The sequence below is a fragment of the Cyanistes caeruleus genome, chromosome 9 (genome assembly GCF_971803275.1).
Source record: "Cyanistes caeruleus chromosome 9, bCyaCae1.hap1.1, whole genome shotgun sequence".
NCBI lineage: Eukaryota > Metazoa > Chordata > Aves > Passeriformes > Paridae > Cyanistes > Cyanistes caeruleus.
Window position 1 is genome coordinate 28,670,030 of NC_141709.1, and position 436,463 is coordinate 29,106,492.

General features: G+C 40.7%; 12 protein-coding genes and 5 long non-coding RNA genes across 85 annotated transcripts in view; 7 read left to right on the top strand and 10 right to left on the bottom strand.

Annotated features, from left to right (window-relative positions):
• LOC111933062 (uncharacterized) overlaps nucleotides 1-204 on the top strand; it is a 2,374-nt gene extending 2,170 nt beyond the window's left edge. The window contains exon 4 of the long non-coding RNA XR_015290339.1: nucleotides 1-204. This exon is cut by the window's left edge and continues 255 nt beyond it. This is a non-coding gene — a long non-coding RNA (uncharacterized LOC111933062).
• Nucleotides 1-1,412, bottom strand: part of FAF1 (Fas associated factor 1) — a 157,738-nt gene extending 156,326 nt beyond the window's left edge. Inside the window, exon 1 of the mRNA XM_086901513.1 lies at nucleotides 843-1,412. The gene's annotated coding sequence lies outside the window, so the exon portion shown is untranslated. The remainder of the gene's footprint in view (nucleotides 1-842) is intronic.
• Nucleotides 1,413-2,224: 812 nt separating this feature from the next.
• On the top strand, nucleotides 2,225-8,526 carry CDKN2C (cyclin dependent kinase inhibitor 2C). The gene is made up of 3 exons (XM_023946727.2): nucleotides 2,225-2,539; nucleotides 2,920-3,060; nucleotides 6,628-8,526. The coding sequence occupies exons 2-3, from the start codon at nucleotides 2,932-2,934 to the stop codon at nucleotides 7,000-7,002; spliced, it is 504 nt and encodes a 167-aa protein (XP_023802495.1). The 5' UTR covers nucleotides 2,225-2,539; nucleotides 2,920-2,931; the 3' UTR covers nucleotides 7,003-8,526.
• A 7,342-nt stretch (nucleotides 8,527-15,868) lies between these two features.
• On the bottom strand, nucleotides 15,869-20,400 carry LOC111933061 (uncharacterized). Its single transcript, XR_015273890.1, has 2 exons — nucleotides 20,305-20,400; nucleotides 15,869-16,057 (listed from the first exon to the last, which is right to left on the bottom strand). It is a non-coding gene; the product is annotated as an uncharacterized LOC111933061 (long non-coding RNA).
• Nucleotides 20,401-22,510: 2,110 nt separating this feature from the next.
• LOC111933060 (uncharacterized) lies at nucleotides 22,511-44,365 on the bottom strand. 2 transcript variants are annotated; one of them, XR_015273886.1, is made up of 7 exons: nucleotides 44,154-44,365; nucleotides 39,195-39,372; nucleotides 34,605-34,794; nucleotides 29,233-29,413; nucleotides 26,688-26,783; nucleotides 26,303-26,525; nucleotides 22,511-25,930 (listed from the first exon to the last, which is right to left on the bottom strand). It is a non-coding gene; the product is annotated as an uncharacterized LOC111933060 (long non-coding RNA). The 2 variants fall into 2 exon arrangements; XR_015273885.1 differs by having other exon boundaries at nucleotides 29,233-29,416.
• Nucleotides 44,366-44,492: 127 nt separating this feature from the next.
• RNF11 (ring finger protein 11) lies at nucleotides 44,493-74,677 on the top strand. 2 transcript variants are annotated; one of them, XM_086842159.1, is made up of 3 exons: nucleotides 44,493-44,935; nucleotides 72,892-73,061; nucleotides 73,444-74,677. In XM_086842159.1, exons 1-3 carry the CDS (start codon nucleotides 44,813-44,815, stop codon nucleotides 73,613-73,615), a joined length of 465 nt encoding a protein of 154 aa, XP_086698285.1. In that variant the 5' UTR covers nucleotides 44,493-44,812; the 3' UTR covers nucleotides 73,616-74,677. The 2 variants fall into 2 exon arrangements, with proteins under 2 accessions (XP_086698285.1, XP_023788211.1); XM_023932443.2 differs by lacking the exon at nucleotides 44,493-44,935 and adding an exon at nucleotides 58,893-59,043.
• LOC111933059 (uncharacterized) lies at nucleotides 45,503-53,201 on the top strand. 2 transcript variants are annotated; one of them, XR_015273888.1, is made up of 4 exons: nucleotides 45,503-48,232; nucleotides 49,780-50,080; nucleotides 50,385-50,546; nucleotides 52,419-53,201. It is a non-coding gene; the product is annotated as an uncharacterized LOC111933059 (long non-coding RNA). The 2 variants fall into 2 exon arrangements; XR_015273887.1 differs by having other exon boundaries at nucleotides 49,780-49,891.
• A 7,625-nt stretch (nucleotides 74,678-82,302) lies between the features above and the next one.
• On the bottom strand, nucleotides 82,303-127,207 carry TTC39A (tetratricopeptide repeat domain 39A). 2 transcript variants are annotated; one of them, XM_086842149.1, is made up of 18 exons: nucleotides 126,762-127,207; nucleotides 116,447-116,551; nucleotides 109,546-109,677; nucleotides 108,815-108,891; nucleotides 108,248-108,315; nucleotides 105,852-105,916; nucleotides 104,367-104,466; nucleotides 103,409-103,474; nucleotides 97,089-97,197; nucleotides 96,400-96,467; nucleotides 96,211-96,270; nucleotides 95,288-95,449; nucleotides 93,554-93,645; nucleotides 92,453-92,573; nucleotides 89,808-89,919; nucleotides 87,877-87,991; nucleotides 87,074-87,190; nucleotides 82,303-84,132 (listed from the first exon to the last, which is right to left on the bottom strand). In XM_086842149.1, the coding sequence occupies exons 1-18, from the start codon at nucleotides 126,794-126,796 to the stop codon at nucleotides 84,012-84,014; spliced, it is 1,725 nt and encodes a 574-aa protein (XP_086698275.1). In that variant the 5' UTR covers nucleotides 126,797-127,207; the 3' UTR covers nucleotides 82,303-84,011. The 2 variants fall into 2 exon arrangements, with proteins under 2 accessions (XP_086698275.1, XP_023788207.2); XM_023932439.2 differs by lacking the exon at nucleotides 126,762-127,207 and adding an exon at nucleotides 118,660-119,536.
• A 3,209-nt stretch (nucleotides 127,208-130,416) lies between these two features.
• Nucleotides 130,417-196,307, bottom strand: EPS15 (epidermal growth factor receptor pathway substrate 15). Of its 43 annotated transcripts, XM_086842091.1 has the most exons (32): nucleotides 195,257-196,002; nucleotides 192,660-192,775; nucleotides 192,452-192,571; nucleotides 181,820-182,026; nucleotides 180,254-180,309; nucleotides 178,072-178,263; nucleotides 176,715-177,625; nucleotides 168,075-168,116; nucleotides 167,093-167,182; nucleotides 166,727-166,774; nucleotides 165,669-165,764; nucleotides 165,200-165,265; nucleotides 164,630-164,755; nucleotides 164,129-164,188; nucleotides 163,183-163,377; nucleotides 161,574-161,719; nucleotides 160,630-160,789; nucleotides 157,141-157,226; nucleotides 151,773-151,845; nucleotides 146,964-147,125; nucleotides 146,158-146,355; nucleotides 144,126-144,323; nucleotides 143,507-143,581; nucleotides 143,078-143,168; nucleotides 141,755-141,790; nucleotides 140,790-140,926; nucleotides 139,091-139,160; nucleotides 137,776-137,852; nucleotides 137,112-137,274; nucleotides 134,195-134,373; nucleotides 133,593-133,643; nucleotides 130,417-132,312 (listed from the first exon to the last, which is right to left on the bottom strand). In XM_086842091.1, the coding sequence occupies exons 7-32, from the start codon at nucleotides 176,871-176,873 to the stop codon at nucleotides 132,166-132,168; spliced, it is 2,931 nt and encodes a 976-aa protein (XP_086698217.1). In that variant the 5' UTR covers nucleotides 176,874-177,625; nucleotides 178,072-178,263; nucleotides 180,254-180,309; nucleotides 181,820-182,026; nucleotides 192,452-192,571; nucleotides 192,660-192,775; nucleotides 195,257-196,002; the 3' UTR covers nucleotides 130,417-132,165. The 43 variants fall into 43 exon arrangements, with proteins under 43 accessions (XP_086698217.1, XP_086698224.1, XP_086698225.1 ...); XM_086842098.1 differs by lacking the exons at nucleotides 133,593-133,643; nucleotides 195,257-196,002 and adding an exon at nucleotides 196,100-196,191 and having other exon boundaries at nucleotides 176,715-176,947; nucleotides 181,820-181,974; nucleotides 192,464-192,571; XM_086842099.1 differs by lacking the exons at nucleotides 133,593-133,643; nucleotides 195,257-196,002 and adding an exon at nucleotides 196,100-196,191 and having other exon boundaries at nucleotides 176,715-176,947; nucleotides 181,820-181,971.
• On the top strand, nucleotides 196,014-254,757 carry OSBPL9 (oxysterol binding protein like 9). 13 transcript variants are annotated; one of them, XM_086842135.1, is made up of 24 exons: nucleotides 196,014-196,251; nucleotides 205,234-205,284; nucleotides 209,665-209,743; nucleotides 221,464-221,540; nucleotides 231,057-231,152; nucleotides 232,911-232,958; nucleotides 237,578-237,607; nucleotides 238,444-238,494; nucleotides 242,569-242,607; nucleotides 245,541-245,634; nucleotides 246,071-246,172; nucleotides 246,623-246,782; nucleotides 247,455-247,567; nucleotides 247,836-247,954; nucleotides 249,263-249,348; nucleotides 249,577-249,745; nucleotides 250,781-250,865; nucleotides 251,143-251,253; nucleotides 251,756-251,819; nucleotides 251,934-252,074; nucleotides 252,924-253,002; nucleotides 253,335-253,426; nucleotides 253,805-253,940; nucleotides 254,032-254,757. In XM_086842135.1, exons 1-24 carry the CDS (start codon nucleotides 196,141-196,143, stop codon nucleotides 254,104-254,106), a joined length of 2,208 nt encoding a protein of 735 aa, XP_086698261.1. In that variant the 5' UTR covers nucleotides 196,014-196,140; the 3' UTR covers nucleotides 254,107-254,757. The 13 variants fall into 13 exon arrangements, with proteins under 13 accessions (XP_086698261.1, XP_086698262.1, XP_086698267.1 ...); XM_086842141.1 differs by having other exon boundaries at nucleotides 196,128-196,251; nucleotides 232,911-232,962; XM_086842136.1 differs by lacking the exon at nucleotides 242,569-242,607 and having other exon boundaries at nucleotides 196,015-196,251.
• A 734-nt stretch (nucleotides 254,758-255,491) lies between these two features.
• Nucleotides 255,492-281,353, bottom strand: NRDC (nardilysin convertase). The gene is made up of 31 exons (XM_023932200.2): nucleotides 280,986-281,353; nucleotides 276,707-277,016; nucleotides 276,437-276,518; nucleotides 275,703-275,856; nucleotides 273,951-274,024; nucleotides 272,517-272,612; nucleotides 271,437-271,559; nucleotides 269,997-270,054; nucleotides 268,975-269,048; nucleotides 268,713-268,782; nucleotides 268,275-268,352; nucleotides 267,724-267,844; nucleotides 267,586-267,644; nucleotides 266,953-267,007; nucleotides 265,610-265,714; nucleotides 265,228-265,351; nucleotides 264,661-264,747; nucleotides 263,939-264,058; nucleotides 263,175-263,226; nucleotides 261,944-262,094; nucleotides 260,794-260,921; nucleotides 260,297-260,459; nucleotides 259,570-259,601; nucleotides 259,149-259,287; nucleotides 258,706-258,753; nucleotides 258,363-258,415; nucleotides 257,643-257,726; nucleotides 256,643-256,733; nucleotides 256,244-256,360; nucleotides 255,927-256,016; nucleotides 255,492-255,705 (listed from the first exon to the last, which is right to left on the bottom strand). The coding sequence occupies exons 1-31, from the start codon at nucleotides 281,327-281,329 to the stop codon at nucleotides 255,511-255,513; spliced, it is 3,477 nt and encodes a 1,158-aa protein (XP_023787968.2). The 5' UTR covers nucleotides 281,330-281,353; the 3' UTR covers nucleotides 255,492-255,510.
• A 1,907-nt stretch (nucleotides 281,354-283,260) lies between these two features.
• On the bottom strand, nucleotides 283,261-334,048 carry RAB3B (RAB3B, member RAS oncogene family). 7 transcript variants are annotated; one of them, XM_086842157.1, is made up of 8 exons: nucleotides 333,874-333,993; nucleotides 328,900-328,980; nucleotides 323,445-323,672; nucleotides 314,940-314,999; nucleotides 313,641-313,850; nucleotides 293,531-293,649; nucleotides 288,250-288,374; nucleotides 283,261-285,187 (listed from the first exon to the last, which is right to left on the bottom strand). In XM_086842157.1, the coding sequence occupies exons 2-8, from the start codon at nucleotides 328,918-328,920 to the stop codon at nucleotides 285,000-285,002; spliced, it is 951 nt and encodes a 316-aa protein (XP_086698283.1). In that variant the 5' UTR covers nucleotides 328,921-328,980; nucleotides 333,874-333,993; the 3' UTR covers nucleotides 283,261-284,999. The 7 variants fall into 7 exon arrangements, 6 of the variants coding, with proteins under 6 accessions (XP_086698283.1, XP_086698278.1, XP_086698280.1 ...); XM_086842152.1 differs by lacking the exon at nucleotides 328,900-328,980 and having other exon boundaries at nucleotides 333,874-334,025; XM_086842154.1 differs by lacking the exon at nucleotides 313,641-313,850 and having other exon boundaries at nucleotides 333,874-333,992.
• On the bottom strand, nucleotides 305,607-306,955 carry LOC147651740 (uncharacterized). Its single transcript, XR_015273892.1, has 3 exons — nucleotides 306,763-306,955; nucleotides 306,400-306,483; nucleotides 305,607-305,906 (listed from the first exon to the last, which is right to left on the bottom strand). It is a non-coding gene; the product is annotated as an uncharacterized LOC147651740 (long non-coding RNA).
• Nucleotides 334,049-341,259: 7,211 nt separating the features above from the next.
• Nucleotides 341,260-351,066, bottom strand: TXNDC12 (thioredoxin domain containing 12). 2 transcript variants are annotated; one of them, XM_023932420.2, is made up of 7 exons: nucleotides 350,830-351,066; nucleotides 348,658-348,718; nucleotides 343,850-343,902; nucleotides 343,275-343,348; nucleotides 342,647-342,716; nucleotides 342,474-342,557; nucleotides 341,260-342,090 (listed from the first exon to the last, which is right to left on the bottom strand). In XM_023932420.2, exons 1-7 carry the CDS (start codon nucleotides 350,918-350,920, stop codon nucleotides 342,011-342,013), a joined length of 513 nt encoding a protein of 170 aa, XP_023788188.1. In that variant the 5' UTR covers nucleotides 350,921-351,066; the 3' UTR covers nucleotides 341,260-342,010. The 2 variants fall into 2 exon arrangements, with proteins under 2 accessions (XP_023788188.1, XP_086698284.1); XM_086842158.1 differs by lacking the exons at nucleotides 348,658-348,718; nucleotides 350,830-351,066 and adding an exon at nucleotides 344,211-344,502.
• Nucleotides 346,276-347,534, bottom strand: KTI12 (KTI12 chromatin associated homolog). The gene has a single exon (XM_086842150.1). It carries the CDS (start codon nucleotides 347,407-347,409, stop codon nucleotides 346,387-346,389), a length of 1,023 nt encoding a protein of 340 aa, XP_086698276.1. The 5' UTR covers nucleotides 347,410-347,534; the 3' UTR covers nucleotides 346,276-346,386.
• A 196-nt stretch (nucleotides 351,067-351,262) lies between the features above and the next one.
• On the top strand, nucleotides 351,263-366,037 carry BTF3L4 (basic transcription factor 3 like 4). Of its 2 annotated transcripts, XM_023932417.2 has the most exons (6): nucleotides 351,263-351,695; nucleotides 352,811-352,874; nucleotides 353,714-353,827; nucleotides 355,870-356,071; nucleotides 357,173-357,232; nucleotides 358,094-360,600. In XM_023932417.2, exons 1-6 carry the CDS (start codon nucleotides 351,550-351,552, stop codon nucleotides 358,138-358,140), a joined length of 633 nt encoding a protein of 210 aa, XP_023788185.2. In that variant the 5' UTR covers nucleotides 351,263-351,549; the 3' UTR covers nucleotides 358,141-360,600. The 2 variants fall into 2 exon arrangements, with proteins under 2 accessions (XP_023788185.2, XP_023788184.2); XM_023932416.2 differs by lacking the exons at nucleotides 357,173-357,232; nucleotides 358,094-360,600 and adding an exon at nucleotides 365,838-366,037.
• A 12,275-nt stretch (nucleotides 366,038-378,312) lies between these two features.
• ZFYVE9 (zinc finger FYVE-type containing 9) lies at nucleotides 378,313-435,535 on the top strand. 3 transcript variants are annotated; one of them, XM_023932412.2, is made up of 19 exons: nucleotides 378,313-378,592; nucleotides 394,825-394,927; nucleotides 399,559-399,663; nucleotides 400,441-402,503; nucleotides 408,863-408,962; nucleotides 412,545-412,721; nucleotides 413,055-413,218; nucleotides 413,969-414,092; nucleotides 415,236-415,358; nucleotides 416,500-416,655; nucleotides 423,462-423,686; nucleotides 425,965-426,047; nucleotides 426,778-426,882; nucleotides 429,707-429,857; nucleotides 430,982-431,062; nucleotides 432,431-432,593; nucleotides 433,415-433,520; nucleotides 434,340-434,516; nucleotides 435,039-435,535. In XM_023932412.2, exons 3-19 carry the CDS (start codon nucleotides 399,594-399,596, stop codon nucleotides 435,198-435,200), a joined length of 4,230 nt encoding a protein of 1,409 aa, XP_023788180.1. In that variant the 5' UTR covers nucleotides 378,313-378,592; nucleotides 394,825-394,927; nucleotides 399,559-399,593; the 3' UTR covers nucleotides 435,201-435,535. The 3 variants fall into 3 exon arrangements, with proteins under 3 accessions (XP_023788180.1, XP_086698212.1, XP_086698211.1); XM_086842086.1 differs by lacking the exon at nucleotides 378,313-378,592 and adding an exon at nucleotides 378,641-378,904; XM_086842085.1 differs by lacking the exon at nucleotides 378,313-378,592 and adding an exon at nucleotides 379,555-379,718.
• Nucleotides 435,536-436,463: the final 928 nt, after the last annotated feature.

Sequence of the window (436,463 nt, forward strand, 5' to 3'; positions counted from 1 at the left end):
ATTTTCAGGTCAAATTCTGCACTAAGTTAGCAACAAGTACCACCACCAAAGCCTGTGGATTTTAGGCAGTAATTAGTTACAAAGTAAGTAATTTATAAGCCATCTGACTGAATAATCTAAGTTTTACATATAGATTCCTTCTTTATGCAGAAAAGCAACTGTGTTTGAATAAATAGATGCTACTTGCATGCATATATTTCTAGAGCTAATTTTGAAGGAAGTTATAATTTATATTTTTGCTTTTAAAAAACGGGGGGAAATGAGGGGAAAAAGCACTATTGCTTCTGGACGAGAATTACCACAATGAGGCCCTTAGAAATACACGGGTTTTTTCTCTCCTTTAGTGGGAATGGGACCGGGGGGTCGGTTGATAAACTGAACTAAGTTTTTTTCCCTTCTTCGTGTGTACGCAGCTCACGCTTGTCACCTTTGTAACATTCACAAACAAGCGTGGATGGGGGAATCAGTACAGGAAAACGCAATTGCAAAGCAAAAAGCAACCGAAGCTGAGAGGAAAGCCAGATACAGAAGTCTGGCTGGGTTCAGCTGCAGATTCGCTGCTGTGGAACCGGCTCTGTTTGACGGCGGCGGCCCCGATTCAGGCCCCGGCCATCTCCGGCCCCTGCCCGGCTGCCAGCGGCAGCTTCCCCCCGCAGGGCAGTGCTGGAGGAGCTGGAACTACCGCAGGTTCCCTCCTTAAAGCACCTCCCGGAGCTGCCTCACGCCTGTTTACATTCAAAATCACTTTCCCGTGGTGTCCACGCAGAAAACAGACGTGCAGATCGCCCCTGCGAGCGATGGGTTACGTGTGCTTATCAGGGAGCCATGACATTGCTGCTTACCTCTCGGAGGGTTCGCTTGGCAGAATTCAGTCCTCCGAGGGTCCCTGAAACCTAAAGCAATCCAGCCATTAAAGCACTTTAAGACACACAATACTGTTAGGCAGAGTGGCGGTGACATCCCCGTCCTGTGCCATCCTCACTTCTTCGCTCTAGGAAGGAAAAGCGAAGTCCTCGCGTCCTCTTGGTGCCCGGGCGCCGTTCCCCTTCAAAATGGCACTTTCAAATCAATCAAGGACACCAGAAACGCGGGAAGCAGGGAGTGCTGCCGTGGACGGTCGCCTTCCACCGTCAAGACAACTTGACATTGACCCTTTATCCTTGACCTTGTCCTCAGGAGGAGAGAGGAACCCGCGCCGCTGCCGGGGTGGCCCCGAGCGCGGAGCCGCTGCCCGCGGGGAGCCGAGCGAGGGCGAAGGGACCGGCACCGGCACCGGCACCGGAGCCGGCTCCGCTCCCCCCGCGGGCAGGTGGGCACCGCCGGGGAGAAGCTCCGGGCAGCGTCGTGGCAGAGGCCGCCCTCCCGAGCTCCCCCGATCCCGCTCCTCCCGCCGGGGTGCGGCGGCTCCCGCTGCTACAACCTCCTTTTCCTTTCATTTTCCTCCCCCCAGGCCTCAGCAGCGCTGCTCCTAAGAGCAGGCGGGCTGCGCCGGCTGTGGCGGGGAAGTGCCGTGCCCGGGCTGCGCGGAGCGGGGACGGCACCGGGCGCGGCGGAGCTGCGGCCGGAGCGCGGCGGGGCCGGGCGAGGGGCGGGCGGGAGCCGCTGCAGGCCTTCCTGCCCGAACTCCGCCGCGCCTCCTTAAATCTCTGCCGTTAAAATGTGGGCGGGTGTTTCAACTCAAAAAGCGCTCAAATTTTTTTTCTTTTCAAAAAAAGCTGATGAGGTTAAAAAAAAAAAAAAAAAAAAAAAAAAAAAAAGAAGGTGGGGGGGGAAGAAGGAGAGCGAAACCGGCTTCGTGTCCTTAGGAAACAGAAGTAGCGATTGTTTGTGCTTAAAAAAAGGGGGAGCGCAAAGCCGCGGGCGGAGGCGGCGGCCGCGGACCGGCAAGTGCAGCTTTATTTCGCGAAGTTGGAAGAGGAGGAGAGCGGGGCTGTCAGTGCGGCTGCGAACGCGGCCGGGCCGGGGCAGCGGCGGCACCAGCGCAGCCCCTGCCCCCGCCAGGAGCTCGCCCCGCGGCCGCAGCGGGAGGAGCGGCTGTCCCGGGGAGCGCCCGGCGGAGCGCGGACAGCGGGATCCCGGCGGACGGCGGCGGAGACGGCTCCGCGCCGCGGCTCCTCCACGCCCTGAGCGCGGGCGGCGGTTCGCGGCAGCCCCCCCGCGCCGCCCGCCGCCCTCCTGGATGCTCCGGAGCCGCCGCCGCCGGGGGCGGCCGCCGGCCGGGATCGCGCCCGCCCGCTGCGCGGGGGCTGCGCGGGGCCGCGGGAGTGAAGCTGCTGCTGCTGCTGCTGCTGCTGCTGCTGCTGCTGCGGGGAGCGAGAGCGCCGAGGGAGCGAGCTGGGCACCGGGACAGCCGCAGCCGCCGCGCCCGGCCCTCCGCGGGCGCGGCTCGTCCTTCCCTTCCCCGCTGGGCCCGGACTAAGGCGACGGAGTGGGATGAAGGGGGCATCCCGAGCGGGAGTTGGATGCACACTGCTACAGGAGACCTTTCCTCGGAGCTGCTGCTGCTGCTGCTAAGTTTCAGAAACCGACTGTGAACAGGGTGGGTTGTCTTCTTCTTCCAAGATCTCAGGTCTGAGTGAGTCTCCGGTGTACGTGTATATATGTTACCTATAACATATACAATATATTGCATAGCTGTTAATCTATTTCCCCCACACGAAAGTGGCCAAAGTCTTTAATAAGAGTTACTCTATATGTGGAAGCAAAGAAATCTTCCTTCAAGTGGAGCTGCATAATGCTGAATAATCACGTGTGAGTTAGGGGCGGGCTCTTGGCAAGGAGGTTTTTTACGAGTATTTACTACAAGGTCTTACTCCAGAAGATTAACCATCCCAATCCTTCTGTCAGTCTCCGATGCCATGCCTGGTTAAAAAAAAAAAAAAAAAAAAAAAAAAATCTCATCTTTTTTCCGATCGTCAGTCACCCTAAAGAATGGCCGAGCCTTCTGGGAACGAGCTGGCGTCCGCGGCTGCCAAGGGGGACCTAGTGCAACTTACTAATTTGTTGCAAAAGAATGTAAACGTCAATGCACAAAATGGATTTGGGAGGACTGCGCTGCAGGTTGGTATCCAGAGAGGGAGAAAATATTTCATCACTGGTACCTACGTGACCCGGGTTTCCAAAAAAGACAACGTTTTAAGCAGGCTGGTGGATGAAATTCGAGTGGTTTTTCAAACTCGTTGGATGCCATATTTTTATAACTTTAGTGGCTCCAACTCCCTAAAATGACGTACTTGAAATAAAACTGGTCAAAACCATTCTTTCAATCGGGGATCACCCTCAATGTCAAACGGGCTACGAGTTTGCTAATATTTTGTAACTTCGTGGGGAGGAGGCAAGGAATGAGAGAGCTGAGATGAAAAGAAATCAGCTTAGGTGAGCAGGATTTCATAGCAGGTCTGTAAACACAAATGTTCTGTTCTCTGAAGCTTAGGGTTTATATTTTTTTTTCCTTCCTTTTTTTTTTTTTTTTTTTTTTCCCTGCAATGTGCTTTTAAAGCGTGGCTCGTCTGGGTTCTGGGGTCTGCTGTGGATGGTACTTTTCCTTTATACTCTGTTTGTGGGAATGACCTTTCTCATTGGGAAGCATGCTGCTCAGAACCGAGGACCTCCGATGTACATTAAGAGCTAGCCCTGCGAGCCAGGGTTCCAGCTGAATCACTTGCTTTTTCATTCATATTTCAGACTTTAAAATGTGCTTTTTTCAGATCGGCTAGCAGGGCACTGCTTCCACTTATTTCCTTTCTGATCGTATAGGGTGCTGTGTCCTAATTTTTAACTGTAGTTGTGCAGGCAGGAGTTGGAACTCGTCCAACTGCTAATTATTGGAGCTGATGGAGGATTTTGCCTTAATATTAACAGATAATGATGGCAAAAAGGCTAAAATACCTACCAAATAGTGAAACATATGATTTATAAACCCAGAGGGAAAATAAGTGTGGTTATTTGTACTTAAGTTGTAAGTAATGCAATGTGGAAGTGGAGCTATAGATCTTTTTCATTTCACACATTAGTAAAATTTTTTTTTAACCCCTCTTCCCCCAAAACCACGGTAATAATTTCTGAAAGTGGATTTTTAAACAGCATTGAACCTGTGAATGTACTCGAGATATTACAGCTTTTTGGCTTAGCATCAAAATGTTAGAACTGGAAAATAAGCACCCCTTGTTGATAATGCAGGAATGATCCTTTTTTGATAATTTTGCTGAAGCTGGAGGTCTGCGAGCTCCTCGCTGTCCTGTTAAGACCTAAATAGGGCATCGCATGGCAGTGCAGGCACTTGCAGCAACTTTTAAGAGAGTGAATGCGTTTAAACTAAAAACTAAGACAAGCTAAATTATTTAAGAAAGCAGGAAACATTTAGCTAGTTGATTTATCCTCAGGACAAGGGCTGAAAACCGATTTGTCCTACAGGAATGCTGGATATTTTTTTCTAAAGCAGTTAACTGTCCATATCCTGAATTAAGGTATATTTTACACAATGACATAGCATCCAGCTATAATAAACATGCATCCGTGCCCTAACGATACTTCTTAGGGGTGCCTAATAACAACTGAGCTAATGAACCACAACAAAAATCAAAACAGGAGAATCTGTCGACTGATTTTCAATATGTATCATCCTGAAATGTGCTGTGGGTACCTGGCCACGCTCGAAAGACTTCTCTGTCAGTGCACTCTGCACTGTGAGATAATCTCTCTGTAATCTCTCTCTCAATTACAACAGAGAGAGTGCTCCTATATTAATGTAAATGAATTTATATTTTTCCTCTGCATTTATGCTTAATTAAACAACTACTCGGCTTGTCTTGCTCTGTCCTTTTTATTTCTGGTGAAGTGTACCTATGCAGGCCTCAAATACATCTCCTGCCCTTATGCTCTTCGTCAGACTCATTCAATTAATGCTTTCTCCTTCTTTGCCTCTCTCCCCCCAAACATCACTTCACAAAATATAGGGAGCATTTGCTGTTCAGTTGTAGCCCACGGCCATAAAGCAGCACCTTTTATAGGATTTTCTCCCCCTCGCATCTTTAACTGAAGCCTTCAGTCCCCTGGCCTGAGCACTGAAAACTCCCACTTAACCCAAATATATGTTTTGAATTCACAAATAATACAGCCTGAGCTCTCAAAAAGAGATCAAAATGTCCGGATTTTACTAAACAAAGAGAGATCACGACGATCTTGTTTTCTTTTACATCGCTTCCATCTCTCACCAGAAGTGAAAGAAGTGGCTGGAAGTCGGAGCTGGAAGCTTTGGGGCACAGAGAGATCTCTTCCCCTGAATCCCAGGCTGTCTTATCTGCACTTTTGCTCCTGTCTGTGCTTGTAACGTGCTGGGCTACTTTACACTTCAAATGCTGTACATAAATATATTTATTTTTGCTTGCTTTTCTTAAAAAAACTTAATATATATTTTTTCGCCAGGAGAGATTTTCAGCAAACCCCTGTAGAAATTGTACTTTATGCTAAATCTAATGCACTGTAATGCTCGTTTGTGATTTTTTTTTTTTTTAAACCAAGATTTTCAAATTAATGTGTGAATCTCTCTCTAAGGAAATAGAAAAAGAGTTGGGATTTTTCGAATTTTATACTTCCAATGAGACTAGTTACAAGGACAGCAAAATACTGCCTATAGGCTAGAGATTAGACCATATACATTACAGTGCTCATTTTTGGAAAGTGTGCAAACAAAAAATGAAGAATTACAAGGAAATCGGTGCAAACGGTTAAGTTCCAAATAAGAGAGATTTGTGTTCTAATTATGATAGTTTTATGGTACAATTGAGAAAATTGAAAGAAGCTTTTTCTTTTTTTTTTTTTTTTTTTTTCCCTGAGAGAAACAGTCAGAAAATCCAATTATTGTTGTTGTTGTTGTATTTTTTTAAGGGATGTTTTAATGACAGAACATAGCCACAGTTTACTTATAGAGAGGTTATGAAAGTGTAATATAATATATTGATTTTAGAAGAGAACTTCTGAAACTTGGAAACATTCCTTTTGACTTTTCCTTTTTGGGTGACCTAATGAAACACAAATATTGGGGAGAAGAATTTCTTTTAGCATTTATGTTTCTCAACAGACAGAGCTATGGTACAGTCCAAATATTTGTTTTATGATAATGCACAGACAATGTAAACACCTGAAAACTTGTAAAAACACATTCTACATTTGCTGTTGCTGAGGTAAAATATCTGATCCTCAGAGACCCTATATTTGATGTTTAATAAGATTAAACAGTAATGCAGAGGTGTCTCAATACTCAAGCAAATAAAACCGAACTATGCTTAATTTTTATATGTTAAGAAACTGAGATGACCCTCGTTAGGGGGAAAAAAAAAAAAAAAAGGTGTTATATCCCATTTTATGCTATTTTAGGCATTAATCCCTCCGAGGGAGAAAGCTATGACCACCGAAGTGATAACATCTTTCACAATTTCACCGAGTTCTGTAACAAATACATTGAAAACGAGATGTTCCGGTGTGACACCAGTTTTATAGCGAGCCTCCTCTGTCTGCTTTAAATGAGAATTGGGCTGTGACAGAAGGCAGGGATGGGGAGTGAGGACGGGAGGCAGTGCTGGAGCAAACCCCCACCCGCGGTATCCAATTCTCCTCTCTCTTCCACAGGTGATGAAACTCGGGAACCCCGAAATCGCCCGGCGGCTGCTCAGCAACGGGGCCAACCCCAACCTGAAAGACAGCACCGGCTTCGCTGTCATCCACGACGTAGCCAGGGAGGGCTTTCTGGACACTTTGCAGACTCTGCTGGAGTTCAAAGCCGATGTTAACATTGAGGACAACGACGGCAACCTGCCCCTGCACTTGGCGGCCCAGGAGGGGCACGTGCGGGTGGTGGAGCTGCTGCTGGCACGCTCCGAGTGCAAGGTGGGCCACCAGAACAAGCGCGGGGCCACCGCCTACGACCTGGCCAAGCTCTACAGGAGGGCAGCCGTGGTGGAGCTCCTGGAGGCCAGCAGCTCCTTCCCCCCCAGCATGGACTGAACCCCGCTAGGACGGGGTCTCCTTTGGACGTGAGGGGGTGCAGACTTCTTGGGGTGTTTCCCTCCTTTTTAATAACATTTGTTGCACCATTATTTTTTTTTTTTTTTCCCCCCCTCTTCTGAACAGCTGGTAGTGTAAGTCTCAAGAAATTCCAGAGGTGGGTTTTTAGATAACAGAAATGTTTTAAATCCATGCTCCCAGCAGTTTCCTGTACCTTTCACTTTACACTCCTAGGCTCATCCGTGTGTATGTTGGTTGCTCATATCTAGTTTTCCAGTATCAACTTTTACAATTTATTTTAGGTCATTCGTATCGAGTCATTAATACGAGAGCTACTATTCACATGCTTAATATTGCTGGACTTTTAAGAAAAGGAAATAGTTTACTGTGATTTCTCCCACCTCTCAGTGCACCCCTCTCTTCTCCTCACTCCCCCCACCCCTTTCGGTCAGGCTCAAGAGTCTGAGGTCCTGTTTTAGATAAAAAAATCCTTTTAATAAGGGGTCACCTGCAGCTCCTGCACAGGCAGAGTTGGAAGTCAAAGGCTGCGTGGCCTGAGGACAGTGGATGGCGCTTAGATGCTTTAGGCAGTAACTGTATTTTGTCACTAACAAGAGCTTGTAGAACTAGGTCACTTACTTTCTAAATGTAGATGACACTTTTCCTCTTTGTGTATTTAAACTTTCACCAATCTGGTTTTGAATTTAGTTACCAGAAACAGTATAAGTGGTGTTTCTTCGATTGCCAGAGGTTTTAAACAGCTCAGTTTAGTAGTTCATGTTTACTGTGCACTGCAGAAGATGGTTTTTTTCTAGTTTCAAAACAAGCTGCAGAGAACCATTGTCAAAAGCAAGAGGACACGAAGGCTGCAATACAAGACTTCTGGTCACTTCATCTGCTGATTGTAGTTTAGATGTTCTCCTAGTAATATTTGCTTTCCACCAAATATTCTGTTTTGTCTGGAAATAAACTGTTTTAATGACAGCATCTCACAAAAAAAAGGATATTTGAATACAGTGACATTTAGGAAACAGCGCTTTTGATATTCGTGAAGTTAAGTTATTGCTTGCACCTAAAACACAATTTAACCATTGGAAATTTTCCACTGCAACACAGTTGAGAGTATTCACCAGACTGAAACTCATTTGCCTCTCCAGCCTCAACAGGAGCTAACGATGCTCAGCACCGTGTCTATTATGAAACTTTTAATATTTGTACAGGATCTACTTTTTGGGCAGATGGTCAGTTTAAAGTGCTTCATTTTGAATAGTCTAAATTTCAATCATGCAAAATAGAAGGCTCTAAATCAATGCAAAATGAATACTACTTTAAATAGCACTAGAAAGAAGAGAGGGAATACATCAGTTTAGTTTTTAACTTTTGGGTTTTTTTTAAAATTAGCCCCACAAAATCAGTTACTACATTTTCAAGTAAAAAATAATTTGCTGAAACTGTCTGTCACGTGTACTATAAGCTCTGTCACACTGCTGTGTTCTGATTAAAAACCTCTGTGAAATATGAAAATTTGTGTGCATGATGATTAAACGGAGCAGCACAGCACACAGGATTATTGGAGAAATAACCCCCAAAATCCCTGGTAGAAATAGCACTAAACCACCTGAAATGTTAAACCGGGCAATGCAATCCACACGTCCCCGAGGTGAGGTGACCCAAATCGCTCTGTACTGCTCTTCATCTTCCTTTCCTCATGTCCTGGAGGATGCTCCAAGCCTTTTCCTTCTCCATTCCTCTCACACAGAGGAATTCGGTGCTACACCAGAAGGTAATATCCAGCTTTCTCACATTTGGGGTTTCTTTTCACCTGTGCTACCAAGAATCCTCATTCCAAACCCGTTTGGAGTTTCATCAGCATTTAATTTACGCTAAGGCGAAGTTTAAGCAGTGGCTTAATAGAACAACTTCCGAGAAAAATGCCCCGCCTGGTGAGAAATAGCGGCTTTTATTGCGTGCCAGGAGTTCAGGGTTAAAGCCAGGACGAATCACCCCCCGGCCATGCCCAAAGCTCGGCGGCTGAGTCACCGGCGATAGTCTGCTTTAAAGGTGTGTTTTATCTGATTTCACTGCTGTGTTTTCTTCGTGAGTCCCTCAACTTATCGGAAAGAAGATGATCAATTGAAATTCTTAGTTAGATACTTGGAAAGCAATAATTGCTCTCTATTATCCCAGGAAGTTAATAGTTACTGCAAAGAGACTCTGGGAAACCAAAGGAATCAGTCAGCTGCTGGGTTACAGCACCTTGCAGGGTTTGTCAGTGACAAAAGGTGCCTGGCTGCTGGGGAATGGCTTTCCTCCAGAAATCTTTATATTTACTGAGCGAGGAGAAAATAATATAAAGCAACTCCCATTGATAGAGAGCCCTGACACCTAAAAAAGGATTGTAATATCACATGTGGTTTCAGAAATTGCTTTGGCGTTTTCCCCCCAGTATTTTGGCAACATCAAAAAGTCCAGTTTCAAAAATTCTCATATTCCTGAAAATGTCGACAACCGTATCTACCCAGAGATGTAAAACTGCAGCGTGTGAGATGGAATTAAAGATTTTTGAGAGCTTTTATTGAGACATAAACCAAGTGCCAAGTAAGTGTCCAGGCAGGAGCAGAGATCGCCCTGCAGCAGCCCAGGAATGGACAGCAAACAGTGCAGTATCGAGATGAGAAGCATAAATAGAAACAAATACAGCAAACACAGAAAAATATGAAGAAATAGAGCGTAAAATGTAGCTGTACCAGGATTCACAGTGCCCAAGCTGTGTGAGGACACAGCTGTGGGGCAACAGCCCTCTCCCCTGTTTCATTTACACGGATGAGCAAAGCTGTTACACTTGACCTTTGTTTCTAAAATATCCTCGGAACAACGGCGGGGGCTGCTGAGCTCCTGTTGGAAAGGGGCAGATCCTAAAGGGATCCTACAGCGAACGAAGAGAGTTTCATCCGTGGCAGCAGCACCGTGAGAGGGTGAAATGCCCGATCTGTGGGTGCTGGGGAGAGAGGGGCAGAGGTGCGGGGCTGACCCTGGCACCGCCCTGCCCTTAGCCGGGGGAGAGAGAATGAGAAGGTATTTGAAGGTAAATTCTTCTCAGTCCCCAGTGTAATAAGCCACTGCACATTTAAGTACAGGCAAATACTTTCTTTCCAGCTTTCAGTGTGGGGAGAGGAATGGAATCAATGGTTTATTCCATGGTGGGATAAGATTCTAGCCCTCTAGGAAATGCCACTGCATTGTTCACACGAAGAAAGAGTTAACACGGTACAAAACTACCACTTTTCATCTTCTAAAAGAAAGAAAAGGGTTTCTTCCACAAATGTACCTGGGAATTCACTGGGCAGCCAGAAGCAGCCAGACGTTATTATCTCCTGACTAAAGTGCTGAAATTCCCTCGAAAAAGCGAGGGGAGGAAAGCTTTTGCATTTATCCGTGGGGACTGTTATCCTGTGCATGGCGGGGGGGAGTGGGGGGGGGGGGGGGGGGAAGGGACAAAAAAAAAAAAAAAGAAAAAAAAAAAAGAAAAAGAAAAGGAGAAAGAAGGACAGAGAGAGAAAGGAAGATTTCTCACCGGCTCTCAGCACAGCCTGCCCCACCACACAGGCACTCAAAATGTCGGTGCTCCCGGAGGGCTCTGCCGGGGTCCCCGGGGAGGAGGGAGGGTCGCTCGGGCCGAGGTGCGGGCAGGTCGGGCGGCCCCCGGGGAGCGCCGGGGCTCGGGGCCGCGGGGCGGGGGGGCCGCGCCCGGCTCCCAAACCGTTACTTTGGCTCCTGCGGCTCCGCTCCCCTTGCTCTTCCTGTCCAAATAATTTTAAATTTACGCGCCTTAAATAACAGTCTGATTTTATTTATTTAGTTTCCTCCGCGGGCTCCGCCGCCGCTTCGTTGCGTCCCGCCGGCCCCCGCCGTCAGGCCCGGGGCGGCCGCCGGCCGGGCAGCGCTGCGCGGCCCCGGGGCTCGGACACCCCGGCCGCCCCCGCCGCCTCTCCCGCCGCCGCAACTTGCTCTGCGCCCCCCTCCCCCCCTTTTTTTTTTTTTTTTCTTTTTTTTCCTCTACATTTTCCTTCTTCCTTTTTTTTTTTTTTTTCCTTTTTTTTTTTTTTTTTTTTTTCCCCTTTCTCTTTTTCCCTCCCTTTCCTCCCTCTCCCCGCAGCCAGGACTGGAGTCTCCTCAGCGAAACTCCGGTGCTTTCGCAGCCGCAGTGAGTACAGAGAAGGGACCCACGTCTTGCCGGGGGGATGTTTGTAACACATCTTCGTGGCCGCTGCCGGGCGGCGGGGCTCCCGCTGCTGCGCCGGGCTCTCCTCCCCCAGCCCCGCGCCCAGGGATGCAGAAGCATCTTCTCCTACCGCAGCTCACGTAGAAGGCAAAACCAAGCAGGTTTGTCTCCCAGGTTTCCTTAAAAAAATGGCTAGCAAGGTGTATCTCCCGGCCGGAGCTTTTCATGACCTTGTGTTACATTTTAAAACCAGACAGGCGAGACAGGGGGGAGGAAAAATCCACGCTTCTTGGCTTCTGTGACACAGAGGCGAGAAAATTATCTTCGGATGTGAAGTACATGGCACATTTCTGAGAGCCAGATGTGCCAAGCCTGGCTCTGCAGCCCTAATTTACAGAGCCCCACTCGGAAAAAAATAATAATTCACTTCTGCCATGGCTCTGAGTGGTAAAATGGCTTCTGCGTTTTGAAGAAGCACTAAGTACAAATCACCAGGGACATTTTACAGTGCCAAAGGTTCCTGCTTGTCATTTTCTACTTTTTCCCTGTTTGAATTACCTTTCAGCACAGTATCAGCTGTAATTCTGCGAAGTTCAGTTTAAGGATCTACGAGAAAGAGAACTCTCCTATGTTGGATACTTCAGAATAACCTTGACCTTTGATTAGTGCTTATCCCACAAGATAAGTCATGCAGGGAAAGCAGGGAATTGGGCAAGGCACCTGCAAAAGCACAAATGAAATGGCTCTATTTTTAAACTAGTGTTAAAATGGCTTCTGAATCTGACAAAACAAGGGGCACTCAGGGGCTAAAAGACAAAATCTAGAGCTCGGTGGCAAATTTCAGTTTGACACACACAGGACCCTGAGCCAATTTCCTTCATCCCCAGATGCATTTTGTGCCGTTGGTGCAACCAAACTCAAATTGCCAGAAAGGGTAAATTCCCTCTGAAAGAAACTGAATCAGCCAAAAGTATAATCAGCTTTTCAGAGAAGGACAAGACCACTGAACCATGTTTCCAATCGCATTTCTTTGTTCCTCTGTAACTGTTTTCTGGTATTTGTAGAAGTAATTATAAGGGCCACTAGCATTTATGAATTTTTTTAATTAAAGAAACCTAATTCTGGGTAGGAAGCTTGAAACATTTTCTACACAGTGCAGCCAGTAAAAGGTTAAAGTTGATTCACAGCTCCTGTGAAAGTTTTCCTTCAGCAGATAGTGCCTATCAAGATGGTCTTTCTTTCTCCTGCTACATCCTGAGAGCAGGAAACGGGGCAGCATTTATATTGCAACACAGCCCTCTTCACTCCTCAATATTAAGATTATTACCAGCACAATGATATTTTAATGAACACTTTTATACACGGAGGTAATGAACATTTAAAGGAACAGATACACAGCACAAACCACAACAAAATGCAATGCCTTGTAGGAACACTGAGTATTCAAAAGCTTTTCAGGGTTTGACCTTAATGAAACACAAGAGCAATCCTGGGTACAGATCACATTTATATGCAGAGTATACTGCAGGCCGGAATGAGGGCTTCTGCTAAAGTTAATTGTAATTTTCTGGTGAGGGAGGATCGAATGGTCAGGCCTGAAGTTATTAACATCTATTCTGATGGAAATAGGGACATTGGGATACACTTTGTCAAATCAAAAAGAGTACTTTCTGCTTCAGATATGTTACCCCAGAGGTGATGTACCACCATTTGAAAATCTGCACTTCCAAATCAGGCATGCCAGGATGGGACTGAATTGATCAGTCAGGAACTTTTGCTTGCATCTAGTAATGCTGGAGAACAGGCAGAGGAGATTTTCAGTCCACACTAGCTGGAATATACACAGGCCTGGAAATCAAGCTGTTAACTGCTGTAAATGCTTCCTACAGAATGGACTTTTAAAAATTTTCTGAAAGGAGAAGTACACTCTGCTAGAAAAAGCAGTTTTTTCTCTGTACATAACATAGTCCTTGAGGGTGTGACTGTAGGTACACAAACAAAGCTGTATTTAATCTCTCTAAGAGAATTTTATAGAGAACATCTGTTTAAGAGAGAAGTGCATTTGTTTCATGAGCGCTGTAACATTTAGTAATATCACTTCCTTGCATCAACACATATGCTTAAAATAGTCCAATGTCTGTGGATTTTTCAGATGTAATTTGTTTTAGCTCCTGTAAAATAGGGGCTGCAGACAAAGAGCTGTGCTACACTTTGATACAGTCACAGTATTCACAATCCAGCACTGTATGGATGTGTTGCAGAGAACAACAATTTCCTTCCTGTACGAGCATTTTAATTTATGGAAACATACTGTTTTGTGTAAAGAAGGTAGTAGATAATTAACAGTATTCATTTAATCTAATTATAGGCCTCTGAGGCAAAAAGCTGACACTTTTCATTGTGGTATATTCAGGGAAGTTAATTGAAACAACATTGCAGCCACAAGGCATAACATGCCCATCGTATATTTGATACTAATTCTCTTCTCAAAAACGGGACGAATCTGATGCTCGCTAGAGATAAGAATTGCTGTTACTCACTCGAGTAAGAAAAGTCTGGGGAACCTCATTATGCAATGCTGCAGTGCACTGCAATATCTCTGCAATTCCAGAGCTAACCACAGACAACTTAATTTGCCAAATTGTGAGACGATTTTGTAATGTACACAAGTATCTACTACAAATTAAGAAAAGATTGAGCACATTTTTAGCTGGGACGTAGGTCACGATTTGAACAGAGATCTGCCTCAAGAAGCAATAGGTCAATGTACCAACTTTTAGCTCTGTTTAATCTTTAGGAGGAACTGAGCAGTAATAGCAACCTTATCCCTAGGAGTTGTTATTAGAAGTGTAGTTTGTGGATTTAAGCTATCAGTATGATAAACAGATAAACAGACAGCAAATCAGCACTTGCAGATCCCAAGTATATGTATAAAAAAGTCAGACCATGTGCAGAGTAATTTTTTCTATCACCTGATATACACCAACAACTCAATCTTCTGACAACACTGCTGCTTTCATTCTCAAAAGGAAAGTAAAGCTCAGCTCTGCAAAGCTCGCCTTCAGCTTGCAGAAAATGTGACAGCCAAACACACTATTTGTGGGAAAGCATTTTCCATTTATGTTAAAGAAATTCCAATTTTTTAAATAAAAATGGCAAATGCTTTCAAGCTGAATCATCATGGTAGGGGCAAATTTCAATGTTTCCCCCTGTTTTGCCACTGAAGGAGTAGAACTGGTGTCTTTGCAGCTGCAGCAGTACCACGGGGCAGGACATGTCCCACTCCCCTCCCTGGCTCAGTGACCTCCACCTCTGCTTTGCCCGTGGGCAGCACCCAGCCCTTTCCCACTCTCTGTGCCTGTATCTCCAGGCGATGTTTCTGGCTGCTGGGAGCTAAAATTGCCAAGGCAGTGCTGCTGACCCCTGTGACGAATTCCACACAATGTAATGGGGATGGTGCAAGCCCTCTTCGAGGACAAACACCCACAGTGAAAGGCCATCAAGCTGAATTCGGGGCCTTGCTTTGTTCTGCCAGTGAGAGACACTGCTGGCAGCCCTACCTATCATTTCAAAATTACTTGTAGCATTTTCAAATGTATTTTGCAGAAATACTTTTTACTCTGATTAAAGAAAGCCGTATATTGTACTTTAGGCATTTGAATGTTTGTTAACAAAATCAGAGAGAGGAAGCCTGAAAAATAAACAGATAATGACATGCGGTCACCTTAACTCCAGGGCTCTGGCTCAAGAGATCCAGAATATGCGATAAAGATCTCTAACAGGAAAAGAAAATGTGGCTATAGATGTTAGTCATACCTGATTCCTGTTCCTATACCATTACAGATAAATCACAATTTGCATTTATGTCTGACTCAGAAGATCAGCCTAGTCTCAGAGTTCAGTCTGTACTCACACCCCTTCTTTCCCTTGATGCTCTTTCTTCTGCCTGGCTCCTGCCTTCTCTTTCTCCTCTGTGCTGTTTTAAGGTAACTCCCAGCTCTTCCACACTGTTTATCCACCCCTCCATTCCCTGGCTCCTGCCTTCTTACACACTTCACACTCTGTTTCCATTTCCTAGCTTCCCTTGTTTCAGCCACACATCCACCCTCTTATTTTTTCTTAATTATTTCCTCTGGCATCTTATCTTTATCTCCATGATGCTTATTATTTTCCTTACCCAATATATCATACCTTTTCCCACAGCTTAGCAGAATCTCTTTATGTAAATATGTATAACCTTTTTTTTCCCTAGTCATGCAGAACTGCTTCCACAACTGATTTCTGTCCATGATGTCCTAGGAGAATTATTACTGCTCAGCAGTAGTTGTCTTCTTGGACTCTACTGCCTTCATCTTCTCCTTCCTCTCATTTTCTGCTCCCTGGTTGCAGACCTCCTCCCAAACTCTTTCATCTTCGTCACCCATCCTCCTTTTCTCAGCAGCAGCAGCAGCAGGAGAAAGAGAGGTGAAGCACAGAGGAGAGGCACCCACATCTCACAGGAAGGGAGGAGCACTCGTGGTCCCTTGGGCACAGACTGTGCCCGGTTGCTCCAAAAAAGCCCCCGAACGCAGAGTGTGCTCCCTCAGCTTGGGCTGGCCTTTGGAAAACTCAGCAAAATGACAAAATTGAATGATTCTTAACCAATCACATGCAAACTGAGATTTATTTATTTTTTTAGTATTTTAACTTTTTTTACATTTGGATGCACATCTGTGAAACCACAGCAACGCTGCTGCCAAATTCCAACTTGCTGCTTAAAAGGCGCATGGATGAAAGCAGGCCAGTGATGGTGTTCCATTTCAAATTCCTTCTGTAATGGGGATACCAACACTTCTAAATGAAGCAACCAGATTATTATTTTTTAATATGGGCAAAATATTTTTTTAACCTTGTTCTTGAAAATTACTACAGTGGTTTAGCTGGCAACTGCCAAAAAATAAACCTGAGGCAGATGCTTGGCTTGGAAAATACCAGCCCAGTGACAAGCAACTGAAAACAAGATGTTATTATGAAGAACTGGACAAGGTTAAGCAGAGCAGTGTAAGACTTCTAGGTAACCTGCAATGAATTTCTTAATAAAAAGTTTGTTTAAATTAGCAGAACTCAGTCAGATTTCACCTTTTGGGGTGAAGATATTTCCTCTGAAAATGAAAATTAAAATAAAGGAAAATGAATCCAGAGTGTTTTGATGTGAAGAGGGAGAGGGGAGTGTGCTCAATTGAGATTGGGAGCACTATAGCTGAGGACTGGACCATTCTCTTTGGCAACCAAACCAACTTGAAAGATCTACAGAAGTGCAGAAAATAAATGATCCGAAAGTATTCTGTGAAAATGAAATTTTACAGAGACAGCAGAGTGAACAGGGGAAGAAATTATTGGTGGAATAATGTCAAAGCAACAGAAAGGGAAGTCCAAATATTTTGTTAGCTTTGGGTTTCCTAGATATCCTCATCAGTGCAGTTTACCACAAGCCCCAGGGAAAGCATCATCCAACAGTCCCCAAAAAGCTCCACATCTCCCACAGTTTGATTGTTTGCCTTCTATGAAAGCCGAGGCAGCTCAGGAGTTGCTCCCTATGTTGAAAGCTGCGTTTCAGGGCAGCAGGGGTGGCTGTGGGAGTGGTGGCAGGGAGGACAGCTGAGGTGTGACCTGCTCCAGTCCTGCCACGTTCCACTGCCTCCCTGCCAGAGACTTCCAGAGCAGGTTCACAGCAAGAGTTACAGCAATTACCACCGAGTGCTGCTTGGCACCAAAACCTGTCACCCCATTCCTCTGCTAGGGATGAAAGTAAGAGTGACAGAAGCCCTTTTTTATTGTACAAATTAACTGCCTGTTAATTTGCAAGTATAAATGTTTTCTTGTCTATAAAATTAATACTTTTAAATACTTTTAGCTGATTTTAGTGTCACTTGACTGTACCATTGCCTAAAAGATATGTTCTTGTTTGAAAAGAAATTAATTGAGAAAGTCCTGTGACCTTTGTTTTGCAGGAGGTCAGAGGAGGTGAAAATGTTGGTCCCTGTGGCTATCTCACCTCTTTTGGTCTGTTTGTCTGGGATTTTAACAGCAAAACTACACTAATGCTGTAAACTTTCTCTGCAGTTAAAATATTCTGAAATCTCTTGCACAGCCTGTGTTTGAAAATCTTTCATTGCATTTAAGCAAAAAGCTTTATGTTAATGGTCATGATTATCCAAATTATGGTCAAAATGGTGACCTGTGATAACACTGGAGATCAGTATGAAATTAAAACTACTCTAATAAAAAAAATAAATCTGTTTTCATAAACAAAACGTTGAAAATTTTTGCTAGGTACTGTTGTATGGCACACAAATTCTTTTGCCTTTCTTAAATATGCATGTGTTTGTTATGTTTAGATTTCTTTTTGGGTTTAATACTAGGCCTGGTCTGGCAGTGTTTGGCTCTGGGACCACTGCAACACTTACACAATGTACCTTACCCTCCAAGGTATCTTATGCTCAGCACATTCTTCCTTCTGATACAGTTTCCTTTTTTTTTAAACAAAAAACAAAACCAAAGCAAAACAAAACCAAACCATTAAAAAAAAAAGTAGGAAAAATTGGGGTTTAAGGATAGCAGAAAACTTGACAACATGATCTAATGAACCACAAAGCAGCTTTCAAAGAGAAAAAGTAGCAGGAAGTTCTTTCATACCGGTATTAAAAATAGACTGCACCAAGTCCCGGAATGCACACGGCAGTTATGTAATGATTTTTCAGTGACATGCATTAGGAAATATTCTCAGTACATATTTTTCCTTTCTAACACCCAGTTTACTTCTCTGAAGTTTGGAAATTCTTCACATGGATGTTTCTAAGAAGTCTAAAATTATAATGTTCATTTGAATAACCTATCAATTAGCCAGCCACATAATGACAACATCTAATGGTACAATTGAAGCATTTGAATTTAATATACCATTTTCATAATGGTACAATACAAAACACACGATGAAATCCAATATTTTTCCCCCACAAGTTAGGCTTAATTTATTTCTAGCAATGTAATGATTTTGCACTGGAGACACTAAAAGAGAGAAATCATTTGGGTACATATCATAAATATTGAGAACACCAGCTCCCTCGGAGCACAGAGAAGTCTCCCAAACATTTCAAAAAGGTTTATATGTTATTGGGTACTTTCTATAAATGGAAAGACTGAAGGGAGGCAGAACTGCTCTATCTAGCTGCTACCACGCCGAGGAAACTAAATGGCAAATAATTTTGAAGAATGCCTTCCTCAGACTTTTTCCTTGGAGACTTCCCACATGTCTAGGCTCTGTAACTTTGCAGTATAATTTGAGAAGGTAATAAAGGAGTTGAAAAACAGTTGAAATCTAACTTTTGGGTTTTCACAGTTGTATTATTTTCTTGAATTCCTCAATGTTCAGAACAATCTGCAACATCTGCCTATACCAAGAGTATCACACAAAGAAGGCAGCATTACTTTCACAACCTTTTCTGCCTTTTCTGCTAAAAACCACAAGTCCTCCCACAGTCTCTAGCCTTCCATGGCCACCATGAACTTACATTTTTTGTTTCAATTTATACTTCAAACCCAGCAAAATTCCCTGATGGGAAAGCTCACACATCTCTCCCACCTGTGTCAGTATTTCCTAGACTGCCAAGTATCAGGATGTACCCAGAAGCACAACTACAGACATTTTTCATCACTCACTTATGTCAGTGATGGACAGTGATAGGAAGCATTATGGCAAGTGAAATTTTGTCCAATTTTGGCTCCTACTCATAAGTTTTTCCCAGTTAATGTAGTGGAAATTAAATACCAGGAGATCCTAAATGGTCATTTATGACCATGGTAAAACAGTGAGTCTTTTTTTAAGATGAGTAAAACTCTAAGTGTTTGGTCTGGCTTTCCTGAGATATCTTTAAAATATTTTCAGAGCTAAAAATGCTTTTTGTGGAGCAAGCGAAGCTCCACACTGTTCTTTTTGAGAACAGAGAAAAACCTGATCAAAGTACAATCAGATAAAACATCTGATTTATTTTCTTTCATTGCTGTACTGGGGAATGACAGAATTAAAATATCCATGTTTGACATGTGAACAAACTGTACCACATCCAAAATACCTCATTTTGGAAAGACATAAAAAAACAACCTGAGAACAAGTCAGCATCTTGTAGGGGACCTGTTTGTTTGATAAAATATCAAGAAACATCTTAATTGGCAGTCTGAAATAAAATGAAAAGGGGCATATTGAATTGATGTCAAAAATTCATTTTAGATGAAGAGGTAGGAAGTGAACACCAGAGCTGAGGGGAAAAACATGATTTTATAAGATCAAAGTGTCTTTAAGGCCATAAAATGAGAGAAAAGCTGGTTATTAACATATCCATTTGCTTCTAAATGCTGTTATACAAATATATTTCTGGGAATCCAATGCCTAAAAAGTAATTTGTGAATAAGTCAATACTTATTTTTCTGCACTGATACACAGGCAAAGCTCGAGCTGTTTATGAGGGGAGGAACAGGGTTTCATGCATAGTATTCAGCAGTGCTCCCACTTACAGGAAGACTCATCATCCAGCCTGATTAGTTTACAGGAACTGAAGCAAACAACGTTCCGTGTTTTCCTACATATTTTATGACTATTTTCATATAAGCAAAAATCAGACTTTGTCCCTGTTAAGGAAATTTTAGAGCAAATAGAGAAGTACAGCCTCTTGTTTAATCTCCTTTGCAAGCTTTGCTCAGTAACTTGTGAATATTTCTGAGTTTTATTTGATACATTAACTTATTTTTCTATGAGGTTTGCTGCCACTTAATGTGATATTCAAGGTCACCACTACAAATGTATTTATAAATGAAAATTTCTGGTTTGGCCGAATTTAAAACCTCAAGTGTTTTCTGTCCCCAAATAAACATGGGAGGCCTCTTTTGCATATTCAGAGAAAAAAAAATTTGCCTCCCCAAGTTTTTGTTACTTTGCTTGCAATTTTTCTTTTTTTCACAAACCTTTATTCTCTCAACTGAAGTTGCTGATGTGTCTAAATTAACAAGTCCTATTATATTCATAAATGGGGCAAAATTGAGCTCACCTCTGAAACCCAAAGCAAAGCTCTGCCACGCCACATTTTCATCTGCTTTCCAGAAAGGCAGGGATTATCCTGTAGCACTGAAGCTCTGCTTTCATGGTGGGAAGGAATTCTGGATTTTACACTGTTTGCTGGCTGTGCACAACAGAATAGACAATACCATCTGAGCTTGGGACAATTAACAGGATGTCTTTAGAATATTTTTATTACGTTAATCTTTTCTTTTGCTTGAGCCAGCATTCCCCTTGAGAGGAAGAGAAATGATGCTGAGACAACTTAGTATTGCAAATTAATTGTATGGTCCATTTCCCAAGCATTTAATTTGGCCTCAGCAACCTGTTCAACTCAAATGAGTTGTCAAAAACTGACACAAAAGAGAGGCCAAGTTCTTTAGAGGTGGCCAGTAATTTTAAAGGATGAAGGGAAATGGCTGGCATTATTGCTTTTGTCCATGTAAAGCCTCTTCTAAACAGGGTAAGGGAAAATCAAGTGATTTGGCCTCACCAAAATTCATGCTAGTTGAGACCTTTTGGAAATGTTTACTGAAGATGAACTCTGGACCAGAACAGAAAATAGCAAAAATATATGAAACATAAAGAAAAAAGGTGTAGCGTTTCTTACTTCTCGTAACAGGTAAGTCTGAAAATTGGGATCTAAGTTTGGGATAGGAATTGGGATAGATGCACCTGCTCCAACCTGAGCCTCTTACATGCAAAGCATGTCTCTCTACCTGCATGAGTGAAGAGGTCAATACATGAGATCTCTTCTGCTTTGAAGCCAACAAGGTCTGATCTGATTTTTTACAGCATAGCTTGTGTTTTCATTTTTAGCTCTGGTATTCCAGAAGTATTTCCATGTGTGTAGCCCTTGCCTGAGTCCACTCATGTGGACCTCTGTGATTAAGCCATCCTGGATTCCTTAACCCATTGGCTCCAGTTTTCCCAGCCTCCTGCCTGGGTGCTTCTCTCACAGCTGTATGGATTTCAGCTTTTCAAAGTGCAGTTTGATTCATTCTCTCAACACAGGAACTTATCTTCAGCATAAATATTTTTGGAACCACGAAGGTATAATTTTGTAGTTAAATAATCATATTTTCCTGGGAAAACTTAAGAGGCAGTGGGTAATGCACATTAGGATTTGGCACTTTGTCAGACTCTCAAGGAATCTCTCCCTCAGTTAACTCTATTTCACTGGAAATATTTATTGTTCAGGAAGCAACACTTAAAACTTTCTTTGCCATAGAAGAAGGTGGTCTATCACCTCAAAGAAGACTTCCAGCAGCCTGATCACTTGCTGTAATGATGTTTCCCTCTTCCATGAAGCAGATATAACCAAATGCTTCTGATAAGGAATTACTCTGAGTCTAGGACATAGATACTTCAGTTATAGGGAGTAGAAAATTAATAGACATGAATAAAATTTGGAATGGATGAAATACTTAAAATGGTGCATTTTGAAGATAACCAGTTCCCTTTTTGTTTGTGTGTCCTAGAGATGACTTCTTTTCAGATAATTACTTTTCATAAATTTAGATTCCAGAGAAGTATGATTCACAGAAGCGCAGGGATTCCTTCTACTGAGCTGACCTTGAAGAACAGATCTGTTTCGTTCTGTGCTTAGTCTCTTCTTTCCTGCCTCCTCTTATCACTTTGGAGCAGGCAGAACCATCAGTGATGTTCCCTCTGCAGGCTCCGTGCTCCTGCCAGCTCGACTGCCCTGCAGATGGTGGCCAGGAGCAAAGCTCTTGCAGGGTCTGGGCACAAACTTCTTCTAAATGTTACTCAAAAACCCTAATCTGATTCTTGGTACCAGATATCCATTCACTTATTAAGAACAAACACAGCAGACAACTAATGCTGCACTTTTTCTGTTATTCAAACCTGCTGCTAACAATGAGGAAGATGATGTCATTCCCTGGATGTGACAAAGGACTAATATTATATGCAGTAAAAACAATGAGTCAACAGTTTATATTCCCTTGAGATCAAACTATTCAGCAGTTTTGAAAGTAGACTGTTCTTTTTTGTGCACAGAGCTTGTTGTCTATTAACACAAAATGTGTAAAATCAAGATATAATTTGAAAAAAAAATAAATTCGTACTTTCAAGGGGAATTTTTCAAACTGAAAGTCAAATTGAGATATCTGACAACATAAACCAACAGATATTTTTTTTCCCCCACATATATTAATCATAATATTGCAAAAGTATTTTCTTTTTTAGGTCAAAGATACGTTATCCATGTTAAGTAATTATCTGTATGATTCTGAGAGGCACTTTGCAGTTCCCAGTAACAGGAATATGAACTGAGTATTAATGCATAACTAAATCAAACGAAATTTTCTGGAGACATTTTGTAATGGTCTGAAAGATAAGCAAGACCTTTAACATGAACATGTGTTTTGACAGACAGCTGAAAGCAAGGAGTCTAACAATGAAAATGAAGATTTTCTGGAATAGATGAGGATGGAATTGACCAGATCCTGGCCACCTCTAACCACAGCTGCACCTAGCTCAGGCTAGGGCAAGAAATGTTGTGTTCATACAGGTCCTTCCTTCAGCAACTCTCAAACCTTTGTGGAGGATTATTATCCTGCTCATACAGACTGTGAAACCACAGCACAAGGGAGTGACAGCTCAAGGTCGTTTAAAAGTCAGGAGAGTCTGGAAGAGAACTCAGATTTCTCAATCCCTGTCCAGCACTCTGCCCACTGGGCTCCAATGCCTCGCTGAGGATCTGCCTGATAAAGCTCCTCTTCCAAACTCGACAGAATTTAACAACTTTGAGAAGTTTCAATTCATAATATTGTTGTTTATAATAATTTTATTTGGCGGGAAAGTAGACTTGCCTAATTATATGAGGTTCAAGTGCAAGGGAATCCTAGGCCAGCTGCAGTCACCATTCCTGTTATCCTTGCAGACCAAATCTAGGGACAGGAGAGCAAACTGGCTTATCTCTAGATGGGCTTCTATGTAGGAAGAAGTATAATTTTGCCTGCATTGACCCTATCTGATCATATTTTAGATTAAAATGAGCTTTAGAGTGGAAGAAATAATATTCAGCATCCTGACTATTAATTGAAATGAAATCTTAGACTGTAAATCCCAAGGAATTTCTTCTGGCATGCTGTCAAAGTGCTGGATAAAGTCTTTTAAGCTCATGCTGACCACTTTAGTATGTCACCTAAAATAACTGCAAATGGTTTCAGGCATAGGTAGTCCAGCAAATCCCAGGCCCAAGTGATTACTTACCCAAAATGTGGAGGAGGACATCTGGCAGTCCAGCTGGTCAGTGTCCTGAGATTTATTGGAGAACTAAATGCAGGAGGCATGGCTCAGTCTGATCTTTAAACTCTCTGCCTTCTGATGCTTAAGGAACTCTTACCTTTTCAAGTACTTCATAGAATATTTAAACCAAGTATCTAAGACCTAAAGACATCTCAGTTGTTTTGGGTGTTGTTATTCTGCTCAAGTGAGACCAGAAAGCTCGTTAGAACACTTCAATTGAAACACAGACATTTCCACTAACAATTGCTGTTATAAACTCAAACAAAAATCAGACAGATTTCAGACAAGACAAAATACAGAGACTAAAGCAACTTACAGAATTTCCTCTGGATGTCTCAAGTTAATTGCAAATCCTGGTGGCCTGGTATTTTCATTTCCATAGTAATGATTAAAGGCATAGTGATTTTGATCTCATGTAAGAGGGATGAAATAATTTCCCATATGAAATTAGAGTCTCCTTTTCAAGTTGTGTGATATTTTTGCAGGCAACATGTCTTACTGCCTAATGAAAGCCAAAACCTGAATTTACTGCAGGAACATTCACACACACTGCAGCCATGTAGGTTGCTGTTTGACTCCAATGACACACAAAAATATAAATATATTTGATTATAGTCATTATTGTCTATTTAATAAGTAGACTTATGAACTACAAATAAAAATAGAGGCTCATATCCAAGAAAGGATCTTCACCTGATCCTTGTTTTTACAGCTCTCATCCCAGCAATCAACTGTGAAAACTTGCATAAGTACTCTCAGTATGATTGAAGCTGCTCTTTTGTTAAACAGGGTATTACAAGTTAAAACTAGGGACAGATATTCCTATTTAGGAAAATAGCGAAGATCTTAATTAAAATGAAACATATTAGCATTGCTTTGTAAATCAAATCTTACTTAAGCAGATGACACTTCCAAAAGAAGACTGTAATGAGCCTACCCCAATGAAAAGGCATATTAATATTAGGAGGCACCAGCAGGATTTTAATTTCAAAATTTTGTAAGTATGACATCTGAAAAAAGTATACTTCTGTTCAATGTTAGTTTGACTGTCTGCACAAAAATTTCAGACCAGAAGCATTTAAAATTTATAAAGGAAAACGTATTCTAAATGTTAAATACCACAGACAGAAAACAATAAAAAGTTTTTCATGAAACTGAAACAAATCATTAGGCTTTGGATTACTTACTGTATTACTTACTGTATTACTTACTTTCTTATTAGATGTTTTTATTAGATCTGTTAGTAGGTCAGTCCTTTATTTTACATTGCAGTGTCTGTTTAGAACTTCACCCATAACTATCATCTCAACAAATCAATGTATACAGTATAGAATTACTATAGCTTTGTATTATTGATGTGCAGTACTATTAAAAATATGAATATAGATTTAGCTATGGTCCAAGGATTGATATTTCTGATGTACTAATTTGTTTCACAGTTCTACTGTTACTTTTCTCATCTATTAAGGCAGACAAGAATGTTTCATAATATTAAAAGAAAAAAAAACCATTTAGCTGAAGGCCTTTCTAGAGAACAAAATCTGTCTTATTTTCTCTTCCCTGGTAATTTTCTATTATTGGAGGAACAAGAAGGAAACTTAATACCAATTTTAATCTATTTTCCCTGGCAAAACAAAGTAAGAAATAGGCACAGCATTCACAATATGTTACCTGTGTTCTGTCAGTTTGTGTTGTCTGTGGAGAACAGGTTGGCACACAAAATTTGAATGGCTATTGCATCCCTGTTCTGAATAGACCCATATCCCCCTCCAGGAGGGAGCCCTGATCAGTAAATTCCCTGGGTACACAGAAAGGTCTGAAGCCTACACTGTTAAAGAGAAATGGGCAGAGAGACCCTGAGAGGGGCCTTGACACATTCTGTCTGCAGCTGCAGAGCTGGGGGTCATCTCACATCCTGGGAGAAGCAGCAGGAACAGATTCCTGCTCCACACCAAGGTTGGAGGCAATGTGTTCCTGAGCAAGGCTGTTTTGGGGATGTAGGATGGAGAACAGACCTGTTCCTGAATCCTAAAGTTAGACAAGTATGCATAAAGCAACTTCAGCCAAGTGGGTACAGTCGGTGGGTTCTCTTATTGACCTAAAGAAATAGGGCAAGATTTTACCTGGGATTATTTATTTTCTTGCAGAATACATAATCTGCCCTATCAGTTAGATGGAATTATTGCCCACTCACAGCAACCTTCACAGCTAGAATGGTATTACTCATTCGCCTCAACAGAAACCTAGCACTGTGGTTTTGGTGGCACACTGAAAACTTATTATGATCTTTCTTGTGTTTCAGATGGCAATGCATTGTCTCCTTCCTGATCTTGGATTACAGCCTGAAAAAAAATAAATTAAAGTGATTAAGAGTAAAAATTTAAGTGGATTTATTTGTAAATCCTGATTGCGGCTTCCCATAATGAATCAGCTTTTTCCCTAGAAGTCATGCTAGTTAGTAAATTATCTATTTTCTAGTATTTTTTTTTTCTAGAATTTCTAGTACTAATTAGTAAATTACCTATTTTCTAGTATTTTTTTTCTAGTATTTCTAGTACCAGTTAGTAAATTATCTATTTTCCCTCGCAAACGCTGTATCATGTACGAGAATAAAATATTGCTTTTCAAACGGGAGTGGATATTATCACTTCAAATGTGCTTATATGTACTTCCTGTGCTTAGATCCAGCCCAGCAATAACAATACCACAATTACCAGAATGTATAATCTATAATGTGGCCCTGTGTAAATCAAGCCCCAGCTGAGCACGTCGCACACATCCTGCAGGATACCACTGCCATTCTCAATTGTTTCCGGTGAGCGCCCTGCATCTGCAGGAGGATTTCTGCTCACACTGACTCCTAACTCACAACTCTGCAAGTCACCTCCTCCCAGGAAGACTCTGGCATAGAGCTGAAGCAGTTTTGTTCATGATTGCCTAAATGGGAAACCAGAAAGTCAGGCTTAGGGGAAAAATAGCTTTGGATCTTTTAAAAATACTTAAGGGATTTACAATGAAAGCACAAAATTGTTGCAAGTATTACAAGGGAGAGTGTTAAGAATTTCAATTCAGTTGTTAAATTACTAAAATAATGCATACCTGGGGTTTTCACACCATGGAGACTTAGATGTATGATCTTAGATACTCATTCTCCCCCTTTAGAAGAGAGCATAGTTTTTTCTCTGTGCAAAATACCTGAAAAATAAATATTTTTGAAAGCAATTTTGCAGTCAAAGAAAGAGCAAAATCCAAACTAAACCAGAAATATGTCAATTTAATTTTGAGACATATTGCAGACATACACTCAGAACAATCTTACAGGAATACTCTGACAATGTCGCTGTCATGATTCAGTTAGTTCAAGCTAACTCAACAGACTGACTCAGAAATTAAATCTACTTGACCTGTTCATGGCTTTATATTTTTAGTTAGTTCTCAGATTAGATAATGACTTTTCCAAACAGATGATGAAATCAATATAAAGTTTCAAAATACTGTAAATTACTTTAAAACATAATTTATAGATATGATCCTTTAAAAAAATAGGTGGCCATTGTGTTATTTGACAACTTTTAGAATTGGACTCAATAAGCTTCTAACTCTCATTCTACTTTATAACTTGGGGACAAACCATCTTTCCTGGGTATACCTAGTTTCCACTGTGTCTCTTACAAGCCAGAAGAATTTTAGTATGTTTTAAAATAATAATGTATCAACTTAGAGGGAATGTATTATGCAAACCCTGCTATTTTTCTCTTTCTGATACAGGCCTACCAAAGAGAGATTCTAGCTGGAGGCAAGTCAATGCAATGCTTGTCTGAATGGTATTTTAAAGTATACCTTTTTCTTGCTGCTTTTGGTACAAAACTATGTGATGAATAAATGATTCAAATTTAATTTGTCCACTGCAGAAGCTGAGAGGGAGTATTTCTTGTGCTAGCATGCATGCCTGGATTACAGAGGCCACTGAGGGGAGCAGGGCAGGGGTGCAAGAAGCACCATGTGGCCAAGGGTAGCTGAAGAACTGACACACACCTTCTGAGGGGAATGGCCAAGTCCTGCTGCACTTCAGCTCTTCTGGGACACACAAGTCAGTGCAGTCATCTAGATCCATACAAACAACTTTTTCCTCCAAGTTTTATTGTCTTTTCTGCACAGGACAGTACATTTGACATCTTACATTCTCTGTTACTGCCTCGTGCTTTCTCTAGTCTGAACTTTTCTAGAAAGATGCTCATAAACTTGAGCATCTGTGCAGTCCCTCTGTAAGCACCTCATACCCCTTTGGAATTAACAGGCAAGTGTAGATTAGCATAGGACAGGGAGCCTGGCTATCCCTGGCTCTAGAAAAAACTCAGGATATTAGGGTCTGATGTGCCACAGCCACTTTAGGGTAAGTGGAAACTGTCTTGGCTGAAATTGTGGATGAACTATTCTGTTTGTCAGGATTCAAGCAGATTCTGGCTGAAGTGACCCAGAAAAAAACATAAGACAGAGGCCAGTGTTGGCACAGGTAACCCTGCTAGGAAATGCACAGCTCTGCATCAGCCTGTCTGCTAAACCCTGAGCTGCCTCTTCATTTTTGTACAAGATTTGGGACAGTCACAGGCATGTGTGGATGCGGCTCTCGCTCAGCAGACAGACAGACCCATCTCTGCTCACACAAGTGGTTTAAAACAAGAGCTTGCAAACCTGTGATATCGGGCTTATGAAATAATCATTAACTCCTTAATGATGCAGATACTTTGGTATCTTTAGTCAAGCCACTAAAAGCAGATAGAATTATCAAATTACTTTTGCCTTATTTGTTGCAAACTTCTTAGCTGTGGCACCACCTTGTGGACATTACTATGTGGAGTGAGACTCGACTGGCAGCAACAAAAGCAAGTGAACCAGGCATTTTGGAAAAACAGCTATGGTCACACATGGTTTGCCAAATGAGAGTAAAATAACTACATTTTAAAAACTATTCCTCAAAATCCACCTACGAAATAAAATGCATAATAAATACCATCATTAGGATGCTCAGTTGTCTTTGCAGCTTTTACCAACTCTTCTGCCTGCCAGCCAAGAGGAGAGGCAGCCTTCAAAACTACTTTTGTTACTTCTCAATTGACTAAGTAGCAGCATCCAAACCCCAGTTCTATTCCTGCTGTACATGCAGACATGACTTTTACACCTATCTCAAGCAACAAGACTTGCAAAGTCGAAATCCTAATACTGAACACATGGAGAAACCTTGGGTCCTGCTCCATAAATGTAAGCCCAACAGTGAGATTTGTGTCCAAGCTAAGCCAAAAGAAAAACAATCTTTGACAAAGATAAATTGGTGGATCTTTTAAATGCTTGCTGACACAAGCTGAACAAAAATAAATTTAAATTCCACTCTCTTGGCCATTAAATTCTCAGAACCTTTTGCAGCTGAGGTAACAGGGTGTTCCTGTTATGAACTCCCTTATCTGCTCTATGGGCAAAGCAGGAAAGCACTGGGGAGCCAGAATTTATAACACAAGATCTCCAAGTTGAGTGCAGCACACATTCACTCTGGGTGTGTCTGTCTGAATAAACTTGGGGAGCATGAAATAAAACATTGAATTGCATTTTCTGTTTCTCTCTCTTCAATAACACACAAGCTGGTACTTGCATTAGCATAAAGTGCAGGAGGAGACAAAGACTTGGATCAATCTCAGAGTTGCTAAAATGAAATCCTGAGCACTGCAGCCAGGGAAGCCAACTCATCTCCAGTGGAGCTCATCCCTCACTCTAGAACAGACACTACTCTTGTTGCAGCTGGTGTCCTTCCTCTGCAAACAGCAGCATTGTACCTGCTTTATGAAAGAACAGAGAGTAAAATGACAACTTTTTTTCTTTATTATAGAATAAAAATTTCTTTTAAAATATGACAATGACAGCACTACTTTTACAATTCAGACATTAAAAAAAATATTTCTTAGAAATGCATTTTCTCTGTTCTTCATCTCAAAAAGATGAAAGAGTTTATGAAAAAGGCAATTTTTTTTTTTTTCCTTTGGCATACTCCTACAGTGAACATTACAGTTATTTTATTTTTTGTGCTTGGAAATTCCTTAGCGTAAGACAGTGTTTTGAAAAAATATAGGACTTTCAAACTCCTAGTGATCATTCTCAGATATCAACTATTGTTCTCAATTTAACTTAAATATTTGTTTTGGAAAAAGTAAGGCATTGGCTACCCCTTACTCACACTGAGTGGAGAGATTCTCTTTCTCCTCAGGCACCATTAATGTAATTTTGTTCTCTGTTGCAATTAGTTGCATAATGCAGCCTCATTAATGGCCCTGAATGTATCTGCATGGAAGTTTTCATCCACAAAATTGCAGGAGCAGTTACTGTAAACATGGGGTGAGTGACACGGAAAAGACTGAACCAAGTTTATTCTCATACAGAACTCAGCTTTAAGAAATATCTTATTTCTTATTTTTTTCAGCATGTGAAAATGTTGTATTTGTGCCCATCACATTCAGCTTCCTTTCAGAAAAGATGCTAATAAACTGTGAGTCAAAAATAACCTTAAATCTCCAAAATGGTATTTTTTCCACAGACTTGGAACTCCCTTGAATATTTTAATTATCTCTTTCCTAAAAGCCAACAAAGTAGCATGACACTGGATTAAAATAATTTTCTTTGCAATTCTGCTAGAACTGATTTCTTGCTGAATTAGCATATCAACTCCAAAACCAATTTCCACAGCATCAGTGACCTTATGTCACTTTATGTATTACAGCAGCAAGAGAGAAATGCTTTCAGAGGGTTGTAACAGTTTAAAATTATCCAGTAAAAATCCACTTATTGAACCAGTACATGCAGGAGACAAAGCCTTGAAATTATGTTAACCTGTATGGCCTAAAATCAGATTTCTGCATTTTTAAAGGCTGCACCAACTGACACAGAGCTGTGGTGGTATTATCAGAAAATAAGATGGAACAGGCAGAAATCTGTTCAGGCTGGAAAATCCTGGGAGAGGGAGAATGAACAAGAAAGCAGCAGCACTCCCAGGATGAGATCACAGGGGACAGAGCCCTCTGTGGGAACAAAGGAGGTTCCTACCACAGGGAGAAGTGGTGAAAGGGACCAAACCCTACACATGAACAATTCAGGGGGGGCTTTAATAAGGGGAGAATTTTTGAGGTGAAATTCAGTAAGTCTGCAAAAAAGGATGGATAAACCCAGACTCCTCAAGCCCAAATGCAGAGCCACTTTGGTCTACATAAAAACTAAGTACCCAACTCTCTAGCTATCAGAAGACAAGGTAATATTATTATATTTTTACTGGGAATGAAGGTTGCATAAGCCTCTATGCTTATTAGATATTAGATTTAATTTCCTGTATTACTGAGAAATGGGTGACTTGGAGCTCAGCCAGGCTTGGATAGATATAATAGGCTACACATTTATAAAAGGAAATCAGTACAAGTAGGAATTGCTGCTAGAGGTGTCAATTTGAAGTAATACTCTCCCCACCAAAAACCCCATCCCACACAGGACAGGGGAGACTGAATCACAGATGTGCTGTAAAAGCATTAAGTCAGGGGAAAGTGGTGCAGAGACAGCAACCAATGACTAAGTACATTTGACCTTCATGTGTTATTTTTGTCTAAAGTCTTAATTTTGTGGTTCAACAATGGGCTCATCCCTAGCAAAATTTGATGTCCTCTAATAATTATCACAGGTGTTATTTATACATTTATATTACTTATATTTATTATAATTTATATTATTATTGTTATTATTATATTTATTATTATTCATACATTTATGCCTTGGTCTGTCACTAATATATGAGACTCCATATATTGATAATAAAGAAACAGGTTATTATTGTTTCACTTGCTGAAGTGCAAAATCAAAATAAAATAAAATGCTTTATAATCTATTTATTTCCTAATTGCTTGTGCAATGTTGCTCAATTTCTTGTTTTCCAGTGTGCTTTCCTTTTTCCTTGGAGGCAATATAAAAGACAAAGAATTTTCAAAAGAAGGAGGATCTGAGAATTCTCAATACTGCAAGTTAGCTCCTTGGCATTTTCATAAAGAAAAACCACAGGTGAATTTTCCAACCACTATTCAGCTGATTTTAAAAAAATAAAAATTCTTTGCCTTTCAACATAAATCTTGTTTCAACATAAAGCTTTCGACATAAATCTTTTTAAACTATGAAAGCCCTTTTTGAATTTCATCCTCCTTATTCTGAAGGTACTGTAAGAATAGTTACAAACTTAGTGCCATAGAATATGCAATGTAATTATATATTTTGATTTTACCTCTCTCAAATGATAATATTCTCAACTCCCTGAGACATAATATGTGCTTATTACTGAAGTAATATGCCAAAATAGATTGTAATTTGTTAATATCAGTACTAGTAAGGAAGGAAAATGTGGAACAAACCAGCAAATAAATTCTGCACCATAAAGCACCAAGTATTAATTTCTAGAGAAAAATACACGTTAAAATTTTACAGAGCAAGATTAAACTAAAACAAGCGTGTTCAGATAGAGAGGTTGTTACCATCTGCAGTCCAGCTGAAGTGAGAGAACATTATGGGTATTCAGTGTCATTGAGACCCAAATAATTTCTATTTTGTATTTTCAAGTGAAATATCACTCTGATGAGACATTTAGAATACTTAGCAGCTCCCATTATGCCTTTTCTGGGCCTCAGCCATCTGGATGAATTTCTAGGGTCACAGCCTTTGCTCTCCTTAGGATTCCTCCACAGTCGAGTTGCAGCTAAAACGCTGACAAGACACAAGCAAACTGCCTCAAACATTCCCAGTCTGGAGAATCACTCAGCCCAAGCCCAGCTCAAAGCTGGATCACCCAGGGCAGGGTGCTCGGGACCTTGCCCTGTTGAGTTTGGAGTTTCTTCAACGACGTCAACTTCAAAACCTCCCTGGGCAGCCACAGGACAGATGCTCCTCTTATCCATCCTCATGGCCTTTCCTGCCCTCACTCCAGCATGTCCATGTCCTCTCTGCTGCAGGGACCCCAGAACTGGGCACAGCATTCCCACTGAAGTCTCCCCAGTGCTGGGCAAAGGGGAATGATCACCTCCTTTGATTTCCTAGCAATGCTCTTCCTAATGCAGCCCAGGATGCTGCTGGGTCTCTCTGCCAATATCGATGTTTACAGACATAACAGAAGTTTAAGGACATGATGAGTTATGTATTTCCAGGGTCTGCTCTGTATCAGGGAAATACAAACTATATTATTTTGCTAATACATGTTTTATGTCAGTATCAGGGATTGTATTTATGTTCTCATTACGTGATTTCCAAAATAACTGGCCCATTAAAACCAGTTGTTTGGGATGATTGCACAGTGCTTTGGAAAAACATCTGTGCACAGATTTCTAAAGGTAACCCTGAAAACCTCTAAATTCAGACCAGGGTATGTTCACAGGAGTGAAGGCATCTTGGAAATTGCAATTGTAGAAGATAGGAATTCTCAATTTAATTGTGTTGTTAGTGTTAAGATCTAAAGACAGCAGATTAATTACTATTATGTTTAACTCACAGATAACCTTTTGTAGCAGTAACATCCAGTTTAAAAACTTCCACAGTTTCCAAAAGCTCTCCACACTCTTTCAGAAGCCAAAAATCCAGCTCTCCCTAATGTATTCCTGAGAACCTTCCATTTCCTCTGCAGCTGCCATGGTGTAACTGTGGACAATACACTTATGTATTGACAATACACAAATTTTCTGTGAAAAAAGGTCCATAGACTTTCCAGTGGGTCCTCAGGCAGCCTAAAGCAATGAGATGGTCTATCAGATTTGTTTGTCTTGGCAAGGAAGACAGCAACCTTGTTCTCAAAATATCTACATTTAGTTCCCCATCTATAAACAATTTTCATCAGTTCTTCCATCTGCAGTATAAGTCTTTGTTTGGCAAACAATTTGCAATGTTTCTTGTTATACATGTCAAATTGTTTCTGTTCTGCATGAGCTATGATGACTTAAAGGACCAAAGTTCCATGTGGTGAAAGGAGTTTGTTCCCTCTGAATCCAGGGGTACCTTTACTGCCCTTGCTGGTCTATGATTTCTTTGCATTTTTTACAGTCTGTGACTGCAGAAAACAGGAATAAAACTCCTTGCCACTAGTGACATACCAGTGCATGAGCCAACACAGTCTAGCTAATGTCCTTTTACCTTCTGGAATAGTTTAAAGCAGGATGCAAAATATTCTTCCAAAAATATACAAAGTCCTTTCCATCCACTTTTCTGTCAAGCTATGCCAAAAGCCCTGGGAAAGCCTTTTGACTCCAGCCTACATGCTCAAAAGAAATCTGGGAGACTGGCAAAAACCCACAATATAATTAGGACAATGCTGGGACTCAGATTAACATTATGGAAAGCAAACACCTTTCATACCACTCCCAGCTCTCACATATCCATGCTAAAGGGAGATTAAAATTCAGATGTTCATGAGCAGAGTAGCTCTTCCCAAAACAACACTAGATTAGCCCAGGTGGCCACAACCTGCACGATTTTTCATGGACTGACTTTCAAACTGCCTCATGGCTCCCTCAGTCTCAGAGATGTTGAATATCTTTCTCAGCTTTTTCCAATGCAGACCAGATGTTCTATTGTGATAATTCTCTCATGGGCCTTTTCCATTTTGACTCTCCATCAGCTAGGGATCCAAAGAGACATTACTTGAAAAACAGGAACCATAAAAGAGCCAGGAACTTATAAATTAAAACATAAACATTAATTTGTTTTCCAAAATACAGATGTCTTTTGTCAGTTCAAGCCTTGATCTCCCCACCAGTTAAAGGCAGCAGTTGTTCTGTGGAGGCATGCACTGGAAATTAGCCAACGGGCATTAACTTTTGGTTCTGATTGAACTGAGGAAAATTTGAAACAGAAACACAGAATTAAAAGTTGTGATAGCAATTATTGTCTGATAACATTTTAAAATGTTCACGACAATTCCAGAAGAAGTGTCTTGCCATAAGGAACTGTAAATTACTGAACCTTTTTGGACGAGGCACAGGAGAGATTTGGGCTGTCCTTGGTGGTGGCAGGGGTCTGTCCTTCTCCTCACCTGGCTGATATGGCAGAGGGATCAGGATCCAGCCCTGGGGAAGTGGATCCTGCAGTGCTGACCGGTGCAATGGGGTCACAGCAATGTGGCACCACCACAGCTCCAGAAAAAGGGACTGGGCTGGAAGAGGAAGGGACACAAGGCAGAGACAGCTTTAAAAGGACACTTTTATACATTACAAGTGCTCAAAGTTCACCTGCACAGATTTTATTTTGTACTGACATAACACATCAAGCCTTGTTTTCAATTGGCCACTGAAAATCTGGTTTTTTTAATGCTAAATCACTTGATATATCAGTATTATTCCCTCTTTTAACATTTTTATCTCAACAAAACTTTGAGAATATTTAAAATAGCAGAAAGGCTACAGGCAACCAAAGAAAACATCTATAAAAATGTGCATAATAAAGAGATAAGGATGAAAAGTTACTTTCTTTTTTTAACATGACCTACATGTGAACTAATTTTTTATCTTTAAAAAGTAGCAATTCACAAGTCACACCTCTTCATTCCCTTTGAAATCAATTTTATACACCTACACAATTCTTCTGACAGTGGATTACTGCAGGTTTACACTTAAACTTTGAGTTTCCAGTTCTGCTGTATTTTCTTGAAAAAAAATCTATTAGTATGGGAGATAAATACTACTCTTCAACTTTTAGCAATGAACCCTCTGCAACTGAACATTTTATTGTACCTAAGCAGGGAAGGTACAACAAATTGCTCTCCTTGATGTAATCAGTTCCCTTCCTTCTCATATGGGCATAAACAAACACCTGTAATTTATAATACAATCCAAGAAGTATCACTGAATGATACCCTTTTCTTCTACTCCTACAGAGACTTTGCTTTTACCAATAATTACTTTTTCTCGAGCCCTCTGCTCAGAATAAGGCAATAGTCTGTCCTTTATACCTGTCCTTCCTCTGTACTACAATGAACTCACCTGGTGGAGCAGGGATTGAGCAGCCCTTATTCCCTCCCTCGACACCACTGGAACAAATCCTTGCTTTCCAACACCCTTTTATGACAAGCTTTACATCTTCATTTTATTTTCCTAGGCTACAGCTCCTCTAGATTTCACACCATACTAATATCTGTCTCCTCTTGCTGAACTGTTCATGCTTTAATATTTAAGTGCAGGGAATTCTAAGTAGCTGTTCCCACTTCATCTGCTCTTCCCTTGAGGGGTGAACCAGCATCTGCTGTTCCCAGTCTCCTGAGGAAGAAACAACTTCCACAGAAAGGAGCTGCAAATATTCTTCCATGGCTTCACTTCACACTAAGAAAGATTTTGATTGCACATTCTGGTTCCAGCAGAATTTGCTCTCAGGTAAAAAGTGTAGTCCTGTATATTGCTAAAATTTTATTTTTCTCCTCCTTAAATAGAAGACTGAGGTAAAAGTTTGGAATATACATGTTTCTCAAAGGCTTTGCACTGACTCGGACAATTCATCAAGGATGCCCCTCATCAAAAATGTAGAATTCTATTTCAAAAGAATATGAGAAGCAAAAGGAGTCAGATATTTCTGTGAATTTTTTAGTAATGTACTGATAATGTGCATTTATAGTTGTATCTATTAGCTTATTAAGAAAAGTGACTTTTCCAGATCTGTATATGTTACAAGTGAGCTGTTCATGAAATTCCCGGACTACAGAATGATGCAAATCTAATTATTTCAATCCAATATGAAAGAAACAGTTATTTTAAACTTAAACTGTAAAGTGGCAGACATACACCCACTTTTAAAGGTAATTTTGAATAGTAAAATGTATTGCAGCTGGTATGCCTTAAAAGTGAAGATTTCATCCAAACTACTATTGGTAAGAACTAAGAAATTATTTCCTGGCTTTGCAATGTCCAGATCCTGAACTTTTGCCTCTGTTAATCTCCTTGCTCAGTCAGACATCCACGTGTAGGAATAGAACCCCTGTCCTCCTCCCATCAAAGGGGCTGCAATGGCATCCTGTTCACATGTCAGAATCTTCTTTACTCTTGGCACCCCTTCCAAATAAGCCACTCCAACAGAACTTTCCCTGGATACACCACCTCTGCAGAAAAAGAAGTGTCTGCAGTTTCAGTGGGAGGTGTTTCAGCTGGAGGCACTTCTGCCAACCTTTCCCTAGATGTCGCCACATTTTCTGGCCCCTTCTTACAGCCTTAATTACTACATGGAAAACCACCATGGAGGCTCCTACTTTCTTCATATACAAGAAACAGAAAACTATCATAGAGTAACCCAATTTCTTCAGAGCAACAAAAAGACTTTCTAATTATATATTATTCTATTTAATAGAATATATCTAATATATCCTACCAATGTCATACTGAAACCTGGAAATAGCTTTTACCACAGGCTTGTTTTCACACTCTTTTTACCTTCCTAACACCCTTCCTACTAAGTGTGTTGACTCATTGAGTCCAAAGTTGCTTGACCTCTTCCATTACTTTGTGCTGAAACAATCTCCTTAAGGATATTTCCAAATTTCCAGATTCAGTTTTCATGCATACTTTGCTATTCTTTCTCTCTTAACAATTTTTTCCAAAGGATGTCCTTCTGCCCTTATATGATTTTGTCATTTAAAGACTCATTTGTACTATCCAAGTGGTACAGGACACTATTTTGGGAATTCAAGACAGGAATCAGACTTGTGTTTTAGCTGATTTGGAATGAAAACAGGCTTCTGAGGGCACCATCCTTGTTTCCACCCCAGTGTTAATATCTCTCTGCAATTCACAATTTCTTCCTATGGAAATAGTCTTTGAAAAGCACACGCTGATTTCTACACATGAATGAAGTTTCCATATTGTCCAGAAATATGAAGACTCTCCAGTTTGTTGCAAAAAATACCAAAATATCTGCACATTTTCTAAGTATTTCAAATATCAGTTGTGCTGAAGCAAACGTTGATTGGTTGTCCACAAGATGGGGCTTCTACAACAGAGATCTTTATATCCAAATTTAAGATTCTGATGCAAAACCTATGAATGGCACCACAGTTGACAGGAACATACTTTGAAATTTTGGCACAAGAATGGTCCTCAGTGCATTCCTCATTTCTCATGTAAAAACAACAACTCCTCAGGAAATCAAAACAACAGCAAGTGATTTTATCTTGTCCTTAACCCTTGCACTGTGCTGGGGTACAGCTTGTAAGCCAGAGGCAAAATGCACCATTGCAACCACCCTGTGTCTGTGCAGTCCCCTGCAGTCTAAATGAGTGTTTGTGGAATAGCACACAGACCAAAACTCCAAACGAAGTGCCTATGATTTTGAGACATTTTCTAAGTCAATATGCAGACTTCATAATTTCTGAAGCAGTGTGCAAGTCCACTGCTAAGATGATAACACCCCTAAATAAAAGTTAAAGTAGCTCCACAGTGTGCAGCTTTTGTAAACTTAACTGAGAGGGGGAACAGTTTGCTGTCACAAAAACTAACTGTGGGCATGCACTTCACAAATGAAAAGAAAAATAATTTAGACACAAAAATTTCAAGACATTACAAGAAAAATAGACTTACAGTACCTTTAGCTGTCTTGTTTCACTGTGGTGTTTGTTTAAACAGTATGTTCTGCTAAAAAAAAGGCCTCTCTCCTCTTTTGTCACGTAAGTAAACAAGCAAGATTTTCATGTCATATAGGAATCTCCACACAACCAAAATCAGAACAGACTAAGGAACTAATCACCTTCCTGTATTCCTTTTCATACTGTTAAAGGCTTAATTTGTGATAATTTCTGTTTTCTGCATGATAAAGTTGTTTTCTATAATTCTTTTTCAGGAAACACAGTAGTGTTTGAGCATGCAAAAGCAAATACTGGTACAAATTTCCAGCCTGTCCCTCCAAGAGGAGGCTGTACAAACATAGACTAATCAAAAAGTAAAGCTAAATGTTAAGAAGAAACATTCCTGGCCAGAGGATAAAGTGAATTTCCCAAGGGCAGTCATTCACAACCACCTCATACTTTCAGTACAAAATCTTCAATGGCTCCTTCTCACATTCCTTCTGTTCAGTCTCCAGTAACTTGTCTGCTGCAATTCAGCCAGCTAAGCCATCACAGGCCAAAGTTTCAACAGGAAGTACAAAATAGTACCCTTCAGAATAATCATCTGGAGAAGCATAAAATAAGAAAATCTGAGTAGGCAGGAATTACATGGAGAAGGACAGGGAGAGACTGAAGCTACAAACTGCAGGCAGTGATGTGTTAGGAAAAAGGAAGGACACTAAATTTGATTGATGGCGTTTTTGTACACACTAAATAATATTTTCTTTATTAAAAGCTGAGGTTTTAACTGATCACTCTGTGCAGCTGGGGTGCCATGCATACTGGAAAAGGGGACCAAAGAAGGAGGCTGCAGGACAGTGAGACATCTCAGATATTTACAAAACATGACCCACAAGGAAAAACTGAAATAAAGCATTGTAACAGTTTTCAGACATCTAAAATTGCTTTTAACAGTACAAACAAAACACATAATAGTTTGACTTATAGCAATCTTAGGGATTAGAACACAGTACCTGTAGCCATCATTCAGTATCCAGGAAGAGTTTCAACAGTTTTCTGTCAAGGAATGACAAAGTCATAGGTGATCTTGGATTTGGGCAGAGTTGTCTGGCAGGTCACACTCCCTAGGTTCTTATGAATCTATTCAAGGGTCATTTCATCACTCTGTTATTGCAGAAGACCCACAGTTACCTACAGAAAGAAAAGAGAAATTTTAGGCTACAGGGAGAATGGTGAAAATCAGAAAACCAGGAAGACTATGGAGAAGGTGAACAAGGGGTGTTAAAAATTTTGCAGCAGAACAAACAATTAATTCCTCAACTCTGCTTCAAAGAATTACAGGCATTTTGGATACTTTACTGTTTTTGGATACCTTACTGTTGCAGAGAGCTGGAGGAAGAAAAAGTGTAACAAACTAGCTAGTGGTGAACTGTGGATAGAGTTCACTCCTAGCAAATTCAGGAAATATTTGAACACGGCAAAAAGTGAAACTTCAATTAAAATTTAAAATCAAAATTTAAAACATAGATTTCTGTGTATTGACTAAGCACCACTTGTTGAAAGCCAGCCCAATACTTGTGTCCCAAAGCCCATGAGGAGGACATGTCAGCATGTCACACTGCTCAAACACACCAGATTTCCTGTGGGAACTGTCATTTCTTAGTATTCTGCTATTGGGAACGTCCCCACCCACTCTACTCACCCAATTTTTTACCTACTGACATCTTTTCTCACTGGCATTTTCTGAGGATATAAGAAGAGTGAGAATCAAAATAACTCAGCAGTAAAGCATCTGCTGTAAATCACCTGAGAGAAACAAACCAGCCAGGAACTTTTCGGGGTTATTTCCATATAATCTACTGCAACTAAAACCATTCCTGAGACACGTGACCTAATCTGCCTTTCAAAGCCTTCAGCAAATGAGATTCCCAGATAATCGTTTTCAGTGCCAAAGTACATTTCCAGTCTGAAATAATTTCCTAATGTCTACTTTAAATCTCCAAGTCCATCACCTCTTGCTCTAGACCCACTGAACATAAAGAAAAACTTATTCCTTCTCTCTGCAGAGAAACATTTTACATTTTGAAAGATAATTACTGTTTTTCCCAACACCTTCCTTTCCTTCAGACTAAACAACCCCAATTCTTTCAATCTTTCCCCTTAGATCATGTTTTATAGGCCTCTGATCATTCTTGAAGTTGAGACTGTGGCAACATATGGTACAAGGAGAAAAAAGAAAATTGATTCCTACACAGAATTCTCCCGGAAACTGGGTGACAGAGGGTTTGTTTGAAGGGGTAACTTTTGTATGATGACTGCCTGCTTTGTTACTTGCGTGTTTTAGTGCCAAAATACACGTTCTTTCTGTTCTTTGTGGCTCACAGTGCAGGTGCCCCAGTGCACAGAATAGGTAGGCATTACACTCCTTGCTGAAAAAACATTTTGGACCTGGGGAAAACCATTGTTATGGAAGGTAAGCTATGCTTGCCAGTAATGGAATATCCTTACCAAGATGGTATCTTTGGGATAAATTGATATAAGTGGCATATTTGTGATACCAGCATAATTTAGGCAGAAGTTTAAGTAATTTTTAGAAACATGAGTAAAATCCTGCATCACAAAGTACATTTCAGGGAAATATATTAGTTCCATAATTGCTTTCTAGTGCTGCATTCACTCTGTCCCAGAAAGCAATATGCAGTTGTAATATACACTGAGAAACGTCTATGGTTCAGCTAAAATCAACAAAACTAAAAATAATCATGTGCATTTTAGAAGATGCCATGTTCTTTATAACCAGATAAATTAATTCCACCATTCCCATAATCAGATTCACATACATAATAGAAGAATGTAATTTACTTCCATTCTCCAGAGGTATACAAAGTCTTTTTTTTTTTTTCCTTCCAGAAAAAGGTTTTAAAATTGCATTGTGTTCTATCCGCCAACATTACCCGAGCAAACAGAGTTTTATCTCTGAACCTCTGGGTACCATGGCATGGAAAGATTGCACTCAGAAGTCAACTGGGCTTCTGTGTATGAACTGGGAAAACAATCATATCCAGAAGAAAGATAAGACATAATGAGAGATGATAAGTGCTGGGAAAATAAGCTTGATGGAAGAAAAGGAAGTGAAAAAACTTTTCCATGTTGAGGACAGAAAAGGTCTTTCAAAAACCTTTGTTAAGCATGACATATTAAACATATCCAAAACGTTGTCCAACAATAACATGAGCACGGATCACGTAAAATGGTGTTATCAAAGGGTCTTTCATCTAAATTTAGGCAATTTATGACATAAATTTTGCAGAGGATCTCTTAACAAGAAGGACTTCTTATGTCCTCAGTGGATTTTAGATTTTTAACGCCAAAGGAAACAGATTTTTCAGATAAACAGTTCATCATCTCTGGCTACCTCATATGAGCCTTAAGAATACATGAATATGTCACTTGCCTCCTCTCATATCAAATGCCTGTAAAATAAACTTGGTCTGCATAGTTTAAAACTCTTTTTTTTAAAAAAAAATCATTCTGTTTTGAAAGATAGATTTCACTCAGAAGATGCTAGCTAACAGAAAGGTGGTGAGGACAGACCTATGTATGACATCGTTGTATTGAAGTGTACCAGAACGTGAATTCTGTACACTGGCAAACTTCAGAACATCCTGATTTCCATTCAACAGATTAAAGCCAACTCTTTAAATGTCCACAGGTGAGAAAAAGTTTCATTGACTTATGTTGCCACTTCTGTACTGATACTAGCCTGACACGAATTTCTGTATTTGCTTTATCTTTTCCATCTGTAGTATCTGTGCAGCCCTAAACCCCTACATGAATCTTTCTTCCTCTATAGGAGACTTTTAAGACACTAGAAAATCCATTCTGACTATTACTTGTTCCCCAAACTAGGTAGAGGAAGTATAAACCAGACAGAACTGAAGCAATCAGTTAAACGGCCCTGTGGTTCTGCTAAAACAAAGAAACCATACTCATAAATCACATCCTCAGAGGACCCATCCCTCTGCTTCCTTGTCCCCATCCTGCAAAAATTGTGGTGGCAAAAGGAGCAGGTTCATAGCTACACCTCAGCATACACAGGGATATTAAAGGCATTTGTGAACACAACAATTTTTCAATTTTCCATCTCCTGGACCTTTGTACAACTTGTGAGCTGGTGGTGCAAAGCCATTACTAATGACTTATCTGACATAACAGGAGTGAGTGGCTGGGAAAAGCAGTGCCTTCAGCCACCCCCTACTTCAAAGAATCCAGGCATGACTGGTAGAGCTCTTCCCCTTTCAGAGCTCTCACAGGTGCAATCTGTCTTGTTGCAAGGCCAAACATGAACCTCTGCTTCCTCTTTGGTGTCTGTGAGTCCACCATGAAAAGCAGTTTTCTTCTGGCACTTGACAAGTCTGCATTTTTTAAAATATGCCCATATTTAGAGCATCCTGTACCTACTAAGGAGAAAGTTTTAACTGGGATTAGCAGCCATTCCTTCTGGAGATCTGCCTCAAGGTAAATAAATGCACCTATACCATGAGATACGGGAAATCCCACCTATGTCCTGACTGCATACTGGATAAGACCAGTTTGCACTCTGATTTCCAAAGAAAGGCTATTTTGGCACGTCAGCCAGCAGGGAGGCACCACAGGTTTCCATAGGACCTCCTGACTGTAGAGGATCACAACTGTGATCACAGCCTCACACCAAAGCACAGTGTGACCTGTGGTTTTCACTGAACTACATCAATGTCACAGGCCTGAGCCTCAGAGAGAAAACAAAACACAAGATAACAGCTGAATAAATAAGGCTTTCTAGTTGCCCGTGCTCTCATTCCCAATGGTGCCACTGCACAACTGGAAATACCAGTGACAGCGCTGGAGTTCCATCACCAGGTTCTCACAGCTCTGACATTGCCTTAACCTTGAAATCCTGACTGGGTGAGGCAGTGGTTCCCTGGATCCCCTCCAACAATTGCTTGCCTAATTCTATTAAACCAAGCCAACAGACTCATAGGATAAACACCCAAATAAGCAAGCCATGTACAACAGTCATTATTTACAATGCACCATTGCAAAGCCTATCTTGAAAAACACTCAGAATCCTGCCCCATTTTCAGTTTCCTTGAAAAGCCTGAATCTGTGTCAGAACACCATAAATGGCAGCAATCACAGGCTTTACACCAGGGTTGTTTAACTTACCCATCGATAAGCAGCAAAACAAACCACCCTGAACAGCAATAAAATGAAATCTCCAAGAATGAACTCATAAGGATAATCAGCAAAAAGTCTGATCCCAGACTGAGGTTCATCAGCAAAGGTTGTGGAGCAAAATATGTCACTGTGAACAGTCCATGGATACTCTGACCCAGGATGGGAGCTCTGGTGCAAAGCAGGTCTGAGCTGCATCAGCAGAGAACTCGGTGATAAGCAGCAGCCACACTGTACTGCTTTACAGACTGGACTTTGCAGCTGCTGACATCTGCACCACATTTGCTCCACTTTAAAAAGTACCTCATTTTAAAATTGGATTTTAAAGTATTTTCTGTGATGTAATTCTGAAGGCCAAGGATGCATTTTGAGGAACCGAAGAACACTGATAGGTCCATCATACATTCCCCTCTGTGTGGGTCAGCGCTGGCACTCTAACACAGTGACACGGGCATTCACCATCCTCAAATTTGCATTCATCAGTACTTACCTATACTTATATCCAAGTATGAATATATTTTTATGAAGGAAAAAAAAAAAGAGCTAATTATATGGCTTATTAGAGTACCTGCTCATCGCATAAAAAACCTTTAGAAACGCAAAAGCCAAGTGCCAGTTGCTGATTTTGCTCCACTCTGGGGTTCACCGCCCTGTGCCTACACTGACCCTCCGCTCACTCCAGCGACCAGCACAGGGAACCCCCTTCCCTGCCTGGGGACCCGCCCGCGGGGGAACCCTTGGGAAGGTCTCGCACAAACCTCGCACAAACCCCTCAGCCGGGGAGGGCCGGGTGGAGCGGGGGGTGCCCGCTGCCGTCCCGCCCCGCCGGGCCCGAGCGGCCGCCGGCTCCGCCATGCCCGGAACACAAACAAACACCGCGCTCGGGGGCGGAGCGAAGCGGTTCCCACCATTTTGGGGCCGGGGGAGCCCAGCAGGCAGCTGGGTTCCCCAGCCCGTCCCGTCCCGCCTCGTCCCGCCGGGGGCGGGCAGGGCTGTGCCCGCGGCGGGGCCGGGGGGCGCGGAGCCCAGCGAGGCCCCACGGCTGCTCCCCGGGCCCGGCGGGGAGGGGTGAGAGGAGGAGCCAGGGCGGCCCGTGCGACAAAGCCCAGTGCGCAGGGAGCTGGTGACCGGGAAGCAGAACCGCGCCGGGCAGACGCGGGGCGGGCGGACCCACCGGAGCCCGCTGCCCCACGGGGGGTGGGAGGCCCGTCCTGCCGCCCCCCCCGCTCGGGGGTCGGGGCGGCTGCGGAGCGGGAGGCGGCCGGGCTGCTGCTGCTAAGCCGCTTAGGGCCGGGGCTGGCATGAGCCTCCCCGGCGGGGCGGCTGCGGGCTGCGCGCTGCGGCGGGGAGGCTGAGGGCGCGGATCCGCCGCCGGAGCGGGAGGAGGCGGAGGGGGGGCCGCGCTCCCCCCGGGAAGATGGGGAACTGCCTCAAGTCCCCCACCTCGGATGACATCTCGCTGCTCCACGAGTCCCAGTCGGACAGAGCTAGCTACGGAGACGGGGCTGAGCCGGATCAGGAGCCGCCGCCGCCATATCAGGTAGGGGAGGGGGCGGCAGCGGGGCCGGGGGCAGCGGGGCCCCGCCGCGGCTGGCGGGGGTCGCGGGGCCGCTCGCCCGGGGGCCGGCCCGCACCGCCCCGGGGGCCGCCGCCTCCCCACAGTCGCCGCTCCGGCGCTGGGCGGCCCGAACCTCTCCCTTTCCGCCTGCACGTAGCGCGGGGGAAGCCGCTTTGTCTCGGCCGGTGCCGGCGCTCCGGGCGGGCGGGAGGCGCGGTGCCGCCGGCGGGGCGGGGGGCGGAGGGCAGGGGCCGCCCGGCCGGTGCCGCGTCCTTTGTTGCCGCCGGCGGTGACATCACCGTCTGGCGCGGGGACGCTCCGGGACGGGGACCGCGGGCCCTGCCCGGGCTTTGTCCGGGCCCGCTCGCACCGCTCCCGTATTTTTAGCAGCATCTGATCCCCGCTAAGTAACTCCCCCAGCGCAGGGGATCCTGTTTCCCTCCGTCCTGTGGGGCACCGGCGGGGAAGTGTTTCTCATTGTTCGGTGGGGTCTTGTTTTTTTTCTGTCTCTGAGAGAATCTGTTAATTTACATCTCGATGACGAATCAGGGGGAAAGAAGGAAAAGGCCGGGTATTTGCTGTGATGGCTTTGCTGACAGCGGAGGATAACGCCGATGTGCAGGGGGGATGGCGTTGGTGTGAGAGCCTGCGCTTGGCCGCCTCTGGAAGGGATGGACACGGAAAGAGAACCTGAACTTGGGGTTGCACTTTTCTGCTCCCGGAGATCTCCGCCCCTGCCTACAGAAATGTGTATCGACCTAAACAAGCGGTCTATAGCACTGAAAAATGAAAATGAAAACCATCCAGCGGTAGACCTGCACATTCTATTCGAGTTTGGAAAGTATTTTCCTTTCTGAGATAATAGCATACATTGCAGAGGACTCTGTAGAAACGGCAGCCGAGACACACATTCTGGGGAGGGGGAGGTGACTTGAGGAGAGCTGTATGTTTTCTAGGATGGGAGTCATTCCCTAATTGCAGACCCTGATGTATAATTAACAAAATTGCAGGAAGTATTTAACCGGACAGGCGTGTAATCTACAAATGCTTTAGCAAGTTCAAGAATTCCACCCTGGTAGGAGCCTCATAAGTGTTGAAGAGAAGCCCTACACGTAGCAGCCCTTGCTGGTGCCCTGAAGCTGCACTGATGTTTCTTGGCAGTGTGTGCCTGATTGTTTTGTTTGGGTGTGAAAACTGAATGTCACAATACGTTCCGTGATATGAGGAATTTTATTTTTTTTTTTCTGATTTCTGAGCTGTGGCTGCTGAAGTCCAGTAAATAGAAAGTGCTTGGTGACAGATCAAGTTTTTTAAAGGTTGTGTTACTCTAAATTAAGCCTTCCATGGTCCATGAGATTTAGAAATGCATTATATTTTTGTCAAATCAGCATAAAAAGTTTAACTGTGCAATTTATTGCATTTTTATTTGTGGTTCTAGAAAGACTTGTGGAGGTTTTTTACTTCTGGTTGTTCCCTTTGAAAGCAACCTGTTAGCCCTTGTAAGAGTCACCAATCAGATATATGCCTTATGCAGGCCTTCTAGTGTGGATGTTGGTGTAGATAACAACTCTTCCTCTGTTGTCAGAGGTTTTAAATTTTTTTTTCTTGATGAAGAACTTGTCTGTAAGTGTGGATGGTTGACTGAGAACATGACAGACAGTAAAATAAATGAACCCACAGGTGTCTATTATCGAGTAAGTGTATTCATAGCAAACCTTCCCTCAGCTGAAGAGCTGTGCAGCATCAGGTGATGTGCCCACAGGCATTTGGCTGTGTCAAACATCACTGTCTGTCCTGAAAGCTCCTCCACTGATCCTGGCAGCTCCTAAAGATTCACCTTAGGGTATCCTTTAGCGTCTCTTAGTCAAAATCAAAGCTACTCTTCCCACAGATTTCAAACCACTATGGTTTGTGACTTTAAAAAAAAATAGGCCTTAGCTACAATATTATGCTGCGTTTTGTGCACTTTGAGGTTGAGGGAATTTATAATTTTAAATTAATGTTTACAAGATAGGCAAAGCTCTAAATATGAACAATTGCTGATGCTCCAGTATTTGCTTTTGTGCTAGAGATAGGTCACTCATTTTAACTTTCAAGTGGCAGCTCAGAGTTAGTGTTACAAATGGGAAAATTGTGCCCTTGTTCCTGGTAATCATTTTCTTAAGTAATGTCTTAACCAGAGTTAGTGTATAATGTGTAGACATTAGGAATGAAAGCAAGGAAGGGGATAAAATAAGTTTGAAAACTTACTTGTGGCAGCTAGCCTTGAGAAACTGGAAGGTGAACAGTTTTAAATCTGAAATTTCAGCTGCAAGTGGACATATTGTAGAAGAGAGTAAAATCTGATGTGTCTGTTGCTCTTGAGTTTGCACTTTGTCAACTTCCTGAATAGCTCTTGCAAGGTATGCAAACTAAGGGAAGGAGGTTTGCTGGGGGAAGATACACAGTTGTAGGAGAAGACTTCTATGTTAATTTGACATTTAAAGTACTTTTTCATGTTCTGACAGGATTGTGGCATTCATGTGGGACTCCTGTTATGCCATAATTTTTATTTGCCTATCCGTTTCCAACTGCAAAATGTACCCCCAGTAAAAATTGCAGTACAGCATGTCAAATTCCTTTGATCAGTGAGTGCTATTAACCTGGCTGTGTAAAATCCTACTTTCAGAAGTGAGGTTGAGAATTGGATTGACAGTATGGAAAGTTATAATAATGGGAATAGAATAACTTCCACTGAGAGGGTCTGCAAATACCTGTCTCTTGGTTCCTGTGACAGTAGCTGCTACCAGCTGCCGCAGAAAGGCCTCAGAGAGGAAGCATCATTTTCATTTTAAACAGGTATCTGAATTAATGAGAAAGTGTCCCATTAAAGCATCAGATATTTTCCACTGCATTGAGCTTAACCACTAACATGAGAAATAATGAAAACACACCAAAAAAGAGTGTGTTTTGATGGCAGGGAGGAAGGAAGTGATTTCAAGAGTGGACCAACATTTTCATAGACACGCTAATTTTGAATGCCTCCATTTTAGGACCCAGAAATTACAACTGCTTTTCTAAGTGTTAAGAACATGCAGTTCCATATTTAACCAGGGAATCTGTGATTAGGAAGGAGTTAGCTTTGGTTTTGTTTTTTTTTCTCAGGTCCTCAAAATTGAGTATGCTTTCAAGTTTGTTTTCCTTTTTGGTGTATGACTTCTTCACCATCTGTTGGCAGTATGCCTTCTGCTGTTTTTCCATACAAGTTCACTGGGTTTTTTTCAGTTTCTCTTACTTCTGGTAGGTCTTTTCAAAGACTTTATTTTGCAGAACAGTTATGTCCCTTTTCTTAATCCTTGTCTTATATTTCTGTTCTTAAATAATACCTTAATAGCTGTAGGAAATAATTTGCCATTTTATTCAATTTTGGAATTTTTACCCAGTAAAGTACAAAATGCTTTACACCTTTTGTCCGTAAGTTTTTTGAAAGTATTACTGTGGACAAATACACTGCAGTCTTCTAAAAAAGATACATGACACTTGCTGAATTACTTAGCTAAAAGCATGAGAAATAAGCACAAGATCTTGCTGTTGATTCTAACCACATAAAAACTCATTTGATACGTTGACCTGGCAGATAGACTAACAAAATATTTTACCCTGTTACCTGAAGAGTTCCAGAGCACCCTCTGGTTCTTCATACCACCTTGTGTTGTCTTACAGGCCCAGATAAAATGTTTCAGTGGATCTAGTGGATTTATTTTTTTTTTTATTTGGAGGGATTAATTTTAAACCTTTTGGCCTGGATACTGATTTGATTTGGCTGTAGGCACAAAATGAGACGAGAGATCACAAACATGAGCTTAACCCAGTGCTGTGCTCCCGTAATCCTCCAAAAGCTGTTGAGGACAGCAGGTTTCAAAAGTGTAATTTAGGATGTCTCATGGCTTCTCTTAAAACTGAGGTTGCTGCAATAGCCTCCTTGGGCCTCCTCTAAGCTGAGCTGTCACCTGTACACAGTGTACACATCCTCATCCCTCTGGCTTGGGTGCTTCATTCCAGCTGTTCCCAGTTCAGGGAGGTGGCACATCAGCCTGTCCTGGCTGTGCCATAGACCAGTGAGGAGCACAGCACAGTAGGTGCAGCCCTGGAGGTGCTGAAGAAGTTTGAACAGTCAGAGAATCTTCTTGAAAGAGTCCACTGCATTTCTGTGTGAACCTTGCCCTGTGGATGGGAGTGTTGGATGCTTTTTGCTCAAGAGAGAAACCAAGCCTTTGTTATACTCTCCTCATGCACATTTTCCTCGTGACTTAAGTAATTGTTACATCGGTGTTCTGATGCTATCTTTTCAAAGGCATGGTAATTAATATAATTAAATATTGCTAGCCAAATTAATTCTGATCTAGGAGTTGCACCCATTTATAGAAATGGCTGAACAAAAATTCCCTTGGGCCCCAATAGAAATTATCACCTGCAAGTGCGTGTATTGTACAAGAAAGACTGAGGTAGTGTAACAGGGGAGGGGTTGTGCAAAGCTGGAACTCTTGGTCTGTGTTGGAACACTGTGAAAGGGGGAAAGATGAAGTGGAAAATGTTACATACAGAAAGCTATCCATGAAAAAAAGCAAACCAACTAGTAGGGTTACTTTCATAGAAGAGAAAGCAATATATTTTAAAGTTGCATATGCATGTCTTGCCCTTTTTTCTGCTTGTCCTCCACATCTTGGTGATGATGTGTATATATTATGGTTGAACTTGTGGAAGTGAACTGAAATATCACTCCAGTCCACAATTCCTTAGTCTGGCAGAAAGTTCAAAGGTCTTCAAACCCTTTGTTTTTGTTGCAGTGTTGCTGGTTGGTGCCTTCTGGCAGCAGTGCCCAAGGTGAAGATCAGCTGCAGTGAGGAGGGAAAGTGGTGGAGGAGCTAAGTTGAGAGTTTGCTGCATGGATAAGAAATGGTAGCATGATGTTTGGTGCTTCTCCTCAAGGATGAGATTGCTTGAGTGACCTTATGTAATTCATTCTCAGAAATGAAGAAGTGTTTTAGTAGCTTTCTGGAGTAATATTTTATCTGTGAAAGACCAAGCATTAAGTGATAGTCACTCCTGATAGTTATGATACAGTTTAGACCTGCATTCATAAAAGCTGTAAGTATTCCATGTTTTATGCTGCAGTTCTGGTATAGCATATGTATGTGCAATGCAGTAAGCCTTTTATTAATATCAGGATAGGGCTACACAGTTCATTTTCCATACAGTAATCAAATACATGTATTATTGAATGTCCTTATAGTAGCATTCAAGATTATTTGGTTAGTGAACAATATACCATGACACTTCTTATTCTTCCACAGCTGAAGAATTCAGCAAGTTGTCTAGAGAATTGTGTTGCTGGTTATGGGTTCTAGGTGAAAAGTTTCCTGAGTGTGCTAAGTCTAAACTTCCTTTCTAGACAACAGTTAGAAAAAACCTGCACCTGTATTTCCTGTCTCAATGAATATTGGTTTCAGCATAGACACTGGCTGTCTTTCATTTTGCTGGTGGAGCAGAGGGAGAAGAGAGAAAGGAAGACAGACCAGAAAGTAAAGGATACCAGATGATATCATAGAGTTAGGTAACTTCTATCTTGGAAATACCCATTCATAAACAGTTTAAATGAATATTTTAATTAATATTGGTTGAATATTGTAATGCTTTATCTGCTTAAAATAGATTTTAAACTATAGTTGGTTAAAAATGTGTTAGGCATGGCTAGAGGTAGCGGGAAGAGTATGCTGATGTTTGAGTTATCTGTGTTACCACCTTACTTATAAAATTAGAGCTGGTTTCTAGATTCACTGTTGTTGAGTTGGCAGTTGTTAGGGATCTGTTCCTAACCACTGTGTCCAGAAGATTTTCCAAGGGGAATTCTGAAAAGAAGAGAATATGTTTATAATCACATTTAACAGAGTATTGCTTTCTGCTTCACATGGATTTCTGCAAGAAGTGTCTTAAGTGGGATCAGGATACTCTGCAGAGTCTGTCCCTGTCTGCCTGTGTCCCAGTTCATCACTTCAACAAAGGAGGGAGGCTCAGCTTAATGAGCACTTCTGCAGTCCCTGTAAATGGCTGTAGTCAAACTGGTTGCAGAATGTAAGGCGAAGAAACTAAAAATAACACTTCTTGCTTGTGGCAGACTTGTGTCTTCCAGTCTTTGTGCTTGTCCTTATTTCTGCCTCCCCATATGCACAAAGTGAAACCTATTTGTATTTTGGAGGAGTAATAGTCTGTGGAATAGACTAAACCAAATCAGCCATGACTTTTCTATGAGCTAATGAAACAGTTCCTCAGAGACTGAAGAGTTACAAAATGAGCAGGTTTTTAGAGATGTCGTGGTTGAGTAATAATAAAACCTTTTCAGGGGAAAAAGCTGAAGAGTCACCGTTCTCTTGACTCTGAAAGGCAAAGCAAGCTTCAATTTTGATTTGCACCACAAGAAAAATTGGCTCTGACATTATGAAGGTCTCAGAAGCAGAGCCTTTGACTTGCTCCCTGAAGGTAGGATATGTTTTTGTAGAAGATGCTGTCTTGTCCTGCCCGCCTCTTGAGGGACAGCCATAGCAGTGACCTGCCCCAGCTGAGCAAGAGTTGTGTAACTTCTTGCTGGGTAAAAGTGCACTTCAACCAAAAAAATTCCCAGCCCCAAGACTAAGCAAAATGCACCAAAAAACCCCACTCTAGCAGCCCTAGGATAAGCTATCATCTTTCTTATTTAATGTCTTCTGTTTGTAACTTTAGCAAGCCACTTAACTGGTCTGTGCTTTAGTTTCTTCACTGTAAAATGAGGAGTGAAGGAGTAATAAAGTTTATCTTTATTGTGGGCATGCTTAGTAATTTAATTCAAGTTTGTAAAGGGTTCAATGGTAATTTGATTTTAATAAAATAATGCTCCTCTATTACAAAAGGAACCTCTGCAGAAATTTATGAGAAACCTGATGCTGTAGAGAGGGAGCTTTATCATAGGATCTGTTTAGCGCAGTAGATAAGTCTCCTAAAATCTGTTTTGGAATCTTATAGTTCAGCATTTATTTGGCAGCCTGCATTCCAGATGCTTGATTAGTAGGAATGAAGAGTCTGTGGAGATGGTAATAAGAAATCTTTCCTAATCAGGGTGATGAATCTTTGCTATGTGGGAAGATCATGGATTCTTTTGGACAAGCCAACCCAAACATGCAATACCACCCTCCCTAAAATCTAGGACCACCATGCATTTAGGAAGCTCTTCTGTTTCCCGTATGTACCTCGGGTTCTGTGCTGTGATCAGCTGTTGCTGGCTGTACATCTGGAGTCAGTTTCTGACCCACGGAAAATAAACCACTTTTATGTTTTGAAGAGATAATGATCTGTGGAATGGACTAAAGCAAATCAGCCATGACTTTCCTATGAACTAATGAAACAATTTCCAAGAGACCGAACAGTTACAGAGAGCGATTATTTTATTTACCAGCCCCTCCATAGGAATCTGCCAACCACTCTGTTTCTCATCAGTGAAGAAGAAAGTCAGAATGCCGGTGGCATAAAAGCTGCTGGGCCAGGATCCACACACGGTGACACGGACAAAGAGCAGATGCGTGCAGCAACTGGAGGAGGAGATAAAAGAACCATCCTTCAACCGCAGTTGCGTCAGCCAAATCACAACCAGCTGGGTTATTGCACTGGGCATTTCTGCTGATCCACCACAACGCTCACGCATGCTCTGTGCGTGTTTGCACGCACACGTACCCTCTGTCAAAGGCTGGGCTGATTTTTGAGCCTTCTTGTCCTCCCTCTGTTTTTAGCCATTGGTTTAGTTGAGGGAAGATGTAGACCTGAGGTGTCTGGGGAAGGACTGAAACTGTTGGAAGGATGAGAGAAACTGTGACTCAGGAAATTTGGTTCCTGCCTTAGTCCCAGCATGCAGTGATGAATGTGCATACTGTTATCCTTGCAATACTGAAACCTGTTTCCCTCCATTGTGTTTTGGACACTGGAGTGGCCTCTCACCTGCTTTTTGCTCAGAGGGAGCAATTTGTATTTCTAGAGGCAAGGTTCAGGAGCATGCATGTAGTGCCCTGCCCTCCAAGGCCAAAAGCTCATGCAGGTTCAACTTCATCCTCAGTCAAAGACAAGTCTCAGCTGGCTGACAGGGCTGAGTTTCCCAGAGCTTGGGACTGTAGCTAGCCCACATGCCAGTAGAGTTTGGACTGCTGAGAGAGGTCCTAGAAGCATCAAGGAAATGCCTGCTTTATGACTAATAAAATTTAATGAAGCTGCTTGACTATCCAGTTGTAAGCAAAAAATGAGTCAGTCTGTGTTGGTTTGGACCAAAGCAAGGAATTGACCATCTTGCAGCCATGATTAAAACCATTACGTCTACCACATGCCACCAGTTTCTAATCTGTCATGGCAAAACTGCTTTAAAATAAAAAATCAGAATAGAATATATCCCACAAATACGTTTTAACATAACTACTCTCCATGTATAAATAGCTCTGTGCAGACTGTAAGGTATCCCTGTAGTTCTCACTGCTTTCACTCTGTGTGGCTCTCCAGATGATTTGGGTACAAGCTCTAGCCAGAAGAAAATGAAGCAATATTTCTCTGTATTTATTCCCATAAGATGTATCTTGGTAGCAGGGATACAAATCTCTAACAACTCGGTGTGTGAGCTTTACAGAATTGGATGAGGTTGGGTGCTCTTGCCCTTTCTGTTTCAGAGCTGTGGGAGGCTTATTTAAGAGATCAAAGTGCATCAGAGTCCATTATTTCAGTATCTATGGGACAGTATAATGCATGAATACTCTGGGATGATGCCTGTGTCTGACTTTTATTCATCACTGTAATTAAAGCCAGAAACAGAGCTTGTTCTGTGCACTGAACGTTAATCACAGTGTTTTATTAATACAGTTGTTGAAATCTTTAATTCAGATATCGTATAATTTTGCAGTATAGATTAAGACTAGTATTTATTTTGCCTGAATACATTAATTTTATTTAAAGTTCAGAAAGGGAAGAGGTTGCTCTCAGGTTTTGGACAAATGAGTGCAAGCATTGCTTGACTGCAGACGTACCAAACTGCTAAACTGGTTTGGTCTGTACTGTAGCTTAACAAAAAGCAGTGAACTGCTGTATTCAGTGGAAAATATATAAAAGGCTCAGCAAACTAGTGCTCTAAATTCAGTTTTAGTTAAGACACTGAAATTAATATTTTAACATCTGTAGACTTTATTTTATGCTCTGTAGTAATACTTGCTTAATTGCCATTGCCAGTTTCTGATGTTTTGGGATTTCCCTTGGTTGTTTTCTGTTTAAATATTATGATTTTTATTGCAGTTGCATCCATATATCTTTAGTTTAGTTTATGAAATATGACTAAGATGTTGCTTTAGTGTCTGCTTCACAGAGTTCTTTAATGTTGCATCTATATATTTGGAGACCTTGAGGCAGTTGTGGATTGTCCCGTGGAGAATGGTGTCCTTGAAAGTATATTACTATTCTTGGAAGGGAACAGAATCAGTTTTAAAAATTCAAGCAAAAATACTTAACTTTAACTGTTAATTCTTTTCTTGTTAATGCTTTTTCACCTCTCAGTTCCTGGCTCTCTGTGTCTCTATGGGCTGTTTTGATTGTGCTCATAAGAGCTAATGAAATCCCCTAATACTGAAGTACAGGCCCACAACTCTACTTGAAAATTTTTAGGGATCTGCTGATTGGAAGCTGGTGAGGAACACTGAGGTAGTGTTGGACTGAGGTTTGTCCCGAGCTGAGGAAACTCTTCCTGTCCTGGTGTCCCACTTTAGCTGATGACACCTTCATGTTGCTGCAGTGGCTGAGCTGGCCAGGTGCCCCAGTGGCTGGGCTGGGTTAGATGGTGGCTCTTTGCTCAAACCTGAGTGAGATGCTTGGTTATTCTCCCACCTGCCCTCAACTGGAGGTGGGAATGTGGTATTTAATCTGTTGGAGGGGATTCATATGATAGCTCACCTGGAGCTGTGCTGGGTTGTGTGTAATCATTTCAGCCATCTGTAAGAATTACAAATGAGGTGCAGGGAGGATTTTACATTGTCTGAATATATAAAATCTCCCTGAAATTTCTGTGCCCTGAAGTTGTATTTGCTTTACTCTATGGCTAAACTACTGAAAGTGAGTTTACCAAAGAGTGCTCATTCCTTCTGTAAATGTAGTGGGTTTCTCAGTTCAAAGTAGATGGAGTCAGATATTCAAAGAGACAGTGTTTAATGGCAAGTTTTGTTTTTAAAAGTCCTTTAGGAAACATAAAAATACTATCCACACAAAATTTCATGCTCTAGGTAATCTTTTATCTCCTCTAGAAACTGTATTCTTGTTCAATGAGTAACCTGGTTTTTCCTGCCTCCCAGAAGAAGCAAGATGACCTAGATGTAGAGCTTCCTGGGGAAAAGTTCACCCTATATATAGCATCTCCTGAAGTGTCTTTATGTAGCTGTCATTTACTCTGAGCTGATGAACTGAAAGAGGAAAGAGCTGAAGTTTTAGGCTGTGGTAGGAAAGAAGGGTGTTTTATCCCTCCTTTTTAGGGGGGATCTATCTTATGCTCATGTTACTGATTGGACTACAGCCAGGTGAAGGCCAGGTGTCCCAACTTCCAGCTGTAACACTGTATTTCATGTCTCTGTGTCTCCTCGATGTGCTGTGGCTGAGAAATGACCAACTACCTCTGTTAAAGGAGTGGATTGGATCCTGCCTTTGTGCCAGCAGGAGTTTCTGCGCAGGAAACTCTGAACACGATATCCTGGGGTCAGTGTGTTCTTTGCTCCAGTCAGATCATGCAGATGGAGACCCTTCCAAGCAGCCCTGCTGGCACAGTGGTGTTTTTACTGGAAAGCAAAAACTGGGAAAATGGTAGTAACAACTACATGACAGATGCTACCAAACAGGCTGTTGGTGTTGAGGGATCAGGCAAGTGTTGCCACCTTAAGGTGATGAGTCAAATGGTGAAGTGTACTGCAGGCTGAGGGAAATCTGCCTGTCCTTTTGTCAGCATAAGGCTTTTTTTTAGATACAGGAGAGTTTATCTGAGTGCATCAGCAACCTGAGTGATTTGGACTTCTGGGGAGACTTTCTGGGAAGAGAAGGGTATTTTCCAAGTCCCTACAGAGAGTGCCACTGCCTAAGGGTGCCACATACTTCTCTCCTGGGGCCTTCACGCTTGGGCCAGTGGCACTGGAACCCATTGGTGCTCCTGTGGTGGGCTGTGTACACTTCTGGCATGCGGAGAAAGCAGCAGCTGTGTTCATTTGACTTGATGGCAGGATCCTGCTCCAGAGCTTGAAAATAATGACTTCAACAGGCCCACCTCAGGAATGAACACAGCCAGGGCCGGAGGAGAGGCTCAGAGGTTGTCTCTGTGTTCAGCAGACCCCTGGCTAAAACCAGGCAAAAACGTGGTGTGCCTTGTACTTAGTGTTGTATGTATACATGTTTCTGGGACAAGGAAGTCTGATCTAACCCTCCACTACTGTCAAGAAGGGATTGTTTCACTTTTCCTTCCTGTTTTCCACATGGAGCCCTGTTCTCTGCAATCACTCCATGGTGGCTCTGGTGCTTGGTGGGTCAGCTCATACATTCAAGTGTCTGAAATGGGTTGTGTTATTCTTCCTCTGGGCAGATTAGTGAAATGAACTGACTTCCTGGTGAAGACTTGATTTATCAGCACTTTTTGCCACCTATAGATTGCATTTTACTTAGGGATATGTATGGGAAGATCTAGAGGTGTCATGTATTAGATGAGTGCTATTACTACCAAGTATTAGAGAAGTTTTGACTTTTCCATGTTGAAATAAAGGCTATACTTGGACTTTACTGTGTACCAGAGCATTCACAGGATGAGTATCTGATACTGGTTTGGGCTGTGAGTGCATTTGGGAATGGTCTGTGCGTGAAATGCAGTTTGAAGTTGCCATTTTTAACTTCAGCAGGGAGGTGATTTCAGTTGAAGGGATTTTACTGCTTCAGGACAAATGTCTGATGTGGACAAAGCCTTAATTCTTTATTTATTAAATGTCATCTTTCTGGTTTAGAAAAAAAACCAAAACCAGGAAAAAAAAAAGAATCTAAGTTTGTCTCCCATAACCACCTTTAAAGATTTTTGAGTGCTTTTATTTGCTATTTTTCTCGCTAGAGAAGCTTCATTAACGGTTCATGAGTAGGCTTGGTAAGTGCAGGAGTGTCTGAAGACTTTGACAGCCTGTTCATATTGTGCAGCAGACTGTGATGTCCCTTGGGACAAAACTGACCCCAGTAACATCATTGATCTGCTTCGTGGGTGCTGCTCTGCCTCTTTCTTCACACAAGCTTTCCAGTTATGACTCCATGGATGGTTTCCAAAGTCTGAATGTTGCTTGGCAAGCTTTGTCACTGCTGTTAGGAGTTTGATTACCTTTGTGCATATGTATGTCAGGACTGCCAGTGTCTGTGGCTTTTAATAAAACAACCTCCGTGTTGTCTAAAATGTTTAGAATTAAGAAATTATGTAAGTGTGCAAGAGCAGGAGCTAGGCTGGCTTCCTCAATTTGACTGTCTTATTTTATATGTTGTGTCTCCTTATTCTAGTTTGGCATCTCTCAGAGGAGGCCACTGGCTTCCTCTTGAAGCCAGTCTTACTTAAGGCAAATAAAGGGACAAAACCATGTTTCAGAAAATAAATTTGAGAAGCAAATCTTGCTGCTTCTTCATGCATCCACTCATGCAGCATTACCAATTCTTCTCCTTGCTGGAGTAGTGCTGTGCTCTTACATAGCTCGATCACCCTTGCTCAGAACCTTTCTGAATTCAGAACCAGGAACACTGAATACAAGCATTAAATAAGATATTTACAGCTTTTTTGCACCTCATTAGCTATGTTGGGTTAGTTTTTGGCTTGGAAACCTACCAAAAAAGCCCTCAAAACCACAGGAGATGGGGCTGCTGGGGCAGAGAGGACACCCTTCCTTATCGGTCAAATTCTACATTGCCAGGGCTGTGGGGCACTGCAAAGCTGTAGAAATAATTTTCTGAATGAGACCACTGAGGTTCCTTGGATTATTTCACAGAATATGCTGGCTAGGTTTCAGTTTGAATACAGTTTTATAGCATTCAGCTGGACAGAACATAACTATTTAAATTAGAGCAGTAGCTAGTGCCCTTTCTGCCTTAAAAAGGCTTAAGTAATACAGCAAACTAAAGTAAGACAAATGCTATTTTAAATCCTAATTGCAGAATGGTTACCAGCAGTACAGTGCCTGTAGATTGACACAGACTGCAATAATACCATGTACACTTGTCACTGATGACCTTACATTTTGCTTGCCATGGGCCAAATCCTCATTTGTGGCACAGCTGCCTGGTGCTAATCAAGCAACACAAGTGTAACTTCCAGCTAGCATATGTTCAGCAGAGAAAACTTTATAAAGGTCTTTTGTTCAGCCCTGCCTTCATTCCTGCTTCTGCCTGTAGATTGTGCTGCAGGAGAAAGGGTTTGGCCAAGATTGTTTGTGTTCTGCTGTAGGTATTTTCCATCAGTGGGCTATCAAAACCTTCCCTGAGATCAAACAAGAATTCCTGATGGAAAATCATTTTGCCCAAGATTTTATTCTCACATTTAAAACTTTTGTTTTGTTGGTGTCTTAAACTTCCAAGTGGGCATGATACTGTTTGCTGACCTGGCTTCAACAAAATGAGGCTTGGATTTAATGAGCGTTATCTTTTGTATTTTATTTAAATTAGCATTGAGTTAAACATGACAAGCATTATTGCTAGTTTTTACACTGCATCAGAGATTATATTAATTTGGATAACAACTGTTTTCAGTACAGTCATGAAAACTGCATATTAACAAGTGTGTGAATTGGACTGTTTTCTGGTGTCTGGACAAGGGGATATATGGATAATTTTGCATATACTCAGTGAAGTTATTTTTTTGCAGACCATGGATGATTTTGAAAGACACTGGTTAAGCTTTGCCCTGTTACCCCTACAGGGAGCCTCTTTTGATCAACCAAGAACTAATTTCAAGAAGCTTATTTCACAATTCTAGATTGTTTATGGCAAACTTGCACCTCTTATTCTTCTGCCAGGTAGGTCTCTAGTTGTTTCTCTAACATTTACACTCCTGATTTATTTAGAGATCCTATATCCTTTTCAGCCTTTGTTTTTCTGGGCTAACGCTTCTATTTTTATTTTGTTTATTAGCAGAGATGATATTCAAACAACTTGGTTTTCCTGAAAAACAAAATGTCTCATCTATAGTCAGTGAAACAAAACAAAAACAACAGTGAAAAAAAGAAAATATTAAAATAGGGCATGTGTTAAGTGATGGAGGGAGCATTGACTGACCTGTCAGGATTTTGCAGTGGATTTGTCATGGGGGCTCATAATAGAAGTTAGAGACAGTATTTAACTCCAGATCTGCAGAATGTGCAGAGGGGTAAGCACCTTTTCACGTGCTGCTGCATGTTATCCTCTCTCACTGGGGTAAACTGTTCTATAAAATGGAACACCAGGAGTGCAGCACTACATGGAATGATACAAACAAATTAGAACCAGGCCTTTAAGTTATTTCAAGGCCAAGTTCTGTATAAAGCTTCAGCAGAGCGGAGAAATTTTCTTTAACTAGATTTCTAGTCTGAAATTACTCTGCAGGGTACTTGCTTACAGTGTTCAGCAGACTTCATTTGATGAACACTGGACTCCTTTTTGCTAAAGTTCAGCGAGAAGGCCATGCCCAATCTTTTTCTGCCCCCAAGGAAGAATATAGAGCTGCCCATCTCCCAGAAGGATTGGCTTATTTTTGTTTCTACTGGGTGATTCAAAACATCAAGTGAAAGAACAAAAGATTGTGTGCTGCAGTAATTTCTACTCATGTCTTTACTGCACTGGAGATTAATCTGTAAGAAAGGTGGTATCCCATTTAAAGACAGGAATTCAGATTCATCTTGTTACCTTGCCTGTTTGGTTCAGCAAATCTTTTGGTGTTCCCAGGGAAGCACGTTCCCCGACTTCATTTAACTGCAGCTGACTGTAAGGAGACAAAGTGAGTTTAGTCCTGAAGACTTGCAGGAGTGGCACTAAATGCCATCTGCTTCCCAAGTTACTCTGCTGCACCCACTGCCTCTTGGAGAGGTCTCCATTTGGGGGTCAAAGGGTGAGCTGACTAGAATGTCAGGAAAGATAACAAAAATGTTTCATGGTCTTTTGAGTCATGATATTTCTGTTTATGAAGTTGTAGTCTGAGCAACAGGCTGCTTTTTCTCTTGGAGTTTATCTAGGTATTACAGTTACCTCTGTAGTTACACCCTAATGACTCCCACAGTGACAAGACTAGATGTCATAAATTAAACGTAAAGAACTTGCAGGTTTTCTTAGTTAGCTGTTTCTTAGATAGCTGTTTTGCTGGGGCTGTGTGTATTTTTTTTTATCTCCAAAAAGTCTCAGTGTTACTCCGTTCTGGCGTTCTGTTGTGACTGCAGTTTGTCTGTGCAAGTATAAACTGACAAAACTTATTTTAGTGAGCGTGTAGGTTGCAGCAGGACATGGTTATTCCACCCTAAACATTAATGCAGGAGAATACAGTGAGTACGAGTGTTTCTTTATATTTTCACAAAGCCTGAGACTGTTGGTAGTGTAATGTTCATGACATTGGGCTCTCATTTCTGACTGAAGGGGACAACAAAAGTAGCATGAACCTCACCCAGAGTGGTGGAGTTACACTCCGGTGCAGGACCTGAGCTGTATCCTTGTATGTGTGTGTAAATGTTCTTGGTAAATTAGAGCCTTTAAATCTGCACAGACAAATTTTATGTTTCCATGAGACTTTCTCAACTCCAGCTGTGAAACTGCCTCCTGTGTATCACTGTATGTAGTGTTCAGGGTTTCTGGTGCTCCTCACACAAAGTGAAAGATGGATTGTTGCGTACAGATGAGCTGAGGCTGGAAATCTCCAGGCTTTGCAGCTGCCCTCATGTGGGTGTGTCAGGGTGAAATGGGGCTTTGTCTTCCAACCAGTCAGTCCATATTCAGAAAAATGACCTCTCTGTTTTCATATCCCTCCTCTCAAACAGTTTTCTGTTCTTCTGAGATTTTGTGGCAGCCTGAGCCATAATTCAGGCAAGTACTTAAGTAGGTGCTCAAGTGCCATGTCCCTGGTAGTATTTGAAATCCTTACTAAGTGTGCTGCTGGGGCTGTAGTGGTAGATTGGTAGATTTTACTGATCTGTGCAGACAGCAGGAAGAATCCATTGTGGAAACTTCAAGTTTTCCTTCAGAAAGGCATTTGCATGTAAACAAAACCCTGTCTTCCATGACAGAGGGTGTAAACAGGGGAATGGGCTGACAAAATAGAGGTTTTTCTTCATCCCACTGGAGCAGAACAGGATGAAATGGGAGCTGCAGAGGCTGGGTTGGGCTCTGTGCTCCCCATCTCCCCCCTCACCTTTGCAAAACTTTGGACCTGCTTCGGTTCCCCCTTCAAACCACCTACTCCAAAAGCACCTGTGCTGAAACGGACATGGGTGTTTCTGGTATGAAACTAGGGCAGGCAAGATCCAAAGATGAGTGTAAAAAGCCTCACTACACCATAGATTGAAAAGGTTGATTAGCCAGGTGTTTGAATGTGCAGTTAGTGGTGGGGGGTTGTACCTTATTTATCTGTGAAGCTGAACGTTTACAATTTGTCCTGCTTGCACCAGCAACTGGCTGTTTCATACATAGCAGTGAAATGAATCCTTGTTGTCTGGTGACACATTAAAGAGATGACCAGGTGCCCATTGAACTGTCTCTGTGCATTTAAAACTTTAAAATAGTAGGAAAAACATGTTCTGGAAATATTTCACTTGTATAACCAATTCCTGAGAGAGCTATTTATGATTTCTCTACCTGTTCTTGGCACAGGCTTTTTTTCTGTTAGAAGAGGTTTGACAGTTGCATGAGATCACACTTGGATTGGTGCCCTGCGAGCTGAAAACGCAGAGTCATTGCTTGCGAGGACAAGACTTAGCTGGAAAAAATAGCAACATTGCCCTTGTGTTCACTGCTAATACTGCATCGAGAAGTGGAGCTCCATCAAGCTTTAGTGTGCCTTGATATTCATGCAGTCATTACTTGCTTATAAATAGAGAACTGCTTAAAAAAACCCCAACAAACTAAGGGATTTAGAAATATTCATTTAATGCCTTGGACGTTCCTTTAAGATTAATAAATGACTGGATGAGATGAGCCAATAGGCTGACTCTGTGCCTCTGGCTATTTACAGCTGCTGCTTATTAACTCAGAGATGAAATAATTAATGTTATTATCAGATGAAATAATTAATGTTATTATCAAATGATGCTAAACAAATAGTCAGATCACATTTTTTGTGTGCGCTCGTTCTCCCTGAAGCAGGAGATGGCAGCAAGTGGGTGCCTGGGGGAAGTGTTGGTGTCCACACCATGGAGCTGTGCCTCTTGTGCACAGCCCTGGCACCAATTCAAGCCCCAGCTCCAGCCTCAAGATGTGGCTGAAATCACAGAAAACCCCAGTCAGTCTCCCAGGATCTGGTGGAAGGGAGGAGCTCTGGGTGGATGCTATGGACACCCTCTCCAAGCCCCCTCGCCAATGACACCGGGACAGCTGTGCACAGAGATTGAGACTGTGTTTGAGGTGCCCCAGCACAAGGCAGGTGTATGTGAGCCACATCTGTCTGTGGCTTTCCAGCAGGCTGATGCAGAAACAGGTTTAAGAAAAAAGCTGTGGTTATGCTGTTGCAAAATGCAGCCTTGATGAATCCTTTAACTGGCCTCGGGAAGCCTCCTGGTTGCCTGTGCATAGTCCCCTGCTGCACTGAGGCTTCTCACACACTTTGATCTCAGGGTATCCTCTGTTCATTAGAAATTCAGATGCCAATAAGAAAATAAAAAGGCCTGTGGAGCTGAGTGTACCATCAAACTGCCAAGGTGTGGCAGCTTTCTACTTGAGCAAGCATTCATAACTGAGGATGGCTTTGTTAAAAAGGCAATTAAAATATTTCAGATGGAGGACAAAGTTATGATGCAGTGAAGTTTAACACAGATTCCTGGGTTTTGGAACAAACCCTGCTGTCACGGGCTGCCTCACAGACACAGTCTCACAGCAGGTGCCCCACACCAGCGGTCTCTCTGCTGCAGGTTTTCCTGCTCTGTGGTTACACAGACCCAGCTCATCACCAGTCCCATCTGCTTTTTGAAGCTCTTCTGCAATAGCGTGTGGACTGCTGCCCCTTTTCTCCCCCCAAGTCATTTATCCTTAGTAGAGCAATCTGTTTTCTCTCCTTTCCTTATGCTGTGGCAGAGCTTTGTACTGCATGAGAGTCCTGCTCTCCTGAGTCTCTGCTGTGAAGCGTGATGGAAAATTCTTCTGTCAGGTGTGGCAGAGGTTTGCAGTGTGTGAGATCTTGCTCTTCTGAGTCCCTGTTTGCTGCCAGTCCTGACAGAAAAATGTTCATCAGGTTTCTGCTTGGCTTCCCTTGCTGGGGGAGCCCATTGCTGGCCCATCTACCTGGGCTGTGGCACAGCTTGGCCTCATCAGCTCAGCCCCAGTAAAGCGAAGGTCCCTGTCAGTTTGCAGAAGCATTCTCCTACCTTGCCTCTTCTGTGTATTTTGGTGAGGTAACTTTTAATTTCTCTATGAAAAGAACAACTGTGTCCTCTTTCAGACTTCTTTTTGGGGCTTGCTTACAACCAGGTGGCTACAAACAAGCAGTTTGTGTCATGGCCTAGGATGGTGCGTGAGGGGCAGATGATCTGAGTGAGCTGCTGCTGTGCCTGTTTGTTTTTGTTACTTGTGTTACCTCTTACCTGAAGCTGAATTGATGCCTCACAGAGACCTTACATAAAGGTGATGTTCTCAGTCTAGCTGGGACTGTTGTGTCTGTCATCAGGAACCTGATGTAGGAGCACCTGAGCTCCTTGATAGGATGCTTTTGGATGTCTGTGGAAAGGAGCTTTAGGCAAGGCTGTTACTGCATTCTGGAGTCCTCTTTGCCCAGGGAGGGTGCTTATCATGTTCAACAGTAACACTCAGCCTAGAGATGAAAATAATTCATCACTTGGTTTCTCCAATCTTTTGATATCCTACTCACTCTTTTTCTAAAATGCTTTCCTAGTTCTGCATAATATTTCTCTGCTATGTCTTATGATGTTCTTATTAGTTCAAACTAGCAGCCTTAAATACACACCTATACATGTCTATTTACACACTGAAGTACAGTATTTATGCTGTATTTAACCCTGTATTTATGCCTCAGCAGCACTCCCCTGATGGATTGACAGCTCGTGCTTTCAGCTTATGTGCATTTTCATGTTTACTCCCTGGCTTGGCCCCTTGTCCCTGGTCTGTCCTCTTGGCTAATTAGAGCTGATTTCTATATTTTTGCTGCCTTGTTCCTGAAGTCCTCAGAGAGGGGCTGTTTTGTTCTTAGAATTGCCATCAAACTGACCTAATTCTTGCCAGAAAATACATTTTAGCACTCTTGGTGTTTTTTAAGTGTTTGGAGTCAGATTTTCACAATTGGCTTGAGTCCCAACAGGGGCACTCCTCCCGTTTTCCTCTTGCGTGCCTGTTCCCAACTTTCCCAGCAGCTGCAGAGATCACACTGGCAGTGGCAGTGGCTTGTTTGCTTTCCACGAGGGGGAAGAGTCAGTCGGAGCAGTGTCCTTGGAGCCACTGCAAGGGACGTGGCAGGACCCACAGTCCTGAGGCAGTGCTGTTTTAGACCAGCTGGAGTCAGCTGTGCCCTAATCCCCAAATTCCCTGAAATGGCACCATAAGCAGGGACTGCGTGTGCTTACTCAGCTGCACTGAGTCTGTGGTTCAGTAGCAGTTCAGGGCACAGAGTGCACTGCTGTTCACTCTTATTGCCTTACATTGCCCACCTGAATCCTTTATATCCCTGTATTCTTCCCTGGGACTGCCTGTCCAGTGATCCATACCCAGCCCTTCCTACAGAGGCCTTGCACACACTTGTCCGGGTGATGCAATGCTTTGGGGTGGGAGCTTTGGGCCAGGCCCATGTCTCAGGTGGCAGAAGCACGTGTGAGCTTAATGTACCCAGAGGTGAGTCAGAGCCTCGGGCTGGTTTGGGGTGTGCGTGGGGATGGTGTCCAGGACAGATCCCACGTGTCTGTCCCTGATCCCACATCAGGGAGCAGGGCAGGGTGTGAGCAAAGCCTGTTTGCTGCTGTGCACAGGGCCTGGCTCAGTGAGAATCAAACTCTGTGTGTTCCCCAGCATGATCAATACTACCATTTTTAAGCGCTTACCCCTTCGATTTATACTGTAAACAAGTTGTACTGACTGATATTTACCCTTTGCAGAAATCCAAGGTGTCTAAAGGAAGTGTGAACGATTCCCCTATATCTGTGTGGACTGTTTGTGTTCTGTCAGCTTTTCCATCATAGCTTCCTCCATCTCTTGTGCTTGAATGCAGCCTCCAACAAACTCATTAGCTTCATTCCTTTGTTTGGGGTGTTCTTTTTAATTTTTGCTTCCTGCTACCCAGCAGTTCCACAGCAGTAAGTGGGTGGCACATAGTAGGTTCACTTTACCTTTCTGCAGAGGAGACAGTCTGAGAGATTTGTTTTCAGCCTTTTCTACCTCAGAACTGTTTTCTTTGCCCCAAAACTTCAGGTTTTTATCTGCTGTTAAATCTACTTCTCGGTTTTTCAGCAGCCATCTCAGTTGAACCCGAAGTGCTGTGTTTAATACAGCCATAGCAGTGTAATAACTGTCTGCTCTTGTCAGGCCTAAGGAGGGGTTCCTGCAAAGAACCACTTGGCCTAAGTGAGAGAGAACATGTACCAATAACACAGGTGTGGGGTTTCTTATGGGGTAGGATGATCCACATTCACGTGCTGTTCTTCCACCACCAGCTGCAGAATTGATTGCTGGTCCCTTCTGCTACATTTTCGCCCTACCCAGCTGCTTTGCTTTGTAGTCCCAGGGGTGTTCCAGTCTCAGGAGGCTGTATTTTGAGCCTGAGTGTCCTTAATTTAATGTTTAGGTGCAACTCTTCTTTCCTGGCTTTTCTCACTGCAGCAGCCTGACAGAAAAGCATGAATTTTTATAAATTGTTTATGAATCTTTTCCTTCTCAACATAAAAAAAAAGCCTATTAAAATAAACATACTGGGAGCTGTAACAAGAGGGCTTTGTTATCTCTCAGAAGTTGTGGCCTGATGCTGTAAGTTGAGCTGTCAGTGAGGCTGTTTGGAGGGATGGAATCAATTCTCTGGTGGGCAATTTACTGGTCTGGGACATGTTGGTGCATAAGTTACTGACTTTCCTGAAAAAATTCACACTCTGATGTTTGATGAGATCTCTGGAGAAAGGAACAAGGACACCTAAAACTGACACAAAGCTGGTGAACAAGAAATCAGCACTTGGAACCATCAGTACTCAAGGTTGACGCCCTTGAGTCAGAGAAACCTGCTGTGCAGCCTGGAAATGTAAAAACTGGCTGTGTCAGGAGATTGTGCTTCCAGGGAGTAATTACTGCTTTTTAATTACGGCTTTTTCCCTACAACTCTTTCTTGCTAGTCTTTTGTATTTAGGTTTGCCTTGATGGTTAATCAAATTTCAGAGCAGGTGACTGCAGAGCTGCAGGTGATTTCCATCTGCCAGGTGAGGCTGGGTTTGCTCTGGCCAAGCTGCAAGGGCACTGCCAAGTGTTTGTCTTGGCAGTAGGTTGATGGCCTTTTTGGGTTTGTGTGACAGCACAGGGACAAAACTTGAAAGTCCTTTTTTCACAGCCCCTGTCACTGTCTAGGAAAGCAGCAGGCAGGATACATCTACTTTGTACCTCCTCTCTCTGTCCCAGCCCTATTTTTGGTAGCAAAGCTGAGCTCAGGGGACAGGTGATATTTTAGGAGTTGGCAGTCAGGAGTCACTTTCTTTCATGGTTGCTACTCTTTTCCAACATTTTAGATACATTTATTTCCCAGTATTTTGGGTGGAATAATTGTGAAGAATGCACAAGACAGTTTTACAGTTTTGGTTACAGTGTGAATGAGGCTGTGCCATCTCTGCAGAACCACCATGGCTTTCACCAAAAAACACCTCTCTGAAGTATGATCCATGACTGAAAACAGGTGTTGCTTCTTAACTGGGGTCAGCAACTGGAGATACACAGCACAGGTCCTGCAGGTTCTTCTCCTGTGTGCAAACTGGTTCCTCGCTGTTACTTTATCAGTTACCAACCTATTTGCAGCGCCCAATTCCTACAATGCCAGAATTCTTAGTAATCTTTCCTTGGGAGCACCGTGGTGGGAAGTGTGTGTGCATGTGTATCTGATCTGTCTGTCCCAGATGTTCCCTCCAAAAAGGAGAGGAAAGAGGAGGAGATTTTTCTTTCAGAAGACCTTTTTAGCATTAAGTGCCCAGCTGTTGCAGTTATTCATACTGAGCGACTGACTAGTTGGAAGCAGAAATATAAAAAAAATGGGTAACAATTTCATTACATGATGTTTTATAGCAACTGCTATTCACCTTTATAAATTAACTGCTCTCTTCTGTATGGCAGAAAAAGGCTTTTATAGTTGGCAGGCTGCTCGTAATATTCTAAGGATTATTAAAGTAAGCTGTAGTTGTCATATAATGCACGTTGTAATGGCGCGTGGTTTTTTAATGTGTCTTGGGGGAGGATATTATTTCAGAATGTGTATTCACATATGGATGGAGTTTGAGATTTTTCACGCTGATCAGAATGACATTCACAGAAAAGGTCCCTGGACCATCATCCCAGCAAGTTCCTTGTGAGTAATGAAGTGGTGAGAAGAGAAAATTTCACCAAATTCAGCAGGAATTTTTGAAACAGACCTTGAAGAGCACAATTTTTTTTTTTTTCTCACCTCCTGACTTTACATTTATAAACTGAGGTTGTTCATATTTAGGTGAGTTATTTGGGCTCCCTGCTCTCCTTAGAGGTGAGAAAGCTGGGGAGCAGCCAGGCTGAGCTGTGTGTAGGGGTGATGAGTGCTGCAGTGGGGCTGCAGTGTGATGGGGGCTGGTGTGTGTGAGGCAGGGCAGCTGCCTGCAGACATCCTGTTCCAGGCAGGACATTTGCAAGTTGAAGGGATTTCAGAACAGAGCTGTGGGAACAGCTGGGGAAATGCAAATGGAACTGTTATACGTGCATTAATTAATTAGTCAACGACCGCAAGGATGTAAGTGCTACAGCTACTGGTATTTAAAAAGTGTGAAAAAGATGTAGGATAAACATAGTTAGGGAGGTGTTTGTCTCCTCTGTCGGACTGAATTAACAGATACATGTTGATCTGGTGATAAAATGGAAATTAATATCCCAGGGTGAGACACGCAGAGAGCACTGGATTAGGTGAGGAAGAAAATTTAGAGATGGAAACAGGGCAAGCAGTGAGGCTTTAACTTCTGCAACTATTTGATGATAGGAATTATTCATCTCACCTTTGAACATCCCGAAAGGATAATTTGGGCATGTTGGTGCAATTATAAAAACAGCAAACAAACAAAAGCCCTGATAACATACTGCTGATATGTGGCGTAGAGGGATCTTAAAATAATCTTTATCCAGGGATTAAGCGTTTCTGATCTACCACTGACCTGTTTTCAGAGTATTACAAATTCATGGTACTTGCAAAAACAAGACAAAAAGGCTGTAAAACAAGAGAAAAGCAGATTTACAGCAGCGTAAGTAATTAAAGTAAGTTGCATTGATGAGGAAACTTCAAACTAAAAGCCATGTCTGGTCAAACCTCCTTTTTCTCATCAAGAATGCAAAGTGTGCTTGGAAGTCTGTGTGTAGAAAGTTTCTGGGCCTTTTAGGCCATGTGTGAAAATGTTTATTTTCATTAGGAGTGAAAAATGCAGACCTCCAGATGCCCTCTATGATTTTTTTTTTCCCCCTCAAAGGAGGAGGAGCTGGGGTGAGATGGAGACACAAACACTGATTTAGTCCTTGAGTCTGAATTAATGCTGCTGTTTTTAAGGGCTGAATAAACATCGTGAGTTATTTCTGTGCACAGAAAGCCAGGGAAACTTGTGCTGATACCACTGACTTTGTGAACAAAGAGAAAGTTGTGTATCTCCAGGATTATGGACATCTGATGTGTTTCATCATTACTAAATGCTTATGGGGAAAAAATAATTGACTAAAGCAAATTAAGTGCCAGAAAGTGATTTTTATTTCATTGCCTGGCAGTAATATGTGGATTTGATTATTTGTTTTGGCCTCTTTTAGGGTTTTTTGCACATAGTAATAGAGTTAGCATGAAATTTCATCTTAGTTTGAAGTGCCTTACATCTTTATCAAATGATAAATAACACAGACTTTGGCTAGAAGTTCAGTATTTTGTAATTTTGTCTGCAAAAACATTTTCCATGGTTGATAAGAGAAATGTGAGACACCAGAGGAATAAATTCATGCTTGTCTTTGGAGTAAAATAATAATTACTTGGGTAATACAATCTTTTTTTATATACACACATGTCAGGGGGCCCCTAGCTACAAATGTGAGCTGAGTGAAGTCTCATGGTTCCCCTTGAACACCCACCCTGGAGGAGCAGGACCTTGGTCAGTGAAAGCAGCCTTTATAAACTGTGAAGGATTTGCAAAGGGGTGATAAAGCCACACGGGACCGGCAGCTTGGAATCATTGTTGGATGTTTTAACTCCCAAAATTGCTGCAGAGATTGGGTGGTGGAGAAATCCAGGGCTGCAGCTGCCACGTGGCTGCGAGCGGGGCCAGCTGGGTTTGTGCCCAAGGGGCTGCCAGGGGGGCAGGAGCCCTGCTCCACTCAGGGCTGGATGGAGCTGGGGATGTCACTTTGCAGTCAGAGAAACCCGGCCTCTCACGTTCTCATGAATAAATAGTTCCAAATAGTTCTAGAATCATACAGGTATGAACACACCTTTTTCTTTTTCCCTGTTGGAGGGGAGAGGGCTGGTTTGAAAGGGTCAGTGTCCATGTACCCGATAATGTGACACTGCAACGTGTGTGGCTGTGTTCTCCATTTCCCTGGTACATTCGTGTGCAGGGCTCTGTTTGGGCAGGCTTTTAATAGCAGTCGGGAGGGGAGATCAAAGTGCCACTGAACGCTGTGTTCAGTGCCTGGGTGTCGAGTGGTCTCTGTGGTTTATTTACAGTAATTTGTTCTGCATTTTTCACAACCAACCCCAGCTCTCTGCATTCACCAGCGTGAGGACATCGTGCTGAAAGACACCACCATTTTCACCCAGTTACTCCTCTGACAAGAGGTTCTTGTCTAGAATGTGAAACTGTAGAAGCCACCAGCTGGCGACTATAAATTCCTGCCTTAATGGGCTGTGTCAGACACGTCGGGGTGGCTGTGCTGGAGGGAACCTGAGACGGGATGCCAAAGGGAGGAGTTTCCATCCAGCGCTGGCAGTGGGGAAAGCATCTGTGTGTTTGGCATGAGCTGGGGCCCGGGGGTGCCTCCAGCCCTTCTGCAGGGAAGGTGACACCCAGGGCAGAGGGGCGCTGCAATAATGCACAAGTGGCTTCCCCAGCTGCAGGGTCCCTCAGTGGTCACTCACAAGTGCCTGTAAAAGATGAGAACAAGAGAATGAGGTTTTGTTCTTTTCTGGCCTAGCACAGGTTTCAAAGTTGTGTTGATTTCCTCTCTAAAACTTTACCAAAGCAGCTGTTGATTGGGCAGTGTGTCTGTTGCTCACTTCAGAGTTGTCCAGATGTGACTGTTCTACCTCGCAGCAGATTCTGACTTGGCTGTTGTTTCCTTTTGTTGTAACATTTTTGCTGAGATCATCAGTTTGCTGTTCTTCTGCTACAGATACTCAGCATTAGTTTTTGTTGCTACTTTCAGACATTTTGAGGATTTCTTGGATGTTTTGTCCTCCTGTTTTTGCCTTTCATTGAATTTCTGCGTTATCATTTGCAGCCATGGCTTAGGCCAGGGGAGCTGTGTTAAATACAGTTCCCTCCCCTCCTCCTGCCCACGTTGGCACCAGCTTGTGCTGTGCCTGTGGTTCATTGTACTGCTTCTCTTTTTTTTCCTAGAAGTGAAGGAGGTAGCAGTAATGTCCTGCTATTGTTTTTAATAATCTGTTCGAAGAAGTGCAGCAACGCCCTGGGAAAAAAAGTTATTGATAGTTTGTGGTGTTAAGTTCTTGAAACATAAAACCAGGACCAGGCTCTGCTTCGAGCTGAAGTGTTCAGTACAAAGGCTCTGCAGCATTTATCAGGGGAAAATGCTTTATTTTGCTGGTACCAGAGGTTGCAATCACTTTCTGAATACTGTTATATCTGACAGGCCAGCCCTAGGTTCAGCTGCTGCTTTTCTCTGTCCAAATAATTATTAGAGAATACTTTAGATAATTTAAAACACTAAAAGGCAGCTGATCCAAAAGAATTCTGTGATTCTGTGAAATATGGTTCAGAGTAGTCAGGAAATTAATCACTTGGAGAACCCCTGGCATGTTCTGTCTTTTGAACCTTCTCATAATTTCTCTGAGTTCTGCCAGGAAATCAGAGGGGGAAATCCTAGGATAGCTAAATTAAGAGCTGACTGTGAATTTTACCCCACAGCTGAATTACCAGTGGCAGGCACTGTGTTCAGTGAAGAACTGCCAGGCAGACTTGCATCTGTAATTAGCATTTCTTGCAAGCAAGGGCTTCTGCTGCTGGGTGGCACCAGCGAGAGGCTGCTCACTCCTGGGACAGCTTTCTCCAGGCCTTCCAGGAGTCCTGGCTGGCTGTCCACTTGCTGTGATTCCTGGTAGTGAAAGGAGAAGGGCTTTACTGGGTTTCACAAATGCAGTGTTATATGTGGGAGGTGACCTGTGCTGCCTCAGCTGCACACACCTGCCCTGGGCTCAGCTTGCACCAGTGTCCTCTGAAACAGCAAATTTGGCATTTGCCAAACAGATGATTCGGTGCATTGTGTGTCTGATGCAGCAGGTTTATTTTCAGACACATCTATAAGTTGAATTTTTTTCTGCTGTTTAAGAAGAACCATCAAAATGGGTCTCTTGCAAAAATTTGCCTCCCTGTTAACAGCAGATTTATGGCTACTGGCCAATACTGTCCTAATAGTGTATCCTGTTCAAAATTGGTATTTATGTACCAAAAAATGCTTTAAAAGCAAGTCAAATACCATGTTAATATAAATGTTAGTAAAAATATCAGATCTAAAGCTCATTAATATTCAAAAGAAGCTACTCAGAATGTGGTCGAGGAAGAACTGCATAATAGCTATAGGTTGCCTATGGTTTTTTTTTTAAGATATACCTCAAACATATCCATAGTTGAATCCAGCTTGAAAGGACTTCTAAAAAGGGCTTCATATTAGTGTATGAGAAGAAACATAAAAAGAAACATAAAACTTGGGTTACTTACTTAAGCTGTTGTTAGTTCTGTCCAGGTAACATTCTTTTAACACGTGAAAATTAAATCCACAGTTCTAGATTTAAGCTTGTGTGGCCCAAAACAGTTCACATAAATTTTAATTATTGCAAAATAAATAAACCTTCCTCTCTGAAAATTCTGAGAGTAAGCAGTGTCCTCGTCTTTCCAAAGAATTCTTCCTTAAAAGAAGATAAAAATCGTAGAATCCACTTTCAGTTGCAGGTACTGAAGCCCTTGCATTGTTCAGATCTGTACCTTTGCACTTCACTGGGTGTCTGTAAGGTTTATTTGCCTGCTGGCTGGTGGAGTTTCTTGTCCATGTGTCTCCTGTATGAATAATTCCTGGAGATCAAAAGCTTTTGCAGAGAATAACCACGAGCAGCTCCTTGCTCAAATACTGCCCTCAATTCTCCATCCTGTTCTCGTTATAATTAGAGCCCCAAAATGGCAAAGCGGGAGTGGGAGTTTGTACAAATATTTGTAGCACTGTGAACTGTACTGTGCTGTGGAAGGCTAGGAAAGCCTCTGAGGTGAACAGAAACATTTTGCTTTCAGGAGCAGGTGCCTGTTCCTGTGTATCACCCCACGCCGAGCCAGACTCGCCTGGCCACACAGCTGACGGAAGAGGAGCAGATCCGGATAGCGCAGCGGATCGGCCTCATCCAGCACCTTCCCAAAGGAGTCTACGACCCCGGCAGAGACGGCTCCGAGAAGAAGATCCGAGAGTAAGTCCTGGGGATTGAAGGGATGTGGCTGTTGCCTTGGTTTGGGATGCTACCCTGGGAAACCTGACCTTGTCATCCTGGGTTTGCCTTATTTTCAGGGATTGTAATTTAATGTAGCTTTTTTTAAAAAAAATGAAGCCCTGCAGAAGGCTGATGTGCTGAGGAGCATCCCTGCTGGGGGCAGGGGTTTGGAACTCCGTGGGCTCCAAGGTCCCTTTAACCCAAACCACTCTGTGCATCTGAGGCTCTTTCCTTTATCTAACACAAGGCTAACCCTCACAGTATCTACAAATACTAGAAGCATCCAGGAATAGGTCTTACACTGTTTTTCATTTCCAGGTTGATAACAGCAGCTTAAATATTTTATTTTTTTCCCCTCCAGATGTGTCATTTGTATGATGGACTTTGTTTATGGGGACCCTATCCGATTTCTGCCGTGCATGCACATTTACCACCTGGACTGTATAGATGACTGGTTGATGAGATCCTTTACCTGTCCATCCTGCATGGAGCCAGTGGATGCAGCACTGCTTTCATCATATGAGACTAACTGAGCCAGGGTTTCTCTACTGAACCTTCAAGGAGACCATCCACTTCAATGGGTTTGATCCTTTTGTCATTCAGCCCAAAGAGCCAGGAATTAGGAATTAAGATCATGCACAAAGTATACATTTCCTAATAAATAAATAAAAAAAATATTCCTGAATGGCTGCAAATATTGGAAAACATAGTATTTTAGAGACTATAGAAAAGTAGGTTGTTATTTTTAATGTAAAGCCTTGACCCACCATTGTCTTTTAATGTTTGTTCTTACACCCATATATAGGAATTGTGTAAAGTGTTACAGCAACTGTAAATGTTCAAACTGCGTGTATCCAATTTTATTAGCAGCAAGATAAGAGTATTTTTTTCTTAAATAAAGTAACCAGTTTTGTTCTGATTCTTTTCACAAGTCCTGGCATTTGGGTCAAGGCTTTATTGAAGTCTACATTTTATAACACTGGCACAAAGAAATAGTTTTAAGCTTGTTTGCACAGTTCTTTTTCTTTTTTTTTTTTCCTTTTTTTTTTTTTTCCATTGGAGATGGAATTCATTGCCTTAGGTCTTTTTAATAGTGTATTGTTATTGTTGGGCTGGCTCTATGCTTGAAAACCAGTTTATTTATAACCTGTTAAAAGTGCTATATTTTGTTTGCAGTTAGGAATATGCAGACTTCAAAGTGATCTCCTAGCTTGTAAGCAAACTGAGATGCATTATCCCTTTTCTACAAGTGATGCAGATTATGAAGATACAACACAAGTCCTGCAGTGAAACTGTGGTTTCATGGGGGTTTTTTATAACTTCCTTTGGTTTTGATGAAATAACAATCCTTAAACTTTAATGTGACTTTTAACTTGATCAGATTAAAAGTGGGCCAGATGAACAATAAATAGTTAAGCTGCCATAACTGAAAAAAAAAATACATTTGGAACTAATGTAGTATTAGCATTGATCACTTATTCTACTTTTTTTTTCCCTAAAAATGGTTGTCTTGGATCATAGCAAATGGATACTGCATCTCTCGTTCTTGTAGTTCTTAGGTTATCAGAAGTTAAGAATAAACATACTGTATCTCAGTCTCCTGTATTAAATGTATCTGTTGAGCCCTGCTGGCTGACACATCAGTTCACCAAACAGGAATGAATGCAGAGAGGAGAAAAATAGACTTGCACAGAAATGCAAAGTTTATATAAACACAGAGTGTCAGGGTAGCAGTGGAGGGGCAAACAGTCCTGCTATAGCCAGAATGACACAGTTCCCTGATTTCTGTAGCAAACAGTATGTGCTTGTTAAGAGAGGCTCCAGCAAAGATTGTAGCTGTAAAGATCTTTTTCCACTTTGCATGATTTTTTCCTTTTTTCTTCTCCCCCACTCCCTTAATGTACCTACTGTGACTTCTGTGCATTCAGTGCCACCTTTAACCAGTGAGAAGCCCTGGTCTCATGAAATGAAACACAATCTCAAGTTAACCACAACAAATTGGGGGATGTTCTTTGATTGTGTTTCAGCCATAGTTTGAGTTCTTGATACAAGTTCTTTAAGACCCAGGTCCTTTGAGGACTTAGTGCATTTACAATAGAGGAGAATAGTAATTCTGTGGGTTATGGATAACTGGTCAGCACAATGGAGAGTCAGCATTTGTTTATTATTCCTGCAGCTGACAGCACCCTGCTCCCTTAGAGAAGAACTCCAAGGAGCAGTCAAAGGGATCTGAAAACACTCTGCAGTTCTAGATTCACTCAAATGGCCACACATTATCTGGACACAGCGTTTTGCTGAATTAATACATACCTAATTACATGGATCAAAATCTGGGAAGAGAGACCTGAAGTTGTGCAATATCATTGTTCCTTTTCATCATTCCATGTGTGTTCTTTTGTGTCCTCCTTTTTGTCTGTTTGTTTCAGGGGTTGGGGTTTTTTTGGGTTTTTTTTTTTTTTGGTAAAACAATGTCCACATTAAGTATTCATTTCTTTATCTTGTTAAAACTGGCAAATGAACAATTTGAAAAAAACAGTGTTGTCATGGTGGTATTAATCTTTATTTATTACAAGACTTGATTAAGAAAGATTTAAAAGAAGTAGGAAGTGATGGGTTACTGAGCTGAATGCTTTCCTAGGCAGCTAACACCTTGAGCAGCTGAACTTTTAACACTGATATTGACTGGGCTAAGGGAAGAAATTACTTTTATTAAAATACTTGTTAAATAGAAAAAAGGTGTGAAGGGCTACAACTGGAGCTGATGACAAAAGAACATTACAAAAATTTTGAAATTTTAGCTTAAAGAGAAATGTGTAAATATAACAAATAAATCAAATTATTTTTCAAGTGTTTAGGTACAATACTGTTCTGGGTGATTTCTAATTCAAAGAAGAATTGATCTAAATTGAATGCAAAGTAATATATAACCTGAATTTTAGCTGGTTGTGGAACCAGATCTGTGCCTTATTTCTACTATCTATAAGATGGAGAGAGATTTAGGAACCTTAGAGGTGTCTAACAAATTACTTGCACTTCAAACACATGAAGACAGTCCAGCACAGCACAGCTGTTCCCAGCTGGAGTCTCCTGCAGCTGAGGGGAAGGAGTTGGCTCTGACTCACCTGGACCTGTTCACCCAAAGCCAGGGTGGGCAGGCCCATAGGAAAATGTCTGCAAAAAAACAAACCAGAAAGCCTCCTAGAGCCACTGTGTGCAAGTACCTGGGTTGGGAAGCTGTTGCTTTGAAGCATTTTCATAGGGCCTGTGCAGTGTGATGGAAAAACCGAGTGCAATGATGGCATTTGTAATTTAGGGCTGGAAATGGCACAGCAGCCCTGGCACAGACCCAGCAGCGCTGAGGGATCACCAGGCTCCATTTCAGCAGCACAAGGGACACCGAGTGTGAAACCCACACGGCCCAGGTCAGTGTCACCACTGTCCCCTCCACAGCCAGAGCTGCCACAGAAACTGCAGGCAGGGAGGGAAGTGCTGCACCAGGAGGCACAGCAAGGACGTGCTTGGGCTCCACTTGCAGATTATGGTAGGAAATGGATTTTGTCTCCTACGTGAGAGGGGAGCTCCCATAAACCTGAAACCAGAGGTGTAATGAAGAGTAAGAAATACTCAATTTTTTACAGACATTCATGCTTAAAAATTCTTGCAAGCTACAGGAATTACCACTTTAATAATTTTATATCTAGGGTTGGTAATCCTTATTACTTGTTGCCAGTTCATTATGTAAATCTGGGGGAGAATTATACATAAATAAACCCAGCCCAGAGCATTTCTTTCTAAGGAGCATGAGCCACATAAGGGTTTAAAAGCTCCTCAGGTCTTGAGCTTCCCAGGGCTGAAAGCAATTCTGTGTTTGGAAGGCTGACAGTCTCCCTTTCCAGTGGCAGGAGGGTACATTTCTGGGCTGAGGGATTGTGAAATACCTGAATTTACTTCAGTTGCCACAGTTTCAGGACTTCGACATTTCCTGTCCTTGTGCAATTGTGGTAAAGATGAGAATTCCTTTGAGTCAGACTTCCAGTGAAATAAATAACAAGATGGCTGAAACTAAACATACAGCAGTTAAACCCTGGATTAAAAGGACTCAGAAAAAATGTGGATACTGGCTGATTACACAGTTTGTTACAGACACCACATTTTTATTAAAAACATACATTCTAGTTGACAACCTATAAAACACATGAATAAAATCTGTTCAGAAGAACCCTTCTTGACTTAATACCCAGAATAAAAATTAGCTTCAAGGATTAACTTTTCCTTTTATATAGTATTTGACTTTGAAGAATATAATTTATGCTAACCATCCTTTGCAGATTATTTTACACTTAAACCTGCTCTGGGATAAGAGTCTGGGGCTTTGGAATTCTTGGTATGAAATGCAAAGTTAATGCTTTGTGATAAAGAGAACAGTCTAAGTGCACTTTGCTAAAGCATCTTCTTGATTTAAGCAAAAGAAATAACTGTATTTTCATGCTAGCAACTGATTCATTACAACATCCACTCTGCTCTGACACTTTGCTAAGTAAAAGCTGCAGAGAGGAGTTTATAATGAAGAAATCCTTTGTGCAAAGCCCTTTCTGTGTTCCCACAGCACCGAGGTATTTGCTTACTCAGCAAGAGGGGCCCAGCCACATGGAGCCTGCACAGAGAGCCCCCAGCCCTTCTCTGTCCTGGCTGGAAAACAGCAGAAACTTCATAAACCTGCTCTTTGCAGCACCAACCCCTACAAAACATTTGTCTTTCTTTCCAAGAAGGCATTTCAAGAGCTCTGCACACAGCAGTAAACATTGGATTCACCACACACACCACACGTGCCCTGGCTGCCCACACCGAGCACTTTCCCAGCCTCACTTTGCTCCCTCGCTGCACTTTTGCCAGGGTTCTCACTGCACCATGACAGACAAACTTCACCTTTTCAGCATCTTTTGCCCACATTTCTGCCACGTTAGCAGGAGCTGCCTGTGTAATCCAGGATTCGCGCTGGGGAAGCAGATTGAGGGAGGCAGACGAGTCAAGAATTCAAAGGGGAAAGGATGAATCACTCCAAAACTGTTTTTGAGCCATCCCAGGCATTGTCCCACTGAGGCAGAGCTCTGCTAGTCCCAAGTGAAAACTGATGCCCTTCAAATCTAGAGCATAAAACTTAATTTTTGTGAGGTTATGCCACTGAAGGGCTCTTGCTAGATTGCCTGTTTGCCTTGGGATTTCTTCTAGAAGGCTGCAAACTGCTCAGTCCTGCAGTGTGATCTTACTGCAAACCATTAGTAAAGGCCTTTCACCACTGCATTTCCCTCAGCCATCATCAAAGCTTTCTTTTCTGTTTCAAGTATCTTGCCTTTTAAAAGTCCCGTCCTTTAAAAGCAGTTCTGAAAACTTTTCAAAAAGCTTTGGCTCCAGAACCTGTTACCACTGTGTGTGAGTATACATACATGGATGTTTTATGTATATTTATATATGCTTTTCTTTATGTATGTGTGTGTGTGACAGATCAGACAACAACAGAGCTGTAGCAAAGGCACTTTGCATGGAATTCCTGCTGTTCCTTTGAAATACCAACATTTATTTGCATCAGTGATGAGCCCAGCCAGCATCACAGAATGGAAACCTGACATGGGTATCCACAAGCCATAAGAATGAAAGGAAATCAAATTTTTCACAATTGCATCAGTCATTGGAATAATCTCCCCAGGTAATTCTAGATCTCCCAACACTGGACACTTGTAAGATTCAGCTGGACAGGGTCACCTTGCCTAGCCTCTGCTTTCGGCAAGAACAGTTGGAACAGATGATCTTTGAGGTCCCTTCCAACCTGGAATTGTATCTAGGACTGAAATACCAAAACTGTAACTGGCCCTGATGTTTGCTACTAAAAACCTCTACAGCTGCACAACCTTAGTGGTGGTTAGCAGTGCTGGGTACTGTACCCAGATGAAGACCCTGAACACTAGGCATGTAATTCTAGGATCCTCTGGACTTAACAGCCTTGCTCCTCAAAATGATTTACTGAACTCCACTGAGATACAGCTCCTGTTCCACATCTGCAGAGAGAGCAGAGGCAGCTGCAGGCATCTCACACCATCACCTTCCCCAGAACATCAGGGAAAGCACCACACTCACAAAGCTCCAGCTCCTTCTGGGACACAACTGACACCAAGCACGGCCCCGGGGCTCCAGCACTGCAGACAAACATCCCACACAGCTCCAGCACCAAGGATGTTGTTCTTACCTTCACACCCTGTGTGCTGCAGGATAAAAGGAAGGGGAAGAAGAAAACCATCCAGAGTATTGCAGCTTCTGCCTATCTTCTCTTTCTACCACATCATTACATTACTTTTAGGCCACAGGCCTGAAACTACTGTTCCTGTACTTCACTAGCACAGGATTACTTTTCTTTGCCTTTTTAAAGTTGAATCAGCCCATAAGAAGAGCATGCAGGGGGTTATGACTACTCTGTTTTGTATTCTTTCTGTAAAATAGCCAAGGAGAGAGAAAGCAAGTAGATTTCCCTGCAATGCATAATTCTAAATAAACATTTTTTCTATGCTTAGCCAGCAATATAAATAGGTAAGTCCTGAGGTTTAAAAAAACCACTGAAGATAATGGAGCACAGCCCAGTCCTACTGTCATGACTGAATCTGAGCAAACACTGTGCAGAACTTTACCACAGTGCAATGCAGGTATTTATTAGCTCTGTTGCTATTCATAAATCTTGAAGACAGGGACTGACTGGGCATGTCCATAAAAGAAAGTACTTGGATTTTTTTTTTTAAACACCTGAAGCAAACCTAGATAGCATCTTTAAAAAATACTCTATGATGACAAATCATTCAATTAAAACACTTGCTGGTACACGCTTTGCACATAATCTGCCACCAAAATGTATTTGCAGAACATAATGAGAAAAGAAGCAAGTTCATTTCTAGTCTGTTCAGGCTGCCCAATCTCATTCATCAGTGATGTTGCCAACCATTACCCATTTTCCTGTAGAGCAGTAAACAACATGACTCACCTCTTTATCTTCTCTTCCTCCCAGAGGGGAATGGTGTTGAATACGTTGTTTTGGTCATTTCATATACATTTGCTTTGCTGCTGTGTTTCTGTGCTTGAGAATGCAAAGAAATGCATCTTGCAGGTGGAACTGGAGGCTGAGTGTTATATTTAAACTCCTGGGAGTGCTTTTTACATTCTTGGACTGACCTGTAGGAAAGCCTTGTTTCACATGGAGAAGCATTACTTGATGCCTCTGTTGGGCCAGAGCACACAAGCTGTCAGCCCGTGAGCTTTTAGTCTTGGACCCAGGCCACAGATAACTAAAAATACTAAAGCATTCAATACAGGATTTAATGCCAAAACCAGTGTGAAATGGGAGGAAATGTTTGATATGATCCTGTTCTATGCCGCTGTATTTCATAAAATGCTGTTTCCTAAGCCAAGTTTTGAGGTGCAAACAGCCTGAGGCCAGGCACAGTCAGAAGGGGACAGTCCTTAAACTACCCATCCCTGACAGCGTGTGTGAACTGTGGATGGCAATTGAACCACGTGTCAGTAAGCAAAGCAGGCTCCTCTGACACAGGTAGTGTTAAACAATCTAAAATGTGTTTCCAGATTACAGTAGTTCTGTATCATGTTTATGACCACCCAGAAAAGCTGTGTCCAGCTTCAGCTCCAGCCCAACACCCTCCACCCCACAGTTTGTATCTCATCTCCTGTGACTTACAGGAGCTGGGAGCTGATGCAGTTACACCTGACCAGACCTCAGCAGGAGCTGCTGGCTCTTCAGCCCTTCTCCTCCCTCGGTGCACTGAGACCTTGCACACAGGGATTCCACATAACAGAGCTCATGATAAAAGGAACACCCCTTTTACTGCCTCGCCCTTCCTGCCAGCACCACTTTCAGGTGACAGCATTATCCCATGGGACACCCACAGCCTCTGCGGCAGACATCCAGGAAACCGAGTAGGTATTTCTACCCCTCCTTGGTTACTGGCAGGAAAGCACTTAATAGTTTAAAACAATACACAGAAAAAAAAAAAAAAAAAAAAAGTTAAAAAGTTTGTAGGTTTTATGATAAAGGTCCTGCCAAGTGCAGAAAACTTTTCTGCTGTCTGAGTTAGTAATTTTTGTCTTTGGGTAACATCTCTGGCTTTGCTGAGGATGGGGAAGAGCTGATTGTTGTTGACTAAAGCAGCAGTTTGAAGTGAAGCAGCAGTTGTTGACTAAAGCTGGTGCACAGAGTGGGTTTCTCAAGCATTGCTCAGACAGTTCAGTGTCTGAATGCAGAAGGAACCACTCCTTCAGCAGCTGAGCTGTGGACTATATCCATCTGCAGTCACACTTCCATTTCCCAAATATTGGGCCATGTTTCAGCCTCTGATGTGCAATTCAATGACAATATCTGCTATTTTCTGCTATAAGTGAGTACCCTGAGGTGAGAACTCAAACATTTGTGCTTCCCTCGATTCACTGCATTTGAGTCTCCAGACTGATGAAGCAATTTAGCAGCAGAGCTGCTTCAGGCACCAGCTTCTGGAGGAGCAATGGAAAAACCAGCCCAGCATCAACTTTCCAGCCCAGACTGACCCCATGGAGTTTGGATCTCTGCCATGGAGGAGCACCAAAATGAAGGAACTGATGAGCAGAATGATGTTGGGCAATTGCAAATGTAACACATCAAAAACTTACACAGTGACAATGCACCAGACCTTCCACTCATCTTTTCCTCCAGTGAATCCATACTATTACAGTCCATAAATCCTCAGTGCATAAGGAAGGTGATTATTTGCTGTGGCTTGGGAGCCAAGGAGTCAGAGTGAAACATCCCCACTGAACTACAAAGCACCCAACTGAAGCTGGAGATCAGGTCCACAGTGTGATTGGTACTGGTGTTTGAGTAAAAATGACTGAAAATCTTAGGTTATGAAAACCTAGGAAAATTTTGGGATTTTCATTGCTGCAAGGCATCAGGAAAGCTGACTGGGTATCACACAGTACATCCTTTGTGTGATATATCTTAGATCAGGCAAAATTGAGTTGTGGGTGAAATTTCAAAGATGAAAAATGAATCTACACTCAGAAGGATTGTTCACTTTCTGCAAAGTACAATTTATGCTAATTTTCACATGGCATTGCCTGCTTAAAAGATGCTAAGGCTGCCAAAATACTTGAAAAGGACACAACTGGAAGAAGAGGCGTTATATGCATGAAGTAGAACAAGAAACTTTTTTTATTCTATACAAAGAATGACTGAATTTTTACACTGAAGTTTTGATGTGCAGCATGTAAATAGCGTAACTGTTTATACTGAATTTTATCTGAATCGAGAAATTTATCGGAACTGAATTTATCTGAGAAAGTCTTTAAACTTTAAAAAATGCATACTTTATCTATGATTTTTAACTTGCAAGGACTTTTATAAAGGATATCTATTTTTAAGACAATGCAAGTTCTCCTTGTTGAGGAACTGGTGGTTCTGTCTCCTTGCATATTAATCTACAGTTATAAAACAAATTTATTTCCTTTGAGGAGGCAAAAGCAGAGCTATAAACTGTCAATTTTCTCTTCTGCTGGGAACAATCACTTTAGAAAGGATATTGACTGTAAGGTACAGAGATATGAATCTTCCTGACAAACGTCTCCATTGGAGAAAAAGGGCTGTCAGAAGACCTCCCATCTCCACCCATCAGAATGGGTAATGGGGAAGAAGCTCTTTCAAAAGGGAGGTAGAAGTGTTCCCCAAAAGCCCAGAGGCATACAGACATGGAGCTAGCCTGGAGAACAGCAAACACGAGGCAAAGCTGTGGTACCACTGACTTCACCAGCTTTCCAGCAAAGCAGGGATTCCATGGCCCAGCTCATTGCTCTATTCTCAAAGCCCCTTGCACAGAAAATCTCCCAAAAGATCAATAAAGAGCAATAAGATAAAGGGCTGTCCTTTGTGCTGAGGGAGCCTGCTCCAGCCTCAGCTTCCTCCCACAGGGAACATCAGCCTTGTACAACAGGGACATCTCAGCTTGGGAATGCTAAAAGCAGTCACTGTAGGAAGGGCTGGGCTGTCACAGTAACTCCTGAATCACTCCAGCCACTGCAGTTGCCATTTCCTAAATGACCTTCAAGGACTTGTGCTTTCACTTTGACATAAGCTTCAGATCATGTTCATTCTGACAAAAGGCATTTCCTCAGAACCTTCCATTGTCAAAGAAGTGATAGAGCTTTATGCTGTCACCACCTTTCCCCTTGGAATCCACAGTAAATTAATTCAGCTGCTACGAGCAGCAGACTTGACAGGAAAACCAAACTAAAGAAAAAGTCAAGGTACTTGCATAAGGGACACCATTATTTTCACCAGCAGGTTTCTTACAGAAGCAAAAATGTGACTGGTAGAAGCTGGTAAAGAGAAGCTTTCTGTGCACAACTAGAAGTGCCCAGGATCCAGAGCCCCTCCCTGCTGTGAGATTTTCTCACACCATTCCAACTAAGCAGGTACTGTGAAAAAGCAGTGCTTCCCTCTCAGCTGCTAGCAGTGTGGATCCAAACAAACATTTAGAACTAACTGAGATTAAATCTGGAAACTTTGAAGTTTTGCTGTTTGGTTTTTTCCAAATGTTCTCCTTTCACTAAGCAAGCTACAACATAAAGTTGCAAATGCAAGAAAAAGGCACACGATTGAAAAATGAATTACACAGATGTAAGTATTCAAAAAGCCACTGTTGGAAAAACAATATTTTTCAGGGTTATGGTTGGTTTGAGAAATTTTTTGCCATGTTATTACAATAGATTAATGTTTTATGCATCACCTTTGAAATTTTAAGTTATTTGGTTTTTCACTGACTTGAAAGAAAAGAAAAAATAATTCTAAAGTGTCAGTAATTTTCTGCACCAAAGTTTGCAACAAACAGAACATCAAAGAAGAAAAAGTTACGACACTGCCGAGGCTCCACAGTGCATTCCATTTTCTGGGGCGGATTTGGCTTGGTGCAGGGCAGCTTGAATTCTGAAATGTGTCCTTGTTTCCATGGAGTAATTCTTGTAGTTTTGTCTGAAACAAAAGATCCACTCCAATGAATATATATTTTAAAAACATTTCTAGGTTATCTTTGTATTACTGTTTTAAGCAAAACAACAGTAGACAGCAAAAAATGCTTTCTTCACAAGCTCCTTTGTTGCCTACTCTAAAATACAAGGCATGTGTTCCTGGCCAAACAATGCAGCTCTTTGTTCTTTATTTGTAGTTCTACTGTCTGGCAATTACCAGAAAAATATAGCTTAATAAGAAATTTAATCTGGTCCACTCAATCAAAATATTGAGTCCATATTAATTATCTGTAACATCCACTTAGTTTACATTCAGAAATTAGAAAAAATTTTCTCCCTCTCATAATGTAACTGACAGATTTGAATACAAATATTTTCAGCTTTTTAAAAAATCATTTTAATAAGGCAGACTCATTTGAAGAAAGTAAAGAGGAGGGGGAAAAAAAAGAATAAAGAGAGAAGGGAAGCTGTCCTGATTCAGAGGAGGGAAACACCCTGTCTCCATCCTATGGTTGGTAACAATGTGAGAATTCTGCATGTAGGAATTGAAGGCAGACAATTTGCTGCTCCAGAGCTTGGAAAGAGAAAGAGGGCACACACCAGATTCCATATCAGCTTTTGAGGAGCAATTCACCATCCCAGGGAAAGACTGGCAGGATTTCCACCACACACATCTAGTGCCTAGCTCTGCACTGTCATCTGCCTGTAGTTCCCAGTAGTTCTGTCATGCTTTAAAGAGTTACTGAAAGATTCAAAGAACTTGTATTTTCGTGGAAAAGCTTATGTAAAATAAAGAAAATTTGCCCCAGGACCACATAGAAATTACAGATCCTACTTAGTAGGAATTAACATGTCAGCTCCTACAGGATGGATACAGAATCCAGATACAAAAGAGGATTAGACCATGCTAATTTACTTGTAGAAGACATTTGTCATCTTTACAGAAACATAACATTAAGTATTAAACTCTGTGTATCTTAACAGCATTTCAGTTCTAAATTCATAATTCAAACCAAGCATGGCAGTGTGGTATCTGTCTGTGGCAGTGCCAGTCTCTTGGTGAAAACAAGGAATTCCATGCCCATCCTACAGCAGCTTATCATTTTATGTATGCAACACCCAAGAGGCTGACTGAGAAAAGGATGTGGCTGGGTTCTGCTGTGTGCTAATCTGAAACCCCTTGGAATTTTTCCTTTAAATGAAATCAATTTTGTCATGCTGAGCCTGTATTTCTCATGAGTACACTGATATTCTTGTTTGTAGTTTACAGTCATACAAATAGAAATATTTCCATGCATGACCAAGCCAAAACTGTTTATCATCTCATCCCACTCTTTCTCCCAGAGCTGAGGATTCAAGCCAGCAGCAGGACATGGATTTAGGTCAGGCAAATCAAGCATCATGCACCAGCCAAGCGCCTGCTTGCGATCCTGCCAACTGCAAACTGAATTCTGCAGCCCCAACCCCACCAACACTCTGCTCTCCCTCTTGTGGCTGCTGAGACATTCAGTGCTTGTAGCTGAAAGCTCATAAACCCAGAGCATTTTATGGCCACAGGTGGAAATGTAAGAGCTGCACCGTTATTTATGACTGACTGAAACAAGGAGGTGTTTGTAATGAAGGTGGGGGGGGGTTTTTTGGTTTGTTTTTTTAGTTTGTTTGTTTTTTGAATGTCATTACAGTTCTCAAGAGTTCTTTGAGCACAGCAAGTCTGAGTAGCAGCTTTCATGCACTGGGCACAGCATATTTTTCAAGGCTGCTGTCTGTTAAGCCAATCACCTTCTCCTGAGACACTCAGAGCTGACAGGGAAAGGTGCAATGGCCAAGCAGCAATGACGGAAATTTCAGCTGGAATCAGCAGCTCCAAGTCATTCATTTCTAGATCTCTTGTTAAGAGAGACTTGAAAAAAGGAAATGAGGACAGGAGAGGTGTGTTTTGAGGAACATGAAGCCAATTGAAACATTTTTCACTACACTTTGCTAATGCAATTTTTGCTGCTCTTAATATCTTCCATGAGTCTACAGAGAACCAGGCTCAGAAGCACAGGAGATTAAGGACTGCAATATTTTAATTTTGTGCTGACAGGCTTTTGGCATAATCTTTAGTAGGTTTGATTTGCTACTCTGACTTGCAGAGCTGCCTGACTTGGACAAAAAGCAACGTAAAAACTCTGACCTCTCTGACCCAGGGGCAGACATCGGTTTTGTAGCTGCTCACACCTGTGGCAGTGACTCTGCACATCTGGATTCATTCAGGATCCAGGCAGAGGTGAACTACCCTGCTGCTGCTGGATGCTTCAAGAGGGGGAGAGTTGTTTGGGTTGAATTTCCTCCCCACCCATCACAGCCAAAATTTTGACTCAGCAGAGAAATACTGGTTCAGAGGCAAACCCCATATTTTGTTAATTTTATAATAAAGAATACACATGATCAAGTCCAACTTCCCATAAACCTACTTTGCTGGAACAATCAATCCCACAAAACAGTAAAAGCATGTGGTTTAGTTGCCTTGATGAAGATGAAACAATCAAAGAAACCAAGTGTAACCTGAAGCATTATCTTAAATGTATTTCATCAAGGAAAGAAACAGGCACTGCTGGCCATCAATTTAAGTAATGCTATTTTAGCCATAACACAGAGCTTTGATTTAATTTAATACATCTTTTATATGAATAAGCAAATAGACTACAAAGATTATTACATTTTGTTACACATGGATTATTTCTTGTGGAAGCCTTTGACATTCCTATTAAGATATTTAAATTTTTTGACTGAACAAATGTAACACCTACCACTGGAAAGGTCCAAACCAAAGCTAAGGCATGCACACTCCCACTGGAAAAATGAAATGGGTTTCCATGATATTAATGAAATTATTCTGCTTCCTGCTAACCAGTAAAACACCAAACTGATTCATGAGACACCAACACAGGCTTTTCACTTACTTTGCTTTTTCCAGAAGTTTTATTGCTTCTTCTCTTCTATCCTGGTCCAGATACAGTATCGCCAGCTCCAGCAAGGCATTTGGAATTAGATAATGGTCATATTTTATCTTCTTCTCACTGCATTGGAAAAGAAATAGCCTAGAGACCTTGAAATGATATATTGTTTCCCTCATTTAACAGCTCCAAACACAAATAAATAGGAGATTACCTAAGATCAGAAGGAGCTATCAATCTCTGTTACAACACTTGTCATGTTCTCTATCCAAAGCTCCCTTCTGGGATATTAAATGTGTATTTTGCATAAGTGTTCTACACAGTATGTATAATCTCAGGATTAGAAAATAATGCCTTTATTATCAGGGAAGTGTTAGAAAAGATGACAGTATCATGAGCTCCATCCATGTGAGCTGACAAAAGAGGTGCCATTCACCACATGATGTGCAGAAGTTCCCAGTGCAATCATGCTCCCACCTGTCTCTGCAGAGTGCATTTGGCTTTTTGGGTACAGCTTCTTGATGACTGGGAAGAGGAAGGGGCAATAAAAGCTAAGTGGTATCTGAAAAATTTTGTGCACCTTCAGCTCCCCAAAAAGGAGAAAATACCTCATTATTTAAAAATAAAAATATAAACTGAAGATTTGACATTCTTCAACACATGGCTAGTAACAGTGGAAATTAAAATTGAAATACCTTGAAGCAAACACTAAAGATACTGCAGTCCTGTCCTTTCTATTCATATCATGGTTGCATCTCCTCTTACTTGAAACTCAAGAGCTCTCCTACATGCCAGGTATGAAAACTTACTTTAAATAGATGTAATTAAAATGGTCTTCTGCTTCTGAGATCTTGCCCAAATGCTTGAAGCATAATCCCTTTAACAGCTTTATCACACACCGGTCATCTGCCAGTAGTTCTGTAGCTGCAGAAGGAAATAAATGGCACATTTTAGAAAACTCTACAACAGAGGAGACTTTTCAGCCTGTAGGGAAACTTTTCAAAGGTTAAATGTGAGCACAGTCCATCTGCTGAAACACAGGAAAGAACTAATTGGTGAATTTAATTTAATGCAGAGACAAACACACATCAACCTTTCCATGAATTGATCCAACTTTGTCCAAAAATTGTTGGGCTGTTCTTTCTCTCCCTATTCCCACTGAGACTATTCCAGAGTCTTACTGCTCTGACACATAAAAAACTAATTTAAGGTCATTTGATCATTTTGTAAATACTGAAGTCCAGTTTACAGTATCTCAGCCCTTTGCTTTTACTGCCCTGTACAGCTCTTCTGCTTCCTGACATGGCCAATAGACAAGAATGCTGTCAATTCTCTATCTGCATTTGGCTAAATAAAAATATGTGAAACTTTGCTATCTGTACATCACATCTTACCCTTCTTTTAAGTTTATACTTCTGAGAGCCCAGAGTGTTACCCGTTTCACCTAGTTCAAAATCCTTACTATCAACATTTCTTCTCCATCAGAAAGTTTCTGCATAATACATATCAAGGAAAAAGTCTGGGTTTTTCATAGCTGATCCATACAGGCAGCTTACTCTTAAAAGTTTACAGGCAAAACCTTCAGCTTGATTGCTCATTTCCAATTCATTAAATATGCCTGAAAACAGCAAGTCAATATCTGGAACAGGCAGCACTTTAAATTGTTACCATGTTTAAAATATATCCCACTTTTCAATTAAATGTCCTCATACTGTTCTACAAACATGAATCTGCTACAAATCCCTGTAAAATGCAGCCTGAGCCACAATTTTCCAACTAAGAAAAAAGGCAACAGGGAAATACTTCACTCATTTAAAATGATGAAACAAAATAGGTGACAAGGTGAAAAGGTCAAAGGCCCTTTTCTAAGATGTTACCTTCACTAAAAATATTTTCCCATTCTCTTATTCAATTAATTAAAAATAGATAGTTTTAGCCAGTCTTTCAAGCAACCCTTTCAAATCTTGTGTAACTCACTGCACAGGAGTCCAAGGCCTTAGAAAAGACTGCAATGCAGTATTTTAGCCTATATTCCTTTGTGAACAGGGGCTTGATCCTTTTGCAGGAAGGTTGTATATAATAGCAATAAGATCAAATATTGATCAAGGAAAAACTCTGAGAAATGCTGTGCAGACTGCTTGCACTCCCATAGGAACTGGGAAAGACTGACAAGAAATAAACACCGATTCAATTTTCCCATGGATAGCTAATTAAGAGACTGACAGAAAATGTGGTAACAGAGCCTGTTTCAGTTTAATCCCATATTGTGCTCATTGAAAGGCCATCCCTGGTGTCCTGGATTTCTGCAGCACACTGGTGACATCAGAACACTCAGCCCAAAGGTCACATCACAAACTGACAGCACTTCTAAAACAAAAAAACAACTCCTCTCCTATTTGTCCTTCAAAACTGAGGATAACAAAATCTGAGGATAACAAAGCTTCAGGATCCAGGTAATCAAGTCAATGAACATCATATTGATTTAGCAAAATAAACAGACCTTTATCACATGTCATAAACCATTCCTAACACACATCTTTGGACGGAAAATCACTTGCATTATTTTAAGTTATTGCTATGTTAAAAGCAAAAAATATTCCTATCTGCTTAAACAGTTTATGGTTTCATTATCTATGTTCCTCCTGTGACCCAATTAACTTTACTAATGAGTGTGTCTCTATTCACAGATAATATCTCTAGCTATTAAAGTGTAAAATAACTGCTTAAAACCACTGGTTACCTGAGCTTCTTGCCAGTGCTTCTTCTGCTTCATTTAAAGTCTCTAACATGCCTTCTGTTAAGTTTGGACATTTTCCAATTACAGCGTAGCCATTCCAGATATACATCATTTCCTGGGGTCAGGGAGAAATGACAGCACTGGATAAATGTAGTTGTCAAATACTTCAGTTTATCTCTGCATGATGAAAAAGTTACAGATTCCTTAAATAAAGTCAATTTGTCAAAATGTATTTTCATGGCAACTGAAAACTTGTTACACTGATTTTCAGAAGAAATTAGCCCTGGAAGACACCTCAAGAGCCACTTACTGCACACAATGCAAAGGAGATTGCTTGAACAGAATGCAAACATATTCTCACAGAAGAAGGCAAGTACCAACAAAACAGACTTAAAACATTCGCAGCACATGCTAATTGTCCCTTCATTAAAGTCGTCTCTTGTTTTTCAGTTCTATCCTAGCAAAGGCAGTAATATCCATAAATATCTGCAATGTACTGCTTCCACAGGAAAAGTATGAAATCTCAGGACAGCAAGACAAACCAAAAATAAAACCAAACCCTTTAACCTTTAAGCCAAGTTTCAAACAGACAGAATTTTAAATCTGAACTGTAAACCTTTTACATTCCTCAGGTTTGTTTGATGTTCCCAAAGAAAGTAATTTCTTTATTATTCAACTGTCCTTAGGGTAAGTTTTATTAAAAGTTACTGTCCAAATTCCTATTTGCTATTGTGGTTCTTAGAGTATAGCACCAAATGTGACCATTGCTACTACCAATCACTAAGTGAAAGATTAAAATATTATATAGACTTACAAATGGCCTTCATGACATATTATTTAATCATAAAATCACAGAACATCCTGAGTTGGCAGGGACCCACCAGGACCATTGAGTCCAGCCCAATTGCACCCCAGGAACACCACCCTGTGCCTGAGAGCGTTGTCTAAAACTTCTTGAGTTCTGTCAGGCTGGTGCTGTGCCCATTCCCTGGGGAGCCTGGTTAGTACCCAACCACCCTCTGGGTGAAGAACCTTTACTTTTTACTTAATACCCAGCCTAAACCTTCCCTGACACAGCTTCATGTCATTCCCTCATGTCCTGTCACTGACCACCAGAGAGAACAGATCAGTGTCTGATATATTAGTTCTATTTATTTACATGATCTTATCTGCATGTGATAATTTAAAGCATTTAGATAAAATTTCTATATGGAAGAACTGAATTGTGGAACTACAGCAGAGAAAAAAAAAAGCAAAAAAAAAAGCTCTCAGGCTAGAATAGCTGAAACAGCATGTTAACTCCAGTCACTATTGCTTTCACCATCTGGTCTCTGTTGATTGGAAAACCTGTGCTGAGTTTACAGGGCCTGGTCCAGATTCATTAACATGGTTTTCAAACAGAAGTATTCAAATCACATTTATTCAAGCTAAACCTCTGAGCTAAGACTTGCTTATGGACTCACTCTTTCCAGTAAGTCTCCTGATAATGAAAAGAAAAATCCTGGAGATGAGATTCTGTCCCCAGTTCCACATCCATTAAGTGCTTTTATCTGTTCAGCTGCGGCATCTGCTGCCTTGGAAACGCAACTGCACAGCAGCCAAGGACACGGTGCCCAGCCAGAGAGCTCCTGGTACAGAAACCTGCTCTGTCAAAATCCCATCAGGACAGCCCAGCCAAACCCCAGGTGTGTGCACTCCTTCCTCTCTGAAATCTGAAAGGCACATCAAAGTAACCTAATTATTTCTCTCACTTCAGTCTTACTAGTGGAACGTGGCCCCTGGTGAATACCCACGCTCTGCTGTAACAACTATTTCAGGAGGCACAGTGTCACGTAGCCCTGGTGGGCTGGGGAGTGGTCTCCAAGAGGTTCTTCTTATTCTGGCATTTCCTTAAAGAGTATTTACTAATTATCCATCTTTTTCTTAAAAACACAACAGCTCAAAGTGCTGCAAGTGTTAACACCACTGTACTTGGCAAATCCCTGGACTTAAACCCCTTTCATGTTCTTTTATCCATGTTCTTTGTAGACAGATTTTTCTAAGTGCAATGGGTGTCTCATACAGCTGCCCACAGGGAACAGGCCAGCATTACAGGGTTAAAAAAATTTAAACAAAAACCCCAGCAGCCACAGTGGTTTTCTCACAGAGGGGCCGAAGGATTCAGTTGTTTCATCCCAGCACCCATGAGCTGCTCTGGAGAGCACCAAACTGCAAACACTCAGGGCACATTAAACAGCTCCTTACATGCAGTCCCCAAACCCTCCATTGTTTCCTTGACACCGACCCTCCTTGTACCTTATAGTCCTCTGTTAGCAAATGACATGACAGAAGAGACCCAGGGCAAAGTTCCTCCAAAGGGAACCAAAAGAAAGCTGTTGGGAGCACGCTACTCTATAGCTGGAATAATGAGTTACACATGCAACACATTTACGTGTCACAAACAGCTGGCTGGGTTCCCTGTGGCTGGTGCATGCCCCAGTTTTACAGCATTCCTCACATTCATCTGGCTTCGCTTTGGGAACATTCCAGTCTCCTGCCGAGGTTTTACCTTAGAAACACGGAAAGATACTATTCCAATTATCTCGGGTTTATTTCTCTAAATTAAAAAAATGTTGAAAAGGGGGCATGTTTGGGTATTTCTAACTTACCAAAGGTGGGACAGGCAAAGGAACAGGGTTTGAGGAGAGATACCGTCGTGCTTTCCGAATTGCAAACTTTTCTGTGGGCAGAGATTTCCCCGCAATTTTCAGTTTCAGACTGGGAACAATCCTGAAAGTTTAAAGGAAAACTTAAGGAATTTTTCCCCTGTGAACCTCTGAGACGAAGACATTCAAACTTAAAAAAAAACAAAAACAAAAATCAAACCAAGGAGAACTTAAAAAAGCTGTTGCACACTGGGCTATTTCTACCTTGGGGAAGCTGAGCAATACATACTCACAAAAGCTGTCTTTATGCAGGGCACGTTTATCTCTAGGCTTCCTCTTTAATCAAGCAGGAGGAGAGGGACTCTTCCCCACTGAAAGATTAAATTAGATGATGCACCTGACTTATAAAGGGCTCATCTCTCTTCACAGACTAAGAAAGAGGCAAACTAGCTTTTGTCTTTCCATTCTCCCAAAGCCTAAAACTATTTACTTCATAGTGGATTTCAAATTCGGTGAAATCTGTTTATAATGATTACAAAAGACAGAGAAAACTTGGAAAAAGTACTGTAATCACATTAAAAAAGAATTTGATCTCATATAAAAATTGTAAACCCTAAAGTAACCAAATTCTCTTTGCCCCAGCAAGCCTTTTTGAGCTTAAATATGAGACTACCACAGTGGGGTTATCTCACTGTGTTTATAATGCATAGATTCACATGCACATTTAATAATTTCTTACTTCTCTGAGACTCAGAACCCAAGAATCAAATTGTGCTGATGTTCCCACTAAGGAAGAACACAACTTGCAGCACAATCCATTGAAGGCTTTCACATCTTACATTCCATTTTGATTAAAGGAAGCAAGTGAAAAAGAATGTATTTACATGGAACAGCAGCAGCCACTGTATGGCCAGGAGAAATCTGCTGTCTGAACTCAGGGTCCACTTTAGTCTAAAGGATGTTGAACTCTGCAATTTCTTACCAATCCAATGCTATTTGCACAATTCTTCAAATCTGCATGATGAATAATTTTTCCTCTCTTCCCCCAACACTGTGACATGAAAAGATTGTAAATTGTTGTAACTGTGAGTTTGCAAATTTTACCTAAATAATTCAACTTCGCTGTCTCCAAAAGGACTGCAGTCATCTGGTCCAAACATACTGAGATAAGCAGCTTTCATGTAAATGTAAGTAGCCTGCAAATGCAATGAAGAATATCTATACAGAAAAATAAATTTATATCACCTTTATTCATATAAAGAAAAAAAAATATTTAGCAACCCCTTTATTTATATGAAGTAAAAACCAGCAATATAAAGGGAAGAAGTTGCTGCTTTTGCTCACAGTCCTACAAAAACTTAAGAGATAAGTATTTTAGAAAGTGAGCATAGAATATTGTTTTTAAATCATGTATGTGTTATTTTAGTATGTATTAGCTTATAGTTTGTGTCCAAATTCCAAGAAAAAAATCTCATACTTAAGTAAGTTTTTAATACTCCTAGGAACACACGCTAGAAAACCTAAGATAAGGTCATGCTCAGAGGAAAAATTTAATATTATACAGTCTCTGTGTCCCATCACCATTTGGTAACATATCCCAAATAGTAGGTTCTAGAAAACAGTCACTCCCTGGAGTTCAGAAGAGCAGACTTTGGCCTCTTCAGGGATCTAAGAGGTCGAGCACCACGAGATAAAGCCCTAGAGGGAAGAGGGGCCCATGAAATCTGGTTAATATTCAAGGATCACCTCCTCCAAGCCCAGGAGCAATGCATCCTAAAAAAAGAGGAAGTCAGGCAAAAACCCCTGGAGGCCCATGTGGTGAAAAATGATCTACTGGAGAAACTCAAGACACAAAAAGGAAACCTACAGAGGGTGAAGGGAAGGACATGTAGCCTGGGAGGAATATAGAGAAATTGTCTGAACAGCCAGGTTAAGAAAACTAAAGCCCTGATGTCTGGTCAGGGATGGAAAGAACAAGAAGGAAAGACTCTATAGGTATGTTGGTGATAAAAGGAACGCTAGAGAAAATGTGGGCACTCTCGGGAAGAAAACAGGAGATAAGGCAAACCCAGGATCTGAAGAAGGGTGAGGAACTCTGACTTTTTCTCCTCAGTCTTCACCATCAAGTGCCCCAGCCTCCCTGCCTCAGGGAGGGTCAAAGAAGGCAAAGGCAGAGAATGTGAGATGAACTGCCCAGGGCAGGAGAAGTTTGGGTTCAAGATCATCTAATGAACCTGAAGGTCCACAAGATCATGTATCCCGAGGGATATGGTGAATGATGTTGCTAAGCCACTGGCCATCATATCTGTGAAGTCAAGCCAGTCCAAGAAAATTCCCCCTAACTGGAATGGGGGAAACAGCCCCCATTTGGAAAAAGGCAAAAAGGGAAGAAAAAGGGAGGAAAGCTACCAGGGTTCTGGATTGAAGAGCTGATCCCTTCCAGATGCACTGGGATAGGCACCACTTCTAATTGTATTTATTACCCTGGAGGCACCTCCATGGCTAACCTCACTCATCAGCACAAGAGCTTTTATCCACAGCATAATGAAAGAAATGGCAACTTGCACCATTAATTGCAACATTTGATGACACAACAAGTCAATACACAGCATCTCTAACAAGCTGCTCTTCATCTACCAGTTGGGCCCAAAATATTTCTGCTTGCCCACCATCTGTTCAGATTCGAATGTTTGCAATTCACATCATTCTGTAGCACTCACAGCAGGCCAGGTTTTACTTTGCAGTCTGTACCTTCAAAGCTACAAAAAATCAACTCAATTTGCCTGAAAGTTAATACATGCTACAGGTCCTCCTGCCCTCCTGTTCTGCTGAACTTACCTTTGACCATGTGTTTTCCTTGCTCAGCAGGTCTGCGTAGAAAAAAGCCATCTTCCACTGGCGCTTGTAGGTGAAGCACCACATCAGCTCCCAGTAGCACATGTGATGAAACTGCTTCCAGTACTGCTGAGCTTCGCAGCATTCCTCGTACCTATTGACTGCCTGCACACAGAGATTTCCAAACACTGCCTCAGTCAGGTGTAAATGCACAGACAGAGGAGCTGGAACACACACTGGGGCTCCAGGATCTGCCTGCATGGCCCTAGCAGCTTCCAAATTATTGACAGCCCAGTGTTTCCCAACATCTCTTGGTTACACAGAGATTCTTGGCTACACAGTCATCCTTGTGGTAGCAAGTTTACCCTGCCACAGAGCTCCCCATTCCTGAAAGTTATGTTTCTAAGCATACCCAAAATGAATGCTTGTGTCTCAGGAAATTAGGGAACTGAAGGCAGAGGACAGATGCTCAGCTGACATTTATTGCTGCACTTCTATGGATTTCAAGGGAGCTACTGCCCTGAGCACCACTTGATACTCTGGTCTCAGAGTATTTTGGACATGCATTTCTCATCTTAATTTTTTCAAGTCTTTTATGACTCTCTGTTCACACTGAAGGCAAAGGATTACCACTGGGTCTCATTAAAGACACAATCTGCTGCAGGATGGGAAAAACAATGATAAAACTATGTCATTAATCCTGGTGAACTAGATTATCACCAGAAATCGTGAGGAGTAGCAAAATGAGGTGGAGACACAAGTTAGTCAAAGTAGTTTAGAACATTCCTATTTGTAACTCAATAAACTACAAATTACATATAGGCCAAAGCCAAAGGAAGCATTAGCCAAAAAGGAAGCAACATTCCTGGAGGAATTTTTCTAAAGCCTGTGAAATTTACTTTCTCAAGAGAAAAATGATTACTTACCGCATCAATATTACCCTTTAGTGTTTCTATCCTGCCTGCAAAAAACAGGAATATGGCTCCCTGTAATAAATAATAATAAAAATACAAGTATTCTATAACAGTTTTCAATCTGACCATACAGTCTAGATCTTTGATTTTTGGCACAAAAACATTAAATGATCACACCAAATAAATTATGATTTATTTTACCTTTGGATAGCGTGCCAAGTAAGGCTTAAGTAGTTTTTCTGCCTCCTCAACATTTCCTTTTCCTGTCCCTAGAATATGTAAAAATGCAAGTGATAAAAATCGTTAGAAAACAAAGCAAAAAAAAACAAAACAGGAATGCAAGTTACTGATTTTCAATCCTCAACTGGCCAACATGCTGGCTCCTCTCTCCACTAAGTAAGCCACAAATACAAGTTGGTGCTGCACTAAGGCAGCAGCAGGAAGCCCTCAAAACATTGTGCTTCCTGACTTGAAAACTCAGGCACAGACAAACACATTTTGTAGAATGATTTAACAGGAGATAACACTGAAGTACACATTAGTGGGAAGCTGACACAAAAATCCAGTGTCAACAAAGTAATTATCACTTACAGCCATTATTTTAACTTCCCCAGTAATGTATCTGACTAAAACAGATTTAGTTCTCACAACTTTCTTGGCCATCCCCAGAGTCTCCCTTCTCACATGGAAAACACACATCCATCTCAAAAACTAAAATACAGTCTTCACACAGTCTTCAGTTGTGGTCATTACTGATCATATGACCCACAAATGAGCTACATTTAACCTGGTTACAGACAGGTGACAACAAATAGGTGACAGAATCATCTTTTTCCCCTCATGACCCACAAGAGCTAATCAAATCCAAGAGTTATTATAAGCAATCTTACCTAACACAAAGGTCATGAAAGTATGATAGCAAAGCAACAGCATGGTACACAGCACCGACCTAAAGCTGTACGATGATGCTCCTTCTTGAAGCTGCAGCAGACCATGTTCCTGTGCAAAGAGAGGGAGGGGGACAAGGTGTTGGAAAAGAACCCGTGCTGTGTTTTGCTGGCTTAACTTCTGCAGGGTCAGCTACAGGTTGCTCACTCACCAAATTCCCCAAAAAGCACTGACAAATTCCTCAAAAGGCACTGATTGCTTATCCAGCAATCAAAGATAAAAATACATCTATTCATTTGTCTAGGTTTTTCATGGAGTTACTGCTTAGCCTGGAAAACACTCGGTGACAGAGCAGCAACTTGGGATGTATTACATGGTTAACATAAGAAAATGAGAGACAACTTATCACTGTGACCCAAGTGCTGCTAAACAGCATTCCAGAAACAAAACACAGGGTTTTGAAAAGCAAGGCAAAACCCACAAATCACCATTGTACAGTGTATTCTTCTTTGCTGTGGTTCACTGCACTGAAGAGTTAAAGGTATCAAGAAAATAAAATCTGCAATGAGCAGAGCAAAAGATACCAGGACAAAAAGACATTTTAAAGTATGCCAAGAACAAAAGGAGCTTTGCAGTGATGTTGGCCCACTGCTACCAGTGGAAAAATATGATGAAAAGAAGAGTATTTCTGTTCCCTTTGGGAAGAACTAAAGCAATCAAGTATAACACCGTGTTCATAGTCGATGACAGCATGATGGATAACCAACTTTAGGGATTCTAGTTCCTGAGGCAAGAGCATTTATCAGCCCATTCTAGGACTAGTTCCATGATATCAGCAGCAAGAATATAAATATGCAAATGTATCAAACAAGAGATCTGCCTGCTTGAGAATATGCACAGTAAGATATCCACTGTCTGCTGGGACAAAATCTGTTTAAAAGTCACTCCGTCACTGCAGGTCAAGGTCACTGGAACACGATGTGTGTGACTACAAGGACACCCTTTCAAACTACACTATAAATAGGAACCCTGAGAGATGTCAGAGGCACTGGGAAAGGCATTGGGGAGAGCCCTCAGAGCATGATCCCAGCACAGATTTACATCTTTTGTATGTCCTTGTTGACTGAGGGGTGTTACACCACCACGCCTTCATTGCTTACTGTGTAAACACTGAAGCCTGTAATCATATTCCCATTTTCCTCAGACATCTATTTTTATTATTGCACTTAATAGTGCAGTTAATTGTTTTCACATAAATACAGGGGGTTGTGATTTCTCTTTGTTATTTATTTTTAAAACTCAATGTATTATATTAATTACTGCTATAAGGAAAAATATGACTCATATTTGCAGATCAATTATTATAACATCTAGCTGGGACAAAGTAATGAAAATACTGACTTGCATGTCACTACAAAAGAAATTAAAAGACAGTAAAATCATTACAGAAAAATCAGTGACTTAATGGAAATCAAGTACTTAGCAAAATAAAACCAGTTTAATTTTCTGCTGAGAGAAGTTTGATTGACACAAATAAGTAACAAAATATGATGTATTCAACATTTTCAAACTGCCTAGATGAAACCCAGAAATATTTGTATTTTTAAGAAGTAGCACTTCAAGGTAGAAGTAAAACAAAACATTCCATGGAATGAATTTTGGCAAAAAAATTCCAAAGTATATTTCCAAAGTACACTTTTTGCAATAAAAAAATCTTCAGGCTTGATATTTCACTGAGCCTTTACTGACACTAGGCCTTACAGCATTTAATATCTTTCATATTATATGAAATATATATATCAAATTAATACGAACAGCACTAAGAATGATTCAAACAGACTTTGTCATATAAAATAATGTAACCTTTGTCAAGTTGATCTCAATTATGTTTTAGTCTCAAAAGCATATTTGAGCGCAGTCAAACACAAAGTTATAATCTGTATGGACAAGGAATGAACCCACACCCACCTTACACAGGACTGCATCCTGGATAGCAGTAACTGGATTAAGAATAATGCCCAATCAGAAAAGGGCTGCAAATCTAAACCACCCTTAATTCTAAATTATTGAACTGAGTAGTTACACAGGCATGAGAAGCTCACTGAGCAAGTTAGTTCACTCTGTGGAATGTCCACAAGCCTAGCTAGTCCAGCAGAGGTACTAAAAGCTGTTTACTTTTCACTCTGCCACCTGAATATCCCAAACTTTCTGTATTAAAGTAATAACAACCAGTAGAAGACACAGTCTAAATGAAAGAAGTCTATAAGTAGTTGTTATTAGCACTGCTTGTAAAATACACTGCAGCAAAGCTGCTTCTTCTCAAAAAAATCTCTTTCCAACTGCTTCTCTTACAATGGGATATCCAGAAAATAGGAATATGAAGGGTGTCACTGGGAATCATGCTTTACATCCCACACTCCCTAGCTGGCCTCCTGAGGCTCCCTGTGTGCCTGGCAGAGGCAGAGGTTCTCCTCTAAGGAACAGTTTGGCACAGCAGCCTGGATCAGGCACATGGATCACTTTTCAAGCACCACCCTTTCTCCACTGGGAGCCTGCAGGGATTAGCCTACAACCCCCATCAGCCAAGGGAGTGCCAGGAGCTGGGCAATGCAAGGCTCTCTGGGATCAGACGGAGGATCTGGGAACCAAATCACAAGCAGCTACTTGAGCCTAAGGAGTAACTCTGCAAACACACTGCACTCACTTAGGGACTGGCACCAGTGAGTACATTATATTTAATTGTCAGGACACACCTTCTAACCATAAATGACCCATAACTATCTCCCACACCTATGTCACAACTGATAGAAGCAATCCCAGAACATCAGGAATGAGCCTCCAAACATCTATTACAGGGCATTTTGCAACAATATAAAGCAGATGTCAAAGCAGTAAGTGTTCATCATTTTTCCAGAAAGATAGTTTTGTAATTTCCCTAATTGACACTAACACATTTCAGTTTTATTTTCACACAAAACATAAACTGTTCTGAAGGATACAAAGAAGAGCACAGAGCAGACATGTTCCAGTGTGGTAACTCAGCCTTCTGTGCAAGCTCCTCATGACATCTCACAGTCTAATTCCCAAGACTGTCACTATATTATATTATATCAGTATCTCATTGATTGAATTGGTGTCCCAAGACATCCAATGCTCTGTCATTCAGGACTCCCCACGTGAGCACCAGAGATTCCCACAGCAGTTGCATGATGAACAAGGACAATTCTCAAAATCATTATCAGACAACACTGAGACTGGTTCATATTTATTTCAGCTGTTACTAACTAAAATCCATTGATTTTCCTGAAGCAAAAATAATTGGCTGTTATTTTAAAATAATTCTTTTTATTAGGGATCTTGACCACTAAAGCAAAGCAAGGTCATTTTTCATGTCCCATGGCCTGATCACATTGCTGCAGGTTTAGCAAAGAGGATGGATACTACTAATAGCTTTACAAAGAACTGACAAATTAAGCTGATAGACAGGGTATTTGAATGTACCCCATTAAACAATATTAGATTTAAGCTTCATTTAAAATTTGAAGAGATCAAAATGCAATTCAAAAGAGATACTTAGTGAGAAACTGGAATTCAATTTATTAGAAATTGACACATCAAGAACATTCTTCAGCTTTGGAAAAAATGTCCTCCCACATTAAAAAAAAAAAAAAAGTATCATTTGAAAGAAATTGGTTCTATCTGACAGTTTCTGACAGTTTTCCTGCCTTCCTGTGAAATCATGCTGTCATCTGACCCTCTGACAAATTGCACTTAACATATGGTAAGCTCATGTCAAACTGTTATACAGTTTAGCAGCACAGCATTTGTAATCACCTATAAAATAAGCACAAGAGTAAATATTAGCCTGGGACCTGGCAGAGGAGCCAGTGAGGAGGATTCAGGCTTCCAGGGAGACAGTGCAAGGAGTCTCCTGCTCTCACGTCACTGGGCACGTCACAGGTTAGTCCCAGTTTAACACCCAAGTGCAGATGGGACACAGACTCCACCTACTGCCCAGTGAGGCTGCTGTGCTCCCCAGCACAGGGTGCTGACACACCTCTGCCCACAAGGAATTTCTCTCAAAAGTGGGCAAAACTGCACAGAACTTCATTGCCCAAATGTGGGGCTGTGCTACTAAACACAAACCCATGATTTGACTAATGATGCAAAGGAAAGGAGCTTAAACAGTGTGAAGGGCACAGCTGGCACATCCTGGACTGGAAGGGAACAAACATGGCCACAGGCTACTTTTTCTATTTTCTTGATCTTATCCCACTTACTATTTTGAGACTCCAGACTGCTGTTAAGTTGATCATGGTGTCCACAGTGCCCACAAATGGCTTAGGAAGTGCTGGAGCTCTGGGCATGTCCTCATTTGCTGTTCCCCACGACATGACTCATAGATGAGGAGTGTCCCCAGGGGCAAACCTGCTGGCTTTGAGGCACATTGGTATCGTGGGGGATCACACAATGTAATATCCAGTTCTAATAAACACATGACCCACACTAAAATCCAGCTGTCCTGCAGTGCACTATAGCTCTCCCAGGTAAACAGCAAACAGCTCAAGGCACTGACCATGACTCTGCTGCACAATCTGATACTCAGAGTAAGCATTTAAAGGAAAAGACTGCAGAATCAAACACAGGTGTACTGTACTCCTGGACAAGTGCAGCACAGATGAACAAATTTTCCTCTCTTCTGTCACTGTCTCTTTCACCCTCTAGACTCGTCTACTGTCTTGTTGCAAACTTTGGAAAACCACCAAGGAAAGGACTGCACATGCAATTGCAATTTTGCTTTTGCCTTTAGGCACCTGACTCACAAATGTTATATGCTGAAAGACTTTCTTAGGATGTTAAAATAAATGGCCATCAATGAACTTTGATCAACATGTTTAAAATGTTCCTTTGTGTGGTGTGCAAACAACAGGGTTTTGCTCAAATTTATGGTAATCTAGGTCATGCTTCAGTGAGTTATTAAGGAACTGTAATAGGAGCTGACTCATCAACACAAACATCAGCCCACTTGCAGACATTCAAGATATCCCAGGGCCAAATGAAAACTCCATTGGAGGGACAATTTCCATCTGCAGGAGTAAGATGAGTGTTCACCAAAGTATTCCCAGAACTCTGCTCAGTACGTGAATTGCATTTACATTTCTAAGAGAATATTTTGCTTTAAATGCTCTGTTGTTGAAACTGACAGGTAGAACTATTTGATTTGTGCTGTGAAGTAGCTCCTGGTCATGTCTTGGAAGTTTCTAAACTGTAATCCACACTCTGCTCCTTGCTTTTAAGGAAGACATTTTATTTTCCAATATAAGATCCTGTAAACCAGTAAAATGGTGATGACAGTCATTCACCTGCCATGTAAGGCTTCAGCTCTGATTAAAAAAAAGACACTTTTTTCCCTTAAAACTTGTTTTGTAAATAGAAAGTATTATAAAAGAATTAAAACTTAACTTATTCTCATGGCTTTTCTAGTGCTTGCATCAGACATTGACCTTACCCAGCATTTATGAAAAATGTGGCTAGTGGTTTAGGTTAAAGGGATCATGTTCTGCATCACGTTTTCTTAACCCAGGAGCCCTGCTTTGAGTGAATTTTGTGTTCTGCTGGTAGAGAGACAAGGGCAGATAAAAGGTAACAAGGCCAAGATACTCCCAACAATTCAGTATTCTTTTGAAACAGCAGATCCATAAAGCAGTAGCACAGCTCTTTCTCATCATCATGTGAATTTTCTGGTGCTCCATTACTGAACTTCTTTCCTCAAACAACATAGATCAGACTGGTTACTCTACAGGCAAAAAAGCACTTACTCCCTTAGAAAGGAGAATTTAGGTGCCACACTCAAATTTCCAGTTGCTATTAAAGCAGTAATGAAATAGATTTCCCCCCCACCCCGTCATGCAAGAACCTGTCAGGAACATTCAGACCCCATAATGACAGTAACTACCAAGGAAGCTATATAAATATATTAAAGGCTAAGAATATACTTTTGGCTACAGATTTCTGAGCACAAGTCTGCATAAAAAGGCCAGTAACTAAAACCTAAATATGTTGACATCCCTGTATTAGTCATTTCCTTTACCATGTTTCACAACTGTTTCAACACTGAACAATTGTATGAAAACCTTTCAAGAGCAATAGTTCAGACAAAAATATAAAGCAAAACTGAGATGTATGAAGCATCAGTGCCACAGTGCACCTGTGTGATACCAGAGGGCTACAGCTAATGTGAGAAAGAGGAGAGAAACTCCTGTCTTTGTCTTTTAATTTAAGAGTGAGAGGAATGTACCAATAATATTTAGTTCACATTTACCTTATTACCAGAAAATCCAACAAACTCCAGTAATCTCAGAATCCGTGCAGGAAACATGGACAAGGTCTACAGAGAAAAATATAAGAGTTATGCAATAACAGACTTTCTGCCTTTCAGCTACCAATTGCCTCCTACAATTTTTCCAAGCACAATAAATGACTAATAAAATTACTAAAATCATCTCTATATGACAATTTTCAGGGTAAATGTATAAACCTGCTATATTTTACACACAATTTGAACAGAAATATGTTTAATATAGGTACCTTGTGTCTCCAGGATGCCCTACACAGAAATAGGTACACAGCACATGCTTAGTAACTCCAGTAATTCTTGGATGTTCCAGAAATGCTGGGTTCATACCACACAGTCCATATTTGTTCTTTGTGCAGTAAATCTAATATTTGAGCATGTGCCAGACTCATGCAGAGCAATGCAAGCAAGAGGAAGCTTCAGACACTTTCTGCAGCCCATTCCCTGAACACCCACATCATCCTTCACCATCTCTGGGTCAGTGCCTCCCCAAGAACCATCCTGCACCATTTGCTCACCTGCTTTTCAGCCAGAACACAAGCAACAACAGCCAACAGTGGCTGGAGCAGCACCCCAAACTTCATTCATGTACCCCCCCCCCTTCCAACTGCCCTGTTAACAGCCTGGATCCTGGTAGTTTTCCAAGTGTCAGGTAAAGAATAAGTGGAATTTGACAGGCACAGGCAACTGGTGCACCTGGGCAAGGCTTTTCCTGGCCCTCACACCACGTTGTGGGCAGCAATCTCTTTATTTCTGAAGTGTTATTATCTGATGTTCTCAAACCAGACACTGGGATCCTGCACTGTCAGAGCACATAACTAATTTTAACCACATGATCAGTATGATGCCAGTGGAACTTCTCAGGAATTCAAGTTAGGGTTGTTTTCAGGAGGTAGCAGCTCAGGATAAGAGTGTTGGTACATACCAGGTTAAATGCTCCAACTCCGAGTTTTACACCTCCCTCAAAATGAAGATGGTTCTCTCCTTTGACATAATGTGGGGACTGTATAAGACTGTCCAGCTCCCTGGAAATGCACAAGATTCTGTTAACATGATTAATTATGATTTAATAAGAAAGCAACTCCATTACCTTGAATTACAGAGTAGTCAAAAAAAGACCAATTGGTCATCTCACGCAACTGAGCAACATTTACATTTTGTTGGATCAACAAATCATTTCTGTCACATTACTATCATTAAATTAATTAAAAGCCATGGAATCCTGGAGAGGACTTCCTGTCAAACAGACACAACCAATATTCAACCACATTTCAGCCTGAAAATGTTTCAAGGATGGCTGTTGGGAGCATCACCAAACTTTACTACTGCAAAAAGAGATGATAGGACAGTGCACCAGACTTAAATTAGCAAATTTGACTTGAGTTTCACTAATCCCTGGATTAAGTGAATGTTCAAAAGAATATTTTGTTTTACATAGGAAAAGACAACTGTAATAAACATTCTAAAACGGGTAGATGTATCAGAAATTACTTTCACTCAGTTTTCTAACTTTTATAGATCTCAGCTTTGAAGTGTCCCTTTATTTCCCACATAATCCAGCTCAGTTTTGAACTGGATGAATTTGCTTCCAAACTTCTATAGCTATGTGGTTTTTACACTATTGATTTTTTTAATATATTGTTATTATATTAATAATATATTAATATTATATAATATTATTAATATTTTGTTAATTATTAGGAGAGGAAAAACATTGTTTTAATGGCAACATGCATTTGTGTTCAGGCTGTCACATTTTTATTGAATGGTTGTTCCCAACAACACTATTCCCTGTAAGTGCAGCCTATTGACCTACATTTAGAGTCACCTTCAACCCACACAAACATGGACACTGTCATCTCTCTCCCTTCCAGTGGACTTCTGGAGAACCTGGACTTGTTGCTGTTTTGTGTCTGCTGGGCACAAGACACAGTTTATAATTCTAAAATAAATAAAATATGATGCATATTTAGCCTTCACTTTTTACTGTGCTTCAGGTACTGGTATTAAATGCTCCAAAAAGCTGCAGTTGGAACTATTAAAAAATGCCATTTCATTATGCCGAATGCCTACGAGACCAGCAAATTGTGCTATGCAGACACAATGAACTGCACATCATTTAAAATGGTTTTTCTTCGACATGATTTCAAGGATATAGTACTTGAAGTAGGCAAACCTTGGGAATTAACAGAGCTAGGGTCCACTGTCTCCACAATCCAAATCAACCTTAATGTTAATGTCCTTTGTTGTGCAGAGGATGAGTCTGTGTGGGCTGAGCAAATCTGCAGGCGTGAGGCCCATAATAAAGACTGAGTCAATACAACAGTGATGAATCTGTGAATTGGATAATTTCACCACCAGCACTTTTTCCTTATAGAGTGCACTTAATGACATCATCACTCTGACTCACCTGTAGGTTTGGTAACTGTTTCGGACTTTGATGCCTCCTTTTATGAAGCTGACCATATTCTCATCCTGTTGGAATGGAAACACATTAGCAGTATGAATTTGTAAGCATTATAAAAGGCTTTTTTCTTCTTAAGATTAATACACACCTGGAACATAACCAGCATGATATAGACAATATAAGCCTCTAAGACATAATACATGGATTTAGGATTTCCTTTCTGTACTAACATTTTTTTACTCTGTTTAGACACAAGCATTTTATTTTAATGCTTTCTGTAATCAGTTTAACCCTTGTCACCTTTGAACCATCGCAATTTGCATTAATGAACACAGGACTCAGCTAATAGATGTCACCTAAGGTACATGCATTTGTGGCTCTTTCAAAAAACAGCTTTCTCTCATTTGTCCTTGAATGTAGTTAAGATATATCTGGTGCTGAGCCAGGAAATGTTCACAAGTAAACTGCCTGTCCTTAAGAGTCTGCAGAATACAGTTTCATATCCTAAGAGCAAAGCAGGGTCAGTAAAATTATGCAGGATATGCTCTTTCTGGTTTGAATATTCATATATATATTTGAGATCCATACTAGGAAGATAACATGTTACATGAAAAGCTATAACAAACTGAGAAATTACATAAAAGTTATCTGGGGGACCATTAGTTAGGGGATATTAATTTCATAACTTTTTGGAGGCATTTTCTTGCCTCACTTATATAATCTGTCATTCTGGTTTGTTTTGATGTCTGCTGTTACTTCAAGACAGAAAGTCTACATGTGTTTTAACAGAAGATACCATCACAGAAAAATCATAAGAGGGCATTGTGAAGAAAATAGATTAATTAATTAGATGTACTAAGTACAGCATATTGGGGGGTGCAGCACACCCACCTACGTATAAAGGTTCAGTTATATTTTCCTTTGAACAGGAAGTGGAACAAGGAAGAAAGATGGTTTTAAAACGTTAACACTCAGAATGATACCAACAACAGGGATAACCAATGTGAGAATTTTTCAGCCCTTGAAAAATGCTGAGACCACATTTCATTGGTTTTGGTAATTTTTCTAAGCATCAAAACTAACCTACATCAGTAGCTGGTGGAACCAAGTGCCTCTGTTAAATTTTTCAAACTAGTTCATGTGTTCATGAAAAATTAAACACAGAAAAGAACATGAAGCAAAGAGACCTTTGCAAAAGAGAACAAGAAATCATTTTTGTACTCGTAAATCTCATGTTTCTATAAACATGTTCATAAACAGATATCTGTGAAAATAGCTTTAAAATGCTCCTTTTCTATGGACAGAGAAGTCTCTACCTATAACAGAAAAGTTCTCAAATATGTTCCTTCATAGTTTCAGCTCTCACCCAAACTGCCCCCAGTGCTAGAGGCTACTCATCCCAAAGGAAAATGGAAACACGTAGCTACACTTTGGTCATTTCAAAGTCCATCAGCAGCATTCTAGAAACTACTAGAAGCTTCTCTGATTAAGGGTGTTGCTATGAAGCAATGGTTTCTAACAGAGGGACTTAGCAGATGGCTGAAAAAGGTTACACGGCTCATAAACTGTTGTAAGCAACATAAATCAGAGCCCACCTGGCAACTCCCAAACACTATAAAACCACCACCTGCATTCCATTTCCTATCAGCATCCTTGAGCCAAGAAGCAGCAGCCTTTTTCTGACTGTGGCTGTTATTATCCCCTCGGTAGATGAAGAGGCCCACTTTCATAGAGCAAGTGCAGCCAAATCAAGAAGAAAAATCAGTTATTTCAGCTGTGACTAACAATTTAAATTGCATTCTGGAGCCCTAGCAAGTACTGCTAATGTTGCTCCATCAAACAAATCAAGCTTCCTTAGGACAGAGAGATAAAATCCAAAGAAGAGGGAGAGTACCCCTTTGTTAAAGACAGACAGCTCTGTTAAGGAGAAAGCATGTGTGGGGAGCCTAATGTGTAGGCCATAATTGCTGTTCAAGAACAAACCAGTGAGAAAGCAGCCTTGAGAAAGCAAACACCAGCCAGACCCAAACAAAAGTCCTGCTTGTATTCCAGCACAGCTTCAGTGAACATTCCATCTTTTTATTTTCTTTTTCTAAATCTGATATCCCAACACATCATTTGAAAATTGGTGCTTGCTGCAGTTACATTTCACACATCCAAAAGGGAGTGGGGAGGGGTGTCTTAGGACACTCAGCATTATGTGTGTTGAGGTAAGTATTTTTTAATAATTCTGAGGGAAAATTAAGCATTCTAATATCTGATGAGATAGCCCAGATAAAACCCGAACTTGATCCAGATGAAAGATGCATTAGGTCAAACTATAGCCTTCTACCAGTCCATTTAGGAAAAGAAACCTCTATGGTGTTTTTTCCCCCCAAGAGCCATGCAGGAATTCATACCTGGAGGAATGTGAGCGCTGCTCTCTGAAGTAAACATTCAGCATAACAAATTTCTGCATGGATTTCCTCTAACGTCACACAGAGAGAAGAAAACAAATCAATCAGTCAAAAAGTAATTAAAAAACACTTAGCCCATTAATGTAAGAATAAGATCACGGAGCTCAAACTGAGAAAAATATTTTCCACATTTGCTGTGGTATTTCAGTTCTAGACTACTGATGTAACTCCAAACAGAAATGACACATAGCTACAGAAACTTTGCAGGAATTTTTATGGTGCTTTGCATAAATGCCTGGATCTAGAACCCTTACAGAAATTTCAATATTCCTTTCTAGATATTTCTTTACCCAGCAAATTCTGGGAGTGTTGAGTCAAAAAGCAACAAGACCAGTGATTTTGGATTGGTTACACAGCAATGGTCAAAACACTGACATTTGGTTCAGCAAATGCCAGATCAGTGATTTTGTCAGTGAAATCACAGTTTGCAAGCACATATTGAGTGAAATTCTACAGGATTCAAAACGCTTAAATAAAAAAGGAAAGCGTTACACAAGTGAAAGATGTTACCTTCAGTGAAGTGTTCAAGGCTTTGCCTATGCACAAGGCTGTTGATAGAATCAGCTACAGTAGATTTCTTCCTAAATCTGAAAAAAGTTATTTTGGTCATTCTGAAGAAGAAGCATCAAAACAGAGAACTGTATCTTTCAGCTGGCCACCCACACAGTCACTACATGCCTCCAGAGCTCACTAGCCCCCTGTAATCTCACCACACACACAAACTTCAGCACAGTCCATAGAGAACTTAGTCAACATGGTCCTCCTGGGACCTGGCTCTTACCCTTCATGTGCAGAAATCTGTCTTGATGAAGGACAGGTATAAGGGGGTGTTTTTATTTATTTTGTGTGCATATGGGTGAATGTGGGTGCCAAAGTGGGAGCACAGTTGACTCAGACAGACAACTGCAGTACAACCATCACCCATGGGATATTCCTCAGTGTTTCAACATTGTAAACAACTTCCAGACACTGCAGAACCAGGACTACAGGTAGGACAAATTCTAATTGACAAGAAAAATCAGATATTGCGGTAAATTTAAGTTTTCAAGACTAGACTGCTGAACACCCTCATTTATGCGCTATGACCCCAAACTGAGCAGGAGGCTGGTGACCTCCTGATGCCACTTCCAACCTCAGTTTTCCTGTGATTTCTGTAAGATTTAATTTCCTTTTGTATCCAGTAGTCCTTCAATATTTTCCCACGAAGGAACTATTTACTGACTGAATTGCTCCATTCTTACCTTTGACAGGTGGCTTGAGCTTCCTTCATTGTGTTCCCTGCATTCAGTATGTCCTGAGGATCAAATGTCATCATAGCTTGCATCTCCAGTATGGTGGCATAAGTCAGGGCATGATACATGCTGTCTTTAGTTCTGCAAGAAAACATAAGGTGAAAAGCACAGCTGATTTGATTGTATTACTGCTTTTAAAAAGCAAATACAAATCCAATTCTAGAAATATATCAGCCTCATGGGAACAAGGGCTAAATGAACTGGAAATCGAACACAAAGGACATACAAAATAATCGAGAAACAGGGACAGACTGAGATTTGTACAAGAAATCATGTCTACAGTTCTACATACTCTGCTAAAATGTATCAATTCTGAGCGGAGGATAGATATTTAACAAACATGAAGCACAGGAATCAACCTCATGGCTCACCATTCAGAAACAATAGAATCATGGTGGGGTTTATTTTGGTGGGGTTTTTTATTATCTAATGAATGCTACAACATATGGCACAAATCCAGCTGATATTCTTCTAATTTGGGACAGTTACTCAGTAGAGGCTCAAGGAGATAAGTAACACAATACTATAACCATGGCCAAAATAGAATATTCTTGAAATATATCTTCCCACCAGAAGCATTCGAGTCTGTATCAAAAACTACAGCTTTTTTCTCCTCTCCCCTTCTGCCAACCCTCCACCCCAGTCTGTTCAATATTATTCTGTAGGGTTTCAGACAGTGCCACTTTGGCAGAAAGTAAAAAACCACTGGCATTAGTGCAAGGAAAACAATTAATTCCTATGTGCAGCCATTGCTGGCACCTTTCCTCTGACAGGAAAGAGGGTTTATATATTGCACACATTCAGAGCATTTACCTGTCTGGTGTAATTCTCTGCAAGTGAATCAAAATATCTTCAGGCACAGAGGTCTAATAAGGATGACTTGAGAAATATGTTGAAGGGCAAGCTCAGATAAATTCCTGACACAGAAACTCTCTGCAGACCTTGCTAATCCACCCCTGACAAATAGCACGACTTAAGACAAATATTGTTAAGGAGCAACAATTGCAATTTCAACTGTTTACACTCTAGAACAGATCAGATAGCTATATATGGCACAGAATATTCAAAAATACTTGCAGTCAAACAAGGATATCCTTTCAAAACCTCCACCCTCAACACACCTGTTCTTGATGTGTTTACTTCAGGTGCTTCTTTTCTTTTTCTTCCAAGGAGAAAGTGGTGTGCCAACAACGTGCTCTTGACAAAGACAGGGCTGCATTTAGAGGAGTGTTGCTGCCAGCAGGGTGAGAGAGGGGCTCCTTCCCCTCTGCACAACACTGGTGAGGCCCCAGCTGGAGTGCTGTGCCCAGTTCTGGGCTCCTCAGTGCATGCACACACTCAAGAGCAGGGTGGTGAGGATGGTTAAGGGATTGGAACACCTCTCCTATGAGGAAAGGCCAAGAGAGCTGGGGCTGTTCTGGTGGGAGAAGAGAAAGCTCAGGGGGTTCCTATAACATACAGAAATACTTGAGGGGAAGAAACAAAGAGGACAGAGACAGGCTCTTTTCACTGGTGCCCAGGGACATGATCAGAAGCAATGGGCACAACATGAAGCACAGGAGGCTCTGGCTGAACATCAGGAAACATTTTTCTACTACCAAGGTGACCACGCAGTGGCACACATCTTGAAAAGTTGTAGAGTCTGTATCCTTGGAGACTTTCAAAATGGCCCTGCTTGAGTACATGACTTTCTGAGGAGCCCTCCAATCTCATCTCCTCTTATTCTGTAGGGTTTTTTTAGGAGAAAAGCCAGACTTTAAAGACACCTCAATCCATATGATTTCTCACCCCAGAAATACACTTACCTCCCTAAGATTTGGTGTCTGGACTGAATTGAAAGAAAATTTAATGGATAATTTTAGATCACCCTATATTAATCAGTGATCTAATAATTGACTGTGGTGACTTGGGCCTGGTGCTTCCCACCCCTCACACAGATGACAAAGGGCTTCTGTTTCCAACACACAGGGCACAGAGCAGGATGGCTACGCTGCAGGAATTTGCAAGGCACATCTTTAAACTTCGCTGCAGTCTGTGCTCTGCGGCTGCCCTTAATTCCTACTTGTCCTCACCATCTAAACCAATCTAGCAGAAAAGCTGTTTTGGGAAATATCCTGGTGCCAGAAGTGCTATAAGCCCCAGACTACGCTACCATCTCATTTGCAAGCTAAGAAGAACAGAGAATAGAGAAATTAGTTTAAAATCCAGTGGAGTTAGGAAAGCTCTTTCTTGGCCTCATAGATCATTATTCTTTCATTAGACTGATAATGTAAAGTAGAAAATATGAACACCCTAAAATGCCAATCTGATGAAGTGTTTCTGTTCATTAGATTATTCATCAGCCACACTGGGTGCAGAAAAACACACTCCATCTTGTATTTACTAAACTAAAACCTTTCCAGAGGCTCAAAAGCACAGGGAAGTGACTGAAATAGCACCCTTTCAAAATTATTGAAATTTGCTTTCTAAAGCAAAGCAGATAAATATTGAATTCACTGCACTAAAAGGAAAATTGGTACTTTTCACATACATGTGGTGAAGAGGGATTTCCCTCTCCAAAAATTTGTTTCTGAAACCAAAACACCCCTTCCCTAATCAATGGTTTCATCTATTTTACTTCTAATATTTAAAGGAGATGATAATTAATGTCTGCCATTAGCCAACTGGTATTTAGCAACATTCAAATTTGTTCTTTTTAAGGGGTGGGGATGCTGGCAGAAGCACAATTTAACTATGCTATTTGTATTAATCAGTCAATTGGAGTTGCCAGCTACATCTTGGAATACTGCCAGGAATTTTAAGGCCTGGGTTTCATATGGATGGATACAGAATGAAACTTGTTATCTTTTTACTTTTCTTCTTTTGATTCCTCAGCAGCAATTTCCTCAGGACATTGTTGGAGTTAACAAGCCTGTATGACATCAATGCAACTAATATTGTGATTAATGACTTATCCCAGTAGTTGGTATCACATGACTGAGTAAGAGGATTATAAGCAGTATCTTTGGGCACTTATGGAGTTCTGCCACATGCCTCTTCTCCAGCTATGGTGCAATCATCAACTTGCAGCACTGCCCTTTCTCGGAGTTGTTGCAGAACTCTTTTATTCTTGCTCTAAAACAAGTGCTTAAGTGAGGAAAGTCACAGCTTTCCAGCTCAGGTATGAAAATCATCAAATTCTGAGGTTTCACCTTTAACCCAGGGCTAGTAATCTTTTGTGAAAAATAGCACTCAAAATTTTTTCTGTAGATCCTTTAAAGTAATCCAGCAGACAGGACATGCATTCCTAAATTACAGAAACCTCAGGCTCAAGTCCATATGTTGATTTAGTATCAAGATGCTTCCAACACTTAAAACAAATCCAACAGCACGGAGTGAGAAAGACCCTCCACAGATCAGTGAACAGTCTGTTCATCCAGGGGGACTCAAGAGTGAGAGGCCAATGCCCAGATCAAAACCTGCATGAGGAGAATGTAGTCATGAGGGGCCTGAAGGCTTTCCTCATCTTTGATCCCAGGTTCCACCCAATGGCCAAACAACCCACTACACCCATGGCAGAGGTTTTCACAGAAATGCTCATATTTGATGAACCAACATTTTCTGATAAAAACCCTTTTCCTGCAAGACTCCCCAGTAGCAATAAGTTAACAACCAGCAACAATCTCTCCAGTCAGCCACCATCACAGTTCCCTTGCTACCACAAGCCACCAGGATGGTCCAAGACAAAAATCTGTGCTTCAACAAGAGAATCCCTGAGCCTTTTTAATCAAAGTAATTTTCCAAAATTCAGAATCTGCTAAGTTCTTCCAGCAAAGAGGTAAAAACAACAATTTAGTTAGGTTTTGGTAGCAATTAATTTATTTACAAAGACTGTAAAAGTTGTGTTCATCCAGACCTCAGGTATAAAAATAAAAACTCCCTAGAAATAACAATGTTGCTCTTGTTCATGGCATTCCTTACAATAAATAGCTAACCCAAGCTTTGAGCAACATATTTATCCAAGCACCTTCTAGAGCTTCACTCTACCTGGGTGTGCTTCCCCCAATTCTCCCACCATTCTGCATTTGACAATCACACCTGACCTTTGGGAGATCAGCTCCCAGGGAAAGCTTTCAAGGCACAGTCATTCTAGAATTAGTATTCCACCAAACACCCAGTGCTTGTTGGAGGCTATTTTCAGAATGAAATCAACTGCCTGGGACAAATCATTGTCTTATTCTTCCTTTAATATTGCAAGCAGCAACACATGTGGTGCACCTCATCCAATGCTCCAGATAATTCTATCATGAATTTATCTCATTTACCCTTCTCCCAGTGGATCTGATATCAGCAACCTATCAGGTGATGATGCCATGTTTTCCCTCAGGATAATTATTAAAATATTACACATTTGTCTTGGGAAGGTAAAGGGACATGTCACCCAAATCAACTCTTAATTTATTACTGTCTGTTTGCAATTACACAAGGGCTAAAATCCAGTCAGCATTTAATGGATTTACTGCATGTCTCAGGGCTGAAAAGGAAGATGAGATTTTTTTTCCTTGCTCCAGTGACTGGACAGTTTCAGTGTTATGCCTGGTAACAGTTAGCGCATTACATATTGAAAATCTCTGCTGTGCTTGGAGACTGAACTTAAGGAATTTCTTAAGAGTTCTTAGATGCAATCTGAATACTCCATATAAAAGATAAATTTAATTAAACTTACTGTAGAAGGCACAAGATAATCAGAAACTAGTATTATACAGCAACTGGTAATAATAATAAAAACTGACTCTAAAAGCCAAAAGGTAGTTCAGGACAAGAAAAGTTACATAACATGAGTCAAAAACACCAGATGTATTTTTTTCTATGAAATGAGATCTCATCTTTATAATGGATTTGCTTTTCTTTATGATGGATTTGCTTTTCTAACAGGAAAAAAAAGAGCTTTACCTCAACACAAGTCTAGACACCATCCTCAGGATATTTATTTTTAAGCTAGGAAAGCTTTTTGGATTTTAAGCCTCACACATTGTGCCAAATCTGCTGTCAGTTTCACATGGTACAAATTAGTTGAAAATACCCCTATTGTGGAAGCCAAATGTGAGTAATTTAGTGAATCTGCATTTCTGTAATACAGAGCAGAGTATCTCCCACAGCAGAAGCATTAAAGTCACAAAAATCTAAGATATTAAATTCTTCACAAGCATGTAAAAATTGAAAAGTATTTCTCTAAACACTGGTAGCATGTTTATGGACTGTGAAAACTAATTTCAAATCTCAGCACACCAAAAGGGAACAGTGAGGAACTGGTGGCTCTGAAAGAAATAACCCAGTACTACCACATGTGCCCACACTACAACTCTTCTCATTCCTAAGCAGATGGAGTGTGTCCATAATGGATTTCATCTGTGGGGAAATTCAGCATCCTGTTTCTTCATTGCACTCACAAAGATCATAAGTCTCTATTTCCCTCCCTGCCAAAGGCAACAGGAATAAGGGCCTCCTCATAACAACAGGCTAACATGAAAAATTAGTTTCAAAATGGTTTTGCAGTATGGAATAGAGTCAGGTACAAAAACAGAGTATCAGCTCACGAAATATGTTCTGCAGAGCCCAACAAAAGCTGAATGAAAACCATATGCAACAGAAGAAAAACTGATTTACAGAAAAAAACAACCCATAGCCTCACTAGCTTTTGCAGTGTTTTGGAAACCTGCTGCAATAAAATATCCCCTTATTTTATGCTAAGCACTGAGTGAGCCTTCCCAGATGAGCACAGGGGCTTTACTGTCAGGATTTAATGAAAACACAGTTATTCTTCTTACCATTTTTATTATATCTTCTAATGATATATGAACACTAAACGACTTTGCTGTGAATAAACCCGGCATTATAAATACAGCTGATGCTACAATTTATCATCAATGTCTTTCCCAGAGTGTACTTACAGGCTAAGCTACAGATTCTGGCATCAAATATGAGGCTGATACCTCAGCAAAGGAGATATGTAGTATTCATTGTGGTTACCCCTGATACATATCAAATACACACCATGAATTTTACTCGTTTCATATTCCAGTGTCCTAAAAGAAGGCATGATACAATTTGCTGGTGGCTCAAAAACAAATGGAGCAAATTGGGTGGGTGGGGGAGAAATTTAAGTTAACCACAGACTTCAACAAGTCAAGAACACAGGTAACTTCAGGACAGGGTATGACAGATCACAGACATTGTAAAGACACAACAATTTTTAGGAACTATTTCATGAACTCACTGCCTGTAGCAGAGCCACTCGTTAGAAGTTGAGCTGCAACATAATTAGGAAACAGAGTATATGACCACGACACTGAATTGCAAAATAAGCTGTGAGAAAGTTTCTACAAGTGGTTACAACAACTAAGAAAGAATTCATACCTAATGTTCCTTAAACCTTCAGTTCATAGTCAGTTGCTCATTTAGACACAAAATTGTAATGATTCAGATTCTCACAGTGTGCAGAAAAATATGGGAAAGGAGACAAAAAAAATGTGTCAGAAGATGGGTTTTTACTCTTCCAGGAGGAAGAATCTCACATATTGTGCTACAGATGAGGAGTTATTTCTTTGGACATCAACACTATAATTTTAGAAGACAGATAAGTGCTCTACACTTGTGTGAGTAAACAACAAGATTTTATTTACTCACACAAGTGTAAAGCACTTATCTGTCTTTCCCAAAACTTAACACATTAACTTACCACTCCCTTCTGAACCAAAAGCATACAGACTTATCAACTATTAAAAGAGAACTGAGCTGTCTGGTCAAAATCTCCTGAGAGATGGTGAAGCAAAGGAAAATAGAGAGAAAGTAGGAAATCTTATCAACTTACTTCGCTTGTAAAGAAGCCAAAGCATCCGAGAACTTGTTGTTAAGAAATAAATCCAGAGCTGCCATACATTCACGCAGTGCCACGTTGAGGTCTGACGTAGATGACCTGCCAGAAGAGATAATAAACTCAGCACATCTGTTCTCCTTCTACCAGTGCATTACTGCTGCATTTGAATCCCCCTTCCTCAATTCTAAATTTATTCCCTTGCATAACCTGCTATTTTTTCTCTAGTGATTGCAAAAGGTGAAAGTGACTCCTATTATGTTTGTGGATTTGGATTTTTGGGGTTTTTTTAACTATGCTTTCACCAAGGAACATGTGAAAAGCAACTGAAGTCTTTCATTTTCTGAAAGAAAATAGACAAACTGCATGTACTTTATGTAAGAACCTGGACATGCAGAATTTGCCATGTGGGAGCACAGCAATTTGAAGAGCTCAGGTAGCAGGAGCACAGAAGCACTGGGTGATGATGCACATCTCATGGTAAGGCTGCCAGACTCCAGCTGGTGACATCATGATTGTGTTATCACTTTGAGGATGAGACATTGTCAATCTACATCAGAATATTACACCAACTGCTACTGGAACATCTGCCTGCATTCAGCTCACGTTCAGAGCAGTGCCTGAGCAACAAACCACTACAAACTCACAGGTGGGGTAAAATTTCCCATTGTGGATATTTGTAACATCACTGTTCCTAGGAAGTGCTACTGCACCCAAAGAAACCTACTGTGATATCTCAAAGTCAGAAGACTCTCAGTGACTTACTCTGGCTGTACTTTTCTACTTTACAATATTCAGCTGTCAGCCTGACCTGTCACAAGGCTTCTCAGCTGGTCTTTAGGTTACTGGCAACAGGATAACACAGACCAGCTGAGTTAGTTTGGCCCAAGTTCATCACCAGCAGAACTGCTGGACAAAAAAAAAAATCCACAAAAGAAACAACAAAGCCTTGCAACTAATAAAGTTAAGGTCACCTAGCCAGTGTTAGGACAGTTGAAACATCTGCATCTAAAGATCAAAGAGCTACACTGCTCTAATATATTGTATACAAGCATGTACAAAACATCCTCCAACAAAACACAAATAAATCCTCACCATGTTCCTGATTCTGAATAGCTCTAACTAATGTGATCTATCTTGTGACTTAGAGACTGTGTTAGTTCCTTAAAATGTAGCACGACACAGAATGCTGAAAGGAAAACCAGAAAGCAGAGTCCTGATAACATCTTAAGGAAAAGGCAGGGGAGCACAGCACAAGCAGATAGCATCAGTAATAACCACCCACTGCAGCAGTGGTTTGGTTGTGGTTTTAGGAATAATGACTGCAAAGAAATAAAGAGTATAATTATATATACGAAAAGCAGGACTTTAAATTTAAGAGAAACATTATGTGACACTGTTCCTAGTGGCTTTGTGATCACAACTTCAGATACACTGCAAATCCTTTTGCACCCAAGACACTCTTGTGCTTTGCAAGCATTGATTAACCAAGTTTTGGCATCCGTCTCATACAAAATGCAATATAACGTCTGTCTATCCTGAGCTATTCTGAGCCCTTCTTAATAATTAAAACGTAGTCAATTATTGCTTATTGTATTAAAACGCCTACCTTCCTGTTTTTAAATCTGTGTGTCTGAACCAAGTAACATATTTAACATGAATCAAGCACATCTTCACCTGTTTTAAAATATTTAGACTACTAGCATTTTACCTGTTTTTTTTTTTGTTAGTTCATTTCTTGTCATGCAGGAGAATTACCCCATTCAATACAAATCAACCTTTTCAAAATATTCCTTTGAAACAGAAAGATGACAAAGAATAAAACCACTGCTGAAGCTCAAAGCAGAAATAAGATACAATAATCACTTGGCATCTTTTCTGGAATAACAATTAATGACACAGTGCTACCCAGAGCAGCAGCAGAAACACAAGCTGCATGTTTCCCTCACACTCCAAGGAAACCTGCCTCAGGATGTTGCTCCCAAGTCGAGGCTTTAAGACCCGGGCAAAATACACACCTCACATAAACGCTACAAACCATCACTCGTCACTGTTAACAAAAGGGCAGAAATACTTGAAACTCGAGGGTGCTCAGCATTTTAGCAAACTGATTAGTCATGCTTCAGTGGGCTGCAGATCCCTCCCGCTTCCAACAGCAGGATCAAAACTGCCTCTAAGCCAAACGTAAAATGCTGTGTGCTGCTACTCACCTCTCTGCTGAGTCTCCTGCGTGTTCTGACATAGTCATTGTAATCCCACTCAGCTTTTTAGGCTCGAACATCAGCAGCAGCCGGTGCTCCTGAGCCAGCTGCGAGTGCCAGCCCCGCTGGGAGCGCAGGGCAGCGCCCGCCTGCGGCACCACACTGTGCGATTGGGCACCGCCACGGGAGCGGGAGCACGGCTGATTCACCGGCCACATCCTACAAACCAGCCATTGGGAAGCCAGCCCGTGGCACACCGGGTTCTTGTGCCACCGGATCCAAATACAGCTGGATACCTCGAATGTAGGAGGGGCTGGCGGCTGCCAGCCTGTCTCTGATCTACAGACCTGTCTGGAGTGAGCAGCAGCGTCAGCCACCTTTTCTTCTGTCCAGACCAGGCAGAAGCCAAATACCCTTGTAATTACAGACCCGAAACAACAAGAATTGCTGCGTGTGGCCGTGGCCCACATCAGAAACCTGCGAACCAGAACGGAGAGCCAAACCAGAGCAGCTGACAGGCGGCACTCAGGCAGTAATTGCTGCAAATGTGAGAAGCACACAGGCGAGAGACACGAGCAAGTGCTTCTTCCCAGCAAGGATTCTCCACAAAACGGGCTCCAATCCAGAAGCCAAACTGCTGCTTTTTGTTAGTTCCTGTACTTTTGGGAGGAACTGAGACTTTACACGCTCTTTGTAACAATCTCTCTTTAATGCCATGGAAAATGAGGCGAGTTGGCACTAACAATTTAATCAGTGGAGTGAGCTCATCTGGCTGGTTTTGCCCGAAATGAAACAGTGCATTCCCCTGAAATGCTTTGCTGGCACCTCAGCTGTACCAGCCCTGTACACAACTACGAGAAGCATTACCAGTCCTTCCACTTACTATGAGAGGTGGACCATGGAAGTTGATCAGCCATGATCTACTTACATAAATTAGTTTCTCCAAGGGCATCTAATCAGAAATTATCTGTTTGCTAGATTACACAAGGCAGTACCACTAATGAAGACATACACTGCTAAAGAAAGACCCAAAAATGATAAACCAGCTAAGGACAATTCCAGGAAGATACTCTTAATCCATTAACATACCTGATTAAATCTCTTGCTGGTTTTATGGCATCCTGTACAGGAAAAGCTTGTGCTGCATTTGGTACAAAAATTACTGTAATACATCCCCAGGCTGCCCCAATAATGACTCCATTATATGTTCCTAACAGCATTGTGTACCTGGGCCACAGCAGGAGACAAAAGACATTACTGTTTTTTTCCCCCTAGTTGGGAATAACTATTGGTTACAATTTAAAATTAACTGTCTGCTTGCAAGGTAGGATCCCAGGCTACTCTGAAAAGATTTTTCATCATTCTCACTAGCTGTTTGTACAGTCTCTCATTAATACTGTATTCTCCAAATAGCCCTTAAAGTCCTGTATATGGTGAAAGCTCTGGCTGTCTCTGCCAAGTTCTTCAAGACTTGATTTGGCAGGTTTTATTTGAATACCACTTCTCTAGAAAGAATGATATGCTCAGATAACCTTCAGTATGCAACCTCTCCTTCCCCACATATGTATGTTTTCTTGTAACTAAAGAAAACAAATGTAAAAAATTCAAATCTGAAATATTTCCACATTTAGGCTATTTCCCTGCTGGTTTTACAAGGTTCTTTCATTTTTAGCTTTTGGGCAGCAGGTTTTGCAAGGGCAGTCATATGGTTCTCCTTGTGGTTTTGTTATTTATGAAATCGTTGTTCTCTGCCCCAGGGACCATGAGTGGGGTTGCTTCACAAATCACAACCACAGTATATCCTGGGAGTTGCAGTAAGAACTGCTGTCAACAGCATTATCAGACAAAATGAATAAGCAGAAATAAGCAAAACTAAAATCCAAAATATTAATGAAGAGGAAAGCATATTATAAAAAATAAATTATGTTTTCCATGGACAAAAGGAAAGAGACACTTGATTTTTGAGCATGGGAGTTATGATATTTATGCATAATTTTATTTCACTGTGTGCATGATTTTGACTGGTTTCTTACTATGAGTTTGCAGTGCATAAGCTTTGTCATTTGTCACTGGGTTTTACAGACTTCTTCAATTAAAAAAACATCTTGAACTTTATACTGTGCAAAATGCTAAACCTCAGTAATTATCAGAACTTTACAAAAAAAGGTAAGTCTGAGGTTTGTGCCTTTGTAGTAATGCTTTTAATAGTAATTTAAGAGCTCCTTCAGTACTGTGAAACATTAAAAGCAAGTTAAATCAGTCATATCCTAAAATATGGATGCATTTCTCTGCCAAATCTACCTTATCTGCATAAGTCAGCTGAGGTTGTGTGCATGGGTGACTTCATTTGGAGGAGAATAAAATACAAAGAATCAAACACCATTCAAGCTTCACCAATGCTAACACTTCAACTATTCACAGATGTGAGGAGCCTCCCAAAGCACATTTCAAAGGTCTCAGTTTCAGTGTTAAGGGAACTTCCCTGTCTAACCATCCAGGAGCCACACTCCCATCACCTGAGCTGGGACCGAAGCCCCTTCACAGCTGCACATCCCACACTCACAAGTGAGACAGGTTCTACCTCATGTTTCCTATAACAGTCTCAGATGTCCCAATCCTTAAAATTATTTTATCTTGGTGCAATAGCAAAATAACAGCTCGAGCTGGTGCCTCCAAGGAGGGACTCCAAACAAAGGAATCCCTGGGCTTTTATCCCCTCATGGTCTAAACAGGAAAAAGTCTGGGGCTCTTCAGCCCCTGCTGTGTCCCCAAGCGTCCCTCACTGTGCCCTTTCTTGTGCAAAGGGTCAGCAGTTCACATCCCATGTACTGTCACTGACACCAGGATGTCTTTCCCACTGCCTGTTTTCAAAAAGATACAGAAATACAGAAATTCTAAGCCATGACACCATTTTCTGTTCTAATGCTGGATAAACACAGGGACATTAGGAGATATCAGGGCACACCTGGAGTTACCTCCTTTAGCCTTTTCCAGTTCTCCAGGTCATTCCTAAAACCACTAGTACTTCTGTGAACAACACTGCTTTACAAGCTGTGAGCCTCAAAAAAATCTCAACATTCAAAGAAAACAAAAAGCACATCACTTGGGAAGAATTCTTTTCTTCCGCAAGCATTTCCAAACCCACATGAGATCAGAAGTAATCTTGGATGAAAAGAACAAATAAGCAGTTCTCACAATAATTTGTTACTATTCAGTTTTCAGACAATACAGAAATGTCTTCATAATTCAAAAGCATATAAGTTAATGCAAGAAAATTAATTCTCCCATATCCCTTCCTGTTCTATGTGCCAAGCTGTTAATACCTCAGCATTTATCTTTCTGTGTTCTTGAACACTTTTCTGGCCCATGTCTAAGACTCCTTGGTGCTGCAGAAATGCCATTGCCTCAACAACAAAGCAACTGGAAAGGTTTCAATAGTCGTGTTCTCCAAATATTCTGCATAGAGACACAACAGTGATACAGTTCTGGAATTCAGGATATCATAGTATTTCAAGCTGTACATGGAGTATGACACCATTTATTTTTGAGGTTAATTCAGCTCTCAAATCACTGAGTTATTGATGCCTCCACCGTCAAAGGTCTTTTAAAAAGCTTTTCTGTTCCAGCAAAGGCTCACAAATCAAAGGGATGTGGCAAAGCAGTCCAGTGAGCAGCACAAAGACCAGAAAATTGGCAGACTCGTGTTCTGCCCTTGGTCCCACCATGTTTAACTTGGACCAAGCAGGATCTAGTTTGCATTAGGCTCACAGCTCTCATCCTGTATTTGAATGGGCAAACAATGCAATAAATTCATTAAGATAGGTTTGTTCAGACAAATAAAATGCACTGGTGTCATTTCTACCATTCCCTTTCCTTGTTGTGCTGCCATGACTGCTCAGAGGGCAAAATGCACCACTGTGGGTGAGCACTCCCAGTCAGTAGAACTGCCTGCATCAGACAGAATGAAAATATACGTATAAAGACACACAATCCAGTCTGGCATATCACAAAAATAAGCCCAAACATCCTGCAACATCACTGATCTATTGGAATGTACAAAAAAAAAGTTACCTCACACAGGATCAACAATGAAATAAAATAAATACATTCAGCATTACAGAAATAAACAGGATTGCTGCAATTAGGAGTAAATTTTCATCATAAACCAGACCAGAGTAATATTTAGCAACCTTTAACAGCTCTTCTTTTTAAATTCAGATGATCTACAATCTTTGTCACTTTGAAGGTCACGTGTGATTAATATCATTGCTTTTGGGGTTTTTAAGGGTCTTTAGACAACCCAATAATAATAATAACCCACTTGCTCTTTTTTCCAAGTCCTCTCACTTTTCAGTTTTACTGCCTCTGGTCCACCTGCACTTCTACTCTCAACTTTTAAAGGTCTAATTCTCATCTCACAGGTGAGAATAAAACTCACCTAAAACTAATGAGGGAAAAAAAAATCAGCAAGAGCCACACTAGACCACTACCATACAATGGTATTGAGCATGTTTAGGTACCCAGCAAACAAACAAATAAAGCATGAAGCAAAATGCAAACTCACTCTGCTGTGCTCATGGTGAGAAGCCAGAGAAAATCTGTGAGATTCGTGTTCCTAAGGACTGCAAGGTCAGGGTAGAGATCTGTATTACTTCTGAAATCAGACTTGGTGAGAACTTTGGAAGGGATGTCAGGAAATTCCCCCTTTTGGCTGGATTCTGCACTTCCCAGCAGTGATGAAGGCTGAGTGGTAGGCAGCAAGTGAGTTACCTGGGCATGTTTCTTCAGTCATTTGTGAAGTCTGCTTTGTACTGGTTTATGCTGATTTACACTTCTTTTCTCTCAGACTTCAGTGTGGTGACCAATATAGAAGGGACAAAATACACATTCTGTCCCAAAAAACATTTTCCTTCAGTACTTCATGTGAGTTGAAATTTTTCTTTGTTCAGTTACATTTGATTTGCTTGGGTCTGGGTTGGGTTGTTTTTTTTTTATTTTTGGCTTTTTTTTTGTTTTTTTTTTTTTAAATAAATCTAAGCAAAGCATTTTCAAAATAAATTACTCTGTAACATGTTTTGTTGCAACTTTTTTTAAAAAATCATGCTTTTGTTATCATTCCACTGCTTAACAGTATCTTAGGCTGTCATGAAAATAACAATAGGAATGATACAAAATACTTGAACGAATAGGGGATTGCTGCTTTGCCTTTAATCATTGCTTTACATAACATTCTAGATTATTTTTCCCTGAGAGCTTCCAAAAACCTGACTTTATTCTTCAGAAGTCACCTGCAAAGCGTACTTCACCATACCTTGACCAACAACAATGCCACTTTCTCTTCAATTAAATAAAAATTCAAGCATGGCACTGTAGTACACCTTTACAGCTCTTCTGAACCTGCCCACTGAATCAATACTCAAGAACAGAAAAAGAAGTACCAGTAGCAAGTTGTTTTGGCACTCAGCTTTGCCAAAGCCACTTTGAAGAGTTTGAAGTCTTTGAAGTCTTTGGCACAACGGCTTCAAGAAGAAAATAGTTATTATTCTCTCAGTTTCAGAGTGCAAAACAACTAAGCAAACTACCCAAAGAGAAAAAACAAATGAAAACCAAAATAAGTGAGGCTGATGTTGAACTTGGATTCAGTTAGTCTGGGATCTTTCTGTCAGTTTTTCCCTTTCTGACAGGAAACAAGGATTGGTAAAAAGTAAAAGCTTTAATACAGATGCAGTGAGAAGATTTCATTAGTTCAGGATGGCAATTTTAGTTAGAAAGAAATGTAAAATGACATCCAAGCTCAGTACTGCATTCTGTTTGATACATGTGAGGTTCCAGACATTGAGTCAAGTATATCTGAATGACCATCCTAAGACTGAGACTTTCTTCTGACAATTGCTTTTTTACAACAGATGACTGAAAGCGTTCTTATCAAGTTGAAGACAACAGCTGAAAATCTACAAAATGGGAGGTAATTTTTCATCACCTCAAAAATCTCTTTACTTTTCAGTTCAAATCATTCCACTAGATCATTTTTTTCCTCCTACCATGATCTGATAATCTCAATCTATTCCCAAAACATACATGATACCTAAAGAAACCACAAATTCAAATCAGTGGAAACACTCTCTGGAAGCTTCATCTGGGTTTTAAAAGAGTGATTTAAGTAAAATGTGAACAACAATAGCAAGAATAGCAATCTTTTCCCACAAACTAGCCAAAATCCTGATACATGCTTTTCAACACTTTGTAGCACAGTACTGGAAACATCTGAATCCCTTTAGATCCCAGTGCAGTGTCACCCTGGGATGGGAGAGCTGGTTCCAGCAGATGGAGCTCCAGAAAGGCGATGAAGAGCCAGCACCAAGTGCTCCAGCAGCTTCAGTAACACAGATCTTTGGGACGAGCTGCCCAACCTGGCAAAACTCACCCAGCTCCTTCCTGCTTCTAAACATTTTCGCACACACTGTTCCCCACATTCAGAACTTCCTGAAGAACAACAGAACTGCAGTCCCCCAGCCTGCTGCTATAGTCAGTACAAACACAGCACCTGGAGGTCATTTAATGATATCATTTAACAACATTATTACAAACACACAGCCCACCTTTCCAGCCTGGAGTTTAAAAATATTTTTAAAGTTGCTGGGCCATCTTTTAAAGAATTATCAAGACAGAAAATGGCACAGAATCATAGAATGGTCATGGTTGGAAAGGACCTTGTTATCTCATTCTGAATCCATGCTGTGGGCAGACACACCTTCCTCTACACAAAGTTCTTCAGAACCCCATCCAACCCAGTTCTTCCAGGTAGGGGTTATATATATGAATACTAATAGGTCATTTTTGATCATTAGCAAGTCTAGCACTCTGGATTTTTAAATCCCACAGGGCTTTGATGCTTAAAATGCCACTAGACCTACTCCTTTGGTCTCTAAAATAACTCTAACATTAATATCAATGCTGCCAAAAAACAGCACTATTGTACATCTTATATAATCTAAAGTTCAGGAAATGTTTTTTTTCCATCATGGTTTCTTCAGCAGAAACAAAGCCTCAGGTAAATATTTGCTTCTTTTCAACTTTAAGATAAAGGGAAAGTGTGCAGCCAGAGAAAGAGAGAGCACACCACTGCTCCAAACACTCCATGAAGAACCATGAATAGAGCCATTGCCACTCTTCTAAGCAACAGTTTGCTGGCCTCTCCAACAACTCCACTCTCAAAAGCTTCTACTCATGCATAGATTATAAAGCAGATTATTATAAATGTCTTGTGTCAAATACAGAACCCACAAGCCAACCTTTAACGCAGCCACGTCTAAAATTTAACACACCATCATCATGGAGGAAGAATGCTATTTGCAGACTGATTCAGCTTTTGAAGAAACAATTCTCTCACACACAAGCAATGGAACTTTATGTATTTTAGGGGCAGTGAGAGTGCACACCTGGAATGGGGAAAGTTATCCACCTGCAGCTCGTTCTTGAGGGTGAGCAAGAAGGTATTGAGTTACAGAGTAATGAACGTCAGCGTTTCGCTGTCAAGGTGTGTTGCAAGCTGTACAAACAGGAGCTCAAGCAAAAGGACCTGGTCTTCCACGCTCTTCAGCAACCCTTTGAAGCCCAAAAGCAATTTGCATAGAACTACTGAAGGGCTGCTGCGCAGGTATGTAATTAGCCCAAGCTAATGCTCTTGTCTAAGAAAAAAGAAAACCCCCTCAAAGTGCAAGAACCAGTTTGTGCCCGCGCAGAGGCTGCGCTGGGGTGGCTCAGGCGGCAGAGATGGGCACAGCCCCAGCCCACAGCTGGGTCAGGCCGGTGGCCAGAGCAGTCCGCAGAGGGGCCCGGTCCCGGACTGGGCGGTCCCGGCCTGGGCAGCCCCTGCCCACGGGCCGCAGGCGGCTCCGGCCCCAGCCCGGGGGCCCGAACCGCCCTCGGCGAGCCCCGCGCCCCGTCGCCCTCACACCGTCCCGCGGCCGGACCCTCCGCTCCGGCCGGCGCCGCCACGGCCGCTGCCGGCCCCTCCTCCCACCCGGGACGGAGCATCCCCAGAGCCCGGCGGAGGCGGCGCTGCCCCGGCGACCCCCGGCCCGGCCCCCCGGCCCGCCCCAGCCGCGTACCGGGCGCCGGCGCTGCCGGCCGGGCGGGCGTCCATGGAGGCGTCACGACGGGCAGGGCTGAGGGGAGGGCGGCGAGCAGGGCTGAGGGCAGCGCGGGAGGGCGGCGGGCAGGGCCGGCGCTGCTGCTGCTGCTGCTGCTCCCCGGCGGCCGCCGCAGCCGCCTCGCATGGTGTGTGCGGAGCGGCGGCAGCCGGAGCCTCGGCGCATGTTCGGGCAGGGCCGGGCCGGGCCGGGCCGGGCCGAGGGGCCGCCCCCGCAGGTGAGCGGCTGCGGCAACGCCCGCCCTCCGCCGGGGGAGGGGATGGGAATGGAAAGGGATGGGATGAGATGGAATGGGATGATGCCCCGGGGTTTCTGTCCCACCGCAGAGCTCGGGCGGGACCCGGGCGTGTCGCTCCGCACCGGCGCGAAACGCTCCGGGAACCGCTGAGAGGAGCGCGGGCATCGCTTCTGTGTGCTGGAATTAGAGTCACTAATTACTCTCCAGAAAAAAAACATGAGGAAAGCACAATTCGTACTTCGCCAAGTTTTCAATTAGCTGCACTCTGCACCTGCTGCCAAGGCAGGGCTTGCCAGGGTGCAGCTGTCTATCCCCAGCACAGGGATCAGCGAGTTGTACCACAGGAGTAACACCCCACAGGGCTCACACCTCAGAGGGACCAGGTTATGACCAAATCACATAAATAAATAATTAGATCTAAATAAATTCTTTAATTTGTTAATTTACATAAAATTCACAAACAAAATGAATATTTTAAATTTTAACTTGCCTCTTCCATTAGAGAAGACCAAACCCATTGAAACTGCAAACAGAAAATGCAATACAGAAAAAAAAATACCATTATTTTGGCTATTATCTGTACTATAATCATAACGATCACATAGCTACAGGGTTACGGGGATAACAGCTCAGAAGAGATTAACAAAAGAAAGGAGCCTGTGGAAGGAAATGAACAAGGCAAAGGAAGGCAAAGGTATACACGGCCGAGGGAGTGGCAGGACAAACAGAAGGACTGGGTTGACATAAAGAAACAATGGGCACATTAACGGGAACAGTGGGTGTATAAGGTTAAAAAAAGAAAGAATTTATTAGCTGCACACCGACAATGTGGCTCGTGATGTGAGGAACAAGGGGTGGGTGGCAGGACGGGCTCACGCTCCAGTGCTCGCAGAGCAGCTGCTCCCAGGGAAGAGCCAGACATCCAGTGATTGAAGGATGATTCCCTCCTCTGACACCAGCCAAGAAGTCATCATTGTCTCCACTAAATCAAACATTTCAGCTCAGTGAGGGATAGCATAAGGAGTTGTGACAAGCACCTTCCCAGAGCTATTTTGTTACAAATGCAAGCTCATGTTTTCCAGCATAAAATACCTGTTTACATACATTCCATTTTCTGAATTGTGAGGCTCATACATTCCAGCTCACAGCATTCACAATGAAGCCAGATTTCCTGTGTAGTTCTGCACTTCAGCCCATTGTCAGTAGCCAGTTATAGCTAACTTAAAGAACATTTTTATTAATAATCACCTCAGAATATACTCCAAATTGATTTTTACAACTTTTAGAATTATATGTTGTAGGGACAAAGTTGAAAAAGCTAAAAAAGGACAAATTTGCTCCTCTGAGCATAGTATTGTATGTTGGAGAACAGTTATGCTTTTAGTATCTGACAGTAAAACAAAATATTTTGAGTTAAACACATAGCATATTAAGGAAAATTATAGAATTTAAATATATGAGTTAAATATTCAACAAGTACTTTACCTGTAGTTTTCAGGATTTAGGATCAGTGGTTTGAACCTCAACTGAATTATTTATTCAGTAAAAGTTATTACTGAATGTGGGCCCAAAATGAGATTCACACTCCAAAATTCTCAGATCTGTTCGGGACTCAAGGACCCTAATTTTAAAAATAAGGAGGTATTAACAGACCTTCAGTAAGTATTAAAGAAATCTTACAAAGATTTTACCTAAAAACCCACTGAGTCTTTTAAAATTACTTTTTTTTTTGTCTAAGTGACCACACCTGTTCATGTAGCACCTCAAGAGAGACTGAATTATATGGAAAAAAAATCCTTAGGACCTTCTGGCTTTGAATACAAACATTTCAATGCTACATAGTCTCCACAGAATAAACAATTAGTCTGGCCACACAGGAAAATCAGTTTGTGTGGATCAGATGAGTCTGGCATGTGTAAACCTGAGACAGCTGACAATCTGCAGACAGTGTTACAGGATCTCTTGCTGGAATAGACCTCTGAAGCCAAAAGTAAGAATTTCTCCCTGTGTTACCAACAAACTAAACCCTCAAGTATCTTGTTTAAAACAGCACTTCTGTTAAACTCTTAATTTATTTCCAGCTATTTGTATAGTCCTGTATAGGACTGCAACTGGCTGCTTATACCAACAGAGACAACACCTCATAACATCACTCCTATCTACAGGATACTACAGCAAAATGGGATAAAATTCCTTTTACCCTGCACAAGGATGTCTTTCCAGATTAGAGCAGTTATGTAATAACTATAGACCTGTTATCACTTACAGAACAGGAAATGGCTTAGCATTAAGTGGTTTGTCCAAACTCACTTATTAAATCAGCAAGAGATAACTAGAAACAACATCCTGACCTCTTGAACACACATCCAAACAATGCAGCATTTTCCCCCTCTATCAGCAGATCACCTGCTCTAAAAACTAATGCTCTTTGTTTTCGGTAAAAATCAAAGGTGCATGCAGCTCCAGATGTCTCCATTTTAGCACCACAGGAATTCTGAAATATTCTGAGCAAGGAATGGGAACACAGCTGGTGTTATTTATGTATGTTTTACTATTCATGGTTCTTTAAAGAGCTTGTGGATGAAAATTACTTGTTTCAGGATATTACTGACTGATGGCTTGTCAGCTGATGAATTACAAGTTCCTTCCCACGTTTTCTGGAATAACATTATGCTGTCTTCCCTCCCTTTCTCTTAGCAGAGAATTCACGAGTTCAGTAACACTCATATGGGCAACTAAATTCCACTCCACCTTCCACAAAAGATCAAAAAAAATTTTTCGTTAGGGAAAATCACTGTCCTCTTCCTTCTTGTAAGAAAATATGGATGCATCTGAAAGCTAGTCTTCATTTTCACTCTAGTTAACAAAGGAATTAAATTCAAGAGCATTCACTGACATGATACAGAATTCCATAACAAGAAAACATAGGACTTTAGTTGCCAGTATTTTGAACAAATATGTTACTTTCCTAATCTTACCCTCCATTATCTAAATCCAGTATCATCTGAATTGCCATTCTGTCAGTTCTGCAAAAACAAAAACATGAGGTTGCACATCCATGCACACAATGAAGATTCAGGCTAAAGCACAACTAAAACACTCCAATACTGAAGTCATAAATTTGCTAAATATTCAAATTCTGAAACAGCCAATTTAAACTTAAGTACGTAAATGAAACTGTTGAGAAGTTACCGGGGAAATAACACAAGGCAACACAATTCTGCCACTGGATTCTATTTCTGTGAAGGTGAGCCATGGCAGGTATGTCAGGTGGCAAAGGCCACAGACCAGCTGGGACACCTCACACTGCATTACATTCACACAATGCTTTACATCTCACAGCATCCTCTTGAAAAAACAGGCAAACAGTTCACATTTATGTACTTAAACTTTATTTCTTCATAATTACAGGCTATTGTTAGAATTTTTAAACAAAAGGGAAGTCTATAAATAGAGGCTAATCCCACCTGAACAAGTTGTTTAAAAAAAAAACCAAACAAACAGTTAAAACTTCATAAAGTAATGCCATTTAGCTCACAGCAGTGGTTTGTTGGTAGTCTGAGTAAAAGTCCTATAGTCAGAGTCAGTAACATGAAATGTAACATCAAATGACTCAAAACTTTAAATTCCATAAAGGAAAGCAGGAATATATATATAATATATACATACAATATTGTGTTGGTCCACTGAGTATACATTTTTAACAAAAGATAAGACACTATGTAATCCAGTTAAGCATATGATTTGCAAGATTAGTGTACACTCATTACAAAGATGTATAAGATAAGTTATAATTATTTAATACTTGCAAAATTTTAAGTTACTTTTCTTTTGAGCAGGTGTTTAAACGCTCATCTCCCAGTGCAAAAGAAAAACCATCCCAGTCAGGTTACTAATTTTTTCCTGAAAAATTGAAAACCTTCAAACTCATGCAACAGCAGCATTGACAGATAATGGGAAGAGCTTAAATATACTGAAGCATGGCTGAGTTCTCCTCCTTTGCCCCAGTGCAGTGTATTGAAACACTTCAATTTCCTCAAAAGAAATACCACAGGTTAAAAGTGCAAGAAAAAAACCCTTCTAGATGTTTATGCTGCTGCCATCCATTTTTCTTAGATAGGGCAAAAGATTATTCTTTTTGGAATTATTTTAATGAAACTGATTTTCCAAATAGAATTCACTCAAAATGAACAATAAGTTATTTTCATTAAGTTATTTTCATTAACATTCTATCAATCCTACTCTGACTCAGTGACCATTCAGAAATCATTCAGTTTAAGGTGCAACTATCAGTTGGCATTCAATAAATTACATATACAGAAAACAACTGTGGTTAAAAAAAAAATAGAAATCAGACTACCTGTTTTTTCTTTCTATTCTCAATCCTATTTCAAATGGAACTCATTAACTTGCCAGTTCAGCTGCATATTTCACAGGCAAAAGTGGCTCAAATAGCAGTGGGGTCTCACAATTCACCTTAGCCAACAGCAAATGCACATGAATGTTCAGCTTAATTGCTTTATAAAACAAAATAACAGGTCTGTCTTAAAACCTATGATCATGCAGGAAAATCAATAAAGGTTTCAGAAAGACATACTCTTTCTGACGGAGACTCCATGAAGATCATGTTAAATCCAACATAAAATCTTCAGCGAGGAGAAAAAGAATCTATATGCATACATAAAAAATAAAGCACTCCACAACTCTGGCATTACTAAAACACGTTCAGAAGGATAAAAGATTTCCAGTGACTAACTGCTTGATGGGAGACAGTCAGCCACGACAGAATAATTGCTGTATTCACTTTATGCTCAATTACCAACTGCTGATAGATTACAGTCAAACCCCAATCTCTGTATCTGCATTTTAAACTGATTTGCTTTCAGCTGGGAAAAGTACTTTGCTCTCCTGAAAACTTGAGAGAAATTGACTGCTAAACTTAACTATTATTCAAACAATAACCAAAAGGATTGAATTTAGCAGAAACATTCACATCGCTTTCAGAAATTTAAAACCTTTTACAGTTTCTTGTATATATGCATTTTCTGATTAACATTTAAATAGGTTAGGTACTCAGGAAAAGGGACAAAACAGTTTACGTCAGATAAAATCTTATTCTAAACTTCATGCTTCTGATATTTCGGATTTACTGAGTGCAATAGCCAGTTCCAAGTCTTCTTGCTCTTGCTGTTTTAGTCTTGCCAATCTTTCTTTTTCTTCTCTCTCACTTTCTCTCTTAGCCCATTCAATCATGTCTTCCTCAGTAGAATACTGTATGTTTAAACGACAAAATAAAACAGATTAATAATAGAGTGATAATTATTATTGTCCAAACACTCAGTTTAAGGGACATTTAGTTTTTCAATAATTGTACATATTCTAGTCTTCAAATATTACTTGTTTTGTAGTTGTAATAGACTAAATTGGTTTAGTCTAAGGTTCAACTACTAAGAAGTGCACCAAAGCCATCAAACTGATGTATTTTAATGAAATATGCCATGTTTCAAATGTCAGTATTATATTCAAATAAGTATATTCAGTATATTCAAAAACATTACTGAGCAGAAAGTGCTATAATTTAAATACAGTTTTATTTTGGATAAATACCAGTCTGTGCGAGAAAAACTTTGAATAAATCAGGAGAACATTTTGCAAAGCACACTCCTATTCACACTGTAGGCCACCCTGATTTATCCTGTTTTCATTAGGGGTAATTTTTCCAGGTGAAAATGACTGCAAAAATTTAGCTGTAGACTGACTGTTTCTGAATGTGTAGATGAAAAATATTGCTGCCAAGAATCAAATATAATAAGGGTAACTGCAGGGTTAGAAGGCTGGTAGTAATACAGAGAAAGGTCAGCATGACATGAGAGGGGAAAAAAAAAGAACAGATTATTTCCATGTATATTGATGAGAACCGATTGTGAACTAAATACCTCTGGTACAATGATTATAAATCAGAGACAGATAAGGGTATTATCTTAAATAAAATACAAAAGGTTATGCTAAAGTTTCTTCCTAGCAAACATGCAGAAAAGTTAAGAGGTAAGTGAAGCTCCTGTCCTCATGGATGTCTCAGCATTAACTGGAAGGGTAAGAGACTCCAGGTCTCTGCTTTGAGCTGCTTCTTTGGGAAATAAAAGCAGAAACATCTAAATTGAATCCACAGTGCACTCAGTATTTTCAGTAATTGCAGCTGGAAAAGAATACAATTTCCTTCATGAAGATAATAAATATTTTTGCCACTCCTCCAAACCAGCTTCTGGATCCACCTAACTACTACCATGGATGGATAATCACATTTTAGAAGTTACCATGCTCCAAGACACACCAATGAGTGCAGGTCTACTTTGAGAGCCTGACAATCCTTAGTTTACTTCAATCAAGCATGTAGTTTATTAGGCCAGAACAGAAAAGGAGCACTATGGTCAAGATACTGTAAATGCAAACTGCATTTAACAGGTATCAGGATTGAAAGTGAGGTGGTGCCTTCCAAAACTTCTATTTGCAAAAGCTCAAAAGTAAAAGATAATATATAGGCATGCACAAACCTTTAGATTTGCTTCTACTGCTTGGACACCACGACTTCTATGAAATGAATTCTGGTTATAAAGAGACACTTACTATTTTACTTCATTGTGCATAAGTCTGGAATTTACTAACCATTCAAAACTCATCAAAATATTTCATTAACATACACTGTTATGAGGCTGTTTATCAGTATTTCAGTACATTAAAATTCTGACCAAACAGTTCAGTGACAGTTAAATTGAAATCATATTTTGGTTTATTTTTAATTGTGTAGTTAAAAGTGTGCTTGTTATAGATATAAATTTATATCTGCTGCACACACTGATAAAATGGATAATCCCTAGAATACAGATATTTTTAAAATTCTCTGCTTTAAAAGCTAGGAGGCCTCCATGAAAAAAGGCATAAAACCAATGCAATTTAAACATTAACTACAACATTTCGCAGCATTTTCTTTTAGGACAGCCTCAGCTGTAAACTAAATGTATATGTTGTTTTAACAGTGCAATATCCCTTTCATACATGGGATATATTTTAATAATTTAAATTGGACTGAAGACTTCAGTGTGAACATTTCAAAGCTGCCGTTATACTGAAACAAATGTAAAAAGTGTTTACTCACAGTACTGAAGTTTGCAAAATTGTTGGGGTCAGCCTCTTTACTGATGCTGGTGGGAGCAAATGGATCACAGAATAGATCTGCTTCTTGTTCTTTGGGAATGTCTGGGGTGGGGAAAGGCTGAAATGGATCGCTCGACTTAAAGGAATCTGAAGAGTCTATTTGATTGATAGGTCTTTTCCCTTAGATTAAAATGAATTTAAAATGAATTTAAGATAGCAAGTAATGACATGCCAAAACTAGTAAAAAGAAAAAAACCATTCAAAAGCTACTTGGAATGCAACCTCTTCCCACAAACTAGTGGAGCTGTAGTTTCAGAGGAAAGGTTGCCAATTTGAAAAATGAGGTTACAGCCCACACTTTCTGAAAGGGTAATCAGGTAAAAAGGAACACATGTATGTTAATGAGTCAGGAATACCATTGTGTATTGATTAACTATTTTGGAAAGAGAATTTCTAACCGTTTTGAGCACCTATTCTGTTGGCACAGTATCATTTTCTGGTTATCAACTGTCTTTGATCATTCCAGCAAGGCTTTTTTATTATTTCTTTGGATCAAGTTAACACAATTTTATTCAGAGATCAGAAATCCATTACATTTATAAGTTTTCAAAACACCACTTCCTCTCCCTATGCTAAGACCAGGAATTTCTGCAGTTTAAAACAAGGAGTATGATAACAAGCAATCACAAGCTGAGCTGTTTTGCTAATTCTTGCCTAAGTAGCTGCATAAATAATAATAATAAATAAACAGAATCAGGGACAAACCCCAACCTATTTCATTGTGTTTTTTTCAGCTAAACCCCAGTCAACTTTCAACACTGTTGAGGACATTAACCAAAGACTTCCAAGAATAGCTGAGCTCAATTTCATCCCACCACTCCCTCTGTATGTTACTGTTTACACAGGAGGTTTCAGGGCAATTTCTAGAATTCTACTACCAGGTTCTGCAAATGGTTCCATTATTGCAGGGATTGTATTTTAAAACTTACTTCTGTTTCCATTTCAGATTAAAACTACAGAATTGAATAAAGGTGCTTATTATTTCACATATCACTATTCAAAATTAGTCTAAAATTACTTAATAAGAGAAAAAGAGATTCTTATCTGGCAGTGATTTAAAGATTTGGAGAAGATCCCCTGGGAAACATATGATTTACTTAGACACTTCCCAGGTAACCCTGCCATCTCTCTCACTGATGATGTTCTATCCATGTATCACTGATGATATTGTGCTGCCCCATCCCTGGAAGTGTTCAAGACCAGGTTAGGTGGGACTTTGAGCAACCTGCTCTAGTGAAAGGTGTCCCTGCCTGTGGCAGGGAATGATCTTTAAGGTCCCTTTTAACCCAAAACATTCTGTGATTCTACAATTCTGTTACTTGTAAACAATGCATGCCTGTTTCCTGAAAAATGTGGGAGAAGCATCTCCAAATGACAATCAGGGAATTTCATTTCTGCATGAGAAGGGTTAATAATTGTAAGAATATGAAATACACAATCACCAAATTTTCCCCAAAATCAAGAAATGGGGGTAGAGAGGCAACAGAATTCAGAGACAACAGCCCTTCTACAGACTTTCCAGTAGAGAAAAGAATTAAAAGAAAGATTTTTGGGTATTTCTTTGAAAAAGCATTTCATTGTTTCAAATCAGACCAAGGAAGTCATTACAAATAATTACACTTAAGTACCTCAAATTTTATTTCCATTAGGAAAAGAATTAATTTGGAACGGTTATCAAGATAACCACATTTTTAACTGTGCATATCAAAACCACCCATTTTTTTGTAATCATCTGTTGCTAAGGATGCTGCTGTTCTACCCCTAGAAGCCTGCCTTCCAAAAGTGCACCACGTCACAGCCACTCCCATACAATCAAGTGAGAAATCCTTTTTATGTTTAAATAAGGACCAACATCAAACATTCAAATTATCATCACTTGCCATGTCAGCTGTTTTACTGTTATTTACAATGGAAATTTTTACTTGCAAGGCATTAACATGAACCAGATCTCACACCAACATTAGAAACTAAACAGCTGAGTTGAAACTTCATATGAGCACTCCTGTATCTACTGTGTTCCCCTTCTTTTGAGGAAAGAATGAACACACGTTTAAGTTTCATGCCACAGTTTCTCAAAGCACCTTAAGACTCATCCATATAGTGTAACAGTGAAACAAATGATGCAGGAGAGTTTTAAAAGACAACGAAACAGAAGACAGAAATTTTTAAAGGAATACTAGAAATACATCCTATGTTTGCAAAAGTAAATTGAGAGAAATAGATCTGATGTCTGCAAAAATAAATTGAGAGTGAGGAGTCTGTTGTAATATGATCTTGTTGCAACCACAAGAAGATGTTGTTATGCATGATAATCATGGCCTTTTTTGACAAGCAGAGAGGATTGTGGAACATCCCAGAAACTCCTCTATCACTGAGGGGAGAAGAGCCCAGGGAACTTGGGTTTATCATTGTTACTGCTACAAACCTCTGGCAAGGCCACCTAAAAAAAGTTAACCTGAAAACCTAAGGCAGTTTTCAGCCCTATTTAATTCATTTTGCATTAAACCTGTGTTTGCAATGTATAAAGCACACTAAATTCTCACTTTAAGCATAATTTAGTTTAAGATTCACAGTGTAGCACAGTAGTAACCATTTAATTTGCAGCTATGCTGTGTTCTTGCACACATTTGTAACAAGTCTTTTTTCCTGTTTTCTAAATCCTTTGTCTCTTCAAACCCAGATCCCAATCACCATGCAAAACTTAACTCTGAGGAAATGACCAGGAGATCAGGAATGGACTTGTTTCACATCTTGCTCATTCATTTTAAATTCAGACCCTTTACCCACCCCTCATAATTCCTGTCCCTCTGCCAACATGAAGCAGCTGATTGTTACCACATCTCAGTGTCAGCTCTTACCGGGTGGTGGTGGGCAGGGCCTGGTGGGAGTTCCTGTCTTAGGGGGCAGCGCAGGAGGAACATCCTCATTTTTAGCTGGTGGTTCCTCAAATAAGTTTTTAGTTATGGTGACACTGCTGACAGAGCCTGATGTGGAAGAGCTAAAGGGATCCTCATTGTTGGCCTTCAACACAGAAAACAGCAACACACACATTTTCAGTGCAGTGCTACCAGACATTCTCTTCAATAATACAGTATTAAATCAGAACTGAAAGTTTACACTAAGACTCCAGAAAAGACTTCTGTTTGTTTTTACACATATCCACACATTCCAGAAGATTGAACAGGAAGAAAAATCAAGAATGGCTACTGTGCACAGCACTATAAAGTTGAAAGCAGTTAAACATGCAAAAGTAATACTTTTGCTGCTAAACTCAGCAAATTTAAAACTAAATAAACAAATTACATTATTACTGGAAATAGAGAGAAAATACTTATCAGGCTGAAAAAATGACATAGAATTATTCACAGAATTGCAGGATAATTTTCTATCAAGACCTCTTTTTCAAGCAAGTCAGCCGTTACAAATGTTTAGTAGCGGCAAAACTGTAATGAAAATGAGTACTCTTTGTCTTGTCATTGCAGTTTCATGCATTTTCTATCAGTAGCAGCAGTTCCACATTACCTTCGAAAGAGTGCTGAAGTCAGCAAAGCCACCTTCAAAGGATTCACTTCCAAACAGGGAGGTAAAGGGATCTGCAGCTAAAAACACACAAATCAGGCAAAGAATAAGATTAAAAGTTAAATATGAAAGACTGAAAAAAAAATTTTCCCACCATTATTACTAAATAGTAATAATATGCTGTCAATTCCCACTATTATTACTAAATAGCAACTATTACATATTTTGCAACATAAACTAATTCAAGTGAAGTATTTCATGAGGTGAGCACTTGAAGTTATTAAGTAGCTTTTTCAAAAACTCTGAGTGTCAACTTGCAATTAAGAACAATAAATCTCCTAAACAGGAAGTATTTCAATAGAAATACTGGTATGTTTTCCTACATAAAAAAAAGTTAAATTCCACTGAAAGTATCAAATAACCATACTACTGGAAATGTTCTACTGAGATACATGTATGTATACACACAGAGGTGTTTTTTTGTGTGCATACACCCATAAATATACAGACATATATATATATATATTTATGGAGATATATATATATGTACATGAATCAGAGCTCTTTTCTGACTGCAGACCCACTTGTGGAATCAAGCACCTGAATTTCATATCATCCCAGTCTAATTTAACAGTACCTCTTCACTCTCATCTGCCTAAAATACATGAAAACTACTACTGTACTGCAGAGCAGGAAGGGCCATACTCACTTCTGCATCTCTAAAAAGCACCATTTTTTCCCTACAATTAAAATGAACAGGTTTGCAATACAAAATCTCACATGGATTCCTGTTTTGTATTATCACTTGTCAGTGCAGTTTAGGAAAATAAGCCTAAGCCTTTAGCCTTCCCTAAAACATCTTTAGCCCTCAGACAAGAGAGGGGCACAGAAGGAGCAAACTCAAGCAGTAAAAAAATCTCAATGAAGAAGTTACTCTATTCCACATCTACTCTTCTGGTGCAGAGCTATCCTGATGTTATTTAGAAAGTAACATGAAATCTCTGAAAACAACCCTAATGGAAGCAGTACAAAACATCCAAATAATAAAAACACTTAGATCAAGATACTGTCCCAGTTTTAGTAAAGCAGTTTTTGTAGAATCAGTTTTCAGTGATACACACTACAGACAGAGTCAATTTTGGTTTATGAAATTCTCCCCTGAAAACAGGCACCTTATGTCATACTTTATAGGAAAATTCAGAAAACATGGGAAATCCCTGTAACACTCTGTTGCAAATTCAGTTAAAAGACTAGAAACAGAAGCAAGCAAAAGCAAAAATAAAACCCAAGAAGCTTGATATGTACAATCTACTTTTACCTAGATCATTTGATGTAGTAACAGTGGTTCCACCAGGAGCAAAAGGGTCATTCTTCTTTGATATCTCTGTCTAAAATAAAAAATTCCTTTGGAGGGAAATTTGTTTTTCAGCTTAAAAGATTCTTCAATCTAAGAATACAGTCACCATTTATTTTAGTTTAGAAGTTTTAAGATAACACATTCTAGAAATAGCTTTTATCAGCATCAGTAAACAAGTCTGTTAATAAAAACTCTTCCTCTCTGTTTTGATTAATACTTTGAAAGGATGGAAAAAAGGTACAATATGTACAATATACTTGGTAAAAGCTAATGCAACATTCAAAAATATCTACCACTCATTTTGGCCTCAGATTTCTACAACCAGAGCCATCTTCATGAAGATCTAAGATTTCAACACTCCAGAGATGTGTGGTAAAGCATTTAGGATGAATGCATAACTTTAGTCCTGAAGTACAGATCTCAAGAATCCACTGCTAATCCCACACCACAGCTCTGACCTCCCTTTTTCTTTCTCCCTTTGGACTATAATAAGACCAATATTGGTTACATTAGAACATTAAGAGTTTCAAATGGATAGTGTACCAAGTATTATAGATTGTAGAAATCCAATTTTTAAGTTTGGAGGTGTAGGCTGTGGTGTGTAACATGACCTTGAGATCAGCACAATGTGCACATCATGGGGAAGGGCAGGACCACCACTGTCAGGGGCAGTTATTTCTCACTCTTGGCTGCTGTGGGTGTGCCTCAGGCACACTCTACAGCCACTTAACTTCCTTCTTAATCCACATGTATCTGAGTTTTATATATGTCTATGGAGATTTTATGCATACACAAAGCTGGAAGTGAGGCATGACCAGAAACAGCACTGAAAAGGAAAGGAGATGGCAAAAGAATGGAGACAAAGTTAATGGCATGAAGAATTTCAGCTGCTTAAATTGTTTATCTATCAGCTTTAAATAATACATATTCAGCAAGTTCTAGCCTGCACCAGACAGAGTTTTATGCCCAACTACCTTATTAAAGGCTCAAGACTACTCAGTAACTGCTCATTTATAATGCAAACTAAAAGTTAGACTGAAGTACACTTGAAAGAGGTACATTCAGAAGGCAACTCCACATTATGAGAGATCTTTGCTGATTCTTATTAAAAACAATCAAACCACACCAAAACCTAAACATACACCTATAGAACAATCTGACTTTTCTGAGGGGAAACCCCATACACCACATCAGATTTCAGAAAAAATACAGCACATAGTTCTTGATCCTATAGTGTGTGGAGGCAAAAATCAAGCACCTGAACACAACCTGGTGAGGCTGATCCTCCTTTTCTTTCCATTCATTACATTCCACCAACTATATATTGGTGATAGATAGAGTTGTTGGAGAGCTGTAGAGTTTAAGTCATTGTTAATAATGACAAAGCTTAAGTCATTACTGTCAAATGCTCTTAGCTGTGGAGCTAAGATGAAGATCCACAATGAAATACTTTAAAAATGTTTTTATTTTTACTTCTATTTCATCTGTGACTATTTCTAGAAAATAGGACACAAAAAGACAAGACAGAGGTGGGGGATCAGAGGTAACCTTTTTATGATTTCTGAATACCAATTTTTTAAAGCATGTCTAAAGGTACAAAATAGGTTATTTTGTCCAAATCACATAGAGAAAGCAGTAAAAGGTGTGACACCAAACTTACTGTGGTATTACTACTGTTGTCTGCAGAACTAAATGGATCAGTGCCAGCAGTCACAAAAGGGTCAGTGGAGGATTGTTTGAAGAAAGAGTCAGCTGCAAAAGGGTCTGAGCCTTTGAAGGGATCACCACCAAAGGGATCTAAAAAGTAAACATCTCCCTTATATTTCTGCTTGCTTTACTTAGCTGATATCCTAAAAACTAAACAATGAATCGCTTTTTCATACTGCTACAAAGTGACACATTTAAGACCAAGGACCTTTGAAGTATGAAACTCACCTGTGAATAATTTGTATTCTGCGATTCAAAATATCAGACAAGCCAACATTTTCTGCACATCATGAAAACAGCAGTTCCAGAACCATCTCAGCATATAGGTTCTTTAACCAAGTCCTCAAAAATTAAGCATTTTACAGAACCTAATGTTTCTAAGATCTCTCCTTCCCACCTCTCCTGCACTCCCCAAGTCCAGCTGATGTTTCTTACAGGCACTTGGTTCTCAACCCTATTTTACTATTGCTTTCCCACTGGTTATCTGGCATTTTTGCCACAACTCCACTCAGGACCAAGCAAACAATGCAATGGCATTGCCTATACAGTCCACCTAAACAGAGACTTCCCACCTTTTCAATACTTGATTCTAAAGGAAGTTGGTATGTTAAGAGCCTTTAAAAGAGCACAGTCCTACTATGCAAATAAAACAGGCAGCAAGTGTTTGGGGCCTTCTGTTCATCACCTTCACATCTTTAAATCCCAGCTAAGGAACTTCCAACAAGAGCAAAACTCACTGGCAATGGACTTCTCTGAAAAGCTTTAACGCAAGTGGCCAGGTGCTAATGTCACATACATCCTTCATTACTTTTTGTGGCATTTCCACCTACTTTTTTCCGCTGAAAGTGGTGACAATTTTCCCCAGTAACAATAACCATTTAGAAAAACAAACACATTACATGTTAGAAAGTTACTTACCAATTTTCCCAAAAGGGTCATCTTTGAAGGGATCATCTGCTCAAAAGAAAAGCAAATGTTCATTAATCAGCTTATTACCATCACGAAACACACAAAAAGCAGCCATCTCCAAGCTGCATTTCCGTTGGCTGTTGTCCACAAACACCCACACTATGCAGTATTACTACTGCAGTAATCCAGGCCAGCTACTGAGATGAGTCCCAGTTTTGTTTAATTGTCACAGACACTGTGGATAGTAGCTCCTAAGTGCTCACTTCAGTACTGGATGCATGATCCCAACTAATTTCTACTTTTTCATGTACATCTGAGAGACAGAATATCTGTCTCTTAGCTGTGGGTATCTACCTACCCCTGAATATACTGAGTGCACAAAATCCAAAAGTTTGGTTCTTAACAAGACAGACCTTTCTCTTCTGAAAGAAAGGCCTTGTCATGTGCTGCAAAACCACTTCAATATAAACAAAAATTAAACTGTATCTACACAGAAACATTCAAGCTGTTTTAAATTAGTTTAATTTATTCATTAAAAGTATTCAATCTGCACTGACATTCTCTCAGAAGCCAAGTGATCTGAAACAAATTTATCTTATTTTCCTTTCAAAGCAATACAAGCTAAATTGATCAGACCGTGTTGATATGAAAGCATGTAAAATCATATTTATGTGGCTGAAAACATCTGCTTCAGCAGTTAATTCAAATTAACTCCCCTTCCCCAACTGGTTCCATATAGGCAGATCATCCCTCCCATAAAAAATAAGAGCAGAGCAACATCATTCGTCAATGGCAAGTTCTAAAAATAAAGCCCAGCACTTCCACAAGACTAACAGATGGTGCAGTTCCACATTACCTTGGTTCTGAGAGCCAAACTCACCAGAAGTAGGCCACAGCCATTCATTTTGAGCCACCCACAGCCTCCCCACTGCACAGCCCAGAGAACCCTCCACTGACCTGTTTGTGGATCAGGGCTGTCAATCAGATTAGTGACAACACACGTATCAAAAGCCTGCCCACACCTTTACAGCCAAAATGCCACCAGGGCACAGGCAAGGAGGGGATGGGGAAGAGAAGTCCTCAGGAATAGCAGTGAGGGAAAGGAGCGACTTTCAGAGCTCGTTAGGAAGTCCAGATCAAGGAAGGAGAAACACCCTGAAACTCTCATTTCTAACACTTCTATTTCTGTAACACTATTGGCTCCATGCTCCTGTCACTCACACATTTTCAGATTTATTCTATAAAGAGCAGTCTCAAGGTGAAGATGAGTCTGATGCATTCACACAAGGCCTGTTTCTCCAAATCTGCACATAGAGAGAAATGTTTACTTACTGCCAACAAAAGGGTCAGACTGGAAGAACTCTAAGCTGGCTTCAGAAACTAGATCAGGCAACGGATGAGATTCAGCATCAAATGGATCTTCCTGGGCAATGCAGATGGAAAGAAACGTATTAAATTTTTAAGACTTGAAAGGATGGGAAACACTTATGTCATCTCCTGTTACCATTCAGTGGTTTCTTAAAGCTTGAAGCAAAGAGACAGCTGGAATTCTATATAATTCATCAATGGAGATACAAAATACTTTTCAACAACCTGCCTGCTACACAAGATGAAATGTTTTCAAGACATCACACTAAATAAAACCAGTAGGAAGTGACAATTATTCCTCTGTTGTTGTATGACCATCATGCAAGCCTGAAACAGCTTAACCGGGGTTTTTTTAAACCTACTTTTTCCTCCCCCAAAGCTGAACAAACTCACTTTTTTGGTAACAGATGCAGCTGGGGTCTCTTTCTCTTCTCCAACAGAGACTGCTGTTTCAGGACTATTCCTTATCTGTACAAGGATAAAAGCAATTCACCACAAATAAGTAAATACAATACTGCACAATAACATTTTAAGTTTTAAATAGAATCACAGAATATACTAAAGCATACTTCAAGAGGTACATACTTTAGTGTTCCATAAGCCCTGTAAAAGTTTTAAAAAATAAATCAATCATGAATCTACTGAGACATAAGGAAGAACATTTAAAGCAAGACAGTTTTAGATTTTCTGTACTTTTCCTTATTCCGCTCTCGTTGCACCAAATGGAGACATCTGCTCTCCTTTAGTGTTAATTCTGCTATTCAATTTATGGTATTTTGCTTTGGAAATAAGTGCAGAAAAAAATGTTACTGCTACTTTCCAGGCAAGCTAAAATTACCTCCTTTTCTGCTTATGAACTTTGAGATATGTGGAAACACAGTCCCTCAGAAAAACACCCTGAAATTTCAGTTGTTCAAGTGTTTAAAAACATAATCAATCTTGGTACATTCTTAACTTATTCCAACTTCACAGCTGCAATGCATCGTGATCAAGCAGGCAAAACATTACTCACTGGAGACACACTGTTTGTTTGTTCCTCTTCTGCTATACTTTCCCTCTCAGCATTCTCATTTAGGTTTGCAGTTTCACTGCTGCTGTTGCTAAGACTAGAATGATCCACAGTTCCATTAACAAGTGTACTATGGGGCTGAGAGTGCCAATTAAATTGGTTATTTTCCAGTTCTTTCAGCTCAAGAAGCTTTGTCTGCACCTGTAAACAGAAATAAATGTATTAGCATCAGTACGGCAGCACATGGAAGCCAGTAAATGGCAATCCCCTCCTAAATATAAGGTGGGTGATATACATCTAAAAATCTTATTTTCAAAAGCAAATATAGTAAAAACCTGTTCTGTCAATCAAAGGGTGAAATTTGTGAGATAAGCAGAAATCTTATTTAGCAGAAGTGGAGAGAGGTTGAAGGACACACCTTTTGCCAAGGAAGAAGACTGTGTCACTGGCAACACCAAGACTTGTTGCTATTCAAACTCATTGGAAAAGTTGCAAAGGTTTCAGAGTTCTTTTGTTTGTTTATTTTTGCTGGGGAGTTTTGGTAAGGCTTTTTTTTTTCTTATTTTTCTTTTGGATTGGGGATTGTGTGTGTGTGTGGTTTGGGTTTTTTCCCTAGATTATGTATTTGCAATTTCCTTAAATTCAAAATTAAAAAGGCTGCTTTATCAGAATTCTCATCTTCCAAGAAGGAACAGTACGATTTCATTATCATCTCCCACATGACTTCTGAAGTCTACAAATGCCAAGTATATCTTTCTAAGCAGACACTTACATTCATATGTTATTAGTTCAGCAATATGCTTCATGCAGTTCCTTACAGCAAACATTTACAACCAACCTGCCAGTTATGAAGGAATTACTGGATCTGGCAGGTTATGCAAAAGAATAAACCTAGTCCAGATATTCAGGTGCCTAAATCCCACTGAACTCTGCTAGGTCAGTTACCTAATAGAGTTATTGGGGTGTCAGCAAAGACACCACCAGCTGTCTTGCAAGTTAACTGACCTCAGACCAGCCATTAGATAATCTTGCCTAAAGCACCAAAGCACCTACTGTTCCTTATTTAGGAGTCAAGAGCAATAAAATCAGGACTAGTGTTGTAAAACCTAGTAAAAAAAATAAATGTCTGTAGTACAGTCAAGCATAACCACTTATATTATCAGTCTCAAGTCTGCTCATGGCAAGCACCTCTTGCCACATAAAAACACTGAAGTGGTACAACCTTCTCTCCACCTGTGATGAAATTATGAAAAAATCCATTTGTTTACTTCTCAGTTTCTAAAAGCAATTATTTTAAAATTCTGAATGTTTTAAGACTTGTTAGCAAGTTACAGATGCAAACTGTGTGAAATGACCAACCATGAAGTCAGCCATTTCTAGGGCTCAAAGGTAGCATGAGTGGCTAATACATAACAAAGCTGGCAACAGGGAAGGAGACCCATGAGGAAACGGTGTGCAAGCTCATGCATCATCGAAGTAAAAACAAATCGCTGATTACAGAGAGAAACTGAAAGTATTCATGCAACAGCAGCCACTTCAAAGCATGGCGTTCTCTGCCTCTCAGTGTCTAATTCAACCCAATTTCTTCTTCCATCCACCTCCCTTTCCCCCTTCAACAATGTGTTAAGTAAATACTATCAGTAATTTTATACCATCTTCAAATCAATTAAAGAACAGTGATAGCATGCCCCAGAACATGGAAGATGAAAACTTAAATAACTACTGGACATACAGAATTTAAGTCTGCATTACCCATTTTTCATCCATTATATTACAACAAATTATTTATGGAGTGAAATAAATTAATCCATTTAATTAATAAACTTGGAGAAAGACCAGTAAGTAACTTGAGTGACTTAAGTCAGCTTCTAAAAATCCTAACAACTACTAGCACAGAACACACGTGTAAGTAACTAAAGACATGAACAAACAGTGAAGAAAAAAGGAAACAACGCCTTCCCCTTAAGGCAAACCACACTAAAGGTTGCCAACTCAAAATATTTTTTGGGGGGGTGGGTCTTTCACGCTGCCTTACTGAATTGATTTCCTGTTGTGAATCCTGCAGATGTTGCTGAAGAGGTCCCAGCTGTGCTTTCCCAGACTCTATGCATTGCTCAAGCTCTGCAGTTTCTTGCTGCAGGCGACTCAGCTCCTCTTGGGCTTTGGTCAGTTCATCTTCATACGCTGAAATCTTTGATTCCTGGCTTGTTATTTCAGCCTTCAGCATGGCAATCTAAAGCATGAACAATATTTCAAGTAAAAAAAACCAACCAAGACCCACACCCAAAAACCCGAACAACACATCCAAATACTATTATTTATGGGCAGAAAAAAAGTAAAAAATCTCATAGGTATTGCAGAGATAATAGATCATACCCAAATGAACAGTTAATTCTCTACTGGTCTCAATAAAACCAGAGTATTTTAGCTGTTCTTCTGACCAACACAGATATTTCTAGTATTGAAATGATAATTTCAGACCTTAAAGAAACACAATAGCCTTATGTTAGAAAAAAAATTACGTAAGATTATATTTTTTCAACCACTAAGAAATCAGTCCTAGTAATTAGTGGTTCTAACTACATTTATATTGTATCATAATTTTGATAACTGCTTTGTGTGCAAGTACATCTCAATATGTTTGTTGACACAGACACTACATTAGGAACACTGAAGCAAGTGATGTATTTCCTATGCTCTGTTGGTCACAAAGCCTTGACACTCAGGCTATTTATTCATTAAAGCTTTTTTCTCCTGCCCCAACAACTGTAACTCTGCAAGGCTGAGTTCTTCAAGACTAGGCATTTACTCTTCCCAAGGGCACTGGCCACCAGACCTTACCAAATGGGCCTCCTCTGCACACTTCTGCCTGATGTCATTAAGCTGTTCTTCCAACTTGGCCTTCTGCTCATCAAGATCATTAAGGGTTTCCTGTGCTTCCTGTTTCTGAGCTTGCAGCTTTTGCAGATTACTGCTCTCCCGCTTCACTTCATCCTGAAGATCCTGAAATAAAACACATCAGCTTGACATTTGTTCCCTCTCTCCCCCTAACCACTAAATTCCACAGTACAAGCTGCAGTGCTGACCCAGATTTCAAGTATCAACAACTTATCTACCAGAAGCCCGCATGGATATCAGACAAGCAAGTACTCTCAGATTTTAATTCAATGACATGAAAATAATCAGGCTGGTTGCCTTTGCTTTTCTTCAGTAAAACAAATCTCACTGAAGTATTGAGATCATACACCAACAGACAGTTGAACTGTTTTCCTCACAGCGTGTTCAGGTTTTCATTTTGAATTTTGAAGCTCTCTTTATTCAGGCTGCTGCAGTGTCTCTGTCCTGTGCTTTAGCGCTGTGTTTTACTGAGTTTCTCATTAAGAACATGGACCTGGTGGAGTGAGTCCAGAGGAGTCCATGAAGATGGTCAGAGGGCAGGAATACCTCTGCTATCAAGTCAAGCTGAGAGAGCTGGGGTTGTTCACCCTGGAGAAGTGAAGGCTCCAGGGAGATCTTAAAGCCCCTTCTACGGACTAAAAAGAGCTTGCAAGAAAGTTGGAAATGGAAGTTTTATCATGACATGGAATTACAGGACACAAGGGAGTGGCTTCACACTGACAGAGGGCAGATTTAGATGGGATATTAGTAAGAAATCCTTCACTTTGAGGGTGCTGAGGCCATGGCACAGGTTGCCCAGAGAAGCTGTGACTGCCCCATCCCTGGAAGTGTCCAAGGCCAGGCTGAATGGGGCTTGGAGCAACCTGGGATAGTGGAAGGTGTCCCTGCCCATGGCAGGGGGCTGGAATGAGATGGGCTTTGAGGCCCCTTCCAACCCAAAGCAGTATGGGATTTTGTGATAATAGAAATCCTTTATTCTGCTCCTGCCACCTTTAAAAACATATGGCCAAAAATAAGAACTGTTTTGATGAAATGGTGAAAGACCATTAGCCCAAATGCTCTGCCTCCTAGGGCATTTCTTCCCCGAGTTTTGCAAAAATCAGCAAAAAACTTACGTTGTCTGTAGCAGTACAGGTAAAAAATGCACATTTCATACACGACATATGGAATATTTTGATTCATGAAAGAACAGCAAGTATGTGTCTTGTGTCTTAAGTACGTTAAGTAGCATCTTAAAATAATTAGCTCGTTTTTGAGCAACAGGAATGGTTATACTTCAACAAGCTGCAGAGATAACACTGAAAAACATGTCAAGGAAAGAAATTAGGAAGAAGAAAGAATCATCAAAGTCAAGAGGAAGACATATTACAGGGAGATCAAAAAGGATTAATACAAAAGGAAAAGTATTAGATAAAATGAGAAGATTGCAGCCTTTCTGAGAAAAAGCAGCAATTTCAGGAAGAATCATCAACAACAGTGAAAAATGAACAGAGAACAAAAAAAATTAAGGAGGATAAGAAAATAAGCAAACACGAAATTCTGATTGGATCAGACATTAGTGTGTTGCTCTAAGCTACAATCCTGCTCCCCTTTTCTAGGTGTGTTTTGTTTGGGTTCTTTTTGGTGAGGGAGACAGTTAATCCATGTGTTGTGTGCTAACACCTCCACATAATGAGGACCAAAAGCCAGATAGGAATAGAAAGGCATATGGTGCAGCAGTCAGATGCTGGGGAATTAGGTAACCTCAAGGCAACTGGAGGGCTACGCAAAGATACATCACAGATGCTTCTACGTTAAAAATCAACCACTACTAAAAATCAAAAACTGTGCAAAAATATCTCTCAAACCAAAACACAAAACGCCCCCCATAAAAACCCTCCAAACTGAATTTGAATTTCAGTAGAAGTATATGTCAGTATACAGCAGTCAGACTTGGAAAAATACTGGTTATTTCTAACCCATGAGAGGAAAACCAGCACACACACACAAAAAGCTCTTAGAGCAGCTACTGACTTGGATAATTGGGACACTCTTGATCCATTCATTTTCACATGGCTTTGAAAAGCAAGGATCAGCTGACACTTAACACAAGCAGTGGAGGAAAAAAGTAACAGCTTAAAGAGACTTCAGCCTCCTTTTCTCTAAAGGAAGTAAGAATTCACATCCACATAAGCTAAATATAGACCACCTCCACTTTTGTCTGTCCTAGGCACAGCAGTAGAGAAGCACTGAAGAGAGCTAACTAAGCCTGATGGCTGCCAGAAGAGGAAAGAAGGAAAAAACTCAACCAAATCCAAAACCCGTGCTGGTTTTCCTTCACATATGCACCTAACCTCTCCAGAATTAAAACCTGGAGTAAATACAACACACAAAACTGGCTATAATACTCTAAGATGCCTCTTCATGAAGTAAACCAGACTCCAAATAATCTTCAAAGACCACCCTTCAGCAAAGAAGTAACATCTTAATGTTCAAGCACTGAATGAGGTTCTAAATGAAAACCACTGAGGTACTTGAGGTGTTACAAACTGGCATTCTGTTTGTAAAAGTAATCCTTGTATTAGATTTATGATCATTGTAACTCTTTATGCCAATATAGTGTAGGATAAGGAAAGGTTAGGAATCCATATTTCCATGGACAATGGATTTAATAGCTTGCCAGTCTGTCCTTCCCAAGACAATTCATGTGCTAGAAAATGTTAAACCTGCAAGAGGACAGAAAAGTATAACTTCACTCACTTTCTAATGGCATTGGTGCACTGCAACAGGGAAAATGAAAATCCAATTCTGAGGGATACTTGGTGCACCTAACTTTGAGGAAACACCCCTTAGTCTCTGCTACTAAAGAGCTGATACTCTAACAAGCACATTAAACCACATCAATATGCTATATCTTCCTTACAACTCTTTTTTTGCCTTTGCTTTTTAGTACCAATGTACACAGTATCAAAATTATTTTACAGAAGAAAAAACTGTCATTCTTTCCCTCCTCCTATACAAATCAGTTTGATTGATCACTGACCATGGCTTTATTTAAGATTACAAATAAGTCTGTGGAAGGAATTCTGGTATCAGAAACTGAATTGTCCTGCCACAAAGCTAGCTTAAGCAAGGAGGCAGGTTAGAGCAAACTGGTTTTGTAGACCATCTTTAGAAATGTCCTCATTAGAATAAAACCAGAAGAAAACACAAGGCAAAGACATCCTTAGTCCATCACATTATTCTCTGAAGTTCTAGAAAGTTTGTTGAAACATGGAGGTCCTCCACCAGTCAGAAATAGGAAAAGGTAAAGGGCTACCAGATTAAATAAATGCTGCAGCCATTTCCTGTTTGATCCTGGAGGTTTCTCGTTTTTCTGACACGCCAGTAAGAGATTGTTCCTTTTCTGCAGACTGACAGAACCCTGTAACTATATCTAACAAACACCTTGTGTGACCACTAACAGGTTAAAAACCTGAGACAGCTGCTCCCAACACAACTGCTCAGGATACAGAGACTATGGGGATTCTGTGATGCCACAGCCTATCAAACACACATGGATGACACTGTAACATTCAAGGTAAGGTTTTTATCAAGCTTAAAAACCTTTTGTGCAAAGGCACCAGAGAACTCAACCCTCATATGAACAAACACAGATTCCAGAAGACACCAACAAAATAATCTTGTGTGCAAAGCCAAGAATACCCCTGAGAATTCTGTGAAGAGTGGGAAAGGGAATCTGCAGGGTGGGGAGGGGAACGACTGTGGAGCACAGGCATGGGCAACTTCCACACGCATTCCTGCAGCTGCTGGAGCTGCTGCCAGCATGACCAACAGGCCAGCATCTGATTATCTCCTCAAAGGTCACACTATTAATTATCATCCAGACTCCTAGGATATTAAATATCCCTGCACAAAATTCACAACTCTTGTAACACATTAGCTCCTTTTCAGGCCAACTGAAATTGAAATGCCAAAATCTTGCATTATTTGCTCTTAAGTAAAGATTAAGAAAAACAATAGATTCTTAAAATAAATTTAAAAATAAATATAAGTGGTCAGTTATCACACTGAAGATTTTTTTTTAAACAGCAACTGAAAATGTAATGGAAATATTGCTTTGCAATATTTAATTCAGAGCTTGGCCAGTCTGTCAGCACTCTAAACACTGATGCTGACTGCATAATTTTTAACGTCTGCAAAACACTTGCAAATTTAAATCTTCAGATATTCAAAAAATTCAGTATCATCCTTTCAAATAAAAATCAACAGATTCCTTTTAAAATTCACTTATATTAAGGCAAAATTAACTTGAGGCAACATTTCTCCCCAGCTGGTAATTACTGCGCCTTTTAAGAAGCAGCCCTATATACAAGCCCTTTTAATTCAGCCACTTAAGTTTATTAATTAATTTACAGTGCTACAGTGTCCTCTTTAGTTTTAATTACACAGTAGATAGTCTTGCTTAAAAAAAAAAAAAAAAGAAAGAAAGATAGAAAGAAAAATCTATTCATTTGAAATATTTTTCATTTAAAACTCCATGCATGCTATATATCCTATAGGGGCTTGCACATTATATAAACATACACACCTACACAAGCCCAAAATTATGTAGAAAATACATTTCAAAGTACATTCTTTTTCTTAGCCACCAATCTTTTTTTCTTTTTACTGACAAGTGATGTGATCTAAAGACTCAGTAATCCCACTGTCATTAAAACAGCACATGGTGCAATATCAGGTGTCTGAACAATAAATTATTATTTTATTTACCTGGACTTCACTTGTCCTCTGCTTGATGGCATCTTCTTTCTCCTTCAGGTCTTGCTCTACATTATTCTTTTCCCTGGAAGACCAGCAAACAATGCAAGAATACTTAAGAACATCAGCTACAGCAGGTACCGTTATCCAGCCCCCTAAGCCTGTATCTCTCTTTAAATACATAGTGAAACATTAAACACAAAAGATGTGAAGGATTTCTGCTTTCCAAATTATTTACAAGACAGAAGCCCACATAAGTGTTCTACATAAACCCCCTTGTCTTTCCACCAACTGCACTCCAGTGATAAGAATGGCTCAAAAATGGAAGGGGGCGGGAGGCAGAAATCAATGAAATACTGTCTCCAGTGATCTCACTGTTGCTATGGAGCACTTGTCTAATGAAAACTGCTAGGAAAAGTGGGAGGGATTGCATCAGATTCCATCTATTAACCCCTGCAAACACAGCAATGCCTGTGCCCACAGCAGCCAGGGAACACTCCCACAGGCCAATAGAGCCATTAATGCCCTTTGCCTGTCAGATTTTGGACCTGTCTGTTGGGAAGCTCAGGCAGGAGCAGGAAGGTTGGCCTGGCTTGCTGGAATCACGATCTGCTCAGACACTCCACATGGAGTGATTTGCTGTGTCATATCAAGCCTGCCTCTACAGACATTTATTTAAGTTTAAGTGACTGCTGATAACAGGGGAATTATTACCAATAAATTATCATCAGTCAGATGTAACAATAGCTTTAAGGGAAAAATCCCACAGAACTCAGAAGTGTTACTGTTACAAAAAAAATCATGAGTGTTTCTCTCTAGACAGCATATGGAATCTTTTCTCCTTTCACAGATGCAGAAAAACATTAAGCATTACAGTTTTTACACAATCTTCTACAGATATTTACTTTATTTACAGGACTCTGTTAATAAACCAACAAACACACTGAAGCTAGAATTTTAACAATAAACCTAACATTTCTAAATGAAATGCTAGAGTGAAAAGCTATTAAGTTGTATTACTGATATAAACCGAAATTAAGAATCTTCATAGTTTAACAGCAGCAGATTGTTAATCAATCTAAAACTATTTATTTGTTTACTCTTATTTGATACAGAAGAAAGTATTTCTGTGTTGAAGTAAACAGGTCTACTCTAAGATCTCTTTACTCAAGCTGAGAAAGTTTTGTTTACTGCTAAACCACACACAATGGAAAATAAAAAGAACCCAGATGTCAGATCTTAAATGAACATTTGCTCTGACAAATAATTACTATAGGTTATCTTCTGCTATTATTTTTCTCATTATGTGATTCAAGAGCAACTTCCTGATTATGCCCGAAGGGGACATTTAAATGGAAGGAAAAGAAAAGATGTGGAAAGAGGAATTCTGAAGACCAAGGCTATTTATTCTGTTAAGTGTGATCCTTCAACTTTCATAAAATTCCTCACTCTCCATTCATCAGAAACTGGAAGTTCTAAAAAAACCTTTACCTTTTCAATCAAAGCTACAGCAAGCTCCTCTAGCTCAATAAGCATCTGTAGCATAGTTGTACTCAGCTATTTAAAGCACTGCAACACAGGCTTGAAACAAGCTCTGTTGCTTTGGCTTCCTTACCTTTCCATGAACAAAGGTCTCAATAAAGCACTTCTAAAGATCTCTGTACAAATCAGGCTGAAAAATACCTCCAAGCCCTCTAACACCCATCATGCACAGCAAACATTCATTTATATTCTTCCTGACTGATGATAAAAGAGGGTAGAAAAACAAATACTTGTTTTTTTTCCTGATGGGGCAGGAAAACTGAGCAAGAAATAGAACTGCAAGCAGGTGTGTGTGGTCAATATAGAGCCTTTCCACATTACTGTCACTGATGTGCCTAGGACTGTCAGAGATGCAGATCACTCCCTTTGTATTTCAGCACAAGCCAGGTACCTCAATCCTTGCAATCTGGACTAAGCAACAGGATATAACACCCACCCACTGGCACTTCCATGAGCCAAATCACAGCACAAACAATGAATTGGAAAGAATCAAGTGAAAGAAGTATTGTCAGGCAGAACAAGAAAAGCTTAGGCAGCAGTCTCAGGCAAAAGAAAACAAGCTGAGTGTATATAGTCTGCACATAACACATCCCCTCCTCCCCCCAGAAATGTCTCTTTGTTTCAAAGAAAAGACAACGCAGACCCACTAATTCACCAATTCTTCTGAATGCCTCTATTTCTTTTACAAACTATCTTGCTATGCCCCTGTAGGAATACTCAGCAACTGAAAGAACCAAAAACAAGTAACAAAATTGATTTACTGGATATGACAGATTTCCTGGATCATAAAGTCCCTTAACTACATCCAAAAAACAGCCCAAAAAGAACTGTGGTCTTGCCAACAAAGGACACTTGTAACCAATTCAAGTCCATTTTTGAAAGCAATACAATTTCCCTATGCATTTTAATAGGTCAGGAGAACCTCATATCAAATAAACTAAAAGCAATGACTAATAGATGGTTTCTCCCATACAGATGCTTCATGCTTTACTAAATCCCTAAATTTAATACTAATTTGTGAATGGAGTAATTTATCAATGGGAGTCAGCACACTGCAAATATCTGTCATAGCTGAGAACTGCAAAGTCCCCATGTCAGCAGAGGTGCTCAAGCCAAACATTCAACCCTGGCCAGGCTGAATCACCTTAGATACAAAAGCAAAAAAATCACAGCTCTTTTCCATAATAAGATGATGACTACTCACAGAGCTGGTAGGATTATCTACACTCATAGCTGCCCAATATTTCTTATTTTCACATTCATCTGTAGTTTTGGGAATTCCTAATATAGTAGTACTTTAATTTGGCAATACTAGAAAATATGCCAAGGGTTTGCCTTGTTTCTTCTAACATTTGTTACTCACAACCTCTTCTGCTGCAACAGTTCAACTACTTCCAAACCAGAGGTTGAGAAGAAATTATTCATCCTACATTAAAGTTCTTTGCTTTGCTAAGTGATGTAGATGTCTGAAATTTGAAACAAAGATTTGATGCAAGTGTATGGCAGGGAGAGATTGTCCTGTTTTTCTGGGGGACGTTTTGCTTTTTCACTGCTATTGAGAGACCACTTTACCAGCTTTATGGTTCTTTTAACCTGATTTATAATTAAAGATAATTTAAATGTTGCTACCCATCATATGTGAAAGATGACATCTCTGGTGAGATATCCCAAGTTAAGCCCAACTACTGTTTATGTTTAGAGAGCAATGTAGTGTCAGTAAAGTTTGAAGAAATTCTGTGAATTTGTGGGCCGTAACTAATTTTGAAAGCAACAAAACAAAGCTGGGTTTGTTGGTGAAGAAAAAGGTTTTACGGCTCAAAAAAGAATATTATGAACATCTGGCCCAGCCTCCCACCATGCTGATCAAGAAAAGCTTCAAATAGCTTTCTAAAAATACAGTGCAACTGAAAGAGAATTTAGAGACAGCAGTGTTACCAGGCTCAAAATGGTGCAGGTTCCACAATGTCCCAAGGCAAATCATTCCCCCCATCAGAGGGGTATTATCCTCCCTATTAATTGTTCTGCAGTTTATTCTTGATTGATCCTCAGCCTCAACTTCCTGACACTGTATTTATCAAATTAATAATAACAAAGCTATGGGTCACTAGATGTCTTTCCCACACAAACTGCTGAGCCACAAAGACATCACCTCTGTATTCTTTGCTCAGTCTCTCCAAAAGCTGTTTTCCACATATTGTCATTCTTTTGGCCATTTCCTCTCCTGCCTTTTTTTTCCTGAAGTGCGCTTCAAAAATAGATTCAAATTCTATTAGTGGATCTCAAAAATGCAGCACTTGGACACTTCTCAATGGAATCAGAGACTAGAATTCTTATATATTGACTCCAACAGCTGAATAATCTGTCTTGTTAAATAATGAATAAAAATAACTTCAGTTTAAATTACATTTTTATATGACAACTATCAAGTCTGAAAGTGTACTTCGCCAGTTGTAATAGAAATGTGGATTTACCAAAGATTAAAAATTTCCTACCTTTAGCACATTGTTAATACCATTCTGTTCTGAACCTCTAAATCATATCAATTTCCCCTTTCTAAAAACAAATACACACTAAGAGTTGCCCCTAACCTATCTTCAACAATCTAGTATTCAATTTTTCAATAATTGTCAATGTATATTTGCCCTTTAAGAAATGGAAGTAGTGACTTTTTAATGGTTCCTTCATACCTCACAGTAAGAAAAGAAAACCAGACTCAAACGGCCTGGCTTGCATGTTAGGCTGCAAGCCCACCTACTGAAAACCAACTTCATCTAAAAATTCATGTCAGCCAACAATTTATTTCCCTCTAAGATACCAACAGTAAATATACACAGTTGCAAATCCTATTTCAGGTTAATAAATATGAGTGTCCAAAACTGGAATTAATATGACCTGAAGAACAGTGCAGGCAGAGCAGGGAGAAGCAAGGAGGCAGTGGGAGTAATAAGAGAGAGTAAGCAAGCGAAGTGAAAAAATATTTATGCATTTAGGAAACAGACTGTGCTCTGACACACTGCCAAGTTAAATCATTCCCACAAGTGACATGAATTAGAGAGGCAGATTTCATCATGACAAAGCACCTGCACTTAAAAAATAGGAGCATTTACTGTTCCTAATAGAATTTTCAGTAGATTTATGATAGTAACAAGAAAAACACTGAAGAAAAATACTTGCTGTCTCAAGAGCATGACCAACACCATAGAAAATATATTAATTTGATTTTCTTGAACACCTGAAGTTGTCTTCATTACCTCAGAAATAATTAATGGACCCAAGAGTCTGCAGACATCAAAATAATTTTTCTCAGTCCAGCAGTTTATTTTATTATATGAGAGGCATGCCCATCTTTGCCTTCATCAAAACCCTAGCAGAGATTCATGCACAGCTTCCCACACCCTATCCTGCATACTTACTGATCTTTTCTATCTTACTTCTCTTACTACCACCAAAAACAAGTCCTTGGAATGCCCTCTACAAATAAAAGACAACTGACACCATTTATATATGGTTCCAGCAGACTAAGGATTTGCTCCATTCACATCTGCCAATAAAGATGAACAATGGAGAATATTTCCATGTTGGGTTGCTGAGATACACACCTCTCTGAAACACATCCTGAACGCAGGAGGGACAGACCCTTCACAGTCCTGCTGTCATTAAAGGCACTCATGTGAGTGAACAGAGAGCAGCAGTGTCACACTGTACTACAGACATGCTGACCCTTTACTTAGCAGAGCATTACCACCTGCTCTTCTCTCATGCACTGGACTGTTTTCTAAAGAACAATACATAGCACAACTGAATCCAAGGCAACTCTGGCTATTCCTCCCTTACGTACCTCTGCAGGTCCACAATTTCATTGTTTAATGTATCAAGTTCTTTAATTGCAGAAAAATCTGCTACAGAATTCGGTACTTGAGTATTCTGAAAGATAAAAAATAAACACTGTTAGTCTAGAGTTTATGCTGTTCAACTACTACATTACTTTACTTTTTGTGGCAACATGAGCTATCCTCTTGTAACAACTGCTGGTAGCATTTTATTTCAAACCTTCAATCTTAGAAACCCCAAAAGAGCACAGATGCTGTATGAGCAGAACACAACATACAGCCAAAGCAAGGAGACAGCTCAATTCTAAGAGAGTTTGACTCCTGCACACCCTTGAAGAACCCTTCCACAAAAGCACAGGACTACCTAAACATAGAAAAAAACATACAATCTTGTTCTAAAATCAGACTTATCTTTCAGCTAATATTTAGGTGGTTTCCTAGTGTTCATTTGAGAGAGGTTTGCTTACTACTTTTGTATTTCTTCACCTTGGTGATCCTTATGTTGACACTGATTTGCAGGCTTTAAGCAATACTGAGCTGATTTAACAGAACCTCAAGATACTCAATGAAACTTTGATAATACGAAGTCATATGATAACTTACACCCATGAGCTCCCATTTACTTAATGTCTTTATGAGACAACGACTGTAATACAAACGATTTGTTTCAAAAAAAGTACACATAAATGGATACAGAACAAAAGCTGAAGACAGAAATTACAAATGCTGTACTTCTGTGCCTTGTCACAACATGAACATGCTTAGAAAGCAACAGCCGTTGTAGCTACATCCTATAAATACATCAGTTCCTTCAAGTCTTGAATAAAGTCATCCAGGACAAACATAACATTCTGAGGACAGGTATATAAATGTAATTAAAAAAGGCAAGTGATCCCCCAAAATAATACAGAAGTTTTTAGATGCTTAAGTTTCTCTACAGATAAATCAAGATGCTATTAACCATGTGTTTATTCAAACTGATACTGTGGGGAAATTAAAAAAACAAGAGCCATGAACACCTAAACTGTGAGCACACTGTGGCTGAGAGTATTATTCAGCAAAGCTATGGACTATTCATGCATATTTTACTAGCACAAATGGTATAAACTGAGAACTTAAAAAAACAACAACAAAAAAACCAAAACAAACAAATAAACAAAAACTGCACACAAAGAAACCCTATAACCATACAACTATTCTTAAACTGCTTAGTGTACAGCTTCTCAAATGGGCAAACTAGCTATGATGTTCAACCCTGTCCTACAGGAATTACTCAGGAGTTTTGCAGAGTTGATCATTGTATTCCAATGGGGGTTTTTACTTCTCCTAGGACAAGGATAGAAGGAACATGTGGAAATATTAGCTGCAAGAATTTTTTTTTTTCCAGGCCTCCTCCTTTCACCAGTTAAAGAAATTCCGCATACTAATGCCAGCATCTACCTTGAGGAAAATGTAGCTCAATCCTATTTTCAATTGTTCAGGAGAACTGGTGGGGGGCAGGAATATAAAAGCCAACATCTTTTAGCTTCAATATACATATTAACAAGGACAAGTTAGAACCACAGGCTGCCATTACTAGACTGTGACATGCATGTAAAACAGCACCTCCAGTTTTAAACTCAAAGTCATAGTAAAAGGAAATTTCCATCAAAATTCTTTGAGAGGACCTTACATAAAAGTTTAATTTTTATGGCTTGTCATGCAAGTGATGACTACAAACAGTTCTAGGTAAAGAAACACAGCAACAATGGAATACCATTTTACTTACTGACTGATATTTCTGCTATCACCTTTGTACAGAACAACTCAGAAGACGAAGCCTAAGTTCATGTTTTGGGTTTTTTTTAACCATGTAAGCCACTCCACATCAAGAAAACCAGCAAAAAGCCTGTCTCTGCCTAGTGACTCAATCCTTTGAGTTCAAATTTTGAGCAATAATCTTGGACAAAAAAGTTCTTTCATATAAACAAGACAACACCTCTTTTGAAAAAGCTCAAAATGAGCTGGAGGTTCAGCTCAATTTAGTAAAAAAACCTCTTGTTAAGGATTTACAGAGCTAATTGAAAGCTAACTTACCTTCTTACACAATATTCTTACTCATCACGTAAGTTAGTAATGAAAAAAAAAACACACTGATGTCTTTGAGAGTTTTATAAAATCAACTTACATCCACAGAACAGCATTAACCAACACTGAGCTCATCTAATGCTTTCTAATCACTAAATTTTCTGTGATATCTTCAGAAAACTCATGGGTATTAATCCTAATGACAACTGCCAAATGCCACACTGGGCTACTACTACTCTGTCACCACTTCCCCTGCAGTTTCACCAGGAAGACACAGCATTTTCTCTTTACAGTTTAAGCAGCCAACAGGAACAGCCCCAGAAGTCTGGGCTCACGGGAGAACCTTGGGGTCATTCTGGATTAACAAGACTGTAATCAGCAGAACTTGAGACTGCTAAACACAGTGACACTTGAGAGAAATGCTGAGCTAATTCATGCCTATGTGAGAGTCTTAGAAGGATGTTCATTATTAAACCAACAGACAGTAAATATTAGAAAAGCAAAGTTTCTCTAACCTTGAGAAAGCAGAGTTAACAAACTGACAGAATAATAAGGATGAAAAGCAGAGTGGTGCAGAATGGAAAAAAGAGTCCAAACTAGAAAAGAGACATAGAAAGGAAAGCAAACATACAAAAAAGATTAGTAGAGTTGCAAATAAAGCAATTACTTTTTAAAAACAGAATGTAAAAACTAATTAGATACCAGTTACAGAAACTCAAAAAAGTAGTGTCAAATTTTGAGTTTCATTTTTCCAGGTGTGAATTTTTCATTCTGTTTAAGAAAGTTGTAGAATTAGGTCAATGTATTGCACAACCAAGAAAAGGTAACTCACATCAGACTTCATGATGTGTAAAACACATTAGAATTTGTGATGACCTCTACCATTTTGATAGCTACAAATTGAACAGCTGAGGTACAGCTCACTGCTGGATTAAGATAGATGACAGCCAATAGACTATGAAGATATCTAAATGATCTGTGAGTTATAAAAAGCAGGGCCATTTACTTTTAAAACTTGAAATAACTCTTAACTTTTAGTTTACATTGTTTCCAAATGTATTAAAAAAAGATTGATGTAAAAAAGGTAACTGAATACATTAGGAGAAAAGCAATGAACTTGTGCATGTCACTTCAGATAGAAACTCAAATTTCTTTAAATTGGCAGCAGAAGGATTATTCTTTCAAAAGAGAAAATAATGCTTTCCCAACATAAGATCTCTTTGCTTGGTTGGCAGGTGTAATAAATGATAGCTTCATTTTGAAATATGGATGGAAGTTTTTTGTCAATTCTTTGCACCTAAGTTTTGTTTTCTTCCTGATATTATGATAAATTTAAGGTATGCCAGCACTTGATGTTGCTTCCTGCGCAGCCTTTGAAATTAACATTATTTGTTTGAGATTTACACCGCAAATGCCGAACCCATCCTTACCTTCTGTACACTGACACCCCTGTCTGAAGGTGGAATCATCTCTGGAGTCAGAGCCTGAGGTGGATCAATGCCCTTTGTTAACTTCTGATTAATTAAATAGAAAGCCAAAGCAAACTGTTCCTTTGAAAGCTTCCCGCAGTCCTTGGTGTCACAGAGAGCCCTGTACAGAGATGCACATGAAATAAAAATATCCTCATTCTTCCAATACAGCCCTATTTAGTGTAGTTGCTGTCATTTACAAATGTGAAAATTGCTAGGGTGTATCTTGTTTTCTAAAACAAAATAGACACAAGAAACAACACGCAAACACACACAGCCACTTTCACTTTGCATGTTGAGACCCTCAGCTGTGCTCTTGTAAAAAGCACAATCAAGGCTGTAGGTCACTAGCAACACCTTCAGAACCAACACCAACACAAGTTTATTTACATTTTCCTGATTTTCCTAAATCAGCAGTTGTGTTAACCATAACTTGGGAAAAAAAACAGTTGTTTCTATCACAGCAGCCTGCAACAGCCCATAGCAGGGAAAGAATTAAAAAAGCAGTGAGTGTAATGAAGGCATTGCTGTAATGAATAATGCTAAATGAACACATAGGTGTAAGGAAAGACATAGAATGAGATGGGACATAAATTTTGCATGCTAACAGTTTTATAGAAACCATTTCCTTTCCCAGTATATGGGTAGAATCAGTGATCAGACACCTGCAATTATGTGATGTCTTAAATACACAGGGATGGCTGAAGTGCAGTATTTGTATCAATCTATGTTCAGGCATAAACCTGATTTCCACCCATTTCTGTCCCAGAGCAGAAGCAAGTTATCACTGATTATACAAAGGCCATGCTATCATATACAGAAATGTCACTTTCAGAAATGTCAGCAGAGCAAGAAGTGAGAACTATGCCATCATCTACACAGCTGTCACAGGGAAAAAAACCTACCAGATATGTGCAAGGAGAGCAGAAGGCAGCCCTGTTTTCAGGAATAGTTCTCTGGCTTCCACACCTGACACAAATCCATCCATGTCCTTGTCAGTTTTCACAAAGATCTCATCGTACTTAATTTTGTCTGCAGGCGATACAACCCACTGAAGGGGGGGTGAGGATGGAAGGGAAAAAACCAAAACCACAATACTAAGATACAGGCAAATTCTGTTTCCAGTTCAGACTTACATAATTCAAGGACTACAGCACAGATTTTAACAAAGTGATACAGGTGCCTAGTTCATGAACCTGTTTTATCCTCCTAAATAGATATGCAGAGGTCCTCAAGCAACTGCAAAAGTAGAAGTGAAGTGTTTCCCTCAGTGAAGCACCCAGGCTGCTTGGAGCTGCTCTGCCCCTTTGCCTATGCAACAAAGGCATTCCTTGGAGCCTGAATCTCCTTCCTCATCACTGTGCCCCGCCACAGTCCTGCTGATTGGCTCTGTCAATTCTGTTCCCCTTTACACAGCTGGGAACCTTTAGCTGGAGAGACCAGGGAGCTGCTCAAGTCTATTGTTAATAGCTGGGCACATTCTAAGTTGAAGAATTTACATCTGAACAAGGTAAAGATGGGAATTAGAGCCACTTCTGTTACTTGAGCAATTTTTCACAACACTCAGCTAATATAAAGTTATCTGGAGTTTTTTTGAGTGAAAATTGCTGCAAGTGCATGTATGGATGCTAATTAATTTCAGTGCACACAGACAATTAACAGATAACTCCCAAATGGTGCTGTATACAAACTCACCCAGAATGGCACTGTTCTGCAATACATGCAGCAAGACTTACCCTCAGGCAAAGAAATTTCCAGATTAAAGCCTTGGCACCTCCAAAATTAAGATGCCATTTCTTACTGATTACTCAAATAAGGGTACCCAAATGTCCAAGCTGCACCTGATGCATTAAGTACCACAGTTCTGACTTTAAATACCCTTAGCAATTTTTTTTTTCTTATTTTGAATACAACAAGTTATATTTAAGCTACTTGGAAAGACATTTCCCAACTTCTCACTGCAAAATGATGAGGAGTAAATAAGATGCCTGGGTAGGGTAAGAGGCACCAAGTTGTCTAATAATCACATTCAGAACAAAAATCAAATCTCTTGTGTCTAGGTGGATATGCTGGACCTTTTGTTTCTTTTTCCCATTGCTTGCATTTATCAATTCCATTTTAATTCATGTCTTTTCCAAATTGCACAGATGCACACACATACATGACTGCCATAATCTGTTTTAAGAATGTGTTCATATTCCAAACAGTCGTAGATGTGTACCTGGACCACTATTTTTATTCTGAGCTTGAAATAATTTGTTTCAAAAATATCTTCAAAATCTGTATTAAACAATATTCTTTTATCCAATTGTTTATTTCTGAAGACATCCAGGAAAAGTAAAACAGGGTAAATTTTATACCTCTCCATCTGGTCTTCCCATCAGCCTCCTAAAACCAACCAACAGGGCAAGAAGCAAACTAAAAACCTGTATCAAGTCTCTTCATACAAGCAGTCTCTGAAGAACAGCATTGACAGCAGAAATCTTCTAATCCCCAGTAACTTCAGAACTGTACCTGTGTTAATGGTGTTTTGGCAGCTAAAATGCCCACAGGTGGCAAGGACTGATGAGACTCTTTGGTTGAAGATGGTATTAATGGCATTGCTCCTGGAACACTGAGAGGTTTTCTCTTGGATGGTGGCACCAAAGCTGCAGGCAAGGACATTGGCACTGGTTCTTTCTCCAAAGCACAGTATACCAAAAACATGGCCTGAACAAGAAAAAAAAGGTGTGTGGATGTAAATATATTAGAAATGTATATACATATAGTGAGAGAAAGACTAAAGAATTAATTAACAAATAACTTTGCAGCATTTTTTCATTATGTTTCCTCTTTACAAGCCCCTCAATTGATGCAGCTCATTGTTTTCTAAATTGTGTTTTTCATTATCACTTTCATATTCACTGTTTAGCAAGTGAAGTTCAGTATCTTTTAGAACATTAATTTTTCAAGCTTGTGCCAGTACTTCTGGAATTTTGAGAGAAAACTTCAAACACTTTAATTTATCACCATTTCCCCAGAAACTGCTCCATTTAGCATTTAATTCTTTTGTTGTGGCCATGTCTAATTTAACACTTCTTACATTATTTCATCAGTCCTGGCATTAATAGTGTTAAAATTCTAACTTACTACAAACTTTCCTCAAGGATACCTTGAGGCATTCAAGTTCTATAAATACTGAAGGTTAAGGTAAAACTCAGTGAAAACACTCAGTGTCTCGTGGGACAGCAGATCTCAGGTGTAAGTTTTTAATGGCTCATCTAACCCACAAAGAAAGTTACTGCTTTGTAATGAGACACATTCAACAAACTGACAGAAGCATTAAACAGCACTAAAACTTGATTAAGGACTCTGAATAAAGATAATAGATGAACCACACAGTCAGAAATTAATACACAGTGCATCTATTTTAAACCTTGCCATCAGGCTTTCAAAATCCCAAGAGGCAGAAGATACTTACAACTGCAAACTCATCTCGATCCAACATTCCATCGCGGTCAATATCACTCAATTCCCACACCTACCAATAAAAAGCAGAATTTTGGGATCTTTGACTAAACTGCAGCAGTTTCCTACTTAAAACCTCATTAAAAAAACCCATGAAAACAGTCTCCTCCACCACTTCTCAAGCTTGATTAATAGCATTAGTTTTTTTGTAAATTTTGTAAATTATGTAAATTCACATAAACCACACAAAAGCAGAGAGATTCTTAAGCTGGAGCCAGAGGCACCCAGCCCTGACCCAAGTTAAAGAGTACACATAACTGATACACTGCAGTTGGAGGTGATCTATCCAAATAGCAAAATAAATTTTATTTTTCAGTTTAACAGTTGCACTCCATGAGATCTTGTTTAATAGTTAGGCTCATTACTACAAATCTTCAATTTGAAATACAGGTATTATTGAGTGCAGCACAGGTATTACTTGTGAACTGACAATTAACAAGAAAGATATTCTTACTCGTCCTAAGATATCCACTGGCAGTTTTGAATTAAGGAGCACAGGTTTCACCTTATCCCCTGACAACAGTCCATTCACTGGATTTAGGCTGTCAAAAATAGCATCATACTTGACCTTGTCTTCCAGCTGCAGGGGCACAAGAAAAATATTACTTATGCAAACAGTCACATTCATAGCCTAAGAAGCAGAAGTTCTTTCAAGAGTGTTAACTTCTTTCAATAAGTACAGATTGCAGTTCCTGATGCTTATAAGAAAACATCAAGAAGATATTATTTTTAAGTCAGAGACTCATCAAAACCCTGTGAGATTTCTAGATTTCTTCTTCAATTATTTTCCTGGCTTCACATAACAACCTTTTTTTTTTTTCTATATCTTAAATTTCTAAACATGAAAAGATTTCCCAAGGGTCAAGTGTTCTTATTAAATTAGGCTTATTAGCCCAATTACAAATTTGATAGGAATTATAACTATCATACTTTAGAAATATAGCATTAGATTTTTCTAAGAAAGACAGGTTTTCCTGCAAAACAAATAACAGTTCTAACAGGTAACAGCTGATATTTAGCTTACCTTTACAGCCCATGGTAGATCACTTGATGCTGTTCCACTGAGTAGCAAAGGACTACTAGTATCAGTCTAAGGAAAAACAAAGCAAAAAACCACCACACATATTAAAACAGACATGATTCTGACTTTGCAAAACCACCCCCTTATTTGAGAAGGTGCTTCTCAAAGCCAGAACTTAATTTTAGTCATTCATATCAAAATTTAGAACAAAAAATTAGAAATGTTTATTCCATTAAGGACAACACTAATAGAACAGATACCACATATCTCCAAATTATACACAATTTTATATTCAAATCCACATTAGAACATGTAGCAGTTTATTCCATGTTGCATGATTTTTTCCCTGTTGTAGGGCCCCATTGACCTACAACATCACCCTCTGAAGTGTTTGGTATTTGCACCAAACCTTCCCAATTTTTCACTTAAAAGCAGTTCTTACTAATATGTTCAGTTAAAAAAGAAATCTTACAAATCTTGGTGGAGGAACAGGCAAGTTAAGACTACTCAGAGAAACATCCAATCCATTCTGTGCACACGCTACAAGTCGCAAAGCCACAAAAAATTCCTACAGGAAAAAGAAAAGAAATTTTGAAGGGTTTATAATATGAAAATATAATTTTAAAAGATAGTAAAATTTCAGAAGAATTAAGAGCTTCTCTAGTATTGCTATATATATGAAAAGTTGCACCAAAGGCGGGTCAGAAAGTGACAGAAAGCAGCAACCAGCAAATGCTGGATTCCTCCAGTAAGAAAAAGTTTGCAATTAATTTTCCAAGAATTTAGTAACTTCCTGGCCAGTGTAGTAAGTTCTCAACACTCAGTTCTTCTGTAACAAACAGTGAAAATCTGAAGTGTAATTACAGCTGTTTATCTTGGAGGAACTGAGCTGATCCCACAGATGGTTAATGGAAGTGGAGGAAAACACAAAAATGAACCCAAAGAAGCCCAAAAAAACCCTAAATTGTTTGGTAGACATTACCATCTCCTCCTCTTCCTACCATGGGAAGAAGCAGTTCCCTTTCCACTGACTGTTATTTATATTTCAAATCAAACAGCAACACACACCAGAGCTTGTGGTAGCACCACTGAGATGTAAAGTCTGTCCCCACAGTGCTCACTGCCACAGCTTGGGAAGGAGCAAACAGAATGTACCAATGTCAAGTCCACCAAAATTAAAGAAATAAGAATTTTGAAGGCTTTACAAGAATTTTAATTTCTGCATTGTTTCCTACAAGATTATGAGGAAAAAGTCACCTTCTTCTTAATACAGTACATTAAACCTTAAATTACTTCTCAGCAAATTGCACAGCTACACATCAGCCCATTTTACAACCTGGAGAAAAGCTGATGAGGCAGCTGAAGGCTGTTTAATTTATTGCAATTTCCACTCAAATATGAATTACATAGCCAGTCAAAATTAGAAAAATCTGTTAGAAAAACTGCTTTCCTGAACAAAAAATTTCAACTCTCATATTGTTTCAAGGCTGGGTAATGGTTAAGAGTCATACACAATGTAAATAATCATACCTGTTTGTTCAGGATACCTTTGCCATCAGTATCAGCTAGGTCCCAAATCTGAAACAGAAAAATAACGAAGTGTTCACAACACTTGAGAGGAAGTTGGCAAGTCCTCCCTCAATTTATAATGGACTCTTGGAGGAAAATTCATGACTTAACTTTCATGATAGCACTTAACTGTGATGACAAATTTAAATATTGCAATGATTTCCATGACTGGAGAGAAACTATTGGAACTATTGGATAGAACAATTGAAAGCATGTTAGGGAAGATCATGTATCCTGTAGTACTACTAAATATTTTAATTTAAACAGGATACTAACTAAGCAAGAAGACAGGATAATTAAATAAATTAAGTAATTGTCATTAAATACCTTTCCAAGCACCAAATCTGTCAATCCAGACTTCTTCAAGAAAACTGCTGCATCAGAGGCTAATACTCTTCCAGCATTAGCAGAATCAACCTAGGGGAGAAAAAAACCCTCACATGACAAACTGGCTTTTTAACTGATGCCATCTCTTTACACAGGCTCTCAAAAAGCTAGCAAAGAAGTTAACGGTCAAGTTAACAGTCACTTAGAGTACAACCTTCTGAACCTATCTAATTAGCATCTCCTAATCACAGGCTTTTCTTCTTGATGCCATCAAAGCAAGTAATTTTTAAGAACAGAGAATTTCAGTGTTTGATTACATTTCATTGTCCAGCTCTACATTCCTTACTGTTAGGGTCTGAAATAGAAGGCTCTGCTTTGAAGATACCTTTACCACCACAGCAGAGGGAGATACTTACTCCCTAAAGTGAAACTTATTTACACAATGAAGAAGTTGGTGATATTGGCAGAATACCAATCAGCATGCATTTCTCCCTGGATCAATAGAATGATCATTAAAATAGAGAGCTATTCAAGTTCTTAAGTGGAAATGTATCTAAACTAAACCTTTCAAGTGGGAAAAGAAAGGAAACCTTACACCACCACATGGTGATGATTACATGATGCTAACTGAGCTACAAATGCAAGAAATTGAGTTTCACTTGTAAAAAGTAACCAAGAACATATCAATTCAGCATTTTTAAAGAATTTACTCCATCCCAAGACCTCACAGTCTGTTAGAACTGTCAAGTGATGTAGGTCATACATACCTGGCAGTTCCCTAGAAAATAAGGGTCATCTTACAAACGGTTTATACAGAATACAGCTCAGACCTAAGTGTCAGCTACTACAAAAACACATTTTAAAGCACTATAATTTTTCTTGAACTTTTAGTTTACACACTGTTGGCCAGGCTGAGTCCATAACAAAAGAATATAAATTCTTTAAAATCCAAATGAGGTCTGTTCTTTCAGAATATACATACCTGTCGATAGAATTTCTCATACACAGGATTTGCACTCGATAGCTGTAAAAGAGATACAGAGAGAAAATTAGCCCTGGAGATCCATATTTCAATTTCCCTCTCCCCAGACAAATAAAAATATAGAACACTTTCCACTGGTCTTCAAAGAAGCATTAAGGATTTATTCTGTACAATGATGAGGAACTAGGACAGCTCTTGGTGCTGTAACTTTTAGAAGACTGACTTCTTGTTTTGCAGTCATTGACACCACCCCAGATCAGATTTCCCTCAGCCAGGTCACCAGGTGAGGCTGTGTGAAACAGGAACTCTTAGGCAACGTTGCCTATGGGCAAAAACAGAAACCTGAAACGACTCAGGCTAGGAAGTGCTCTCTAATATTAGAGTACAAAGCAATAAAATTTTATTTCACTCTTCCCTGCATCATTCTTTAGAATTTAGCATCATATTCAACCAGTCTGTAAAATTTTCAGTTATCCAAATTAATCCCTGGACTCCAAACTAAACCTACAGCAATGGTACCACACTAAAATAGAATAATATTCTAACTTTGGTTTTTGTAACTTGAACCCTTGTTGGGGATAGCTTCTGCCTTCATTCCACTGCCCTCTACCAGATATTAATGGCTCACCTAAAGTTAAGTGGACAAGGATAAAACAGCTTCTTTGGAAAAGGCTCTTTATTTTTAAATTATTCTTAGAAACTCCAAGAAATCTAACACCCAAAACAATGGAAAACCTAATCTCTTGGCCTACCCTAAATACCTTTGCCCAAAAGACTGACAAGAAATGAAGTGTTAGGGTTACCTCTCCTCCCTAATGTAAAAACAGACACAAAATCAGATCCTGTTTTCATGAAGTACATGTTGCCTATACCAAAGGCATTTATGCAGAAGATAACCCTAGAATTCACAGTGTGTTGCCCTCACAAACCCTGTGGGAACAAATGAGCATAATACAAGCTAATTACACAATACTCAGTAAAAAAGCCCAGAGCACGTAACTTCAAAAATCATCCAAAACCAGAGTTCTTCCCCTTAAGAGGAATGTGGTGTCAAATGCCAGGATTTGCAGACCTTTGTACACACAGAATCCAACAAAGCAGCTTCTCCAGATCTAAAATTTAGACGTTCAAATGAAAATATGGAAACCAACAGTATTGAGGATGTTGTCAATCACATCTTTGTAAAAACCTTTACTACAGATTATATAAATGGTTGATTTATAGCTTAGATAACACTACATCCATTTTCCTGCTGCTCTTCTGGCTGGTTGTTCACAGGTGCTGATTATCAGAAAATTATACTAAGAGAAGATGTTTGGTAGCAGTTAGTTTAGTGTGATCTTCCGCAATTACAGAAAGTGTGCAGCATCACCAGAATGTCCTAAAAGGCAAATTATGGAGTACAGCTAGAAATAACAGGAGGGCTTCCATTCAGAGCTTATTCAGCAAGTATACTGCCCCAGAGCCTCAGCTTCTGATTTTCTAGCTGTTTTCTGGTTTTGTGTTTGGCGGCTTTTGTGGGTTTTGTTGTTGCTGTTTGTTTTGGGGTTTTTGGTGTTTGGGGGGAGGGGGCAACAACAGGGACACAGAGCTGGTAAGGTTTTACTTGATTGCTGGAAAGTGGGTGGGAAATACCTCTCCCACAGCCAGACATGAAAAATTATATATGCTGGGAAATCATCATTGGTATTCACCGCAATACCTCCATTTTTATAGCTTAACCTTGTTCTGACTTTGCATTGGTACCCAAAGTCTTTTATTATTTCAGCCATCAACTAAGCATGCAGTTACACATCCCTTAAAATAGCCTGACAAAACATATTCAAGTTTTGCCAGCCCTCAGACTGCCACAACACCAATACAACAAACAACTTTCAATCATTTTCCAGCACTCTATAGCAGACTGTATTTTTTTACCTAGACCTCACATGCTTTATTTACCCACTCAGCTACACTTTGCACAGCAACCTAGAGGGGTAGTTCTCCCAAATATTCAAGTATTTCACTTATTAAGTGTTACTTCATTAGAATGTAAAAGCCTAGGCACAGGACAAAATTAAAGTTGTGAGCAGAGAAGCAGAACAGAGCTGGCCAGCACATCCGCTGGAACCATCAATTCTTGTGCATCATCCCTCTTGCCCAATGTCACCCTTTGTTCAGCCAAATGTTCCCTAATTACAGCCAAACTGATCGTGGTCACTCCTGGACAGGAAACATCATGTTCAAGTCCTCCAATGGAAACACTAAGTGCAAAACAATCTTTTCATTCAGTACTTAAATGCAGGAGCCAATAATTGTTCAATTCATTAGTGTTTCCAATATTCATTTTAACATCACTATCACTGCAGTAACTGGAATTTCCTGTGTAGAGAATAACAGTAGTAAAAAAGTTTCCCAGACAATTTTACTAGTAATAGACTTGTTTTTCCTTCAAAATATAACCCAAAATATATCAATAGATGCAAATATAATCTAGGACATTTTTCTGGGATAAGAAAAAAAATGCAGTTAAACACCTTTCAAAGTGTTGCTGTAGAATTTACCTGGAAAAATTATTTTTATGGGATTTGTAACAACCCTTTCCAGAGTAAATTCAGCTTGTTTTAAATGCAAAATGAGGGAGGAAGAAAAGGTCAGATTCCACAGCGTACAAAAATAGAAAGACATTATTATGGCTCCATTTCAAAGTTGATCACTTCATAAGGGTAATTCCATGTTGTAGCAATTACAACCTTTGATACAAACCTCTGAACTTTACAATGCTAACCTAGGAAACAAAAAATACCTTCAGAGACACCCATCTTTTTCATCTTCTGTTGTCAATCAATCCACATGTTTTCATGCCTCTGGCACATTTGCATTTAGGTGTAATAAGATACTATTACCAGTCTGTCCACCTCATCCAGCCACAACATTCCTTCCAAAAAGGCTTAAAAACAAAGAAACAAAAGCTGTCCATTGAGAAAAACAAAAGTAATTTCCCCTTCCAACCCCCAATGAGGTATCAGAGGAGAAACAAGCTATTCTATCCTGATTAAAATCCAAAATACCATATTCTATCACAACACAAAGATCTGGGACTCCTTTTAAGAGTTTCCAAAAGACACAACCTGGCCTTAAATGTTCTACCTGTGGTTAGCCAGCCAAAAAGCAGGTAAGTTCAAGGCAAGCTCATTTCCTACAATGCCATTTCAAAACAATAATCAACTTCTCTCTTTTTCCTCTATTGCTTTATTGTCTTAGCTGAAGTGTTTCAAGGTAAAGCTTTCTACCACTTTCAATTACATAACCAAGAGCATCTCCTACAGCAATAATACATGTGAATAAAATATTTACTATAAATTTCTATACAATTTACTTAAATTGTATTTAAAAATTGAGCCATTTCTTTCCCATTGAACAGCTGAAGCAGGCACAAGAACTGCTGTCTTCTCTCTTCAGAGATGTCTGTCACTGCATAATTAGAAATGGTTCCATTTAATTTTCAAATTGCTACCGAAAATCTCCACCATCTTCTAATCAGTATTGAACAAAGCCTTTGCAACATGAAAGATTAGCTGCACTGCCTCAGCAGCTACTCTCTAACATGGTGGATGCAATACCAACCAAAAAAATTAGGTTCTATCTGCTTTAGGAGCAGTCAGCCTTCTCTATATGCAGATTAAAACACACACATGCATTGTCTGGTTTCTTCAGCTGCAGGATAGAAAGAGGAACAACAGGTTCCTCATTCCACTAAAAATCACAAACAATGATCTTAATTTGAAAATTTTGCTGATTTCTTGAAAAAAAAAAAGAAACCAGAAGTTTGCCAGAGACCTCAAAATCTCTGGGTCTACATTATACATAACATGTGCATTACTATGAGGGTATCATTCATACTGCAAGTATTTGGATCCTGTGTATTCCAGTAACAAGACATTAATCCTGGCAATGTGTGTACAAGACAGGAATCCACCCAGCTCAGCCTCAGTGTAATATTCTATGTTTCCCTTCAACAACACAGCACAGCATTCTCAACTCTGCAACACAATACTCAAGTCTAAAATGAGACTCGCAGCTAATTAGGATACAAATTGATATTACATTATTTTGTCTCGTTTACCAAAGCAGCTCATAACTATTTAAAGACAACTACATTTCTCACAACTACCACATTTCTCACAAAAAGCATTTCATCAGGAAGATTAACACAGTTATCTTCCTTTTCTTCCTGAGTATTTCTTTACTGTGCTTCCCTAAACTGTGAGATTTCCCTTCAATCACAGCCAGTTTTTCAGAATAAACAAGTTCAATTTTCAAGAGCAACAAGAAGTTGCTGAATGTCCACCTTAATCCACCTTTCAAGAAACACCTCTACCCCATTTTCAACATCTTCAGTTTTCTGTTCTTCCTCCCTAAATTCCCCATACAAAATAGGTCAAAATAGATAAACAACCACTGCTGATAAGCAACCATTCTTGGAAGGTCCAAACATACAACCCCATATACTGGTTGTAACTTAATTTGACTTTTCCAACAACAGATGACAATCTGTGAGATCGGTCAGTTCCTTCTCATTGCTGTTGTTTGCTTGTTTCCAAACTAAAGGCAGCCAAAACAAAACATTCCTGCGGTAGAAGTTCCCTTGGAAGTCACACATTAAATTCACAGTCATGCTCAGACTGTAACACTCACTGAGCAAATTCAAGTGGCAACAAGACGTTGCAGAATGGGTTCAAAATGGGGAGATAAAAGATACTTCAATTAAAGGGAGAGAGGAGGGGGAAATAATCACCTTCGATTTGCAACTGAAATTGTTCAAGCATATTTGGTGTAATGAATTTCACTACAGCTACACAGTCCTGAAGTATTTTTACTAATCAGACAAAAAAAGACAATTAGTACAGAAAAGTTTCAAATTACTGAAATTACAGCTTTGATATTCAAACAAAGAATGTGCAGCCCTCTCAGACATTGCAGCTGCAAAGTCATCTGAAAATACCCTCAAGTCACTTGGAAATACCCAACGCCTCGGCCATGCTAAAGTAGTGTCAAACCAAACACAGGAAAGGGAACAGAAAATCAGACCAAATAGTGAGTTTGAGTGCAGGTTCATTGCCTCTTGCTCTCTGCACATGACCTAGAGCAGATTGTACTGATCTGCACACCTTTACTGCTGGTGTCAGTAACTGATCTCTGTGCAGCCACCACTGCACTCCCCACCCCCATGCCCTCATTTTCACTTCCTCATGCTCTTCAACAGATTCTGAACACTTCCACACTTGTGAGGACTTTTTATAGCCCAAAAATTCCACATGTTAGAACCTATGTTGAAAATAATTATCCTCAGGCTTGCTTGACTTTCTAAGATGATTCTTATGCAATACAAGAAGAAAAAACAAACAAGCCAAAAAAAGAAATCCCCACACAAATGGTCAGCACGCAGAAATATCTCCCTCAGTTTAACCACTGTTGTAAGCTGCAGCCACAATGGTTTTAAGGATACTGGCAATTTTTCTGCTTCTGTCAACATTATCACATTTGTATTTAGTCCCCCATACATGTGACCAAAAAAGTAAAGAAATTCTACAATGAAAGGATTACACAGCCTGTAAGCAATAATGTCTTGCTGTAGAACACACCAGAGCTGACACCCCACTCCTCTACCCAAATCAAGAGCCAGAGCAGCTCTGCGAAAACTTCTTTCCCTTCAGTAAGCAGATGTTTAAAGCTTTCTAATTTACTTGAAGACTGTTGAGAGACTCAGACAATGCTAGCTTAGCCATTTTAATATAAAGCAAGCTTTCACAAAAAGTACTATACTCCATAATTCTATATATTTAGACTCTTAAAGATGCATTTGTTTTCTCCACATATTTGTTCACCTTTTCACTGAACTACCCTTTCTTTCCTTGAAATGGTTGATACTCTCAAAAGCAAACTATGTAAGTAACTGCAAACTGTGCAGCCTTGCTATAAGCTTTTTAAGTTTACTTCCATGTGCTTAAGCAATTCAGTAAGCTCATTTACCTGCTTTGCTTTCTGGAAATGTCACAACTGGCTATCAGATTGAAGCATCCCAAGCCAGGAGGGTGAACCAATAGGCCCACCTCAGCCTTATGTCAAGTAGGAATGGCAATTTCTCATCTCACTGCTAAATGAAATTAAAAAGTATCAAAGAGTGCCGTTCATTAGCTATCGCAGCTCTAGGGAATGACATGATCCTAACGGTATAGAATAACCTGTGTGAAGTGATTCCCTACCGTCAGGAAAAAATGCGAGCAACAAGGATTGAGGTGAAGTGAGATCACACGAGCACGAAACAGTGCCAAGAGCCTCCAAGTTTTAAGGCCATCACCTGCACAACTCTTGACTATGAGGCACCTTTATGGGCACTATGTGACAACAGCGTCCCCACACCACGGGGCCCACCAAAACCAAGATAAAACGACTTGCAAGCAGTACCTGCAGGGACAGGCTTCTGTTAAATCAAGGAATTCGTTCGTCCGTCCCTCTCAGGGTCACCTGCCTATGGCCTCGCTGCCCCGGAGAACCCCTCGATGCCGGGTGTGCCCGCGGGGCTGGCAGCGGGCACGGACACCTTAACCCGGCGCTATCGCCTTTCAGCCCCTCCGCAAACGCTCCCCGAGTCCGCCCGCCCTCGGCGTTCCCCGGACAAGGTTCGCTGGGCTCCAGCCCGGCGCCCCGAGTCCTACAGAGACAAAAGACGGACGGCGACCGCGGCCGGCGCAGCCCCGCGCCCCGCCCCGGGCCGCTCCCCGGCCGGCTCTCCCCAGCCCCGGGCAGAGGCACCTGCGCCCGGGCGGGACCCTGTTCCCCGCCCGTGGCACCTCCGGGTCGCGACGCGGGGCTACCCGCCCGCCTCCCCCGGCTGCCGTTCTCCCTCCCTTCCTCCCTCCCGCAGCCACGGACACACCCCCGCCCCACCGCCACCTGACAGCGGCGGGGCAGCGCGGCGGGGCAGCGCTGCGGGGCGGCGGCGGCCGCACAAAGCGCGGGCCCCCCGGGCAGCCCCGCGGCTGCCGGCCGTGCCCGCGGCGGGAGCGGGCTGTGGCGGCGGCCCCGCGGGCGGGCCGGGCGCGCAGCCCCGGTACCTGTGCCAGGGAGAGGCGCGCGGCCATGCTGTTCCATCCCCCCGGCCGGGCCGCAGGAAGGACGCGCCGGGCCCCGCCACTCGCCGCACAACTTCGGCAACTTCCCCAGCCGGCCCCGGGCAAATCCCGGCACCGGATCCCCGCCCGCCCGCCGGACGGAGCCGGAGCCTCCCCCGTCGCCACACGGCAGCGCAGCCGCGCGCAAAACCGGGCGCGGATTGCCGGAGCCGGAGCCTGCTCGAGACAGCTGCAGCGAAAACCCGGAGCCGGAGTCCTTGTCCTGACACGGTGGCCAACATCCCCCACTGCCAGCTCCTGGCCTCTCCTTCACCTTCCCTGTGGGCCATGCTTCTGTCGGAGATGCTTTCAGCATGGTGAACAGTTGCAGTTCTCCACTCTAGTAATGACACAGGTGGGGGAAGTCCCAAAACAGGAGGTGAACCAGTTCTGGGCTCAGTTGCAACAAAATTGGGCACAAGGCCCAGAGGGAAGCAGCACGTGAGGCCAGCAGGATGTCCTGACCCGACACATCCTCACAGCAGTGAGGAGCAGCCCTGGGCTCAGCCTCCTGCTTCCTTCCACTTGCAGGAAATTAGATGCCTGCCCAGGCAACTCATCATTGTACATGTCCTTCTGTCTGTCTGCTTGTACTCAGGGGAACAGTGGCTCTTCTGGGGGAGGGTAACCAGAAGAAAGGGATGAGCAACCCTTATGGCAGGAGAAACTATGAGACATCACAGGCAACAAGACACTAAAGAGAAAGCTAGAGTGGGGAGTAAATTGCACCGTATTCTCCAAACCTTGGTAAACAATTGTGTACGGACCGGCTGAAAACAACGCTTGTGTCACCACTCATTCTCCTGCTCGTCCTTTACTCGCTCACCTCCTCCCACTGGCTTTTTTCCACTCCTACTCTGAGCTCTGCACTACCTCAGAATACATCAGTCACCAAGGACCAAGGGAAAACATTCCTATTTTTATACTTTATCTCAAGGTGTTTTAGGCACACATTTAGATTTGAACTATGCATTCGGACCAGTAAGAGGAAATTAGCTGAAGTCATACTTGATTACTGGAAAGCTTTCCCAACATGCTTTGATCCCTTTATCTGTTCATAATTCTCTACCCCTCTGCATTGTTTTTTGTACTACTCAGATCAGTTGTGTGTTCATGCCCCACCTCTGCATCCTGTCATTCCTCAGCTGGCATTCATCCTGAGCTGCTAGTGCTCATCATCTGTCATGAAATGTGGGATCCCTCCTTCCCACCTATTCCTTAATAAAGGTTTTATAAAAGCTCTGCTTCACTGACCTGTTTCTCAGCTATTTTTTCAGCAAGAAAAATAAGGTATGGAGGGGAAGAATATAAAAAGCAAACAGAATAGAATAAAAATATTCACACCATTCACATACTCACTGTCACCTCTCTACCTCGCATTTCTCTCATAAGTAAAATCCCTAGAAAACAGCACAAACATTCTATTTCTAGGTTGATTTTTTCTTCTTTGATTAAAATCGGGATAGTATCCCAGAATAATTAATACCTGGAAATTAAACCAGAAGATTGTAAAGATACAGCTGTGTCCCCTGGGGAGAGCAGTATCTTTGGAAGGGGTCCCTTGGTAGGCATTTGGAGAGCCTGGGTTTCTGAGTTGCCATGAGCTCACGTGGGTGCCCTTTGCTCTGTCAGTTTTTTCCTTCATCTCTCAGTCTTGCAGCTTGGCAGGGACTGGTGGCCTCTCAGGAGAGAGGTTACACCCAGGCTGATGTGTTCTCACTGCAAAGAGAAGGAAAATGCAAAACAGGGACCTGGGACCTGGCTCTGGAGTTGGAGGCTTGATGCCAAGAGCTGCTGTGAGCAGGATTTTGTGAGCAGGCTGTCTGGCTCAGCAGTGTTCTTGCTGCTGTTCCATTTCTCTCCTGGGTGTTGCACCAAGTATTTCCCACCAGGTCCAGGAAGAGACACAGAGCTGTGGCAAGGCTCTGGAATGAAAGGATTTATGCAGGTCAGCCAGTAGAGATGTGTCACCCCAGAGCACAAATAAAAGCTCTAAGTCCCCTCCGAGCAGAACACTTGTCCAGGAGGGAGGTCTGCTCCAATGACCACTCCTTAGGGCCTGACCTTCCTGAACCTCTGTGCCGGAAAATAAACACAACAACCTCCCTGTTTTATTCCCTGAAACTGTGAAGTACACACCAGTCTGCATCCAGAGAGCCTTTCCATAGTGTTCTCCAAAGCTGCTGTGGCAGACTCCAAGTTGCATTGACTCAAAGGTGCACCTGCAGCTCAGGAGCAAGCAGGAAGTGCCAGGTACTTACCATGGTTATGTAGCATACTAACCAACATACCATGGTTATGTACCTTCACCCTGGTTGTGCACACTCACAGTCATCAGGCATGACCACTGTGCCCACAAGTCAGAGGGCAAGAATCACTCAAGGTAACCACTGTGACCTGTACAAATTAAAATAATAATGAGTTTCATATTATCAACACTGAATTAATGTGGTCACGTGGATCTCTGCTATTGTTGATCATTCTGTGCATCTTACAGACAAATTGGCTTGGATGCCTCCAACCACTTGAGTTAAAACAACCAGTTCAGAGCCTCAGATACCTCTATAACAATTACAACAGCACTTGTCAGCCTGCTGATGGTGAATGACTGTACTGCAGATTTTCACAAATCGAGAATGACAGCTCTCAGAAGAAAAACAGCTCTCTGCTTCTCAGCTGGAATTGAGATGTCATCACCTCACATTGGATCATAAAACTGGACTTCATACATACTTTCAGCCAAGAGAAAAAATCACAGCCACTAAAATTTACTCAAAGTTGTTGGCAGGTTTGCGAAACAATGCCCTCCAATGACCTTCTTGGCTTAGCCATGAGCAACTCACCAGGGCTAGGGTGGAAGAGCTCCTGAAATCTGGAACAGGTGGATTTTCTAAAAGTACCTTTCTTCTTATTTTCTCCTCAGTGGAAACCTCATTCCTCTCTTTCCCTTTGCTGACCCCACAAATCTTGACCTTTTGCAACATCTTCTGTGAATTGTGTAACAAGTGGAATCCTTTGCTGGGTTTTCAGGAAAGCTTGTTGGGAACATAAGAAAGTCAAAATATCAAGGAACTGCAAGAACTTTAACAGTTTAATTTTATATCTTTTTGCATTCAACATGAATTCTTCTGCAGGAAATGTTTATCTGCTAACTGCTCTGTAAGAACTGCTATATATTGATTTTTTGTTGCAAGATCCTCCACTACAGTGCACTTGATACCCAAAGGACATGGAAAATAGTATTAGCATGCTTTTATTTGTAAGTATAATAGGATTTTCTATGATTCTAAGTAGTGGCATTTTGAAAAATAGATACCAGACCTCAGTGTTCTTTATTGTTTCTTTAAAAGTACAACGGACAAGGTTATGTCGACACTGGACAAACAAGGGACTGCTAACAAATCAAATCAAAACTAGCCAAATGGCTGGTGAAGACTGGGCTTGCAGCAGTGCAGTGAGCATAGCAGCAGCACAACCATTTTGGTGTAAATCCCCACCATGAGACAGTAAGAGTATAAAGTGACTTGTTCTGGTACAGCTGAATTTGAAAATGTGCTGCAGCAAGATAGCACAGAAAGGGCATCCACCAGTCAAACACTAACGACCTCTGTTTTATAGATCTCCAAATACATTTGCTAGTAAAGCTGGCAACATTTTAATCATATCCACTGGTCTCCCCGGAAATAATATCTTAAGTGTCCAGTTCTTCCTTTCTTAGAGCTTTGTTTACCCTATGGATCAGCACACAGGAAGCCAAAGCAGCACACAGGCATTTAATGTGACTCGTTCTGCTCGTTCTAGGAAAGGTGTTACTACAGCCTCTGAGCACTCCGGAGGCTGAGAGGAATGACTCAGTCCTGCCTCCTGCATTCCTGAGCACGAAATGAGGTACCCAGCTCTCTGGAATTCCAGTGCAAAACAGAGCAGTAGCTGCAGCATTGCATATACAGAATCAAGGATTTAAAGGTAAGAAAGATTAAGCCACTTTGAGTTTTACAGAACGAAAGGAAACATATGTATCAACACAGAAAATCCTGGCCATAAAAAGGAATCACTGTTCTATGATCAAAGACTGTAATGAAAGGGAACCTACCCACAGGCAAACAGAATGTCTTACATTGCACAGGTTTCAGAGAGGCAAGCAACACCCATGCTCCTGATACAGAACAGCATTTCCCACACCTAGGTTACTGAAAGATCCGTCTTGAGAAATAAGATCATCATACAAACTTTGGCAACCTTTGGACTGAGGGCACCTTTTATCAGAAATCTCAGAATACTTTCCAGGATTAGTGACACAAGCTGGTCTAGGAAATCACAAATGCCTTTATCTAGAATTCCACCCCAGGATATGCTTTGTGTGCTCTTTACATTTTATGCAGCTGCAAGTTTTCTAGACAAAGGGTTACAGATAGGCTGCTAGGTCTTAAAGCCACAAGAGAACACTACAGTCATCTAGCCAGACTCTAACAGACCTTCTGTAGATATCTGTTTATTTCTGTGTTTCTTTTCATAAAACATGTAATCTGTGAGTCCTACTGTGTATCTTCTAGGAGGATGTCTAATTACTAGAATATGTACATTGATCATTATAAAAACTGCATAGGAATTATCTGCTGATTCATCTTGTGCTGTGTTCTTGGCTTCTTAAAGTGGTTTGCAGACTTTCAAAGTTATAGCAGCTTTGAAAGTATTTCAAAATGGGTTGTGGGATGATCAAATTTATACAAAGCTGTAGCATTATTGAAGAAACACAAACTAGGATGTTGAGGTAACTACATATTTCATCTCTAAAATGTTTTCTGTTCAGATGTTTGGAAGCATTTGAATATATCTGAATTTACCTCCTTCATTTGGCAGAAACAGAGTACAGTATGGTATCATTGTATCTCTTTGTTTTGTAAAATGATGTCATCTATATTGCCAGTATTCAGAAATCCTAAGGTTAAAATTATTTTTGAACTACAGTAATTAGAAAGAACAACCTTGAATTTTTATTAAGAGAATGGTAAAATTGAAAATAACCTGAATAGGGCTTGAGTGAATCTCTTTAATCATATTTGATGGAGGAGCTGGCAAATCTGAAATGCAGGAGAACAGATCCACGCTATTTTAAAACATACACAATTTATCTTTTCATTAAGATTGTAAGCATGTGTAAGCATATATTCTCAAACTAATTTATATTAGCCAGTTCCATGGGGCTACACCTCATGTTGTAAAAGAATAAGAGAAAATGTAGATACAAGAGGTCAGCTTGACCTCTAGATAATTAGCTGGATGACTGACAGCAGAATGACATTTTTCTTTCAAGACCATATTTGAAACCCAGAAAAATCTTCAATATGCATTAATTTGACATGTCCAGATAATGTAGCAGTTGGAGATTTTGCTGTTCCTTGAACAGCTTAATACATGTTCTAACAGAAATAGAACAAGCAATAGCACTGATGAAACAGCATCAATCTTCATTATAAATTAAACACATCGATATCGTCGTGTGTAGTGTATATTAAACCAAAATGAGGATTGAAAACTAATATGTTTACAAAGTAGCAGGCAGAAAAGATTTTCTTGAGTTTCTTCTGTTCCCTGTTTCCTTTGGCATGTTGTCTATACAACTCCAGGGAACACATTGTCCACCTTTCTGAAACAATTAAAAGATTATTATGTTTTAAGAAAACCAAAAATATTTAAAAATATAATCTACACACTGAATTCCCAACATTCCCCTAACTTAGAATTAGTTCACTCTGCCCTTCACAAAGATTATTAATTAATTTCAGAATTATAAGATACATGAAGTAATTAGAAAAAAGGGCATTTGGTATTTTTTCTTCTCATTAAATGGTTTGTTTTGAGGACAAACTCATGACTGTTAATGGTAAAAGACCATTTTTATAGCATTATTGTAACTCTTGATACTAGCAAGTGTTTCTTCTTGAGATTTCCTTACTTGTCCTCCCGATTATTTTCATCTTACCTCTATTCTTACCTTCTCCACTTTCTTTCATTTTCATCTAGTCTTAATTACAACCATAACAATGTCAAAATGCTTCAGAAAGTATTAAAAAAAAAAAAAAAAACAACAATGCAGGAACATTGGTCATAAGACAAAAAATAATTTTCACAAATCACAGCAATCCAGTCCTCAAGCTGAGCAATTCAGTTACCAACATTTAAATAATATTTTTTAATTCATCCTTCTTCAGGACAACACAATATTCATATTTAATTTTGCACCAGTAGTTAAAACATCTCCTAAATGTAAGTCATGTTCCACTTGCTTTCAGCAATGAGGTCTCTCATGTATGGGAGCTGCAGTCACAGAACAGAGATCTCAGCTGGGTTAAGGTAGTGAGTGCCAAAGGTTCAGTGAGGAGATGAGTCAAAAGCCTCAACAACAGTGGAAAATCAACCATATTTTAAAAGGTGTTAATGATTTAGCCTTCACAATAGACAACGACAGAGATGATTTGACCATTTTTGTTAACCTTGATCAAGTGACATTTAAAACTGTGTTTTTGCTGCTATGGAAAAGATCACAAATTATTGACAAATAGAGTGTGAAGCAAGAAAAGCATTACTTGCCTACATCTGTATCAGTGCTGAGAGCTGTAAAGGAGTCTGCAGGTTGCACTCTGAAAGCTATCAAATACTAAATTGCAGTGCTCTTTCTGCAGGCAGAAGGAATTTCCACAGATGCTCTTTCAGCTGCACTTCTCCTTCTCAGAAGCACAATCCTGCTGTATGTCCATAAATGAGAAAGCAACATGTGGGATTTTTTTATTTACAGCCCTGTAGCAGGAAATGGAATCTGTTCTGTTATTTGGCCAACTATTGCACAACATCAGCAGGCAAAATGTTCCTTTATATGCAACACATATAATCCCACTGGTGTCAACACGTAAGACTAAGGAATGTTCCCTTAAAACTTCTCTTGGCTTTTTGGACTCCTGAATAATTGACATTGTAATTAATTATGTTTTTTCATTCTTCTGCATCATTTTGGTACTATCAATAGTAGAGTGTAACTTGATTGATGAGACAGTACCAAAAATATTTGCCTTTATGAAAAATGTTTTAAACACATACAATAAATATCATTGCTAAGTATTAAAGACTGAAAATTCTCTTATTGCTGTTAAGTACAAGAGTGGTAAATAGTTCACAATTCAAAATATGTTCTCATTTGATTGCACACACAATGCAATTAAAATACAAAATATCCTTAAATATTACCAAGTTATTGGTTTAATGACTGCTTTGTTTACTGGTTTATTTGGTTGGTTGATTTTTTGGTTGTTTTTTTTTTTTAAGATTAATTTGCAGAAGTAATGCAGCAGTGATTCTGCCTCAATGGAATTGTTAAGGTGTGCATATGACTGATCAGGTGCAAAAGGGCATTAATGGAATTTGAACTCCATGAGCTGTCAAGAACTTGCTTTCCTCTGTGTCACCTTATGTTCCTGTCCTGTTAGCTGTAATAAAAGGTATCTCACCTGTTGAACTGGTGAAGCTAATACAGCTATAAACAGATAGAGTTATACAACAACTACAAAATGAAAGTCTGGTGACCATTCATTAAAAAATGTTTCTTTAAATGACTTTTAGCAGCATTTAAAGCAGCTGTGGTAAATAATTCCAGTGTAATCATCACTGTGACTTCAGAAAATACGTCATGGATTCAGTGGCTTCACAACAGTTTTCACTCAAACTTGCTCTCTTTACAAATAAAATTCCATTTAAATATATTCTGGCTTTAAAAATGCACTGCAGAATCTTAAAGACTCTTTCTTATTGGTAATACTAATTTAAATGGGATTCACAAAATATGAGAAACAATTGAAGAATGTTATTTATAAATATCTACATCAGATTACCAAAAATATTGACAATGATGCACAAGCATAAAATCACCAAGATTTTTCAGATCCCTATATCAACTTAATTCATTGAATCAGTTCAATGACAAACAAATTTGACCTTCTCTAGAAGGACAATCCCCCTGCCCCCAAGACAGATAATACATCAGGTATAAAACTGACACAAAGAACACCGAGGTCCAAAGGAGAAAAATATCAAGATTTTAGGTATAAAACAGAGGCAGAAGCCATGTAAGGTAGGCAAGGTCAGAAAGCTGGATGAGTTTTGCAGAAAGAGAAGATGTATTCTTCCTGAAAGAATCTCCATGATTCAAAAGACATTCAAATTCCATCCAAAACCGAAACATTCTTGATTGTCAGTCTCTTTATGTTTAGTGAAGATGCATAATTTGTTCCTGTTGAAATCAAGTTTACTGTAATGATTTTCCTTACAGAAATACCTGTACAAAATGATTTAATGAATTTCTCTCTCCTTTCCTTGTGATAGCATTAATGATGGTAAATTACATATGTACAGATGAGCATGAGAAAAAAACACTCAAAAATCATCAGTAGAGCTATTTAGCTAATTATAAAATGAATATATAGATGAGTTGCTTAATTTAGCTCAACTCCAATTCTTCTAAGCAGGGAAGAAATAAAAAAATTAATTAAAGCTAAAAATTAGCTGTGGGTCTCCTACAGAGGACTACAGAACAGATCCATGTTGTGCTAGATGGCCCAAAAGCACAAACTACGCAGGTACCTTGTGGAGATAAAGGTGAGGAAAACCTGTATTGTTGTATTTATAAATACTGGTATATAGTTACTAATTAAAAGAATGAAACAGAAGACCTTAGGTGGGAGTGTGTGGAGGTTTTATGTGTGCTTTAACTGTATTTGTCATGTACATTGGACAAAAAATTAAAGCAGATCCTACAGCCAGGACTTTTTGCTGCCAGTGAGGCTTGAAAGGGGAAAAGTATCCAAAGATTGCTTCAGGGCATGGATGAGAAAACTTCTGATCAAAGACTCTGACAGAAGCACAGAAGCTTGGATTGCTTCCTTGGGTTTTTAAATCCTCTCATGGATATGTTTCCAATCAGGCTACTGGAAATTACTGTATTTTTAATTTAATTTTTACTTCAAGAAATGTGGTACAGGCAGGACAGGCGGCTTGGCGTGTATAACAACTGGCACAGACAAAAGCCAGCCAGATGGCATTAGGCTAAAAGAGTTCTCTTGCCCAAAATATAGCACCCACGTCCTTGGCAGATTCTAAAACCAGCACAGAATCTGTCTCTGTCTCCTTTTACCATTATCACACAGCTGACTTTTATATATAACTGCAGGTCTGATCCCTGCCCTTACAGCTTTGCAATAACTTCACAAATTTCTCATATGAGGCAAACACTTAACAGGATTCAACAAGGAAAAAATTTTAATTAGTCCTTTTTTTCTTTCAGGTAATTCAATTTTTTAACATTGATGGAATAACATTCATCAATTCCTGTAGCTCTTTGGGGATTACTAATTTAAAAAGTAATAGAATTTAATACTTGAATAAGCAATGTAATATGAAGATCTATTTTTTAGCACATGAGAAGATTAAATATATTACAAAAAGTGAAACGCCTCAAATTTTAGATGTTGCACATTGAATTGCACATATGCAGTTTTTTGATTAAATTAACTATGTGAGCTACTTGAAGCAAGAAGAAATATTTCCAAGCTAAATCTAATGTCATAATTGAGACTCTTCATGTACATTGAATAAGATCTGCCCAAACAATACAATACATCTACGTTTGGTAATTGTTCTGTTCACAATTTATTATAAACTATACTAAAGTCTGATGCTCATTACCAGCAGACTCAAACTTTGCTAATTATGCAAAATAATGCAATAAAAATGCTGGGTGTCTGCTTAATGTGAAAACCTGTAAAAAAGAAATATAATTATCTAGAAAAAGAATCTGTGACAACACTGCTTTTATCCCTCAAATCTCCTGGCTGGTTCTAGATTTACCATTCCTTCCATTGCTGCACTATGTGAGCCAAATTCTCTTCTCATACACAAATGCACAATTGGTATCCAAGTCCACAGGTTCAGAGAACTTCATGAAGAGCAGATGGTCTTATATCAGTCTCTACTGCTTGCACAGAAACCTCCTCCATCTCCAGTCAGCGTAAGATTCAACAGCCACAGGAGTTCTGCACAGTGCTCATGATAGGGAAGTAAAGTGTTCCCCTGAAAACTGGACAAGGAAATGCCTAAAATTGCAAGTATTTGACTGACTGAAAAAGTAAAAGGAATTGAGTCAGCACTCTGGGGAAAGGAAGGAAAAGGGAGGGGTGGAACAAGCAGTATATTCTTAAAAAAAAAAGAATGCTCAAAGCAGATACCATGAAAAAGATAAGTGCTACTACTATGCCATAAATAATATAAGATTCACATAATGCACCATTAAAGTTTATGGATCAAATCCTCTTTCCTGGCCATGATGTACTTAGGCATAACAAAGACTCTCACTGAGCTGGTTACAGCTTTCTGATTCACTACCCAGCCCAGTTCATCTCTGGCACTGAGATGGGACTGGAGATGATTCATTAACGGAGGGAGCCAAACTGCAATTTCTCTACCCTACAATCCCTTAAGACACTGTTTAAAGGGGCTGTAAAACTGGCTAATATATTACTTCTTAGTTCATTCAGAACTTTCCAGTCTAGAAGAGAAATTTCCTGGACCTTGGATGCTTTGCTCTTGTTTTACCTTGCCTGAGCTCTGACAGAGGGCCTAAGGCTTTCCCCTTCTAAGCCTCCTCATGTTTCTCCAGCTGTGTGACTGCTTCAATTTGTCCCAAATGGAGTTTATTTAGATGTGTCATGTGCATGAACATGCACATTCATGCTTACTGATCACTAACTCCAAAGCCAATTCAAATTTCTTGTGTTCAGGGGAACTGTAAGCCTGGGTGCAATGTGCCCTCCAAGCATGCATAATCTGAAACAGATGGCTCAACATTTGAGCTGCCAAACACTCAAGGCCAATTCAAATGCCATCCAAAAGTAAAAGTTATGTGGGATAAAAGTTCTCCTTGTCCCACTTTAGATAAACAAGGCCTATCTGCTTGGAAGATGATTCTTTCTCATTTTCTGCTTATCTACTTATTCTTTTCAAATATGGCATGCTCTAGAAAAAAAATTAGGTTTTATCAGCTGCCAGCATTTTCCAATCTCTTGTTTGGGTTTTTATTAAATAAAGCTTCATACTCTGAAGAGATTGCAGGGTTATTTGAGCTTAAGTTAAAAAACAAGGAAAGGAAACAAGGAAATCCAGCAAGGAAAGAGCAAAATACAGGAACTTTCTGGTCTTCAAGGTTGCAAAGAAAAGGCTGAAAATATGAACATTTCAGAAACCAAAATTCCTTTTTAACTCATGCTTTGGTTGGCAGGGCTTAAGCACAAATAATTTAAATTGCATGGAATATGAAGTGTATTTATTTCCCATTTATACACTGATACATGGTACTAGAGAGCTCTCCCCAGCTTGTGATAATTCCTAGCTGTTCCACAGGAGTCTCTGCCCATAGCTTGCCTAAGTGGAGGCATTGTTCCTGCAGGCATTATTATGCCTTAGGCAATGCCTCCACTGTAAAGTAAACCTGATTTGAAGCTATTGTATGTCTTGATTTTTCCATAAAGGCTGTTTTTTGACACCTGGATTTTTTCCTGAAGGTGCGCATACACACGCGCGCACACACACACACACATATCTATGTACATATTAAGTCTATTAATCTGTCCATCTCACCAGACTCTGTAGTTAGGTGTCTGAATTTCTTAACATCAGGAATCCTGACACAGGACTGTTAAATACATTCAAAAACCCCAGACAATGGCAGATTGCATACTGCAGTTTCAGTGTGCACGAAAAAAATGAACATTTCCAAAAAGTAATTACATAGTCTGAGCACTCACAGTACAGAATATGCCCATGTTGCTGCTGGGAACAGAAATGACAGCCATCACTTCAGTCAGCCAAGCACCACTGAGATCAGTCACACTGCAGAATATTACCTATGCTTCACACTGCACCAGCTGGCACCGCACTGATTATCCCCTGAAATGTTTAAAGTATTACACTACTACAGTTAAGGATTTGTGGGTGTAGAAGACGCAAGATGAAACACACAAAGAAATTGTAAGTTAACTCCACAGTCAGGACAAAGGGTGTTAAGATTAGTCCACTACCTACAAGAAAAAGAAAATTACCATCTCTGTGTTTTAGAAATGCTGTGCAATGAGTAAATGTAATGCAGGGACTGTAGCAATTAAATGTAAGATATGACTGCTGATGTTTAGCAGATTAAATTCTCATTCAAAAGCATGAAGCCAAATAGATGTAATATTTTACAGACAGATGGGTTAATGTTATCAGTATGTAAATGACAGCTGGATCAGGGAAAACTCTGTGTAGGATTTTGTTTTGTCTAAAATTGACAGATATGTAAGCCAAAATCTGAAAGACATATAAGACAAGAGCTCATTTGCTACCAGTTTTGCTGTACTGAGAAAAGCTGTATCTGTCCTCTATTTGTCAGACTAGAAACATAAACCAGAGTGTAATGCTAATGATACACTCAGATCCTCCTCTTTTGCTTATGCATTATGAATAGGAGAGCTTAACTGGGTACTTACATGCTTTAATCTCTAAGTCAGTGTGATAAATATTGCTCTTGATTATGTACATGTAACTACATCAACACCAAAGGAACACAAAAGTGTGAACAACATTTGGGCCGTTTGGCTTGGAGTGGAAACACTCAACTAAACTCGTGCTTTTATTTGCTGGTACCTTATTTCCAAAGGCTCAAGGCTGCTAATCTCCAAACTATATTGCACATTTGGCCAGTAAATTAGAACAAACTATTGTGTATACCTCAAGTAAACACACCACTGGAAGAAACGACAATGTTCTAAACATTACTAACTTCAGCTTATGCTATACAAATCAAAGTCTCACTGTACACTATAGACTTTTGTATTGTTAGACTCCTTGTAAGTACATTCCTTACAAGCTTATTTTCAAAAACTAATTCTCTTGGGCAATGGAAAGCAAATAATGTAACTCTCCATTTTGTCAATTGTCCAGAGAATTTGGTTAACTCCAGTAGCATTTAGAGATTTTAATATTAATGTTATTGTAGGATTTTCTTAGAAGTTAAATTGCAGTTATTGCTGCAATAGTTTATTGGGGCACTGAGAAGTTTACTGACTGAACTTTTGAAACTTGGAAGCAAACAGATGCAACAAGGCCTGGATTTTCTTGGCTTATGAAGTGAGTAACAGAGCTGCCCTGTGTGTGCTGCTGCCCACGAGCTGAGTAGCATTTCCTTTGTTTCAGTCCATGACATCTGGGTGTACTTCAACAGTGCTGAGCAACTTCAGCTTCAGCAAAAATCAGCAAAACTGTTCATGTTGGAGAAGGGGCAAAGTAAGGTCTGGCTACTAAAATGTAAAAATTAGGCTATGATATTATTAAAGATCCCACAGAAATCCAACTTTTTTTACCGAAAAAAAACCTTGACAACCCAAAACTCCCCTTGAAATAATAATTAAAGAGCCCCTTAGTGAAAATAAGTCTCTAAATTAAAATAAGAACATAATATAAAAATAGCAGTAATGGCTCTGAAGAAAGGTCTAAACAGCCCAAAGTCCTGTCTCCAGCAGTGGCAATAGCTAAAAGCTATGGAAAATGGTAGGAGTGGAAAATGTAGTGAGACTTCACAAACTTTCAACAATTTACAGCTCAGAAGTCACCTGAGATGGAGTTAATTCTTGTGAGTGGTTCTTTTACTTTAGATTTAGTGTTTAGCAGCTTAACATGTTCAATAATATGTCTGAGTTTTTTGTCTTCATCCTACCAGGACTGAAACCTCACCAGGGTGTGCAAGGGCTTTCCCTGATCCTTGCACCTGGGTTTTCTTCCTGCCCAAACCAAGGTGATGGAGCTGCAGGAGGTGCTGCTCTGAACTGAAGTCTCACTTCATCTGGAGATCTGATGTAGCTGCATTCTGCACAAGTCTGTGAGTTCACACATAAATGAAATATTCTCCTGACAGCTCCTGAGAGCTGACACAGTAGCAAAGCACCCATCTGCTTTCTAAATCCTGGTCCAAGTCCACACCATGATTTTTGGGGAGCAATCTGAGTATATTCTGCCTATTCTGGTGGCTACTTATTTTTCTTCGACAAAATTAGTTTTCCCCTTCTTTTGTTATTTCTCATAGAAGAGTGAAAGAGAGAGAGAATTGAGTAGGATGAAAAAAATAATTTCTGCTTTTTTGCTTTCATCATAACAAGAAGAAAGCAAATCCTTTAAGCAGGCATGAAAAAAGGATTTTTTCATTCTCAGAAAAGAAGAAAAAAGTATTCTCCAGTTTTCAGTAGGATAAACTTTGCTAGTTTTGTCTCTCATTCTTACACAAGAAACAGTAACCCTAAAGAAAAATCTTTTTGGCATCCCAAAACCAGGGCAGCATTAAATGAGGGCTTATACTGTTCATGGACTCCTCCTACATACAAATCCCCAGGAGTGATGCTAGACTGCAAGAAAAATTATTTTACCTTAAATTCCAGAAGAAAATGTAGAGGAGACAGAAACTGATTCTACATTGACACAATGGAAACCAAGTTTTAACAGATTCCCCTTTAGTTATGGAAATCAAATGAGCAAAAAAGGCACACATTGTACTTCTATATTATGATGGATTATGATGGATTGACTTTGCTTCTATCCTTCCTTTCATCACCTATTTAATACCCTAAAAATTACCACAGTCATATGTCTGTTATTTACCTGGAAAACAAAACCAAAAAACAACAACAAAAAAAAAAACCCAACCAAAAAAAACAGGGGAAAAATTATAGGGAAAAATATATTTTTCCTCCAGATTTTACCAAGTGTGGATACTGCTAATAACAGCATACAAATATGCATATATTTTGGAACCTACTTGTATGTATAAACACCAGTTTTAGATACTACCTTTGATACTAATAGATATAATGTATCTATTGATAACAAATAAACAAAGTGTATAAAGAAAAATAAGCAGTCTTTAACTGAAAATAAACACAGCATATAATCCTTGTGATTAATGACAATACTCTAAAATATTAAGTTCTTACCTTTTCCCTTATGAAATTTGCTACACATCAAACTCTATTGTAAATCTAAATTTTGTGAGAAGATGATGATGGATACATTGCATTCTTGCTAAACTGACTACAAAGAACAAATAACAAATAACCATACTTGAAATATATTAATAGGGCAAACACCATGAAAAAAAGGTGATGGTGAGAAAGCTTTGGGAGAAGAGATTATGCTTATTTGCCTTTTTGTAGCAGTGGGCTGCATACCACAGCTGTAATGAAGGAAACATTCCAGTTGAGCAGCATTCCTCTGTATCTTTTTCAAAGCCTCTGTGAAGGCTAAAGTAGGAATCACTTGTTTGTGGTTGAGAAAATAGCAGGGACTTCTGCATTAAATTTTAAATACATTCTGCCCAGAGGATGATAAGATGTTTAAATCAAATGATGAGACATTACCCATCTAAGCAATGCATTAGGACTATGAAATGGCATTCAGTATGCTGTGAATTCTAAACTCCTGTACTCAGCAAAGAATCGTGGACTCACACAATAACAGGTTGGAATTACCATATTATCCTCAAGGATAATATGGTCCATTCTTTCTTGGCAAAAGTACAGACTAGACAATATGGCCCAACTCCCTGTCCACTCTGAATTTTAGAAGTGTCCATAGCCTGTTGATCTCAAGAGTAAATTATGATATTGTAAGTTTTACAATAAAATAATACAAAGATTACAATTAATTGTTCACCAAAATTAATTCCAGAATTTTTCTATTTGCCAGATTGATTTTCAGATTACCAGAGCTCAGCCAATGTAAAGATGAAAAATAGCCTGTTACTTATAGTAAAAAAAACTTATTTTTACTTTTTGTTACTTATAGTTAAAAATAACTATTTTTTTGCTATAAAGGCTAGGTAATTTTAAAAACTATTTTGCATCAGATTTATACTATGTTTAAGTTATAGAATTTGTTAGAAGGTGCTTTCCCCATTAATTTTATACTGCTATTAACAGCTTCCTCTCAGAACTCTGAAGATCTCAAGTGCAATTGGGATATGTGGAAGGAATTATTTGTCCTCTGAGTAAAGTGAGCACAGAAGATAATAATTTCTTAACTAGCCAAACCCAGAAATGTACTTCTTGAAGAGATGTTGAGTCCTAAAGTGTCAGTCTACACCCCTGCAACTCCCAGATAACGTTATGTCAAACTGTCCCGCAAAACCTGAATTTACTCTTGAAAGACCACACAAAAATTTTATTTTTTGTTAATGTTTCAAAGCTGTTCCAATTTATAATGTCCTTAAAATGTGTTTCTCTGTTGACATTGTAACAGGATTTGGCCATTAGGTGAGTCACTAGAGTTGCTTAACTGAGCACCTCCACGCCCTGCTTTTAACACACTGCAACAACATCTGACAAACTCCTCCCAGTCCTGCCGAGTGCCGGTGCCAGAGAGGTGAGTCAGCTGCGTCTTTGCTGCATCATCCCTCTGACAGACAGCGCTACCAGAGGATTAAATAACTACACACTGAATAAATATGAGTTTCAGCATCATCTCTGTCTTAAATGCAAGACACAGTTTTCAGCCCTGTCTTAAACGGTATCACAGTTTGGCTGAACGTATTCCATGGGTTTTGGGGAGCTGGCTCCAATATTCCAGTGCTCTCCAGTGCAGCTCTAAACACACTATGGAAGGATGAGGAGCTGCAGGAAGGCAGATATAATGTGTTCAAAAAGAAAAGCCCCTTCTCTTGTGAACTTACACCAAACACAGTCATGAGCAATAAACAGAAGCAGAGCAAGGATTCTGAGACTCAATGACTTGATTCCCATACAACCTGTTGTAATTTGATTTTTTTCCAGAATATGCTAATATGGAGTAATTTAGAAGGCTCAGAAAGGTCTGCTTAGCCTTCAACGAGGTTCTTTATCCCTGACATAGAAGAATTTACGACAATTCATTAAAATCAGAGAAAAACTAGATTAAAATGGACAGAATTGGGGGAAATGTATTGCTAATGGCTTTTATTTCATAGAATCATAAAGGAATTGGCAAGAAAAGCCCAAGAAAATTATTTTTTTGCCTCATAAACCAGCTACTGTCCTCCTCCCACTGTCTTGTTGACTTTTTTTTGTAAACATTTGTATTAAAACCAGTGACAGTATAATAAATCTATTCAGAAAATCTACTTACAATGGCACTTACTGTCATACTTGATTTAATTATCCTCTTTGAAGAATGACTGCCTGTAGGGTGAAGGTGATTCTCTCCCATCTATCTTCCTCTCTGTAATCCCCTAAACCAAACAAAATTCTGAGGGAATAAAATAAAAATGTTTAGGCTCGGACAGTGCTCCTGTTCTCAGTGTAGTTGGGATGTGCATAGAGGGTCTAGAAAATACCTGTAAAGGACAGCAGCTGGAGACTGAGGATGACACAGAATGCTCCATCTTCTACTTGATTGTAGTTTATTACTGCATTTGTTACCCATAAAAAATAAAATGGAGGGAATGTTTCCCTGAAGGTACAAATAAAAGACATTAATTGCTACCAACAAGAGAAAAAAGAATCATGCACTATCAGGCTAAAACATAAATTTTTAATTATGATGATTACGTTATCAATAGTTGACACAGTGAACTTACAGGACAAGCAATACAAAATTAAACTACTGGCACATTCCTGAAGCTGGAAAAGAAACTGAAACAAAATGTTATTTGTTCTCTTCTCAAATGCCTTCCTTATGTTCCTCAGAACCCCAAGCAATTGCAGCTGTTGGGAGAACCAAAAGCCACTTTCACTGCTGCCACTCACACTCCCAGACACCCTGAAGGAAACCCACAAGCCACAACTTCATCACTGAGGTTCTTCTGAGTTCAGCCATAACTTCAGCAAAATTTACAGCAGAAAAGCATTTTCCTCTTAAAGAACCAGACTTCTGGTGTTCTCTTGCTTCCATTGTCTACCCTGACCCTTCACTGGTATTTGCTCTGATCAGCAGTTGTCTTCCTTTTGGCTAGAAACCATGCAGATTTAAACTGTAGTGGGCAAAAATGTAATTTACTGGACAGGCTTGGAGAAAGAAAAATAACATAGAAGAAATTTTTAAAAGTAGGGTACAAATTGGGATGTCCTGGAAAACACAGAAAGGACTGGACATATATGAGGTTTCCCACTACATTCCTGCTGGGACAGTCTGAGTACCCTGGAGGCCACTTCATGTCAAGAAATGTGTATGTGGCTGGGACACTATGGCAGGATAATAGAACTGAGACCTCTGTGAGGCAAGAGAATGGTGCTGGACAAGTTTTTCAGCTGATGGAGCAGTGTATGAAACAAAAGCAGCACAAGGTAACAGCTGCTGCCTTCAGCCCAGTTCTGTTATCTCTGTAGTACATTATTCCTTCAGACGACAGTAAGTACTAAATGTTACAGAGGGTGACACTCCAGTCTGAGTTAAGTTGTGTAAAATATGGAGAACATCACAATAAAACTGTCTAGAATTACAGAAAATAACAACTCTTTGTAACTGATCCAGATGGAACTCAGACAGAACATGTTAAAGCAAACTAAATTCTTCCATTAAGAAATTGCTCACTAACTTCTATTTTAAGCCATTTTTAATTCAAAATCGTTGAAAATAATGATTTAAAATACAAAGGATATAAAAAGATATTATGGCCCACTTGTGGCTGATTTCAGTCTATTGATTGGTTTAAATGAACTAAAATGTTTGCATTGATCTTTCAAAAGAATTTGAATAAGCACCAAGAATCTTTACCAGAAGGATCTAAGTAGTTCATCCTACATTCTTCAGTAGTGCCTTCAGGATCCATGTTCAATATAAGGGAGTTACCTGACACAGAAGACAGAGCATCCTGGCATGAAAGTGCATAAACCTGTATGATACACCCTGGATGCTCAAAGATTGTCATTTCAAATGGATTTATTTCAATTTTTGTGGGGCTTTCTGAAAAACAATGATTCTCTGATCTCTGTCAAATTACTTTTAAGAGACTATCCACACTACTTTTCTAAAAGAAACCTTGAGCTGAATTCCCCCTTTTATATCTGTTAACACAATTTTTCCTACTCTAAACTTTTAGCTAAAATGAGATATCTAAAATACATGCTTTTTCTGGTGGATACGAATCTTTGACACATTTCCCCCCCCCAAGAAAGAGTCAAACAAAGAACTACTAAGATATTTGGTATAAACTGAAGTTCAGGAAATTCAGCCTCTGGCAAACCAAGATAAATAAAAAGCTCTTCTGTGGAGAATTTCCCGTTGCGAATGCTCTGCCTACACACAGGTTTTTCAGGGTTAAGCCAAGAGGGCTTTTTTTCCATGAGTTCTTTGCATTGTTTCAACTTCTGTGGCGTAAAAGAGCCAAAGGAGTGATCTGAGATAATAAAGCTCCAGTCCAGCTACAGCTTTAACTGGCAGCACTAGTAATGTTCTGGCACCATCTGATGTTTTTTGTTTTGCTTGCTTGGGTATAATCTCTAGGCAGCCCTGCTTTGTTTAGTCAGTGAAACTAAAGAACAAAAACAGACTACTAAGGTCATATGCAGCTTGAAAAAGAATGTTATCGAAATTAACAAACTGAATTTCAAAACCAGATTGTGCATTTGGTACCTTAAACTGGTAACCCCATGCATAAACACACCACCAAGTGACTCCAAGGAGAATTTGGAGCATTCCCATTGGTGACAAACTAGTGTAAAATGTGAAATGGGGAGATAATTAGAAATCTGGAATATTTATTATTTCCTAAAACCAAACACACTGCCTTTGAGTGATTCTTTTTCACTAAAGGGGTGATTTTCTATTAAATTTTGTTTAACTTAGTTTAAAGTTGCAGTGTGGTGAGACACTAAACCTACTTCAGCCCGACTATAAAAGCATTTAAATAGTAAAAGAATAAAAAAGGGCTATAAGGGCAAAAAGAAAAAAGTTACTAATGAATACACTTAAGACTGCATGATAAACACTAACCTCATGGTAAAAGCACTACTTCTGCTGCTTTATTGTTGATCCCTAGGAACATGAGTATCCCTATGGGTCCTTTGAAGATTTTATGTTAAAGCACAGTTCAAGTTCTGTACTTATGTCAGAGGAGATCAGCGCCAAAACCATGCCTTGTGCTGAACAACAGATTTGCCATTGTCCGTAGCTCCTGGGAATTCATTCCACATTGTTGGATCAGTCCACAGGAAAGCTGTGTCACATTGAAGCCTTAACTTTTAAAGGTCATCTCGAGTCGTGAATGGGCTTTAGACATTGTGGACGTGGAGCACTTTGAAGGGAAGCCCCCTCGGACTCCATTGTTAAGCCCACTTTGGTTTAGCACTTAAAGCTCTTTGGACATGCAAAAAGCAGAGGGGCAGAGGGACAAGTACAACAGCAAGAGATGCTCAAAGCTTCCAAGCAGTGTCAAGTGTTTTAGAGAGGAACTAAAAGGTTCCAAAGTGCTTTAGGGGACAGGATGACGCCCTCACATTCCGCAGCGCCAGCGCGCCGTGCCCTCACCACATTGCCTCACAGACTTCCCTCACGCCTCGCCCTCTGCCTTCGCCGGGGCCGTGAGGAGAAGCCGCGAGGATGGAATCCCTCAGGCCCTTAATCTCCGTATCCCAAACTCCATCTCTCCGGACACCGGGGCCGCCCCCGCCGGGATCCGCTCCGCTCCCCTCACGCTCCCGCGCGCCTCACCGCCCCACCCCCCTGCGCGCGCAAACACCGCCCCGGGGCAGAGTAGCCCCGTGGCCCCGCCCCCTCGCTGCGTGCCCCGCCCCTCCCCGCCCGGCGGCCGCCGAGTCTCTCCCCCGCTCCCCTCACCGAGCGCGCGGCGTGCGCGGCGGAGCCGGTCCGGTGCTAAGATGGCGTCTATCATGGAGGGCCCGCTGAGCAAATGGACCAATGTGATGAAGGGCTGGCAGTACCGCTGGTTCGTGCTAGACTACAACGCCGGGCTGCTCTCCTACTACACGGTGAGGGGCGGCGGGCGGGCCGGGCTGGCGAGGAGGCGCCGGGGACCGGCTGAAGCGCAGGGTGGGGGCGGGGAGGGGACTCGGGGCGTGCGGGCGCCCGGGCGGCCAATGGGGAAGGAGGAGGCGGCGGGAGCGGCCAATGGGGGAGGAGGAGGCGGCGGGAGCAGCCAATGGGGCGGCGCTGCGGGGAGATCGAGCGGCGGGGGCGAGCGGCGCTGTTGTTGTTGGCGGCGGGCGGCGCCGCCGGCGGGAGCGGCCGCGAGACCCGCCCGGGCTCTCCCGGCAGCTCCGGGGCCGCGCACCCTCCCGGGCGGGCCGCGATCCCCCTGCCCCGGAGCCATGCTCGGTACTGGCCGCGCGCTGCCGGGTCCCGCTGCCCCGGCGCTCCCCGCCCTGTCCAGCAGGAACTCCCTCTGGCCACGATCTGGGGGCTCAGCCCGGCCGGCGGGCCCGGGGTGGTGCCGCTTTCCCGGGTCCGTGTGCGCCCAGCCGCGCCCGGCGCTTCGTTCCCGCGGCTCGGGGTGCGTTCCCGCCGCGCTTGGTGGGCTCGCTGCCGCCCGGCAGGTGCTTCGCAGAGCCAGATCGACTTTCCCGTTTCCGTTCAGGACTTCCCACTTCCCAGCACGAACTTTTTAACTGCCGTGTGTTAAGAAACAGCGATGTTTTCCTTAACTTTTTTTTTTTTTTTTTTTTTTTTATTTTTTTTTATGATCCCTAACATATCCTGCCTTGCTGGCTTGTTCACTTTCCTTATTCATATTTTTACATAACTTACAAGTATTTTAATGGAACGAATTAATTTTTTTAAAGGATGTACCCTGAAATCTGGAGGCTCACTGGGTGAACTGCATCTGTGCACCAAGTTTTCTTCTCGTGGAGCAGTTAGTGTATCAGGCTGAATAAAACATACAAATTAAACCTGTAGTAAGTTGTATTAGATTTACAGCAAATAATTTGTCATATCACATTGTCTATGAAGCCTTGTTCATACAGAAGCATTGTATATAAAACTTTTTTCCCTAAATCTGGATTTCCACCATACTGGGAGAGAGCTTCTCTCCCCAGATGCAGGGCGTAAAGCTCTTGCCACAGAAATGTCACAAGCTCTCAGTTTTGTTCATGTGGGCTCAAAATCACTCTGGGATTCACATCACACCTGGGATATAGATGGAGAAATGGAAGTGCTTTTATAGTTGCTATTTAATGGCTCTTCAAATGTCAGCTGCTTGTCAGAGATGAATTAGTCAGTGTGGTCTAAGTAGCCATCCAAGGTGCAAAGTCATTTAATGCTCAGCTACAGAAATAGAAACATTTACTGATGACTAGTGTGTATAATTATAATTCTGGCTATTGCACTGACTTTCATCCTATGGTCTTCAGCTGTCTACTTATATTATTTAATTATTTCCTATTACTGGGTACCTCTAGTCATACATTACACTTTTATTTTGTATTATTTATTATGTGATGCCTTGAGAAGGCTGACCTAGGACAGAGTCTAGACAGAATTAAGAATAAAGTAGGTATTTATTGGGTTAGGGTTCTCTGTTAGTATAACAACGTTTAGTTCGAAAATTTAAAAACCCTTTTATTAACTACCTATCCTAAAAAGCTCAAGTTAGGTTCAAGGAATAAAATCACGTTCTCTGCTTTATGAACCTTTACCACTAAGAAGTGGCTGCAGTTAACATTTCCTTCAGAGTGCTTTTCCAACCATGAGCTGTGTTTCTCCACATACGTCTCTGAAGTGCCTGCTAGGCCATCTGAATTCATTCTCTTACCTAAGGCTGTGTCATGCTGAAAAGATCTGGTCCTCTGGCACGCCCTCCTCTCCATGTGTGCTGGCATGGTTGCTCTCAGGGTGGCAGGGTCTGCAGGAGCAGCACTTGAAGGATAACTTGGATCTATTCCAGCTGATCACACTCTTCTCAAGAACCAATCCTACCAGTGAGAAGGTGGTAGGACGCTGTTTGCTTCAGCTTTAGAGTAGTAACTCCGACTGGTAATTTATGAGGCTCATAAACAGCATTAATTTGAAATATTGTCAGGTTTGGGGGTTTTATTTATATGGGGCAATGGCCTATTGTGCTCTGCACAGGCAGGTTTGTGTTTGGAAGGAACTGTGTGATCAGTACACAGAGCCGTGTGCCGTGCTCCCTCTGAACCAGTTTCATTCTGAAGCACTGGAGTTGCCTCACTCTGCCTGGGTGTGTGACTGGGTTGGTGTTTGAGACTGAATCTGGCCTCTCCCAGGAGTGTAATGCATGGCTGGGGTGGTTTCAGCCTGGCTGTCTGGACACGGTCTGGAAGCAGTTTTGTTGATACAAGGGATTACGGGTACCTGATCAGCCTGTACCTGCTCAGTGTCTCACTAGGCTCCTCAGCCCATTGCAATCCATTAAGTTCTGCAGACAGGAGACACATTCTCCAAGAGATCCCACAGCCTGTTAACCTTTGGCTGGAGAGCTGTGGAAAACTGCAGGCAAATAACTCCTGATGCAGCTGAACTTTCCATTAGAGCCTGAGCCACAAACTTGTTTCTTCATAGGCATGTCCTTGTACCCTTGCACTTAGCCCTCCTTGGTAGTTACTTAAAATAGACTGCAGAAAAGCACCCTTAATGTGAAATAAACATTCAAACAGAATTAGTGTGCAATAGTACTGCACTCTGGGGGGAAAAAATAGGTTATGCTTTGTCTTTTGGTGGAATGAATAGCTGTTATCCTAAGTATGTTTTGGGTACATACATCAGAAGCAAATTAATTCAATGAAATTCCATTTCTGGAATGATTAGAACTTTAAAGGAGCAAGTCAAAAGATTTTACATCAACTCAGAGTCAGGAGAAAAAGGAAAAAATGTAATGGTCACATTTATTTCTGTTTTCATTTGTGTGTTTCATCCTCTGTACTTGTATTGCATTGAACAATAGTAGTACTACTTGCATATGTGAATGTGAATCTTCTCACATGCATATACAAGGTGTTTTACAAAGACCTTTAACCCAATTTGCCAAATTGTTGGCTTTTTTCCCCCACTTCTGTAGTCCAGGAGTTTTTTTCCTTGTTCAGAATTTAAATATTCATCTTCAAATTGAATTACAATTACCTTTGTGTGAAGTTACTTATGAATCCTGTAATTTAGAGAATATGATCTGGACTTGTCATCCAAATATTCTTTTCACATGGTTTTGCTTAAACAAGTGATTGTCTGATATCAGTAAATGGCCACTTTTTTTCCTCTTTTTTTTTCTTTTTTTTTTAAGCAAAATATGAATTAAATGACAGTGTGCCATTTATGCCATTTTGGATCAGTTTGACCAACGGCTTGATGAATTATTTCTTTTTTTCCTCTCAGTATTTGTGGATTTGTGATTCTATCCATGTTTCAATGTTTTCTCTTAAAGGAATAACTTATATATATAAGTTACTGAAGCATTGTGGGTTTTCACTGTGTTGTTGGCTTATTTAGCAGATATGTTGGCAAATATTTATCAGACAAGTCTTGAAGCGGCTCATTCCTGCCTTCTGCTGGTGCAGGAGCTGTAAAGTTGTTCCATGAGCTGGATTCCAGATGAAAAATACCTTTGTGCTGGTTTATTTTTTCAGCTGAATTTGTTCTGTTGCTTGTTTTGTGCATGGCAGTGTAGAAACGTGTGTTGACATTATACTGGGAAGAGAACATGAAGACAAAGAAATGGTCAAGGAGGAAAGGGAAGTTGAATGCAATTTGCTTTCTGTTTGTGTTTTCTGGCAGAAGTGCTGTCTTAAATACACATCAGCTATAGCTTTGATAACCCTTGGGAATCCTGTAGAAATAATCCAGAGAACAACTCAAGTTTGAAAATCTGATTTAAATTCTAGCTTTAAGTGTACTCTTTAAATAAATATTTAAATTGTATAATAAATTGAAAGGAGAACAGGCGTAGCTGTGCAAACAGTGCTAAAAACAGCATCAGGGGAAGGTCAGTTCCTTAAAGTATTTTAAAACTTCGTGGATATTTGACATTTGGTGATATTGAAAGGAGAACTATTCAAAATGTTGCAGGCTTAAATAACTGCCTTGCACAGTGAATAAAGGCTGCAAAAAAAAAATAAAAATTGTGTATGACAGCTCTGTATTGTGTGTTCCTGAAACCAAACTGGGGAGCCTCCCATCATCTTAATGGTTTTTGCACCAGTGAATGCCTAAAAAATGGATTTAAGTGCTATTCTTTTGTTCATCATTCCATCAAACTACTTTTAAAACATTTGCTGGTCGACTGCTTTCAGGAGCAAGAGCTGTGTGAAATCAGTTGTTAGGAAAAGTAATTGTGGCAGTATAACAGTATCTTTCCCCTCCTGTTTTTCAAGACTACAACTAGTTAGCAACTTTAATACTGGTTTTATTGAAGAACTGCTTGTGGGTTGTACAACCCAGCTAATGAGGAGAGGGGGATTCAAATTTTGGAGCAGTTTTATGAATCTTTGGTGGTGAACTGAAGGCAAACGTTGTTGACTTGATTTCAAACAATGCCTCCAAAGCTGCAGTCATGGCTCAGTGGCCCCAAGGTAGAGACTTTCAGTTGAATACTTCTTTCAAATACAGTTTCTCAGTCAGCAGCTGCATGAAAAAATCCCAAGAAAACAGGAAAAAAACACATCTGCTTTTGCACAAATGTTCCCTCTGAGGTCTTTGTTTTCCATTCTCAGATGAAATTATACTTTTTTCTTATAATAACTTGGTCTGTCACATGTCCTGAAAACAACTCAGTGAGTCTATGAAAAACAGACAAAACGGTAAGTGAACTTGTAATAATAAAAATAATTCTGAATTTATGGTCACGGGATAAAAAGTATTGTTGGTTATTATACAGTACTAAATTGAATTTTGTACATAGTTTAAACTTTGTATCCCAGGTTGTGATGCACTGAATAAACTGTTAAAGGATTATAATTTAAGTAGTTAATTCCTCTTTAGTAGTTAGGTTGCTGCTACAGGCAGTTTGGTCTGTAGCTGTGCATTTTTGGGGAAGGGGCTCAATGGAGGGTTCCAGGACTGTGCTGTACTTTTTACACCTTGATCCAGTTAAGGCCTCATGTGTATTCATTTCTCACAGGACTCTCTAAAGCAGTGTAATGCTTTTCTGTGGCAGGACCTATAAAATGTTGCCTTACCTATTTCATATAATCCCGGAATCTGCTGGGGTTAGATGAGCCCCAGTAGCAGCTCAGATCTTGCTGCAGTGTTTTATCTCCTGTTTTATGACTGCACCCACAAAAGTCCCAGGTTTAGCTGCACAAACAACAGGGCTGTGTGATGCTGTCCCTGAGCTCAGGGAGTTTCTTGTCTGAGACTTGTGTGTGCCTTGTGAGGGAGCTGGAGAAATGGTGGGCTGGGAACAGCCTGTAAAGTCTTTGAATTGTTGAGGTCTCTTTCTGCTTAAAAAAATGAGCACTGCCTTAGGATTTGATGAGAAAAATGACCATTATGAAAAGTAATCCAAATTTAAGCTTCTCTTGTAGACGTAGATAAATTGCAAAGATCACTGTTTATAGATACAGCTTGTTCCAGGTTCTTCATCCCTAACAGGAAATAAATGTCCTAAGTGTTTTTGCTCATCTGTGTACTAAAGTTAGGGATTTCCATGACAGCACTGAGTCAGAAAATGCACCTCTTCAAGTTCTGTGCCCTTCTGCACAAGCAGAACTTGTGCCTGAGAACTTTTGGAGGCAAAGAGCAGCTGGGTTTTATTTGAAACCTTAAACTTTGCACACAGCGTCTAAAACTCAAATGAAATAATAGTACTGAAGATCAAGGAGGGCTGGGGGTCTTTGGGGCTGGGGTTAAGGATTCTAATTTTGTTTTGTTTTCTTTAAATAGGCCCAATCTTTATTTTCATTTCTCTTAAGAAGTTGTAGATTACCTGAAATGCTTTGTGTTAGACCAGTTCTGTATGTGATCAGCTTCGCTGTGTGGATGTAAAAGAGAAACCAATAAAGGTCACATCTTTTTGGGAGATACCTAAATTCCCCCTGCACTAATACTCTATAGTCTTATTCATTTTTACAGATTTTTATTTGAGTTTCAGTTGAAATTTATCTCATACCGCTGTCTGCTTATAACCTGTTCAAGTCCTTTATTATCACAATCAGTACAGTGTGTATTGAAAGCTTATGGAAAATGTAATTTTGTCTGGTTATAAAACTGAGCACTGAAAAAGATAGCTGCATATTAAAATTTTAAATAAAAAAGGAAAGTAAAATGTGGCTTTTTTAATTAGCCATTTAGAGACATCTTTCTGCTGTATGAGTTTTTGTTCAGTGAAATGGAACTATTCCTCAAAACAGTTATGGGATGGCTTTGTTTTTAATAGAATATATTGGATAACCTAATTTCAACCAAAGAATAATAAGGGGAAGTTGGAAGTATTTGTATTGTATTTTTATAAAATCTTAGTTGGGGAGGGGGCAAAATTTAAAATGTCAGCTGAATTGTGTTTTAAAGTACTGTCCTGCAGCAGCAGAGAAAGGTTTGCTGTTGCCAGTTAGAGAATCCAGCTCTGTGTGTGATGACAGCTGCCTGCTCTGGAGGTCAGGGAATTCAGATACTGGAATGATGGGTGCTTTATTGCACTTAGGTAGGATGAATTCAATTTTGTGCTTTCTTATAATTGGTATTAACCAAGTAAAGCTCTGTGAGAAGATGGTGAAATTGTAGGTATACAGGCCCACACTCTGACCTGTTATTTATCTTGTGATTCTTTTTGCAGACTAAGAGCATTATAATGTTTAAACTAAATTTCCATTCCATTAAAATGTGGTGAACAAGAAAAAGGGAGGCTTTTACTGTATCTTTTGCATCTGACTTGATGATCAGTGGAAATGGGGTTTGTTGTGCTCTCCGTTGCACTGGGACAAGGCCTCAAATTCCCTGCATGTCACTAAGGGGTTTAAACCCAACCAAAGCCAGTGTCTTCTGCTGCCTTTGCTTTTTGTCTGCTCTGGTTCTGTGCCTGTGCCCAGCACAGGGAGCTGGGGGGGCTTTGCTTGGCTCAGGGGGTCCGGCCAGTCAGACCTGGTTGGGTCCCTGCAGCCACTGCACTGTTGCAGCCTCAGTCCAGATATTTTCTTTCCTGCTTAGATTATGCCAATATTTCTTACAGAAACCACCAGAGGGAGTGATAAGCTCTCAGAAGTGTCCTCCCATTTTGGGAGAACTCTAAAGGCAGTGAATATAAAATTAAAATGTGCTCTAGTGAGCTGTGTCCCAAAAATACACCATTTCTCATAGGAAATTGTTGGAGAAACTTTGTAACTAGATCCTCACTTGAGTTTGAGGTTAAAAAAAAAAAATACTAAAACAAAACAATGCTCCAAAAAGTCTTCCCTATGTAGTTGTTGTCCAAAAAGAAATTATGTATCTGTAGAATACATTACAGAGGCACTGCTGGTCTTGACTTCTGTTTCACTTCAACCAGCTGATATATGCTGATGTGAAAACAAGTAGATTAATACTGATGGCTTCTCACACTCAGAAGACAGCTCTGATAAATTGGAGCCTGAATTGAATGAGAGATCAGCTAAAACATTATTTGAAGCTCCAAGTGCTGTACTTTTACATTATTTTTAGCGAGTAAGACTGCTTCATTCTATGGGCTAGGACTGCTTCATTCTTTCCTTGTAGCTGTATCTAAAACATGTTGCAGATGAAGAATCATTCGTTATTCTTAAGACTGATATGTCTTGTCCTGCTTTTTTTTTTCCCTTAATGTCAGCAAGATTTTATTGTCTAATTGCTTCAGTGAAAATAGGTCTGGTGATAGTAACATCAATATATTGTCTTGATGGAATTATTGATACACTGCTGGAAAGAAGTGGGTATTTCAGAAGATGACAGTAAGAGAATCTGATCTTGCGACACCAGTGACAGTCGTTTTCCTGACTTGAAAAAATGTAGTTTGAATGTTTGGATGGCAAGAGAGAAGGGGTTTTATTAGACAGGACTACCTTTCAGATAAGGCTACAATAGCAAGTAATTTATTATTTAAAAACCAGGGAGTGTGTGTGTGGGTAGTCAAAAAACAGCCCTTACCAGGAAACCAGGAATATTCAGGATGACCTAAATATTTTCTTTTTCTTCTTTACCTTTAATAGTTTGTGTATGCTACTTGGGCTTGCCACTATTACCCAATAGCAATGGCTACTGCCAGCTTTGCCTGGGACAGTGGTGGGAATAGCTGAAAGCTCAAGTATCACAATCTCAAGCTGGAAGTGAGTTGACTGTTTAGAATTCCCTATTTGGAGGAGGGTTTAAGCTTTTTTTTCAGTGCTTCAAACAGATAAAAAATAAGAGATTGAGTAATTTTGCAAAGCAGGTTAATGTGCAAGTTTGAGCACTGGTTAGAGACATGAAAATCCTGTTTTCTGATCTGGGCTCCAGCAGTTTAAATGGCTACAAACATTAACTTTTTTAACTGTAATAATGACAGCAGACTGCAGGAGGAATCTATCTAGGAAGTAGATTTACCAACATGTCTAAACATGAATTTTATATCTTCCTAAAAGGGGTATAAATCAGGGAAAGTTTCTGATAGATATACAATTTCATTTGTGCAATTCTGCATGCTCAGCTGGATTTTGTTTTATGGACACTTCCCTAAGAACAGGAGAGAAAGGAAGATGTGAATCAGCATACTGCTGGTTTTGAATATTTCTCAAGTCCTTTCTTCTTATTTTAATTTCTAGAAAGGTGTGGACTGCATCTCATTTCTTGACGGTATTTAGAAAACTTCTTGAGTTAGGATATTGTATTCTTGTTTTCTGAAGGATTTATTTTCCATATCATGGTGGTGGGAACTAACCTATTTTGTAACAGGAATTTATCTTGTTTAATTAGTCACTAAAACATGATGCAAAAATACTTTATTCTTTCTCTGTTGGTGTGAATAACTTTCTTCTTACTGTATTTGTTAACCCACTGATCTGGTTTTTTTTCTGTTTCAGTCAAAAGACAAAATGATGAGAGGCTCACGCCGAGGGTGTGTTAGACTCAGGGTAAGTGTTGTTTTATTCAGTACTTAATGACTTACTGTGTATAATATGTCCTGATGGAGAGAACTGCAAGGAGGCTTTTGAGGTTTGGGCTCTATTCCTGACTCTGCAAAATGCCAAAATAGTGAAAGTATTTAAAGAAAGAAAACATCAGAAGTCAAGTGACATGCTGGGCTAATTACATTCTATAATTTATATATGGTATAAATATTATACATTTTATATGACATATTAGAAGGTATTCTGTGGCAGAGTAATGGGTTAGTAGTAGGATGCTATGAAAAATTTGCTGTTTGCAGCTCTCATTTCTCTGTGTGTGGAGGTCAATATATATGTGTATATATTGATCTGTACCTACAGAAATCATTGTGAAACTGCTTCCTTCTGTCCTGATTTGTTTTTCTTCTCTTACCATGTCCTTCATCCTGCCAGTTTGGACACTCCTTAAGCCCAGGCTTGAGCTTAGTGAAGCACAGGAGGACTGGAAAGGGAAAGGAGAACACTGCTGGCAAAGTTTCTGAAACATGGTTGATGGGGGGCTATACAAATTGAGGAAAGAGGTGGAAGATGCAGGGTGGGGAAGCTGAGCATTACCTGTTTGAGGTACTCTGGTGTGGGAGATTTAGCCTCGACTGCTGCTGTTGTAGCTGGAAGTGGCAGTACTGAGGTGAGGTGAGAGTGCTGTGATGTTTTGCACAAGTCCTTTTCCTATATTTTTTCCCCTTTCTCATAGAATTTCTGGTTCTAGCATGCAGCAGTCTTGTGGAGAGCTGGAGCAAGTAGGGGGATGAAGTGAGGAGAATGATGGCTATGAGTGGGAGCATTTTGAAAGTTGAAGTAAGAGAAGTCTAGAGAAGGGGATCTGTGGTCTTACAAACAACGTGATGAGTGTTGAAAGAAAACTGCATTTTTCAGTTACTCCTTCCTTCTGCTGTTAGTCCTTTCTAGTCTTTTTGTGGGAACCTGTAGCCTTCTGAGGCTCAGAGAATCCTCATTAACTTGAATTCCAGATGAAGTCTTTGCACTTTGCCTTGCTTGATGTATTGATATCTTAATTCAGAATTTCTTTAAGGGAAATGTATGCTCAAACCACTGTCTAGAACAAGACATTCCCAAAGATTCATGAGGAAGGCTTTTATATTGTGCAGAAGAATTCAGTCCAAAATGCCATGCCTGCTTTAATAGTGCTGCAAGCCTGTCACTGTGGAGGTTGGCCTCAGCCTGCCAGTTTAGGAAATATTAAAAGTGAACAATCCGTTCAATATTGCCTGGTCCATCTTTATATGCAAAGAAACTGAAAATAAAACAGCCCCTTTCTCTTCTTCCAACTGCCACTCTTCCATCACAAATTGTTCTTTGGAGTTTTCTAAAAACTTACAGACTCCCCCAGCCTTTCTCTGAATACATGTGGTTTGTTTGTTTGGGGTTTTTTTTGTGAGGGAGGAAGGAGTCATCCTTTTTTCTGCTGCTGTAAAGCAGCTCCCCTGGCAGATGACAGTGATACTGATAGCTGAACAGATGGGCTTCTGCAGTCTGAAATTCTATCAAAGAGGTTTTATGTTTAGAGTAATTGTTGATTTGTAACTGTAGGTGTGAACATAAACAAACATGTAACTTAAACATTTTGGCTAAAATATTTCCTTTTCTCTTGAATGGATTATGAAAAGCTTGTTCCTCACCTTTTTGCTCCTGACACACATTTCATAGGCCTGAAGTTTCATCTTCAAATTCTTTTGCTGATTGTCTTAGTGTACTTAGTAAAGTTTAGTCATAAAGCATTCTGTGTCATCTGCACTATGCTTATGTCCTGCTAAAGTTTTCTGGAATACCCATAAACTTTGCCGCTCTTACTTTAATGTTACTTGTTCATATGTATTATCTGCATGACAGAGGAAGCATTTTCTGGGCTTTTGCCTCAGACCCTTTGCCCCAGTGTTGCAGTGACAGTATGTGCACTGTACACAAGTTTGTGCTGAGTTCACAGGCCCAGGAGAGCTCTCCCTGCTCCCACACTTAGGATGGGGCAGGACTCAGCTGTCTCAGTCTGAGTTTTACCTATATCCTCTGGGGAGGATATCTTGGTCATCTTCCTGATGTCTGACTTACAGCCTTTTGGTATCTTTAGCCTGGAGAAAAGGAGGCTTAGGGGTAACCTTATCACTCTCTACAGTTCTCTGAAATGAGGTTGTAGTGAGGTGAGGGTCAGTCTCTTCTCCCTGGTAAAAAGTGGCAGGATGAGAGGAAATGGTCTCAAGTTGCACCAGGTGAGGTTTGGATTGGATATGAAAGGAAATTTCTTCACTGAAAGAATGGTCAGCCATTGGAACAGGCTGCCCTGGGAAGCGGTGGAGTCACCATCACTGGAAGTGTTCAAAAATGTGTGGATGTGGCGCTTGCTGAGATAATTCAGTGGTGAACACGGTGGCACTGGGTTAACAATTGGACTTGATAATCTTAGAGCTTCTTTCCAGCCATATTGACTGTATGATGCAGCTGCTGAGAACAATAATGTACAACTTGCAGTGACCTTCTGATTTACTGCATAGCAAAACATGTACTTAAAGTGCCAGGTATTTCTTATCTACTATATTTTAAATAAAATCTGGTGTTTGTTGTGTCCTGGCACTAAAAGTATTCGTAATACTGGCTTGGATACACTTTTAAGGTGCTTTTTTTATAGAGATCACAGAGCTGTCCATGAAAAGCCTATATGGAAGATACTCTTGGAGAAGTTAAGTGGCACATTTTATCAGTGGAGGGAAATAAAAAAAAACCAGCTTGGAGCTATCCTTTCCTGCTACACTGCCTTGGATGACAGATGATTGCTGCTGTTCTTACCTAGGACTGCTCCTGCCACTCTGTTGTGGGGCCTGTGCTGGTCCCAGCCATGCATGACCTGGCCTCACAGGCCACTGATCTCATGTAGGGACTATGAGGAACCTGTGTGGGTAACACTGACTCAGCTTCCTCTGCCCCCAAGTCTAGACCCAAACCATCCTTAGCTTTTGGCCAGTGCGGTGTATCCCTGACCCCCATCCCGGTGTATCCGTGACCCCCAGTGCAGTGTATCCCTGACCCCCAGCGCGGTGAATCCCTGACCCCCAGCCCAGTGTATCCCTGATCTCCATCCCAGTGTATCCCTGATCTCCATCCCAGTGTATCCCTGACCCCCATCCCTGTGTGTCCCTGACCCCCAGCGCGGTGTATCCCTGACACCCAGCCCAGTGTATCCCTGATCTCCATCCCAGTGTATCCCTGACCCCCAGCCCGGTGTATCCCTGACCCCCAGCCCGGTGTATCCCTGATCTCCATCCCAGTGTATCCCTGACCCCCAGCCCGGTGTGTCCCTGACCCCCAGCGCGGTGAATCCCTGACCCCCAGCCCTGCAGCTGCTGTGGGACACTTGGCTGAGTGAAAGGAAGCACTGCTTGGAATTGGCTCAGGGCTCCTGCTTGTGCTGTTACTCTTTGTGTACTCAGAGAATAAGGGCAGAATTTCCCCTTTAAATATGTGCACCTTCCAGGGATGTCTGTCTGTTTTGTGGGAGGGGGAAGGATGCAACAGATCCCGGTGCTGTGTCTCCTTGAAGAAGGAGAAAAGGAACTGAGTAAATCCACTGGTGTTTTTTGAGCTAAATATTATAATTTATTGGAGTTGGCAGAGACTTGAAATTGTCCTTTTTTTTTGGTGTCTTCTCCTGGGTGAAACTTATTTATTATGAGTGTTGGAGGGGGCAGGAATGAAAATGCGCATAGATTTGTAAATAGCTAAGCACAGATGGTCTTTAATTTATTTGCATTTTCTTGTAATAATTCAGGAAGAATTAGAAGACAAAGCTAGTTGCTTCTGATATATCCTGATTACTTACTGTTAATATTTGCTATGGGACTGAAAATTAGATCATGCAGTGTACCAGTGACATGACATGATGGGCCAAATTCATTCTGCTAGAATGATTTATTTTTTATTGTAGGCTGGTAGATAAAATCAGGTCAAGAGCTTCTTTTTGTAGAGTACTTATGAATTATTATTTTTATACACAGAAAATACATATAAAATATTGCTTCTCGCTTAAAATATAAGTTGTAATGTAGTAGGGAACTGCTGCAGCATAAAGCCACCTTCTTTACAAAAATCAGATATGCATATTATTATCCAGATAATAGCTTTATAAACATTCACTGTTTTTTTCTGCAGCTAAAAATTTATTGTTTTAAAGAACTGACTGCATCCTATGACTGAACAGAGAATCTTTTTGCTCTTTACTGTATTCAGTTTCCGTCTAATTTGTCAAAGCTTTTTAAATTCCAGTGGTGTAGTGATAGAGTGTCTGCTGCTGATGTCACTGCTTGCCTTATCAGGATTTTGTTCTTTGTTTCACAGGGAGCTGTGATTGGTATAGACGATGAGGACGACAGCACCTTCACAATAACTGTTGATCAGAAAACCTTCCATTTTCAGGGTGAGCTGAAAGAAGAGATTGTGTTTTTTTCTTATAATAGATTCCACTTGTATTTGATGGATGATTTTAAATGTTTGGCAACAGAACAGCATGAATGAGCACACTGAGAACATTCTGGATCCAGGGGTGCTGCAGGTTAGGCAGGGATTTACATCTGCAGTGGATACATATGTGCTAGAAAGAGACTGTAGCTCTGGCAGGATTTGGAGATGAATAATGTAAAGAATAAATCACTCAAGGGGAGAAAGTAATGTGCTTCTGATTATGGGTTTCGCTTACAAAACGTTTCTGATCTTCGTTATCAAGATACAATTATGCATTTCTTTATGAAGAGAATCAAGACTGGTCTGAAGGTTGCAATTTGTATCCAAATAGAGCTTAAAGCTCAGTTATGAGGAGACTAGAGGCAACGTTTGGCTTAACGGTGGAGCTTTGCTTCAAGATTTACCAGCTTGCATTCATTTCATCTACATTTCTGTGTCTTGTCTGCCAGTCACCATTTCTCTGCTATTATCCTTTTATTCACATTTCCTAACACCAATGCCATCTGCCACTGCTATGTTTCGTCATTGCATGCTATGGCTCACCGGTAGAAAGGGTAAGGCTCTATATAATTGCTATGTATTCCTTAAATTATTTTGTCTGCAGTCTGTAGGACAAAATACTGTGCTGATATTGAATAGAGAACTTCCTTTTTCTGAATGTTAAAATCCTAGGGAAGTGTGGTGAAAATATTTTGCAGCTAACATTCATCAGTCCTTTTGCTTTTCCTCTAAAATGCAGCAACTAAATATTGCTTTGTATAGACTGGAAATTGTAAATATCCAAGAGGCACACTTGCATTTAAGCAGTCATTTTAATTTATGTAAACTGAAATAATTCTATAACTTATATTGTACTGTACATATTTTTAAATCAGTGATTTGCAAATCTGAATTATCATAAATACTGTTGCTTTTGTTAGACTATTTCTAATGATAAATATTAATTGTACATCATATTGACACTGGCTTCTGTATTCCTTGTGCTGTAGTTTTTCCTAAATGCTGCTGCTGTCCTCTGGCTTTCCACTGCATTAAGCCTTGTAAATATACTTTCATAATGCTGAGCTCACAGTAACACTTAGATCTACTGTTCCCAAGGATAACTGTTAAAATGCAAGCTAATTGCTAATGCAGTAATGGAATGCTGTACTAGGGCAGTCTTTCAGTACTACAAAGCTAAATACTGCTGAATATTTGAGAACTTGATACAGGTAAATCTAGAAATCTCTGATATTTAGTTACTAAGATAAACCTTTTTTTAATACATCTTGTTTTCAGTGATTTGTTATATGCTGTATTCTCCTTTGGGCAGCCTGATGCCTTAAGAAAACTGATAGTATTTGACATAAGTAATGTTTTACTCTAAGTAATATTGATAATTTTTGAAAGCAATGGTGTCGCATCTTGTGTTTTATAATTTCTCTTTCCCTGCATTTCATATTAGGCCAGGATTTATGTATCCTCCTTTCGTGTACAACTAAGATATTGTACACTGTTTTCTGTATTATGCTTTTTCTATTAGCATATTATGAAGATAACATCTCTGATACCCAGGAAATTACAATGATACAAGCACAGTATTAATATACATGGATTTAATGCAAAAATGTATAAAGACAGGTAAGATATCAGTCCTGTGGTATTTCAGTATAAAAAAAGCTCTGTGGAACTTTATATGTAGTTCTTACAGCCCCTGTAAATGCATTCTCACCTCATGCAACCTCTGTCATATTTATGTCAAATGTTTGTATTTTATATTAAATTAATTCAGTATTACACAGGTTTTACCTTATGGAAAATGTAGATCACATTCAGTCATGAATGGTGAGTGGTTTGGAATGTAAATATTACAAAATATATGCTGAGACTGAATATGCAGGGCAGATTATGGGAATAATCCAAGAAAATATACAAAAGTCTGAACAATTTATTCCTAACTTTTAATACCTGATTAAGACAGAGCTTTTATTCTGTGAGATAGTCATAGCCATAAATTCATTCACCCTTTATAAAAGAAGTCTTGGGCAAGAGAAGCCTGCAGGAATGACAACTTAGTCTCTTCCGTCCTTCTTGCAGTCTTCCTTCTTTCTCAAGGACAGACAGGGGTTCAAGCAAGCTGGAGCCTCTCTGGGGAAAAACCAAACTTTAAAAATCCAAGCTTTCAAAGATCTCCTGACCTATGCTGGGGTCTCATCTGCAATAGAACAGTTTCTCTTTCAGGCTCTCCATTCACTCAGACTTTTGGTGCCTCAGTGAAATTTTGCTGAGAGCCAGTGATAGAATCTGAATTAGTGAAAAATAAAGGAAAAACTTCATTCTGGGTTAATTAATTATTTCTTTATGTCAGTTGCTCAAAATTGCACATCTGACTAACGCTATAGGGATGGAAGTAATAAGATGAAGGGCAAGTAAGTAATTTAAAACTGTCTGACCAACTTCTCAAATGGAAGTTAGTTCCATATGAATATGTATGTGTGTAACTGAGTTTCTGAAGTGCCAAAGCTCCAGCATCTCCCACTAAGATTTGCCTGTCACTGGATTTTGGCAACTTCTGAGTCATTCTCAAAAGAAAAGTTCGTATTTTGTTTCTGCCTGTGACAATCTCCCTCTTTTCTCTCAGCTATGTTTCCTAGTGCCACCCCTGTGTTGAACATCAGTAGAAGTTAAAAGGTTTTCATTGCAAAGATATTGTAGGTTTTGAAAGATGACTGTATACATCCCAAATGGGATCCATATCCTTAGTACCTAGGTATAAAGGACAGAAGTTAATTGAATAAATATGGACAATAAAACAAACAGCATGTTTTGTTTTTACTCTCAGCTTGATTTTAGCTCTGCCAGAGTACCCAGCAGATTTTTTCCCCTGTGTTTTATTGTTATCTACAGGTATATTGATTCTTGTTCATATTGAAGGGGAAAGGGAGGTAGAATGACCTCAGAAATTTTAAAATAGATATAAAAGCAATGTATTTTATCTCCTGATTGGTCCTTGTTTGGTCACGTTGAATATCCAGTTTCATGGCTTGCTTGTAAGGCTTCTGAATTAGGTAGATCTTAAGGTATTTCCTTGTTGGTTTTTTCAGAATAGGTGCAAAAATCCACTCAAGTTGCTGTAAGACATTTGGGATAATACTTTTAGTTTAATTTACCTTCCTGTCAGGAAGATTTTTCTAGGTAATATATTTTTCCTTGCTGCAGTACATGTCCCCGTTCTAAATGTTCCATAACTTTCAAACAGTGTGGGGGTTGGGTTTGTTTTTCTTTTAACATCTTTGTATCATCACCAAGCTTTAAGCTCTTCCCATTTGGAAATTCACTTCTTCAATTCTTCATATTACTTAGCTGTTCTTTCTCCTCACTGGGATGCTTGTGACTTAAATTCAAGAGTGGGAACATGATGTTCAAGAGACTCTGGCAAGAGTATTGTTGTATTTCTTCTTGATATTTGATTTGCTGTCTAACCTGAAGCAATAATAGCTTCTATCTGGACTGAAATACTTCACTAAATGCACATTGTATGCAGAAAAAAAGAATTAATATTTTTTAAAAAAAATCAGATTTTTAAACTCCTACCTGAAAATCCAACTCTGATTCTTACAGCCTGCAGCACAGTTCTTTGGAAGGCAAATCAGTTTTGTCTCCACTGTTTTGTGTAATAAAGGATGGAGAGATTGGAAGCAGTCCAGTGCATTGATCTAAGATGATTTTGCTTTAGCTTTTGTCTTTCCTTTCCTATTCCTGCCACAAAAGTATCTGAGAAATGATGCGTGAATGTTGCTGTGCAACTTTATTCTCCTATTACATGAAAGCTGTCAGCTGGTAAAGGTAGATTTCTCCTTTTTTCCCATACTTTCCTGTTTTTGTAGCTCAATTTGTGTCTGCCCACCATCCCAGCTGAGAAAAAAGGGAGACAAGCCCAGCAAGAGGTTGCCATAATGTTATAAAAGCAAGGATTTTTTGTTAATGTGGGAAGCATTATTATTGAGGAAATACTGGGGTCCACAAAGGCCTTAGTTGCTGAGCAGTATCAGAATTTGAGATTTTAAGTATTTGCATTACGTATCAGAATTAATTATGTTGGTTTTATACCTGTGTTTTAACATTACTTGCAGAAGTAGTCAATATTTATAGCCTTCTAGAAACCTTTGACATTGTCCACCTAATAGATGACAGGAAGCTGACTGCTCTTGTGGTATAAAGAGGCACTTAAATCTATCACATTACCTGATTTAAATAACGATTCGTAAATGCAGCCTTTAAAAACAAAAATTTTTAGAGCTTTTTAAATTTGATATTGAAAAATGCCTAGAGAGAGATTTTGGTGTGAATTCTTGGTCTATGCTGGTTTCTTCAGTGATGTCTATAACTGCTGTGACAACATTGTTCGCCCTAAGTTGACATTTTTCTGGGTTCTGGTGAACATTTTAGGCTTCTGGTGATGCTGAAATAGTGAATTCCTCTGTGCTGTGCTCAACTGTGCAGAGGAGGATGAGCAGCTATGATCAGAGTAAAGCTGAGCTTCCTGTCATCCTCCCTTTACCTGACCAGGTCTGGGCTGCATCTCATCTTCTCCTGATTGGCATAACTGCAGAAATTCCTTTGTGAGCCAGAGCTAGGTTTAGCTTTTGCAGTGATTTTTCTGTCTTCCCCTCTCTTCCCTCTGCCTCCTTTTTGCTACTGATGTACTGCACTGATATTTTGAGTAGTTGGAACATGTGACCAGAGTGCAGGGAATGGTGCATGGTTGTGCTTTTCCTGTTTCATGCAGGTCTTTCTTGCACCAGCAGCATCCCATGTTGTAATTGTCTGTTTTCCAATCACCCCATGGTTAATGCCATTTTTAATGTGACTTTCTGTTCTCAATTGTTATGGTCATATATAAACACCTCCTGGTTTTCTGTTTTTAAGGTTGAAGCTGAAGATTTCAAAATATGTGTTAAACTTGAGGGTAGCAAAGAAATAGTGCCATGAAACAGTATCTATGTGATGTGTTGATTTGTTTTCTTTTTTTCTTCCTCTGGAAGAAATTGTTGCTTTTGGTATCAATATGTATCTCTTATCTCAACTGTATATGTGATACATGACAAGTATTTTGTTGGGGAAAAATGGCCAGAAAAGGTCTCACTATAAGGAGGGGAGGGGATACTGAGTAGGTCAACACTCTTTTTCTTCTGTTTTAACAAGAAATTCCAAATAGCAATAACCTTGAGTTTGACCTATTAAATTGACAATGATTTTATTGGCTAAGAAAATGCCAATATGTTTTTGTTCTTCTATTTTGATTTTTTTTTTTTTTTTCAATTCAAGCCAAAATATGGTTTCTACCTTAAACTAGTGGTTTGAGAGCTTTATCAGTGGGATCTGCAATGGAAAATATCCTTTACTGTGAAGGTGGTGGCTCAGGTTGCCAAGAGAAGTTGTGGCTGTTCCATCTCTTGGAAGTGTTCAAGGTCAGGTTGGGTTGGGCTCTGAGCAACCTGGGATAGTGGAAGGTATCCCTGCCCATGGCAGGGGCTTGGAATGAGATCATCTTTAAGGTCTCTTCCAAATCAAACCATTCTGTGATTCTATGATTAATTTTAAATGCAAACATACCCTAAAAGCTATTTCCATAGAATTACCATATGAAGTATTGTTTAGTGTTGGTATTATTAATATTTAAGTATTATTCTCTAGTGAAAAGCCATATACTTGCAGATTTGTCCCACACTCAGAAATGTCTAATTACAAAATTACACATTATATGTGGATTTCCAGAGAGAACTAATATCAACTTGATCACGTGTTTCCTTTGTTACACAAGTTTCCACCCAAAGCTGTGTTTCTGGGCTGATTATAAAGCTTGCAAAAAAGGCTTTTGAGCTTAGGTAACAATAAAAGAACAGTTTAGTTGATTTCTCAAGATCACAGATTATTCTTACCAACACATGGTACACAAGAGACCTTTTGATGCCTTTTGTTTGGGCATGATTTTGTGTCTTGTGACTGCACAGGAGTTTCCTGTAGGGACCGAGAGCTCAGGCTGGTCAGACACCTGCAGAACAAAAGGAGGGTTGATTTATGTGTGTGGGTGGAGAATGGCATCAGGGGGAGGATTAGGAGGAGGGAGAATAATGATTGTGACAACTCTAAAATTATGATATACAGGAAATAATGTTCAACCTACTGCCAGATGTGGGAGCTGCATGTGTTAAAAGGGTATTTGTAAGCAGTGGAAATACAGTGTTTTGCTAGGCTTGTATGAAACCCTGCTTCATCTTGCACGTTTTTCTATGATTGGAAAGGCCTTCAGTGACTTTAAATAGCAATTTATTTAGCCATGGAACAGTCCTGTGATGCGTGACTTTTCCACCTTATTGAGCACTACTGATAAAATCTCTCTCCATTGAGACTGGTGGCAGAAATCCTATCGATCTCAGTGCAGCCAGGATTTCATCTCTATTATCTGGTGATTTGTGTGTAAAGAAGCTACATTAGTTCTGCACTTGGCTGAGAAAATACAGGAATTTTGCATACAAACCAGTGAAAGTTCTGTCAGAATAAAGGCTGCATAATTGACTCTATTGACTCTGTGGGTGTAATAGACTCTTCTTACTGAGTTCTGCCTGTAAGTAGGTCACAGTGAATGAAAATAAAATATGCATTTCTTTTTGTGACAGCATGGTGTTTTTATAAGTAATCTAGTAATTTTTTTTCACTAATTCTTCAGGTTTTTCTTTCATCCCAATGCCCATGTAGATGTACACACACACTAAAAAAAATAAGCACCAGTATGCAGATTCTGAGGTGATATATTTTGTGTGTACTCTGTCTTCCAAGTACTGCTGTGCATGACCTAGAAATGCTGGTGGTAAATGCTGTATCGTGGAGCAGAGTTGTTAAACTTGTTTATATCTAATCTTTAGATGCTATCAAGCTTAGGCTGGAAAAAGTAATCTGTTTTATGCTGTACTTTAACATTTGGTATACGTTATATAAACACATATAATCTCTCCACAGCAAAGTAAATATTACAGGAACTCTAAATTATAAAATTTATTCTCTGTTTGGGAAATTAATAGAGGCTGAGAGCATTTAATGTAGCTGCATTTCATTTACCTTCTTATCTCCATAGAACAGAACTTCTAAAAATCCCTGACATATCTCATTTAGCAGTTTGGGAAGTTCAGAGATAAAAAACTATTTCATAAAACAAAAAGGAGTTTTAAACCACAATTTTCAGAATTACAGAAATTCTTCAGTAGAAGCAGTAATTCTTGTGTTTAGTAGTTTTTTTCCTTGTAAAATTTTCTCTTTGATCAAATAATTGCTCTTCTTTCTTTGGACCTTCTCTAGAAAGAGTTCAGATTTTTATTTTTTTTAGCATAAGATTGATGTTAAAGTATCTTAGGAATAAGCTCAACTAGACAGATCACAAAAAATACACATTAAAAAAATCATATTAAAACCCACTGTAATGAATGACATACTTTTCAAGTGTGTTTCTCTGGACTAGTCTTAAATAGCACTGTGATCATGTTAAGTACCTTGTGGTTGTCTTAGATATGCCTGAGATGTCACAGTAAATTATACAGGTGTCTTTCAAAGGATGCACTATAGACACAGAGGAGTGAGGGCTTAGGCATATGGGAACAAGCTGTAATCTAGCTCATAAATACTAATTCTAATAGAAAAAAAAAAAAAAGGTAAAAATAGCTTAACTGGCATAATCACAGTAAATTTCAATGTTTCAGCCATTAATGATTCCAGTCTCTTGCACACAGCAGTGATTATGCAGCTCTGTGTGGATTTATCTTCTTTCACGTGCAAATCTTCACTGTTAAATTGCAGTGAAAACTGAATTAGAATTCTAGCACTTAAAAGAAGAGAAAAACACAGGCACTGTTAGTGCCCTCTCAACTGCAGACATAGCATGGCTATTTTTGTGAATAGTTAATGTTCTAGCACAATTTGAATTTCAGCTGACCAGGTAACTCTTACATTAACCCCTCAGACTAAGAGCCACCTTTATGTTCTTACGTGTCAGGTATTTCTCATGTCCAGATGTCCTTCAGTGCTTCTTGTTTGTTTTTTGTAATACTGTTATTCTAGAATCAACCTAGGGAAAAACAACTTGTTTATCTCTCTTGCCCTTATTCTCTTTTTATAAGTTTTGTGCCAGGAGGGACCAGATAATACTCCTCTATTTTTGTATAAGCACAACACCAGTGTAATTCTTTGGACTAGATAAGAATTGCCTTATCCCAAATGTTTTGTCAGAAACAAATTCTGGAGTAGATTTCACATAGGAATTGAGGAGGGGATTAACTTTAAAGTGGAGCCCAATCAAATAATGGAGAAGTTGGAGTGATTTCAGGATACTTGAGGCACAGGACTAATGAGCAGGGCATTTTTGTCCCTACCTGCTGAAGAAAGCATCTGCAGATACAGAGTGGATATTAGGTAATGTGCATCACAAACTTCTTAGGTGCAAAGGTATTAGAACTTTTTCTTTGACCAAAGTTGCCTTCTTTAAAGGAAAAACAGCTTGGATATTTAGCTTTCCCTACAGATGCATAGATAACGATCTCTGACCATTGTGTGTAGATTTTTCCCATAAATTCTTTCTGAGTGTGTCGGCTAATCTCTTTTTTGAATGTTCCCATTGATTTCTTTTTTTTTTTTTTTTTTTTTCATCAGTGATCTTTTGGCAGCCATTCAGTTCTAAATTGCTTTTACCATTAGAGAGCTTTTACTTGCACCTAATCTTGCAGCAGCCATTTTGATTAGATTTAATATAACTTTTCTTGCATCTTGCTTTACTAAAAACTGCATCCTGCTGGTTTTCTCCGTGGTTTTCTTAAGAGTCTATGGAGGAGGGCCAGGAGGGTCTGCTGTTGATGATAGATGGTCTGAAATTAAACCAGTGTCCTGAACAGAGAGTGCTTAAAAGGTTTTGATGCTGTGTTTCCATGCAGTAAGCAGTCTTTTCATGGCAGTGTTCCTGGATTTATTGTGCCCAAGACTTTCTCTAAGTAGCAGGATTGATGAGGTTCATGTGTGCTCCCTAAGGATTGATCATGCTATGCCAGAAGATTGCAATGTCTAATATATGAGGAAAAAATACAGCTTTTTTTTTCCCCCTCTGCTGAGCCCTGGTAGAGAGAGCTATAAAGGGGTCTTTGGAGAAACGGAAGTTTCAAAATATTTAGTTTATTATTGAGCATGGGAAAGTCAGTTTCATTTTGGAACTGTATGGATTGATTGGTTTGTAGGTCTTCCCTGCTGCTGTAAGGCCTCTCTGTTCTGGTGGGGGTTCAGATGCAAGTCAGAATGTGATAACCTTTGTTAATAGGCTACTGTATATTGAGATTAGTATTTAACTAATACCGTGACCTCTTTTTGCTGGCACTATGGAAGATCACAGGAATCCTGCTGCAATACAAGGATTAATTCACTGGTCTGCAGCTTAATTGTTTCCTTTTTAGTTTAAATAATCGTGGGAAAACACCCTTCAACATAGGATATTTGTATCCTATGAATTACTTAATAGCTTCTCAGTAGCTTGTACCCTGGCTCCCCAGTAAGATGTTTTCTGGGACTGGGAGATGGTGATTAAAAAAAACACCACAGAAAACAAACCTGAGAAACCTTACATATTGAAATAATGCTAACCACTGTTGCTTTGGACAAACCTCTGAAAATTTAAAGCATTGATACATTTCAAATACTGATAGATTAATGACACAGGTAACTATATATGTTTAGTGGTGACTGGTATAGGAAGAATAAACTTGATTGATAAGTCTGGCACAGCTAGGCCAATGGACCTGGTTTTGGTAAGCAGAACCAAAGAAACTAAGAAGCATTAATATTTATTCTAGTTGACTAGTTCAGTAATTGAAATTAGTGTTAAGGTGTAAGCTATGCTATGCAAAAAGAACAATATTTCTGTGTGCATGTGTGTACAGAATGTGAAAAGAAAAACTGTAATTTGCATGTTGTGAAATGTATTTAGTGTAATGCAGTCACTGGACAGAGTTCACAGGACCTCTGTCCCTCCATCCTGTCTGCTTTCACTGCATTATAAACTTGTCCTCAGTGCCTGCTTCAGCTTCTCAATTAAAATACGGATCACCAGTAAGAACAGTCCTGTAAGTTAAAAGTTCTTTCTAATGAGCTATTGAGTGTATCACAGTGGCAGATCCAGCTTTTTAATACATGCTGCATTTCCTGCAGGAAAATCACCTGCTGTTCTGAGTAACATTTAATTACTTTAACTTCTTCCTCTTTCTCTGTGCACCTGAAAGCACTTTGGTAGCCACTTTCCCTTATGTCTAGTTTTAATTTGTTCAGGTTAATGGTATTGTGGCCAAAATACCTGTGGCAATTTATCATTCTCTACTATTTTAAAAGAACTGTGAATTAGGATTGACTTGTAGTAGATTGGAAAAATGTATATTTTTAGGAAAAACCTGGATAGATTTCAATCTTTTACCTTGTGTGTAGTGAAAGTTTTGCCCCACTATTTTGTGAGGCCACCTCATCAGTTGGGCTCCGAGCAAGTTTATGTATTAAAAAGACATTAATAATTACTTCTCACAAACACATACATTGTCAATTCTTTCCTGATGGCTTTGTTAACTTGACATTTTTGGTGTATATATGCTGAAGTAAACAGTGCAGTATATTTATCTTTAAACTAGTAGGATTATCTTTGGGGAGTTTAGAAGAATCTACATATTCAGAAGACTCGGGACATTTTTAAGTACTAATAGGTTTAAGCTGCAGAATTCCAAAAAAATAGAAACAATGGAAACAAAGGGGTGAGGAAGGGAACATTGAAACAAAGAATTTTGAGCTGGAGAGTACATTTCAGTATAACCTAAGGATATTTCCTCTGAGCTACTTAAAAATAAGTGAGATAGAAATCTCAGTTCGCTGATTCATAATAGGTGCTAGCTCACTTAAGTTTTCCTTGCTTTTAGCAGGCTTCCTGTTTTTTTAGTATCTTCTATTTGAATGAGGAGCTAGAAACAATTGTTAATAACTATTCTCAAACCGTGTACAGGCCAGTTTGTTTAGTCTATTTAATGCCTCTGGAATTTTCCTTTTTTTCTTTACCTGCAGTCCACCGACTCTGCTTCTTTGTTTTTTAAGCACTCCTAGAGCACAGCAAGGAGTTCTTTCAGACTAGTGAAGTAAAGGTGGCATTTCTGTACTGGGGGTAGGATGGAAAGAAATCAGTTTTAGAGTAGGATTTTCTTCAATTTAATGTTCGTTGTATATTTAAGATTATTCTTTGTGCTTCATTATTCACACCAGTGACCCGTTAGGGGTGTTTATCCTGTATTATGAATCCATACCTGAAAGTTACTATGTCCACACTGAAGTAGAATTACTGGATAATTTATTACAGGTTTATTTCTTGTAAATAAGAAAATTTTAAAATTACTTAATGAATTGAGAAATGTCTGTGCAAACTCTTTGCACGTGTTTCCCCAAAGCTGGACAAGGGACAGAGCTGTAACCACAAGAAACAGAATAAAGGTAACTGTGGAATTATGTGGTTGGTGATTAACGAAGACATATGGTTAATTTCCATATTTAGTGTGGACATCAGATCTGTTTGCCTATGCTTTTTAGTATATAAGACTGCATGTTTATTTTAACAATATCTTTTGAATACTTTTTCAGCTCGAGATGCAGATGAGAGGGAGAAGTGGATCCATGCTTTAGAGGACACCATCCTCCGCCATACCCTCCAACTTCAGGCATGTTTCAGTTTTCACTTGTACTTTTTTTTTTTGAAGTAATGAGATGCAGTGACATAACTGCTAATATCCAACACATCTTGTATAATATCTGGCTGTTCTATAGCCTATACAATTGGATACATTTGTTTAGATTCGAGTCTGTCACATTTTTCTTGTCCCACCATAATGATAAGTCAGAATGAGACTTTCCTTTATGAACTCATATTTATAAGATATATACTTATTAACTCATATTTATTTATACTGTATATTTATTATAAGGTTCTGGATTTATTATTGCACATTTAATTTGGGTTTCAGTTGGGGTTTTTTGGTTATTTTTTGTTTAAAACTAGGAGTTAGTCCTTTTTGGGTCAAGACTCTTGTGCGCTTGTATGCCACCTAAGTTGGAAATGAAAATGAGACAGCAGTATTGAACCTCTTTCTGGATGACAAAAATAGCTTGTTTGAAGCTGGATATCACTGTTTAAGCTGGGTATCAGTGGTTTTCTGGTTCTAAAGACAGATGGTTGGATTGAAGATGGTTCTTAATTTTAGTTACCTAGGAGCTGGACTCTGTCATCCTTGTGGGTCACTTCCAGCTCTGGATACTTTGTGGTTCTATGATCTAAGATCAGTTTCTGGTGATACCCTAGAGCTGGACATGTCTATAAGACTTGCTGAACATTTATTTTTGACCTGGAGAGAAACCCAAACTGATGAAAGGGGTTTGGGTTGTACTATATAAGTGTCTGGTGCCAGTGTAGAAATCTTAAAGCAGGAGTTCATTATTTGTTTTGGATAAAGCTTTGGTTGTGCTTTTGTAGTATGGAAAGAGAATATATAGCAAGACAATTAAGTCTCTTCACATTGATTTGATTTGGTGTGAAGTCTGATTCAGTGAATCTGATTGATTTGATTCAGTGTGAAGAAAGATAAAGGAAAATCTCTCATATCTCATAAAGAGAAGCTTATGAAGATTGATTTAGATTACATTTGCCTGATGTAAAGAGTTAGAACCAGCCTGAATTTGACCCATCCAACTTTAGACACTTGTACTATCTTGGTCAATTTACCTGTTAGACAGTGAGTTACTGAGTTACCTGTTAGTGAGTTTCAACCTTCTTTCATCTATTAAAGACCACTACAATTTTTCTAGAGAATAGCAGATCCCTGGATAAAAATTCCCATTTGACAATCAGCTTTTTACTCTTCCTACCATGCCATGGGTCTGTCAGAAGTAATCTTTCCATCTGGACACAGCAGCTGACCAAGGGCTGAAGAACCCCACTCTGCAGTGGATCTGAGGAGACAGGGATTACCTAGGGAACAGGATGTGGATGTAGAAAGGCTGAGCTCCCTCCCAAGGGATGCCTCTTTCCCCGACCTCAGCTCAGAAAGTGAATAGGTTAATGTGAGTTAGGGTCTGAAATGAAGTAAAAGGAATCTGTGCTGTTTTCTCCATCTGAAAAAGTTTTTATGACATGGAGCTACAGAGTCAAGGAATGAAACACCAGAATATACATTAATTTTATCAAAATGTACACTTCCATGCTCTCTAGAAATTGTGAGTGTAGTTATATTGGCAGAAATAGATTTCATGGTAGCAGCTAATAATGGAACTGTTTCCCATTACATAACTGTTCACGTTCCTGGAGTTTTTCAAACAAGTAAGGCATATTTAGAAAAAAAACCAAACAAACCCAAGTTAGTAATTTATCTACTAATGTTTGAGTGAATAATTAAAACACAGGAACTGAGTATTAAGAAACATATCCTCCATCCTTGTAAATATGTTCACCATTGAATGAAATTCTTTGTGGGCCACTGCTGTGTCCTCCCCACTCGTTTTCAAGAACCGTCTTCAGTGTATGAGTCGTGTAACCTTTTAGCCTCTGGCCCTTGTTTGTGGAATAGTGTCCACTTACACCCCCATTCAGGGACTGCCAAGGTTTGCCACAGGAACAGGCACTGATTTAAGAGCGAAACACGACTGGACCTCCTTGCCAAACCTCTTTCTTTCATGGCTTAGGAAGTGTGGTCTTCATTCCGTTCGCCCTCACCGGTGGGACGTGCGGGCGGAACGAGCAAGGGCCGAACTTTCGGGGGATGCTCGCAGAGCCGAGCGCGGGGTGAATCCAGGCGGAGCCATCCCCGGGCCTCCATGGCCGGCCAGGCCCTGCCGGCCTTCACCCCTCCCTTCCCCGGCCGCGGTTCTCGGGGCCGGGCCGCCCCCTCTCCAATCTCCGTTCGCCTCGTTCGTGACGCGCTCGGCGGGGCCGCGGCCGGGGGGTCCTGCCCTTCCCATCCCGCCCCTTCCCGCCCCGCTGGAGGCGGCGCTGCCGGGGCCCGGCGGCGGGCGGGCGGCCAGCCCCGCTCCTGCGCTCCGCTCGTAGCACCGAGGGATGGCCGGTGTGAGTACGGGCCGGGGGGGCGCGGGTCGGGGCTGCGGGTGTCCCTCGGGCCAGCCCCGGTCGCCACCCGGGCGGGCAGCGAGCCCCTGCCCTTGGCGGCCGAGCGGCGCTGGCGCTGCCCTGCCCTTCCGGGCACGGCGGGGACGGGAGCGGGGCCGCGGGGCAGCGGGCACGGAGCCCCGGGCAGCTGCGAGTGCCGGCCGGTCCCGTCCGCCCGCAGGGGAGCTGTACCGGATACACAGACATGCCTTGGCTTCAATAGCCTTGGAACAAAACGGCGCTCCACGCACTTGAATGTTCTTTCGCTTTCCTTTTCCTTCGGGCAAAACAGTCAAACGGGTTCTTTGGGGGATTATTGGCTCAGCGGGATGGCGGGGTCTGAGTGCCGCGGCAGAGATTATTTTCTGTAAAGGCATTTTCTTAGGTTCTTAGTTTCTGTCGCTAACGAAACATGTGGTTGACAGTCACTTAAAACCTTTAGGCGTCTGGTTTTGCCCAAAATGTTGTATCTTTTCAGAGTATTTTGTTCATATTTCCATGCCGCTTTCAGTCTGCCTGTGCTGGTACCAGGAGTGAGTGTTCAAGTTTGAAAGTCAGACTTAAAGTTGACTTTGCTGTACTAAAAACTCATCTGAACTGTGAGAAACGGTACCAAAGCCCAGGTGGTTTGTGTGTTGTGTGAACCAAATCAGGAAGGATTATGAGTTAATGCGAGACGTGAAGTGGTGTCTTTGTGTTCTCTAGTCTGATTAATCTTGCTGGGTTTTTTTTTGTCTAAATGTTCTGCTGTGTTGTCCTTCACTATTTATAATGGAAATGTTTTTGAAACACAGAATAAAACACACTTCTTCTGCCCCCTCCCCCAAGCCTAAAATGAGCTACAGTCAAGGAACTGAGTCATAAATACACAGAATGTGTAAAATGACCCAAACTGTCCAGAGAGCTGACAATTACTAATGTCTCCAAAGAGAACAACAATAGGGAGGAAACGTTTCAGATACACTTGAACCCTGATTTGTTTGAATTTTAAAACTGAAGTGTGCTGTGGTTTTGTATGCACTTGTATTAAAGCTATTGCTAAAAATACACATAGTAGTTCTAGTATTAGCTTTGTCTGTGGAAGAATCATTGAACAGATGGTGTGATACTACTGGAAATGCCATTCTGAACCCCCCAGCGTTTTTCCCCTTATCCCCCCAAATTGTTATATCGTGGCATTAGCAGGCCTGTGGCTTTGCAGTGGCAGCACAGCAGTTGCCTCATACCCACAGGAGAGGGGAGGGTGTGCATGGGATGAACGCATATTGTGGCTAAAGTTTCGTGTTTGTGTGGGCAGATAAGTTATCTCACATTTTCTTCAGCTCCTCAGCAGCATCTTATGTCAACCAGCAGTCCCATTCAGACAGGACGTGCTTCTTATCGTCCTGCTTTCCTTGCTGCCTGTCAAGTACACCCTGGCAGCACCCTAGTACTTTTGGGCAGTGGAATTTGGTTCTGGAATTGTCTTGTGAGTTATGATGGATAGCTCATGTCTTTTAGGACCACAGTAACACAGTAACTTCCTTATTTGATCTACATTAAACTACTTCAGCCTCTAAGTGGCCTCTGTAGAGACAAAGGAACTGAAATTACGAAGGTGGGCCATTTCTAACCACCATAACAGTGGAAGGAATAAGTGAAAATTAATTGCTTTCTGGGTTGATAAATCCATAATTTAAACAAGATGTTTACTTCCTAAGGAGGAAATGATAAGAAAACTTCATTCTAATAAGTGGGTCTGCACTGGCTGCTGTGAAGAGTAGATTCAGTGGCTTAAACACTGAGTTACACCATGGCTTCACCAAAATGTAGGAGTTGGTGCTGCTGCTGGAAGCAGTCCTGTCTCACTTCTAGCAAAAGAGAAGAGGCAGTGTGGCAAGAAGGGTAGAATTTGGAACTTAAAATTGGTCTTCCTGCTGCTCTCTCTTTCTGAGTTTATTTTTAACCCTGATTAGTTTCCACATTGAGTTGTTTATGTGACAAGGTAAATGTTTATGCTGACTCAAAAGAAAGAGCAGAGTAAAAGCTAGAGTAAACAGCAGGGGTACTGATTTGTTTCCTGTTCATTTATGCTTGTGCAAAGTATTTATGAAATGTTGATAGTAGCAGTTCACTTAGTATTGCATTAACCAGGATTTTTTCTGACCTTTCTAAAGCTGCAAGCAAGAACATAAGGTAGAGTAAAACTTTCTTGTGTGTTAAGTATATTACACTCTATGTTGTATTGTTTTTAACTGGCTTTTCAGTGCTGCTTCCAGTATGAGTCAAGAATTCTTGCATAAAACTAAAACCAGGCTCTTTTAGATTAAGACTATATCCAGTATAGATGTTTTTCAAGCGCTGGTGGGAGGACATGAGGTTGGCAGCCTTGCTGCCCTTTTCAGGTTTTGTTAATGAAATAATCAGGATAGTGCCTGAGTACCCCAGAACATGTGCATTGTCTGCATTGATTATAGATTATATGGGTAAAGGAATGGGACTCTAAGATGGACTTAGTGTTTGTGAGGCTTCAGAATTGTAACCTACGCTTTAAAGACAGAATTTTACATCAGTGCATTAATGTTTCTGCCTTCTGAACTTTCTGTTCTCCTTGAAGATCTGATATTATCTACAGCTGCACAGTCTTTGCTAAGAATTTTGTGGGTTGTTTTTTTTTTTTCCTGTAAGAAATGCAATATTTTGTTTGGAAGGGGTTGTATGCTTTCCACAAGCCATATATTTGTTTTCAAACACTTACATTCTGAGCTTCAAATATTGCATAAAAATCTAGCAGAGGAAAAAAATAGAGTTGTTCTTGCCACAAAAGTGCTCTTGTTTAGTGGCTTACAAGTTGATTTCTTGTTTTTCTTCAATTTTTTATCAGTGATCCTTACAGGCAATGTCCAGCTCATCAGAATCAAGCATGATGTAGGCAGGGGATATGTTTCTGATGAGATATTGTGGATGAAAGGAAAACATTCTTATTCACTCCTTCAAACTAACTTACACAGGAATGTTTTGTTGGATTTGGAATCCTAATTAGATGAAAAATGTCGAAGCAGTGTCTTCATGTCATGGGGTGCCTGCATCAAAAAGATGAGAAATTCCACTCCTACAGCTTTCTGTCTTCCTTCCCCAGGCAAGCTATAATTGTAATACTTTTATTTGAGAAATATAGTTGCATTTTTCTGGTATGCTTCTTCTAAGGATGATGCAATCTTTTCATCCCATCCGAGTTTGAAATGACTGGTTCAAATTAGGCTGAATTACTTCTCAGCATGGACAAGTTTAGAATACAAATGCATTAGAGATATGTGTGACTTCTAATTTGGAGGACAAGGAAACAACATGAAACTCCCTTGGTGCTAGCAGTTCTGTAATGAAAATAAAGCTCATAATATGTATTTTCAATTAGGTTATGTTTTGTTGTTGCCCTCCTGTTTACCTTCTCAAAAAAAAGAAAGGGTTGTGTATGAGGGGAATAATTTGGAGGACTGTTAGCACAGGAATTGTTTACTCAGCTCAAGACCACCATGGAAACCCTTTCCTAGGAAAACCATCCTGTCTGGTCACTCCACATCACTGGGGATCACAGAGATCCCACTGGGACACCTGAGACTGGTCAGTGCTGCTGGGCCCTGCCTCCTCCTGCAAACACTGGCATTGGGATGTGCCCTGGAGAGTCTGGGCCTTAAGTTTTTGCTGTGTCCTGGAGGGGAGGGACATTCCAGAAGTTGTGGGAGGGAGGGAGGATGATGGAAAGAATGCCATGGTACCTTTTTCTCTTTTCTCCAGAGTTCTTATCAGTATGGTTTTCTTGGTGGGAAACAGTCAGACATCAGACAATTTGTTTTGACACCAAATTTCTTGTTTTGGGGGGTGGTGGGCAGAGTAAAATTTTTTTTAATTACTTACTTGTGCAGCTATTTCATCTGTAATTCTTTTAAACTTTCATGAACACAAAGTTAATAAAGTTAATATTAGGTTAATAAAGTCTACTTACAATTAGATGTAGTTACTCAATGGAAAAACAAGTCATACTTCTTCAGATAGATACTGACAGTAAGAGAGTCAGTGTATTTCTGAAGATCAAAAGTAGTCTGGATTCCTGTTCTTTTCCATAATTTGAAGATACTTATTTCAGTCACATGATGGCTTCAGCTGGAGAAGACCTCTGGAAATCAAGGTTGTTCCAAACACCTTTTCAACTCAAGGCAAACTTGTACTTTAGATCAGGTTGTCAAAGGTCAAATCCTGAGTTTGGAACTCTGCCCTCCAAGGGTGGAGGTTAAACAATGTCTGCAGGCAACCTGTTTTTTCAGCCTGTGAATAGGTGAGCAGCATATTTTACAAGTTCCTCATAAAAATTTGATTGCTCATTGAGATGTGCACATTCCTAATGTTCAAGTTTACCAAGCTGTTAAATGCCATTCTAGTGGCTCTGCTCATCTGTTTCTTTTGAATCCTCATTTCCTTCATGGCAGGGTAGAACAGAAAGGGTTCCCATTTTACCTTTACTGTGGCTTTGGGTGACCAGGAAATCAAGAAATAAGCATTTGTTGTGCAAATCTGCACTTTGTGTATCTCCTCGTTCTAAATTACTGCTGAGGGTTTGAAATACTGATTGATTTTGTTTGCTATTTATGCAGGTTGCTTTTTTCTACGGTATTGCTCAACTTTACAATTTTCTCAAGTTTTTCAGTTCTAAAACTGTGTGAGAAATTATTAACCTAATTTCATATAACACAGACTAATAAATTTGCTGAGAAGGTTATCAAATTTCATCTTAAGTACCTAGGAGCAAACTACTGAGGTGCTGCAGCTTTAAGTACCTGTGTTTTGCAGAATTATTCTCATGTTTCATCTCCATTATGTTCAGCTTGACACTTTACCTGGTTTTATGGCTTCCTCTTTACATTGTTTGAAGTTTTAATTTTCTAATAGAACTTCTTAGATTACAATTTTCACTCTGTGTTTTGTGTGGGTGTCTGTGCTCAGTTGTAACACTGAATGTTTTGATCAGCTTTTCCCTTAGTTCTAAGAGCCTGAAATTCAAGAATGGAATTTTCTCTTTAAGCCACCACTAAAAATACCAGTTACATATTAGTAGTCATTGAGTGAGGACTGAAATAAAAATCAGTATTTTGATGCAGCATACAGATATCACGCACTGTAAACTTTATCTCTTTGTATAGTATCTTCAGCAGAAATTTCCTGCATAGTTCATGTGGTTTGGTATATGAAACCTGACCTCCAGATTTTTTAACTGAGCTTGCAGGACCGTTTTCTGAACTGATGAGGTTGGCTGATGGGTAGCTGTACAGACAGTTCCATTTTCAAGAAGGAAATTGAATACTAATGTCACATTATATCAGATGTAGTTTCAGTGTAATTTAAACTAGTTTGAGCAAGTATCAAAAGTTGTTCAGTTGAGAGTGCTCTCCCTTCTGCCTATTATTTTTTTTTTTGATAACTTGTTACACTCTGTGCTTTTTGTATTTATTTTTTGTTATAGTCAAAATGGTTTCTTTTTTTCTCATCTTCTCCTCCATGCTCTTTGTTTCACACTATTTCTAAATTTGACCCGTGTTCACTGTTTAATATAGGTGAAGTATCTTTTTTGATTACTAACCCATCTGTATGGATAGATTTACTCCTGTAAAGTTGTTGTCAAGATCTTCATGCCTGCCTGTAGCAAATGAGTAAAGAATATTTTCTACTGTCAGTAGATGGGTTCATGTTTTAGGCTGTGTGTGGTACTGTGCAAGTCATTCCATTGCTGCACAAAAGTGCTCACACCTCAGAAGAGCCCTCAATAAAACTCTTAATATGATGGCCCAGTATCATACAAAAATAAGAGAAATTGTTCTGACAGAGCAAACAATGCCAAAGAAAATGCTACATTAATGTGGAATTTTACAAATACAGATTGCCTGTCTTCCATGCGAAATGTTTTCCCCACTGGTTGATCTTTACATGCTCAGACTCTTGAGATCCTCAGCAGTTCAAGCTGCAGTTGATGGTTTCAGAAGAGTTTGAAGTTGTTCTGTTTGAAATCAATGTGAGTACAGGTGAAAATACCGAGGCTGGTAGCAAAGTTGTCACTGCTGTGATGTTCTCTATGTTCTGTTAAAACTGATGTTTGCTTCTTTATCCTTCATGAGGTTTTCCTCCTATATACATTTATCTTATAGTGTAGAATCTTTTCTAACTGGGTGTGCTTCAGTATTTGTTTCACAGTTCCATTTGCATTAAAGGCATTACATAAATAAACTTCTAATGTATTTACATAGCATATGTGCATGAAGGCAGAAGTAATCAAGAATCCTCTCTTTTCATTCCTCTAATTAAAGATGTTGTATCCCAGTGGGAATTTGTTTGGGTATCTGTTTAAAGATAGGGATTATGTTATATACAGAAGTTTGCTCTGAGTGTTATATTATTAGGAGAAACAAGCAAGAAAATATAAAAGTAATCATTATCATTGCATTGATACATTGTCTGTGGTGGTGTGTGTGCAACAAAATGTCAAAATTCAGATACAGTGACAAGGATGCAAATCATTATAGCTGTAAAGGAATTGGGGCAACCAGGACTAACAATTTTGAACTTTTCAGGTCAAAGATATTTAAGAAAAGATTTAGCAGTCCTTAGCTAGGGAGCTGTGAGTTGAGCAATACTGTCTGAAGTGTGGAAAGTGCAGTTATCCCATTGGGTATGATTTGGGCTTCCCTAGCTGAAGTGTAAGGATATGGAATCACAAGCCAGTTTTCAGAAAAATGTGAATTCTCCTTTATATTTTATAAAGAAACTTTAATCAGTGTAATTTAAAAGGATTTGTTCAATCATAAGTAATGAAATACTCTGGTGTGTGATGATTATACCCCCTCTGAAAATGTGCAGCAATTTACTGCTACTGATTTAGCTGCAAATAGAAGCCAAATGTGTTCAGCTGTGTGCCTGTGTTTGCATGTGGCAGGATGAGAGACGAGGCAGCATTTTCTCAGTCAGATGGCAGGCAAAACCATATTGTTGTTGTGATTTTTTTCTCCTCTGAAACACCAATTAAATATTTGATTTTTATTTGTTTACTTATTTCTAGGGTGTGGATTCAGGATTTGTTCCCAGCGTTCATGATTTTGACAAGAAACTTACTGAGGCTGATGCTTACTTACAGATCTTGATAGACCAGTTGAAGGTATGGTAACTAAATGCTGCATTTACTGTGCTGGGGGTCTGCTTTTCGGGCTGGATTTCAAGGCCAGCTTGAAAGGAAGCTCAGCAGAGAGAGAGAGAGTCAGTCAAGATGAAAATGCCTTTTTCTTTAGATTATTAAAATTAGAATATCTCTATTAATAATAATAATATCAGATTTATATAAAATGGTTTACAATGGATGAAAGATTCTGTTTTATATAAAACCTCTATGAAAATGGCAAGGTTAAATATATTAAGTTTCATTTTAAAACAGAATTAAATCATTATGTTGCTCATAGCATTTTAGAATCTATCTTGAGAGGATTTTGTCAAGTGATGTGTAACTGCAGTTGCAGATAGTTTCAGACTTTGTGGCAGTGGTGGTAGGTAATCCATGCTTTGTCCTTGAGTGAAAGCATTCTGTAGGAATGTTGTACAATATACCTCTTTTAAACTTTGTATTTTAAGAATAGATGGAAATGTAAGGGACAATGAGGTCGTTTCTCTCAGTACTCACCTTATTAAGAAAAACACTTTTTGCTGCTGCTTAGGACACCTTTTTCTCATGACTCAGCAAGTTAAATTTGCTGTTAAATTGCTTCAGTTTTGCTGGGTTGGATTTTTTTTCCCTGATATAACGTGCAAGTATTGCATGTGGGATATTCAGCAAAAATTCAGTTGGAGGGTAGGGTGGAGAGGAGGATGAGCACAGCAACAAAAATGAAAGTAGGCAGAAGAGATGCAAACAGAATTCAGAGCTGCCCTGCAAAAGACTTGATCAGGAGCTCTCTTTGTCTGCTGCTCTGGAGCCATCACTTCACTGACAGAAGGTATTTGAATCTTTACACCTTCTAGTTGTGATTTCAGGCCAGCTGGGAGGAGGGGGATAGAAGTTAATTAATAATGAAAGATGAGTCAGTTTGAGGATGGACAGAGACCAAGATCACAGTCTATTTTTAGAACTAGAAATCAGCCCTCAAGGGAAAGGGAACACATGAGTAGGTTTGAGGCAAGCAATTGAGTGAAGAGCTGCAGCTCACTTCCTAAAAATTACATCCTCTTCTCTAAGCTACGAGGGTGGATATGATGAACTTTTAGCATTACCCATAGTCTTTTCTCTTCCTTGAGCAACTTCATGGTTGTGTGTGCACCTTAGAGTGCCCTTGGAGGCCTCTGTTGAGTCATTTCAGCAAATGCACATGCAGGCTTTTCAGTGAGGGTTTGTTTCACTTTGTTTTGTTGCATCTCATATCCCACTTCTAAGAAAATAAATTGATGCTAGGAAGTCATATCTTCCCCCAAAAATGCACTTATAAATCTTACCTGATTTGGATCATGTACCTGAATCAAGGTACCTGGAGGGGTTGATGAGAGTTAAAGCTTTTTTGTTTAAATGTTTCATATGCCCCAAAGATTTTTGCTGAAATAGAAGAAAGGCAGCTGAAAGTGTTCTGATGAGTTCAGTTATGTTATTTAACTGTGCCTATTTGTTCAAATTGTGGTAGAATTCTCAGGCTTAGCTGTGAGATTTGGTCTCTTGCAGGATGGGATGACGTGAGAAATTAGTTACAAATCTGTTATATAATAAATGCTGTAAAGAAATATTAGGCCAAAACTCCTTTGGATCCAAATACCAGGGTTGTATGACTTTATGCTTATTAAATGCTAACTTTTTAGTTTTGAAATATTGGTGTTTCTGTATGATTTTATATGGAAAAATAACATTTTCAGCATTTTCACAAGTATCTCTTTCTTTTAGCTCTTTGATGAAAAACTCCAGAACTGCAAAGATGATGAACAGAGAAAAGCAAGTACATTTTGTCTTAAAAATTGCTTGTTTATCAGGTGGTGTTGTGCATCAGTTTGCTGTAGTAGAAATGCTAAGTACACATCTATTGAGTTGTCAAAATCACTTCAAGCAATTTGAATAACTTAAAACAGTCGTGTTGTGACTAAGTTACCAAAAAGAGTTTTACTAATAATGTGCATCATAACATTAAAAAAGGTTTCAGTCTGTCAGAAATAATTCTAACAGTGTTGGAAGCATTTTAACCTGAATTCATTATTTTTTAATCTTTAACAAGAGTGAGTGTTTAATGTTGGTAGGAATTACAAAGCTATTCCAAAGGAAAAGAATACTCCTAATCATGTATTTCACATAATCAATCTGCATTCTGTGTAGGTCTATGACACACTGGAAATCTGAGAATGCCACAATTCATTCACTGAAGTGAGGGTGCCAGAAATGTAGTAGTGGGGAGCACTGCTCTTTAATCAAGGGTGTAATTCAAATAAATGATTTGTGTTCTTTGCATCCCCTCCTATTCCATCCCAAAATCAGCTCTGCAGGTCTGAGTTCAAGCACTGTTTAAGGCTGGCACATACCTTTGATGGTGTGGATTTGGCATTAAGTGTCATGCAGGTTTCATATATTAATTTGTGTGTGTGGAGGAGGGATTTAACAATTCCTTATGAAGGGTTTATTGCAGAGGAGTTGCTTCTCTTCAGCAAGTGCAGTAATTTTGATATGAGCAGTGGTGTATTTCATCCTTGTCCCCTCCCTCAATGTCTCTTGTGGAAAACAAGCTGTGTTCTCTTGGTGTTTGGTTCCTGTTTTGAAAACTCCTTGATGCTTTCTGTGATTAATTTTACGTCTTCATAATGCTTGTGACCTTTCAAGTGTTATTCATCTTGCCTGATGTGTTAGGTGGTGTCTTGGGGAGTTCTTTCTCATGTACAGGCTTTTAAAAGAACTTTGAAGTACATTTCTGTCAGTGTGTTTAATCTGGCCACAAGACTAACGTCTGAGGGTTTTGTACTTCTTCAGTGTGTCTTACTGGGAAGAGTTGTCCTTCAATTTTGACCTCCCTCCAGATGCTACTTTGCAGATCAGGCAGTACTTTCTTTTTTCCTGTGGTAGTGCTCCTAATCCCTAGAGAATTTCCACATGTTGTGCTGACTTCTTCAATTATCTCTGCAAAGTATCTATGGGACAGATGGATTGAATTTATAGAGAAAGGAGGAGGCTCATTTAGGAGAGGTTGGCATCCTCTGGTTTTAAATCTTGATGAGGATTGCTATTACTACAGATTCCATTTATTCTCTATTAAAAATGAAGAAGACTTGACAAAGCACTCTTTTGATCACATCTCTTCCTGTACTGAGAAGTTTTGTGATACAGTATTTAGCAGTTTCCCTATTTGTTTATGGAAGTATGGTTCAGCTATCATCATCAGATTATGAGCTGAGTGTAATCTGCAGGGTACTTCCAGCAAACCCTTAGATCTTTCCTCTGAAGAAGCAAGTTTTGGATATTTGAGTTTTAAGTGTTTCCCAGCCATCTGAGTGCTGTTCTGCAACTGTTTATGGCCAGGGATTTCAAACCTGAGCTGCTGTTTTTGCAAGTTCACAGAGCACTGGGTGAGCTGGCTTTTAGTTATGGAATATTTGGTGTTTTGAAGGTGATGACATAGGTTATGTGTGTTCTGACATGCCTCAAGATCTCCTGTATATCTTCCTCCTGAGATGTGGTAGTCTCTTGAACTTGGATGAAGACATTGCAGATGTAGGTCTGATGAAAATACAGGGATTGTCATGAGTTCCTTGTGCTGCATTGTTCTGGCAGAAGTGCAGCCAGCAGGATCTGGTGTGATCGTGCACAACCAGCAGTGCTGCCAGTTCTGCTGAATCTCCTGGTGGGTGCAATGTTTGTATCTGATTGCAGAGGAGGGGAAGGAGGGGTCTGATCTGATCTGAGGGTACTGGTGTTTCAAGGTGAAGACAAGACAGGACCTTGCTTTCTTAAAGTGTTACCAATATTACTGGTGGGAACTCCAAGACAGTTTTTCTGTTCAATTTTATGTAGTTATCTTGACCACACATCAGGGAGAACTGAAGCACTCAAAGGCATCAGAACAGCAAAGAGGTGCATGTTGGCAGGCTGGAACAAAGCTGACATTACTTAACAGGATCTGGGAGGCAAGTGCAGCCTGCTTAAGCTGTTTGGTTCAAAATAAGTGCTTTTTGTGAAGTAAATCCAAGGCTGAACACACAGATTTGGGTTGCACCTTACAGATTTCAACCATGAGTCAGCTCCTGCTATGTGCCTCTGCTGCCTCTCTGCTGGATTAACTGATCCCTCTGTAGTCACATGATTGTTGAATGAGGCAAAAATCATGCTGGATGAGATAAAATTAGCTTCCTCAGTGATTTCCTAAAAAATCAGATGTCAAGAAGATGTAATGAGCAGCAAGTAGAGGGAGTAGTTTCAGCAGCAGCCTGCAGTTTGATTAAATATAGCAAATTGCATTCTGCAATTGTAGATCTGCATTCTGCAAATGTAGATCTGCAGGAAACTGGTGTTTCAGATGTAAATATGTGTATTTATTACCTAAAACTAGGGGAACTGTCTTACTAAAATCTTATCAATTTTCAAGGACTAGGGATGATGAGAAGAGAAAATTGTGATAAACGTTAGTAATAAATGTCTGGGGATTTTGGGGCTTTTTATTGGCAATGTGTTTTATGTTCAACATACTTGCTTATGGTTTTCCTTACAATTTCATAGTGTCTAAATTGACAAAGTTCTGTGTGCTGTGTTCTTGCAAGGTGGTCATAGAGCACAAATGTGAAAAATACTGGATCAATGCAAAATGTCACTGCTTAATTTGACCAGCTCACAAAGGATTCATTTCCATAGAGGAAAAAAACTATGGTTCTATAATTTGCTGAAAGGCCTTAGAAATCTGCTTGTCTTGAGGTTTTTTTCCCCCCTCTCAATCTTCCACGTGATCTGTGACAAAATTATCCTTTTATCTGTACCTGTGTGTAAGAATAACAACGTCTCAGTGAACTGCTTGGAAAATTACAGATGGGTGGGGAGAAACCAACATCACTGAATTGCATCACATGGCCTGAGGTCACTTTCTTATTTTCAGCAAAAGGTGATGTCACTGAAGGGACTGAGATCTCAGTTTATTTGGTGTGTAAATACTCTATAACACGTTGGGGAAAAAAATGGGTAAAGAATGATCAAAGCTGCTGATGGCTGTCTCCAGCTGGCTGTACAGCCTTGAAACTGCATGATCTCCTTCAGCTGCATCATCTTTCATCCAACAAGATTTGTGTGTTTTTGCCTATTCTATTTTGGTGCTATAAAGGCTCAAAACTTCTATGCTGTCATATTTAAAATGCTTCCTTCAATATGTGTTGATAAGTTTAGACTAGAAGTCTCGTAGTGAAAAACAAACAAAAACAAAGCCAAGGAATTTTTAGCTGTTGGCATGTTTCTCTGCTAGCAGCAGCAGTAAATATACCATAACTTCATGATATAACATCCCTCATACGATGTATCCTAGATAAAAATGGTCCAGGCTTTCCAGTAGGAAGGGCTGAGTCTGGGTTCTGTTTGGCTAATTAATCCTGAAAAAAATGTACAGCATCCTTTGAGTAATATCTAGAGCATAGCTGAAAATTTTCCCTCAGGAATTGCCTGAGAGGCTGTCACTATATTTGTTTTCTTTTTAATCCACAAATTGCAACTGTTCATTTCTTTGGATTTATAGCTGCATGTTTTTCTCTTATGCTGGAGGTTTTTGTTTGCAATGCCTGGTGGGGGGAAAGGATCCTTTACACACTTTGATTATTCAAGAATCAAGAAGATTGTGACTCAAATCACATGGCACACTCAAATTAATCAAAACAAAGATGACCTGTAATTTCATTAGTAGAGGTTCAGTGCTGAGTCCAGTTTAGTGATTTTGCCTTCTGCAGACAGAGCCAAGGACATCAACAGGAAGCATCTGCTCCTGAACCAGGTCATGCTGATGTAGAACATGGCATGCAGATGCCTTTTGCATGCCTGAGGTGCAGTTCCACACAGGAAATCTTTATGAACCAGTGTTTCTAGATAAAATTAAGGAGGCAGATTTCCAGATGCACTTTTACTGGAGGCGTGGAAAGAGTAAGAACATGTGTGCACTGTTGATTTCTGTGATTTGCATCAAGCTGTGCTTAACTGCAAATATTTATTGTACTTGAATGATGGTCACTTCATGTAATAGTGTTGAAATGTTCCACCATTTGGTACAATTTATAAGGATACAAAATGAACTTAGAATCTTCATTCTGCATTTAATTTTTGTTGGTGTTATGCAAAAATTAAGTATAGATTTTAATGGGTAAATGTGTCTAATGTCACTGTTAAGAAATTCATAACCTTGTTGTCTTTAAGCTTTAGTTTCAGTTGGACTTCAGTCTTGTCTTGAAAATTGTCTATATGTGGAAATAGCCTTTAGCATGTTGGTTAAGGGCTTTTTTTCCTCCCCCCAATTTAAAATTAAAATATTGTCTTTATACAGTATTTAGGTCAAACCAGATGCTGGAAATTCTGTCTTTAATCAAGCTATTTTGATTTTTCTTTTACAGAAAATTGAAGGTCTCAAAGAAACAACTAGTGTAAGTTTCTTTAATTTTTGTAACTATTATATATTGATTCTGAAATTCACTTTATTTTCTTCAGAAAGTTTTTAAAGCCTTTTTACAGAAAAATGAGGATCCATATTAGGTTCAACATTGTGATGGCAGAGGCAGGCTGATTCTGGTGCTGTGTTCAGGTTTCTGTCCAGCACCTTGGAATCATGGAATGGTTGAGGTTGGAAGGAACCTCTGGAGATCTGTAGTCCAACCCTATGCTCAGAGCACCATCAGCTGGAACAGGTTGCTCAGGACCAAATCTAGTTTAGATTTTGAGTAACTCCAAGGCTGAAGGCTTTACAGCTTCTCTGGACAATCTGTTCCAGTGTTTTATCATCCATAAAATAATAAAAGGTTTTTCTTTTGTTTAAGGTGATTTTCCTTTATTTCTGTTTGTGGCCATTGCTTGTCCTGTCACTGGGCACCACTGAGAAGAATCTTGCTCTGTCTTCCTCTCCTTTCCCAGTCAGATATTGATCCCCCCTGATAAGGTCTCCCTGAGCCTTTTCCTCTCCAGATTAAACAAGCCCTGCTCCCTGAGCCTGTTTTCCCATGATAATTTACCTGCCTGTAGCACTCTGGGAGCTTGGAGTGACCTCCATTTCACCCTGACAGCCTGACTTGTGTGTGGCTTTGGAAACTTCAATTTTCTGCTGCTGTGCTTTTGTCTCTGGAAAAAAAAAATGGGGAAGGGAAAGTAGGGGTTCTACAGAAGTGAGTGTCCATTTAGTTCACACCCAATATTCTATACAACTAATAAACACAAAATATTGAGGGATAGTAACACAATTTTTTTTCTGATATTTTTCTTTCCCTAGAGCATGGTAGAATCAATAAAACACTGCATTGTGTTGCTACAGATTGCTAAAGTAAGTACACTGTAAACTATTCTGAATCTTAGTGATACAGCATTAATCTAATTGAAACCTCAAAGTGCCTTCTGTATGACCCAGCAACAAGAAAACAATTATAAGTTGATTTATACTTTTATTTTAGTGAAGTTTCTGAAATACTGAGTTCCATAGCAGACAATCCTGTTAATGCTCACGGTAGCAGTCATATTGGTTCAAGTTTTCTTTCAGATAAACTTTCTTTTTCAGAATTTGCCATTAGACTAAAGAAGAACTTAGAGAAATGTCAGGTTGACAGAAAAGGAATTTAATAAAACTCTAATTTCTGCTTCATTTGAGAGTATGGCTAACAAGTAAGAAGGGGAGAAAGATGATGTAAATAATGAAACTGGTTTGGCAAGATCTGTCACAGGTCTGAAGGTCATGATGATGTTGGAAATTCTTGAAGTTAGACTTGTATTATTTGAGAATGCACTTGTGCTTTTCACCTACTTCTTTCATTAGATTTTAAAATTTGGGGAGTTTTGGATTAATTTTTGTTGAATTCTGCCCGTACAGGTTTAACATTCTATATTTAGGATATGTTAATTTTGAACTGCTGATTTATATCTTGTGACCAAAGTGGAGGGAGGTGATATTTTGCAAAGAAATAAAGGTATTTTCAGAATTTCAGACTGATTTATTCAGAACACATACTGATTTATCCAGAAACTGGGGTGGGCTCCTCAATGATTTTTTTTTTCTGTAATCTAGATCAACTATTTTTTGTGGCTTTGGAATGCAAGACTACTGTTTGTCTTCATTTTAGATGCCAGATATGTTGTACAAAATTTTGAGTGCAGTGAAAATTTAAGTATTTAGAATCTTAAAGGATCAAAAGTCATTCACTGAAAGGATCAGTGCATGTTTTTTAAAATTCAGTTTTCATATCTATTACTTAAAAATTTGTGAAGAAAATGCTTGTTAATTAACAGGTTTGTACAAAATCAAAACTTTTACAAGCACTAGGGTTGAAACATTGAAATAATTTTGTGCCACGTGAATTTGAAGCTAGTACAGTCTTTATTTAATACGCAGTGATGCTACTTCAATCCTTCACTGTAGTCCCAACAAGAAAAGCCTTTCAGTTTTTAATTTGCTGTTATTTAGTCCTGGATACATTTAGAGCTGTTTTAATACAGTGAAGTCACTAGATTATATAAATTGTAGATTGGTTAGATGGTAATATGCTGATTTTTTAATCTATATGTGATTTGCTATATTGAGGCAGCTGTTGGAGAAACTGCAAGGAACTACTAGCTCATTTTTTCTTAATTACTGTATAAATGTATTTAATATTTCTTATTTAATTCCTATGAATTTAATTCCTATGGAATTTTACTCTTTTTAAAAAAGCTCTGCTATGTAATTAGCAATGTGAAATTGCAGAGTTATAATCTGTTTTTCAGGCTGTTGATCAGAGCTGGTAATAGGTGGCTGAGTTATCTTTCTTGTTTGTGTTGAATATCAAATTCTGTTTTTGCTCTGTGTGGGTTTATTGGGAGTTAGACAAACATGACCACTTCTGCTGATGCTAAGCATATTTTGAAGTTCTTTCAGTGGTTTGCTGATGATGGACAAAACTGGTGGTGGCAGATGCAGTCATTTAGATCAGGTTCAGTACTTTACTGCTCCAGCTACCATGTGAGTGTAAAGACAGCTGGAATTTGAGTCCCCCAAAGGTGCTAACACTTGCTTTTTGTTGCACTAAATCAGACCTTTAAGACATTCTTTCAGTTCCACTAAATATTAACCAGTGTAAATAGGTGAGCTTATCCACTAAGGAGTGGGGATTTATTGTTTGGTTTTTTGCTAAACCATCACTAAAGCTCTTTTGGAGCTGTTGAAGACAAGGTGGGTTAAAGGGGTGCCTTATGCACTGCTGATTGCAAGATGTTGATCCACATATAGTGAAAAAAAAAATCCCACTACTTTAATAACCTTTTTTCTGCTTCATCTCTTCACCTTCTTTCTCTCTCAGGCAACTCTAGTTGTTGGCCACAAGGGAATTCTGTCTTTGTTCCTTCCTTTTCCATTAACTGTGTTAGTATCCTGATTTCCTACTGCTTTTGGGGATGCTTGGGGTTGTTTTTCCCACAGTTCTGTGAGTTGCTTGTGTATGATGAAATCTCTGTGTAAAAATGAGTGTAGCTTTGTGCTCTCCATTAGAGACCTTTTAAGATTCTGCAGGTTTTTTTCCCAAATCTTTTGGGCAGGTATGGCTGCTGACTGACACTGCTGAAAGTAAATCATCTTAACACCACTTGCACCCCATTTTTACTTCTAGAGTGCCTTTCTCATCAGAAGACAGACTTGCCAATCTATGTTCTTAATAGTGTTACCACTTATATTCTTAGACTTCTGTTTCCAACACACAACCATTTATTATGTGAATTATTTTGGAACATTGAAGCAAACCTGGATTTTTGGTTGTCAGAGTTTTGTTTTGTTTCTTTTTTTAATTGTGTATTCAGTTGTCCTGTTTCATTGATTTTTACCTTAGAATTTGGACAGTTCAGTTTTCATTAAACTTGCTGATAAATCAAGTGTGTAGTTAGGCCACTTGTGCTGAGGTAACTAGTGACATTTTCAAAATAATGAATACCAGCTAAACAGGAACATGTGATAATACATGCATTGCTTATCAAAAAGCAGTCAAAATAATCAAAGTTGGATGGGCAGGTGGAGCATTTGGCTTGTGTTGTCCCCTTTGTGTGTGTGGCAGTTGAAGAAGTCCAGCTTTGGTGTGCGTGATGTAAAATATAAGAAATGTTCTGCCAGTGATGTGGTAAACCTCAGTCTTACAAATATGTGTGCTATGAAGTACCTTTTACAACTTAGATATTTAGTTTTGCATCTTTGCTTTCTCTTTTTGACTTCATTTTTGGCAGTCTTGCCTGCCCAGTTTTGTGGAATTTCTGCCTCCTTTGCCTTATTGGTGCTGCTACTGGTGCATTACTGAGGTGGGATAGCAAGCATCAGTACTCAGGCAGCATCTTTGTGGTTTATTTCTTAGGTCTTAGAGATGATGGACACAACATGGGGGGTTTTATGTGTTGGGAAAAAATGATGTCTTGTAAATTCGCAGTCCAGTGGAACTTCTTGTCCTTGGTGTTCTTTTTATCATGGAAAGCCAGGCTTCAAAAATGTTGACTAGCAGACACAGAATTTGGACAGCCTATTGACAGCTGTATAAGCTAAGGAAGGATATGTTAAGTATCAAAACATAAATATGTCCCAGCTTTGTATATACTTCTTACTTTTTTTTTTTTTTTTTTTTCTCCTTATTCCTTTAAAATGTAACTGGAAATTTGGGGGAATATTTTGCAGACAAGTCTTGAGGTTCACACTGGATAAAGTTATGGATTGATGTACTGTCTAATACAAACTTTGCAGCAGAAGGGAAGAGATTTGGCTTAGAGTACAGTATAATTTATATTGTTGCTGTACAGTGCTAAAACTGCTGGCTGTAGATTGGCATTAACTGGTCTGCTGCTCATGTCATTTCCCCTGGGGACAGATGTTTTCCATACATTGCCTGCTCTTTCACTTATGGTTCTAGGCAAAAAAAACCCAAAATCTGAGATAGAGAATAAGCTAAAAACATTTTAAAATATAGCAGATGCCAAAAAGCAAAGGTTAAAACCTTTCAACTTACTTTAACTTCTGCCTTTCTTGTGTGTTATTTACAGAAACAGAGAACTTCCTTTTTCAGGGACTTACAGGAGCTGCAGAGCATATTTTGGGGATCTCTTAGGTATTTGGGAAGCACTCACATTATAAAACAGAATTGTACTCTGCAGTACAGAAAGGATATTTTAAAGTTTTCTGCATTCACATGGACAGGCCCTGAGAAAATGCTGATCTTCAGAGATGCAGTGATTGTGTGTGCAATTGTGTCTTCCAAGTTTAGTTACTGTATCACATGATGAGGAACATTTTATGGCTGAAAATGTAAACATTCCTGAGGGACACTCGCTGTTCTTGCTTAGCACAGAACTGATAAGTCATGCAAGATTGTTATGTTGATATTTTTAACATTTTTTCCTTAAGGACCAAAATAATGAGGAGAAGCACGCAGATGGACTTATAGTAAGTTTACATCTAATCTTTATCTCCTTTTAATTCTGCAGAACATGTGAACAGAGACCTGAATTTCCACTCACTTTGCAACATGCTTCTTCCTTTCTCTAATTTACCGCTTCCAGTGTCTTGTTAAAATTCCTGTTGAGTCCTTAGCTCCTGAGGTTGGCTAACACCCTTGTCTTTAGCAAATAGAGTGGTCAGTTTTGTATGGAGTGTCTGGAACAGCAGTGTTGTGACTGAATACTTAGATAAAAATCTGTCATGTGAACAGATGAAAGGGAAATGACTGGCATAGAAATAGTTCTGTGTTCCATCTGAAGTATCTTTGTGTAGGAAATAGATCTGCTCTCCGTGTGCTTCAAGTAGTTTGTCTTTTCTACAGTGCTGCTCCTTTGATGCAGAGTTGTGTAATGTCTGTCTAAGCAACATTTCTTCTTTAATAGAACTTCTGCATTTTTAATGTAACTTCTGTCATTTTTAGTTTTGGTCACATGTGATTTCTCTTTCTTTGTTCTTTTTTTGTCACTTGAGTACATTTCAGATACTTTTAATAGGAGATTGGTTTCAGTAAAAATTATAAAAATCCTAATGTGTTTTCATTGGAGCTGACAGTAGTTCCCAGGCTTTAGTTGTTTTTCCTCTACAAACAGCTTTAGCAGTAGGATTTTCTGGTGTGAACCTTGGACTGAAGATGCATGTGCATATTTCAGTTTCATGCTTAGCATAAATAAGATGAATTATTACATGCCCTACAGATGTAACATAATTCAGGTCTTAGTACAAGGGAACAGGGCCTGTGATTTCCCCTGGAAAAGAGAAGCTGTGCAGGTATTCACTTCCACAGGCACAGGTGACCTGCACATCTGATCTGCATCTCAGACATTTCACAGAGATCTTGCAGCTTGATATAGTCTGAATTTGATTAGCCACTGCTCTCATTATCTGTGGACTGGCTTATGCTGGGGAGGAAAAAATATTTCTGTAAGAATATATTAACAGTAGATCAGTGATTGTGAAGTCTAAAATTGTGGTCTGTGGAGGTCAGCATCACTTGGGCTAAAGGTCAGGATTTCATTTTAAACTTATGCAGAAATATAATCACTGTTTGCTGCTATGATGGGATGAATCTTGTTTCTGTGTAATTGTTATTCAATTGTTATTAAACTCAGAGTAGGAGACTTTTGGGTCTGCCTTCTTCTGTTTCTAGCTCATGAAGGCATCCCTCAAAAAATCCAACCAGAAGCTCCAGTTCGTGTTGCAGTATGGAGAATTGTTTAAGGATGAGATTACAATCCTGAATACAAGATCAGAGTTACTTAGTTCTTTCTTTATCATACCAATGTTCTGTATCATGTGGGTTATTAGTTTCCCTAAAAAATAAAAAAGACAAAGATAGCAATAGCATCCTGTGTGGCATAGAACCATCTTGGGTTTTAACTCTTAAGATGGGACCATAATTTTAAGCTGTGAACTCTGTGGAACTGGGACCTTACTGTGTTGAATTCCACAAGGAGGTGAAGTACTGGGTGAAGTACTGGGTAAGGGACATTCCCTTTATGCTGAAATACAGTGGAGTAACAGTACCTGTACTGGATTATTTATATATTGCTTAGTAACACCAATGAATATGTAAAAAGCTATTTTTATGGCTGTTCTTAATGGAGATTTTTTTTTTTTTAGTGATGATCAGAGAATAATAGTTCTGTTTTCAGTTAAATAAATCCTTGTGCTATGAAAAAAATAATAGAACTCTTCACTGATTTTCAGTCATACAGTGTCCTGAGCTGAAAGGGATCCACAGGGATCACAGTGTTCCAACTCCTGTCTCTGCACAGGACAGACCCAAAAATCACACTGTGTGTCTGAGAGCATTGTCCAAACATCCAGTTGTAGGATAAAGTTCAGAATTTCAGGCAACCAGGAAAGGAGGCAAGAAAGGAACCTGTTTTTTGTAGGAAAATGGGAAGAAGGTTAAAATGAGCCTGATTTCCCTCAGTCTGAATACAAATAGAAATTAATGGACTAAAGGGAGAGGAGAACAGTTGTAGACACTTCTTTTAAATACTGGTGTAAAAAAGAGGATAGGGATGAACATCCTGACTGAATTTCTGAGCAAATTGAGAAAAAATTTTCATAGTTCTGATAGATGAAGCATTTAAATTGGAAGATGTTTGGAAAAAGGTTTTGTGTGCCTTTTACTCAACTAACAACCAAGAAGTACTGGTGGTTGTGTGTAAACATAAATACCAAACAGTGCTTACATCATATTTTGGATTAAAAGACATGGCACTTTAGATTTCCAAGGGTCTTGATGCATAAAAACCAAGGACATACACTGAAGTCAGTGACTTCTGGGAGCACTGAATTGACCTGGTGCTTCATTTTCCAAGTGCCCACATTCAGAAGTAGGTGGAGATGTCCTCTACTGAGCTGCACTGAGCACTGTCAGCTTGCTTTTGGCAACAAAGCTGCTTCGTGGCTCTAAGCATGCTGATGATTCTTGTTTTGATTTATGGGCTGATCTGCTGTGGTCTGGACAAATGAATTTTTTTGATAAAAAAATAAAATTGAAAACACAGATTACTTGTCCTAATTTTGACCATATAATTTGCATCTAACTTTCCACTCTTTGCATGCATTATTAATCAATGGACATTGGGTGGCATACCAGAAGCAAGAACCTGAAATAAGAACTCTTTATAAGACGCTTCAAATCTGCATCAAATTCAATTTAATGTGCAGTCTGTGTAAAGAATCAAAATATCACCACTTTGAAAGTATTTCTCATGTCCTCAACTGTCAATTTGTGTTTTACTTCCTCTCTCAGGAATTCGCTCTCTTGCATTTGGGCATTTCTCGTGCTCACAATGTTCTTGCTATCTGTGCTTTCTTTTGTTTTAATTGAGGGGAAAAAATGTGCTTTTCCTTCTCTTGCCTAGAGCACCATCAATCCCGTGGACGCCGTGTATCAGCCCAGCCCCTTGGAGCCGTCGGGGATCAGCGCGATGCCTTCCCAAGCTGTCACACTTCCAGGTAGGCTGGGGACAGCCACGAGCAGATCAGTGACTGCAGTGGGGAGGGGACAGGGCTGTGTCACACAGGACAGGGCACACTCAGCTCAGAAGGGCACGAGCAGGAGGCACAGAGCATTCTCACCAGCCTGCCCCTGGTTTTGGGGATAAGCTGATGTGTTTTACTTGCTCTCAGTTACTGGCTTGCATTTCTAACATTCTCTTTAAAAATGAAGCTATAATTTTTAGAAAAGGCAAATGATTTCTAGCTAAACAACTGCATTTTGTTTTAAATGCCATCTTTGCTTAATAAAAAAAGGACCTAGGTAAAAATGATGGTTACATGTTTTTCTGTCCGAATGGCTTTTCTAGAAAATTATTTAATTTTTGGAGGTTGGGTGAAATAATGTGAAAGCTGTTTCTGAATTTTGGGTTTAACATACCAAAATATCCCCTAGAACCTGCTCAGTTGTGCAAGTCAGAGCAACGACCCTCCTCTTTGCCGGTGGGACCTGTAGTAGCATCGCTCGGGAATCAGACTCCAACACCAAATAGTACAGGTACAGCTCTGGGTAGCTTTTATTGAAATACAAACAACCCTGCAATTAGTCATTAAGACAATGATATATTGGCCTACATCTTGCTTTTAATCAACACCAATTTCAATATTTGTTTTAAAACCAGTAATGCTGCTCTTTCTCCCCCCCATGTATACGCAACGTGTACGAGTTTTACCAGCTTCACTTTGTCTCCCCAGCATTGTAATCTTGCAGGAATTGGAGAAAACACGTCCCTTAAACTTTACTGGTGTCCTGTGCTCTTCATTTCCCTTGTGACTTTCCTTTTGTCATCTGTTAAACTCCATATGAACCTGCCTAATTATTGCTTTTAATTTTGTATGTTCCTCCTCATGAGTTTCCGTCAGTCTTTATTGATTTGAACAATTCTTGTTTAAGTAGATTCTGAAAGAATTTTTTTTTATTGAATCTGTAATTTTTAATACTCCACAGGGAGTGGGCAGTCAGCACCTAGCAGCAGTCTCACCTCTCCAAGCCATGTCAACCTTTCTCCAAATACAGTCCCAGATTTTTCTTACTCAAGCAGTGAGGATGAGTTCTATGATGCTGATGAATTCTACCAGAGCAGTTCTTCCCCAAAGCGATGTATGGAGTAAGTAGCTGACAGTGTACAGAATGTGCTGAATGCAGTTTGTAGCTACAAGGACATGGCTTGTCTGCTTGCAGAAAATGGTTTAAAAAGGTGGGGGAGGTAAAAAAGCCACTTTGTGTAACAGAGTGAGATTACCCCAGCCCTCAGCCGCAGACAGGTGTCTGTGAGGGAGGCAGTGCTGCTCCTTCCCATTCCATCAGCTACATGTTGACAAACTCCAGCAAATGAAACTTTGGAAGCCCCCAGCTGAGAGCTGTAATATGAGACCATGGTGCATTTCACCTGCATTTGCTGCAACTTTTGGTAAATGACCAATTCCCTCACACATTTACTAAAAGACATTCTTTGAAGTTGGCACCCTTTCCCCCAAATCTCTCTGCTCTTCATTTTATATTAATCAGAAAATTAATTTTAACATGCTCCGCATTCCAAAGAGGGATTAATCAGCTGTTTTCTCCCTTCATGTGTTATCTGAGGCTGCAGGCTGTCCCATTCCTTCAGCTACAGTCCATTCTGAGCTTTCTGTGAATTAGCATGCACCATGTATATTAATGTCTGCCACCGCACATATATTGATGTCTATCACTAAATTCCTTGTCTGTGAATATCAAATGACAGTTATTTGGTCTGAATTACTTAATTTGAAATGTGAAAATTTATTCTCTTCTTTAGTTCTTCAGGGTCTGCTGCAGTCCTGACTCGGAGCAGCACAGGGAGCAGCCTGAAACGTCCAGATACCACAGAGTCCCTCAATTCTTCCATGTCTAATGGCACAAATGATGCTGGTAAGTGGCCTGGGTGACCTTTCAGCAAGGAGTTATTGATCTGTGTGTAAAGTGGGTCAATATATGCAGGACCATATATATGTATATATATATATAAATATAAAAGCAAGGTACTAATGGGAAGTGGTTTGTACTGTTTCTTTACTAACGGAAGATTGCTGAATTGTAGGATTTAAATCCTCTCTTTTTTGACAGTTACATATATGCTAATTAAATACACTCTGCTTTTGAAGGTTTAGAGGAAAACAAAAGCCATTTGGTCTTTCAGATCTCTTTGATCCTCCCGACGATCGAGAAGATGATGGGGAAGGAGAGTCAGTGGAGGAGCACAAAAGTGTTATCATGCATCTCTTGTCACAAGTGAGATTAGGCATGGACCTAACCAAGGTAAACTTGCTGGTGTTCATGGAAATAGGAGGGGCAGTAACCCAGAGTTCTGTGTAAAAGAAAGGTTACATAATTCAACTACATATTTGTTCTAAGAGTTAGTTAAGCTGTAATCTATTAAGCATGGTGTTTTTGAATTGGAGTTCCTACTGGAAGGGGAAAAGTAGCTGCAGAATAAGTATATCCAGATGCTAAAATGTGTTTGGAAAAATAGCTTGCTATGGAAAATTGCTGTTGGTTCTCTTTGAACCTGATTCTTGGAATGTTGGTGAATCTGACATAAGAAGAATGCTAAAATGTCTTTAGCTTCCTAGAACAAAGAGCTACATGATCCCAAGGCATGGTGGAATTCAATAAAACATAAAGTAAAAGGGAAGAAGTAGCCATATAGTGAAAAGCTTTGCTTAGTTGGGATCTTAATGAGTAAATATATAGCCTGTTTATTTTGAAATGCTACATTTAGGTCTGGCTAGTAAAGGGTTGGATTCTTCATGAGTGAGATTCATGCTGGTGTCTGTATGAAGGCAGAATGAACAGCATTTTGAAGGTGTTGGTCTTTCCAGGCAGCTTGGATAAATTTAAACAATTAATTCCAGAGTGAGAAAGTGCAGGAGAGATCAATCCTTATCCTTAAGTTTACTTAGGTGGATGAATTTAACTGTCCAGCCTGGAATGAACAGTAGATAATAAAATTATAACTCTTTTCTGGGCAAACAGCCAGCAGGTCACAAGCAAACTGTTCAAGGTTTCAGGCAGTTCTGAATAGGAATTGATCCAAACTGTGTCTGTTCTGGGAATTCCTGAGATAGCTGAAAACTATAACTGATCTCAAATTAAATTGCCAGGAATCTTTATGAGCATGTACCTTGTCAGTAACAGTAATTGACAGGGGATCACACTGAGCAGATCCACAAGAATGGACCTTTGGGGGTAGTAGGGAAGAGCTTAAACTTCATCTTGATTAAGAGGAGTAGCAGGATGGGACTGCAAGTGAGTGTTTGCCTGTAACTGCAGATTGACAGTGTTCACAGAGATGAAATTAAATGAGCAGTGATGCTGTAATTCAGAACAGCTTTTGATGTGCTCTGAGTGGGATTAGAATCCATGCAGGATGGGACTATTCCTGTTGAACCTTAGGGTTTGTAGAAGATGCCAGCTGACCTGCATATGTCAAAACTCATTGGTGAGCTCGAGCTCACAATCAGCTTAGAGCACACAGTGCTGTGGGTGCTGTTTGCTATTTACAGTTGGCTTTTGCACAGGATATTCAAATACCTTCAGCTAGATGGGTTGTTTTTCTTCACTCAGGTTGTTCTTCCAACATTTATCCTGGAAAGAAGGTCACTGTTGGAAATGTATGCTGACTTCTTTGCACATCCAGACTTGTTTGTCAGGTATTTGACTTTGAGCATTCACTGATTCTTGTCTGGTTTTGGCCCTTGTGGGCTGCTAGAAGTTGTTAGTTTTGAAAAATATTGCTTAGATTTTGGTTTAAACTTCAGAAATAGTCAAATCAGACAAACTTCTAGTTGCAAAACAACCAAGCATCCATAAAACTTTTCTGTATCCAGGGTCCCTGCTTATATTTCACTCTGCCTGTCCTTTTTTCTCTCTCTCTATAGCATTAGTGACCAGAAGGATCCCAAGGAGAGGATGGTTCAGGTGGTTAAATGGTACCTCTCAGCTTTCCATGCAGGAAGGAAAGGGTCAGTTGCTAAAAAGCCTTACAATCCCATTCTGGGGGAGATCTTCCGATGCCACTGGGTGTTGCCTGGCACTGAAGATGACGTGGTGAGTTTCTCATGGTGTTTTTTGGAGCCCAGAATGCAGAGATGCAGCCCAAAGCTTTGAGTCACTGACTGAAATGGATTATGCTGTGCTTTAGTAACAAATCAACAAACTGTAGCAATTTCTCAACCAATTCTTCCGCTTCCTTCCTTGTTTTCTTTGGACAGAAGTGTAAAATACCTTATTTTATTGTTATTTTTATATTAAATTAAAAAAATTATTGTTTTTTAAAGAACTACTTGACGTTTTGAAAATTTCCATTTTCTCTGCAGTGCTTCATAGCACTGATTATGAATTCATTTATTCCCCAAGTTCTGATTTTTTTGTTTTTATTTTTTGAATCAATGCAGCCCAGTGGGGTTTTCTGTTGTATTTTTTCTTCTTTGGCACCTCATTTGGGCTTCTTGCCTTAGGAAGTTGCCAGTGATGGTGTGGGAAGTGCTCTTGTGAGGTACTTCATGTAGCCTCAGTGTAACACATCTAAGTCAGTGTGATTATTTGGATATAAACCATGTCTTTCTCCCATTTCCTTTTATTCCTACTGATTTATTTGCTCAAATCTTGTTTCTGAGGTGAATATTTGCACTCCAATTTGCTGGCATCAAGGCAGTGTTTCCATTTGGGTTTCCATTGCTTCTAACCATGAATTAATTACACTTTGCATTCTTTGCCACAGGAAATAAATATTAGTTTATGGTTTTGTGGTACATGAAATCATGTCATTATTAATATGCAGATCAGACTTTTTCAGAAGCAAAACCAAAAACTGTTTCTGCCATTTAAATATTATTTTGTAATTTGGTTTATATGTGAATTTCAATTGAATGTTTTTTCTTTTTCTGGGGACAATTAAAACAAAGACATTTATACTTAAAAATAAGAGAGTAGAAACTCTATCCTTTAGAAAGGATCATAGTTCCAGGACTAAGGAGTTCTGCAATACATTTTTAGAAGCCTTTAGAGATGGAGGCAGCTTCTCTGGGAAGCTTCCAGTGTTTGCAGGCACTGAGTGATGGAATCCTCTCCCCTGTCCCACAGGAGCCAGTCTCAGAAGGACCAGTCCCCTGGGTCAGTAAAAGCAACGTCACCTTTGTGGCAGAGCAGGTCTCTCACCATCCTCCAAGTAAGTTGGGACAGTACCAGGAGAGGTGGCAGCTGGAGAGGGGTGACAGTAAAATCAGCTCTTGGCTTAAATCTTGGATTTACACTTTCTATGCAGATTTAAAAGCTGCATATTTATAAAAGCTGAAAAATTATAAACTGCTTTTGTGAGAAACCAATTGCAAACTCTGTTGCCACATAAGTGTGAGGCACCTGGGGATTTTTCCCAATAAATGAATTTGGAAACAAAGGTATCAGTGTCTTGTGCTGCTGTTTTTAATACCTGTCTCTTTCTTCAGTTTCAGCATTTTATGCAGAGTGTTTTAGCAAGAGGATACAGTTCAATGCTCACATATGGACCAAGTCCAAATTCCTAGGAATGTCTATTGGGGTCCATAACATAGGGCAAGGTATGTGTGTGTAAAGTGAGCAGCAGAGGTGAAATTAAATTCTGCAACTAGGATTTTTCATAGAATAATTTATAATTATTTATAATAAATAAAAATATATATAAAATATAATATATAGAATGAAATGTATAATTATATAATATTAGTATTATAATGATTATGTATAGTATATGTTAATATGTAATTCATAATAATATAATTTATAAGTTACTTAAAGTCATCATACTAAATGTAAGCAATGGTTGAGTTTATGTAACTTGAGCTTATGTATCTGGGAACCAGAGATTCCTTCCATACACTCTGTGTGCTGAAAACACCTAGGGCCCAGTTTTTCCCAAAAATACAGCCATCCCTGTCCCCTCCAGAAGCTGGGCATTCTCAGCATCCATTAAAAGTGAAGCTCCTCAGCTTTCCTTTTCATGGCATATTTCATGAAATCATTATGAAAAGTTCTGTAGAGGTTTTGCTTAATGTTTTTTAAATCTGTTTTTATTTTTAACAGGGTGTGTTACATGCCTAGATCATGATGAACACTATATTTTGACTTTTCCTAATGGCTATGGAAGGCAAGTAAATGCTCTAATTGGTATTTTCATTTTTAATGCCTTGTAATGTTTCATCCTTAGTATTTATTGGTCAAGAGCTTATAATTATGTGCATTTATATGTTCCTAATTGCAGGTCTATTCTCACTGTGCCATGGATAGAGCTTGGTGGGGAGTGCAGCATTAACTGCTCAAAGACAGGTTACAATGCTTCCATTGTCTTCCACACAAAACCTTTTTATGGAGGAAAGAAGCACAGAATTACAGCTGAAATTTTGTAAGCAGCTTCCTTCATCTCACTTTTTCCTTCCTTAAATGCCAACAGTTTTAACAAGACATTCAAGAGCGTAAAATGCTGAAGCAGCAGCACCCAAAAGAACTTAGCTGATGATTACCTGTCCTGGAATTGGCCATTTTATAGTCAGATTTGTGAGAGGAAGCTGCAGAGGCCTGTGTCCTACTTTATCCTGCTTGAAAACATCCTCAGCTGATTCCCAAAGGGAACTTTGCTCTCCTGAATTAGCAAAATACAAATCTGCAGCAAGCCTTGGGATACTGTTCAGTGTGTCAGTTAAAGCTCTGCTGCAAACTTCATGTGTTTTTACCTGTGGTTTGGTGGATTTTGGTTAAAACCTGTGCACATACCCAGCACAGAGAATTCAATGGAGATTCTCATCATATTTGAAGATGTGCTGTGATGTCAGCAGGTGAATGCTGATAAAATGAGGTTTAACTTGATTTTAAATCACTGACACATTGATAGATGCCATTTAAAAACTGGTGTCTTGTGTTTCCCAGTAGTCTGGGGGAAGAAGTGGATTTTGAAACCTTTTTAAGCTTAAACTCACCACCCTAAATCTGTGTGGAAGGCCTGTGACTGCTTTCCTAAACTCTAAATGCAGATCCAGCCCTCAGGCAAGTCCTGATGAATGCTCCTTGTTGAGGTTTATGTAACTCATTCATGCCAAACTGTCCCCTTGTAAACAGAACCCTCTCTTCTGTGCTGGGCATGGACACTTTGGCTGATATAAACCAGGCTTTACAGAAAGAAGGATAGAGTTTTGATCCTTTAGGATTTTTCAGTTGCTGAAATACAGCTGAGAAATGACTATTTGTTTCTCTTTAGTTCTCCAAATGACAAGAAACCCTTCTGCTCCATTGAAGGAGAATGGAATGGGGTCATGTATGCAAAGTACTCCACAGGGGTAACAGCTTGCTTTCTTTTTTCTCTTTTCATCAGAAATACAAGATTCTACTTTGGGGGTTTGGGGTGGTTTTGTAGATTTGGTATTTTATTTTAAACAAACATTAATAATTGCAACCTCCTATGAGGCTGCCCAAAAGAATGCTGAACTGGGGATAGAACTTGTTCATTTATTCTTAAGGAAGCTTGATTTCTATACAAGAAGAGAATCTGCAGAATTACCACGTTTCCTGTATTTCCTGCTAGCTAGTGTACTAGAGTGTGAGGGTGTATAAATTTGAAGTCTAGCTAAAGAACTGAATAGGTTTATTTCTTTCTCATCTTCCACTCCAGGAGAATTCTGTCTTTATAGATACCAAGAAAATGCCTACAATAAAGAAGAAGGTAAGGAAATTGGAGGACCAAGACGACTTTGAGTCTCGCTGGTAAGAACTTCAGTTAACTGGGAACATTAAGATTTTATTTTAGTTAAATTCCAGTTTGCAGTACAGGGACTAAAGGCTGCACTGATCCAAGCACTGCATGCTCTGTTCTCCCTGAGCCCAGGTACAGGCAGGCTGGGGATTTAAGGGGGAAGAGGAGATCTGGAGCTCTCAGTCACATCCTAATTGGGATCAAATGTTCAGTGAGGTCTGGAGCACTCCACCACAGCCTCCTCCCTCCTGCTGTAGCAGCACAAATATCAAATATCCTGAGGTCTTTTCTGCCCTTTCTCTGACCTCAGATTTACCTTTATTCACTGCTGTATCTACAGCTTGTAGCACTGCTCCCATAAAAGTCTCCCTTGCCCTTTCTCTTTCAAGCTTATGGAAGGATGTAACCTACAACCTGAAGATCAGAGACATTGACGCAGCCACGGCTGCAAAGCACGCGCTTGAGGAGCGGCAGAGAGCCGAGGCCAGGGCCAGGAAGGAGAACGAGACCTCGTGGGAAACAAGGGTGAGCTTTATTCCAGCAGGGTAAAGTTCAGCCTGCAGCCTTTGCTCCTTCCCGAGTCATGAGAAGCTTACAGGTGTTTATTCCTTTGCAGTTATTCCATGAGGATGGGGAGTGCTGGGTGTACGATGAGCCGCTGCTGAAGCGCCTCGCTGCCAGCAAGCACTGAGGGCTCCTGAGGCCAGAGAGCCTGGGAGCCTTGGCTGAGCAGAGTTTGCAGCTGAGCCCAGACACCCCCAATCACGTACGTACGTACACAGCCCCACCCCTCCAGCTGCAGTGGTTCCTATCTCAGGGATACTGGACTTACTGAGACAGACAAAGCAATTCACGAGAGGCTGAGCGTCCTGGCTGAGCAGCTCCGGGCTCTGGTGTCAGTGCCCAGGCTCAGGCCCTGCTCCTGCTGCCTCTGGGGCAGGGAGAGGCTGGGCCCTGGGGCACAGACACTGTATAACCACTGTGAAGGCCACGGCGGTGGGAGCAGTCGCCTAATAATCCTGGGTCCTACATATTTAAAAAGCAAGAAACAAAATGCAAGATGTCATTTAAATCTCGCTGATGTTTGCAATGTGTAAATATGAGGATTCCTCTGATGGGACAATTTGTTAGAAAATGCTACATAAATGTTATCTTCCACCTGTATGATAATCAAATCTTTTGGCATTTCAGTGTCTTGCCCAAAATAACTTTGTTATTTTGAGATTGAAATGTAACCATAGATAATTCTACCCAATGCATCTTAAAGCTTCATAAAATAGATTTTTCAAACTTCTCTTATGGACTTTTTATTCATTTCATAATAAACCTTTGCAGGAAGACTGTTTTTCAGTTGAGTCATGATAAATTGATTATGTGAAATGTATTAGCGGTATTTCTTTTTCCACTGGAAAAATCCTTGCAGCTAAACCTACTTCTTAAAAGTAGTTAATGAACAAGCAAAGTGAGCATTTGCAGCATCCACAGGAGAAGTTTTCTGGACTCTACATCCAGCCTTGCCAGCACTTCAGGAACCTCTGCATTGTGTTTTTGCTACAGCTAATAATGATAGAGTAAGTAGCCAGATGTAGCAATCAAACTACTTTTCTCTCCACAGTTAAGTCTAGCTTTTATTTGATTTCATCTGAATTTTGTCTATGTTGCACATACAGAAAAACTAAAAAAAGCAGTGTGAGATGGAAGCCTTGGGCTTTTCTCTCCCTCCCACCCACTGTCACTGCTCCGGGAGCGCTGCAGATCCTTTCCTGAGGAGCTGTAGATAGATCCTTTCCTCACTGCTGCTGAGGAGCTGCTGCAGCACTGCAGGGATGGTACAAGCCAGGCTGAACACCAAGCTCCAGACAGCTGGAGAGGAGAGCGTGGCACCCGTGGGGAAGTCAGGGCTGTGCCTCTTCTTAGTGAACTTGGGAAGGTGATGAGAGGTTGGCTGGAAACTTGAGGAAAGCTTCCTCAGTGTCTGAATGGGCATCTTCATCCCAGCTACCACTACAGCTCTGGTTTAATAAAAATAGGTTTGTAATGTTGATGTTGCAGAAAGCACCTGTATTACACGGCAGGGCAGGGCAAGATATCAGTTTTATTTCAATATTTTATGGTAAGGTAGAACATTCAGAGTTGATGTGTAGGCTTTGATGTCCTTGATGGAAGTAATGTCACTCATGAAAGAGGAGGGGGGCAATAAAACAAGATGAGGTATTTCACCAGATGAAGAGTTCTGTCCTGAGACAGCTGTCACCTCTGTGTCCCCTTCATGCTTTCCATATCCAATCACCTGGAAAAAAAGGTACCAGAAGAGAAATTGGGATCTCATTCAGTGTTTCTCTGCCCTGACAATTAACTTGAGATACTGAAATGCAATTCTAACAAGAACACTACTTCTAAATGTAGAAAATGTGGGTAACCACAGTAAAAGTTCCAGCACAGATCTCCTCTCCCACAGCCTGACTGCACTCTGCTTATCGCAGCTGGCAACAAGAGCTGACAGACACTCACATGTACACTGAGCACTTTCCTCTGGTTGCTTCTGTGAGCTTGGAACCAGTTGACCAGGTCTGCTTGTGTAATAGACTTGAGAGCTTCAATCTGAAACCCACAGGAAGGAGGTTTTAGCAGCACAGTGGTGATTCAACTCATTTTAAACATAAAAATATTTTCTCTGCAACCTCTACTCCAGTGGATAAAAGAACCTTTTTAAAATAACATGTAATTTTACACCCAGTGTGTCACTAGTAGCCTAAATCCCATTTATGCTTTTGAAACTGGTGCAAAGCCAGTGTGCTTTTTGTGTCCCACAGTGGCAGGACACCCACCTCCCGTGCCAGCCTGTCAAACAGGTACTGCTGGGTCACCACTTCATTCCAGTTCCTGTCCACTTCTTCTCCAAGGTGGGAGTCTTCACATTCTTTCAGTTTTATCAAAGCTGTTACCTACATGGAAAAAAGCCAATTAGTTCTAATGGATTTAAAACTACCTTAGTTTTACCATCACAGTCACTGCAGTTGAAAGAAAAGCTAAATTACATTAATGAGGTAGCTCCTTGCTTTTTGAACTTAACTGAAAATGGCCAGAGAATGGATGTTTGGAGAACAACAGCAGAACAGAGCAAGAGACAGGTTTTAAAAGGTGAGGCCTTTGTCCAGAAAACCTCAGAAAATCACCAGAGAGATGTAACTGAATTATGCAGTTCAAAGTTCAAGATGAAGTTTTACCTGGGTGCTAAAAGCCTCTTCAGTTAAATCCTTGATTTTCTCTTCAAAGCAAGAAAGAAACTCCTCTATTTTCCTGTCAACCAATTCAGAACTAAAACGGAAACAAGTAATTAAATTAGGCAGGACAAAGAAAAAAAAAAATCCTCAAAAGAATATTAAGGGGTAAAGTAGCAGCCCCCAAATGATGAGGGAGGGACAGGCTCACTTCTCTTATCCCCTGAAAACCTCACTCATCTGAGAACACCTGTTGGTCAGTTTTTCCTGGTATCAGGGCATAAAGCCAGTGTTCTCATTTTTAGCTGTACACAGGGACTTCAGGAGCCACTGCTGTGATGCTGCTGGGGACCTGCTCTGGTGTCCCCAGCTGCAGCCCTGGGCCCTGCAGAGTTACAGGCTGTAGGAGCAAGACTAAAAGAAAATGTGATGTGATGGGGCCTGAGGTTTCTGACACATTAAAACCCTCACTGATGACATAGACTTCAGTAATAGAAGCATCCAAACGTAAAAATTAGAGACAGCAGCACTGTGCTAATTAAGCTTTCCCTGACACAGTGTTATTTTTCACAAGTGGCACATTTTTCAAGTAACCCTTTAACTCTGACAGGTCAAATGCTTGTAAGTTTAAAGGCCCAGGTTTAAACAAAACCATAACAGTGCTGTGCCTGCTGAACATGAGCCACAGGAACAGCTACAGAGGATTTATAGGATTTGAACTCTCCTGGCTTCAAAAAGGGAGGGGGATATTTTACTTAGTCTTGAGATCACTTTCCACTATTCAAGTCAGGACCACTGCAATTTTAAGAAGCCTACGGCTACTGTTTTATTCAGGTGTTGCTTTTGAGTCAGGATGTTGTGACTGTCAGCACTGTCCCTTCTGCCATCCCCTTGAATTAAAAAATCCCTCTGTGGCCTGAAACAGGAGTGAACTCTTAACTGGGAGCAGGTGAGTCCCACAGCCAAGGCTGGGAGTGGTGAAGAACTTTCCCCACAGAGCACTTACTTGTATTTTGTTGCCTGGGTTGCCACTGTGACTGAGAAGCCAAGAATCCCAGAAGTGTTTCTGCAGGTGGGGTACACGTGGTAGCTTAAAAGAAAAAAGGATGCAACAATGAACTCATTCCACAATTAATTTTCCATTTATAGGATGTGCTGCAAGTTAAAATAGTGTTGGTACTTTAGACAAAAAAAATATGAAATCTAAATTTGCAATAGTCTTATTTTCTTCATTTTCTGCACTGCTGCTTTTCAGTGTTTCCTCAGCTTTAGGGAATCCTTTTAAACTGGGAGTGTTTGTATTTGCCTTCCTGCAAACTAATCCAAGCAGAGTGAGAGACCCAGAGCTGTGAAAAGCCTGCTCCAGTTTCCTGAGGTAGCAGAGTGCCTCCGAGGGAGGCTGCTCAGCACCACAGAGCTGCTGTGAAAACAGCCCTGGGGAAGGGGGCTGAGTGTGGAAGTGGAAGGAACAACTTTATGCTGAATAATTCCACATTACATCCACACTGATAATAGATGCAATTCTTACAGAAATCAAAAGCAACTTGGCTTGCAGCTTGTATTGATGGGTGCTTTTGGTTTTTAAAGTGGTGATGTTGCTGTTTCCATTAAAATAACTGAGGATTAGCCACTGTGCAGGAAGGATTTCCAGAGTCAAAACACCAGAGAACAGTTAAAGCAGGAGTGTAGGAGCAGGTGCAGGAGAATTCCTCCCCAGTGAACTCACCCGAGGGTCTGCTTGGTCCTTAGGAAGTCAAAGCAAGGCTCCTCCATGTGCATCTGAAACAGCACAAAGTTACAGCAGAAGTGGCACTGCCTGCAGCCCCTCATGGGCTCCTCACAGAGCACAGGAACACCCAAGTGCCCCTGGCCAGCCACAACCCCTGCACTAAGAGGGCTGGGAGCTGTAAGAAGTCTCCTGCAGCGTCCATCACTGCAGCATTTGGGGGTGCCCACCCAAAGATTTCAGCCAGGGGCAGCAATAGGAACGTGCTGGGGCCAGTTGGCCTCGTGGCCTCAGCTGTTTTCAGGGGAGACACCGCTGAATTAGGAGACACAAACAAACTTACCACAAGCAGCTCCATCAGGGTGTATTCCCTCAGGTTCCTGGCACCTGACTGGAAAGAGAACCAAGAATTTAGGGTGGGTTTAATGTGATTGCTCAGGCCAAGGTGATCTGTGGCACACACCTCAGCCTGGACTGCAGCACTGAGGGACGAATCACAGCAGGGACAGATGGCAAGTTCTGATTTTCCCTGAGGGGACAGGCCCAGCCCAGCCCCCAGGATCACAGCACTAACCCAGCTCCCAGCACCAGTCCAAGGAAGGGAAGGTGCTGGTTTTAGGGAACCCCCCACAGGGAATTCTATTTGGGTTCAGCCTTGGGGCACAGGGCCTGTGCTCACATGAGGTGTCTGTGTCCCCTCTGTGCCCTCCCTGTGCAGAGCCTGCTCTCAAGGAGCGTGGGCAGGTGCCAGAGGGACCAGGCCAGCACAGCCCCAGCACGCCTTACCTGGTAATAGACTGTCACCTCGGAGTTGGCATCACCTTTGTTGAGAGTTTTCACCTTACAGAGCAGGTGAGTGTTTGGCAAATCCACCACCCGGAACTGCACAGGGCAGGGATGGGCCAGGGGAGCAAACTGGAGCTTTCTGGGGGGAGCACAAAGAGCACAACATCAAACACCTGCTCACACCTTGGCCAAAACTAGAGCAACATCCAGACATTCACACACTTGCTCTGACATTATTTTCCCCTTCTCCAAAGTAGAACTACATCTGCCTCAACTGCCACCATCAACAGCCTCCTGCAAACACCAGAGGGAAGCAGGGAATTCCCAGGGACTCCCACTCTGACTCCCTCCTCCAGAAAAGAATCTTATCTTAATTATAGTTTCCATATAATAAGCAATTAAAGAGTCAAGAGATACTCACTGAACAACATAATTCAGGAAATCCTTTGCTTCCTAGGGAAGAAAGCAAAGACATCAGTTTTATTTAGAAGATAATTATTACCCCATTCACAACCGCCCATCTCAGTGTAGCATTTGAGAGAGTGAGCCCCAAGCAAAGAACAGCTGAGCTCTCCTGCTCCCTACATCTCTGCTTCCTCACATTGTTCCCAGTCCCTCCAGCCTCCTCTGCACCACATTGCAGAGAGATCTTATTTTTGCACTGTAATGTCTCCAGAAGAAGGCACAAGCCAAAGAAATAGAACCAGTTATCCTTACTCCATGTGTCTGGCACTCAATGAGGTTTAACCAAACCATGCAGGTAATCGAATTCCCAGGATGAATGTGCTCTGAGGGAAGCACCTGTGGCACTACTGCAAGAATTTCATATCATATCAAATATATCAATACAACAAACAATAAAAAAAAATGGTGGCAACAGGAGAAATAGATTACAGGCATCTACTACATTTTTTCCTATCTGCAGTTTAAATCCAAATTCCTGGAAACTTCTGTTCAAAGTGGCAACTGTGGACTGCCATTGGCTTATCTGCAGGAACACTCCTGAGGTGTTGGAGGTGAAGCTGCCCAGTACCCATGAGATTCCAGACTGCCAGCACAGAGGCAGCATCAGCTGCCAGCGAGTTCAGTGTGCTAAAGCCCCTCTGAAGCAGCAGTGTGAGCACTGCAGCTGCCAAGGCTGCACTCACCCTGCTGGTGAAGTTCCCTTGCACAAGACCCTCCACAAAGAGCTGTGACTTGAAGGCGGTGACGAAGGCAGAGAGGGCCTCGATGGAGAGCCCCTTCATCAGCGTCTGGTACTTGTCGATCATGGACCACCGGCCATGCTCCAGGATCAGCAGCCGCACGTCCCTGCAGGGCCACGGGAACACAACCACAGCACATCAGGAGCTGTTTGATGCCAGAGGTGCCATTCCTGACTGCAGGCAGGGAGAGGCTTCCCAGGAGCCCATGGCTGACTGTGCCCTCCCCCAGCAGCCGCTGCTGGCTCCAGGTCACGGCCGGACAGAGGCTCCCTGGGTGTCCGCTCTGGCACCGTGTCTGAGCCGCTGTTTGCAGAGCTTCTGGGGCTCCCTCAGCTATGAGCAAAGCCTGGAACTGTGAGCACAGAGCAGGGATCCCTGAGCTCTTCAGCTCAGCCTCAGCACCTGCTGCTCAGCCACTGCTGCCCTCCCCCAGAACTCACTTGGCCAGAGTCTCAGGTTTAATGAGGATGTTGTAGTATGTTTTCTTCAGCTGCTCTGTTATCATTTCAAAAACTGCCGGAGTAAAGCTGAAGTCAGACAAGTAATCGATGATGAGCTGAAATAGAAGCTGTAAAGAGAACAGTTTTAAGCTGGGGTTTTTGTTGGTTTAAGAACCAATTTCAATTTAATGCTATACAATAATATAAAATTATTATTATTAAAATTATCATTATTGAGGCGTGCAGCATTACCAAAGCACATTCCTCCATTCTACCAGATGTTCTTCACTAAACAGTTCTATCCCAAGTGACCATTTCAGAAGGACAGTGTTTTTACACAGTGAATAAACTCAATATCCCAAATCAGTAGGAGTTTCCACATGCTATTGAAACAAATCTAGCCTGGAACCCCCAACATTTCTGTATTCAATATTCCATTTTTATCGTTTACAGCTGATCAGAACAATAACATCACAATAGAGACATCATTCAGGATTAAAAGACCTGCTGCTTGCATATTTGGCTTTTTCTGTTAAAACTCCTATTAGTAAGTCTGACAGGTAATTAATGGTCCTAAAGCTCCAGCAAAGTTCTTGCAATGCAAGTTGATTGTTGTCTCCTCTTCAGTGTCCTCTCTGTGCCTGCCATGTCTTACATGGCCAGCATTTAGGGAATGGGAACAGGGATGTCCCAATCCTGTCAGCAAGCCAACACATAAAATCTGTACCCAAAATGTGCATGCTCAGCAGCTGGATCTCCACAGTCAAATTGAAACCAAAATCTCTTTTCAGACCTGTCTCCACACATCGTGCGAACAGGCACAACTTAGAAAAGCTCCAATCCCCTTCATGGCCATGGGAGACACAAAGCTCTTTTTATAGGAAAAGCGGTTCAAATTTTAATGGAAGTACAGTTATTACTTAAAGGAAGATTTAAGTCAGCCTGAAGTCAGTAATTTGAGCTTGTCTAAGTTCACACAACTCCATCTTTATACACGTAAGCACAAGAAAAAGCACATATGCTGCATCACCCTGCCAGAGACCAACTTTTCTGTTTAAAAACACCTCATCCAACCATTCAAGGCTCCAGAAAAGCACACATGCTGCAAAGCTGCAGGCATAAAAGCAGTGAGGAGATGAGCAGAGCTTACAGGTAGTTTGTGATTGAATCCTTTCACTCGGATGATTAGGCCATACTCTCCAGCCACCAGCTTGTATTCCAGCTGAGCCACGTCTGCTTCGTAGGCTGGCTCCCCCAGGTTGTGGGAAAGGATGTTTACAAATGTATCAAACAAGACTATGCTGGAGGGAGAAAAGGACAGGGGGTTAGAGAGAAATTTAAAAAGGATTGCCTTAATATGAAAGTTAAGCTTGATGGTACACGCAGTGAATTCCAATAGAAATGGAATTTGTGTAAAATGAGATTAAAAAAAAATTTTCCAAAAACAAACACAAATCAAGAATGCAGGTTTCTCTTTGTGCAGAAAGCACATGACACTACTTAAAAATTATCTGGGCATTCAGCTACTCCTTGGAATTCCTTGCAATCTCCAGCTTCACAAGATTTAAAGTTTTTTCAAGGTAAGAATGCACATTTTAACAAGACAATGCTCAAAGCATGGAAAAAATCACAGCAAACTTAATTATTTTACTTTGTGTAAAGGCATAGGGGACAGATAAACTCAGTTATCCTCCATACTTGAGTAATGAGATGATTATTTATCTACCAAGGCAAAAAAATAACAATAAGTTAGAGCAAAGCAAGCTACACAACCTGGAAATTACAGTCCCTGCTTTCAGGTTTTTGTTATTGCTGGGATTCCAATTCAAAGATTAAACTAACACCCCTCATGAAAACAGACTTACAAAGGCTTTCCCAAAACATGATTTGTGCAGGTCTTGGCAGGCTTATGGCAACAGCACTGTGACAAAGGTCACAAGTGGCAATGGCAGCCTGAGGCAAGGCAAGTGCAGCAGACCCAGAACTGCACCCAGAGCTCTGCCTGACCCACAACTGCTTTCTCAAGGCTGCTGCAGCCTCTTCTGCTCCTGCAGACTCCCCAGGATGCTGGGACATGCTCAGGACATGACTGTGCAATGCTCTTTTCAGGAGCAGCACTGCTGCTGTTAGATGACTTTTTCCCAGACTTGCCCTGGGAAATACCACACCATGGAACTCCTTACACTTCTGTTTGCTACAGGCAGGACCTGCTGCAGAACCACCATCACCAAACTGCAGATAAAACCACAAGGAAGTGGAAGGACATGAGAAAATGACACCTTATTCTATTCCTGCTTAAAATTAAAGTCTCTTCCCAGTTTTTCACTAGGTATGGTAATTTAGTTACTCTGCAAGGTAAGCATAAATAGCACAATCCTCACTTCTCTGCAGACTGCTGTATCAATGGAGAGATCAGATGGAATCGAACATAACCTGGTGAGGAAAAGGAAATTTAAATGAGAAATTGTGTAGAATGTGACAACTTTCTGAACTCAAATATATTTCCATCAAGCTGCTCTTTGGTGACAATTCGAGTTTAATGAAAAGGGTCATTAATCTATAACACTTTTTTTTCTTAAGTCATCATTAAATGTCTTCTTATTCCAAAAAAAATCTTCCCTTTGAAGTACCAAATATTAGAAAACAAAGCTGTGCTTTGCAGAATACTCCCATGGCATGACTATAAATAGAAAATGAAACTTCTGGTTAAGAGACACTAAAAACTGACATTCTGCTTGAAAGCAGCAATATATTTTACACCCTTGTTTCAGATCCAGGCTGTATTTTTCTCTTTCTGTAGAAGAGACTATGTCCCTTCTAATTAATGTGCTCCTTCCTTCTCAAGCCCTTGTCTCAGCAGCATATTCTGTCTGCCCAGTCTTGTCCTCACACAGACTGTTCAGAAGTCAGTAAATTTCAGTGATTCCACTTTTCAACCTGAGGTATCAGCAGGGTGTCTTTGTTGCCTTGGTTTACCTGCTTCTCTTTTATTGTAGCTAATAAACATATCAAAAGGACCATGGAAGAGCTGACAGCAGGCACTTCAGTTTAAATGGTGAACACTACCAGGGGTTATTTGCCTTCAAATAAATTCCAGCTGGTAAAAAACAGGGTCTTGCTATTCAGAAAGCCCTCAGGGATTTACCTTTTGGGATTTTGAATTTATCATCCTTCCTGTACCAGAGACAGCCTTGTTGTGTGCTGAGTGTTTTGACAGGATATTCTGTCTCAGGGCAGTCAGCAACTTTCAAAGCAAAGTCAGTGGCTAGCAAAGAGAAAAACCACATCGAAACCACAGGTTAGTGTGTTTCACAGACACAAACAGGCTCAATTCATTTCAGTCTTCTAAAGTAGCAAAAAATACATTTTCCCCCTCCAGTTTTCTAAATTATTTTGACAGTACTTTCCTGGACCCAAAGAACACCTCTTTTTCATTTCCACACCAGAACAGTGGCTCAGAAGCAGAGCAAAAGTGGTGGCATCACATTCCATCCAGGACACAAGTCCTGGCTTTCATTTAATTTGCTTTTGGCAATAAAGGCAGATGGTATTTAGATGCCTTCAGAAAAAGGAGGATTAAGCAAATAAAATTCTCTAATAAGGTGTCTGGAGCTCTGTGTTAACTCCCACTGATTGTAAGGCTTGCTCTGTAATGGCATTATCATCTGTAAGTTTATATGCCTTTAAATAACTCAGTTCTTAAGCTTATAAATAAAAGAATAGTAAATAAAATCCAGCTGAACAGAGAGTGCTCATGTTTTTTTAATTTGCAAAAACCAGTTGATACCAGTTTAGGTTGTTTCTAAACCACAACAAATTCTCAAATAAAACACTGGGGAAGATTTCACTCATGCCCAGGTGCCCTACCTATGTATTTGTTTTCTTCTGGAAGGTGTAAATCCTGATTTAACTCAAAGTCACTGCTCCACAAATCACTCCAGTACTTGTCAATATCTGTTAAAAAACATGAAATGCATTAGTTCAACAGGAAGGGAAGGCCATCCCATTTTTCAGACATCTTTTCCCTATCTCCAGAAAGATTTGCAGTATCACAGGAGTTTTGTAACATCACCCCATTCCTCAGGACTCTTTCTAAATCCCTTCCTACAAAATCTTCTGGAGCTGGACTGAAGCGGTCCTATTAAAAAGCAAATCAAGTCTGCCTTAGGAACCCAGCTCCCCCTACACCCTGTGCTCCATTGTTGGTGTTCTTTCCCCTGAATGGCAGCCAAGTGCAGCTTGCTGGGACCTCTGCCTCCCAAAGGAACTGCACCAAACAAAGAGCAGTTTTGGGTGCCACAGAGACTAATGGTGAGCTCAACAAAGCACTGAGGATTCATTTCCCTGCCTCCATGCACATGTATCTTGTGCTGTAACCCTTTCACTTCCTCTAAGGCAGGAATCAGACATTCTCAGCTCCTGCTGTTGTTTTACCTTCCATGCTGTACTGAGTCCCAAACCACTTCTCTTTGAGGTGACACTGGCCTTCATTGGCAGCAGACAGCAAAACCAGGTTGGCTCTCTGAGGGCTGAGCTGGCTCAGGGCATCAGCAATGATCTACAAGTTCCAGACAATACTTCAGTTCAAATGCAGCTCTGACTGCCTGACCAGGCAGACTTCTCAGATGGAATGTAAGAACAACAAGACATAAGCTTACAAAACAGATTTGCTTTCTGAATACAAGTGCTTCTGTTAATATAAAACCTGTGCCTGCATCATGTTTAATTACAAATGCCTATACACATCCTGTATTACACAGTATGCACATGTTTTCCTTACATCAAAACATATAATCAGAGTTCAAAGAACATTTACCTCAGGCTTGTATTCAAACAAGAGCTGGTCTCCTGTCAGAAAATCTTCCTTCTGAAACAACTGCATGTTCTCACAAAGGTTTTCCACATAGTCAACTGGATCTGTCTGCAAGCAAAGAAATAAAGCTATTTGTCACATAATTAGAAACCCAAGATATCGATTTTCTGTTCTGAGAAGAGCTTGACTAGTCAGATATGTTGAGCATGAGTTGGATGCTGTGTTTGTTACAGCATTTAGTTTCAGTTATTAAATTAAATGTATTTCATAGCCATATCTAACGTTCAGTCTACTCTGAGAATCCTGAAGTTTCAGACATATCTTTGTAGAAGAAACCTTGATTATGCATTTTACAGTCGTGGAATCTACTAAGTCAAAGACCCAGGAGAATGCACTCCTTGCCTCTAGGGGACACAACCAGAGTCCTGCAACAATTCAAGACTTGAAGTGCCCTGGAAAGTACAAGGCAAGGAACTGCTGCTGCTGCACGAGTACCTCTGGCTCTGCTCCCTTCCCCAGCCCCCTGCCATGATGTGCAGGGTGAGGAGGAGGAGGCTCTCCTGTTTGGACAAGAAACACACGTTGCCTTTTAGCAGGGTAAGGCCACCTAGAGGACCAGGCTGCTCAGCTTTTTGCTGAGTGTTTTTGGGGTGTTTGCACCAGCCAGCATCAGACTGTACAGATTCTGGGTCAGACAGAGAGCACAGTACATCTGGAAAGAGCTGAGTTTGGCACATCTGTGTCTTGTAAATGTAGTGGGAAAAATACCCAAGGATTTCTTAAGACACCAAACACCTGAGGAATCATTAAACCTCTCCTGGGCACCCCTAACCAATTATGCCAAGCTCTGCCTCTGAGACCATCACTCCTTAGCACAGCTCACATCCAGCAAGCAGAAAACTGGGGTGCCATGACTAAGTCATTCTTCTGCCCCTGGGATTCACAACCCCGTCACAAAAGCACACACAAATCTATGCTCCTTCTGTATGTAGTATTTGTATGGATGGATCTGTTTTCCCAAAAGGAATTTTCAGTGTCATTCAAAGGATAAAAAAAAAAAAACAAGTTACCTAGTAAGAAAAAGAACATGGCTAAATGTAGTAGGAGTAAGAAAGTCTAAACTGAAAACGAGCCTACCTAGCAGGTATGGAATGAAAAATCAACATTAAATTCCGTTAGGGAAAAATCTCAGTATTTCTCTGCTTATAATACATCTCCTTTCAGCCAAATACAGCTCCATTAAGTGCACAATGTATTTCTTCTCAAATAGAACTTGGAAAACGTGTTTCAAAATGAAAAAGTAATACTTTTCACGGTTTACCTATGTCAGAACAGTGGATAAATACCTGTTCCTGGTAGTGAAATTCATTAGCTTCAATCTTTTGTATTTCTTCCCATATTCTGCAAAGAAGGAAGAAGATAATAGAAGTGGATTTTCTCCATTATTCTACAGCATTTACCAAGAATATTAACAAAGAAGCCTTCTAGGAAAGGCAACAATGCTGAGATGGATGATTCATTCAGGTGCAAGACACAGAAGCCAGTATTGAATGCCCTTCCCAAAACAGCTTTTCTCAGAACTGGCAGAAAGTTCTTCTATTTTCCAAAGAGAAGGAGAGTTAACTAAGAAGAGTCAAAGTCTGATACCAAATTAACATAAAGGCTAACACCAGAACCTAACTTCCACAGATCCAGCTCAACAAAAACATTTAAAATGAACACAAAACTGCACCTGACATCTATACTACCTTACTAAACAAAAGGAATCACATCACATCGTAAGTGAAACTAAAAACACTAAGAAATAAGCATGAACAGTTAGAAATTTCTTTTTAAACTGACATGTTCTCCACACAGACAAGCTTTACTAGTGACTCCCTGTTTATGCTCCAGGAACTCCACAAAAAGCGCAGACACTACAAATAACAGGATAATGGAGGACACCACCACAAATATCTGCAGGAGTGGCAAACACTTGCCTTTGATCTGGCCCCCTTTTCTGCAGCATTTTCACATACTGAAACACAACGTGGGCCACCTGCAGACAGAAAGGAACAGATTCATTTTCTCCAGACATTAGGGAAACAGCAGGAAAAACAAGCTGCAGGACACCATACCTCGTAGAAGTGCTTGTAACCTTCATCAGTCAAAGTCACAGAAATGCTGAAGATGGAGTAAGTGGAGTTCTGTTCAAATCCTGTCTCTCCATTTCCTCCATACAATGCAAGGGCCCAAAACCTATGGAAGAGTGAAAGGTACTCATTAATTAATCATTTCAGCTTTGAGCCTAGTTACACCCAGTATATCACAGTCCATCTTTACTTCAGAGGCTTTCAATCCATTTACAGTTTACACAAAGCTCTTCCAGTTTAAGGATGTGACCTCAAGATACAGAATTCAAGAAAAATAGTGAAAAAGCTAAGTAATCTTTTGGAGAACTCAAAGATCAGTCAGAGATACTGCTGATCCATGAATATCAGACAAAAAGCCCATTTATTTCTTACTTGCATTTACCATCACCTTACAGAATATCACTATAAAACACTGATACAAAAAGGCAGGCTTGGCCTGCTTTTACATCTGTAGAAAATATAAATACACAAAACAGAGTTTATCTGGTTTTGAATGAGATCAAAGCATTTAATAACCATACTTAAAAACCACATACTTTTTCCTAAGGAAAGAAAGAACACTGCCTTTGCCTTCATGTCCCACCAGCCAGGAAATATAATGAAGAGGCTTCACCCTAAGAGAAAGTTTGGAGGAGATTAGATGCCAGGAGGTAACACATTTCACAGAAAGAATTCAAATCACTGGGTTAATGATTAAAATATGCACTTGTCTCTTCCTTCAGGGCAAGTTTTGCATTTTCAGGCAGAATTAAGATAATAAGCTGAAAGTGTGGGAGTTCAGAACATAATGACTGATCTGAGTCAGTGAAGAAAGGGAACCGTATCTGCAGCAGTTTAATTCATTTTTAAAATGCCCCCCTAGCTGAACCAAAGTAATCTGTTAGACAAGTAAATGAGATTCTTTGGTTTGCTGTGAAAGTCAATAAATTATTCACAGCATAAACATGGTAGAAGTAAAATGCAGCACAGTGTACCTGTAATACTGTTCTTGTGGGGGAAGTGCCCAAGTGATGGTCAATGAATGAACTTTCCTGATTGGAACAACTGGACACAAATAAATTGATTAATTATAAATATACATGATGAGAAAGAGGTAAGAAAATTTACATAATGCAGAAAGAAGAGTTAAAAGATATTTAAAACCAAACAGAACTACTCTACAAAGTATCTGGATCACCCAGAGAAAATTTCTTTCAGTATTCAGGTATTCAAATTATTTAAATTCATTTCACTTACCTCTGTAAAGCTTGTGAAACTCCGGTGTGTCGAAAGGCTGAGTCAGATGGCCAAAGCTGGGTTTGGGTAAACCACTTAAAAGCAAAATGGAAATGTGATGTTACTGGCAGGGGTTCAAGGCTACACTGAGATATTCAAAGGCATCAGGACCACAGCTCTGCAGGACACCAGAGAGCCTGGAAAGGGCCCTTTTCCAAGGGTCCAGCCCAGCACCCCCCAGCCCCAGGGAGGTACCCTGGGAGGCAGCTTCCCCACACAACCGAGCCATTAACTGAGATACCACCCCAACACCTCCCCTTCCCTCTGTACAAGATAGTAACAGCACAAAACTTGCTTCTGTACAGCCAAGAACAGTAAACAACATCCTGAGTTCATCCCGGACCCAGAGAATCCTGACGGATTGTCTTGTGGGGTAGGAGGAATGAGGGGGGTGGCCAGGACAGACAAATGTGTCTCTGAATGGCATTAGGCCCTCACAAGAGCATTTCCAAGCACCACAGACACAAGCATCTTGCAAAAGGGAAATAAAACGCTTTTCAAGTTAGCAAAACTTTTGCAGAACCCCCTTTTTAGAGGGCATATTGGCGTGAAACATTAAAAAAAAATATTTACTTCTAACCCATTGCCACCCTAAGGACGATACTTAAATTCCAGATATGGTGTTAATTAATTCTGCTTCTAATTATTTTTGACACAAAGCAAAGACAGGCAATTTGAAATGATAATCTAGGTTTGAATGACTTATCACAAAGTCAAGGCATCAGCATATATTAAGCAAACACTGCTTCAAGTTAGCACCACACAGCTCACAGCCTGAATAATTGTTAAGCAGAAAAAGTCTTCCTGGAACAATTAATGGTGGTCTTTCATTTTAAAAGTTGCCTCTTTTTTTCCCTAGATAAGAATGTTAATTAACAAATGGTAATTTCCTTTGTTTCTTCAGTAAGGGATTTCTTTAATGTCATTTTAAAAAGAGATAATTTTATCATCTGCAATGTCTTCATGCATCAAATGAAACTTACTTATTTGGGATCTCAGAGAAGATTTCTGTCACCCACTTTTCCAACGTATCCAGTGTTTCTAAAAACGAGAGAAGAAAGACAGAAATATAGTTTCCTGAAGATCTAAGACAAGTTACCTTATCTCACCAGTTCAGTCATTTCAAAGAGGCTGCAAGTCAGTGTGTTTGAAAACTGCAGAGTTCTAAATTAAACTTCAAAGCTGTTGGTTTGAGCCAGTTCTTAACATTTGCTGAGCTGTATCTGTGGTCACAGCTCTGGGTTTGTGTAGAGTGCTCAAATCCCAGGCTGACACAATTGGGATTTAAAGTTCAGTAGTGTCTGGAGTGACTGGGAAAAGGAATTACTGTCTTAGGGATCTACAAAATCACCAGTACTTGCAATTCATTCCATGACTCTCCAGATTATACACAGGAGTTCTCCCCCTCAAACACAGTCCTGCAGTCCAAAGGATTCCTTCTCCCCATCCTCTTTTCTGAGAGAAATGAGTCACAAACCTGAATTTTATTTTAAAAAGAAAAACTTTCCATGTTTAAGCAACCATTCTAAACTCCAAAAGTGGTGCTGCATATGTAAACAACAGCAGTAAAAAAAGGCTGGATGGGATAGGGGGAGGATTCGCTGTTGGGTTTGTTTTAACACAGAAGGAAATTCAAAGTTGACTTGGCTGGCTATCAGTTACCACCATTTTCCTCCCAATCACCATAGAAAATATTACAATCTATCCCTGGCTTAATGACTATTTAAGAGGCATGCAGCACCCTAAGTATTTTACTGTCTAGACCAAAATTAAAAGCAAAGGAGAAAAAAAGAAAGAATACCTCTATTATTACCATCTCCATTTTAGAGATGGGAATTGCAATCAGTTTTAGTATTCAGCAAGACTCCTCCCTAAACACAAACCTAACTCGAATAACTTCTGAGAAATGTGTTTCTTCTATCCTCAGCAGAAACAACCTATAGGTCTGCAGTTCTCCACTGAAATTAAATGCAAATCCATTTGCAAAATTTTTTTCAAGCTACAGGGGAAAAAAATAGAACCTCTACTCCTCCTAGACAAACAAGACAATTGGGAGATTCAGACTCAGTCTCCCCATCACTTGCTGAGGAGTTTCGCTGCTGATGGCAGAGAAATAAGCAGCATTAACTCACTTGAGTGGCTCTTCATTGCTGCAAGATTATTTCTGTAATGCTATCTTTGCGATTTTCCCTTCTGTGTTAATATGGAACCTATTCAACAGCTTCAAAAGGTTTCTCAAGAAGCGGCAGGATGACAATAACACAGCACAATTGCTCAAGTCTTGTTTCATTTGGAAACCAGGCTAAAATCTACATATAAATACCCTCTGCAGGACTGGACAAGCCACTAGACTGGCTTGGGCTACAGCTGGACTGGTTCCAAAAGCACCAGCAGCAGAAATGAGGATGTTTTTAAGGAGTTACCTTTAGACTGGACAACCAAAGTCATGTAGTGAGCAGAGTAATGGCGCTGCCAGAATTCCCTCAGCCTGGTGTAGGTGTCGATATTGTTCATTTTGGGCTCATGTTTGAGCGTATCTGCATTACCTGCAAACATCAAAGGGGAGGCAGGGTTAGTTATCCACACACTGCTTACAGCAAGACTTACTCAGACATCCTGAGAACTTCCTTTCCTCCCTAGGTCTAATCATGGTAAAGCACATTAAAAGTACCTAATAGAGATCTGGAGTGAAAGAAGTGTTAAGTGGAACTGGGTATTTTAAATTTTTGGTTCTTATCCAAAGGACAGCTGATATTTTTATGACAAGAACAGAGTCCTCCTGCATTATCACGTCTCCCACAGGCTACACAGCTCACTCTGTGTTGCCAGCTATTCCCTCATCAATGGAACTTGCAGAACATCAGAGTGCAAAAGAGGAGGAAATATGAAGTTCAGTATATGTCACCAGAGAAATTTATAAAAACGAGCTACACTTCAAAGCTGGTGACTCTAACACCCATCAATGACACTGCTATTTACACAGTCACCAGAACCATGAGGGTGAGGGAACAAGGACTGGATTGTCCAAGAGAAGGACAAATTTCCATTCTGCTCCCCTCACATGCCTGTGAAGGTCTAACTCGTGGAAGTTCAACAGCAAATTATTTACTTTGAAAAGCCTCCTCAGACATACAACCAGAAATCATTTCTTTTTCTAAGAAATTCTAATAGCAAAAAAAACCAAGCTTAAGCAAGATGGAGATGACTCAAGAGAGCACTACCTTTGTGTTAAGAGAGAGTTCCATAATTATACACCTTGGGCAACCCAGCTGTAACATCAGCAAAAAGGAGTACCAGAAAGAAAAGTATCTTGGAAAGGAGACAGCTGCTTTTTATTCCCAACCATTTTCCTGTAAAATGGATAATTGCTTGAACTCTTCTAAACAAGTTTAATAGTTGCTGTGATATGACAGCTCATGCTGGTGCATCTAACCACTCAAACTTCTGAAGTGCTTAAAAGTTTAAGTATCATTACCATTTTATAACAGAAATTCAGGACTTACCCCAAAAAAATTTCTTCATAGGATGTCCAGGCCTAGCAAGACTCCCAAATAACATCTCCTTTCTGTTTGCATCAGAGGGCCTTGCTAGCTGATACTCTGTTAATTATAAGCACAAATTAATTAAACAAAGCACAAATCCCAGCCAAACTGTGGATACCCCACAGATGCAGCCTGGAATTTCTTTTAATGTATGAATGAAGTAGTGAAATAAGAAAGAGGACTTGCTAGCAGTAATGAATATAAGAGGAAAAATGGAGCTTGCTGCTGAGAAGAAAGGTTACAGAAGGAAAATCATGTAAAGCACCAACTTGTCCTGTCTGAATTCTCTGAATATGTTAAGTTCAATGGGGACAAAAGGCCATCAATATTACAGAGGATCAGGCCCTGCAGTGAGAGCCAGAGAACAATTACAAACCTGTTTCTACCATACATCACACAGAGCAACCTCTAGTCTAATACTGAAATAAGAAATTGAAAAGTGAGCAAGATAAATTTCTAAAAATGCAGTTTTACAACCACTTTACACTAATCTAAATATGGGGCTCTGCCAAAATCAATTCAGCTTCCTGAACTGCATTTTCTTGCTCCTGTTTTACTGGTAATAACAAACATATACAGCAGAGCTGAAAACTAATTCCTCTGGCTGGGTTCTCCTGCAGCCAGCTCAGCAAGCTGACACCATTTCCTGGGCAGACATTACCACGGTGTCACTGCAAGGGAAGGGTTGGTTCTGCACCACCAAGGTGTAAAATGGCTGAAGCTGTTGAAGAACCACACCTTAACTCAAAGGCAGGTCCTTATTTACACTGACTTTTATCGAAATTCAAAGATCAAATTTCCCACTTTTCCTTGCCAGAAGACAGATAAAGAAAATTAGTTGGAATAAATATTTGAACCAGTTGGGATAAAAATGTTGTTTCCTAAAACAGTGACATTTTAGAGGCAGTCTGGGAGTATTCATCACATATTAGAAAATCAACACTCCACTCACTTCTTTGCCTTGTTTAATTTCCTTCTGGGAAGGGACTTTTTAGTTATTCAGGTGTTAGAATAAGGAGACAAGTAAAATCACCTGAACTTATTGTGTAAACTCTGCACAGGATTGGAGAGCGCTCTGGGGCTGTGCTGGAGCTAAAGTTCACTGCAGAGCACCCACAAGCTCACATAACTGCCAAACCACATTACTAATTTCTCACTAATGAAAACATGAGGAGAAACTCTCACAGTGCTGGCACTACCATCCAGTCTTTCTTCCTCCAAAAGCCACTGATGTCTAACAGCCACAATGCCTCAATTCAAGTGTTTAATCTCTCTGGAAAGTTAGGTGAAGTTGACTGAAGTGCTCAGAAGGAGAGTTCAACACAGAAACATAGTGTTAAAAATTAGGTTTTGCTTTAAGAAGCTAAACACACCGAAAAAGATGCTCTTACTTACCACTGTCTACAGCCTCCACTTCTCGATCTATTGCATCCCTGATCATTAATGGGTGAATAAAGAATTGTGCCCACCTATGGAACAGAAAAACCCATATACTTTTCTTCAGTGACTACTAAAATAGGGCAAAAACCCAGTCATTAAATCAAACAATCTACTATTCTGGTTTACAAAGTCACTTGACTTAGTACAAGCTACGTCATTCTTGACTATAATGTCTAAAGAAAGATAAAAGCCATCAGAAAGCAGAGGGCAGGGCTTCCCAGCTCCAGAGTGGGACTGAATTGGTTGGATGCAGTAGGATACAGCACTAATGGTGCAGAACTATCTGTGTTACATCCGAAGAATGATCACAACAGATGAGGCAAGTCTGGAATCTGGAGCTAATAGGGACCAGTATCAGCTGCTTCAGAGGAAGTCCCCAGTTGTTCCTCAGGAACAACATGACCACATGGGAAGTTTCTTCCTAACTCCAGGAAACAAACTGTCATGAAACACAAGTTTCTACATCCATTACAATTTTATTACCTACTATAGAAGTCATATATAGAAGTGTTTTTATCCAGATAAATTTCTTCTGTATCCACAGAGAGCAAAGCACTGGAAAGGGACAGATCTGCAGTGCATGGAGACTCTGCAGAAGGCTGCCAGGGAATCTAATAGTTGTGTTTTATTTGCTGAGGTTTTATAATGAAAACCTGAACTGGCTGAAGCAAAAGGTTAAGAGCAATAAAAGGTTAATATATATCCCTGATGGAGTTCTACGGCCAGAAGACCCATTACACCCAAGACAACTGAAAGGTGATGTCTCTCGATTTCTTCAGTTCCACAAGTGCTTGAATGAGCAGAATTCATTCCCAGCACTCCTTTATATCCTTTGTATGAGACGCTGTTCTACAGAACTCCTAATTTCTGTTTTCCTCTGCACTAAGCAAGTTGCTGTGACAGATTGCAATTATATTTGTTTTGATTCTTTCACACATTCAAACATCTAAAAAATCTGGATTAATCTGCAAATGGAAGCTGAAATTTGCCTAGTAAAGTAATATTTAGGTAATACTCAGAAAAATGTGCAAACACTTGCACTTGTGTCAAAGTAAATTTGCAGCATAGCCTACTCTCCTCCTGAGATATTTTATAGCATCAAGAATATTCAGCTATGCCCCTGTGAATGAGAAATTCCTCTTGCTAAAAGAAACCCTGACAACCAGCAGAGGTCTGTTGTTCCAACAGCACAAAAGAGCAAGTCAAGCACTTTCTGGCAAAAGATACATTCAGCAGTGAATAACCTGCACTGGGTTAAATGTCTCCTTCTGAGACATACATTGTACCATAACTTTGAAGGCTGCCTGAAAAAAATCCTAACAATTTAGAAAAAGCAGTAACTCTACCAGGACAGGATGAGTCACTGGGACTCTGGGAGCACTTCCCCTCTGATCAGTTGTCACACTGCATAACAACATTTCTCCTGGCATCAATGCCACCAGTTTAAGACTGCTAAAACAATCAAAGAGCTGCATGTATTAAGACTTAAACATGGGTCCTACATAATCCCACAGCAAAAAAAATAGCAACACATCCAGAGGGAAAGAGCATTTTCCTATATTCAGTATCACTGCTGCAGTGCAGGTAGCTATGAAAGTTCAACAATAGCTTTGATCACCCCAAAATGAAAACTGGACAACCTCACCCAAGCTCCTGAGGCACACACAGACATTAATTAACACCTAATCACCATTCATACAAAGTTACCTATCCAGGGCTTCTTTGAAGTACTTCCTCTGCACATCAAACTGGAACACTGTCCTCTCACAGTCCGTCGAGGCGTTGTCACCACCCCCGTGTTTCTTCAGGAATGCATCAAACCCGTTCTCATCCGGGTACTTCAAACTGCCCATAAAAACCACTGCAACAAAAAATCACCAACAGTACCAAGATGACATTATCTGTTAATCCTGACTGCAGCTATAGCAACCTCTCTGTGACTGACCCACAGCTCACAGGCAGAGGAAATTACTGGATACCAACAGCTTGGATGATCTGCCCAGTAACTGCTGTAGTTTGCCTCTGACAGGGCCCTCCCAGGCTGGCTTCAACCAGGCAAGAACAGTATTTGGAAACACACCTGGTCAGACACTTCATGTGGTTTCTGTGTCCACATTACTAATTCATCAGCCTTTACCAGGAGACAAAGGTCTGTAAGCTCCAAGCTGGTCTGTAATGCCACAGGTAACATAATTCCCCTCAATTTAATGGGTAACAAATAAAGTTGATATAAGCTAATGCATAGCTTGGCAAAGTGTATGAGACTTTCTCCCATATTAAGAACTCCTTATTAAGTCAGTATTTGTATAAAATCACAAGCTCATGAAAAAAAATTCTCTAATAGCCAAATTAGGAAATTATACTAAATACTTCAGAAATGAGCTACATAACACTCATTTTGCACTGAAGCTGGAGAAGATGAAATAGGAGCAGATACATACTATGTTCCAGGAAGTGTGCTAATCCAGGCAGATCTTCAGGATCAGAGAAGCTGCCAACAGCAACACAGAGGGCTGCTGCAGACTAGAGAAAATACAACATTCTCAGTAAAAGGTGCTTCAAGAAACACTTCAGGAAAATGGCAGAAGTACAAGATGAATCAGTTGGGACAGACACAATAACAAGGTCTTGTCTGAACACCTAATCACAAGGTTTCAGACCTTGAGAAAGTTCACTGTATATTTCTGCACTCAACAGCTTCAAGTACATACCTGCTTTTCTGAACAACCTCTCTTTCTTGTCTCTTCCTTTTCAGCCAGCTCTTCTAATTCACTGTCATCAGAATCATTGAAATCCTCATTATCTCCATCACTGTCCTCACTCTCATCCCCCGCATCACACTCATCATCATCTTCTCTACCATCTTCGATCTCAGCTCCAGAGTCATCATATTCATCACTACACTCTTCAGAATCATCATCATCATTATCCTCCTCCTCCTCTGAAGATGTTGGGGCACCATCCAAGTAATTCAAATCCGAAATCAAAAGTGCACATAAGCCATTCTGCAGTTTGATATACCTGAAAGAATAATTATATGCAATGAATATATTCATTTCCTAAATCTGAATTTTCAGAATTGCAAATATTTCGTTATTTCCTGCAATACTCTGAGAATGATTTCCTAATGAAAATCTAATGGTAGCATTAGACTGAGCAGTTTATAGCCATTTATAGCAGGAAAACATTCCTCTGCTATTCAACAACTCTAGGAATAAGAAGCAGTTCAGAGCAGTAGCAGAAGATGTTCTCTCCATAAGGTCAAGCTTACCAATTTTGGCTTTTATTCCTCTCTTTTTGAAACATTCACTCAGAACAGGCAAACCCAAACTTCAATCATCTTTTAGGCTTGTCAGGCTCTTGGAAAGAGATATTATGTGATAAAATGAAGATCTTAGTCTTTGCTTCTAAGTAGACCCCAGAGCATTTGATTTTGTTTTCATCAGTGGTTTCTAATAAGTGGGATCTGCAGATGTAGCAGGGATGTGTTAGAAAGGAGAGAGCTCCTCTGCAGGCTCCACAGAACCAGTCACAGGGAACAGGCTGGGCTCCAGTCAAGAAGCAATAAACAGGTCTGTGTGTGTGTTTATACATGCACAAATGTTTTTAAATGTGTGTATACATATAAATAAAACACCACGAGCCCTCTGTGCAGCACTCTTCTACAGCTTTTCACTCTGAGGACTGCAAGCACCAATGCTCTGCACTATGAGAGCCCTCATCAGTATTCATTTTCCATCAAATCTGGAACAGAGTCACAATTTGTCAAATTAGCCAGAGCATCCCTGCCAGGAGCTTGCACCGGCTAATACAGCAGCAGCAAAAAGGAATGCAGGGTCCAGAAAATACTTCATCCACCCTATGAACTAGTGTGATATCTGTAGTATCTGATCCAGCAAAAACACACAAAAAAGCAAGCTAGAATAAAACAAACCCATAGTCACATCCCACGCTCCCAGAAAAATCTGAGTTACAGAGCACAGAATCCCAGAATAGTCTGGTGAAAGGGGCCTTTAGAGGTTTTCTACTCCAACCCTGAGTTTGTTCCAGGTCAGAACCCTGCAATGTGCACACAGCTCTTGGACTATCAAGTCTATGAAAAAAGCTAATGAACAAACATCTGATAATTGTGTTAAGGTTATGACTCATGACCAGTCACCCAAGGGGAAGTGACAGCACTTACTCTTGGCCAGGGTTTTGTGATCACACCCAGTTTCCCTGCTACAAGACTGCTGAGCTGGACAAATTTGCTCCAATCAAAAGCACAAGTGCATTTTGACTCAAACTACAGCACACAGTGTGTAACTTGCAGGGATGCTCTGATGAATTGCAGGAGGCACAGACAGTGCTGGATTGTCTGAACAAAGTTAATCCTCCTGCATTCTGAAAGCATGTTTGCTTCCTCCCACCAGGTACATGTGTCCCACTACACAGCTGCAGCACTCCTGAACGTCCTAAAACACACACTGCACACGTGGGTGCTTCAGCCTCTGGGCAGCTGAGAGCCAAAGCCCCAGACAGCACCTTCCAGCACAACCAACACCTCCTTCTCCTTCACACACAACTCTGCTCTGAAGGTTTGCACAGCTCCTGGAAAAACTCAGCCTCCCAGGGAGCAGCAGGCACTGGTGGAAAGCAGAGGAGAGAATGGGGCTATTCTTCCAGAGGAACAATGTGCCATAAAGCTGTTCAGCCAGGTGCATCCAGCAGCTCTTGTTGATCCCTTGCACACAGCCCCATTAAGCTAATGGAGCAGATTATACTAATTTTACATTGCTCATCTGGAGGCCCGTGGGTGTTGCACACAGGACAGAAAGCACCCGGCAGCAAGGACACGGCTGAACCACGGCGCTGTTGGAGGCTCTCGGATTTCACCCAGGATGATTTAAACAGCTTAGGTTATACAGAGCAGAGGCACCACTGACACAGGTGTTCTTTACTTTTTCCATGTTTTGGTCCAATGGAAAAGGACAAATGTAACTAATATCCACTAGTATGCAAAATACAGTACAAAAAATGCAATTGCATAAGGTAGAAACAGAAGCAAGCACAGAGCAATTGCTTTTTTGAAGGACTATACAGCATTGATGCAAGGCCAAATTATAAAATAAAATTCAAATTCTTAAAAATACTGTTTAAACCTCCTGAATAAGTTTAAACAGGATTGTTCTCACACAAAGTTTTTCTTTGACAATTGTTTAGAAGATAATACTGAAATATATATCAGTGCATGGTAAACACTGAGAGAAATGCTCTAAGTTCCCAAATTACAAGAAATACAAGACCATGAAATTCCGTATATGGATGAATGTAAATAAAACATACATTTTTGGTAAATGTAACTACACACTACAGTTCTAATGATCAAATTTTTTTCATGACAAATATTTTGTCCCAACAAATCCTCTCCTGAAAATACATCCTGCAATCTATGTCAGAGCTCTTTTGATTTAGTGATCGTTATTTGAGAAGGCAAAATATGACATTTTCCATTAAGTTAAGGCTGAAGTCACCAGACACAGACACTAAGCCCGCTGTGACTGGGCTGCAGCACATATCACTGAAGTGTGAAGAGGAGAAAATGTGACAGCATCATCACATCAGCTACCAGGACTCTCCCTCAGAAGGTTTGGGACATCACAGGATGGACACAGGTTCAGTGTGGCTTTGCTGCCAGACACACTGAACTTCTCTTCTGTAAGGATAATGTCTGTGCTGTGTCAGGCTCACTTCACACACATGGAAATCAGTCTGAAAGGATACAAATCTCTGCTTCTAACTGAAAAATTCCGTTAAGGATGGACAGTAGGATTTCTGCAAAATTTTGCTATTAGTTTATGCTATAAGCAAACGCTCTCCCCACCCAGTTCTCACGTGCAGAGGAGGTTCCTGAGCCTCAAAATAGGTAGTGACAACTTTCAATGGATTTCCTATGCTTCATCCACCAGTGTGCTGCTTCAGGCAGCAAAGGCAGAAGTTCCTTAAGCTGACAGCATCCACAGCTGTGAGCTTTGCAGGAGGACAAGCCTGCCAGAGAGGAGCATGAGTAAGAATGCCATCAGGAGAGGCAGGCAGAGATCCAGAGGAAGCAGCAAGGAAGTAGGGCAAGAAGGGAGGGAGCAAATTTCTCCCTGAGCCAATGGGCACAGTCCTCTTCAGGCAGCCAGCACGGAATCTGCAAATCCAAAATTCAGTTCCAAGCTCAGGCAGCAGATTCTCCACTGGCTGCACAGATTAGACATCATGAAAAGTAAAGATAATTTTGAAAAAGCAGCTCTAACAAGGGCTGGATAATCTGTCTTACAGAAAGAAGTTATCAGAGTGTCCCTTCAAGAACAGACTGCCTTACAACATCCAACAAGTTCAATCTCTGCAGGAGCTCTCATCTGAGTCTCTCACTGGGCCACAGATCCTGTGGGCTGTGCTCAGGGAAGTTGATCTTTTTCATCACTTTTCGGGGTATTTCTCAGAAATATTGAAATAAAAACACAAGCAAAATGGTAGCCTAAAAGCATTTTGCCTCAGCTCACAGATACATTTGTGTTAAAACTTAGAAGCTCATCTAAAACACGAAGAGTAACTGTTTTTAAGCTGGAATCTGCTCTGAAATACTTAAACCACACTTTGCACTTAACACTTTCGGAGAGGAGCTGCCGGGCCGAGGGCTGCACACTAACGCTGAATTGGGCATTGCTGTGTGTGAACACCCAGCCCCGAGCAGCCTGAGCACTAGGGCTGATCCTCCCGCCCCGTGCCCACACACACATCAGGCAGCCCATCTTCAGGACAAACACACCCGCGGGGCCGCCAGCCTCCTTTTATCACAGACAGGACCCAACTGTCCCGGCCACCGTGACCAGCCTGACTACCATTCCGCGGGATCCCAGCACTGGCCGGGACAGGGGCCGGGCAGACCCCGGCCCACCCCACCGGCCGGCTGGGCTGCCCCGGCGGCAGCTCGTCCTCCCGCACCTGCCCTCCCGCCCTCACCGGTACTGCTTGGGGTCGCTGGGGGACTTGACGATGTCGGGATCACCGAGGTTTTGTTCGGGACGGGCCCCCGCGCGCTCTTCCTCCTCGTCCCCATGAGGCGAGCGGCCCCCGGCGTCGCGGCCGCCCTCCGCGGCCTGCTGTCCCACCGCAAGCTCCTGGCTGCCGTAGCCGCACGTCGCCTTGTTCCTGCCGGGCATGGCGGCGGTGGCGCCGCTCCACAGCGGCCGGACAACGGCCCGTCCCGGCCGCCAGCCCCCGGCCACGGCCCGCCCGCGGGGACCCCCGGCCGCCGCCGCCCGCCCGCTCCGAGCGAGGGCGGCCGCGAGACTGCGCATGCGCATGGCTGCGCCGCGCTCCCATTGGTGGAGATAAGGCTGCTGGCGTAAGCGGGTGGGGGAAACCAAGATGGGGGAGGGGAAAGGGGTGATGTGGCCCCTTTCAAGAACCGGGGGGCGAGGGCAGAGAAATAAGAGGGATGAGCAGAAGGCGAAAGAATGGATCCATATTCCGGGGACCGCTCTGTGCGCCGTCACGTTTCCATGAGTATGCCCGCCCTCCACCTGAGCTGTGCTCCCCTGCTTTTGCCTTGGAATAGTCCAACAGTCAGCTGGCGGAAGTCAGCCTCCTGTCCCAAACTCCTTCACCGATTGGCCGGGCTGGCTGTCGCTCAAGCCTGTAAGCACCAATCAGCTCTCGGGGCCGGCTGTCGGCGGCGTGGCGGGCCGGGGTTGCCCGGGTCGCAGTTCCCGCTGTGGTGGGACGCGGTGTGTCCCGAACAGCGCAGCACCCGCGCCTGCTGAACAGAAACCACGCTTTGTTCTGTACGCGGCCACTTCGGCAGCTCTCTGCGCTTTCCGCTCCATGGATACCCATGCCGATGGAGCGGCATGGCTCTGCCTCCCGGCTCGGATCCCCCGGCGCTCCCAAGGGCACCGCCAGGCCCCTGGGTTATCGCGGCCTTTCTGCATCGCTCCGCGTCCGTCCCGCCCCGCTCCCCGCGGGCCCCGCGCTCCCTCCAGAGGAGGTGCTGAGAGCCAAGGTGCGGCATCAGAAGCCGAGCCTGAAGTACAGGGGCGATAATTCAGCCTGGATGTCCGCCTGATAGCCCAGTGCTTTGGTTCTCCACCAGATGGAAGCCAAGACCCGTCTCTAATCCCAGGGTTTCCCTATGGCTCTGGCTGAGCACAGCACGCTCGCTGCTGTTTGGTACAAGCCATAGAGACGCTTGTGCTGAGCTGTCGCCTTTCTTCTCACACTCTAGTGCCCCTTTTTTACCTTGTAACCAGGCTGCTTTATTAACACAGCTATCCTCCGCAGCTGCCGATCAAACGCAGGGCTCTCCCCAAGCCCACATCACAAATTCCCAGTTTGCCTTCAGCGCAAGCAGCTTTATTTCCCTTGCCCTGACAAATCAGTGTCTCATTCTGCCATTCCCCCTACAAGTTAATACAAGTAGCAATTACTCCTGACTCATGGCTGATACTGAAACCAGCTGCACGCCATTTAAGGCAAAACGCTTTCCCTGTATTCCTTCACAGCAAACATAAGGTGATGGGATACACAAAATACATATTAATGCAGATAGGTATCAGTTGCCTGTGATGGTTTGATTCATTATTGGAAATAAATTCTGCAGGATTTCTGCAAAAAGTATTAGGCTTCTCCATGTATGCAGTATCAGGCAGGGTAGAATTCCCAACACTCTTCTTCAAACTGCCTTGTAGCTACTTGCTGGCTTGTTCTGTGAAAACCAGTTCTGCCCATCCTAGCTTGAAGGGTGTGGAATGCACTTGTATTCTTTAAAGAAGCCAATCTGACCTGACCAGAACACAACAAAACACAATTATATATTTCGTAAGAAAGGGAAATGTCTTTTTTTGCTAGGAAAAAAAAAAAAATAAATGAAAGAAAATAATTGAAATTCCATTTCTGCTAAATCAATTTTCTTTTATCAGTGAGCTGCTGAGCTGGCTAATAATTATTTGCATTGAAGTACTAAGTTATATCTGCACAGCTCAAAATCTGATGTGGATTTTTTTTTTATTTTATTTTTTTGCTAGTTACACAAACTTGCTTCTTCTACAATTGGAACACAACACTATGCATTTATTGGCCAAACAGTCCTTCTCTTCACTGTTTTAAAACTACACAGTGATTCCAGATTGCTGGGTTCAAAGACCATCACCATGTCAAAGAAAGATCAATGTAGTTTGATGTATTTTTAAAGCATTAAAAAGATTCCTAATGCAAGAAACACAATTGACACAAGCTCTCTGGCCACACCCAGTGAGTACATTTCTCTTTATTTTGCAGTTTCAGGGGTTTAGATACAACAACCACAGTCCCAGCACTACACAAATCACACTCCCAGGACGAGATCACACACACACCCAGAACACATCACAGTAGAGATTCCCAAAAGTGACAAACAGAGGGATCTAAGCCTTTAGCACGATGAGCTCAAACCACTCCAAAAGAGTTGCATTTTTGTCCAGAATTTTGTGCTTTTCTTCTTAGAGCTATTACACTTTGAGACACAACAGAAGGAAATTACAAAAGCACTCACTGGTGTCATGATCCAGCACATTACAGGGTAGTGGGCAGGCACTCTACTCCCATTCTTGACATCCGGAAGTCCCCTCAGAGGAGATCACAGACCAAAGGTAAAGCCATAAAACTTTCCAGAATTTTCCCCTTAAGATAAAAAACTTCTCTCCATACTTAGTTTAAAAATTTTGCCTCCCTTCAAAACATGATTCCACAGAAAGTTCACAGAATAACAGGATGTCTTTGCCATGTTTCATTTCCAGTTGTGTTTTATTAGTCACTCTTACTTTTCTTAAATTATACTTTGTGCTTGAATCTGAACCCAGAAAATCTAGTCCCCCACACGCCCATCTAGAATAAGATTTAAAAAATAAATCAACAACAAAATGCAGAAATAAAATCTAACAATATTGGCACAAATAACTGCCAACACTCACATTTTGGCTTCTGATATTTTTATCTCTCTGAGACAGTGCTATTCCCTGTCTTACATGGTTTTGCCTCCAACTAAGCATTCAGCAGCCAGCTCCCCTTCTCCTTCATCCTGCAACACATCCACCAGCAAGCAGCTGGCAAGAGAAGACCCAGACTTGGAGAGGTAAAACTACAGGATGGGAAAGGCTGCAGAACAGTCACATTCTGGGGAGAGAGGATTGGAGACAGGAATGTGCTGAACACAGCAAAACCCCCAGCACTCTGCAAGCTGTGCTGGAGAAGTTTGGAGGCAAGCGCAGGCCCTGGAAGGGCTCTTACTCCTTCACTCAGCACCAGCCAAAGCACAGGGAAGGAAATACAGGGATGGCTGCAAGGCCTCCTCCTCCCCAGCCTGGCAGCTTTGATTCCTCCCTATGTTCTTCATCTGTTTAGAGACTTGACACAAAATCCTGCCCCCCTTCCTCTTCACACTCTGGAGGACCTCACACTGTCAGACAGAAATGCTCTGCTTTCTGCTCCATCCTACAGAAAAGCTGAGCTTCATGTCTGAAGGACAGCAACGATTTTTAAAATATCTGGGGATTGATTTTTTAAAAAAAATTTGTTTATGTTTAATACAAAAGCATATTCTTGCTTTCTAAGAGATTTTCCCCTTTCTTCTCTTAGACCTGATCCCTTCTAATTGGTTTTTGTGCTTCCTGCTGTTCTTCACAAAAACACAGTTTCTGCAATAGAGGAATTTATAATTAAAAAATGCAACATTCTCTGTAGAAATAACATTTGCATCACTACACAATTATTATTATTCTTCAGTGTAACTCACATTCACACGAGGTGCACTTACAATATTTTTTCAGATTATTAAATTATTGAATGAGGAAATATATATTAACACTCCAGCACATTAAACAAACATACCAGTTTCCTACAACAGACACTTCTGCCTCTGAACTACATGATAATGCACCACCACAAATGAAAAGATAAAATTTAATCGGGGAGAAGGGCATTTCTCAGTGTGAAAGGTTACTAGCACGAGCAGTTCTGCTGTGAAGGGGGAGGGTTGTCTGTGAGCCGCATGCTCCTTCCAGAAGTGCCCCTGGAATTGTCTGATTCTATGCTCTCCGACATCTTTTCACAGATTATATCCACGAGACGCTCAAACACCTGCCTCACGTTGATGTTTTCTTTGGCACTGGCTTCAAAATAGTCAAAACCTGGGAAAAAAGTGAACAAAAATTATCAACTGAGATGGACGATCACGATGGTTTTTAAAACATCTTTTATTTCAGGATTTACCTTAGGAAAACAAGACATCAGATGGTCCTTAAAGTCAGTTGATTCCCAAAATCTCAGAACAGTGAGCAGAAATACTTTTAAAAGTTATCAAGCTTCATTAAGAGTGAAAAGGATAAATGGATCCTTCCCTGGTAAGCACATCTGCAGATAAGGGTAAACCCAGGGTGAGTCAATTCTGCCCCTTTCATCAGTGCAGGTCCCCTGGGCTGCAGCTGGTGGCCAGCAAGGTGTGGGGAACCTCCTTGGGCTCCTCACAGCCCTGCCAAGGGCCAAGCTCTACCAACCCCTGCTCCCCTCTGGCAAGGGCAGAGGCCAGAACGAGAAGATTTGGATTGCTTTCCTTCTGCTGACCAACTTCTGTGCTCAAAAGCAAAATGCTCCTTGACTCTTCAAGCACTGACCTTTTCTGATTAAAAAAAACAGACCAGCAAGGCTGGAGTTACAGCAAGGAGGGGATGGCACCAGCTCCTCCTGCTGCTTCCTGCTGCCACCCGGGGCTAGGGGAGAAGCAGCCTCTGACAGACAGCCAGGCCCTGCCTCAGCAGCAGAAATGCCCTGAACTGTGAAGCATTTCCTTATCTCCCTCACCCCAGAGGCCTCGAGGGCCAACCAGGCTGTTGCTTCTGTTCTGTTGGGTTATTAAATTGCCAGCAGCGAGAGCTGAGGCACCGCAGAGAATTCATTTTGCAATAAGCTCCGTTCTGTTGTGCTTCATTCTGGGGATATTCTGCATTCCACCAGTTTCATTTGATTCTGCCACAAACAAAGAGAACATTTGTCTTAACTGATTAGTCTGCCACTGCTGGCAGGCTGAGTCACCTCGATGTGTGGGATAAGTAGATACCCACCCCATTTGGACCCTTTTCTTTTTAAGGTTCATGGGACAAGGGGTAAAGTGAAGGTGATGTTTGCCGTGTTAGCAAACAGGGAGGGCCGCCCTGCATCAGACAAGGGTTCTGTCTGCCACACTTGCTGTTTTGATGATGAATAAAAATGTATATAAAAAGCATAGGAAATCAGAAAATTGCACTTAGATATCTGTTAGCCCAACATTGGTTTAGGTTCTGCTAAACCAATCTGTTTTGGTTCAGTTCACATTCAAACTAATAACAATTTCTTAATCTGATTAGGGAATTATTTCAATTATGTTAATGTCACTATGCAAACTTAGATAAATATGCTGAGGGATAACCTTTATGTGAATCATTATGATGAACATTAGCACTTTAAGCAGTCAATAGCCAATTAGATCCCTCCCATAAACTAACAAAATAATTTCATATAATGCTGTACACATTAGCATAGTAACTATAAGAAAAACTGATAAAATCAGATCTATTTAAAAAGATCAGCTGTTTTAAAAAGAGTGTTTAGGAAGCTGGGAGGTTACAGAAGAACAGAGCTGGGACAGCACTTCCCAAAGGCTGTTGGGCTGCTCTCTCCAGGGTGAACTGGACAAGCACCAGGTTGGGGCAGCACTGGGGATTCTTCTGCAAAACAGTTTCCTATTGATGGAATCAGTTGCTATGGCAACTCTGAGTATGCGTGTTTTGAAGTGTCCCACACGTAAAGGATTCAGATTCTAGCTGCCAAATTTGTATTGAAACAAGCAGATGAATTTTGGGAGGAGAAAAAAACCATTGGAAGTCCAGATTGGAGTGGGAATTTAAATTAAACTCTATTTGCTGCTACACTGGTCTGGACAAAATTTCAATTACTAGCAGTGTAATTATTCCTGTGAAATAGGTGAACACACATGGATCCACAACCTTTCTGTTTATTTACATTCATATTTTCAAAAGCAAATTGAATTCTGATGGGTAAAAAAGAGCCCTGATTTTGCAAACTAACCATATCTTTGTTTGCTTTTCCAATCCTACATGTAAAGATTTACTCTTACAATAATAACAATGGGTTTAATTTCATATTGGCTTGTTATTTGTTTAGCATGGCAGTGCCTCAAGGCTCCAGCCATAAATGGGATCCCTTTGTATGTGCCAAATGTAGAATTTACACTTTCAAGGCCACCCTTTAAACTAGACCAGTGTATGCAGTGTGTCCTGGAACTCCAGTACCCTGAATTTAACAGTTTATTATGCACCCTCCAATTTCTGTTTAAGACTTGAAGACAACACAGGATTCTATAAATTGAGGAAGATGGTGATTCCTTTGGTAAGAACCTCTACTCTTACAAGCTAGACATTTATGCCCACTGTAAGGGTCTCCACTGTTACCTGAATGAAAATTCAACAGGATTTACTTGTTACTTTGAATTCTTTAACAGAAGACAACAGTATGGTTAAATTTTAACACAGAGCCCTGATTTCATATTAAAAATATCTCATATGCTATAATAGATAATGAAAAGTGATAAATAAATTATAAAGTCATATGAGTTTACTTTGCTCTTCATTATAAAATTTTCATTGCAATCACGGCTTCCTCTCAATGGAACTGTTTTGCTTTTTCTATCCCACATCAATAACATAATGTCATTTTCTTACCTGGATAGAGAAGCCTAGTACATTTTTAAAATATATTTTACTCAGTTCTTCAGTTCTGATATAGAAACTTCTTTCTTTTTCATAGTTTAGTTAAAAAAAAAAAAAAGCTTCAACAAAAATCAATGTTTGAATTGATTTGTAATGAGTACATGGTACTTGGAGACCCAGATACAGAATTATGTTTATGAAAGCTTTTTCTCTTTTCGTTCTGCTGAGGTAATAAAAGCTTTTCAGATAAACTTTATCTTCTTTCCACCACTAGACATCACCTTTATAAATACAGCAACACTACAAGCATTCTTGGCCTACTGAGCACAAAACAAGTCAAATATGAATCTAGAATATATTAACACTTCTTAGTTGTGAAACCATCATTGAAGTATTACTGCTGGAAGGACTTATTACTGTACAAACTGAAAGCAACACAGTATAAAGAAGGAGAGGAAAAAAGGTGGAAAGAAAAGCTTCCCATGTACCCAGCTGATCTGCCAGATGTTTCCCCTTCTCCACGGGAACAATCCTGTCATCCTCCATGTCACATTTGTTTCCAACCAGGATCACTTGTGCATTGTCCCAGGAGTAAGTCTTGATTTGTGTGGCCCTACAGCAGGTCAAGAGAGATTGTTACATTCCATCAGCTGTGCCAAAATACAATCCTATATTAAATATGAAAACAAGTACCTTTAATGACAATATCAACATCCCCAGACTGTGTTGGTTCAAGGACAAATGACCAGGATTACACACAAAACAAGGATACAGCCCGTTCTATTTTACCACTCCTTAACTTCATGTGACAATAAAGTTTCTTGCTAAGATTTTGCAAGTGTTTTAAAGATCACAAGATCCTGATAAAAAACGGAATCAAGTAATTTTTTAAGATTAGGGGCAAAAAAGGCTTTTTGTAAAGCTTATTCTCCTTCAGCTCTCATCTGTCAGAGGAACAGCAATCAATTACAGTTCTTTAGAATACTGTCCCACAAAAAAAGCCATACAGTAGATGCACACTTCATGCTGGACTTACAACTTCATATATAAGACAGAACATTTTGCTGTAGAGTTTTAGGAACAGCACAAGAACAGATGGGAGCATCAAGTTGTCTTTGCTCAAACAGGAAAACCTAATGGAGACTAAAAATCACATACAAACATGGAAAGAACTGCGAAAGAGAAACAGAAATGTATGTAATTGGGAAGATAGGAGATCAAAGCAAAGCTCTGTGAGCTAATACTTGAACCCAGCAGGACTAAAGGATACCTGAGGCAGGAAAGAGCAGCTGCAATGGCAGACCAGCACTAACTTCAGTGGCACAGGGATGCAGTGCATGGGAACTTGGGCAGCAGCACTCAGGTGAACTTGGAGCCTCTAAAGCTTTCTCTGACTCATGTGCTGAAACGGGAGTGGAGCTCTCTATGGATCCCAGGACCCTGAACTTACATTTAGTCTTTTTAAAGTTTTTCCATGACAAAACAGATTTTTTTTTGTATATCCTGAGGGGTCAGTTCTCTCCCACCACCCTTGGTGTCCCAGAGGTGTCCCAGAGCCAGCAGCACATTATTAGCTTGGTAGCATTCACTTTCATCCATCTTTTCAGACCCACACAACCTATTTTATCTTCACCAAGTCAGCTCTATCTTTGAAGGCTCCCTCCTCCCCAAGGGTAATTAGGCTGCACTGCCAGAAGCCATCTACTCCTTTCCTCCATCTTCCACTCCCTAACTCACCTTCCCACTCTTTGCCCCAGCTCACCACCACTCCAGGCAGGACACTACAGTTTCAGGCAAATTTGCCACTTCCCAGAAGAGCCAGGAGTCCACTCAAACTTTTACTTCTGTGTAAGTTTCCTGGAACTCCCTTAACAATAAAGCACTTAATTCCTTCTCTTTTGAATTAGCAGCAGCCTCCAGCTCTGATCAACTAAAGACAATTTTAATTAGTCTGAGTTGCTTGCTTGCTTTTTTTTCCATGGAAGGCAGCCAGCTATGTTACTCCACAGACAACTGGGAAAAAGAGGTCTTTTCACTGTGCAACCTGCCTTGAAGAGGCTGCCTGCTTGGACTGCCCTGGAGAACAGGAACCTCACCCAAGCCCTGACCCACAGTGCAATATGCAAAAATAAACACTGTGTGCAATGCAGCTTCTTATTCTCCCTGTCCTCCTGGAAAGGCACTCACTCCAATCCAAATTTTAGCTCCGCCAGTCTCACCCTTTTGAGAGTCTCCATGTAGACAAGCCCTGTGAGAGCTAATATGAATCTGGAATGAGTTTCTGTGGGACTCTGGGGTTTCTCAAGGCTCATCAGAGAAGAGGATGACTACAGAAATCAGCCAAAAGCCCAGGAAGATAAAATCTCCCCAGTCCCCCTCCATAAGCAATAGGGAAAAATAAATTTTCCCCAGGTTCAATTTAAAATAACTAAAAGCAGGCTTCTCTTCTTACTCACAGTTCAGCCTCTGGATTCATTTCAGCCCCTGGCATCACATGGGACACACTGCCAAATTTTAACTATTTAAACAGAATTACTCAGAAAATGAAAAAGACACAAACAGCATGAAGGATCTCCCAGAGAAACACATCCATCTCGTTGTTTTTTACAAATTAGTGGAAAACCTCTTATAGACCAATCTTTATTCTTCTTAGGAATGAAAAACAACCTACCAACTAAAAAAAGTTATGAAGAACACATAAAAGAAGCCTTAATGACCATACAAAAAGAAAGGCAGAAAATTTCCAGATGCTTTTGAAAGATAAATGAATAAATACAAGGCTTGTGTGATGGAGATGTTTCAACAACTATCAGGGCAGCCTATCATGCACACTGGGAGAAACATTTCTGTGACACAATAAAATACTGTGCCTTGTTTGTGCTGAATTCCCCAAATTAACAATAAAGCACAAATTTTGTGCTTCATGCTTAGAAAAGAAATAGTCTCAGGTTTACAGTTAGGTGGAGATATCAACAACTCAGTGCAGGTTAAAGAGAAATAATGCTGATGGTTTGTGAACCCAGCTGACACTTGTATATAAGTTAAATTTTACCACTTTTTATTTCCCTTCTATGAAATTGTCTAGATTGTCCAAAGCAGAGCTTACATAATATTTTCTATTTACTTTACAGTTTCAAGTACTGAGTATATTTTAGTTCCATTGCAGTTTCAAATGAGGTATAAACAACTGATTTATCCACACACAAAACTATCAACCCAACATCAAATAACAGCTATCAAAAAAGACTACTAAAAAAAATTCTAGAAACTGAGCTGAAAGCTATGAAAGCTCATTTAACTCTTTCACTCACCCTACAGGAAATATATATTCAAAGGAATAAATACTTATTTTCAAATATCAGTTAAAACCAGTCTTTGTGTTTGCCTATTTGTATTTTTTCTTGTAAAATAACCTGACTGTACTCTTGCCTCACTGCAGTAAGGAAAATCACTTAGGCTTAATGTTTTAAGGTTTCTCATACGATGTGCTGTACATTTTCAAGTGAAAAAGAGAACAAGTCATAATCCAGGCATTCACAAATGCATTTAAATTGTGTCTCTTTCTCAGTGGTTCTAAGATCATCATCATTAATTGGGGTGATTCATGTGAATGAAGGAAAGACTCTGCTTTGCATTCATATTTTACTTGGGGAGTTTGTCTAAATACCTGCTATACAGCCATGATGCTCCCACTCAGGAGAGAAACTGCCTTTATTTGGTTTAGGAGAGGTCTGAGTGACACAAAGCAAACCAGGAACCTCTTCAGGACATCCCCCCCATAAGAAGAGTGAGGGTAAAAGATCTCCCAGAGAAGAAATCATTTGTCAGACTGGGAGGAATATTCTCATTTCCCCTGTGGATAGGTGAGGCCCCATCAGAAGGCTGTTAAAACAGTCACATGCCAATGAAGCAGAGATGGAGATAAAGCAGCTCAAGCAGTAGACACCTTAATTTTCTGTGGAGAGTACAGCTCCTGACTGAAGACCATATCCAGTGTAGTAAGATTTTTTAATCATAACTGTATTATGCAGAATGGTGGAGGGGAAAAAAAAAAAACAAACCCCACCAAAAATACAAAACCAAAAAAATCCTACTTGCTATGCTAGAAAATGGCAGACACCAATAGGGCAGCACCAGCCAAAAGCTTTTTTCTCCATTTCTTGTGCCTTTGGAAGTTTAGGAAGCAGACTGGGGTAAAACCATCTCCCAGCTACAATAGCCACTAGAGGACTCTGCTGGCCCAGAGATGCTGGCTTGGCTGCAGCCCTCATCTCTCTGTTGGACAAGCTTCAGGAAGGATGGAAATGGTCCTTTTTATCCATCTCACTACCTCATTTGGGCTCAGAACCTTAAGGCTGGTTGGAAAGATTCCTGACATACAGAGGAAAAACACCCTGATGGTTCACCTCTGTCCTTTGGCTGACAAGGTGCTCTTAGCAAAGATATTCCTGCCGCTCCCGCAGCACAGGAAGATGTGAAGTCAAACAGACAGAGCTGACCTTTCCCAGTTCTTATTCTCACACCAGTGCCTTTGAAGGAACAGACCTTAGACTGCTTCCAACATAAAGCTCCAGGTTAAACTTCACCTGTGTAAACTTTAAAATAGTAGCAGCTCAGAGATGGAGATTTGGTAATTTTTTGCTAATGTATGTAAAGTAAAACTTAGTAGAGCAGGACCAACAGACAGACAGGTAGATTAACTGCATGGTCATATGGATCTTGTTTCATCAGGGAAACAAGCTGGAAATATTATAGTTTAATGAAAGATATTGCCCCAGCTCATGTGCCTGCACTCATATGGAAAATATCCCTGTGCAGACACTTGCAGAAAAAGCTTCATCTGAACTTGGTGAGCAAAACTTGATGGATGAAAGTTGTTTTGGCAAAACCTTTGGGTTTGTGTTTCTACCAAAAAAAATAATGTATTCCTCAAGCACAAGGTGCTGAAGGGCTGCTCAGGATGGGGCTGCAGTTCATTTGTTGTTGTGGTACTGGGGATGGGGGGTGAAATGGAGACTGTATCTTGAATGTGACCTTCATGACCAACTGCTTTAGTGATTAGAGAGAATAAAAACTGGGCAGCTTTGGAGGAAAGACAAATCACCTGAAACAGCAAACCACATTGTTGCAGCTTTTGAGTTACAGCCTGGCTTAGGGGACACAGAATAGGTGTTCTGCAGAAAGCCAGGCTGAGCCAGATGCTGTGAGCCAGTGCCACAACCATGATGTCACTGAGATCACTGCAAACCAGTCTGACTCAGGAGATCACATTAACCACTGCACTGCCCTTCTTCACACAGTGACCATTCTTATCTGCAGTAATAAGCAACCAGGAAAGCAGCAGAAATGATTGCATGATATTTGAGTGGAGTCACAGGACACTACAGAGGAGAAACACAGCCTTTCCCCAAATTCTGACATATGAATTGAACAACCACTGTTAATCTGTATTTTTAGCATCTAGAAATCTCATAAACCCAAAAAAAAGCATTAAAGGATTCATTTCTTCACAATAAATTGAAATTTATTATTTCATAATTCATAAATACTATAGTATGCTACAATATTTGAATTACAACCTCTTCATTAAAGTGAAGCTGTAGAACTTTTTCTAAGGAACATTTATAAATCAAATTATTAAGGTGAAGAGGAAAGAATATGGTGATGGAGGCTGGGATGTCTCATGTTCTCAATAAATAATTGTGGGGAGAGAATTGGCCAAAACCAAAACAAACCCAACATTAACAACAGTATTTCAGTATTTCCTACCAGTCCTGCACAGCATTGAAGGAGTCTTCACTGGTGATATCATACATGAGGACAAAGCCCATGGCTCCTCGGTAGTAGGCTGTAGTGATGGTCCTGTATCTTTCCTGTCCAGCTGTATCCTGCAACATAAAGGAACATTTAGGCTTTAAGACTTCAGTTCTCAGAACCAAAAGCTGTAATTAGGTCCTATATCTAAAATAAGTCAACCACTTTTTGTTATTATGCATTTTAAAGTTCTCAGTTGCTCCCAACTGAAATGAACTCTACTTACATTTTAGCATTAATTAGGCTTTTGCATCAACCATGATTTGTTAGATGCATTTTGACACATGTACTATTAAAAAAATACCAAAGATGTCAACCCTTTAATTGCTCTTCTCTGCCTCAGCCCCAGTGCAATAATAGAATGTTAACAGAGTTCACTGAAAGCTGACACTTCAAAGCAGAGGCAAAATAACGAGTCCAGGACTGTTCCAGGCCGAAAACATTTATATGTTGCAATTCGGTGTCACAGTCAGGAAAATGTCCTTGAGGTAGATGCTGTGGGTGACTCCTTTCTTGCCTCAGGTTAGAGACAAAAATTAAAGATTTGATGCAATAAACATTATTATAAAAAGTGAATTTAATGTAAAATATCCCAATTACAGAGTCTAAGGTGCTAATATGAGGTCAATCAATCCTCTTCTGTTGGTTCATCTTAATTCTGTTTACCCATAGAGTTCCTGCAGAGTTCCTCCACCTGCAGTTGTCATTTCTGCATTCAGCTGGGCAGCACAAAGGTGAAACTCTGGCATATGCAACAGAAGAATTTTGGAAGACTTGTGACAGCTAGAAAACATGTCAACTACCATCTGTTGGATGCCAGCAGAACTTTTCCTTTACATTTTGCAAGCCTATTTTTAAACTGAGAAATATTTCTACACCAGAACCTACAACCCAATCCATTCCCTCCAGACCTGCCTTCTGAACCAAGGAGAGAAGTCTTGTGCTGATTGTTTCTCTCACTCTGAAGGTGTCTATCTTTTGAACACATTTCATCCTTCTTTTGGCAAATGGCAGCTCTGTGAAACAGCTGCAGGGAGGCAAAAGGCTTTGCCTTCAAAGGGTGTGCTCAGTATGAGGTGTCAACTTATAGTTACTCTGATGAGATAGTTCTAAAATGAACCATCCTTCAGTCCCTCAAAACCCACACTGAAGAAAGCATTGTCGCCACTGGTTTAAAATGTGATTAAAGTTCTAAAGAAGAAGACCCCAAAGGACTTAACAACCATGTAACTGGTGGAAGAGTAAAATAAATCCACATAGGGCACTCTTGCAGGAATAGAGATCAGACACAGCACATCACCACATCCCCAGGAAAGAGACAGTGGGGGGGAAACTCAACCTTAAAATCATCCTGCCCATCATTCCCATACTTGCAGCTTTGTTTTTGCTGCATGTAAGAGACAGAGTTGGCCCTTGCAGAACACGGAGCAGCCAGTCTGTGGCCGCCTGTTGTTCTGCACCAGAACATCACAGAGCCTCTCTGCAGGATGACAGCAGTTGTAAATAAGCTCCCTACAGCTTGCTTAAAAGGCTCTGCTATTGCACTACTGTGAGACTATCCACAGCTGTAACATGCTGTGAATTTCCCAGTGGAAAGGCTGTGCAGCAGGAATCTTGCTGCTTTTCCACCAGTTCACTGGGAAAATATGTGATTTTTTTTCCCTTAAACTTGTGCATTTCTTTCAAGACAGAGTAGTACATTGGCTGATCACGATGAACCATTGCACACTAGATGAGGAACTGGTCTGTTCCCTCCTGACCAACAGACCAGAGGTGGGAATATCAGAATGAGGTGGGCTCCACCCTGCAGCCTGAGTGACCATTTCTCTCCCTGCCAGTGATAAACTCATCACAGAGCACTCTCATATTCACTGACACCACATCCCCCCTAAGCTTCTGAACGCCTGAACCAGCTATGACAACTAGATCCTAACTATATTTCTTCAAGCAAGGAAGGTCTCAGCAGCAATAGTACTGTTCCTTTATTCAGAGAGATGATAGTTGCTTTTTGCTTTTTAGCCTGATTTCCTAAAGACATAAGGCTTATTAAAACATCAGTCTCCACACAGACACTCTTGATCAAATCTGGCTGAGGGAACATGTGTTGAAATGTTTTTACATATGCCACAAAAAGTAGTTGGTGAGGTGAAGAGAGCATACCTTAGCTGTGAAAAAAGCTGAAGTTCGATGATTATCTTTTCCAAACACCAAAGGATTCACATGAGAGAGGCCAGCTTTGTGTCTCACTAGGAGAAGGCCCTAAATCAGTAACTTCAGAGATTCTGCAACCAACAAAACCAAACAAATCCATAGGAAGTCAGGATTCTCCACTTCTCATGCTCACAGCATTACTGTTTGATACCTGCATTCACAGGTTCATCTGCCTTCCAAATCTCACCTCCTATTTTCTCCTCTGTGTTTAACCAGTGCTCACTCTGGCTTAGGGCATGAGGCTGTGACCAGGCAGTCAGTGACTGCAAGATGCATTGTCAAGTTACATGCAGAATAATTTGTAAAGAAGTTAAATTTGACAATGGCCCAGAGCAAGGACTCAGCTCTGGGGACATACATCCAGGCTGCCCTGGGAAGAAGCCTCAAGGGACACACAGGGTGACTTCCAAAATCTGTCCTGATACCACCTCAGTGCCCCAGCTCACTGAGGAATTGGACTGAAAAAGCCAAATTGTGCTATTGCCTGAAAGCTCTGGAATTTAGCAAATCTGATTTACTTGTTTCAGTATTCTGTCTGTGATCCCCTTGTGCATGGGGATGTGCATTAGTGCAGATGGGGCTGCAGGAGGTACAGAACCCCAAGGGATATATATGTGTTTGCTCAGTCATAACCTGTCCTGTGCGGGCAGTGCATTTAAATCATTACAAAGATAAGTTGCATATTTACTGGGTGTGAATTGTGTGCCTGCCTTCTCAGACTATCAGAGGGAGTGTGTGTAAGGGAAATGCATCCTGTATCTCATGGTACATAAAGATTGTTCATACTCTTGCCCTGGCAGCCATGTACTACAACAGAGAGATGTGATTCATCTCTTCCTGAGCCACTGATGGCTTCCTCACTCGGTTTTACTGTACAGGTACAGAACATGTCATCTTCCTCACAGCTTTATAGTGGCATTTCTCCAACTGAATTGTTGTACTATCACCCTGAAATTACTTTTTTCCTCAGGTTACATTACCTTCGTAGACAGCGACAAACTGGCTTACTTTTCTTGACTCACACCATGAGAGCTTAAGTGCACATGCCAACAGATGCCTCAGCATAAATAAAAATAAAACAAACTGCAAAATCTGAGCTCACTTTTTTCAGCATTTACAACAGTTGTCCTTCCCTCAGCTTAAAAGACCACGAGCCTCAGGTAATTTGTAATTTCAGGTTTTTAAGTTCGAGTTGTTTACCTTATGAAGGAAAAAACAACTGACAGAAATTGCTCCCCGCCCCACCAAGTTATTTGCAAGATTTCCAGGTAGACCACAAACTCATTAGGAGACAAGTACATGAGGCACAGGCAGGGATCAGCAGAAAGGTGATGTAGCACTAATTAACAGTCTAGCCAAATGCCTGGGTGGAATAGCCTGAGCCCCAGCATCCAGAAACCTGCCAGGCTGTCCCTGAAGAGAAATCAGAGAGCTTGGCTGTAAGCAGGCACAGGAGGGTCTCCGTGAGGTGTATTTACACCAGTGTGCTACCAGCTCTGTTCTTCTGCAGCCTGTGCTTTATGCAAACAATTAAAAACACCCACAGGACCATTAGTGGGTAGCTTGAAACAAAAATTTGAAGGTTTTGCATTAATAAGCAATGAAAATTCAGTGTTTATCAGAGAAGAAAAAGACCTAAATGCATTTGCATTGTGTGCAGATGCCCTCTAGTTTCAAGATCCATCATGCAAACATTCACAATAGGAGTACAATCAGCTTTTCTTAAATTTACCTGGCTGTCTCAGCAGAAACTGCAAGGTACTAGGTAACAAAGGAAACATATTTGAGTTTTTAAATAATGACAGATGCTCTTTGCTGCAGGTATGAAAACTCACAATCCCTGATTCTGAACCATCCTTCTTCTAGCGAAGATTTCCAGCCACTAATTCTTTGTTCCAAATAAAATGTCACTGAAACATCCAATCTGTACTGAATTTAATCCCCTTAGCACCATGACTTTTACTAGCAGTGTATGTGACAAATAACCCCTAAAGTAATAAACATTTCAATTCTTTTAAAGGATTATGGTGTGATTTCCATGGTTTTTGGTATTTTTAAAGAATAATATGCAAGAATGAGTTGCTTATCATCCAGCTACTGGCAACATCTACAAGCTGCATGTACTTGGCATCATCCTTCCTTAGGCTGCTCAGAGCCAGAACAGAGGCTACATCCTCCCCAATAACCAGCACCCACCACAATATGGGGCTTCATCAGAACTGGTGAAGGAAAGGCTTCTTCTTCCCTGCTGTTATATGTCATTGTTAAATGTCACATTGTAACACCTACATGATGGCATTTGCACCTTGTTTGGGGTTTGGTCAGCCCTGGAGACAGGATAATCCACTTCCCAGCCCCGTGGTTATAGGGGGATGTTACATTCTCACACACACACACACACACACCTCCTTTGCAAAAGTAGACTTCAGAGTGGCCATCAAGAATCAGAAAAACAAAAGTCACCTTGGGAAAGGGGAAAAAAACAACCCACCCACTAGGTACCACAAGAGAGAGGGACCTTGGGCAGACTAGGATGTGTCATTAATAAGAGAACGTTAACATTAAGCTTAGTGTTTCCTGCTGGCAGCTAGAAATAGGAACAAACAGGCAAGCAGGATGAGTCACTGGTTAAGACACGGAAAAGATGTGATGTCATGAAAAACCTGTGAAGATTCAATTGCTGCCAGGAGCAAAATAACACCTGGTTCCTTCAGAACTCAGTTCTGATCAAAATGCTTCAGTTCAACAGATAATATTAGGCATTTTCTTTTTGCTCTCTTATTGAGTGCTCCCACTGCCCAAGAGCCACTGGAACCTACTCAGACACATTCAGCTACCTTGAGAGACATTTCATTTCAGCAACATGCAGGAAAACATTTCTGATGTGAAAAAGACCCAATACAAAACCCCTGACTTTTTTGATAAAATGCTCTACCCTTGCTAAGTGCTTTTTAAACATTTCCCCATTATGGCTATCTTCACTTCTACTCTTTAGAAGCAGTAAAACCAGCAGCCTTGGATAATTTCAGTACTTATCAATTGCAGGAATTTCCCTTTTCCTATCCTATATAACTTACCCTGTACAGAAAGTTCTACCACCTTGTTCTCTCTAACATTCTCACACTAACTGCTTGCAATGGAGAGGCAGAAATTTTTAGGAAAGAGATTTTTAATGCATGCACAGTCTTCAAGAGCTCACCAGTCACCAGAGGCCTCAGTCATGCCCAACACACAGGGTTTTGAAGCTGTTCCCTCTAACTCAGTAGCTAAGTATCTCTCCAGGTAAGGCACTGCACTTACTTTTCAAAGTACTTTTGTAAAATAAGCATATGGACAAGCAGGAAAAGCTACTGTAGACTGACTAATTCACCATTAAAATATTTCTGGCGGCAGGGAAGCTCCTGCTCTTTTACCTTTTCTCAGCAACTCCACACCAAACAAGACAAAAAGTGAATCACTGAAAATGCAACAGGGTGCATTTGCTCAGCAGAATATAATTCCCACACCGAAATAAAGCCAAGATACTGTGATTGACACTACTGCTCATGACCTGCTAAGATGTTAAAAATGTTATTTCCATTTTCCCAGGTGCCTTGAGATTGTAGTGAAGATTAGCATCAGTTGCCCTTCCTGATCTGTCAGAGGGTAAGGAGGACTGGAACAGGACTGGCTTGCCTATGAACCCTATCTGCTCTTCTCATCTTTATGTAGGCTGAGTTTTTCTGTTAAAGTATTTAAAAGACAGTGTCTGCAAAGGTGAAATCACATCAAGAGATTCACACAAAGATTAAGTTCATTGTGCATTGTGTTTCTTAAATCTCATAGAATTAAAAAGTCTTATTTTTCATTACTTAGAACTAACATGAAGATCAGTCTCTATTGTTGATTCTTTCTGATCCAGCTACCTTGATAGACCAATAAAGAATTGGCAGAGATAAAAATCTGTAGCATCCACACCAAACGCCTACGTCAAATTCCATTTCTTTAGCTACAAATAAACAGCAAACAAAGTTCAAGAGGTATATGATGCATTTGAAAGCCCATCCACTGTGGGCAAGTGATAAAAACATCACTGATATGATAAAAAAACCAAATCAAAAACATCTAAGAGGCTGAGATCCCAGAGTAAGTAGCATTTTGGGCAGTGAATGCACTATTATTACAGAATTTGTTGCCAGTTTTGCTAGATCTTTTTAGTTTTCCCAAGTATATCCCTTAATTCTGTTAATCAGCCCCTGTAAGAACATCTGTACAACGCACAGATGTCTGAGCAGGTTTAGCCACTATAAGCATTATTAATTAGCTGCTGATAAGAAGCTGCTAAATTAATCACAGCAGAGCACTTCAGAAGCAGCACTCACTCCTGAGAATGAGCCAGCGTGGACATCCTTACTGCAGGTCCTGCAGGGCAAGGGATTGATTGCTGTGCTCCAGCCCAGGGCCATGGCAGGTCGGCACAGCTCCTGCTAACCCAGGAGGGGCACAGCAGCACCAAGGGACACCTCATCACCTTCTGAATCGGCTGCCAGAAGAACAAGCGCACAGCCCGTGAGGAGGGAGCCAAGTGATGCGCCCTAAAATCTGCCCGGATTCGGCAGCCTGGCTCTTTGATGTCGGAGGGAACAAGGACCGGGGAAGGGAATTAGCATCGCGGTGCCGTGGGGCTCCCTCCCCCGAACAGAGCAAATCCCCGCACCGAGAGCAGCCGAACAGGAGGCAGGCAGACATCCCGGAGCCGGTCCCGGCTGAGCGAGTGCCATGGTAACCAGCGAGGCTCGGCGCAGGGATGGGCATCGCGCCGGTACCCGGGGATGCTGCCCGGCCCTGGGCAGGACCTTCCTTAACTCATTTAACAAAGCAATTCTTGCCGTGTTTACCAAAATCAATGACTCCGAAAGACCTGTTGCAACCCCTAATTGTAAAGAAAACAACTTGGTACTCTGCTAGGAGCATCCCTCCGAGGGCTGGTTCTTATCAAGGGGAGATTTCATCTTATTTAGGAGTGGATTAAGGCTAAATCCGAGCCTCATGCTTCACAAGAATCCCCTAGAGACATTATGTCAAGAGGGTCAATTCCAAGACAAAGTGCTCAGAAATTCTGGGAAGCTGTCTATTATAAATTTGAGATTAAAATACCAAATTGAATTACAACCATGAGGCAAGAAAATGTGTTTTAATTTGAAGGGAAGTAGCAAGACAAAAATAAAATAATCAGGCTTAATTTATATAAACCACAACATGTCAATAAAAAGAAAATATGATATTCTTTAAAGGCCTTTAAAATCCCAATGTGTAATTTTTCAAGATTTGGTGGAAATTAAGAGTTGATGAGCAATTTTTCATTTTATTACCTCCCAAATCAGGAAAAAAGCCTGCTGTATTCAGGTGAGCATTAAACAAAAATATGAAGAAGGTTCTAGCATTCAATAAGGCAGAATGAAAGCTTAAAGACAGCAAAATCCAAGAGCAATCTGAACCACATAAACCAGAAGGTAAATAAAAAGGAAAAGAAAAAAGTGCGTATCTCACTTCAGTGGATTTTGAAATACATTTTCTAAATGCTAGAATTAGCAGAAACATAGATTCCTGTCTCTCATGTGTTTTTGTTTGACAGAAATGTGCACATACTTTGAAAAGCAATGTAATAAATAGGTTTGATATATTGGTGACATGTTTAAATTCACAAGAAATGTAAAAAAAAAAAAAAAATCAAATGAAATTTGAAGCTCTCCAAGTAAACCCACATCTCTGCTAAGAATATAAAGGAAGACTTTCAGCTAAAGAACAGCTATTTTGGAGTAGTCCTAAGCATCTTAAAATAGAAGCTTAGAATTGAAGTGCTTTGTCAGCCACAACAGTACATGCGTGATGATGCTCAGTAATAGCACAAGACAAAGAAAATAATCTTCTACCATTCACCATGATGTTTTCTATTATAACCACACAAATAAGACGTCAAAAGAGAAGTTTTGTTGTGCAGGCAGCTCCCAAGGCAGCCCAGGAAGCACCTCGGGACAGAAGTGGTTACAGCTGATGTGTTTCTAGGTGTGAGGTCCTTTTGAGCTCTGTTTTAAGTTCACACACCCTTGTGGGGATGCTCCTTTCTCTTTCCCATTTGGAAAGAGAGCCATGACCAAATACTTGTCGATACATGTGTGAGATGATTTGCTTTTTGGTATTTTTATTTTTAATGACCAATTCATCACCTCCCTGCTCCTGCTAAGCCCCAAACTGCCTTTGGCTAGTGGGCACAACAAGGGCCCGAGTGGCTCAAACCTCCCTGATGAAAAGCACTTCTTCATGTTCACCTTTTCAGAAAGACAGAGGAAAATGACAGCAGATTTCCCAGCTGAAGAAAACATGTTGTTGGCATTATGAAAAAGCAATATGCTGCTCCATGCCTCCAGGTTCACCTGTCCCCAGCCATGCACACCAGTGGGGCTTTGGTCAGGCTCCCAAGCACAGCCCTGTTGCTTTTACTTAAACACACTCAGTTCTGCTCAAATTTGGGGAGATGCCACTTGGGGATTGATATAAACTAAGTCCTGAAGAATTGTACGGTCCTGTCTGCATCCAGTGACCTCAGAAAAGAATCCTGCATATGCAGGTCCTGACTTCTCTCAAATAGGACTAAATGTCTAGATAAGAGGAACACAAGACATAGCATTTTCCATATGATCTGTTTCCCAAAACACAGACCAAGGAAAGGAGTCTGTAAAAAAACTCCGAACTGTCTTATTTGAAGCTAATAGAAATCCTAGGAGCAACAAAAACAGCATGAGATCATATTTGTACAGAACACTAAATGTGTGCAATGCTTTACAGATCAACAAAAATACGGGGGCATCAGCCTTCATTATATTCTACCAATTTTATATTAATATAGCTTCATAAAATAGGGAAACTGCAGCATTACCCAGCAAAGGTCTATCAGACCATTTGTAATTGAAGCAATCATAGTATCAGGCACAATACAAGCACAAGTTCATGCATTATACTGCTTCCTGAATCACCCAGGCCCTCTGCCAGCAGAAAATTGAAATCAGACTGGACCCCTGGCTCAGTTTAGCAAAGGGAGCTGAAATACACTCCATTCACTCGCACTTCTGGAAACACCTCCCAGTTTAGGAATGAATTAGTAGTGTTACACTGGGAAAAACACACACTGAAATATTTATCAAATGCAAGCAGCCTCCCTAGCAAGCAGTAACCTCTGGGCAGACTGTGCTCTGCTTTCATGTGCAGCTGAGTGATGTCTCTGGAGAAGTGCAACAAGTTGATGTTTGGAGCAACACACATTATTTACTGTAACAAAGATAAAAAAAAGGGCTCTTAGGACTTGATTTTTGTCCCACCCCAGCTCAAATCACTTCTCTGGACTGAAAGGGTGCAAAAGCAAACGTTGGAGCAAAGCATAAGTGAGCAGAATTAGATCTGCCAGTGAGCTAAAGACATTTTCACAAAGGGGACATGACTTCAGCAACAGCATAACTGCTTCAAAACATTATGAAATTACAATTAAATTAGTTGCACTTTCTGCCTGCTGCTACTTTGCCTTATTCTGACATCAAAGAATTATAACCCAACACAATTTTGGAGGCTTCAGAGCAGCAAGGGAAGCTTTGGTGTTGGCTGTCTGGAGCTTACCCTGGTGCTTTATCCCAAGATTCAGGCAGTGACAATATCTGCCTGTCCTGCAGGCAGTGATTCCTGGTCCTTCAGGGAACAGTTGCTGTTTCATTGCTATGCTCATATCACAAACACCACTGCCAGAACAACAGAGTTCAGAGAACGGAATATGTCCCCATTTAAAGCACCAATAATATTAATACAAAGAACTGAAAGGAAAAAACAAGTCTCTCTTCACATGGCACCAAGATCTACTTTATCTGTTTTCCCCAAGGGAAGTAATTTCCCTTGACCACAGCTTTTCTTTACATCTTCCAAGTCAGCTGAAAAGTTATGAATGCCACAATAATATCCAAAACTGTTTACATGTGTTCTTTTGCTAGTTCTTCATATGGAGCCTGGAGGGGAAGTGGAAGACTTCATCCCTGTCCTACCAGGACAAACTGAGAGGTCCCATAACTCTCAACCTCAGCCAGGCCTTTTTAGCAAACTGTGTGGTAACATCAGAGCTCATCTCTTGCCAACACCTCCAGCCAAGAGAAAGGAATCCTATAGTCTAATCCTCAACAAGGAGTCTTTGCAACAGTCAAACAGTTCTTTCTGCCAGCCTTCCTGATGCTTAGTGACTAAAAATTTCCTAGATTCTAGTTATCCTCATTAAATAAGGCAAAAGTAAATATGCAGCAAAGTTTCATCCATGCTATGTACTGTTCCTGGAGTCAAACAGTCAGGCAATAAGTACTAGATGATAAAGAATAAACACTCTGTTCTAATCTGATACTGTCCTTCCACATCACTAATGATACATCAAATCACCCTGCATTCATTAGGGCAGTTACATCAACAGGCAGCAAATGCTATAAAAAAACTCTTAGATAAGAACAGGCAACATGTTTTCCTCCTTTTAATTAGTGAGCAGGCGAGCTGCAATCTCCTGAAATGAGATGTAAACATAACCAACCTCCACTCATGCCCCCTCGGTAGAGGTGGCATTTTTGTGTGGAAAGAAGAAAAACAGCAGGTATTCAGGGTGCACCTGGCAAACAAAGACATTTATCTCTGTGCCCATGAAAGAAAATGGGAGGGATGAAACTGGAAATAGACTGGGACTTTTCTGGAGGAAATGGAATCTGTCACTTCAGGGAAGGAGACACCTCATAACATGTCAAACAAGGGACAAACTGAAATGAGTCAAAAGAACAGCAAAAAAGATGATGGGAAGGCTGGCTTACAAACCATTGGAAAGATGAGCTGTATTTGGGTGCATTAAGTACAAAAATCACCCCAGGATATTACAAGGCTTGTTTCAGAAAAAACAAAGCAAGCAGCTTCCTTGGGCAGGGGACAGGTCTCTTCATCTGTGACAGAGACCAGCAGGTCTTCAGGCAGTCTCTCCTTCAAGCTTGAATGACTCTAAATCTGCAATTCCCAAGGTACTTAGAAACTGCAGATGATAAAGTGATATTATCTTTTCACACTCAGTAAGGCCAAAGAAGTCCAGTTCATCTCACTAGGTCTGAGACTTGTACCCATTTCATTATATAAATTCTTAAGGACAGGGAAAACACCTCCATTAGTTATTTTGGTAGTCATAGACCTCTACATCTGCTGGTGGGTTGGGGTTTTTTTGGTTGTTGAGGTTCTTGTTTGGTTGGTTTTTACATCTTTGTTTCTTCTGTCCCTTCCAGGGGTTTGGCTAAAACCAGCAGCCACAGAGTAACAAAGAACTCTGGTAAAGCTTGAGACATTCAAAGACAAAGATGCACTTGATTCCTGCATCCAAGAGACTCAGGTCAGGATTTGATGCTGCGTGACATATGTTCCTAGCATACAACAGCATCCTCCTCTTGGAGCTTTTCCATTCTGTCAGCTTGTGACATAATCTGAATGCTGGACAATTTCATAGCATGGTAATGCAGATTTCAGTGCACAGACTGCACTGAGAATTACAAACAGTCACCACCTCAACATCCATGTGGTTACTAAAAAGCCATTTTGCAGACATACTCAGATTCTAGGAGGAATTGATGAAAATACAATTAATGAAATATTCCAATGAAAACAGAAACACAATCACAGGCTTCACATTGCGTCCCAATTAGACTCTGCTTAGGTCAAAATTCTCAGGTACTAACAGAATTGTTAAAACAAAGAAAATTAATAACTAAAGGAAAAAAATCAACTAGGTACAGTAGTAAAAATACTTTTAATTAGCATATTTGATTTGCTGAAGGGATCAAATAACATCAGAGAGTTCGCAAACGCAATGTTGCAATAAAAAGGAAAACAAGAAATTCAGAAAGAATGTGCTATATTAACTTGATAACTACCAGGGTAAACAGTTTTACAATCTTGTAAGGAAGATTAGGATCACAAGTTACCAGGATACCATTGTTCCTTCCAGCTTCGTGTTTTCAACACAAAATTGAATACTTTAACACAGACCTGTACTTTCCCTGCTGCAAACTCATTCATCCTGTTGTGTGGGAAGCTGCAATAAACCAGCACAGGACTTCTCAGAATTTCTTTGTTCACAGGAGTCACCAGCTTGTTATTCATAATTCATTATAGTTCCCACAATCTGAAAGTAAAATAATTTCTGGGCACATTTTTCCAGTGTAACTTCAGAGAGAGCATCTGATCTGGATTTTGCTCCCAGGTATGCTGCTGTAGGAGCTGAGGTTTTCTGGGTTTGTCTGAGTTCAACTGAGATTAGCAGCTGATCTTCCATTTCTTCACTTGCTCAACAGTGACAAACCATGCCAGTCACAGAGCAGGCTCCTGTCACTGCAGATGGACAGTGCTGGAGGGGCAGCTCAGAAAAGGAGGAGAGAAAGCTCATCGCAGGGTGTTAAAGCAGGGGAGGCAAAGGCACATGCCAAAGCCTTTTGGGAGTCCTGCTGAATCTCTGTGAGAACACTTCTCTCTTCATTGACCTTTGAGCAGCAAGGATTTTCCTCCCAATTACTTAAACACCTCCCTACCTCTATTTACTTCTGGATTACTTCTGGCCACTTCCAGTGCCATGGATCTACTTCTATCCCCAGCTGTCCAATTCCAAAGAAGACCTGAATTTTGGGGGCAAGTGAGAGACAGGCATCTATAGATAGACATGACAAAGTCATTCCAGAACTAGTTAGTGTTCTTCTCAAGGAGTGAAGAGTTGATGTATAAGAGAAACAAGGGGTGGGGGGAGAAATGCCAGGCTGGAGGTGGCTAGTCATTTATACTGAAATACAGATTTGAGATATTACATTGAAATATAGATTGTTTTGGCCACAAAGAATTAGGTTTCACAGGTTCATATATATAGTTCATTTGCCTTTAATGCACATCTGCTTACCCACCTGAATGAAGACAGGTGTTAACTGACAAGCTATACCTTCCAAATATCATATACAAACTGCCTCATGGATACATCAAGGCTGTCATCTGCTACATCCAGGAGGAGATACACCCTGCTGCTTGACAGGAGCAGATTAAATACCAGCAAACCTCTTCCTGATCTTAGCAACTGTGCTCACATCCCATGAATCACTCCTGCAAAACACACAGCAAAAGCAGAAAAGCCAGGTTGTGTCACGTACCTAAGGAGAGCACCCCACTTAGCAACAGAGCAACAAGTCATGTATCAGTGGGACTTTCTGCTTCTCAGAGGTGCCATCTCCTCCTCTCACACATCACAGTGCTAAAGGTGAGAGAACTCCTGAGTCCCAAAGCAGCCTCACTGGCAGTACTGCCAGCTGTGCTGCCAACAGTGCAAGAAGAACTGTGATCACCTTGGAGCTGCTCTGGGACAAAACAACTGCAGCGCTGACATTTGTGGGCTTATCTCACCTGTGAATTCCTTCTCCCTCAGCAATAGTTTTGTGCCCACGCAGAAGGTTTGACCCCACTGCAGAACCTTACAGCAGGGGGAAAAGAAGCATTAGCTCCCCTCCTCCAATTCAGGTTTAATACAGGAGGCTACTGTTTACTTAAATAAATGTTATTTATATGGCTCACCTTGCACACAGGCAGTGTGATTATTCAAGTCCTGTGTGAGAAACGTCACACAGAGACTTTACAGAGGCTGTAAAGCATCCCAGGTTTTTTTCCTCTCCTGCAGCAGCTGTGTCTATAGTGATTATTTGCATAAGTCACTCAGATCAGTTGCTATCAATTATTATGTGGTGGCTTATCATTTAATGTTCTTATATAAATAACATTTTATACCTCCTTGATGAAGTGGGTATTTTTGGCTGGGTGGAAATCACTCTGGGGCTTAGATATCAATCATGTCTGGAGAAGAGCAATGGAGCTGGGGAAGGAGCACAAGTGATGAGGAGCAGTTGAGGGAGCTGCGGGTGTTCAGCCTGGAGAGGAGAGTCAGGGAGGACCTTGTCACTCTCCACAACTCCCTGAAAGGAGGTTGTAGCCAGCTGGGGATCAGGCTCTGTTCCCTGGTAAAAACTGACAGAACAAGGGAAAATGGCTTCAAGTTGTGTCAGTTTTAAAGGAGGTTTAAATTGGATATCAGGAAAAATTTCTTCACTGAAGGGTGGTCAGGCACTGGCACAGGCTGTCCACAGAAGCAGTGGAGTCACCATCCTTGGGGCTATTAAAAAGACAAGTGGTGTGGCAGCTGGGGAAACAGGTTAGTGGTGGACTTGGCAGTGCTGGGTGAACAGCTGGACCCCATCTTAGAGGTTTGCTCCAACCTCACCAACTCTATGATTCTAAGTCTCCCCTAAGAAGAGCACCTGACTTCTTACAACCCAGCTTCATTTACTGACCACTTGGAAAGATCCTAACTTCAATCCATATTCACAAGGGTGGAACAACCAGCTCCACTGGTCTTAAGTTGTATATTTAGAGTGATGCATGTTTGTTCAGCATCTGCAGGATCCCAATCTACAGAAGCTGATAGGACTTTTTGAGAGCACGGGAGGAATAAATACAGCAAGGAAGGTGTTCCATTTCTTTTCAGAGAGCAACACTTCATACCCTGGCTGGTTTATACTCACACAAAACAACAGCAAGGCTTCCTACCTATAACTGAATGCTCACAAGTAAAAGTATTTAGCCTCAGGTTTGAGATGTTTCATCCAATAATCCACCTTCTCTGAAAATCCTCCACTTTTTCCTCCCTAAGCAACATGTACACAAACATCTAAACTGAACAGGCTCCAGTAAATTAAAAACTAACAAACCAATTTCAAAGACATTGGTCTGAGCTGGTCTAGACTCACACACCTCTAGTGAACAACTGAAACTTTTTAGATTCACCTCCTGATCCACAGAAGTTTTCCTAAAAAATGGCTTGAGGTTTTTTACAGATACCAGTATTGCCCATTTCCTGATGCAAAAACTACACCTGTCCTTGCTTGATATATTCAATTAATTCTAATTTGTACTGACAGAATAATGTGTTGTCAAGTTGCAATCAGAGTAATGTGTCTCCTCCTGCTCACCACAGAGTAACCACTGAGAAAAATTTCAAATCATTTTCTCCCCTACTTTTCATGCATAGGATACAAACATGTATCAGCTGTGCTAGAAACTGAAACAATCTTTTAGACATGCTGAATTGTTTCTCATTAGCATATCCTCATGTCAGTAATCAAAATCAATCAACTCAAATCAAATTAGTTCACCATGTGTTCAGTTAAAATGCATACCATATGCTGGCTGAAATGTATACCAAAGCAAGACTGTGAAGTTGCAGGAAGCTTCTTTCTGCAGCCCCATTTCACAGCAATATTAGGACAATTTCCATTCAAACACCAACATTTAACTATTTTCAACCAGCTTTGTGTAGCTCCAAAGGAGCACTTAACTGATTTGTTGAAACTAGTCACTAGTGATGCATCACAATACCTGCTGTCTCTGTGGGGTCCAATCATGGGTTAAAGGAAGAGCTCAGTCTCTGATCAAACAGAACCTCTGAGAAATCACAATTCACCAGGCATACCCAGAGGCTCAGCTGTGGTACCATTTGCAAGATTTATATGATGGTATTTTGAATCATCACTTACTCCACCTAGTTAAACATCTGGCTGCTGACAAATTGTCAAGGTATGCCGAGCTGGAATGCACCTGCTTACAATACCAACTACTTTTTAACATCATTGGTATTGCAGGAATGCTTAGGAGCCTTCATTTTGAAGCCACTGCTGAAAGGTTACCCAGGCTGGCTGAGCAGCACCTCCTCCATCCTCTGCTGAATTTCTCTGTGCAGGAGGGTCAGGAGCAAGCGAGCAGCAAGGGGATGCAGAAGCCACCACCCCTATCAGCACCAGGGCTGCCTCCTCCCCACTAGACCACCCACTCTGCATTCCAGGAGGCACTGGGTGGGCAGCCCCTCAGAGCCCTGTGTTTGGGTTCTATCCCAGTTTAGCTGCAGAACCACTATCAAGGGTAAGATACACACCCTCAGCGTGCTCTGCATCCTGAGGCACCAGGTGAGAGCTGAACCACCTCTCTTCAGTGCACACAGTCCTCAGCCTCCCCCCTACAACTGCTCACAAAACCAGCTGTGATGGACTGTCTGAAGCTGGCTGGGAGGTGGACATACAGCCTGTTTTTATATTAAATGCATTACAGTTATTTTAACAGCCCTGCTCTGTTCTGACTTCAAACAGCAGGAGACCTTTGCTTTCCTCTCCACTCTGCTTACTAGAAGCCTCAATTTGTACTTGATGAGATGACTTGTTTTTCTCTCAGCTGATCACTGTCATATGCCTAACCAAATGTGTCAAGCAAAGTATTAGAGGGGATTCATAAATGCTAAACCTCTAAGAGGCTTAGGAGTGAGAAACATAATCGAGTGTCACTGCTGGAGGCAGAAGAGTTGTTTAGGAATTCTGATAAGCATCAATTCAGCAGATATTAATTTTTATGCTGGTTAATCAGAAACAGGAAGCTTCAGGAAACAGAAATGCTTCTCTGTCTCTGTGCTCATTCACCATGGGGTAGAGGACTCACCAGGGGGTAAAGAAATCACCATGCCAGCTCAGATTAGCAGCTGAAGTGTTTCAGCATCCTGTCCTGAACAGTACAAGCTTCTGATCTAAACAGCAATCAGAAATTGGTGCTTCTGCAAATGGATACAAAATTGCAGAGAAGTATAATTATGTAAAACTTTACATAAGTAACATAACAGAGGAAACACTTTTCTAACTTAGAAGCCAAGCGCCAAAAAACCAGCTTGTGGTTTACCTTTGCAATACTAAAATACTCCTATGGCTGAAACACAAAAAGCTCTCTTCCTCCTCCATGCAGAAACAGGAAAATTCCCAGACCCTTTTTTATTCCCCACAGACTCTCAATTTAAAACTTTTTCTTAGCCCTATAGGTGTAATTTAAAGGACCTCATCCCTCACAGGTCTCTTCCTGCTGATGAAATTGTACTGTGACTTCCAGACGATCTCTTATAATTTTTGGTCAGAAGCCTTAGAATTCTACTGTCAGCACATACATCAGACATGTTATGTCCTATCTCAGTGGCTGATAGATTTTCAGCCACATTATTATGACAGTCATCACTGTCTACTTTTTCCTTTCAGTGGTGACCAAAAAGTTATGGCAGAAAAAGGACTACAAATTGATGGAGTTTGCACCCTCCCCTTCCAGAAGGAGCCTGTGACTGAAGCCTGAGTGGAGAAAGGCTCACTCTGGTATCCCCTGAGCTGGCAGCAACCCCTGGGGCTGCTCTTCTTTGTTATTTCTATTCACAGAACAGTGTGCACGCTCTCCAAGAGCCAGAACGCCTTCCCCTGCACTCTCCTCAGCATCAAAGCAAAACCACATTTTGCACCGAGTGCCCAGCTAGACAGTCCCACTTCATTACCTTCCCACTGAGTTCCTGCTGGCTACCTGCAGGTAAATCCAGCCTGTATTTAATCTCTAATTTTGAAGGGATATTTCTTGTTTATTTCCGTACTGGCCTTGACTGCAATATTTCATACGCAGGTACCTGCTGTGCTACCAATCTGAAAACTGACTTCCCACAGAAATCTGTCAGAAGTTCTTCACAGCATCAGGAAGGCACCTGAGCACAGCAATACAGATACCTGGTGGAGGCATTCCCTCTGCTGCCCTGATCCAGTTAACCAGCAATCACATTACCTTGCTCCTTCAATACCTCGGGGCTCACTTCAGTTCACTTTGTCTCTCTGGCACTATTATATCTGCTGCTGTAAGATCCTCTCCAAAAGACAGCTTGATTTGAAAAAGGCTTAAACATATTTAACTCCTATTTCACCACTGGAAACATACCTTTGGTCAAAATACATCAGGAGTGATCACTGCAGCACTTACAATTAACAACTGGATGCAAGGCTTCCAGTGAACCATCTGAATGGAGGTAGGATAAAGTAGTCAACAAGTACATCAGTAATCTGTCAGTTTTGAACTGCTGCAGTCATCAAAGGCAAAACATGCACACACATAAAAACATTCTGCACTGATAAACTAACAACAAATAACTTCCCTGTAGTTTCCACGAAAAAAAGCATCCCTTTTCTTTAGTAATTTCTTGCACTCTTCTCACCACACCTATAGGAACTTTCAATAGTACCATCAAATCAATATGGATATGCAATCTGCATGTATTTAACTTCAAAAACAGTATTACTAACAGCTTTCTACAAGATAAATGTTTCATGTTATCAAAATAATTCATAAGGCATATTGACTTTCATGACTCCTTGCTACTTCCAAAATTCTGTTCTCTGACAGAGACAATCAAGAAAAATGTCTAAATAGGTTCATCACAGTCTTCTGTTCTTTAGAAAACCCCATACTTTGCAATGTCACTTTGAAGGAGGAATTCTGCACAAGCAGAGCTGGAAAACTGAATTATATTACAAGCTGAAAAAGCAGAAAGCATGCTGCCATTCATTTTAGTCACTTCCAAGCAATTTCATTTGAATCTGCTGAAGGCAAATTTCGGCATAAAGTATGAAAGCTCAAGATCATCTAGTTACTAAGATGAATGCCTGTTAAGTCTTCAGTTGGGCCTATTGCCTTCATTTATAAAAACACAATTTCTCCTCCAACAACAGAATTAGCATAAGTGTGTTTACAGTCCTGCTCACAGGATCTGCCAGCCACATCTCCTTTCTTCATTTCAATCTGAGATTGACGTCAGCAACATTCACAACCTTTTGAGAACTCATTCTCCACTTTCTACTTAGTTTGATGTTTCAGAACATTTCTATGACTCACAAAATTTGCTGTTTGCAGCTTCAGGGCAAAAAGACGGAAAGAAATCCAAAGGGGGAAAAAAAATTGCATTTAGTGTAGTAAAATAATAGTAAGGAAGAAGAGACAGATAAAATATAGTCAGGTGCTATTTCTGGCAACAGTTGTTTAGTAAAGGAAGCACAATTTTCTCTTTCATTACACAACAGAACAAAGAAACACAATTTTCTGTCCCATTCATTACTCAGAGTGAATGAAGAGCTCAATCATAAGAGCAAAGTTAAACTTACAGGATTTTTGCAGCTACCTGTGGGAACTGAGTGACACTTTGGGACTGGCAAAGCTGAGAACCAAGGCACCAAGACTCCCAAGAAAGGACATTTCTTTACACAGGACACACTCCTGACTCTGGAAGAGAACTTCTCTGGGGTCAGAAGGCCCTGCTAGAAACTGCTCCAAATTCAAAGGGTCACCTGTACTGGGCAGAACTGTGATACTCAGGAAGGGCCCATTTTTTAGGAGTAGGAAGCAATCACCAATGCCAGTGCAGATTTCATTCCTGAAAACCCTGCCCCTTCCTCTGCACACACACAGGTGCTCCACATCCTTTGGATGAAGGGAAGACCAATTCATTTGGGGGACTGGGTTCCTGACTGCAGGAATTGCTTCCCCTCACAGGGAGAGAACCACTGGAAAGCTTCCATTCTTTCAGCTGACAGATTCTAGTTCCAGTCCTGTGTCTCTGCCAAGTCCTTCTCTGTGAAAAAATGAACTATCCCTCTTGCTCTGAAGAGAGAACATTGGTTATATGAATCCCTCAAGCCTTGACACACTGTCAAACCAATACTCTTATTGTTATTAATCAAGAATTTAATACATGAGATCTTAAAATTAATATGTCTTGGGAATATTTTGATTTAAAAAATGAAGATCCAATGAGTCACAGCTGCAAAAGTCACTCAGCATCTCCCTTTGAGAGATTATTTTGAACAAGCACTTTATTGAGCAGACAGATTTTAGCAGAACACAGCAGACTCACCTGTGGCATGAGGGCAATTAAACCTTTATCATTTTTTTTAAATATCCATAAAATAAGTAGACAAGAAGTGAAAGATCTACTTCTCCTATTTCCTGATAACAGTCCCAGAACAGTTAGCAAATCTGATAGTCTGGATTTATTCTCGGCTTCCTTCCCAAAAAATACAGTAAGAAAATAAATCAGTGCTACAATTCTTCTTAGCCACATACGCTGTAGTTTAAAAAAAAAAGAAAAAGGAGAGAAAAGATAAAGAGGGCTATTGCATGGATTCTGACATTATAGACAGCAAAACAAATACCACCTCCTCTCTGCCTTTGTATTAGGTGATAAAAAGGAGTTTGATTGTATATCGGGTTTTTGATTGGGTTGTTGGTTCTTTTTTTTAAGTCTGTATTTTTTTAATCATCAAACTGACTGCACTGTCTCTCATAGCTATAGGGTAATACAACATTACTTGGAGGATGCATTCTCAGGCAGAATAAACAGCTGCCATTCCAGGGAAAACTCTGAAGATTCCAGCTGGAGTAAAAGGGATGCACATGTTTGATACTTTCAGGACCAGAGTGAATAAACACCTTGCACGCAGTTAATGGAAGATAAAGCTATTCATTTCCTTCTGTTTGAGCACCAGGGATCTGTAAACACTAAGGCAGGTGGCTACCTTGCCATCACTTAGCAACACCAGGTTTTGACACACAACTGCTTCCTGGTCTCCCAGCCAGGCAGGCAAGGGAGGATTCCCACAGCCCCTGCTGCAGATGGGAGAACTGACAAATCACTTTGAGCCACTGCTATACGGACACAAAGGTGCTGCTGTGTCCAACTTTCAGCCAGATTCTGCAAGGTCCACTCACTCAGGTGAAATTTTGTGTCAAAGCAGTAAATATCCTGTAGACCAAGACCACTTCCAGATTTAGGTGAAAGATTATTGAAATCAAAGTTTTGCCATGACAATGGTGTATTTTTACTGTATTTGTTCCCTTTAGATTTCTTGCAGTATTTTGAATACTAAGTAGCTCCTATCCATATTTATATTAGAATTTTAGCAGAAAAACTGAAATAATTTCAGACATTTCCAAGACTTTGGAATGGTAGCCACAGCTCTGAACATGCTACTGTGGCATATGCAACTCAGAATAGAAAGTACATCACAGAGGAGGACTTCATGCAGATGCTTCACTTGCAAGAATTTGCTTTGCCCTAAAATCATTAACCAGTGCAAGTGGAAGGAAATTATTATTCTTATACTTCCAATCTCCCAAAAATTCAAGAGGGACTAAGCAGTTCTCACAGATTTACCTCATTTGTTTGCAGTAGTGACTCTTTCTGCATGCTATTTCCAAGGTGAAGGGCATCCTTCTAAAAGAGAAGATCATTTTAGCTAGGATAAGACACCTTAAACAGGTGGTTTTGGATGGTGGATTTGCAACAGTTGCCTAATTATACCACAGCAGTCAGAAGGAGCATCAGTACAGAAATACTGGTCATCTGAAGCTCTAAGTTCCCATAATCAGCCAACCCATTCAAGTCTCTTCTATGCTTCACTCTCACATTTAGGAAAACAACCTAGGGAGGGGGCTTGGTGAGGAAGGGTGTATAAAAACAGGCTGAAGAGTTTTGCCAAATGCATACCCCCTTCCACATCTCAGGCACCTCCCAGAAAGGCTGGAATCCACCTGGAGTTCACATAGACTGACACTTCTGAGAGCAATTCCACCTCTCCAGCCCTCTGGGGTTGCTGCTCAGGGCCACTCCTTGCTGCTTGCAAGCCAGAGTTTACAGCACTGCTCTTTGGTGCTGTTTTCCACTGTAATTAATGCATTCACTAAAGACACTGGGATTTTTCTTTCCAAGTTCTACACAAGTCTTGCCCCAGTTTTCACTGCGCTCTCTTGCTCCCTCCAGGACACATCAGCATTGCACAGTGGAGTTGTCTGCACAGAGCCCACCTGCCAGAGCCAGGACTCCAGAGGTGGAAGGGGCACAGCAGAGTCAGCTGAAGCTGTGCTTTAGCTAAACCAGGCTTGTTGCAAGCCCCATTCTGCTGCACTGAGCACAATCTTCTCTTTCAGACAGCCTCCCCTCAGTGTCTCACTACACTGCCTTCACAGTAGCAGCCCTCACAGCACTGGTGGTTCTACAACCCAGTGAGGGCCAAGAGAGGCTAACAGAAGCATAGAAGTTATTATGTCCATCATTCCACTCTCATACAGGAAAGACTTGAAAAAATGCATTCATTAATTACACCCTTGCACACTGTAAATTTCCAGTGTTATTATTCTATGTAATTAAGTGATGCACCTGTGTGCTTTACCACAGTCAGAGTATTACTTCTGCAAAAAGCAAACAAGAATTCCTCGCTTTTCCCCAGCTCTACTTGCTCACTCTTAGGCACAACTCCATGATTTTAAATGTTGTTATAACAGTACTCTGCAAGAACTCACCTTGCAGTTAGTGTAAAAGTGCTTGCAAAGGTGCTCTCTAACCTCTCCAAGAGCAAGCCAGGGTGCACAACAGAGACAAGAGAAAACGATGGGAAAAGTGGCGCAACCTTACAGAAATGTGTGTAATGTGAGGTTAAACTGCAGAGCAAGAAAGCAATTTAGCACTTGGTGGTAATTCCAATGAAAACAAAATTTTCAGCCTTTTAGAGTTAAAAAAAAAAAAAAAAATCCAAAACACATTTGATGGGAGTTATTTCTCTTTTTTCCCTCAAAAAAAAAAGAGACTTGCAGTCCTTGGTAAAGGACTTCATCTGGACTTATCAAAGCTGATTCATGCCAGTCTACCACAATTTGGCACTTGGAGCTCTTGCTTCCTTTCACAACTGGGCAGGCCTGGTGCCCACTGGCAGCCAGCAGAGCAGGATGCAGTTACCATGGCACTGGAACACGCAGCAACTTCACAACTGCCATGGCAGCAGCGCCGACCGAGGGACCCACGGAGGGCAAGCAGCAGGTGAATCTTTGAGTAAGCACATGCAAAAGCAAAAACAGCAGTAGGGTGAGTGTTCTGCCTCGTAAACATCCTGTGCACAGGTCCCCTGTATGTTCTGTTTTATTGCTCTGGCTGAAAGGAAAGCAGAGGGACAGTAAAATCTGGTAGCACCAGGAGCATACATGCACACATGGATCCACACACACTGCTCTCTCGCCATGACTTTACCCTCTAGCACTGCTGCAGATCTCTGGATCAGTTTGTCAGAGTGACAAAACAGCCAGAATCTGGCTGAGAAAATACCACCATCCAGCCTTCTTTGAGTAATACACAAAGTTTAATCACTTGAGTCATATCACATGAAGGTACTTCAGTTAATGAAGCACAGCAGCTCATAACAGTGTTCATCTGCTGCACTTACACCTGCTCCCCCCAAGTTTCAAACACTCCTGCCACCTCCTGTTTCAGTTTCTAACACAAATTAGTAGTGAAGCAGTGAGTATCTGATTTGCACAGAAATGGATCCAAAGCAGAATTGGCAATACTAGAGGAATTTTCAAACAAGATGCAAGTGCACAACAGAAGCACAGGATGCCATGTGTGAGCTGAGCAGGGATGTGTGCACGTGGGACTGGCAGCTCCATATGGATGGAAGAACATCTTAGCAATGCTGCAAGCCCAAACTGTGGCAGAAGCAGAGGAGGATACACTGGGATGCTTAGGGTGCACTTCTGGGCTGCAGTGGAGAGACCCCCTGGCCATAAAATACAAGGTACTATGCTGCTATTGGAAGATACATTTCACCCCAAACAGGATTTACATTTCCTACTTTGTCACCCTCATTAGTGTTTGCTGGGCAGCCAGAAGAGCTCACCAGAAATCTGGGTTGAGATCAGAGTCACCTGGTAAACATTACATTGTTCTGCACATGGAAAAACCTAACCAGCAAACCAGAGGCCTCCCAGCTCTCCACACTGCAGGAATGTGCTGCCTTTTTGTCCAGTTTCTGGTACTTCTCACCAATGTTTCCTTCTGTCTGCAGAATCAAATGCCTCCAAATGCAACAGAAAACAGTAATTCAGTGCTTATCTCTGGAGCCCAGTTCATGCTGTAACATGAATCAGGATGATGTTGAACAGCTGGACAACAGAAAATAAATCATAAAGTTCACACTGATAAATTCCTAGTTACTCCAGTTGTGCTATAGGGTACAATTTTGGGGGGGGTTTGGATTCCCTTTTTTAATTCTAAAATCAGCCATTCAAGTACTCAAGTGTTGCATAAACATGACACTGCAGTAGACAACACAATGCATGAAAGTTATAAATATGAGTAAGCACAGTAGTTACATTTTTTCATCTGACCAAATGTGACACAGTTTAAGTACATGCTCACTTGAGACAAACACTATGAGAACTCATAAATTCCACCCACTGTTATCTCATAACTGATCACAGTGCCACCCAGCATATTTAAATATAGAATATACCCAGTCATTATGCAGAAGATAAAATTGTGAAAGAAATTATAATAATTATTCTCATTTATGATTTAAATATAATTTATATATTATAAAATAATAAATAATTATAAAAATTATAATAAGGGTTATTCTGATGAGACAAGGACAACACAAAACGGTTTCAAGGCACATGAGTCTAAGATCTTATATAGAATGATGACAAAATATCTATCCTGAATTTCTGGTAAAAGGCATTAAATGCAAAACGTTGGGAGGTCGGCAATTCATTTGTCCTCTCAAACCTTAACTGCCTCACTACATCAAGTGAATAATTTCCCTTGAAATTTCCCATGTACAGCTTTTCCTCTACTGGACAAACAGTCAGCATTGGCTCATTTTCGCTAGGAAAGGTCCAAACCTTTGAACTACCAACAGCTCTTTATCAACAAACACACACTTGCCACTGCCCCTGGATACAGCCTGGTACCTCTGAACACAACAGGTTTCATTTTACTGGAGATGTACAAAACAAGGCCTCCAAGGGCTCAGTAACTCTGCAAAGATGGAGCACAAAGAGAGATACCACACTTTGCAGTGAGAGCAAATCCAGTATTGTCAGCAGGGATAACTGCGGGGGTATCAGTGTGCTTAGACTGAAGTAGAATTTGGCCTTCACTGTAATGCAGAGTTATAATGAGATAACAAAGAGACTGAGGTGATTAACTATAAACAGAAATAAATCCTCCGTGTCAATTGACTGCAAACACAGCAATGCCCTGCTCAGCAAGCTTAGGCTGTTCAATAAATTCAACAGTGAGTGGGGGGTAAGTGACCCATAAGGGTCTTTTTTGTCAAGTTTTTATTTCTCTCCTTTGTATCACCCTTGCAATTCAAATCTTAAAGCCCATTCAGAATGGCATGAGCACCAAGTTCTTCTCAAAGCAGAAGTATTATTACTTGAGATATAACCAGGACCTTGGAATTGAATTACAGACACTGTTATTGCATCTCTTCTCCAGTCAAATATTCTGCATTGTATTTTAGCATGAGAAGCAGTGCTTTACATCCACTCACCCACAATGATTTTCATTCTTGGGACCGAGCAAGTCCTTAATGCTGCAAATAAAATGAAATCCTTGACTCCCTTACAAGGATCAACCTGTTCTTTTCACTATCATGAATTTCTCCATTTTAATTCTTCATCTAAACAGCAAATCAGAGGATTTCACAACTGTGAGCCTGTAAAAGCAGAATCAGGCCCATTAGTGCTTTAGAGACACCCATCACTATCACATCTATACATTTAATTACTGAACCTTATTATCTCTTTTTTTAGAAACAAGTTTTGTGCAAGCATTCAAGCCTGAAGTCAGTGCTTGCAAGGAACTTGGCAAAACCACGACAGGAATAGGATGCCTTGGGAATACACGACTCTCTCATCTGAAATGCATAATTAGCTTTTGGTTAAGTGTGCAATTAACATTAAAATTTACAATCAAATATGATGGTGTTCTAATTTTACCTCCTGTAAATACAAAAAAATAAAATAAAAAAAAATAACTCAGTTGCCAGTGTTACTTCCTTAAACACCTTCCCTAAGAGGCGAGCTGCTCAAGATCATCCTGTCATCCAGGTGATGCCTGATACAAAAAGCTTTTAAAAACACTGTGTATTTGCCTTCTGGACGGCTACCACAGCAGGAGGGTTATTTTGGTTTACACTTTTCTGTTTTGTGTGGTAACTGCCACTCAATATAATTAGCAGTTGTCATATTTCTGTTTTTAAAGATCCAAAAAACCCAGAGCAATGTTGCTTTGTACCCTCTCCCCAGCTGTGCCTGAGAGCTGTAACACATTTCAGACATCCACTACAGCTAATCCCACACCCCAACAGGTTTCAGCAGTTAAGACACCGAGACATTTTTGTAAATGAGAAGAAAAAAACCTTCATCCTAGCAGTTTCATTCTGATAAACAGCTCCTTAAAAGAAAAATCATACTGCAGCCTAAATATACTGCCTGTCTGAACATCACAGCCTTTCTACCTTTTAATCTGAAGTTAAATTTAATCTCTTGCTTTTTACAAGAGGGGTGGAAAGTAGTTTCAACTGTAACATCAGCTGCCAAACCCTGTATTTAGTTATGTTTATTATTAATCACATCAATGTTGAGAGTCCCTTGTGCAGGGTGCTGCACAAAAGTATAATGGAAATGTAACCAAATTCCTCACACAAAGTATGTATTGGGTGGTGTGCAAGTGTTTGGGACTGGACCCTGCCAATGATTTTCTATTAGTTAATTTATGTGACTGTACAAAGAGTTCATGTAATGAACCCAAACTGGGCCAGCAGGAAGGGCCAGAGGCTGCCCCTCAGCAGCTCCCCTCAATGCCACATTGCTCAGGAGTTCTGCTGTCATTTTCAGCACCATTATCCCTCACCAGCAATGCACAGAAGAGAGAAAAAGAAATTTCACCTTGCTCTTACCTAAAACTGAAATCACTTTTATTCATTCACCCTGCTTCCATCTGGATCTGGACAAAGTGGCCCTCTCTAGCTGCTAGGCAACCTGAAGTCTGCATTAAGTATTAACTGTTTGCATTTGCTAAGAATATAATAATGTTACCTTTGAGATTTATTTATAATAAAAAACCGTACCTAGCTGAAAATATAATCATTTTTCTCCAGCAAACAGTAATTAGCAACTCTGGGAATAAAAAAATTGGTCAAGAAATGCAGAGAGATTATAAATTGGCTCCTTACATCCCAATCATAAGAAATATGCTTTATATGAAAGTATTATCACAGATGGCAGTGTCATAAAAAAAAAATCAAATCAAAGAATTGCATTTATGTAGATATATAAATATCTATATAACATATTAATATAATTATGCAAATAATGTTTTTAATTAGATATTAAATTGCTACACCTCATCCAACTACAAAATTAATGTTCTCAATAAAGTTAATTTATTCTATTAACACAACACCACCATTCCTAAACAAGATAGAAAATATTTGAAATTAAAACACAGTCAACTGATCTTGGAGCTCTTTAAAGAAAGGGGGAAAAAAGGACAACAAAATGTTATTTCATAAACCACTCTCTGAACCATTTTACTGTTTCCATATGCAGCAGCAGTGCTGTCATTCTACCTTAAAAACATCATGAATATCTCTATGTCCTGCTCCTCTCAAGCTAAAGAGCTATTCCTTTCAAGTTTTTTCAAAGCAGATCATTTCCCAGACTGCTTAGTCACAAGCACAACCGATTATTAAAATATCAATTTGGGTGATTGAGGTGTTAATGTCAACAAAGCAAGAGGCCCATTAATGACACCAAAATCAAACGGAGGAGCACTTGCTTCTGAACATCCCATGTGACAGCTTGTCAAATCCTGATTTGCAAAACACAGACTTCCTCAAACTCAGCACAAACACAAATGCAAGATCTCTGGCTTTAAAATGCTCATCAACTTCTGCTAGAAAAACAAAACCAGGAGTCATACCAGAGAGGCATTCACTGACAAGCTGTCTGTCTTTACATGCAGCTGCTTGGCCTTGAAGCAGCGTGAATTATTCTGAGCTTTAACACAAAGGACTCTGCAGCTGGGTCCTGCACCCAAATTCTGTTCTGCTGTTTAACACAAGCAACAGGTAATGTAAAGAAAGTCCCACTGATAACAAAACTCTCTGGATCACAGCACTGCAGTAATAACTTCCCTCTCACCTTGAGACAGAACACAGAACAAGGTATTTGGCACAGCCCTTGGGCACCTCCAGTCTGCCACAGCCATGCTCCCTTCAGAGCTCCACAAGCACCCCTGAACTGAAAAAACCCTGGGTCTGTGGACAACATCAGAGGTTCCTAGAAGTGCTTTTCTCTGGATTTTAGAAAAATATTTGAAGTGGTTATGTCAAACACTTTTACCTTCTTCACTTAATTTCACATTAAACCTGATTCAGATAAGGCTTAATGCCAAGCTTAGGGGAAGCACAATGGAAAAAATGTCAACATAAATGGAAAATTGTAAGTCAGAGCAAAAGGTTCAATGGAGCCACAGAGCCACACACTCACAGAAACTCAAGAGCAATTGTAAATAATTTTAAAAAGTAATTGGAAGATAGGTTGGTATGAAAACTCCTTCTTCCTACACATAAAAGCCGAGCCCGTAGTTTTAGTATGCTAATGGAGCCTGGAGAACACATTGAAATGACAAATGTAATCTCAGGACAGGCAGGAGACAAGCAAGTTCAAATACTGTGGTTTTGATAGAGGCACACTGTGTTTTTGTTAAGGTCCTTGAATCATGATTCATGTCAGGGATCCATGCAAAAAGAGAGAAGAACAGAACACAAGTTACTCTGAAAACTGTCCAACACTTAGGTGTACCTTTTATTAAAAATAAATGTTAAATCAACAGTGATGTTGGCAACTCCAATATTACAGGTCCTAGGGATAGCACCCTCTGAGGAATCACCTGACATCTCTTTTTATAAGAAGTTTAAGGTTATCAAAGCCTTTTTTTGCCCCATAGCCCTCTAACAGATTTAATTAAGATTATTTCTTAATACACTTTAATCACAGTATCTTTGAGAAAAACTCTAATATTTTAAGATGTTTTCTGTCTTGCTTTTAAACAACTTCTTAGAAAATTTCACATTCCAAAATTCAGAAAGACCAACTAAATGGAAATCATCTTTAGTTGCCTACAGGGCCTGAAGTAAGAACATTTTTATTGCCAAAACCCTGAATTAAATTAATCCATTTCATATCAGGTGGCCTACCTTAGTTTCAATGTCAGGATTTTACAACATGAAAAGGATCTTTTATTAAATAATTTGTTGTACATTGTACCCAGCAACACAGAAATAAAATGAATCATGTAATTGTAGCACAAAAAAAAAAAAGCACCTCATTTTAGATTCTCACTATTCAAGATCCCCACAATAATAAAAAACCCAGATGTGATTACTGTAATTTTACATTAAAATGCAATTATTAAAGAATTATAAATTATAATTATAATGTAAATCAATTAGAAGATTAAGCTCTTAGATGGGGCAGAAATTGAGTAGAAATGGGCTGCTGAGCAGGTACATGAGTTACAGGAAGATACACGTATGTTATGTAGAGGCCATAAAATGATAGTATGAGTTGTGTGTAGAGTTCACTCAAATGTAGAGCAGCTGCTTCGAGCACATCAGGACCCTCACCAGCTGAGTGAGACAGTAACACAAAGAAAACTCAGTTTACTGCAGGGACACAAAGATCCAGCCACACAGAACTTACAAACAACCAAAATCTACACCAATCCAAAAATCTATTTCCAAACAAACTGTTTTTTACCATCACACCTTTGCTGGGATTAATATAAAGCATCTTTGAAAATGCTGGCACTTACCCAAATCTGCAGCTTCACCCTCTTGTCATTCCTGTAAACTGTTTTCACCTTGAAGTCGATTCCCACTGTGCTCACAAAGGCTGGAGTGAAGGTGTCGTCGGCGTATCTGAAGAGGAAGGATGTTTTACCCACACTGCTGTTGCCAATGATCAGAAGCTTGAACATGTAATCAAAATTTTGGTCTGAAGTATCTTTCTGCCTGAATCTGGCATCTGTTACTGAAGCCATCTAAGGAAATGACAAACATGGAAAAAGAACAGATTTAAGAGCAGTTCAGCATTTGTTTTCCTTAACTGTGTACCATATGTTTAGGTTATCTCTCCACTTTCTAATGTCATAAGCACTGTATCTGCTGACTAAAGAGGAGCACACTCTGAAGTCTTGTTTTAAATCCTGGCTTTAAAAGTGTAGTGTTCACTCATGCTGGTAAGACTTCCAAACCCAAGAAATACACCTGTTGCACTGCTTTGTGTTTAACAGAATAACAGATGGCTATTGCAGATTGTTCAAATACTCCTGGGGAAACAGCATTCTTTACTCCAGTGGCAGGGTGCCACTTCTGTTGCTCCAATAAACTGCAACCAAGAACTAAAATCTTTGACAGTGCATCCAACCATGCAATTCATCAAGCAGCTTCCAAGGTAAATAAACCTAAATAATTGCTTTTACTTCTTCTATGGAAAATTCACATTTCTAGTGCATGCACCACCAGCATTTTATCCTTAGAAAAGTTCCATCCTGAACAGTTACAGAAGGAAAAAAAGGCATTGGTAGAAGATGAAAAAAAACGGGAATTTCAGCTGGAAACTTTGAATCCACCCTACACCTATCTACTCCTAAGACTGCAATAGGAATAAACAGCACTGCATAAAATGTGAGGGCTCCTTAGGGGTGCAGACAGCATTTGGAATGGATAAATTATCCCTTTTTGATTCAGAATCAATAAAAAACAACAGCAGACTATGAATCACTAGAGCAGCTAGGGCTGCTCATGGCCCTTAATGTGTGCAGCTCAGACACTTGGTGGAAGGAGGTATGACTCTGACTTTTCATCTCTGGTTGTACAGAACACAACTACACAAGCCAAATTACAACAGAGGAGGAAAAAGAAACTTTACCTTTTAACAGATATACCACACTTTTAATCTTTCATGCTGTTTGAAAGAGTACATCAAATAAGCAAAGGTCTTGGCTCCTTATAACCAGTCACAGAGCTGGCAAATGGGAGCAATGACAACACAGGTCTAATTAGCAGCTACTCATTCAAACCAGGGCCTGGGCTATTTGTGTGCAGAGTCAGAGGGGACTGAGCAGTGACAGAAGTCTCTCCTTCACCCAGCATCCAGAGAAGTTAATTTTCTCAACTCAAATTCATAGGCACCTTTGGGAACAAAACTCATTCCAATATCTACTCTCAGATTTCCAATATTTATTCTCTATTTGTGCCCAAATACCTTCCTTCTTCCTTCTTCCCACCTGCACACAGGATTTCACCCATTCACTGAAAAAAACCAGCAACAACACCCCACAAACTCAAACAAAACCAAAAAAACAGCTCAAAATCCACAACTATATAACAAAATGCTATCCCAAGGCAGTTTATATAGGGATGAGATAATTTAACTTAAATTTCCTACAGAGGGGGAACAAACCAAAAGCAACCTACTTTGAACTTCAGTACAATATGCACAATGGTTTATCTCTGATTAAACATGTGCAACTTTCTCACACAGAAAAGGACTGGTGCAGCAGACATTTTGTTCACAGATTGCATTCACAAGGGCAGTTTCTGAAGAAATTTATCAGTAGCTCAATAGTGAGCAGCTGCACTGAAAGCATTAAAATCTTCCCATAAGTATTTCTCTGTAGAATACAGTAAAATTCTGATAGACTCTCTTCTGAACTTCAGATGCTCTTCAGTAAGGCTACAGTCCTTTGCAAGCACTCCAGAAAACACAAGCACAAATTTACTTCTCATTAGTGTATCAGAAAACAGCTCTTCTACCCATGTGTTGTGATTCACAGCAGGAATTTCTAAAATGAAGAATTCAACATCTAACTAACTTCCATTCAGACACTCAGGCCAATGCACTCACTGCCTCCTTATCCTCAGAAATCTCAGCTATCTCAGCTGCAAAAATTATTAATCAGGTGACTAGTTGATTTGTACCATCACTGCACTGGACAACAGAAAATTTTCTATTTGAGTAATTTATCTTCCCCATACACAGTATAATCTCCACAAATGCCACTGACAACACTTGTGCACTTGCTAAAGAAAAAAAAAATTAAATCTCTACTTCTCCATTCCACACACACAGGCTTGAAATAGTGAAAAACCTTCATCACTTGAAGCCTGGTCTTTTAAAGATTCAGAGGCAGACCTTTAACGAAGATGTATTGCACTGATCACACAGGAATCAGTATCTTCTTTCAACCCCTGCCTTCCCAGAACCCATCCACACACTCCAAGCTGATCTTCCAACTGAAGCACTGCCGCCTCTATTAACCCTCTAAGATTGCTCTAATCAGAATTGTACCTGGCTACAAATGTGACTTTCAGATCTCAGCTGAAAAAGCAATTACAGAATGTGGCCAGCTTGAGCAGCTTTGTTAGAAGCACAACACAGTGAATAAGATCAAATGATACTTGCCCAGAACGTGGGGCTGTTGTCATAGAAGCACAACCGTTGCTGGCCTCTGTGCTGGCTGAAGATGCTGCAGGTCAGCACCTTGAATCACCAGAGGCAGTCAGAGCACAAAAATTTTAAAGAAAAATTTCTCCATCCCCTTGCTTAAGCTGGACTTTTCCCTTTCCCCTCTAGTGAATGGAGTGAAACTGAAAGGAGTTTCATACTAATTTCTGATTATCTCTTTGATGGCAGATCATTACTGAAGCTGTGCTCCACCAGCACTTGGGCTGGAAGTGTTCACAGGGCTGCCCTGAATTTGTGCTTGAATCCCAAAGCCAGGGAACAGCAGACCTCACTCCTGGTCCTCCTCCCCGCCCTTTCTCTTCCCCACCTGTTGTCTCACTCCTGCTCCAAGCACTCCCTAAGCATGTCAGCCTTGAGGACCCTGCAGAGGGCTGGTTCAGAGAACAGAGAGATCCTAGTTAAAAATAAGCCCTGCTACAGCTTCTCCTGTTTTTCAGGGCTGATTGTAAAGTTGGTTCAGTTCCTGATCCTGCATGGCTGAGGGAGCCAAGCAGAGGGGACAGAGCAGTGGGAAGTGGCAGCAGTTGCTATGCTACTGAGAGAAAGGTCCACAAAATCACATCTCCTGCAGGCCCTCTGCACCTGGAGGAGATTCTGCAGCAGAGGGAAATGAAGACAACACGCTGAGGTCAGGCAGCTCCTGTCCAAATCACCTGAAGGCTCACACAGCCATTGCTCCCAGGGGATTGTCCTCCCTCCTTGGTCCAAGGCCACATAGCTGGTAGTGTAACCCCTGCTCCCTGAGCACACAGCCACAGATGCTCATTTAGGATGGCTCCAAATAGAGCAGCATCTCTGCTGTTTCACACAAACACACAGCCCAAGGAGGGTTCTGTTACAGGAGACCACGTCAAATACAGCTGGCACACAGAGGGCAAAGGAGAAGCTCATGACTGTTTCCATTTTGACTGTCTTAGACTAATCCTCAATAAAATACTTATACAGGAAAGATTTTGCTACAGGACATAAAACCCACTACACAAGAGAAGGAAAAGCTGCCAATCAGATTGTCCTTGAGATCACTTCAGCATGAGACCTTGCATCATTTAGTTCTTTGCCTGGGGAGCCCTCTTTTTTGTAGGTAAAAGCATACTAATATTGACAATCTTTTTTCCCCACATGCATTAGCAATGGGAGCAAGGTCTCAAACACAGCCACTTCCAACTAGTTTTGTGGGAATAGGCAGTTTTGTAGCTCTGAGATACCTTATTATTTCCCTGTTGAGGAAAAAGCCTGCACTGTGAGCTCATCTTTTATTAGACAAAGAAACCACATTAGAGCAGGATGCTGCAAATGCTCTAAAGCAATAAAATCTTAATCAGAGCTTATTAGCCACCAAAGAATATATTCCTAGGTCAAGGTGGCTCTCTCTCCTGCCTTTAGTTTCTATTTTGGTCTAATGAATTTTAGAAGAAAAAAGCCTATTGCCCTAAGACACCTCCATTGGAAACCAGCCTTTGTTGTTTTTAGTGCTCACTGAAATGTGTCACACAGATGGATCCACACAGCTCTCTCTGCTCCTCAGTTTGTGAGCAGCATCATGGTAAAGACTCAAACTGGTTTCTAGTGCAACAAAACATCAAAGTGTTCCTGCTCTTAGGAATCAGTGAAAGTGGTCACTGTAACCCCTGCTTTGCATCATCTTTTGCCTACAGCCAACTTCAGTAAAAGTTTAAACTGTTGGCTAGAAATCAACAGATGTATCTCATCATTAATTTATTGCCAGGAAGAAAAGGCTAAGGTTGACTTTTAGTGTTGCCAGCTCTTACAGTTTTGGCTACAAACTAATGGATGGCTGTTCTTCTTTATCCTCTCACGGACAAGAAGAAATAGAAATCCGACAATTACCTTTAAAGGTTTTATGTCTTTATTAAGACCACATGGGTTCACAGACATCCCGTTTCTACATCCCATTCTCTCACAGCAGTGTGAGAAAGAAGTCTGAATTTGGGAAGTAATCTCCTTTTCTGCTGTCAGTCACCCCAGTTAACCATGAAACCTGGTGACACTGATGCAACTTATACTTCAAACTATACCCTAAGACACACTTGCAAATTCAACTTGTTATGAACCGCTGCATTCTCTATATTACAACTTCTGGGCAGTTCTAGCAATAAAAACATCTTTTATTATGCTTCATTTTTAAAGCCAAAGCTGTAATTTCCTAGATTTGTCTTGTGTTATTTAGGACCAGTAACAATTTAAATGTGACAGTTTAACTGTTTCATCATCATCCACTAACACAAATTTCTTTAATTAGGCAGATGAGAGGATGGGGTGAAAGCATTCCTCTGTATTTCTACAGTAACAAATGAGAGGTGTTCCTAACGTGCAACATATCTGCTTCTCAAAAGCATTAATACTTTGTGTATTTTTGCCACAAAAAGTATTGGAAAGTGCATCTACATTAAAAATATTCTAGTTCACAAATTACACATCTATGTCAATTTTCTATTATAAAACCTCACTCCTTTATGCGCTCTGTCATTGGAGAATAAATACTGTTTTCTTTTTCAGAAATTAATTCAATTCTGAACCAGATTTCTACCAAACAACAGAATTCTTTTACAGCCAATGTGTGCTGTCCTAAGGATAAAGCTCATAAAGGAAATAAGGCCATGACCTTAGAGACTCTTATACGAATGCTGTTCCTACAAGAGAGATTTATCAGAAGCAGAAAACAGAGTATGAGCAATTAACATAACTGCTAATAAACATTGCAAGCAAGCGATAGTTACCAATTTAGATCTATAATCCATGAGAGAGATGAAGGCTTTGCTGTGAGTATATGAATCAAGAGAGTGGCCACACTGTTGAACCTGCGATGTAGAAGCAAAAGGATTACAATGATTATGATAAAGATGAATAATAAGAATATTAGGTAAGGGAATAATGGATAGGCAGGTTAGGCTGGGAACACAGTGCTGTCTGAGCTTCCTCCATTGAAGGTAAAGAGGAAAGTCCTGTAGTGTACAAAGAGAACAGAAACAGGGCTTGTGTTAGTGACAGATATTAAGATAACAGCAAACATTTGAAGCCATCGGTTTAAAGTTTATTAGAGGGAGATTATCTTTATTAATTTAAAATTAAATTTCCAGTTAAATCTCACAAGTGGATGGAAAACCTTAGTTAGGAATCATTACACATTTCCTGAAGAAAGGCAGCAAAGCAAACGGAACCAAGAAGCAGCTGAGATCCCTCTGTACACATGAGTGTTTTGCACAAAGCCTGGATCAAAATCTACCACGCTGCAAAGACAACTGCAATAGGACATGGAAACATCAGCAACTTACAGCACAGCTACACAAAAATATCTGCCTTAAAGTAATAATTATTCCAGATTTAGAGCAGAAAAATGTAACAGAACATAGTTGGTTTTTTTCATGGCTAATACAATCTAAAGGCCAAGTTTGTGTCTGGTGCATTTCCTCTCCAGTAAGCCAGGGTACAGCACCATTTGTCATCCTGACTTACATTATCTTGCCTTGTGGAGACTGCCAAAACAGGCTGCAGCCACCTACTCTGGGCCAGAATTTGGATCAAAGACAAATCCTTTCTCAGGATCCACACAATTAACAATCACCTCATTTGGCAACACGACAGCAGCTTGGTCTTGCCCAAAGTATTGCACATTTTTCGGTATCAGTTACATTTCCTCCAGCTCTTACAGCCCTGCCCTCTGCAACAGCTGCTCCCTGTGACAGCCTCTGGCTCACTCTTCAGTAACCTCCAGAACTTGACTTTGGGGTGTCATCTAAATGTCACTCAATTGACAGATCTAGAGCAAAAATAATTCAACTCTCTAAACAGAAAGTCTATGTTCATTACTTTAAAAATGTGAGCTCTTCATCTCGAACACTTCATCTTTAATAAATTTCATTTATTAATGAGTCCAGAAGTCTTTACAAGAAGATGCTTGTAGTGGATTTGTTCTGGAATTTACATGCTACAAAAAAGTTCAATATACGCGTGACAACTGAAGGATGAAACTCTCTAAGCAATGTCAGTGGTTATTTCTTTTTATTACCCATTTATATTTGGGAACACAGGCTTTATAAACAGCTTTTAAAGGGTTTTTAAGAACTTGCTGGGTGTGGAACACAAGTCAAGAACCAGCAGGTATTACTTTTTTGCCATCTAACTTTACAACTACATTTGGTTTGACTGTTGTTAGAAAGATTTCCTTGAGTCAAACATCAAGCAATGCCTCTCCCATTTCCTGCATGACATTCAACATCTTCAAACTCCATTTTAGAGCCACAATAAAATTCTCAGGAAGGAGAAATTAGTCCCTCTAGTATTATGACAACAACAACAAAAAAATTAAGAAACAGAGGTTTGTGCTTTTCTACTCTCTTCCATGAGTGTTGAATGTTTGCTTACTATCACATGGTTCCATGCCTGTTGGCAAGCACGCTACCCCAGAAAATACAGAGAAAAATATTTAGCAGTAAAAAAATTCTCCCCAGGTGAAAGAGGATCCACTAACTGAACCTATCTCAGCTCTCTCTCAAAGGATGAAAGGAAGAAGGGATTTTTATCTTCCCTATGCCCTAAAGAGCGGATGCAGAGACTTCCACAGTACCCTGAATATTCTGTTGAATTTTGGAAACCCAGAGCCAGACAACTTCTGGGTCTACACAACTGTAAGCCTAGGCTGACCCAAACTCAGCCCTGTCCCAGAGAACAGTGCACACTGACAAGGCTGATGGCTGTTACAAAACTCACCATCTTCAAAGCCCTTCCTTCCTGTAACAAACACTGCAGAGATGGCCAAGACATCAGAAATCCGGAATTCAGTCCCCTTCTCATGGGATCTCCAGCCCTGCAGTTCTGCCTCTCTTTCTCAGGAAGGAACTGGCAACAGTGAAGTAATTCCGAGCACTTCACTGCTGAATACACTGAAGTAGCAGTGACATAAAAGCACCCAGAGCAACACACAAGATGAACCCGTACCAGCTCTGCTACAAGACACGTTTGAGTCCCTGCTGGTCCTTCCCCAGCTGGAAGGCAGGGCACAGCTACGTTCTGCCCTGGGATACAGCCCTCCATGGAAAAAGCCATGACCGTGCTTCCACGGTGGTGGAAGAAAAGGGAAGTTCAGGCATGTGATGGCACTTACCCTGTCTGGAGCTAGAGTGAGGCCATATGCAGATTCAGACAGACACTCCTCCACCAATGAGCAGGAGACAGTTACAGATTTTTCTGCATTACTGGGTCTAAAACCTTTCATTTATAGGTAAAAACAAGCTACTGTCCTCACCAAATCAAGTGACCAGGGACTGGAATTGTCTTGCAGAAACCTCCTGGAAACCAGAATTACACAGAGACAGGGCCAGCCTAGGATGGCTCTGCAGTGCAGAAGTCTAATTTGTTGCCTTTTATCCTCCTCTTCCAAGCAGAAAATCTGTGATGAATAAGTTAATTCATTTCTCTGTGCTATGATGTTCTCCCATGCTGCAAAGTAAGCCACCTGCTAACTGGGATTACAACAAGCACCCTCACACTTTCCATTTTTTAATGAGCTAATACTTCCAAACATAAATCTTATTGCTTATTTCAAATATCAAACACCACTGCACTAAGCTAAGCACACATTTGCAGGAGCTCTCTAAATATGCAGAACCTGAAGCACAAGATACATTTTTACAGCAAAAAGCATACCTGAATGACCAGTTCAGGACATTTCTCAGCATTAGCCATTGAGAACCGCCTCAAAAAAACCTGTTTCTTCAGCCTAACCAGTAACAAAGAATACACATGTACCTGCTGGGGAGGGACAAGTGGAAACGAGAGCCTTACCCTGGCACTACAACCAGGCAGTGTGATGTAAGACCCTGAACTGTGATGCTGCGACCTGCACATTTTAATGTGGAGCTGCATGAAAACATATGAAAATGAAGGTAGGAAAAACCATGTCTGAACTACACAGCTGACATAACTACTACATGACAACCATCCTGTTAACAAATACTAAATGCATTGCTTTGCTACATACAAGAACTATTGTTACTAAAACCTATAGCTGGTAAGTCTTCTCACTTTGTCACCTGAAAATATATTGCAAAGAGGGCATCACGATTTTGTCAAAATTGCAAAAGAAGCTTGATTTTAATTTGGTTCATTTGTCTCTCTTGTGACTTATACAATAAATTGTTCTGATAAAACTGTCCTGAAGGCAGTGAAGTCCCAATAAATGCATACACAACCACCTCCAGAACAGCAAGCACAAATAACAGGAAATAAAAGCCTTTTAGTTACACACTTCTATACAGCAGTGCATGGATTCAATTTTGTGCCTTCTCTAACCCAGTATCAGTGCTCCCATGATCTAAGCACAGTTACAAACACACAGATCAAAATTATAGTTCCAATGACATTTTTACGTTTGGAGGGAAAAAAACCACAAACGTTCACAAGAGAATGTTTTTTGGACCTAGAGCTAATCCAAGCAACTCTGAAGCCCTGCAAACTATTATTTGCACAACTGAGAGTGTAGCACTGGGTGAGGAGTAAGTGATGAGAAACAAAGCAGGAGAAGTCAAAACCAGATTTTCCACCAAAGAATTTCACAGAAGCATGTTTTGAGACCACGGTCTTATATTGTCTCAGGACCTGGGAAAATCCACATTAAAATTATTCCCCCCCACCCCCTTTTTTTTTTTCTTTTTTGACAAGTTACACTTAATTTAGGTCAGATCAACCTGATGCACTGCACAAGCACACAACATGTCGTTGCTTGTTAGAAGGACAGCGTGGAGAGAGAACCTTGGGAGGCAAAAAGGTGGAGCCACTCGTGCCGGTGCTGGCGATGCCGCTGCGGACCCCCAGGCTGCTGTGACCGCGAGCATCACCGACACTGCCGGGCTGCCAGCAAGAGCGGGGAAAACAGCGGGGAAAAACCAACGCGTCGTCCCAGAATGCACGGCAAAAAAAAACAAACATGCGTTTGGTACAGCATGGGTACAGCATGTAAGCTGGACAAACCGGAGAGTCTATACTTTTTGTGAACTAGATTAGAAGATGGATCCGTTTGGCTTGGTGCGGCGGGCTCGCTGCCCGGGGCTGTAAGGGCATTGTGGGTACGGGCAAGTCCGCTCGTTGTTCGGCCGGGCAGCGGCTCTGCGGTGAGAGCTCGGGCGGGCCGGGCAGTCCGGCAACAGCGGGTCCCTGCCCTGCCCCGAGCAGCCACGACGACAGCGGGTGCCGCGTTTCCCGGCAGCGCTCCATCGCCGAGCACTTGGGTTATTATCACCTGTTTCCCCTCCCCGAGCCGGGCACTGCCCGGGGTGACGGGAACGGGCGGGTTACGCACCAGCTGGAGAACAGCTGGGAAGGCCCCTCTCTCCCGCCGCGAGGCTGAGGGTATTTTAGAGATAAGGCAATATTATATCGCCTCTCATTGCTGGGAAATGTTTATTTTAGAGATGGAACTGCTGTCGCCCTCTCCGCCCCGCCGCTCCCGAGGGCTTCCCGTTACACCACACCTCGGGGCGCGCAGCACCCACCCGGCGCTCACCCGCCGGGCACCTCCTGCTTCCCGCCCCGGCTCCCGTCCCGCCGAGCCCGGGGACAGCCCCGACGCTCGGTGCGAGGAGGACTTTGTGGGTCCCGGAGGCACAGAACACCGCCAGCCCCCTCCCCGCCACCTTCGAGGGGAAGCAGCCCCGACGGCGCGGGAGGAGCCCCCTCAGAGGGGACGCGGCTCTTACCTGCGGCGGAGGAGCGGCGGAGCCGAGCGGAGCCGAACTGAAGCGAGCCGAGCCGAGCCGAGCCGAGCGGACCCGAGCCGAACTGAAGCGAGCCGAGCCGAGCCGAGCCGAGCGGTCCCGCGGGCGCTGCTCGCGTGGCGGGAGCCGCCCCCCCGCCCGTACCTGGGGCGGCCCCGAGGGCGGAGCGCGGCGGGGGCGGGGGCCCACGGGAGCGGGAATCGCCTCAGGCGCTCCTGGAGCCTCCCCGGGCAGGGAAAACGTCCCGGGTACGACCCAAACTTGCCGTTCTTATCGCACTTTCCGCACGGGCTGGGATTTTCTTCAGAAGCCCTGTTAACTCTGAAGCCTGGTGATGGCCGCTGTGGCATCAGGCACTACATTTCTACTGCTGAGAAGACAAAAAAAAAAACCAAAAAGCAGAGGCTGCGATCTAAGTCGTTCACATGAAGGAGGTCTGATGAAGGGGTTGTGGTGGACCCTCTTAGCTTTAAAACCCTTTAGACCCCAGAGAGACCTGACTGTGATCTATTCCTTTCCAGGAAGCCAAAATAGCCTTTAGAGATGATGCCCTAGACAGAATGAACAAAATACTGGGTTTTTAAGAACATATTAAACATTATGTGTGACATAAGTAAGAAGGTGCTTCCGTAACAACCAGCAAAGATAGCAGGATTTAATCAAGTAAATTTGTGCTTCAGCACAAATACAAGGTCTTGTTGGGCCCCAGGAGAGAGGTTCCTTGTGAGGGGAGGCCAAAGCAGGAGGTGCTTAAAAGTACTGGATTTGCAGGGTTTCTGTCTTCAGGCAGCACCTCTGAACTCAAACCCCTAAAACTTGGGGGTGCAGATGTCTCTTCACCCTGCTATGTCCTCCAGAGCACTGCTGCTTTCTTCTCAGTCTCATTGTGCCTTTTGTTTGATGTGCAATACTTTGACTCAGCTTGGATACTGCCCACACAGAACGGGAATCATTTTGTCCTCTTGTAAAAGCTTTTTGCACATCTGGTGATCTTCAGCATCTGATCCTCCACTCTGATCTGATCTTCGATGGTCTTCAGACTGGCTCGTAGGTCAACGAGCCCTTGGAGCAGCTTGAGTTTTATAACAGTTCGTCCACTTTAAAGAAGACTGACGATTTATTGCTACATTTTGCCAGGGCAGTTGACTTGTTACCAGCATCATGAGAATATAGAAAGCCAGGGAGCACAATTGTAGTGTATGACAAGCATAGAGCTAAGGTGAGCATTTTAGGAACAATTACAGGAGAGATCCTGAGCAGCTTTAAGGAACACATCTCTGCAGATCAGAGATGCCATACAGCTTCTCCATTTTACTCAAGTCAGAGCTACCTGCCCAGTGGCCTAAGGGACAATTCTACCTGACATGAGAGTAATTTTCTACCCTCATTTAGAATTAAAATGTGCATTCACCATCAAAACCCCAACTAAAACTACTGTTATATAAACCAGGAGCTGATTTAAGCCTCAAGCGAAGTATCAGCTTTGTGCAGGCAACTATAAATAATCAACAGTGTAACTAAATCCCAAACTCATTACAACAAGTATTTCAAAGACAACCTAGCATTCTTGACCCCTAAAAAAGTCTTTCTAGCTCCTTGCAATCCTCTTGTTGCTCTGGGATAGCTGATCTCTGCCTTTGCCAAAACCTGACTCCTCGTCAACTCAACATGGGTAGGGCTCTTCTCTCAGCCTGCTGACTGATGCTCAGCCTAGAAAATCATGATCCTACAGCCCTATAAAGCACCAACACAGAATGCAAGTGGTCATGGGCAATACCTGTACCCTTGATGCAAAGGACAAATCATGGCTGAGGTTCACCTGGTATCATCTGGTAGTGATCACGTGATTTGATACCACATAACTGCAGCACAAGTGCTGAACCACTGCTCAATCCTAATTTCCAAAGGTTTTTCCAGATTTTATGCCATCCCTGAAACACCAGTGTTTACCTACAAACCCTTTCTTAGTCAGGGATAATCAAAAGAAGGCAGGTAATTTGAAGACAAGAGAATATGTAGTGATTTTTGCTGTCTATCACCTTTCTTAGACATGTTTCTATAATTAATGGAGTGAATATTTTTTGCTCTCCTAGTGCACTTCCCTTCCAGGTTTTAATGTTGTACGGTCATGAATTGCTGACACCACTTCCCGTGGGGGAGGTCTTTGTTATTTTAGATTTATAGATAGGGAAATAAGGAAACAGGAAAGAAGTCCCACAAGCACATGGAGGTGGAGGAGTAGATGCTGTGCTTTATCTTGTTTTCTGACATGTGGATCTATTTCACTCTCTCACAGCAGGCATTAGAGCACATTTATCAAGCACAATATACATACCCTACTACTCTCTACATTTTAAATTCAAAATGCATCCTCACTAAGTCAGTCATTGATCTGAAGAAACAAATTTAATATTTTCTAAAAAGGGAATTAAAAAAATTAATTAATCGATTTATGAATTGATTTATTTATTCTTAAAGCAAGAGCAGCACCAAAACAGTTAAATCAGCTGTTGTCCAGGGGATCCAGGTAAAAACAGGACACCCACAAACAAAGTCCTCCTTGTTTGAATAGGCAGCACTCACCCAGGTGCTTCTCCACTTCAGTGAGGAATAAAGAGCATTTAAGGCCCATGCTGTGTCCCCGGGATGTGTGCAAATTTCATTCCCTTTAGCAGGGTTAATGCACTAATGCACCCAAATCCCCACAAATGGCTCTTTGAACACTGGTCATAATAGCAGAAATAGCACAATGAAGTGGCATCCAAATTTGACTGTGCTGCCAGTACAGCTTCTTTTATGCACAGCATGTTATGTTGTGACCTGAAACACTCTCAAAAAGCAGGGAGAACATCTGCAGCTCTTATCAATTAATATTTCTCCAGCACATCTACCTACTTCATGCTGTGCATCTGCAAAGTGCTCCAAAAATGAGTGTATACCAGCAAATAAACTAATCAGCATCCAGTTACCTACAGCCTTAGCCAAACTCAGTCCACACACTCTTGCCCCTTCAGCTCTGCTCCAGCTCCTCCCTTGCCTGACTTGGAGTGGTAACAATGGGATCATGACCTTTTGAGAGGGTGGAAACTCTAGGAAGTTGGCTCCCCTTCACTTCCCACATCACAGCAGAAACATGGGAATGGAGAGGGAGATTACTGTGTTGACTGGAGGAAAACAGAACACGGGAGCAGCATCCAAGCACTTGAGATCCTGTGCCCAGGTTGTACCCTGCCTGCTCCCAAATCCTGCCTGCTCCCCCCATCCTGCCTGCTCGCACATCCTGGCTGCTCCCTGCACTTTTCCTGATGCCTGTGTCCCATGCTGGGATGAGAGCCAGCACGGGGTGGTGTGTAACAGCCTCTCTCACTGTTCTGAGTCAGAACCTGGAATGCTGTAAGCACAGGTCAGCCAGTCCCTGCTTCCAGTGTAGTTGTGAGCAGAGAAGTTTGGGGTCTCTGTTTCTTTTTTTTTTTTTTTTTTGTCCATAATCAAAGGAACTTCCTGCAGATTTTGCCATCACAAATGACGTTTTTCACATCTTGGAGAGGATCACTCAAATTTTGGACCCTGTTCCCTGGGACTGCCTGTGACAGGTCACAGGGGCAGGCTGGCACTAATCAGTGAAGATTCCTCCTCCTCGGATGGTGCTGACATGGTGGCACTGGGCTGGTGCTGCAATGGCAGGAGCGGTGTTCCCTGGACAATAGCAGGCCTGGGAACTGTGCACAGCCACACCTAGCTCTAGAGAAACCTTGAGAGGAAAAGCAAACTGAGATTATTTGACTAACTGCTTAACAAATCAGCACCTGTTTCTTCGAGGAGGAAAGTGGGAATAGGTTAATACGCCAAATAGTTTTGAGACAAAGTGACTTTTAACATTTAGACAGACCTTATTGTTGTTTCCTGGTTCCCTCCAGGCAGCAACCTTCCCTCTCCAGTCAGTGCCAATGACAACTTACACAGCGGTCTGGAAAGGGGATGCAACCTTTAGAAAAACTTCATCTTTGGCTTTGCTGTCTTTAAAATGAGCATGGATTTGCAGTGAGTTCCCCTTTTCATCCTGCTCTCTGGAGAGAGCTCTGTTCTGAGTAATTCCATCTTTATTGCTTTCTGAATCTCCACCCTCAGGCCTCAAGTTTAGATCCACCTATAGCAATGGCTGTCAAAGAATAGCCCTAGAGTGGTTCTCCTGGCTGGACAAACCCTGATTTGCAGGTCAGCTGCAAATAAATATCAAAGCATAACGTAAATGCAAATACCTCTCCTCTTGCCAAAAGTTAAGAGAAGTTTCATGACATCTAACAATATCATATCACCTCATATTCATAGGGGTTTAATAGTATTTCACTTCAGAGCTATTCATTACAGGAGCTCTAAGTGAGCTCTGAGTGAATGAAACTCATTAGCAGTTTGACACATGCTAGGCACGGTGGCAAGCAGACAGCCACAGGGACAAAAGTGTGTTTGAAGTAGATGACTCCTAAACTCAGCATGCCAGAATGACAGATGGGACACTCTGTCCATGCAGGCATTCTTGGTTGGTGCAGTTTTGTTCCCTGCTGCTAAACATGGCAAAGGAAAGGTTTCCTGAGTCTCCAGCTGACACTTCCTTAAAGCCTGTCCAGCCTCAGGTGCACAAAGCAACCTCTGCTCCCAGGCAGCCAGATGGGGGCTGCAATCCAGGCACTCCCTAATTAACTTTGGGGTGTTTTTCCTCTGTAGGTTGCTTCAGGAAGAAAGGGAGCTGACAGCAAGTTTGTTTACATGAGACTGATTTGGCCTGGCAGTTCTCTGGGTATGTACTAAGAATTTTGAAGTGTCATTGGGTTTTTTATCACCACAGAAGGAAGAGAAGCTGAGAATCCAAGGGGATTTCTAAATGCATCTGAAGAAGTGATCATGTAAGTTACTGCAAGTCATACACAGATGGGAAGCACAAGAAACAAAACCAATCTGAGGCCTTGGTTACTGAGCAGTACTGCAGTATAAATATGCAGTATATATGTTAACTTCAAACACAGCTACAGGAAACACTGACCAGCAAGCAGCTTCTCTAAGCCCTGGGGACTTGCTTGTGTGCACAAAGTCACACAACATACAAAAAGCAACTGCTGGGTGGATCCCTCTGCACAGAACAAAATGCCAACCATCTGTACCACCTTATCAAGATTATGAAGAAGGAGGTAAAGAATCTGCAGTAGGAGATAGCAACAAATTTATCCAGATATGAAACTAACAGGTAGGAAAGAGGAAAAATACTTAAGTGACAGATTAAAAGAATGTTCACCCTGCAATCCAGAGACATTTAAACAGCTTTTACACAAGTTAACCAGTTGTTCCTAGAAATCAAGCTGTGACAGCATATAAATCATATTCTATTGAGACCCCAGCTAGACACCAAGCAGGCTGGCAAGTGCCAAGCTCCATCCTGCTACAGAGGACAAAAGCATGGTCTAGAAAAAAGCAAATGGAAGAGAGGGTGGAGAAGTTGTACCAGCTCACCGTGTCTGAACATACAGAGGGTAGAAAGGATTGGAGAGAAAGGAGGCAGCTGAAAAACAAAGGAAAAAGAGTAATGAAGTAAGTTTTTCCTTCCAAAGTACTAAGTCTGGAAGGCATGAAGTGCTAAGGAGAGGAGATGTGTGAGAGAAGATGTGAAGGAGGATAATTTTGAATCAGGGTGGTCTTAAATGTAAAGGATGAAGCACATTGCTCATACCTGTCACTGAAGGGACATGTTTGGCGATGAAGAACTTTCTAAAAATTACTTTGAGGCCACATTGCTTCAGGCATCAGAGCATTTTGCAAAGAAAGGGACACTTGATGTACATCCCAGAGGCTGCAGCTTCACTGCAGAGGTAAGAGCAGGGCAGAGCTGCTGCAAAACTGTGTGTGGAAACACACAGAGGTGCACCCTGCTAATTTGCATCAGAGATTGTTTTTTAATTATGATTTGTGGAATCCTATCCCAGATGAACACGCAGAGTCCTCCCCCTGGTGGCAAGTAAAAAAGCCATCGCAATGATTTTTTATGTCTATCTGAAGCTCTGAAGAAAATGAACATCGGATGGGAACTATTTTTTATTTGATCAACTGATAGAGCTGGGGGGGAAAATGAATATTTTGCACAACACAAATCTTTTTTTTAAGCTTATATAGATTTACTTTGAGGCTGATATGAGAGTAGCTGCTGAGTTCAATTCCATTATTAATTTATTCGAAAAATTGCAAGAGAAGCAGAGGAAAAGGCCTGTAGAGTAACTATTAGCAGCTGAGCAGGGTAATTGCAATGTGCAATAATCCCATTAATTCCACTGAGTCCTTGTCTTTTAGTACCCAGTTGAGTTGTGGGCCTAAAATTCCTTAGACAGACTGGTCTGGAAAGTAAAATTCCTAATGCTGCTGAACAGTAAAAATGGATTCAGTAGACAAGTTTGGTTTATTGTATAAACAATTTCCCCCACCTGCTGTCCTCAGATGGCTTTTTGAAAAGTACATGTAGAAAATTATCTCCATGTTTGTTATAGAAAGTTATGGCAAGTGTCTTTTGAACAGGACTTTTTGCTTGAAAAGATTAATTTGATGGCTGAAGGGAGAGCAGTAGCTGGTGTTTATTTTGGCTTTATATGGCTTTCAACGCTGTCTCCCAGAGCATCCCCATCGACAAACTGATGAAGTACAACCTAAATAAATGGGCAGTGAAATGGATGAAAAACTGGCAGAACAGCTGGGCTGAAGAGGGTTCATCATTAGTAGAGTACCCTTGGTTGGTACTTTTTAACACCTCACTCTGAGCAAGCTGGAAGATAACATAAAGCTGGAGAGAGGAGCTGCTATCCAGGTAATAGTGGTTGTGCTGCCACTGAAGACCTTAACAAGCTGGAGAAATGGGCAGAGAGGGTTGTCAGGAGGTTCAAGAAAGGGAAATTCAAAGTCTTTCAACTGGGGAGGAACAACCTGTGCACCAGTACAATCTGGAAATCTTGTTTTGCTGCACAGGAGAACATAGGAATCCAGGTGGAGAACAAGCTAACCATGAACCAGCAATACAGCCTTATGACAAAGAAGCCCACAGCATGCTGGGCTGCATTAGAAAAAGTGTCCCCAGCAGGTCAAGAGGGGTGATTTTACTCCCTTCTATTCTTCTCTTCAGTTCCAGTAAATAAACACACTGCCTTCAACAGTGTGGGTAGCGTAAGAATGGCTGATTTGCAATTGTAGGGAAGAAAAATGATGTCTTTTAATTATAAAAAGGAGAAACCTTCAGCTGTGACAGTCAACATTAATAATCACTGCAACACAAAAACATATCCCCCATGCTTAAGAATGTAAAGCTACACCCTTAACCACAAAACACTCTCTGCATGCTTATGTTTAAAAAGGTTTAATTTTTTCACCCTGGTACAAAAATACAGTACAATGTGATGGCAAGGCATTCGCCAAAAACATTCAAAGAATAAAAGGGGAAACCCCGTAAAGCTTCAACATAACCCACCCTCACTTGATGGAACAATCAAAAGGTGAGTGCATAAGGAAAAAGTTAAATTTTTGCCCAAAGGCAAATAAAGATGAATCACAGAGTTTTACACAGAAATACATTTGCAGAGCTGATAATTCACATGCTACTTGAACATTCATGAAATGTACTTGGTGCAGTGGCAGAATTCATGGTTTTGGATATCTAGAAAAGATCTAGCCCAGGAATATGCCCAGTGATGGGAATGCCCAGTAAAAACTATGGGATCACATAACACCAGTGCGAAAAGAGAGTCAACCCTGATTAGTGTCAAAATGATGGCTACTTCTAGTTTTTCCCATCACACTGTCCTCAAAAAAGTGTTTTCCCTACACACCTCCCTTTTAACACCAAATATTAGTAGTTGCTCAAACACACAACGAGATGTGTTTGCACATTACCCAGTTGCAAAGAATCACCACAGTGCAAACCACCAGGCAGAGAAAACACTGTAACTGTTGTGTGTGTGTGAACTCCAAACAGGGTTTAACCTAACATTGTTGACAGGGGAATTATGTCCCTTCAGTGCATCTACATTCTTGGTCTGTTTAATCATTTCCTCTCAGTTTTGAAGCGATGAAAAGGTTTCATTCAGTGTATTCATTATAGTTCATCTCCCAGGTGCTTTTGTTTGAAAGCATCACCTGTCAGCTTCTCCTGGGCCTCCTTCATTCCTTGGACAACTGAAAGATTACATAGAGAGACACCGGTGATTAATCTCAGGTTGAAAATATCAAGGTGAACTGGTAATGAAAGTGTTTTAAAACAACACAGTTACAGAATGTAATCTACAGATTGATCTGCTAGAAAAAAACAGTCCTGCACCTTTTCCCAACTATCTGTGGCTGGATCCTGCAAATTGCATGATTTCCCATGCCAAAACTGGAGACAAAATTAGATTTTCAATAGGTATTAAGGTGAATCATGATTCTGAATGTAGTTCCTGAAGCATTAAAGAATCACTCACACTGTGTAACTCACAGTTATACTTTAAAGTAACACCATTTCTCTTCACTGGCAAACCTTCATCTCACTAAAAATGCACTTGAAACAACTTGGCACATACCTTGATCAGCATTGGTATAGAAATACTTGTAGCTGGGGTTTCCTCTCTCATTTATGATTTCTGGATGGACTTTTCCACTGGGGTCTATGAAATAAGAAATCCAACAGTAAATTTAGATGTAAACAGTAAGAACCCAGTGCTGTGAATGGACACAACAGCTGTGGGTGCCTTACCCATGAAAAGGATTCTGGGAATATAACCTCCATCAGGACTAAAGGCCTCATCCTTTGGCTCTTCATCATCCTACCACAGCAAGGCAGGAGAGAGAAAATACATTAGCAAGACATCTAACAAAGCATGGTGCCTTTTACAGAAACAAGTTATTGCCTTTGGATTCCTTCTACCCTGAGCAATTTACATCTTGAAGAGATACTAAATAACTGCAGTATCCTCCACTCTCAAAGGAAAGAAAGCTATTTTTACCTATGTAAGTATCATTTATGAAAATAACGATATTTTTTTTGGTCTGTCAATTTGCATTACCCACCCCACTCTGGTAAAGGAATGTTTGATACGTACTGAGAGAATGAACATAAATTCCTTTCTTGTGGAAACTGATTCACACAAGGTACAAATTGTTAAAAAGACAATGGCAGAGAGCCAGGCTTATAAACACAATTAAAATAACCAGACTGGAAAAAAAGTCTTTTTAAAACAATGAGTTCTATCAATCAATCCTGAATGCCTATTCAGGAGTGCAGGATTTAGGATGTACACAAAACAGGATGTAACCAGTTGAATCAGATTCCAAATGCTCCAATGATTAGGCAGAACATTGATACAGAGCAGAAGGAAGCCTACCTCAAGGTTGACCATAACAAAATTATGGGCAAGTTCAGAGATCTCCTTGGATTCAGCAAACTTTGGCTTTAAAGCTAAAAGAAAAAACATAAAAATAAGACGTATGTGAACCCAGTGGAAAATATTTCAGATTTTCAGGTGAGTATCAAATTCTCCACTTTATCCCTCGCTCTGGAAAGATGGCACTTTTCAATAAGTAGTGAATAAATGGAATATATGTATCCAACCCTTCCAGCCAGGCTTGGAACAGGAGGTACCTGAAGAAATTCTTGTTTGGCAGCCATGGGCTGAAGCCTGCCCAACAAACAGAGGTGGTTATATTTAATCCAGTGAAACAGAAGCACAAATCCTGCTGTAAACCACCACTCCCACTCAACTACCTCATCCTTTAAGGCTTAGCCATACACACAGCTTGTTTGTTGGCTATAGCACTGTCATACTGTGCCACTCGCAATGAAATACAAATACCATTAGTTACATTTGGGATGCAGAGTTCACATTTCTCATGGCTACACAATTTTTATACAAAGGTTCATTAGAAATTTCAGCAAGCTCTAGTCATTCGATGCACTTACCTTTGCAAGCTCCACACCAGGACTTGTGGATGATAACCATAAGAGGCAAACCACTAACAAAAAGAAGAAAGAAAATTGTCAAAGAAAATCTATTGCATGTACAGTTTAACAGTCAAGCCTTCCTCAGAGACTAAATGTAATAGGAAATAAGTCAGATGTAAAGAGATTATGTGATGCTCTAAGATTGTCTTGCAAAAAGTTTTCCCAATTTTAAAATGTGTAATATAATAATTTATTACAGCTGCCAGACAGTAACTGCTTGTGTAGAGGAAGAGACTTTCTCTTATTAGATTTCTCAGATACACAACTGATTATGCTTTTTTTTTCTGGATTACTGGAAAATGTTAATGACAGCAAATACTTGAGAGATCTCAGGATGGATTTTCGTGGCTGTTTAAGGCAATCCAGTGGGTGACAATCTCTGCCCATTTCAGCCCACATGTCACAGTCACCTCCTGTGACTAAGGCCCTCCACTGAACAGCCAGCAAACCCATTAACCCAGCAAACCCTTTGGCTGCCTGCATGGCTTCCTACACATTTGTATGTTGAAACTAATTGTGAGGGATGTGTCTGGCACCAGGGTTAAGGAGAGAGGGTCTGTGAGGAACTGCAGCCTAAATGAAGTGCAACAAACACAAAAGGACCAAAGTTGTTTTTGCTTTCACTTTTTCCAAATAATTCATTTTATCTTTACTAGCTATGCTACCCAGAGGTTAAGTTTCCATATAATAACGACAAGGCTTCCAGAACAGTAAGAACAGCCTAAAACTTGGTGAAGGAGAGGAAGGAATCTGGAGAGAACATCCTATATGGATACTTCTTTCAGGATATGCCAAGCAAAGCAAACTGTAAGCTTTCTCCGACTCTAAACTCTGCACCATATTAGGGGGCAAAAATAAAGTCACATTTTCATACACATAAATTATTAACACCTTTGCATACAACATTAATTACTAGCAGAACTAGTATGAGTTTTTCTTTAGCTGTAAATAGATATGAAAGGAAATCTCCACTTAGCAGTGTTCAGTAATGAACTTTAGAATGAGGAAAGGGTGGAAAGGAAGCCATTAACATTTAGAACTGTTCAAACACAAATCTGCCATCTATAATTAACAGATATGTCATCAACTTTATATCTGTTTGCAGTAAGGAGCAAGAACACACATTTCCCTAGTAAAGCTTTGCGTCAGTGCCCTCTCCCTGATGATGAAAAACACCTCTCTTCATTGTTTCTATGGAGTCCAAAACAAATTATTTTGCTTCCTTCTTGAGGAGAGGCTGATTTAAAACTGGATTTAAGACTGTTCTTACTATCAAAGATCAGTGATTCATGTTGAAAGATTTCAATCGTCTGGTGGTTGGTACTGCCACACACTTTTTAAAGAGAAATTTTAAAAGTGAAAGTGCTCACATCCTTGAAATACCAACTCTTAGAGGTTTGAGATAATTGATGTGTTTTCTCAGCTTAGTTCTCTTTACTTTGACTGCTAAGATAAACTCATTTACATAAAAAAACTTTTGTAGTAATTTCTCAGTTCTGCAGCATGTAAAACCCCTTAACAGCTGGTGTACCAGACACCAAACTAACTGAAGTAACCCTTCCTGGCCCACTTCACTATTTCATCCCAGTGAGCACTACACATAAAATTAAAACCAAAAGCCACCATTTATTAGAATGAAGCATCCACCAGAAAGTGAGAAGTTTATATAAGCTGCACCCAAAATTATTGGAAACTTAGCTACCCATCACAACCAGTACAGACTTACGAGTTCCACACAGAACAGACACTGTCATTTTAGCTCATTTTTCCTAAAACAACACTCAAGCAATTTGTGTTTTTAAGGGTGTATAATGATGACCCTGAAGAAAAAAGACCGGGCCAAGTTATTTCAGTAAAACAGTCCTGCAGGTAAATTAAGACTTTGCTCCATTTAAGGCACACATTTTATTATTAGACCTGAAAACAGAGAAGTTTGAGTTTGTTAGGCCAGCACCCTTTTGCAGTGCAGAGTTGAAAATCTCTCTTGGGCTCAGTTAGATTCTTTGAAACAGTTACATCCTAAAAATGTTCCAGTTCTGGACCTGAAGTCTCTTCTGCAGTCTGACATTATCTGGAGGCAGCTCTGGAAAAACAATCTTCTTATTCCAGGCATACACCTGCCAATGTGGAGGGAAAAGTTTTCCCTACAGTCATCACCTTTTGCACTTTCATGTCACACTATTTGATTACAGGGGTTTGCATCTCCACAGGAAACCTCACTTCCTCGGGGATGCACAGTAGCTCTTCTTGCAAGAGGCCAGCAGGGAGAATGCAGGGGGTGAGGAACTGCTTCCCAAGAGATCTCCCCAGCAATGCAGCTGGCTCAGCTGCTGCAGGGACACGGGCCCATCTTCTCAGAGCTGCTGCTGCCAAGTGATGTGATCCCCGGTGGCTGGGACCCAGGCTCTGCAGGGTCTGTGCTGGAGGCACATTCTTCCCGCTGCAAGTACTTCGGGGCCGGACCACCGCCACTGCTGGGTGGCACAGGTGGCACTTCACTGGATGCTGCGGCTCAGGTACTGCAGGAACATGCTGGCCAGCTGGGGCAGGTTTTCATCGCTGGGCTGCATCTTGGTGTAGCTGATGAACTGCCTCCGCAGCCGGCTCAGCTCGGCCACGCTCACGGGCCGGCTCAGCACCAGCCCCTCGGCCACGCCGGGGACGCGGATGGTCTCGCCGGGCTGTGCCCCGCTCCTCTGCGCGGCCAGCACGGCGGCCAGCACGTCCTGGGTGACGCGGTCCAGCTGGTGCAGGAAGCCGCAGGACTGCAGCGGCTGCGTGCGGGTGGCGCGGTGCGGCGGCGGCGGGGCGCTCTCGAACAGCGCGGCGCGGATGGCGCCCAGCGGCAGCGGCTCCTCCCCGCGCACCGTGAACAGCGGCCGGTCCCAGCGGCAGCTCGGGTCGGGCTCCTCGAAGGGCGGCTCGTCGGGGCCGCCCGCGCCGCCGGCGCAGTGCAGGAGGCAGCGGGCCGTGCCCGCCTGCCGCGCCGCGCAGTACAGCTCGTAGCGGATGCTCCGCAGCTCGTTGCCCGCGTCCACGATCACCACGTCCCGCCGGCTCAGCCGCCGCTCCACCTCGGCCCGCAGCGCCGCCCGGCCGCCCTCCGCCTCGGCCACGACGTGCGCCGACCGCTCCGGGCCGCCCAGCGCCTCCCGCAACTCGGCCGCCCGCCGGCTCTTGCCGCTGCCCGGCCGCCCGCACAGCACCACCAGCGGCATCGCCCCGCCAGCGCCACCCGACCCGGACGTGGAGCGACTGCTTCCGCCGGTCACACACACCCAGAGCTCCCCCGCCCGGGACGGGACGGGCCCGCACGGCCGCCCCGCGCAGCCCCGGCGCGCTCCTCCTCCCCACGGGCGCAGAGAATCGCCGCGCCCCAGCACGGCTCTGGCAGCGCGACATCGTCCTGCGAGGCGTCCCGCTTGAAAACGCCATCGCAGCAGTTGTGGGTACGAAGGGACCGCACCCTCGCCCACAGGGAACTTAAAACCTGAGAAGTCCCCAGCATCCCACGACATCGTGCAAGTTACAGAACTGAAATCGAAGGTTTGAAACTTCCTAGACCACTGGCTCTGGTGCACCTCACTCGTTACATCCCAGATTATTTGGTGTAATTTTTCATCTCCTTATTTATGGTCAGACTTCGGAAAAAAAATTGTACTTTTTAGGTTTATATTTTCTTTGCTACTAGTAGTTTCTCCCATTTCAATAACACTCAAATGCTGCCGAGCTCATATCAGCGAGCAGATCTGTGCATCAGCAATGAAAGGACAGTGTGGTTCACACCCATCCCATCCCTTGCTGCAGGGTCTTTTTGAACAGGAACACTAATCCTGCCTAAACCTGAGAGCTCAGGGCTTGCCATCCCTCCCACCCTCCTCTGTCTCATTTTAAAGCTTCCTCTGCTGCTTTGCAAAGCAATGCTACAATTATAACTAAATACTGAAATATTTTTTTTTATTATTATTTTTCCAAAATGCTAAATTATCAGGTTATAAAAACGTGTAAGACTTCTGAAGTGTACCATCTGGGTTAATTCAATGTCTGCACTGGAGTGTAGAACTTGCCAGATGGATCTGTTTGAGAGCAGAGCTAAATTAAACTGCAAACCTGGAAGGCATGAGCAATTTCTGCTCATGTCAGCATTGTCAGATCTAGGTTATAAAGTTAAAATACAAGTAGAATTTATAAGCATACCATTCTTCTTGCATTTTAACAAGAAGCAGAAGAAACTCTGAGAAAAAAAAAGATTAAGATGCCATTTTTCATAGAGACAGTGTTCTTTTTAGAATTTAAGCTTATCCCAGACCAAGTTCTGACAGTTCACTACAGTTTGAAACTTCCAGATTTTTGCTGTAGATGGAAACAAAATACCTCATCTATACAGGCAAGGGGAATTTTAGGGAAGCTCTTAGCACTGCTGAGTTTAAGGGCATTGAGCACCACTTACACTTTCATTTGTGTGTTTGAGAAACATATCTTTCTTTACTGTGATTAATAATTACTTTCTTGTTTCAAAGACATGCTAGTCTAATTAAATCAATCATTTAATTAGACTGCAATGACTAAACCTATGTGGTGTCTTAGCAAAATTAAAAAAATTCTGTATTTTCTCTCCAATAAGCTGTAGGGATCTGAAGAGTCTCCTAAACCACCCTCATTTTTGTTAATAGAGACTCTTTTCTGTGGTTAAATTTATGGCTGGGATAGAATGTCTGTGAATGCTTCTGAAAACACATTTCTGTATTTGAAACTAACAAACATACCTGGCTGCTGCCTCTTTCTTTCCATCTTCTAGTGTTCTCCAATGAATATGATCTCCAAAACCTGCCAGAGAGAAGGGTTTATAAATGCTGCATAATTTAACATGTCAGCTAACAGAGGAAAATAGTCCAACCCTTGAAAGTATTTTCAACTCATTTTATATTACTTTTCTAAAGCCAACTATAGCCCCACTACTGGAGAGACTTCTGCAAATACTTACAGCCCACACAGTCATATGAGGAATCCCACTGAAATTAATTAACAAAAACATACCATAGTCATGAATATTTCTATATATATATATATATATGTAAATGACACTAAAATCCCCAAAACAGATATTAAAATTGAAGTGCCTTCTGATTATTCTCCATTCTTTTTTAATCTGTGAACATTTATTATCTGATGAATGACAAATTAAACATGTCAGCATTTCACTTCCCAAATCCCACTGAAGGTGAACTAAACTGAAACTTTAAAAATTCTAGGCCAACATATGATCACTAATTGCTCTAAAACTATTATGCTGAGTATTCCTGCTGATGATAATATCATGGAAGAGCAAGAAAGAACACCATTATGCAGATTTCTGAGTGTTACAGTGACCGAATGAAGCAGGAAATATTTTATCTGGCATCCAGATAACAAGTCCTGTAATGTCAATTGACTTAAGAGTGAGTCAGTGTACGTTTAACAGCTGCAAAGCAGGACTGCCAGGGTTGGGTTTCTTTAGTAGCCAACATAGCATGTTGCCAAAAGCCACCTGGAGAGCTTAGCTGAAGGAGATCCAGGAGCTGTACAAAGAGGAACTCTCTTGGAATACCTCCTCAGAGGTCTTGGTTCCAGTAATTAACAATTACTGTGCTGGATGGCCAAACGTGAGCCTCCGCTTGCCCCTTCCCATCCCTAAGGGTTCGGATTAGCCAGGAACCCGCTGTGCCCAAGGTGCTGAGGGGAGCAGATTTCAGGAGCTACACAGAGATCAGGGGCCACAGACTGCCCCAGTGCTGACACAGGGGAAAGTGGACATTGTCTCCAGTAGACAACAAAGGCAAAGAAGCTGGAGAAAGCCTGTTCCAGCATTAGCAAGTCTTTGGGATAACTCAGTTCAGCATCTGGAAGGCAAGCTAGAAAAGCTATAAAAGGAATTATTTTGTCTGTCTACTCTGTGAAGAGAGCTTACTAACACTTAATATGAAACTTAAGACTACACACCTAGGCACCCCAGAATATGAAAAATATAAAAGCTAAAATTTAAGGCATCAAGGACAATGGCACAGTGTTTGTGTTACCTGATCTCTGCTGATATGAGCAACTGTGAACATTAGTGATGCAACACATCAAACAGTTGAGCTCACAGCCGGATGGGGAAGCCTCCTCCCTGTCCCCTCACACCCAAAGAGCAGCTGCTGAGGCAGCCTTTGTACGAACTAAACATCCCAGAGCAAAACCTAGCTGGATTAGTACATGTCACGTTTACCCAGAATATTGACACGTCAGCTATTTCAGTCAAAAGCCACAATGTTAAAGCAGGGAAAACCTTCTGTTGTTCTAGCTGGGAAACACTTTTCAAAAGCTTTTCTATATTTAAAACAAACCCCACATTGTGGTGAGCTTCAGTGTGTTTTTAAATGCATTGCCCAACACATTATAGAGTGTATCTTTTGAATGAAAGTCATCTGGGGAATTAAAAGGTGAATGGCTGGCTGGGATCCACACCACGGCTTTGCTGTCATTGATGAAATTTGTTACAACCAGCCTTGAGGAGGAGATTTACCTCTACGGCAAAGCCACCACCTGGGGTGAAGCTCATGCCCCAGGTGACCCGGGCTATTAGACACGGTAATTAGAGCAGGAGCCTGGGCAAGCCAAGAGCGAGGTGAGGAGCGGTCACGAAGAGCAAGGGAAAGGCCATTCATCTCCTGCCAGGAGCCCGGCGGAGGCCGGGCAGGCACAGGGCACTCGGTACGGGGGCACCGAGGGGCTGCTCCCCCCGGGCTCCGCGGAGCCCCTCGGAAGGGCTTCAGCAGAACCGAACCAAGACGGCGGAAACCCCGCAAAGCCCTCCCACACCTCTCTGCCCCCGCCCGGCGGCCCCCGCGGGCTGAGGGGACCGGACCCAGCCCGAGTGGGGACAGAAGTTGGGGAAAGCCCGAAGAAAGCGCTTGTCTGACCCTTTCCGAGCCCTCCCGCGGCGGAGGCGGCGCAGGCCGCCAGCACCAGGCACAAGCAGAGGACGGAGGCTGCCGCGGGCTGAGCCTTCATGATGTTGGCGCGGGCAGCGGCAGTACCCGGGTACGGCCCCGAACCTCCGGACAAGACAGGACCCGCTTAGCTTGGCTTTTTTTTTTTTAGTCTTTTTTTTTTTTTTTCTAATCCCGTGTTTTAAAGCCCAGGAAGTGATGTGTGGCGGATGTGGGCGGTGCGCCGCCCTCACGGCTCGGCCCGGGGGTGTCGGGGGAGGCACCGGGTGGGAGCGGTGTGGGGAGCTCGGGATGAGCTCAGCTTCTTACAGGGAGCCGGGACTCCCGGGGCAGGGGTCATCGCACCGGAGCCGCAGAGCCCTGGTTACTCCCCCTGGGCAAACCCCAGCGTTATCTCAACGGGAGCAGGCAGCGGTGGGAGCGGGGTAGTTCCGGATTTATTTTCTCCTTCCCAAATAAACCCTTTTGTCCGCTGGTCTCGGGAGTTGCCCAGCTGTCGGGAAGGCAAAGCTGACCGCAAGCGCATCGTGTGAGGGAGGGTTGACTAAGGGGGACAGAGCGAGTGGTGACGCGTTTGGAAGCGCCGCGTCCCGGATTTAGGCCACAGGGCGCCGCTGCTTACCCTGAGCAGTCTCCTCGGAGACTACAACTCCCAGGAGGCCTTGCGCGCACGCTCCCACTTCTATGTAAATGAAGTGGGCGGGATCGCCAATCCGCGGGCGGGTTGGCGCTGTCACGTGGCGCGGCGCTTCCTTTCTCTGTGCGCCTCTCTTTCCTTCCTCAGCCGCCATCTTGTTCTCGCCGCGTGTTGGCAGCGGGGGCTCCGCCGCGCTCAGGTGAGGGGGTCCGCTGTTCCCGTGTCCCCGTGTCTCCGTGTCCTGGTAGCGCCGCGTCCCCGCTGGCCTGAGGCGGGCGGGGCGCCGCGGCAGCTCGGTGCTATCCCCTTGGGTTGTGATGGGCCGTTCCCCGAGGAGAGGCCGAGCGAGCGACCCCCTTGTGCGGGGGCTGCCCTGGCTCGCAGGGCCGCGGCTGTCCCGTGGGGCCGCGGGTACACGGGATCTCGGGGGATGAGCCGTGTTCCCCTTCCGTTCCCCGTGCTCTGGGGCTGCCCAGCGAGCCACCCTGAGCCCCTTCTCCCGCCGCCCTGCGGGGTCCCTCCGTGCGCCGATCCCTGCCTCGCTCCCGCTCTTCTCCCGGTCGTTCCCGGCACAAAGCACATGCGGAGACTTCCCCATCATTCCGGGGATCGCTGATAACTTGCTGGGGCAGAGCAGTGAAACACATTCCTTTTGCTGGAAACCTCGAGGCGTTTTTTCACCCATTAGGATTTTCAGGGCTTTCAGCCTTTAAAGGTCGCACCTGACCCGTGGGAGAAGCACTGGACTAACTTCCCAGTCACTGTATTGGATGAAGAGCTGCCAGAAGTTCATGTAGCAAATATGTCCATACACGAACTTCACAGAGTTTGGATGTCGCTTATTAGTCATAAGTATTATGGATTCGTTATATGAACACTATTCCAAGTAGTTTAGTGATTATTCTGTCCCTGGGCTCTCGTCAAGATAAGTGTGTTTTCCCAGACCCAATTGTCGTGTATGTGCTGGTTTGGGTCTGGTCGGAATGAGTAATTCAGTTCAATAGTTGCAGCAGTAAACTGGTATTGTGGAAATGAGTGCCTCGGCCTGATGCAGAATGAAATATCCTGTCGAGTTGCCTCATCGTGGCACAAACACTTCAGCTAAGTGCACGTCCTTCCTGCTGCTGGACCACTATGGATCTCTTAGGTGGTGTGGCTTTAAAGCTCTGTTTATGTGTGTTTGACATACTGGCTTGGGTGATGTTCTAGAAGTTTGAGAAACTCACTGCAATTGTGAGAGTACTCTTAAAATGGACGGTGACCTGTTTTTGTTACTGTTTTGATGGTTAAGTTGAACTTGTTCTTGCTTTATAGACGTAGCACTATGAACCAAGAAAAACTGGCCAAGCTTCAAGCGCAGGTCCGAATAGGAGGAAAGGTAAGAAAACCAGCAGAGATGCTTTTGAAAACATAAGCTGAAGTTCATGGAAAGGGAAGAAAAAAATGATTCTCAGGCTTGACCAATACAGGTTTTGTGTGATCTGGCCTATAGTGCAGCTACCTGAAATGCAAGTTTCTTTCAGTTTGCAACTGCTGCATGAGCAGTTTCTGGTGTGCAAGCATTGTTTTAATTCAGTGACTTGTTGTGACCTGTGAAAGCTCCAGCTAAGCTCACCTGTTCTGCCTTTTGGGTCTTCCTGTTGGGGATTTTCTTCTTTGTGCCTGCTTCACGTACTGGCTGTGCACTGAGCTGTTTCTTTTCTTTGAGCTAGTGGGTAATTAATATGACCAGTAAAAAGGCATGTAGTTTGTTCAGTGTGGGTGCTTATCCCCTGTCATAGGGATGATTGTACAAAAGTTTGCAAAGCAGGAATTCCAAAACTGCTGTCTGTGAAACACTCTGAAAGTGTTAATGACTTGGCTGCCAAAGTGGGACCATTTAAATCACTGTATTTGTGCTTTGTTTTGGAAAAAGATGTCTTGGGGAAACTTTGTTACGTGTTGCTTAATATTAAGTAATACTTTCGTAGTCTGGGTTAGTGGAAGGGAAAATATGCTGCTTTTTGGTATTTCTTTGGTCTTTTATGCTTAAGAAAAAAAATAAAATTGGGAATGATGGCCAAAGCTAATAGGTATAGGGAAATAAGCTGAGAAGCAATTTTGTCTACAGAAGTATCTCATAACTTGAAAGATATTGCTCAGACTGTGGCCTGACTTTTGCAATGAGTGTGGGGAGATTTTTAACAGAGCTGACTGTTGTCTCCTGATTCTTCCCAGGGTACAGCTCGCAGAAAGAAGAAGGTGGTGCACAGAACAGCTACAGCTGATGACAAAAAACTTCAGAGCTCCCTCAAAAAACTGGCAGTAAATAACATTGCTGGCATTGAAGAGGTATAGTAAAAAAATAAGTGTTTCCTGATTGAAATTAAATTCACTCTCTTATTTTGGTGGTGGCGTGGTGGGGCTTGCTTTTGGTTTTGAAAACAGTTTTATCTTCCAAGCAAAACCATGAAGATTTGGATACTGAGGGGTAAAGTTGTTTGATGTATGGTTGTCTCATTGGCATGAATGTGTATGTACCTGGAGAAGGAAGGGTGAAGGGTCTGCTGGCCAAGCAGTGTATAGTGGAGTAGTAAGCCCTGTGTATGTGTGTGTGTGTCTTTAATTCATTGCAGAACAAAACTTCTCTTCATTCCTGACTTTTATGAACTTGATTACCTGCTTTAAAGAGCAGTAAATGTACACAGATTGTGCAGGCACATCTAGAGCAACTGTGGTGCAGAATATGAAAAAAAGTTTAGAAACACCTTGAGTAAGAACTTGAGTCTGTGTTATCAAAATTAGGACGTTTTACTATATAAAAATTGCTGGAATTGTTTGCAGTAGTTACAGGAGATGATTTTTAAAACACTGCAGAGACTCTACAGAAGCATCTTCTGTGTTAATGTAAGTTCGAATGTGAAGGCTTCAGATGTTCCTTGAATACCTCTAATTTACATGTATTAATAAAACATGTTTTCCATAACAGTGTAGAGAGTGACCCTCATGCATGGGAGGAGGAGGAGGAGGTTCCTCCATGGTGAATGCAGCATTGCTGTAGTACTTGTACTACCTGGTTAAAGAAGTGTAATATTTAATCTGTGACTAAATTAATTGAAGCAGGATTGCAAGGTACATGCAGAAGTCACTTAAGTGCATTCCTCCCTTCCAAAGGCAGATGCAGATTTGGTGTGGTTTACCTGTAAGTTTTCAGACCTCTGTTACAGAAACAGTTCAGTTTGTCTGTTTTTTTAAGCTTACTACAAATATGCAGAGCTATATGAATTATAGAAAGACATGGTTCTTAGTCTATGTTCAGGGTTTCTTTTTCTGCACAGAGCACAGGAACTTTATTCAGATACAGTTATTAAGGATTTTAAATATCTCACCGTGTAGGAAGATGATGCAAAATGTTTCTACCTTGATAGCAAGAGACATAATTGTGGAATGTTTTATTCAAGTGAACGCAAGTTGACCTTGGTAAGCTTCATGCAGATAGGAGAATGTTGAGTCAACCATGAGTAACACATTTGTGTCATTTTGAAAGAGTCTTTTAAGTAACAGGATGACTGTGCTTGAAGCCTTTACCATTTTCCCAGGGGCAAAAGACAGGACATTGCTTAGTTTTGCAGGAACAGCACACCTGGATTTCCTGCTCAAAACATATTTGGAACTCTGCTGCTGTGTGAGGATTGAGAATTTAGATGTTTTGGTATTTTAGATGTCATCTTTAGTTCTGAATCCCTCTTTTCTCCCTGTAACTTAAAAACATTGCTTAATAATTTTTTCACGTAAGTTTAATACCACTGTGTGTTGGATGGGTAGAACTCTATTCCTACAGTCAGACAGAATTATTTTTCACATAGTAGTTTAGACATGCCCAGAAGAAAAAGCTTTTCAACTTTCTGAAGCAGGCCACTACACTGGCTGTAAAACAGAATTCTTGGTGATTCAGAAGGCTGGGGAAGAGGAAGAAAGCAGGACCACTGTTTGGTATCCTTAATCTTAAGAGCCCTTGTGGAATTATTGGGAAGGGATTGGAAGTCTGTTCTAGTGCAGTTGGTACATAATCCCACAGTGCTGTGTGTGCATCCCTGCCTTGAGCCATGTGAGTCCTGGGCCTTTGCCAGCTGGGCAGAAGCAGGAACGTTTTCCTGGTGGGTGACACAGGTACCTGTGAAAGGCAGGGGCTTAACCTGATGTGGCAAGGTGCTGCTGTTGGAGCTTTGAATTTAGATGGTGTTAATTCTTGGTGCTTTTATCATGATTATATTGTCCTTTAGGAGGAGTGCTAGTTCTGTACCTGTTAATATTTCAAATCTAGATTTTAGTTATTATGCTTGATAAGAAGATGCTGCAACACTTTGGTAAGTGTTACTAATATATTTAAACAGGTGAACATGATAAAAGACGATGGAACAGTTATTCACTTCAACAACCCCAAGGTTCAAGCTTCCCTCTCTGCCAACACCTTTGCAATTACTGGTCATGCAGAGGCTAAACCGATCACAGAAATGCTTCCAGGCATCTTAAGCCAGCTTGGTGCTGACAGCTTAACAAGTCTCAGGAAGTTAGCTGAACAATTCCCAAGACAAGGTAGGTCTTTTTGGAATCTTTCATAGCTGACTTAAAGGACATACAAAGAACTAAAAGTTTTAACCCAAATTTAACAACAGCATGTGACTTAAAAAGTCAGAAGTGTGTGTGCGCTTTTATTTATTTGCCAGTGTTGTGGAAGTAGAGGGTGGGGGAAGAAGTTTCTTTGTATCTTTGTTGATTCAAGATTACATAGGCAGGTCCTGATTTAAAAGAAATGGCTAAGTCTGGCATGCTGTCATAGCAGGTGTACAGCTGTGTATGGCAGAATGTTTAGGGGAAAGCAAGTTCATGTTTTAACTTGGAAAAACTCAGCTACAGAATTCAACCAAGACTTCAAAAAACTAGTTAAAAATCAAAGTTTTAATGGAAAACTAAAAAAAACACCAAATCACAGTTACGCATGTGATTCTTTTTTTTCTATTAAAACCGTGGGAGCGTGGGTGAAGGGGTGTATGTGGTATAACTACTACACTGTAATTTTACAGTCAAAAAATTAAGATTAGGTACAGTTCCAGTTCAGACTGTTTATAGCCATTAAGATTACTGTAGTTGGATGTGTTGCAGTTGTCTGTGTTTGGAATGGAATATACATCACCTGTCCTAATGTTTTCAACAAATAATTAGTCCTTTTAAATAAGTTTTAATTTCTCCAACATTCATGTTCAGAGTTTAAGCTAAAGTAAAGGGTTTGTTTTTCTCCTTTAGTAACATGTAAAATACTTCTAAAATTCAGAGAGATGGATCATCATAAGCATATTAGAATCATATGGTTGGTCACTGGTGGATGCTGTATTACTGTTGCATTGAAACACCTGACTTCACTTTGAAGATCAAGCCATGCTGTGTGTTCTCTGTATCATTTTGCAAGCCCTATGAATACCCTATAGAATCTGAAAATGGCCCTGCTGATGCTTTGCTGTCAGAACATCCCCAAAGACACCTTTTGGTCATGCTGTTAACTCTCAGTATCTGGTCATTTGTGTGTGTTGTCACTATTGGGAAGATGCTGGCTTTTTTCACATGTACGGTTTTTATTTTGTTGTGTGAGTGTCCCTGAATGTGTATCATGAGAACTCAGCACCAAATTTCTTTTCATAGTGTTGGATAGTAAAGCACCAAAATCTGAAGATATTGATGAAGAAGATGATGATGTCCCAGGTAGGCACAGACACACTTTTAGGTCCACTTAATATATAAATATTTTGATTCATTCATTTAAATGTGTAGCTTTTGATGTGATTATACTCCTCACTTGATAATGAAGTCTTATATAGGAGAGCATTAAAACACAACTTGGTATTCCAGTTTTTGAAAAAGGGATTACCCTGTGCAACTACTTTAATTATTGAGTGAAACTAGGTTAAAATAATTGCAGTGAGGTCAAACAGGTACCTAAATATCCAAATGGAGGTTTAGGACTGCAAAATCACATAATTGGCATAGTTATCAGATTGTTTTAATATCAGGGTCCAGAGTGGGAATTTTTATTTCTGTAGCAGAAGAAAACAGGCTTATGTCAGTGTCTGGAAGTAATTATGATAAGTTCTTTTTTTCTCAGTGAGTAACTGTTTTATCAATACCCACATTCCACTGTATCCTTCGGGATGGTGTGTTAGCTAAAGCAACATATGTTCAGACCAGAGATTCAATTCCTTGTGCTTTGGCACTGGTTTATTTCTTTGTGGCCTTGCATAAAGTTCATTTCCCTAAAATGTCAGGCATTCTTTAAAGAATGCTGATGCTCAAAACTCAACTGAAGCTAGTAGAGCACCTTTGAAAATCAGCTCTTAATCACTTAATGTTAGAATTTTCACTGTTGGAGTGTTTCTGCATTTCTAGTTCTTTGTGTATGTTTAAACAGTATTTTCTAAGCCCCTTGAAATCTGCCCATAAAGAAATAGTTTCCCTAAGTGTAATTAAGTACTACTTAACCTTTCCTGTAATTATATGCATTTTCATTAAACTTAAAAAGGTAATCTTACTGGGCATTACTGTATTAAATATCTTCATCTCTTTCAGATCTCGTAGAAAATTTTGATGAAGCATCAAAGAATGAAGCTAACTAAAACATTAATAGTTCTGGAAGCTGGCATGGACTAGATTTAAGAAATCAGCTATGTGGTTCCAAAGTTTTAAAGAAACAGAGAACATCATCTGTTAATAGTTCAGTAATATAAATATTTTGTATTTTTATGATGCTGTTTGTTCAGCATTTTCTGTCAGTTGATTTTGCATTTTGCACTTACTCCCAGGATCTACTCTTTTGGTCAAAAAGAAATGTCAGTGCAGTTTGAGGGGTATGTGTGTATGTGTGTGGGTGTACGTATAGTGGAGAACAAATTGGAAACACATATTTAACCATCTACCCTTTTCCTTTGGAAATAGAAATAAAATGAATCTTCAGCATTGTTACTTTGATTATCACCAAATAGTGTACAGAGGGAGTTAAGATTAACGTTTTGTCCACATTTTGTGACCTGAAGGCATTACACCATTAAAACTTGGGGTTAATTTGCTGTAATTATTGTACTTTCAGGTGTGTTTCTCAGTGTACACATATTTTTTTATCAACCTTGTGTTGATCCCAGATATTAGGGGAGATGAGCTGTTTTAGCAGCTTGTTTGGTACAGTAACTTTTTAAAAACTTGGTCTCATCAAAGTGTGCTTTTTTAAACCTTTTTCATTTTGTTTTGGTTTTGCTTTGTTTTTTGATCTCTAAAGTTTTGATACAAGCTGGTATTTGACTCCTTCCATGTAGGCTTAGCAGTATGTTCTCCTGTTGGTTACTAAAGTATTTCCCAGTCAAAAGAAAACCACCTTGGTTCTCTACTGTGGGGTCACTTCCTAAGCTTGGAGGTCTGGTTGGTAACAGTCCAGTGCACCAGTTTTGCACAGTAACAAGTTTTTGCTTGAATAACTTCAAGCTGTTCTCTTGGCATGACTGCATTTACTAGCAGCTGATGATCCACTTTCATTCTTAGGGCACTAGGAACTAAATGCACTGTGTGAGCAATGTTTAGGGTGGGAGAAAAGAGTTGTTGACACTTTGCCTTGCTTCCTGCTGGGCAGTCTGTGCAGTGACTAGCTCTAAAGGGATATTTTTTTTTTTTTGTGGTTTTGGTTTTTTTTGTTGGTTTTTTTTTTTTTTTTGCCTGTAACTTACCTTGGCCTATAACCTACCTCTAGGTTTGGTGTCATCTATGTAGTAGCTTCTTACAAAACACAAGTGCTCCTCAGGCATAAGGAGGACATTGGGAGGTACTGTTGGTACAGTGCAGTATTTATGACCTTTCTTTAAAATGCTTAATGTGAAGCCGTTTTCTCAGAGGCTCTTTCAAGATTCTTGATGTAATGTGCATTAAAGTATAGTTAGACATCATTGTAACCTCTGTCAAGGGCAGCTGTGGCTTACAAAAGCCACTTTGTTGTTTTTTTTTTCTCTACATCTGTCACTTAACTATGGCTTAATTGGAACATATCAGCTTTTGGTGTAGGCTCATATGCTAGAGAACTGTAATAGAACAAGCAAACAGTCCATGAGTTCTGGAGACTTCATGAACCCATGGAAGTAGAGCTGTAGTGGTTCGTCAGCTGAACTCCTCAGTTCATTTTCTAGGCTTTGTTCAGTTTTTCCTGTTATATTTTATATACTACGTGGATCTTACTACAAAATAAAATAACAGTACAAAAGGGGAAATGCTCCTCCTGTGTGTTGTCTGCTCCTCCCACCAGCACTGGCTGAGGAAAGCAGGTGGATGCAGCAGCTGTTTGAGACAGCACTGCATTCTTGGTGACAGTGACCAAGGAAGACATGCAGGGCTAGGGGGGGTCCCATTAGAGCTCTAGGATTTCACACTCCCTATACTCACTCCTATTTTCTCTATGGTGTTGAATGAAACTTTGGTTTCTTTTATGGCTGATCAGCTGTAGAGGCTTTGTTCTGTTTCTAAGGAGGAGATGTTGCCACAAGTGTGTGCTCAGGCACACATGGAATTGCCTTCTGCTGCCTCTGTGAGCCCAGGGAGCAAAGGAAGGACATGAGGTCACAGGTATTTGCAGTGTTCCTTTGTTTGCTTAAGAGGCACAAGTGAAGAACCTTTTTAAGTAGCAACTGTATGGAGTTGAATATATGTGACATCCTCTTCCTAAATACTAATCAGAAACTGAAAATTCCTGCTAGTTCATTCTGATGTAGGAAGCATGTCAAAAGTAATTCTGTGAGAGACTAAAAGTAAGCCTTGGAAACAATGATTCCATAAGTTTATATAGCTGGACTTTCTGATTCCTACAAAATACTGATTAGTTTTTGTTCATGAATTAACATGTTAAACCCTCAGATTTTTCCTATGTTGATAACCAGTAAACCAACTAACTGTGCTAGCTTATGTAGTTACATTATCTTCAGTTTTTTCACTGTCTCTGGAAACAGTCGACCACTTATGATTTGCTGCTGGAAATACTAGAGCTTATCAATCATTAAACTGATTTTAATTAAAAGTAGCCCATCGAGGCTGTTGTGGGAAAAGCTCTTTTTCTTTTGTATTTATTCATGGTATAAGACAAACAGTGTTTGTACATGCGGATGGAAATGCAAGGTTACTAAAAATAGTTTTGGGGAGCATTGGTAAATAAAAACTCCTTTCATAAGAGGGAGCACTAAGTTCTTTGCTTGGCTTGAAGCATGATAACCACCATCCTTCTGAAGGCCTCAGGCTTACTTGCTCACTACTTAACTCTGCTGACATATTAAAGATACCGGTAATGCTATTGACATGTTAACTTAGCAGTGATTGGGAAGTAGGAAGATGGAGCAGAAAGGAAATAAAACATCTCCTGGATTGTATGTGAGGGAGTCAAAGCTCAAACAGTGACTATCAAAGAATCTGCAAATGTGTGAGACAGCAAACACTGACGTTCCTGCCCTGGCTGCTGGTGTATTTGTGTAGTTCCCTAGGTTATGGCTAGGAGACCTGGGTCGAGCTGGCTTCTGTGAGGCAGGAGAGAAGTCTGTAAAAACCTGCAATTGTTTCATTGTTTTCTCTAAGAAAAAGAAATGCTTGTGTGTGATGGATGCTGAAATTATGGTGCAGGCAGTGGTGCTGGAGGCTTGGGGATGGGTGTGTGGATTTCCCATGCGGAGCTGAAGAACAAAGTGAATTTACAGCTGGGAGTGTTTGTAAGGTGGAAGGAGTTAATATAAAAAGGACATTTAATGCACAATACAGACCTTGGATTTTTTATATTTAGCTTTTGTTATGTAGCAATATTTGAAGAGTGCACAGGAATGATAAAGATGAATTTAGAACTGCTGTGGAAATATGTTGATAAGTTGCTCATATCTGTCAACTTTCCATGGGAACTAGGAGTTGCTATGAGCTCCCTTCTGACAGGATCTTCACAATTAATGTTTTGGATTTGGTGTGTACAAAATGAGCCCTGGAGGTCTTACGGCTGATTTAATTATAGAGCAGTGGGTTGATTGACCAGTGTACTTCTGTTAGCAGGAAGGAACTGACGAAGCCATAAAACCACAGTAAAGCTTAAGAGATCTAAAAGAGATGAATTTATTCCTCTACTGAGGAAGGATCTTCCTGAGGTTCCTTGGAATCAGAAGCAATGCAGCTTTGGACAGTAGGAATTTGCAGAGGGCTGAGCAAACTGCCCCTTAAGTGAAGGTGAGTGAGTGAATTCTTCCACTAGCACTTCAGATAAGTCTGCTTTTATTATTTGAAGGCAATACTGGTTTGTTCAACAAAGTGAGCAGTCTTTATTCTGGGGATCCATATTTCACTAATTAAATGATCCCTGTTTTGTACTTGAGCAAATCAAGTGGTGCAGAAGAGAAGCACATCATAACAGCAGCCATAGCAGCTTCACAGAAGTGACAGCACAAGTGCGGGGAATGGTTATTCACCTTCAACTGCTTTCCCAAGAAAGAATTTCTTATTTTAATCCCTCCCTTTTAAAGGCCAGTGTGCAGACACTGAAGAACTTACTGGATTTATCCAGAAGCATGAGGGCTGCAGTATCAGTCAAGGATTTGGAGAGCAAGCAAAGACACTAATTCTAAAATTGGTTTTCTTGGTATGTTTGGGTGGAAGCTTGGGTTGGTATCTAGAGCAGGGTTATTTGGGCTCTCATTTCACATCCACCACTGTTGCTGGACAAGAAAAACTGGACTTGTACGTCTTCCAGGGCCTTGGTTTGCCTTTATTTCAGAAGTACTGCTCTGTCTCCTCTATGTGCTTTGTAAATTAATGAATACCAAACTGGATGTTTCTTGAGAGCTACATCTCTGTGTAACTGGTATAAAAAAAGCTACTTCTGTGTGATAAACACAAGGTATTTGGTGGGTTCTCTGTGCTGTTAAACTCCCTCTCAATTAACAGACCCCCAGCTTGCTCAGATGCTGCTTTTTTGTCAACTGTTATCTGTCAGACTCACATATTAGGCAGCATCTCTTTGAATTTTGCACTGCAGGTAGATTTTTGTAGCTAAGCTAAATTAATTGTCTCCTTTTGAAGTAAAAGGAGATGAACTGCTTATTTGAGTTCCTGAAGTTGTTTTTGATATTTTTGTTAAAGTATGAATGCTAAGGCAAGCATTGAAACAAAAACCCCTATTCCAAAGCCTTTTGACCTTTCAGTCCACATATCCCAGCTGAATAAAAGGAGTTATGCAACCTCATGCACTTTCTTGCAACATCCTTGTTGCAGCTATAGTAACTGCTTATGTCAAAAAGTAATATTAGAAAGTATTTAATGTATTTTTAGATTCTGTCTAATGCAACTTAGCTGACAAAGAAGAGCCAGTGCTGTGAGACCAGCTCTCTACAGACATTGGGAGGTGTGGCACAAACAACATTTTGAGAACAGTAGATCTAATTTTGGGGCCATGTACGAAGCTGGAAATTTCCAAGCAATGCAAATTATTGCTCGACATAGGTAAGTGAAGATGTAAAATCTCAGAGGATGTCAGCAGGATGCCAGACCTTTGCACAAAAAGACTGAAGTTCCCTGAAAAGCTTTCACTGATTTCTGGCTTTTCTACTTCCAACAGAGCAAGGCTTCTCCTTCCTTTGCTTTTCCAAGCTGATGCCTCAGGTCAGTTGGACCAGCTTGCTCCAAAGCTGCAGGAGCCCATTTTGTTGCCTTTGCCTCACCGCCTGCCAATGAGCTTGACAAATTTCTGGGAGATAAAGGCTAACCCCCTAACAGGGACATTTTCCAGGCAGGCTGCGTGGGGATGGCCAGCAGCAAAGCAGCCTCACAGGCTGGACTGAACTGGCCTTTTTAGCCCTGCTGCTGCTGGGGCTTGGCAAGACACTGTAGGGCAGCTTGTGCTGCTGCTGCCAGGCTCATACAGAGTCTGGGAGGAGGGAGGGGTTGGCCATATTGAAGCCTTGGGTGATGATGTCATCGGATCCTCTAACTTGAAGTTTGTTTCTGGAATTTTTATTGTGAAGGAGGGGAGGTTCTGTCTAGTTCACTCTGCCTGCACCATGGGCAGATGAGCTGCCCCATGTGAGCCCAGCGTGCCCTTGCTGCCCTCTGCCCCAGCCACCCCAATGCTCCACAGCTGTACAGCCTTCCCAGTGAGCCTGTTCTGCATGGCTCCTTCTAAGTGAACACTGATTTACTGGGGCAAGCTGCTGAAGTTTTGATGTTTTATGCTGCAAATTCTTGTTCACTGAAAATCACTTTTAAAGTTACTGACTGAGATATTTAATATGGAATTTCCAGTTTTGTGACAAGATCTGGTTTCAAATGGTTCCTAACACATGGTGGCAAATTGAAAATAACCCTAGCTTGCTTTTTGCCTAGCATTGTTATAATCTCCAGGGAGTAATAATGCAACTAAATTCCTGCTCTGTTCATTATGAAACCTTTGCTCTATTGCTGGAGACTTGGTCTGCTCTGTGATTGACAGTTGTAATTAGTGACATTTTGCATGTTTGCATGTTCCTGAAAGAATGCAAATGCAGTCTAAAATAATTTTTACTTCGAATAAGGATTTCTTCCCCTATGTGTCTGAAGTTTCCCACAGGCTGCTTCCACAGTTTGAAAGACACTGGGTTTTCTCATGATCTCCTGGATGTTTGGGCAATTTTGACACAAAAGTGATGTCAGTCTTCTGAAAAACAGGGGATGTGTTATTTTCTAGTCTTTACTATATCACCTTTCAGCAGCGTGATTTCAGTGTTGTTGTAAATGATTAACTTTTGAACACAGGGCTATTATTGCCTCTAACTCTTCTCCTGCCCTTTGAGTTGCAGGATTGCTTTCATTGGCAGTGTGCACTGAGAAATCATGTTGGCCACTTGCAGCCCTGAAATTGTAATAGTTGATCCCATTACATGGTGATTTTTCCAGCTCAGTTCTCCTGAGAACCTTGAAATAGGTTTTCCATAAAAATATTCCAGACACTCTTTTTTCTTTCAAAGGCCTATAGTCAAATTTAAAGGGATAATCTAGCTATTGTTTCTAGCGGAATACATGTTCTATCCTGATGATTTTGTAAATTATAGAGGATTTTTATAATGCAGTCTGGATCACTGAGAGCCTGGTGAGTTCTTTGAACAAGCTTGCTTATTCTTTGGCTACAAGCAGACAAACATCATTAGCATCTTAACTGATGGAAATTCTTCCATGAAAAATGCACACAGTCTCACTGGTTTTAATCTGCACAAGCACTTCATGGTTTTGCAGTAAACTGTAATAAAAGGTTTAGGTGTCTTACACCTCTATTTCCTGAAAGGCTCACAGTGGCATTGTCAGGAATGTACACCCATTGTGTTTGCCTTTGTGACTGCAGTTCTGTCATCTTCCTTTCTCTATCGCTGTTGTGGTATTGTCTGACAAACAGAACTACTGAATTTGACAGGACTACTGCCATCACAGTGTGCTGATACTTTAAAACTGCTCAGGTCCTCAGGTTCATTATGGTTCAGGATGGCCAGTATTTATTGGAAAAGAAGAAAGTAGTAACTATCCAGAACAAGAATTCAGTTGCATTGAATAAATACGGTGAGCAATTCTTTTTATTAGTTTCTCTCCTGAGACATTAATCTGTGTTAAAATTTCTATGAGAAGTGCCATGGTTCAATTTTTGCCCTTTTATCTTAACACTTAGATAAGCCAAGATAAGAGAGGGGTGATTAAATACTTGTCCTCAATTACTCCTGCCCTCATAAGCAGCCCCATGAAAAATTGCTGTAGGAGGAATTACATGCATTGGTCTGCACAATAAAAACAAGCTTTAACAGTTGTTCCTGCCACATTTAAGTAATCCTGTTAAAGCAGAAACATTTGCAAGTTTTATACTTGAAATGTCTATCTGGTCTGATGGAAGCAAAATAAAAGACAGATGTCAAAGATGACAAAGAGCATTTTTCTTTCCCATTCTCTCCCCCAGGAGTGCAGCTTCTTGATGTATGTGCTGTTATTTATTGTGCCTTACTTAATTCTGTACTGCAGTCAAAATTGTTTGCAAGGGTTCTGGCACTTCAACATGGGATACCAGGCTTTTTTAGCAAACTCAAAGCATTCATTTGACTGCTGAGGTACAAACATGAACAACACACAGACATCTCTCACTGAGATGTTGAGGAAATAGCTGGTGAGGCCTTCCCAAATGTCTGACTCACAGCACTCCACAAAATCTCAATCATGTGATTTAACAAGGCATAAATAAGCCCAAGGTGGTTTTTTTTTTTATAGGCTTAATTACATCCAGTAAAGCAATGTCCTTTTGCTCGAGCAGGGAGTTGCCACACTGCTGCAAAGGCAAACCATTTCCAGGAGACCAGGAGGGTTCCAGTAAAGCCACGGAGTTCATGGGACAAGCAGGAGTGTGTGTACACTTCCATGGGATTTGGTGGTATCATTTGCCTGTGACGGTAAGATCGATTGATTCCCTGTTTGCCATCACTGCTGACTCAATAAATGACATGATCAAGAGGAGCATATGTGTCTCAGATTTTGTTGTTGTTGTTGTTTGTTTGGGTCTTTTCCCCCCTCATATGGACTAGTGAAAGGGAAATGAACCAATGGGAAGTGGGCATGCCTGCCTAGAATAATTAATGGTTGTATTTAGTCAGGAGCTCTTTACATAAAAATAGTGACACTATTGTTCCTTTCACTTGATTTTTATGACTTAATATCTGTAAGAAATCATGATGGTATTGAGGGGACATTAAAGATTATCTTCAGTTTCAACCCCCTTGCCACATTCCAATGTCTGCAGAATTCTAGACTCATATAGTCTGTGTCTAACATGAGACCTGGCAAATGGGAATTTTAAGTATGTTCCTATGAATAAGGAGGCCAACACAGGTGGTATGTGAAGCATTTGCTAAGCTCATGCAACTGCAATCAATGGGATATTTCCCACCATTAGGGGAAAGGGCTGGAGCCAATGACATCCCAGCCACTTCTGGGCTAATGCTTGGACCCCAAGGATTGCCTGTCAAACACGGAAGGTAAATGGTCAGGGGAGAACACAATGTTCCATTAATGTTGCATCCTTGTATTGTGTAATGGGCCTTGCTGGACATGAACTCCTTTGTCAGACCATTCTCTGTAAAAACACTGAATAAAAGATATTCCTTTACCTTAAACCTCCATGGGGATTGTAAAATTAATGACAGCTGGTTTTCAATAGTTGTGAATGGCAGTGAAGTCCATATTCAGGGCTCAGGGCTTCTTCCTTACAGAAACAGCAACAATGTCCTAGCATGAGGACACGGATGACAGGATCCATCCCATACATATTCCCTTTAAAGCAGACATAAAATTGTTTAATAATCACCATTTTGTGAAAGTTGCATTGAGGTGTTTGTCATCTGGCAAAGCCGCCTTGTTTACTGGTCAGTTTTCATTTTTATGGCCTGTTAGATTAAATGGCATTTTTACCAGAAAATATCTCAATCAAAGTGTTTAGTAGTAGGGAGCATTTTGAAGTCAACTTAGCAAGCACTTTCAGTTCTTTCTAGTATTTGAAGTTCTTTGCCTATTGCATAAATTACAGGCCTAATGTACTCCCCTTACTCCCACACGTAAATTATACTGAAATTCAGTCTGTCTTCCCCAACCCTGAATTTGTTAATCACTTGGCTACTTCCGCAGTCATGAAACCTTGAGCTTGACACAATTCTTCTGAATGATCAAATTTCTTCCTTGTAGCCTTGTACTTTTTATTCAAACACTTTCCTATAGCACCCACTTTCATACTGCCATACTACATAAAGTTCTGGCCCGATTTTGGCTTGGGTCCCTTATTCAGCCAAGCGATGTGATTTTAAATACTATTTTTAAGATACTTAGTTTCTTGCAAACTATAGGGGGAGATGTTTGCTCATCAGGTTTTTTTCCCAGTGTGAAGCACTCATTTCCATTGGAAGAAAATAAAAATCCAGCCAACAAACAATATTTTATCTGTCTCTTCAATGAAAGAACCCCCTCATTGCCAAAGGGAGAATAAGGGAGAGGGACTGCTCTGTTTTTTTTTCAGTTTCAAGATGTTTGGCTTTTTTCTGCAGATGGGTACTACTCTTATCCTTTGGTGCTTGGAAACATGACTTTTCTACCCAGTTTACTTTTCATTTTATTCTTTTTTTGTTTTGCTGCTATTTATATAATACTGTTATATAATAAATATAAAATAATTTGTTTAATAAAGTGTTTAATTTGTTTAAATGTGTTTAAAAATTGTTTAAATAAATTTGTTTAATAAAAAACTATATAACTCTATAAAGAGAATAAGGGATTTGGTATCAGATGTAACAAATGGGTAAACCAATTCCTTCATTTTCTAAGTTTATTGGAACATTACTCCCTTTACAGAGAATTGTCTTTCATGTCATATGCAATACTTGAGAATCAGTGAAGGTGACTCATCTCTAAAGGAAAAGCCCCTTCTTTCTAAGCCTCTTCCTGCTTTACAGTTGCCTGTATTGTAGCAATTCCAGCAATTCCCTGGAGGGAAGGTGCTAGTGCTGGAGACAGGCCCTGTGTGTACCTGCACAGAGCACAGTCACTTTAGGCTCCTGTTTTATAACACTTCAAAATTATATCAATTCCAGAAAAATAGTTTTGATGTCATGTGAATGTGATCTTCAGAGAGTAAATTAAATGGGTTATAACTGTCTTCCCTAGTGAATTTATGGCGTGGGGAATTTCAGGTCAGCTCAGTTGACTGCCTCATTTTTCAAAGTGTTTCACTATGGGTTCTACATTTTCAGTTAAGCTGTTGCTATTTAAAAAGATGACTTCCATGTCATTTGCAAAGCATGTAGAAGCTGGAGGCAATTCAGCATTTTGACACTCTTAATTAACTGATGGCCTGTCATGAAAGTAGGTTGTAATTAAATGATATAGTAATTTTGGCCGTGCTGCCTTCCAAACTATTTTTATATCTCAGCAGAATAATTCAGGTGGTGACATCATGTCAGTATATGTGCTTCTCCTTCCTCAAAGCCTGCTCAGGAATTGTTACTCATGGTTTGCAATAGCTTTAAGAAAATAAATTCCAACCAGTTCTTGGTGAAAAAGGGAATAGAAATTTTTAAAATTTCCTGTCACAGACTGTTGCCTGTTATCCTGTTGGAGTCTGTGAAGATGATTTGTAATATGTGACAACATACGTGTCCTGTGAAAGAGACACACATTCAGGGTTTCTAGGGCAATCCACATGGGTTCATGAAAAATGGTGGAAGAAAAAGTTAATTCTGGTGGCTACAGAGCCTGAGCCTTGGGATGCTGGTCATTATTTGAGTAGGACTGTATTTGGATTTGGGCCTAAAGTACTTTTGACTAATGAAGATTAGGCTGTCTTCAACTAGAGGGGTGGGTGTTGAAATAAGAGTGCTTTTACTGGATAAGCAAACAGTTTTATGGAGGTATTCCAGGATGGACTTGTCCCTAACACAGCCTGACAGTGTTACTGTTCAGAAATGAGTGGGATTTGTCAGGAGACAGTAATACCCACTGCATTTTGAGCCAGGTTCTTTTGATGTCCATTTTCTGATGTGCTGCCCTGGGGAAATTTGCCATCTATTCATCTCTTCACTCCTCTAATAACATCCCTTGTGCCAGGCACATCATAATGCTGAATGCTGTGACTGAGACGTTACTATGAATATGCTGAAGATCCTTGCTTGGTGTACGATGAAACAATCTTTGGGGAATAAGTGAAACAAAAGAGTGTGTAGGATATCCTTTAATTCAATGAAGAATGTGGGTGGAGAAGTAATTGAAATGAGCAAGATGCATTGGATTTTCGTTAATGCCTTGAATACTTCAGGGTATACTTAAAGCTTTGTTATGTGTGTGTGTGTGTGTGTGAGAAACATTTCACTGCTCAAAGAATTGATGAAAGCAGGAGCCCATGTAAAGCAGGAGCCCATGTTTTACCATGTACCATTCTGTACCTGGCTCCCATCACACCTTTTCCCTGAGGTATTCTATAGGCACTGTATTCCCTGTGGTAGTTCTGATAGAGGAGAAATAACTCTATGAAGAATTATAAGCCTGTGTGTGGCTGACTGACAGCCACCTGCTGCTGAAAGCTACTGCACTGGCTGCCTTCCCTCTCTGTGCCCTCAGCAGTGGCAGCTATTTTTGACCCTCCCCTACAACAGTCACCATTTGCCTCAGTCAAGTGTGGTTAAATTCAAGCAACATGTTCCTGAGTTATTTAAGAAACAAAGATGTGCCTGCAATCTGCAGCACAGGTGTGTGAGCCTTTCTCCTTCAAAAGACAGCTTCAAATATTCTGTGCACAAAGGACGGTGGTTTTAATGCTCACTGCACCCACTGTCATTAAGGAGAATTTGGGAGGAAAAGACCAAGATGCCAACAGCAGATAAACGAAGAAAGTGTTGCAAAAGCGATGCCTGCCAGATTCTTTCAAGAATAAACTCCCTTTTGCTGGAGTTTTTCTCAATAACACCTTGAATCATTTAATTTCCAAAAATCATTAGCCAGAGCTTGAGAGTCATGTATGTCCATACATAGCAGCTATTCAGCTACCTCCAGTGCAACAAAGAAGGGAAATGCTTAAGATAACAATGAGCCAACTACATCTATCACGTCCTTTCAAGTTACAGTTCCTCCCTAAAGAAATCTCAGTTCTTCCTTTGAATCTAGAAAGATCTAAAGAATAAACTCATATATACATATTAGATAAAACCCTTCACGTAAGCATTGAAAAAAAAAAAAAAAAGGTACTGCAGACGAAGGTTTATACTTTTGTTTACTTACATCCTCAGAAAAAAGGCCCCTCAAACAACAAAACCAGCCAGACTGGAAACACATAGCTGCGTGGTCAAAGACAAGTTGACAAGGCTACACTTGGACTAAAAGCTTTGTCTGAAATGTATTTCCTACCTCAAACAGAAATGATAAGCTTCATGGAAAATGTAGGCCCTCACTGCTCCTACTGTCCCTCATGCTCTGCCTTCCTCTGCCCCAACACTCCTCAGGCTCCTTCTCTCTGCATCGTCCCTTCTCCTTCCGAGACTAGCAGCTTTCCCTCTCCTCCCTCAGGTTCACAGACCTGCAGATCTGGAGGAATTGGTGAAAGAAATAATGAGAAAAAATGATATTGTAGTATTCCCCCTCAGGGCCCCAGTGCTGCACACCAATGTCACGGGGCACGGGGAAGGGATGCGTCCCTGTTTGCTGTGCTCTGGCAGCACAGGCTATACAAGGAGCCTTACAAATATACAAATAGCAGTTTCTGACCTTCATCTGTTTATTTTGTCTATGTTCCCACCTTGGACTTTGAATTCTATTTAGGTACCTTCCACAGAACCACAGAACAGCAGAGCTTCTCTAACTCGGTGACATGGCACCCTCAGCTCTGCCCATAACCCTCATCCTGTCAATAGGGATAGGACTGAGGAATTAAACGCTGCAAATGACACACCATATAAAGATGCAGAGAAACTTGTGATTTAAAGATAAATTGAAAACATCATAATTTTTACAGAAGAAGGATAAGGAGGTACATAGCAGAGATAAACAGAATTGAGGATTACACAGAGAACAATTTTTCTTAGATGAGGAAAAAAAGGGATATTAAGTTAAATTGTACAGTAGAGCATTTACATCTGCTGGAAGAAAATACTTTTAAAGTGCCACAATTAGTGCATGGAACTCACTGTTACAAGACATCACAGACTGAAATGGGATTGAAAATGATTGGATGTTTTTCTGTGTAAAATGTGTCTCCATTTATATAAGTACAATGATGAACAGATTTATTTAATTTGTGTACTGAATCTGTAAAAAATTCTGACAGCTTTTTTGGTCATAGAATATAGTTATGCTGGAACAAAAAAAAGAAAAGACACATCAAAAGATATCACTTCAACAGTCATAATAATGAGTTATTTAATAATACCGATGTTGATGTGATTTTTCAATTTGCAACAGTTTTATTTTGCACTGTATGTAATTAAAATCAAGTCAAGTTTGAATTGTAGTGTTTTGATTTCTCTAATATTCTTTTATCCATACAATTTTCCTTGCATCTGAAGCACTGACATTCAAGAGAGAGGGTTTCTGTTCACAAAAACAGTCATTCAAAAATCCACCACAAAACATCCTCTGTGCTACTGTTTGCTGGTGGAATTCCTCTCTGCCATTGTCTGGTGGGGTTTGCTCCCAGCCAACCCATTTCCTAAGCCTTGCTTCTAGGAGTGAGTGCCCCAAGCATGTTCACTGAAGCCCACACAAATGCCTGAGATGTTATTTGTGAGCTTCTAAGCTTCATTGTAGGGCCATTTCTGGTCTAGGTTGGAGACTCTCAGTTTAAAAATCACCTGTTCTTCATCATTGTGCTTCCTACTGGCCATGAAGTGTAGAAATGTTGGTTCATATGGAGATGTGTGTAGGGCTGTCAACAACTCAGAAACTTGTTATAGAAGTTGTCAGATAGTTCTTTATAGAGTTGTGCTGGGCCCTCCCTCCTCACTATTATACCACACTTAAGGCAGGCTTTTTTGACCAAATTGGCATGAATTATGACTTTTATCCAAACAATGAGAATCTCAATTCTCCTGCCTTCCACCATCCTCTGGCACAGCTCCAACATTACTCCTGGAGTACTATCAGCCTATCTCTTGTAAAATGAGTTCTACAATTCCAGGTCAAATTCTTAAATACATTTTTTGAGTGATAATGAGCAGGTTGTTTAATCCTCACAGGGCAACTAGCAGGTTTCAACTATTTGTAAATTACTTTCAAATCTTCAAATGGAAAATACATATCTGTCAGCATTTTAGGGAGATGAAGTTCTGGAGATGGATTTAATGTTTCAAACTCCTATTCAGTTTTGAATCTCAAAGTTCTTTTGTCTCAGTGAACCAGAAGGCACATATTTAGGTGGTGATTTCATCTCTTCCAAATGATGGCTTTTCATGTTATCATTATAATAACCTTTCTTGTAAGAGAATCTCAAAGTAGTTTCACAGACCTTCCTTAGGACTCACAGAAAACTTACTCATGCTGTAGATATTACTACTTTTACTGCACATAGCGAGAGGGGATCCAGGGGGGTTAAATGTCACTCAGCAAAGCAGCAAAGAGTTGAACAAGAACCTGTTTCTCCCAATTCCAGATCCTGGCAGGTTTTTTGTTACTGAGCACAGACATCTGGAATAGCCTCACAAATACATGAACCCCATGAGTATTCACTAAAGCCACTTCCAGCTTCTGGCCAGAGCAGGAAGGTAATCAAAAAGGTACTTAAGCATTTCCAGGGCTTCTAAATACAGATGAATAGAAAAATAAACAATAAGAATTAAATGATCCAGTTGTTTATTGGAACTACTGAATCCTGTAATTTGACTTCTTGTTTAGCAGAGGCTTTCAAATTACCTGAGTATCATATCTCATGCTCAAATACCAAGTCTAAATAACAACCCTTGAAAAGTTGTCCTGTGAGTATGAGTTTGCACATGGATTTTTGTCTTCACCCTCTCATCTCTTCCTTGCACTAACCTCAGCCCTGCCATGATGAGGATCACCCTGCGACCACAACGACTTCAGCTCCCTCCACATTCTCTGCAAGGCCAGGGCACTGACTGGCAAACTGGCTGCTGTCACACTGAGTATGGACCAGCAGAGTTGGACTTGCTTTGGATCAGCCCCTCTGTGTCTGGCCACGGATTGATACAAAAATTGTGAGAACTAAATTTCCTTTGAAACTTAACACTTTTTCGGCTGTGGCAGAAACTGGCCAAGAGATTCTAAAGATACAGGAAGGAGGGAGGAGGAGAGAAAGGCAAACAATTTAATTGAGTAAATGTTATTTCCTCATGAAGTTTGGTCTAATAATATAAAATGGGTGCCAGAGGGAGAGAAATAGAAAAAAATGAGATGTGCTTGAAGTCCAAAGCCCTTGCTCAAGCTTCCATAGAGGTTTAAAAGATAGAGACACAGATTTCTTAGAGACTCTAGGCCAGTGCCTGGAGTATGGACAGAAAAGTGATGGATGTTTCAAGATTTAGCCAGCATAGACAGTAAAGAAGTTATACCCTTTCCAAATGCATAACCAATTGAGTTTACTGTTGAAAAGGATTACCATGCAATCTCTTTTTCTTTTTTTCCTTTTTCTTTTTCTTTTTCTTTTTCTTTTTCTTTTTCTTTTTCTTTTTCTTTTTCTTTTTCTTTTCCTTTTCCTTTTTTTTTTTTCTTTTCCTAAGGATACATGGCACATTTAAAATTTAAACTGGACAAAATAAGAATAGATATTCAGCATGGAATGACTCTAAACTGACTCACACAATCACAATGAGATGGTGACCTAGAAGGCCTTTTTCCTTCCAAGAGATTAAGTCCTATCTGGTGGAAAATGCATCATAGATTAATTAAGTGCCCATGTATTAGTGGCTTTATCGTATGACTCACTAATACTGAGTTAACCTTAATATAGGATTCTGAGAATCTTAAGCCAGGGATTTTATTGATTCACATTGTTCTGATGCAGGTAGTACTTGAGTTTAATGGATGAAGACTGCACAGAATTTAGAAAAATCAAAGATTCAAGGCCGATGAGGTAATCAAAACGTATTAAGACAGACACCACCGGAGCTGGGCCAGTCCCTCAGCCACTAGAGGGCAAAGCCACAGCACTGCAGTCGGCAGCGCCGTCTGCTCGCCTCTTTCCAAGGGTGTTACCAGCGACGGCGTCTATTTTACAACAAAAACTGGTTAAATGATCTCTATGCCCTTCACTAGGAGCAGCGTTAGTAATGAATACTTAGAGCATTGTTTCTGTCAGAGTGTGGCATGCAGGCAGTTATTAGCAACTGTGTGGAAAAAAAGCCAACATTTTCTTCCATGGAACTGTGAATAAAAGCTTCAGTCACTCAAGAGGTTTGGACTCTTAGGCTCACAGCACAGGACTTTCCTACTCAAGATCTTGCATATCACTAGAAGGCTGAGCACTTGTAACGGGAACTATGTTAGGAAAGTCATGAACATTGTGCCAACAAGGTTTCCTAGTTTTTTGATGGTACCAGAACAGACCGAGAGACTCGAATGTTTCGATGACAGATTTTGGAGACATCCAGAGCCTTATGTACAATCCCCTACCCAGGTCAGCCTTTGACCTTCTAATATTAAGAATTCTTGCTCTCTCCACTGGTTCTTGCCCTCTCCCATGCATGTTATCAAGCATCTATTCTCTGCTCACACTAAATTTCTCACTGCACTTGTCAAAGAGCAGGCCTGGGTCAGCTTTGGTGTGGACCTGAGAGACTGCTTGGAACAAGATCACTGTGCTGTCTGTGACAGTGGCCAGAAGCACATGCCAGAGGAAGAGTTCAGTAGCAGGATAATCATATAGTCACACTTGTCAGGAGTAACCACCCAGGTTCCAGCAAAGTATGTCTCAGGCTTCCTGAGTGAGAAAAGTTATCTTGGCATGCAATATGCTTCAAAGGCTTTGCCTTCTGTGAAGGAGTCCACCCATCCCTTGAACCATTGTAAACATTGCCATCCCCACGGCTGCTCCCATCATGTGCTGAGCAGCACATGAGCTGTGTCAGATGATGCTGAAAGAGATGACAGGCTGCTACTTCTTAGTGCCCTAGGAAATCAACTTCTGCATAGACAAGCAGCCAGAATCCTCAGCTTCAGACACAGAGTTCTACCTCCCGGGGAGCAGACTTACAGGGCTGAACTCCTGCTTCTGTTAAAATTAAGTTTTTACAGCCTCCTGATTTTGACATTCCCAGTGCTGGGAAATCCAGCTTGTCCCATCCTAAACTGTCCTGGTGATTAATTATCTTCCCTGGTAGAAGACCTCACAGGAAGATGAATACATCTGCATACACTTACTGAATCTTGGAGGTCCTTAAAACCTGTGATTGAGCCACCCATTCGCCTTCTTTTTTCACACTGAAATAAATTGAACCTTTTCACTTTCAGTCTAAATCATTCTTATTGATCTTCTCTGAACCATCTCTTTTTCAGCTTCTGTTAAGGAATTAAGGAATTTGGGTATCAGACGTCAGGATAAGTGGGCACAGAAAGTATTAGAAAAATAAATACAGACATCTTTCTATATTCTCCTATTTATAAACCCAAAGACTGCATTATCCTCGTGGCTACAGCACCACACCGCCTGATTATTTTCTTCTGATTATATGTGATGATTCTTGAGGTTTTTGAGCATTAAATTGTAGAAGCACAAATTCCTTCATCCTATAATCACTCCCTCTATTCCTTGGTACACGTTTTTACATTTGGCTGTACAGAAATGCACATTACTTGTTATCAAGCTGTCTCAGCTACTTTGCAGTATGACTTGTTATTTATGAATCTCTATTGCTTACATCACTTGCAAACTCATTAAATGATGATTTTATGTTTTTCTTAAAACCATTAATATCAATACAATGCAGTGTAGAACTAATTGCCATAGCATGCAGAAACATATTCTTTGATGAGGACTTTTTATTTTCCCACTTTGTAACTGTCAGTTATAGTCTCAACAGTTTAATAAGTGCTGTGATGAGTCAGTTTCATTTTGGCTTCTTAATTAAAATGCTGCAAGTTACCAGAACAAATATTTTGCAGACCTACTTACCTTCATCAACCAAACTTGTAATGCCATTTAAAAAATCAGATTATTTTTGCAAGATTTATTTTCCAAATTAATTTGCATTTATTGTGTTTCCACCCTTTAATTCTTTTTTAATCAAGTAATGTAGATAATGTCCCATTTTATTACCCAAAATTCTTGTCAGTCTGGCAGGTTATAACTACCTTGGTCATCTTGCTTACCCTTTTAAAATATTGGTACAATATTTCATCCAGTCCTCTGGAACTTTAACAGTGTTCCAAGATTTATTGAAAATCCTCATTAATGGTCTAAAGATACTCTGTGCCAGTGCTTTTAAAACTTTTGGATGCAAGTTACCTGGACCTGCTGAGCCAACTTCATTAGCTTCTGTTTAAGATCCTCCTCAGTGCTTGTTGTAATGGAATGTATTTCATCATCGTCATCATCATCAGATATTTGTGTATCATATGTCTCTTCCCCAAAACCAGACCAGGAATAGTAATTCTGCCTTTCCTACACTGTTGTTAACCACTCCACTAATTCTACCCAGGAACTGAGTGAAGCCATGATGAAACTTCCTTTTGTTCAGGTTTCTGCAAGTTTCACCACGTAGTTAAAAAATCCTCTTATTTGTCCTTAACTCTATTGTTCAAAGATTACTCTGGCAACATTTTGAATCCCTAGAATTCTCTGGAACTCCTAGATCCCAGAGTACACACGTTATTATACACATCTTTGTATTGATCCCATAACTAAGTGCTGCTCCCTGCAATGAGGGCACCTCAGAGGTTCCCCTCACTGTTCTAACTTTGGTCCTCTCATCCCCTTTCCTATGCCCTGCCTTCTGCAAATTGGAGTATCCTCTTCTCTCTACTCTCCTTTATGCCTTTTCCTTGGTAGCTTCTCATAAAGAGCTGGGAAAAAGTAGCAAAATATTTGGGAAAAGAGGTGGCAAGCTCAATAGCAAGCTGTCATGTGGGATAGTATCAGGCAGCCCTTGTTACGACAATGCTGTGGAGGTTCACAGAGATGGAAGAGCTGCAGATATATTTTGGAGAGTTTGCAGCTCGGACTCCTATGCCAAATGAAAGGTCATGGTCCATGTCTTACAGCCTTGCTGTGCCTTGGGATCAAAATAATTGGTTTAGTTTGTACACAGCGTTTCTCACTATCAATATTGAAATGTTTCCTCTTCTAGCAGAGGGAGCACATCGAGAACACAAGATGGGCAGTCTCTGTGATCTAAGCTCAGGTGTCTGGCACCACAGCTGCCTGGAGCAGCACCCTGGAGTTTGTAGTGTTTGCAGCTCCTCTAGATACATCTTCATTAGGAACATGTCACATGGCATCCAAGATACCCCGGAGGAATGAGACCATGTCCCATCACCCATCACCCTAACAGAGATGATTCCTACTGCTCCTAACTCCTGTTTTGCATGCTTTCATGTGTCAGCCTTCTTGCAAAACAGCCAGTTATGATACCCTTCAGGAAAAACCTCTCTGTGTTTGGTGAGAAGACATCCCAATGAATGGCTGCATCCAGAGGAATAAAAGTAGAACAAAATTATGGTAGTGATATGCCTCTGTGAGACATTCATAGATGGCAAAGCTATGCACTTGCATGCATTTGGCCAGAGGTTACGGAGTGTTACGCTGCTCAGTCTTTAATTAATTTCCTTTATTTTATTGGTCATATTCTATGTTTGTCAGTCTGAGGTGTTTCATGAGAACCATTTTGAGGACAGTAATTATGTATTGCACCAATCTGAACCCCTCATCTGTGCTTCACAAGCATGACACTACTAATTGTTAAAGAGATAGCAAGTTGGGGTTAACCAGGAATGCTTTATGGGAGAAAATAAATTCCATCTCCATTAACATGCTACTCCCAGCTATGATGGATGAGCATTTTTTATCTCCTCAGCTATTTGCCCATGGATTGATGATTCAGTTGATTGGGAGTATCTCATATTTTCTGCTTGAAAAGCACATAGTTGTACCAGAATCAATGAATAAACATTAAGTGCTTCCCTTTCATTTAAAGCAGGATGGGCTGATGCTCTTGCAGCAAGGAGGCCTAGATTTTATCACCGGGGCTCATTACACTGCATTCACTGACATATGTGGGAAGTTAATGGAGAAGCCAAACCTGCTGGAAACCGATGGCCTGTAAGTGTGAAGGCTTGGGAAGAAGGAATGGGCGTGAAACTGCATTAGCAGCCACCACACTCACCTTTCCCTCCTTTCTGGGCTGACATGGCACAGCTGCGGCTGGGAGGTCACAGACCTGCACAAAGGCGAGGGGAGAGCGACTCCTTCCCATTCCCCTGGCACCAAGCGAGCCTTTCGTGAGGGGAAATCGAGATGAGTGGTTCCTGAGGCGAGAGATGTGGTGTTCCTGAGGCGAGGGGTTCCTAAGGAGAGCGATGAGGGTTCCTGAGGTGAGGAAAGAGAGGTTCCTGAGGCGAGGGATGGGGTGTTCCTGAGGTGAGGGGTTCCTGAGGCAAGAGGTTCCTGAGACGAGGAATGAGGGCTTCGTGAGGCGCTGGGCGCTCGCTCGCCCGGGTGAGGCCGCAGGCGGCGGTGAGGGCGCGCTGTGCCGGTTCGCAGCCCGGGACCGGCCGCCCCCGCCGGACCGCGGCACACGCCGGGAGTGGTATTGTGACATTTCCCTGGAGTTGCCGAGCGCCCGCAGCCAGGCGGAGAGTCCCGCTCCCGGCATGGGCGGCCGCCTCCTCTTGCAGAGAGAATGGGTGAGACTCCGGGCGCAATGTCACGGGTTGGCGTACCCTGTCAGCTCGCTATCGCGGCTCCTGTGGCAACGAGCGTGTTTGTTTGTTGTTGTTTGGTGGTTTGTTTGTTGCCTTTTTTGTTGGTTTTTTGTTTGTTTTTTTTTTAATTTCGGGAAGCCTCTTTGCTGAGGATTGAACGGGTGTGCCAGCGGATGGCTCTGGGCCTCGCACCTCTCGGGGCGGCTGAGGGCGTCCCGCAGGATGGAGTCCCTCTCCGACTGTGGAGAGACTTATCATGAAACGGCGAAATAACACATGTTCGGCTCCCAGCCGCGAGTCCTTCTGTCCAGGTTTTGTGGAGTGGTCACACTACACACACTGCAGCCGCTGCCCGGAGGCGCATCCATCCCTCGGCCGCGGGGCACCGGCAGCGCCCGGTGGCGGCGGTGGGTTCCCGATGCCGCCCCTGCCTGTGGGTGTGTGTGTGGCTGCGGGGTCCCTTCGGGGACAGAGCGGGCGGCTGCTCCCGCTGTCTGCCCGCTGTGGGGGTGCCGTGGCGGACCCCGGGGCCCGGTGCGGCGCTGCCGGCGCGGACTCCGCGGGGCGGGGGCGCGGCAGCTCCGCGCCGCCTCCCCGGCGGTGCCGCAGTGCCGTGCGCTGCCGCCGGGGCCGGGCAGGGGGCGCTGCTGCCGGGCGCTGCGGCGGCCTTGGCCGCGGAGGCAGCGAGCGAACCCGGCTGGCGGCGGCGAGGGCGCGCCGGCCCCCAGCGCTGCCGGGGCGGACCCGGCGGATCCCCCTCGCCATGCAGACCCGGCGGCGCCTGCTGCCTCCCGAGGTGAGTGAGCGGCGTCCGGCGCGCCGCCCGCGGGCCCGTGAGGCCGGGGTGCCCCGCTCCCCAGGCCCCTGCCGCCCGCAGCGCGGCCCCGCGGGCGGGCGGGCGGGAAGGGCTCCGGTGCCTCGGTGGAGCCGCCGTATCGCCGATAGCGCCCTGGGCCTGCGGGCTCCGGGCGCCCCCTCGCCCCGCCGCCCTTGTCCTCCGCACGCCACCAAGGGGAAGGCAGCGGTCTCCCCCCAGCCCTCCCCGCCGGCCGCCGCGGTCCTCCGAGCCCCCTCCCCGCCGTTCCTCCTCCGTCCCTGGGCGTCCGGACCGGGTGACGCGCTCGCCCGGGGCACCTTTCTCCCCGAGCGATCCCGGGGATGGGGAAGGAGCTGCTGCTCCCCCCGGGACGCCCCGGTACCGGCGCGGGGCAGGGCGAGGTTGTGCCCGAGCAGCCGCGGCTGCCGGCCCGGGCAGGGGAGGATCCCTGTTTGCATCTCGTGCCCTTTTTATGGCCTGATCTCCGCTCTCTCCCCGGGCAGGGAATGTTACTTGCTCATCACGATGTGTAACAAGTCACTCCTGCAATGGTGGTAGTGGTGGAGGGGGATGGGGAGAGCGGGCGGGATGCGTTTTATAACATCTCTAATTACGTGAAATTGTGGTCATGTCTCACTCTAAGAATAACTGGCACTCTTGGCATGTCAGACTTTTTGCAGAGGTGGGCTAGTTTCTTGCTCATAAACGTTATGGCTAAATAGGTGCTTATGGCAGAGCGTGGCTCAAGAAATGTTTTTATCTTCTTAACCAGAGAGAGAAAGAAGTAGCAGATGGAAATTGATAGACTTTGTTTTCATGTTAACGATCTTCTTTATTTATAGAGAGGATATTCCTTATTATTTTATGACGGAGGTTTTTCAGAGGGTTTCATTTTTACACGTAATTTCATTCAGTTCAGTATATTAAAAGTTAACTGAATTCTGTCACTCTTCTTATTAAGTGTGGTTGTCTCAGATTAGAATTTCTGAATAACACTGCCCTCAGTTTTTGGGTCCAGACTGAACCTAAACCTGGAAGGAGCCATGTAAAAACAAATAAAATAGTCACAATGAAAAAGATTCTCTACCTGAATAAAAGCTTTTATTTTCTTTGGGCAACATTTAACTGACTAGGCAAGGCTTTAAAACGTTGTAATTAACTTCCATTAGCAAGTAATTTTTGATTGCATGGAACAAATCCAGATTTTAGATACACCTTCAGAGGCTGAAACATCCAAATCCTTTGTTACTGCCTGAACCCTCCGTGTGCTTCTTTTTATAAAGTTACGGCATGTGATGCAAAATGAGAAGAACAGTCTCCTTGACCCAAGAGAGACAAATTTAAAAATCTCTTCAGAGGTTTGGGGAATCTGAAATGGAAGCTGAAGAAGGGTCTAAAATTTCAAACAAGCCTCTCTTTCTAACTGAAGCCCTGATCAGCGCTGAACAAGTTACCATGTTCTGACAGACTGCGATTTATTTGAATTGCTTTATGGTGCCTCCTTTAGCGTGTGAGAAAGGAAGAAACCCACCCCAAAACCACCGTGCTGACTCCTGATATTGGGTGTTATTTTTGTGTGTTAGCTTTGAGTCAGTTACGAGGCTGGGGATTAAATACTTTCAAACACATACTCATTTCAGGATCTGAGGCCTGGGGCTAAGGCTGAGATGAAATACAGTTTTTTTAGCTTGGCATAAAGTCTGGCTGTGATTGTCTCAGGGAACAAAGGTAGAGCCTGAACAAAGATGCAGTATTAAAACTTGTGGCCAAAGAATGATAAGCTTTTAATGTCTGTTGTAGTCTGTCCACTCACTGTGCCAGCTTTGGCAGAAAACAGCTTGCTTGTTTTTCAATTTACAGGCTATCTATAGAAAATTACCTGGAAATTATTTTGCTAAAGAATTAGAGTGGCCTTTTGCTTTTAAATACAAGTTGGCCAAAAAGAGGTTTTGGGAAGAAGTTGTGTATTCATGTTTTGTTGATCAGAAAAATATTTTTGATATACTAAGCTGAGAATCTTCTCAATAAAACTGATTTTCTTAACCAAAAATCAGTTGAGGAATGATAGTTTCAGTGCACAGTTAGTCTGTGTGCTGATGAATCTGTGATCTTTTCCAGAACACTGTTGTAAGACGCCGGTATATTCATAGGCTTCTTTGAAAGTGTTATATAAAGGCTAATGTTTATTTTTGTAATGTGATTGAGATTAAAGAAATTGAAAGGTGGCCTGTTTATGGTTCTATTTGTGATTCTTTAGGAGACTTGCACTTCTAAATGGACAGAAATGTGAACTAAGATGCTTGGTTTTCCCTCCTGTTGTTTCTCTAAAGCATTGAGAAAGATACAATGGTACTACAAGTTGACAAAGCTTTTTGTATTGATAAGCCATAGCAAGTCAAAAGTAAATGGCTGAAAGTAACTGAAAATGCTGAGTAGAGACAGTTTTTACTTCTGTGTTAGCTAGAAGTGTTGGCTATATCTTGCAATACTGGGAAAATTGTGTCAATGACTGCAGATGGATAGGAAGATATAAAATATATATCAAGGATTCCTCACTGACATAGTTACTACTTGAATTGGAATTCAGGAAAAATATAATTCAGGATATGTATTGATACAGCTTTTTGGACTAATGGCTAGAGCAAAACATGCTACATAGTTATCAAAAAAATAGCACACTGGAAAATCAGTGTGATAAAACTAAATGACCTTTATCATAATGCACACAAATATAATTTATATGTAAAGAATAATTATTTGCCTTATCTTTATAAATAATTTTGTTTTTATATACAAGTACATTCCTACTTACTATTTATTTGAGATTTACTTTAGCTGCTATTCAGGCTGCCATAGGAGACGGTAGAATAGGAAAAATACTTATAAGGTGAGTTTATATGTATTCTTTCACTGAATAATTTCAGTCTGGTTTATTACGGGATTATTCCATCAGTAATTACATTATTGCTGTATTGCTGCAAGAGACAAGCAGAAATGGCTAATATTGGTACTTCTATTTCAGAAATAACAGCCCTCCAAGTAGTACATCAGCATCAAATAGGCTTAACATGATTGGCAGAGGAAGTCCATAAAGTGTCACTTAAAATATTTTAAAGGTAGTTACTAGAGAAATCTAATTAATGTAAAAACATAGGTTGAAGGCAAGCAGTGCATGGCTGGGAACTTCAGGGTGTCAACAGAGGGTAAATTGTTCCTTCCCTATTCCTTCATCTAGATCTGCTCAAGGGAGAGGGGACATAAGGAAGTGAGTCCAGTCAGCTGAGATTTGCACAGGAATAATTCTGTTACAGTAAAAAGAAAAGGCAAAAAAAAGAAAAGGTGATAAACTGTGAAAAGCAGGTGTGGAGTCACAACCTGTAGATCCTCCGTGTTTTAGGAAGTGTGGAGCTGGAGTGCTCTCTGAAGAGCTTGTGTGATATCTTCAGTCTGAGAATAAGCTAAGGCAATAGGTGTCTTAATTATGAAGATTAGGGAAAAGAGAGCTTTAGGAAACTTCAACATTGTTTTAATTTCATGTGAAATTTGATGATTTGGAAATGTCAATATGCGGCAGTGTGACCACGTTATGCTTGGAAGTTTTGGTGTTGATATATCAAACTTTTCACATGTTTTGTCCCCAGTGTATACTGAGCAAAGGAAAATGTGGACTTGAGTGCTGGATTTCCACTTGCTTTGGTTTTTTGTTTGTCTCTATGTTTTTTGAGTAGAAATGATCAACTTTCATATGGAATTATTTGTAGGTAATGCTAATAGCTATACCTCTCTTTATTTTATCTGTGTTTTATATAAAATATATAAGTATCTTTGTCTTGCTTGCTATGTGTGTTAATATTGTTAATATTATACCTCTGATATTTTGATGGCAACTGAAACAAACCTGTCTATGAATCAGTGGGGTATTAGTAGTATCAGTTGTTTAAGGGAGTACACTGAAGGTCCAGAAGCGTTCCAGTAAGCTCTGCTGGGATTGTCTAGGTTTGTCTGTCAAGAATTTTATTGCATGCTGCTTGTTTCCTATACTTCTTCTCCTTCCTTTCAATATCCACAAGAAGCTTGATGAACTTCTGTTTTTAAGAACTTGGTGGCACAGTGGAGTTGAGTAGGGCTTTCCATTTGGAAATGGTATTGCCCAGTAACAATTTTTTCAAACACTGTTGTTGGATTTTCTGTTGCAGTTTGATTCCAGCATATTGACAAAGGTGGAAAGCTTTCCCATGGAGGCTTGAGGCATCAGCTGGTGCTTTAGACAGTGCTGCTGAACCCTGTGTAGGGGATGGATTTGTATGGAGAGCAGTGCAGTAAATGTGCCTTCACTTTTGTCTTTCTGGTTTTTGGCCTGACTTGAGCTGAACTGATGTTTGCAGTAGTTACAAAAAAAGAACTAAAGCCTAGTGTACACAAAGCTGGAAATGTTTCTTCCTCTGCTGTTTTCTATTTGTGAAAATGTTGTAGAATTCAGTTTGATAACTATTTTAAGGCTGTTTCCCAGCTATTCTTTATTGGAGGAATTAGGCACAATCAAAAATGCCTGAAGTGTTTTGTCCTTTTCTTTGCTTGAGCTGAGAAGATCCCTTGCTCAGTTAAGAACTAGAAGAGAAATGCTATATACCGAATTTTTTTCATACCGATTGAAAGTGTTTCAGAATTTTCCATATTGACTACTTGTACTACAATTTTGCAGAAGAGGGTTTTTTTTTTAGCAGTAAAATGGTAGCTGAGAGGAATTTGTCATTCCCAATTCCCAGAATACAAAGAATCCAGAGGATATTTCCTATCAGGGCATAAATTGAAATTAGGCCTTACTTGGGTCAGAGATTCATGCGTGCTCTATCATTTACAGAAGAGCTCAAGCTGCTCTAGTGGTACTCAAGAACCTTCTGGATTCTTCTCAAAAAATACTGTAATTGGAAAGTTTTTATTTACTTCTACAATATATTGAAGCCTTTTAAAATAAATAATGGAACTCAAACTTCATACACGTTTTGGGTACAACATTTCTATTTCACTCCAAGTTTAAAATTTTATTTAGGGAAGTAATGTGGGTGAAATACTTTAGCAGATTCATAGCAGATTATCAATGGAAGAACATACGCTGGTACTTTTTTCCAAAAAGTAGTGTGATGCACTTAAAAGAAGTTGGTAAATGTTCAGTGGAAGAAGAAGATCAAGGAGCTTTCTAAATCGCATAATACCTTCTTTATCTGTGAATGACACTGACTATTAGAGGAACTTTTCTTGTTTCCACGTTCAGTTTTGTTGTGTCAAAACTCTGCTTTGAACTCAGTGTACATGTTGTCTTACCTGTTTGTGCTTCAAATGTGAACTAGAGGATTGACTTAGGAACACTAAAATAAAGGCCAAGCCATTTGAAAATATGATTTTATGGTGCATGTAGTTACTACAAATTCAAGAAGAATTGGAAAATCATATGAATATGCATAAAATTTATTGCTTGACCAGTTGGCCAGTCAGATAATTGGAAGTTTATAAGATACTACATGACAAAAATAATAGATAATTTCAGATTTGTGAGGTTTTTTGTTTCTCAGATATTGTTTACTGTGCTTCTGTTGCATTTCTTTTAACCCTGTCAATGAAATTGTTCTCTCATCTGTTTCCTTTTCTTTGTCAACAACTTAGATTTCTTTTTTCCTCTCTCTTTTTTTTTTTGAATTGTTGAATTTTAAGAGAAATGTTGAAGACTGGTGTCAATAATAGTAAAATTCGGGTCCTGGTTTCTGAGGATGTAGATTCCTCTGGTCTGTGTGGTACACAGACCTCATTCTGATCTTGGGTGTGCCACACATCCAGTATCTCTGAGGTGCGCTTTGGTGATGAGTGTGGGGGTGAAGGTAAACCCTACCCCAGTCATCTGCTGAAGGTGCTTGGCAGAATTAAATTTGTATTCCCACTTCAAGTTCTGCAGCTCTGAGCTTTGCATATCAATTTAAACAAAATGAAATTAATCTTGTTTCTCTGCCAGGTTGGGAAGTGTGGTAAGTGAAGAGGTGCACATTTGGTTTTTCTGCAGGTGTTGTAGAGAAGCAAAAGCAAGTGGGCCGCTGTGGTTTATTGCAGAAGAGAGGTGGATAACTGTGCTGGTGATTCTTAAGTGTGATAGGAAAGAAAAAAGTTTATCTTGTGTGTCACTCCCACCAACTGCTGCGTAGGGTAGTGCTGACCTTTCTTTTTAGCATCACAGATCCAAGGAGCTTTTTGCCTGACACCATCCAATACTGAGGACAGCAGAGAACTGGGCTTGATTAACTTGGTGCTCTGAAGAGTTCAATGGTTCTTGGATTGAGTCAGTGCAGTGTGCTGGAACCAGTAATCAAGGAGCTGAAACACTGGGAAGTCTGTTCCAGATCCGTTTCTGATGGCTACAATTTATTTTCCACCTGTAATTCTTTAGATTTTGTGAAAGGTTTTGTAAGTAGCAGGGAATTTCTTCTGTGATCTGGAGATGGAGACAAGTATGTTTTGTTTCAAGTTGGAAGATGTGTTGAATGAGTTTATTATAGTGTAAATCTTATCTGATGTTATTTGTATCCAAGTTCTTGGAGATACTATATTAGTAAGCATTTTGTTCCACCATCTGTGGAATGAAAGAATCTTGTTTTTCTGTAGATGTAATTCCTTTTTGCCCCATAGTATCTCTTCCCTTCCTTCCCTCTCTACATTAATCCCATCTTTCTCACATAACACCATAATTCTGGGGATTTTTTCCAGAGCTGTGTGGGTATTGATTGCCCAGCAGGTTGCTGCCAAAATACATAGAACAGCTTGCTTTTCCCTTGGAGGGCAGTCACTTGGATTTGTTTTTACTGTGTAGATACTCATTTTCATGACAGATATATATTTATATTTTAAAATATGTGCATAAAGAATAGTAAATGAACAACAAAATCCCATAATCTTAATTTCTATAGGAGATTAGATTAAAGATACAACACTTGAAAAGTGGCAGCATCTGAACCCTTTAACCAGTATGTAAGTCCTGCTGGTCATATTTACTGAGAGTGTGGATACTGAGCTTTCTTGGTAGGCTGGAGGAAACACAAAAGTTACATGGTTAAAATATACCCAGCAAACCAATCATGCCAATGTAATTTTTTATTCCCTATCTGCGCTGTAATGCAGATAAATGAACATTTAATATGAATTGAGATAATGTAAGAGGAAAGTTCCCTCTTTGTGATTTTTTTTTTCTCATTTATCTTGCAGTCTTTGAAATTGCATATTCTCCTGTGATACTGTAGAAATACATGCTATGGCTTGGAAATAGCTTGCTTCTGAGGCTTGTGTATTGTAGAAAAAGGCACAGGTATCTGATTTACACCCTTTTTGGGCTTTATCCTCCAGTATACAGCTGTTGTTTCCACTTCATAGTCCAGCGGAGCATATTGGTTGTTACTGTGTTACAAAGGTACATTGTAAATGCTGTTTTGTTTAATTCAAAATGAGTATTTTAATGGTCTCTTATTTGGTGAACTTGAAAGTGCATGCAAAGCCCACTTCTTAGGTTATATTATTAACAGATTACTTTAAATAGCATATATATTGAAACAGCCTCTTAGCTGAAACACCAAATTGCATTGATTGTAGTAATTTCATACTGTGTTTTTGTATAAATGATGAAGGCTGCATAAAACCCCAGTGTATTTCATGGGTTTCACAGTTCTTTCTTGACTCCTTTATAAATGTAACTTTAAAAGGTTGTTACTTAAGCATCAGTCCACCTGTGTGCTTTTCTGCTTTCAAGTCATTGTATTGGTGTACTGGCTTAATAACTTCTATATTATATTTACTATGGTTTCACTTAGCAAGTCACCTGTAAAATGCATTTTAATCCTTTTCTGGAATTTGTTCATAGATTTTCTTTTTTTGTACTCATGTAAAATGAATGTGGGATTTATTATGATGCCAATTAAAAACTGTTTCTTGAGACTCACAGGCAATAGATAAATATATATGTAGTGGTTTTGTTCCCTTATTAATTTCCTATAATACCCCTTGTAGCTATATATTTTTTATTAACCTTTTTTTATTAAGCTTCATTTCTGTACAGATGGCTTTTAAATGTAATTGTACCTTACTCAATACTCAGATTGTTCCTTAATTTGAGGAAACACGCAGTAGTGCCTCCTATGTATTTAACAAAACTTCCCTGGACTAGAGGTTTGAAATACTTAGATGCTTGAGAGAAGTGGTCCTGGATACTGAATACCCACTGTGTGTGTGTCAGAAAATGCATTTAAGACTACAAGACTAGAGGTTTAAGTGAATTTGTGAAGGAGCTTAGTGATGGTCTGTAATGATGAGGAGGGGTAGGGCACAGGTTGGCAGTCAGGATGGTGTCTTAGCATATGGCTGTTTTTTAGCCATGTGGGTTTTTTTGGTTTTTTTTTCTTTTTTTTGATGGCCAACCCTCTAAAGACTTCCATTTCTATTTGCAAAGTGGATGTACCACCATTGCTGTTGGGTTTGCTCCCACTGTTCTTAATCTCGTGGTTAATAAGGTTGTTTACCAGTATATTTATACCAGTAATGAACAGAAATGTTGGAACATGGGGTTTCTCATGTTTGGTTTTGTTTTTTTTTTTGTCAGAGTAAGAAGAAAGCTTGGGTAGGGAGAAAACAAATGGATGCAGAAAGAAGAGAATGGGAAAGGAATGTGAGAGGGGAAAAGGAGCCCTCCAGATGAAGAAAACAGGAATATATGCTACAGACTGAGAAGAAGGGGTAAAGAGGTGGGGATTCATGGCTGAGCAGAATCAACCACCCTATCAGTGGGCAGAAGAAGTGGCAGAGGTTTCTCAGTTTTGATGTATCTGAGTTTATAAGAATTTGGAGTTCCTTGAGCTCTGTAAGATTTCTGTATTAATACTCATAACTCATTAATAATAAGGAAGGTTTTCAAATGTTTTTGGGTTTTGTCTGTTAAGTCTTTATTTCCTGTGACTGCTAACAGAGATACAGAATTATGGGCACTTAGTATTATAACTAAAACTTCCTGGAGCCAAACATAAATTTCAGGTAGATGTCCTGATTGTCTCAGTTGCACAGTATATCAGTGAAAAGAAAAAAGCTTTACAGGGCACCTATAAGCAAGTTACTGCCTGTTTCTGGTGGTTAGTGCTCAGTCCCTTCAGCACTGTTACAAGCATGTTAATGGCCCTTAGCACAGATGAGATGCATGCTCAGAAATAGCAGTTTCAGTATGCACTGTTGCCATGGATTATTGAGTTGTATCGAGTGAGTTACTAGTTACAGATGACTTAAGACATAATGCACTGTGAGCATCATCAGTGATGTTAGATCATGATCACAAACGTGGGAGGGATCTTTGCTACACTTGACAACAGCGTTTTATAATGTGTTTGGTGTGATATGAATATAAAGGTCTACACAAAATGGCAATTAAGTTACCTACTTAGAGATAATTTCAGGGAGAAGAGAGTATGAGATAAAAGTCCATATTTATTTCAGGGATATATGGTAATCCAGCTTTACATAACATAGCATTTGAGAAATAGTAACCGTTTGGTGTCTGCAATTATGATATTTCTTTAAAAGTGATGAATTTAGAGCACTGTTGCGTGGCACAGTTATCAGATGAGCAGAGATGACCACAGGAGTGTTGGAAACACAGCCTGTTGATAAAAGTGGTGTTAGTAGCTGCCTGACTTCTCTCCAGTGGTCTTTCAGAGTTTTTGTCTGTTTGGATGGTCCATTCTCTAAAAAGCAGCTGAATATATAAATTGTGTTGTTTCCAGCAGCTTCGCTCCCCGGTGGGTACAACTCGGAATTGATGGGCTGGTAAACGGTAGCAAAGCAGTTTCCCTTCTTGCCCATTGTCCTTTTGATCTTTTCCATTCTGGTTGTGTGGCAGTTCCAGCTTTTATTATCAGCTTTTGCTCACTGGCACTCACAAGTGTCAGTCCCTCATGGGCTTTATAAAAGGGACAGCTCCTTAGGAGTTGTAGGCTTTTAAGTAGAGATTCTAGGGGAACTCAGTTTTTTCCTTATTGCCCAAATCTAAGAAAGATCTGAAACAATATTGAGTCTATTTGGGTTTTATTCTTGTTTCTAACCTACACTGGAAAGAAAAATTCATAAAGTGTTAGAATACAGGATCAATCCACTCTGGGATAGAGTGTGCAGCTTTAAATAATTTTGTTCTTCAAATGTGTTAAACATCAGAGTCAAAACCTTCTCAAATACTGAAACATAAAAATCATCCCTTAAACCTACTTGTTCTATATGTTTACTTTAGTTTATATTTGAATAAAGATAAATAACAGCTTCAGATCAGTATGTTAAATAGATTAATTTTTAAAAATAACTATGTTGTTACATTGATGACATTACTTGGAACCCATGCACAAATTAAGAAACATGATTTCATATTAAATTTATGTTTAATGCACTGTGCATTAGCTTTTTGTGGTTTACAGTATTTTAAACTTGGAAGTTGCATGAAACTAAGCGTTATAAGACACTAGATAAACCACCACATTTTGAAGTGACCTCTATGAGCATATGAGTAATCTCAGGAAAGGATTTTTCTCTTTGTTTTTTTTCCATCTGTATTCTTCTGGAAAAACTTGCGTGGAAGGCAGCACTACGGTGTAAACCTATCTATTTGTTCTTTCCCAGAGCAGGGATGGATCCTTTTCCAGGCATCAAAAGCAGTTACATAAGCAGGAGCTGGTTCCTGTCTCCAGGTGCTGAGGCCCGGCCTCTGCAGCAGGCTGAGGCTGCTTGGCAAGGCTGGGGTTTGTGTCAGGAAAACAAATCAATTGCTTTCTCCTTGAAATAGTAAAAAAGGGTAGGAAAAGGAATTTTATTTCTACTGTAAGTGGTTATAAAGCAGGTGTCCTTTTCAGTTGGGCTGCTTTCATTTTCTGGAGCACAAAGGTTGATAATGCTGCTGTAGTTTGTCTTGTCTCCCTGTTACTTTTGACTGTGATACTTCCTATAATGCTGCTTTGAAGTTGCTGCTCTTTTGACTGTCTTACTACTGCTCATGCATGTGTGAATGTCTCCTTATGGAAACTTGGCTGGAGACAAAAGTGGAAATAATGGCTTTAAAATGGCATGGGGGAAAGTCAAGGGAAAAGATGCAAATATTGGTGAAATAATTAGAGAGACTGTTCTGCTTTAAGCATTGTCCATCTCTGTTTGTTCAGTTGATTGGAAAAAAAGACAATCCGATGCAACATTGCAATAGTTTTTCTTTTGTCAGCATTCATGGGTAGTGAGCTGGTACAGTGTTGTGTTACACAGAAATAGCCTGCCATGCCCCAGCCTGCTCTTGTGTGCATTTACATTGAGTAGTAGGAACATCAGCAAATTATGGAAAGTAAAGCTGAAGGATGCTAGGTCATCTTGAGCTTTTGGTGCAGGGAAAGGATTAGCAGCAACTGTATCTTCTTTGTTACATTTCATTTTTGCAGCTGTATTTAGTATTTCTTACTAAATGGACTTATGTTGAGTTTTAATTAGATTTTCTAATCTGAGCTGTGGTATAGACCATGTATTTAAAAAAAAAATCTTGTCATTTGCTGAGTTTTCTTTAATAACTTAGAATTTTGAAAACAATTATTTTGTTTTTCTTTCTTTTTTTTTTTTCTGGTTGCATTGAACAACTACTTCTTTAATTTATTAATAAAACACTTAATTTTAGAATGTTTAATTTGGGGCCTAATCTGAAGTCCTTGCTATTGCAGGCATTTTCATGTATATGACAGATATTGCTACTGCTGTGTCACAAACACTTTGTAATGCCTGCCCTTCCCTTCATTTGGCAGGTGCTAGGTAGAAAGAACTCCATATCTGGGGACAAAATTGTTGGGCATGTGGTAAACCACCATTATTGCAAGCATTACACTTGTGTTTGAGTGAAGAACCCCCTTTTCCATTTGTGAAGGTTTTAAGTTCCACATTGCTTGATCAGATAAAATAGTTTTACATTACTGATGTGTGTCCTGAAACTTTCTACTTGTCTCTTCCCTTGTTCAAGTACATTGATTTCCTGTTAATGTAACCCCCTGCTATGGTATTTCTTGTTGTAGTTTGTATTTTCTTGCAGAATTGGGGCCTGAACATATCCCCTGTCTGTAGTCTCTGAATCTCCCATCTGATACTTCCAAAGTGTAGACAAGGTAGGAAGTGAAGATACCAGTGTTGAAATCTGGATTTGCATTTAAGATAATGCCTAGTTCAACTAATCTAGCAATAATAAAGTGCCTTAAAATGGCTGCAAATGTCTCCCTGCCTACTCAAAGACATCTTCTCACTGGTAGCACATTATAGAGGATCTGTAGTGTAGTTAAGAGTTGGATCCTTGCCAGTAGATGGAAGCATTTTTTAGCATCTCCTCATGCTTTGAGCATTTTTTGCATTTTTTTACCATAGTATCAAAATTGCTTCTTTTTCAGTCTCTTTCCATTTATTATAATCTATTCCAGTTTCTGCTAGTTCAGATTACTTTCATTTAATGTTGTAAACATTTTTTACATTCTATTTTGTAGAAGATATTTCTAATTTTGTATTTTTAGTGTTCTCTTCCTCTGTTCTTCATCCTTTCTTATTCTGAGCACGTCTCTGCTTGTCAAATTTCTCTTCAATTTCTTGTTTTGCTTTTGCAGTAATTGGTAGTCGCCTTCTTGGAGCTCCTGAGGGAAATCAGACATGCAGGGTACAACCAAAGCAGCACCTGAGTGACACCACTGTAGGGCAGGAGACAGAGGAGCTCAGGCAACCACCAGCAGAAGAGATAAGGAACTGAAATGCTCCAAGTAGCAAACTGGGACAGCAGGGACACTGGGCCTCCTTCATTTGCAGTGATCTTAGGTCATAGTGGGCCCATAATTTTTAGGTAGAAATGTATGTATTCTTTACAAGTGTGATGGAACCCTTTTTTAGCAGTGTGTGTGATTCAGAGGAAACCTAATAATCACTAGGTTATATGTTGTTGTGAGTATTCTTGGCTCTCATTTGTAGTTATTCCTTGCCCTTGATTTTCATTTAAATATACTTCTCTTATATTAAATCCTTACTGAAAAAAGAATTTGGCTCTGTTGCAAACTTCTTCATTTTTTTCATGAAATCCAAATGTTATAGTTTACTTTTTTTTTTACTTGCTTTTTGTTTAAATATACTATGTTCATACCTGTAAGCATTCTTTGATTTTTGCACTGATCTTTGTAAGGGGAAATGGCTGCTGAGAGTAAATGTTGAACTGTAAACAAAAAGCTCCAGGACCTCCAGGTAATATCTCTTCAAAGCTTACTTTTGAGACTGGCAGTGATTGATTTGATCTGTGTTCTTCTCTGTTGAGTGGTTACGCACCAAAAAGTCATTACCTGGGAAGAATGGAATAAGGAAAGAGGAGCAGAATAAAAACAATGAATAATAAAGCTGTGCTGTTGCCCTGAATATTGCTTGCCTGGAAGGTTTGCTGGCTTAGAGCACGGGTGTCAGCACAGCTCGTTTCAGCTGTGGGTTGCTAGGGCTGATCCATTTCTGATCAGGGAAGGTTGAACTTTGTGGTTAATGTATGACTGGCTCATGTGATGTTCATGATGCAGCTGACAGGCCTTGCCATAAATCACCAACAGAATTGTCATTAATTGATTTGTCTTTTCAAAGGAGTCATGAAAACTGAATCATTTTCCTGCACTACAGGCTGGGAGGGGACACAGTGGTGGTACAGAAAACCTTCCCTGCTGCCACATGTACTTCACATCCCTTTGAAAATGCTTAGTTTGAAGCCTTTCAGAGGAATTAAATTTCCTCCACTTCTGTTTTTGTATGTATGTGAAGCCTATCTGGAGAATTTTGTAGCAATGTTGTAACATCTATCATTTCCCAGATAACCAAAATTAATTTTCAATCATAGCGGTAGAAATATACAAAACATCAGAAATTTTACTTGTATACAGGAAGAGTTCTGCTGGCATTCAAAGCTGTGGGATTCTGAGTTTGGAAACAGTACTACTCGGAGTGCTACTGTTCAGTTCATTAGTTTCCTGGAATTATTACTGTAGCTTATTTCTGAAAAGAATAATAAACAACCCTGGGAAAAATTTAGTGTAACACTGAATATTGCTTTCATGCATGGAGAGCTGATTTTTTTTTTTTTTAAGCACTATTAATTTTGCTGGAGCTTTAAGATTTTTTTCTAACACGTGTTGCAGCTTCATCAGTGTACTAATAAATATTTCAACTACCTAACAGGTCAAAATGTCAGTGCTAGAAAACCTTAAAAATTAATTTAACGTATCTCATTCCTTTTCTTGTTGCACTGTTTGTCATAAACTAGTTTCTATTTTCTCTGCCCATGGCTGTGTTGGATTTTTGAGCTATGTTGGCTGTTAGGATGCAGCTGGGAAAATGAGCACCTGACCTATAGAAATGCTGTGGATTAAAGAACAAAAGTTTCCTCTGATGACTTTTTTTTTCTCTTGGGTCCTCCCTGTTACTGAAGGTTGGTGCTGTTGTGGGTTTTGTGAGAAGAAGCCTTTAGGAAATGAAGGAAGCCTAAGATTGTAGGGGGAATAATTTGAAGACAAAACCTGTTGTTTAGCTGTAACAAAATCAGTGGGAAGCTGATGAATACAATTTACAGAATTCAGGGGGTTGTGAATTTTTGTTGACTGTTAAAGCTACTATCTCTTTATTTTTGGAAGGCCTATTGTAGTATAATATAGTTTATTTCAGAGACTAGTTTTATAAATTGTTACAGTCAAGGTCATCAGGAATACAAGAACAGTTGGAGTTGCTGTGTTACATTGAGGGTTTACAGTTAAATGAAGAATAATAACAGGTAGGTAGCAATGTGGTTTTTATAAGCAACATTTTTCACCAGACTATTGGAGAGCAATAGTGGCATAGTGCACACACATCTCTGAATTTAAAGCTGCAGATGTAATCCAAATCATCTGTAGCTTGCAGCATTTGCCAAATATGCCTTGCTAGCTGCAGTCATGTGTTGAAAAGAACATGGTTTGTGGCAGAATTAACAATCATAAAATACATGTTTGTATTTTCTTTTTAGGATCAGGTAGAATACCCTGATTCAGCGGAACTGGCTGGTTGTGCTGCAGTCATCATGAGAAGGCACAGGGCCATTCGTTTCTTAGCATATGTTTAAGAAAAAGGTAAGAGGCAAGTTCTGCTTTAGAATAAAATAATTCAGAGTTCTGCACCTGAAATGTTTTTTATGCATTCTTATGGGTATATATTTACGTACATACACTTTTGTATATGGATGGATCTCTTATATAGAAGATGATGGAGTATTTTTAGCAATTTGTTGGTTTGTTTTTTACTGAAAGTAATTGCCCCATTTTAGAGCAAAGATTGTGTCTTATTTGTTTGGGAGAGGGGGAAGGCGGGCAAAGTCTTTCTTTCTCAGTCTGTGCTGTAGCCAGATCTCATCAATTCTAAATAAAGCTATTGCTCAACTCTGAACAAAGTGTTCATTACAGCAGAGGTGCCCGGCTCGTGGGGACAGGTAACACGCAGATCGCCGAAGGGAGCTGGAACAAGATGTGCACTTGACCATTGTTTGTTGGGGTTGGAGGAAGTCTCCAGGAGCCCTGGATCTAATAAATCCGTCTGTCCAGTCAATCTGAACTTCTGTGCTCTCATGCTATGGGAAAATGACGTTTTCTGGATGTGTGACTTTTATCAAGATGAATGAGCAATGTTTGGTTTCAGTTTGATCATGCCCTTTGTGACTTGCATCTTAGGAGCTTCTCATGGGTATTTTTTCTGAGGACTATAATAAAGTATTTGAGCATTTTGTTTAGTAAGAGATTTCTGAAACTTGTAGGTTCACAGTTTGATCTGGAAAGAGTTGTCTCTACAGGACAGCATGACAGAATATCCTGAGATCCTGTTCTGCTTCTTTACATATTCTCTGGTTTTTAGGTGTTTGCTGGGAGGCCAGTAGTTGAATGTCAGTATTATTTCCTTTCAGTGCATTTTTTATTACAGTGTTTTAATGTGATTGTGAACTGATCATCCACTGTTAGAGACAACTTGGAAGACTAAAGACTGTCAGTTCCCGTGGTGAAAACTTATCCCAAGGATAATTTAGGATGTGCAGTGCAGGAGATCATGTGTTACATAATCCCTTATCATAGAGCCCACACAAATATGAGTCTGGCTGCTTTGCAGGTATAACACAAGGCCAGTCTCTTGTACAGTTCATTTCCCAGGAGCAAACTGGCTTGTGTGATATCTGAGCTCTCTTCAGAGGCAGTCTCCAAGGCTAAACCTGTTCAGAATAACACCTAATTTTAAGGAAGGTTTTTCTGTCCTTTACTTCTGTCTCCTTCTCTTCCCCACTATGCAGCTGAAGTTTGTGTTGTGTCTGAATGCTGTGATGACAAGGGCAGTAATTCTGGGTAGATATGACACACACATTTCTGGTACGTGCACCTTTAAATTTAGACATCAAGGGAGAGTAAAGCATGTAAGCTTCGTGGAATGTAAGTTCCTAAGTTTCAGAAATTAAGAAGATGACAAGCCCATGCTGTTGTTATGAAGAAATTGATAAGTAAAACACACTTTCTGAATTATGCATGATCTGTGATCCAACAGGAGCTTGAAAATAATCTGATTTGACAGGCTGCATGTTTTAATTAGCACTTTGCCCTGAAAGACAGAAGATGGCTCTGCAATGGGTAACAACTGATCTTGAGTTCTGTACTTACATGCTAGTGGATAGTAACTATTGTATTAATCTTTTTTGTATACAGATTAAAACAAAAAATTTTACTATTTTTTCCATAATTAGTATTTTCTGCCAAATCTTTTCATGGAGGACTGTATTTTTGAAAATAATATTTTTGAAAAAAATCTCTTGTTTTTTACTTATTGATGGTTTATGCTTCCTTTTCCTTGCAGTGGTACAAGATCCTCTCCTTCATATTGTTCATCCCAATATACAGTAATTTAGGAAGTATCTCCTTTTTCGTGGCATACAGCTAAAATTACCACTGAAACTTCTTTTTGATTTGCTCATGTTTTTATTCTCCTTTTTCTAGAGTTGTGTGTTTGCTCATCAGTTTCTCTCTGTGCCATGATATTTGGCATCAAATATTGGGATATTTGAGCAATGCTACGGAGTTTCACAACTATTAAGGATCCTTTAAAAAATGTTATGCCAACGTCTGTACTCAGAGGAACTTTGGGATTAGAGTAATTCTAAAAGTCTTCCAAACTTTTATAGTGGTACATGTGAGATGCACTGAGAAGCTTCAAAAGACCTGTAAAGGAATATGCTTTTTATTTAGCTTGGGCATTTAATAAAAATATTAAAAATAAAATTAAATTCTAAGCCACAGGGAAGACAGCTACTCAATTATTACAGCATGCTGTGTTAGAGCATTTTATTTTTTATTTTGATCTTGAATTGCTGGCTATGGAGAGTTGAAGCATTAGATCTTCAACTGGCAAATACGTGAGTTGCTGACAATCAGGAAGCCTTGCTGATATCTGTTAGGAACATGAGTACTCATCCTCCTTTACTGTCAGACAGAGGAGAGGACATTAAGGACTTCTGTGGATTTGGCAGTGTGTTTTGCCCTTGGCAGAAACTTGCAGAAAAGCTTGAGGGGTTGTTGTGTTCTTTTATGTAATAATAATAATTTTAGATGTTAGACCTGAAGATTTGCAGCTGACCTTTTCTGAGAAATACCTGCTGCAACAGACAATGAGATCTCATTTAGAGTGGCTGTCAGCTTAGTGACTATGAGTTTAAAAATAAAGGGCTCTCCATATATCCTGGTACATCAGTGAGTGAAATAACAATAGTGGTATAAAAGGTCTTTTCTCTCTTCAATTGGAACTCATGAGCACAAAAATTTTTTATGACATTTTTCTGTCTTGCAGTGCCTCACTGACAAATACTCTTTGCATCATTGACCCTAGTAGCAGAACTTTGCCTAGGAATAATTATACATGTCTTCATCAATTATTTGCTAGGAGCAATGTTACCATTATAATGTAAATTAAATACATTATAAATGGATGTGAAATCACCTGGTATTTTGTACGAAGCAGTCCAACTTTTTGAGACTCCTGAAATGCAGCTGGTGATCAGGGTGGGCAGCTTTCCATTGCTTATGTTATGCTCTGTGCACAGTAAATGATACTGCAAATCATCTATTTTCCTTGCAGAAGGAGTTAATCTAAAATCCCAGAACAGAGAACAAATCTAGGAGCATGTCAGATGACAAGTCTCGTTTATCTTGGAATTATTTTGCAAATGGTCTTTTTTCTGTTGATGCTTATTGCAATTCTAAGTTAGTTTTAGATTAATTTTCTTTAAAACTAAATTCTGTGTGTATCTTTAACACATGCCTTAGTCTAATTATATTAAATAGCAGTGTATTTATGTTGTATCATGATCATCTTTTAAAACAACCATGTATCAAATTTTAAGGTAATCTTGAGAACTTGAACTCTGCATTTTGTAATATTTTAATGCAGTCTTTTTCCTGTCAATAACATAACTGCAGTTGTTGCCCATAATAAATACAAAACTGTTGTACTGTAAATATTTATAATTTGTAAATTCATAAATAGAAAAAGTTATAGTAATGGAAATAAAGATGATTGATGTTTTCCTCAAATCCAGATACTTGGGGAAATGGTAAAGTATTGTTTTAAATTGGAAACTTCCTCTAATGTGTTGTGTCTCTGTGGAAAAAAAAGTAGGTTTTTAACTGAGCCGTCAGGTCTAACACTGCTTCATGCTGCAAAACAAGGTTCTCACCCTCTCCTCCTCTGTTGCCTTATTTCACAACAGTGAAAGTCAACTCTGAAGAGAATAAGGCTATTTTGGATGATTTTCAGAGAAGAGATCAAATCAAGGTCTCTCTGGTTTATAGGTTATGGCACACATTTTCTACTGAAAATGTCTCTGCTGGTAGTGAATATTTGGAAAAAATGAATCAGGCTGTCTTGTTGCTACAAGACTGTGGTAGTGAGGAGTCCATGTTACTGCTGGTAGGGCAAAATATTACTTATTATGTGAAGATAGTTATGTAATGATTCAGGGTTGGGTTTCTGGCTTTGGTTTGGCACTTTTTTCCCCTCATTTCTCTCTTGTAATCTTCTTTTCTACCCTGAGAACATTTTCTCTTGATGAGACTATTTACTTCTGTGCATTTTGCTAGATTTCCAGTGGCTGCCTTTCAGGCAAACAGGAATTATTAAAGTAGACATTTTAAGAGACAGCACAATTCAAGTAACACCCATTAAGTGCCTTAACAACTTTTACAAGTATGAATCTTTGAAGCATCTCGAGCGAAATGAGGACTGACACGGAGTACTGCTAGCCTGCTGTACATTAAAAAATCAGAAGCACAGGGAGTTTAAACTCCTTGTTCAAAGCCACATGAACTAATTGGTAATAGCACAGATCTGAAAGTCAGGTCTTCAGATTTTTTAGTTGGCCTTTCTGGTTCTCCAGACTGGTTTTTTTCCTTTAGACTGGAGTCACAGCAGTTTGGCTCAGCATTATGGTGCTCCTGATGGCCAGACACTTTAATGTGATACTGGAAGTAATAAAATCCAAAGCAAGTTTGGGGAGGTTGTTAATCTGAATGAAGCAAGTTTAAGAACACAATTTTTATTCCTGGAAAATACTTTTATGTCTGTAATGTATGTAGAATTTGATTTACAAAAATTTGATTTTCCCCTTATATCAGGACAATATGTAATGGAACACTGCAACTGAAGGTTAAGCATCTGATTGTAATTTGTTCTCTGGCAGGTTTAGACAAGGATCTGGTGGTCGTTCCCTGACAAATGGAGAACTATTTCCAAGCAGAGGCATATAACCTTGATAAGGTTTTAGATGAATTTGAGCAAAACGAAGGTGAGTCATTTTGAACAGGATTGTAGAGGCACATCAGATGTCTTCTACAGAGAATCGTATAGAAGAGGGGGAGATCTGTGATACCCTTTGTGGGTCTGAGTTGCAAATTAATCTCAGAATTTACAAAACACATCTGTTAATTTTGCATGGTATGTCTTCAGCATTTCTTAGTAGCATTCTATTCCGCTTCCATTCACCTTGTTTACCTTTGTAAGATTTCTTACTCTTTTAAAAGCAAATGTGCTGTATATTTTTAAAGAAAGGTTTTATGAAGCTTAATCTTAGTAGCAATATTTAAATCATTTATTTTAAACAAATCAAGCAAAACTTATTTTAAGTCTCTTTTGCAGAAATGTTTTATTAGGTCACATAAATCATATAATGAAGGTTATCATGTTCAAAGCACTAAATTTTTTTACTTAGTCTAATTGGTAATTCTTTGCTGTCAAGGAAGTTGAACTGTTCATTTTATGAGGGTGAGAATCTTTCTAGGCACTTCTAGCTGTCTGAAATATATTAATCAATACTTTAAAGTTGCTTTTGCAAATTCAACCTGATACTAATTGGGGTAGCTCTAAACTTCTTGAGTTCCAAAAGCATTATGGAATTACACTACTGATGGTTAACCAAGGATGTTGGTTATGGCAGGTGAGCTTCATTTTTGTGCCTGTATTTGAACACTTCTGCATTTGTATTTGAGACATTCTATGCAGCAGGATTAATAGAACCTATAGCTTTAATATGACAGTAAGTTTTCTTGTTTAAACCCTTTTTTAGATGCCGCTGTTTCACCTACTCTGCTGGGTGCAAAGTGGAATCAGATTCTAGATCCACCTTCTCGTCACCTGTCATTCAACTCGACTGTGGCCAACGTGAACGAAGCTACAACTCCTAATGAATGTCAGCAGAGATTAAAGTCTTTCTCCTTGTCCCACTCAGTGACTACACCAACAGGAGGAGGAGATCACTGTGCTAATGGAAAGGATTTTAGCATAAGCCCAGAGACCCCAGTCATGTGGATTGACGATCAGGCAGCAGCAGATGATCAGTTGATTAAAAGAAATAGTAATCGGGATGATCAGTGTAACTCTGTGGAAGCAGGAGAAAAGAAATGTGGAAACACAGCTTGCTTGCCAGAGGAGAAAAGTGTGCTAGTGGTGGCAGTCATGCACAACTGTGACAGAAGAACACTACAAAGTGGTGATGTGGTGGATTGTACAAATTACAACAGTCAGTCCCTAATGGACTCTATTAGCTTTACACTGGATAATGAAAACCGACAGAGTGACCAGTTTAGCGTTACTGTAAATGGATCCACAGAAAAGGATATTGATACAGAAAAGCAAGTAAACAGGCTGTGCACTGAAGATGACTCTGTAAGTCATTTGATTAATGCTTCATCTGAAAGCCTGACCGCTGCATGCCCCTCCTCTCGATTAAAGGAGGATTTTAATATGAGTAAAGATTTGCTGTTTTCAGAAGCTACAACTGCAGGGATCAATGCAGTGACTCTCTTGCAGAGACCAGCTGATGGTACTGCTAAAATGCAAGAAAATTGTGCGTCAGTTGAAAATTTCACTAGTAAAGCCATTCCTCAGAGAGCAGATCTAGAAGCTAAAAACTCTTCTGGTTCCAGTAGTGGAAGCTTAATTGTAGAACAGGAAACAACTGAGCAGTTGCAGTCTAGGCTATCTGGGCTCACCGAAACCTGTCAACCTAACGTGGCTGGAAGTGGCAATTACAAGGAATGTGTTGCAGAGGATGTTAGTGCCACTGAAAGCGAAGTCATTGAATGTGATAAAAATCTCGGCACAACGGAATTGCACAGCATGGCAGAATGTTACCCTGAATCTCAGGAGATGACTAATTGGGAGCTGACAAAGTTGAATGAGATGAATAATAAGCAAACTCTAGGAGAGAATGAAAGACTTTTGCAGACCAAACAGCCTGATGATGCATGTGGGAATAGCAGAGAAGATGAAGATGGGGTACTGGAGGCAGGCATAGACTTAAAAGGGTCTGATACAGATGAGCTTGGAGTGTCCAGGCTCTCTGATGTGATGGCTACATCAGCAGCAAGCTCTCTGTCTAATGGTTGTGATTCCTATGGAATGCAGAACCCAGTTGTTGCTCATGTTCCAAAGACTTTACCCTCCAAGGAAGACTCGGTAACAGAGGAAAAGGAGATTGAGGAGAGCAAGTCAGAATGTTACACTAATGTTTATGAACAGAGAGGAAATGAGACCACAGAAGGGAGTGGTCTTATTTTAAACAGCACTGGTGACCACATAAAGAAAAATTATTTGCATAATCTTTGTAGTCAGGTTTCATCCATGCAAGGGCAGACTTCACCAAAACCAGTGACTAACCTGCAATATATCAGTGTTCCTTTTGGTGGTGCAAGACCTAAGCAGCCCACAAATCTGAAACTGCAGATTCCGAAGCCATTGTCGGACCACTTACAAAATGATGTTATTCCCCCAAATTGTGGAGGTAATAGTAAAAACAAAAATGTCTTTGGTAAGACACAGTTAGGGGATACAGCAGACATGTTTCCTGGTGAAACATCTTCAAATGCCTCTGGTACTGGTTCTAATGGGGAACATTTGGACGAGTATGAATCTGGAGTCTCTAATAGTTCGTGCCTTGCAGCAGCCCCAGATAGTCCAGATAATGATCTCAGAGCTGGTCAGTTTGGAGCTCCAGCCAGAAAGCCTTTTACAACTTTGGGTGAGGTTGCTCCAGTGTGGGTTCCAGATTCTCAAGCACCAAACTGTATGAAATGTGAGGCCAGATTTACATTCACCAAAAGAAGGCACCATTGCAGAGCCTGTGGGAAGGTAAGTTCATCTTTTGTGAATAAGTTCAAAGCACCCTTTTTTCCCTGATACTGCATAACATCGCATCAGAGGGCTTGCTAAGCTACTGGATATAGTTACCTGTGGCATCTCTTACTAAAAAGCTGTGTCTGAGTGAAGCAGAAATGGGAATTTCTGAGCTGTGATCTATTTAGGGTGACAATAAAGAATAACTAATTGTTCTTAGTCTAAATGAGCAGTTGTATTTGTTGATTGCAGTGATCATCATCCTTGGGTTTATGTCAGAGCTCTTATAAAATGACTAAGTGCAGGAAACTGCTTTACAGAAATTACTGCATCAATAATCCCATTAAAGTTACTGAAACAAACTTGTGCATTGGGAGTGGGCTGTTGGTTTGCTGGCATTCCTGCTGGTTTACATGGCTGATCAGCTCAGTTCTTCTCAGTCTTCTTTGCTATTCTCATATTGCTTACATTATTTTAAATAGTGCTATCATGTTTTTAAACATTTGCTCCTGGGGAAAAAAAAAAGTGGTTAACTGTAACTTGGTGTATATCCACATGGTGAGAAATGTCATAATGAAGACAATTAAAGCATAATTTCTATATCACTTTTTCTTGTGTAAGAAATACTTAACTGTTGAGGGTGTTTTAAAATTTTATGTATGTCATCTAGGTGAACTCAGATTCTTATGTGATGAGTTTATAGTAAATTATTAACTTTTAAAGTATTTCCAAATATCTTTTATGGAAATGCATGTCAGTGACATAAATAGGAACTCAGGGAAAAAATAAATGATGATTCAAAAGCAGTTAACTAACACTGTTCTCAATTAGGTATTAATGAATATTGTAAAAAGGAATACTAAAACCAGTGAGAACTAGAATAAAGATTTGGTTCAGCCATTATGCCAACTGGCTCTGGAAGCAGCCCAGCAGAACCCCAAGGCTTGCTCCTGTGAGATGGAACACATGTCCCTTTTGTCCCTTAAGGAACCAGAATGCACAGCACTCAGTCTCTCACTGGAGAAGTGCTGAGCAGTCTTTCCCAGGACACTTCTAAAAGCTAAGCAGACATTTCCTTGTGCATTGCTCCAGGACGTCCAGTTGGTTCTGCCCATCCTGTTGCAGCTTGGCTGCAGTGAAAGTCCTGATGTGGAGCCAATAACCACAGGTGATCAATGAGCATCACATAAAGCACATACCTGCCTTCAGTGTACTCACATAAAGTGCTTTTGGGTTATTTCAGGGGCCTCATTCTTCTCATGGCAGTTAAGAAGAATCTGTAAGTCATGGAAGTTAAAGAACTGTCCATGATTTTAGCTTTGATGTTTAACTTATACTGTTATTTAGGTAATTTTTTTTTTCAGTTGAACAAACATGACTTCAATTTTCATGTGCAGTAAAATTTTCTACTTACTTTTGTGTTTTAAACAAGTTTATTGCTTGGATTTAATTGCTTCTCTGTAATGACTGAAACCCTGAATTGCACAAATGCAGAAAATTAAAGTATCTGTAAATGGATAAAGCATGCAATGATGGAACAAGGCCCAAAATTTCTTTGTGTTTTTTCTTTTTACATTCCTCTGACAAACCTTGAGAAGAACCACCAGTGCCAGTGGGGTTTTTTGATTATATGTGGGAAATGGATAAAATAAAAAAAATCCCTTTGTTCAGTAGACAAACTGACTCAGTAGACTTAGAATGGATTGTTTTTAGAAACTTTTGTTAGCAAATGTTTGTCTGGACCAAATTTGCACAAGTGCAACCAAAAGATGTGGCAGAAAGGACTCATTAATAAATGCTAAGGTTCACTGTAAGTCAAATAATACTTAGCACTTACTGCAAATTGCTTTACAGCCTTAATTCCTGTAAAGATTCTGGGCAGAGAGAGACCAGAGCTTTGACAGACAAGCTCTGATGAATGTGGCTGCAGTGGCTTGAGAAATCCCAGTTCTCAGCTGTCTGCTCCTGCTTTCTGGTCACCAGCCCCAGCCCCAGAGCAAGTCCTGTGAACCATGCATGGTGTAGGTAACTACTGAACCACAGGGATGCTTCCACTGTTAAATGTCTGAATCGCACTGAAAGAACTGGGGAGACAACATCTTGAGCTCTTTCAGTTATTTGTTTCTAAAGGAAGCCATGGGATTAAATATTTTGAACACAAGCTTTAGCACAACAGTTTCCTTTTAAGCTTTATTAGCATCATGACAAATCATTTTTGTAGGGGTGAATGTATCTGTTTCATTTGGGATTAAACACTGCATTTAAAAATAGTTGAGTGGCAACTGGGAAGTCTGTCAGGGTTTTTAATTTGAGAATAATAATTGCAGAGTTAATGGATGATATGAACCATTTGGATTGATAGAAACGAATATACTTCCAGTAAATTCTGAGGTAAAATTAAGAACCCAGTGAATGTGTGTGAACACATTTATAAATTATATGTTATGTATTACGTACATTCTGTTGTCAGATAAAATTATCACCCTTGATGGGAAAACCAGAAAATTTTTATGCAATCTTTTTTATTGACAACCAAAACTATATTTTTCCACTAAAATATTAAAAAAAAAATCAGCAATTCCCCTAGCAACTAATGCTTTAACAACTCCTAGTGAACCTGAAAACCCTTGTAACATAAAAAATTGCTTTCACACTGCTCTGTTGTTTTTTTATAGCATGATGTACTGAGATAATGACTTTGTGATTGTTAATAACAAGTCTGACTTGTCAGTTGTGCTGGATTGCATTCTCTGCTTTACTGCTGCTCAAGGCTGATGCAGCCTGAGAGAGGAGGTGGGGATATTCTGTCATTGCTTCTGTTTTCTCTTTTAATATTTAAGTCATTGCATTTGGGAGCTTTCATGAATGCACAATGTGTTGTTTGAAAAATGGTCCTAAATTAGATATTAATTTGTGTTGGGCCTCCATTTATGGTTGATGACATTGATTTTTCCATGTTCGATGCTGAATGAACTTTTGACTGGGAAGTTTCTCCCAGAGAACTGAAATGATGACAAATGTCTCTGAAATACACTGTGATGGTGTTATTAATATTCCCTAGAATACCTGTAAATTGGGTTGAGATGTGCATGCAGAAATCAGATTTTCCAAGTATATTTACTTTGCTTTTTTAAAGGTTTTCACAGATGTGAAAGGGTGGATTTTATTTTTGCATTAAAATTCTAGTGTATGCTTAATTATATTTTGTTTTTGAAATGTTTGAGTTCTCATAATTAGAAAACATTAAGTCTGGTTCTAATGAGACAAGGCTGAACTTTCTGCACATTTGATTTTCAACTCTCATATTGAGTTCAGAACCTATATTTGCTTATTTAAACAGTTGCCACTAAAAACCTGCAAGTAACAGGCTGCAAAGTAGTCATAATTTGGTGTGATCTTTAACTTGGTTGAAATTTAATTAGGCTTAAACATATTTATATGTAAGAATCCTATGTAGCTTCTTGTTTATATTACAGAAATAATGCTGCTGGAGTGGTGGAGTGGTTTTTTTTCATTTAAAAAGTGTTATAGATCATAATAATGCATAGGGAATTGCAGAGATAATATCCACCCATAATTAAATTTTGAAATTCTCTCTTGATATCTGAACTCATTTGTTAGGCAGCTGCTGCTGTTTCTAGATCTCCTGAATGTGACATTACCTTTCTGCAGGAAATGGATGTTCATCAGTATCTTCACATCACCTGAAAAATAACCCTGAGGAACTACTGTTTAGTTTTGTTTTTTCTTTTTAAATAAAGGCAATATAATTATTTAAAACAAATAAGAAATCATTAGGGCATATGTACTGCAGGATTTTGAGAAGGCAGTTACTATTGTAGCATAATATCTGCATGCAAGTGTGTTTTGGTGCACAAGCCACACTCATGTTTCATGGTTCTGCTTGTCTGGAGGAACAAGCTGTCCTGCCCAGGACTGGGGAGTTTTTAGAGCTGGTTCAGGGCAGAGGGAGCAGCACTACAGCTGCATCTCCACAGTACTTTGTGCTCCCTGGGCTTTGCCCCAGGCCCTTTTGCAGCTAGGGTGCACATAATGCAGTTCTTGTGTTTTCCCTATTGTTGTGATGCTGTGGTGTTTGTATTCATGTCAAAATGAGGTTTTTTATAGAAATGGAGCAAGATTTTCTTGCAGTACTAATGTCATTCAGCTTTCTTAAATGTCTTGGTTTATATGTTAAACATTTAAAACATTTTGATAATCACTGTTCCTCATCAACCCAGGAACAGCTTGCTAGATATGAAGAGATTAAACAGCTGGAGTTGCTGATATAGAATCACGGAATTATTTAGGTTGGAAAAAACCTCTTGAGACCATCAAGTCCAGCCTATGACTGATCACCACCCTGTCAACCAGACCATGGCACTGAGTGCCACATCCAGTCTTTCCTTGAACACCTCCAGGGACAGTGACTCCAGCACCTCTGTGGGCAGCCCATTCCAGTGTTTAATCACCCCTTCTGTGAAGAAATTCCTCCTGATGTCCAAAAAATTCCTTCTAATGTCCAATTCCATGTAGATGAATTGTGCTGCTGCAAAGAGTTAATTAAGTTTGAATTCATCTGTGCCATAGCAGTCCCTTATATATGTAATACTTGTGCATTGAATTCCTATTTCATTCTAGAAGTACTCATGCTTTTTCTAAGACTGAAATTAATTCCCAAGTTGTTAATTCTGTGAGGGATTGTAATGTGGTAGATATTTATTACCCCCACTGTCATTTATGCCAAACAATACAGTGCAGTATCAGGACAAAATGCATTTATGTGTTCCACAAAATAATTATCAGGGTAAGTAGTACAGGCACCCTGCCTAGGTATTGGTCACTGTGGCTTTAATGGGTGTGGTGGTTTTAAAACACTAGCTAAAAATCACCACACAACTTACTCATCTCTTGCTGTGAGATATGGATTAGGAGAAGGGCAAAACAGGCTCAAAACTTAAAATGAATAAAGAAAGTTTATTAATAGAACTACAAGAATAAGAAACCAGAATAAAGCCTCCAGCAACCCTTCCTCCCCACCATCCAACCTTTTCCTTGTTCAACTAACAACACAGAGACAAAACTTAGTGGTTAAAGCAGTCCCAACTTTGCAATCGTCTTTTCATCAGTCTTTGTAGAGAAAGGAGTTCTCTTTTGTCATTTCGTGGAAAGTTCTCCATGAGAAAACTTTTCTTAATGGCTTTTCATTTCCCTGATGCCAGCCGTCTGGAAAACTCTGCCATCAGGCCCTCCTCTCATTTCACACCACTCTGAGGTGTGTTCATGGGCCATGAACTCAAGGGGGGTCATTTTAAGGATGGGTTATTCAAAGGCAAAGGTTCTCTTCGTCTCTCTGTGTGATCCTCTCTGGGAATAGAGGTTTTCTCTTTTCCTCCTTGGGGCCAAGGGTCTTCATCAGCTCTCACTTCTCTCTCTCTGTTCCAGCATTTCATGGGATCACAACTACTCCACCATCTGCTCAGCTTCATCAATGGCTACCTTTTTTCAGATCTACACTTTTAAATACTTCATGCCCCCCCAAATACTCTTTAATGAATTAAATGAGTTTTTCAGAACATTGGTATCCATCTCCATGGCCTTAACAAAAGAGTATTTTGGCTGATTAAAGCATCTCCTCATTCTCTTCTCATCTGAGGCTTGATTCCTTCTTTCACTGACTTTGATGTCTCTTTACATGTGAATCACTCGCTTTCCTCTCTCTGGAAAAAGGATTAAATCTGCAGGTCTCATCTGGGTAGTAAAAGGGTTAAAATGTTGCTCAAGCCGTGGCTGGGTATTCGTGGTGTCGGATTTCAGCTCGGCAGGGCTGGAAAAGCAGCGGACTCGGTTTTTTTCAGCCTGGGGCTGTCTGTGTGGGCCGTGGGGCGAGCAGCGGTGGCCCGCCCCAGCCCAGCGCTGGGCCAAGGGAGAGCCCGGCCCTGCCTGGGACTGGGAAAGCCTCTCAGTCTCTGTCCCCTGCCCAGGAGCCGCTGGAGCCCGGCTCTGTTACCTTTCAAAGCCAGAAACAAAGAGAACCAGAAACTCCCGGGCTTAGGTTTAAAAGGTGGTATTCACAGGGTTGATCTCAGTTCTCTATGGTGAACAACAATGTCAATTCTCAGAATTGGCCAGCTATTGGCCAGGTCTCAAGCACAGAAGAAACTCCCAGCAGCCTCCAGCAGCTTCTCTCAGAACCTTAACTTCGGTGTTTTCTGCTTTTCTTCCCTAAATGCCAAACCATCATAATAGGAAATTACTGATTTTTTTACCTCTATATTTTGCTTTTCAAGAGCTTTGCAGGCACTCAGTTGTCCAGATCCATAAGTTTGTCCCATGTCTGTGCACACCCCTGAGCAGTTTTCCCTGTGTTCCAGGTGTTTTGTGCCGCATGCTGTAGCCTGAAGTGCAAGCTGCTGTACATGGACCGAAAGGAAGCCAGAGTGTGTGTGATCTGCCACTCAGTGCTGATGAATGGTGAGTGGGGAGGGAACCTGAGATGTGGCACTTCACTTGCTTTTTAAATGAGGGCATTTAAAAAGAAAAATATCAAAATACTTCATTTGTATTGGTAAGTATTCTGAAACAGTAAAGTTGCTTGAGAGGCTGGTGTGGAATCTCTGTGAAGAGTAGAAAAACTGGTAAGGTTGCAGTGAGCTTGAAAGCTTTCATTTGGGAGTGGTCTACCAGGATTGCAAAAATTGTGACTGTTGGGGATTTTTTGCTGCTGCTTCAGAAGTGTGCTCTGTATCCTTTGTTGCCTGAGTAGATAACCTGCTACACATTTAGATGGAATTGCCAAAGAGTACAGTAATGCAGTTGTGCCTGTTCTAGATTATGTGCTATATGAGATTGAGAAAGTAGTATTTATCCACAAATTAATCAGCTCCTCTTCTTAACTCCTTGGTGGTAAGAGTAGGAGTCTTGTCTAAATACAGGTCCACAAATGTGGATGGCTGAGCTTAGATTGTTACTTTAACACATCCCTGGAGAGTGTCGAACCCAGGGTGGTGCTGTGGCTAAAAGCCTGGTGAGAACATGGGAGAGGTCACAAGTAGTTCTGAAGTTAACATGTAGAACTGATAGGAAATTCTATCACCTCTGCTTGGTGTAAGGAAAGACTCTGGTTTTGACCAGCGGGCTGTGGAATGTATTTTGTGTGTTGTTCTTTATTGAAGTAACACTTTAGAGCTATGCTATAAATATGGGCAAACACAGAGCACTCTCTCGAGGCTTTTGAAAATCTCCAGAACTTCCCACCCTGGTAGTTACCTGTGGGTGATGATTTGTCCAGCTGAGTTGTGCCCATGACACTGAGACAGCTGCTGCTGGAAGAGTCAATGCTCAGTTTTTCTGTCTTGAATTGAGAAGGCAGAGAAATTGGATTAGGTTGAGAGAGGACCCATGTGAGTGCTTAAATCATGAGATAACCTGTCTCATCGTGAGAAATTCCAGGCATTTGGGCTTATTAGTGGGAAGGTGAATGGGTGTCTTGGTCCTGGGGTATAAATATATATCTAGATTACTGAAACTTGATGCCAGAATTGAATTCAGTGGTAGAGGCAAGTCTGACAGGTGCATTCTAACATGTAAAAGGAAGAATGAGAAGTCAGACAAATTCAGGCTCTAAATGCAAACTTTTAACTGCTAGGATAACTGTTCAATAATTATCAGGATGGTTTATCATGGAATTTCCATTGCTGCAATTGTATAGCTAAACTTTGGAGACTTTTAGCAAAGATTCTACCAAGGATTAGGAAAATTGTGGTTTATGTCAGCATCACACAAAGTAATTTTGGCAGTATCTTTATGTATTACTGCATAGTGGATTATTTAGGCTGTTTTCAGAAAGATCTCTTACTATGGTGAACATCTAAACTAAAACACTAAACTTATGGTCATAGCTTTATTTTTTTTCCAAAGTTGAGTACTGGGTCAGGTTTGGTTGAAAGTAACTGAGTGCTTAGTCTTGAGATGAGAATATAAAATTAGTAGGCAGTATCTGTTACTAAACAGGAATATAATTTTCTCAGAAAAAAATTCAAAAAGATGAAATGTTTCAAAAATATTAAACATTAATTGGTGTGCAGTGCTAGGTCTTAGTTATTAATAATTCTTACTCTAGGCCAAATGTGTAAGGTGACAGGAAATTTTAAGTTATAATATCTAGAAATGAAAAACGAGTCCCAGTAATGATGCTGAAGAGGTTCTAAACTGTTACATTTTGGGATGGAGAAATGAAAACATTTCAAGGTGTTCATTCAAGAACAAGGAATTACAAATACACTTAGCAAAAGACAGCTGGCTCTGTGGTGGTGAGTAGGATTAATTTTCATCTGGGGGAAGGGAAAAATCTGAAAATAGTTTGGTTGAAACCAAAGTGTTATTTTAAAAAGACATAATAAAACTGATCACATTATTATAATTTCATTTGAAAGTCTCTCTGTCCTGTGGCCAGGGCAGATGTACATTAATGGCAGAAAACAGTAACAACAGTGCCTGGTTCTCTCCAGGGCCAGTGCTGTGCTTGCCCTGTCTCCCTCTGTCCCTGTCCCTGCCTGCAGTGCTTCATGGTGATGCTCTGGGTTACTGGTTAGTTAACCTGTAGCCTGACTCTATCCCATCCCTCCTGATCCTTCCAGTTTCTTTGTCAGTGCAGGTTTTGGGGCTTTTGTCCCTGTCAGTGCAGCAGGTTAAGCATTAATCTTTGCATAGTCCTGGAAGCAGGGGTAAGAACTGTAAAAGTGGTTATAATTTCGTTTGATTGCTCAGTACCTGGTTTGTGTTTGACTGGGTGTGAGGGGAGGGTTGTGTGTTTTCTGGCATGTTTCCAGGGCCAGGTTGTGTGTTTCATCAATTTCCAATGCTGTTTTTAGTGTATTTTCAGTCGGTAGATATGCTGACTTGGCACTTTGCTCCATTTAAAGAAAGCTTCAAGACTGCTCTTTTACTTTTCTAATAAAGGAGCCCTGGACATGTATCTTTGTGCATTTTTAATACTCTGTTCTTTCAGGACTTTTACTATAACTGGTACAGGATTGCTGTTTAAAAAGTGCTTCGGTTCAAGTAATTTTCTCAACTGGAATGCCAATACCTTTTTCATTGACAAGCATCTCACTATTGGTTTTGCAGGTCAATTGGAGGAAGCAGGAGGGTTTATGTTCTGTTGAGTTCTGTTTGGGGTTTGGTTTTGGTTGGTTTTTTTGTTGTGGTTTTTTTTTTATCTTGTTATTTCCACCTTGGTTTTCTAGCAATTTGCAGCTGAAGGAACCCAAAGATGTACATGCTCTGAGAGCTCAGGTGCCATGATATTTATGCCTGACTCAGAGAATGCATTTATTTGTAGCACACTAATATGGCTGTGGATGCAAGCACACATAAGAATTTTCTGGCATCTTGGTACAAGCCTCCCTTAGAGGTCAAAAAGATGTAGCACTGTGGGGATAGCCTGGTTTACTCACCAGAGGAGATTTTCCTGTGATAGATTCTGTTGACAAGGAAGATTGACGTGGTTTTTTTGGCCAGTTAAGGCTCAAGTCATACCTTCCAAATTAATAACATAAAGGTTTTTTTACAGTTAAGAATAAAAGTTGTTGGTCTGTACACAACTGCCCTGGACACAAAGAAATGCAGGGTGCTTTTTATCATAAATGAAAGCTAAATCTGTTCAAGTATTCTGTGTGTTATGAAACATTTGTAGTAGGAATGTTTATTTCTCCATACATTGTGATATATATATGTATACACACATTGACTGTTTTCAGTTAAATCTTTGAAGAAGAAACAAAATGAAGCATGAGGAGCTAAGCATCGCTCAAGTCAAATGTATTGTAATCATTTTCAGAAAATACTTCTCTATGGACTTGTTGCATGGGGCCAGTGCAGTTTCTCCTTGTGCTTTTCTTGCTTAATTGCAGTCTCCTGGGCTGTTACATGAAGGGAATGCTCTTTGGGAAGTGCAGGGTCCATACTGAACAGCAGCTGAGAACTTAACACAGTGTTTTGGACTGTTAGATACCTTCCTCTGTGTTCATGGCTCTTGTTCTTTGTTTGCTTTAGCTCAAGCCTGGGAGAACATGATGAGTGCCTCAAGCCAGAGCCCTAACCCTAACAATCCCGCTGAATACTGTTCTACTATCCCTCCTTTGCAGCAGGCTCAGGCCTCGGGCGCCCTGAGCTCTCCGCCTCCCACTGTCATGGTACCTGTGGGAGTTCTAAAGCATCCTGGAGCAGAAGGTAAGAGCACTTCCTTTTTCTTTCAGTTTACCTGTAGTAAGAATTTGGAAAGAATATCTGCACTTCATTCTTTCAAATAATGGCTAATGCCAGTTGTGCTATTCCTGCTCTCTGTGGGGACATCAGGTTTTTCAGGACATATAAACTGTTCTCAGTGATTGTGTCTGTACGTGATGCTGCCATAGGGAATGCACTAGGTGATGTCTTAAGTTCCTTCCAGTCCACATTTTTATATTTATTTTTTCCATTTTTCTGTTTTATACTCAGATTTTCCAGTTTCCTAGCCAGTGTTGCTGTGAGATGTTAAACACTGTTTTGTTACATTCTCTCCAGTGGCTCAGCCTAGAGAACAAAGGCGTGTTTGGTTTGCTGATGGGATTTTACCCAATGGAGAAGTTGCTGATGCAGCAAAGCTGACAGTGGCTGGGACAACTTCCACAGGAACCTTAGCAGTGTCTCATGATCCATCAAAGCCCAACAACACTTTATCAGCAGAAGTAAGGGAATGTTTGGTGCTCAAAATCTTGCGTTTGCCTTGGTCATGAGTGGTGTATGAGTTGCTGTGGTGACTGCAGTGAGACTGGTATACGAAATGTGTTCAGGCTTGTCTTAGTATGTTGCATAGCAAGTGTTGTCCTTATTTAAATGTTTACAGAGTGGTGAAACAAACATATTTTAAAAAATGAAATGAAGATTTTTGGGGGCAGATCACTAAGAATGTTTGTTGTCTGTGTGGCTTCCAACTGTTCGGCTGTACAGCTGGTGTGTGAAGGATATTTGTGTAACAGATGCTTTAAAAAAGGTGAGTTGTGGTCAGTAAGGAGTTTGAAACAATAAGATTATTGTGGTGTGGATCAGAAGAATACTCTGTCACAAAATGATGTATGCAGGAAAGCGCAGATAAAATCTAACAATGTTGAGTCCACCATACCCCATGTAAGTGGAACTAAGACACTACAAAAAGTTCAAATGGGTATAGGTGCATTAAGGTTTTGTGAAGAAATGGGTGTGTGTGGTGCTAGAGAAGGGAGGTGCAGGCTCTAAGCAGATTTTCTAGCAGTAATTCACATACAGGAGTCATCACATGATCATGTATTGTTACAGAGCCAGATTACTTGGTGCTTCTGTTTCTCCAGCAGACACAGACTCCTTCACCTACATCTATAATAATTTAGCCAGCCAGCTCTTACATTTTTATCATTATTGTTGTTTTAATGTTGTCCTTCCTTGTTGTTTGCTTCTTGTAGACTGATAATGCCTCTGTATTCTCGGGAAATATAACTCAGGTTGGCAGTCCTGTTGGCAGCGCAATGAATCTGATTCCTGAAGATGGTCTTCCTCCAATTCTCATCTCCACTGGAGTAAAAGGAGGTGAGGGTATAAATTGGCAGCCAGCTTTTATGCTTACCAGATGCAATAACCTAATGGATACTGTGTTTATTTTAAAAATAAGATGCTGGCAGTGTGCTGAGTATTTGAAGGAATTCTCAGTAAGCACTCGTGGGTGAATATTGGGCCACTCCTTTGCACAGTTGGTCCCTATTTGCATCCAGGAAGAGCCCCACCTTGCAATGAAACTCCTGTAGCAAGTAAAACACGAAGCAAAAAATTAACTGCAGTCCAGAAACGTGCTAATTTCTTCACTAATCGGACTGTGGGGAATGTTTCACACAGAGATAGGTTTTAATTAGCCTTATGAATATTCATGATTCCCTTCTCTGAAATTCCGTTGGATCATGGGCTCTGTCTGAGGCATCCCCAAGCACTGTATTCAACAAAACTATTGCACATCTTGGCCCACAGTGCAGCTTTTAGTCATTGTGATGTCCCCTTATAGAGGATCCAAATGAAGGAAGCTTCAGAAAATTAAAAACTAATTTTTAAAATATTAGAAATGTGTATTTCTTTATGTAAAATTGCTTTCCACAGTCTGATTTATGACATCCTTTAATACATTCCTGGAATGAACTTACTTTCTCTTTTTTGGTTGTTCCTATTAGATATTTTGCTGGCGTGGGGCATTTCTAATGTTAAGCTGGAAGTAACATTATTAACTTTTATTTCAGTATAGTGCCAAAACCAAAATGTGAGCAGCATTTAATTTCAAAACAGATCTGTTCCATCCTGTGTTAGTTGTTCATGGTAGTCCAGGACTGATGCCCTTCTGCCTTACTGCGATTTAAGTAACAATTCCTAACTTCTTTGTCATTTGGGATTTCAGTTGACATTGTGACACATTTCTCAACCTGATTTCAGTTTTCTCCTCTAGCTGATACTGAAAAATAGTTATTTTCCTGAAACAAGCTGCACCTTTCTAAGGGGTATTCAGAGGCTATCTCATAAATTCTGTTGAAGTTTGAAAATACCAGCCCAGGAAACAATCAAACCAGCAATACTTAAATGTTTGCTTAAAAGGTCAAAACAGTAAAAAGAATTAGAATTGGGGTTATCTGATTATAATGTAGAGTCTGCACCAGTAATTTATGGATTTCATTGTGTTTGTTTCTTTTGTAGACTATGCTGTGGAAGAGAGACCTTCTCAGATCTCTGTCATGCAGCAGCTGGAGGATGGTGGCCCTGACCCTCTAGTATTTGTTTTAAATGCTAATTTGCTGTCCATGGTAAAAATAGTAAATTGTAAGTGTTTATTATTAAATAAGTCGTAGTCTATGAGAGGAGAAATGTTATCTAGATTATTAGTAGGAACAGCAGCATTTTTATTAGGTAGGATAGTCTCTGAAAACGTGTACAGGTTGAAAATTTTGTACTGAGCCATATTAAGTAGCAAAAAGCCCTTTTCTGGTGATTTAGGTATCAAAACAGATAATTTTGTGTAGAAAATATAAACTGGATTGATGGAGGCTCCAGTCTTATGTTTGGAGATCAGTGTCCCCTGTAGAGCTTAGTAGGGCAGGGTATTTTATTACCCACTTTCCTTTGGTTGCTTTGCTTATTCCCCTGTCATCCCATTCTGGAAAAAGCAGATGGGATCCCATAATACTGCAGAGGTTCCATTCCCCTGTGTATGTCTTCTGTCCCTTTCTGTCCCGTGCCTCTGTGTACCTGTGCTGAGGAAGGAGTGGGGAAGCAGACTCAGCTGATTTCTGCTGGATAGGAATATGATGGAGAAATTGGGAAGGACAGTTTTTTGTATTAAAAAATTGTTTATAAACCTTGCAGCATCTCCTAGATTGCAGTAAAATGTTTTACATATGAATAAAAAGGTAATATATTACAGACACAGGTTTTAATTCAACACCTTAGTATTCTCAAGAAATGAAGCTCAGAGCATGTGTTGTTATTAACATTCCTGTGAAGCAGAAAAACACAGTGAGGTCTCATGGAGACACCTGGCATCCAGCTCTCCATATTGAGAGAGCTATCACTGTTGGAAATTGTTTTAGCAGTCAGGATAGTGGTACACACAGCCAGCAGCCTGGCCTGTTCCCTGGCTCCTTCATTCACATTTAAATCCTGTCCTTTCATTTGAATATAGAAACTGCTAAAAGTCTGCTCTGTGGTGTTAATCCCAAGATCTGACTGGGAGCTGTAATACTCTGGCTCTTCCTTAGCTGTAAACTGGGAATTATTGAGCTGCTCTTGTTTTGGATGTGCTTGCCCTCACGGTAACAGATGTAGGACGTAATTTGTCTGTGTGACAGATAACACAACAATACTTGCTGTAAAACTGATCCTTGCAAGAGCTGTCTTCCTGCAGTGAAATTTAGGCATCCTTTTTGCAATTCTGCTCCGCTGATGCACATTTCCATCCGTGCAGATGTGAACAGGAAGTGCTGGTGTTTCACCACGAAGGGGATGCACGCCGTGGGGCAGTCGGAGATCGTCATTCTCCTGCAGTGTTTGCCTGATGAGAAATGTTTGCCTAAGGATATCTTTAACCATTTTGTGCAACTTTACCGGGATGCCTTAGCAGGTAGGAATGCTCTCTGCTAAAAAAGCTTTGAATAGATGATCATATAGGGTCAGATACATTTTTGTCACAGCAAATGCCTCTTTTTGTATAAAAAAAATATAAAAGAGAATAATGATCAAAGTTGATAGGGAAATGAATTGTTGGTTGTCAGTATCCAGTGCTCTAGTGATCTCACCAAATAAAATGCTGGTAACCTGGGGAACTGCTCCAAAGATCTTCCAGCCAGAAAGAAAATGCTGAGAAATCTTGTGGTTAGTATGTTCAATATCTCCAGACAAGTTAGTTCAGAAGTTTTATTCTCATAATGCCTGTGTGTATTCCTACATTATGCAGATCCTATTTATATTTTAAAATAATATATGTATGTGTGCCCAGAATGAACTGTTCAGCATTTCAGAAATCATCCCTGAATTTTGAATTTTTGTATCTTGATTGCAAGATTTTTATATAAATCATTGCACATTTTACATTTGCTAAGTAAATAAGCTTCCACTTCTAGTTATTATTGTTGGACCTTAGAATTCAAAAACCTTTGCATAAGGAAAAATGCAAGTATTTGGTTCCACTGATCAGAAAATAAAGCTTGTTTTCCAGAGGAGAAATTGGATCACATTAAGCTTATGTGCTGAAAGTACATTTACAAGAGGTTCTGCCTATCATTCATAATGCCTTTGGAGTGATTGAATCCAGTACTTTAATAAAATAATGAAAGATATTTGTTTCCTAAAATATCTTCGCACAACAAAGGTCAGCTTGTCCAGAGAGGTTGCCAGGTTCAGAATGTATTATTATCCTATGTCATAATGGATCTTGTGTGCATGGCAAACAACTACTGTTCTAAACCTCAGTTCATTTTCTTTGTCTTATAATGATGTTATTCAGAGGGAGATAGATATGAAAAATGGCAAGCATGTGTATATAAATGTGTATATATGTATATTGCAGATATAAATCCAGCTTGGTGTGTACATTGCTATGAATTTCTGTATAATTACACTACAGAAATACATAATTTATAACTCCTACATAATGTATTTGGAATTCTTTTTTTAGTACTGTAGTGGTAGTAATTTGATATCCTACAATTCCACTGGTGCGAAGAGCTGCTTACTATTGTACAATTCTTAATCAGAAACCAAATGTCGCTGTTGAAGAATTCCACTGTGTGTTTCTTTTTGTAGGATCTGCTGTGTGTTGTATTTCAGACATGAAGGATGAGTAGACAGACACCTTCAGTTACTGTGTAATGCCTGCAGGTTTTGTAGAATAGTGCACCTTAATAAACTCCCAAAGCACTTTGGAACGCTCTCTCAATATCCATCCTTTTTTTCTTCCCAAGGCACGCGTTGTTTGAGAGGCAGAAGGATCTGTTAGCATGTTTGTAACTTGGCTGCTTTAAACATTATTCAGGCAGAGAGGAGGTGATGCTGTAGGGGTTTCAGTTTGGTGTCTGTAATCCCTTGGAAGTGGTTAGCAGTTCTGCTCTTGTAGGTGGAGCCGTGCTTGCCAGGCTGTTCATTTCAAAGGTACTGCACCTCTCCTGGCAATGAGATGATTTAGACATTGAGAGCAAACAAGAATTCCCAGTAGAATTTAGAGACAATTTAACAGCCTGCCTCACCATTTCATTTCTCAGTATATAATACTTTGGCTTAAATATATTCTGTATCAAGAAACTGAAATAAATTCTGTGGATGTTTTTTATTTTATTTATTTATTTATTTATTTATTTTTGTTTATTTCCTTTAGTATAAGTTTTCTTAAAAACAGTAATAAAAGAAAAAGACACTACAGTACTTTTTATTGGAATGGAAACAAGAATTACTTTTAATGTTGTTGATTTTGCTATGAAGTGATTTTAGATTTCTTGTTTTCAGCAGAAAAACACAGCATCCCTTTTTGTTTGTTTGATTAAAGCCCAATCCATAGCAAATTATTTTTTCATGAGTCACATGAATTTAGGAGTTTGAATTTTGTGCTCAGGCCTAGAAGCACATAGTTCTTGTATGTACTTGTGCCTCTTCCCAGATATTTCTGCTTTCCTGAAGGGATAACTTGTTCTGGAGGCAGAGTCCTGCCCTCTGTGCTGGGTGTTGTTTGCAGGCTGGCTCTGGTAGGGTGGCAGCAGAGAGATTTTGAAGGAAAAATGGCATTTTTCACTACAGGCTATATGCATGCGAGTTATAAAAAAATAAAGTAAATTAAGGCAAGTATTTGTTGCTGCTCACTTTTCATCACTTTACTTTTTCTCTGGCCCCTCTGTCATCAAGCTCCCTCTGTGTTGCTTTTCTTGTTTTGAAATTGGAAGCTAATGATTTCTCTTGTGGTTGTAGCAGTTGCCCTGCTGTAGTAGTAATCCCGTGATTATCCTTGTCTGTTGGCCATAAGCCTGGCAGTGAATGGGAAAATGAGAATTTCTGTCCCTCTGAATGGGTACTTTGAGGCAGTTGGATGTGTTAATGTAGTGCTGCCAGAGATGCCCTAGTGCATCAGCTCTGTGCTGGAAGACAATAAAAGCTACTGTTACTTTTGTAGTGCAAATGTAAATGTGGCAACTGTCTGAAATGGCTTTGAGGTTTTTGGGGGTATTCCTTGTGAGGGTCGGTCTATCCCTGACACCGTTGGTGCATTTTTTTACCCAGCGTGGTTTTAATTAAATATGGTGGAAGTTAATAGTCAATCTCTAAAGAAGCCCATGTAGATGTTCTGAACAGAGAACAGATTAACCAAGGAATACATCCCTGCAACTGGTCTGTGGAAAGGTGGAGACAAAAATCAAACTTCATATGAGGTGTGTGAGTGATGTTAGGAATACTGCCACAGAGTAGCCTGAGAGTTTTGGATGTTGGCAGCTGCTGCTCTCACTGATAGTAAGTGAAGCATTATGGCCCTTGGCAATGGGAGTAAGCTCTTTCCGAGTTACTTTCTGATGTGTTACAAAAAAAAGATGCTGCCCACAGCCAGAACTTTGAATATGGAGCTGATGAGGTTTTTCTCAGTGTTGGCATCTGCTACAGATGTGTTGGGGCATCAAGGTACATTCATGGTCTTGGCTGTTCTATGGCTCTTTGTGGCTCTTGGAGTGACTTGGCTTGTGTGCCTTTTCCAAAGGAAATGTGCTCATTTGCTCTTGAAAAAAATCCATCTGGCAAGATTGTTCACAGGTAAATTTTGCTTTGCATCTCCTGCTGCAGGACTGGGGTGCTGGGGTTTTCAGGCTGCCAGCAGAGTTTGGTACATGGCAGTTCCTGGCTTTTCCAGATGGCAGTGGAATGAGGCTGGATGGACTTCCCCAAACCACAAATAAATGTCTGGCCTGAGTCTGGATGCCATTAACTTTTTTTTGATCTAGCATTAACCAAAAAACAGGAAGCATACACTAAGAATTTAACCTCACTGTTTTTTAGTAGAAGTACCTAACTGGCTTCAACACACATTAAGGGCCATAAATAAATACAGGAATCTCTTTATTTTCCCATCTACCTTTCCTGGTAAAGACTATTTTGAGGCCAGAAGGAATTGCCAAACTGCTATACAAAGCACATTGTTCATCACGGAAGGATGTATAAGTGTAGGATTCAAAACACCATGGATAAAAGCATCTTTTTTTTTCTGGAGACTTTGTAGAGGTGCTTAAGATTTAAAGTCAAGGATAAACCAGTATAATTGAGAAGAGAATAAGTACTGACCTCCTGCAGAACTGCTTTAGATGAATCATGCACACTTAAAGCACTTCCTAAATAATGTCAGTTGTCTGATGTCAGGTGCTGGAACTTAATATATGGAAAGGCACCTTTCTGCTCACTCTGAGATTGCCTCATTAGAAAGGAAGTTGTGATATGTTTTAAATTAAATTACATGCTTTTGCAAAGGATAGTTATTTTTGAAGGTTTTTCTGACGCCTACACTTTCTCTACAAGCCTCTGAAACAGTTCTGTGCTTAAAATGTGTAATGGTGCAGTGGGTTGGATTTGACAATGTCAGGCTGGGAATAGCAACTTCTCAGTGGGGCTTTGGCTTGGAATCACCTTCAGAGACAGGGCAGGAAAGACTGACAACCCGTGGTCAGGGCAGAAGTGTTTGGGGGACAAGCCCAAAGAGGCTTTTTGACTTGGTTGTGCTGACTTAAAAGGGCACTAAAGAAGTGTGTAGGAAAACACTTGCTTCTTCCCAAGCTGTCCACATCCAGGCTCTTAAACTGTTATAAATAATGAATTGCAGCACAGCGACCTAATCCCAGTAATTTGTCCTCTTAAAGTGGTGGCAGCCTCTTGGAGCTTGCACTGTGCAAGCTGCTTGTGTCAGAAGGAGTAATTTATGATTCTGTGGCTTATGGAAGGAAAGGGCTGAACAGCTGAGTTGCAGATTCCACTCTAAGGGTTTTTTCCACGTTTCCGTTGGCTGAAAAATTCTTATTAAGGCATCCCAGGCGTGTGAGCTGATGAAACTCCATCTCCTGAAACGGAAAAAATAAGTAGTCATCCCCTTCTGCTGCAGCACTTGGCACCAGTCTCAAGTGGAAATGTCTGATTGCTTTGTCATTCCAGTGGGCAGTGCCACACGTCTCAGATCCGTGCAGGATTGTACAGCTGTACTCTGCTTGGCCTCTTCACAGAGAAAATACACAGAAAAGGGGGCAGAATTCAGTGCAGGTTGGAAGTTCATACACGTCATAGACTTGAAGGGTAAAAAGGATTATTGTGGTCAAGTTGTTGGAACTGAGAACCTCACCAAGTAACTTTATTATCAGGCCTGTAGCTGTATTTGGGTAAGAACAGATGGGAAGGGGAAAAGGAAGTATAAATGAAGAAGAGGCGATTAGTGAGGGTAGGTGGGAACTGCAAAAGCAAATGAGTGCCAGCAGCTATTTTAGATAAGTGAAAATCTTTCTCATGAACACCAGTGGATACACTTGTTTGCGCTCACTAGCAGGATGCCCACGTTGGTGCATTGGTGTTTCACTGAGCAGGCATTAGTGTCCCAACACAGCTGACAGAGCTGCATTTGCACATGGGCAGGAGCAGGGATTCTCAGCAGCTGACATTTGATGTGGCTCTATTATTCATGGTAGCTTGACCAGTAGCTACTTCTCATCAAATATGCTCAGCTGAGAAGTTGTAGCCACTCCAAGAGTTCTGGGGTTTGATCTGGGTGATCAGCTTTGGCCTGTGTGTATCTGGCTTTGCAGGACAGTGGCAAGCTCTGCATGAGCCTCACCCTGCTATGGGATGCTGGGCTGCCAAAGCTGTCACTTTCTAACGCGGTACCTAATAAATTACTTTGTGCAGCATTTGTGAGTACAGAAAAAAAATAAAAATCCACAAAGGGGCCCTGAAATTTGAAAAATAAGGAAACCCCTGAGCTTATTTGTTAGTTGGAGTATAAAAGGAGCCTTTTGCTTACAGACCTGCCAGTCACTATATGTAAAGCTGGAGGGCCCAAGTCATGTGAAGGACAGTACTGAGTGATGATTGTGCCAAGATGGTCTGGGAGCCTGCAAAGCAGCATGGTGACATCCCCAGAGGGAGGGCTGGAATAGCTGTATTATTGTAACTTGTATTGCTGAGGATGTCAAAGTATCACTTCTGTGATTCATATTTTTACTTACTTAAAACCCAGCATTTGTCTGTGTGTGTATCATGCGTGTAAAAAGGAAGAAACTCTGCAGGCAGTGTCCAGTGGATGAGCAGATGGAGACGTGCACATCATCTCCTTGAGGTCAGATACAAACACTCTGTTAGGAGGTGGTGGAGAAAGAGCAGAAACTCCTACTTAGCAGTCTCTGTCTGCAGGTGGGAAAGCCTGGGAATGCTCCAGAAGCCCAGGAGGTCTGCATGAGTACCTCAGTCCCATGCAATTCCTCATGAGTGGTGTGATCAAGCACACCACGGTCTCTGAAATTGCCTTTTTCTTTGAGAGCAAATCAGGACTATTAATATTCACATCTCTCTATGGAGAATTGTGATCAGCTGTTCTGTACATTATTTGCATGCTGTTGTTGTCATTTGATAAAAGGAATCGCACCATGGTTCTTTGCTTCGATGTTAAATGCTGTGTTGGATGCTATAATAACCTAATCAACATTCAGATTCATTCAGCCATTTGAGTGTAAACATTTTTGGAAATTAGAAGCATCAAAGAATGAAAATGTGAATAAAAATTAGTGATGTTTCTCCCCTGTGTCTCTCTCAGTTGCATTTTACATTAAGTGTACTAATGAAATAAACAGTCTTTTGTGTAATTCTTGAAATGACCCAGATCTTCAATACGTGTCTGAGCAGTCACCCCAGTGGTTTGCCTAAATGTAAAGAAAACCAGGGGACATTAATTGTCTGATCAGGTGCACACCCCTCCTTAAACTGCAGCTGAGTCCAAAAGTTTAGTTCAAACAACTGCAGCTTCTGCAGCGGAAATCCCTTGAATATCTGTAAGGCACTGAAAAGAGGCTTTGTGTGGGTGTGTCTGTAGTGCCAGGGTAAGGTTTTTTATTGCTTAGCAGCAATACTGGCCTGAACTCTCCTGTGATATCCTGAGAGGGCAGCGAGGGCCTGGCACAGGTTTCCCAGAGCAGCTGTGGCTGCTCCATCCCTGGAAGTGTCCAATGCCAGGTTGGGGAGCTTTTGCACAGGAGGTAACCTGAGCACCTGTGTGCAGCAGTCATTGTTTCAGGTGTGGCTAATACACATTAATGCTCCAGGAAGCAAAGTGAATTTAACATGGATTTTTTTTCCCTTCTGAAAAACTCCTGACATTGTAGATACAGCTCTCAATCCAATGAAGTAATGAACTCTTTTTTTTCCCCATAGGTAACATTGTTGGCAACCTGGGACACTCCTTTTTCAGCCAGAGCTTCCTTGGAAGCAAAGAACATGGAGGGTTCTTGTACGTTGCAGCGACGTATCAGTCCCTGCAGGACCTGGTGCTCCCAACCCCACCATACTTGTTTGGCATTCTCATCCAGAAGTGGGAGACTCCCTGGGCCAAAGTGTTCCCCATTCGGCTGATGCTGAGACTCGGAGCTGAATACAGGCGTGAGTAGCAGGCACTGCTGGAGTAACTTCTGCAGGGGAATGGAGGAATTCTGCTTCAGAGCACACCCCCAGCCATGGATTGTTATCTGTCAGAGCCACCCAGGCTCAAACAGGCAAGGAAGAGCTGTGTGTCAGACCCACAGTGCAGCACTGAGGTGGTGATGGGACCTACAGCCTTTTTACAGCTCTGCTGGCTCATCAGGGAGGTTTTTGTGGAGACAAATCTAGCTCTGGGCATGTTTGTATCCAAATTTATTTAGAGACCTGAGAGTTATGTGCAGAACAAGTCTGATTAGCTGGCGTAGTTAGCACAAGGCAGAGCCTTTGAGATGTTAAGCTCTTTCCATGCTGAAATGAAAGACCATTTGCTTTTAGGTTTTTAAAACCTGGTCATTTTCCAGAGAGCAACAATATGTGTGCATGGCAAGCTTGGCAGTTTGTTGCAAAAATTCTGTTGCAACTAATAATAAAAAGGCTGGAGACAATGTTTCATCTGAACAAAATCTTAGCAGTTAGCATGAAATTAGCATAAAGTTAAAATAATTTTCAAGAGACATTTACCATTGCTGTAGTAAAGGCATTACTGGCAGTTTCCACCATGACAGGCCAAAAATTGTATGTCTTACTCATCTGCAGTTTTAATTGGCATGTCTCATTAATCTAATTTACTGTGAAAATGGTCTGTTGTTGATTTTTCCCAGAACTTTTTCAGAACATTTTTAACAGAATAAGTTTTATAATATGCTGTATAGAGATTTGTTGCTTTACCTTTTAAAGTTTTGAGAACACTGGGAATTTTCCACAAAATATGTGTGTTGCTGGAGGAAAAAAATAAAATCCTCAAAATTTGCCTTCCGAGGATGATGACAGAAGGTTAAACTTGTCCAAAGAAACATTCATGTTAAGGGTGTGTAGGTTTTTGTGGGTATCTGTTGGCATTTTTTTAAGTAGCGCATTTATTCTCATCAGTATTTAGAAAAACAAACAAAAATGCTCTTATTTTGGATGTGACATCTGTTTCTGAGCACAGAAATAAGTGTTTTGATAATGACAAAAGTACCTGCTCTGATATATTGGGAAACCAGGCTTTGCATCTTTCCAACAGCTGTGGTTTGGATTTAGGCACACTCCCTTGAGCTGTGCCAGTTGTGACTGCAGGGCACTGCCTCAGTTTCTCCCTGGAAGGTGCTGCTTTTATGTCCTCGGGTTGCTGGGTGTGCAGAAAACATCTGCTGAGCATCCGCAGATCAGCCCAACAGCTCAGGCTCAGGGAATTTGGTGCATCTGGGATGAGCTGCTGCTTAAAACCAGGGTGGCAGCACAGGAAGTTCAGCCCTTGCTGGTGCCTCAGGGCACTGTGCTCGGGTTGGTTGCCATGTGGTGTGTGGCACTTTCAGATACCAAGCCAGTGTCCAGAGGTTGGAGCTGATTTCAATCAGGAAATCCTCATGTTATTCACATGATGCTGAGTGCTCTGCAGTCCCTTCTGACCACACTGAGAACTGGGAGTGTGGCATTTGGGGAAATCAGGCTGAGTGTTTGCCTGAGGATAGCTTAAGAATCCTCCTTCAAACATGTGTTTAGGAAACCTTGGCATTATGTACCAGGGCATGAGTCATGTTCCAAGCATTGTGATGGCTTCTGCTGCAACATAACATAATGCAGGCAGATCCATGCCCTGCACTCAGAATTGCATCACAGATGTTTTACAGGTATGGACATCAGCCAAGGAATGCAGATATTTTACATCACTGACATACCATAAATGTCCTTTAAATTGTTTTTGACGTACCCCTGGGGAGTTTGCCACACTCTCATGAAATAATGAAAACAGGAAATAAAATAATCTGGGTTATCACTTGAATGTCACATGTCAGCCACAGAATTGAAAGACTGATGATGCTGTAGTGGAGAGCAGCAGGATGGTTGTACAAAAATAGGAGCCATTTCCAAGAAATAGCCTGAAAAAAGCACTTAGAAAGGTCAACTTTGCCATCAGGACCCAGGTCACTTATTTCAGGTTTATAGTGTGGCACCTGTTAGCTTTCCACACAAGTTACTCTTGTTTCTAGCATGGTGGGCAAGCAGCCATGACACATGTAAGGTCATTATAATGTTGAACCCTTCTGTCCTTTTGCTTTTTAAATTCCAGTCTTCCCAGTCTCTTCTTTAGCTGCTGCTTACCACATTCAGCTGTGGAGATGATATTTAGGTCTGGTTTTGTAGAATCTGATTATGTAAATTTCCATCTGACCTGTTCTTTTCTGTTTTATTGCAGTTTATCCATGCCCACTTTTTAGTGTCAGATTCCGTAAGCCTTTGTTTGGAGAGACTGGACACACGATCATGAACCTCCTTGCAGTAAGTCTGTGCTGGAATTTGTACATTCCATTGGTGTGAGTGGATCTGTGTGGGGAGATGGGGGCTCCAGGTACACATAGTAGCTGGAAGGTCCAGGAGGTGCAAGAGGAAGTAGTGGGGATTTGGATGAATTTCCCTGCTGGTACTGAGAGTGGGTGTTAGCTTTCAACAACACAGTGAATTATAACAAGTCAAATCCCAAACCTGGCTGCTGGGGGATGTTTGGATCTTGAAATAAGTGCATTGTTTGCTCAGATTGCTTCCTCAGAAGTGTTGGGTCATCACAGTGTGCAGTCACAGCTCTCTGATTACACCACACTCCGACTGAAGGGACGTTATTATCTCTTCCTACTTTGCAAATATTTTCAATATATGAAATTCTCTTTGATGCATGACTTAATCTCACTGCTAGAAAAACAAGTAACTCTATCTAGTAATGAAACAGAACACAGCAAATTTTCTTACATACAGTGATGATATTCAAGGTTGGAGAACATTAATATTGATGTACAAAAATGTGTGAAATGACTAACAGCCACAATGACTTTTTTTTGTTTGTGTACTGCAATAACATGAGTTGCACACTGTGGTATCTCTGTCCCTCCCTACCTTCTAGTCACTGATTACAATTATTTGAATGGGCTAAGTGGTAGTCACTAGGATAGTTATGAAACCTACAGTGTTAATGATGATCATCATGGCTAACTTAAAATCTTCTTTTAATTATCAGGACTTCAGAAACTACCAGTACACACTGCCTGTGGTCCAAGGTTTAGTGGTTGATATGGAAGTCAGAAAAACCAGCATCAAAATACCTAGCAACAGATATAATGAGGTAATGCTTATAATACATAAGTTTGTGTACAGTTTCTTTGTGATTGGAGTACCTGGGATCTAGAGGAATTTTTATTTTATTCAGTACCACTAAGCAAAAATACCTCAAAAGCAAATAGTAACTGTGTAATGCGCACAGCTTTTGGAAATGAATGAGCCTGGCTTCACAGGAAGAATGCAGTTCCATTAAGTATTAGTTAAACTCTTAAACTCTTTTTCTTCAGGTTTTTGAACTGTTTACATAAAGTGTCATATGTTTGATTTGAGCAAGTAAGTTCACAAACTTTACACTCGAGGTAAACTGGGAAGAAAACATCCATTAGCTTTTCTCATTTGTGTTGTGTGTTCCCACTCACAGCATTTTGTAGTATTGTTGGATTGCTGATTATTTTATATAAAAGTTCCCTCAATGTTGAAATTTTATACTTGATTTCTGGTGTGAAAAAATCAGTCAGCATCTGTAGGAGTTAGTGCTGCTAACTAGAGAAAGCTGGGGGAGGAGGTATTTTAACAGTAATGAAAGGGAACAGTGGAGAAGGGGATTGATTTCGTGTTCTGTCTGAAGAGAAGGGGGTACCTTGGTAGTTTGAAACCTGTCAGAGTGGAGGTGAGAACAAACCTCCTGAGCAGAATGGTATTTGTAAAAGTTCTTGTAAGAGCAGAGCAGAGCAGAATGCAGCTTTATCTCAAGAGAGAATTTCCCTGCAGGAAGCATTTGAGTAAAATAAGTGAGAGGAAAAAAAAATTCATTGAAAAAAAGTGTTCTTTTATGAAGTTTGAAAAAGATGAAATTGATGAAGATAAAGGATCTGTTAAAAGGTGTTTTAATTTTTGATGCAGTTGTGCCAGATTGGAAGAGGTCAGTGAGGTTTGAATGAATTCAGTCTGGAATGGCACAGACAATGCAGTTCACTGTCAGCTGTGCCTGGTGTTTGCAAGGTGTCAGCTCCACTTGTGCCAGCTGTGGACTGAGCGGGACTGGGAGAGAATTCCTGTGTCAGGGACGTAGGAAAACCTCTGCATAGTGCTTGGCTTCTCTTCCTGGTGTGATGCAAGGATTCAACTTTTTAGATGGAGAAATTGTTACTTATTTAACATTGTTCATAGCTTTGATTCATTTGAAAAGTTGTATTAATAGGAATTTTTTCATGAGTTTACTTTGAATTAAGATTCGGCAATTCACAGAATATTCTGAGTTGGAAGGGACCCACAAGGATCATCGAGTCCAACTCTTAATGGCCCATACAGGGATCAGACCCATCACCCTGATGTTACCATCACCCTCCTCTAACCAAGCCAGTCTCCAGATGAATTAAATAATAAGACCTTTACTTTTATTTAGAAAGGACCTTTACTCAGATGTTTTCACTATCTAAAAAGTGAAAAACTAACTTGAAATCTCATGCATGTATTCAATGGGGAGAATTCAGCCTGTGGTTAACAAATTACAATTGATATATAGTTTTGCTATTAAATACATATTTTTGTCTTCAAAATTATTTAAATTTTCTAAAGGTTAGAGGTCCCTAGTTGCTTGTTTAGTCCCTCAGCAAAGGTGACTGTTATTTCTTAATCAGTTGCCTTCCAAGGAAGCACAGTTGCCACATCCAGCAGTTTCTCGTTGTGCTGAAGGCAACTGCCAGGCTCCACAAATGTGGCTGTTCTGGAGCTAAAATCCAGTTTCTGGAGCATGACATGATCAACTGGATAATGAAAGACACTGTAGTCTGATGTAAAATCTTAATTAAGTTTCCTCCCCAAACATTACACCTGTGCTTGCATTTGTCAATAGCGAGCATCAGTTAATGTTCCTGACACTGTAATTAAGGTTTTCTGTTGGACTGAGAGAGACAAATGTGTTGTGTGTAGCCTGCATGCTTATCAGCTCCAGGAAGCAGAGGTGGGAGTGTGAGTGCTGTTAGGAGATGTCAAATAATTCCGTATTTTTCTGGGTTTTCACTGCGGGGGGATTTGTGTCGTTTAATTTGACTTTTTTTATTTTAACCAAACATGTCATTTTCGTGTTTGAAACAAATTCCAGAGTTGGGTGACTCCCTCAGTTTTCTTTTGTATCAAAAATCACCAAGTCTGAGCCTCCACAAAGAGGAAGAGTGGAGAAAAGAAAAGAAGCTATATAATCTACAAGGGTATTTTGTCAAGGTGTATGTTACATATACTGGGTGTATGTTAGATGATAGTCAGCAGAACTGAAGGGCAGATTTATCACCAACTTTTTTTGATGCTTTCTGGAGGCCTCCTTTGAAAAAATTTTTTTGGATGTCCATGATTTGGATATTTTTTTAAAGTCTTTAAATTGGGAACCTTGATCCCAGCTTCACCAGTTCATGCAGGTGAAGCACAGAGCCACTGAAGGTTTGGTGTCTGGCTGTGGCAGAACAGGATGAAATGGCCCCAGTCTGAGAGCCCATGTGGCACTGAACTGTGGAGGGGCAATTCTGATTTATGTCATTAACAACTGTAGCTGTGTAAACAAACCAAGTATTTCCTCCCAGGGTTGTTCTCATCGGTTTTTTTTTTTCCCCATGTATTTTTAAAGCCAGGTAGAGATAAAACCTTTTGCAACTTCTGTAGCTCAGCTATCCCTTATACCACTTACCTTAATTGCACAAAAGGTGGCACTTTAAAGCATCCAGGCAGTAAAAGACCTGAACCCTCTTCTCAAAAGCAGTTTATGGTTCTGAGTGCTAAAACCTGACATGGAATATGAGAACCTGAGAAGCTTCTGGTTAAACTGCTCCAAGAACCACCTATTTATGGAAGTGCTTGATGAACTGGGTGGAAATGCTAAAGCTTTGTGTTTGCAGATGATGAAAGCCATGAACAAATCCAATGAGCACGTGCTGGCAGGGGGAGCGTGTTTCAATGAGAAGGCAGACTCACATCTGGTGTGTGTGCAGAACGATGACGGCAACTACCAGACACAGGCCATCAGCATCCACAACCAGCCCAGGAAAGGTGAGGGGAGCCCTGCCTCTGTTGCTCTGCATGGCTGCTTGGCCCCTGTGTTGCTGCCCCAGCTTTGTGGGGCTTTGTGAATTGGCTACAGCTGCATTTGGCTGGGTTTCACCCAGTTTTTGTTAGAGAAAATCAGTCTGACTGCTGGCATCCCTGACTGGGCAGCTTTGTGCTGGAACTGACTTAGGCAACACCTCTCCATTAGTAATGAAAGCTGGCTTTGGCATTATTGGATGTGTAGGTGAGGTTGTGGTTGCTTGTACTTGACCTACACTATGTGAAAGGAAGACTAGATTCAGTGGGACAGAAAGTTATACAAGAATAACCAACCACAGCAGCATTTTAATAATTCATCTTCCAAAAACTTCTCATTTTCACCTTAATTAGACCATTAATTTCCAGGGTATATTTTTGTTACAGTGTGCTGAAAGGCTGCAGCAGCTGTGTGCTGAGAATTTAAATGCTGTGGGTTTGGGGACATTTCTGGCAAAGACATTTAAACAATCTCTAAATGAGAACAAGACAGAGGCTGAGTTGGATGTTTTGCCCAGTATCACTGGTCACTCCAGCAAGTGTACTGGCATGGAATGTCACTTGGGACTGATAGTCTTGTCTGACTTCTGTTAACTTCTCCTATGGGACAAGAAGAGAGATTTCTAGCAGGAATTTCATAATGCTTAGTAGTCATTGAAGATAATTTCACTTTAAGGCAGGTGGCTTTGAGCTGTGGCCTTGCTGGTGGGTTGGTGTTACAGAGTGATCCATAAACAGCTCACTCATAATCTACCAGCTGTGTGGGAACATTTAGAAGTTGTGTACTTGGTTACCCAAAATTAGTCATTCTGAAACTCAGAGGTGTCTAGGGCATGGATAGAGGGAGAGTGATAAAGTACAAGCATTCATTAATTTAGACAAAAACAGTTGTCCAATTTAGAAAATAACTGTGTGCTTTGCCTTTGCATATCCAAGCTTATGATGTGCAATATAGGCACCAGAATTCCAAGCAGCATTTGTTCTGATTCAGGGTGGTCACTTCTCTGGATGATAGAGCTGTGATACCTGATCTTGGGTAAGGCATCGCTTTGACAAAAGCCTCACTAAAATCTCTCCTGTTGTTGTTGCAGTGACTGGTGCCAGTTTCTTTGTGTTCAGTGGAGCTTTAAAATCCTCTTCAGGCTACCTTGCCAAATCCAGTATTGTGGAAGGTAAGAACTGAACTGCTTGCTTAAAACACACTGCTCTCTTTGCCCAGCTCAGCTCTGCCGCTAGCAGGGCTCTCTCTGCTCATATGCCTTGGGCTTTGGAGTCTTGCTGCTGCTTCAGCTTTATCCTACTTAGCAAAAACCACCCTGTTCCCTTTAACAAGGAGGAATTTGTGCAGATGCTGCAAAACAGGGTCACAAGAAAATGAGGGTAAGATACTAAATACTTGGCTTGGGAGCCTGTGATCAATTCACTGGTTTGGGCTGAATGAGGAAATTGTGAGCCTAAGAAATGCAGAATGTATAATCCATCAAACAGCAGAGGAAGCCCTGCTAAAATTCCTCTGCTACCAAATAGCTCTGCAGTGTGCAAAGGTGTGAATGTGCATTGTTTATGTGCTTGTATGTGGGCAGATGAGAACATGACAGGTTGAGATCACTGAGCTGATCCCTCTCAGATCTGGTTTGTTGTATCACAGAAAGAGCTGGTGCTGGGGTGCTCCAGCTGAAAGCTGTTAGTGCCTGCTAGCTGAGCTGCACAACTGTGCAGTCAGGTCCCTGCAGCTGTGACAATGCAGGCAGGAGAGCTGTAGCAGTGCTCTTGCCCTCGCTGGTGAGGGATGCCAGGTGCCCACATGAGCAGTCAGCTGGCAGAGCCCCGAGGGCGAGCAGGAGCTCCTCCTGCTGCACCAGCTCCAGGCTCGAAGCTCTCAGTGTGTGGCCATGGCTGGGTCCCTGGGCTGACAGGCAGCCCATGCCACCAGAGCATGCAGGTCACTGTGCCATCTCCTGTGTCTAGCTGGTGCTGAGGGTAAGACAGAGGCACAGGGGGACTCCAGCTGTATATGGAGAAGTGTTTCACTTCTGTTCTTTTAGCCGTAACTGAGGATTGACCCAAAGTGGTGCTGGGTTAATGGTTGGACTGGATGATCTTGGAGGTCTTTTCAACCTTAATTCTGTGAATCCAAATTCTGTATCTTTTGCCACTGTCAGGAAAGCACTGACTTCTGAACCACTGTCACTGCTGGATTGCTGCTTCCAGAGCCAACAGAGATGACTGGTGTCACCTGGGGTTTCTGAGGGTGGCCTAGGGCAGTTGTGAGGCAAACTCACGGGGACTTTGCTACAGCTGACTTCATCTGGGAGCTGTCCTTCTCTTACTGTTGTGTTTTCCCTCATCAGCACTCAGCAAGTTTGCGTTTCAGGGGTGTGAGTGTTAAGAAATGGGTTTATGAAGCACTGGTGCCCACGATGCTTAAAATGAACATTTAATTTCTGTTGCAAACAGAGGAAGGATGTTTGGTTTTTTTTCTACATAGGCTCTGTTTGGCATGGCTTATCTTGGTTTATAAGGATTTCTTGGTTCCCTAGATGGAGTGATGGTCCAGATAACTGCTGAGAACATGGACTCTTTGAGACAGGCCTTGAGAGAGATGAAAGACTTCACCATCACCTGTGGCAAAGTAGATGCTGAAGACCCTCAGGAACACGTTCACATTCAATGGGTAGAAGATGATAAAAACTTTCATAAGGGGTAAGTAGAGGAGCAGTCACTTGATATTGGTGCCTGTTAAAAATTTCAATTGATCTTCTAAGGCCCGTGAGTCTTCAAATCAATAGGAATTAAAAGTCTGTGCTTCTGTTTTGAGTGATAAGATGCAATTAATTGTAATGGAAATGGAATTGAGATACCAGAGCTTTGGGGCATCCATTTAGAAAATTTGCAATGCTGTGGATTTTTTTGGCATTGCCGATATCCAGTTATTGGAAACCAGTAATCTGTCTCCAACTCTCAGTGCTGAACCCTGCACACTGTGGTCACTTTGCTCTGTTGGTGCTTAGTTTGCACTAAGTAGAGTTGGAAACAAAATTGCTGAACATCAACAGTATCTTTAGACACTTGATAGTTAAGCCAAAAGAAAGGTGGATTTGGCAGCTGAAGTATTTATGACAGTAAAGTGCTGTTGTGATGGATTCCATATTTCAGGAATCAGCACCTAGAAAGGATATTTCTGTAGTTTTGGGCTCTCCAGATCAATCTTAGGGTCTGCAATCAAGTCCTGGCTCGTGTAAGTTGTGTTTCAGGTATTGATGGCCTACACTGAGTTTAGGAATGAACAGAAGTCCAGCCTGTGTGAAACACCTCATTACTCTGTCAGAACCTTACAGGATCTCAGCTGTGCTGCAAAGCTTTGTTGAGAACCTTCAGGAAGGTTCTTCCTGCACCTGCATTGTGCGTGTGACCCCTTTCAGGAACTGCCCTCTGATTCCAAGGTCATTCTCTTCTACAGAGGGCTCTGTCCAGCTCAGGCCTTGTGCTGAGTCACAGTTCACTCTCCTCCTTCCCTTTTGCAGCGTTGTGAGCCCTATTGATGGCAAGCCCATGGAATCTATAACCAGCGTGAAGATATTCCACGGCTCCGAGTACAAGGCCAACGGGAAGGTCATCCGGTGGACAGAGGTGGGTCCATCAGCCCGGCACGGGAGCCAGCTGCTCCCCCATTCACCACAGGAAAAGCAGCACATGCTTCCCCACCAGCCTTTCCTGTGGTGCCTTTCACAGGGAGCTGCAGGGTGGCATCCTGCAGGATAAAACATCCTCCCACTGCATGTGCTGCTCCGGCCACTGCTGCTCACATCAGGGTTGTTCAGCATGGCGGGACCACAACAACACTTGCTGTGTTACACACAGGAACAGTTGGCTTCATTTGTCTTTGTGTTAAAAGCTGCCTTTCTACATGGAGACAAATCTTAATATAAATTGTTTTTTAATGAAATGTTATTTTGAGCCACTTTCTCTAAAATGTTGCATGTTATAGTGCTGTGGCATAAATCACTCAGAAACTGCTTGCATGGCTGATGTTGCCTGTGACTGTGCCAGCAGACAAATGCTGATGTCAAAATATTTCTGTGTTTCAGTTTGCCTGCTGAGGAGGAACCAAGTTCCTTACTCTGCAGCTCAGCCCCTGTGTGCCCTTTTTCCCCAGGTCACTTGGGCTCAACAGAAACAAATTCAGTGACAAAAATAGCAGAGATCTTTGGGCTTGCATTAAGTGTAATTTTTCTGAACTTAAAAACCTGCTTTTGAACAGATGTTATTAAAACCACGTATCATACATAGTGAATTTCCATAGCAAGGCTTTTGACCAGATCTGAGGTTTCAGAGGATTATTTAAATTTAAATCTTTCTTCTGAAATTTTTTTATTTTTTCCTCCCTAAGGTGACTTGTCAACCAAATTTTCTAGAAACGCCAAGTGTCACGTCTTATGTTCCCTTCAGGTGTTTTTTCTGGAAAATGATGAGCAACACAATGGTTTGAGTGACCCAGCTGATCACAGCAGACTGACTGAAAATGTGGCAAAAGCTTTCTGTCTGGCTCTGTGTCCTCATCTGAAACTGCTGAAAGAAGATGGAATGACTAAGCTGGGTCTGCGTGTTACACTGGATTCTGATCAAGTAAGTCTTCAGTAGTTTGGGTTTAACTGGGGGGTTGTTCTCTTGTTCATTCCCCAGAAAAGGAATACACCACTTTAACCAGGAGAATGCTGAAAAAGTACCAGTATCAGATGCTAATCAGGTGCTGCTGCTGTTGTTTGGTATTTTGGGACATTTGTTGGAGCCAATGCCCAGCCTGAATTAACACAGGCTTGACCCCCACATGGCATGAGCAGCACCTGCTCCATGCTTAGAGAAGACTCTTAATTGGCCTTTTTGTCAGCAATTACTGCTGTGTGAGAATCCTGCTCATCCCAAGGAGCTGCTTTGAGAAAAGAGGAGAAAAAAGAGGCTTCTTTTACTCAGGCAGCCACTGGGAACACAAGGATGCACAAAGACAAGTGGAAAAGCTGCTTTAATGCCTGCTTGATCCAGTTCGAGTTCCTGACTTCCCTGGAAGATGCCACAGCTCTTCCTCCCTTCCTGCCCCCTGACTCATAGCCTGGTGTCCTGTTCTTAAAACCCACTCTTTGTATTTTTTAGGTTGGTTATCAAGCTGGGAGCAATGGACAGCCACTGCCCTCTCAATACATGAATGACCTGGACAGTGCCTTAGTGCCAGTGATTCATGGAGGGGCCTGTCAATTGAGTGAGGGGCCAGTCATAATGGAGCTCATCTTTTATATTCTGGAAAACATCTCATAAGAGGACTTCATTTTCTGTTCAGACCTGTTCCAGCAGCAGTTGTATCTGAATCATTTGCACTTTAAAACTGGAAAATTAAGCTTTTGTTAACACTATTGGGGAAGGGGGGAGGGGGGTGGGACAGTTGTTCCATAATTCTGAATCTTCTATGCATTGTCAACAACCAGAGGATCAGGGCAGCTTCTATACTACAACATGGCTATGCTATCCTTGCAGCTAATCCACTTCTGTTACTGTTTAGAAAAATGCTCATGTTTAAAGACTTACAGTCATGTACTCTCAATGCTCAAAGGGTGCAAAGATCACTGGGGCGTAAATAAAAAGTGAAATTCCAACCTTGTACTGTCTGTAGATGGACATGTAAGAAACAATCAAGACCTCCATTCTGACCTCATCCTAATGCCATTTGTGGTTTTTCTGTAGACATTAAAAAAACGTTTACATTATTTTGACCAGATTATTGGTTGAAATACATTTGGAGAAGCCCTTGAAAGATAGGGAAAGATTCCCTAGCCATAACCTTGTTTGTCTGTGCGTCCAGAGGAGCAGGACAGGCATCTCTCTGAAAGTTACTGAAGTGCAGTTGTGTGTGTGTAATAGGCTAGTTTCCTTCTCCTCTATTTACCACAAAAGTCCGTCACTGGGGCAGGTTTCTGTGATCTCCTACAACAACTCTGCTATTCTGTACTTTGTTTACAAATCTGTCTGAAGCAGAGGAAAGATCAGCCCTAAAGTGCAGTCCCATCTTGTTCCTTGTCCCCAGTAGGTCCTGCTTTTTAGAGGCAAGTCCCACCCAGGGCATCTCTGTCCCCTCCCTGCTGTTCGCTGTAGTGTAACGCCAGTGTCATGTAACCCAAGCCAGCTTGCACTTCTTATTGCAGCCCCATGTCCAAGCTTACCTGTGATACCAGTGTAGAGTGGCTGTTCCTGCATGTTCTGCTGAAAAAGGCTTTGTGGTCAGTTCTGAACACGTGCACTCGGCCCAGTGCTCTTGGTCTCACCTGAGAGGGCTTTGGTAAGGAAAGCAGCTGCTCGTGTCTGCCAGGGCATTAAGAAGCTGGAATTGAGCATCAGCCAGAGGAAATGTGGTTCCATGTTCTTACTGTCTCCATGGAAAGCTGCTAACCAGTGGCAAGAGCTGTAAGCAGGAGAAGGGGTTTGGTTTGTTTAGCCAGTCATGCAAAGCAGCTCTTTTGAGTCCCTCCCAGGAAGAGGGGTGAAGGTTTCTCCTCCTGTCTAGAGCTAATTAATTTGGGAAGACAG

What these genes read in the sequence shown, in the direction of transcription:
- CDKN2C (XM_023946727.2), top strand. Translation starts at nt 2,932, where the DNA reads ATGGCCGAGCCTTCTGGGAACGAGCTGGCGTCCGCGGCTGCCAAGGGG. An exon ending in TTGGGAGGACTGCGCTGCAG is followed by an intron (nt 3,061 to 6,627) that starts GTTGGTATCCAG and finishes TCTCTTCCACAG; the next exon opens with GTGATGAAACTCGGGAACCC.
- RNF11 (XM_086842159.1), top strand. Translation starts at nt 44,813, where the DNA reads ATGGGGAACTGCCTCAAGTCCCCCACCTCGGATGACATCTCGCTGCTC. An exon ending in AGCCGCCGCCGCCATATCAG is followed by an intron (nt 44,936 to 72,891) that starts GTAGGGGAGGGG and finishes TTTTGCTTTCAG; the next exon opens with GAGCAGGTGCCTGTTCCTGT. An exon ending in TCCGAGAAGAAGATCCGAGA is followed by an intron (nt 73,062 to 73,443) that starts GTAAGTCCTGGG and finishes TTTCCCCTCCAG; the next exon opens with ATGTGTCATTTGTATGATGG.
- TTC39A (XM_023932439.2), bottom strand. Translation starts at nt 119,120, where the DNA reads ATGTGGGCCACGGCCACACGCAGCAATTCTTGTTGTTTCGGGTCTGTA. An exon ending in AGGAAAACACATGGTCAAAG is followed by an intron (nt 93,646 to 95,287) that starts GTAAGTTCAGCA and finishes TTGCATTTGCAG; the next exon opens with GCTACTTACATTTACATGAA. An exon ending in AGCGAAGTTGAATTATTTAG is followed by an intron (nt 92,574 to 93,553) that starts GTAAAATTTGCA and finishes TTAAACTTTCAG; the next exon opens with GATTGTTCCCAGTCTGAAAC.
- EPS15 (XM_086842090.1), bottom strand. Translation starts at nt 176,873, where the DNA reads ATGAAGGAAAAAACTGACAGAGCAAAGGGCACCCACGTGAGCTCATGG. An exon ending in CTGTTCCTCCACCAAGATTT is followed by an intron (nt 165,266 to 165,668) that starts GTAAGATTTCTT and finishes GTTTTTCCTTAG; the next exon opens with ACTGATACTAGTAGTCCTTT. An exon ending in TGACCCTTTTGGGAAAATTG is followed by an intron (nt 140,927 to 141,754) that starts GTAAGTAACTTT and finishes TTTACTTTTTAG; the next exon opens with ATCCCTTTGGTGGTGATCCC.
- OSBPL9 (XM_086842135.1), top strand. Translation starts at nt 196,141, where the DNA reads ATGGCGTCTATCATGGAGGGCCCGCTGAGCAAATGGACCAATGTGATG. An exon ending in GAGGGTGTGTTAGACTCAGG is followed by an intron (nt 205,285 to 209,664) that starts GTAAGTGTTGTT and finishes TTTGTTTCACAG; the next exon opens with GGAGCTGTGATTGGTATAGA. An exon ending in CCAAGCTGTCACACTTCCAG is followed by an intron (nt 245,635 to 246,070) that starts GTAGGCTGGGGA and finishes AATATCCCCTAG; the next exon opens with AACCTGCTCAGTTGTGCAAG.
- NRDC (XM_023932200.2), bottom strand. Translation starts at nt 281,329, where the DNA reads ATGCGCATGCGCAGTCTCGCGGCCGCCCTCGCTCGGAGCGGGCGGGCG. An exon ending in CCACAAGAACAGTATTACAG is followed by an intron (nt 268,353 to 268,712) that starts GTACACTGTGCT and finishes ACTTTCTCTTAG; the next exon opens with GGTGAAGCCTCTTCATTATA. An exon ending in GTTACAAGCACTTCTACGAG is followed by an intron (nt 267,645 to 267,723) that starts GTATGGTGTCCT and finishes TTCTGTCTGCAG; the next exon opens with GTGGCCCACGTTGTGTTTCA.
- RAB3B (XM_086842157.1), bottom strand. Translation starts at nt 328,920, where the DNA reads ATGGATTATAGATCTAAATTG. An exon ending in TGGATTATAGATCTAAATTG is followed by an intron (nt 323,673 to 328,899) that starts GTAACTATCGCT and finishes TCATTTCCTTAG; the next exon opens with ATGGCTTCAGTAACAGATGC. An exon ending in GGGTGAAGCTGCAGATTTGG is followed by an intron (nt 315,000 to 323,444) that starts GTAAGTGCCAGC and finishes CTTCTCTTTTAG; the next exon opens with AAGGATGCCCTTCACCTTGG.
- TXNDC12 (XM_086842158.1), bottom strand. Translation starts at nt 344,374, where the DNA reads ATGCAGGCAGCCAAAGGGTTTGCTGGGTTAATGGGTTTGCTGGCTGTT. An exon ending in TCCATCCTGAGATCTCTCAA is followed by an intron (nt 343,903 to 344,210) that starts GTATTTGCTGTC and finishes TCTTTTTGTTAG; the next exon opens with TGGTTTGCCTCTTATGGTTA. An exon ending in CTATACCAATGCTGATCAAG is followed by an intron (nt 342,091 to 342,473) that starts GTATGTGCCAAG and finishes GTAATCTTTCAG; the next exon opens with TTGTCCAAGGAATGAAGGAG.
- KTI12 (XM_086842150.1), bottom strand. Translation starts at nt 347,409, where the DNA reads ATGTCGTGGGATGCTGGGGACTTCTCAGGTTTTAAGTTCCCTGTGGGC.
- BTF3L4 (XM_023932416.2), top strand. Translation starts at nt 351,550, where the DNA reads ATGAAGTGGGCGGGATCGCCAATCCGCGGGCGGGTTGGCGCTGTCACG. An exon ending in GGGGGCTCCGCCGCGCTCAG is followed by an intron (nt 351,696 to 352,810) that starts GTGAGGGGGTCC and finishes CTTGCTTTATAG; the next exon opens with ACGTAGCACTATGAACCAAG. An exon ending in ACATTGCTGGCATTGAAGAG is followed by an intron (nt 353,828 to 355,869) that starts GTATAGTAAAAA and finishes ATATTTAAACAG; the next exon opens with GTGAACATGATAAAAGACGA.
- ZFYVE9 (XM_023932412.2), top strand. Translation starts at nt 399,594, where the DNA reads ATGGAGAACTATTTCCAAGCAGAGGCATATAACCTTGATAAGGTTTTA. An exon ending in TGAATTTGAGCAAAACGAAG is followed by an intron (nt 399,664 to 400,440) that starts GTGAGTCATTTT and finishes ACCCTTTTTTAG; the next exon opens with ATGCCGCTGTTTCACCTACT. An exon ending in CTCCACTGGAGTAAAAGGAG is followed by an intron (nt 414,093 to 415,235) that starts GTGAGGGTATAA and finishes TTTCTTTTGTAG; the next exon opens with ACTATGCTGTGGAAGAGAGA.